This window comes from Lithobates pipiens, unplaced genomic scaffold, assembly GCF_037356315.1.
Source record: "Lithobates pipiens isolate NorthernLeopardFrog02 unplaced genomic scaffold, aLitPip1_a1.2 Scaffold_18, whole genome shotgun sequence".
Lineage (NCBI taxonomy): Eukaryota > Metazoa > Chordata > Amphibia > Anura > Ranidae > Lithobates > Lithobates pipiens.
This window is the reverse complement of record NW_027507758.1, coordinates 266,237,451-266,709,302: the sequence shown is the minus strand read 5'-3', so window position 1 is coordinate 266,709,302 and position 471,852 is coordinate 266,237,451. Positions and strand designations below refer to the sequence as shown.

The window sequence follows — 471,852 nt, the reverse complement described above, 5'->3', positions numbered from 1 at the left end:
TGAGGGCTGATGTTGGACGAGAAGGCTTGGCTGGCGGTCTCTGCTCTAATTCATCCCAAAAGTGTTTTATCGGGTTGAGGTCAGGATTCTGATCGGGTTGAGGTCAGGATCCTGTGCAGGCCAGCCAAGTTCCTCCACCTCAAACTCACTCATCCATGTCTTTATGGACCTTGCTTTGCGCACTGGTCCAAATCATTTGGTGGAGGGGGATTATGGTGTGGGGTTGCTTTTCAGGGGTTAGGCTAGGTCCCTTAGTTCCAGTGAAGGGAACTCTTAAGGCATCAGCATACGAAGATATTTTGGACAATTTCATGCTCCCAACTTTGTAGAAACCGTTTGGGGATAGCTCATTTCTGTTCCAACATGACTGTGCACCAGAGCACAAAGCAAGGTCCATAAAGACATGGATAAGCGAGTTTAGGGTAGAGGAACTTGACTGGCCTTCACAAAGTCCTGACCTAAACCCAATAGAATACCGTTGGGATGAATTAAAGCAGAGACTGTGAGCCAAGCCTTCTCGTCCACATCAGTGCCTGAGCTCACAATGAACTTCTGGAAGAATGGTCAAGCATTCCCATAAACACACTCCCCAGAAGAGTTGAAGCTGTTCTAGCTGCAAAGGGTGGGCCAACTCAACATTAGACCCTATGGACTAAGACTGGGGTGTCATTAAAGTTCATGTGCAGGATAAATGTGGAGCCAATCACACACCTCCCTGATGGTATGGCATAATGGATAAATATCCACCTGCATTTCCCAGCATTGAGGACACCATTGATCCTGACCAAATTCTCAACTCCATTTGTAGAAATGCAGCCACAAACTTGCAAGGAACCTCCACCATGCTTCACTGTTCCTTACAGACACTCATTGTACCGCTCTCCAGCCCTTCGGAGAACAAACTAGCTCCTGCTACAGCTAAATATTTCACATTTTGACTCATCATCCAGAGCCCCTGCTGACATTTTTCTGCACCCCAGTTGCCTCCACATCAGAGGTATGGCTTTTTGGCTTCAATTCTTCCATGAAGACCTTGTGCCCAGACTTCTCCAGACAGTAGATGGGTGTACCTGGGTCCCACTGGTTTCCACCAGTTTTCCCTCTGGCACTGCTAAACATCTTCTGATGTCAAAGGAAAGTAAGCATGATGTGTCTTTAACCTGCTGCATTTGGTTTCCTTGGCTGACCACTGCATCTACGGTCCTCAACATTGCCTGTTTCTTCTTTTCTGTGTAGCGCACACCCGCCTGTTCAGGGTCATGCCCGCACATTTTCCCTCATATCAAGCGGATTGCTATGGGGGCAGACACAGAAGAGAAGAAGCTGAGATCGCCAGTGGGGGACCCAAGAAAAGCAGATTTGTGCTGGTCTGCTTGGCGTGAGCCAGAAGTGTACAGTCGGCCATTTTGTTTGAGGCTCTCAATGCTTTTATGCCTGTTAACTGTTCTGCACCAGGAGATGTGCACATCTTACATTGAGTATACACTGTTTTAATAACTAAATAAATAAATAATATATGCAATATAGAGAGCACTATATATCCTTGTCTTTTCAAGTTGGAAATAAACATTGACCGAAGGATTGCAGAAGGATGGAGGTAGATGGAGGTAGATTGAGGAGCATCTCGATTCTGGAGAGAGGAGTAACAGCTCTTTAAAGGGGAACCCCACTTAAAGGTGGAAGCACATGAGGCCTAATATTTGTTAGGTCAGAATATAAGGTGAGAGGAATAAGAAAGGAATATGCACAGGTAGTGTGAGAATGCTCCAAGATTTTTACACCCAGTGGAAATTTTGAAAAAGCATTTGCCACATTTAGAATTAAATAATATCACAGATAATTAGGAAAATGACCTAACAGCAGTCACATAATCAGGAGCCCGTCCTGCTGGTTCCCAGTTAGAAGTATCTACCAGGTTTATATTTCTATCTCCAGGCGCAAACTCCTCCCTGATCTAACCAAAACAACATATGAGGACTTGACTACAGTTGGGATTTCAGGAGATCAATATGCAGTGAGTGTATGTGAAATGCACTTGTTACATCCACATATTGCAGCCAAAAATTTATTTATTATTATTTAAGTTATTTTCTTATAGAGCCAATACAAGTCAATACAAGTCAGGATTACCAGCAGCCTTTACTTACTGTGTGTTGGGAACTTGGAGTAGATAGGGAAAGCTGAAGGAGTGTTTGCAGGGAAAGAAAGTGGCAGCTGTACTATACACTGCTGAAGAGGGTTATATGCAATCCTATACATAGTTGTCAAGTATCTGGTCCTGAACGTGAAATACTGAGAAGTCTCTCCTTGTGGCTGAATGCTCAGTGTCCTTGAAGGTGGAAACTGGGAACAAAGAAGCAGGGATTACTAGCTGTGCCACAAATGAGAGCTGTGGGTGTTGAGATCTTTGCGTAGATGGATACCAGATGCAGAGAGAAGTAGGACTCAGTAGAGCTGATGGCTGTGAGGGCTGCACACCGCAGGAAGCAGGTTGCAGTAGTAAGTGCAGCAGGCTGGATACAACAGGTAAGTACTGCAAGCTGGAGCAACAGGTGAGTACTGTGGGTAGATACAGTAGGCTGGGTACAGCAGGTAAGCACCAAGGCAGATCACAGCAGATAGGACCTAACAAAGGGCGTAGTCAGGGACATTTGAAAAAGTCAGTAAGCCAGTGGTCAGCAGACAGGAGATCAGAGACGTGGTCAAGCAAGCCAAGGTCATACACAGGACAGGAGACAAGAGCAAATCCGTGGACAAACCCAGGTCAGAGCCAGGAGAGAGACAAGAGGTATCCAAGGGCAAGCCAGGTCGGTAAGGGGTAATCAGAAGCATAAGCAAAACAAGGAAGCAGGAAGCTGAAGACCCATCAGTAATGTCCATGTGCAACAATCATTCTTTTAAAGGCCGGATGGCACCAGGATCTGTCATGCATTGTGTGCGCCGGCACACACACATGTGTGCATCATAGCGAATGTGCATTCACATGTTCACCTCCAATGCGTTTGCATCCCTGAGCAATTCGGTTCGCAGCAGAACACCTATTAGAAATTTATTGGGCTTCTTCTCAAATCGTCTGTCTTCCGTTTTTCTATTCATTTCTATTAAGTAATGTCAGAATTTTTACATATATACTGCATATAACCAGTTTAGATTTTTTCTGTGGATAATTGTATATTTATATGATTCTGTGTTCACAATAATTTCCTCAAGTACCAACCATTCCAGAATGGTTTAAACAAGTCAACAAAATAGCTGAAATGGAAGAACTCATTTTTATTGCTCGAGATTCCCCAGCCAGATTCTCTAAGACATGGGCATGCTGGATGCATTTCAGAACAACCAATAGATATCTGACATTGATGAATTAACCCATGAACATGTCCTGCTCTTTTATGACAAACATCTACTGAGTACAATACCCTACACCCCCCCCCCCCCCTTCATTTTTCTCTTTTTCGGGTGACATGGGCCTCCCACCCCTACCCAAGGGACGAGTATGGGAGTCCACATGTCAATATCACCCCTCAAAGGTGGGACATTTCTGATACTAGATGCCCTGCTTACTAATCCCCACCACCCTAAAGCGATAATGCACTAAAACCACCCACCATTTAGTGGAGACCGAGGAGACAACCACTAACCCCTCAACCCCTTTTGACTCACACCTCCCAGCCTCGCCTCCCCCCCAACACCTCCCCCCGCCTACCTCCCTGACCCTTCATCCCCCTGTCTCTTCCCACCCTCCAAGACCTAGTATTGTTACCTGTTGCAGCTCGAGTGCCCAAATTGGATCACCCAAGCGGCAACTGCATACACTTACAGACCGTATCATCATGCGGACAGCCGCACTATTATTCTAACTCTTAGAACCTCCTCTGAATAGTTGCACCACAAGACAGAACAATGAGCTGTGATACCTAGCAGTACTTATTATAAGGTCGATTTAATATCGCGCATTTTACAATGCCTACCATCTGACCCCTATCTGGATTCTACACTGTGTGCACAAGAGAACCTATGTGATGCCAAGATGTTGAGTAGATACTGTATGTTTTTTTTCACAACAGCCATTGTTCATTGTTCACTTGCTCACTTGATATATGATCTCAAAACAAATGTATGATGATTCTGTAATCTTGCTATGTTGACCTTTTCTTCAATAAAATGTATTTTGCAAAAAAAAAAAAAAAGACATAAAAAAATCCCACACAAATAAAAAACCTCCATATACACTATCGGTTACCACAGTTGATCCAGAGGAAGACAAAAAATCCCAATAATGATCCAATTCACTCCAGTAGGGGAAAAACTTTTCCTTCCTGATCTCCCATTACTCATTTGGATATTCCCTGGATCAACTACCCCTGACGTTATTACCTCTAAATAATTGTATCCAGGTATATTTTGTACATTTAGAAATGCATCTAGCTCTTTTTAAAACAATCTACTGAGCTGGCCAGAACCAGTTCTTGAGGAAGCCTATTCCACGTTTTCACAGCTCCTACTGTGAAGAAGCCTTTCCCTATGCGAAGGTTAAATCTCTTTTCCTCCAGATGTAAAGAGTGCTCCCTTGTCCTCTGTAGTGACCTAAAAGTAAATACCTACACAAGTTCATTATATGGACCACTTATGTATTTAGATATGTTGCCCATATCCCCCTTAAAGCGGAGGTCCACCCTAAAGTGGACCTTCCGCTCATTGGAACCCTCCCCCCCTCCGGCTCCACAATTGGCACTTTTCAGGGGGGAGGGGGGTGCAGGTACCTGTACAGTACAGGTATTTGCACCCACTTCCGGCGTAGATTCTGCAGAAGGTACGCCCCTTTCCACAGAATCTACGCCCCTTTCCGAAGGTCCCCCACTGCCTGCTGGGAAACACACGGATCCCAGAGACAGCGGGGACCATCCTTATTGCGCAGCGTGACTCGCGCATGCGCAGTAGGGAACCGGGAAATGAAGCCGAAAGGCTCCACTTCCTGATTCCCATACCCAAGATGGCGGTGGCAGCACCCGAGAGACGATCGAGAGATCGGCTTCGGGTGCCGACATCGCGGGCGCGCTGGGCGGGTAAGTGTCATTATTTTAAAAGTCAGCAGCTGCAGTATTTGTAGCTGCTGGCTTTAAAAAAAAAAACGGCGGTCTCCCGGCGGACTCCCACTTTAATTGCCTCTCTTCAAGAAATAATACATTCGGTTCCTCTAATCTTTCCTCATAGCTGCACTCCTCGATGCCTCTTATCAGTTTGGGTGCCATTCTCTGCACTTTCTCCAGTTCTTCAATATCCTTTTTGGGAATTGGTGCCCAAAATTGAACTGCATGTTCTAGACAAGATCTTACTAATGATTTGTACAGGGGCAAAATGGTGTCCCTCTCTCTGGAATCTATATTTCTTACAATACAAGAAAGTGTTTTTCTTGCTTTAGAAATTGCAGCTTGGCAGTGAATGCTGTTATGTAGCCTATGATCTACCAGAACACCCAGATCCTTCTCTACCATTGGCTTCCCAAGCTGTTCTCCTCCTAGAATGCATACTGCATGCATTTTTTAGCCCTCAAGTGCATAACTTTACATTTATCAACATTAAACCTAATTTTCCACATATTTGCCTAGTTAAATAGTGCATTGAGCTCAGCTTGTAAGTTGGAGACATCTTGTAGGGACATAAAGCCACTCCAGTCATCCACAAACACTGAAATTGTACATTTAATCCAAGACCATTTAAATCTCTCTCACAGAGCCCCAAATAGCAGTAAAAACCTAACAGGGTTCTAATTGTTCCCCACTTTTTTCAAAACTAAGAAAAAGGTTTTAGCTGGATATACACTTAAAATTTTTCAGGGTTTGTTAAAGACAACCGCAAGAACAACTTGTATAACAAAATGGAGTGTCATCTTCTCAATAACAAACTTCACAATTTGCACAAATGTAATTTCTTCCTGTCTTTCAATAGTTATATGCTTCTAGTTAATACCAAATTTTTTTTAATTACGTCAATTTATCCCTTAAAGATATTGGAAAAATATCACCTTGCTTGCCGTATATCAGAGTGAAGGGGTAATAGGCATAAGCCATATCAGGGCACACAGAGAAAATTGATATACAAATGAGCATTGCTTTCAGTGCAATGGAAATGACTTTGACTATGTACAGTCCGACTTGCTGTGCCTGCAAAGAAGCAGATAATTCATTAATCCAAGCAATCAGGAATCATAATGTGCACGAATACAGTATATCCAGATTACACAAATTTTCCTGTGCAATTGCATTGAATTATGATTTACTGAAAGATGGCGTCTGATGGGATTTCCAGATTTGTCCCATTATTTTGGTCATCTCTAGTTGATGCATGGTGTCTGTGGATAGTGGATACTAATAGTGATTTATGCCAACTAATCTGAAACTGCTGGAATTGGAAAACACTGCCAACATTTGCAATTACTGTTAGAATCTGGATTCGACTTTATAGCTTCTTTTTCTTCTCTCAAACCTTTTCACTGAACAATGAGTCAGCATCATTTTTCTGTCAATTATAATGTCCATTAAGCAGGCAGGTTACCTAGGAAGCTGCACATCTAAATCAGGAAATAAAGCAGTCATTTCTGGCTGTGCTGTCTGGCACAGATGTGGAAAAAACACAATTGCTGAATGAAACTGCAAATCCTTTGTCAAGTAAATCAATTGACATATAGTATATGTATTTCAACCATGTGTGCTAAAGTGCTAGAATACAAAACTGGCTGAACAGAATTACAAATCCGTTACACATCTCACATGTATGCATTTCAACTTTATATTTAGCTGTTTGCCTGGAGTTAAGATTTAATTGGCTTGCTCTAAAAATGCAATTAATAACTATTATTATTATTTATTATTACTATTATATAGGATTTATATAGCACCAACAGTTTGCGCAGTGCTTTGCAACATAGGGCTAACTGTAATTCTGTTAGTTTCTAAACATTTGGCCAAGGGTCTGGCTGCTGGTGCCAAGGGTCTGGCTGCTGGTCCTGTGATCTGGCTGCTGGGGCCTAGGGTCTGGATGCTGGGGCCTGGGGTCTGACTGCTGGAGCCAAGGGTCTGGCTGCTTGGGCCAAGGGTCCGGCTGTTGAGGCCAAGGGTCTGTCTGCTGGGGCCAGGGGTCTGGCTGCTGGGGCCAGGGGTCTGGCTGTTAGGGCCTGGGGTCTGGCTTGCCTGTCCTGGAGTCTGGCTGCTGGTCCTGGGGCCTGGGGGGCTGGCTCTTGGTGCCAGTCCTGGGGTCTGGCTGCTGGAGCTGGGCTGCTGGTCTTGGGGCCTGGCTGCTGGGGTCAGGGGTCTGGTTGCTGGGGCCGGGAATCTAGCTGCTGGTCCTGTGGTCTGGCTGTTGGCCCTGAGGTCTGGCTGCTGGTCCTGGGGCCTGAGGGTCTGGCTCTTGGGGCCTGGGGTCTGGCTGCTGGAGCTGGGCTGCTGGTCTTAGGGCCTGGCTGCTGGGGTCAGGGATCTGGCTGCTGGGGCAAGGGGTCTGGCTGCTGGGGCCAGGGGTCTGGCTGCTGGTCCTGGGGCCTGGGGTCTGGCTGCTGGTCCTGTGGTCTGGCAGTTGGTCCTGGTTTCTGGCTGCTGATCCTGCGGCCTGGGGGTCTGGCTCTTGGGGCCCGGGGTTTGACTGCTGGAGCTGGGCTGCTGGTCCTGGGACCTGGCTGCTTTGGTCAGGGGTCTGGCTGCTGGGGCCAGAGGTCTGGCTGCTGGTCCTGGGGTCTTGCTGCTGATCCAGGGGCCTGGGGTCTGGCTGCTGGTCCTGGGGTCTGGCTGCTGGAGCTAGGCTTCTGGTAATCCATCCTGCTACAGCACTTTCTTCCACCACTCATAAAGCCTGCACACCATCTTCTTTCCCCACTCATCACACCTGCAGCCCAATTTCTCTCCCCACCCACCATTTTTTCTCTGTGCTCTGCCAGTCACCACCAAACCTGTGCGCACTTACAACCAATCCTAACTACATGCTTGAACTACACTCTACACTCCTTTCTCCCCACTGTACCTGTTCTCTCTGCTGGAGCTGGGCTGCTGGTGCCGGTGAGCCATCCCAGACAGGGAATTCCACAGAAGGAAGCAGAAGGGCAGAGTCAGAGAGAAGACTGGGCACCGCGATTTGCAGGCTGTAGCAATTAAAAAAAAAAAAACTTTCCCCAGTCAAGTGGACTCTTGGAGGGAATCAGCACATAGTGATTAGGATGTGCCCAGGCACACCTGCCACACTCCATGCGCAAACCTATGAAAACAGGTATGGTTATTGTTAGGTTGCTCGTCTTCTGTAAGTAACCCCTGGTAGCCTAGGCTAGGATTGAAGGGCGGAGGTCCCTTTCACCGGTGGACAAAACATTACACATACACACTATTGTACGTGAATAATGAATGTGCATATTGAAGCACACACAACAGTTTTATTTAGTTTGAGCTGAAGGACAGCCCTGTGGTTTAACCAATCAGGTAATTCATACATACATCGACATTTTTCTTAAACTCATGACATTATCTAAGTCAAAGGTGAAATACAGTCTTCTGATAGTTATTTCGTCATTTCAACATCTGCTGACTGACCATATTCTTGCGTAACCAGTCCTATCTTAGCTTTGTACCTCTTACCGCAGACAGATGCATCCTAATATGTCAACATCTTGCATCTTAATTCTGAACTTAGTGAAATGCACGCCTAAGCATATTATCTTAGACCTTTAACCTAGTACCGTATATCTTTTGGTAACCTTAATAAGTATTCCCTTATAATCCTTCCTTTGATCATTCTGTGATTTACATAATGATCATTCCTTTTCTAATTTAATAGCACAGGCTTCATACTCCGAACCCTTGTGCTCTTGGTTTCTATACCATACCGTTGGATCCTTAACAATGGAAGTGAGTTTCAGATCCTTCGGAGCGACCGTGTTTCCCTTTTTACATAAACATTTGATTATCTTATAACAGGCATATAAAAATAGAATGAAGAGAATCACAGTGACAATTGTCATGGCAGCATTTCGGAGCCAAGATATTAATCCCCCAAAACTAAAACTGCTCGAGAAGGGATCCCAGTTTTTTCCTATGTTCCTTGCCTCTTTCTGTAGTTTATTTACCTCTTCCCTGTGTTGGGCAATAACGTCATAGTAGTCTGGGACTTCGATGCTGGTATTATGAATCCAGGTACAGCACTCATAATCCTCAGTAGTCTCACAGAGGCCAGTAAGGGCTGCACTCATACTTTCTATAGCCAACTCATGTAGTTCTAGTTGCTTCCTAATTGCCCTAGTTTCTAGATTTAGTTTGGTTATGTCATCAGAATTTTCCTCCAGAATCTCATCAATTATGCCAGTGTAATTATTTAATCTTTTCATTAGGTCAATTCCCCACCCTGTCCAGGAAGGGAACCATGCCCAGGCCATATCTTTTTCTAAAAACAATTCTCGTTTATTACGGTGTCTAAGGGGATATCTAGGATGCATGCTGGCTTCAAGGAGGTGACTTCCCTTGTTATCCCCTAATACCCCCATGATAGGAACCAGGGCTGCAAGGTAACACCACCCCTGGGGTTTGGTTGGGATCCAGGGGTGACAGAGTTTGCCGCAGCATATATATATGGTATTTCCTAGAGCTAGGGGTCGTTTATGGAACACGTTCCTAAGAGTATCAGAAAGGCCAGAGAGCACCAGTATTGACATTAATTGGTGTATTGTAGTCTTGGTACTGGAGCTAAGAAAGTCTAAAAAGGTGGCATTTAGGGTGGGATCTGAAGTATGGAAGAAAGAAGGACTGTTAAATGATGTCATTGAAATGTTAAGTTTTGCTTGTTTGCAAACCTCGGCTCCATCTGTGGTGTTTCCCAGTCGGAAACACCAGTCTGGGAAGTGGCTTCTACCTATAATTTGGAAAGTGAGGGTTTTATTTGGACGGGTCCTAGTAACATTCGTTAGGACGATAGGGGGTGTTCCATTAAGGAGGGGGGTAAAATTCAAGGGGACTGCCATGAGAGGGATTCTAGCTGTACTGGGATGTAGCTTGCTGCAAATCCAGCATTTCTCAAAACCAGATTTTTGAGCATAGCTATATTTGAATTTTAGTAGTAACATCTTGTTAGTCAGTCCCTTAGGTGACTCATTAACGGGTACAATACTTCTACTATGTCTTTGGCCGGGGGTATTATTCATCTTAGGTGGTCCACATATCCCTTTTAATAGACCTAAGTCTTCTGGATGATATATACAGTTGGCTATAAACCATGTGGGCAGGAATACAAATAGTACCAGACTACCCCAAAGGCATACAGCCTTCCCTGACACTGATGGAGAAAGCATCTTTGTTTTTTTAAAGTTCTGATTATTTGTTATCTAAGAGTTCTGTTCTTCTTCTTCGTTTCTCATCCCGGCAGTTGTTGGCTCTGTTTTGTCCTTTTGAGGGGTGTGGGATCTTCCAGGGAAATTTGTTCTATGCCTCTCTGAACTTCTTGTAGATCTTGTTCTTGGGAGTTGCTGCTCTCTGTCACTGCCAGGGGCTCTGGAGTCGAGGGAAGCTGGGGACACTTTTTAAGACGGCTGGCGTGGATCCAGGTGTTTCCTAGGTCTGTTAACACTGCGGTCCTGGATACCTTTTCCACCTTCCATGGTCCTGAGAAAGCCGGTCCGATACTCTTTCTTTGTGCTAATTGTTTGATCAGCACTTTATCCCCAGGGATGAAGGGATGCGTTGGTTCTGTGGGAAGAGGGAAAAAGGTGACAGAAACTTGTTCGTTCATTTCATGAAGCATACTTACCAGGTTTTTCACGTACATTTCCTGTTGGGAATAAATGTCAATATCAGTGTCTTGGTCTAATGGGGGTAATTCTATGTTTGCGGGGATTCCCATGAGGACCTCAAAGGGTGATAGTTTTGTTCTTGCATGTGGATCTTCCCCTCTTTTGACCAAAGACCTTCAGGGTCTTTGGTCAATCCTTCCTTTGTCCAAAAATGGACATCATCTTCTGTGGCCATTGATTGCATCTGTGCTATGACAGTTTTAAAGTTAGGTGCTGCGAAGTGTTCCTTGAAAAACATTGTTGTGGGGGCAGGTGGGTTAGGGGAAAAGGCAGCAGCTCTTTTAGCTTCTCTGTCAGCAAGAGCATTCCCTTTTGAAACACGACTGCTGTCAGAGGAGTGTGCCTTTACTTTAATTATGGCTACCTTTTTTGGAAGAAGAATGGCTTGGAGGAGAGCACTAATCTGTGTGGAGTTGGCAATTATTTTGTTGTCTGCTGTTTTAAAACCTCTATTGGCCCATATCACACCAAAATCATGCACCACTCCAAAAGCATATCTACTGTCTGTGTAGACGTTCACCTCTTTACCGGTGAATAGAATGCAGGCCCTAGTGAGGGCTTCTAACTCTGCTACCTGGGCTGAAGAAGGAGGTAATGATTTTGCCTCCAGTACGATGTCTGGTAGTTGAACAACTGCATAACCGGTTAAAAAGGTGGAGTCAGAGGGACGTGAGCAGCTACCGTCAACGAAAACATCCTCTGCACCTGAGATAGGGGTGTCAGTGAGATCCGGTCTGGGACTGGTAATAGCAGCAACCTTTTCCGAACAGTCATGTATAATGTCTGGGTCATGTGGTAAACGCAACATGGAATGCAAAAGGCGCACAGCGGGGTTGCTGGCAGGCACATATTTGAGTGTGAGGTTATCAGTGTTCATCAGTGTTATCTCATAACCACTAAGTCTTTGCGAGGTCATATGTTGGGTATTCATGTTCTGAATAAGATGCGTGACTGAATGAGTGGTATAGAGAGTCAATTTGCATCTTGTACAGCCATTGCACAGGCAGCAAGATTTTGGAGACAGAATGGCATTCCCTGTACTTGGATGGGGAGTTTTTTTTTTTTAGATAGGTAGGAGACAGGGCGGTAGCCTGTTCCATGCTGTTGTGTCAAAACCGCGGCAAAAGAGGTCCCCGAGACTACACAGTATAGTTGAAAAGCTTTACCATAGTCTACCAACCCTAGGGCGGGAGCATTTGACAGACTGTTTAATAGAGCTTGAAAAGCTTGTAGTCTGTCTTCAGTCCAATCTATTAATTTAGGGGCTGTCGAGCCAGTAGCCTCTCTTAGGATACTATCATAATGAGAACAGTCAGGGATCCATTGGCGGCAATATACAATTGCACCCAAAAATGAGAGTAGGGCGGCCTTGTCTTTTGGGGGACTGAGAGCTCGAAGGGCTGCGGCACGTTTGGGGGACACTAGCCTTGTCCCTTCCTTTAGAATGCACCCTAGGTATTCTACCTGTGGCTGGCACCATTGTATTTTCTTCCTTGAGGCTAGATGCCCGGCGTGAGCTAGGTGTTGTAACAGTGATGTTGAATCGACCGCACAATCTTCAGCAGTTTGACTGCACAGGAGCAAGTCGTCCACATACTGTATCAGTACCGACCCTCGCTCAGATGTCCAAGACTTGACAGTCTCGTTGAGTACCATAGAGAAGGCGGCTGGACTGTCTACATACCCTTGCCAGGTTAGTTGGCCCCCGGCCCAGGAGAAAGCAAACATAGGTTGGGCTTCCTCTGCAATGGGAATGCTAAAGAAAGCATTCGCTAAATCAATTACTGTGTAGCATAGAGAGTCTGCCGGTATGCATGAGAAAATAAAAGTGATGTCTGAGACTAGGGGTGGGAGGGGAATCACTTGTTTGTTTACTGCTCTGAGGTCTTGGACGAGTCTCCACTCGCCACTGGCCTTCTTTACAGGGTAAATGGGTGTGTTCCAGGGACTGATGATTGGTCTCAGGATACCTTTTGATATGTAATCATTAATTTGAGGGGAGATGCCTTTGACTTTCTCTGGGGGTAGGGGATACTGTTTTTGATATTGTATCCCTGCATCTGACCGCATTTGGGGTGCATATGGTGTGCAATTAATAAAGCCCACACTACCTTTGTTTTCTGCCCAAATTGTGTGATGGTCAAGGGAGGAAGGTATCATTAGAAAGAAACTCCTGTGTGCATGTCTTTTTGGGAACCCTCTGTGTGCATGTCGCTTAGGGCCATGTAAGTCACATAATGGTGAACTAGCGGTAAGGGAACCTTCTTTATTAAACTTAATGGTAATACACAGTTGTGCCAAGAGGTCCCGTCCCATACGGGGCACAGGGCATGAGGACAAGACGGCAAAAGTTTGGGTACATAATTTCTGTCCTTCTGGAGTGGCTACAGTCAGTGGTGGAGTGATGGGATGGGTGACAGGTGTCCCATTAATACCAACAGAGTTTCCCTCGGTGCATTATTTGTGGCTGTGTAGGATATTGGGGTAGTGGTTGACGAGGGTTCTGGTATGGCAGATAACGGGGATACTGTGGGCGGGTCTGGGGGTTAAATCCCCTGCCTCTGCCTCTTGCTCTAATCTGTCCAGTCCTATAAGGGCACTGGGATTTCCAATGTCCTTGCTGTCCACAATTGCCTATATTTTCCAAGGCATTTGTTCCATGCACAGAAACAATCCTTCATGTATTGTGGGTCAGCCCCTTTGCAGGGAGGATAAGAATGCTTATGTACCTGACAAATTTTACTGACTTCTTGCCAGTCTTCCTTTGAACAAGGACCTTGGGGTCCTGGGTCATGGATTCCCAATTGGTGACACCTTTCCCGGACTTGTGTCCAAAATGGTTCTACCTGGGGGCCAGGGATCATATTACTGACAAATTCATAGGGTGATGGGGTGGCCATGGCTTGGGTTGCTGCAGAATTCCCCATCTAGTAGTCTGGGCAGTGTGTGTCTAGTGGCAGGACACAGGTGATAACACCCGGTTTGTCCAACAATCCGGTCTCTGGTCTGGGAGTAGGATCCCTGATCTTTTTTGGGGCAGATGGACTTATATAAAACTATGAAGATTTACCCTTAATATACGATGAAGGGTAAATCTTTCCTGGTGGCGGGATATACCCCTCTTACACCAAGTCTGCAAGAGAACCCCCCTGGTCTGGTGGTCAGTAAAATCCACTTGTCATCTATTCTTAGGAAGAGTAGACCTAACGTGCAATGGGGGCAGGCGGATACTATGTCACTACAAGAGGGCTCCTCATATTCTGCACTCATTTAAACAACAACAATTATTTTCCTTATACTCTATATTAAAACTTATACTCTATATACTTACACACGTACCTAGAGAGAAACAGACATATTCTTAATATACTTTAAGACATGACATAACCGTATTGCAATACATTTATCAATTTATAGTGCACTTTTTAAAAAAAAATCAAATGGGCGTCCACTCCACCAATCCCTTTGTCACGGGCGTAATCTACTACTTCCCGTGTTAAAAATACTATCACCAATAGTTTTAAGTCAGACCAACCTAGTCGGACTCCCCTAAACCTATAAATTCCTTGCGAGCCCTTTTAACCTCCCGAGGGACCAGCCTAGTCCACCGCGAAGGCACAGTTACTTCTTTTAATTTTAAACTAAGTTCGTAGCGGCCGCCCGGACAGAGTAAGTGTTTACACCATTCACCAATCAGGTAAAAAAGAGTAAAGTGACTTACCTGTCGCAAGACGAACCCCACTTCTGGTACCAAAACTGTTAGGTTGCTCGTCTTCTGTAAGTAACCCCTGGTAGCCTAGGCTAGGATTGAAGGGCGGAGGTCCCTTTCACCGGTGGACAAAACATTACACATACACACTATTGTACGTGAATAATGAATGTGCATATTGAAGCACACACAACAGTTTTATTTAGTTTGAGCTGAAGGACAGCCCTGTGGTTTAACCAATCAGGTAATTCATACATACATCGACATTTTTCTTAAACTCATGACATTATCTAAGTCAAAGGTGAAATACAGTCTTCTGATAGTTATTTCGTCATTTCAACATCTGCTGACTGACCATATTCTTGCGTAACCAGTCCTATCTTAGCTTTGTACCTCTTACCGCAGACAGATGCATCCTAATATGTCAACATCTTGCATCTTAATTCTGAACTTAGTGAAATGCACGCCTAAGCATATTATCTTAGACCTTTAACCTAGTACCGTATATCTTTTGGTAACCTTAATAAGTATTCCCTTATAGTTATTATCCCACTCCGACACAGTGCCGCTCCAGTCACTCTAAAAGTCCAGAGATTACTGGCACATGTGGCAGCGTAGGCATAGCAGTGAATCATTATTTTGTACCAATATGTCACATAGCATCAACACAGGTATTCAGCAGAGAATCTGACAGGCCCTCAGCAAGGCGCTATAAAGGTAAGGCTTACTTTACCAAGGATAGCATCTGCTGGAAGGGTGTCTGACTGGCAGCTAATAGTGGCTTTCAGGAGGTTATAACAGCAATTACAGTGACAGATAACCTGCAGTAGCATCCCTATACTATCTTTCCTCATACAGCAACCTTTCCCTAACACTATGGCTCTCTCCCTAGCAAGCTGGGTACCTGCCCCTATCCTGTCCATTCACAAATGCCAGTAGAGACCCTTATTACGAAGGACTAAGATGGCTGCCGAAGGTCACCAGGGATCACAGTATCCAATCAGATAGCTGCTCTCCCTGTGACATCTATGGAGGCTCCTCTCCATCTACACAGCAGCAATGCTTCACCTGCTGATCATAGTAAAACTGCACATACCCACACCCACAAGTGAGGCAATTACATTTTTTCCTGCTCAATTCATACCAGAAATGTACTATGAAATAATGGCCATTATAAGACCATAAACAATATAGTATCCTATATAAATCTTCAATCATTTTTAATTTTTCATCCTATATTATAGATCAAAGCTAAAATTGTACACGAAGACAGCCAAATGCATATTTATATTTCACAGGAAGGATTAGAATCAATGTCAGGATTTTTGCTACCAGTTTTAATGCATATTAGGGAAAAGAGTCTTTTATAATCTTATAAGGGCAGCCTACAAAATTTTCTGGGTCATAATGGTTAAATATCCTAGGTTTATTTAGGAGATAACGACGGGTTTTTGTGAAATAAAAGATAGTAAAGCTCAATTTAACCTCTTCACACTCTAGTGCTACCCTCCGAATGTGTTGAGCAGACAGTTTTTTTAATTCTGCTATTGATCTTGCCATATATTTGCATAGTTGAAATGTTTTTATATGACTGCTTTAATAACTAGGTAAAATCTTATTTTCTTGATATGCAATTAATGTTTCTTTATCCTATGTATAGTGCTTGTTAAAGTAGAACTCCGGCCAAAAATATTTGTCCATGTTCTCGTTGCTGATCTCCTACCTTCACCAACTTTGCAATCCATGTTCTTCTGAGCTTTGTAGTTCCTCTGTATTAGCCTGCTGAACTTGCTGAAAAAACTGTATTGCCTGGGGATTTCCTGTTTGTACGACCGCTGACTTCTATTCCTCTCCTCAGCTCAGCCAGCGGTCTGGAATGCCCTGTTGTAGTTCTTGTAGAAGGAAGCAGACATGTTGTGGGCAGAAGGGGTCTCATCCCTTCAGCCCCTGGTGTGTGCCACCCATGAAGGAGGTGTCCACCCATGAAGGAGGTATCCTCCCTCCTTCTCTTCTGCTCCCTGGCAGTCTCTGCCCCCCCACTCCATCCCTGCTGCCCCCCCCCCACCTGCTATCTTCATGCAGAGTGGGATTATCATCAGTAATTGCCTGTATGACACAGAAGGGATCTCCCGTGTTGTCAGGTATAGTATACAAGAACACCGCTTGCTGATCTCCCAAACCGTGCCATTATAGACACAGTGCACTGTCAATTATAATAATGTTGGGGGGCTGGGCATCAGTGAGTGGCGTCCTCGTATACTATACCTGACACAGAGGGAGATCTCCGCTGTGTATATACAAGTAATTACTGATGATAATCTGTAATAGAACAGAACCCTGATTGGAGGCCAAGAGTGGAGAGAGGTGATGCAACAGTGGCCGAGAGAGAATTACTGGCCAGGTGGTTTGGTATTTCCTTTCATTATTTGTAGTTGCTGGAGAAAAACCCCTGCATGGTTAACCCATCTGTGTTGGACTTTTACTTATTTTTTTCTGTTTATTAAAAGTGGGCTACCAGGCCCTTAAAAATTGTTCAGACTGACGTGAACTCACTTCAAAAACGCATCTACCATGAACCCCCAGATCACCATAGTTATTAATACAGATATCACTAAATGAATGTTGCAGCAAAGACCAGTTGCAGGGGCCCATGATAATGATGGGGATCTCTCTCTCTCTCCCTCTCTCTCTCTCTCGCATTGATTTTTATCAATTAGCAAAATGGAAAGTAAATGAACAGATGAAAAATCCAAACCCTACACTTGCACAGTTTTTGAAGGAACTTGACAGGTTTCTCCAAATAACTTGGAGAACTAACCACAGATCTTCTGTGGATGTAAGCCACCTTAAATCCTTCTGTGTCTTCATGTATTCCCAGACATACTCGATGATGTTGAGATCAGGGCTATTTGGGGGCCAAACCATCACTTCCAGAACCCCTTGTTCTTCTTTACACCAAAGATAGTTCTTAAGGACATTGGCTATATGTTTGGGGTAGTTGACCTGCTGCAGAATAAAGTTGGGGCCAATCACACACCTCATTAATGGTATGGCATGATGGATACCTATCTGCCTGTATTTCTCAGCCATAAGGACACAATTGATTTTGACCAAATCTTCAATCCTATTTGCAGAAATGCAGCTCCAAACTTGAAGTGAACTTCCACCATGCTTCACCCCGAAGACATCAGATGTAGGCTGAAGAAAGTGTATTGGGTGGTGTTTGAGATACGTAATTTCTGGTCAGCTGGAACGCAGATGGAGCTCAAACCGGAGATTCCTATACATTACATGCTGATCCCTGTCTTTGATGTAAGTGCAACACAACCTTCTTTTTTAAATAAATGATTTGAAATACTGCAACATAAGAGTGTTTTTTTCCTTTCCCTCTCTATATGGCAACACTGGAGCTTTGAATACATTATCTACATATATATTTAATGGACGACAGCAGTGGTTTGAATTCATTCCTTTGACCTCATGTATAACATCTTGGATTTTCCCACATGCGTAATTTGACTCCCTTTAATAGGGGTCAATTAAGTCTGGTGAGTGCATAGTGTGTCTGCATGGTGGTGGAGAGGAACCTTTCCTATACTCACTGAGGACATTTATTCACATGTGAGATTTATACATGGACCACAATTTTTATGTATCCGTTATAATTTAAATGAAGATGTATTTATTTATTTGTTTATTCACTATGGTGATATGATGTTTCTTTTCAAGCTTCACTGTTGCCTGCAGACACTTATTATTGTACCACTCTGCAGCGTTTTGGCAAACAAACTACCTCCTGCCACGGCCAAATATTTCCGTCCAGAGCACCTGCCACCATTTTTCTGCACCCAAATTCCTATGTGTTTTTGCAGTCGCTTAGCCTTGTATCTACATCAGAGGTATGGATTTTTGGCTCCAATTTTTACGTGATGACCTTTTCTGGCTAGACAGTAGATGGAAGTACCTATGTCCCACTGGTTTCCACCAGTTCTATGGTGATAGCACTGCTGAACAACTTCCGATGTCCACTGAATCTATGGTCCTCAAGGTTGCCCGTTCTTTGTGCTTCTTAAAAAGGGAGCTTGAGCAGCACATCTTGAAACCCCAGTCTTCTTTGAAATCTTTGCCTGAGGGAGACCTTGCTGATGAAGTATAACTACCTTGTGTCTTGTTGCTGTGCTCAGTCTTGCCATGGTCTATGACCTGTGTCAAGAAATGGTCTTCCACAACCTTACCCTAGTAGCAGTTTGGCTGTTCCTGGCCCAGTTTTAAACCTCATAAACAGCTGTTTCTGTTTCAGTTAATGACTGTGTTTCAATCTACATATGAAATTGATGATTATTAGCACCTGCTTTGTATAATTGGTTAATGTTACAAAATCCCTGACTTTGTGCATGTGTAAAAAGTGTGCAAGTGTAAGAATCGATGCTGGTTTGAAGCCAAAGGGTAGTCACACCAAACATTGATTTGATTTAGATTTTTCTTCTGTTTGCTCGCTTTGCATTTTGTAAAGTGATAAAAAATAAATAATAATTAAAATATTCATATTTTTGAAAGCATTCTTACCTTACAGCTTTTCTTCGCAGCTGCTTAAAACGTTTGCACAGTATTGTATATGTGTGGGTGTGCGTGTGTGAGTGGGCACAAGAGCGCTCAGCCCACTTCTTCTGTGGCTACCCGTGTAAATCAGTTTACATACAGTATTTATGTATTCCAAATGTATGCTTAGCTACTATATTTGACCAAGATTTTCCTTGAAACCTAATTCTCTTGCAGCATATACATGTATTATTCAAAATGTGGCTAAAAGATGAGATAAATCACATTTTATTCTAAGGGAAAATTCAATCACCATCAATTTCTTCTGTTTACCTTTCACCTTACTATCCATATTATTGTTAAAATGTCAAAGCATGACATATGAAAATGACGGGTCAAAACTAGAACAAACAGAACTGGTCTTGTTTCAGTCACATAATGTTCTTGCAGTGATTACTTGGCACAACACTATAATATCACACTTGGTATTCCACTAAGCCAAGCAAGAGCAAAAGAATGGAGAGTGTCTAGACATAAAAGTTGACATAAAAATCATTAGAAATTTCCTGAACTATGTACACAAAAGAATTAATTAATAAGCACTAATGACATATGGTACAAATAGAAATGACAAGAAAAAACATATGGGAATACAGAATACAAGTTATCATTTATGAAAGTCAGTGAAGATGATTTACTAAAGTAAAGTGAAAGAAAATATTAAAGCCAAAGTTGATCCCTGTGGAAGCTGGAAATCACTGTATGGGCAGTCCAGTGTCCAGTTGCAGCGCTGCAAAGAAGCTGCTTGCAGGACTTTTTTTGATGCCCTGCCAGCGCAACGCCTCAGTGTGAAAGCACTCAGGCTTTCACATTGAAATTGCAGATGAGGCTTCTTTCAAGCACTTTACAGGTGCTTTTTTTAACGCTGAAGCTCCTGAAAAGCCCCTGAAAAATGCCCCAGTGTGAAAGGGGTCTTACAAACATCTGACTTACATACGACTCATACTTACAGAGGGAGACAACAGGAAGTGGGAAGAAATCTACCCCTAGGAAGGGAAACTCAGCCCTGAAAGAGTTATCATAAGAAAAAGGTGTCTCCACTGAAGTTTTATCACTGTTGTTTGTCTTGTTTCCACAACAGTCCCACACTTTCAAAATCTAATTGTCACAGGGACAGAAAGTGAGGTGAAATCTTCTGAACACAGGGGCACAGACAGAACAACAAATGTTAAAGAGGTGTTAACCCTTTCCTATGCTATCCAAAAAAATTAAGAAATAATTTTTTTTGGCTGGAGTTAAACTTAAAAAATTGACCTGTTCCAACTTATATAAATAAGAACAAACCTACAGATTCTATCTTGTTTGTAACCCTGGGACTGCCTGTAGTAAGCGCTGCTAGTACAGTGATCACTGCCAGCTTCTAGGTCCCCTGCTGAGTGAACAAAGGGGGTAACTTGCTCAGCATGGATGCCATCTAGAGAACACTTTGCATTTTGTAAATAAATGTAAGATATTCCGTGAATGGATGATGTGTGGTGGTGGTGGTGGGGGGCGGCAGTGATGTCACAGTCCCCCCCAAATGACCCCATTTTGGAAAGAAGACACATCAAGCTATTTGCTGAGAGGCATGTTGAGTCCATGGGTACTCAGTAGAAGCATCAGAATGCATTTTGGGGTGTAATTCCACATATAACCATGCCATGTTTGAACAATATATCATTTAGTGACAACTTTATGCAAAAAAAAAAAAAAAAAAGTGTAAATTTCCCCGAAACTTGTGACAAAATATAAAATATTCCATGGACTCAACATGCCTATCAGCAAATAGCTTGGGGTGTCTACTTTCCAAAAAGGGGTCATTTGGGGGGGGGGGGGTTGAACTGTCCTGGCATTTTATGCACAACATTTATCAGCTTATGCCACACATCACCCACTCTTCTGACTACTTGAACACAAAGCCCTTTCTGACACTTTTTGTTTACATGAAAAAAAAAAAAAATTTTGCAAGAAAATTACTTAGAACCCCCCAAACATTATATATTTTATTTAAAGCAAAGGCCCTTCAGATTAAAATGGTGGGTGTTGCAATTTTTTTTTCACACAGTATTTGTGCAGCTTTTTTTGGATAAAAAATACTTTTTTAATTTTAATACACTAAAACACACTATATTGCCCAAATGTTTGATGAAATAAAAAAAGATGATCTTATGTCGACTACATGGATACCAAACACGACAGGCTTTAAAATTGTGCACAAACGTGCAGCGGTGACAAACTACATACATTTTTAAAAGCCTTTAAAAGCCTTTACAGATTACCATTTTAGATCTATGGAGGAGGTCTACTGCTAAAATGGCTGCCCTTGATTTGACCTTTGCGGTGATACCTCACATGCATGGTGCAATTGCAGTTTACAGATGATACCAGACCGACGTTTGCATTCGCCTTCGCCTTTGCACGTGAGCACGGGAGGACAGGAGTGCATTTTTTTTCTTTTAATTATTTATTTTGCTTTTTTATTATATATTTTAAACTGTTCCTTTCATTTTTTTATCATTTTTATTTTTGTTTATCTCAGGGAATGTAAATATCCCTTATGATAGCAATAGGTACTGACAGGTACTCTTTTTTGAAAAAATTGGGGTCTATTAGACCCTAGATCTCTCCTCTGCCCTCAAAGCATCTGAGTACATCAAGATTGGTGTGATAAAATGCTTTGCCAATTTCCCAATGGCGCTGTTTATATCCGCTAAAACCAGTCGTGAGTTATGAGTCATGAAATGCTTGTAGCTTCCGGTTTCTTAGGCCATAGAGATGGTTGTAGCCATTCTAGTCTCTGATCAGCTCTATGGTCAGCTGGCTGAACCACCGGCTGCATTCTCGGGTTCCCTGTTGGGACAGGAGAGCCCGAGAAAACCATGGAAGACAGTTGGAGGGGGGGGGGGGAGTGTTCCCTCCCACTGCTTATAAAAGCAAACTGTAAAATGTAAGAACTGCGCTGACCTTAATAAAAATATACTAAATCTAAGGAAGAGCCTCACTAATTGAGGCCCCAATCCCCTCCCCCTGCTCAAAACTGTTCTAAAAGAACAACAGTGAAAAAACACATCAATGATACAAAGTGGATATTGGACATTAATCAGAATGTCTCAAGAATATCAGATATATACATAACCACAATGAAAAGTGATAATAAACATACAAAATTAATCCAAACCTGTGAATGACAAATTATGACTATCGACACATACTAAAAGTCCTTTGAAATAAAGTCCAAATAGCAATATGTGCACCACTTGTGACCAAAAGCGTGACCCATAAATTAATAAATAAATAATAAAAATAAAAAAATACAAATGAAAGTTCATCCAAAAAAATCTTCTATTGCTTTGAGCCGTGTAGAATCCAGGGCTCAAGTCCTGTGGGAACGCATGGGAACTGAGTTCCTGTACTTTTTCCACAACAGAAACTCAGTTCCCATTAGCAGCCACATCCTGCAAGACTTTGAAGTATGCAAGCTGTGTCGCAGGTGCTACACCAGCAGCCGCCGACACAGCTCGCAATAGTAAGTGCCGCACACCAGGGGTGGACTGACCATGAAGGCATTGCCAGTAGGGGGCCCCATGACAGCTTCCTCTTCGATCTACCTGCCAATCACAGTTAGCTGACGAGTAGATCAGGTCCCTGCTGCTAAGAGATTGTATTTAGTCAGACCTCTCATGATGAGCTCCTCCCCGCCGGCCCCTCCTGATTTTCTGTCTCCTCATCTCCCCCCCCCCCCCCCAGTCTCCTGCATACTTGCTCTGTGTGTCCCGCTGAATCCCCCCTCCTCTATCTTCAGTGCCATATGATGAGAGAACCCAGAGGAGGAGCACAGCTATTCTGCTCACAGGACATGCAGGGAGAGAGGTGAGCTGAGGGAGGAACATCAGTTTGGGGTGGTACGCTGAGCACAATACCTGGCAAAGTTTAATTGCAGGAGGGAAGTTTATGTGGAAATATGTGAAGGGTTGGAATAGCAGCAAGTGTGTGTTGGAGCCCTGCAGAGTTTGCAGCCCCCAAGCTAACATACATTGCCTAAGCAGGAACACATCACTATCTCTCCAAGCATTCTGTCCAGATAATGTGCAGTTCATTTATGACCTTTCTGTTTATCCCTGTGTTATCCAAACTCTGTTCAATGATAAATGTAAACTTACCACATAAACACTCTATATACAAAATAACATTCCCCAATAAAGATCAGAACATGATGTTCACATTTGCATGGAGGCACAACTGAATGAATGCTGATTATTCAGAGAATTACCAGATTTATGTTTATTGAGGATTGTTTTTTTATGTACTAACAGTTAAGCTTCATACACACAATATGAAAATTGGATGAAAAATACCACTTTTGAAGTGTTCGTGCATATGAGTGTATGTTTATTTTTTTGGTGGGCGAGTGGATCTTGGGTGGGAGTTCCCACACTTTTTTCCCCAGGGCTTGACCCCTGGTAGAATCCACCACCACCTATGTAAGAATTGGCTTCTTACCAGAAGATTTAGACCCCGAGAGGTCACAAATGGCTTATAGGGATTATGGTAGCTTCTCCAACCATCACATTCCTCCTATACATCCACTGTAGCAGGCTTCCGAAGAGCTCTCCCATTAACAGTGACTCATAGGTGGGCATCCAAACATAAAAAACAGAATGGCTCCAGATAGTGTAAAATCCCAATTTAATGAAGGTTAAAAAATAAATAAAATACACTTACAAATATGAAGAAACATCAGGCCTTAAGTGGGTTGCGCCGGCCGGACGCATACCATCACAAACCCGTCCTCCCCAGATCGTATTCACAAACCACGAGGCGACATCAGCACGACACTGCAACCTCTCCCAGATACTCTAGTTGGAGTGCAGGAATGAGCCCTGCTGCAAAGCATTGCATCAAAAATTGTAATTACACGCCCCTGTTAAACAGGGGCTGAAAAATTGGACCTTAGGCACTGGTGCTGATGCCACGACACTGCAACCTCTCCCAGATACTCTAGTTGGAATGCAGGAATGAGCACTGCTGGAAAGCATTGCATCAAAAATTGTAAAACGGGCTGACAAATTGGGCATTAGCCACTGGTGGCGTCACCCAGAACCAAAAATGTTCTTCCAAGCTATCAGCAGGATCATTGAGGAGGAAGAGGATAGTCAGTCAACAGTCAACATAACAGGACAGTCACTCAGCATCAGCATAGGCAGCCTTAAAGGGATGTGTCATTTCAAAAAAATTATTCAGTTACATCAGCTTCAGGTGCTTTGTAGCTGGTGGTGATCCAAGACTGATTCATCTTTATGAAGGTCAGTTGATCAACCGAGTCGGTGGACAGGCGCACCCTGTGATCGGTTACAAAGCCTTCAGCAGCACTGAAGGTGCATTCCGAAAGAACGCTGAATGCAGGACAGGCCAGTAGCTCAATTGCATACTGTGCAAGCTCTGACCAGTGATCCAGGCTGAAGACACAGTAAGCCAGAGGATTTTCGGTGGCAAAGGTGTCCAAGTCTGACATTGCCACTAGGTATTCCTGCCCCATGTAAATCAGACGCTGGCGATGGTTGCTGGAACCAATCATACCTTGGGGTTGCGGCCAAAAAAATTGTCTGAACGCATCTGTCAGACAGCCACCTTCTCCACCGCTCCTTCTGTGACTGACCGAAGCCTCAGCAACACATTGTCCAGGACCAGGAGTTTGTAACCTCCCAGTCTCTGGGAACGCATTGCACAGATCTTTCTGCAAGGCCTCCCAGAGATGTCTCATCCTCTGCTCCCTCTGTGACGGCAAGATAAGGTCCGCAACCTTACCCTTGTACCATGGATCAAGGAGAGTGGCCAGCCAGTAATGGTCCCTCTCTTTGATCTGAAGAATACGAGGATCCTTCCGCAGGCTTTGCAGGATCAGGGAGGCCATGCAGCGTAGGTTAGCTGAGGCATTCGGCCTGGAGTCCTCTGGGTCACTAAGGACAACATGATCCGCAGCTACCTACTCCCAGCCACGTACAAGTCCACGGGTTGCAGGATCAGTCCACTTGGGAGGACTCCACTGCTGCCATTCTTTATGTGAGAAGCGCTTAATCAACTGCATAAATGTAAGTTTGATAACTTTTTAATAAATTGATTTGTTTTACGGAATTACGCTATTTGGCCCCATTCTTTTGTCCTGCATGGTTCTTTTTGGGGAGCGTGACCTGTTCTGCGATTACTGGTTTCGTGTTTAAGAAGTGATTTTCAGCGTTGAGTTTCATGTTTCAATGTTTGCTGGCCGGAGCGCCCCTCAGTCGTATGACATCAAAGCGTAATTGACCCTTGGAGCGTATGTTCGCTCGGGTCAACAGGAGTCGGTAAGCCTACATCTGTTTAGGGTGGCGGTGTCGGCACCAGGGTGTTTGCATTCAATATTCCTATGGATTGGAGGACATCTTGATTTTTCTATTTTGCACCAAGGGGAATTGTGTCTGGCTTTCCACTAAAAGGGACTTTTTCTCTACATATATGTTCACATTGCAACTGTATAAATTATATTCCTTCTTTTGTTAATAACTGTTGGAATTTATATTGGGCAAAACACATGGGTCACACTTGTGATATTTTGCACACATTTGTTTTTCAATTTTAGCGCAACACTCTTTTCATATAAATCATCCCTAAAAGACTGCTGCTGCTGATGCTGAGTGCATGGCTCCACCTCCATGCTGACGCAAGCCTCCTCCTCCTCCTCTTCCTCCTCCTCCTCGTCCTCTTCCTGTGTGATGGGTGGGACAGCAGGAACACTGTCTGGATAAAGGGGGCCTTGAGAGGCAAGGAAGTCCTGCTCTTCCTGCCTCTGTTCTGCCTCAAGTGCCCTGTCCATTATTCCACACAGCGTATGCTCCAACAGGTGGACAAGAGGTACAGTGTCACTGCTCACCATCCTTGTGGCCTCCTTAAATGGTGACAGGACAGTGCATGCATCCCTGATCATGCACCAGTGGCGTGGTGAAAAAAAAAATGAGCTCCCCTGACCCTGTCCTGGTGCCGTAGTCACACAGGTTCTCATTGATGTCCATCTGCTACGTGTGCAGCCGCTGCAGCATGGCCACCATTGAGTTCCACCTAGTGGGCATGTCACATATAAGACGGTTCTTGGGCAGGTTGAAACTCCTTTTGGAGCTCAGCCAGCTGAGCACTGGCATTATATGATTGGCAGAAATGCACACAGACTTTCCTGGCCTGCCTCAGGACATCCTGTAAGCCCGGGTACCTGCCCAAGAACCGCTGCACCACCAGGTTAAGGACGTGAGCCACACAGGGCACATGGGTCAGTTGTCCCTGTCGGAGGGCGGAAAGGAGGTTGGTGCCATTGTCGGAAACCATTCCTGGCTTAAGCTTAAGCCTCTAGGCCTGCCCCTGCAGAGCTGACAAAATATCTGCCCCAGTGTGGCTCCTGTCCCCCAAATAAACCAACGCAAGCACGGTATGGCATCTTTTTGCTTGCGTACTTGCGTAGCCCCTTGAACGCCTACGGAGAACCGCTGGTTCCGAGGACAAAGCACTGGTAGAGGCCATGGAGGAAGAAGAGGAGGGGTGGAGGAGAGAGGTGTGTCACAACCAGTAGTAGCATTTTGGAGGCGTGGTGGTGGAACAACCTCCAACATTACTGTACCTTGTCCTGTATCCTTCCCAGCTGCCAGAAGAGTGACCCAATGGGCCGGAAAGATAGGCAACTTCCCTGTCCATGCCTGCTGGATCATGAGTCAGCGGTAATATGCACCTTACCGCTGACCACCCTGTCCAGCGAGGCATGGACATTGCCTTCCACATGCCGGTAGAGAGCCGGAATCGCCTTCCGTGAGAAAAAGTAGCGTTTGGGAACCTGCCACTGAGGAACCGCACATTGCACAAACTCACGGAAGGGGGCCGAGTCTACCAACTGAAAAGGCAGCAGTTGAAGTGCTAGCAATTTAGCCAAGCTAGAATTCAACAGCTGGGCATGTGGATAGCTGGAAGTGAACTTCTTTCGATGGTCCAGCAGCGGGGGCAGGGAAATTTGCCTGCTACAATCGGACATCAGTGTACTGCTAGCAGAGTGCCCGCAAGTACTTGGCTGTTACACACCTAATTCTACACCTTCATTCCTCTCAGTGCAGGTTTCAGAGAGGACTGAAGGTCTAGTGGGGTTGGAGATCCCAGCTGAGGTCCGCTTTGTTCTTTGGTGTGGGTCTTTAAGGTACACTTGCCAACGAGCTGCATGGTAGGTTAACATATGTCTGGTCAAGCATGTGGTGCCCAAGCGGCTGATGTTTTGGCCATGCGAGATACGCTTGAGACATATGTTGCAAATAGCAGCGGTGCAATCTGATGCACTCGTCTCAAAAAAGGCCCACACCAAAGAACTTTTGGAATAACGTGCAGAGGCAGCGCCCTGCACAGGTGGAGCTCTGCGGTGTGATTCAGTCGGTATGCTGCCCCTAAGCTGGCCTGCCTAGTTGGAGATGTGCCTCCTCCTCCTTCTCCTCCTCCTCTCTATCAGGCACCCACATGGAGTCAGTGACCTCATCATCCCCTCCCTCTTCATCACTGGAGCAAACCTTGCAGTATGCTGCAGCTGATGGAACATGACTGCCATATTGCTGTCCTTCTTGAGCCCCCCCCCCCTGTCTCTGCGCTCACACTACTGCATTCCTCTAGCTGGGTATCATCATCAGAGCCTTCAAAATGCTGGGCATCCTCCTGGAAGATGTACCCAACACTGTGTTCAAACAGTTTGGATGAATCCTCAGGAGAACATGATGGGTCTAGGGAAGGAGTGACTGATGACATTGAGACAAGGGAAGAGGACGCTGCTTTGCTAGTAACCCGAGCCTGGATGAGAGAGGATGAGGAGGATGAGGAGGGCTTGGTCATCCACTCTACCGAGTCTTTGGCATGATGCGGCTCAACACGTCCAGCTGCCCAAAATAAAGACAAGCGTGTCCCATGGCCACTTGCTGATGATGGTGCACCGCGTTGCCTCTGGACACAGAGCCTGCTTGCCCTCTTTTATTGGCTCTTGACTGTCTGCCTCTCCTTGTTGGCCTTCCAGACATAGTAATGGCCTGCAGGGAGATGGGAAAACCAGCAATTGGGTAGCTTTAGGTGCACACTGAGAAGATGATACAGTACACCGAATGTAATTACTGCAGCTGCCTGCCTGTGTTACAGAAACAGAACAACACCAGCAATAAGGGGTAGCTTGAGGTGTATACTGTGCAGGAGGCACACAACAACCACTGTAAATGCTGCAGATGCCTGTATTACAGAAACAGAACACCAGCAATAAGGGGTATCTTGAGGTGTATACTGTGCAGGAAGCACACGACACCCACTCTAACTTCTGCACTGCAGATGCCTGTATTACAGAACACCAGTAATAAAGGGTAGCTTCAGGTGTATACTGTACTGGAGGCACACAACACCCACTCTAACTTCTGAAAATGCTTGTATTACAGAAACAGAACACCAGCAATAAAGGGTAGCTTCAGGTGTATACTGTACTGGAGGCACACAACACCCACTTTAACTGCTGCAGATGCTTGTATTACAGAAAAAGAACACCAGTAATAAAGGGTACTTCAGGTGTATACTGTGCTGGAGGCATACAACACCCACTTTAACTGCTGCAGATGCCTGTATTACAGAAACAGAACATGGGCAATAAGGGGTATCTTCAGGTGTATACTGTGCTGGAGGCACACAGCACCCACTTTAACTGCTGCAGATGCCTGTATTACAGAAACAGAACACCAGCAATAAAGGGTATCTTCATCAGTATACTGTGCTGGAAGCACATAACACCCACTTTAACTGCTGCAGATGCCTGTATTACAGAAACAGAACACCAGCAATAAAGGGTATCTTCAGGTGTATACTGTGCTGGAGGCACACAACACCCACTTTAACTGCTGCAGATGCCTGTATTATAGAAACAGAACACAAGCAACAAAGGGTAGCTTCAGGTGTATACTGTGCTGGAGGCACACAACATCCACTTTAACTGCTGCAAATGCCTGTATTACAGAAACAGAACACCAGCAATAAAGGGTATCTTCAGGAGTATACTGTGCTGGAAACACATAACACCCACTTTAACTGCTGCAGATGCCTGTATTACAGAAACAGAACACCAGCAATAAAGGGTATCTTCAGGTGTATACTGTGCTGGAGGCACACAACACCCACCTTAACTGCTGCAGATGCCTGTATTACCAAAACAGAACACCAGCAATAAAGGGTATCTTCAGGTGTATACTGTGCTGGAGTCACACAACCCCCACTTTAACTGCTTCAGATGCCTGTATTACATAAACAGAACACCAGCAATAAATGGTATCTTCAGGTGTATACTGTGCTGGAGGCACACAACACCCACTTTAACTGCTGCAGATGCCTCTATTACAGAAACAGAACACCAGCAATAAGGGGTATCTTCAGGTGTTTACTGAGCTGGAGGCACACAACACCCACTTTAACTTCTGAAGATGCCTGTATTACAGAAACAGAACACCAGCAATAAAGGGTATCTTCAGGTGTATACTGTGCTGGAGGCACACAACACCCACTCTAACTGCTGCAGATGCCTGTATTACAGAAACGGAACGCCAGCAATAAAGGGTATCTTCAGGTGTATACTGTGCTGGAGGCACACAACACCCACTTTAACTGTGGCAGATGCCTGTATTACAGAAACAGAACACCAGCAATAAGGGGTATCTTCAGGTGTATAGTGTGCTGGAGGCACACAACACCCACTTTAACTGCTGCAGATGCTTGTATTACAAAAACAGAACACCAGCAATAAGGGGTGTCTTCAAGTGTATATTGAGCTGGTGGCACACAACACCCACTTTAACTGCTGCAGATGTCTGTATTACAGAAACAGAACACGAGCAATAAGGGGTATCTTCAGGTGTATACTGTGCTGGAGGCACACAACACCCACTTAAACTGCTGCAGATGCCTGTATTACAGAAACAAAACGCCAGCAATAAAGGGTATCTTCAGGTGTATACTGTGCTGGAGGCACACAACACCCACTTTAACTGCGGCAGATGCCTGTATTACAGAAATAGAACACCAGCAATAAGGGGTATCTTCAGGTGTATACTGTGCTGGAGGCACACAACACCCACTTTAACTGCTGCAGATGCTTGTATTACAAAAACAGAACACGAGCAATAAGGGGTGTCTTCAAGTGTATACTGTGCTGGAGGCACACAACACCCACTTTAACTGCTGCAGATGCTTGTATTACAAAAACAGAACACCAGCAATAAGGGGTATCTTCAGGTGTATACTGTGCTGGAGGCACACAACACCCACTTAAACTGCTGCAGATGCCTGTATTACAGATACAGAACACAAGCAATAAAGGGTAGCTTTCGGTGTATACTGAGCTGGAGGCACACAACACCCACTTTAACTGCTACAGATGCCTGTATTACAGAAACAGAACACCAGCAATAAAGGGTATCTTCAGGTGTATACCGTGCTGGAGGCACACACCACCCACTTTAACTGCTGCAGATGCCTGTATTACAGAAACAGAATACCAGCAATAAAGGGTAGCTTCAGGTGTATACTGTGCTGGAGGCACACAACACCCACTTTAACAGCGCTAGGTTTTCAAGCCACAAAGACACTGTCCCTGCCTATCCTGCTCTTTCCCTGAATGCCGCAACACACTACACAATGCCGCCACGTGATGGCGCATTGCATTGTGGGCCGTGTGCACCATGTGGATATGGCGCGAACGGCCCATGGAGTTTGAATGGGTGAACAGCCAGTGTTCGAGTCGAACATGCGTTCGACTCGAACGCGGAGGTCATCTCTGTTCGTGGATTATCCATGTCTGCCTATGATTGCTGCTCATCCCCATTACCAACCTCAGCCTGAATTTCCGACCAATATTTTACCTATCATACCTTGCTGCCTACCCGTTGCCCATCACTTCTTCTTTCTAAACTCTATTTTGCCTATGATTTTGTCCCTTCAGTCGGCTATAACTGAACCCTGCTTGTGATTCAACTGTGCTCTTAAATTGACTTGGTGTATCCTTTGCATACTATTATCCGTAATCCCGTTCGTCTGATACCTGTGCCCCTAAATTCTAGTCTACTGTTTTTGCACCCTGTTACTTGTGTTTAAGTACACCAGTGTAAACAAGGCCCAACTAACAAGGTGACACATTGGTTGATTTGGCAACTCCCAGAGGATCAATATGGATAAATGTGAAGTTATGCATTTAGTTTAAAAAGGCTACAGGAATGTTTACTCGCATGTACGTATAAGCACAAATATGTGCAAATACACATAAGTGTTTCATAACCTATTCTTGCATCTTTCTGCCAGGAATATCTAATGTTTATACATCTGTACTGTGTACAAGTACTGTTATGCCCTGTACACAAGAGCGGATTTTCCGTCAGAAAAAACTTGGATGGTTTTTCCGATGGAATTCCACTCAAGCTTGGCTTGCATACACACGGTCACACAAAAGTTCTCTGAACTTTTGACCGCCCAGAATGCGGTGACTTACAACACTACGACGAGCAGAGAAAATTAAGTTCAATGCTTCTGAGCATGCGTTGAATTGTTTCCGAGCATGCGTAGGATTTTTGCGTGTCAGAATTTTTTACAAACCATCGGAATTTCCGATTGGAACTTTTTCCGACCGATAAATAGAGAACCTGCTCTCAATCCTTTGCTGACTGGAATTATACCAGCAAAATTCCGATGGAGCATACACACGGTCGGAATTCCTGACCAATAGCTCACATCCGACTTTTGCTAGTGGAATTTCTGATCTTATGTATGGGGCATTAGGGTAAAAAATAGCATTCATCAGTGATGAGTGGAGATGGCTGGAGAGGGATCTGAGTGCCTTTGTAGGCTATAGACTTAATACCAGAATGCCACACCAGGTGCAGCTTTCAAAGTTGTCAAGATATTTTCTGTATTCACAGGTGTAAAAGAGTCAGAAACAGAGCGAGTGATACATTTTTTCTTATACAAACCATTAAAGACTCAGTCCACCCAAAACTGAAGTTTTCATTTATTTGGTAGATTTTTCAATTTTCAGTGAAATCTTGCAAAGAAAATAAAAAGAGAGGGCATAATTACCCCCCCCCCCCCCCCCCCAAAAAAAAAATAAACTCTTAGCTATGACTAAAATATCACTTTTGGGTTAATTTACTCTTTAAACCTTATATTTGAATATGCATTGAAATTTTGGCTTCTAAAACAAGTGTATCACTGAACTAGAAAGTGTGCAAATAAAAGGGAAAAAAAATGTATAGGAAGTTTGAGGACTCTAATGCCGCGTACACACAATCTGATTTTCCGACAACAAATGTTCGATGGGAGCTTTGGGATCAGGGATGGGGTTTTCTTTTTTCTATTTGGAACAAATACAATTATTTTGTGAGAGTTTATACTTTCTCTGAGTCTACTGTAGGTTTAAGGTTCTGGGAATTGTTTATTTTTTTTTACTTAAATATGTTGGACATATGTAATTTTTTTAACCTAACTACAAAGTGAAAGTTATGTAACTAAATAAATAGGCAATTACCAAAACAATTTACAATTGGCCCACTAGAGCCAGTGAGCATAACCTGATACACAGCCACAGAAAGGACATGTTCACATCATTTAAATGTGTCAAACAATAATAAAGCAAAAAAAAGTGTGTATAATGTAATCACAAGAGTGAATAGGACAAAATAATCTCTAGAAACACACATTCCAAAAGTTCTGATTAGTAAATATATACACTTGCTCAAAAAAATTTGCATTACCCCAGATTTTAGAAGCATTGATTAAAACAAAGCCTATGTACGTTTATGTTGTCCTTGACACTGAAACAAACATGAGGATTGTTTGCATTATCTATGTTGTTTGATGCCCCAGGATTAGTTTGTCTAATCAATTCTGAGCTCTGATTATTTGTTGACCATTTCAACCATGGATGACGCACTGTATTTTATTCTTGAATATAGACATCGGTAGCGTTCTTCATTTTCAGCAACAGACCAATAGAAAAATTACATTTTTATTGTTTGTTGTATTCTTACCAGATCGCAGGTTTAACTTATAGCATTCATTTAACTAAATATAAATGTTAGTTAAAACAATAAATATTTTTGAACAGAATATTGGATTTTGACTTAGAATTCTTAGCAGAATCTCCTATTTTATCTCAACCACAGAATATGCTCAAAGTAAACTGAATTAAAATTGTAGGTACTTACAACAAATCAAAATAATAAACATATTTAAAACAGACTACTTTTTTTAGTCTACCGCCTGTTATGATCTCATTTTTGTGAAGTATAGCAGTTCATCATATGATGAAAGAGCTTTGAAAAAAAAAAAAAAAATCCGAAGTATAGACTAAATCTGTGCTCTTCTTAGCACATGTTTAGATCTACACTCACCGACCACTTTATTAGGTATACCTTGCTAGTACCGGGTTGAACTTCAGAACTGCCTTAATTCTTCCTGGCATAGATATAACAAGGTGTTGGAAACATTCCTCAGAGATTTTGGTCCATATTGACATGATAGCATCACGCAGTTGCTGCAGATTTGTCGGCTGCACATACATGATGCAAATCTCCTGTTCCACCACATCCTCAAGGGGCTGTATAGGATTGAGATCTGGTGACTGTAGAGGCCATTGGAGTACAGTGAATTCATTGTTATGTTCAAGAAACCAGTTTGTGATGGTGTGAGCTTTGTGACATGGTGCATTATCCTGCTGAAAGTAGCCATCCGAAGATGGGTACACTGTAGTCATAAAGGGATGGACATGATCAGCAGTGGATCAGCAGTTTTTGAAATACTCAGATACTGTATATCAGCAAGGCGAGAACACCTAAGGTACTGTTACTTCAGACTGATATGTTTGTGATATTTGGTATTGCCCCCTTTTCTGCTTTCTGAAGAGGTAGCTGTATCTGAGAAGTTTCAGTGCAAGAATGTCCCTGCTTCCCTGCTGTACCCGAGAAGCTTCAGTGAAAGGATGTCTCTCTCTCTGCATTATTTATTTTGTAGATCTTTCTGATCATTAAACCCACAAGTCCTCATGTCACCAGTCATCAGGAGGGAAGCTTTGACATAAGAAAAACCTCCTCTTCTATGCTGCCTCCACACAGAGACACAGTGTGGAACAAGGCATGGCAAGCCAGAAATGTGGAATAGATCCTCAGCAGTGAACCTACACAAAAAAAAGTGACTAGTCCCTTGTCCTCTGCTTTCCATTTGTGGATACAGTTTCCACAGTCCAGGTCTGGTTTAAAGTATATCTGTAGTCAATGCAAACAATACAAGCCAACGCATACAAGTGCATCTTCCTTTTTTGCATCATAACAATAAACAATACAAAAATCTCAGGATTTGGAGGGTTATATTCTGGAATTTACCCTCTGACAGTGCATAACACATGTGGCTTATGCTCATTCACCGCTGTATCCATCTGGTTTAGGAACTTCTTTCATGTTGGCTGCACTCTATCAATACCTCTGGAAGTCAACTCTTCGGCAAGAGTTTTATGAACTGATTACATGTAAATATCTGCCATGCCTTGTATATTTAATCTGTGATTTACAAGTATCACATAGTTTGACATGTTCTGAATATACTGCATTTGCAATTTCTACCATCGGTTGAAATATTGATAAATATTGATTATGGCAGAGATATCCACACCATGTTAATCTGCAGAGTACTGTTGGATAGGTCCATAAGTATGATTTGCATGAAATGTGGAGACCACAAACAGTATCAGGGTGTCTTTGTTGTGCTTGGTGTCTTATTTCGCTAGAGAGAGAGGTGCTTCATATGAGGGGATCTAATCAGTGGCGGTCCGTAATGCAGGGAGCAGGGGCGCCGCTCCCCTAATCCACTCGTCTGGCCCCCTAATCTACAAAAAAGGGTGGGCTTGGGGCACAGAGCCCACCCAGTTATGTAACAATAATGATTTAATATTCGCTATTGTGTTCCTGATTCTCCTCCTGGCCAATCAGCAAGCGATTCTTGAAACCCTTAACCCGATTGGCTGAAAAGGGAAGCGATCCTATTGGGCGCCGAGAAGGAGGAGGGAGGAGATGCGGGGAAAGCCGTCATGAAGCACCAGGGGGATTAGACACTTCAGCCGCCTGTATGAGGTTGGCAAATTACCAACTGGGGAGGGTGCCTGTGACCCGACCGACGGGGGCTGGTGGCAGGTGGATTGTTTCCCTCCCCCCCAAAAAAAAATCCACCAGTCACCACTGGTTCTAATGGTAACAGAATATGAAGGTGCTGCACAATAGTTGTCTTGCTGAATCTAAAATTGCTTTCTTTATGTAGCACCCCCAGAGCTACGGTTTTGCTAAATTTAGTTTTTGGCCTCCCTATAGTGAGGAATGCATGGTTTGATTAGTCAGGTCTGCTTTGGACTCTAAAGGCATGGGTTAAATTGCTTCCCCTTGTTTCCCAGGTGATCCTGGGACATAGTGGGAGGGAGAATAATGTCCGCATAATAATATCTCCCCAGCCAACCCCTGGTTGATATGCAGTTGAGCAGCAGGAGGCTAAGGGAGGTATAAATGAGCCAGAGTCCAGGGGAGAAGTCTCTTGTTCCTGGGGGGGAGTAAAACCCAGCCTCAGGGCTGTTTCATCCCTAGGAGATTCATTGGACAACAGAATTTCCACAGTCCCAGCTACAGTTTGACTGGGAGACATCTGCACTACCCTTCTTGAAGTTTTCTCAGAAGTCCACTAAAGATCCAAGATAAAGGCTGCTGGAGTACTGACGTTTGCTGACCCTGCACATGGCTGCCTGGAAATCAGGAAATAGGGAGTACCAGCCCTTTGGATCTTCAGACTTTACTTAACTCTCCTGGAAGATCTTTAGCTACTACTCTTTTCATTCAGGACTGAATCCCTATTGTGGAATTCCTGTGTGTTTGCTTCTCAGTATTATAACTTCAAAGGGGTGTCTCCACCTTGAAGTTTGGTTTAGATTAGAGTCCTCGTTGTCAATTTAAAGTGTTCTGGAGCATCCCTAGGCTCACCCTTTTCCCATCCAAGTTCTATTCCAAAATAAGAAACAACACAAAAAAGAGCTGTTTACTGACTCAAAGTATAAAAATATTGTGTGTCTAGCTGCTGTCTGCCTACTAGGGAATGGAACCGGGAAACAAACCGCCAGAATAATCAGGTCTGTGCACTACTATCTTTCCATCCATGCCTCCAGTCCGTGTTCTGTTTCCTGCCTGTAATGCTCCCCCAAGTTCATTTTTAAATGTACACACATATTTTTCCTCTTTTCTCCAGGTTTTGTCCTTTTCCTACTATTTTTGTTTATTTTTTATACTAACATTAAAATGGACCTTTGTGGACCAATGGAAGCTGTGCCTAAAAAAAAGGCAAATAAACTGCCTAATTATGATTAGCTAGTAATTTTAGGGAAAATTGGTTTGTAAAGGGTTGTACAAAGTTTTATAGTTTAACAATGGACCTGTGCAGTTCTGCAATATACAATACTTATATACTGTAATTGTCCCTTAAGGCACCAGGCTTTGGGTCTTCCATAAATGTTGGTCCCCTAATGATGTAGGCACTAAAGTATTTGTAAACCTAATCTCATATAAACTTCACCATGTAATTGTAATTACAATGCTTAATTTTGTCAATATTTTTTAAAATCAGCAGCTTTTCAAAAAAAAAAAAACTCCCTGTTATAAAGTGACAACACTATGTCCCTGTCCCCCAGCTGTGCTCCTGCATTGTCCTATTGTTGCATGGACTTTTTATGGAGATTACATTTTGCCATTTCAATACAAATTCTGAAGGCATGGTCCATCATCAGAAGACCCACCCTGGGAATGATATTTAGCCAAGTCCTCATTCACATAGATGAATAGACACAGACAGACACAGACAGTGGCAAGATAGCTGCCTGTTTGAAAACATGCAAAGAGCAGCTGACACATGTAAAACCTGTCAGCCTGTGATTGAATTGTATAGGCTGAGAAGCCACAGTTGTCTGCAACCACCTATCAGACCAGTCACAAGAATCTGGTGATTCTTGCCACTGTCTATATCCTACAGGACATCATCAGAGGGGCCCATAGGAAGATACACATAAGACCGATGTCATCACACTATGATAAGTTTGGGAGCTGTATTTTGGGATCACCGACTAATTCCTGGAATTCCGCTGTGTGTCTTTGTCATACCACTTTGTGGATTTTCATATGCGCTTCAAGTTATTTTTGTTTATGAGTGTTTTTGATCTGTCCTTCATGCTCTCACAATAAGTATACAGTTAGCACTATGCTTTTCTCTTTCTGTTTTATAAGAAAAAACAGCCAAACACTTCCAGCGCTCAATGTGGTCCTCAACAGAGGGATGGACAAACCAGTGACACATATATACTTGGTCCTATGCCCAGTGGATGCAGCCATCGTTGGATGGGGTATGCAGTGTGGACAATAACAATGAAGAGAAGATGCAAGCCCCTAGTGCATTACCCAAGTAAAAGATATTTATAAAAATGGAAGGAAGCCAATAAAATGCATACTTGCAAAAATTCCAAGGTGTACAGCATGTAAATAGAAGGATGACATGAGGTAGAAAGTGCAAGTGCTTCTAAAACCTCACACGGAGCACGCTGATGCATTTCGGGGGTGCACCCCCTTCTTCAGCGCTGTGCTGACCACGTTGGAAACAAGCCTTTGAGATCTCTTACTATCCATTAAGGTCAGCAGATGGCGCAGGATGGAGATCTTTGCACTTGCACTGAGTGATATTTAATTGAGGAGAGCACTGGACTGTTCATTGACAATTGATTTTGTGGATAGTGGACTGATGCCGCGTACACACGATCGGAATTTTGGCCCCAAAAACACACATGAGAGTTTTTCGTTGGAAAATGCGACTGTGTGTATGCTCCATCGGTCTTTTGCTGGCGCAATTCCAGACAGCAAAAGTTTGAGAGCATGCTCTCAATTTTTTGGTCGGGAAAAGTTCCTATCCGAAAATGCGATCGTCTGTGGCAATTCCGACATGCAAAATTCCTATGCATGCTCGGAAACAATTTGACACTTGCTCGGAAGCATTGAACTTATTTTTCTTGGCTCGTCGTAGTGTTGTACATCACCACGTTCTTGACAGTAGTAATTTCAGCGAACTTTTGCGCGACCCTGTGTATGCAAGGCAAATTTGAGCAGAATCCCATCGGAAAAGCCGCCATATCTTTTTCTGATGAGAAATCCGATCGCGTGCACGCGGCATTACACTTTTTAACATTGGTTCAACGTGTGGCAAAGTGTGGGACATTTTTGTTTTAAATATATATATAAATAAATATTGTAGGGGATCGGGGGGGGGGGGGAGAGCTGGCTCAGAGGCAGTGCAGTAAAATAAAAGTGTCTTTTATTCAGCAAAACAGCAAAAAAACATAAGACCAGACAGACTTGTCTTATCACACGGATGTGCACACAGGTACAGTTCAGCAGCCCACAGGCTTAGAGGTAACAGTTCATGGCTCCAAACAGAGCTACAGTCTTTTTGTGGTTTAAGCTCACCCAGTAGATACACCATCCAGCAATGGACATTTCCACACAGCGTGCTGCTGTGTCTCTCTCTCCTACTCAACAACTCCACACTGACACTTTCAGCACACCTGATCATAAGCAGGTCTGAAGGGGAAGTACCTGCCTTCGTCAATTAACCCCCTCTTAACCCTGCCCCAGGCTGACCCTCTACAATATATATATATATATAACTTTGCCTGTGCCATTGTGGGGCATTCTTTAACACCATCTAGTGTTAAGCTTGGGCACTGTGTCATCATCTCCTGAATGCACAGCAAGCAGAGACCACAGCTGAGAGCAGGGGATTGTAGGATATGCAGTCCGAGGAGCCAGGATTTGCATTGGAGCCAGACTGCTAAACACTACAAGTTCCAGGCAGCTGGGAGAAAGAGAAGAATGCTCAGTGAGGACATGAATAGCCTGTTCTGGGGAGGAGTGTTTCGCTTGGGACCATGGCCTTTAGATGGGATCTGGCTGCTTCAGGAAATGTGAGAAGGTACCACAATTTAGATGTCATGAGGAGTCTCCGATGAGTGAGCGAACAGATCCACCTTTGCCAGCTCCCTGTCAGCCAAGTGACTATCATGGGTCACTCTCATCGTCACCCGTACTGTTAGCCTTGGTATGATTAGGATTGGTTAGTGGGCACTGGGCAGAAGCCCACTCTGTGTACATCCCACAAAGACATTGCATGCAGACACCTTCATGCCATCTCTCTACATTAAAGCCTCAAAAAGGAAACACTTTGCACATGCTATTCTCTGTTGCTGGTTGCCATTGCACAGCAAGCCTTCTGGGCCCATGTTGAGCTAGCTGAAGACACTGAACATCTACATCACGAGGGCTTCTCCACTCCCCCCCCCCCCCCCCCACACACCACTTAAAGGATTCTATCTGCAGACATTAAGGGGAACTCTACTCAGGGATTATGTGTGCATTTTTTGTAACTTGTTGTTTTATAATTGTGCCACAAACCTGTTGAGCCCGTGACATCAAGATTTGAAGGGAGCGCTCTCACACAAAAGGTCATTCTCTTTCCTTTTATACATGGGGTCAAAGGTTCTTTTAGGACCTACTGGTTACCAATTTTTTACTTATTGTGATTTTCTTTGCATTGCATACCCTTTGCATATTTACCAAGAGTAAAAGTTTAACATTGAAAGATATCCGCCTACGTTTTTTTTTTTTGTTCTTATCTGCTTCAAGAATGTTAAGTAAAATACTTTTTTACTGTGTCACAGTCTTGTGTCTGTGTAATTGCACTTTGAAATATGTCCAAACCCAGAGTGTCAGAGGTATCTGGAGGCTTGCAAGGTTAGGGTAACCTTTAGGGTCAGTCATCTTCCAGTGACCATCACAGGGGTGGTACTACATACACAAGTACTTTTAATTTGCTCATTGGAGATATATGTTGTTTTATGTGATTGTTTTGTGTTCACATTTTGTCTAAGGGTCCTCTTTCACATTTTTCATCAGGGTATGAGAATAGAATAATACATGTGTATTAGACATGATGCGGCTCGCAAGGGATTAGGGCTAATTCATCGCTCTTGAGTACTTTGTCATTCAGGGACACAATCTTCTGGGATTACCCATCTGGCAACGTCTACTGGCCGTTGTTGGTTGTAGGGGCATATTTCCCTCTTTTGGTCATTCATTTTTGAAATGATGTCGGGCTGCCTACCATAGTGCTTACATTCCCATTCTTCCAAAAGCATGCATAGATTTATGTAGCTCTAATGCATATGCCATTGAAATAAGTGGTGGAAGATTTCTCCCATATACAACAACTTTGTACTGCTAATTCTATGTTTATACTAAAATACGTGGAGTTCAAACTATTAGGCTTATACTGTTGATCCAGTGCCTGCCCAGGGAGTTCTTTTGCATGCATGCATGTTCACATCTAGATAAGTGAGACCTGTTATTTACTTACGTCCCCCCTCCGTGTGTCCTGATGAAGTGAACCAGTGAAACGTGTTGACGCACAGGGGCTCACTCATCTGACATGGTGTAAAAAACAATATTTGGCAATCGAGGCCTATATTTTGTGCAAATGTGATAGCATGTTTTTAATTTTTATGTCTCTGTGTCTAGCTCTTGAAATTTTTTATATTGTTATATATAAATAAAATATATATTTTTTTACAGTTTATGTGGGCCAAATTGCCTCTAAAGTCCGAACCTGTAGTTGTTTTCTTGTGTTCTCACAGACACAATCCTAACTGCACAGAACTGTATCTCACAAAATAAATCATATTATTATTGATATCTTGGCAAAATAGAAATACATTGTTTAATAATGCAATAGCCTCACCTTACTTTTGATGTATGAACTAGTATGTAGATGCTGCCTAATTTATGGAGAAACATAACATTACTATTTTATATCCTGACTCTTTGGTGTAAACTAAAAACATTGCTTGTTTCTAACTTGTTATTTTAAAAGGAAATACTTGTGTATCTAAAGACAAGAACAAAACATAAAATATTGTCTATCCTTAGAAAAATGTTTTGTTATAGTATTGTTATAGTTTACATTCACTTTAGAATCGTGTAAAGTTTCTAGTTGTAGTCACACTTCGTTATTGTTTAATACTTTAGCGCCATCTTGTGGCAATTTAGGTGTTCCTAAAATGTTGGTGCCTATATATTTGTATGTACTGATATTTAGAATGTGAAAAAATACACTTGAGCAATTGAGCAATACAATACACAATGCGAAAAATAAATATGAGTTGTTTATTTTTATAAAGCAAAATAATTGCAATGTAAAAAACTCCCAGGTCATGTGTTGCTCATATGAAAAATTGTCAGGAGCAACTCTCAACAATAGACTGAATAGATTCACAAGGCAAGCTGAACATGGATACATAAGTTTGTGTTTTATTATTAAAGTGGAACTTTACCCAACTTGATAAAAAATAATGTTTTTTTTTTTGCAAGGAACATACATTCTACATTAATAATTATGCTACCAAATCTAGTGTGTGCTGTAAATTTCCTTCAGCAGTGTTCCTGTTTGTCCTTGATGGAGGCTGTCAATTTGCTGAAGCCCAGCTCCCAGGCTGTAAATCATAAAGAGGAACTAAACCCATCAATTTACCAGTGTCCTCAACCAAACTGTCAAACCATCAAATGGCTAGTGTTCTAACTGATCACATGTGCAGCACCATTCAAGTTGCAGATCAAACAGAAGCAGCTTCCCTGGTTGTAAAGGATAGGAGGGTTTAACTCCACTTTGCTATCAGCAAATCAGCCTCTACAAACTCAGCAGTGCCTAAAATGCCTAAAAATGGAGAACAACTGAGCATGTACAGAACAGGGTGAGACAGTGTATTATTGGATTTTAAACAGTATAGATACTTTGTTTTTATGTTTTAAGGGGTCAGCCTGCAGAACTTAATTTTCTGATTAAAGTTCCACTTTAATAGTTAAGAGTAAAATCATAAAAAAAAAAAAAAGGATCCCTTGGCAAGAATCACATTGGTGCCTTCTTGTTGAAAATATGGCAGGCTCTCTGACACAACCCACTTCTTAGGGAACAGAATACTTGGCTCCTTTTAGCCTTTCTACCTGTAGCCAGGAGCTGGCTAATGCTACTTGCATTGTCAGGAGACACTGCTGTAGAACTGTTTACTCCTAGTGTTCAGCTGGACTCTGTGTTGTCATATCCTGAATATAGCATGAATAAGTTTTTACTAAGAAAAGCAAAGCATATTAGAACGTGTAGCCCATGGAGTCAAGATTTGCATTCAGTTGGACTGGTTTGAACTACAAATACCAGCCGGGTGGAGATGAAGAACAGCATGCTAGGAGAGGTGATAAAAGGCCTGTGGGCAGGCGGGATCTCTCTCTTGGGACTCCGGCCTGGAAGCTGCTAGCAAGTGACTCTGTGTTGGAGTGTGCTGTGGCAGAGTGAAGGCCTGTGCTGTGAGAGACAGAGAGAGAGAGTGATCGTGTATGGGTGCAGGAGCATCCATCGCCAGTTCGGCTTATCTAGAGATAGAGCAATGGGGGGGGGGGGGGGGTGTCATATAGAGGAAATTAGCTTTCTATATTCCTCCATGCAGCCACTGAATGCTTGCAGGAGGGAAAGGAAGAGAATCAAGTATTCAGCGGCTGCATGGAGGAATATAGAAAGATAATTTCCTCTATATGCAGCCCCCCTGCCGATCCTCCTATACAACTTTATTTTACTGCCCCCCCCAGTTCACCTTGTGCTCCCTGCCTCCCCCTCAGTGCTCTCCTCCTCCACAACACTCTCCAGCCCCCCCCTCACAGTTCTCTCCACCCCTGTTCTTTCTGCCCCCCTCTCCAGCTCTCCCCATCCTTCTCTAGCCCCCATCCCAGTGCTCTCCACTCCCTCCAGTGCTCCCCCCCGTTCTCCCCCCAGTGCTCTTCACTCCCCCCAGTGCTCTCCCCCCAGTGCTCTCCTCCCCTGTTCTCCCAGTGCTCTCCACTCCCCCCAGTGTTCTCCTCACCCTGTTCTCCCCCCCAGTGCTCTTCAATCCCCCGAGTGCTCTCCCCCCAGTTCTCCCCCCAGTGCTTTCCACTTCCCCCAGTGCCCTCCCCCTGTTCTCCCCCCAGTGCTCTTCACTCCCCCCAGTGCTCTCCCCCCTTGTTCTCCCCCCAGTGGTCTTCACTACCCTCAGTGCTCTCCCCCCCTGTTCCCCCGTGCTCTCCACTCCCCCCAGTGCTCTCCTCACCCTGTTTCCCCCCCAGTGCTCTTCACTCCCCACAGTGCTCTCCCCTCTGTCCCCCCCAGTGTTCTCCCCCCGTTCTTCCCCCCAGTGCTCTCCACTCCCCCCGTGTTCTCCTCGCCCTGTTCTCCCCCCCCCCCAGTGCTCTTCACTCCCCCCAGTGCTCTCCCCACTGTTCTCCCCCCCAGTGCTTTCCACTCCCCCCAGTGCCCTCCCCCTGTTCTCCCCCCAGTGCTCTCCCCCCCTTGTTCTCCCCCCAGTGCTCTTCACTCCCCTCAGTGCTCTCCCCCCTGTTCCCCCCCATGCTCTCCACTCCCCCAGTGCTCTCCTCCCTGTTCTCCTCCCCCAGTGCTCTCCACTCCCCCCAGTGCTCTCCTCACCCCGTTCTCCCCCCCAGTGCTCTTCACTCCCCCCAGTGCTCTCCCCCCTGTCCCCACCAGTGTTCTCCCCCCGTTCTTCCCCCCCAGTGCTCCCCCCTGTTCTTCCCCCTCAGTGCTCTCCCCCCCATTCTTCCCCCCGAGTGCTCTTCATTCCCACCAGTGCTCTCCCCCCTGTTCTCCCCCCCAGAGCTCCCCCCGTATTATCCCCCCAGTGCTCTTCACTCCCCCCAGTGCTCTCCCCCCCTGTTCTCCCCCAAGTGCTCTTCACCACCCCCCAGTGCTCTCCCCCTTGTTCGCCCCAGTGCCTGCCACTACCCCCAGTGCTCTCCCCCCTGTTCTTCCCCCCCGCAGTGCTCCCCCTGTTCTCCCCTCCAGTGCTCTCTACTCCCTTCAGTGCTCTCCTTGCCCTGTTCTCCCCCCAGTGCTCTTCACTCCCCCCAGTGCTCTCCCCCTCCGTTCTTCCCCCCCAGTGCTCTCCACTCCCCCAGTGCTCTCCCCCCTGTTCTCCCCCAGTGCTCTCCACTCCCCCCAGTGCTCCCCCCCTGTTCTCCCCCCATGCTCTTCACTCCCCCAGTGCTCTCCCCCTGTTCTTCCCCCCAGTGCTCTCCACTCCCCCCAATGTTCTCCCCCAGTGCTCTCCAATCCCCCCAGTGCTCCCCCCTGTTCTTCCCCCCAGTTCTCTCCACTCCCTCTAGTGCTCTCCTCACCCTGTTCTCCCCCCCAGTGCTCTTCACAACCCCCAGTGCTCTCCCCCCTGTTCTTCCCTCCCATTGCTCTCCACTCCCCCAGTGCTCTCCCGCCCTGTTCTCCCCCCCGGTGCTCTCCACTCCCCCCAGTGACCTTCACTCCCCCATTGCTCTCCCCCATTCTCCCCCCCCAGTGCTCTCCACTCCCCCAGTGCTGTCCCCCCCTGTTCTTCCCACCCCAGTGCTCTCCACTCCCCCCAGTGCTCCCCCCTGTTCTTCTCCCCCCAGTGCTCTCCCCCCATTCTTCCCCACCCCCAGTGCTGGCCTAGTGCATTATCCAATACATTTATTAAAAGATATGAAAAAATCGTAATGATGTAGATGTCTACTCACAAACAGATCTGAAGAAGAAGGCCTAAGGGGTCTCATCCAGGACCCCCCACTCCCAAATTCGATGATTCGAGCAACCGATGAGAGATGTGGCCTGACAAGCGTGGCTTTAACTTATGTTTGTGAGTAGACATCTTTATGATTTTATTCATGTCTTTTAATAAATCTGTTGGATAATGCACTAGGCCAGTGCGCCCTCTTTTATTTTTTTATTCTCACAGCACTGTCGGGGTGACCCCAGTCCTAGAGGGCAGCAAGGCATCTATGAGATTATCCACGATTTGATCAGGCACCTGTGACACTACATAGTCAGCTGACTCTAGCTGTCAGGGAAATGGCTGAAGAAGGACTGGCAATTACACCCGAGACAATCTTGGCCGCCACGGTGCACAGTGTGACTGACTTGGGCAGTACTTCAGGGTCAGCTCCCCAGTGTTTCCTGTTCTCCTGTGTCTCTGTGACTCTGTACCCTGTTACTGATCCAGCTTGTTTGACTTCTGCTTCTGATCCACTCCTGATCGACCTCTGGCTTGCACCACTGACTACGCTACTGTCTGCTCCTTCATCTGTACTTCGTCTCTGCCATTTCTGGACTGATCTCTTGTGCACGACCCCTGGCTTGTCTTCAGTTCCTGCTACTGGTTTACCCCTACTGAATTCTGCGCAGCACCCCCTGCTCAGTGGCTCTGCGTGTCATCCCGGCAACTACCAGTGCACTCCAAGTCAACGGCTCATCACCAACACCTGGAAAACCATGCACCTTTGGGCACTGCTCCCTCTATATCACTCCCAGGGGAGCACTGCACTTAGCCGCAAGGGGCGCCCTCTCAACAATCGGCCTCTTCCTCAGAATCTGACCCTAACGCAGGAGTGTGTTATTCTTTTCTGTTGGAGCAATAGTGTCCCTGTGTCAGGGGGAGCAATAGTGTCCCTGTGTCAATGGGAGGAATAGTGTTCCTGTGTCAGTGGAAAAAATTGTGCTCCTGTGTCAGTGAGAGGTATGGTGCCCCTGTGTAGGTGGTCCGTGGGAGGAATGGTGCCCCTGTGTCAGTGGTCAGTGGGAGGCATGGTCACCCTTGGTCAGTGAGCAGAATGGTGCCCCTGTGTCAGTGGGAGGTATAGTACCCCTGTGTAGGTGATTACCAAGAGAAATGGTGCCCCTGTGTCAGTGGTCAGTGGGAGGAATAGAAAAACTAGAAAAGAAACTGCGCTATGGGGTTTTTCACGTGTGATCCTAAAAAAGATCTTATGAAGACCTAGTGGAAGCTGCATTTCTACTGTACACCAAAAATATAGAAAACAGACAAGAAAAATTGTGAATTGCTCTAAACCTGTGAAACTATTGAATAAACTTGTTGAATTTGAGGAGTGGCCTTACCACTGAGATCAGACCACGCTGGACACAAGAATAAATCAAAGGCCACGTGAATCTGAGCCTACCACAGGGAGGCACGCTTAATAGTGATCAAAAACGTATATACTAGTGTCTAATGCACACAATAAATCATGTATAAAATTGAATACCCAGTGGTTGGAATATACACTAAATCAATAGTGAACAAACAAGTATAAAATGTGACAAATGTAAAAATCTCAAATAAAATAGAAAAAAGTCCCATAAAGTAAAGTCCAGCAATCAAAAATATATACCCACACGTGAATGAGTGAAGAAAACAAACGAAGGAAGTACATCCAAAATTCTTCAAATATGTGAGCTGTGTCTAATCTACCACCTATGTGAAGATTCACTCCTTACTAGAGATCTCTGACCCCCCATACCAGAGGATCACAGAAAGCATAAAAATAGTATTGTAGCTTCTCAAGCCGTCACATCATCCCGCTGATTGCATGACCTCCACAGCATAGAACATGAACTAATAATCTTCGGATTATCCCCAATCGGAACACACAGATAGATGCCAATGTCTTTTCTCACCAGCAGTTAGAGCAGTCTTGTGAATGATATCAGTGTCTGGTTAAAGCTTGTAGGAGGAGTTTACATTCTCCCCTGATTGTCCATCGAGGCTGCAGGACCCCTGACCCTCTGTCTGGAGAGTGCTGATCACACGCACTGGCCCAAGAAAAAAAAAAAAAAAAAACTCTAGCAATACACACCAACCTGAGCATGTGAAGAGTGCCCCCAAGGCTCTGTTCTATCAGGAGATGGTATGGAGAATGACAGAAGGGGTTTTGCAGCGGTTGTGATGGAGGGAGGAGCAAATGATTTCATACATCCAAGAAGTCTTCAGAAGGGGGAGGGGGTTTCTCAGTTAAGCACATTCTCCTGCTTGCATGCCCAAGCTAAAGGCAGATGGATTCCAAGAAGTATGTGCTAATCATCTGCACTTACTCAAGATAACCATGGCCAGCAATGCTAGAGGGTATTTTTCAATTTGATTTCCCAGCAAAAAAAAACAATAAAGACACGGATGGATGGGTGAGTTTGATTTGAATATTTAAAGAAGCACTCGAGGTGCTCGGATGCAGCGTAATTCAACTTTAACCTAACTGTTAAAATAAACCCTTAACTCAACCCCCCTCAATGCATAAGCTAAGCATGAAAACTTAACCTGGCCACAAAACTGAACTCTAACTAAATTCTTACCCTTTGCTTATCCTCCAACTTAACCTTTACCACTTAAACTGTAACTACAGTAACATTGAGACATAAAATGTGTACCTATTCTATAGAAATTGTTTGTTTCACTAGTCCATTCGCAGTCTGACTTCTGAATGGAAGGGTTTGCATTCTTTGTAAAGTAATAACCTGAACAATCTCAGTGTTGCACTACGACTGGACTTTCCGTCAGACTAGGTCCGACAGTCTTCCCAATGGACTTTCGGCGGAGTTCCGACTTTTTTTCCGAACAAACAGACTTGGCCACACACAAACACACCAAGTCCGACGGACTCGAACGTGGGACTTTGCCAACACTGGGGAGCTACAGTTCACTGAGGGAACCATGGATGCCAACATGTACTGTGACATACTGAAGCAGAGCATGATCCCCTCTCTTCGGAAACTGGGACGTAGGGCAATATTCCAACATGATAACGACCCTAAACACACCTCCAAGACGACCACTGCCTTGCTAAAGAAGCTGAGGGTAAAGGTGATGGACTGGCTAAGCGTGTTACCAGACCTAAACCCTATTGAGCATCTATTGAGCATCTGTGGGGCATCCTCAAATGGAAGCTGGAGGAGCGCAAGGTCTCTAACATCCACCAGCTCCGTGATGCCATCATGGAGGAGTAGAAGAGGACTCCAGTGGCAACCTGTGAAGCTCTGGTGAGCTCCATGCCCAAGAGGGTTAAGGCAGTGCTGGAAAATAATGGTGGCCACACAAAATATTGACACATTTGGGCCCAATTTGGACATTTTCACTTAGGGGTGTACTCACTTTTGTTGCCAGCGTTTTAGACATTAATGCCTGTGTGTTGAGGAAACAGCAAATGTATACTCACTACTTTACATTATAGCAAAGTGTAATTTCTTTAGTGTTTTCACATGAAAAGATATGGCCAATCATATCTCTCACAGCAGATTGCGCTGTAATTGGCCAAAGCATGCAGGTCAGGTGCATGCTTTGACCATTTAGCATCCATCAATGCACTGTGATCTCGCAGTGCATTATGGGGCACTCTGTGGTGCTTGAATTTGCTGTGAACGTCCCAAGTGTTTATTTGTTCTGTGAAAAAACGAACGCCCGATGTTTCGAGTCAAACTTATGAACATCCGGACCATCCCTAGTCAACATCTGTGAGGAAAAGCCTCAGGGCTTTGTATTTCTGCATTTGGTATGCCTGAAACACAGTGGTGTCTCTAGCTTTTATATATGGGGGGGGGCACATGAGTGAACACCCGATAACACCCTTACGTTCAGCTCGAACATCCGGACCATCCCTAGTAAGCATCTGTGAGGACAAGCCTCAGGGCTTTGTATTTCTGCATTTGGTAAGCCTGAAACACATTGGTGTCTCCAGCTTTTATATTTAGGGGGGCCACATGGGGGGACAGGGACAAAAGTTGGGGGGTCAGCTATAAAATGCACCCAGTTGCTTGGGTGCAGAAATATTTCTGGCGCCCCCACTTGGGCATGGTCATCTTACTAACTTCTCTCCTTTACAAATATTTCAAGTCAATGGTAAAACACCTGAGGATAATGCTCAACAACGTATCACTGGTAATTCTAAACTTTTGAGTTTACAATTTTACTATATGTGATAATGAGATAAATGAGGTATAACTATGGCCTATGGGTCACCCACTCAGTGCCACCTCAATCCTACAGTGCCAGCAGCAGGTAGATGTGTTGAACTATTCAATATCATGTCAATGTCTCAGACATAAAAAAAAAAAAAATTATAGATAAATAAACATATACAATTACCAAAAATAGAGGTGACATCAAAACACAAAATAAGACTAAGCAGCTGTTTAAACAAATATAAATAAAGTTTATTGTTGAAGTTGAACGACAGCACAGAAAATGGAAGTGACGTTGTGCGCTCCACCACACTCTGCCTTCTACCTGGAAGTGTAATACAGTGTCTGCAAGGAACAGCACACTTCCAGCGGACGGCTGGAATTGGTGATAGCGCCCTCTATTGTATTTCTTTATGCTTGTTGATTGCATTTTAAATGTAAGCAGCTAGGATTAAGGGGAGTTTCTGCTGTATGGGTATGTTGCAATATAATAAACAGGATTACGCTAGGTACATCTATCCTTGTGTTTTATGATACAATCGGAGTACCTTTACCAGTGGACCTTCTGGATAAGTGGGGTGTCAGCACAGAGCGGTGTTTGGACACAGATACAAGGCTCTATTTCTAGGGGTGTCTGGTGAATTTGAACCCCAGAGGGGTGTGTGCTTCACAAGGTGGATAATTACATTCTTACTCTGGTGGAAGGTGCACGCTAAGAGAAAAATGTCTGTGAATTATCTGAACTGTCCACATATCCATCTTCTACATAAAGACTGTTGGCCGTGGTGTTTGCCATTGCCCTATGGTTTCATTACCATCAATTTTTTTCCTATTTTTATTTTCGTTTTAACGCTGTTTTAGTATTTATCTGATGCAAGGAGGACTTTAGCTCTGGTTATACTACTGTAATACTTTATATGTGATAATGAGTTACAATATAGAAGCACCCAGGGGTGGACTGACAAGTCATGGGGCCCCCAGACAATAGAAGATTATGGGGCCCCCAGGTTTACAGTAAGTAACAAACAAAACATATAGAGTACAGCAGTCAGGATGAGGCTCTGCTCACATCAGAGCCCTCTCTTACATCAAAGTCCCAACATTCACCCTATGCATCACAATCCGCAGAGTCCCACCCTATGGCAGAGCCCCCCCCCAGTGTGCCACCCTATGGCAGAGCCCCCTCAGTGTGCCACCCTATGGCAGAGCCCCCCCCCAGTGTGCCACCCTATGGCAGAGCCCCCCCAGTGTGCCACCCTGTGGCAGAGCCCCCCCAGTGTGCCACCTTCTATCAGTGTCCCCTTACACACACACATTTGCACCTTAGTGCTTGGTGTGGCAGTATACACACAGTATACATATATAAACATAGACATATACACACAGACACACAGTATACATATATACACATAGACGTAGACACGCAGTTCAGAACATCCTTCCTCCAGAAGCATGACACTTCTCACACAGAAAATCAATCTAACAGCTTCAGAGACAGGAGGAGCCCTGCTAGAGCAAAAACACATCCTCCCCCTGCCTCCTGCTCACCAGGGTAAGCCACTGACAAAAATACACTCAGTTCAGCTCAGCAAACTTACCTTCCAGCAGGTTGCAGTCCACCCCACACTGCAGGCTGTGTCTTCCTTCTCTCCTCTCCTCCAGCAGTCCACATCTCCTGCTCTGAAATCAAATGAGCCATGGTGGGGAAAGGGGCGTGCACACTGTGTCCCTATTGGCTGAGGAGGCAATGCAGAGGTGAGGCAGCTATAGCAAAATCATGTCGGCAAGGGACATTTCAGGGACAGATGTAAAAAAACACAGATTTTTACATACTGTCCCTGGTTTTACCGAGGCTGCCACTCTGATGGTGCCTCCTAGTGGCCTTGGGACCCTCGGGTACTGCCCAAGTGCCCGAATGGTCAGTCCGCCCCTGGAAGCATCCCTTTAAAAAATATACAAGGATCACTCTAAATTCAGCATCAGAAGAAACAAGTTCCAATGACTAGGGGCCCCTTCTGCACTATGTCTTTATGCAGGGTATTTCTGAGGTCTGGGGGCACCTCCTGCACTATGTTTCTATGCAGGCTCTGATATGTGGGGCCCTCCTATCCCCAGGTCTGTGCAGAGGAGTGAGGCCAGGAGTGCTGAGTGTACCGGGTTGGGGCCCCTCTTCTCAGGCTGCCTGTATTGATTGTGCAAAGTGGAGCCCAGGCCTCGGGCCACTCACTCCTCAGTGCCAATCAAATTCAGCCTGATCAGTGCCCATCAAATGCAGCCTGGTCAGTGCCCATCAATGCAGCCTTATTAGTGCCCATCAATGCAGCCTGATCCATGGCCATCAAATAAAGCCTGGTCAGAGCCCATCAATGCAGCCTAATCAGTGCCCATCAAACGTAGTCTGATCAGTTCCAATCAATGCAGCCTTTCCAGTGCCCATCAAATGCAGCCTGATCAGTGCCCATCAATGCAGCCTGATTAGTGCCCATCAATGCAACCTTACCAGTGCCCATCAATGCATCCTTGCTAGTGCCCATCAATACAGCCTGATCAGTGCCCATCAATGCAGCCTTACCAGCGCCCATAAATGCAGCCTTACCAGCACCCATAAATGCAGCCTGATCAGTGCCCATAAATGCAGCCTCACCAGTGCCCATCAGTGCAGCCTGATCGGTGCCCATCAATGCAGCCTGATCGGGGCCCATCAATGCAGCCTGATCAGTGCCCATCAAATGCAGCCAACCAGTGCCCGGATCTCCCACTGTGTCACAGAGTTTGGATTTGAATATCCTGGCGGCCGCTGTAACAAAGTCCCTTCTCCTAGACTGCTTCCTATGATACACGTCACACTGATCCAATTTCTCAGCATTGGATCAGTGTTCCTTCGATCACAGGAGCTAGTCTAGGAGGCAGGACTTTGTTACAGCAGCAATTGGAGGAGGAGGGAGGGGATGACACCCTGTTGGCACAGATGCCCTCCCTTATGATTCCTCTGCTCCTCCTCCCTCCCTCTCAATTACTGGCTCTCCATCCGCCCCCCCCCCCCCCTCTGCAGGTCCCGCACACCCACAGCAGCGCCGATCCTAGGTGTCACAAGCACCTACCCAGGATCGGCCTTGTTGCGGGGGCAAAGTATAATGTTGGGGGGCCATTGTTGAAACGTGTCTGTAAATTGGTTCTAATTGTATAGAATAGGATACTCTTTGCTTAATGTATCCACCAAAATAATCTGGATACCTGTTCTGAGTTTCCGTTTGACCTGCTGTTTTTTTTGCATTTCTCTGGATGCACCAAATCGTATAGAGAAATTTTCATTACAGGTAAAGCTCTCAAACAACAGCTCTTGCTGCATTTTAAGTTCAAATTTATTTAGTTTAATACAAAATGCAATGATAATAAACAGTCACTTTACATAAGCCCTTAGAGAATATGTCACCAAAAACAAAAAAATCTTGTTGTAGGGGATGTATGAGATTTGACTGCAAACTTCTGAGAAAAGCAGCAAGTCACACAAGCGGTGAATTGGGATTTTGGGGGCATTGTATGCTATTTGTTTATGCCGTATTAAAGGAAGCAACATTTTTTGATTTTTTTACAGTTTTATAAAACTGTAGTAATTTCGTACTTCAATATAAAGTAAATTTTTAATTAGAGTACACAATGCATTGTAATCATTTATGTTATGTCTATTTTTAAGCAAAGATGGAGTTATCTTTTATCCTCCCTTCTAACATGCTAAAACTAAAGCCTATCTCCCCAACCCCTAGTTTAAACCAAACCACTGACATAATCTAAAACATTCAAATAACCCCTTCTGTAGTATAATATCCTATCCTGTGGCTGCAGTAGTGCTGCTGTAATGCTAGTGGTGAAATCATAGTAAGACAAGATGTCAGAAAACAAAATCACTGCCCCAGTAAAGCAAGCAATCTGTTTTTCCACACTGTAAGCTCCCTGGTTTGTGATGAAAATATTATGTTGGACGCATTTATTGTAGCTATAGTATCTACATACAATATAAATGAGTTAGCTCAAATCCTAAAATAAATCCCGCAAGTCATACAATGCAATAGTAAATATGCCATTGAATATATAAATATCACAAAAGCCGGAAATAATGTAAATCTTCTTTTCAGAAAAGTAATCAACTTGAGTGCTTAGAAGCATAGACGTAAAGCCTTTAAATTGGCATCATCAATACATTGCTCTTCCTTGTTGAGTATAAACACTGAAACTCTTTATTGGAAAGAGGAGGCCACTGCTTTATTTATAAAGCATTTCCTACATTTAATGAAAAGTCAAAGCCATCAATATGAAGGTTCAAGAGAACAAACCATTCCAGTCACAGCTGAGCTATGAAGACTGAATCCACATAATGTAGGAAATATCATCCCTGTCCTAACCATAAGTTCAGGACAGGCACCATCTGAACACCAACTACTGTGGATTATACAAAATAACTTGTAGCTGGCATGGTAACAATCTGCCATCCATACATCATGAACTGATGTATGGCCCCACCGATGCCAGCACCCTTTCAATACCAGAACAAAGGCCCAGATTAAATATATCTAAGCCAATGTCATTCAGATGTATTCCATCAGTCCTCATAAAGTCTCCATTACTACTTTCCAACTCTTTTATGCAAACACTTTGGCCTCCCAAATTCCGAACAATATTTAAACTCTTGCATCAACCTTTCTTCTACTGCATTTGAGAAGAGAGCCAGGGATACCATAAACCCAAATCTCACATGGAACAATTTCAGACCATACTGTGACAAACTTATTAAACAATGAGTAAGATAGTGCCAGGTCTGCCTTCACTGTATTTACTATGGGATCAGAAACAAATCTATGTAACTGGACATATTTATGGAAATTTTGGGACTAGCACATACACCTGGTACCTCGCCAGATTCTGGCTACCTTATGAGGAATACTTAGGTTTCTTTCACAATTCCTGCTTCCAGTATTATGACACACCCAATGGATGAAAGAATCAATGATGACCCATGTAAGAAGAGGTTGTATATCTCAATCTGAAAAAGAAAGTGAGGTTGTAAATATAGCAAATAACAGGACCATTCCCATATACCTAGCCTCCGAAGCTCATTCTTATGCCCTGTACGCACGGTCGGACTTTCCAACGGAAAATGTGCGATCGGATCGTGTTGTCAGAAAATCTGATCATGTGTGACTTTATCCGTCGAGAATTTCCGACACACAAAGTTTGACAGCTGGATCAAAAATTTTCCCGACAGCAAAATCCGATTGTTTAAATTCCAATCGTATGTAAACAATTCCTACAGACAAGTGCCATGCATGCACAGAATAAATTATGAGATGAATTATGAGATGAAAGCTATTGGCTACTGGCCTCTTTATAGTCCCGTTGTACGTGTTTTATGTCACTGTGTTCAGAGCGATCGGATTTTCAACAACTATGTGCGACCTTGTGTATGCTAGACAAGTTTGGGGCAAAATCCGTCAGAAAAAATCTGACGGATTTTGTCGTCAGAAAGTCCGACCATGTGTACAGGGCATAAGAGAAAACATTACATGCAGTAGCGACCATGCCAATACGAAAGGAATGAGTACAGAAATCCATAATTATTATTATTATTTTTTTTTCTCGTGATCTCCAGAATAATCTTTTTTTTTTTTAGTGATCTCCATAATATATATATATTTAGTAATATTAGTAATATTTTGTAATATTTTGTAAAGATACAACAATGTTGGTGTCCCTTGTGAATTTGACATTGTAGTTTTGAAATGTACCTGCCTACTCACAAACAAACTGTCCTTTTTAAAGTAAAACACATAGCCAAGTATTTGTCAAAACGAAAATGTGAAATTTAATAGGGAGAACAAGGTCATAACAAAATGAAAAGGAAGGCAACAATGGAGAAACAGTTGGAATTAGTGAAGCCTTTGTACCCCAGGGCAGACATCAATTATTTGACTGTTAAAATTGGTAACCTGAGGAGTCCATTTAATAGTGAGCACAATACGGTCCAGGACTCAGAGAGATCGAAAGCAGCAGCAGATGATATATATGTCCCGAGGCTGTGGTCTTACAACAGCCTGCATTTTTGCCAGACCACACCAGACCACACCAGACCTAGGCCATCACTCTCAACACTTCCTTTCACGCTTCCTTCCACGCTGATGTGGTGGGAGGGGTGGCTGTGGTGTTGGTGATGTTGCTGGACGAGCATGATCCAACTCACACAGGTGTGTTTGAGGTGTGAGTTCCCCCCTCGTCCCCTTGTTTAGGGCTTTAAAAATAATTTCTTCACATATCGTGCATTGGCCCCCCTCCATGTGTTCTAGTTTGCTGGTAGTGACAAGTCCAAATACCTTGTGGACACCAGGGGCCGTGGTAATTGCTGCAGTAGCCTGTTTTAGAAAAACAGCCGCTGACTCCTCCAGGTTCCTTGCCTTTCTGGTCCTTTTGGTTGAAGAGTGGAAGGGAGGAACATGGGATTCCGTCAGGCTGCTTGCCATGGCCTCCTCCTGGCTGAGAATTTCCTGTGTATGAAAATGGTACATAGTTTTAGGTTTTTGGTCATCAATCACACACAATTTTGAGCTCATGACTGTTGCAAATTGAATGTTAACAAATAGAAAAGACTATCATTTTTGGCTACTACTCTGTCTATTAATATGTAAACCACTTTGTTAAAAATAACATCTAGTTAACATCATTCAATTTTTGACAAGAAATATGTTCAACAATGCTATACCTGGGTCAAGCTGGGCTCCTCCACATTGTCTTCCTGGGTAGAAGGCCCAGGTTGGACTTCAGCAATCTCAGCTGCGATGGCCTGGGTTCCATCTGGTCGGACAAAAAACGGAGGCTGTCATAGCACCACAACCTGGGGACATATATGTCACCTGCTGCTCCTCCGGATCTCAGGGAATCCTGGACTTTCTTGCGCTCCCTATTATATGTGCGCCTTAGGCTACTAATTTTGGCCTTTAAATAGGTGATGTCTGCCATGGTATACACAGGCTTTACCAATTCCAACAGTTTATCCAGCGCTGCCTTCCTCTTTTGTTTGTCCGAATAGCCCCTGCATTGGACTTGCCAGAGACATGGCAGATCCATGTACTTGTCTATGAAGCTGGGAAGGAAGTCAGGGGCTGCAAATTTATCCACCCTTTTATCTGCAAGACGCAACACAGGACGAACCCTAATGTCAGGCTAAACTCTCCTAATCTTCTTCAAATATAGGCCTCAATCTATAAGCAGTGTAGGCCCACTGATGCCCAAGTTACAATTGTTCCTTCGTTTGAATGATCAACGCTAACGATCCTCCATCCTCCACTCACAGATCTATGTACATTGCCCGCATGTTATGCTTTATATACACTGCACATGCGTAAAACTCCATCCCTGTCATTCTTTCTAGTGTATTCCCCGCCTCTTCTCTTTTGGGGAGGTGGGAGAGCACATGGCGGAGACACAGCAGGTGTGTGCTGCTATCAGCAACAACGACGAAAGCCCAGAGCAAGGCAGTTCCAGATCCAGGACGAGATATAAGACCTCAAATATGTAATTTGAGGAGATGGTGGAGATGGTGGACATCTGGAAGAGGACAGACTATGATGGGAAGCATGGACCATACAGAAACCTGTGAAAAATGTGAGAAAGGCCAAAATCATGGATTGTGCCTCACCTTGTCCTCATGAACATGGGGTCAAGGTGCTTTGGGGTGGAGGGCCCACAGGGTGCCCCCCTTCCCCAAAGCACCCACCCCATGTTGAGGGCATGCGGCCTTGTATGGCTCGGGGGGGGGGGCGCTCGCTTGACCCCACCCCCTTTCCTGACCAGCCGGGCTGTGTGCTCGGATAAGGGTCTGGTATGGATTTTGGGGGAACCCCACGCCATTTTTTCATCATAGGGGGTTTCCCTTAAAAATGCATACAAGGCGACGGAGCTCGCAAGGTGTCAATCTTGCCAATAAAAGCGGTGAGATTGACTTTCTTTTCTTTTTTGTAAAATCTTTTTTTATTGAATTTTTGGTGACATACAAAATCGCCCACGCAGGGGCCAAACATTTCCCACACAGGGGTAATCTTCCAAATGTGGCAACAGGCCACAAAAAGGCATATTACATAACATATATCCTGCCTCTGATGCAGCAACTGACCGCAACAGGGCAATTTAACACAAACTCGTGCTAAGTATTAAAATGACCGGATAAGGTGTCATAAGAGCAGGTGGGTCAACCTATAACCGTACTACATCTATAACGATGAACTATGGGTTATTCACTACATCCGTTGCCGTAGTGTTATCATCCAACCAGCAGTTCCACACCTTCTCAAATTTCTGTGGGCAACCCCTGCTCAAGTAGGTGGCCCTATAGAGGGGTAAGCTAGCGTTCACCAGGTTTTTCCAGAATTTGATAGAGGGGGGAGACGATTGTTTCCAGGTCATGGTGATGGCCTTGCGTGCATAGTAGAGTAACAGGGATATGAGTGTTTTCCTAGCCCTGAGGATCGACATTTGTTCCACCAGCCCCAGCAGACAATATTTAGGATCGTAAGGAATATTAACCTCAGTGGTCTTAACTATCACCAGGAGAACCTCTTTCCAAAAGCATACAATCGCTGGGCAAGCTCAGAAAATGTGAATGAAGTCTCCCGGCTGATAGGAGCAGCGCCAGCACTCCAGGGAGTGCGTCGGCGACATCTGGTGCAGTCTGTGGGGCGCGTAGTGGACTCTGTGTACAATTTTGTATTGGACCAATTTGTCCCTGACTGAAACCAAAGGGAAGAACAGAAAATCCCAAACCTCCCTCCAGTCATCGTCATCCAGCTCCGGTATGTCCACCACCCATTTCCTGCGGAGGGAGGACAGCTCGGGGACGGCAGCAACCAGTAGGGACCCATAAATCTGAGACATGGGTTTCTCCAGGTCTTTTACCTGAAGGATGGATTCAAACTCAGAGCATTCCAGTACGACCGGTTGTCCCAAAAATTGACAGCGATAAGCATGCGCGATTTGAAGATAACGGAAGTGGGCCCATGTAGGCACATTAAATTTATCACGCAGGATATGAAAGGGAGTGAGTTCCCCGTTGGTAACGACATGCTCGAGCGTCAGTATTTTACACTTGGCCCAGGCCTGAGGGTCCGGGATGGTATTAAACTGCGGAAGGCTAGGATTCAGCCACAGGGGGGTGTGAGGAGACCAGGAGTTCGGCAGGGACGCCCTCAGTGCCTCTCCCACCCTCCACGCCCTTAAAGTGGTGCGCATAGAAGGGGTGAGGTGTTTTTGGCCCCCTGAAAACCAACCCCCTTAAGGCCTCCAGAGACCCCACTATAGCTGCCTCCAGGACCGTTGCAGCATTGGTCAAGTCCAGCTGCAGCCACCAGTGGACAGTTACAAGCTGAGTGGCTAGGAAATATTTGTGACAGTCAGGAAGAGCTAACCCTCCACTACCCACAGGCCTGGTGAGCGCGGTGTATTTTAATCTAGGGGACTTGGGTCCCCAGATGAAGGAGAGAAAAATTTGTTTCAGAGAGTTAAAGAAGGCTTTAGTCAGCCATTGTGGGGAGTTCCTAAATATGTATGTAAGTTTGGGAAGGACCTTCATTTTAAGAAGGTTTATGCGGCCAATAAGAGAGAGGGAGAGATTGCCCCACGCCTTTAATTTGGACTTGATTTCTATCAGAACAGGTTTAAGATTGAGCCGGACAAAGTCCTTGTTCTCTCTTGAAATGACAATACCCAAATAGGTAAACCTATCCACCCATTGAAGCGTGGTGGAGGATGGTGAGGTCCTGGCCCCCTCGTCCACCGGAAAGAGCTGAGATTTATGCCAATTCACCTTCAACCCGGTGAAGGCAGAGAAGGCATCCATGATTCCAAGTGCGCCCCGCAGAGAGCCACCAGGATCATTTAAAAAAAGCAGAAGATCATCCGCATAGAGGGCCACTCTCTCCTCCAGCCAGCCCACCCGAAGACCACGGACCTCGGCCGAACTCCGAAGAGCCTCAGCAATAGGTTCCATGGCTAGGGCGAACAAGGCCGGGGACAGGGAGCCATTCAGTTTAATGCATGCCATAGGACCGGTGTATAGTGTACGTATCCAGGCAATAAACCGCAGTGGAAAACCCATTCTTCTAAGGACCTCCCACAGATACACCCATTCCACTGTATCAAATGCTTTCTCCATATCAAGGGTGGCAATGGTCCTAGTACCTTGATTATCATGGGGGGCATGAATGTTAGAAAACAATCTGCGGATATTGATGTCAGTGGACCTACCTGGCATAAAGCCTGTTTGATCGGAGTCAATCAGAGATTTGATTACTGTATTGAGTCTAGTGGCCAAAATTTTTGTCAATATTTTTAAATCACAGTTCAGGAGTGCTATCGGCCTGTAAGAGGCACATTGCTTGGGATACTTATTAGGTTTCGGAATGAGAACAATATGGGCCTCTCTCATAAAGGCCGGCAGGGAGCCTTTTTGAAGACAGGCTCGGTACATCTGAGCCAGCCTGGGGGCAAGCAGCTCCGCGTGGGCTCTGTAATACTCTATGGGTAGTCCATCTGGCCCCGGGGTCTTCCCTGCTGGGAAAGACCTGATGGCTGTCAGGACCTCTTCTGGTGTGATCTCCGAGACAAGGAGTAGTTGCTCCGTGTCAGAGAGCCATCCCAGTGCCAGCGTATCTAACAACGAGGTCATTGGTGTGGGGTCAAAGCTTTCAGGGAGTGAGGAGACATACAGAGAGAAGTAAAACCTGGTGAAGCCAGTCAAAATATCCTCCGGAGAGGTAACCAGTGTCCCTTCTGCCGTGAGTATTTCTGGTATAACCGCTAAAGGCCTGTCCTGCTGCGCCAGCATAGCCAGCAGTTTGCTGTTCCTATCACCATATTCAAAGTATTTCTGTCTGCTGTCTTGTATATCAAGCCTGGTAGTGTCTGAGACATGGAGGTGTAATTCCCGCCTAAGTGATGAAAGGCGCTCGAAGTTGGGGACCGTTGCCGAGGCCGAGTACTGAGTCAAAGCCTCCTCAACTTCGTGCTGCAAATCAGACACTTTGTCCCCAAGTTCTGCTCTAACCGCCGCCACTGCAGAGATATACTGCCCCCTACCATAAGCTTTGGAGGCATCCCATGTCACCACCAAGGAGGCTGACCACGCATTGCGCATCCAGTAGTCCTGCAAGGAGGGAGAAACTCTATCGTGGACTGCCGTGTTATTGATCCAATGGGGCTGCAGCCTCCAGAGGGCTTTATTCTTAGTCTTGGTGGTCCTAACAATCAATTTAAGGGGGTGGTGATCCAATAAGCCAGAGGGAAGGTAGCTAGCCTCCTGGACGTTTAGATTGACTTTCTTTTCTAGTCCCGTCGTAACTCATCGCATTAAAAATGAACGGACTTTAGTTCGTGTGTGGGCAAGTCCGTTCATTTGGAAGTCCGCCGGAACTCTGTCGGTAAGTCCGCCGGAACTCCGTCGGGAAGTCCGGCGGACCTAGTCTGCTGGAAAGTCCGTCATGTGTGGGCAAGTCCATTCGTTCAGAAAGTCTGTTGGAACTCTGCCGGAATTCCGATGGGAAGTCCATCGAACCCTAGTCTGCTGGAAAGTCTGGTCGTGTGTACGCGGCATAAAGTTGTGAGAAGTCTGCACAGGACTTTTGGGGTATGACGACCCAAGGAGCAATTGAGGAAACGCTGGTCAGACCTGAAATTGAGAAAGCATGATCAGTATAGAAAGTGCTATAAAAAGTAAGTATTTGTTATGTGTTCCTATTATTATTCCTATTATTATTATTACTTTTGTGCTGGTTCATGTGCTTTTGTTTACTGTTGTACAGTTTAAAATGCCAAGTTTGAGGTTCATAGGGACAGGAATCGTTTATATTAAACATCAATCGTTCAACCACTAATAAAATGTTTTTGGCAGATGCAGGTTAACTACATTTGTTCATGTCTATTTGGATTAAAATACGTTTGTTACATTGTTGTCTAGATGTGTTTGAAACTATAATGAAATTACAACTTGATTCAGTGTAAGGAGAGGACACTAAGCAGCTATTTGCACATCTGGACACAGGAGCACTTGTGTGGGACACCATAACAACCTTGTTAAGGTGTCCCACACAGGTGCTCCAGTGGATACCAGGGGTCTCTCCATGTGTGAAACTTGCACAAAACAGGTAAATATTCCAGCTTTTGAAAGGGAAAAAACATGCCTTCAACTTGGAACTCTGCCAAAACACACAATTGGACGACACTTCCAAGCAATGTTTCATATTACTATTTCTAGCCTAAAATATCTGTCTGCTAATTATACGTTTTTTGGAATTCACATAGGGGAGAATAGAATCGGGACATATGAGGACACCAGTAACCCCACACCTACTGAAGAAAGGGAACTCAGCACACAACCTGACGATGCAGATGCAGAACCCCAAGGATGTGGATGCAGAGGTTCATGAAGTACTGGGTGAAGTGGTCGAAATGGTGTCGACAACAGGTCAGTGTCTGAGACCACAGCTTCAGGTAATAGATGGATGTCTGCATATTTATAATACATGGTGTATTTTTTTATTTTTTAGGTGATGTGGGTGTTGAGGAAGACGAAACTCACTTCAGCAGTGCAAGTGCATGAGTACTCATCGGTGAGTGATTTAAAAAAAATGAAGCAAAATAAATTTGGGGACAGTGAATTTGGAGTGGAGGAACTTGACTGGCCTGCACAGTCCTGACCTTAACCTGATAGAACACCTTTGGGATGAATTAGAGCGGAGACTGAGAGCCAGGCCTTCCCGTCCAGCATCAGTGCCTGACCTCACAAATGCCCTTCTGCAAGAATGGTCAAACATTCCCAAGACACACTCCTAAACCTTGTGGACAGCCTCTACAGAACAGTTGAAGCTGTTATAGCTGCAAAGGGTGGGTAAATGCAATATTGAACTCTACGAACTAAGAATGGGATGCCATTAAAGATCATGTGCATGTAATAGCAGATGTCCCAATATTTTTGACAATATAGTGTTTGTACAATCAAGGTCTAACAAAGCCAAGACACTGCTGCTCAGGCTATTAGGAGGCAGTACAGTGTGGATGGAAACTCTCCTTATATTTTTATCCGTGGCCTTCTGGGGCATAATACCCATTTGGTCAGATAATATTGACTGGTCAGATAATATTAATAAAGGACTTTAGCAAGTCTAGTGGCCAATATTTTTGCAAGGATCTTAAGATACATGTTAAGGAGAGCAATGGGTGTAGGAAGCACGCTGCAAGGTGTCCTTGTCAGGTTTCGTGAGTGTCACCACAGAAGGCAAACACTCTGAAGACAGATGCAATAGGTGGGGAGCCAGTTCTTTACAAAAACGTAGTGTTTGTAACATTCTACTAGCAGCCTGTCATATCTAGGCAGCTTATATTTTGGGAACGAGTCAATCGCGGGTAATATTTAGGAAAGATTTGTTTTGTCTGCTGGTAAGGGGACTGAGAATTCTGAACATACTGAGACAATAGTCCCTGACAAAGAGCACTATCTTGGGGACCTACAAAGAGAAGGTCATCAAGGTAATGCAATGTAGATTCTGAACTCTCTTGAACTACCCATTCAAGGAATGTGCTGAAAATCTCAAAATAGTAGCAAGATATAGAGCAGCCCATGGGAAGGCACATAATCTAGTGATATCCTGCCAGAATTGGAAAACTAAAAGGTGAAAGCATTTTGGGTGGACCGGTAAGAGATGAAAGGGGGATTCAATATCGGCCTTAACCAAGAAGCAGCCTGTACCTCCTGCCCTAATCAGCAACAAGGATTTGTCAAATGATGCATATTGAACTCTAGATACCTCTTTGTCAATACAGATATCAACAGATGAGCCACTGGGATGGGAAATATGGTTAATCAATTGGTATTTTCCAGGATCCTTTTTAGAATTCATACCCAGTGGAGAAAGTTTAATATTGTAGTATTGAGGGTGGAAGAATGATTCCATATATAATTGACCTTCACAGCAAGAAGCACATGGAAGGGCAATGCATGCAAGACAAAACCAAAGATAATTTTCAGCTTGACTCACCAACCAGTGTGCTTACCAACCAAATTAACCTGTCTAACAGTATGCGTTAAAAACAGTGGTTTAGGTAGCACACATTTGCAAACACATGCGTAAGCTGCAGGGCCCCTTCACAGCACCCTGTATTATCTGCCTCTATCTAACATATGTATCTATCCATTAGAATGCATGTACTCCCACTGTTGAAGACTCATAAATTTACAAGGGCTAGGACTGCAGGTAATACAGGGTGCCGTGAAGGGGCCCTGCAGCTTACGCATGCGTTTGCAAACGTGTGCTAACTAAACCCCTGTTTTTAACTCAAGTAATTTGGTTGGTGCGCAGACTGGTTGGTGAATTGAGCTGGGAATTTTCCTTGGTTTTGTCTGGAAGAATGGTCCTGCTATACAGCCTAAATCTAGTTTGTTTGTTTTTTGTCAGTGACTATTGCCACATGTTATTCAATCATTTTTGGATTGTCTGACATGAGAGCTTTGTTAAGAAGGTATAAAAAGGATCCAGAAAATCCCTTGTGCAGCATGCTAGCTTCTCTTTTCCATCCATTACATTCCATCCTTAACACGTTCACCAGAGTCCTCTGATTTACGTAGTTCACACTAAAGGCCCGTACACACGGTCGGACTTTTTGACAACAAACATGCAAATTAGCTGTTTTGGAGCAACATCCGACTGTGTGTACGCTCCATCGGACAAACTTTTTCTGTTTTCATCGGACTTTTGTTGGCTCTGCGAACGGACAAACTTTTTGACAACAGAAGTCCGATGGAGCAAAGTCCTACCGTGTGTACGCAAAAGCATCGGACTTTTGTACAAGGTACAAACACGCATGCTCAGAACCATTGCAAACGATCAGACTACAATACAGAAGTTGACCAAAGGTGGCGCTGGAGTCATTGAACGTCCTCTTTTGAAGCGGCGTCAGTACGTTGTGACGTCATTACGTTCGTGTTTGTTGTCAAAAAGTCCGACCGTGTGTATGCAATACAAACTTGTGGACAACACACTTTGTACAAAAGTCCACGGAAAAGTTTGTACAAGTCCGACCGTGTGTATGGGGCTTTAGAAGCCAATTTTGGCCATGGATTGTAGGCCTATGAGGACACATGAATAGTAACTACAAACTATCATCTTGACAATCAAATCTTAATTCTTTTTGTGCCAGCATTTTTGTCTGAATTACGTTGTAGTTTACAACATACCAGCACTTACCTCCGTGTGCTTTGTTAGTACCCCAAATGAAACCAAGGTAACAAAACAAGAAAGTATTATTTTCTGGAAAACACTCATGCAGAATGTTAGCCTAGCCTTGCAGCCAGTTGTCAAACGTTCTTGGAAGCTGCTTAATTTTTTTTCACTTTGGGATTGCACATCAATCTGCCTAGATTTGTCAATAGCTTTTTGTCAGGCTGTATCAATGACAGCAAATTGATATATTTGTTTTTCCATATTTCATCCTTAACCTATGGTGGGACATACAAACCTAAAGGTGAAATTGACCACACTTGCCTATTTGAGATAACGCTTGGCACAGAGCTGATCCTGTGGGGGCATTACGCCCATTTGTATCAGAACGGCCCTAATAGCATCCAATAACCCCTCATCCTATACCACAAGTTATGATGCATCTGCACTTCTATCCCAAACTTGTCTTCAACCATAATGTTGATCATAGATCGCAGTTCCATGTGGGGCTGAGCTGGTCCCTCCCGAGCTAAGCAAATGGTGACAGATGTCATTCTTGAAGTATTCAGGGATGCAGGTTCTGGGGCTGCAGATGCACTGACATCCCTTGTAGGTCGGCACCAGGATAAAGGACCAGCCGCTTGTGGATGCAGGAATGCCAGAATGCATTATGTGGCTTAAAACCATAAGATCTAGAGGTAAGGGGACATTTGGACTTGGGATAGATTGAACAGAGAAAGTTAAAACTTTGTTTGTGATAGTGTCAAAGCAGCTCACATATCAGCTGCTAAACTGTTGCTTTTAAGGAGAGTATTAGAAAGAGGTGCCAGGGTCTCCATGTTTCTGCTCCTATAAGAGGTACGAGCAGGGCTTGGACTAGGTTTGCCCCCTCATCCCTTTAAACCCAAACACATATGAATTACATAGGTTCTGAGACTAATAAAATGCAGATAAAATGCCAAGTGAGTTTAATTACCACCTTAAAGTGGTTGTAAACCCTTACAAACCACTTTGACCTACAGGTAAGCCTAGATTAAGGCTTACCTGTAGGTCTAAGAAATATCTCCTAAACCTACACAGTTTAGGAGATATTTGCCAAAAGACAGGCACCACTGTCTACGGCGCATGCGCGGTAGACAGCGGCGCGCAGGTGCACTGAGTGCGCCACTGTCAACGGCGATATGCTGCGAGTGGCGGCTCCCGAGCGCATGCGCGGGAGTGATGTCATCGCGGCTTTGTCGAATGACAGTGGCGGAGCAGCGAGACCCACCGAGAAGATGGATGCTCCGGACTACAGGGGACAGCTGTGACTTCGATGGCTCCTGTGTCAGGTAAGTGACACATAATGGACTACTATGCGATGCATAGTAGCCCATTATGCTTTACCTTTGCAGGGAATCAAAGAGGAAGTAAACCCATCAGGGTTTACTTCCTCTTAAATTAGTCTCATTACCTGTGTAATTATCATATTTATCGGCATATAACACGCACAGGTTTATAACATGCACTTTCATTTTAAGAAGTATGTTTCAGGAAAAATTTTTTTTTTAAATAAGGAACTTTGAAGCAAAATAAGGGTCAGTGCCCATCTACAGTCTCACTATTCCCATCAATGCAGCCTTATCAATGCCCATCTGCAGCCTCACAAGTGCCATCCATGCAGCCTCATCAGATCAGCCCACATCAATGCAGCAACCTCACCATTGCCACCAATGCAGTAGCCTCACCATTGCCATCAATGCAGCAGCCTCACCATTTCCATCAATGCAGTAGCCTCACCATTCCCTTTAATGCAGCAGTCTCACCATTGCCATAAATGCAGCCTGATCAATGCCCATCTGCAGTCTAGAGGGGACAGGGAGGGGGGTGGGACGAGCGTCGGCAGATTACATACCGTGAGAATCTCCTATGATAGACAGAACAGTGGTCCAATGGCGGCCCAGGAGACTGGACTTCCTATTACAGAGGCCGCCAAGTAAACAGGAGATTCTCGCTGTATGTAATCTGAGCGCACTCATCCTGCCCCCCCTTCCTGTCCCCTCCGAGGCAGCTAAAATTGAAGTATTGGCATATAACATGCACGCAATATTTGCACCCGATTTACATGGTAAAAAAGTGAGTGAGTGAATTATACGCCAATAAATACAGTAATATGTGTTCGGGTTTAAAGGGATGAGGTGGCAATCCTAGCTTGGACTGAGCCAGGAAGGTGTCTCAGCATGGAAGGGGTCATGAATGAAATGTGACCTTTGAGGAGGAGGAACAGGAGTAGAGCTGGGGGGATCACTGGGGAGCAGAGGGATAAGCATCACCCCTCTCAAGCAGCTGTCTGAAATAATTTGTAAACATAAGACAAGGGAGAGTGCACGCCAGCCCTAGTGTAATTCTGTTTATTAATAAAAAGTCTTTAAAATAATATCAGGTTACACTCACAGACATCCAGTGTATTCAGACATGTCCATAAAAAGCCTCCTCTCCTGATCTGCAGCAGTCCATAGGCTCACAGGAGCTGGCGGTGTTCATTAAAGGAACTAACCACACAAGCCCGCCCACTTCCTAATGTTGGCCACCGATCGCAGCGCTCTCACTCGGACCAGCCGGCAAAGCGTGATGACACTTGGGTTTGGAGGAAGGGATGCGCCGTGACGTGACTGACTCCTCCGGTCAGCTTTGTGCAGTTGCTAAGTTAACGGCATGCTTTGGAGGCCTGGCCTCCTTCTTCAGGTATCGCTCACTAGCCCTACGACAAACTTATACACTGGGAACCATGAGTTTGTCGTAGGGCTAGTGGGCGGTACCTGAAGAAGGAGGCCACACCTCTGAAACATGTCGTTGCCTTAGTCAGTCACGGTGCATCTCCTCTTCCAAACCCGAATGGATGTTTGTGAGTGTAACCTGATATTCTTTTAAAGACTTTTTATTAATAAACAGAATTACACTAGGGCTGGTGTGCGCTCTCCCTTGTCTTATGTTTACAGATCAGTGTCTGCCACCCAGTGGACTTAATGGAGAGCTGCAACACCTAGAGTAGAGTACATACATATAAACTGCTGACTGCTGGATCAGTAATATTGGGGACAGCGCTCTATTTGGTTTGTTGTTGATGTGTTTGGTCTGAAATGATTTACCAGCTGCTTGTTGTCCATTCTGACAAGCAGCTAATCTTACCATGCTGGGGCCAGGATGAAGGAGGACCCACCCACAGCTCCCTTTTATTTAATCTGCTTGGTCCGCCCCCCATAGCACCTAAAATAGGTTTCCGCACCACCTGCCATGCTTTAATGCAGTCAAGAGCCCCTTTCCCTAATGTACATGGGCTCATATATTAGTATTATTATTAAAGCTGGTTCTAAATTTTAAGCAACTGTATAGATAAAAAAAAATGTGTGGTAAAAGATGTCCCTAAAAAAATTAGCATAAACACCCCTCCTGCTGGTGTTTGATCTTGGTTTTGATCTCCAGGTACCCCACTACTATCAGTGGCGAGTCCTGCTCCCACTGATCCCTACTTTACCATTTCATTCTGTGGTTTCTGATTGTCAGAACAGTGCTTGACATCACAGGCAGCAGAAGAGAAAATGATTTAAACTCTTCTGTATGCCTGGTTCACACCTATGCATTTTTAGCGCATTTTCAGTTTTGTAGAAACACACTACAGACCATTTAACATGGTTTCCTATGGATGTAGTTCACATCTGTGCATTTTATGGAAAGGGCCAGGGGTATTATTCTGGTATTTAGTTCCATGGACTTCAATGGTTTAAAGATGTATATTGAAAAATGCAAAATGCACCTGCAATATGCAAACTGCAACCTGCACAAGTGTGAATTAGGCCTTATGAAGGCACCCATAATCCATACTCTTTTTATTTTCAGTGACGGGATCCCTTTTATAGAAAAAAAAAGTAGTGTAGCCAAAAAGCCACTGGATGGCAGTCAAGCACTGAGCACACATAAAAGCAGTTTTTCTACCACAAGTCTTTGTTCCAAAAAGCTTTGAATATAAGATTAAACTGCTCTGAACAAGACATACTACCCAAGTAACCAACTTGTTATACATTGTTGAAATCTAAAATTAATGATACTCTGGTGTATGGAGCTACAATAACTTATTAGACCTCTTTAGAGCAATAGAATATAAAGTGCATACAAAACTATTTTATTTATTTCGACAAGAGGACACATTTCGAAAATACTTTTTATTTCGCTTACATTACTATATGGTGACAGCAACTCCTTTGCATCGCCTTCCTGTTATATTATACTTACTAGTGTATTGTGAGTGCTTGAAACTCTGCCACGTCACCAGTTCTCAATAAGTAATGCATGCACCTTACTAACCTAGAGATAGGAGCGCAAAGGGCAGATCCAATTTTGAGTTCAGTATACCCAGATCTGGGGCACTTAGGACAGTGTGAAGGGGGAGGCATGTGACATCATCTTGTGCTGATTGCTTTTAATTGGCTATGTTAGTGTAATCGCTTTGCTTCATGATAGGTTTACATGCAGTTGGTACTATTTTTTTGTATCTTAGTTCTGCTAATGTTCCCCAGCCTCTTTCTGTCACTTCCAGTCTGTAGGCAGGTGCCGTCTGCTTTCTCCACTGCAGATGCCACTCCTCGGCAGTGTCAATACAGCTGAAGAGGAAGTGAAGAGGAACACGTCCTCTATGGCTTCCTGGGTCACTGGGGAAGCACCCAATTGGATGCTGCAACCCAATATGACTCTGGCAGCCATCTTATGTCAGGCAGAGCCTATTTAAGACCCTGGCTCCCAGGTTTGGCATGCTTGATGCAATTCAGCAGTGTAGGGAAAGGTACTCCGCCTATTAAGGACAGTACTAGCAGTAGGGCAAGGTTTCTGATGAGGAGGGACAACAACACATGTGGACACGAGATGGCCAAGCCTCCTTCCACATCTCACAGATGCTGTCAGCACGGATGATACCTGTACTCTGCACTTTGTTGGAAACCATAAGTGTACCCAGTAGGACAGATGTATCTCTGGGGGGTTTTGAACTTTTTCAGCATTTTTTCAAAATAAGTTTTTTTTTTTTTGTCAAAAACATTTTATTGAAGTGTATACATCAATACAGAAGGTTTAAACAGTGCATAGTCTATAAAAGTCAAAAGTTCAGTTACATTTGCTAAAACATATAAGCGAACGCAGTCGCCATCAAACAAAAGGAAAAAAGAGAAGATTGTAAACTTCAGGATGCTATGCGTAACCTAAAAAGGAACAATATCAGAAGAAAAGGCATCGTATGACAATCAGATGGCAAGCTATCTTGCTACCTGTATAGCAAAGGTGCTCTGCCGAGTCTCTGAGGGTGTACTGTGTGAAATGGGTATCTCTGCCATGTTATGCCAATCGGTATGAGTATAGACAGAGGAAATTGACGACTTATGTGTCTAGTGATTTTAAAGCATGGGTAGAACAAAACAACTTAAAAATTTGCAAAATATATAAGGGATTTTGTAAAAATCCAAATCCGAGAACTCTAAAGAGGTTTTATAGTGAGAAATGGTTTTAATTTAGAGGGTGTATTCCTGTGGAAGAGGTCTGTACCTCAGTCTATGCGGTCAGACCTGCATGAGACGTTTATATGGATCGGTGGTCTGAAAATGAATCCAACAGGCCCATGTAGTTGTGAACTTTGCAGGAGTATCACTGGCCTGGTGGATCAGGTCTTCCATTGTCATAATATTGTTAATGCAATTAAACCAGTCCTGGATTAATGGGGGGTCAGGGGAGCGCCACTTACGTGGAATGCATGTTCTGGCCGCATTGACCATGTGCATGGCTAGAGACTTATAGTATGAGTGGTTTGATTTGTCGGAGTAGTGCAGTAAAAATTGGGCCGGAGTGTTATCCAGGTGATAGGTCGTGACCTCTTCTATTGTTTTGTGTACTTCCGACCAAAATGTTTGTATGGCAGGGCATGTCCACCAGATATGCAAAAATGTTCCTATTGCCGTGTTGCATCTCCAACACATCTGGGAAATGGAGGGGTTAATTATGTGAAGTTTATGGGGCGTGAGGTACCACCTGGAAGCTATTTTAAAGGCAGTCTCTTGTGTGTTAGCATTGACCGATCCCTTATGGACATATCTGTAAATATCATCCCAGTCAATTTCAGAAACCTCCACTTGGAGGTCGATAGACCATTTTTGCTGTGTGTGGAGGTTACTCTTATCACTATCCTGAAACAACAGTGGATAGGTGTAAGAGATTAAGTGACGTTGGGATTCTTCCTTGTAGCATAGTTCTTCAAAAGTAGTCAAGGCTCTGGACCATTGTGGTCTAGTTTTGTGATTGAGTAGAAAATGGCGGATCTGTAGGTATGCCTATAATGGAAAGGTCTCCTGATCTGTGAGGGATGCCAAATCCTCCCTAGAGAGGATTGTGTGATCGCGGAAGAAATGTGTTGCTCTAACTGTATTATATGGCCACCTTAATGTTGGAAAGGATGGATGGATACCTGGTGGAAAATCCGGATTGCCCCGAAGGGGGGTCATAGGACCCTTCGTGGAGGAAATGTTGTGGTGAGTATTAGCCCAACAGAAAGAGTGCAGTGTTGGAGCTATCAGAGGGTGGGACTTATATGTTCGCAATTGATAAGTATGATTTAGCCATGGGAGAGAAGTTAATGGGTCTGGGGACATGGCCTGTTCAAGACAAACCCAGTCCTTAAATGGGGCATGTATATGCCAATCGATAATCCGAGTAAAGTCAAAATAAGTTTTTATTGCACCTGTGTGAATTATTGCCGCAGCACTACAAGTCTACTTTCACTCTAACTCCAGTCATACAGCATCATTATTATTATTATTTTTTTCAATACATTTTTATTATACAGTAGAAAGAGAAAAAGGAAAAACAAAAGGAAAAAAAAAACAAAAAAAACAAGGCAGTGCATATGACACTTTAACAATAGCAAAAACCATGACCTTTAAAAGGCTCAAATATACCAATCATTAATAATAATAATAATAATAATAATAATAATAATAATAATGATGATGTTATAAAATTATTATTATTATACAGGATTTATATAACACCAACAGTTTGTGCAGCACTTTACAATGGTAGGGCAAACAGTACAATACAAATCAATACAGAAGTAATCAGAGGGCCCTGCCTGTTAGAGCTTACAATCTAGAAGACAATCATCTAGAACAGTGATGGCGAACCTTGGCACCCCAGATGTTTTGGAACTACATTTCCCATGATGCTTAACTACACTGCAGAGTGCCAGGGCATCATGGGAAATGTAGTTCCAAAACATCTGGGGTGCCAAGGTTCGCCATCACTGATCTAGAATCATAGCTCTGATCTAACTTATTGATAGTAACAACAGCGGACCATTACCTGGGCAATGTCTCTTGGCATGACTGCATGTAGTCACCATCAGAGAAATATATAATATAGAGTGACAAAGCAGGAGCACATCTGGGAGACAGGGGCAGAGTCTTGTCACCCTGTATAAGGCACAGTTAAACAAAGACAAACAAGTACTCTAGTGTTACTGTGGATACTCCAAAAAGTAAAAAGTGCCACGTCCCAATTAGATTGAGAAGAGTTTGGGTAGTAAGTGCTTGGAATTTTTAGGCACGACAAAAAACAGAGTATATAAAAATATACATTTTAATTTGTATTAAATAAATATGAGAAATACATATATTAAAATCCACATCAATATATCAACCAAGAGATAAATTATTGCAACTGTATATAACCTTGATACAATTACATGGAATCTAGAAGGAGATAGGAATGTTCCATAATAACAATAGATCTCAGAGTTTAGTTATAATGCAGTAAAGCGATGTATACTTGATTGTGCTCTAAATGTTATGTGCCATGCGCTTCTTCAGGAGAATTTATGGTGACTATTAGATGAGGAAAATAAAAAACATAAATAGAATATATAATTAACACAATGTAGATCAATACATTGTTTTGATCATTGTTTTCACACAACCCAGGGGAGGCTCAATCATGGAATCCCCCACATAGGCAAAAAGAGGGCAAACCATAGAACTATGGGGGCGTACATAACATTATAATAGTGTTCTAACAAGGTAAGGGGGAAAAAGTTTTTTATTAATTAAAATAGGCCATTTGTGCCTATAAATGCATAAAATGCCACATTAGAAAAGATCAGGTCATATAGATTATCTTAGTAGTAAAAATATTAAGGGCAAGGGGACCTTCATGGCAGGATCACCACACGGTGCTATGCACATTGACAACACTGGCTCACTCTAGGGGGGTATCTTTTTTTAGACTTATTGCAGCAATCAACAGGAGAGAAGGATGAGGGTGCTGGATATTACAAAACTTCAGGAGAAATTAGCAAGAGGACATACTTTGCCCATAATCCTCTTGCAACAGCCTTTGGTGGGCGTAGAAAGGAATGACCAGCTAATCTGGAACCCTATATGAGTAGTCCCAGTCCCTACAGAAACCTGTGGCACTCTCTTTTCCAAGCACATGCACACCTGGGATCCATTATCAAAGTCTTCCGTACAAAGTCCAAGGACAGCTGCCTTCCACCCAGCCTCCATGTAACACTTTCTAACGAAAGTGGAAGAAAGGGTCCTTCTCCAGACCAGTCTCCTCACAGGATACCTCCCGCAAATGTCTTTCAATCAGATGCTAATGTATGATGTAATGTGATTTTAATAATGCTTTAAGGGCAACAAAAATGTGACCCTTTACATAATATACATGGGGAATGTCCTGACCTTCCCTGTGAAATGATGCATGTATGCAGTGTACACAACCTACTAAGGCAAAATCTACATTCTACAAGAAATAAATGCTGGTAAATGGCAGCTTTGACTGATTCACTTCTGTTTAAATAAATGTCCAGGGATTCTTTTTATTCATACCAGACCCTTATCCTAGATGGGGGTCTCATATAGATGTTAACAGGGTCCCCCCTAACAATATGCGCCAGACCCTCATCTTTGGTGATGTGGGCAGGGGACTTACCCCTACTCATTCACACAAAAAAGTAAACAGTATAAAAGACACTTACACAATTTATGACAAGTAATTAAAAAAAAAAGTCTCACGATGTGCTATTGTCTCTCTATGGGTAGCTGTACCTGTAGCCCCTGGACAAGGGAAGACACCCAGATTTTTTGTCATTTAGCCCCAGATGCCTGTATACATGAGGCCTGTCATGGTCACCATGCGGTTCCTGCTCCCTGCATGTCTCCCAATACCCCACAGTTCATACATGCAGGGAGAGAAGAAACAGCCCACCACCATTCTGTGCACCAGTGCTCAGACATAGAACACCACACTACTTGTGTGTGGGGTGTTGGGCAATTTGACCCCCTGCTGCAGTGTGCATGTAAAGTTATCAGGCACAGGCTGCAGATTTCTCAGCACCGTCTCCCAGCAGGCATAACAGGGCGCCACTTTCCATGTTCTGCAGTGCCCAGAGACAAAGTGCTTGCACCTAACTGTGTTCCTGATGCGACTTCACAGAAATCGGCTGATGGGCTGAGGTTTGCTCATCCTCCTAGCTCTCCTCTGGAACATAACACTCTCTGTAAGGACCTATTCTGTGGACTGGCCACACAGACCCCCAGGACCCTCTGATCTTTTTCTCAGACGTTGTTGCCTTCACCCCTGTTGTTATGATTCTATAACCAGCCAGCACAGGCTCTCCCCCTCTAGGACATTGTGAGGTCCTACTTTATGCGCTTTGCTTTGTTATGGCTAATTTGCCTAGCTCACTTATATACTTACCTATACATAAAATAAGTGATTAAAAACCTTTAAACTATATGAATCAAACCATGAAATTAAGAACGAATGATACATGTGCGAAAAGGATAACAATCTTATTTATTTAAACATACTATAGTACAGAAAATAAACGTTAGAGAGTGGAGGATACAACCTTAAAAACAACAATGTTACCAAATATTGCTATAATGGTCATACACATCCTTTCACGAGATTAATATTATATTAAGGCAAAGTCCTATGGTAGAAAGGGTTACAGAAAAGAAAAGAGACATAATAATACAGATACAGTATCCAGTTTTTCCCTACGTTACCATTTTTGCAAAAGGGGGGTCACAGCGGGATGAAGAGATATAAGAAAAATACATGAGAGAGAGAGAGAGAGCGAGAGGTATATACGTTACATGGACATCCTGTCGCCCCAATGGTCTGGAATTGAACAGGCCATCAGCAAACTCTTGCCCTATTTTATATGCATTCTCAGCCAATCAGAAGATGGAATGCACCCACTGGCTCTGAGTTTGCATCAACCTCTGATTGACTGATTCTGAAGTCTAAATACTGATCGGTTCAAGATGGCTCACACTCTGATTGGCTAATTCTGGAGCTCCCGAAAATGTCCAGGTTTCAGGTCTGAACTTCCGGGGCCACTCAGTCATAAATTAATGAACCACCTCCTTTGATCCTTCACCCCAAACAGTTCCAACATTACACCTGTTTAATTATCTCTATATTTACAACCGTCAGCCCTCTTTGATACAACATAAATTAGCATTTCAAGGACTTGTGGCACAGGAAGAGGCACTATATCTGAAATGGCCATCTCTATGAACAATAGGGTAACTTAGTTACTATGCAGACAGCAGACCAACATGTTGGTGTGTCTGAGATAGCAAGATATATATATATATATATATATATATATATATATATATACACAGACATATATACATACACATAAACCTGAAAACACTAAGTCATACACATATATATATATATATATATATATATATATATATATATAGGAATGTATGACTTAGTGTTTTCAGGTATATATATACAGTACACACACATATACATATACACAAATCAAGGCATGGAAATCCAACAAAAAAGTCCCCACAATGGCTTAAAGCTCCTTGCCATAAACATTACACTTTAAATTCTCCACCACAGCTTCCCCTCCTGATGTTGATGCTGTCCTCTGATCTGCTACCTTGTGATCTGATGCTCTCTGACCTGCTGCCCTGTCACTCGCTGCCCTATGAGTAATGACTGTTGTGTTTACCTCCTATGATTTATTACTTATGTGCTTATGAGCTGTGGCCAGGCCACACAACACTTTCCTGCTGTGTTCCCCCTCCTGCGATGCTGTGTGCATTTTGAGCTGCAGACAGGTGGACAGGGCCTGTGCCCTTAATATCTGCCAACCTGTCAGTATCTTCCTGCTAAGTTCTCCTACTTCAATGTGCTACCTGTATGCACCCTGAGTTGAGGCCAATATGCACAAGCACCCTGTTATCTGCTGCCCTGTGAGTACTGCTATGTTCTTCTGCTGTGAATTTACTCCTTGAGTGAAACTTGAGTTGAAGCCTGGCCACACCAGATCTAACTTCTATGTTCACCTCCTGCAATATACTACTTGCATGGACCAGGCCACCCTAGGGCCCTGCTGTCTGCTGCCCTGATACTACCTTTCTGCTATGTTCCCCTCCCGTGATGTACTAAATGCATGGACCCTGAGTTTAGGTCAGGCCACAAAGTTCTTCTTGCTTTGTTCCCCCCTCCTTCCTGTAATTTGTTGTTGCTTGCATTTTTCCAAGCCTAAATTAATGCTCGTTGACCCTGGACTTCTTTCTTGCTGTTTTCTGTTGCATTTTGCCCTTCTCTATGTCTGGATTATTGGCATGTAGTCCCAAGGACTTATCTTCTTACTGTTCCATATCTTGGGCATGTAGTTCCTCTGGTTTAACCTTAGTTGCACCTCAGGCTGCTATTATGTGACTCTGGACTTATATTTGACATTCTCTAGTGCTGCTTTGGACCTCTGTATGCACTCTTTACTGTACCTTTTAGCCACCCTGGACTTATACTATGTTGTGGCATATTACTGCATGTGACCTTGCTACCGCTAGGTTCTTGTTAGAACTGTTATTGCTGCCTTGTGGACTTATCCCTTTGCCCAGAACCCTTGTTTGTTGAACCCCTAAATAAAAGAACCCCTTACCCAAGAGACCTAAAACTACTGCGTATGTCTCTGCGTATGTACTATTGCTCCCACTGTGTCACAAGGCTTAAGACTATATATTGTAGTATACAGTTCATTGTTTTTGCAGTACCGACAGCCATATTTGGAGTCTAGAAGAAAATGTTTTCTGGACATAATTGTCCATAAATGTCTTTGTATATTTTTTGTTTGGCTTCCTCTAGAGCTACAGAGCAGAGATTCCTAAATCAAGCCCCAGAGAAGCACACATATTGGTGAATTAGTTTAAATTACTGCATCTTTTTGGGACTCTGCATGAGCCTAAAGTCATGGAGTGTCATTGAAAACCTTCTTTACAAATCATTTTTACGTTATACACCAAGGTGTTGGTACAAATAAGCTGTTTACTTTCTAAGGAAATTTACCCTGAAATTAGTAATTAATGTGAAGATATGCCGACTTCCATCATGCAACCAAATGAAAGCAAAAATACAGGGTTTTTTTCCATGCATGTGATTGAGTATTCTTTGCAAAGCTAATTTTCACCTCATTCATTAAGCTAAGTGAAAATCCCCATGCAAAGTGAAGAGCCCATTTACCTTTGCTGCTTTGCTTCATGTGATTGTAGCCATATTAGTGCAATTGTGACAGAGAAAATTGAGTACTGTCCGTGAAACTTTTCTTATTTCCACTAACATACATTTTTTCAGGACAAGCTTTCGGGGGGGGGGGGTCCCCTTCTTCAACCTTTGAACTAAGAATAATTCTTTTTGACACAAAAAATAATGGCCTGAATTTAGATATAGGTTTCCTTACTCATTATACTAAAGTTTTACAACCCCCTCTATGACTAGCACCCCCCCCCCCCTCCATTCCATAGCTCTCCCTCTGTCTTATCTCACTAACTCTGCTGTTATCTTTATTGCCATTGATTTGTATTCCTTTTTTTTCTCTCTCCTTTCCCTCAGAGATGTGTTTGTTTGTTTTTTTTGTTTTTACGTTCTGCTTAAAAATTTGTAAATCAGTACTGCTTGGACCTTGAAGAAGGGGACATACCCCGAAAGCTAATTTATAATGTCTGAGCATACCCAGAATATTTACTACAAGAAAGTTTAAAGTCTGGTACACAATGCTATTTTTTTTTGTTCAAACCAGCGGGCTGAACGAAAAGAATCTGACAGCTCAGGTCGGAGCTGCTGTACTAACTATGTGATGTTAGCACAGCAATCTCCCCTGCTGTTCTATTGTTTTCTGACAGGGCTGCCCCCCATTGGCTGAGAGCACTGATCAGGAGCGGGTCTGCAGACCTTTTTCAGTCATATCCCTTCAACAGAAACCTGCCTAATGGCTGGCTTCTGTTGGATTGGCTGCAGTACACACTGGCCAAAAGCCAGCCAGTTATTCGGTTTGACCGGTGTGTATGGCTTCTCTTTAGAGTATCAACCTCATTTCCCTGTGGTCCTCCGTTGTCCCCTGTCTTCATTATACTACTCCACCATGTTTGCAATATCGTTTTGAACTGAGCATGCTTTAATCTGTGGACACTGAAGACAGATAAAGAGAAAAGGATTAAAAAAAGGGCAGTTTTATTGACTAGAACATTATACCTGCTTTTGAGTGAGGTCATTGAAAAAGTGATTGATTATTCCAGCGGGACAATCTACGGCCAGAACACAAGAGAAGGGCAATCCTTCCCTGGCAGGAGCCTATTTTGCGCAGAGGTCTGATTTATACTTATTTACTTACATGAAATAAGTAACATATTTTTGTAAACACTGAACAAATGTGACATTAAAGAGGAAGTAAACTCTGATGAGTTTACTTCCTCTTTCATTCCCTGCAAAGGCAAAGCATAATGGACTACTATGCATCGCATAGTAGCCCATTATGTGTCACTTACCTGACACAGGAGCCAGCGAAGTCGCCGCTGTCCCTTTTAGTCCGCCGCATCCATCTTGTTGGTGGGGTCTCGCAGCTCCGCCGCTATCATTCGGCGAAGCTGCGATGACGTCACTCCCGCGCATGCGCACGGGAGCCGACACGCGCGGCAGCTCCGTCGCTGAGAATGCCGCGCTCAGTGCGCCTGCGCGCCGCTGTCTACGGTGCATGCGCCGTAGACAGCGGTGCCCGTTTTCGGGCAAATATCTCCTAAACCATATAGGTTTAGGAGATATTGCTTGGACCTACAGGTAAGCCTTAATCTAGGCTTACCTGTAGGTCAAAGTGGTTTGTAAGGGTTTACAACCACTTTAAATATATAAGGCTTACGTGTGTCAATGTAGTTAAACAATGTGCTCTATAAAGCAAATTTGTAGTGTAACGGTAGAGGTAACACACGTACTGAAGGTCATCAGACATGTTTTGTTAATAGAAATTGTTTATATTTTATAGCTATGGTGGTGTTTATATTTCACAAATATGTTTTTAAAGTGATAAAATGAAATTCCGCGCTAACCATATATTTCCAAACAAAATTATCAGTAACGGGTGTTTCTCCTTTGTGATTTATGAACCAGCATTGTCTACTCCACTGAAAGATGAACGAGTTATTTTATCTCATGACAATATTTTCCTAAAAGTGTTCAATCTGCAAACAGAAATATCATTTACCCATGTCCTTATTTTGCTCAATGAAAGGACATTTAACTCAATTTTCTCATGCATTACTATGTAGAATTTCGAGCTCTAGAATGATAACAGCTAGTGAGAGGAAGGTTCAATATTATCATACTTTCATACATATGTAACTGTTGTAATTAGCAATCAAAGTGATCATGTGACCAACAACCAGGTCATTGGGTCCTGGACTTTAGTTTGTGAATCCCCTTGTCTAGTGACAGTGGTTTTCCAACCAAAAGCATGTTCCTTCAGTTGCAATCACACACTGCCCAAATGTTATTTTGAAATGCAGCAGACACATCGCCATTTCAAAATGACACTTTGCAGGTTACATATGACACACATGCTAATTCTTATTGCCCCAACCAATTGTGATCCTTGTTTCATTTCCAGGTCAGTACTGCAGATATTGATTGAGTGTTATAGGCAATGTAGCACAACCCTGAATGAGCTGCTAATGAATATTTAATTCTGCACCTCGCCTCTCAACCCCAAGAACAGTCTCAACCCCTCTGGGACACCTGCTTGATAATATGGTAATGGTAATGGTAATGTGGGACCCAGCTATAGAGAGAAAACACAGTAATGATAAACCATGAAGTATATTTACGGCATCTCTGGGTTCTGTCACTTCACCAGCTGTGGTAGTAAATAGAGACTCACACACAATATCAATGAACCACTCAGAAAGTTTACTAAAGTGGATGTTAAACTCAATGAACAATGTGATTAACCACTTGCCGCCCGCCCTATAGGCAATTGACGGCTGCAAAGTGGTTTCATAATCCTGACCGGACGTCCTATGACGTGATCAGGATTATCAGCCGCTGCGCGCCCCCGGGGGCGCGCATCGCGGCGATCGTTGTTGCAGGGTATCAGTCTGACATCCGGCAACTACGATCTCGGTAAAGAGTCTCCGACGGAGACTCTTTACCACGTGATCAGCCGTGTCCAATCACGGCTGATCACAGAGTAAATGGGAAGAGCCGGTGATCGGCTTTCCCTCACTCGCATCTGTCAGACGCGAGTAGAGGAGAGCCGATCGGCTGCTCCTCTGACAGGTGGGGTCTGTGCTGATCGATTATCAGCACAGCCCCCCCGAGGATGCCCACACTGGACCACCAGGGTCGCCACCAGACCACCAGGGAAAAGGTAATCCTCCCTAGACCACCAGGGATGCCAGTCAGCACAATGGATGCCAATCAGTGCCCATAATGGATGCCAATCAGTGCCCACAATGGGCATCACTGATTGGCATGCATTATTGTTTGGCACTGATTGGCATCCATTACTATAGTATAACACCAATGCCGCCTATGAGTGCCCACCTGTGCTGCCTATGAGTGCCCACCTGTGCCGCCTATCAGTGCCCACCTGTGCCGCCTATCAGTGCCCACCCATGCCCATCTGTGCCGCCTATCCATGCCCATCTGTGCTGCCCATCTGTGCCGCCCATCCATGCCAATCCGTGCCAGCTATCAGTGCCAATTTGTGCCACCTATCAGTGTACGTCCGTGTCGCCCATCAGTGCCGCCTATCAGTGCCGCCTATCAGTGCCACATGTCAGTGTCCATCAATGCCACCTCATCAGTGCCACTTCATTGGTGCCACATTGGTGCCCATCAGTGCCGCCTTATCAGTGCCCATCAGTGTAGCCCCATCAGTGCCCATCAGTACAGGAGAAAACGTACTTATTTACAAAGTTTTGAAACTGAAACAAAAAAAAACATTTTCGGTATTTTTTTATTTGTAGCGCAAAAAATAAAAACCGTAGAGGTGATCAAATACCACCAAAAGAAAGCTCTATTTGTGGGAAAAAAATGATAAAAATTTCATTCGGGTACAGTGTAGCATGACCGCGCAATTGTCATTCAAATTGCAACAGCGCTGAAAGCTCAAAATTGGTCTGGGCAGGAAGGTGTTTAAGTGCCCTGTATTGAAGTGGTTAAACAGAAACAATAAATGATAGCTGATAACAGTCAGTATAGATATGAAAACAGTTGATTTAATAATCACAGTAGGACATATGTGGACAGGTGTGCAATGGGACAAGTGTTCAATATGCTTCAAAAACCTATATTAAATGCCTTCCCACTGAGGCCTCAATACAGACACCAAGTTTCAATATAATGTTACTTACATTCAATAACACAATGCAATATTTAACCTGTACTCAAGGGCTCCCCCTAGGTTGTAAATTCAGTGTTCAAACTACAAAAATAGAATCGTGAGGCTTTGCAGAAAATGATAAAAGTTCCTTGACTTCAGATATCTTCAGCTAGCCTGTAGTTTAAACTGCAGTATTTGTAATCCAACAGGGTCAAAGAGAGACAGCAAACTGTAGAATAAATGGTACGTTGATAACTGTGTAACTGAAGAAATATGGCACTTGTAACTTCTTCCTTATGTGTGAATGTAATACAGTACTGACTCCACAGCACAGGGAACAACAAACCCCAGGGTGCAGCTGCATGTAGCCTGTAAATAAGTAGAATTACCTCTGTGGAACTACAAGTCTCACCAGCAGTCTGTAAAATAAATCACCCAGCAAACAGTGCACGTTATGGAAATGGGCAGGTGCCTTCTCACCACAATAGGCTCAGAGGCTGTGAGGCTCTGTCCAGACTCCCCTCCTGATGTCTCAGTCTGATGAAAAGATAGCGCCGCCAAGCTGTACCACTCTTCTGGATGGCTGAGATGCAGGAAACTTCCAGATGTCCTGCCACTGCACACCGATCCACTTGCTAAGCTGGCAGGGCTGTACTCTGAAGTCCCTCAGAGGCTGGCGATCCTGTTCCGTGCTGTAGACCGCAGTATCTCAGCTCAGGTCACACACACAGACCTCCTGCTGGTTGTTGAATGGCGTCCAGAGAGAGACTGAAAGCAGGCAATGTGTCAGGGAAATAGCTGTGTTGTGTGCAACCCTGCCAGTAACCATCATGGTCGCGCTAGATGTGTTTCTGTGCGCTTGCGCGCATGCAGATGAGCGATACCCAGTACAGAGCAGTCTATGCGCGCCGATGCGCATGTGCCCAATGGCACACGCGCGCACGAGCGTGCACGATTGTAGGCACACCCCCCAGGCCTATTTAAACCAATCAGTGACACTTGTAGTTTACTGGATTATCAACAGCTTTTGTGTTCCTGTACCTGTACACTCTGAAGACCCCTGGCTTGACCTCTGCTTGACCTGACCTACGTTCCTGAATATCTCCTCGCTCTGACCCTGGCTTGTTTACTATTCTTCGATCCTCTGCTCCTGGTGTTCGACCCGGCCTGTTCCTGTACTCCTCTCGGGCTGTCGACCTCTACCTGCCCCGTGATGACGTGAGCTATGTAAACCATTTGCCATTGCCACACAGTCACACCTGACATTTACATCAGGGTCCCCAGAAAGCCCCCCTTAAATCAGTGTCCCCAGAGAGCTTCCCCTTACATCATGGCCCCAGAGAGCCCCATCTTACATAAGGATCCCCAGAGAGCCCCTCCTTACATCAGGGTGCCCAGAGAACCCCCCTTACATCAGGGTCCCCAGAGAGCCTCCCCCTACATTAGGGTCCCCAGAGAGCCCCCCTTACATCAGGGTCCCTAGAGAACCTCCCCCCATATTAGGGTCCCCAGAGAGCCTCCCCTTACATCAGGATCCCCAGAGAGCCTCCCCTTACATCAGAGTCCCCAGAGAGCCTCCCTACTTACATCAGGGTCCCTAGAGAGTATCCCCCTACATCAGGGTCCCCAGAGAGCCTCCCCTTACATCAGGGTCACCAGAGAGCCTCCACTTACACCAGGGTCCTAAGGGAGCCTCCCCTTACATTAGTGTCCCCAGAGAGCCTTCCCTCTTACATTAGTGTCCCCAGAGAGCCCCTCCTTACACAGGGTCCCCAAAGAGCCCCTCCTTACACAGGGTCCCCAGAGAGCCCCCCTCTTACATTAGTGTCCCCAGAGGGCCCCCTCTTACATCAGTGTCCCCAGAGGGCCCCTTCTTTACATTAATGTCCCCAGGAACCCCCCCTCTTACATCATGGTCCCTAAACAGCTGACTCCCCCCTTGCAGAAGTTCCCCTGTACCTGGCTGGTGGAGGTGGGAGGCGGCGATTGGCAGCTCTATGGTGTCCATAGGCAGGGGGATCTCCCTGGGTCTAGTAGTTCTATCTCCGAATGTAAACAGCAGAGAGGGAAGGGGCCTCTGACCCGGCATCAGCAACAGTGTTCAAGCAGAGTGAAAGTGAAACTGATACCTACCCGGGTCAGAGGCCCCTCCCTTCTCCTCTCCACTGTATACACTGACACTCAAGGGAGTACTACAAGCCCCAGCGAGATCCTGCCACCCACACAGGCACTATAGAGCTGCCAATCGCTGCCTTCCACCTCCTCCCACCTCTCCCCACTGCAATCTAAACGGCCAGCCAGAGGTGCAGGGGGGAATGCTGGGTCTTGGGGGCCCCCGTAGCGGTATAATGGAAGGCCATAGTCGCAAATGAGACTGTAGCAACCCCTAAAGTTCCGCCACTGGATGTTGCTATGACACAAGGGGAGGCTTGGCCTCAAATAATTTGCAGGGCCCTACGCAGCTGGCATAGTGAGCGTATAGGGTGGATCGGCTCTGATAATGGGACATGTAGTACCCAGGCAGCTTAATGCAATGGAATTAAATGGTTGTGAGAACTACAGGGGCCACAGTTCCTGCACACAGAGTAGGAGAGATAGGACTGCTTTTCCTGAGCAAATCTAAAGACTGAGAGGTATTTGCAGGCAGGAAGCTGAGCTGCACGGACATGCTGTCTTTGCTGAACCTATACAGAGATCACCTTGTTGCATCCACTAGAGCCAGATGAATGAGCTGAAAATGGGTAGCTTGCTGTACCTTGGGATCAGAGCTAAGGGACCCGTTGGCATGAGTGCCTACACCAGAGCTTCTGGGACCTGTGAGCCTTGTGAAGATCCAAGCAGAGAGACTAAGCCTTGTGGGACCTGACTTCAGAAGACTGCAGATCTCCAAGTGATCTGGATCAGATCCCTGTGTACCAGTAGGGGTGAGCCAAACATCCGTGCTTATCTCAACACTGCCACAGTTAATGCAAGAGAGACTCCCCCTTGGTAAGCAGCTCAATAACCATCCGCTGCACACTCTTAAAGGGAGAGCTACACATGCACCACATGCACCAGTTACTTTCAGACCCCTTAAGGGGTACCCCTATGCCAGGAACACATACACTCACACACTTAAGGGGCTGTATGCATAGTGTACACACAAGGGGCCTTTATTTTCCTGAGTACGTTTATGTCATTACTTTACTTACTCTAGTTGCACTAAATATAGTTTAATTGAAGATTGTTACAGTTCTCTTGATTGCTAGTTTGTGGGTCTGTGATCATCTACCCAGTACAGTATATTTAAGTATGTTTATCTGCCGGTTGTATGATTTATGCATTGTTTTAATACATCCATTTACCCTACCACCAGTTGGTTGGCCTAATTTCTGTGCTTTACTTCAGAGTGGTAGCTTACTAATGCTTAAGTCACACAGGTGTGAATGGCTTTTAACCTATAGCCGGGCGTGTCAGAGGGGACTGAGCAGCTTTAAGAGTCATGGCAGAAGAGAAAACCCATCATCACCAGGTGCTCCTGTAGGGATAAGCTCTACAATGGTTAAACAGCAAACGATTTAGATGCTTTGATCTGGAGTTAGATAATAACCACTTGCCGACTGCCTGTCCTCAATGTACTGCAGACAAGCAGCTGCTCCAGGAAAAGCGATGTACCCGTTTGTCGCACATGCACATCCCCCCAGCTAACCTTTTTTACTTTTCTGGGCTAGGATTTCTCTTTTCACATCGATCAACGTGAATGGAGGAATCTGTTAGATTCTCTTTTTTTCATTCAGCCCACAGGCTGCTTAAAAAAACAAACAAAAAAAAACATGACATATATGCCCAACAACGACAAGCGATGTACCAGTATGTACCAGTATGTCGCTGCACTTTGAGCGGTTATACCGTGATGATGCCTGCAGCGACAACTTATCCCAGTATCGTTTTTTTAGCCGGTGGTCGGCTTCCATGTAAAAGCAATCCTAGTCACTAATTAGCTTCTGGATTGCTTTTACAAGCAGTGGGAGGGGACATCCACCCCCCTCTTGCCACTTTCTCCAGCTTTCTCTTGCTCTCCCGCCCCACCGGCGAACCTGAGAATGCTGCTGGCAGTTCTACCGACTGACGATGGAGCCGAGACCAAAATGGTGCCAATCATCTCTATGATTTAAGAAACTGGAACCTATGAGCATTTCATCACTTCAGTTTTGCCAGATGTAAACAGTGCCATTTTAAATTGGGAAAGCATTTGACAGCTAGGCTGTCAAAAAGTCTGTCCATACTTAGGAGAAGTAGCAGAATGTGTTTTGTGGTGTAATTCCACATATACCCATGGCATGTGTGAGAAATATCTCATTGACAAGTGACAGCTTTGTGTAAAAAAAAAAAAAAATGTTTTGAGTAATTTTTCCAAGAACTTGTGGGAAAAAATGAAATCTTCCATGCGCTCAACATGCCTCTCAGCAAATACCTTGGGGTGTCTACATTCCAATTTCTGGCATTTCTGGGCTCCCAAAACTGTGGTAGGTAGTGAGGAAATGACATAAGGAAATTACAGCCGTTGAAAGCCTGAAGGTGGTCATTGGTTTTCGACCCCCATACATGATAGGCCCCCAAAAAGTCTCACACATGTCATATCCCCATACTCGGGAGAAGTATCAAAATTTGTTTTGGGGTGTTATTCCAAATATACTCATGGCATGTTTGAGAAATATCTAACTAAACTAGTAATATTGTGTAAAAAAATAAAAATAAAAGTTTTACTATTTTTAAAACTTGTGGCAAAAAATGTAATCTTCCATGCACTCAACATGCCTCTCAGAAAATACCTTGGGTTGTGTACTTTCCAAAAAGGGGTCACTTGTGAGGTGTTTGTACTGCCCTGACATTTTAGCAGCTCAATAAATGTGATAGGCAGCCAACAGTAAAAGCTGCATAAATTCCAGTATATATATATATATATATATATATATATATACCATAGTTTGAAGACGCTCTACAGTAAGGCTACTTTCACACTGAGGCGGGCGGTTGCTGGCGGTAAAGCAGCGACATTTTTAGTGGCACTTTACTGTCATTTTAGCGGTGCTATTTGGTCACTACCGGGGCGGTTTTAACCTCTGCTAGTAGCCGAAAAATGATTAAAACCGCCCACATAGCGCCACTGCAGTGATATTATGCCGGTGGTTTAGCGGCACTGCCCCATTGTTTTCAATGTTAAGGGGCGCTTTAGGAGCAGAACTTTTTGTACTGTTCTGAAAGCGCACCGCTCCAGTGTGAAAGCCCTTGGGCTTTCACACTGGAGAGGCGCTTTACAGGTGCTATTTTAAGCGCTGTAGCACCTGTAAAGCGCCTCAGTGTGGAAGTAGCCTAATTTTCACACAAACCAATGCACACTTATTGGGATTTTTTTTACCAAAGACACGTAGCAGAATACATTTTGGCTAAATTCATGACGCAATTTGATTTTATTGGATATTTTCTATAACAGAAAGTATAGAAAATATATTTTTTTTCAAAAAATTTTGGTATTTTTTCGATTATATCACAAAAAATACAAAAACCCAGTGGTATTCAAATACTACCAAAAGAATTCTCTATTTTTGCTAAAAAAATTATATAAATTTTGTTTGGGTACAACATTGCCATTGCATGATCGTGCAATTGCCAGTTAGCACAGTGTTGAATAGCAAAAAATGACCTTGTCATTAAGGTAGTAAAACCTTCTGGCGCTGAAGTGGTTAACCATCAGTACAATCATCATTGTTTGTAAGATTTTAAATATTGTTGTGGCAGTGGAAAAAAGGGACATGGCATTTCTCATTTATCGCATATGCTACACTGATTTTTAAAATTAGAACTTTGTATGAACTTTAGAGGTTGAATTTCTTTTAACAAAAGTTTTAATTCTTCCAAAATGTTCTTCAGACTTTTAATGAGAGTCCATTCTCAGAACACAATTGTGAATAATTGGATAGAGGGTAATGTGATTTCTCATTCTTTCATGGCTAAAAAAAAGTAATGTGATCAAGAGGTAATTTTCAAATGCCTGCTCCTTATTGTTTTCAGTTGAATGTGTACCTTCTAAAGGTACATGCTACCAGCTTGTTCCAGTTTGTACTAATTGCTCCACAGAACATTCCGGGGATGAGTGGTAAATTCAGAATAATGTCTATCATACAAAGATTAGGACTTTACATGCGCTCCCAGGCAACTCACACAATACACAATGATTTAAAAACAGACGTATTTGTTGATTACAAAAAAGATAAAATATTATAATATATTTCACTCTAGAAAGCATTAAACCAACATCAATTTAAATACCCAAGTGTCTTCCCATGGACGCTGGGTTTGTTTGATGCCTTTTTCTGGTACCGACCTTGAGGCTACCCCCCAGTGTGGATAACAACCCCCCTCCCCCTTTTCATTTTTTCAGTCTTACCATCACCTTATGTGTATTTCTCAAGGGGTCCTACATCTGGCCCTAGTAACCCCTCTGGGGGGTATGGGACCCCGAGATAACATCATAGATATCACCAAGAGCTTCTCATATATATTTGTGATGAACCGCCTGTTGGTGTATATATAATCTGTAGACAGCTGAAATTATATTATGCCTAAAGTTGCTGTATATTTTTTGTAGATGGTTGGAATTTGATCATTACTTGAAGATAATTTTCCCTGTGTCCCAGTCCTGAAGAAACGCGTTGAACTATGTGGATGCATAAATACTGCAAAGCCAATTTTTAAATTGTTGTTTTTTTTATGCTTTCTAGATGGTGAAATATATTAATCTTTTTACCTTTTTGTAATCAATAAATACTTCTGTATTTTAAATAATTGTGTATTGTGTGAGCACACAATGTATAGTCCTATTCTTTGTATGTAAGATATTTATCTTTTTGGATTGTGCTTCCAGGGAACTGATATCACCATAGGGAAATTCCCAATTTTTACATATTGAGACAATAATTCCAGAATAGGTGTATGCAGCCTCAATTCATGGCTCTGTATTTAGGCTAGATTAACCAATCTTGATATACTGCTGGGTCCTGGGGTGCAGTGGATTGAATAGTATGTCTCTGCCCACTACTAAAATAAGGAATACACCTTATATTCTTTGTTATTCAGAGTATGCTAGCAGAGTTCTTTTTGTTCCTTCTGTCTGTTACCATTAGGGATAAGCTTTGGGTTGAGCTCAACCATAGAGTCTAGCAGTTTACAGTTCAACAAACTCATGGGATTGTTTGCTGCTACGCCAGCTGCTACCAATGATGTACTTTCTGACCTCTGAACTGTGGTCAGGTGGCTTGGTAGGGCCAATCATGAGGATTTTCTTTTGTTTAGTGTGTGTTGCAACAAATATTCAGTATTTAGGGATGGTTCCTTGAAGGTAGGGAAAGTTAGATCTTCCTCCTGTTGCTCATGCTCATATGTTTCTCTATATTTTGACATGTAGTTGCAGACACACAAACAGCGCGTTATACAGTTGTCTAGAAGATTAGCAAGATATTTAAGAGTGTTAACAGGGACAGTTAGAATCATGAGTTGATGCATGAAAAAACTGAAATAAGCCATTCTGCATGAAAAAAAAAAAATTGTATGCAGACAGAGACACTCTCACATGGGGATTGATGTACTAAAACTGGAGTGCAAAATCTGGTGCAGCTGTGCATGGTTGCCAAATAAATCCAAGTAAAAGGTCCCAAATAAAAAAAAGTGCTTGTGCAGATGTAAACAAAATAGGTGCTCCACTTCTCAGAGCCTCCAGGGTTTCCATACATACAGACAGACACTCACTACAAGTTGTTGACCTACTACTGCTAGTCAGGTCAGTAGTGCCTGTGTTTTGGGATATACCGCTTAGCCTTCAATGGCTTGTTCATATGGGTCCTTCTCAGATGATGTACCGTCATGCATGCAAATAAAATACCAGGGAGGATCTCATAGCATTAAACTGTTCAAAAAGCACACAAAAAATTCTCACTCACATTTGTATGTGCCTATAAGAATTGACACTGGGTATGCACGGCTTGCATAGGGAGGGAAAAATGGCCACGGATGTGCATATGTAGAAAACCAGCACATGCACAAACAGGAGGATATGACATCGCCAGCAATGGCGTCAGCACGTAGACCACACCTCAACCAGTATCGTCCTGATTGGACATATATAGCGAGAATTTGTGACCGCTGGGTGAATGCTTTTAGCATTCTTCAGTTTATGTTTTACTGCTCCAATTAAGCATACCAGATGTACAACTAAGGACAAGGTGAGGGGTGGATTTCTTAGAGTTAGCATAAAGATTTACTTTCTGCAAACATGTAACTTATTCAGACATCTTAGTTTATCCACTAGCCTCCATGGCCAGTTCCAAAGGTAGAAGTATAAATTCTTTCTTCCGTCTGTCGGTAAGGATGGGCGAATGATTTGGCCAGAGCATAAGTTCGGGCCAAACTTTCGTTGTTTGGTCGTTCATCGAAAATCTGAAATGCCATTTACTTATGTGTGCATTACTGCCAGTTTAACTCCATATAGTTTTGTGTGTGATACTGCCAGCTTAACGCCATGTAGTTCTGTGTGCATTACTGCCAGTTTAACGTCATATTGTTTTGTGTGCGTTACTGCCAGTTTAACGTCATATAGTTCTGTGTGCATTGCTGGCAGTTTAACACCATATAGTTGTGTGCGTTACTGCTATTTTAATGTCATATAGTTCTGTGAGCATTACTGCCAGTTTAATGCCATATAGTTTTGTGCATTACTGCAAGTTTAATGACATTTACTTCTGTGTGCGTTACTGCCAGTTTAACGTCATATAGTTCTGTGTGCGTTACTGCCAGTTGACGGGATATAGTTCTGTGTAAATTACTGGCAGTTTAACACTATATTGTTTTGTGTGCATTACTGCCAGTTTAACACCATATAGTTTTGTGTGCGTTACTGCCAATTTAATACCATATAGTTTTGTGTGTGTTAATGCCAGTTTAACGCCATGTAGTTTTGTGTGTTACTGCCAGTTTAACGTAATTTGATACTGTGTACATTACTGCCAGTATAACGACATATAGATTTGTGCGTTACTGCCAGTTTAACGGCATTTACTTCTTTGTGCGTTACTGACAGTTTAACGGCATATAGTTCTGTGTATGTTACTGCCAGTTTAAAACCATATAGTTTTGTGTGCATTACTGCCAGTTTAAAACCATATAGTTTTGTGTGCGTTATTGCTAGTTTAACGCCATATAGTTCTGTGTGCGTTACTGCCAGTTTAACACCATATAGTTCTGTGTGTGTTACTGCCAATTTAACGCCATATAGTTTTGTGTGTTACTGCCAGTTTAAAGTAATTTGCTTCTGTGTGTGTTACTGCCAGTTTAACACCATATAGTTTTGTGTGTTACTGCCAGCTTAACGTAATTTACTTCTGTGTGCGTTACTGCCAGTTTAACGCCATGTAGTTCTGTGTGTGTTAATGCCAGTTTAATGCCATATAGTTTTGTGTGTTACTGCCAGTTTAACGCCATTTACTTCTGTGTGCATTAGTGCCAGTTTAACGCCATAGTTTTGTGTGCATTACTGCCAGTTTAACACCTTATAGTTCTGTGTGCGTTACTGTCAGTTTAACACTATATAGTTCTGTGTGCGTTACTGTCAGTTTAATGCCATATAGTTCTGTGTGCATTACTCCCAATCCAACCCCATATAGCTCTGTGGGCTTTACTGCCAGTTTAATGCCATATACAGTGCCTTGCGAAAGTATTCGGCCCCCTTAAACTTTTCAACCTTTTGCCACATTTCAGGCTTCAAACATAAAGATATAACATTTAAATTTTTTGTGAAGAATCACCAACAAGTGGGACACAATTGTAAAGTGGAACGAAATCTATTGGATAATTTAAACTTTTTTAGCAAATAAAAAACTGAAAAGTGGTGCGTGCAAAATTATTCAGCCCCTTTACTTTGAGTGCAGCAAACTCACTCCAGAAGTTCAGCGAGGATCTGTGAATGATCCAATGTTGTCCTAAATGACTGATGGTGATAAATAGAATCCACCTGTGTGTAATCATGTCTCTGTATAAATGCACCTGCTCTGTGATAGTCTCAGGGTTCTGTTGAAAGCGCAGAGAGCATCATGAAGACCAAGGAACACACCAGACAGGTCCGTAATACTGTTGTGGAGAAGTTTAAAGCCAGATTTGGATACAAAAAGATTTCCCAAGCTTTAAACATCCCAAGGAGCACTGTGCAAGCGATCATTTTGAAATGGAAGGAGTATCAGACCACTGCAAATCTACCAAGACCTGGCCATCCCTCTAAACTTTCAGCTCAGACAAGGAGAAGACTGATTAGAGATGCAGCCAAGAGGCCCATGATCACTCTGGATGAATTGCAGAGAACTACAGCTGAGGTGGGAGGGTCTGTCCATAGGACAACAATCAGTCGTACACTGCACAAATCTGGCCTTTATGGAAGAGTGGCAAGAAGAAAGCCGTTTCTCAAAGATATCCATAAAAAGTCTCGTCTAAAGTTTGCCACAAGCCACCTGGGAGACACACCAAACATGTGGAAGAAGATGCTCTGGTCAGATGAAGCCAAAATCGAACTTTTTGCCCACAATGCAAAACGATATGTTTGGCGTAAAAGCAACACAGCTCATCACCCTCAACACACCATCCCCACTGTCAAACATGGTGGTGGCAGCATCATGGTTTGGGCCTGCTTTTCTTCAGCAGGGACAGGGAAGATGGTTAAAATTGAGGGGAAGATGGATGCAGCCAAATACAGGACCATTCTGGATGAAAACCTGTTGGAGTCTGCAAAAGACCTGAAACTGGGACGGAGATTTATCTTCCAACAAGACAACGATCCCAAACATACAGCAAAATCTACAAAGGAATGGTTCACAAATAAACATATCCAGGTGTTAGAATGGCCAAGTCAAAGTCCAGACCTGAATCCAATCGAGAATCTGTGGAAAGAGCTGAAAACTGCTGTTCACAAACGCTCTCCATCCAACCTCACTGAGCTTGAGCTGTTTTGCAAGGAAGAATGGGCAAGAATTTCAGTCTCTTGATGTGCAAAACTGATAGAGACATACCCCAAGCGACTTGCAGCTGTAATTGCAGCAAAAAGTGTCTCTACAAAGTATTAGCGCAAGGGGGCCGAATAATTTTGCACACCCCACTTTTCATTTTTTTATTAGTTAAAAAAGTTTCAAAAATCCAATAGATTTCGTTCCACTTCACAATTGTGTCCCACTTGTTGGTGATTCTTCACAAAAAATAAAAATTTTATATCTTTATGTTTGAAGCCTGAAATGTGGCAAAAGGTTGAAAAGTTCAAGGGGGCCGAATACTTTCGCAAGGCACTGTAGTTTTGTGTGTTACTGCCAGTTTAACACCATTTACTTCTGCGTGCGTTACTGCCAGTTTAACACAATATAGTTTTGTGTGTGTTACTGCCAGTTTAACACCATATAGTTATGTGTGTTACTGCCAGTTTAATGTAATTTACTTCTGTGTTCCTTACTGCCAGTTTATCTCCATATAGTTCTGTGTGTATTACTGACGGTTTAATGCCATATAGTTCTGTGTGCATTACTGATGGTTTAATGCCATATAGTTCTGTGTGAATTACTGACGGTTTAACGCCATATAGTTATGTGTGTGTCACTGCTAGTTTAACGCCATATAGTTTTGTGCGTTACTGCCAGTTTAACGCCATTTACTTCTGTGTGCGTTACTGCCAGTTTAACGCCATATAGTTCTGTGTGTGTTAATGGCAGTTTAACACCATATTGTTTGTGTGCATTACTGCCAGTTTAATGCCATATAGCTTTGTGCGTTACTGCCATTTTAACACCATTTACGTCCATGGACGTCCTCCCAGAATAAGCCGACTGCGCTATAGCCATCTTTCGTCTATGGCCCGGTTGGCAAGTGGTTAAAGAGGATGTAAACCCCCGATTTATGACATTTGAGCTGGGCACATATACAGGCATACTCCACTTTTAAGTACACAATGGGGGTTATTTACTAAAGCGTGAAAGTGCAAAATCAGGCTCACTTCTGCATAGAAACCAATGAGCTTCCAGGTTTTATTACCAAAGCTTAATTGAACTAGCTGGGATTAGAAGTGAGCCTGATTTTGCACTTTCCAGCTTTAGTAAAACAACCCCATTGTGTACTTAAAAGTGGGATATACCTGTATCTGCAGTGTTTTTTTTCTATCTCTCTTCAAAGAACTATGTCCCGTAGCTTTGTCCTGCTCCATTCCTCTGTTATTAACCTGATAACTTTGGCAAGCTCTCCGAGATGGGAGCCTGAAATGTGTGTCGGCGAAGGTTGCTATAAATAGATTATCAGACTGCTAAACTATTTACAGGCACACTCTGAATGTGTGGGGAGGAGGTATGTGCCTTTCCTCCAATCAGCTGTCTCACAATGTCTAGCAATAATCTACCCCTACAGGGGAATGAAGAAGTGAAAAATCTAACAGGACACACACTTTCTAAACAGTATATAAAGATGAAGACAGAAAGTATACATGTAAAACTTATATATGGAGATTTGTTTAATCTCTATGTATCATCTGAGGGTTTTCACTTCACTGGGTATATGGAGGGTTTACATCCACTTTAAGGACATTTTATAAGCATTCTATCACCATATGTATTATATATGTGTGGTAATCAAGTATTTTGAGTTGATTTATTTTATCACGTTGGCACGTTTGATTGGTGTGTTTGAGGGTTGGTTCACACTACAACGACTTGGGGGGCGACTTGTCAGCCCTCAAGTCGCTCCAAGTCGCTTGACATTATGAATTCCATTATAGTCAATGAGAGGCATCTTAATATACGCTACTGAAGTCGCTCTGACTTCAGAAAAGGTTCCTGTACTACTTCAATCCGACTTCTAGGCGACCTGTACCCATAGAATTCAATGGAAGATCTACATCTATATTGAAGTGACTTTACAGCAAAAGAAATTAGTTTACCCAGGCAAACCCCTCCCTCCCAGAGATCTGATTATTTTCCGATTGGCCACAGCCAAAGTCGCCTGTCCTGGGGGCGACTTGAAGTCATGTTGTAAGTTGCTCAAAGTCACATTGAAGTCGCGTTGAAGCTGCGCTGAAGTCGCCTTGCAAAGTCGCGGTGAAGTCGTGTTGCCCCCTGTGTAAATCGGCACTAAATGATTATTTGTTATTCAAAAGTAGTATACAATTGTGGCACAGTGGTGGCGCAGCACTATTATGTTTTGAAGACACATTTTTTTATTTATACTTTTGTCACCTATGATTTGCAACAACTAAAAAAAACAGATGTAAACTGCTGTGAACTGAAAAATATGCAAAATTATGCAAACTTAACTGAAGTGAAAATGGACTTAAAAACTGATGTAAACAAAATAATTTTTTTTCTGAGCAAAAACATGTCTGAACAGATGATGCTTGTGTGAAAGGACACCAATGGGTTGATTTACTATAACTGGAGAGTGCAAAATCTGGTGCAGCTGTGCATGGTAGCCAATCAACTTCTAATTTCAGCTTGTTCAATTAAGCTTTAACAAAATAATTGAAAGTGGAGTGGTTTCTAGGCAGAGCTACACCAGATTTTGCACTCTCCAATTTTAGCAAATTAGGGCTCAAAATTTAAAATTCTCAGCCACTAGCCAGGCCTTAAGAGTACACATGTGCACTGCCGAAAAATGTGTTTGTTTTAGTTTCATTTGTTTTGTTTTTTGTTTTGTTTTTTGGGTCATTCGTTATGATTACTTGTAAATTAGTAAATTCATAAATTCGTAATTTAGAAAATTCATATATTCGTAAATTTGTAAGTTTGAAAATGAAAGAAAATCCCCAAAACTTGAAAGAATAACTAACTAATAATAACTAACTAGGTATTGGAATTTCCTTTAAAATTTGGCTGTTAGTGAATGTAATGAATACGAATTTATCCGAAGTTACAAATTATCCGAAATAACGAATGCCGCATCTAAACAAATGGAACGGAACAAATTAATAATAATAACAATAAAATGTTTTTATCACTTCTGGCAGAAGCGGTGCAGCCTTTTTTTACAGGACATCAGAGCAGCCCAGGGGGCAAGGAGACCCCCCCTATGGACAGCTCTGATGGCTGCACTGCTTGTGCCAGAAGAGATCAGCCAGGAAACTGTCAGCCCAATCTGCCCCTGCTCCACACTCGCAAAATGGGTGAGTGGAAATTTTGAGGGCTGCTGTAAATGTACATACAAAAAAAACATATTTTGCATCTGCCAAATGTTTATTGCTGACTAGGATTCTGCTAGTTCTGCAAATTTAACCTCTCTATTGCCCCCAAAACAGAAATTAACTACTTCCAGACCAGACCAGACCATTTTGCTGGCTTAAGACCAGACCACTTTTTGCGATTCGGCACTGCTTCACAATGACAATGACTTGACAATTGCGCGGCCGTGCGACGTGGCTCCCAAACAAAATTGACATATATTTTTTTCCCCACAAATAGAGCTTTCTTTTGGTGGTATTTGATCACTCCTGCGGTTTTTATTTGTTTGCGCTATAAACAAAAATAGAGCGACAATTTTGAAAAAAACGCATCATTTTTTACTTTTTGTTATAATAAATATCCCCCAAAAATATATATAAATTTTATTATATTCTTCATATTTTTGGTGAAAAAAATCACAATAAGCGATTATTGATTGTTTTTTGCAAAAGTTATAGCGTTTACAAAATAGGGGATAGTTTTATGGCATTTTTATTGATAATTTTTTTTTATTAGTAATGGCGGTGATCAGCAATTTTTATTGTGACTGCGACATTATGGCGGACACATCGGACATTTTTGACACCTTTTTGGGACCATTGTCATTTATACAACAATCAGTGCTATACAAATGCAATGATTCCTGTGTAAATGACACTGGCAGTGCAGGGGTTAACCAGGGGGTGGCAGTGTAAGGGTTAAGTGTTCCTAGGGGCATGTTACTAACTGTGGGGGGGCTGGGCTTTGTGTTAGTGAACATTGATCTCTGCTCCAATCACATGGAGGAGAGATCAGCTTCACTTATTGCTGGGCAGAACGGGGAGATGCTGTTTACAACGGCATCTCCCCGTTCAGCCTCCCCGTGAGATGATCGCGGGTATCCCCACGCTGATCGAGTCCGCGGGACCTGCCACTGGGCTCACGGGTGTCCCGACTGGCACGCGAGCGCGCCGCCGGCGGCACGCACGCGATGGCAGGGTGGCATATAAAAATGGAAGTACCTGTACGCCAATATGCCTGCTCATGCCATTCTGCCGACGTACATTGGCGTGCGCCGGTCGGGAACTGGTTAAGGAAAAATCCTAAACTTTAAAGTTGTCATGATAGCAAGAGATGAGGGGAATATCTTTCAATAAGAACAAATGTTTTAGTAACTGTCTAACATCCCGTCACTTTGGGGAAATTGCCTTTACCTTTCTGTTGTGTTTCCAAGACAGGAAATTAAATGGAATCTCTCTAGCAGGACACATACAGCAACAAATAACTTGATAGGGGAAAAACCCTTCCCTGCTCTGTCCAAAGCAAGAAAAAGAAATTGGCTAGACATACCTAGAGGACACAGACTGAGGCAGCATTCTGCCCTTACAGTCACTTTAAAGTAAACTGTTAAAAAAGCGTTTAGAACTTATTGCAAATAATATCACCTTGTAATAGTATAGTTAGAATTTTTTGATTCTCCCTGCACAGATGAGATGTGATCACTTTGGGAACCAGTAACTCCTAAGTATTACATTGTCTTTCTGGTGAATTTCTGCTTCCCTGCTATTATAGAGAAACTGATGTGTATCTTATGTCAAATGAATGAAAATATTGATTTTTTTTTTTTTTTTGTTTTCAGTGCAGTTGAAAATAGCAATGTTATTATATAAATCCTAGAGTTGAGACACATACTCTTTTGGCATGATTTATAGGTACATTTTCCTTTATCATTGCAATGAGAAATTGTTTTTACCATCTCTGATTTTAAATTTGGTAATGCTTTTCTGTTGATTATGTTCATGGAGACAGATACACTTTCGGTAAGAAACGAAAGCATAAAATAACACATAGCTCAAATATATATAAAAAATGTGTGGTTAAACACTGGCTTTTACAGAAATCAGTTCATATTAATCAACAAAACCATACATTCATAGTTTTCCCATCATAAACACTACTAGCCTATTAGCCTACAAAATATCACTGTGTGACATATCAATGACTGTATGTGTGTGTGCATATATATATATATATATATATATATATATATATATATATATATATATATATATATATATACACACAGTATCTCACAAGAGTGAGTACACCCCTCACATTTTTGTAAATATTTTATAATATATTTTCATATGACAACACTGGAGTAATGACACTTTGCTACAATGTAACGTAGTGAGTGTATAGCTTGTATAACAGTGTAATTTTGCTGTCCCCTCAAAATAACTCACATATAACACACAGCCATTAATGTCTAAACTGCTGGCAACAAAGGTGAGTACACCCATAAGTGAAAATGTCCAAATTGAGCCCAATTAGCCATTTTTCCTCCCTGGTGTCATGTGATTCATTAGTTTTACAAGGTCTCAGGTGTGAATGGGGAGCAGGTGTGTTAAATTCAGTGTTTTCGATCTAACTCTTTCATACTGGTCACTGGAAGTTCAACATGGCACCTCATGGCAAAGAACTCTCTGGGGATCTGAAAAAAAGAATTGTTGCTCTGCATAAATATGTCCCAGGCTATAAGACAATTGCCAAGACCTTGAAACTGAGCTGTAGCACAGTGGCCAAGATAATACAACGGTTTAACAGGACCTGTTCCACTCAAAACAGGCTTCGCCATGGTCGGCCAAAGAAGTTGAGTGCACGTGCTCAGCGTCATATACAGAGGTTGTCTTTGGGAAATAGACTTATGAATGCTGCCAGCATTGCTGCAGAGATTGAAGGGGTGGGGGGGTCACCCTGTCAGTGCTCGGACCATATGCTGCACACTGCATCAAATTGGTCTGCAGGGCTGTAGTCCCAGAAGGAAACCTCTTCTAAAGATGATGCACAAGAAAACCTGCAAACAGTCTGCTTGTCTTTGGCAAACTAAGGACATGGATTACTGGAACCATGTCCTGTGGTCTCATGAGCCCGAGATAAACTTATTTGGTTCAGATGGTGTCAAGCGTGTGTGGCAGAAATCAGGTGAGGAGTACAAAGACAAGTGTGTCTTGCCTACAGTCAAGCATGGTGGTGAAGGTGTCATGGTCTGGGGCTGCATGCGTGCTGCTGGCACTGGGAAGCTACAGTTCATTGAGGGAACCAGGAATGCCAACATGTACTGTGACATACTGAAGCAGAGCATGATCCCCTCCCTTTGGAGACTGGGCCACAGGGCAGTATTCCAACATGATAAACACATCTCCAAGATGACCATTGCCATGCTAAAGAAGCTGAGGGTAAAGTTGGTGGACTGGCCAAGCATGTCTCCAGACCTAAACCCTATTGAGCATCTGTGGGGCATCCTCAAATAAAAGGTGGAGGAGCGCAAGGTCTCTAACCAGCTCTGTGATGTCATCATGGATAAGTGGAAGAGGATTCCAGTGGCAACCTGTCAAACTCTGGTGAACTCCATGCTCAAGAGGGTTAAGGCAGTGCTGGAAAATAATGGTGGCCACACAAAATATGGACACTTTGGGCCCAATTTGGACATTTTCCCTTAGGGGTGTACTCACTTTTGTTGCCAGCGATTTAGACATTAATGGCTGTATGATGAGTTATTTTGAGGGGACAGTAAATTTACACTGTTATACAAGCTGTACACTCACTACTTTACATTGTAGCAAAGTGTAATTTCTTCAGTGTTGTCATATGAAAAGATATAATAAAACATTTACAAAAATATGAGGGGCGTACTCACTTTTGTGAGATGCTGCATATATGTGTATATATATATATATATATTTATGGTCGGAGCCCTCCGCTCTAAGAGATATTAAAGAACACATAAACACGTCACAAGACTAACAACATAAAATAGACCTGAATTGTGCCCTTGGTCTGCTGTAAGGTAAGCCCTGGTGAGCTGGGCGGTGAGCCCTGGTCTGCTGGGCAATATGCCAAGAGAAGGCCGCATACCTTAAGAAAGTAAATGGATGTTTCTGTAGAGAAACGTGTTATAAGTGAAGTACTCTGAGAAGGGAAATGGGTGGGTGGGTACCTTGCACTGGAACCGACACAGACCGTTGTGGGTGGTCTGATTATATACCCTCCGGGCTCCTCCCATAATTACGGGCCACCATACTGGCCCTCTTATTTATGGTCGGAGCCCTCCGCTCTAAGAGATATGAAAGAACACATAAACACGTCACAAGACTAACAACATAAAATAGACCTGAATTGTGCCCTTGGTCTGCTGTAAGGTAAGCCCTGGTGAGCTGGGCGGTGAGCCCTGGTCTGCTAGGCAATATGCCAAGAGAAGGCCGCAAAAGATTTGGTTTAGGGAGGTAATTATTAATTTATGTACAACAAGGCACTACGGGGCAAAGTTGCTGAAGGCTCAGGACATTTCCACTTGTGGATTGGAGATGTATCGAGTAAAGCAGGTGGATTCCCGCCTGCCCATCTTTGATCGCGTGGACTGGGACCCCATTTCGTGAGGCTGCTGATGCTGCTCCAATGCGAAAGAATGTCCAAGAAAATGACCAAGGTCCTGGCCTAATTTGCTCAAAAGGAACCTGACGTGACTAATGAACTGGTTGCTGCCTGGGGTACTAATCGGGAACGGTAGTAATGGGCTGTCCTGCGAGGGATCAAACATATGGGCCAAAAATTAATCTAGGATGGACACGGGGCACCAGGCTTTGAGAGTTTGGAAAGGTTTAATGTCAACCCCTGGACCAGACTATTGTGTTTTGGACACCCTGAGGAGCAAGATGAAGTAAGCCTGATGGCGTGTGAGGTGGCGTCTACGTAACACTTTACAACTAGGATGGTGACAGTATTCACTGGGGCGTAAGAAGCTGTAGAAAGCCAGGTAGATGGCTGCTTGAACGACCAGGCTGAATTTAGCCAAAGGGGAATGTGACAGGATGAAAGACACGTCTCGGAATATGGCGCTGGTGACGGGTAGCCGTTTGATACTGATTTGGGGTCATTGCCTGTGAATACCACACAACATGGTCTTGACCGTATGGGCGGCAAACAAGACGGTTTGTTAGGATCTCATAAGGGAATGAAATACTGGATGTCAGCTGAGTGGGGTCTAAGGTATTGTGTGACAATGCCAACTGTGTGTGGTGGCATAATATGAAGACCAGGATGTGATGGAGAACTCTTGGTATTGCTCTGGGGTTTGAGGCTAGTAACTTGACATAGAACCTCTAGGCTGCAGGGTAGGCCTTCAGGGTGTTGTGAGATAGTGAAAGATTAATAAGGCAGGTAGCGTCGTGAAAGTGTTGTTTGAATCCGAGGTTAGCTACGACCAGTGTGGGATAAGAGACATGGTCGGTTCCAGGTTCCTGCAAAAAATAACGAAGCAAAGTTAACGGGTAGTGCGTCGGCCATATTATTGCGTTTGTCTGGGATGTGGACGCATAGGACGTTAGATTGGTGCTGTGGGGATAGTGGCACCAGCCTGCGCAGGAAGGCCACAATGGCAGGCTACTAGGACCTCCTTTATTCATAATACTGGATGTGGCTTGGTTGTCTGTGGCGAACGTCACTGTTTGTCCTGCCCAGTTGTTGCACCAGACTTTAGCTGCTGCGACAATGGGGTAGAGGTCGAAAAAAGAGGAGTACTAACTAAACCCAAGAATCAAGAGGATTTCTGACGGCCATGGCCCTATAAACCCAATTTGGCCAAAAATTGAGGCGAGGACCTGTGGAGGCTGTGGTGACCATGACTACCTGAGATGAAGAGAGAGATGCTGAGGGAATGCACATTGGCATGCCATTCCAATTTGTGAGAAATTCGACTCCCATGGGCAGATCTGCTATAGCTGGCACATCTTAATTTAAGGATTTAGTCAGGGTCTTTACCTGGAAGAGAAACACTAAAAGATGGGAGGTAAAGGATCCCCTTGAGTCTGGCTGCTGCCTTGGCTGAAAATGAGCGGTGATAGTCAAAGGATGGGCACCCTGCATACTTGTGACCTGCTGCATGCAGATACGGGTCCAATTCTACCCTCCTGTTGGGGTTGCTCTGCCTAACATGTCTCTGACTGTCCCCAAGGCCAGCACAAACTCTGTGACAGTGAGCTTGCGATTAAGTAAAGGGTATCTGGCCTTCAGGATGACGGAGACATCTCCCCGCGAATATGACTTGTTCTAGGCCAAGTTGTGTACTGCTATGAGGAGGGATACTAAGTTAACGTCGTTGTCATCCAAGATGTCCTCCTAGATGCCCTGCTAGGACAAGGTGTGCCGGGAAGACGATGGTGCAGAAGTTGGGTGTATCTGTAAGTGAAGGTATGGGAATGACAGTGGTAACTGGAGCTGGTAGGGGCACGGCTGGGCGTACCTCCAGGGCTGTCACTCTGCTTGGACTTCGGCGACTGCTGTTGACAGCGGGGTTACCCAGGAGTGCCGCTGAGTAGTCGCAAAGAAGATAGACTGAAGTGGTGCCTGGAAGGGGTGCCACTGGCGGTGGAAACAGTAGCCTAAAGGCTTGGTTTCCTGGCTGCGGCAGGGTAGGATTTACTCCTGCGACACCGTTCTGCTATGAGTTTTTATTTTTATTTTTTTTATTTTTTTTATTGGTCCAAGCTCTTGTGAGACTGTAAACCGCCGCTTGCTGAGCCCATAAAGGGTGATGGCAGGGCTGAGGCAAAGTCCTCACTGTCTGCCTGCGACATGGCGTCAACTAAAAGCAAGGGGGGGGGGTGCGTATGTTTGAGGTAAGTTGCAAAGGTAGGAGGGGATAGTTGCATTGGGTAGATAAGATGAAAGGCGGAAGGAAACAAGAAGAATAGGACAAGGAACGACAGCCATAGTGACAGTTGGTTTGCGCTCGAGCGCTGTTGAGTGTGACTTTAGAAAACTCAAAAGAATGCGTGACAACCGAGGTGAGCCAGGAGGTGACTGGCTAGGTAACCGATAGCTCGGGTGTCAGTCTGTGCTCGGCACAGACTAATGAACCAGAGCGCCCCAGGGCGGACTGGGGTGGGTAGCTGAAGTCTGGTATACTAAGTAGGAATGTTGCGATCTGTAGTTAATTGACATGGGTTCGGTCTACTAATGCTTGCACTGCCAGCAAGTATGGAGATTAGGCGACCTTGTCTGCGTATTGAAGGCTTGTGCTTCGAAAACAGAGTGAAGTGCACAGAAGTATGTGACAGTTGCTAACGCCTCAGGAGCAGGTCGAATTCTGTATGTGAAGTAAAAATATGTAGTGAAAGAGTGTTTAAGAGAAAGGGGGAATCCCATTGAACTACACCTGACTTTATGCACTAGTTGTGAAGTCGACTGGTTGGGGTCGAGAACTGAGTTGACCGGGAGCCTGTAGTAAGGTGACATGAGAATTTCGTTTTGACAAGGGGGATTGCAAAGAGCTCTTTGGGGCAAAGCTGGCCCCCTGGTGAAGATGCAAGCCCTCGACAATGTTTTTTTTTTTTTTTTTTTTTTTGGGAGATACTGTTCAAACCTGGTGCAGGGTGGACTAACTGGTGTTCTAACTGGCCTAAAAAGGGGAAAGCGACAGAGAAAATGATGAGCAGCCGTGTTGCTACTGGAGACGATGAGAGGCAGTTTGAGCCACTTGCTGAAATGCTTGCAGCGATTGCAAGGAAACGGCTTTATTTGAATTATGAGGTGAGAATGAATGAATGGATGAATGAGGCGAGCAGCTGTGTTGCTACTGGAGATGAGTGGCCGTATTAAGCTATTGCAGAGATGCTTGCAGCGATTGCAAGAAAGCAGCTTTATTTGAATTTATAAAATTAAATTATAAGTGTGTAGGAATGAGGAGAGGAGCCATGTTGCTACTGGAGATGAGTGGCCGTATTTGAGCCATTGCATTGATGCTTGCAGCGATTGCAAGGAGCTTTGTTGAAAGGCGAAAGAAAAGGTTTATAGAGGAAATGTGATTATGTAGGAATGACCGTGCGCAACACTGAGCAAATTGGTGGAGAGAATTGTGTATGATCATGTATGGATAGACTGAGAAAGTCAAACGTAAGTACTGCTGAATTCGTACAGTCGATGTGACTAGTTTGAACTGGGCTATAGCTATGGAATAGTCTGCGAAAGATTTGACTCATTTGAGTCGGAGATGCAACAGGATTCGGCTTGGTTGTTAGAGTTGCGTTTGGCAAGGACTGGAATCGTTGCGCCGATGCTGCGACTAGACTCGAATCTTCCGTAGATGCGACTGAGAGGCTCATATATGGGATCCAACCGTATCGCTAAGGATATGGCTGGGTTTGGATTGATTGAATTGTGATGGTGGTTGAAGGGGCTGGTAATTGCCAATGATCCGAAACATAGAAGCGAAGTTGCGACTAGATTCGAATCGGCCGTAGATGCGAGGTGACTACAGGGCTCGTATGACAGATCTGCCCGTATTGCCAATGATATGGCTGGGTTTGAATCGACTAAATGGTGATGGCGGTTGAAGGGGCTTTGTGATTGGCAAGGATCCGAAACATAGAAGGGAAGTTGCGACTAGTTTCGAATCAACCATAGATGTGAGGTGACTACGGGGCTCGTATGACAGATCTGACCGTATTGCCGATGATATGGCTGGGTTCGAATCAACTAAATGGTGATGGCGGTTGAAGGGGCTTTGTGATTGCCAGGGATCCGAAACATAGAAGCGAAGTTGCGACTAGTTTCAAATCGGCCATAAATGTGAGGTGACTACGGGGCTCGTATGACAGATCTGACCGTATTACCGATGATATGGCTGGGTTCGAATCAACTAAATGGCGATGGCGGTTGAAGGGGCTTTGTGATTGGCAGGGATCCGAAACATAGAAGCGAAGTTGCGACTAGTTTCAAATCAACCATAGATGTGAGGTGACTACGGGGCTCGTATGACAGATCTGACCGTATTGCCGATGATATGGCTGGGTTCGAATCAACTAAATGGTGATGGCGGTTGAAGGGGCTTTGTGATTGCCGAGGGTCCGAAACATAGAAGCGAAGTTGCGACTAGTTTCGAATCGGCCGTAGACGCGAGGTGAGTAAGGGGCTTGAATGTCGGATTTGACCGCATCGCCGTGAAGTGACCGGCTCGAGTAAACCCGCGTTGGGTAGAAAGCATGAAATACATGAAAGATGACATAGAAAGACTTGCGATGGCGTGAGTGCGACTTTTTGCAAAGCGAACATGATAAACGAACATGATAAAGCAACTACTAGAGTTTAGAGGAGCGGTAACAACAAAGTCCTACCTGCAACAGCGAGTGTGTAGCGGTCCGAGCGTGGGACAATCGATGAAGATATACGACCGATCTCAAAGGTACAACTACGTGGACACGCAGTGAGTTGGCAGAGTCAGCCTGTGCAATGCATTTGACATGAATCAGCTTAAAAAATGTATGAGATGAATCTGATATAAATTGGCAGTAAGGAGTATCTGATACGAATTGGTTGTAGCGTGTATGCCATTCCTTACTGTGAAACCAAACACCTATCAACCACCCATCCCCCCAGGCTAGTCAAGTGCAGGTAAGACATCAGGTGGGTTTAATTACACCTCAATCAGCCACAGAAACCCATACAAACAATACCTGTTTATCTCAAAAAGGATGAGAACAGTGAATCTTATAACTAGTGAAGCCTATGGCGAGTGATATTGGAGAACGACCGACAGCGACTCGGAGGCTTGGATCTATGAATGAATCGTATGTTTGGTAGAAGGAATTTACGAATGTACTATGCCTGTGCCGAAAGATGTCGGGACATGAGTGTCAACAACTCAGAGGTAGGTTTTGCGAACGGGGTGCAGGATAGTAAGCACGATAAGCCGCAAGTTTGCACATGATATGAAAAGATTCGGATACTACTTATCTGCGACCATGAGCGGGAACCGCCGACGAAGACCACGAATGAAGAAGCCGAAGTGCACCTGCGATTGGACGCACAGATAGTCGACCGTGAGGGAGCTGAGAAGAGTCGGCCCCTTGATGTGCAGTACCTTGCACTGGAACCGACACAGACCGTTGTGGGTGGTCTGATTATATACCCTCCGGGCTCCTCCCATAATTACGGGCCACCATACTGGCCCTCTTATATATATATATATATATATATATATATATATAATTATTTTTTTAATATATATATATCCACTGTATATAATTGTTTACAAATTTGAGGTGGCGCTATGCTTCAAAACTGAAAGAATAATAAAATGACATAAAGAATTGCAAACAGTAATATTACATATGTCTGATTTCCCAAGGTATATATTGAATAATGTGAATAATAATAAAAGATAATCTACTGAGTTTGTACTAAAAGTGCCAGTGCTGCAACAAACTTCTCATCAAGGTGTGCAAAATAACGTTATTTTATATAACAACAAAATTTAATATCGTTAATTTGCACACCTTGATGAGAAATTTGTTGCAGCACTGGCACTTTGAGTACAAACTCAGTAGAACATTTTATTTTTATTATTATTACATTATTCAATATCTACCTTGAGAGATCAGAATAATGTAATAATGTAATAGTACTGATTGCATGTCTTTATGTGGTTTTATTATTCTTTTCGGGTTTTTTTCAAGTTTGTAAACAGTTGAATTGTAGATTTACAGGACACATTGTTAATTTGTGAGCAGCTGTTTCCTATTTCTTATTTTAAGTGGGAGCGCATGAGATTCTATACATATACATACACACACGCAGAAACATTTTTGCCCATACCAAATTTAGCATTGTGACTAATTTACCTACCTTAATATTTTTTTCACAATTTTTAATATTATATAAAGTGCTTATTTATTAACTTAATGCTACTGCTGTTTTTTATTTTAAGTCTGGCAAATATACAAAAATAGTTTAAAAAAAAAGCGTTTTTGGTTATGCTGTTCTATTAAATAAAGTTTCAAATTAAATTTTTAAACATTTTTATTTATTTATTATACTCTCAAAAGTACAGTTTTTATTTTTTTATTTTACGGATCTTATTGGATCACCATAATTAGTATCAAGTATCAAGGTAACTGGCTTCCAAATGCTGTCTGTAAAAAGAAGATGTCGGTGACAGTGTGGACTCTGGACTAGGAACATGCTAACCTGACTCCTAGTTTTAAAATGGAATATAGAGTAATGTTTTCTTCACATGGGAACCATAAGAATGTTAATCACTTCCATACAGATATACTGCAGCAGGGTGGCCCTCCTGCATGGAATCACATACCTGCAGGAGCCAATCAGTGGGTTCGGAAAACGCAATGTCTGCCAGAACGCGCCGATCATTGATAGGAGAGGCAGAACGGCAGTCTTCCTATGTAAAAAACACTGACTGCTGTTCTGTCAGAGAGGAAAATGGAGATCTTGTGTATTTGCTAAAAAGAAACTCAGATCTCTGTTTTGCTCCAGTTAAGCCATACCCCACACAGTTAGAAAGCACTCCCTAGGAACACAGTTAACCATTTGATTGCCCCTGATGTTAACCCCTTCCCTGCCAGTGTCATTAGTATATTGAGAGTGCATTTTTTTTAGCACTGATCACTGTTAGTGTTACTGGTCCCCAAAAAGTGTCATTAGCGTCCGATTTGTCCGCCTCAGTGTTGCGGTCTTGCTAAAATTTGCTGATCACCGCCACTACTAGTTAAACTAAATAAACAGATAAATAAAAACTTCCATAAATCTATCCCATAGTTTGTACACGCTATAACTTTTGTGAAAACCAATCAATATACACTTATTGAGATTTTTTTTACCAAAAATATGTAGCAGAATACAAATTGGCCTAAACTGATGAAGAAATTTGATTTTTTACATTTTTTTATTAGGTATGTTTTATAGCAGAAAGTAAAACAAAATGTTTTTTTTTTTTTCAAAATTGTCTGTCTTTTTTTGTTTATAGCACAAAAAATAAAAACCACAGAGGTGATCAAATACCACCAAAAGAAAGCTATATTTGTGGGAAGAAAATGACATGAATTGTATTTGGGCAGAGCATGGCATGACTGTGAAATTGTCAGTTAAATTAGTGCAATGCTGTATCGCAAAAAAATGGCATAGTCATGAAGGAGGGTAAACCCTGCGGGGCTTAAGTGGTTATACCACAGATTGTGGTCATAAAAAGCATAGACAAAGAGATAGCCCCTTGATCTCTCTCCTTCAATGCTTCTAGAAACCCAAAAAATAGTACATATGGTGTTCTATGTTTGACAGTAATCCTAAATTCTGAGATGTTAAAAGTTATCGCTCTTGTACTTGTGTTACATACAAGTGCTTTTGCAGGGTCAACGACGCAAAGAGAACCCTGAGGTGTACTGTGCTAAGCATTTCAGGGTGTCCATTGGGGGATTGGAATCAACACAGAAAAAGATGAGAAAGCATCTACCGTATTTATCGGCATATAGCACGCACAGGCGTATAACACGCACCTTCATTTTAGGAGGGAAGTTTCAGGGAAAAAAAAAATAATTTTTAATAAAGAGCTTTGAAGCAAAATAAGGGTCAGTGCCCATCAATGCAGCTTCACCATACCCCATCTGCATCATGATCAATGCCATCTGCAGCCTCACAATTGCCCATCAATGCAGTTTGATCAATGCCCATCTACAGCCTCACAATTGCCCATCACTGCAGCTTGATCAATGCCCATCTGCAGCCTCACCATTGCCATGAATGCAGACTGATCAATGTCCATATGTAGCCTCACCATTGCCATGAATGCAGCCTTATTAATGCCCATCTGTAGCCTCAACTCAAATTACTGCTGCCTCAGAGGGGACAGGGAGGTGGGTGGAACAAGCGCTGTCAGATTACATACAGCATAAGTCTCATGTTTAATCAGTGGCCTCTTTAACACAAAGTCCCACCTCCTGGACCAGCTTCTGCGATAGAGAGAACACTGGTCCAACAATGCCAGCCCAGGAGACGGGACTTCCCATTACAGAGGCCCGCTAAGTAAACAGGAGATTCTTGCTGTACGTAATCTGACTGCGCTCGTCCTGTCCCCCTCCTGGTTCCTTTTTAGGCAGCCCAAATTGCAGTATCGGCGTATAACACGCACACACTATTTGCACCCGATTTTCAGGGTGAAAAAGTATGTGTTGTATGCTGATAAATACAGTATTTTTCTCCTTTTTGTGGATGTCACTGGAAAAATAATACTGCAACCTCTATTAGCCTGTAACCACAAGAAGCAGTCCCCGGGTTACAAACAAGATAGGTTCTGTAGATTTGGTCTTAAGTTGAATTTGTATGTAAGTCGGAACAGGTACATTTTTTAAGTGTTGTGGAAACAAGGATTGGTGATAAAGCTTCAGTGGAGACACCTTTTTCCCATGATAAATCTTATGCCATGTACACATGACCAGGCTTTCCGTCAGAATAAACTCTGGCGTTTTTTCAGACGGAGTTCCGACCGAACGGACTTGCCTACACATGATCACACCAAAGTTTGTTCATTTCGAACGCGATGACGTACGATGGAACTAGAAAAGGAAGTTCAATAGCCAGTAGCCAATAGCTGCCCTTGCGTCGTATTTGGTCCGTCGGACCAGCATACAGACAAATGGTTTTCCCGATAGGAATTGATTCCGTCGAAAAGATTTAAAACATGTTCTATTTCTAGGTCCATCAGAATTTTTGAAGAAAAAAGTCAGATGAAGCCCACACACGATCGGAATATCCGATGAAATTATTCCGTCTGATCTTTTCTGCCGGAAAGTCCGGTCGTGTGTACGCGGCATTATAGGAGTGAATTACCCTTCCTAGGGGTAGATTTCTTCTCACTTCCTGTTGTCTCCCTCCGTTTGTAAGTAGGAGTCGTTTGTAGGTCGGATGTTTGTTACTTGGAAACTGCCTGTAGTGATGTCTGCCCTTCTCCATTCAATTAACATCCCTAATTGTAATAAGGCTAAAAATCCCAGTAAGCCATCCTTGGCGAGGAAAGGGTTAAAAACCCAGGTACACCATCCTCTTGAAATTATTACCAGAGGATACAGTTATTTCTTACATTGAACTACACAGGGAATGTAAATATAATGCTAAAAGCACAGGTATTTAAAAGATGAGCAATTGTTTGTAATATTGCATATTTGTAATTAGGACTGGAATCTCTTACAGAGATTTAGCTTTTCATGATACTCCTTTTACGTGAATAGTAACTGAATTTACATTATTTTTTGGTAGAAAATTGTATATTTTTTAATCTAAAATCATATTAATAAATTGCACAATTATTTTTGAAGGTTACCCTGGGAGGTATGGGGCCTTCTCTTTCTTGCAATACAGGCTTACTGTTTGAGGGTTGCTCTGAACAAGTGCTCGTTAAAACACTGTAGTCATTTGAACCGAAAGGGCAACTGTATTCAGCCCTAATGCCATTCAAGTATTTCCATGTTTCTTTACAAGCAGTGGAAACACTACATGAAAAAAATGCCTCCACCGCACGCTATATTAAAAGCTGACAACATTGTCAATATGTAAAACCCCAGAGTCTGGACTCAGACATGGCAAACAGACCTTAACATATGTCACAAAGTGTCTATTGCAATATGGCTCATTCTCCAGCTCAAAAAAAAAAAAAGAGCATAGAAAAATACTAAAGCACAGTCAGTGTATCAAATGGGGAGAGAACATTACAAAAAAAAAGCACCAAAGGTGACTGCTCATGTTGCAATTAGTCAACCCTCAATCACATCATTGGCAGATAAGGTAGAATTAAAGCTGGCTCAAAGTGCATGCAAAACTGTGAAGTATAATAATAATGTTATTCAGCCAAATTGATTGGCAACAAAAAAAGAGTATTAGAATCAGCAGAAAATTGAGCTGGATATATTAGCAAGCAGGCACTATAGGGTACTCCCATTGAGTTCTAATGAGCAAAAAGATATATAATATACAGTATCTCACAAAAGTGAATACAGCCCTCACATTTTTGTAAATATTTTATTATATCTTTTCATATGAGAACACTGAAGAAATAACTTTTTGCTGCAATGTAAATTAGTGAGTGTACAGCTTGTATATCAGTGTGAATGTGCTTTCCCCTCAACATAACTCAACACGCAGCCATTAATGTCTAAATCGCTGGCAACAAAAGTGAGTACACCCCTAAGGGAAAATGTCTAAATTGGGCCCAAAGTGTCAATATTTTGTGTGGCCACCATTATTTTCCAGCGCTGCCTTAACCCTCTTGAGCATGGAGTTCACCAAAGTTTCACAGGTTGCCACTGGAGTCCTCATCCACTTATCCATGATGACATCACAGAGCTGGTGGATGTTAGAGACCTTGCTCTTCTCCCCCTTTCATTTGAGGATGCCCCACAGATGCTCAATAGGGTTTAGGTCTGGAGACATGCTTGGCCAGTCCATCACCTTTACCCTCAGCTTCTTTAGTAAGGCAGCGATCATCTTGGAGATGTGTTTGGGGTCATTATCATGTTGGAATACTGCCCTGCGGCCCAGTCTCCGAAGGGAGGGGATCATGCTCTGCTTCAGCATGTCACAGTACATGTTGGCATTCCTGGTTCCCTCAATGAACTGTAGCTCCCCAGTGCCAGCAGCACACATGCAGCCCCAGACCATGACACTCCTACCACCATGCTTGACTGTAGGCAAGACACACTTGTCTTTGTACTCCTTATCTGGTTGCCACCAAACACACTTGACACCATCTGAACCAAATAAGTTTATCTTGGGGAGGAATGGCGTGCTGACGTCACCGCGTTCTATACCAGTCCCGGAACTAACGGGCGGTAGTCGAGAGCCGGCCGGCTCGTATGTTTTTATGGCTTTTCTTGTATCCAGATAATGTGAGTATACATCTATGCACTATACAAATAAATTATAAAGGTTTTACGCTATGTAAGCATTTCTCTTTTTTTATATGGAATTGTTTATCGCTGTTTGACATCCCGCTGTTGGGGGGCGAAATATTTCCTGTCTGCCATCCTGAGTGTCAATCCTGACGATCATTCTATGCGTTTTTAGGTCCCATATAATAGCGACCTATGGTTCTGGTAAGCGGCCAGAGTTATTATTGGTGGGGGCATCCTCTACACTTTATAGCACTTCTTCAAAGGGTGTTTTGTTTGATTTTACACTGAGTTCCTGCTGATCCCTTTGCATGAATTCTTTCGGTTCTTGATGGGACATTACATATGGACTAATATTTTTTATTTCGTTTACATTAAGTGTCATCATCAAATTATTAATTTTCACTTATGAATTTGTATTTATTTATTTATTTATATATTGTAACTTTATCAATCTATTTATTTATTAATTTTTGAGCACATATATGATATTTATTTCATCATGATATTTGGAATTTAATTTTCATGTATTTTTTATTTTTATTTTTGGATATTGCTGTCTCTTGTTATTCAGGTTCTTTATTTGATAGTGTTTGCACCTTTAATTCCGATTAGATTACCAATTTTTTTTTCACAGTTTTATACATAAATCTTTTTCAGCGCAGCTCCTTATATCTGTTAAGTTTATCTTGGTCTCATTAGACCACAGGACATGGTTCCAGTAATCCATGTCCTTAGTCTGCTTGTCTTCAGAAAACTGTTTGCGGTCTTTCTTGTACATCATCTTTAGAAAAGGCTTTCTTCTGGGATGACAGCCATGCAGACCAATTTGATGCAGTGTGCAGGATATGGTCTAAGCACTGACAGGGTGACCCCCCCTCCCCCACCCCTTCAACCTCTGCAGCAATGCTAGCAGCACTCAAGCATCTATTTCCCAAAGACAAGCTCTGTATATGATGCTGAGCACGTGAACTCAGACTTCTTTGGTCGACCATGGTGAGGCTTGTTCTGAGTGGAACCTGTCCTGTTAAACTGCTGTATGGTCTTGGCCACCGTGCTGCAGCTCAGTTTCAGGATACTGACAATCTTCTTATAGCCTAGGCCATCTTCATGTAGATCAATAATTCTCTTTTTCAGATTCTCAGAGAGTTCTTTGCCATGAGGTGCCATGTTGAACTTCCAGTGACCAGTATGAGAGATTGAGAGTGATAACACCAAATTAAACACACTGGCTCCCCATTCACACCTGAGACCTTGTAACACTAACGAGTCACATGACACTGGGTAGGGAAAATGGCTAATTGGGCCCAATTTGGACATTTTCCCTTAGGGGTGTACTCGGCTTAGATATTAATAGCTGTGTGTAGAGTTATTTTGAGGGGACAACAAATTTACACTGTTATACAAGCTGTACACACTTTACATTATAGCAAAGTAATTTCTTCAGTTTGTCACATGAAAAGATATAATAAAATATTTACAAAAAGTGAGGGGCGTACTCACTTTTGTGAGATACTGTAATGCAGCGTACACACGACCGTTTTTTCCATCAGAATAAACTCTGATGGCCTTTCCAACGGAGTTCCGACAGAGTTTCCCGCTGAAATGAACTTGCCTACACACAATCACACCAAAGTCCGTTCGTTTAGAATGCGATGACGTACAACGGGACTAGAAAAAGGAAGTTCAATAGCCAATAGCTGCTCTTGCGTCATTTGTGGTCCGTTGGAATAGCATACAGATGAATGGTTTTCCCGATAGGAATTGATTCCATCAGAAAGATTTAAAACATGTTCTATTTCTAGGTCCGTCAGAATTTTTGAAAAAAAAAGTATGATGAAGCCCACACACGATCAGAATATCCGTCTGACTTTTTCTGCCGGAAAGTCCGTGTACACGGCATAAGTGACTCATCCATACTGGAGTTATAGATATACAGTAATCCTCTCTTAGAAAGGAGTGCTAACTACTGTCTGCTCTGACTTACTAGCAGTGAATTGCTCTGGGTTATATCTGAATTGATTCTAGGCAATTACATGTGAATGACTTTATTTCCATGGAATTAAGACTCCATATTGTAATGAACAAGTGAGCTGGCCATATCCTTTTGCTCATTAGAACTCTATCTCTCCTTCCTCACTAGGCAGATTGATAACAGTGGGAGCCATTGACTCCTGCTGCTGTCAAAAAAATCCTATGATGAGGGAGTGGAACTGTTTGTGCCTATCCCACAAGTGTCCCCATAGGAAGCTGCATTCTATGTGGGCACTCGCCGACAAGGAGGAGCCAGGAGCACCACTGGGAGAAACCAAAATAGGAGGCTTGGGGCTGCTCTGTGCAACGGTTTTGAGTATAACACGTTTACAAAAAGAAAATGACCTTTAGAATCGCTTTAAGTTTAGCAGTCAGTCTTGGTCAGCAAATTCTCCAGGATGCACAGAATGTTTAGTAACTTTACAACAGTACACAACAAAACAAAACGTATTCCACAATAGATTAAAGCTGGGTACACACGGATCAAAATTTGGCAGGTTCAGCAGGAAACTGCTGAATTTCAATCTGTGTGTGGCCCTCCCTGTTCGAACTGAACTGTTGGAAAACTTCCATTCACTCAGTAGCTGCAGCACTGATCAGTGTATTCTGTCAGAGGAGGAGTCTGAAATGTCAGAATACAATGGCACAGTGGGGTGAATTCCTGCCCCCTTGTGTCATGGAAAATACTGTATGTTTTTTTTTTTCTGGCTGAACAAAAAAAAGAGACGTGTATTGCTAGCTTAAAGAGGAAGTAAACTCTGCTAAAAAAAAAAAATGTGCAACATCATTCTCACACATGAATAAACAGCACAGGCAGCCATTCCTTCAGAGCGCATGCTGTTTACAGTACCTATAGCTTTACAACCTCTTTAAGGTGGAACATTAGTCAGAAAATTAAGTCCTGCTAGATCCCTGCAAGCTGGTCCCTTTTGCAGGTATAGCTATGTAAAGTATTAAAAAATTGATTGAAATAGCAGGTTGTTAAGCAGTGAGCCAGGAAGCTGGCCATCTGCATCCTTAACAACCATGGGTCCTCATCTGTCAGTGGGCTTCCCCACTTGGCCCCCCAAAATGCATACCAGACCCTTATCCAAGCACACAGCCAGGCAGGTCAGAAAAGGGGGGGCCCAGCAAGCACCCCCCTAAACCATACTAGGTCACATTCTCTTTCCAACATGGGGGGATGGGTGCTTTGGGGCAAGGGCGGCTCTGCGCACACATGTGGGCATATACAAATTGGTAAATGACACTCCCCTCCATCCCTCCCTCCTTCTTCATTCGCTATGAGGGTGGTATATAGTATATTGATTGATTACATTCACTAAGAAGCTCATAAAAAGCTTTATTTTAATATACAGTAAATCAGTATTAAATATATCAAATGCAATTGTTATACCTACCAAGTAAAACAAGAGCCTTGGCTGCAGATACCATCTGGACAAAATGAAAGATAGATCATGATTGACTCTACCAATGCCATATTAATGCACAGAAACATACACATTTGATGTTCAATAAAGAGTTATAGGGAGTGATATAGTAGTTTTTGTACTGTATATTTATAATTTAATTTGAATTTCTTTTTTAAAACTGTGTTTTTTTTAGTCATATGTATCACTTTAACCACTTAAGGACCGCCGTATTGCCATTGTACATCATTACAATGGCACAGGCAGGCACAAGCACGTACATGTACGTGCCTGCCTTCCAGCGGGTGGGGGGTCCGATCGGACCCCCTCCCGCTGGATACGGCGGTCCGGTTCGCTGCAGGAGCGATCCGTGATGAGGGGATGGCCGTTGGTTTCTGGCCATCCCCTCTCGATCGCTCCTGGCCAATGACAAGCTTCCTCCCACTGTGTATTGTATACACAGGAAGGAGGAAGTGATGTCATTCTCCTCGGGGCGGTCTTTTTGACCGGACTACGAGGAGACGACAAAAAGTAAGTGTGCACCAGCACTACATTGACATGTAGGTACACACAGGCACACAAACCCCCCCCCCCCCGATCGCCCCCCGCCCCCCCCCCCCCCCAGTCACAGTGTCACTGATTGCATTGATCATTTATTTACTGATCACTGCATTCAGTGTCAGTTGTAAAAGTAAAAACTGTCAGGGCAGTTAGTGTTAGGTCCAGGGTAGCCCCCTATCACCCCCCAATAAAGATTTAACCCCCTGATTGCCCCTAGAGTTAACCCTTTCACCCTTTTTGCCAGTGTCACTAAGCGATCTTTTTTCTGATCGCTGCATTAGTGTCGCTATTGTCGCTAGGTAGCTAGTTATTTTTTTAGGTTCACCACCAGGTTTTTATAGCGCTAGGTACCCCTATATACTACCCAATAATGGTTTTAACCCCCTGATTGCCCCTAGAGTTAACCCTTTCACCCCCTTTTGCCAGTGTCACTAAGCGATAATTTTTCTGATCGTTGCATTAGCGTCGCTATTGTCGCTAGGTAGCTAGTAATTTTTTTAGGTTCACCGCCAGGTTTTTATAGAGCTAGGTACCCCGATATACTACCCAATAATGGTTTTAACCCCCTGATTGCCCCTAGTTAACCCTTTCACCAGCGATCACAGTATAAGTGTCACTGGTGACGCTGGTTAGCCAGTTAGTTATTTAGGTTCCCCGTCAGGTTTTTATATAGCGCCAGGGACCCCCATATACTACCTAATAAAAATTTGAACCCCCCTGATTGCCCCTAGTTAACCCTTTCACCAGTGATCACCGTATAAGTGTTACGGGTGACTCTGGTTAGTTTGCTTTTTATAGCATCAGGGCACCCACCATTTATTACCCAATAAAGGTTTAACCCCCTGATCACCCGGCGGGTGATATCAATTAGGTTTTAGGGTCAGGGTCTGCGTCGCCCCAGGCAGCGCTAGGTTAGTGCCAGTACCGCTAACACCCATACGCAAAGCATAAACCTTCCAAAAAAACGCATTGTTAGCGGGATCAGCCCAGATACCTGCTGGCACCTGCGTTTTGCCCCTCCGTCCAGCCCACCCAAGTGCAGTATCGATTGATCACTGTCACTTACAAAACACTAAACACATAACTGCAGCGATCGCAGAGTCAGGCCTGATCCCTGCGATCGCTAAGTTTTTTTTGGTAGCATTTTATATTTAAATCCGGAAGGCAGTGCTTGGGTTTTCGGGGTCCCGTACGTGGCTAGGCTCCCAAAAAGTCCCCCACATGTGGTATCCCCGTACTCGGGAGAAGCAGCAGAATATATTTTGGCGTGCAATTCCACATATAACTATGGCATGTGTGAGCAATATATCATTTAGTGACAACTTTTTGTAAACTTTTTTTTTTTTTTGTGTCATTATTCAATCACTTGGGACAAAAAAAAATATTCAATGGGCTCAACATGCCTCTCCACAACTTCCTTGGGGTGTCTTCTTTCCAAAATGAGGTCATTTGGGGGGGTTTTGTGTTATTTTGGCATTTTATGGCCTTCGAAACTGTGATAGGTAGTGAGGAGTGAAATCAAAAATTTGCACCCTTAGAAATCCTGAAGGCAGTGATTGGTTTTCGGGGTGCCGTACGCGGCTAGACTCCCAAAAAGTCCCACATATGTGGTATCCCCATACTCAGGAGAAGCAGCAGAATATATTTTGGGGTGCAATTCCACATATAACTATGGCATGTGTGAGCAATATATCATTTAGTGACAACTTTTTGTAAACTTTTTTTTTTTTGTGTCATTATTCAATCACTTGGGACAAAAAAAAAATATTCAATGGGCTCAATATGCCTCTCCACAACTTCCTTGGGGTGTCTACTTTCCAAAATGGGGTCATTTGGGGGGGGGGTTTGTACTGCCCTGCCATTTTAGCACCTCAAGAAATGAGATAGGCAGTCGTAAATTAAAAGCTGTGTAAATTCCAGAAAATGTACTCTAGTTTGTAGACGCTATAACTTTTGCGCAAACCAATAAATATACGCTTATTGACATTTTTTTTTACTAAAGACATGTGGCTGAATAAATTTTGCCCTAAATGTATGACTAAAATTGAGTTTATTCGATTTTTCTTATAACAAAAAGTAGAAAATATCATTTTTTCTCAAAATTTTCGGTCTTTTTCCATTTATATCGCAAAAAAATAAAAATCGCAGAGGCAATCAAATACCATAAGAAAAAAGCTCTATTTGTGGGAAGAAAAGGACGCAAATTTCGTTTGGGTGCAATATTGCATGACCGCGCAATTACCAGTTAAAGCAGCGCAGTGCGAAATTGTAAAAAGACCTCTGGTCCTTAGGGTGTTTATTGGTCCGGGGCTGAAGTGGTTAAACACTTCTATATCAAGTCTACTGCTTCTTGTGGTATCACCTCAGCATTCTGCATACAGTAAAAACATTCATGGATTTCAAGTGTTTGATTAATTCTGCTATCTGAAGAAGATTGTCCGAGGTGAATGTCAGGCATAGAGATCTCAGGGAGGAATAGTCATTAGCCCAGTGATTGGAGTCAAATCCCTTTCACAAGACAAAAAAAAAAGGAATAAATAAAACAATCTTTTTGTGCTTTTCTAGTTGAAATAAGCTTGTCAACAATAAAAAGAAAACAAAAGAAAAATACAAGAAAATTAAGTAAAAAATAAAATAAGAAAACAATTTATTTCCTGTTCATTACATCCTGCCCATTGAGTTTACTGCCTTGTACTTTTTTTTCCCAATATATTTTTCAAATATAATTATGTGATACAATATAATAGGAAAAAAATCTGTGGAGTATCCTCCCTCATTTCTCAGGTTCATCTAATACCCACTAATAAAATAAAAGGCACCAATTGTATCTAAATATTATTGTTTTGACCCAATAACTACCGGTAAATTGTGCCAATTTAAAACTGCCAATAGCCTTACCTGCATTATGCAGATTATTATTTTTTTTTTTAACAGAATTTATATAGCACTAGAAGTTTGCGCAGTGCTTTATAACATGAAGTCAGACAGCACAGTTACAATACAATTTAATACAGGAGGAATCACAGAGCTCTGCTCGTTAGAGCTTACAATTCAAAAGGGAGGGTCAGACAAAGGATAATAACTGTTGGGGATGAGCTGAAAAGTTGTTGGGTGGGGGCAGGAGAGGTTCCTCTAAAGAGAAGGATTTTCAGGGATAACCTAAAAGTGGACAGAGTAGGAGACAGTTGAACAAATTGGGGTAGGAAGTTCCGTAGGTTAGGAAGGGCTTGGGAAATGTTCTGGAGGTAAGCATCTGAGGAGGCGACAAGGGAGCTAGAGAGCAGGAGGTCTTGGGAGGAACAAAGAAAATGATTTAGATTGTATTTTGAGACTAGGTTAGTGGTGACGTAGCTGGGGGCCAGGTTTTGGATGGCTTTGTAAGTTGTTCTTAGTATTTTGAATTAGAATTTTATTAGTTGGGTGATAATTAGCAATAACCCATTCATGATGAAGGTAAAACAAATCCTAATCCTAATTTAAACACAAGCGTTGAAGGATTTGGAAAATTGCGTTGGAAGATTTCTTGGTGCTGGGATTACATCACACTGGACTGATTCCTTCATTTATTTAGTCACTTATTCTTTGACGGAATTATATGGATGATTTTATTAACTTGTGGTTATATTTCTATATGAGTGCCACACCTTTATTGTATTCATGTTATGTCATAAAGGGGACTATATTATCTAACAATTTTTCCTTCCACAGTTTCTTTATTTGCACTTTTAATTAGGATTTAGGAAGGGAAGGGGAGAACACATTGAAAAAATGGACTTTACCTGAAGGGCAGGATCCATTTAGGATGCACAGCTAAAATATTTACATTTGAAAAAGTGCACAGATTATTAAGCAAACATACAGTATTTACTTAAGGGCACTAAACTTTCATAGTCTGTGTAACAGGTTTATACATTGTGGGAAAAGCAGCAGGTTGTGACAAATCAGACTCTAGCATATAAGAGTATAAAAGAGCTGGGACTAAAAGCTGTAAGCACTTTACTGCTGATTGGACGACGTTGCATGAGATGTCTAGGTTATTTCTTCTATGGCTTCTCTTGAGTTTTGGAAATGCTGATCCTAACATTTCAGAGCACAATCAAGGTTTTCCACCTAGATGGGATCTTGTTCCAGGCAGCCTGAGTGATTTTAAGATTCAAAATGGCAAAATTGTCATTGATCCCTGGGATTACCTAGAAAGGATGGGGATGTATAAAATATTGCTGAATGCTACCGAGCCGTATTTGGATATGACAAGATCAGGAAACCAAAGGAATATTCTTTGGGGATTACCACTGCAGTTTGGATGGCAGTTCCAGACAGGTAATTTGAGCTTTCTTCATGAGGATAACTTGGGATTAATTTCTGCAGAAATCCACGAAAATGTAATCCTAAATTCCTTACAATGAGTTTACAATATTCACTAGTGTTTAATGTAGGTAAATATTAATTAAATGCTTTCTAAATTTGCATTATACAGGTTGCTTTGTAGAGGTTCAAGGTTTATTTGCAGCAGATTGACGACAGATATTCTTCAGATTCATGATCTGGAGGAAGATGCTATTAAGCATTTGAATTCTAGTGAAAACACAGCCAAGTAACAGTGGAGCAGATTTACTAAAACTGGAGCACAAAGAATCTGGTGCAGCTGTGCAAAGCAACAATCAGCTTATAGATTTTGTTGTCAAAGCTTAACCCCTTCAGCCCTGGGAGGATTTGCCCCCTTCCTGACCAGGCAATTTTTTGCGATACGGCACTGCGTCGCTCCAACTGACAATTGTGCGGTCGTGCGATGTTGTATCAAAACAAAATTTATCTTCTTTTTTCCTCACAAACAGAGCTTTCTTTTGGTGGTATTTGATCACCTTTGCATTTTTTATTGTTTGCACTATGAGCAAAAAAAGAGTGACAATTAAAGTCGAAGCAAACCCATTCATTTACCAGTTTCATTTCCGGCACGTGCCGGAAATGTAACACTCCCATTTGTTGTGCTCTCAACCAAACTGTCAAACCATTCAATGGCTGGTGTCATAACTGATCACATGTGCAGCATCATGGCAGTTGTAGATTAAACAGAGGCAAAGATGGCAGCTTCCTTGGCTGAAAACAATAGCGGGGTTTACTTACACTTTAAAGAAAAACAATATTTTGTACTTTATGCTATAATAAATATCCCCCCAAAAATGTAAAAAAAACTGAATTTCTTCATCAGTTCAGGCCAATATATATTCTTTTACATATTTTTGGTAAATAAGTTGCAATAAGCATATATTGATCAGTTTGTGCAAAAGTTATAGCGTCTACAAAATAGGGGATAGATTTATGGCATTTTTATTATTATTATTATTTTTTTTTTATTTTTTTTTTATCGAGACTGCAACATTACAACGGACACATCAGACACTTTTTTGGAACCAGTGACATTTATACAGCGATCAGAGCTAAAAATAGCCACTGATTGCTGTATAAATGTCACTGGCAGGTAAGTGATTAATACTAGGGGATGATCAAGGGGTTAACTGTGTTCCCTTTGTGTGTTTCTAACTGTGGGGGGAATGTGGCTGACTAGAGGAGGAGAGAGATCGTTGTTCCTACTTAGTAGGAACACACAATCTCTCTCCTCTCCCCTGACAGAATCGGGATTTGTGCATTCACACACACAGATCCTGGTTCTCACTCAGTCACGAGCGATTGCGGATGCCCAGCATTCATCGTGGCCCCCGAGAACATGCATTGGCTCCAAGGACATGCCACGAGCATGCACCTGCTATAGTGTCTTAACAGCTACGACGGCTCGCCCAGGGGAGCCAACCTGCTGCAGTATAACTGCGGCAGCTGCTCTGGAAGCGGTTCATTGAAAAAGCTGAAGATAGAAGCTGATTGGTTACTATGCACGGCTGCTCTAGAGACTCAGCTCCTTGCACAGATAGAAAGGGCTGCAAGGGCTGGGACAGTGATAATAATGGGGGATTTTAACTACTCTGAAATTGACTGGACTAAAAGCACTGCTGGAACAGTTAAAGGGCAGAAATGTATAAACCTTTTACAAAACTGTTTTATGGTACAGTTGATAGACCCCCTAGTAGAAATTATCTTCTGCTGGACCTGTTAATGTCAAACCATGCACAGCTTATTGCCATACCTCCCAACCTCCCTTGATTTGGCGGGACCACCCGCCTGCTGACTAGCAACCAGTGACATCATAGGAGGAGAGAGCAAAAACCCAGCATTCACAGCGGGGAGTATTTAACTTCCTCCTTTTCTACGCCTACTGATTAGCTCCACCCACCTCCTCCCTGTATCGTCCAGCCAGTAGTATGCAGACTTGCACAAAGGGAGAGATGAGTTTTGTAGAAAGGCACGTACAATCAAAAGCACTGACCATGAAAGTTCAGGGTTAAAATCCTCAGTCAACTCTTCCCCAGCAGCCAGGGTTCTGTGCTGAACTGTCAGCACTTCACAGAAGCTTGGAGCTAGCACTGATAAGAGGATGGTTGGCAGATAAGGGTCAGCAGATAAGAGTCAGCAGAAGAAGAAAGGACACTGACAGATGAGATGACACCCTCGGAGGGATGGAAGGATGACAAACCCTTAGATATCAGGGCAGGGTTCATGCTGGGACTTGTAGTCCTACACTTTTAGGGGATGTGACCCCCCAAAAGTGAAGGACTACAGGTCCCAGCATGAACCCCTCAGAACTGAAGATGTGATGCTCCTCCAATTAGTGAAGAACTACAGGTCCCAGCATTAGCACATGGAATCTATGGGGTCACACCCTTAATTCTCAGAGGTCCATGCTGGGATCTGTAGTCCTTCACTTTTGGGGATGTGACCCACCTGACATTGCAGTAAGTGAAGTGTACGTTTTGTACACTTTAAAGCGGAGGTCCACCCTAAAGTGGACCTTCCGCTCATCGGAACCCCCCCCCTCCGGCGCCACAATTGGCACCTTTCAGGGGGGAGGGGGGTGCAGATACCTGTACAGTACAGGTATCTGCACCCACTTCCGGGATAGCTCTCTGCAGGGAGGGGCGTAGATTACGCCCCTTTCCGCAAGTGCCCGCCCCTTTCCGCAAGTGCCCCGCTGCCTGCTGGGAAACACACAGATCCCAGAGGCAGCGGGGACCGTCCTTATTGCGCAGCGAGACTCGTGCATGCGCAGTAGGGAACCGGGAAATGAAGCCGAAAGGCTCCATTTCCTGATTCCCATACCCAAGATGGCGGCGGCAGCACCCGAGAGACGATCTAGAGATCGGCTTCGGGTGCCGACATCGCGGGCGCGCTGGACAGGTAAGTGTCACTATTTTAAAAGTCAGCAGCTGCAGTATTTGTGGCTGCTGGCTTTTTTTTTTTTTTTTTAAACGCGGAGTCCCGGCGGACTCCCGCTTTAAATAAAGCGTTTACAAAAAAAATGGGGAATGTCTGCTGAATCGTGAACCACACTGCCCCCTAGCCAGCAGAGCGGCCAGAATGCTGAATCACTCAGGCTGTGCTATGAAATTTGACTGAACGCCAGTGTGAATTGGCCCTTAGTGTTAACTGTAAGCAACAAGCACATACAGGAAAGATAAAAACATTTAACTTTAAATAAGGCTGGAAGAGAATTTTAGCAAAATTACTGTATGCAAACACACTGCAAAGTATATCCCCATGGGTAATATGTTTAAAAGGCTAAAAATAAAACCTAAAGATAAAAAAACACACAAGGCTTGTGTGGAATTCAGTGCTAAAGACCTGTAAGTTACAACAATGGTGTACAAACACTCTTGAATCTTGTGAATAATATATAAGAGAAACATCAATAGAATGAATGATGCAAATAAAAATGATAAAAGACGGAGAATGGATCTCAAAAAAAATGTTCTGGGTAGTGAACCTCTGTAAGTTGGTCTCTAGTGTGAATGCTGCAGTTGGTGGCGAGGCTGCTTCAGCACGGGCTGGGGACCCAGAGACTGTGAGAGATGAAAGGCAAGAAAGGGAAGAGAAGCCCCAGGCAATTCCTAGTGCAGCATTATTTTAATAAGATTAGCAAAGTTTTGACAGTATACAGTAGATTGCACTCACATAGTGCTCAGTTGGCAAGGGCTAGAAAGAGAAGAGGGTTGGGACTTTATGCAAGGCCTAAGACAATTACGTCAGATTGCCCCCATCCCTGTTTGACAATAAAGAGCGAGGTTGGGAATTTTTATGAAGCATGCAGTTAAGTAGCAAAAAATACTCTATATTTCTTTAGTAATGTTATATTTATTTTGATATTGCACATGTATACACATAAAAGGCACAGATATACATAAAAGGCAGTGATTCATGATTCATTGGCATTAGCGGTTTCTTAACCGCTTGCCGACCAGCCGAAGACGTTATACTGCGGCAGGTCGGCACGATCCCAGGAACCATCATAGCTATACATCGGCTCGTGGGATGGGGATAGCAGGCAGGAGCCTGCTGCACAGTGGGGGTGCTGATGCTCATGGCCGATGGCCACGATGACCGCCAGCCACCAGTGATCGTGAGCAGGAGACACAGAACAGGGACAAGTGTGTGTAAACACACACTTCTCTGTTCTGTTCTAACAGGAGTGACAGATCGTATGTTCCTATTAGCTAGGAACCATGATCCGTCACTTCCTCTAGTCAGTCCCCTTCCCCTGCAGTTAGAATCACCTCCCAGAGAACATAGCTAACCCCTTGATCGCCCACTAGTGTTAACCCCTTCACTGCCAGTGACATTTATACAGTAATCAATGCATTTTTATAGCACTGATCGCTGTATAAATGCCAGTGGTCCCAAAAATGTGTCAAAATTGTCCGATGTGTCCAACATAATGTCACAGTCATGATAAAAATCACAGATTGGTGCACACATGGGTTTTTGTATCAGATTACTAGAAAAACCTATCCAATATCTTAACCCACGGTATTGCAGGGAAAGAAGGAAGGAAAAATCCTGACACATAGTTATATGGATCAGCTTTTGCTAACCAAACATGCATGCTTCCATCCCTATACATATAAAAGAGAAGAGGGTTGAGACTTTGTGTGAAGCCTAAGCCCTTGTACACACGGTCGGACATTCCGACAACCAAATCCATCGGATTTTGTCCGAAACTGGTGTTGCATACACACGGCCGGGCAAAGTTGTCGGAAAATCAGATCGTTCACAACGTGATGACGTTATTTCATTATAGTAGCCAATAGCTTTGGGCTAGAAATTTGATCTGAGCATGCATGGCACTTTGTCCGATCGGAATTCTCTACAAACGATCGGACAAAGTCCGATCAGATCATGTTGTCGAAAATTTTTACAGCCCAGCTCTAAAACGTTGTCGGTCGGATATTCCGACGGAAACAGTCAATGGAGCCCGCACATGGTCGGATTATCCGACAACATGGTCTGATCGGACATTTTCTGGCGGAAAGTCCGACCGTGTGTACAAGGGCTAAAACAATTACATTAAATTGCCTCCATCCCTGTTTGACAATAAAGACTGATGTTGGGACTTTATATGAAGTATATACAGTCCCTGACAAAAGTCTTGTCGCTTCTCTATTTTGTAGAAACTCCTGCTATTAACCTGACTTTTAATTAATCAATTGGTGTTAGAAATAGCTCATATGAAAAGCTAAAGCCCTCCCAAATGATGTTTAACCACTTGCCGACCAGCGCACGACGATGTACGTCGACAGAATGGCACGGGCAGGCAAATGGGCGTACATGTACGTCCCTTTAAATTTGCCGCCCTGCCATCGGGAGCGCGCCGCCGGCGGCGCACTCCCGCGCTGGTCGGGACCCCCGTGAGTCCGGTCGCGGGACCCGCGGACTCGATCGCCACGGGCATCCCCGCGATCGTCTCACGGAGCGGCCAAATTAAGAAATGCCGTTGTAAACAACATTTCTCCATTCTGCCTAGCAACTAGTGACGCTGATCTCTGCTCCATGTGATTGGAGCAGAGATCAGTGTTCACTAAATGAAAGCCCAACCCCCCCACAGTTAGTAACACACCCCTAGGAACACTTAACCCCTACACTGCCACCCACTGGTTAACCCCTTCACTGCCAGTGTCATTTACACAGGAATCACTGCATTTATATAGCAGTGATTACTGTATAAATGACAATGGTCCCAAAAATGTGTCAAAAATGTCCGATGGGTCCCCCACAATGTCACAGTCACAATAAAAATCGCTGATCGCGGCCATTACTAGTAAAAAAATAATAATAAAAAATTATTAATAAAAATGCTATAAAACTATCCCTATTTTGTAAACGCTATAACTTTTGCGCAAACCAATCAATAATCGCTTATTGCGATTTTTTTACCAAAAATATGTAGAAGAATATGTATCGGCCTAAACTGAGGGAAAAAAATGTTTTTTTTTATATATTTTTGGGGGATATTTATTATAACAAAAAGTAAAAAATAATGCGTTTTTTTCAAAATTGTCGCTCTATTTTTGTTTATAGCGCAAAAAATAAAAACCGCAGGGGTGATTAAATACCACCAAAAGAAAGCTCTATTTGTGGTAAAAAAAGGACGTCAATTTTGTTTGGGAGTCACGTCGCACGACCGCGCAATTGTCAGTTAAAGCGATGCAGTGCCGAATCGCAAAAAGTGGTCTGGTCTTTGACCAGCAAAATGGTCCGGTCTGAAAGTGGTTAATGCACTGAAATAAATTAGTTTCACTGAAAAAAGATTTATCATTTAATCAAGTCAGACAGGTCAAATTTTGGCAAGACAAAAGTTTTGTCGCCTATACAGAAATTGAACAACTTTACTGAAAATCCAAAAATATGTCAGCAAATTAAGTAGTGGTGCTGTGAGATCCAAATGTAATATCTTGTATGACTTCCATGAGCTTGAAGGACAGCATACATTTGGCAAGGATTCATACAATTTATTGATGAAGTCATCAGGAATAGCAAAGAAAACAGTCTTGCATGCCTCCCAGAGTTCAGGAATATTCTTTGGTTTCGTCTTCCATGCTTCATCTTTCATCCTACACCACATATGCTCAAAGATGTTCATGTCTGGTGACTGGGCTGGCCAATCCTGGAGCATCTTGATCTTCTTTGCCTTAAGGAACTTTGATGTGGAGATGGAAGTATGTGATGGAGCACCATCCTGCTTTAAAATTTGGCCTTTTTTATGGTTGGCAATATAAGAGGTAGCTAAGATTTCTTGGTATTGTAGACTATTGATGTTGCCTTCCACCCTGCAGATCCCTCGCACACCCCCATACTGGATGTAACCCCAGACCATGATTTTACCTTCACCAAACTTCACTGTTTTCTGGGTAAATCTCGGCTCCATGCGGGTTCCAGTAGGTCTCCTGCAATATTTGCGGTGACTGTGGTGTAATTCAACAGAAGATTCATCTGAAAAATCCACCTTCTGCCACTTTTCCAGAGTCCATCCTTTTAGCAGGCTGTGGTCCTTGGCAAATGCCACACGGTTTTTCAATTGTCTTTTGTTTAGTGCTGGCTTATGGGCACTGATTCGACCATGGAGGCCATTTCGAGACAGAATCCGACAAACTGTTCTGGTTGACACAGGGACTTCAGGTGACCAGGTCTTGTGAAACTCTGCTGCAGTGGAAAATGGGCTGGCCTTGGATTTTCGAGCCAACAAACGGTCCTCTCGAGCAGTTGTCTTGCGGGGTCGGCCTGACCTGGCCTGGTCCAAAACGTCTCCAGTCTCTTCAAATCTTTTTTTTATCCTCTGAACTTGATGCTGAGACACATTGAAGGTGTCTGCCACATCAGCAGTGGATCTGGTCTTCAGCCTCTTGATAATCAACACTTTAGTCTCCGGGTGAATCTTAGGCATGTTTGCAGAGGTCTAGTTGCAGTTGAGAAGGTCTAGTGTACTGGTGTTCTTTTTATATACGCCTGAGACCTAATTGATCCATTATTAGTCACAGGTGAAGCTCATATAACAAGGCGACAACACTTATGTCTTGGCAAAAAATGACTCAATGGGCTTCACCAAGCTGTGAATATTAGAATACTTTTTGTCAGTTTCGTTTTGCACTGAAACATTATTACAAAAGCTGTTGGGATTAAAATGACCCATATCTTGTAACAAAATCTTGATTAGAAATATATTTTAGCGGCACTTCAGGTAAATTTGTACACAAGTGACAAGACTTTTGTCAGGGACTGTAGTTAGGAAGCAAAAAATACACTGTATTTCTTTAGTAATGTTAAATTTATTTTGATATTGCACATGTATACACATAAAAGGCAGTGATTCATGATTCATTATCATTATCGGTTTCTTAATTCATGTTAACATATTACATATTTTGAGATTGATCCAAGTATATTGAAATTACACATGTGGCATAGAGTAAACAGATCTATGTTGTAAGCATCTGAAGCTCAACGCATTTTGTGGCTATGTCACCACTCATCAGGAGAAGATATATAGTAGATGTCTAATGCCATGTACACACGACTGGACTTTCCGGCAGAAAAGGTCAGATGGAATCATTACGTCGGATAGTCAGATCATGTGTGGGATAGTACGATCATTTTTATTAAAAAAATTCAGACGAACTTAGAAATAGAACATGTTTCAAATCTGTCCGACTGACTCAATTCCTATCAGGAAAACCATTTATCTGTATGCTGATCTGACAAACCAAATACGATGCAAGGGCAGCTATTGGCTACTGGCTATTGAACTTCCTTTTCTAGTCCCATCGTACGTCATCAGGTTCAAAACGAATGGACTTTCAAACTGACTTTATTCTGATAAGCCCCCCACCCTCAGACCGCCGACAACCAATGGCCAGGGTTGTCGGGAAGAGGCCCTTGTCCTCATCAACATGGGGACAAGGTGCTTTAAGGCGGGGGGGCCACAGGGCCCCCTTCCCCAAAGCACCCGCCCATGTTAAGGGCACGCGGCCTGGAACGGCTCAGGAGGGGGGGCTCACTTGTCCCCACCCCCTTTGCTGACCGGCCGGGCTGCATGCTCGGATAAGGGTCTCCTATGGACTTTGGGGGGCCCCCGCGCCATTTTTTCCAGTGTAGGGCTTCCCCTTTAAATCCATACCAGGTGACGGGGCTAGCAAGGTGTCAATCTTGCCGATGGAGGTGGCGACTTCACTTCCTTCACTAGTTCTGTCTACCTGAAGTCACGTTAAAAAAATAACGGAATTTTCTCCGTGTGTGGGCAAGTCCATTCATTTGAAAAGTCCGGCAGACTAGCACACAGACGGGCGGACAATCTTGAATCAAAACCTCTTTCTAAATCAGCCGGACTTTTGGGAAGAAAAAGTCAGCCGGAGCCCACATATGGGCGGATTGTCTGGCGGACTCTGGTCCGCCAGACCAAGTGCGCCGGACTCTGGTCCGCCAGACCAAGTCCACCAGACTCTGGTCCGCCAGACCAAGTGCGCCGGACTCTGGTCCGCCAGACCAAGTCCACCAGACTCTGGTCCGCCAGACCAAGTGCGCCGGACTCTGGTCCGCCAGACCAAGTCCACCAGACTCTGGTCCGCCAGACCAAGTCCGCCGGATAATCTGATATTTTGTACGCGGCATAACACATTATCCCCAACACTTTATTAAAGGGTGACAGACAACACATATATATATACACTGAGCAAAATTATAAATGCAACACTTTTGTGTTTGCCCCCTGTTTGTCGTGAGCTGAACTCAAAGATCTATGACTTTTTCTATATACACAAAAGGCCTATTTCTCTCAAATATTGTTCACAAATATGTCTAAATCTGTGTTTGTGAGCACTTTTTCTTTTGCCAAGATAATCCATCCACCTCACAGATGTAGACAGCATGATTATTGCACAGGTGTGCCTTAAGCTGTTCACAATAAAAGGCCACTCTAAAATGTGCAGTTTTACTGTATTGGGGGGTTGGGGGGGTCCGAACATCAGTCAGTATCTGGTGTGACTGCCATTTGCCTCACGCAGTGCAGCACATCTATTTTAAGTTGATCAGGTTGTGGATTGTGGCCTGTGGAATGTTGGTCCACTCCTCTTCAATGGCTGTGCGAAGTTGCTGGATATTGGCAGGAACTGGAACACGCTGTCGTATATACGCCGATCCAGAGCATCCCAAAAGTGCTCAATGGGTGACATGTCCAGTGAGTATGCTGGCCATTCAAGAAACGCGGTGTTTTCAGCTTCCAGGAATTGTATACAGATCCTTGCAACATGGGGCCGTGCATTATCATGCTGCAACATGAGGTGGTGGTCGTGGATGAATGACAAAACAATGGGCCTCAGAATCTCGTTACAGTATATCTGTACATTCAAAATGCCATCAATAAAATGCACCTATGTTCGTTGTCCATAGCATACGCTGCCCATACCATAACCCCATCGCCACCATGGGCCACTTGATCCACAACATTGACATCAGCAAACCACTCACCCACACACAATGCCATACATGCTGCCTGCCGTCTGTCCTGTACAGTGAAAATCTGATTCATCCATGAAGAGAACATCTCTACAAAGTGGCAGACTCCATCGAATGTGAGCATTTTCCCACTCAAGTCCGTTACGACAACGAACTGCAGTCAGGTCGAGACCCTGATGAGGATGATGAGCATGCAGATGAGCTTTCCTGAGATGGTTTCTGACAGTCTGTGCAGTTCTTTGGTTATGCAAATTGATTTTTGCAGCAGCTATCTGGGTGGCTGGTCACAGATGATCTTGGAGGTGAAGATGCTGGATGTGGAGGTCCTGGGCTGGTGTGGTTACATTTGGTCTGTGGATGTGAAGCTGGTTGGATGTACTGCCAAATTCTCTGAAACACCTTTGGAGATTACTTATGTAAAGAAATGAACATTCAATTCAAGGGCAACAGCTCTGGTGGACATTCCTGCAGTCAGCATGCCATTTGCACACTCCCTCAAAACTTGTGACATCTGTGGCATTGTGCTGTGTGATAAAACTACACATTTTAGAGTGGACTTTTATTGTGGCCAGCCTAAGGCACACCTGTGCAATATTCTTGCTGTCTAATCAGCATCTTGATATGCCTGTGAAGTGGATGGATTATCTCGGCAAAGGAGAAGTGCTCACTAACACATATTTAGACAGATTTGTGAACAATATTTGAGAGAAATAGGCCTTTTGTGCAAATGGAAAAAGTCATAAATCTTTGAGTTCAGCTTATGACAAATAGGGGCAAACACAAAACTATTGTGTTTATAATTTTTCTCAGTATATATATATATATATATATATATATATATATATATATATATAGCCATAACCCTTGGCAGGGTGGCATTAACTTTTGGGCTTACCGGTTACCTCCGATTGGCTGGTCCTTCCACATCTAGGGGTTCCCAGAGTTAGTACACTTTGGACACCGTAAAAGTCCTTTAGAAAGGGTTTTTGTTTGCAGGGATAACATTCAACAACACAGTCTCATATGGGAACAGAGGGCAAGGGTGAAGAAACTCTGGCACCTTGAACTGCTACTATCAGAAAGTCTCTAGTACCATCCAAAGAGTAGCCACTCGCAGCTGGCCGCTTCAAGGCTGAACAAATCTCTAGCCAGAGATTATGGCAGTCAGCACTTTTTTTGACGCCCTGACAGCGCAGCGCCTCAGTGTGAAAGCACTCGGGCTTTCACATTGGGATTGCAGATGAGGCTTCTTTCAGGCGAGTCCTGATCTCAATCTGATAGAACACCTTTGGGATGAATTAGAGAGGAGACTGCGAGCTAGGCTTTCTCGTCCATATCAGTGCCTGATCTCACAAATGCGCTTCTGGAAGAATGGTCAAACATTCCTTTAGACACACTCCTAAACCTTGTGGACAGCCTTCCCAGAAGAGTTGAAGCCATTATAGCCCAGTTTGGCTGGGCTGTGTTAGAGTTCTGTCTGGTCATGTGTACAGTTAGGTGCACATGACAGGCTCAGAACCAGGCCTGGTTGGACGTTTTGAATATCAGCTTCCCCGGAACCAATCAGTGGGTGCGCCTGCTGAGGAGTCTGGGGAAGGGCACTTAAGATGTTGAAGTCACATGTTCTAGCTTCGTTCGTGAGGCCTTAGGGGTCTGTTCCTGACTCAGGACCGGGGTAACCCCGCGAGGGGTCCCAGTCACGGGAGCGTTCGTCGCTCTGCAACATGTTTCAGTTGGCTAACCCCAATAGACCCAATAGACCCACCTGGTCTGGGGTAGGGATCCGTCTGTTCCCGAGTCTCGGAACCAGCTGGTCCAAAGGCGCAGTAACTGAGGGAGGATTCAAGACATCCGGGTGTGCTCTCGGCTTGGAGGGGCACCGCAGCTTGTGTAAGTGACCGGGGGAGGACTCTTCGGAGGAGGGCCAACAAGCTGGCATCCTGAGAAGTGCCTGTTTGCTGAGAAGGACACTGACAAATTCATGCTTTTTACAGTACTGTCAAGGAGACAGAGAACATTCCAGGTACTGAGGAAAAAGGTCCCCGTTCACTTCTGTTACCAGTTACTCAAGGTCAAGGATTTCACAAGTTCTGGATAAAGGAATTGTCAAAGACCTGTCATTTTTAACAATTTTTGTCACTTTTTTGGTGAAATGGTAGGGGTAGTTTTGTACCCCCTTACCATTTCACACGGGGGGAGGCCGGGATCTGGGGGTCCCCTTGTTAAAGGTGGCTTCCAGATTCCGATAAGCCCCCTGCCCGCAGACCCTCACAACCACCGGCCAGGGTTGTGGGGATGAGGCCCTTGTCCTCATCAACATGGGGACAAGGTGCTTTGAGGGGCTACCTCAAAGCACCCTCCCAATGTTAAGGGCATGTGGCCTGGTACAGTTCAGGAGGGGGGGGCCGCTCTCTCATCCCCACCTATTTTCCTGCGGCCTGCCAGGTTGCGTACTCGGATAAGGGCCTGGTATGGAATTTCGGGGGACCCCCACGCATTTTTTTTCTTAATTTTTTTTTTTCTTAATGCTAATGCTAATGACCTGTGTGCAATGCAAATAGCCTTAAAAAAAAAAAAACCCATAGAAGATGTATAACATTAGAATCCTACTATAGCTTGTAGTCAAAATATTTGACCAGGAATGTATGATTGCAGCTCCGTCGAACCTTCTTTAAACATTCGACAGACTCCATAAGCCTTCAATGACAGATTTGACCGTAATTCATTTGGATTTTCAGACTAATGCAATTTTTTAACGAAAAACAAAATAAATAAAAACGAATTTCGGGAGTAACTAAATAAATTTATTTTTTGGACGAAAACGAAATTCCGATACAAAATATTTCAGTCTGCACATGTCTAATATAAACACACACACACATATATATAAATGCACATATATACACACACATAAACACATGCACACACACATAGACACATACACACACACACATAGACACATACACACACACACATACATATAAATACCTGCACATACACATAAATGCACATGCACACACACATATACATACAGTGGTGTGAAAAAGTGTTTGCCCCCTTCCTCATTTCCTGTTCCTTTGCATGTTTGTCACACTTAAGTGTTTTGGAACATCAAACCAATTTAAACAATAGTCAAGGACAACACAAGTTAACACAAAATGCAATTTGTAAATGAAGGTGTTTATTATTAAAGGTGAAAAAAAATCCAAACCATCATGGCCCTGTGTGAAAAAGTGATTGCCCCCCTTGTTAAAACATACTATAACTGTGGTTGTCCACACCTGAGTTCAATTTCTCTAGCCACACCCAGGCCTGATAATTGCCACACCTGTTCACAATCAAGGCATCACTTAAATAGGAGCTGCTTGACACAGTAAGGTCCACCAGAAGATCCTTAAAAGCTACACATCATGCCGAGACCCAAAGAAATTCAGGAACAATTGAGAAAGAAAGTAATTGAGATCTATCAGTCTGGAAAGGGTTATAAAGCCATTTTCAAAGCTTTGGGAATCCAGCGAACCACAGTGAGAGCCATTATCCACAAATGGCGAAGACATGGAACAGTGGTGAACCTTCCCAGGAGTGGCCGGCCGCCCAAAATTACCCCAAGAGCGCAGCGACGACTCATCCAAGAGGTCACAAAAGACCCCACAACAACGTCCAAGGAACTGCAGGCCTCACTTGCCTCAGTTAAGGTCAGCGTTCATGCCTCCACCATCAGGAAAAGACTGGGCAAAAATGGCCTGCATGGCAGAGTTCCAAGGAGAAAACCATTGCTGAGCAAAAAGAACATCAAAGCTCGTCTCAATTTCTCCACAACACATCTTGATGATCCCCAAGACTTTTGGGACAACATTCTGTGGACCGATGAGACAAAAGTGGAACTCTTTGGAAGGTGTGTGTCCAAGTATATCTGGCATAGAAGGAACACTGCATTTCATAAAAAGAACATTATACCAACAGTAAAATATGGTGGTGGTAGTGTGATGGTCTGGGGCTGTTTTGCTGCTTGAGGACCTGGAAGACTTGCCGTGATAAAAGGAACTATGAATTCTGCTGTCTACCAAGAGATCCTGAAGGAGAATGTCCGACCATCTGTTCGTGTACTCAAGCTGAAACGAACTTGGGTTCTGCAGCAGGACAATGATCCTAAACACACCAGCAAGTCCACCACCGAATGGCTGAAGAAAAACAAAATGAAGACTTTGGAGTGGCCTAGCCAAAGTCCTGACCTGAATCCTATTGAGATGTTGTGGTATGACCTTAAAAAGGCCGTTCATGCTCGAAAATCCTCTAATGTAACTGAATTAGGACAATTCTGCAAAGATGAGTGTGCCAAAATTCCTCCAGGACGCTGTAAAAGCCTCATTGCACGTTATCGCAAACGCTTGGTTGCAGTTGTTGCTGCTAAGGGTGGCCCAACCAGTTATTAGGTTTAGGGGGCAATCACTTTTTCACACAGGGCCATGATGGTTTGGATTTTTTTTCACCTTTAATAATAAACACCTTCATTTACAAATTGCATTTTGTGTTTACTTGTGTTGTCCTTGACTATTGTTTAAATTGGTTTGATGTTCCGAAACACTTAAGTGTGACAAACATGCAAAGGAACAGGAAATGAGGAAGGGGGCAAACACTTTTTCACACCACTGTACATACACACACACACACACACACACACACACACCCACATACATACATACACTTATGAACATACATGGGCGGCACAGTGGTGTAGTGGTTAGCACTCTCACATAGCAGTAAGAAGGGTTGCTGGTTCAAATCCCAACCACGACACTACCTGCCTGGAGTTTGCATGTTCTCCCTGTGCCTGCGTGGGTTTCCTCCGGGTACTCTGGTTTACTCCCACAATCCAAAGACATGCAGGTAGGGTAGGTTAATTGGCTTCTGTCCAAAATTTGCCTTAGTATATGAATGGGGACCTTGGATTGTGGGCTCCTTGAGGGTAGGGACCAATGTGAGTGTGCAGTGTGCAGTGTACAGGGATAGGGACAATTATAGACACTCACTCAGGATGGACTGGTGTCTTTATTCAACCTTACTAACTATGAAACATACAACAGCCTTTTAAAAATCAGCAGTCCTTTACCTTAGCTCGTTCTGCCAGGTACTGCACTGTAGGGGGGACAAATAGCACAGCATACACTGTGCTTTCACTTTAAGTGTAATCAGTGTGACAAGCTCCCCGCAGTGCAGATTGACAGTACAGCTGGGGATCAGGAGCTCAATGTCAGCTGACCTTGCCATTCCTCCCATCTGGGCATAGAGGGGGCCCCCAACTTCTGTGACCCCTTTACGTCTGCCACTGGCTGAACCTAATTACTAATTGCATGTCTAATAATGACTTTATTTTGTTTTTAATTTTGTATGCATACTGTTATCCTTTAAAAATATATTAATATCACTGATTAATTGGAAATAATTTAAAATAGAATCTGTCAAAAATTAAAATGTCTGTTTGATAAGGCTTTAATGGGAGTTCTTATTTCCTAGTGCGAAGTACACTAGTTCTACAGAACTGGAAAAGGCACCTAAGAACGGCCATCTTTTTTTTGTTTAGATCAGCCAGCAAGCTGATTAAAAAAACAAAACCACAAAAACAATGGATTCCCCCATCCAAGCGAGGTGGAGGAGGAATCCCTCCCTCAATGTCCACCTCGATCCACCTACAGTATGGCCAGCTTAAGTGAGAGAATGGCTGCTTTCATCACAACCTAATTACACAGGTGTTTTCATTTGTAACATGTAATTTAATAGAAATATTTTCTTTAAAAAAATATAACACCCAATTCTCGTCTTTCTCTGGCTAGAATACTTTCTTACTGAGTTTTCAGAACAGCCATTGACCATTGCAGCCAGTAAAGTCAGGTTGCAATCAAAACTCCTGCTCTCCTTATTTTTTCTGGATTGTTTGCTTATTCAGTTACATTTGGTTGCTTATGGCACACTAACGTTTAGTCCCTGTTCACTCCTGAGCAATTTTCTGCTTAAAGCTTGTAGCTCTAAAATGTGCAGCAAGCCAAATCACATTCATTTAAATGGCCCCTGTTCACATCTGAGTGTTCTGTCGCCTGAAGCAAAACGCCTTTAGCTCAAAAAGTACATGAGCTTCTTTTTGGCAGATTACAAGTATTTTTGGCCCTATAGACTTCAATAGAAACACCTGACTTGAGTGTTTTATTAGTGTTTTGTCATGCCTTTTCTGATCAAACAGCAGCTCTTCACCCCTAATTTCCTCCCCTCTCCTCCCCCCTAGTGCTTTCTATTGGATAAACAAAAACACCCGAAGCTGTAAAACGCTTGTAATATGCTTCTAAAACACTAGTAATACACTTCTAAAAATGCCAGTAAATTTGCTGTGCTCAGGTGTGAATACAGCCTAATGCCGCATACAAACGATCAAACCATCCGGTGGAAAAGTCCGGCGGACTTTTGTTACCCAAAAGTCCGGCGGACTAAGAAAGTAGTTTTGCACCAAAATATGTCCGCCAGACTCGCTGTCCGGCAGACAATACAGCCTTGTTTGTGCTAGTCCGCCGAACTTTTGAAATGAAAGTCCGCTCAATGGCAAAAAGACCCCCGAAGATGGAAGAAGACCCCCGGAGCTGTGCAATAAACCCTTGTGTGTTGTGTTTAAAAAAAAAAAAAATTCACAGGTGAATGGGTAGGGGTACATTGCACCCCATACTCATTCACATAGGGTGGGGGGCCGGTATCCGGAGACCCCTTATTAAAGGGGGCTCCCGGATTCCGATAAGCCCCCCGTAGACCCCGACAACCAATGGCCAGGGTTGTCAGGAAGAGGCCCTTTTCCTCATCAACATGGGGACAAGATGCTTTGGGGTGGGGGGCCGCGCGGCCCCTCTTCCCCAAAGCACCCCCCATGTTGAGGGCACACGGCCTGGTACGGCTCAGGAGGGGGGGTGCTCGCTCATCCCCACCCCCTTTCCTGACCGGCTGGGTTGCGTGCTCGGATAAGGGTCTGATATGGACCTAGGGGGGACTCCCACGCCGTTTTTTCGGCATAGGGCTTCCCCTTTAACTCCATACCAGGTGACGGGGCCAGCGGCGCTTCCTTCGCTGGTCCCGGCTAGCTGGAGCCGTGCTCAAAATGAACAGACTTTCCTCCGTATGTGTGGGCAAGTCCGTTCATTTCAAAAGTACGGCGGATAATTCGGTGGACTAAGTCACGTGTGTGGGCAGGTCCGCTCATTCGGACAGTCCGGCGGACTTTACGGCGGTTTGTCCGACAGACTAAGTCCGCCGGATAGTCTGATCGTGTGTACGCGGCATTAGGTTGACCTCCAGTGAATGAGACACAAGATACTAAACAATACTAACTGATAGATTTAAATATTTTTGCAGTTGTAATTGACTGTTTTGTTTTTTTAATCAAACCTAGGACGGTTAATAGCTGACTCTGGGGCAACCAGTGGATCAAACACTGAGGAGGACCAGACATTAATCTCTGGGAGAAGTTGGTGGGCTTGTAAGTATACCTGTATATGCTTTTCTACCTCAAACATAAATAAGCTATCAGATATAGCATAACTTAAGTAAAAGGTTTTGGAATACTTGTATTTTAATTTGTAAAACATTTTTATTAAACAAAGATTTAAAAGACCAATAACTAATTTCTGTATAAAATGAAGGATGAATGTGGTCATATGGTTAAGAGTACAGATTTCAAAGGAAGTCAACTTTGTTAAAAGAGGGTCATAAATTACTTTTCAAAATGTCCTTCGCTTCAGTTAATTATATGACAAATAATGGAGATCGGTGCAGAATTAGTGTAACCTGCTTAAATATTCAAATTCTGCATCCAAAATCTTATTCTTGTCTATGCAATTGAGCCACTTTGCAGTTCAGGGTGGTCAACTTATTAGAAGTCTACAATTTTCAAATGTGCATGCTCAATTAATGAAAATATTTTATCTGTGGGATGTGATGATTGTGGCAGGTCATGGCATGAAGGTAAATATGTACCAAGGATGAGAAAAGGTGGGTTACTTTAGGTCAGCAGGGGTATGCAGAAGGGATGTGTGCATCCTTTAACCTAAATCTATCCTTATACTCATTGGCATAGCTATAGGGGTCACAGGGGGTGCCATTGTGACCCAGGCCCATGCTCCAGGTGGCCCTTGTGGCCTCCATCTTTTACACCTAGACAGGAGGGGCAACATATAATAGAAGCAATCCCCTCCAATTTCTTAATGCAGCTGCTGAAAGCCTGCTTCCCCTCCTATCCCTCCTGCCTGCATTCAGCAGCTGTAGGGGGAAAACAGAAGGGATTGGCTCATGTATACGTCATCCCTCCTGTCTGATTTATTCATCTCTGCTGGCCAGGGTAAAAAAATTGGAGAGGTATTTGTAGATCTCGTGGAGCAAAAAGCCTAGAATCGTTTAGCACTAGAACCAGCCAAAGTTTTGCAGTTCTTACTACTGGGGATGGAAAAGAGCCTAGGTTGAAATGCATTAAAAGTTTAAATTTCAGCCTTGTCTGCACAAGGATTCAATGGGCCCTTAACCCTGAGTGATGCAATTTCTAATGGCTTGGATGAAATTAAGACCTCCCAGACCACAAGTGGAACTTGCATATGGTCCATGAAGCTCTATCAAAGCCTCTCTTTTATTGTACAGAATTGGTTACATTCTGCAATCTAAAGACCATAGTTCTAGTTGCCATCAGCTCTGAAATATTGTGTCAGAGCTGTAGGTTTTTGTACATGGGGTGCCTTTCCTAATGTTCTACCCTGACAGAGCAGTCTTAAAACCTTCAGGTGCCTTTATCCCTAAGGTGTATTCCTCCTTCCACGGGAAGTCAATTTGCCATCTTTCTTTGTTAAACGGATAACCACATCCCCTGGATGGTGGCCTGACTCTGAAGGCCTACTTGGTAGCCACTTCTTCATTCAGGAAAGCTGAAATCTGTGCTTGGTCCTGCATACCTTAAAGTGGATGTAAACCCTCTCCTATACCCAGTGAAGTGAACAGCCTCAAATGATATACAGAGATGAATCAAATCCTCCTACATAAGTTTTACATGTATATCTGCTGTTTTTGGCTTTATATACTGTTTAGAAAGTGCATGTCCTGTTATAATGTTCTCTTCCTGATTCACCTGTGGGTGTGAATTCTTGCCATACTCTGTGAGACAGCTGATTGGAGGAAAGGCACCCCCCCCCACACACACACACGTAGGCAGAGACTTGCAGAGCTGTGCTGTGAATAGACCAGCTCTCTGCTAATCTATTTATAGCACCTACCCTGACACAAAATTCAGGCTGGTTTTATCACAGTTGACAGAGAACTTGTCAGAAGTTATGATGCTGATAACAGAAGAAAGGAGCAGGAGAAAGATAAGAAAACACTGCAGATATATGTGTCCAGCTCAAATTTCATGAATTGGGTTTATATCCACTTTAAGGCAGAAACAGTCAGCATCAACACATACAATCACCCCCTGGATTGTTAGGACAATTAAAAGGGTTTACTCTTCACAAGACCTTCTTGTTTCCTGGAAGACTTAAGAGCACATACAACCAGGGCAGTGCCAACTCTGTAGATGCAGTGCTGAGTGTCTATTGAGGCTATTTACAAGTCAGCAATATGGTCCTCCCAGAATGCCTTCATTATGCTTTATTAGGCTTTATTGAAATGAGCTCAACTCACTACAGTAAAATTTGGAAGATGTCTTGTGCAGGTGCATACCTACGCTACTGATCAATACACAATTTTTCTTGCTCTCTCCAGTATGGTGAGTTAGTTCCCTTTGTATGCTGCCATGATGCACCAGGAAAGTAGAACATTGAATACTCACCTTTCGGTAAGTTTTTCTGCTTTCCTGTTGCATATTCATGGCAGCATACAGATTCCGGCCCACTTGGTGAGAGATACAGAAAATGCTGCGAGCTGGGTCTGGGTCTGTCTTTGATTTGTAGTTAACCAGTCCTAACAGGTTGCAGGGTCAGAGCCACAACACATTGTTTGCTGCCATCAGGATGTACCAGAAAATAAATTACAGAAAGATGAGCATACAATTTTCAGTTTTTTTAATTTTATCACTGATAGGGTCTCTCCTTTCTGGACCCAGACAGTTTTTTTCCTCGGTTTCAGAATAAATTATGCAGTAACAGCGTCAGGACCAGGATCTGAACCTATGACATCTGCTGTGTCTGGCAGAAGATCTTCCTACTGAGCAACCTGAAATGCTGGACAGCTTCTTGCCCAATACCTTGGACAAATGTACTTTCTATCTTGTTTTTTGTGAACCTTGAACTTCTTGCTCCTCCCATGAACTTCCTATCTAAACCTTGTCTTTGCACTTCCCATTTGCCAGATTATTGACCTCCTCTCCAGCCAATATTTTGCTCTTTTCATAGTTGCATAGTTACATAGTAGGTGAGGTTGAAAAAAGACACAAGTCCATCAAGTATGTGTGTGTGATTATATGTCAGTATTACATTGTATATCCCTGTATGTTGCGGTCGTTCAGGTACTTATCTAATAGTTTTTTGAAACTATCGATGCTGCCTGCTAAAACCACCAGGCAATTCTACATCCATGCCACTCTTACAGTAAAGAACCCTCTACGCAGTTTAAGGTTAAACCTCTTTTCTTCTAATTTTAATGAGTGGCCACGTGTCTTATTAAACTTCCTTCTGCAAAAAAGTTTTATCCCTATTGTGGGGTCACCAGTATGGTATTTGAAATCATATCCCCTCTCAAGTGTCTCTTCTCCAGAGAGAATAAGTTAAGTGCTTGCAACCTTTTTTCATGACTAATATCCTCCAGACCCTTTATCAGCTTTGTTACCCTTCTTTGTACTCGCTCCATTTCCAGTACATCCTTCCTGAGGACTGGTGCCCAGAACTGGACAGCATACTAGTCTTGTAGAGTGGGAGAATTATCACTTTATCCCTGCAGTTAATCCCCTTTTTAATGCATGCCAATATTCTGTTTGCTTTGTTGGCAGCAGCTTGGCATTGCGTGCCATTGCTGAGCCAATCATCTACTAGGACCCCCAGATCCTTTTCTATCCTAGATTCCCCCAGCGGTCCACCCCCTAGTGAGTAGATTGCATTCGTATGTTTGCCACCCAAATGCATTATTTTTCATTTTTCTACATTAAACCTCATTTGCCATGTAGTTGCCCGCCCCATTCATTTGTTCAGATCTTCTTGGAAAGTTTCCACATCCTGCGGAGAAGTTATTGCCCTGCTTAGCTTAGTGTCATCTGCAAATACAGAGATTGACCTGTTTACCCCATCCTCCAGGTCATTTATGAACAAATTAAACAGGATTGGTCCCAGCACAGAACCCTGGGGAACCCCACTTCCCATCCCTGACCATTCAGAGTATTCCCCATTTATCAATACCATCTGAACTAGTCAGTTTTCAATCCGTGCACTCACCCTATGGTCCTCCGTGTTCTTTGCTCCTAAGATTTTATCCCAAATATATATATCTGCTAGCTAGGTTCATAGTTTAGGGAAGTTGGCTCTTTTGAAATTCAGTGTCTTTGCATTCCCCTTATCTTTCCTATTTGTGTGATTTATACTGAAGCCAATTGACCTGTGATCACTATTTCCTAAATTGCCCCATATTTCCACATCCGTGATCAGGTCTGTATTGTTCGTAAACAGTAGTAACGCTAGTAACTAGTAACGCCTTGTAGTAACTTCTAGTAACGCCTTGTTTCTAGTCGGTGCCTCTACCATCTGACCCATGAAATTGTCCTGCAAGATATTTAGGAACTGGCAAGCCTTAGATGAACGCATGGTTTCCTCCACCCAGTATGTCTGGATAATTAAAATCCCCCATATGATAACACTTCCTATCCCATTTTCACTGCTGCTGCCATCTGTATCTTCACTATCACTCATTACTAAATTTGGTATGTACCTTGTTTATGCTTCCGCTTGACTCCAACCTGCAATCATTTGTTACTGACCTTGCCTTGTTCCTCAACTATGCTTCTGCTTGATCCCAACCTGCAACCTCTTTGGGACATTTGTCTTGTTTACTGACTATGATTTGGCTTGATCCCTACCTGCGATATCTGCTACTGGTCCTCATCTTGCTCATCTCCTGGTGGGGCAATCCTGAAGACTGCGACCTGGTACTAGCATGCAGCTAAATCCATCTTCATCATCAGGATCTCTGTTGAAAACCCATTAGTGCTTTGACGCTATGCTTTGGCCCACAACATACGCCAAGTTGACCTGCTGGTGTACATATCCTGTTGGTTTGTGGGAGCCTTTCTACTGCTATAGCTGCTGGTCTCCAAGGCTGACCCCTAAATGTGACGAACAAGCTCTTCCACAAGTGATAATGAGCTTAAATTTAAGTAAATACCTAATATTTGGCCCAAAAACCTGCTTTCTCTTTAGGTTCTGTTTTTTATTAGTGTCAGTATTTCAACTGGTATTTGCTTGTTGACTAATAGGGATGGCTGCTGTAAAATCACATTGTTTGTATTGTGCACACAAATACTTAGATTTGCATGCCTTAAAGCTGATCAGAGTATTAGAGCCTCAGGGCCAGCATAGTCTAGCATCACATATTTGGCTGTGGAATTTTTTTCTTGTACAATGTGCTTGCGTTACATGCAGTAGCAGCAGCATCCCAATCTGATTAACGTAAGTTAAAAAAAAAAGCTTTTTTCAGGTAGTTTTAGCAGTGACATATGCTTTTTCATCAGGGGCTATAAAGCTTGCTAGTGTAGAAGCTGCCACAGGTCTAAAAGGCATAGGAAGGTGTCTTCCCAAAAATATTACAGGTATAGCTTGGTACAAATTTGCCAGTGATACAGAAGTTTAATTGCACGGATTGTAAGCTCTTTTCTTTATCATTGCACCATACTGCATTGTCTATTAAAGGTTAAACAATTGAGGTGAATATAAAGCCTAGTTTTATTTATACTATGAGAATAGAGAGGTAACTTTGTCGTGCTATGGTACTTTTTAAGTTATCCCAACGCATTGGGGTTGCCTGCTGCATAAAAAGGTGTGCTCCAACAACAAGTATATACTGTATACCCCAAAACTTCCATGAAATTGATTTTCTTTTACTTCCTGTCCTGAAACACAGCAGAAAGTGGAACGTGTGTGAAATTCCCATTTTACACAGTTGGGACCAGAACAAGTGTCTCCATTGACAGATCCTCCGTCTATTCCTGTTCTATTGACAACTAAACAATTAGCATTTTCCTTATTTTTTTTTTTATTACCTGTGATTGACCCCAGGACAAACAGAAACAGTGAATCTCCTTAATAGGGACACCAAAAACGCCTGGCATAGGTTATAATTCTTCTCCACTCTATCTGAAACAAAGGCTGAGACTGGCCCACTGTGTTCAAAAAAGAAGAAAAAAAACCTAGATTTACATAGCGTATTTATAGCGGTATTAAATCCAAAACCGAAAAAGTATTCAATTGCAGCTTACCAATCCCTTTCTTTTTTTAGGCTTTTTTCCTTTATTTTCACTTGTTGATCTGGCCAGCAGGTCTGTTATTTTTCAACTTCCGTTGACAGACCATGCTGTCCAGAAAAATTAGTAGTTAACCTCTTCACGCCCACCGGCCATCAAATGACAGCTGGGCATCACGGCTCTCATTCTGGGTGGACGTCATATGATGGCCGCCCAGAACGACTGCTCTTGCGACTGTACCATGCTGCTAGGACACGGCGTGACTCTGATCTGTGTAAAGAGATGGGGCCGTGGCTCTTTAATCATGTGATTGGCTGTGTCCAATCAAAGCCGGTCACATGTAAACACAGAGATGTCGGTAAGAGGCATACTCGCATCACACTGACAGAGTGTGAGGAGAGGAGAGCTGATCAGTGGCATCTCCTTACAGAGAATATCTAGGGATGTAATCAGGGCACTGATCATCAGTGCGCTGATTACAATTAAGTACCACCAGTGCCAGAACTGTGTGCCCACCACTGCCAGCAATCAGTGCCCAAAATTGCCACCAATCTGTGCCCACAAGTGCCAGAAATCCGTGCCCACAAGTGCCAGCAATCATTGGCCCTTAGTGATGACAGTCAGTGCTGGCTATAAGTGCTGCCCATCAATGCTCATCCCTGCTGCTCATCAGTGACACCCATTAATGCCCATCAGTGCCGCCTATCTGTGCCCACCATTGCCACCCACCAGTGCTCATCAGTGCCACATATCAGTGCCCATAAGTGAGGCATATTCGTCTCTCCTCATCAGAGCCACCTAATCAGTGCCCATAAGTGCCACCTTATCAGTGCCCATCAGTGCTGCCTCATCAGCGCTCATCATTGAAAGAGAAAAATAACTTATTTACAAAATTTACTGACAGAAACTAAGAAACGTTTTTTTTTTCAAAAATTGACGGTCTTTTTTTTTTTTTAAATAAAAAACCCAGCAGTGATTGAATACCACCAAAAGAAAGCTCCAATTGTGTGAAGAAAATGATAACAATCTCACATGGTTACAGTGTAGCATGACCGTACAATTGTCATTCAAAGTGTGACAGCGCTGAAAGTTAAAAAATAGCCTGGGCAGGAAGGGGGTCAAACTATTTAACATGGACAGGAATGCCCACAATGAGGTGTCCCCTATGAGTCGCGCATCTAGGTGTCCTGGAGTGGTGAGGAGAGTGGCAACCTTAGGCTGGACTCCAACCAAGCCCCACCCCGAGGCTGAAGTTGCAACTTTCCTCACCACTCCAGGACACCTAGATGTGCGACTTTTAGGGACCATCCCATTGTACTTTGAAGCCTAATAGGAACCAGGACAGGTTCCATCCTCTGTCAGCACTCTAGTAGCAGCAGCTGCAGAAGCATTGATTACATACCCCTTTACCACCGAGCCTGAGCATTACACACACATTTCGTAGGTCACAGGGATGCTTACAATGGGCAGCGTTTATTCATTTATCTAAAAACCTTTATTCCAAAAGGGGAAGAAACTGTTAGCTGTAATGTCACCACCTGGCTTCTCCACCACACAGTGCCCACTGGTGGGCTTTTCTCTTGGGGGGGCGGCAAACAACCAGGACTACCACCTGTCACCCCCCTGCATCATGGGCGCAGCACTGATGTAGGGGCTCACAGCACTGACAGCTGTTAGCACCCCCTGGGAGGTATGGCACTTATAGGTTTGGTTCAGTACAGGCAGTGGCGGTGTGCTCTCCTCTCCTCTTCCTCCATGCAGGCAGCGATGGTGTGCTCTCCTCTCTGCGCCTGGAGCCCACCCTATTTTGAAGCCTATTAGAGCCTTTGGCTCTAATCATGTGCTTCAAAATACACACCCCCGCCTATCCCCGCCTTAGTAATTGATACGCCTGGTGTCCTGAAAGGGGCTGGGAGCATGGATAGGGAGGGTGGTGGAGGTTGTTAGGGGGTGCCGCCTGTGCGCCTACAATGCACAGGCCGCCACTGTCACTGCATCACATCAAAAAATTCTTGTGAATGATGTCTGTGTCAGGTGAGTGACTGTAAATGATGCCTGTGAGTGAGTGACAAGCTGTGTTCACTATGCAGCAGGGCAGTCACTTAGCATGGGACCTGGAAGACATCAGCGATCACTGAAGTAGCATTGAGATTTCACAGGTATGGTATAAGCATACTTTTATCCAAGTTGGATCAATGTAACTATGGAAAAAAAATCAATACCTGGATTTCAGTTGTAAAAAGTGGTAAGTGAAGTTCATCTTAATTTTTTTTAATCAAGTCCAACTAAATCTGCTAGTACATCTAATGCTGCCTTCTTCCCAGATTGCCAATGCTGTTGTCCAAATGTCTCCATTGCTCTTCCAGTGGGATGGAGACACCCTAAGAAAGGAAATGTGTTAAGCTCCTTTCACACTAAGGTGCTACAGCGCTAAAAATAGCACCTGTATAGCGCCTGAAAAAAACAGGCCCCCTCTGGCTTTTCACACTCGAGTGGTGCGCTAGCAGGACGGTGAAAAAAGTCCTGCTAGCAGCATCTTTGGAGAGGTGAAGGAGCGGTGTATTCATCGCTCCTAAACCGCTCCTACCCATTGAAATCATTGGGGCAGCGCGGCTTTACCGCCGGAAAAGCAGCACTTTGCGGCCGGTTTTTAAACCTTTTGGCGCTAGCGGTGAATACCGCCGCTAAAACGACGGTAAAGGGGCGCTAAAAATAGCGCTGCTTTACCCGCCGACGCCCGCACCGCCCCAGTGTGAAAGGGGCCTTACTGGCTGGATAACCAGTTGAAAAAAAAGGAAAAATAGATTAAAAAAACAAACACAGCCATCACATTTAAGAATTGGTAAGCTGCAATATAAAAATTGTTTTGTGGCTTAAAGTGGGGTACCCCCTAAAAAAAAAAATTAAAAGTCAGCAGCTACAAATACTGCAGCTGCTGGCTTTTAATAATCAGACACTTACCTGCCCCAGGGTTCAGCGATGCGGGGGAACGAAGCCCCCCCCCCTCGCTCCCCGCTCCGCTCGCGGCGCCGTCATGCATACTGTGGGCACCCGGCTGTGGCTTCACAGCCGGGCACCCACTGCGCATGCGCGAGCGGCGCAGGGCGCCGTGATACGCCGTACAGTCACCTGGGACACATGACAGGTCCCAGGTGAATGTGCGGCGCGAGGGGAAGTGATGTCACCAGCCTGGGCAATGAGGAAGGCAGATTACGAGGGACCCCCTAGCAACCGGTATTTAGAGGTGAGTAAAACATTTTTTTTTTGCCAATTATTATTTTTTTTTTTTTTTATGAATTTTAATTACTTTAAATTTTTTGGTGGCAACACCACTTTAATACCACTTTAAGGATGAAATGATAATCAAAGCAAATGAACTAAACCATAAAAAAAGAAGGATTTTTAACATGTTTATACATTTCAGCCTAAAATATAAAAATATATGATTAAAAAAATGAAAGAAACTATTTGGTATATAAGTTGTTAATAGAATTATTGGACACCTAGACATCAATGATTCCTGGGCAGAAGAGGTTTATTCCTGTATAAAATGTAATTTTAATCAACACAAGCTCAAACTAAAAGCTCAGATTATTTTGATAACAGCAGCAGGGATTGACAGCTTACTTGAAATTTGCTTTATTTCAAGCAGCTATTCTTTGTCATAAAATGATCTGTGTTTTAATAAATCTTATGGAAATTATTCTGGTTTCATGATGGTAATGTAATTTATAGGAACAGAGAGTACTAAATAAACATGCATATATCATGACATGTCAGACAAGCTGTCTAAATAAAAAAAACGATGTTGGCTTATTGTGTAAGAATTTGCTTTTGGGCAAAAAAAAATATTTTTGCAGTAATTTACTGCAATTTTACAATATACTAATGCATTGAAACAAAATTTTCATCATTACTTTCTGGTCCGTACTTGTCCATAGGATGTTAGTTATGAAGAAAGGTTACTAGCATTGAACTTGTTCTCTCTGGAGAAGAGATACTTGAGAGGGGATATGATTTAAATTTATAAATACCATACTGGTGACTAGTAAAACCGTGAATGAGGCCGTTAGTTTGCGAACCGTAACGTTCGCGACGGGCCCCAGTGACTTCAATGGGAGGCGAACTTTACAAACCTACAGGTCAAATTTGCAGCCACAAAATATGTACTAGCTGTGCACACATAGTCCCACCACATGGCCAATGACATAACACATGTATGAGGTGAATCTGGGATCGACAACTACAAGCATTCTTTTTTTATATGTGAAATTGTGACAATTCAGGACTATGGAGCGCATGAAGGCAATGGAGGAGAGGGAAGGTCAGGGTAGGCAAAGAAGAGGGTGCAGGAGATGATCAACCGCACCGTGATAGAGAGTAGGGATGGCCGAACGGTTCGCCCGGCGGTCATTTCGCAGCAAATTTTCGGCTGCTCGCCGTCCGCCCGATCGGCAGACTATTGCCGCCGTTCGCCCGGTGAACTTCTGTGTTTACTGTGTAAAAGAACTTTGACCTATGATGACACATCCATCATGGGGTACAGGACAGCCAATTGAGACATTACAGCACATGGACACTTGGACATTCCCCCTAACTTATAAATAGACCCGATCCGGCGTCCATTTTACATTCTTTCTTCTGTCACTATAGGGAGAGGTTGCTGTGTGGAGCAGAGAGAGACTGCAGTGACTCAAATCGCTAGCTATTTGGTCCACAAAAGTTCTTTTCAGGACTGGTATAGGTGTTAGGTGTAGTTCAGGATATAGGTTTGAGGCACTGCTGTGCTACTGTTTTTTGCAGCAGCCTGTCTTTTGTCAGTGTAGAGAGAGACACAGGACGCTGTGTGCTGCAGGGACAGTCAGTTTAATCATTAGCTGTTACTATTAGGTCCACAAAAGTGCTATTCAAGTTATTGTTCCAGCAGCCTATGTTTTGTCAGTTTAAATAGGGACAGGCAGGAAGCTGTGTGTGAGGCAGTGAGGGACAGTCAGTTTAATCAGTAGCTGTTACTATTAGGTCCACAAAGGTTCTTTTCAGGACTGGAATGGTAATAGGCTTGTACACGTATAATATTCTTTCTTCCAAATATAGAAAGAATATTATACTTGACTGCTGCCCTTCTGCTGCAGTAGTCCTTTATCAGTATAGGGACTGAGGTACAGTCTGCTAATCATTCACAACCTACTTGTTCCACAAAGGTCCTTATAAGGACTGGTAAGGTATAGGGTACTACAGTACATAGGGTTGAGTGAGGTACAGTCGGCTATTCCTTAAGGACTGGTATAGGTCCACAATACATAGGGTTGAGGTGCACTACTGCTGACTGCTGCCCTTCTGCTGCAGTAGTCCTTTATCAGTATAGGGACTGAGGTACAGTCTGCTAATCATTCACAACCCACTTATTCCACAAAGGTCCTTATAAGGACTGGTAAGGTATAGGGTACTACAGTACATAGGGTTGAGTGAGGTACAGTCTGCTAATCCTTCAGGACTGGTATAGGTCCACAATATATAGGGTTGAGGTGCACTACTGCTGACTGCTGCCCTATTCTGCAGCAGTCCTTTATGAGTATAGGGACTGAGGTACAGTCTGCTAATCACAACCTACTAGCTCCACAAAGGTCCTTATAAGGACTGGTAAGGTATAGTGTACTACAGTATATAGGGTTGAGTGAGGTACAGTCTGCTAATCCTTAAGGACTGGTATAGGTCCACAATATATAGGGTTGAGGTGCACTACTGCTGACTGCTGCCCTATTCTGCAGCAGTCCTTTATGAGTATAGGGACTGAGGTACAGTCTGCTAATCACAACCTACTAGTTCTACAAAGGTCCTTATAAGGACTGGTAAGGTATAGTGTACTACAGTATATAGGGTTGAGTGAGGTACAGTCTGCTAATCCTTAAGGACTGGTATAGGTCCACAATATATAGGGTTGAGGTGCACTACTGCTGACTGCTGCCCTATTCTGCAGCAGTCCTTTATGAGTATAGGGACTGAGGTACAGTCTGCTAATCACAACCTACTAGTTGCACAAAGGTCCTTCTAAGGACTGGTAAGGTATAGCTTACTAGAGTATATAGGATTGAGTGAGGTACAGTCTGCTAATCCTTAAGGACTGGTATAGGTCTACAATATATAGGGTTGAGGTGCACTACTGCTGACTGCTACTCTATTCTGCAGCAGTCCTTTATGAGTATAGGGACTGAGGTACAGTCTGCTAATCACAACCTACTAGTTCCACAAAGGTCCTTATAAGGACTGGTAAGGTATAGGGTACTACAGTATATAGGGTTGAGTGAGGTACAGTCTGCTAATCCTTAAGGACTGGTATAGGTCCACAATATATAGGGTTGAGGTGCACTACTGCTGACTGCTGCCCAATTCTGCAGCAGTCCTTCATCAGTATAGGGACTGAGGTACAGTCTGCTAATCACAACCTAATAGTTCCACAAAGGTCCTTATAAGGACTGGTAAGGTATAGCATACTACAGTATATAGGGTTGAGTGAGGTACAGTCTGCTAATCCTTAAGGACTGGTATAGGTCCACAATATATAGGGTTGAGGTGCACTACTGCTGACTGCTGCCCTATTCTGCAGCAGTCCTTTATGAGTATAGGGACTGAGGTACAGTCTGCTAATCACAACCTACTAGCTCCACAAAGGTCCTTATAAGGACTGGTAAGGTATAGTGTACTACAGTATATAGGGTTGAGTGAGGTACAGTCTGCTAATCCTTAAGGACTGGTATAGGTCCACAATATATAGGGTTGAGGTGCACTACTGCTGACTGCTGCCCTATTCTGCAGCAGTCCTTTATGAGTATAGGGACTGAGGTACAGTCTGCTAATCACAACCTACTAGTTCTACAAAGGTCCTTATAAGGACTGGTAAGGTATAGTGTACTACAGTATATAGGGTTGAGTGAGGTACAGTCTGCTAATCCTTAAGGACTGGTATAGGTCCACAATATATAGGGTTGAGGTGCACTACTGCTGACTGCTGCCCTATTCTGCAGCAGTCCTTTATGAGTATAGGGACTGAGGTACAGTCTGCTAATCACAACCTACTAGTTGCACAAAGGTCCTTCTAAGGACTGGTAAGGTATAGCTTACTAGAGTATATAGGATTGAGTGAGGTACAGTCTGCTAATCCTTAAGGACTGGTATAGGTCTACAATATATAGGGTTGAGGTGCACTACTGCTGACTGCTGCTCTATTCTGCAGCAGTCCTTTATGAGTATAGGGACTGAGGTACAGTCTGCTAATCACAACCTACTAGTTCCACAAAGGTCCTTATAAGGACTGGTAAGGTATAGGGTACTACAGTATATAGGGTTGAGTGAGGTACAGTCTGCTAATCCTTAAGGACTGGTATAGGTCCACAATATATAGGGTTGAGGTGCACTACTGCTGACTGCTGCCCAATTCTGCAGCAGTCTTTCATCAGTATAGGGACTGAGGTACAGTCTGCTAATCACAACCTAATAGTTCCACAAAGGTCCTTATAAGGACTGGTAAGGTATAGCATACTACAGTATATAGGGTTGAGTGAGGTACAGTCTGCTAATCCTTAAGGACTGGTATAGGTCCACAATATATAGGGTTGAGGTGCACTACTGCTGACTGCTGCCCTATTCTGCAGCAGTCCTTTATCAGTATAGGGACTGAGGTACAGTCTGCTAATCACAACCTACTAGTTGCACAAAGGTCCTTATAAGGACTGGTAAGGTATAGTGTACTACAGTATATAGGGTTGAGTGAGGTACAGTCTGCTAATCCTTAAGGACTGGTATAGGTCCACAATATATAGGGTTGAGATGCACTACTGCTGACTGCTGCCCTATACTGCAGCAGTTCTTTATCAGTATAGGGACTGAGAGTTTTGTCACAGGGTCATTTAAAAAATGACAGGCAGAGGAAGAGGCAGGCCCTTCCGCAGGGGTAGGGAAGGAGCAACAGGCTTGAGCCTAAGTGGGAAATTGCAGAAGGTGCGTGCGATTGCGTCAAAGGAAGGAACCAGAATTGGTTGACTGGCTCACTCAGCCTTACTCTTCTGCACTCTCTTCATCCTCTCGATCTGCACCCTCTTCTTCACTCTCTGCTATGGGCACCCCCAAAGACACTACCACCAACAACACCACCACCACCACATACCTTCTGCTTGAGTCACAGGAATTATTTTCTGATCCATATCAAGACATTTCTGATGCGCAGCCACTCTTAGCATTGGATCAGGAAGAGGAGGTAGCAACAACCGCCACTCAGCAGTCTGACGACAGTACCCAGATCAGCCCAAGGAGGAGGTTGGTCAATGGTGTTGCTGCCTACTCCGAGATCTCTACTTATAGCGGTGGGGAAGGTGACGTCGATGATGACGTGTCTAGTGATGTCACGTGGGTGCCCACAAGAGAGGAAGAGGAGGGGAGTTCAGAGGGAGATATGGACCAGCAGATAGGGAGGAGAAGCAGGAATAACTTACATTGCACAGGAGGGACAAAGCAGACTGCTAATTTATCAGGAGCGAGTCATCAACCATGTACGGTCACATCTGGCGCTCCCAGGATGCCGGCACATGGCTCCAGAGTGTGGGCTTTTTTAACGTGTCCGCTGCTGACAAGAGTGTTGCCATCTGCAATCTTTGCAGTCAATGCATTAGTCGCGGTAAGCCCAAAACTCACCTAGGGACGACCGCCTTAAGAAGGCACATGAGCTGCCATCACCGAGCCCAGTGGGAGCAACAGAACACACAAAGCCACACTCCAGGCTCTCACCGTCCAGCCTCGTCTTCTACTTCTCCTTCTCCTCTCTCCTCACAATTGTCCTCCACTCCACCTTCCATCACGCCAAGCTCACATTTTTCTGCAAAAAGGCAGGCTTTCGTGGGCCTAATGTTCGAGCGTAAAAAAATGATGACGCCGGATAACCCTCTTGCCCAACGGTTGACGGCTGGCTTGTCAGAACTGATAGCCCGCCAACTACTGCCATATAAACTGGTGGACTCGGAGGCACTTTCGAAAATGTGTGGCCATTGGAACACCACAATGGAAGGTCCCAGGAAGGAAGTATTTCTCACAGAAGGGCATCCCAGAGCTATATGGCCATGTTCAGTGGCAAGTGAATGTATTTCTGGCACACAGTGTCAGTGCCAAGATACATCTGACCACAGACACCTGGTCTAGCAAACACGGGCAGGGAAGGTATATCACTTTTACCGCCCACTGGGTGAACCTTCTGACGGCCGTCAAGCATGTAACCCGTGGCACCCGTGTAGATTTGGTTTTACCGCCACGGATTGCATGCAGGCCTGGCTCTTCTTCTCCTCCTCCTCCTACTCCATCCTCCTTCCTCTCCTCCTCGGCTGACTCCTCCTTTTCCGCTGCTAGCGTCTCTTCCGCTGCGCCGCCCAAGCTCCCCAGAACCTATTCGACATGCCAGGTGAGACGTTGCCATGCCGTGCTGCGTCTGTTGTGCCTGGAAGCCAAGAGCCACACTGGCCCGGCACTCCTTTCAGCTTTGCGTTCACAGGCAGATCAGTGGCTAACACCGCTCAATTTGACAGTTGGTACAGTGGTGTGTGACAACGGTGCCAATCTGCTTAACACATTGAAACAGGGCAAAATTACGCACGTGCCATGCATGGCACACGTCTTAAACTTGGTCGTGCAGCGATTCGTTGTCAAATACCCTGGGGTCCAGGACATCTTGCGGCAGGCAAGAAAAATCTCGGCCCCTTTCAGAAGATCTTACACGGCCATGGCTCGCCTTGCTGACAGTAGGTTTTGATTAGCAGACTGTACCTCAGTCCCTATACTCATAAAGGACTGCTGCAGAATAGGGCAGCAGTCAGCAGTAGTGCACCTCAACCCTATACATTGTGGACCTATACCTGTCCTTAAGGATTAGCAGACTGTACCTCACTCAACCCTATATACTCTAGTACGCTATACCTTACCAGTCCTTAGAAGGACCTTTGTGCAACTAGTAGGTTGTGATTAGCAGACTGTACCTTAGTCCCTATACTCATAAAGGACTACTGCAGCAGAAGGGCAGCAGTCAAGTATAATATTCTTTCTATATTTGGAAGAAAGAATATTATACGTGAACAACCCTATTACCATACCAGTCCTGAAAAGAACCTTTGTGGACCTAATAGTAACAGCTACTGATTAAACTGACTGTCCCTCACTGCCACACACAGCTTCCTGTCTGTCCCTATTTAAACTGACAAAACACAGGCTGCTGCAACAATAACTTGAATAGCACTCAAAACTATATCCTGTACTACTTTACCATACCAGTCCTGAAAAGGACTTTTGTGGACCTAATAGTAACAGCTAATGATTAAACTGACTGTCCCTGCTGCACACAGTGTCCTGTCCCTCTCTCAGCCCTGACAAAAGACAATCTGCAGCAACAATGACTTGAATAGCAGTGCCTCAAACCTATATCCTGAACTACACCTATACCATACCAGTCCTTAAAATAACTTTTGTGGACCTAATAGCTAGCGATTTGGGTCACTGCAGTCTCTCCCTGCTCCACATAGCAACCTCTCCTTATAGTGACATACGAAAGAATGTAAAATGGCCGCCGGATCGGGTCTATTTATAAGTTAGGTGGAATGTCCAAGTGTCCATGTGCTGTAATGTCTCAATTGGATGTCCTGTACCACATGATGGATGTGTCATCATAGGTCAAAGTTCTTTTACACAGTAAACACGTAAGTCCGCCAGGCGAACAGCGGCAATAGTCTGCCGATCGGGCGGACCGCGAACAGCCGAAATTCGCCACGAACTGACCGTCAGGCGAACCGTTCGGCCATCCCTACTGGTGACTCCACAATAGGGACAAAACTTTTTTGTGGAAGGGAGTTCACCAAGACACATGGCCTCATTAAAATGAGAAGAAAAGAGGTGTAACCTTAAACTACGTAGAGGGTTCTTTACTCTTATGCTGTGTACACACGATGGGAATTCTGGCCAGAAAAAGACAGATGAGAGCTTTTCATCGAGAAAATGCGACCGTGTGTATGCTCCATGGGAGTTTAGCTATCCGCATTTCCGCCAGCCAAAAATTGATAGCATGTTTTCAATTTTCCTGACGGAAAAACTTTCCATCGGAAATTCCGATCGTGTGTATGCAATTCCGACATGCCAAAAATCACGCATTCTCAGATTCAACTACGAGACGGAAGCTATTTGCTACTGGCTATTGAACTTCCTTTTTCTAGTCCTGTCGTATGTGTTGTACGTCACCATCTTCCAAACAATAGGAATTTGGTGTGACTGTGTGTAGGCAAGACAGCTTGAGCGGAATTCCATCTGGAAAACCATCACAGATGGGGAATTCTCTTCCACAGGCGGTGGGCTCAGCGGGGGGCATCGATAGTTTAAAAAACTATTAGATAAGCACCTGAACAACCACAACATACAGGGATATACAATGTAATACTGACATATAATCACACACATAGGTTGGACTTGATGTGCCTTTTTTCAACCTCACCTACTATGTAACTATAGTTATACAATATGCTCATTACAGACATGGTGGAGAAAGCAGGTACAAGGGCATGAAGCAGAAAGGAAATGTTCAATCTTCCAAAATATTGGATGGAATGTCACTAGAAAATCAGTTGCTTCTGCCCGTTTGTTCTACTACTGATACACCTGCTTGCTCTTGGATTTTGAATAAGTTTCTCCCATGATGTACAGTTAGGAACAATGTCTGTTGACTATTTACCTATAAATTGAGAATTGTCTGTAACTTGTTCCCACTGTATTTCTTTAGATTAAAATCTCAAAAACTGTTAAAAAAAAAAAAGAAAATCAGTTGCACTACATTTAAACATTTCATGGGGGCAATTTTTTTACTCATAACACATTTCTCTTTTTATTCTCTGGGAACAAGGCAGAGGTGTAGATAAGTGGGGAGTCAGGGGGGTCCGAACCCCTCCTCCCCAAAGCATCCATCAATGGTTCAGCACCTAGGCTAATGTAGCTGCGAGACTACCAGCTACAGAAAGCCACACAGCCTGCTTTCCATCACAGCAACAATCTGTCTTGTACAAGTTGCATAGAAAAGTAACATGCTGCTGGGACTCAAGGGATCCCGGGTGATGTCAGAGGGGAGGGACATTTGAGAAAAGTTCAGCTACACATTGACTGAGGAGGCAGCAGACGGGCAGTGCAACCTCAAGCCTACAGGCTGTACTGCCTACTTCTGCCTCCTCAGCCATTAGGTACACAAGTTCATTCTACATCACTGCAAGTAAATCCCACGGGCTTTAAAAATGTTTCTCTGTTAGCATTGGACCATGCTTTATAAGTGTTACCTTACCCTTCCCTGAATCAGCTGTGGGTTTGAGATTCTAAAACCACAGACTTTTAATTTATGTATTTTTGTTTTTTGGTTGAATGTAATAGGGATGTATCTTTTTTTTAACCGAACTCTAACTATGAAATGAGAAATCTGATTGATCTCTATAGCTAGCAGCTTTATTTCTGTTTTATTTTCTCTACATTGTTTGACTATCCTTATTCCTTCAACTAAATGTATACGTATCCATCTATCACCCATGATTAAATCAATGATGAACAGACTTGTGTTGTCTTTACAAATATCACAAATATTTATAAACTTTTTATTTTATTGTTTTTTTCAGGCATGAATTATTATTTGGCTGTTGTGCCATTTCTTGGAGCTTTGGATGCAGGTTTACTTCAAGGGTCTGCATACGATATAGACATATCCCACCCAGAAGAATTTGAATCAGATTTTTGCTACAGTGTTGCAGGATGTCAATCAGCCGCTCCTCAAGCAATGGAACAATGGAAGACTTTTTTTGAGGTTGATATACCATTTATACTGTTAGCAAGTACATTATATAGTAACAAAGCAAAAACCCGAGATGAAAGCCTTAGGTTTGCAAACATCAGAATTCATTATGATGTTAGTAGCTCATATAATTATTTCTGAATTCTGAGCAGTGTCCACTGCACTCATTTTGTACATAAAGTGCATGTATTGAGTGCCTAGTGAAATTACATGTAAATTTGTTTTTCAAGAATAGGGCAAAAAAGAGTGGAGCTAAGTATCATAGATATTTCTTATAAAACTTAGCTCCTTTTAGTGGCCAAAAGCAGCATTTTCCATTTATCCTCTTGCTTGTTGGGCACGTAAACCCTCCTCCTCTGCCCAGGCCAATTTTTAGCTTTCAGCGCTGTCACACTTTGAATGACAATTGCACGATCATGCTACACTGTACTCATAAGAATTTTTAATCATTTTTTTCACACAAATTAAGCTTTCATTTGGTGGTATTTAATCACCACTTGGGTTTTTATTTTTTGCTAAACAAACAAAAAAAGACAGAAATTTTTGAAAAAAACAAAAACATGTTTCATAGTTTGTTAGAAAATTTAGCAAATGGGTACATTTTCTCCTTCATTGATATTCGCTGATGAGGCTGCACTGATGGGCACTGATGGGGACTGCTGGCTGCACTGATAGGCACAGATTAGATGACACTGATAGGCACAGATTATGCAACACTGATAGGCACTGAAGACAGCACTGATGGGCACTGATAACACGGCACTGATGAGTGGCACTGATGTCACTGATGTCACTGATGGGCACTGATAGGTGGCACTAATGGGCACTGGTAGGTGGTATTGATAGACAGCACTGGTGATGAGGCACTGATTGGTGACATTTATAGATGGCACTGTGGGCATTGATAGGTGACACTGTGGGCACTGATAGGTGATAATGTGATGGGTGGTACTATGGGCACTGGTAGGTGGCGCTGGGGGGCACCGGTATGTGGCGATGGAGGGCACTGGTAGGTGGCACAGGAGCCTCTGCAGAGGCTCTCAACGATCGTGACCGATGTCCATCTCACAGCCGCCGGTGATCAGATTTTTTTTTTTTTAAAACAGCCAATTACTGTCTCTGTTTAACCACTTGCAGACCGGACCATTTTGCTGGTCAAAGACCAGACCACTTTTTGCGATTCGGCACTGCGTCGCTTTAACTGACAATTGCGCAGTCGTGCGACGTGGCTCCCAAACAAAATTGACGTCCTTTTTTTCCCACAAATAGAGCTTTCTTTTGGTGGTATTTGATCACCCCTGCGGTTTTTATTTTTTGCGCTATAAACAAAAATAGAGCGACAATTTTGAAAAAAACGCATTATTTTTTACTTTTTGTTATAATAAATATCCCCCAAAAATATATAAAAAAATATTTTTTTCCCTCAGTTTAGGCCGATACGTATTCTTCTACATATTTTTGGTAAAAAAAATCGCAATAAGCGATTATTGATTGGTTTTCGCAAAAGTTATAGCGTTTACAAAATAGGGATAGTTTTATAGCATTTTTATTAATAATTTTTTATTATTTTTTTTTACTAGTAATGGCGGCGATCTGCGATTTTTATTGTGACTGCGACATTGTGGGGGACCCATCGGACATTTTTGACACATTTTTGGGACCATTGTCATTTATACAGTAATCACTGCTATATAAATGCAGTGATTCCTGTGTAAATGACACTGGCAGTGAAAGGGTTAACCAGTGGGTGGCAGTGTAGGGGTTAAGTGTTCCTAGGGGGGTGTTACTAACTGTGGGGGGGTTGGGCTTTCATTTAGTGTACACTGATCTCTGCTCCAATCACATGGAGCAGAGATCAGCGTCACTAGTTGCTAGGCAGAATGGAGAAATGTTGTTTATACAGCATTTCCTCCATTCGGCCACTCCGTGAGACGATCGCAGGGATGCCCGCGGCGATCGAGTCCGCGGGTCCCGCGACCGGACTCACGGGGGTCCCGACCAGCGCGGGAGCGTGCCGCCGTCGGCGCGCTCCCGATGGCAGGGCGGCATCGAATATTGGACGTACCTGTATGCCAATATGCCTGCCCGTGCCATTCTGTCGACGTACATCGTCGTGCGCTGGTCGGGAAGTGGTTAAATCACATGATCAGCTGTCATTGGCTGACAGCTGATCACGTGGTAAGGGGTCGCAATCTCATAGACTCCCTGATCACAGAGTGTGCGGTGCGCGCCCTGCGGGGGGCGCGCAGGCTGCTCAAGCACAGGAGGATGTCCATGGATGCCCTCCCGGCAAATTAGGTCCGTGCTGTAGCCATCTTTCAGCTATAGTGCTTATGGGAGGTGGTTAATATCAATTAACATTCAAACAGAACAGGATATAGTCTATTTACATTAATCGTCTTGCCCCATTTGCACAGAACAAATCTACATGTACTCTCACTGGGCAAGTGGCTTTGTAAATTCTTTATAAATCAACCCCAAAGTTTTTTTTACCTGTTCTGCAAAACTCACTTCACTTGAATACATGGTAATAGTGGAACAAAATCATTTTTTTCTGGTGATTTTGGTCCTGTAGATGTTTTGCTTAATCCAAAACCTGTTTTTGAAAGCTCTTGATTGAAAAACATGTCAGAATCTAACCTAATAATCATTATGTTTGTGATTGCTAGTCTGAAAAGTTGCTTTGTTTAGAAAAGACCACTGATTTACTGGGCCTGTTTTAAAAAAGAAAATAACAAAAACAGGGATAAATCGTCATAGTATTCATGGATTACGATCTCACATGAACATGCAGATGTTTGCACGCATATCAAATACAATAGCTTAATCTATCTAACAAACCATTAATGGATGCTGCATAAGTATAGTGCAGGTCTAGTTTACTGTGTATTTTAAACATTAAAATATTTCTGCTTTTCTGTTCCAATAAGGTGCACTAAGGAATCCATATTTCAACATTTTACATAAAAGTAGAAAAATACAAAAACAATGTGACAGGTTTGAGAAGTAATGTCTTGTGCATGCATCAAAGTTAAAACCATCTTACTCCTATGGTGTTAAGCCTCATACACATGATCGGACTTAGTACAAAATTTCCCGTGGACTTTTGTACAAAGGGCGTTGGCTGTAAATTTGTATTGCATACAGACGATCAGACTTTTTAGGCAACAAACACCAACGTAGTGATATTTTAACGTACTGACGGCACTTCAAAAGAGGACGTTCACTTACTCCGGCACCACCCTTTGGTCAACTTCTACACATGGTCGGATGTTGCCCTAAAACAGCTAATTTGCATGTTTGTTGTCAAAAAGTCTGATCGTGTGTACAGGCCTTAACACTGACCATACAGTGTTAGATTGTTGTACCAATAATTGTACGAAAAATCATGTCAGTACATTCAAGAATGCCTACAGAGGCTTTGACAAATGTCATTTGAAAGTACTTCAAAATCTTATTTGCTTTTAAGATTTGATTTAGAAATGTAATTATTTGAATTACCTGAAACCCATGCACACATTTAGAAACTCATTTGCTCTAGAAAAAAATTCCATCCTTCTTCCAATTTCCTCATAACAACAGACAAAACAAGACATCAATTTGACCCCACTAACAATCAGAAAATCAAACATTGTGAAAATTAACACTTTAGAACAAAAATCTACTAGGGAATGGCCAGCATTAGAGTAAAAAAGCCACTATATGTACAGGAATTTAAATATGGAATTATTCCAAGCAGTAGTATAAGAAATCTTCTAGGTGTGCCTACAGCGACCTCAGAGTGCATATTTGTTCTTTCACACCTAAACACAGGGGGCACTATGACTTATTAACGTTTTCTTTTTTTTCAGTTGCCTTTAAGGATACCATATTGAAAAAGCATGACAAATGTCACAACTTCAATACCGGCCACTTTTAACCGCCAATTTTCAGCTTTCAGCACTGTCACACTTTGAATGTTTGCCTGGTCATGCAACACTGTACCCATATGAAAATGTTATCATTTTTTTTCACACAAACAGAGCATTATTTTGGTGGTATTTAATTACCACTGGGTTTTTTTTTTTTTGCTAAGTAAATAAATAATAATCTAAAATTTTGGGGGGAAAAAAATCATGTTTTCCTTCATTTGTGTTATATATTTTTTTCCAACTAGAAAACCATAAATTTAGGCCAAAATGTATTCTGCTACATTTTCTTTGAGAAAATAACCCAAATGAGTGCATATTATTTAGTCTGTAGGAAAGCTATAGAGTCCACAAACTATTGTATATATCTGAAAATCAATCAATCCTGATGTACTGATGGTTTATCGAATTTCTTGAGGCCTGAAAACACCAGAACAGTACAAATATCCCCCAAATGACCCACTTTTTGGAAAGTAGAAAGTCCAAGGTATTTAGTAAGAGGCATTATGAGTTTTTTTTAAATTGTACATTTTTGTCACAATTTTTTAGATTATTAAATAATGTTGAAAAAATGTTGTCACAAATTATGTTATTACATATTGTCACCAGTGCAGTACAGCTTTACATTATCACAGTGTGGGTTTGGCAGTGTTATGGGACACTGACTGGCAACAGTATGTAAAAAAATAAATAAATAAATAAATAGATTTTTTCAAATTTTTTTCTTTTTTGTACTCTTTTCTTTACACACTGTGGCCAAAGCAATACAGTGTTTTACCATGGTAAAACTGTACTACTTCTGGGGAAGTGATCAGGATTTTTTATTTCTTTTTGCACATTAGGATTATTTATACCAGTGAATTTCACTGGTATAAGCAACCATTTATACTGAATAAAACTGATTAATTCAGTGTACATTGTTGTGATTAGCTGTGATTGGCCACAGCTAATCACATAGTAATGTGCTTTGATTGGCCCTGTCTGTACCATGTGATCAGTGTGACCAAGCACAGCTAGTAACACAATTGTATACAATGGATGGCATGAAAGGAAGCCATCCATTGTTTACAATTTTCATGTGATCTGCTGTGGATGGTAACAGCAGTCACATGGTATGGGCAGCAGGCCAGTACACGGATCAGTCATCGGCTGTGTTGTCACGTGACATCCACCCGGTTTGACAAAAGTCCTGCTCAGCTGTCACCTTGCTATAGGGCGGGTGGGAACTAGTTAAATTTGAAGTTTATTCCTGAGCTAGAATAAAGCACCAATAACATCAGTATGGTCCTACATGAGACATGGCTTAGGATACATTTAGGGAGAGGTCAAATTCTGAGGATAGCATGTTGATAAATTGCAAGATTATACCCGGATGCATATTAACACTTGAATTCATCGTCATTATAAACTTTTTTTGTTATCCAGAGTTTTTTTGCAAATAAGTCCTATAATATTTCAGTATTGACATATATTTTTTTTCTGCTTTCAGCTTTGACAAGCTACTTGGCATTGTCACAGAGCTGTTCCAGAATGCTTTCTCCAAGAATGCTACAAAGTACTAGTTGTTTTATTGTAGCTGTTATTGATTTTATGTCTTATTTCATTGTATGTAATACCTAACATATGATATCTGTAATTCTCTACTTGCAAAAATTCTGCTATATCTTTTGGATAGGTTAAATATGACAGATCAGTGCTGTTTTGGTTGGGGCGCCAACTTGTCTCTAATTAGACAAATCAAACTTCAGACCAATCAGACCAACAGTGAGTTTCCCAAGCTATTTTTCATATATTTTTTTCTAAATGTATGCCACTGCAAGGAAAATGTAAACATAATGTTCTTTAAATATTGCCTTCTACCAGTTTATTTTTGGATGAAATATATTCTTTTCAGGAAATCTGTTTAAATATGCAGACCCCCATATGAAATTATATTTACTTCTTAGTTAGATGTGAATCAGTTTTAGGTACAAAAATTATCAGTTATGCCACATACACACTATCGGCCTGCAAAAGATCGATGAGAGGTTTTCGTCAGAAAATGCGACCGTGTGTATGCTCAATCGGATTTTTTGCTGGCCGAATTCCAGCCCACAAAAGATTGAGAGCATGTTCTCAATTTTTCAGTTGGAAAAAAGCATGCTCAGAATCAAGTAGGAGATGGAGCCGCTCGGTCTGGTAAAAACTACCGTTCCTAATGGAGATGGCACATTCGTCACACAGATAATTTTTAAATCTTTCAATGCAGAGCATTCTCCTCTTCTTTATAATGCTAGAAGAATGAAGTTGTTTTGCTGCTGATATTCACAGAGTTCTCACAAACTTAGGCCGCGTACACACGGGCGGATTGTCTGCCCAACTAAGTTCGTCAGACAATCCGACAGACAGTCCGTCCAACATTTGAATGAACGGACTTGACCACACACAATGAACAGAGAGTCCGCTGAAAGCTTGCGCGATGACGTGTACAGCACGTACGACGGGACTAGAAAAACGACGTCCAATACACTGCAATGCAACCTTCGGCCGTGCAAATCCTTTCTGAGCATGCGCCATACTTAGTCTGTCCAACTTGCCTACACACGAGCGGACTGTCCGCTGAAACCAAGTTTGGACGGACAAAACCAAGTTTGGACGGACAAAATTACGGAAATTCCGAAAGACTTAGTCCGCCAGACTGTCCGCTGAAAAAGTCAGCTGAAGCCCACACACGAGCGGATTGTCCGCTGAAACACGGTTCAGCGGACTAAGTTGGACAGACAATCCGCCCGTGTGTACGCGGCCTTAGTTTTTATTTCTCGTGATCTCATGAATAATCTTTTTTGTTTTTAAAGCCAGATCTCCATAATAATGTTTATTTTTTTATAGTCTTTTTTTTTTTTTTTTATCAAGATCTCCTGTTTTTTTATTTTTATTATTTTGTATGTCATGTTTCCACAACACCATTATTATCTTGTATTTGTAAACCTCAAGGAGGTTGTTTGGTGTTGGCGTCCCTTGTTAATTTGACATTGTATTTTTGAAATGTACCTGCCTACTCACAAACAAACTGTCCTATTTTAATAAAAACATATAGACAAGTATTTTCATAAATTAAAAATCCATTTATTCTGTCTCCTAACAACAAAATAAAGAGGGAAGGCAACGCTGGAGAACTGCTGGAATTTGCAAAGCCTTTGGCCCCAAGGGAAGACATCAACTCTGTGGATAAAAAAAATTAGAAGGCCATATAATAGGGAGCACAATCTGGTGCAGGACTCCCAGATATCATGAACAGCAGCAGATGACATATATGTCCCCAGGCTGTGATACTACAACAGGCTGCATGTTCTGTCAGACCAGAGTGATCCCAGGCAATCACGTTCTTCTCTTCGCTGCAACCTTCCCTCCACGCTGGCCTGCACCCTTCCCTGCAGCCTTTCCTGAAGGCTGTGGCTCTGGAGCTGGATTTGTGGCAGGAGGAGGAGGATGGGCGAGTGTACATAAGCGGACATCATCCGTCATTTGGCCACTCAACCCCTTATGGATGGTCTCAAAAATAAATGTTTCACATTTGCGGCATGGGCCCTCCTCAATTTGCTGCAAATTTGAGGCTATATACATGCCATAGGCCTCTAAAGTGTTGAGGGGGGCTTTCAGGGTATAGCCTCCTTAATGAGGCCCAGTGCTGCCTCCTCCACGTTTCTCCCTTTTCTGGGCCTTTTGGTTGGAAGGCGGAGGGGAGGGACCTGGGATTGGGTGTGACTGGGCCTGGCCACCTCCTGGCTGCCACTTGCCCCACCTCCTCCTGTGTGCCAAATTCCAGAGCCTCGTCCTGGCTAAAAATAGAAAAGACTATCATTCTGAGCCCAGCATTTTTCATTCTTGTCCCAGTCATTTTTGGCCCCTACTGTCTATAGATATGTAAAACACTTTTTGTTAAATCATTCATTTGTTAGCAATAATAACATCTAATTAACAACAATCATTTTCCCACAAAAAATATGTTTAAACATACTATACCTGGCTCCATCTGGGCTCCTCAACTCCTTCCTGGAAGGAAGGCCCAGGTTGGTCCTCAGAAGCCCCAGTTGGGGTTGATGGAAGGGTGAATGGAAAGCTGGATGGAAGGGGGGCCGGAAGAGTCAAAAGTGATTCCCTGGCTTCCATCTGGTAATCCAGAAAACGCATCTTGTTGTAGTACCACAAACTGGGTACATACACATCATCTGCTGCTGCTCTTGACCTCAGGGACTTCTGGACCTTCTGAAGCTCCTTCCTATTTGTACTCAAGCTACCAATTTTATTTTCAACAAACGTGATGTCTGCGTTGGGGACCTGCATTTTCAAAAATTCCAGCAGGTTCTCCAGAGATGCCTTCCTTGCTGTTTTGTTTCTATATAAGGGGGTTTTCCCCTCCCATAAATTTCATATATCTCTGCATTGATCTATGAATTGTCCCATAAAATCAGGATCTTTAAAATATTTCATTTTTTTTGAAAGACCAAACACAAGACAAAAGCACTAAATATCAGGCTAAACTCTCCTAATCTTATCCCAATATAGGCCTCAAACTAGAATCAGTATATGCCACTCATGTCCCAACATCTCCAGAATTTGACCCTTTCTCACTAATGACACCACAAAGCAACTTGCATGCTCCAGTATGGAAAGGAACTCCCTGCTCCAGTATGTCTGAATAGCCTCTACCCTGTCCACTTGAAAACTCATTTATTCAGGGAAGCCTATTCCACACCCACCTGACAACTGTCCCTGAGCCACCCCCATCAAATCATTCTCTGCAGCTATTACCTTTTGTTAGCTCTATGAGCAGGACCCCAAATGTCTGGGTCCAGGAGAAGGAGATTTAAGGCCACCAACATGGCCTTTGAATAAATGGAGGAGATGGTGGACATCTTGCAGAGGGAGGATTATGATGGGAAACATGGTCTGTATACCCATCCCAATTTGTGCAAGGACCAAATCATGACATCAGTTGTGACCACTCTGGAGCAGCATTTTGGGGTAAGACGGTCCAAAGACCAATTAAGAAAGCTCTGGTCCGACCTTAAACTGAGGGAGCTGGATGAGTATCGAAGAATAAAGCAGGTGCTTCAAAAAAATAAGTACTTGTCGTGTGTTCCTATTATGATTATTAACTTGTATGCTGCCCCACGTGCTTTTCTTTACTGTACAGTTTGAAATAGCTACTTTCATGTTCGTGGGCACAGTAATCGGTCGTAGGAAACATTGTTAGTTTGCAAATAAATACGATGTATTTAGCTGATACAGGGTTTTAACTACATTTTGGTCATGCTAATTTGTCTTATTAAAAGAAGTTTAGGAAATTGTTGTCTAGATGTCTTTGAAACTTGAAAGAATTGCAAACTTGATTCAGTGTAATGTAAGGAGAGGACACTAGCAGCTGTTTACACATCTGGACTCAGGAGCACTAGAGCACATTTTTTAGGGTAACCCACACAGGTGATCCAGTGGATACTTGAGGTGTCTCCATCTGTGAAACTTGGGCAAAAAAAGGTAAGTATTGCAGCTTGGTATAAAGGGAATTTTAATCATGTGTTCATCTTGGATCTCTTCCCAAACAGACAATTGTACACCACTTCAAAGCAATGTTTCATATTCCTATTTCTGGACTCAAATATCTGTGTGCTAAGTATACCTTTGGGTTTCATTTTCATAGGGGAGAAAAGACTCAGACAACAGGATCCCAGGGACCCCCGACCCAAACATTTTAAAAGCCAAATTTTGAAGATGCACATGGTGTGTGAACATCTGCTCTCAGGGGATCTCAATGTACTTGTTTTGTGGGCGCAACCCCTTCCTCATGACTAGTAGGTAAGAGGAAGCGATTGCACCCCCAAAGCATGTCCATTGATCCCCCATGATGGGAGATAGCACATGTTGACACATGTTGACCAATTTGGACTCCCAATTTGTGTGCATCTTCAAAATTTGGCTTTTACAGGGGTGACATCACCAACGGGTGTCAAAGTGGGAGGCCACATACTGCCATTGCTGTGGCATTGAAGGAAACTGTGGAGTGAAACAAGAAAAAAAAATTGTCATTTGCACATAAACATTGCAAGCAGATTAGACACAAACATTCTTGGCCAACATCAGTATAACATTTATTTTAAGGAGTATTTAACCACTCCCCCCCCCCCCCCGGAAGGATTTACCCCCTTCCGGACCAGATCACTTTTTGCAATTCGGCACTGCGTCATTTTAACTGACAATTGCGCGGCCGTGCGACGTGGCTCCCAAACAAAATTGACGTCCTTTTTTTCCCCACAAATAGAGCTTTGTTTTGGTGATATTTGATCACCTCTGTGGTCACGGAGCTCGCTGCAAGTGCACGCGCACGGCGGGAAATTCAAAGTAACGTACGGGTATGTTACTTTGCCCAGCCGTGCCATTCTGCCAACGTATATTTGCTGACAGCGGTCGGCAAGTGGTTAAAGGCAAATATCTAAGGCCCACTTATCAGATTCCTCCGCTCCTCTAATGGCCCATTGTAAACATTTTAGGGGCGGGGGGGATGTTTTGGACAGGTAACCCTCTCCACTTCATTGAGAGCTGAATGCATAAATAAAGTGTGTTACTTTGGCCAGCCCCTCATTACTTACACTATAGGCAGCCCACTGGACAGGTAAGAAGTGTCATAATAGAAAAATATAAATATAAATACACACTGTACAAATGGAAGCAATTTTTACATTCGGCAATTACCTATCAAGATAATAATAAGAGAACAAAACTTTAAACAGTACCCATTTGAAAGTATTCAGGCAGGCCCTTTCACTACATGCTTTGGGGAATTCATTCATAAATATGATTACAAAAGAGGTAGTAGGTATATTGTGTATGGGTTTGGCAATGTCAGCAGATAGAGGATTGGTATTGTTTATTTAGCGGTTTGGGGGGAGGGTTACAAATGATTTTGGGACCCCCAAAAAAAGCCTCTGGCTTATAAATTACAATCACCGCCGCCGCCTTGTGTGAGTGTGTACACGTTAGGCCATGCCTCTCTCACAAGGCGGCGGCGGTAATTGTAATTTATAAGCGTTTTTTACCTTTGATCTATGTGAGTAGCCACTTTTAAATTATAATAAAGATAATAGTCTTAAACAGTACTACACTATGGATGTTTTATTTTCTTATGTAACACGAGGAAATGAGGAGTAACTGAATATTAACCAGACCAGCTTTACACAGCGACACAGGGGCTCACACTGTGGGGGCGAGTTAACCCCTGCAGGGACAGGGGAGCTGGTGAGTGCGGCAATTTGTCTTATGCACGGAAAACGCACCAGTTGTAATTCAGGATACACCAGGCACTGAGCACAAGCCACTTTGATTGAATTTCTGTGGAATCTTTTGAAGTCACTTTTGGGTTTTTCTTAATATTTTTAAATGGGCGTTATTGTTTTATAATGGACTTTATTGTGTGAAGATGATATAAGTTTCATAAGCTTTATATGCACGTGTTTTGCACCAAAAGCACATAAGCACTTTCGATTGCACATAGCTGTGAAATATAGAGTATATTTCTTTCAAATTTTTTTTCAATATTTTTTCAGTATTTTTTTCAGTATTTTTTCAACATTTTTCTGTTTTTATTTATCACCTGCAATTTGCACTGTAATAATTACATAGGAGTTTATGTAGCACTAGCACTTTAAGAAGGCTGTTTATTAATTTCAGCACTTGTAATTCACATGTAGTATGTATTTTATGTGCTGTCACAGGAGAGCGCCATAGCTACCACCTTAGTATTTACATTTCTCTCCAACCTATTAGGCTGATATTATCTGGTAGTGGCAGCCTCCCTTCTTTACATATGTGATTTCATTTTTTGCCTCTTTCTCATTTTCTAAGAAGCTTTTTCTGTCCCCATAGTGCAAACCTTACCCCCCTTTTTACGATCATACCAAAGTCTGTTCATTTAGAATGCCATGACATACGACGGGACTAGAAAAAGGAAGTTCAATAGCTAGTAGCCAATAGCTGCCCTTGCATCGTTCTTGGTCCATCAGAATAGCATACAGACAAACGGTTTTCCCGATAGGAATTGATTCCGTCTGAAAGATTTAAAACATGTTCTATTTCTAGGTCTGTCAGAATTTTTGAAAAAAAAAGCCAGATGAAGCCCACACATGATCGGATTATCCGATAAAATGATTCCGTCTGACCTTTTCTGCCGGAAAGTCCGGTCGTGTGTACATGGCATACGTTTTCATTGGTTTGCTGCCCACCAGAATGGAAGGAGGTGGTGAAAAATAGTTTTCCCAACCATCTGAACCTGCTTCTACAATATAGGAAGCAGAGGGACCTGCATGAAAGTTTGCTGGTGTGTCTTATATGTTATTATAGTACTGCTTCTTAGGCTCTTGTGGTTAGTTTGTTTTGTTTGCAACATTTATTGTTATATTAAGTGGAATTTGTTAGGTTATAATTTTGCTTGTCATTATTTTGTTGCTGGTGATGGAGCTATGCTGGGATTATAATGCTGTTGATTTTTTATGCTGCAAATGTTGGCCCAGGGCGGAGGAGAGGGGGGCTAGGTCAGGATCAGGAGGGGTGTTTTTCCTGCTGCTACTTTGCCCCAGATGCCCATATGCAGTAGTTTTTCCTAAATAGAGATATGTCTCTATGGCCAGCTGGGCTAACCAGAACACAGTTCAGTGTATAGTGCTCAAGAGTCTGCTATGAGTCTAGTTGCCGCTGCTTAGAATTTTTAGTGTAGAGGTTGTCACTGACCACTGACCCAGTTATCAAAAAAATCATCATTTTTATTCCCTGCTCCTCCTTTAAACATGTTAACTGGAGAGATAAATGTTCATGGTTATAACATCACAGGGTCAACATTTGTATGTTAAATTCTACTCCCTTGTGTAGTTCCAGGCTTGGGCCTTTAAGCTTTAAGCCATTTACCCAACTATTGCAGCCTGCTATAAAACATTTATCTTTCCCTGCCAACGACTGATATGCTGTGTACAGGCGATTGGACATTCCGTCAACAAAACCATGGATTTATTTCCTTTGGATGTTGGCTCAAACTTGTCTTGCATACACACGGTCACGCAAATGATGTCCGAATGTCAAGAACGTGGTGACGTACAAGACGTATGATGGGACTAGAAAAAGGAAATTCAATAGCCAGTGTGGCTCTTCTGCTTGATTCCAAGCATGCGTGGAATTTTGTGCATTGGAATTGCGTACACACAGTCGGAATCCAGCTCTCAGATTTTTATTGTCGGAAATTCTGACAGAAAACGTCTGATGGAGCCTATACATGGTCAGAACAAGCTCACATCGAACATTTGTTATCGGAAATCGTGTGCAATAGAGTGCAAGGAGAGGAAAGGAATAAGGACTTTGATTAACCCAAATGGTGGCAAGAACTTAAGTCTCCCTGTCTTCCCAGCAATTGGGCGGGGTAGTTTTCTTGGATGCTGATGAGTAGTAGCCCCACTCACTGGACTTGATGGCGTGGAGCAAGAGAGAACCTGTGCTGAAGAGGGAGAGCCACTTTGGAAGTTGTTGTTGCTGTCCAAGAACTGAGCTGTGTGACTGGGGTGAGTGCTGCTGAGCAGGAACCTAGAGTGCAGCCCAGCAATACCAACAAACGGCCACTGCCCTGACCTATAACTGTCTTTTGCAGCAAGGAGCGCATGGAAGGGAAATGCATATCAAGCAAAACCAAAGAAAATTCCCAGCTTAATGTAATGACCAGCCTACACCAACCAAATTATCAGTTTGCTTTAAAAACAGGGGTTTCGTTTGCACCCATTTACAAATACATGCGTAAGCTGCAGAGCCATTTCACAGCACCCCAGTATCATCTGCAGTCCTAACTCTATAGATAGCCTCCACAGTGGAATTACATGCATATAATAGATAGATAGAGGGTGGGTAAGCTTGGAGGGAGCCCATCCCTCCTTAACTACCTCAATACTGAGCACTTTCACCACCTTCCTTCTCAGATCAATCTTCAGCTTTCCGTGCTCTCGTATTTTGAATGACAATTACTCAGTCATGCAATTTTTATAATTTTGTTCACACAAATAGGCTTTCTTTTGGTGGTATTTATTCACCACTGTTTTTTGTTTTATCTTTTGCAATATAAGCAAAAAAAGAGCAAACATTTAAAAAAAAAAAAAATATTTTCTACTTTCAGTTTTAAAAGAAATCCAATAAAAATGCTAAATTTCGGATCAAATATTTACCGTCATTTTCCATTCCCGATAGACTCCATGGCAGCATACGTGTGGGTTAACCATGCCTCCACTCCACTCCAATAGGACCCCTCTCCCATAAATCTTTGCTTCTGCCATAGAGTCTATCAGGAAAGGAAAATGACTGTGTTTGATAGGAAATTTTCAGTTTTCCTGACAGACTGCATGGCAGCATACGTGTGGGAAATAATTCGCCGTACACACCCGGGTGGGCAAAATTTTGAGCAAAGAAAGTTTAACACCATCAACCGACAGTACTTGTAAACCAAATTTAACTTAATGTCTACTACATTTCCATTGATCCATCAGGGCATCCTCGCCCGAAAAACCTCCACATGTAGAGACCATTCATTGTGGACTCTGGAAACAAAATCTGTTTGAATATTTTGGACTCTGGGAACATACACCGCTGAGCTGTAGGCTCGACTCAAGCCCAAGACATAATTGGCTCCACTTCCTGTAATAGGGAACAGGCTAGGAGTCCCCAGGCTGTCTTTTAATGTAGGAGACCGCCGTAGAGTTGACTAGCCTAAGAGCACTGATGCTCCCTTTGTTTGTTTGTCTACCTTTGGCCTGAAATCTGCTTCCTGGCTCCCACTGCTGGAAAAACTCCTTCCAGAAAGGCTGTCTTCTCCAGCTTCCACTTGATCCTCGGATCCATAGACACCATAGTACCAATCATTTTTGACACCAAAAGACGCGCAGGTGGGAAAAAGACCAAGCCAGAAGTATTCAGATCCAAAACATCGGAATCCAGAGCCAAGACGATGATTAAAGATTATATTGAACTGAGCCCCAATGCCCACAAGAGCATTTTTTATGTTTTGTTGCCTCGCAACCTGGAATTAACATGTATTGTTTGAGGATTTGCATCATTTAAATAACAGAAAAAGTCAACGTGCACAACTATTCACCCCCCTAAAGTCAATACTTTGGTGAGCCACTTTTTGTGGCTATCATAGCTCCAAGTCGCTTTGGATAAGTCTCTATGAGCTTGCCACATCTTACCACTGGGATTTTTGCCCATTCCTCCTTGCAAAACTTCTCCTGCTCGTTCAAGTTCGATGATTTGTGCTTGTGAACAGCAATCTTTAAGTCTGACCACAGATTTTCTATTGTATTGAGGTCTGGGCTTTGACTATTCCAACACATTTACATGTTTCCCCTTAAACCACTCAAGTGTTGATTTAGCAGTGTGTTTGACCTCTGTCCTAGCCTCAAATCACACAGAGTTGTACAGGTTTTGCTCACGAATATCTCTGTATTTAACACCATCCATTGTCCCCTCAACTCTGGCCAGTTTCTCAGTCCTGTCTGCTGAAATGGTGTCCTTTGGGTGATGTGATGTGTTGGGTTTTTGCCAGTGTTTTCTTTAAACGTTCAATTTTAGCCTCATCAGACCAGAGCACCTTCCTCCATACATTTTGGGAGTCTCCCTCAAGCTTTTTCGCAAACTCAAAACGTGCCATTTTGTTTTTTTGCTGAAAGTAATGGCTTTCTTCTGGCCACTTGGCCATAAAGTCCAACTCTTTGGAACGTATGGCTTATTGTCATCCTATGTACAGATACACCAGTCTCTGTTGTGGAACTCAGCAGCTCCTCCGGGTTTACCTTAGGTCTCTGTGCTGCCTCTCTGATTAATGCTCTCCTTGCCCTGTCTGCGAGTTTGGGTGTGCAGCCGTCTCTTGGCAGGTTTGCTGTTGTGCCATGTTCTTTCCGTTTAGTTATGATAGATTTGATGGTGCTCCTAGGGATCATCAAAGATTTGGATCTTTTTTTTTAACCTAACCCTGACTTGTACTTCTCAACAACATTGTCCCTTACTTGTTTGGAGAGTTCATTGGTCTTTATGGCAGTGTTTGGTTATTGGGCACATGAAGGTAAGCATCTTAAGTCTATTAGAAACAGTCACCTGGCTGGGGCCCCTAGGAATCAGGGACGATGTTTCCACTTTGAACTTCTCCTTTGTTTAAAATTGTCTCAGGTGTGCAAGGTCTAAAACCCGCCTCCACAAGCCATTCCTCTTCATGATCATAAGAGGGCCGAGCACCTGCCCTGAAGTCTCTTGCATTCAGAGACTGGCACAGCAGCACTTTGCAAAACCAGCGACTTAGGCAAATCATGAAAATATGCTTTCTTTACCTCAGCATGAGGCAAAATGAATCAGAGAAGCTGAAGGACTTCTGATGGACCATGCATGGCTCGCATTGCTGTCAAACAAATCCAGTGACAAGGGAGCCGGGGATGGGGCCAAGTCCTACTGTCTGTGTCAGTGAACGCAGCAGCAAGACTTGGGAGCCGCTTGCACAGGTGCTCCCATGTAAAGTGTCTCTTCGTGGGGCACCCAATGAAGGAGAGGAGCCAGGAGCGCTGCTGGGACACCCCAGAAGAGGAGGTTCGGGGCCGCTCTGTGCAAAACCCTTGCACAGAGCAGGTAAGTATGACATGTTTGTTATTTTACAATATAAAAAAATCCTTTGCAATCACTTTAACAATAAGAAATTCAGTTTTGAGATGATACTGAGTTTTGACATGGATAATATAACAAACATTGCACATTGTACAGTATGTTATAGAGAAGAAATATTTATGCGACTGATTTTAGCTAATACTAAAGATATTATCTGGGACTTTATTTTAGGTAAACTAGGACCTGCTTGCCTATATGTGCTATCACAATATGTCACTGGATTCGTAAGATTACTCCTATCTTGTAAGATATTTGGACTTGTGTTTGCTGCCATTGATTGATCATAGAATTATTTCACTTATTTGTATAATGACTAGGAAGTCCCTAGTCATTATAAAAATAAGTGCAATAATCAGCCCGGCCCATAAGACTGGCGTTACACTAAAAGTGTAACGTAAGCAGGCGGGGATTCTTTTCGTGCAGGAGACGGGAGGAGGCTGTTTTTGTGCAGGTAGGGCGGCTTTTTTGCTGCCCCCTTGAAAAGTGTCGCCCTAGGCCAAGATACAGCATTGTGTGCAGCCACAATCCACCGCTAGTAAAAGAGCTGGAAGAAGGAGCGGAAACCCGGCAAGAAGAACCGAAGAGGGGGACAAGACCCCCGAAGTCGGAAGAAGAGGCAGCGACAGAAGACCGGGCCACCGCTAGTAAAAGAGCTATAGGAAGAAAGCGGAGGCCCGGCAAGAAGAACCGAAGAGGGGTATGAAGAAGAAAGCCGGGCTCCTCCGCTAGTAAAAGAGCTAGCAGAAGATAGCGCGGGAGTCCGCCGAGAAGACCCCTAAGACGAAAGAAGATCCCGGAGCTGTGCAATAAATTATTTTAAAACCTTGTGCTGTGTTTTATTTACATTTTTTTCCCCAGGTTAATGGGTAGGGGTACATTTTACCCCATACTCATTCACTTAGGGTGGGGGGCCCCTTAAAGGGGGCTCCCAGATTCCGATAAGCCCCCCAACCACAGACCCCGACAACCAACAGCCAGGCTTGTCGGGAAGAGGCCCTTGTCCTCATCAACATGGGGACAAGGTGCTTTGGGGTGGGGGGCCCCCCTTCCCCAAAGCATCCCCTATGTTTAGGGCACGCAGCCTGGTACGGTTCAGCAGGGGGGGGGGCTCGCTCGTCCCCACCCCCTTTCCTGACCGGCCGGGCTGCGTGCTCAGATAAGGGTCTGATATGGGCTTTGGGGAGACCCCCACGCTGTTTTTTCTGGCTTAGGGCTTCCCCTTTAAGTCCATACCAGGTGACGGGGCCAGCGAGGTGTCAATCTCACCAACGAAGGTGGCGACATTGACTTCCTTCGCTAGTCCCGTCTACCTTGAGCCGTGTTCAAAATGATCCAGACTTTTGAGAAAAAAATAGTAGGATAGTCTGATCGTGTGTACGCGGCATTAGTGTCAAAGTCAAAATGTTGAAGAACTTGCTTACTTTGACTGCATCCAGAGAATAGCCATTCGCAACTGAATGATCACTCAGGTTGGACCGTCCCTCTCTCACAAGGCCTAGCAGCCAACAAGGTGCTTACTCAGGAACAAGTCTCTGCCACAGACATTGTTGTAGAACGTACACGATAATGTCTCTGCCACAGACGTTGTTGTAGAACACATAGGGAAACTAAGCTTGAAAACACTCGTAGGATACCTGGATCTTTCAGCCAGCTTGGCGATATCCACAAGACCAGATTCTCTCTGGTACTTTAGCCCTTCCAGGCTCTTACTAAGAAACCAACCAGTACGTGGTCTTATTCTGAAAAGTCCTCCCCTGGAATGCTTGAAGTCACTGGGTCTATCCCAAACCGGAGACGGCACCCAACCACCTCAGAATCCTTCTTTAGTTTCCTTGCCTTGGGCTAGCCAGCCCCGAGACATCAAAATCGGGTGGATCCGCACCCCAGGCCATAGTCTTCCTGAGTGCTGGTCAGGAGGACCAGGACCATGAAGTCAGTACATCATTCTGGACCGGAACCCCGAACCACGTGACATCTGCATCTTAAATACCCTCTCCAAGATAGCACAGTGAGAGTGCCACTCCCACTGGGCCGGCTCCGAGAGAGAGTAACTTAAGCACCTAACCAGACCATAGTTCCATGCCTGCCAGAAGAGACAGTGCCCCCTGTGACCAGGCTGAACATCTCACAGTCCAGTCAGACTGATGCTGAAGTCTAAATTTAGACAACTGTACCCAGGCCAAACTGCAGTTCAGGCATAACTTTAACTTTGAAAAACCGCATAGCGTGTGCTCTTCAGCAGCCGCCGCTACATTTACAAAGGCAGATTCCCATTCTGCCTCTGTACTAGCTGATTGCGGGTCAATGACTCGTATGCATGCTCCCGCAGCTTACAGCGGCACAAAAGCATGTCGGTGCGCACCCGTGTTTGCACACGCCCGCCCTCAACTGAACCTGCAGGAGCCGACGTACAATGATACAATACGCGCAGGAGAGCCAACCTGGCAGTCGTTAACTGGTTAAATAAATACTGTACAATTCAATACAATTAACAATATATTTATACTATACCTCTGAAAAGGGGAAGACAGCGCTTACCCCACCACCCACCATATGCGGGAGCATGCATTCTGCTTTAGGCCAATACTTTTATGGATGATGGAAACCCAGATTAGTTCCAAGCCAAAGGTTTATCTACAAATATTATTATTATGTAGGAGCCACAATAAAATTTAAAGAATAAGTATCACTTGTACAATATTTAGTTCCAGATGGAAACTTTTGGTGTGACCCCTCACCTTCATCTGCATTCCTCTTACCCATGCTTAACTTGGGCAAGTGCTGTAAGCCAGAGACAGGCACTAATTAGTACAGCAGCCATATTCTTGCTAGCTGTGGGGTCAGGCAGCCTTGTGTCAAGGGAGAGAAACCTGTCTGACATCACAGCTAGGAGGATAGGACAAAGTACTACATGTACTTTATCCCATAAGGAACTGAATACTGTAGAGAAAAAAGCGATGCTTCTTCTTTAACACTATTCTCATTAACAAATTATCTTGTAGAGCTGTACTGAACAGTGCAGAAAGAAACAAGTCATATTTAGCGTTATCACTGCAAAAAATAACATTTTCATTTTTTTAACTTAGGTTATAAAAACATCAAGTCAAACATCTGAAACTTCAATACCACCATTATCTAAGGAAGAAGAGCACTTTCTGGCATACATGTGGAGAGCTCATGTTGAGTCAATTAACACAGGACTTCCACGCTGTTATAAAAGGTAACAGAAGACCAAAGTAATTAAAAACGCAGTATATATAAAAATGAATAAGTATTTTTATTAAAGATTAATTCCAAGCAAGCACGTAAATACATAGTTAAATTATATGTGAACTGCCTTACCAGCCAAAAAGATTTGTAATTCTGGTCAGTTACTCTTGTAAATTAAGCCCCCCTGTCATATAGTCTTGCCAACTCTTTCACTGTATTCTGTACTTCAGTTAGATAAAACAGCCTAGTTTAGATAGATGCCAGAGCTTCAAGCAGATACCTTTAGTGAGCACTCATAAAGCAACAAATATGAGGTCACCTTAATATAGGTGTAGTGCTACCACCGTAGGAGGGTATGTAAATGCCAGGATCTTTTTCCCAGTAGTTTAATTGCAGCCAAGCACACAATTTTCTTCTGACTCAGTAACCAGTCTAGGGGTATGTTTTTGATGGTTTAACCACTTCATCCCCAGAGGATTTGGCCATTTTTTGCGATACGCCACTGTATCGCTTTAACTGACAATTGCGCAGTCGTGCGAAAATGTACCCAAACAAAATTGACATCCTTTTTTCCCACAAATTGAGATTTATTTTGGGGGTATTTGATGATCTCTGCACTTTTTATTTTTTGTGCTATATACACTTACTTTTTGCTATAATAAATATCTCCACTTTTTTAAATAAAAAGCAAATTTTTTCCTCAGTTTAGGCCGATATGCATTCTTCTACATGTAGCACTCTCTACCATAAGGTAGGTGCTAGAATAAGATTTTTCTGGGTTTAAGATATCAGTGTAGGCAAATTTAGTCAGGCCTGTGCTTTGGGTTAGGCATGTTTGTTTTGATTTGAAATTGGGAGTGTTTAGTGTAGTGGTGGGTGTGACCACCTGTGCTCCGACTCAGAGGCACATCCCCTGCTTTCAGGATGATTGTTCTGGAACAGAGGTTGGACCTGAGGTTTGAGTGGAAGGCAGCTCATGAGAGGAGCTCTGACCAATTAGTATTCGGTATTGGCAGGAGGCAGGCCTCCCATATAAGCTGGGGTCACATGCTGCTAGGGAGATTCTGGCAGTACAGGAGAAATGGAGAATGGAGTTTTAGGTAGCTGCCGCAGGGCGTCCCCATGTGGGGGGCGCGCCAAGCACGGAGGAGGGATGGAGGAGCTGCTAGGATGTATTCCTGGATAAAGATCTTCACCATGGAGTTGGTACCAAGCTGCTGTGACTGGGGAACACAGGACTTGCACTTTGGAGAAGGTCGGTGAAGGAGAAGCAATAGTAGAACTGATGAGAGTAGATGAGAGTAGAACAAAGTTCTGTGACCGGGGAACACAGAACTTGCACTTTGGAGAAGGGCAGTGTGAAAGAAGCAAAAGAAGAAATGTTGTCAGTAGTGCAGAATGCTGTGGCTGGGAATGCAGCGTTTGCAGTTATGGACTGACCGGGAACAGTAGTCTGCTTGTTGCCACGTGCTGGGCCGTCAGGGAGAGGTACCGAATATCTCTGGCCTGGTAAAGCACTTTGGTAATACCTTCCAAGAGACTGTGTAGCTACCAAATTCACTGAACCGCCGGGGAGAGGTTTTGTATGCTTCTGGCTTATTGATTTGCTGAAGCAACACCATTCAAGAGACTTTATTACAGTAATAAAGTACAGCCAGCAAACTGGGGTTATTCAGAATGATCCTTTCTATCTTACTGGAAGTGATGATACAGGAGTCTAACAGTTTTGCAGTAGAGGATTTGTACAAGAAGAGAGGAATCTAGAGGAGTGATAATCTGAAGGAGTGCGTGCAGAGGAAAAGGAGCAATAGTCTGCAGTGAAGATATGCAGGAGAAGACTGTGAATGTTAGAAGTGCATCATTTTCAGGTCTAAAGCTGCTAATCAATGTTCTACAAATATGATGACAATCCAATAAGTGCTATGGGCATCCCTTATCTTCCTTTACCCCAACCAAGTTGTATCCCGCAATAAACGCAACAAAACTACGCAAATAACTGCTCATTGTCTCAGAAGTGATAGATGGGGGTCTGGCAGCAGGGTGATTTGGTGGATGTTAGTTACTAGTGGTAACCAACCGCTACATACATATTTTTGGTAATACAAATCGCAATAAGCATATATTCTTTGGTTTGTGCAAAAGTTATAGCATCTACAAAATAAGGGAAAGATTTATGGCATTTTTATTATTATTATTATTTTTTTTTACTAGTAATGGTGGTGATCATCGATTTTTATCAGGACTGCAACATGGCAGACAGATCGACACATTTTTGGGACCATTGGCACTTATACAGCGATGCATTGATGCACTGATGCACTGATTACTGTGTAAATGTCACTGTCAGGGAAGAGGTTAACAGTAGGGGGCGATAAAGGGGTTAACTGTGTTACCTAGGGAGGGGGTGGGACTGCCTGGGTGAGGGGAGGGATCGTTGTTCATACTTAGTATTACAACAGATCGCTCTCCTCACCCCTGACAGCACAGAAATCTGTCTGTTTACATTGACAGATCTCCATTCTGTCTCTGTGTGGAGCAATCGCGAGTGCTCGGCAGTCATCGCGAGCGCCCTCTAGTGTGTAAAAGGCGAACTGATGTATAGCTATGACGGTTTGCCCAGGGGAGCCAACCTACCGCCGTATAACTGAGGAGCCTGGACAGGAAGGGGTTAATAAGAACTTGGATAGGTAGTGGGTTATGGTAGGACACTTTAGTAACAATTTGAGGACACTGAACTTTCTCTTCAAAACTGTAAACCAAATCCTTACACAAGCTGATCTTTGTAGCAACACTTTGAAAAGATCAATCTTCCTCCTTGGACATCTGAGAAAAGTCTTTTTATTAAACATGAAATAGGCAGCTCTTTAGGACACCAGACACAATGTTCCCTTTAAACCCACTGACTCATAGCATAGGAGAGATGGCAACAACAGTCTCTAGGATCACTCACACCAATCTGTACTCACTAATGTCCTTGGAAAATTGGTTGCCTCTTTCCAATATCCTCCAGACACTTTCACCCTGTGGTAGCAGACTAGATCCTTAAGCGATAGCCCCTCAGTCAGCTTCAGCAACTCAGCAAAGTAGGCCTCCAGCTAGCTCCACTGAGACCTCGATAACCCACAGGCACATGGCAGAAATGCCTACGGGGCTAACAGCTCCCTTAGGCTGTGATCTTCTCCTCATGGAAAAGGGCCAGGCTCCTGGTCTTAGAGTATTTATACACACTCCCAGTCACCATATGGACTCATCTTCCCAGAGATTGGACAGGGCTGCATAAATATTCAGCTGCTGATTAGACTCTTCCTGCCCACTAACTTCCAGGAAATTTCTGGACAACCAGGGGGAAGCAGTCAGTCCTGTAGCCACTGAAACAAAGGACAGATCAGAACAATCAAACACTGCTATACTGGTTACAGTGAGAGTGCATGTGATCAGCACAGGGACAATCAGCACTGTCCAGACAGAGAGTCAAGGGTTATGCAGCCTCATAGGACAGTCAGAGGAGAATAACAACTCCTCCTACAAGCTTTAACCAGTGTAGGGGATCAGAGGGGTGAAGAGCTGTCTCAGAGGCGGTCCAGTAAAATAAAAGTGGCTTTATTCAGCAAAATAGCAAAAAAAAAAAAACATAAGACCAGACAGACTTGTCTTATCACACGGATGTGCACACAGGCACAGCTCATAGTTCAGCAGCCCCACAGGCTTACAGGTAACAGTTCATGGCTCCAAACAGAGCTACAGTCTTTTTGTGGTTAAGCTCACCCATCAGGTACACCATCCAGCAATGGACATTTCCACACAGCGTGCTGCTGTGTCTCTCTCCCCTCTGACACTTTCAGCACACCTGATCATAAGCAGGTCTGAAGGGGAAATACCTGCCTTCTTCGATTAACCCCTTCTTAACCCAGCCCCAGGCTGACACTCTACACCAGACACTGATAGAAGTCACAAGACTACTATATACTGCTGACAAGAAAAGGTATTTAGCAGTTTATATGTACTAATAGACGTGCACAACGAAAAAAATAGTTTTGTTTCATTTTGATTTGTTAATCTAGTTATTTATTTTAGTTCAATTCAGTTGATTCATTCAATTCGTATTCGGAATTCATATTCAGAATTCGTAATTGGAATTGTCTGCTTTTCTCAATTTGAAAACGTTAAATTTTTCAAGTCGGTCGAAGCGAAAATTTTAAATTGTATTCGATTTGAATGCAGCAAAATGAACAAACACAAGAAAAATCTTCATCAAATGATTACAATGACTCTTTAAATCACCTTTGGCCTAACAAAAGCAGCATTATTTCGAAATGGTATTCTAATAACACACATAGGGGGTTATTTACGAAAGGCAAATCCACTTTGCACTACAAGTGCAAACTACAAGTGCAGAGTGCAATTGAAATTGCACTGAAAGTGCACTTGGAAGTGCAGTAGTAGTATTTGGAGCATTCGGTAAAATTTGTTTATACTGTAATTCGGTTATTCAGATATATCCAAATAATGAAAAATTTGTCAGAATATTAATTCGGAATAAAATGAACCACACATGTCTATTTACTAAAATAATTGCATTTCCATGTTTTGTGTACTGTGCAAGACTAGATATAGTGAATGCAGGGTCCTAGGTTTATTAACACATTAAGGTAACACTAAAAAGTGCACATTATGGCAATTTGGCAATGCATAGTTTTTTTTTTTTTTTTGTTATCGTTAGAAATTGTGTTACAGGAAATTGTTTAGCTCATTACTACAGTAAGTTGGATTCACTCTCAGGCTCGGTTCACACAGGGGGCAACACGACTTTCAACACGACTTTTGGAGGCAACTTGGACATGACTTGAACACGACTTGGGGCGACTTACAACACGACTTTAAGTCGCCCCAGGCCAGGCGACTTTTGCCGTGGCCAATCAGAGAATGAGCTCTCAAGGGGGAACTCCACGCCAAATAAAAAAAAAAAAACGGCGTGGGTTCCCCCTCCGAGAGCATACCAGGCCCTTAGGTCTAGTATGGATTTTAAGGGGAACCCCCTACGCCGAAAAAAACGGCATGGGTGTGCCCCCAGATCCATACCAGACCCTTATCCGAGCACGCTACCCAGCCGGCCAGGAAAGGGGGTGGGGACGAGCAAACGGCCCCCACCTCCTGAGCCGTACAAGGCGGCATGCCCTCAACATGGAGGGTGCCTTGGGGAAGGGGGGTACGCGCCCCCCCCACCGCAAAGCACCTTGTCCCCATGTTGATGAGGACAAGGGCCTCTTCCCGACAACCCGTTGGTTGTCGGGGTCTGCGGGCGGGGTGCTTATCGGAATCCATGAGCCCCCTTTAATAAGAGGGCCGCCGGATCCTGGCCCCCACCCTATGTGAATGAGTATGGGGTACAATGTACCCCTACCCATTCACCTGTGAAAAAAAAACAAAAAACCACAACACACCAATGGCCAGGGTTGTCGGGAAGAGGCCCTTGTCCTCATCAACATGGGGACAAGGTGCTTTGGGGTGGGGTTCTCCTTAAACTCCATACCAGATCTAAGGGCCTGGTATTCTCTAGGAGTTCCCTCTTGAGAGCTGATAATTCTGTAAAAGTCACCTCCGCATAGACGGAGATCCAACTTGGAGGCGACCTCCATTGAAATTAATGGGTACCAGTCGCCTACAAGTCGGATTGAAGTAGTACAGGAACCTTTTCTGAAGTCGGAGCGACTTCAGTAGTGTGCATTAAGACGGTTCTCATTCACTTACATAGATTTTTTAATGTAGCGCGACTTGTGGCGAATAGGGGCGACCTGAAGTCGGATCTGAGTCGCCCCTGTGTGAACCGGCTCTCAAACAACATCCTAAGCCTGCTCAAGTCACAGATTCCAGAGAGCTAAAACATTGCATTTATTAGTTTAGGATTTTATCTACAAAATTTCCAGAACCCATCAACTTCCATATTATAGATACATTACTTCTTAAAGTGGTATTAAACCCAACACCAACAATGTAATATATTGCAGCTTACCAATCCTTGGATATTATGGCCTGCATTTGTTTTGTTTTTTAGTTTTCCCTCTGTTTTCAGCTGGTGATCTGGCCAGTAACATACCTCCTGTATTATGCCTCATGTACACGGGACGTTTTAAAACCTCTCCTGAATGAGGGAACTTGACAGCTAGTAACCAACGGTTAAAAACATTTGTTGTACTGTGTTTAAATGACGCGTTTTGGCTTAGAAGAATTTTTTGCATTGTAAATGGTTAGAAATGTATCTCCATTTAAAAAGAATATAAATGAAACGCGGCTAAAAGTGAGTTACCCCGTTTAGATACTTTTGCACGCTGTTACAAGCATTTGGAATTTCAAATGCCAATAAACTTCTGTCCTGAACGCATTTTTTTGCTTTGAAAAAAAAATGACACCAAACTCAACTGCCTCTAAACGACTTTAAACTACTCAGTGTACATGCACAGATAAAATAACATAAACGAGAGTCCAGGAGCTGCTAAATAAAAATGCCCAACTGCCCCTAAACATCCGATGATCAGCAGCAGTGTACATGAGGCCTTAGCATTCCCCTACTCAGGATGAATGAGCACAGGGGAACCTTTGGACAGCAGCATTGTCAGTCTGGGGGGGGGGGGGGGATTGTTAAATGCACTAGCAGATTTAGATCCATTAAACAAATTGAAGCCAAACTCCAACTAACACTTTATAAGCAGTTACAGCAAACAGTTTTTTTTTTCTTTTTGGATAAAGGTTTTACAACACTGATTAAAGCTGATCATTGCAAACACCCTTGTCAGTGTTAAATGGTTTGTCTCATCCCTGTAACTGATACATTTGCAACAGAGCTTTGAAAACAACAGACTTACTGGCTAGATTACCAGGTGAAAATAAAGCAAAGAAAGCTTAAAAAAAAGAAAACAAATGCAGGGGTCCCATCCAAGAATGGGTCAGCTGCAATGTAATATGGGGTTGCTTTTGGGTTTAACCACTTGCCAACTGCCCCATAGTAGATTTACTACTACAGGGTGGCCGCGCTGTGCAGGATCACTTAAAAAATACATGATCCTGCACTTCCGAGTATTGGACGTGGGTGTGCGCTGCCGATGGCTTGCTCCCATTGTGATTTTACACTGCGGGAGCTGATCAGTGGGTCCCGTGGGTCCCGTGGATCCCATGTCCACTGACACCCGCTGATCGTTCAGTACACAGACATATTGGCAGTCTATCTATGTAAACAAGACAGATTGCCGTTCTGTCAGTACAGTAGGCATAGATCCTGTGTTCCTGTAAAGCAGAAACATTGATCCATGCCTTCCACTAGTAAAAGCACATCTCCCACTACACTGAAACATTAGCTAGCCACACAGTTAACCCTTTGATCGCCCCTAATGTTAACCCCTTCCCTGCCAGTGTCATTTGTACAGTGGTCGTGCATATTTATAGCACTGAAGCATCAAAAGTGTCAGGTGTCAGATTTGTCAACTGCAATATCACATACCCGATATAAGTCGCTGATCGCCACCAGTACTATTACCAAAAATGCGTAGCAGAATAGGTATTGGCCTGAATTGATGAAGACATTTGATTTTTTACATTTTTTTATTGGGTATGTTTTAGAGCAGAAAGCAAAAAAAAAATTATCAGTTGTTCTTTGTTTATAGCGCAAAAAATAAAAAATGCAGAGGTGGTCAAATACCACCAAAAGAAAGCTCTATTTGTGGGGAAAAAAAGAACATACATTATATTTGGGCACAGCGTCGCGCGACCGTGCCTTTGTCAGTAAAAACAGTGCCGTATCGCAAAAAATGGCCTAGTCAGGAAGGGGGGCAAATCCTCCGGAGCTGAAGTGGTTAACATTGCTTTAACTTTTAGAGATAGAGACTTTTCAAATTTTATTTTCATTGGTGTAACTAATTTTAATGAATTTCACTGTTCAGAACAGTTGTGCAGTTCCCTATAGCTACTGCTGTAAGTAATTTTCTTCAGTTGATTAATGTAAAATGCCTGTACAATCTGTTGGGAAATTAATGACTTTTAAAGTTTGAATTGTAAAGCATATATGCTGGAAACAACAAACATAAACACACTACAGCAATAGCTGTAAACCTGTGTTTCCCCTTTGTAATAACTCTTTTGACTTTTGGAAGTAACCTTATGTCTTTCTGAAGTATAAGAAAAACATGAACACTCTTTAGTCTTGCTCGAGTTTATGAAGAGCTTTGAACACTTTATGAATAAAGGCTGAAAGCAATTTTCTTGCTAAGGGGAGAGAAACATTATGAGAAACAAGTGAAACTGCGGCTTTTGAAGTTTTTCCTTTTATACCTATAATAAATAGCATAGTTTATTGCAAGACTTCTGGGTATGTCCCACTATGCATTGCAGCAAATTAGTATGTTAATCAGCAAACTTAGGCATGGCAACAGCTGAAAATTACATTTGCACTTTAGATGGATATTTTGTCCAAGCATGATCGATCACCTTGAAGTGACCAGATTGCCATCTGAGCAGTTACCATTGCTATAGGAACCTGTATAAAAGCTCTACAACTAGGCTTATCTTAGATATTTTATGTAGCACTACCCCCGTAGGAGCTGCTAGAGTATCGCCCAGATATTCCCCACTTGTGTACTAAAACCAGGCACAAAGTATTTCCACAGCCAGCTGCATACACACAATTCTGCTCGTCGGAGTCAAAGACCAGTCTAGGGGTGTTTGTTTTGTAGTTTTATTTTAGAGGAATGAAGCAATAGCCCCGACCCTTAGAGGTCTAATGGTGATCTCCAGAGTCAGGGAGAGTTGACATCCTTCTTTCTAAAGGGGGTTACCCGGCATGGTGGGTGTGATGCAAGAAGAAATGCTGGGTATCAGTCACTTTTTGAATGCGAACAAGAGATTTATTGTCTCTTAACAGAAATGTGGGAGAAAGGGTTAGGGCCAGAGTAGAGGCAATGCTGATTGGCAGACTCTGAGACTTCTATAGGAAGACAGTTATACAGTGGAAGGCGTCCAGCCGGATAACACTTCTGTATAGGTAGGACCGCTGTCTGCTTTGGCAACTAATGTTGCAACAGTCATTAACGGTAGTTGTACATAACTCTTAGTAACCCAGAACAGTCCATTTCTTATCTCACAGTATCTTACTGTAGATCTTCACTCACTGAGCTCCCAGTCTCTCACTAGACTTCCAGATCCCAATCGTCACTGGATCCCCTGAGCTCTTCCTCAGCTATTCAGCTGTATACTCCTCAAGCGTCACCCCCACTATCCTGCTGGGTCCCTCGATTGGCACTTGCTGAAGCTTTCCCACTTCCTTGCTGTCCCTGGTTGATAAGAAGACTGCTCTGGTACTTGCTCAAGCTTACTCACTGTAGTCTCTGGTAGTAAGATGGATGGTCTTGGTTCCCTGTTTGGCTGAACTTTCTAAACTTGGTTGGACTCCAATCCTGCAGTCCCAACCCTACTCTGCTTCTCCTGCTCCTGGATAAGCCTCATGCAGCCTGGCAGCCAGGTGTCCCAGGGATAGGCTTCAGGCTTCCGGCCTAGCAGCCCGGGGCAACATAAAACATGTCCACCTAGACAGCCATCCAGGTGGCACAGAACCCCGATCACCTGACTCCACCTAAATAAATAGGCTCTCCCAGCAGGCCAAGGGGCTTAAAGAAACCCTTGTCTATTGGATAAGACACCCCATCCATTCATACTCTGATCTTACATAGCACCCTGTCATTCTAATGTCACCAGTCACAGTGCCACCTAGTGGCAGAAGAGAGAAGTTGCAGCAATTCCAGAATTAGAGGGGAATCAATTGATCCTCTAACAGTTAGCCAGGAATATTACCACCTGGCAACTAAAACACCAGGGTGCTACAGAGACTTGGATAGGGTTAGGGAATTGCAGTGGGATACTCCGATAAACAAAACTATTCACAACGTGAGGACTATAGCTGATCTAAGATGGAGCCTTAGGTGAAGTCCCTTGCTGAGGGCAGATCGCAGTTAGACAGAGCTCTTTTGGATCACTAGCCAGTGAACTCTTTAGCTGGGCCCTATCCCTAATCCCTGAGATCCCACAAGTGTCTGTACTCACAGGCTTTTGTAGAGCATCTGGCAGCCTCTCTCACTGATATCAGACAGATCCTCAGCGAACTCCCCTCTCAGTCAGCTTTAGGAGAACCAGGGCCACTCTTCAATTACTGTTTCAATTTCAGGCCCTCAGGTCACCCACCTGAGGCCAGTTGGCAGCAGGTGTCAGGGGAGGCACCTGCAATATGAATGCAATATGAATGCCAGCACACAGCATGCTCAGGGCCCCTGTAATTGGCCAGAGCTGCATTCATATTGATGCTGCCCATTGGCCTAGCTCCCACTTATGTTCTGGAAGGCTCTAGTCATTTCCAGAAGGAAGGAGGAGCCAAGGCAAACTTAGAACCAGAAAATCATGAGCAGTCCTTACTAGTAAACTGCAGCACTCTGTTAGGCAGAATGCTAGAGATATATTTCCCTCTAGCTCCCCTTTAGGCAGAGGAGCAAATTACACTAACCTAACTATTTACATCCTAGCACTTATACTAGGAGGGCACTACACTTACTTATAAGTAAACCTTCTTTGTAAAATAACCATTTAATCTAGAGACAGGTCAGTTCAGTAAAGCTGGATTCACATTGTTGCACACATTGCAATAATGCATGCTTGTGAATATGTATTGCTGTGCATTGTGTACAAAGAAGCCTATTTGTTTGAATGAATTGCCAGGTGCTCCAAAAAAAAGGTTTACAACGCATGGTGTGCTGCAACACAGGTGTTTTGGTGAGGTGCATTGGGATGCCATTAAGAATGACTGGCAGCACAATGCACCAGTGTGCGTAATATGTGTTTTTGCTCGTTGTGATAACATGATCATTGCTGCAGTGTAATGATGACTAAATGGCAGCATAGTGTACCAATGTGCATAATATGCATTTTGTAAATGCGTTGCGTGTTGATGTGTGATGGTGTCACAATTTCCAGTATGCTTATGTCAGCTCTCAGCTGAACTGTCAAGCCTTCAAATAGCTGGTGCCTTAGCTGCTTACATTTGCAACATCATGGCAATCACAGATCCAAAGAGAACACTAGAACTACAGTTGTAAAAAATACTTTATCTGTACTTTTTCACAATTTTTGGGAATCCCTTCACTGTGGGAACAAAAAGACACACTTTAAAATAGCCACACTGAAAGAAGCCATTCTGTTTCTGTGGTACCTATGTTGACAATTGCTTGCCCCCACTTTACTGTGCAAAATGACTATACACCAGCATATCTCTTAAATTTCTTGCTCACCGACAGGTGATTGGTGAAGTAGGATATAATCAGTCTCTCAGATCTTTATTATCCAGGAGAACCAACCAATATTTCTGTAAGATGCTATTAATTTGGCCAGATTGTCAAGAATAGGTGCCCTTCAATCGCACCGCATTATTAAAAATACAGATAGCCCTTTTACAACTGTAGTTCCTTTATATATGTGGCCAGTTGCCCTTGCCCACAATACTATTTTGAGAAAACAATTAAGCCCCATACACACTATTAGATTTTCTGCTGATTTTTGTCTTCAGATTTACCAAAACCATATAATATGAGGTCAAACTTTTGGAGTTTCAAAGTGTATGCAATCAGGCAGGCCCTTGCACTACATGGTTTTGGTAAATCTGAAGACAAAAATCAACAGAAAATCTGATAGTGTGTATGGGGCTTTAGACAACCAAGACTATGTGCCCTGGAACATGAAAATTAAATACTTTTGAAGAAGGATAGACCAGTAGCGAGGCACTTCTGGGATAAACATGGGGGTAAACCCGATGGTCAGAAATTTTTGGTTGTACAGGACATTGAATTGGGACAGAGAAAATTATGAATTGGTGATCTGGATAGAATGCTGCTGAGAGCTGAAGCTAGATGTATCTTTAGCTTGGGATCTAGGGCCCCTTCAGGCCTTAATGAAGGTTCCTTGTTTCTGCTATTTACACATGAATACATTCATTATGCTTGGTGTATGTGGTGTATGGATGTTTCTCTCTACTTTGGTGATTCCCTAATAAATAAAGTTGTATATTTAAAATGGTTAAAAGTTGTTAATGTGAAAAGAAATTTGACAGCATTAATCTAAATATGCATGGTACAATTGATAATAGACCACATTACATGTTTTAGGGCTTAGTGGGTTCAGTGCGCAGAGAGATTGATGCAGCTCCTATGTTGATTTATCAGTTAAAATTTATTGGAAACAGACCAAGTATAGAGCAACTATCTTTTAATCCTCCTAATACTGACTATTTTTTTATTTTTTTTATAGAGCGAGATGCATTTTACATATGTGATATGCAAAGCTACCAATAGGAAAAATATTCATCATTATAAACCTGGAAATTCTTTACCCAACTCACAGTTGTTTCCACTAGTCCTTGCCCAGCCTTTTAGCGTGGTATATACAGAACCTCTACTTTATGTAACCATGGGGGTTATTTACTAAAGGAAAATCCACTTTGCACTGCAAGTGCACTTGGAATTGCAGTCCCTGTAGATCCGAGGGGGACATGCAAGAAAAATAAAAAACAGCATTTTAGCTTGCACATGATTGGATGATAAAATCAGCAGAGCTTCCACTCATTTCAGATCTACCCCTTAGATTTACAGCGACTGCATTCCCAAGTGCACTTGCAGTGCAAAGTGGATTTGCCTTCACAAAAAAACCCCATGGGGGTTACTTACGAAGGGCAAATCCACTTTGTACAACAAGTGCAAACTACAAGTGCAAAGTGCACTTGAAATTGCACTGAAAGTGCACTTGGAAGTGAAGTCGCTCTAGATCCGAGGGGGACATGCAAGGACAATAAAAAAACAGCATTTTAGCTTGCACATTATTGGATAATAAAATCAGCAGAGCTTTCCCTCATTTCAGATCTACCCCCTCAGATTTACAGTGACTGCACTTTCAAGTGCAATTTCAAGTGCACTTTGCACTTGTAGTGCAAAGTGGATTTGCCTTTCGTAAATAATCCCCCATATGTCATAGCACAAATAACTCCAATATTATTAACCTTTGTTAGTATTGTTATTTGTAAAATGTATATTATGTTCATTATTTTGTAGTTGTATGACATGTCTAAAGTTTAATATTTATATGTGCACTTAGGTTAAGCTATCTTTCAGTGCCTGAAGGAAACTTTGGAAAAGACTGGGCAACAACCGTTGAATTCTTAGCAGCCGTCAATTTCCCAACTAATTTCCAAAGCACAAATGATTTCCAGCATTTCCTTCCACATAGAAAGCTGGTTGATGGTGATAAGGTCCCCAACGTTGCTGACTTCACTGAACAGCAAAACAGGGTTCTGTCCACATTGCAGCTGATCAATAAAGTCAACACTTACACAGGTATGTTTAATATTCACATTTCATGTCTGACATACTTTTAGGCCAGTCAAGATGAGAAATGCATAAATGAGCATCCTAGCAGTTAAGAGTCTGAAAGCAAGAGCAAAGAGTTTGACAGCAGGTGAGCAGAAAGATGTTTGTGTAACACAGGAAAACGTGAATTGCTTAAATTGAAAGTCACAGGCTGTAAGTGCTGTTAGCTGCATGAGGAAACAGGCAAGATGAGAAGATTTATATAAATATATTTTGTGAAAGGAAAGGTAAAAATAACTATTAGGCAAAATGAGTGCCTTTATATCACTATATTTAATGGCAGCGCTACTAACCTGCCAGACTTGTTGTTTAGAAGCCGAACCGTGAGAACCTTGAGCGGAGAGTGTGAACAAGTTTTGCTTTTTGACTGCTAGTGATTGCTGTGCTGCATTTTTTGTTTTTTTTTGGGAGGGGGGGGGGGTTGGGGGGGTTCCTAGAAGCTTTTTTTAACACCCTCTCTGTCACTTTTTAAACCTTAAGCCTTTTTTTTCTTCCTTCAGCCTACTAATTAAGGGGAGTGGTTAATATAACATTCTGTAGAACTAATTTTGAGCCTTCTCATCTTTGAACTTTCTGGGACTTAGACCAAGTAGAACTGGACTAAGTGGGGAGTTAAAAACCAGATTTGAAAACAGAAGGTTATAACAGGGTTCAAAGTACTTATGTAGTGTGAGTATCTGAGTGTTTTTTGGACAGGGTATAATCCCAAGGTATAATCCCAATCTTCATTAAATTGGTAGGTGAGATGCCTGGCGGGTGTGGAGATGCAACTCGGTGTACATATTGTAGGCATTCCTTGATTATCTGATCGAGGGTGAATACTGCTGTGCAAAATATAAGCACATAGTTTCCCTGGAAGCCCAGTTTTTTTTATTTAGGGAAGCAACTATCAGCACTGAGAAAAACCTCCATACTAAAGGAGAGCTGGGAATGTACCTGGCAGGGGCCAGCACAGAGGCGTGTGGAGACAAAGAGGTGCAGGCACCAGAAAAGAGTAAAGAAAAAGAAGAGAACTGCGCAATCCCTAATACTTCTATTAGGATGTAAACCACTCTACCTTAAAGAAGTGTATCTTGTGATCTATTATTCTAACACACCAAACTAATGACTAAATAAACCATAAGGCATTACTTATAACTAAATACAGTAAACATATATATTGCCCCTCATAGGTTATGAACCAAAAGGAAAAAATGTACACTTCTAAGTCAGCGATTCAAAAACAAGAAACATATAAAGTAGAATCAAACAGTACTGAAAATGTATGTGATAACATAAAGTCCATTAAAAGTCCAACTGGAGAAACACCCTGTGTAGAAGGGATCTATTCAATCGTAAAACTTTTCAATCAACGTGAAGTAAAACCAGGTGCACCTCCACCAGACAAGTAATAATAGCCCCTTACCAGACGTCCCGGTAGGGAGCGCTTAATCACAAAATGGGTCTGAAGATGGATCAAACTTGAGCCCTCCAAATGGAACACTTTTACGTAGGACAGGTTAGGAGATACGCCAGTCATAAACCATCCAGCAGGGGAAAACGCTGTTTGAAGCGGGACTCAGATGTGTAGCATTGTAGGATCAAGGAAGGTTCACCATAGGGAGGAAAAAATGCTCCAAATAGTGTAAAATCATTTATTAAAACAAAAATATAAAACAAGAGATGCACTTACAAACATGAAAGAACATCGGGCATATCATCAAACTGGGCAAGCGTCGGCCGATCGCGAACACCAATCGATATCCCTTCTGGTACCAGTTCACCAGGCTACCCCAGACGACGTGAATTTTTCACGAAACGCGTTGGGTGGCGTGACACGCTGACTTGCCTCATGTGAACTGGTACCAGAAGGGATATCGATTGGTGTTCGCGATCGGCCGACGCTTGCCCAGTTTGATGATATGCCCGATGTTCTTTCATGTTTGTAAGTGCATCTCTTGTTTTATATTTTTGTTTTAATAAATGATTTTACACTATTTGGAGAATTTTTTCCTCCCTATGGTGAACCTTCCTTGATCCTACAATGCTACACATCTGAGTCCCGCTTCAAACAGCGTTTTCCCCTGCTGGATGGTTTATGACTGGCGTATCTCCTAACCTGTCCTACGTAAAAGTGTTCCATTTGGAGGGCTCAAGTTTGATCCATCTTCAGACCCATTTTGTGATTAAGCGCTCCCTACCGGGACGTCTGGTAAGGGGCTATTATTACTTGTCTGGTGGAGGTGCACCTGGTTTTACTTCACGTTGATTGAAAAGTTTTACGATTGAATAGATCCCTTCTACACAGGGTGTTTCTCCAGTTGGACTTTTAATGGACTTTATGTTATCACATACATTTTCAGTACTGTTTGATTCTACTTTATATGTTTCTTGTTTTTGAATCGCTGACTTAGAATTGTACCGTATATACTCGAGTATAGGCCGACCCGAATATAAGCCGAGGCCCCCAATTTACCCCCAAAAAAACTGGCAAACTTATTGACTCGTGTATAAGCCGAGGGTGAGACATGCCTGTCCATCCCTGTGTGTGTGTCCGTCCATCCCTGTGTGTCCGTCCATCCCTGTGTGTCCGTCCATCCCTGTGTGTCCGTCCATCCATCCCTGTGTGTGTGTGTGTCCATCCATCCATCCATCCCTGTGTGTGTGTGTCTCCATCCATCCATCCATCCATCCCTGTGTGTGTGTGTCTCCATCCATCCACCCATCCCTGTGTGTGTCTCCATCCATCCACCCATCCCTGTGTGTGTGTGTGTGTGTGTGTGTGTGTGTGTGTATATGTGTATGTGTGTGTGTGTGTGTGTGTGTGTGTGTGTGTGTGTGTGTGTGTGTGTGTGTGTGTGTGTGTGTGTGTGTGTGTGTGTCCAGCCTACCTTTGTCCCGAGCCTCCGTCCCGTGCCTTGCCTCCTTGCCTCCGTTCCGTCCCGTGCCGTGCCGTGCCTTGCCGTCGTGTCGTGCCTTGCCTTGCCTCCGTCCCGTGCCGTGCCGTGCCTTGCCTTGCCTTGCCTCCGTCCCGTGCCCTCTTCGGCGGCCATTGTAAAATTCAAAAGCCGCGCCTCCTCCTTCGCCTGTGATAGGCGGAACACTGAATTTCCCAGCAGCCTGTGTTCCGCCTATCACTGCCTTCGTATCATCCTCGTCCGTAGTACGAGGATGATACGATGTCCGTGATAGGCGGAACACAGGCTGCTGGGAAATTCAGTGTTCCGCCTATCACAGGCGAAGGCGGAGCCGGAGGCGCGGCTTTTGAATAGAATGGCCGCTGTCTGTCTGCTCGACACGCTGATCGAGCGGGCAGACAGCGATGACTCGAGTATAAGCCGAGGGGGGCACTTTCAGCCTCAAAAAAGAGGCTGAAAATCTCGGCTTATACTCGAGTATATACGGTACATTTTTTCCTTTTGGTTATATGAGGGGCAATATATGTTTACTGTATTTAGTTATAAGTAATGCCTTATGGTTTATTTAGTCATTAGTTTGGTGTGTTAGAATAATAGATCACAAGATACACTTCTTTAAGGTAGAGTGGTTTACATCCTAATAGAAGTATTAGGGATTGCGCAGTTCTCTTCTTTTTCTTTGTTTTTATATGTATATTTCACTTTGGGTATATATTAGAATTGCTGCATCACACATTTTCGTTAAGTATACACTGTAGCGCAGATTTCCTCTTCCTTTTTTCACCAGAAAAGAGTAGATGGGTGACAGTCAGGAAGGATAGAGGGGAAAGTGCCAGGGAAACCAATCCTGGGCTGGAGCATCCCAATAAGTACGCTCTATTGAGTGACATTGTTGAAACCAGTCAGCAACCAGCACTGCTGGAGCTGAGGGACTCTCCTAGCTGCCAGGGTAAGAACTCCTCCAATGAGAGTGGGGGGGGGGAAGCGAAGGTAAAGGATAGACAGATTCTGGTGGTAGGGGACTCAATTCTTAGAAGGATAGAGAGGGCAGAAAGGGCAATCTGTGACAAAGACCTGAAGCCGTGAACTGTATGCTGTCTACCGGGCGCTCGGGTTCGGCACATCACGAATCTGGTGGACAGATTACTGGGAGGGGCTGGTGAAGACCTGGCTGTCATGGTGCACATTGGCACCATTGAAAGTCAGAGGCAGATGGAGTGTCCTAAAGAATGATTTTAGGGACTTAAATTAAGGAGCTAAATTGAGGAAAAGTACCTCCAAGGTAGGATTCTCAGGAGCCACACCTGAAAGGCAGAGAGAGATTTGGAAAATAAACTAGTGACTGTGGAGCTGGTGTAGTAAGGAGGGGTTTGGGTTCCTGGAGGACTGGGACGACTCCTCAGTCGGTCACCAGTTGAAGGACCTGATGCAATATACAAACTACTATTATCTTGCCTATTCCCATAGTTAGCTAGTTTATAAACCCTGCTAGGCACACTGATATAAAGTTAGTTACGAAAACACACACACTGTGTTAGTAAAAACGATCTCTTATTTATTTCCCAAGGTAAAAGTATTAAAAGGTATTACAATGTTACCTCGCTTACAATAAGAACAAATATACTAAACAGCAAATATCTACAACATATAACAATAATCAAACATACAATACAAGGATATACTTATCACAAGGCCCTCCATGAGGCTTTGTAGCATCGGCTAGGCTCAGATGACCAAGAGAGGGCCATCGCCATGAGGTTTAGGCCCAAGCCAGGATCCAAAGGGGAAGAGACTATTTCTCTTCCTTGCTTTTATACTTCACTCATACACCATTCAAATCCAACCCCATTGCCATCACATCTAGACTTTGACAAATCACAGTATTTATGGGGCAGTCCTTCAACAGATTATATTACTGTCTATGCTGCTGTCCTTTGGCATTGTCCATGTTAATCTTTAGGTGCCTGTTGATCTATTGATCTTTGTCACCCACCATCATCAATCAATAGACGGTCCCGAGCCAAGAGCTGAAACTACATTCCAGACCGCCCCCAGGAAAGCAAATGTGTGGTTGTAAAGAAAGCCTTTTAATTCACCTGGGTGATCCCATACTGGGCGGGACTGCGAGCCGAGCCAAGCCAGTCTTTTTCGGTGGCGCTCGCTCGGTCTGTCTCGGCGGCGGGATATTTAAACATGGGCAAGGCTGCAAACGGCGCTGGGCAAACTGGAAAGGACACTGGCAAGCTGCAAATGACACTCTGCAAGGCTGCAAACAGCGCTGGGCAAGCTGCAAATGATGCTGATCATTCTGCAATGATGGACAAGGCTGCAGATGCACACTGATAAGGCTGCATTGATGGGCATTTAAATGTAAGTTTTTTTTCCCTTAAACTTCCCTCCTAAAACTTTTTTCCTTAAAATGCCCTCCTAAACTTGGGGTGCGTGTTATACGCTGGTGTGTGTTATACCCCGATAAATACGGTAAACAGTAAAAAAAGAGAGGACAGACCATATTGGCCCCATAAAGAATGAGGAAGAACATCTGGTTGCAAAGGATGGGGAGATGGCGAAGGTATTGAATTTATTCTTCTCCTCAGTCTTCACAAAGGAATCGGGGGCTTCAGTAACCAAAACTGCAGTGTTCATCCACATGACATCACAGGAAGCACCCTCATGGATAACAGAGGACAGAATTAGACTTGGGAAACTTAACATTAATAAATCACCAGTACCGGGTGGCTTGCACCTGAGGGTACTTAGGGAACTCAGTCAAGTAATTGCCAGACCATTGTTCCTAATTTTTACTTACAGTCTACTGACTGGAATGGTACCAGTGGATTGGAGAAAAGCCAATGTAGCACTAATATTTAAAAAGGGCCCAAAATACATCCCTGGGAATTACAGACCAGTTAGCCTATCATCGATAGTATGCAAGCTCTTGGAGGGGATGATAAGGGACTATATACAAGATTTTTGTAATGAAAACAGTATCATTAACAGTAATCAGCATGGATTCATGAAGAATCATTCATTAACCTTCTATGAGGAGGTGAGTTGCCATCTAGATAAAGGAAGGTAGACGTGATGTATCAGAATTTCGCAAAAGCATTTGAGCATAAACCCTGAGGGGTCCCACATGGTTCTTTGCTGGGATGAATCCTATTTAATTTATTCATAAATGACCTGGAGGATGGGATAAACAGTTTAATTTCTGTATTTGCGATGATACTAAGCTAAGCAGTGCAATAACTTCTCCACAGGATGTGGAAACCTTGCAAGAAGATCTGAACAAATTAATGGGATGGGCAACTACATGGCAAATGAGGTTTAATGTAGAAAATGTAAAATAATGCATTTGGATGGCAAAAATATGAATGCAAGCAGTGTACAGCTTGTATAACAAGTGTCAATTTGCTAGCCCCTCAAAATAACTTAACACACAGCCATTAATGTCTAAAACGCTGGCAACAAAAGTGAGTACACCCCTAAGTGAAAATGTCCAAATTGGACCCAAAGTGTCAATATTTTGTGTGGCCACCATTATTTTTCAGCACTGCCTTAACCCTCTTGGGCATGGAATTCACCAGAGCTTCACAGGTTGCCACTGGAGTCCTCTTCCACTCCTCCACGATGACATCATGGAGCTGGTCGATGTTAGAGACCTTGTGCTCCTCCACCTTCCATTTGAGGATGCCCCACGGATGCTCAATAGGGTTTAGGTCTGGAGACATGCTTGGCCAGTCCATCACCTTTACTCTCAGCTTTATTAAGAAGGCAGTGGTTGTCTTGGAGGTGTGTTTGGGGTCATTATCATGTTGGAATACTGCCCTGCGGTACCGGCCCTGAAGGGAGGGGATCATGCTCTGCCTCAGTATGTCACAATACATGTTGGCATTCATGGTTCCCTCAATGAACTGTAGCTCCCCAGTGCCAGCAGCAGTCATGCAGCCCCAGAACATGACTCCCACAACAATGCTTGACTGTAGGCAAGACAAACTTGTCTTTGTACTCATCACCTGGTTGCCGCCACACATATTTGACACCATGTGAACCAAATTAGTTTATCTTGGTCTCATCAAGACCACAGGACATGGTTCCAGTAATCCATTTTTTTAGTCTGTTTGTCTTCAGCAAACTGTTTGTGGGCTTTCTTCTGTATCATCTTTAGAAGAGGTGCCATGTTCAACTTACAGTGACCAGTATGAGAACGAAAAAAACTAAATTAACACACCTGCTCCCCCTTCACACCTGAGACTTTGTAACACTAATGACTCACATGACACTGGGGGGATGGCTAATTGTGCCCAATTTGTACATTTTCAATTAGGGGTGCACTCACTGTTGCTGCCAGCAGTTTACACAATAATGGCTATTTGTTGAGTTGTTTTGAGGGCACAGCAAATTTACACTGTTATACAAGCTGTACTCTCACTACTTTACATTGTAGCAAAGTGACATTTCTTGAGTGTTGTCACATTAAAAAGATATAATAAAATATTTACAAAAATGTGAGGGGTGTACTTATTTTTGTGAGACACTGTATATAATTTACCTCATGGTACAGGTTTCTTTTAGAAATGTTAGAAATGTAGAAAATAACATGGGGATCAGGGGAACACTGCGCTGGTCAGCAAGTGAAAACAATGGATTAATGCAGTGTTTCTCAAATCCAGTCCTCAGGCCCCCCCCAACAGGTCATGTTTTCAGGATTTCCCTCAGATGAAACGGCTGTGGTAATTGCTAAGGCAGTGAAACTGATCAAATCACCTGTGAAAAATAATGGAAAACCTGAAAACATGACCTGTTGGGGGGGGCCTGAGGACTGGATTTGAGAAACACTGGATTAATGATAGGATAATGCAATATTAACTCAGGAGTGTAAAAAAATTGTAACATGGCACCAGAGGGAGATCATTCTGTGAATGATGGCACACTTAAGTTGGCCATAGATAGTAGTGATGGACGAACTTCCGACGGGACGTTTCGCGAACGCGAAACGCGAACGGGCACAAACGTTCGCGAAAACGACCGTTCGCCGCGGGCTCCATTGACTTCAATGGGAGGCGAATTTCGCAAACCTTTAGGTCGAATTTGCGGCCACGGGGTAATTATTAGGGGGTAGCACGTAGTCCCACCACCTGGACAATAGCATAATACATGTATGAGGTGAATTTGGGATCGATAACTACAAGCATTTTTTTTTTATTTGGGAAATTGTTCTGACAATTCAGGACTATGGAGCTAATGAAGGCAATGGAGGAGAGGGAAGGTCAGGGACCAGGGTAGGCAAACAAGAGGGTGCAGGAGATACAGAGCACTGACAGCAGCACCGTAATACAGAGCACTGACATCAGCACCGTGACATACAGCGCTGACAGCAGCTCCGTGACATACAGCGCTGACAGCAGCTCCGTGACATACAGCGCTGACAGCAGCTCCGTGACATACAGCGCTGACAGCAGCTCCGTGACATACAGCGCTGACAGCAGCTCCGTGACATACAGCGCTGACAGCAGCACCGTGACATACAGCGCTGACAGCAGCTCCGTGACATACAGCGCTGACAGCAGCTCCGTGACATACAGCGCTGACAGCAGCTCCGTGACATACAGCACTGACAGCAGCTCCGTGACATACAGCGCTGACAGCAGCTCCGTGACATACAGCGCTGACAGCAGCACCGTGACATACAGCGCTGACAGCAGCTCCGTGACATACAGCGCTGACAGCAGCTCCGTGACATACAGCGCTGACAGCAGCTCCGTGACATACAGCACTGACAGCAGCTCCGTGACATACAGCGCTGACAGCAGCTCCGTGACATACAGCGCTGACAGCAGCACCGTGACATACAGCGCTGACAGCAGCTCCGTGACATACAGCGCTGACAGCAGCTCCGTGACATACAGCGCTGACAGCAGCTCCGTGACATACAGCGCTGACAGCAGCTCCGTGACATACAGCGCTGACAGCAGCTCCGTGACATACAGCGCTGACAGCAGCTCCGTGACATACAGCGCTGACAGCAGCTCCGTGACATACAGCGCTGACAGCAGCTCCGTGACATACAGCGCTGACAGCAGCACCGTAAGCAGCCCCAGGAGGAAGTCAGCACAGCACAGGGATGGTGTGATCCCCTCATAATAAGAACCCCCAGGAGGAAGTCAGCACAGCACAGGGATGGTGGGAGCCCCTCATAATAAGAACCCCCAGGAGGAAGTCAGCACAGCACAGGGATGGTGGGAGCCCCTCATAATAAGAACACCCAGGAGGAAGTCAGCACAGCACAGGGATGGTGGGAACCCCTCATAATAAGCAGCCCCAGTAGAAATATGACACCGCTCAACCTCTTCAAAGAGGAGGGTAGGGGCATATAGTACGGTGTGCTTTTTTGGGTCAGGGAAGTGAGCCAAATGAATTAAGAAGGTCTGTGTGCTTGATTCCAAAAATTGTTTATAGACATATACATGGTCTACTGATCACATGTGTTGAATTCCTCCGAGATCCATGCCTCATTCATTTTTAGAAATGTGAGGTAGTTAACACTGTCGTGAGCTAGGCGAGTACGCTTATCGGTCACAATCCCCCCTGCTGCGCTGAACGTCCTTTCGGACAGGACACTGGATGAGGGGCAAGCCAACAGTTCGATTGCAAATTGGGCAAGCTCTGGCCAGAGGTCAAGCCTGCCCACCCAGTAGTCTAGGGGTTCATCACTCCTCAGAGCGTCCACATCGGCCGTTAACCCAATGTAGTCGGACACCTGACGGTCTAGGCGTTCCCTGATGCTGGATCCGGATGACACCTGTCGATGGGTCGGCTGAAAGAATGACCTCATATCCGAAGTCACCAACACATCTTCAAACCGGCCTCTTCTTGCAGGCGCTGTTGGATTGGTACCCGCAAATCCTTCTCTGGGAGTGGGAATTGCTCCTCTGCCAGCGCACGCAAAAGCAGAATGCAGCATTTCTCGAAGCAAGGCCTGGAAGTGCTGCATTCTGACAGCCCTCTGCGACGGCGGTAACATTTCCGCCATTTTGTGTTTGTACCGGGGATCTAAGTACGTTGCCACCCAGTACTGGTCCTTGACCCTCATGCTTTTTATACGGGGGTCCCTATTAAAACACTGGAGCATGAAGGCCCCCATTTGCACTCAAGCGGAAGGTATGTGGTGGTGGTGGTGTTGTTGGTGGTAGTGTCTTTGGGGGTGCACATAGCAGAGAGTGAAGAAGAGGGTGCAGATCGAGAGGATGAGGAGGGTGCAGAAGAATAAGGCTGAGTGAGCCACTCAACCAAGTCTGGTGCGTCCTTTAAAGTAATTGAACGCACCTTCTGCAACTTCCCACTTTGGCTCAAGGCTGTTGCTCCTGCCCTACCCCTACCACCCCTGCGGAAGGGCCTGCCTCTTCCTCTGCCTGTCATTTTTTAAATCACCCTGTGACAAAACTCTTAGTCCCTATACCGCTGAAGGACTGCTGCAGTATAGGGCAGCGGTCAGCAGTAGTGCACGTCAACCCTATGTATTGTGGACCGATAGCGGTCCTTACAGAACAGCAGACTGTACTGCACTCAGGCCTATGTACCGTAGCACCCTATACCAAGTTACCAGTCCTTATAAAAACTTTTGTGGACCAAGCAGGTTGTGTGTTAGTGATTAGCAGACTGTACGTCAGTCCCTATACCAATGAAGGACTGCTGCAGTATAGGGCAGCGGTCAGCAGTAGTGCACGGCAACCCTATGTATTGTGGACCGATAGCGGTCCTTACAGAACAGCAGACTGTAACGCACTCAGGCCTATGTACCGTAGCACCCTATACCAAGTTACCAGTCCTTATAAGAACTTTTGTGGACCAAGCAGGTTGTGTGTTAGTGATTAGCAGACTGTACGTCAGTCCCTATACCAATGAAGGACTGCTGCAGTATAGGGCAGCGGTCAGCAGTAGTGCACGGCAACCCTATGTATTGTGGACCGATAGCGGTCCTTACAGAACAGCAGACTGTACTGCACTCAGGCCTATGTACCGTAGCACCCTATACCAAGTTACCAGTCCTTATAAGAACTTTTGTGGACCAAGCAGGTTGTGTGTTAGTGTTTAGCAGACTGTGCGTCAGTCCCTATACCGCTGAAGGACTGCTGCAGTATAGGGCAGCGGTCAGCAGTAGTGCACGGCAACCCTATGTATTGTGGACCGATAGCGGTCCTTACAGAACAGCAGACTGTAACGCACTCAGGCCTATGTACCGTAGCACCCTATACCAAGTTACCAGTCCTTATAAGAACTTTTGTGGACCAAGCAGGTTGTGTGTTAGTGATTAGCAGACTGTACGTCAGTCCCTATACCAATGAAGGACTGCTGCAGTATAGGGCAGCGGTCAGCAGTAGTGCACGGCAACCCTATGTATTGTGGACCGATAGCGGTCCTTACAGAACAGCAGACTGTACTGCACTCAGGCCTATGTACCGTAGCACCCTATACCAAGTTACCAGTCCTTATAAGAACTTTTGTGGACCAAGCAGGTTGTGTGTTAGTGATTAGCAGACTGTACGTCAGTCCCTATACCAATGAAGGACTGCTGCAGTATAGGGCAGCGGTCAGCAGTAGTGCACGGCAACCCTATGTATTGTGGACCGATAGCGGTCCTTACAGAACAGCAGACTGTACTGCACTCAGGCCTATGTACCGTAGCACCCTATACCAAGTTACCAGTCCTTATAAGAACTTTTGTGGACCAAGCAGGTTGTGTGTTAGTGTTTAGCAGACTGTGCGTCAGTCCCTATACCGCTGAAGGACTGCTGCAGTATAGGGCAGCGGTCAGCAGTAGTGCACGGCAACCCTATGTATTGTGGACCGATAGCGGTCCTTACAGAACAGCAGACTGTAACGCACTCAGGCCTATGTACCGTAGCACCCTATACCAAGTTACCAGTCCTTATAAGAACTTTTGTGGACCAAGCAGGTTGTGTGTTAGTGATTAGCAGACTGTACGTCAGTCCCTATACCAATGAAGGACTGCTGCAGTATAGGGCAGCGGTCAGCAGTAGTGCACGGCAACCCTATGTATTGTGGACCGATAGCGGTCCTTACAGAACAGCAGACTGTAACGCACTCAGGCCTATGTACCGTAGCACCCTATACCAAGTTACCAGTCCTTATAAGAACTTTTGTGGACCAAGCAGGTTGTGTGTTAGTGATTAGCAGACTGTACGTCAGTCCCTATACCAATGAAGGACTGCTGCAGTATAGGGCAGCGGTCAGCAGTAGTGCACGGCAACCCTATGTATTGTGGACCGATAGCGGTCCTTACAGAACAGCAGACTGTAACGCACTCAGGCCTATGTACCGTAGCACCCTATACCAAGTTACCAGTCCTTATAAGAACTTTTGTGGACCAAGCAGGTTGTGTGTTAGTGTTTAGCAGACTGTGCGTCAGTCCCTATACCGCTGAAGGACTGCTGCAGTATAGGGCAGCGGTCAGCAGTAGTGCACGGCAACCCTATGTATTGTGGACCGATAGCGGTCCTTACAGAACAGCAGACTGTACTGCACTCAGGCCTATGTACCGTAGCACCCTATACCAAGTTACCAGTCCTTATAAGAACTTTTGTGGACCAAGCAGGTTGTGTGTTAGTGTTTAGCAGACTGTGCGTCAGTCCCTATACCGCTGAAGGACTGCTGCAGTATAGGGCAGCGGTCAGCAGTAGTGCACGGCAACCCTATGTATTGTGGACCGATAGCGGTCCTTACAGAACAGCAGACTGTAACGCACTCAGGCCTATGTACCGTAGCACCCTATACCAAGTTACCAGTCCTTATAAGAACTTTTGTGGACCAAGCAGGTTGTGTGTTAGTGATTAGCAGACTGTACGTCAGTCCCTATACCAATGAAGGACTGCTGCAGTATAGGGCAGCGGTCAGCAGTAGTGCACGGCAACCCTATGTATTGTGGACCGATAGCGGTCCTTACAGAACAGCAGACTGTAACGCACTCAGGCCTATGTACCGTAGCACCCTATACCAAGTTACCAGTCCTTATAAGAACTTTTGTGGACCAAGCAGGTTGTGTGTTAGTGTTTAGCAGACTGTGCGTCAGTCCCTATACCGCTGAAGGACTGCTGCAGTATAGGGCAGCGGTCAGCAGTAGTGCACGTCAACCCTATGTATTGTGGACCGATAGCGGTCCTTACAGAACAGCAGACTGTAACGCACTCAGGCCTATGTACCGTAGCACCCTATACCAAGTTACCAGTCCTTATAAGAACTTTTGTGGACCAAGCAGGTTGTGTATTAGTGTTTAGCAGACTGTGCGTCAGTCCCTATACCGCTGAAGGACTGCTGCAGTATAGGGCAGCGGTCAGCAGTAGTGCACGGCAACCCTATCTATTGTGGACCGATAGCGGTCCTTACAGAACAGCAGACTGTACCGCACCCAAGCCTATGTACCGTAGCACCCTAGACAGACCAAGTTACCAGTCCTTATAAGAACTTTTGTGGAACAAGTGAGTTGTGAATGATTAGCAGACTGCAGCAGAAGGGCAGCAGTCAAGTATAATATTCTTTCTATATTTGGAAGAAAGAATATTATACGTGTACAAGCCTATTACCGTACCACTGATACCAGTCCTGAAAAGAACCTTTGTGGAACTAATAGTAACAGCAAGTCTTTAAAATTATCCTCACTGCCTGACACACTGCTTCCTGCCTGTCCCTATACAAATTGGCAAAAAAGAGTAGGCTGGAACGATTAGCTGGAACAGCTCTTTTGTGGACCTGATAGTAACAGCTAATGATGATGATGATGATGATGATGAAGAAAGACTAATCTGGCTGAGCTGTCCCTAAAATAGCAGCATACAGCGCTCTGTCCCTTTATCTAAACTGACAAAAGAAACTCAGGCTGCTGACCTAACACCTATACCAGTCCTGAAAAGAACTTTTGTGTACCAAATAGCTAGCGTTTTCTCTGTCCCTACTCCACACAGGATCCTTTCCCTACAGTGACAGAAGAAAGAATGTAAAATGGCCACCGGATCGGGTGTATTTATAGGTTAGGGGGAATGTCCAAGTGTCCATGAGCTGTCATGTCTCAATTGGTTGTCCTGTAACACATGATAAACGTGTCACGAAAGGTTAAAGTTCTTGTATACATTAAACACGTAAGTCCGCCGGGGCGAACGACGGAAAAAGGCGTTCGAACCCGCGGACGGCGAAAGTCGGAAATTCGCCGCGAAACGACCGCCGGGCGAACCGTTCGGCCATCACTAATAGATAGATTGAAATTTGGCTGGGTCAGCAAGGACCAGCTAAATTTCAATTTACCTATGAGCGTTTCCGCTCAACAGAAGTGAGTACAGTGATAAAGTATTGGAAGATTTTCAGTTAATCATTGCCAACTGACTGCAGCCCTGATCAGTGTATTCTTTTTTTTTCCAATTAGTTTTTATTGAAAATCTTCCCATTACAGTTTTTGTCAACCATAACAATCAAATAAAGAAATAAGAGCAGATAACAGGGAGCATACATACAATCAATTGTGTTAAACAGAAATATTCTCCAATTACAGATATTCAAATATTGAGTTGGATTAGTGTGAGCCTCTTCATTTCAGGTATACTTTACCATGCTACACTCTTAACCACCATGGGACACACAGGTCCCCGGAGGCGGTATGAGTCCCATCATTGGTTATTGATTACAGTACGGTATTGCATGTATACGCACAAAAAAAGAAACAATAGAAGAGAGGAACAAGTAGTATAAAGGGAGGTGGAGATGGGGGGGGATTGGGCATTGGGGGTGTCCAGTCTGATCTGCATGGGAGTAATGCAGGCCATACACGGTCGAATTTCGAACGAATTTTCTTTTCAAAATCAGAAAATTCGTTTTTTTTGTGATCCGATGATGCCACCATTGAATTTCGAAATTCGGCCGACCAAGCCTTCAATTTCACCTCATGTTGCTACAGAAAAGAATTTTCTTGGCTGGGAATCTTCTTTTCTCTCCGTAAATTTTCTTTTATCTCTATACATTTTCTTTTCTTATTACGTTTCTCGCACGATTCTCCCATCATTGATTAGAAAATCGTTAGTTTTTCTAAAAATTTCCAACATGTCCGATTCCTCAAATTTTATTTCCGCACGAAAATCGGCTGTTGCTGCAGCCCACTAATGGTGCGAAATTCATACGAAAATTCTTAGATACGATTTTCGAAAGAAAATTCTTTCGAAATTCGAACCGTGTATGGCTGGCATAAGATGAGAGATTAATAAGGTGTGCTAAGCATCAACAGTCAAGAGAGAAGAGAGGTCAGTTACCTGCTTTATACCAATTTGTCCATGGTTTCCATTTATTGTCAAACTGTTTTTTATTACCACTTCTGCTAGCTAGTAGTGACTCTTACACAAAGTGGATCTGGGTAGTAATGAGTACCTCTGATGCGTTAGGAGCTGTATTCATCTTCCAATGTCTTGTTATTAAGGAACGAGCTACCAAAAGAACACGTGTGACAACTATTCTAAATTCTGGAGGGAAGGCATTTTGTGGGATAATTCCCAGTGGTTGATGCATCTTGAGGCCTTATATAGGCATTGAAATGCCTGCTTTCACTGTGAATTAGTAAATGTAATATTTAGGTCAGACTTCCATTTCTCATAAGGGTGGGTTTTGACAAAATCCAACTTTTGTTGGAATAAATTATAAAATAGTGAGATACCCTTACGGGGAGAGGGAACAGTGTTATAAAACTGCCAAGCTTCTTTTGGGAGAAATATGTGATGAGATTTAATAGATCGAAGGAAGTGGGAAATTTGGTTGTGTTTATATTTGTCATTGTCTTTGTTTTGAAGGATATCAAAGGGTATAAAAGTATCTTTAGTGTAAAGGTCTGCAAGAAGGCAGATTCCTTTCTTTCACCAATCAGTGATAGAAAGATTAGGGATTGCCTGGGTAAGAGTCAGTACGGGGATGGGAATGTCTACTAAGCTAGAAGCTGGAAGTGGTAGATTGCGCAGGTCTCTCCAGGCCACCGTTGTGGCTTGAATAGCGAGTGGTAATTTGTGTATGGAGATTGGTTGTAAAGCGTTGAGGAATAGAAGTGCCTTTAGGTTTTTAGTCTGGCTTAACGCTCGCTCAATATTGCCTGATCAGTGTATTCTGACAGCAGAAGAGTCCCCACTATCAGAGTACAATAGCACAGCAGGGAGGATTCATCCATCCACCTCAATTATGTGGATGGGGAAATACATTTTTTTCTCTCAGCCTGTTGGCTTATCGAATAAAAAATATGACCCATCTATGGCCAGCCTAAGAATGTTTTGATTGTTTAACAATTTTTTAGTGTGTCTTTATTGATCTAATTTTGGTGCAATGTTATAGCCAGTATAATTTTAATTTGTCTAAAGCCGCGTACACACGGGCGGACTGTCTGGCCAACTTAGTCCGTCAGACTATCTGACGGACAGTCCGTCATACTTTCGAATAAACGGACTTGACCACACACACCACTTTTTGAGCGGACTAATACGGCGTACTAAGTCCGCCATACTATCCGCCCTACTTTTGAAATGAACGGACTCGCCCACACACGCGGAGGAAAGTCCGCTCATTTCGAGCGCGTCTCCAGGTAGGCGGGGCCCGCGAAGGAGACGTCGCTGACCCCGCCGCCTGGTATGGACTTAAAGGGGAACCCCAACGCCGAAAAAAATCGGCGTGGGGGTCCCCCCCAAGTCCACAACAGACCCTTGTCCGAGCACGCTACCCGGCCGGCCAGGAAAGGGGGGCAAGCGAGCGCCCCCCCCTCCTGAGCCGTACCAGGCCGCGTGCCCTCAACATGGGGGGGTGCCAAAGCACCTTGTCCCCATGTTGATGAGGACAAGGGCCTCTTCCCGACAACCCTGGCCGTTGGTTGTCGGGGTCTGCGGGCGGGGGGCTTATCGGAATCCGGGAGCCCCCTTTAATAAGGGGGCCCCCGGATACCGGCCCCCCACCCTATGTGAATGAGTATGGGGTACAATGTACCCCTACCCATTCACCTGTAAAATAAAATAAATACCAAAAAAAACACAACACATGAGATAAAATACTTTATTGCACAGCTCCGGGGGTCTTCCGTCTTCGGGGGTCTTCTTGCCGGACTCCTCTGCTATCTTCTTGTAGCTCTTTTGCTAGCGGAGGAGTCCGGCTTTCTTCCTTGCCGCCGGCCTCTTCTCCCGACTTTGGGGGTCTTGTCCCCCTCTTCGGTTCTTCTGCCGGGCCACCGCGCCTTCTTATAGCTCTTTTACAGGCGGTGGCCCGGTCTTCTGTCGCCGCCGCCGCCGCCTTACGTTCTTCTTCTTCTTCTTCTTCTCCAGGAGATGTTGCCTCGACGATCTCTCCGGCCGGAATGCCAGGGACGCACTGCGCGGCCACTTATATAGGGACAATGGGGCGGTGTCACATGGCTTTATGTCACATGGGTTGGTCACATGGGTTGATGTCACATAGGGACTATGACATCGTAAGGGGGCGGGGTCACCATGTGACACCAACCCATGTGACATAAAGCCATGTGACACCGCCCCATTGTCCCTATATAAGTGGCCGCACAGTGCGTCCCTGGCATTCCTCTTTTACAAGCGGTGGCCCGGTCTTCTCGCGCCGCTGCCGCTGTCGCCGTCTTCTGTTCTTCTCTTCTGGAGATGTTGCCTCGTCACTGTCTCCGGTCACTATGACAGGACGCGCGGTGTGCGGCGACTTATATAGGGACATCACCAGAAGAACAGAAGACAGCGGCAGCGGCGACAGAAGACCAGGCCACCACTTGTAAAAGAGCTAGAAGAAGGCGCGGTGGCCCGGCAAGAAGAACCGAAGAGGGGGACAAGACCCCATACTCATTCACATAGGGTGGGGGGCCGGTATCCGGGGGCCCCCTTATTAAAGGGGGCTCCCGGATTCCGATAAGCCCCCCCGCCCCCCCGCCCGCAGACCCCGACAACCAACGGCCAGGGTTGTCGGGAAGAGGCCCTTGTCCTCATCAACATGGGGACAAGGTGCTTTGGGGTGTGGGGGCCGCGCGGCCCCCCCCTTCCCCAAGGCACCCCCCCATGTTGAGGGCACGTGGCCTGGTACGGCTCAGGAGGGGGGGCGCTCGCTCGCCCCCCTTTCCTGGCCGGCCGGGTAGCGTGCTCGGACAAGGGTCTGTTGTGGACTTGGGGGGGACCCCCACGCCGATTTTTTTCGGCGTTGGGGTTCCCCTTTAAGTCCATACCAGGCGGCGGGGCCAGCGACGTCTCCTTCGCGGGCCCCGCCTACCTGGATACCCGCTCGAAATGAGCGGACTTTTCTCCGGGCGGGAAAAGTCCGCTCATTTCAAAAGTACGGCGGACTGGCATACACACGGGCGGATTGTCCGCCGAAATGCGAGTCCGACGGACAGTATTACGGAAATTCCGAAATACTTAGTCCGCCAGACTGCACGCTGAAAAAGTCCGCTGAAGCCCACACACGAGCGGACTGTCCGCTGAAATGTGTTTCGGCGGACTAAGTTGGCCAGACAGTCCGCCCGTGTGTACGCGGCTTAACATGTTTATTTCCTTGGATCATCAGCTCCATCTAGTGGCCATATTGCAGCATTTTCATGAAATACCTATATCAGTAAAAGACTGCATTTTTTCCACTAGATGGCATTGATGATCCTAAGAAATAAATTCTAGCAAACTACTGTGAATATTTGTGATTGCTGCAGGAATGATTGACATGTTTGCACGGCAATCTTATTTTATAAACTGCCTCCTCAGTGTGTGTTTGCTGTATATCTAAACTTCGGGTAAAAAGTGAAATATTCACTTAATGGATTATATAAGTGATTAAATGTTTTTTTTTTGGAGCTTCCAGAAGCACAGGGTTAACGATGAAAGGTTTTAGCATATAAGGTATTGATTAGGTTATTAGCACCAATAAGCTTTGATTCTATTTCACACATCCTGTGGTTTAGAGAGTTGTCATGTGAGCCTGATCACATTTCCTTTGTTTTTCATGATAATAGATGCTTGACATTAGAAATTATAATTAACATGCAGCAGAACTCTAATTAAATTCAGCCTTCACACATAATTTTAGGCAGGATTTACTATTTACATGTTTTTTTGACAATAATGCATGCCAAGCTTTATGTACTCTGATGGATAATTGAATGTTGTGTTTCCAGACCTAATGTTACAAGATGAATTATTGAATGCTTTCACTTCAACTGTAATAAGAATTGATTTAGTCAAATATGCTTTGTACAAACTTGAAAGTAATACCAAGTGTATTCTTGCAATATTTCCATGCAATTCACATTTCCCTTGATATTCATTGGTTACGTGAAAAAAATCATATTAATTTTAGCATATATATATAGCATGACAATAAATTGTATTTTAGTACACTTTTTAAAGTAACAAGCAAAATGTAAAGTACAGCAACCCAAAACGACCATTCATGGATGATCTTTCATTGACCTGGCTTCAGTAAAATTTGATTGACTGATATGAGTATTTGCATTTGAGCTTTGCTCTTTGCATAATTTTATTGAATAAAACTGTAGCAGTACCCCAGTAGGGGCTGCTAATTTGGTTACTTAGCAATCCACCAATCACCCTGCTGCTAGACTCCCCATAATAGTTAAGACAATGAACAGTCATTTGCACAGTTTTGTTGCGTATATTTCAGGATACAACTTGGGTGGAACAAGGGGTGATATGAGATGCCCATAGCGTTTGTATTGCACGACAATACTGAATAGCCTTGGCTTGCAAATTGATGAACACTTCACTTCAAATTGATGAACACATTATTTCTTCACTTCCACTGGGACAAGGAAGAATCACTCTGAATAATTCCACCTTGCAGACCATAATGGTGTTGCCTTGGGGAACCAAAGAACCAGATGCCTAGCACAGCCTCTCCCGATGGATCAATGAATCAGACAGCCATACAGTCTTTTGGAAGAGTATTACCAATGTGTTAATCAGACCAGAGATAACACAGTATCTCCACCGACGGCCTGACACATGGCAATAGGCGGACTACTGTTCCCAGCCAGTCCTTTACTGTCAATGCTGCATTCCCCAGCCACAGCACTCTGCACTACTCTTGATAACTTCTATTTTTCCGTTTACACTGACCTTTAGCTACTTGGTAGTTCTATGTCCCCGATCACAGAACTCTGATCTACTCTCTTACGCTTTACTGCTACTTCTTCCGTACTGATCTTTTCCAGCATGCAAGTCCTGTGTTCTCCAGCCACAGCAGCTTGATACCTTTTCTAAGGCTCCCTCTCAGCGGTTCCTCCATCCCTCCTCTGCGCATCCCCACGTGGGGACGCCCGGAACAGCACCTCAATACTTCATGCTGTCTTTTCCTACTTTCTTTACTCCTCCCTGGCAGCATGTGACCCCAGCTTATATGGGAGGCCTGCCCCCTGCCAATACCGAAAGATAATTGGTCAGGGCTCCTCACATGAGCTGCCTGCCACTCAGACTTCAGGTTCAACCCCTATTGCAGAAGCATCTTTCTGAAAGCAGGGGAGACATCTCTGAATCAGAACACAAGTGACCACACCCACCACTACTCTGTACACTCCCAGTCCCAAAATCAAAACAGACAGACCCAGCATGCAGCATAAGTCTGCCTAAATTTACCTGCACATATCCTCAACTGGGAAAAGATCCTAGTCTAGCACCTACCCTTAGATAGAGGGTGCTATAAAACCAATGGTGTACACTACATATATAATGTGTTGCCAATGTTATAATGGAGTTGTCTTGACCAAACTATAGGCTATTATTAGACAGTTTGTAGAATGACTGTGTGAATATTGGACTGTTTCTGCCCACATTTCCAGAAATGCATGATGAGCGCTTGAGGTGCCATTATTTCTTGATGGCACCCCAAACTTGGGTAGCAGTGTTTTGTTGTTGCAAAATTCACAGTGTAAAATGTACTTAGCTCAGTTGGCTACTTTTGCACAATTTTTGCATGTAGGGAGCCCCATGCAAGTAAATAGGCTGCCCTAGGTCACCTTTTTTGACACCTATTAGAGCCTGTGGCTCTATTCAGGTGCTTCAAAACCACCCCCTCCGATGTAATTCAGGCACCCTGTACCTGAAAAGAGGCCGGGTGCCTGAATGGGGGGTGGCAGCAGCGGCCATAGATAGATTCATGCAATGCATGGATCTATCTATTGGGGCTAGAGGGGGTGGCAGGAGAGAGGGGGTGGCGTCCGTGCGCCCTTATGGACACGCCGCCACTGGCACATAGTAAAAAACAAAGTTTTAAAATTTAGCTATATATTTCCTGCTATTACCATAATTTGCCACCAAAGAACAACCCAAAAGAAGTCTCCAGCACCTGATGATCACAGCAATAACACATGATATTTGTTGTTAGTACCCTTAGTAGGGCCTACAAACAATAGTGACCATTTTGCTTTTTTATACTATCTAAACACACTGACATTGACACTGATACTAAATTAGAAAATCGTTTTTTATTCTCTACCTTAAAATACACTTATTCTGATCCTTGTCCCAATCCAAACACTACACTGACCAAGAACAAACCCTTATCTAGCCAGTTTATTCTTTTTTTTTTTTTTTTTTTAATGGCTCCTGCGCATAGGGCTTAAATAACACCTCTTTTGCAGGCAGCCTAAAAAAAGGACCTCTATAATAGCCTATGTGTCCATCCACACAAAAGCATTTACAATTGTATGTGAAGAGGAGTGTTTGCAGGCAGACAAAAAAAGTCACCATCAGAAACTTGCAGGAAGATGCACAAATGAGTTTGTGTGCGTTAAATACATGAATATTATGGCTAATAGAGTGCAATAAAGCCAAACACGTTAAACATGAATAAACTCGCATGCAAAGTGTAGCTTTAGGTGCTTTTTCCTACCAAGAGTAAAAGGTGTTCAGAGGGAAAATTCAAACACCCAGTGCACATGAGCCCTTACACACACTTATTTGTTTATACTTTTCTCCTCTAGTAAGGAGAAAAAGATACAATACAATGTGTTTTCTTCTCCATTCAAAGAGAAAACATAAGAGCACGCAATAAAGTGACTGATCACTGTGATAGACAATCAGAAGCTATCAAAGGGATCAGGTGATCTGAAATGGGGCCTCCCAGTTCACAATCTTTAGTAGGTGCCAGGGAGCTCTACCAGCACAGACAAAGCAGCCCATATATGAGGCCCCGGGTACAGACCCACTTCTGTGAGGCTACATACTGCCTACACTCATCAGTAAGGGTCTTTGCAAAAGTTTGATAATGGGTACAGATATGTGGACGTGTGGATTTACAACAAACTGTCGTTGAATTGCTAAAACTGGAGAGTGCAAAATCTGGTGCAGCTCTGCATGGTAGTCAATCAGCTTCTAACTTCAGCTTGTTCAATTAAGCTTTGACAATAAAACCTTGAAGGTTTATATGCAAAGCTGCACCAGATTTTGCATGCGCTAGTTTTGGTAAATCAACCCCTGAGAGTCATAGTAACAATAGGCAGGTTTTGTATAGTCCTGCAAATTTCTCCATCCGTTTATGTGCTCAGTCAATATGCTGTATCACTTTTCTTTGCATAATACATTTAAATAAAAAAAAATCAACTCTGCATAACAACTAATATTGCATTTGGCTCATCAACAACCTCTTGTTTAATTTTGCCTTTCATCTAAGGTGGATTTCTTTTGAAGTTATGGAAAAAAGCCATGTGTTCAGATGAAGCAAAAGTTGAAGGTCGAAATCTTCTTCAAAACCTGGTGAATGACCCAAACCTGGCACCGCAGACTGTGATCAAAATTATAATGAAGATAGTAACAAATCCTACATGTAAATGAAAGAAGACAAGGCACTGATAATGCAGTCATCATGTTTAGCTCCATTTTACTTTTAGAGAAAACCATATCTGACATGTATTTAATAAACAAATGGTGGTAGACCTAATTTTCCGGTTAGTAACTCCTGTTTGAATCATCCCCTCCTTGTTAACAAACATCTTGCTGAAAATACATTAGAGGGTTCCCTTAATTCGTCTTCTAGTGGCTGTACATAGGAAAAAAGCCAAGTAATAACTGGGCTCCTTTTGCATTCTTTAGTGTTGACTGGCAGACATTGAAGAGATAACACAAAAGATCCAAATGGTTTAAGGCAAATACTGTGCCATAATCACTGAATGCAATTTCCCTCTCTGAATTAATGAACTGTTTTGTGTTAAAAACAATAGAAGCAAATAACGATTTCATTAAAGCCACCTCAATGAACTGTGATGACGAGACCACAGCTAATCTCATAGATTGTACGCATTAAAAGACAATAATAATTTTCACTTCTTTCCTTTGCTTCTGGATAAGGTAGAGTTGAGAATTAACTTAAGGCACTAGTCAATTGCTCAATATATAATTAAAATCGTTACCACGTTACTTTTTTTTTTCCAGAAAAATAATTCAATTTCATGCTTTTCTTATATATTTACAGCAATCCTTTTTTACTTTCAATAGATTTTTATTGAAATAACAATGAAATATATAACAACAGCAGAACTGTGCTCAAAGTGATAGCTGACAACAATGAGTTTCACATAGATAGAGAGTAAAGCATAAGGTTTGCTAAATAAAGTCTAGAATAGTTGAGATGACTAAGGTAGGCATACAAACTGGTATACAAATAGTATCACGAGAGATATCTGCAGGGGTACATAGCAACACTTGGGATTAAGAACCCATAATACTAACAGCTAAACAGTAGTGAAAGACCACTCGTGTCCGACACCCCAAATGGGATCACACTGTGTCGGACACCTGAAGGTTCAGACCCCCATAAAAAAGGAAAAAAGAATACCATAAGCCTGCAAATAACCTATCAACTGATCTAGGTAGGAAAAAAAAAAAAAAAAAAAAAACCCCCTTTTGCCTAAGCGAGTGAAAATAACTTGTATCAGATAATTAAAGAGCTGTTAGAGCTAAAGAAAGGCAATTGCCCTGAGAAAGTCATGTAACACATTTAGCATGGTAATGTTGTACTCTTATAGAGTATAGAAACCCAATGTTGAACCTAGATACGGTATCAAAGAGAGCACTAGATATAGAAAAAACAGTAAAGAGAAAGAAAAGATGAAGAATAGAGAGGAAAAGGAAAAGTAGAGATAGTAGGGAACAGTTGAGATAGAAGAAACTATCGCAATGGACCGCTCTCACCTGGCTCACGAACGTTGCTCAGGAGAATGAAGACACTTGGTGGTGTATCTGATCCACGGATCCCATGTCGCTGAGTGTTTATCTACCTTGTCAAGGAAAATGCTCACTATCTTTTCTTGAATCATGATCCATGATATTTTCCTTTTTACCAATCCCAAGGAAACCGTGGGCTGCTTCCAGGCCCTGGCAATGGTAAGTTTGGTACCAATGAGAATAAATCTAATGAGATGTTGTGTTAATTTCGGAACCCCCTGTAGAGGGAAATTTAGAAGGGCTATTTGAGGCGTTTTGTGGATAGGAAAGGTTGTGATCTTCCGGATAATATGGAATACCTTATTCCATAGGTTTCTAATTTTGGGGCACTCCCACCAAATGTGTATCATCGAGCCAATGTGACCACATTCGCGGAAACAGAGGGGAGAAGCGTGTGGGTATATTTTGGCTAGTCTCAGAGGAACCATATACCACCTCATAAGAACCTTTAAGTTAGCTTCAATAAGAGTTGTATTGAGTAAGCCTTTAGCTGCCGCACGAGTTGCCATGTGCCAATTGCCTAAAGACCATTGCTGCTGGAGATCATTTTCCCATTCCCGCATAAAAAGCGTTTTAGATTCTGTTTGGGCAAGCGCGCGATAAATCACAGAAATCCCCCCTCTCTGCTCCATGGCCTGGCCACCCCAAAGTTCATATTCAGTAATTGAGAGAGGAGAGCCTGAGGACAATCCTAGAGATTTGAGGAAATGAGAGATTTGTTGGAATCTGAATTTTTCCGAGACTGGCATGTGCAGTTTCCTCAGACAATGACTTAGAGAAAAAGGACCTGAGGGGGAGACTAGGTGGCCAATCCTATAAATGCCCTTGTCGAGCCACCAACGAAATGCCTTAATGTCCTGGCCCGGAGGAAATAGAGGGTTCCTAAAAACGTGAGAGAGGGGCTTCCAGTTGGAGGTAATATGTGGATTTGCTTTCATGGAGTCCCAGAGAGCAATTGAGTGTGAGAGTGTAGGTGCTAGTATGGCTGGTCTGATCTTAGGTGCACACCAAAGAAGATAGTCAAGTGTAAAGTTGGGAACTGCCTGTCTTTCCATATTTATCCAATCCGGGTGAGCGATTTTTAAATAAACCGTTGATAATTGGGAGAGTTGTGCCGCCTTATAATACCAGAGAATGTTGGGGACTCCAAGACCCCCTTGATTTTTCATACGAAACATAGTTTCCTTCGATAGTCTGTGGCTTTTGGATCCCCAAATAAATTTCATAATTCTGGCCTGAAAGATACGGATACGATCCTTAGGTACCAGGATAGGTAGAGACCGAAAAAGATACAGGATACGTGGGAGAAGAGTCATTTTAACTGAATTCACCCTACCTAACCAAGATAATTTAAGTGAGTCCCAAAAGATGAGATCTTCCTCCAATTTGCGAAAAGTCGAGGGAAAGTTAGCATTGTATAATCTGTCAATGGAGGCCGTCAGGTGTATTCCTAAGTAAGGGAGGGAAGAGTCTGACCATGTGAACTTGAAGCTAGATTTTAGTTGGGAGACAAGTGATAATGGAAGGTTAATGTTAAGTGCAGAGGATTTCGCATAATTGACCTTAAGGCCCGAGAGTTCACCAAAATCATTGAGAAGTCTGCAGAGAACTGGGAGCGATGTGGTAGGATGAGTAATAAAAAGCAGAACGTCATCCGCAAACAAGGCACATTTATGAGTTTGAGGGCCACACCGTACACCTGTAATGTCTGGGTTCGCTCTAATCGCTACTGCCAGAGTCTCAATGATCATGGCAAAGAGCAGGGGCGATAAGGGGCATCCTTGTCTCGTGCCCCTGAGAATCGGGAAAGGGCTGGAATAGTAACCTTGCATCTTAATTTGGGCTTCTGGGTTTGAGTAGAGAGCATGAATGATATTCATAAATGACTCACCAAAACCCCATCTTTCCAGGGTAGAAAACAGGAAAGACCAGGAAACCGAGTCAAACGCTTTCATAAGGTCAAGAGAAAGGAGGCAACCCTGTTGGGGGGGTCCCCCATCCCACTTCGATCCCAGGAGCGAAATTACGTCCACTGCCCTCCTAATCTGATCCGGTCCCTGTCTTCCCGGGATAAAGCCCACTTGGTCAGCGTGAATATAAAGACTGATGAAGTTAGAGAGTCGATTTGCTAGAAGTTTCGTTAGGATTTTAAGATCATTATTTATCAAGGATATCGGTCTATAATTAGCAACACAACTGGGATCTTTTCCCGGTTTAGGTATGACCGTAACGAAAGCTGAGTTCAGGGCTTTATCCAGGGAAGAACCAGACCGAAGGTGATTAAAGAAGCGTGCTAAGTAAGGGGCTAAGACATGAGAAAAGTGTTTATAGTAATGAACAGAGAACCCATCCGGCCCAGGAGCGGAGTTGGTCTTTAGATTTTTGATGACCCCTTCTATTTCCTCAGCCGAAATTGGCGCATCCATTTCATCCCTATGGCGACCTTTTAAATTAGGGATTTGTATCGATTGTAAAAAAGAGTGGACATCATCGGGAGATGAACAGTCAACCTTGCTACCGTAAAGAGAGAGATAAAAGTCGTGGAAAGCGGCCAAAACTTTACGGGGATTCTGAGAGGGAGACCCGTCTTTCAATCTTATCTTGGGAAGAGAAAACAGTCTGGTTTTGGGGGTTAGTCTTTTAGCAAGTAATGTGCCTAATCTGTTACTTTGATGATAGAAGCGTCCCCCTTCCCATCTGAGATCTTTTTCTGCTACAGCTGTTAGTGCAAGGTTTAGATTGGTGCGGGTAGCATTAAGCTGGTCAGCAGTGAGTTTAGAGGGATGAGCTTTATTTAATTTGCTTAAGGAGGAGAATTCCTTCTCAAGCCTATCTATGTCTACTTTGCGAGCCTTGCGAAGTCTAGAGGAGATTTGAATAAAGGTACCCCTAATGGTGGCCTTATGAGCCGCCCAGAGCGACGAAGGGGAGATGTCGTCCACGTCATTGAGGTGGAAATAATCCTGTATGTGTTTCTCTATCTCAGTCACATGAACCGGGTTACTAAGTATGGAAGCATTCAGTCTCCAATGAAATCCCGATCGCGGGAGTGAGCCACCCTGGATAGAGAGAAGAACTGCGGAGTGATCCGACAAAGCAGAGTCTTTAATGATTGCCCTTTGAACCAGCGGAATATGTTGTTGGAGGACAAAAAAGTGATCAATTCTAGCGAAGGTTTGGTGAGGACTAGAATAATGAGTATAGTCCCGAGTTCTAGGATTAAGTTCCCTCCATATATCTACTAGACCATAATGAAACAGTTGTCTAGCAACTTTCAGACTCTGCTTGGTCGGACGGACCCTATCCTTTCCTGGGGGACGTGATTTGTCGACACCACAGTCGAACGCAAGGTTAGAGTCCCCACCATAAATGACAAAACCTTCTGTTATTGGGGTTAGGGTATTGAACATGGATTGAAAAAACTGCGCTTGTCCTTTATTCGGTGCATAGTAGGAAATAAGAGAATAAATTTGATCATCTATGAGAACCTTAACAAGTAGGAATCTGCCTCCAGGGTCTCTAAAAATGGAGACCTCCGAAAACTGAACCCCACGTGCAAAGAAAATACCCACCCCTTTCGTTTTATTGTCAGCGTTGGCTAAGAAAAATTTGGGAAATTTGGCATGAATGAAAGATGGTTGGTACGATTTAGGGAAGTGTGTTTCTTGAAGGAATAAGATATCAATTTTTTGGCCGTAATATTGTTGGAAATTTTTTTTACGTTTGACCGGGGAATTAAGGCCTTGGGCGTTATGAGAAGCTAGGCGTAATGAAGTGCTATTACTGGGGGGATTAGCCATGGAGCAGAGAGGTACCGAAGGCAGGAAATCTCTGTAAGCCTACCTTCGCGCTATATGCCAGATGCGAGTTCCAGAGAATCCATGAGAACCACCAAGCGTCATTTCGCGTGTCACAGGTGAGGGGGTCCACTTCTAGAGCTGCAAAAAGGGAAGAAGAGAATGGGTAAAGAGAGAGAGAATAAAAAGAAGAGATAAAAATAAAAGAAAAACAGTGGATTCGAGACGGAGGAGAGGACAGAATCCCTCCGCCCGAAGCCACCAACCACATAATCCCCCCAAAGGAGGAATGACCCATCCTAGATAAGAACACTCCACTAGGGAATCTCTCACCCAGGATAGAGTGAGTGCGCAGGAGGTACGCCCCAACCCCCACAACACTAATGAATAAGCATGCATTGAAATATAGAAAAACCGAACACCAATAATCAATTTTTAAAATACTGAAGACCAAATAACGCAAATTAAAGGCCTGAGATAAGGCCTGCACTAAGGTGTAATAATGTCCAATGGGCAAAAACCCAAAAAAAAAAAAAAAAAAAAAAATTTTTAAAAAAGTTTTCAACTGGCCCTGAGGCCCCTGGTCAGAGTGAACTCTGCCCAAAAAATCGTATGACAAAAATAGAAACCCGGAAGAGGAGAGTCACAAAATCATGGAGGAAGTCCATCCTTTGCTTTCTTGTGCTTGGGCGAGACCCAGAGGGATGTGAGTGGGCTAGATGGTGGTGGTCGCTTGGACATCCCAGAAGAGGAGGTCTGCATGGGTGAAGGAGGATCCGTGGGAATAAGACCCAGTTTTCGTAGCAAACGTTCCCCGTCCTGCAGTGAAGAGAAGCGATAAGGTTTACCATTAAAGTCAAATTTCAGACCAAACGGGAACATCCACCAGTATTTGATATTCTTCTGCGTCAGGATCGTTAACAAAGGCTTGAGGGAACGCCGCTTTTGAATGGTGGAGGGAGAGATATCTGCGTAAATTTGTATTTGATGACCCATTAACTGAATTTGAGGCGAAGACCGGGCCCTCTTCATAACCTCTTCCTTAACGCTGAAATAGTGAGGTTTGACTACAATATCGCGAGGGAGTCCATCCTTGCGGGGAGGGCCCAGAGCTCTATGTGCACGGTCTAATTCCAATCTGTGTGATCTTATGTCAGGTATAAGGGACTTGATAAGAGAATGCACTGCTTCATGCACATCAGTGACGGACTCAGGTAGTCCTCTGACGCGAAAGTTCAGTCTGCGCGATCTATTTTCCAAATCATCAATTTTGGCGTACGCCCCTTCAAGTTGCTCATGTAATTCTTGAAATCGATCAGTATTCTGGTTCACCCGGTCAACTGTGGCGTCCAATTTGAGTTCAATATTTTCAATTCGGTTCCCCAGCATATGAAGATCAGCTTTGATATCAGAAGTGATTACAGATGCAGTCTGTGCTAGCCCTCTATCAAGCATTTCAGCAAATTTAGAAAAGAGCACTGACATGTCCTGTGCCTGAGGAGACTGGGATGGCTGAGGGATGAGCAGGGCTGCCTCCTTGTAAGATAAAGCACTCTGAATCCTGCCTGTGTGTTCCCCTCCAGGGGAAAGCCCCTGAATTTCCTCCAGCGTCTGATTAAGCAGGGAGACAGTGGTAGCCGGGGATAAAGGCCCTCCCTGGGATAAGTGTGAGATACCTTCTCCGCATACCTCCTCATGCAGTCTGTCACGCCAGGGAGATGAGCCTGAGGAGCCTGTGTGAGCCTCGTGAGGCGGCCGCTCCGCCGCCATCTTGGATTTTTCGGCCGCTCCCGGGAGTCCCTCAAAACGGGATTTTAAACCCCTCCTGACGGCCCCCGCGTACATTAAAAAGTGCCCCCGTGTCAGCGGGCACCTCCGCAGGCACTTTGGTCCCGATCCGCTGCGGTGTTCGGCCGCTAAGTGTGCGATCTGGCTGGGGCGGTGCGGAGCCCTGTGTTCAAGCGTCCATCACAGGGCGCCGCGCATGCGCACTCCAGCAATCCTTTTTTAATCTCATAATTATGTAACTGTTGTTTAAAATTATTTTCTCTAGTAGAAAAATAAATAAATAAATGGGAGTTTTTGGACTAAGTTTGATTAAATGTTGTTTTGACCTTTTAATATCTCTAGACACAGCTTTCAATTATACAGTGTCACTCAATGGATACACTTCTAATATGGTGTCATTATTTAACAATTTTCAAAGGAAATAAAGTAATGAGCTTTAAAGAATTATGTTTTTTTTTCTTTTAATTATTTGGTTCATAGATCAGAGTAATTATATTTTAACAGATATCATGTATTATAATCTTAAAGTAATTACTGCAGCTGCCAGCTGTTGAATAATTAGGTTAATTCACCCAAGAAATGTTATGCCACAAGCACTGTTTGTATCATTAACAACATACATACAGACAGATTACAAGGACAATGGAACAACCAACGCTGATTGGGACATCTGTGTGGCAGCATTTCAAAAAAATCTGGGACATGTTATATTGCCTCAACATAGTTGGAAGTCCATGATTCAGATGGGATTTAAGTATTTTTAAATTAACCTTTATATCCTATATAAAAGAAAACATACTGAATCTGGTTATACTAATGTGACATATTCCACTCTCAACTTCACCCTGTGAAGAGATTTTCCAGTTCATAGGATAGCAATCTTAAAGCCAGCAGACTGATAGTGATTATCACTGGGGCAGGTTAACCTTTTTCAAACACACACACACCATTCACAACATCTGATGTTGTAATTATGAATTTTAAGAAATGTCTGCGACGCTCGCTGTCACACCTAGACAGGAATGTAACGTGTAGTAGTCCTCACAAAGAGAAAAATGATTTCATTTCTAACATTCAGATATTCATTGCAAATAGTTTAAAATATTGTTTTAATGAACATAAGAGAAAAATAGTGCAAGAAAATATTTACAGAAAAGATATTACAAAACAGACAATAACAAAATGAAATTAAATAAAATTAAGGCCTCTTGCACACTGAAGGTTGAAAAAGCTCAATACAGTTTTTCTTTTTTTTTTACTGAGCTAAAATAGAATACATTTCCACGCATTTGCGGGACAATATGCAAGCATAAGCGAGAATGCTCGTAAATATGCCAAATACGTACAAGAAAAAGTCTGAAAAGTACATGCTCAAACAGGAGCATCATGCGCAAGAGGCCTAAACATAAAGAATAAAAAAAAATAAGTGCAGAAACAATGTTCACCTAAACCACATTATAACACTCATCCCACCACAACCTCCAATCCAAATAGATAAAATAAGATTTAGGCATACACTGATTAGGCCAATTATCACTGATTAAAACTGCCCTACTGCTGTACACTTTTACACTGCTGTATCTTGTGAAATATCTTATTCTTTTATATAATAATTTGGTCCTGAACTTGCTGTTTCAAATTGTCTTGCTGCTGGCCAGTAGGGATGAGCGAATGGTTCGGCCCATGCATGAGTTTTCCCTGATGAAAACCCTGCAATGCACTGAGCTCTGCTTTGCCCAATCAGGGTGCAGTGTAAGCTGGTTGTTAAGGAGCAAGGTCAGGAGGCCAGCAGCGGCATTCCTTAATAGCCGATGACCCATCAGGTGTTAATGTCCATCATCAATCATGCCACCTGCCAGACTTGAAGAATACAAATAAATCAAAAACTCTCCCACCTCCTGGGAGGCGTCCCGCCGAATGTCTGCTCTGCACTTTGACTATGTACTAATTGCAATGTACCCGAAGGGGGTGCCGGGATCTGGGGGCCCCCTTGTTAAAGAGGGATTCTAGATTTCAATAAGTCCCCACCCATGGTTGTGGATATGAGGCTCTTGTTCCCATCAACATGGTTACACGGTGCTTTAGGGTGGGGGGCAGAGCCTCCCTGCATAAAAGCACCCAGCCCCCCCCCCCCCCCCGGTTGAGGGCATGTCTGAAACTCGAGGCAATTTCTTATGGAGTCCCTCAAGGATCACCCTTGTCACCGGTACTCTTCAACATTTACATCCGTCCACTCTTCAAAATCATCAGCAAATCGGATCTATGCTTCCATTCATACGCTGACAACACTCAACTTTACTTCCGCATCACCGGACAAAAAGACCAATACCAGAAACTAGAAACATGTCTTACATTGATAGATGACTGGATGACCACTAACTCCCTCAAACTCAATGGACCAAAAACAGAGCTTCTGCTCCTCAACGCAAACCGCAATAAAAAAAAAACTAAGACCCCATGGACACCACCCCCCCATCCTTGGACAGACCATCCTTCCAAGCACCAAAGCCAAAAGTCTCGGAGTCATCTTTGACGCAGAGATAACTATGGATGCACAAATAGGATCAGTAGACAGTGGATCCCACATCTTCTCCGCCTGCTACGCGGACTCATCCCCTTAATTCCAGAAAAGGAGAAAGCAGTAGTAGTTGGAACAATCATTAATTTGCGACTCGACTACGCAAATTCCCTCTACATAGGACTACCTAATTACCAAATTGTACGCCTACAAGTCATCCAAAACAAAGCAGCAAGGCTAGTCACGGGGAAGAAACCCTAGGAATCCATCTCCCCATCCCTAAGGACCTTCCATTGGCTAACGGTAAAGGATAGGATCACATTCAAGACCCTCTGATTCACCCACAAATGTACACAAGGAAACGCTCCTCAATACCTATGTGAGAAAATATAACACTACATACCCAATCACAGCCTCCGATCAACAAACCAAAACCACCTCCTCATCCCCAAGTCCCACTACAAATCTAAGGGGGAATGAAGATTAGCAGTCCAAGGACCACGGCTATGGAACGCTCTACCCACCAACATCCGCATGGAAGAAAACCATAGGGCCTTCAGAAAAAAACTCAAGACCCACCTCTTCTAAGAAGCAGGACAACACAGGACAGACCAAGTGCCTTGAGGCGATTCAGTTTGCATTTGCAGTGCTATACAAATCATTCATTCATTAATTCATTCATGTGGTCTGGCTCGGTTCATGTTTTATGCATGCTACAAATGCGTCACTATACAGGCACATTAAGGGAAATGAAGAAAAATATTGCTTTAAAAAAAAAAAGTTATTGATACATGTCCCCCAGGGCAGAACCTGGAGCCCCATTACCCCATTACAATTACTTGCATATAAGCCTTAAAAATGGGCACTTTTTATTGTTTTTGTTCAGCTCCCATAGACTGCTATGGGGTTCGCTGTTTGGGTTAGAACATTTCCCCTGTTCGGGAGTTCTGCTGTAAACCGAACAGGTGGTGTTCGGCCCATGTCTGCTGGCCAGTTTTACACTGCTGTGTCATCTATGGTCCCTTTATTCTGACATTTTTACAGTAATCAGTGCCTTTTTTATAGCATTGATCGATAAATGGTCCCAAAAATGTATCGAAATTGTCCGACGTGTCTGCCATAATATCACAGTCCCGATAAAAATCACAGATCACTGCCATTATTAGTAAAAAAAAAGAAAAACTAATAAAAATGCCATAAAACCATTCCCTATTTTGTAGACACTATAACTTTTGCGCAAACAAATCAATATACACTTATTGCGATATTTTTTTAACCAAAAATATGTAGAAGCCTAAACTGAAGAAAAAAAAATGTTTTTTTATATATTTTTGGGGGATATTTATTATAGCAAAAATTAAAACATATTTTTTTTCAAAATTGTCACTTGTTTATAGCACAAAAAAAAACAAAAAGAAAAACAGTGATCAAATACCACCAAAAGCAAGCTCTATTGTGGGAAAAAAGGGCATCAATTTTGTTTGTATGACCATGCAATTGTCAGTTAAAGTGGTGTTGCCACCCAAAAAAAATAAAATGCTTAAAATTCATAAAAAAATGTAAAAAAAAATTACTCACCTCTAAATGTCTGTTGCTAGGGTTCCCTCGTAGTCTGCCTCCTTCATTGCCTGGGCTGGTGACATCACTTCCCCTCAGTGCCGCACAGTCATCTGGGACCTGTCACGTGTCCCAGATGACTGTGCGGCGTATCACGGCGCGTGGCGTCGCTCGAGCATGCACAGTGGGTGCCTGGCTGTGAAGCCACAGCCGGGTGCCCACATTAAGAATGCTGGCGCTGCGAGCAGAGCGGGGAATGAGGGGGGCTTCGTGCCCCCGCATCGCTGGACCCTGGGACAGGTAAGTGTCCGATTATTAAAAGTCAGCAGCTGCAGTATTTGTAGCTGCTGACTTTTCAATTTTTTTTTTTAGGGGGCACCCCATTTTAAAGCAATGCAGTGCTGAATCGCAAAAAGTGCTCTGGTCAGGAAGGGGGTAAAATCTTCCAGGGCTGAATCGGTTAAGTTCCTCAAAGATGCTCAAAGTGCAGCATTCACTTGTTACTGCCCATTGCCCATTTGCCTTAAGTTGCAGCTCACCACTGCAGTAACAAGTGTCTGAGTTGGTGGCCTTATATTGCAAGGAATCCTTTTTTATTTTTACAAGCTGAATGGTTTTCAGGCCTAGAACTTCCTGCCTGCCCAAAGTAGCTTGACCAAGGCAGAAAACACTTTATAAAGAAACAAAAAAAAATGTAAAAAATGAAATCTGTAAATTATTTTTAAGTAGAACTACAGGGTTTTAAGCTGTGTCAGATTTTTTTTTTTCCGCCATCTGTATCCCATTGTGGAGATTTCCCTTCACTTACTGTCCCATAGCCAAACAGGAAGTGAGAAGAAATCCCTGAAAATTAAGGGAATTTCTTGGATACCCCCAGATCACCAAAACTAGTGTCCCCATTGGAAGATGTCCCCCTACTTTTCTGGGAATAGGCCAAAATGTGGGATTTTCTTTTATTTTTAATTTGTAATGGTAAACAGGACAAATAGAGAGGGTGAATCTCCTTAAATGGGGCAAAGAAAGCAATGAAAACTGACCAGTGTTAATCCCTCTCCACCCTATCCAAAAGGAAAAAAAAGTTTTAGTTATACTTAAAAAAAACAACAGCTTTCTCTATCTCAACCTACCAAATGTATTGAACATCAAATAACAGCAAATTTTCAACTGGTGTTTCAGTTCCTGTCAATCAGGTGTAGAGCTAGATACAAGAAACAATAGTTCTATTTATCTTCACCTACTTCTAAAAACATAAAAGATATGAAATATACCATTGAAGTGAGACAGACATTTGATGGCAATTTTCATATCAATATTTTATAATGAAGGCTGATTCATAATAGATGAAAAAAGCAAGAGACTGGACAGTCTTGGCCAAATTCAATCTTTTTTGTAATAGTAAAAGTGTCTGGGCAAAACAAAACACAAATTCTTAGTACTTCTTTGCAATACATGCACACCTCCCCAAGTTCCATCCCCCCAAAATGCCACAGTTATAGAAGAATACCTGGTGATATGCTGGAAATCCAGAAAACTCCCAACCCACATGGTAAGTCAAAAACATCGCCTGCTCTATGCAGAAATCCCAAGCAGAGCCGCCAGCCCTGTTTAGCTTCCCTCTCCTCCATGGACCAGAGAACACCGCCCACTTATTTTAGAGATAAGGAGAGAGGGAGCAGATCTGAAGTTCAGGAAAGGAGACTTGGGCCAAAAGACCAACAATACCCCCAGAGCAGCAGAAACTTTGTGTTTCTTCATAAGGAGCTCACTGGACCCTCAGCAGACCAAGAGGGACTCTCCACACTTAAAGTGTCTTAAAGGAACAAAAAATTGGTAACGGTGTATGCAGATATGCACAGTGTATTTTCCTTTGTCTTGCCCTAACCATGACAAATTTCTGCAATATTTCAGGCAAATTATTGTTTGGTACTATTGCTCATTAGTAAAAACTAGTAGGTAGCTATAGCACTTGAAAAAATAATCTACAAATACTTTAATAAAGTTTCCTGCAAATGAGCGTGGGAGAAAAATCCTAAAAGAAGAACATACAACTGATAACTACCGTATTTATCGGCGTATAACACGCGCCGGCATATAACGCAAAAGTTTAGGAGGGAATTTTAAAGAAAAAAAACTTTTAGGAGGGAAGTTTAAGAAAAAAAAAACTTACATTTAAATGCCCATCAAGGCAGCCTTGTCAGTTCCACCTGCAGCCTTGTCCCAGTTCCACCTGCAGCCTTGTCCCAGTTCCACCTGCAGCCTTGTCCCAGTTCCACCTGCAGCTTTGTCCCAGTTCCACCTGCAGAATTAAAAAATGGCGCCGCCGAGATACAGGATGTCCGGATGTCCTGTGTATCTCCGTGGCGCTCAATAGTTCTCGTCGGCTCTCGGCCGTTCCCGGAGGCTTTCGCCCATTCTCGGCAGCTCTCACCGGTTCACGCGGGACTGCAAGAGCCACAGAGAATGGCCGAAAGCAGCCGAAAGCCTCCGAGAACGGCCGTAAGCGCCCGAAAACCTCAGAGAACAGCCGAAAGCCTCCGAGAACGCCCGAAAGCCGTGAGAATGGCCGGAGAGACTCAGAATCGGCGGGGGATCGGCGTATAACACACACCCACGATTTCCCCCTGATTTTTAGGGGGAAAAGTGTGTGTTATACGCCGATAAATACAGTAGTTACAGGAAACAATTGAAGCTTTGATTTTTGTTAATATGGTTGTGCGCAAAAGTTTGCATACCCGGGCAGAAATCTTTAAATTTTGCCATTGATACAGAAAATATGACTGATCATGAGAAAAAAAACTGTCTTTTAATTAAGGATAGTGGTCACATTAAGCCATTTATTATCACATAGTTGTTTTTCTTCTTTTTAAATCATAATAACAAAAATCACCCAAATGACCCTGATTAAAAGTTTACATACCCTGAAATGTTTGGCCTTGTTACAGATACACACAGGTTAAAATGGCAATTAAAGATTACATTTCCAAATCTGTGGGTTTTTAAACTGCAATTTGTGTCTGTGTATAGTCAATGAGATTGTTACGTCTCACATGGTTGCACTGAGCGGACTAAATACTGAGCCATGGAGAGCAATAAAAACTGTCAAAAGACCTGCGTAACAAGGTAATGGAATTTTATAAAGAGGGAAAAGCATATAAAAAAGATATCCAAAGCCTTGAATATGCCAGTGAACACTATTCAATAACTTATTAAGAAGTGGAAAATTCAGGGATGTCTTGATACCAAGCCAAGTTCAGGTAGACCAAGAAAGATTGCAGCCACAACTGCCAGAAGAATTGTTAAGGATACAAAGAAAAACCCACAGGTTACTCAAGAGAAATACAGGCTGCTCTGGAAAAAGATGATGTGGTTACATAGTTAGTCAGGTTTAAAAATACACAAGTCCATCCAGTTGAACCATAAAAAATAAAATAAAAATAAAATAAAAAATATCGAACAATCCAATATACCCAATTCTATAGCCACAGTTGATCCAGAGGAAGGCAAAAAAAAAACAGCACAGCATGCTGCAATTTGCTACAGCATGTGGAAAAAATCCTTCCTGATCCCCCAAGAGGCAATCGGATTTTCCCTGGATCAACTTTACCTATAAATGTTAGTACCCAGTTATATTATGTACATTTAGGAAAGTGTCCAGGCCTTTCTTAAAGCAATCTACTGAGCTAGCCAGAACCACTTTTGGAGGGAGTCTATTCCAAATTTCACACAGCTCTTACTGTGAAGAAATCTTTCCATATTTGGAGATGAAATCTCTTCCACTCTAGATGTAGAGAGTGCCCCCATGTCCTCTATGTTCACCGTAAAGTGAATAACTCAACCCCAAGTTCACTATATGGACCCCTTATAGATTTGAACATGTTGATCATATGCCCCCTTATTCTCCTCTTCTCAAGAGTGAATAAATTCAGTTCCACTAATCTTTCCTCATAGCTCAGCTCCATGCCTCTTATAAGTTTGGTTGCCCTGTTCTGCACTTTCTCCAGTTCCCCGATATCCTTTTTGAGAACTGGTGCCCAAAACTGAAATGCATATTCCAGATGAGGCTTTACTAATGATTCGAACAGGGGTCAAATGATATCTCTCTCTCTGGAGTCCATACCTCTCTTAATACAAGAAAGGACTTTGCTCGCTTTGGAAACCGCAGCTTTGCATTGCATGCTATTATTGAGCTTATGATCTACCAAAACCCCCAGATCCTTCTCCACTACAGATTCCCCCAGTTGTCCTCCCCCTAGCATGTATGATGCATGCATATTCTTAGCCCCCAAGTGCATAACTTTACATTTACCAACATTAAACCTCATCTGCCACATAGTCGCCCAATTAGAAAGAGCATTGAGGACAGCTTGTAAATTGGAGAATTCCTGTAAGGACGTTATTCCACTACATAGCTTGGTGTTATCTGCAAAGACAGAAATGTTACTTTATTTTGATCCCAGACCCAATATCATTTATAAAGATATTAAAAAGTAAGGGTCCCAACACTAAATCTTGGGGTACACCACTGATAACCCTAGACCATTCAGAGTAAGAAATCATTAACCACTACTCTCTGAATTCTGTCTTTTAGCCAGTTTTCTACCCATTTACAAACTGATATTTCCAAGCCTGTAGACTTTACCTTACACATCAGCTATGTGTGCAGAACTGTATGGAACACTTTTGCAAAATCCAAGTATATCACGTCCACCGCCACGCCTCAGTCCAAGGTTTTACTTACCTCTTCATAAAAATAAATCAGGTTTGTCTGACAACTTCTGTCTTTCATGAATCCATGCTGTCTGTTGCCTAAAATGTTTTTTTTACAGCAAGAACTCGTCTATGTGGTCTTTTATTAAACGCTCCAGTATCTTGCCAACTATAGAAGTTAAACTAACAGGTCTATAGTTACTTGGTAAAGACTTTGTTCCCTTTTTAAATATAGGCACCACATTCGCTCTACGCCAATCCAGTGGTACTATTCCTGTCATTAATGAGTCCCTAAAAATTAGATACAATGGCTTTGAAATTACAGAGCTCAATTCTTTTAGGATCCGTGGGTGGATGGCATCTGGTCCAAGTGCTTTATCCACCATTATTCTGTCTAAATATTTCTGGACCATATCACTTTTGAACTTTTGAGCCATTGTGGATCATTCGGGGCTGTGTCAATACCATCCCCATTATTGACATGGGCCCCCCCCCCCCCCCATGCTCTTTGGTATACACAGAGCTGAAGTAAGTATTTAATAAATTAGCCTTCTCTTTGTCCCCAGTCACCCACTCTAGATTATTTTGTAAAGGGCCTACATGCTCAGACCTGATCTTTTTATTATTAATATATTTGAAGAATTGTTGGGGGTTTGTCCTATTATCTTTTGCAATCTGTCGTTTGTTTTGAATTTTTGCATCCTTGATTTCCTTTTTACATAGTCTGTTAAATTCTTTGTAACATTTAAATAACACTAGTGTTCCTTCATTTTTATATTTTATAAAAGCTCTTTTCTTATTGTTTATAGCTTTTTTAACTTTGACCGTGAGCCACATAAGTTTTATTTTTACCATTTTAAACTTATTGCCCAAGGGAATATACTTTGCAGTGAGGTCCCAAACAGTCTTTTTGAAGAATTCCCATTTCTGTTCTGTGTTTATCAATGCCAATATTACCTCCCAGTCTAAGTCCTGGAGAGCAGCACTCATCCCTGGAAAATTTTCTCTCTTGAAGTTAAGTATTTTTTATCTTTCCCGTATGTATTTCTTGCTTACAGCTAACATCAAATGAAATCATGTTATGATCACTGCTACCCAGGTGTTCCTTTATCCAAACATTAGTAATAAGCTCTTCATGGTTTGAGATTACCAGGTCCAACAGAGCTTCATTCCTAGTTGGGGCCTCAATAAACTGGACCATAAAATTGTCCTGTAATAGGTTTATAAATGTTTGTCCTTTAACTGTCCCAGCAGTGCCATTGCTCCAGTCAATTCCTGGGTAGTTAAAATCCCCCATTATTATCACAGTCCCAGCCCTTGCAGCCCTTTCCATCTGTACAAGGAGCTGAGTCTCCACCTCCTCGTTAACATTGGTTGTCTATAACAAACTCCAATGATTAACTTTGAACTACACACATCTATATGCAGTTCCACTCATAATGTTTCAGACTAATCACACTCTCCATCAACCAGGTCCTCTTTCACACTTGCTTTGAGATCACTTCTCACATAGAGACAGACCCCGCCACCTTTCCCTTTTACCCTCTTTCCGAAAGAGTGCATAGCCAGGAATATTAATAGCCCAGTCATGTGAGGATTGAAGCCAAGTTTCATCAATACCGATTACATCATAGCTCTCCTCATGCACCAGAGCTTCCAACTCACTTCTGCCATTGGGGAACAAACACTTTAATGCATTATTATATTTTGCTCTGGTGTTTTTCATATCATTTTTAGTAGTACACATGGCACTATAGTTTCCAATGGCTGTTTGCAACATGGGAACATTCTTGTCACCTGCCATAACCCTCCCCCCATCTATCCCCATTCAACCCTCTATTAATGTCTGACCCCTAACTGACCTGTCTGCCCAATGGAATTCTCATTCACCCTCCCCCCTCAATCCTAGTTTAAATATTCCTCCAGCCTTCCCATAAACCTCTCCCCCAGCACAGCAGACCCCCTTCCATTCAAGTGCAAACCGTCTTTAACATATAGGTTGCACCCCAATAAAAAGTAAGCCCAGTGCTCTAGAAACCAAAATCCCTCCTCCCTACACCAGGTCTTTAAGGAGCATAATACAAAAATACTAACAAAAATTAGGTGCATGGTTGAGTTTCCAGAAAGAAGCCTTTACTGCAGAAATACCACAAAAAAAGCCTGGTTACAATTTGCTCGACAACACCTTGACATGCCTCACAGCTTCTGGCACAAATAGTCTGGAGTGACGAGGCAAAAATAGAGCTTTATGGTCACAACAATGAGTGCTATGTTTGGAGAGGGGTCAATAAGGTCTATAGCTAGAAGAATACCATCCCCACTGTGAAGCGTGGTGGGGGTGTGTGAGCTCTAAAGGCACAGGGATCTTGGAAAAATTGTAGGCAAGATGAATTCAGCATGTTATCAGAAAATACTGGCAGTCAATTTGCATGCTTCTACACAAAAGCTGCGCATTGGGAAGCTCTTGGATATTCCAGCACGGCATTGACTCTAAGCATAAGGCCAAGTTAACCCTCCAGTGTTTACAGCAGAAAAAGGTAAAGGTTCTAGAGTGGCCATCACAGTCTCCTGACCTTAATGTCATTAAGCCATCTGGGGAGATCTCAAATGGGCCATTTATGAAAGATGACCAACCACTTTGCATGACCTGGAGGCATTTTGCAAAGACAAATGGGCAGCTATACCACCCGCAAGAATTTGGGGCCTCATAGACAACTATTACAAAAGAATGATCACTGTCATTGATGTAAGTAGTAAGTGAATGCAGACTTTTGAATAGGGATCATTTAATTTGTTTACTTGTTGCTATGTTTTGTTTCATGATTGTGTCATTCTGTTATGACCTACAGTGGAATTTGAATTCCATAACAAATAAAATAAATGTGCTTACTCAGGTTTTCTTTAAAATTGGTACATACTGTATATTACCAATTATCCAAGGGTATGCAAAAATTTGAGTAGAACTGTATGTACTAAGAGGGTCTCCACAAACTCCTGTTTGCACAATTTTTTACTCTGTCAATGTTGTTCTGTACTGTATGCATACTCTTTGCCATCCTGACCCTGTTTGTTAATTATAATCTGCCCCTACTGTATTTAACTTTAGAATAAGGTTGCCCTCTTTCTAATTTCACTAGTAAATTATATTATTATGAACATTGTAGAGTATTTCTTTCCTCTTTGTTCCTCTATGGAAGTCCTTTGAGTGCCTACTTCTTCTACAATATTCTTTTGTAATATGATTGTATTCTCCCTAGAGTCCTGCAGTTTTGGGTTTTTATTTTCCCTGTATTTTGGGTGAATTTGAAAGGAATGAAAACCTAGACTATATAAGCAGTGCTGGTACAAGGTCATCTGGTGTCCAGAGCAAAAATGGCAAACTGCGCCCTCTCATTCATTCCAAAAGAGGTGTGGGTACATGTTACAATGTCATAAAATCCTGCTATATTTTTCACTGCAAGGCACACTTAGGAGCAAGTCGAAGTAAAATAATTGCTGCAGTAAAGTACATTAAGGTCAGAGAAGGCAGAGGATTCTGTAATAATAACCCCCACATTGGTGCCAGGTTCCACAATAATTATCCCCAGCATTGGTGTCAGGTTCTGCAAAAATTATCCCCACCATTGGTGCCAGGTTCTGCAAAAATAACCCCCAGCAATGTTGCCAGTTTCTGCAATAATAACCCCCTAGCATCGGTAGCAGTTTCTGCAATAATAAACCTCGACATTGGTACCAGTTTCTGTAATAAAAAAACCCTTGCATTGGTGCCTGTTTATGCAATAATACCACCTACATTGGTTGTCAATCATGTTATACTATTTAGACCACACTTTATTAGTAGCCTCTTAACCTTCTTCCTGCATTGATGGCCAGTGGCACTTGCTATTTAAAACATCCCTTCCCACTGGCAATGTATATTAAGCCCGTCATACTGCATCAGTGGCAGTGTTTATTAACCCTTCATAATACAGCACAAATGGGGTAACCATTTGCCAAGTATGCAGTATGATGGGGTTAATAAACACTGGCACTAGCCACTAATGCAGCCCAAAGGGGCTAACAAACTTCCACTGGCCAGTAATGGAGCATAAAGAGGTTAATTACCTGACACTGGTCACTAATATATTACAATGGCAGTGTTAATTAACTCCATGTTGCATTATTGGCTAGTAGCAGCATTAACTCCTTCATGCTGCATTAGCAGCCAGTGGTCGTGTTAATTACCTCCTTCAGGCTTCATTAGTGGTCAGTGGCAGTGTTAATTAACCGCTTTGTAATGCAGCATTAAAGGGTTAAGAAACACTGTCACTGGTCACTAATGACACATTAAGGGGTTAACACTGCCAATGGCCACAAATGCAGCATGAAGGAATAATTCAACACTGCAACAATTAATGAGCCCTTTGTGCTAGAGTACTGGCCAGTGTCAGAGACTGGAATTAACAGTCATCTGTCGGGTACAAATCACTGCATCTGACAGATGTGTGACTTCTTCTTCTATAACCAATTGCAGGAGAGTGTTCCAGCACATGGCACCCTTCTGCTACTCTGCAAGGTTCTCTGTTGCTCTCTGGCGAAGGCAATCGCTCCACCCGCACCTGAGGCTGCTGCCCCCTCCCTTGTCTTTCCCTGTATATATGTAATCTGTTTGTAAAAGTAAACTAAATATAAACTTTACTACTTACAGCTTAGCTGAATATAGTAAATACTGCATGTAAAGTAGTGCTAGAATCATCAGAGTTATTATCTAAGCCGATCTATAAAAGGTCAGAATTCAAATATCTCCATAAAAATATCGATTTCCATATTTTGTCAACTTGCAAAGCTGATCTGGGCAATTTTTTTTCAAATTGTCTTTATTTCAGCAAAAAGGTAAAAGGTAAATGCCAACTAAAATGTCATTAGTAAATTATGCAACCTCTTCGGCGATTCATTCTTTTTGCAATGGAGGAAGACCTAGTCTTAAAACTATATTGGTTTCTGGTAAATCTTTAATTTTTGGAAAGCATATCGGTTTATAAACCAATTCCACAACATGTACATTTTTTTATATTCGTTTTTTACTAGATCTTCAGAAATGTGTTCCGTTTTTTTTATTTTTCTAGTTGCTATTACCTCAAGCTGAGATCATTCATTAAATTAAAGCATTTTCTGATTCAAAAGCACTCACCACACAATTAACACAACATGTTTATACAAATGGCTTACAAGGAAGCATTTATTGATGCAAAAAAATGACTAACATAAAACAATAAAAATACATTAAGTCTCAGAAATGTCATGGCCTGTACAAGATTTATTAGATGGAGGCTTTTTAGAGGGAAAAAAAACCCTAATAAAATGGGAAGAAAAGAAAATCTGTTCCCCAAGGTGACCAATTAGGTTTCACAAAAAAATCGAAACAAAAAACCTGATTTGTCACTATAAGCAAACACGTTGCTTTTGTTTAAATGTTGATTTTTATGTTTTTTTAATACATAGCCCTGTTTGAAATAAAAACTCCAAATACAGGATGCAGTTTTAATAAAAGTACAGTATATGACTGTTACCTTTGTTACTTGTATCACACGGTCTTATAGGGGTTGTAAATGTTTGTTTTTTATTTTCTAAATAGGTTCCTTTAAGCTAGTGCATTGTTAGTTCACTTACCTTTTCCTTCAATTTCCCTTCTAAATGTTTTTTTTCTTTGTTTTCTTTGTCTGAATTTCTCACTTCCTGTTCCTCCTCAGTAAGCGGTTCAGTAAGATATTCTGGCTGACTAAACACCGCTCAGATGATGCTGTGAAGTTTACTGAGGAGAAACAGGAAGTGAGAAATTCAGACAAAGAAAAAAAAACATTTAGAAGGGAAATCAAAGGAAAAGGTAAGTGATTCAACAATGCACTAGCTTAAAGGAACCTATTTAGAAAATAAAAAACAAAGCTTTACAACCCCTTTAAGCTACACAATCTATCACAAATACATTATAGCCAAATAGTGGAATACTAATTCAGGAAATAGCATCCAAAATCTTAGGGGATGTAATATTAACATACTGGATTAAAACAAGCATTACTGAGAATCATGTTCTCAAATTAAATATCTAAATCCAGAAATTTTAGAGTAGGGAACGATTTAAACTCATGTTTTTTTTCTGTCTGTTAAGGAGATTTCCCTACACCGGAGACAGACTAGGAAGTGAGGCAAAATCTCTCCAAAAGAAAAACCTCTCTTAGCCCTTGTACACACGGTCGGACATTCTGACGGAAAATGTCAGATCGGACTATGTTGTCGGATAATCCGACCATGTGTGGGCTCCATCAGACTGTTTCCATCTGAATATCCGACCGACAAAGTTTTAGAGCTGGGCTATAAAATTTTCCGACAACATGGTCCGATGGGACCTTATCCTATCGTTTGTAGAGAATTGTGCCACGCATGCTCAGATCAAATTCCTAGACCAAAGCTTTTGGCTACTAGCCTGAACGTAGTCCCGTCGTAATGAAATAACGTCACCACGTTCTGAAACGATCGGATTTTCCGACAACTTTGTCCGACCGTGTGTATGCAACACAAGTTTCGGACAAAATCTGTCAGACAAAATCTGACGGATTTTGTTGTCGGAATGTCCGACCGTGTGTACAAGGGCTTAGACAGTTTTCACTGGAACTGATGAGAATGGTCATCAGAACAAATAGGGTGAATCTCCCCATTAGGATATGGACTGCAATTCATTAATTCTTCCTTGGTGTACCCCACTTTACTATTCCTCTTTGTCCGTAAAATCCCTGGGGCACTCCTTTCAAATATGTCTTTAATTGGGATGTGACTTAAAGTGGAAGTAAACTCCCCTATCGTTTTCAGCCAAGGAAGCTGCCATCTTTGCCTCTGTTTAATCTTCAACTGCTATGGTGCTGCACATGTGATTCGTTATGACACCAGCCATTGGATGGTTTGATAGTTTGGCTGAGAGCACAGCCAATGTGCAGTCAGCATTCCCGGCATGCCTTTTTTTTTTAACTGTTTAAATCAATGGGTTTACTTCCACTTTAAGAGCATTAGGTCTCCTTATACTCCTGGTTTAGTTTCTTCATTTCTCCTTACTTGACACCTTCTTGCGACATTCTTTGGTACATACATACAATATAGCTGCAATAGTTAACCCCTTTGTAATGGACATTAAGAATGAGCCCCTGTTGTTGATATTTTGTATATACTGCATATGCCAATGTGTGCTGCAATGTTTTGCCTAACTTCGGTTACCATTTAAATTAATAGCACTTCTATGCACTAGTACATGGATAGAGCTGCTCTTCACCTAAAGTGATGCATGTGTAAAGGAACAGTATTACTTACATGGTTCCAAATTAACATTATCTCATTATCTGAAAGGTTGATTTTCTTTCTGAATTTTCAAATAAGCCCATATTACCCTTATGTAAGGTTGGCTATTTACTTAGGGCAGAATGTTAACCTATTTACAAACTTCTTTATGCCATGCAGCAATTTACAAGGTTACAAGGCTTTTTTCTGTTAAACAAAAAGTGCTAAAATATAATACCCCTATTACAATTTTACAAATAAATTATTGCTAAAAATTAGACAATGCAAACTTGTTGGCTGTGGTAGTATGTTAACAAAAATAGCGTAACATATATATGTATATATAATATAAAAAACACGCTATAATATTTTTCTTGTAAGTTATAAGAAAAAGGGTATATTCTTGACAGATAAGACAAAAATTAGATATGGAAACTGTGGTTTGAATTTCTTAACTGAAGGCTTTACAAAATGTATATTAATAATACAATAAAGAATATTCATATCATGCTCCAGATGCCCCAAAAAATGTTGCAGCTGCAAAATATGTTACCAAATACTGCTAAAAGCATAAAGTGGCAGCACTTTACAAAAACAGGTTTATTAGCACAGCGTTTGGCAAACTGTCCTTTAATTTTTGAAGTTGTCACTCATTGTTTCTCTGTAATTTTATCTGAAAGAAAAAGAATAAATGTAAGATATACAGTATTTCTTGCACTTAAATTGGTGTCGACAAGCAGACAAGATTAGAATACGACAATTACAGTCTAATCACTTTTAATTTATAAAGACATCTATTCAGAAGAACTGCAGTGACCTATTGGTGCTATATCATATTTAATGACCTTCTCCTATAATGAAAGTTGGTGATCTAATGGAAAATAAAATGGAAATGATAACAATGTGATAAAACCTACAATATTATAAGAAAGATGCTATAAAAGGTTGGAAACACATACTGTACACACACTTAATGCTTGTCTTTCAATACATGTTTTTTGCCTTTAGTACACATAAGGTTCAGGTTTACATAATCTTAAAGTGATCTAATGCTATTTAATTTTAGACATTTTGGCGAAAATACCCCTGATATGTCTGTGTTTTTTACTGGGGCTGGTGTTGTATTTCTATATAACTTAAAAAAAAACATTGGAAAACAGTGCTGTCCAAAAAATACTAGAATACTCAAAAATCCTGTGCCAGTGAAACAGAAAATTAAATAATAAATTCTTGCCGCAACATAATGTGAGACACACAATATACAATAATTCAAAAGAAAAGCTGTGCTAGAACTTATATAGTGCCAGAATAACATAATATATCCTGTTTACAAAAAATAAATTAATATAACCGCAAATGGTGCAGAAAAAAATAATTAAAAAAAAACATGAACAGTCCAAAGAAAAGGGAGAGAGACAAGGAGATGAGATTTCAGTCCATTTAAGTGACTCTGTAAAACACCCTTCAGGTATATAGCAGGTGCACCCAGAGAAAGAGGTTAATTTTTTTTTTGTTAATTTTTTTTTTGTAAACAGGATATATTATGTTATATTATTATTCTGGCACTATATAAGTTCTAGCGCAGCTTTTCTTTTGAAGAGGTATTGTATTATTATTTCATTAGCACAGCCACCTCCGCATGAAATCTGGTAATGTAGTTCTGAAAAATAATCACATTCTGTAAATATATTTCTTCAAAGAAACGTTTTCAAGAAGATACGTATTAAAAAAAACAAAAACAAAAAAAACTGGACAAGGTCATCACTTTTTTTTTCTTTAAAAAAATTGTAATTAATAGTTATTGGCACAAATGATTTTGAAGAAAAAGTGTTGGCCTCTCTGTAAACAAGGTAGTGGGTATATTGACAACAGACCAATAGATACAAGATAATCATGGCCTGTTCCACACAAATTCTTAATTAACCATTTACACAGTACTAAACACCCTCTTGTAGTTCTAGAAAATGGTTGCATAAAAACAGGGATTCTTGGTTCGCGTATATTGCAAAACACGTTCGAGTGGCCTGTTCCTGACATTTTTGCATTGAAAATTCTCAGTAAAAATAATGATTGGACAGAAAACCTTTCTCCAAGATGTTCCGCCACTGGCTAGGTCAAAGCCCTTGTACACACGGTCGGAGAATCTGTCGGAATGAGTCTTATCGGACCGTGACGTCAGATAATCCGACTGTGTGTGGTATGCATCGGACTGATTCCGTCCGAATCTCCGTCCGACCCAATTTTCCAACATGTTGGAAATATTTCCCGACCAACTGGGCCGGACGACCTAATCCGATCATGTGTAGAGCATTTTCATCGGACCAAGTGCCACGCATGCTCAGATCAAATTCCTACATCAAAGCTATTGGCTACTAGCCTGAATGTAGTCCCATCGTAATGAAATTACGTCATCACGTTCTGAAAGATCGGATTTTTCGCCAACTTGGCCCGACTGAGTGTATGCAACAGTTTAGGACACAATCCGTCGGACAAAATCCGACGGGCAAAATCCGACGGATTTGGTTGGCAAAATCTCCGACCGTGTGTACGTGGGCATAGACTTCCCCTGCCTTCTATACATAATGATTACAAATGCTCAGCCACAAGTGTTCTTAATACAAATACCTGAGGGCAGTCAGATTATATCAGGATGTCAAGCCCTTCTTTAGTTTCTATGGGCAATAAGCATTTAAGAGTAGCCAGAAAATCGGACAAGATCCTGCTGCATTAAAATATGTTATAATGTATACTATATATTCAAATAAAGATGCACACTCACATTGCCCAAGCATGGATGTTTATGCTCACAGAAGCAGAAGAGACAAAATTGGAGTAAACGCAAAGGAGAGGCATTGGGAAACAAAGCCTCTCCATTCATGATGATGTGCCCCCTTCTCCCCAAAGAGCCATGATTATTCTGCTTATTACTTCTTCCATCCTCAGCAGAGCTAACCAGGTAGAGCAGAGGTTAGCTGGGAATGTAGACACCCAGAGCAAATGAAAGTAGCCAACTTTCCCTAGATAAACCCTGGTTCATTCCAGTGCAGCTTTGAAATTGAAATACTTCAGCGCAATTTCAAACCTACAGATCAGTGCGATTTGAACCTGCAAATTGATTGTGGCTTGCGACTTCATTTAACAAAAGTCAATTCAATTCTCATTGAAATTACAAAAAAGTGGTGCAGGAACCTTTTTCAAAGTGATGTGAACCAGTGCTAAATGTCCAATGAATATCAGGCTCTGCTGCCTATTGCCCACACTCAGCAGTAGCAGCCTGATGTTTGCAGGCAGTCTTTTAATAACACTAAGTCCAGAGCTGGACTTAGCATTCCTTCCCACTGTGCCAGTCAGTCAACTATCTTATTTACTTAAAGATAAACATATCTAGAAATGGATTTGCAGCCTGCATTCTCCCACTGAAAATTATAGACAAACAAAACACCTGTTAGGATTTTTTTTTCCTGCAAAAAAGAGTGTAACCCCTGAGAGACAGGAAAAGACTACCTAGTTTAAAAGTATTCCTGTCACTGACAGTGTTCTATTGGAAAAGTGATAACTTAAAGCTGAAACGTAAAACTTTTCCCTTGTAATGGGGATGCTTCTTCACTGCAAAGGTTGACTGCTCGATTATGCCTAGGGGATTTGTAAAAGCAGGTTTACTTACCTTATACTCTGCTTGTGCAGGCTCCTTTGTGCTGCTTGGTTGGTCCCTGTGGCCTCTTCTCCCCCATGCTTTGGCAGTCTAAAGCCATCAAGAATGAAGCAGGGTCCATAGCCTTGTATTGGACATTAGGATGTTGAGGAACAGTCCACCGTCGGCGCACAGGGGAGTGGAGGATCAGGAAAGTAAAATTGCTTTCACTGTCCCTCAAACTAAAAAGCAGTTAACCTTCTACTTTTTTTTTCAATGGAAAGGGTGCCCAATTATTAAAGTTGCAAAGCCCAGTATTTGCTAAGTGGCCTGTGTCAGCTCTGGCATAAGCAGTATAACTCCTCTGACTTAGCTTTTGGGAGCATGGAAAATAATCCAGAATGGACAACTGCTTTTGTCAAACCCAAGGTATCTGAAAAATTCTGCTGGCATCTAAGGATCATCTGTCAGTTGATAATGATTTATTTATTTATTTTTATTATGTAATATTGCAAATTAATATTATGTATTTTCATGTGAAGATAGCAGTTGGAGCTTTAGGTTTCTTTAAGGGCTTGTTCCCACTTGACTAATTTTCTAACGCCTTAACAAACGCTCCTATAGTGTAAATGTGCTTTAGTATGGGCATTAGACTGGTATTAATGAGCTTTAGTATGAGCATTAGACTTGTGTTTTACAAGTGTAGCGCCCTGCTCCTGATGAGCAGACACTATTGTCTTTTTCAAATTTAATTGTCTGAAGCTGTAGTTTGGCTCAGACTAATTTCTCTAAAAGTTCTGGTTTCTGTACCAGTCCAGCTGGGTTGCACTGATTCCCACTTGACTGTAGGTGTCGCTGTCACCTTCAGTGGGTGTGGTACAGCAGTAGGCTGGATGCATTAAATGCCACCTCTTGCTCGGAAATGGTTCAGTGAGTGTTGTTTCCCTGTTGTGCATTCTGGGAGAGGGTATTTAAGGTACAGATGCCATTTTTTTGGGTGGTTCGTTCACTTTCTGGGGTCCGCTACCCCGACCTCATGGCCGTCCTGGCCTAGGGCCTGTGTCGCATGGATCTGCGCCTCGGGGCCGGCTGGCCCGAGGCTTCGCAACTGAGAGTGTAGGCCCAGGAATGTTTTGTTGCCTGCTGATCCAGGGGTGGTCCTGTGCTGTCTCGCCTCCAGGGAGAAGCCGAGAAAGCTGGAGGATCCAGGGGAGAACTTTTCCAGTTGAGGACCGAGCACAAGGCTGGTGTCTCTGGAGGAGCCTGGGAACTCAGTTTGAGGATGCAACCCGGATCAATATCCGTACAGTATCGCCAGGTCGGCTGAAAGAATCTGGAACTGTATGGTAGTTCTTCCTAAAACTCTCAAAAATCTCCAAGTTCAATTGTCAAGTCTGTGGCAGAGACTTTGTTGAATATCTACTCTCAAAAATCACTAAGTTTAGTTAACAAGTCTGTGGCAGAGACTTTGTTGAGCATCTCATCGGCTGCTAGGTCAAGTGAGAGGGGCCTATCCGGTGACTGCTGGATACAGTCTGTGGAGCTGTTTGTCCTCTGGATCTGACTAATACCTCTAACCCTCAATTACTAGGTGTCTGAACTCCCCCTATCCTCTAACCCTCTATTGAAGGACTGTGTCTTGTGTCTTTCATTGGTGTTATGCCTAAATAAATCATCAAAAGAGGACTACGTGTCTAATCTATCATCATTTGGGCTACTTTCCAATGGGACCCCCCTAAGATGAAGAGGTGAGCAGGAGAGGTAAGCCCAAATAGAACCAGCAACTCCTTCGGGGGTTAGTGCTACACAAGTGTTAAAGAGGGATTCCACCTACAAAAAATATATTAAAAGCCAGCAGCTATAAATACTACAGCTGCTGACTTTTAATAAATAGACACTCACCTGTCCCAGGGTCCAGCGATGTCGGCAGCCAAGACCGATCAATCGCTCGGGTCTCGGCTGCTGCTGCTGCCATTCTAGGTGAGGGAATCAGGAAGTGAAGCATTGCGGCTTCACTTCCCTGTTCCCTACTGCGCATGCGCGAGTCGCGCAGCGCACTAGGAATGGTCCTGTCTCTGGAACCCATGTGTGTCCCAGCAGACAGCGTGGCGGGACAGGAAACGGCATAGACTCATGTGATGGGTGTTAAAACTGTTCCACAAACACCTATTTTTTTAAAAGGGAAGTGATGTTACTGGAAATAAACAATTTGAGGTGTGGCTTCTTGGTGAATGTTTCATTTATTCTCCCTTTCCTTTGAAGAAAATGATTGCCAACTGTTTGCACAGAACAGTTAACATATTTCAATCCATTCTTCATGCTTCCTGTATGCGTCACAGTAGCTTGGGGTGCTGGGATCATATAATTCTGGACAGTTTTCTACCTCCTGTTTAACAGACACATTGATGTCAACCATCTTCAAGCAGAAAAAACTGAAAGTGCATAGAAGGAAGTGACTGTAAGACACTCTTTGTTCTCATCTATCATTACTAGGCATTGTGGGACATTATATACCTCCTGTATGATTTAAAAAAAAAACTAATATAATAGAATATAATTTTAATGCACCGCAACCATGTCGCAAAAGCCTGCCAGTGTGTTTGCGTAGCGTTACCATAAACTTGAATAGGAGGCTTCAAATACCTGCAGACTTTACATGAGGCTTCAATTTTGAAGTGAAGAGACGCTAACGCCTCATATTTTGATAATGTGAACAGCACTTTTGCTGTCCATTGTACATTTGCATAGGTGTTTGAGGGGCGTTAAAAAATGCCCCTGAAACACCTGCTTTCAACGCCAGTGTGAAATTATCCTAATATATTTTACAATAAAGTGAAAAATCAACCAGCGCTAAAAAACACAACAAATACAGTGAAAAGAAATATAAAAGTGCAGCTAGAATACTGTAGGTCAAATTACCAAATCCCACATTTCAAAATTCAAAAAATATATCAGTACAGCGCAAATACAAAGTAATACAGAAAATATCATAAAATGAAAAAAATATAAATAAGAAGTCCATATAGTGAAAGAAATATTCAGAAAGAGTCCACTTGTGTAATATATCTTCAATCAATAAATCAAGTGACGAAGTGATCCCTTCACCATTGAGCAAGTTGAACTCTCACCTCAACAAGTGGACCTCTGAAAAATCAGATAGGTCAAAAACGCATGTTCCCATCAAGGGTAGATCATAAGATTACAGCAGACCAAGCGGAAGAATTTCCAGGTAAGGTTCTCCTCCGTATCATCAGATCAATGTGATATCATATAAAAGAGAACAGGCAAATCTAGTGCTCTCCGTTGATGTAAATTTATTAAACAAATAAATAAAAAACAAATACCACTCACATTTAGAAGCACTGATCTCCAGTGCTGAGTGCTCAGATAAAAAGTACCATGCATGGATCAGTGTGTCAGCTGGCGGATGACGTCACGACGCAGGTCACGTGGTCCGTACGCGTTGCGTCCCAGAGAGTAGGCGGGACTTCATCAGCGGTGACGGAATGACGTCGGACGGCCGCTTTTATACCAACACACCGTTAGAAAACCAATAGTAAGCGGAGTTGTGCGCAAGACAGATACCATAGGCAGCACATATCAAATGTGACACCGGAACAGACATCTGCGTTCACTCCAAACACAGGAAGGAGAGAGAGAGTATCAAAAAATAAATATACTATGGAGACATGAAAACCAGAGGAAAACAAAATAATAGTCTGCTAATTGGCAACAGGATATCATCCTTTAAATATTCTCACATCAACTGTGTGAGGACCAGAAAAAAGGATATTGCCTAAAGAAACAGTACTATATAATCCCCTGGTAAGTCAAAACTAGAGATCTAGTGAATAAGCCCGCAATGTCGTTGACGTCGTCAGAAAGCTACACTGATCCACACATGGGTTGATAACAATAAGTATCAAAAAATAACTCAAAGCTAAAAATGAGAACAAATAAAATGAATAATAAATATAAAAATATAATTAAATGAGAATAAAATGAAAATAAAATACAAATACAATTATAAAAGGAAAAAGTTCTAATGCAATGAAAACAATTCAATTATCTGTCCGAAATGAAACAATTTAAATCAAAATCCACGTTTAGACCTCTAGGGGCAAGAACCCTTGTCTCATGGATCCAATAAGATTCACGTTTGCTTAGTTGGCGTATGAAGTTACCTCCACGCCAATGTTTGGTCACCTTCTCAATCCCCCAGAAACTCAAACCTCTGGGATTCTGAGAGTGCACCAATTTGAAATGGCGAGACACATTATGGGTTTTTAAACCCTTTTTGATATTATTTACGTGTTCACCCAACCTCACGTGTAGGGGTCTAGAGGTTCTGCCAATATATTGGAGACCACACTCACATTGTAACATATATACCACCCCTATAGTGGAGCAGGTAATAAGTTTATCGATCTTATATTCCTTATTGTTACTTGTAGCTATAAAAGATTTTCTCCTTTTTACATTGCATCTAGAGTGTCTGCATGCCGTACATCTACCGCACGCATAGAAGCCGGATAAGAAGGAGAAAAGTCTGCTTTCAGTTTGTACAGGGGGATCGATAACACTTGGTGCTATTTGGTCACGTATTGATGGCGCCTTCTTATATATGAAAGAGGGCCGTGCAGGCAACAAAGGGCCCAACACTCGATCCTGTTTCAATATAAACCAATTTTTGGCAACAACCTTTTCAAATTTCTTATACTGTACGTTATAGTCAAGAACCATTCTAAAGTTAACCCCTTCCGCTCCTGATTCTTTTATCTTATCTCTAACCAAAAGGGACCTATCCATCTGTTGGACCAAAGAAATTTCATGTTCAAGAACAGAGCGATCATATCCCTTTTCTTGGAATTTAGAGGATAGGGTATGAGATTGATGTACAAAATCATCCATGCTGGAGCAGTTCCGCCTTAATCTTACATACTGTCCCCTGGGGATATTGCATAACCAAGACTTATGGTGGCAGCTCCCCAGGGGAATGTATGAATTCCGATCGGTTGGCTTAAAATGATTTTTTAGTACTAGCCCATCATTCGCTTTAGAGATCTCGAGATCAAGAAACACCGTCCGTTCTTGGCTGATGTTCCATGATAACTTGATGTTTTTTTCATTGCCATTCATGGTGCCGATAAACTCATCCAGACCAAGCCGGTCACCATCCCATATAAGGATAAGATCATCTATAAATCTATTGTAGCAAATTAACTCCTTGGGGCGGTTCCGAAACACAACGTCCTCCTCCCAGTGGGCCATGAAAAGATTGGCCACACTGGGAGCAAACTTAGCCCCCATGGCAACCCCCCTTACTTGTAAAAAGAACTGATGGTTAAACCAAAAATAGTTCCTCGATAAACAAAAATCTAAACATTTAAGAATATATTTTCTGTGGCACTCGGATAAATTAGAATAAGTGGACATAGCCCACTGGACTGAAGCTCGTGCATCGTTGTGTCCTATAATAGTGTACAGTGAACCAACGTCGGCAGTCACAAAGAAACAAGAGGCTGTGATCTCTAATGATTCAAGAATTTGTATGATGTGTTTAGTATCTTTGAGGAATGCTCTGGTTTTAAACACAAGGGGTTGTAAAAAGGTGTCAATGTATTGACCCACTCTAGAAGAGATAGAGTCAATACCATTGACAATAGGTCTGCCAGGCGGGTTGACACAATCCTTATGGATTTTTGGTAGGCTATATATAATCGGGGTTCTGCAAAATAATGGATCAAGATAAGATCCCTCCTTTTTATTAAGAATATTTTTATTTTTTCCTTCTTCTATTAACCAATGTAATTCATCCTTATACTGTAACATAGGGTCTTTGTTCAGAATATGGTATGTGTCAGTATCACCGACTAGTTTATTCATTTCGGACATATAATTGATCCTATTTAAAATAACCAATCCTCCCCCTTTATCTGCGGGGCGTATGATGATATCATCCCTGCTCCTAAGGGATTCCATTCCCAATTTGATATACTGGGGGTCCTTTACTTTGCGTACTCTGAGATTGTCTAAATCATTTATGACAACATTCTTAAACACCTCCAGAAACTTATTATCAGCATTTAAAGGGTTAAACGTGGATTTGTTACGGAGATTAGAGTGTTGACTTTCAAATGCTTTCACTTGTCTGACCGGATTAGATAAGAAATATTTTTTCATGTTTAAATTCCTGACGAACTTATGAATGTTAACATAAGTGTGGAATTTATTCAAATTCCTAACCGGGGCAAATTTTAAACCCCTATCCAAAACTTTTAACTCATTATCACTTAATGGGCATCCACTTAAGTTATATATACCTGCTCCTATTGGGGTTTTTGCTTTTTGAATTCTCCTACCCCCTCTCCTTCCTCTCTCTCTTTTCTTTTTCGAACCTGATTGCCCGACCGGGGGGTTCCATACGGTTGCTGTCTCCACCACTCCTGATGGATAGGTGGAGGTGCAAATGGTGGATTGGTGGGTTGGTGGACAGGGGGTTGCACGTAAGGACCCCTTCCGGGTCCGCTCTGTGCACCCGAAAAATCCCCTCCCTCTCCAGCTCCTCCATACTGTAATGGTGTATACCTATTGGACACAGGCAAGGAATATCTCGGTTGGCCACCATAGAAAGCCCTTTGGTGGGAACCATAATCAGACTGGTACCCACCCTGTCTGTTAGGGGAATGATAATCATAATAGTACTGAGATTAATTAACAGGGACTTCCCTGGAATCAAAATTCCTGTCATGGTTACCATTACCCCTACCTCTTTTTCTTCCGTTATTGTTACGGGGTCCCTTATTAAATGTACCACCCCTGGGAGCACCACTCCTAGTGTTGCTGGATTCAGATACCAGATGTTCCAAAACAGGGGTGCCTAATGAGCCAGGTGGGGGTACAGGGGCCATGACATCAACCTCAATGGGAGTATTGTGATGAATATCTCCCTCAGTTTGATTCATTTTTTGCCATTTAAAGATATTTCCCCCATTGAAATCATCAGAATCTCTTATGAACTTTTTCTTTTTCTTATTTTGGATCTCAAAGTCCCACTTTGCCATCTTATCCTTTAATTCAACAGAGAGTCTGATGAAGTCAGGGGTATCCTTAAATGATTCAATGGAGTTTTTTATCTCATTAATCTGACTTTCTAAAATGGTCATTTTTCTTTGTTTACGTTTCAACAGAAATTCCATTAATTCTAAACCTTTATTGAGAAAAAAACTTTCCCATTCCAACATGGAATCTCTATCAAGGAGTCCATCGTTAGGGGGAACATCCCATCTTAAACGACGTGGTATTAATCTAGCTGAAATATATTGCTGAAAGGAAACAATATCCCACCAAGCTTTAACCTTTTTCTCGAAAACATGACCAAGCTTTCTAAAAGCCAAAACTACATCTGGGGTTTGTTCAGAAATCGGGGTACGTGAGAAAATATCACTTAATTTAACCTCTCTATTCTCCAAATACTGAAATACATCCATATTAGCTGCTGAAATTGTAGTAAATTGGTGTAAGAAAAATAAAGTGAAAAATCAACCAGCGCTAAAAAACACAACAAATACAGTGAAAAGAAATATAAAAGTGCAGCTAGAATACTGTAGGTCAAATTACCAAATCCCACATTTCAAAATTCAAAAAATATATCAGTACAGCGCAAATACAAAGTAATACAGAAAATATCATAAAATGAAAAAAATATAAATAAGAAGTCCATATAGTGAAAGAAATATTCAGAAAGAGTCCACTTGTGTAATATATCTTCAATCAATAAATCAAGTGACGAAGTGATCCCTTCACCATTGAGCAAGTTGAACTCTCACCTCAACAAGTGGACCTCTGAAAAATCAGATAGGTCAAAAACGCATGTTCCCATCAAGGGTAGATCATAAGATTACAGCAGACCAAGCGGAAGAATTTCCAGGTAAGGTTCTCCTCCGTATCATCAGATCAATGTGATATCATATAAAAGAGAACAGGCAAATCTAGTGCTCTCCGTTGATGTAAATTTATTAAACAAATAAATAAAAAACAAATACCACTCACATTTAGAAGCACTGATCTCCAGTGCTGAGTGCTCAGATAAAAAGTACCATGCATGGATCAGTGTGTCAGCTGGCGGATGACGTCACGACGCAGGTCACGTGGTCCGTACGCGTTGCGTCCCAGAGAGTAGGCGGGACTTCATCAGCGGTGACGGAATGACGTCGGACGGCCGCTTTTATACCAACACACCGTTAGAAAACCAATAGTAAGCGGAGTTGTGCGCAAGACAGATACCATAGGCAGCACATATCAAATGTGACACCGGAACAGACATCTGCGTTCACTCCAAACACAGGAAGGAGAGAGAGAGTATCAAAAAATAAATATACTATGGAGACATGAAAACCAGAGGAAAACAAAATAATAGTCTGCTAATTGGCAACAGGATATCATCCTTTAAATATTCTCACATCAACTGTGTGAGGACCAGAAAAAAGGATATTGCCTAAAGAAACAGTACTATATAATCCCCTGGTAAGTCAAAACTAGAGATCTAGTGAATAAGCCCGCAATGTCGTTGACGTCGTCAGAAAGCTACACTGATCCACACATGGGTTGATAACAATAAGTATCAAAAAATAACTCAAAGCTAAAAATGAGAACAAATAAAATGAATAATAAATATAAAAATATAATTAAATGAGAATAAAATGAAAATAAAATACAAATACAATTATAAAAGGAAAAAGTTCTAATGCAATGAAAACAATTCAATTATCTGTCCGAAATGAAACAATTTAAATCAAAATCCACGTTTAGACCTCTAGGGGCAAGAACCCTTGTCTCATGGATCCAATAAGATTCACGTTTGCTTAGTTGGCGTATGAAGTTACCTCCACGCCAATGTTTGGTCACCTTCTCAATCCCCCAGAAACTCAAACCTCTGGGATTCTGAGAGTGCACCAATTTGAAATGGCGAGACACATTATGGGTTTTTAAACCCTTTTTGATATTATTTACGTGTTCACCCAACCTCACGTGTAGGGGTCTAGAGGTTCTGCCAATATATTGGAGACCACACTCACATTGTAACATATATACCACCCCTATAGTGGAGCAGGTAATAAGTTTATCGATCTTATATTCCTTATTGTTACTTGAATCTCAGTACTATTATGATTATCATTCCCCTAACAGACAGGGTGGGTACCAGTCTGATTATGGTTCCCACCAAAGGGCTTTCTATGGTGGCCAACCGAGATATTCCTTGCCTGTGTCCAATAGGTATACACCATTACAGTATGGAGGAGCTGGAGAGGGAGGGGATTTTTCGGGTGCACAGAGCGGACCCGGAAGGGGTCCTTACGTGCAACCCCCTGTCCACCAACCCACCAATCCACCATTTGCACCTCCACCTATCCATCAGGAGTGGTGGAGACAGCAACCGTATGGAACCCCCCGGTCGGGCAATCAGGTTCGAAAAAGAAAAGAGAGAGAGGAAGGAGAGGGGGTAGGAGAATTCAAAAAGCAAAAACCCCAATAGGAGCAGGTATATATAACTTAAGTGGATGCCCATTAAGTGATAATGAGTTAAAAGTTTTGGATAGGGGTTTAAAATTTGCCCCGGTTAGGAATTTGAATAAATTCCACACTTATGTTAACATTCAGAAGTTCGTCAGGAATTTAAACATGAAAAAATATTTCTTATCTAATCCGGTCAGACAAGTGAAAGCATTTGAAAGTCAACACTCTAATCTCCGTAACAAATCCACGTTTAACCCTTTAAATGCTGATAATAAGTTTCTGGAGGTGTTTAAGAATGTTGTCATAAATGATTTAGACAATCTCAGAGTACGCAAAGTAAAGGACCCCCAGTATATCAAATTGGGAATGGAATCCCTTAGGAGCAGGGATGATATCATCATACGCCCCGCAGATAAAGGGGGAGGATTGGTTATTTTAAATAGGATCAATTATATGTCCGAAATGAATAAACTAGTCGGTGATACTGACACATACCATATTCTGAACAAAGACCCTATGTTACAGTATAAGGATGAATTACATTGGTTAATAGAAGAAGGAAAAAATAAAAATATTCTTAATAAAAAGGAGGGATCTTATCTTGATCCATTATTTTGCAGAACCCCGATTATATATAGCCTACCAAAAATCCATAAGGATTGTGTCAACCCGCCTGGCAGACCTATTGTCAATGGTATTGACTCTATCTCTTCTAGAGTGGGTCAATACATTGACACCTTTTTACAACCCCTTGTGTTTAAAACCAGAGCATTCCTCAAAGATACTAAACACATCATACAAATTCTTGAATCATTAGAGATCACAGCCTCTTGTTTCTTTGTGACTGCCGACGTTGGTTCACTGTACACTATTATAGGACACAACGATGCACGAGCTTCAGTCCAGTGGGCTATGTCCACTTATTCTAATTTATCCGAGTGCCACAGAAAATATATTCTTAAATGTTTAGATTTTTGTTTATCGAGGAACTATTTTTGGTTTAACCATCAGTTCTTTTTACAAGTAAGGGGGGTTGCCATGGGGGCTAAGTTTGCTCCCAGTGTGGCCAATCTTTTCATGGCCCACTGGGAGGAGGACGTTGTGTTTCGGAACCGCCCCAAGGAGTTAATTTGCTACAATAGATTTATAGATGATCTTATCCTTATATGGGATGGTGACCGGCTTGGTCTGGATGAGTTTATCGGCACCATGAATGGCAATGAAAAAAACATCAAGTTATCATGGAACATCAGCCAAGAACGGACGGTGTTTCTTGATCTCGAGATCTCTAAAGCGAATGATGGGCTAGTACTAAAAAATCATTTTAAGCCAACCGATCGGAATTCATACATTCCCCTGGGGAGCTGCCACCATAAGTCTTGGTTATGCAATATCCCCAGGGGACAGTATGTAAGATTAAGGCGGAATTGCTCCAGCATGGATGATTTTGTACATCAATCTCATACCCTATCCTCTAAATTCCAAGAAAAGGGATATGATCGCTCTGTTCTTGAACATGAAATTTCTTTGGTCCAACAGATGGATAGGTCCCTTTTGGTTAGAGATAAGATAAAAGAATCAGGAGCGGAAGGGGTTAACTTTAGAATGGTTCTTGACTATAACGTACAGTATAAGAAATTTGAAAAGGTTGTTGCCAAAAATTGGTTTATATTGAAACAGGATCGAGTGTTGGGCCCTTTGTTGCCTGCACGGCCCTCTTTCATATATAAGAAGGCGCCATCAATACGTGACCAAATAGCACCAAGTGTTATCGATCCCCCTGTACAAACTGAAAGCAGACTTTTCTCCTTCTTATCCGGCTTCTATGCGTGCGGTAGATGTACGGCATGCAGACACTCTAGATGCAATGTAAAAAGGAGAAAATCTTTTATAGCTACAAGTAACAATAAGGAATATAAGATCGATAAACTTATTACCTGCTCCACTATAGGGGTGGTATATATGTTACAATGTGAGTGTGGTCTCCAATATATTGGCAGAACCTCTAGACCCCTACACGTGAGGTTGGGTGAACACGTAAATAATATCAAAAAGGGTTTAAAAACCCATAATGTGTCTCGCCATTTCAAATTGGTGCACTCTCAGAATCCCAGAGGTTTGAGTTTCTGGGGGATTGAGAAGGTGACCAAACATTGGCGTGGAGGTAACTTCATACGCCAACTAAGCAAACGTGAATCTTATTGGATCCATGAGACAAGGGTTCTTGCCCCTAGAGGTCTAAACGTGGATTTTGATTTAAATTGTTTCATTTCGGACAGATAATTGAATTGTTTTCATTGCATTAGAACTTTTTCCTTTTATAATTGTATTTGTATTTTATTTTCATTTTATTCTCATTTAATTATATTTTTATATTTATTATTCATTTTATTTGTTCTCATTTTTAGCTTTGAGTTATTTTTTGATACTTATTGTTATCAACCCATGTGTGGATCAGTGTAGCTTTCTGACGACGTCAACGACATTGCGGGCTTATTCACTAGATCTCTAGTTTTGACTTACCAGGGGATTATATAGTACTGTTTCTTTAGGCAATATCCTTTTTTCTGGTCCTCACACAGTTGATGTGAGAATATTTAAAGGATGATATCCTGTTGCCAATTAGCAGACTATTATTTTGTTTTCCTCTGGTTTTCATGTCTCCATAGTATATTTATTTTTTGATACTCTCTCTCTCCTTCCTGTGTTTGGAGTGAACGCAGATGTCTGTTCCGGTGTCACATTTGATATGTGCTGCCTATGGTATCTGTCTTGCGCACAACTCCGCTTACTATTGGTTTTCTAACGGTGTGTTGGTATAAAAGCGGCCGTCCGACGTCATTCCGTCACCGCTGATGAAGTCCCGCCTACTCTCTGGGACGCAACGCGTACGGACCACGTGACCTGCGTCGTGACGTCATCCGCCAGCTGACACACTGATCCATGCATGGTACTTTTTATCTGAGCACTCAGCACTGGAGATCAGTGCTTCTAAATGTGAGTGGTATTTGTTTTTTATTTATTTGTTTAATAAATTTACATCAACGGAGAGCACTAGATTTGCCTGTTCTCTTTTATCTAATATATTTTACAGTCTAATTTTATATGCTTTGCTGAAGAAAAAGTATATCTTTTACAGAGCTTGATACCTTAAGCTGAAATGTATGCACAAATGACCCAACCCCTCCCATCATAGTGCTCTATAGAAATCTTTAATCAGAGACAGAGGGGTTCACTAAAGGCAAATAGGTTGCTAACTTTGCTAGGGGATTTTCACTCTGCAAGGTAATTCTCTCATAGATTATAATTATAATTATATTAGATGAATATGGGGGAAATTCACATGATTGGACGATGGAAACCAGCAGAGTGTTACTCCATCCACAGAGATAAGGGAACATTCCCTTGTAAAGTGAATAGCCAATTTCTCTTTTCTAAATAAACCCAGAGGGGTTGATTTACAAAAACTGGAGTGTGCAAAATCTGATACAACTGTGCATGGTAGCCAATCATCTCTAACTTCAGCTTTAAGTAAGCTTTGACAAAAAGAAAACCTGGAAACTGATTGGTTTCTATGGAGAACTGCATCAGATTTTGCACTCTCCACTTTTAGTAAATCAGCCCCAGAGTGTCTAAAATAAGACAGCTTATGCTGTGCTCTCTCTTTTCAAAAGATCATAGTACTCTGTGAATCAAGAGTCATAGGTCTGCTTTGTATTAATAGTTAATTTTGTTAAGAGTGTGTAATATACAACCACTTAAAACTTTACAATTTTAAAATTACAAATAAAATAAAACTATAAAACTGTCCCAAAACTACCGTATTATAGTTTCAATTTAAGTATGGTAAATCAAGCAGAAGCTTTTGGTAAATTGTGGAAACAAATTAATCTACATCCAGTAATGTTCTAGGCTGTTGAAGGATAATTAAATAGGAAGTTAGACATATGCACAAAAACATTTATCAATTTTATTGCTAGGAATAGTGTGATGGTGTTCACTAGGGGATTAAAATGGATAACAATACATAGCAGAACTAAGGTTAAACTTTAATTTTATATGGCTATTACTAATAATACAAAGCAGTTTACTCCAGGAAAGTGATATCAAATTAGTTCTCCAGTAGATATGAGTCTTTGTACAAACCCATTTTATTATGCTAAAAATCTGTAAATCATTCAGCACACCTGTAATTTCCCTAGGGATATTTATTCTCTGTGTTAAGAAGCACACAGCAATTGGTGTAATATTCCTATTTGTTTAGTAACTATGTACATCCTGTGACTTGGAAAGGCATTAGATACTGTATAAATACGGAGAATATTGCAGTGGACGTGTGACGTTTTAAATCCTGCTCTATAAATGCAATATACTTTATTAACTGCACAATAACCATGTGTAGACATAAATGTGGTAATTCCTTATGATATGCTACATTCATTATCTCACAAAAGTGAGTACACCCCTCACATTTTTATAAATATTTTATTATATCTTTTCATGTGACAACACTGAAGAAATGACACCTTGCTACAATGTAAAGTAGTGAGTGTACAGCTTGTATAACAGTGTAAATTTGCTGTCCCCTCAAAATAACTCAACATACAACCATTAATGTCTAAGCCACTGGCAACAAAAGTGAGTTCACCCCTAACTGAAAATGTCCAAATTGGGCCCATTTAGCCATTTTCCCTTTCCTGGCTTCATGTGATTCATTAGTGTTACAAAGTCTCAGGTGCGAATGGGGAGCAGGTGTGGCAAATTTGGTGTTAAGTTCAACATGGCATCGCATGACATAAGAACTCTCTGAGGATCTGAAAAAAAGAATTGTCGCTCAAAATAAAGATGGCCTAGGCACCCCAGATGTTTTGGAACTACATTTCCCCATGATGCTCATGCACTCTGCAAGGAAATGTAGTTGCAAAGCATCTGAGGTGCCAAGGTTCGTCATCACTGGCCTAGGCTAAAAGAAGTTTGCCAAGACCCTGAAACTGAGCTGCAGTATGGTGGCCAAGACCATACAGCTATTTAACAGGACAGATTCCACTCAGAACAAGCCTCACCATGGTCGACCAAAGAAGTTGAGTGCACGTGCTCAGCATCATATCCAGAGGTTGTCTTCGGGAAATAGATGTATGAGTGCTGCCATCAATGCTGCAGAGGTTGAAGGGGTGGGAGGGTCAGCCTGTCACTGCTCAGACCATATGCCACACACTGCATCAAGCTGGTCTGCATGGCTGTCATTTCAAAAGGAAGCCACTTCTAAAGATGATGCAAAAGAAAGCTTGCAAACAGTTTGCTGAAGACAAGCATACTAAGGATTACTTTAACCATGTCCTGTGGTCTGATGAGACCAAGATAAAATTATTTGGTTCAGATTGTGTCAAGCATGTGTGGCAGCAACCAGGTGAGGAGTACAAAGACAAATGTGTCTTGCCTACAGTCAAACACCGTGGTGGGAATGTCATGGTCTGGGGCTGCATGAGTGGTGTCGGCATTGGGGAGCAACAGTTCATTGAGGGAACCATGAATGCCAACATAGACTGTGACATACTGAAGTAGATAATGATCCCCCTCCCTTCAGGGCTTGGGCCACAGGGCAGTATTCCAACATGATAATTACTCCAAACACACTTTCAAGATGACCACTGCCTTGCTAAAGAAACTGAGGGTAAAGTGATGGCATGTCTCCAGACCTAAATCCTATTGAGCATCTGTGGGGCATCCTCAAATGGAAGGTGGAGGAGCGCAAGGTCTCTAACATCCACCAGCTCTATGATGTCATCACAGAGGAGTGGAAGAGGACTCCAGTGGCAACCTGTGAAGCTCTGGGGAACTCCATGCCCAAGAGGGTTAAGATTGTGCTGGAAAATAATGGTGGCCACACAAAATATTGACACTTTGGGCCCAATTTGGACATTTTCACTTAGGGGTGTACTCACTTTTGTTGCCAGCGGTTTAAACATTAATGGCTGTGTGTTGAGTTATTTTGAGGGGACAGCAAATTTACACCGTTATACAAGCTATACACTCACTACTTTACACTGTCGCAAAGTGTTATTGCTTCAGTGTTGTCACATGAAAAGATATAATAAAATATTTACAAAAATGTGAGGGGTGTACTCACTTTTGTCAGATACTGTAGTACCATATTTGGAAAGTTGATAAGATAATATCAACACTGTCAGCTAATACCACTTTATGGGGGAGAATGATTTACATTTTCACTGCTCTAAAAGTAAAGAACCAATTTTGCAATTGTAAAGCTAAATTTCACGTACAGTATGGATAATTTTACATAGTTACATTGGTCGAACTTGGACTAATGTAAGTATGAATGTTCCATACCTGGCCGATCCCCACTGGAAAATTCTATAGTAGGGGCTTTGAGGTCATCCACTAAAACAGACCATTCATTTATTCAAGTGAATAATCAGTTTTAAGTAGACTTTAAATGTTGTTCTGCTGTTGTCTGTGCCATTGGTGTTACAGTTAGTTGACCCAAGTCCCAAATAACTATAGCCTCCTTTGTTGGGTTTCTTCCATATCTGTTTTGTATATTTTTACACTAAAATATTTGGAAGTCTGACAATAGTAAAATTACATTTATTTAAAACACATATTTTTAGATGCATTAAGAACCTTCTGGTCTATGTGCCAAGTGGGCTAGTATAAGACAATATGCAAACCTTTGAAATAAACCACAGCTAATCCAAGTCCTGAATTACCACAGCCTTCTTTTGGGGTTTCATTATAAAAAGGAGCAATCTGTTTTGGTTGTTCTTACTCTTAAATGTTTGGAAATCTGATAATAATAAAACTAAACTGATATAAAACACATATTTAGACATATTTAGAACCACATTGTCCATTCTGCCAATGGGCCTGCACAAGACAATACACAATTCTACAAATAAACCATAGAATGCATATTGAGCCTCACAACACTCAAATCATGCTTAAACACCATGGGAATTTGTTGTGCTTATACATTTATTTCACACATGTAACCATTCTGTATACCACGTATACTCTCATACTCCTAGTAGTAAAACGAGGTACTTTGACACCCTAAAATATATTTAAAAGATTATCTAAAATACAAAAATACATATAAAATACATACACATACATATAAAATATATTGTCCACAGTAGACAAGACTACTTTGGTCCACTTATCCCATATTGTAAGGTGTCTGTGATAGTGAGCCCTTGTAAATCACCAACTCGGGGGTTACCCAGGGCACTGAGTCTAAGCCCCTTCCTGCTTCTTCCTCAGGGCCCATGATGGTAGGGATAGACTTGTGGCTCCCAGCTATGCCCAGTTGAGGATGTGGAGACTAGTCCTGTGTGCAGAGTGCAATGGCAGGAGGCAGAAGAAAATCCAGGAAACAGGCTGAGGTCAGGGTAGGTGGTAGGCAAGCACAGACAATAAATGATCATGGAAAGTCAGACACAGAATACACTTAATAGGGAATCAGGAGCTCAGAGAACTGTGAAGTTGCTCAGGCAATGTGGGCTGCATTGAGCACATGTATATATAGAGAGCCAAACTGGGAGGCGGGCCAAAAAGTGATGGAAGGGAAAGGAAATATAAACCCACAGAATAGCAGGTGACCCCCATAGGTGAGCGCAGAAGCCAAACTAGGATAAACATTGCAGCAAGGAAGTAAGAATTAAGCAGGCAGGAAAACTTGGTGCTTTTGCAAAGTTTCTCTAGACTTTTAAACACACCATAACACCTAGTCACCCATGGCTGACTTTAGTTTACTCCAGCCTGGCAGCTAAAATGTACTATTCCTTCATTTTGACATTTCCCCTCAACTTATTCAAAATTTATGGCCAACATACATACAGATACAAATGATTTAATTAAAAAAATTAAACATGCTGGAAAACCTTGACCAATCCCAAGTTTAAAAAAAGATAGTAGGATGTGATAGTAGGATGGATAGAAGAAAACCCGTTAACAGTCTGCAAAATACTTGAGACTGGGGCAGAGGTTCACCTTCCAGCAGGACAACGACCCTAAGCATACAGACAGAGTTACAATGGAATGGTTAAGATCAAAGCATATTCATGATAGAATTGCCCAATCAAAGTCCAGACCTTAATCCAATTGAGAATCTGTGGCAAGACATGAAATTTTCTGTTCACAGATGCTCTCCATCCAGTCTGACAGAGCTTAAGCTATTTTGCAAAGAGGAATGGGCAAACATTTTACTCTCTAGAAGCTGGTAGAGACATACCCAAAAAGACTATTCCAGGAATTCCTCAAATTATTTTAGAGACTTTCTTTTACAAGTCAGGAAGTGAAGAACAAGGGTTTCAACCTTTACCTACTCTACCCAAAACTGAAAAAGTGTCTATACATTCGCATTAATCCTTGAGGACATATTCTAGTTTGTTTCTGCAGAGGAATAAATGAGCTAGGATAATGGAACTTACACAAGAACCTCCACTTGTTGGGATGCTGGCAAAGAGAAAACAAGAAACCTCTGTTTGTGCTGACCTGACACCAGCTTGCTATAAGTCCCTATCTACATTTCATATGTATTTGGATATTTCACACATCACTGAAAGCTCTACAATATAATAACTGAAAAGATGCCCAAAATTAGACTGTCAATTTGTTGAAGTAATAATATAGCTAGGGACACTAGTGATTTCTGGCACTAACTGAGTAGAGGCACTTCCAGAAAGACTGTATATTCAATTACCCATTCTCCCACTTCAGAATTTACTCAGGTGCTAAGAATATTAGCAGGTTTGAAGAGAGAAAATGCCTACTTGTGTATCTTAGGTCGATAGTAACATATGGTTATAGAAGGTTTGAATGATAAAAGTATTACCTTGTAATTTGTCTACATCAGATTGGCATTTTAAGATTGTGGTTTTGAACTGGTTCCCAATGTCTTCAATGGCCTTTTCTATTGCCTGGTTCTTTTGTTCTTCCACATCGAATGTGATATCTTCCTTAGCTAAATCATGAACAGAGCAATAAGAATATAAGGTAATATACCTTTGAGAACATCAAATACAGAAAGATTGTCTTCTTCGATTTAAAACATGAACGTTTAAAACAAAGAAAATTACTAATTTGTTTAAGCTTATTTCAAAGAAAATGGAAAAAAAAAACTGATCACATGACAAAATCTTGTGAAAATCTTTACAATGGAAAATACAACATTGAGTTTGACACCACTGATGTAGGAAGAGGTTTCACAGCAGCTCAAACTTGGTTTCTAATTAAAGCAAGTAGCAGGTCACTAACTTTAAAACAAGGAACACCTTAACATTGAGCATACTCACAACTCTTGAAAACGACACTTTCCAACAAAATAGCGGTGTTAACCCAAAACTACTCAACTGAAGACACACTCAACTCCTTTAACACAGCATTATTACAGACAGCAGACATAGTCACACCAATACGCAGAGCACCCACCCGCAAAAACATATCAGGCTGGTTCAATGACTCTCTTACATGAACTGAAACAAGAACACAGAAGAGCTGAAGGAGCATGGAGAAGGAACCCAACAATGGAAAAACCACACAAATTACAAATCACTCACCACAAGATACCACAAAGCCATCTTCATAGCAAAAAAGAACATTTCTCCAAAACCCTCTCAAAAGCCATAAACCATCCTCGAGCACTCTTCAAACTAGTCGCCCAGACTATGAACCCCACCTGTTTATAGTCTCCAGCAAATGAACAAAAGAATTCTGCAATGAGTTATCTGAATTTTTCATTGACAAAATCACAATTATTCGGGAATTCATTCAGCAGAACATAGCAAGTAACCCCACTCGGCCAGAACAAGCAGAGAAAAAAAAAAAACACAGTTTCTACAACCACTGAGATTTACTGTGGTCCCAATCACCACTAAAACCATCATCAGAAACCTCAAGGACAGCATATCGCTAAATGACATTATTCCCACAAAACTTCTGAAAGATTGTACCAACATCCTGGCACCTATCATAACATACCTCATAAACCAGTCATTTAAAGAAGGAATCGTCCCGACCTCCCTCAAGCAAGGCACACTCAAACTCCTCCTAAAGAAGCCTAACCTCGATCCCAAAGACCCAAACGACTGCAGACCTGTCACGATCCTCAACACCTTCTCCAAAATTATTGGGAAAGTAGTAGTACAACAGCTACAACTTACTTGCCGGGAGGGCATCAATAGACATCCTCCCATGCTCAAGCGGCCTGCACACCCCCGGCAGGGCGCGTGCAGCTTGCTCTGTGATCAGCGAGTCTATGAGTCTTGCTAGATCACAGATCGGAGTAAGCGGTCAATCCCAACCCCTTACCCCATGATCAGCTATCAGCCAAAGACAGCTGATCATGTAATGTAAACAGAGACGTAATCAGAAATTGGCACCGATAGGTGGCACTGCCCATCAGTGTCACCTACCAGTGCCACCTATCAGTGCCCATCAATGCCATCTATCAGTGGTACCTATCAGTAACACCCAGGGCTTGAGTCCTGCAGGAACGCGTGGAAACGGTGTCCCTGCATTTTTTTCACAGCAGGAACGCCGTTCCCTTTGCAGGGCTAGAGCCGCCCGAATGAGATGTATGCATGTGCCCCATAATGTGCCCTGATGTGTCATAATGTGCCAAAGTTTCCCCCATGCCCTGATGTGCCATGTGGCCTGATGTGCCCCATGCCCGGATGGGCCTCGTGCCCTGATGTGCTATGTGCCCCATAATGTGCCCTGATGTGCCACATAATGTGCCCTGATGTGTCTCCTAATGTGCCCCGATGTGCCCCGTGCCCTGATGTGCCCTGTGCCCTGATGTGCCATGTGACCTGATGTGCCCCGTGCCCTGATGTGCCATGTGGCCTGATGTGTCCCATGCCCTGATGTGCCCTGTGCCCTGATGTGTCCCATGTGCCCTGTGCCCTGATGTGCCATGTGGCCTGATGTGCCTGCACCCTTACGTGCTATGTGCCCTGATGTGCTATGTGCCCCATAATGTGCCCTGATGTGCTATGTGGCCCATAATGTGCCATGATGTGCCCTGATGTCCCCTGAGCCCTGATGTACCCCATGGCCTGATGTGCCATGTGCCCTGATGTACTATGTGCCCTGTGCCCTGATGTGCCATGTGGCCTGATGTGCCCCGCACCCTTATATGCTATGTGCCCTGAGGTGCCATGTGCCCCATAATGTGTCCTAAGGTGCTATGTGCCCCATAATGTGCCCTAATGTGCCTTGTGCCCCATAATGTGCCCTGAGGTGCCCCGAGCCCTGATGTGCCCCATGCCCTGATGTGCCATGTGCCCTGTGCCCTAATGTGCTATGTGCCCTGATGTGCTATGTGCCCCATAATGTGCCCCATAATGTGCCCTGATGTGCCATAATGTGCCCTGATGTGATATGTGACCCATAATGTGCCCTGATGTGCCATAATATGCCCCCATGTGTCAATGTTTCCCCATGTCCTGATGTGCCATGTGGCCTGATGTGCCCCATGTCCCGATGTGCGCCATGCCCTTATGTGCTATGTGCCCTGATGTGCTATGTGCCCCATAATGTGCCATAATGTGCCCTGATGTGCCCCGAGCCCTGATGTGCCCCATGCCCTGATGTGCTATGTGCCCTGTGTCCTGATGTGCCATGTGGCCTGATGTGCCCCGCACCCTTATGTGCTATGTGCCCTGATGTGCTATGTGCCCCATAATGTGTCCTGATGTGCCATAATGTGCCAAAGTTTCCCCCATGCCCTGATGTGCCATGTGGCCTGATGTGCCCCATGCCCTTATGTGCCCTGATGTGCTATTGCCCCATAATGTGCCCTGATGTGCTATGTGCCCAAATGTGCCACATAATGTGCCCCAATGTGCCCCATAATGTGCCATAATGTGCCCCGTGCCTTGATGTGCTATGTGCCCTGTGCCCTGATGTGCCCCATGCCCTGATGTGCTATGTGCCCTGATGTGCTATGTGCCCCATAATGTGCCCTGATGTGTCCCGTGCCCTGATATGCCCCGTGCCCTGATGTGCTCGGATGTCCTATTTTTTTTTTGGTGGGGGAGTGGATCTTGGGTGGGAGTTCCCACACTTTTTTCCCCAGGACTTGACCCCTGGTAATACCTATCAGTGCCACCCATCAAGGCCCATCAGTGCCATGTTATCAGTGGCCATCGGTGATGCCTTATCTGTGCCCATCTATACAGCCTTATCTGCCCCCATCGGTGCCACCTTATCTGTGCCTATCAGTGCCCACCAGTGCATCCTATCAGTGCCACCTCATCAGCGCATATCAATGAAGGAGAAAAATTACCTGTTTGCAAAGTTTTATAACATACTATGAAACATGTTTTTTTTATTTTCTAAACTTTCCATCTTTTTTTGTTTGTTTAGCAAAAAATAAAAACTCAAGTGGTGATTAAATACCACAAAAAGAAAGCTCTATTTGTGTGAAAAAAAACCCTAGTTAGACTTACCGGTAACGGTATTTCTACGAGTCTTTCAGGACAGCACCTGGAGAGAGCGCAGCTCCACCCACTTTCCCAGGAAACACTGCAGATCACTTTAAAAGACCGGACACTTCCACCATGGCCTCAGTTGTTCATAGAGTACCTCCGCCATGCTGAAATTAAATAAGCTGAAAACATAGCAATAACACCACATTTATCAAACACAATATAGGGTGGGTCATCGGCGCTGTCCTGAAAGACTCGTAGAAATACCGTTACCGGTAAGTCTAACTAGGGTTTTTCTCCCTTCGTCTTTCAGGACAGCACCTGGAGATGATAAGAGAGTACTTACTCTAGGGAGGGACCACCGCCTGCAGAACCTTTCTGCCAAACGCCTGGTCTGAAGCTGAGAGCAGGTCCAACCTGTAGTGGCGTGTGAAGGTGGTGAAGCTTGTCCACGTAGCCGCTTTACAGATTCGATTCGGAGAGGCTCCTGCTCTTTCCGCCCAGGAAGTTGCTACTGCCTGAGTAGAATGGGCGACAACCCCTGCGGGGGGTTCAACCCCGGATGCACTATAGGTCTCCCTAATAGCCATTCGTAGCCACCTAGCTATAGTATTTTTGGACGCACTATAGCCCTTCCGAGGTCCTGAGAACGCTATGAAAAGGGAGTTTGACTTCCTAAACTCACTTGTGATCTCTAGATAGTGTAATAGACACCTTCTAACATCTAGGGTATGGAAAGATTTCTCTGTAGCGTTTGCAGGTGAAGGACAAAAGGTGGGTAGAACTATTTCTTGCGTCCTATGGAAGGCTGTTGAGACCTTTGGAAGGAAGCCCGGGTCAGTTTTAAGAACAACCCGGTCCGGGAATATGCAACAGAAAGGCTCCACTATTGATAAGGCCTGTAGTTCGCTTACTCTTCTAGCAGATGTAATGGCCACTAAAAGAACCAACTTAAGCGACCACAACCTGAGAGTCGCTGCTGCTGGGGGTTCAAAAGGTTCCTTTGTCAATGCCCGTAGAACCAAGGACAGGTCCCATTTAGGGAAGAACTTAAATGGCACGGGCCTAGCTCTGGCCAGAGCTTTAAAAAATCTAATAATAAGCTGTTCCTGAGATAATCTTCTCTCAAGGAAAACCGATAAAGCAGCCACCTGTGTCTTTAGGGTACTGGCTGCCAACCCTAGTTCCATGCCCTCATGGAGAAATTCAAGAACTGAAAAAATCTCCTGGGGAGGAAATTCCTTTGATAAGCACCAGGAGTTAAACCGTTTCCATGTTTTAAAATAAATTGCCCTAGTAGTATCTTTTCTATTTCCTAGGAGGGTTGTGACTAACTTATCAGATAACCCTTTTCTCTTCAAAATTTGCTCCTCAGTAACCACCCGGTCAAATTGAGTTGCCCGATGTTCGGATGCTGAAGAGGTCCCTGGGTTAGGAGATCCCTTCGAAGCGGAAGAACCCAGTGGGGTCCCACCGCCATCCTCTGTATGGTAGCAAACCATGACCTTTTGGGCCAGAAGGGGGCCACTAGGATTAGACTCGTGGATTCCCCCTGCAATTTCTTTAGAACCAGAGGGATCAATTGAAAGGGGGGAAAAGCGTAGCACAGGTGGAAATCCCACGGGTGTGCTAGGGCATCGAGTCCGCTTGCCTGATCTTGTCTGTTTAAATAGAAGAAGGCCCTCACCTTGTTGTTGCTTCGTGATGCAAATAGGTCTATCTGAGGTAGGCCCCATCTCACAGTCAGCTCTTGAAAAACTTTGTGGTTCAGACTCCATTCAGATTCCCGAACTTTTTCCCTGCTCAGGAAATCTGCTACCACATTCAGGTCCCCTTTGAGGTGCACTGCTGATATGGACCTCAGGTTGCCCTCTGCCCATGACAGAATCTGGCTGGCCAAGGATAGCAGCACCTTGCTCCTTGTGCCCCCCTGCCTTGTTATATATGATACAGCTGTGGCGTTGTCGGAAAGGATCTGGACATGGAGTCCCTGAACCACTCTCTTGAAGGCCCATAGCCCGAGCAGAATGGCCCTGAGTTCCCTCCAGTTGGAGGACCTCCTGGACTCCCTGACTGTCCAGTTCCCCTGGGCCATCTGCCCTTCTAGGTGGGCACCCCACCCCCAGGAGCTTGCATCTGTAGTCAGCCTCAGGTCTACCGGAAAACACCAAAGTAGACCTTTGTCCAGATTTGAGTGATCCCTCCACCACCAGAGCTTTCTCTGGACCTGAGGAGGCATCTTGAATTGTTTCTCCAGGGAGTCCCCGTAGGACCAATTTGTCAGAATTGCCTGTTGGAGCTCCCTTGCATGCAAGCGTGCCCACTGTACCGCGGGAATGGATGATGTGAGGAGGCCCAACACTGACATGGCTGCCCTGACAGAGATAGGCAGGTTTGTCTGGGTCCTCTTCACAGCACTCTTGACCTTTTCTATCTTCTCTACTGGTAGAAAAATCCTTTCCTGCCTGGAGTCGATGGTGTACCCCAGGAATTTTATCGACTGGGATGCAATCATGCTTGATTTTTCCCTGTTTATTAGCCATCCGAGGCCCTCTAAGTGTCTTACTGTTCTCCCCAGGTCCCTCTCCAATAGCTGTTTTGTATTGGCAAAGATTAGAAGGTCGTCCAAGTATGGAACGATTGATATACCTTCTACCCTGAGGGGGGCTAGGGCCTCTGCTACGATCTTGGTAAATATCCTTGGGGATGAGGATAGACCGAACGGGAGAGCTCTGAACTGGAGATGTATCACCGAGCCTCCCGTCCTGAGTGCAAACCTCAGATACTTCTGTGAAGCTATGGCCATGGGCACATGGAGATATGCATCTCTTAAGTCTATGGACGCCATAAAACAGTTTGGCATCAAAAGACTCTTTACCGAGAAGATTGTGTCCATCCTGAATCTTTTGTATTTGATTGATTTGTTTAAAATCTTCAGATTCAGGATCAGTCTGAACTTGCCCGATGGTTTCTTTACAAGAAAAATGTGTGAGTAACAGCCCAATCCCCTCTCCTCGGGGGGAACATCCATGATCACTTTTTGCTGCATCAGTTCCCCCAGAATAGAGATCATGGCTACGGACTTCTCTGAGTCCTGAGGAGCCTGGGTTACGTAAAACCGTGCGGGAGGGGAGTGATCGAATTCCAGTCTGTAACCCCTTTCTATTATACTGAGGATAAACAGACTGTCCGTCACTGACTTCCACTGCGGAAGGAAGGCCTGTAACCTCCCTCCCACAGCTGGAAGACTGTCACTGTTTTTTTGGGTTCGGGGTAGGGGGACGGAATAACACTCCCGACTTGCCCCTTCCCCTCTGAGGCTTCCAGGGCCTCCTATATCCTGTCTCTTTGGTCTCAGAGGTTTTTCGAATAAGCACGAAAATTCTTTGTACTCTGGGGAATCACCTTCTTTTTAGGAGGAAAACCCTTCTTTTTGTCAGCCGTTCTATCCTGAATGGCTTCGAGGTCAGGGCCGAATACCAAGTCGCCCTCGAACGGAAGACCACATAACTTGGCTTTTGAGGCAGTATCTCCTGCCCATGTCTTAACCCATAAGGCCCTACGGGCTGAGATTATAAGGGCTGAGGATCTGGCTGACATTTTAATTGACTCTGCCGAGGCATCCGCCATATACCCTACTGCCTTTAAGAGAACAGGCAAAGTATCGAGCAGGTCCTTTCTAGGTGTTCCTGCCTCAATATGATCTTTTAGCTGTTCTAGCCAGTGCTCTAAATTTCTGGCTACTACAGTTGAAGCCATTGCTGGCTTGAGGTTTGCTAATGTTGAGTCCCAGGCCTTCCTTAGCAGGGAATCAGCTCTTTTGTCCATGGGATCCTTGAGGATACCCATGTCCTCGAACGCAAGATCCGTATTCCTTGAGACCTGGGAAAAGGCTGTGTCGAGCTTAGGTTTCTTGTTCCACACCTGTGAGCTATCCTCCTCAAAGGGGAACCTGCGTTTGAGAGACCTAGAAAAGAAAGGAGGCCTCTCAGGGTCTCTCCATTCCTTCTTGACAGTTTCGGATAGAAACTTATGCACAGGGAAAACTCTGCGTTTCACCTCGCCCAAACCCTGAAACATCTTGTCTTGTAGTGACAGTTGGGCCTTATCCTCTGTGATATTTAGAGTCGTGTGGATATTTTTCAGTAAGTCATCCACCTCCTCCAAGGATAACTTATACCGGGATGAAGAAGCGGAAGCCTCCTTTGCTTCCTCTGCCTCCTCCTCTGAAACAGAGGACATAGCGTGTTCCTCCTCCTCCTCTTCCCAGTCACTGCCCCCCCTGGGTGCAGGTGCTGATGAGTGAGAACGGGGCGCTGAGCTACCGCCCGCAGCTGGGCGTCTGTCTAAATAAGACCGGAAAGATTCGAAAGTGTCTGTTAATTCTTTCCTGAAAGAACTTAGTAGCTCTCCCTGCTGAGACGCAGGGGTACTGGAGGCTGCTTCTTCGTTGACTAAGTTGCTTATGCAGGACCTGCATAGCACCTTAGTCCAAGAATCTTTTAGAACATTTCTACATGATGGGCACCTCCTCTTGCTAGGAGGGGACACATGCTTGGTCTTTTCTTTTGCTTTCTGAAATATACCAAGAAAAAAGATGCCAAACCTGAGTTACAAAACACAAGTAGCACAGGAAAATATGCTGCCAAATAGAACAGATTCTAACTGATTTCACATTCTATTTGCTCTTCAGCCAGTGAATCCCCCCACAGACTCACTAAACAAACATTGAAAGCATTATTCCTACATAACATTTCTAGGAAAACAATGCTGCAGGCTTCCCCAAGTCAGGAAGGGAGAAAAAACAAACAAGCTCTAACAGTAATGACAGAGACCGCTGTCTCTGCTTACCTGAGCCTGGCTGACAATTGTGGCTCCTGCTCCTGCCACCGCCGATTGATCCTCCTCCATCGTCAGTGAGGATCGAATGGCGTCTGGGCGCTTTATCTGTTTGAATTCCGCGCCTCCCGGAAGTGATGTCAGCCGAGGAGACCGGCCCCCTCTCCCTGCGTTCCAGCGGCCGGAACCGGAAGCCGCGTCGCGCCGTCGAAAGTTCCGCCCCCGGCCGGAAATGACGCACTCGCCATCCGGACCCGGAAGGCATGAGCCTGACGAACGGCGCGAGATATGAATCTCGGCCGCGTACCAAACCCAGCCGCCGGTCTAAGGAAGGAGGAACCTCCACAGCCTGACCCCCCTGGGTATGAAGGAGAGCGGGCACCGAAGCGACCCCCGCGCGTGAAGGGAGGAAGCTTGGCCAGGTCTGTACCAACCGCGCAACAGTGGCATGCCTCAAACCCTCCCCACCTGGAGAGAGCGCAGCACCCCTTGGTTCCCTGCAGCGCTTCCACCATGGCCGGAGGAAACACTACAACTGAGGCCATGGTGGAAGTGTCCGGTCTTTTAAAGTGATCTGCAGTGTTTCCTGGGAAAGTGGGTGGAGCTGCGCTCTCTCCAGGTGCTGTCCTGAAAGACGAAGGGAGAAAATTATAAAACTTTCATTTGGGTACCGTGTTGCATGACCGCACAGTTGCCATTCAAAGAGCGACAGCGATGAAAGCTGAAAATTGGTTTGGGCAAGAGGGGGGTTTAAGTGCTCAGTAAGCAAGTGGTAAAATCCCATATGTGTTTCATTTGGGGTCTCCATCCTATTTGGAATCTGAAACTGAGGCAAGGGTATATTTTTAAGTAAGGACACACAGCATCAAGACCTGAGGTTCCAAGCTTCCATTCTATTGAAAAATAAAGACTTAATTTTTAACTGTCCCTGAGTTCACCAGTAAAAGTAATATTCTACATACTGATCTGCTCACAAGAAGTCCAAATGAAAACAATACCCAAAAGGGGCTTTTGGGGAGGACCGCCGAGTAGCGTCTTGCCTACTGACTATGGACCTTGGCATTTGAGGTGGCTGTATTCTATGGGAGGTGTGTGCTTGGGGGAACTTTGGAGTAGTTTTACTTTGGATTCAATGTCTCCCCAAAACACATAGACTTTGAGAACTGGGAACCCCGGATACAGATTTGGGGCCTCTGTGCCCAACAGCATTGACTGCTTCACCCCTTTCCTAGACTCAGAGGCTCAAAGCAGATGTTAATATAATCAGCTCAAAATCCGATGCTGATGTCTCCTGCTGTTATGTGTAATTTGTTTATTAAGGTGTTATGTGTTTTCTGTTAAGTCTTTCTCCCGTTGTTTATTGAGTCACCTATTTTTTTCTGTCTCTTTTCTAATCCTCCTGATGTGATTAGTCTGGTGTAAACTTTACCTCATTACCTAACCATTTTGGGGTGTTTACCTCAATGTGTGATATTTGTTTTTATTGTTCATGTGGGGACTGCCTTTGTTTTTGAAGTGTATAAAAACTGTATTTTGGTTCCATAAAGTGTTTCCTTTGTTTTTTACCTCAATATCATGTCTATATATGACACTTGGGTAAAGGGCTGGAAGGCAGGGGACACTGTATGGCGAAGGCACCCAGGCAGGGTGCCAGGTTGTCTGTCACAATCCCTAGCCCAGATATAGGCCCTAAACTGAGTCTTAAACATCACCCTTTACCTAAACCCACCCAAAAACCTTTGCATGGCCCAACGCCAAAACGTTATCCGTAACCTGAACCTTACCCCCTAAATTAAAGCCCAATTCCAATTAATAAACACCCTTTGACGCACCAGACCAAACAGAGGGTTGCAGGCAGACACATGTGAACATCTTGCAAGCACTGGCTTCTCAAAGAGAAACAGATTTTAACCACTTCCCACCCGGCCAATGCACATATACGGCCGGGTGGGAGCCGTCTACTTCTGATAGGACGTTCAGGAATGTCCATCAGGAGGAGCGGGATCGCGCGCGCGCGTGCCCGCGCAGCGGCGCGATCCCGATGCGCCCGTGTCACCGGGACACGGCGCATCTCAGATCGGCAGGAGGGCTCTGTGATTGGCCCTCCTGATCACATGACGGGCGTGTCCAATCACGGCTCCTCCTCTCCTCACACAGAAGTCATCGCTGAGGAGAGGAGAGCAGATTGCTGCAGCCGGCTGATGATCAGTGAGTATGAGCTGTTTTTTACAGCTTTTTACTCACTGATCTTCAGTCTAGTGTAAACACACAACACACCACACAGTGTAAACACAGTCCCCACATATGTCCCCATAACACATGTCCCCAAAACATACAAGTCCCCAAAAAATAAAAACACATGTCCCTAATAATAATAAAAACATGTCCCCCACATATGTCCCACTAAAATCACTTGTCCCAATGATTATGTGCACACATATGTACGTGATCACCTGCACACATATATACATGATCATTTGCGTACATATGTCCGTGATCACACAAACCAATTATTATACACTTAACGGATTTTTTTTTACCAAAAACATGTAGCAGAATACATTTTGGCTTAAATTTATGACAAAATTTGATTTTATTGGATTTCTTTTAAAATAGAAAAAAGAAAATATTGTTTTTTTCCCAAATTTCCGCTTTTTTGCGCTTATATCGCAAAAAATAAAAAACAGAGTCGTGAATAAAGACCACCAAAATAAATCTCTATTTGTGCGAACAAAATGATAAAAATTTCATTTGGGTACAGTGTAGCATGACCGCGCAATTGTCACTGAAAGCGCTAGAGCGATGAAAGCTGAAAATTGGGCTGGGAAGGAAGGGGGCGAAAGTGCCCTGTATTGTAGTGGTTAAAGAAGATGTTTTAAACATTATAATTCTGGTGACAGCTGATGGTGTCTACATGACACCCATCGAAATGGAAATGTATGTCCATCCATATAGTATGACTGATGTCCAACAATGAACTCTCCCTTTATCTGAAAACTATCATGTGATTGTAGTGACACTGAAGCAAACCGTAATGATTTGGGGAAATTTTTACTAAATTAACACAAAACACAGAATTGCTAAACTTTTAAACAAGATTGTTTTGAGGTTCTATTTGACTCACTGAAACTGTTCTGTCTACAACAGATTTCTATCAGCACAGCTGAGAGTGATGCAATGCTTTAAATGTAAAAAGAAGACTAGAGCTCCACCTGCTGGTTGAATCGGAGACATCATTTTTTGCTGTACAGTATTTACCAGAATAAAAAAAAGTTGAGAATATATTTTTAAAGTTTTTATTTTTTTAATTCTGACCACAGCCAACATAAAAAGGAAATATGTACACATGCTCCATACTTTCCTTGTAAAGATAGACAAGTATTACATCAGCAATGACACATGTAAGATATTTTGAATTTATATTCTTTTCTCCGCACTACAAACATGTTGTAAAATATACACAAAAAGTGAACCCATGTAATGAATTATTAAACTGCAGAGAGTTGGTATTTTAGGTTGGACATTTTTTTTCTTAGTCATCAAACACTCAGATAAACACTATTTTGCTATCTAAAGCTATGCAACAATATTAAGAACTTCAGACTAAACATTTCCTCTATTGTAAATTTTGCAGTAAATATACCAAGATAAAGATGTACATCTTCAATAAAGAACCCAAAGCGCTCAGAAGATTGTAAGATTATTATGTTTAGTAAAACTTTTTGCATCCGCATCTTTTACCTTGTGTATTTTCCCAGCAAGCTCTCTTCAATGTATATTAATGCCCAAGTCAAACAAGACAAAACAAAACACACCATTTTCTTTATTCTCAAATATCAGGACTAAAAACAAGACGTTTCAAATTAATCAGCTAGATTTGGTTGAAATAATTGAAGTACCTCATTTGTATTAACACACTATGTAACACCAAGTTCCATATGGAATGGTGCATTTCTTCAAAAATATAAATAAAGAATAAAACATTTTTTTATTTAAAGTTGGTTTCCTGAGTATCTAGACTTACACAGTCTGGTGTATGGGAGACCATCATGTGGGTATGAACATATAGGCATAACAAGCAGGTGTTGGTCCAACATACAGTAGGTGTTGGATCCAATCATACACACCAGTGTGGGTTCTGCCTGGTTCTCATCCTATAAAGCATTGTACACACGATCGGAGAATCCGTCGGAATGTGTCCTATCGGACCGTGTCATCGGATAATCAGACTGTGTGTGGTATGCATCGGACTGATTCCGTCTGAATCTCCGTCGGACCCAATTTTCCAACATGTTGGAAATATTTCCCGACCAACTGGGCCGGTCGGACCTAATCCGATCATCTGTAGAGCATTTTGATTGGACCAAGTGCCACGCATGCTCAGATCAAATTCCTACATCAAAGCTATTGGCTACTAGCCTGAATGTAGTCCCATCATAACGAAATTACGTCATCACGTTCTGAAAGATCGGATTTTTCGCCAACTTTGTCCGACCGTGTGTATGCAACAGTTTCGGACAAGATCCGACGGACAAAATCCGACGGGCAGAATCCGACGGATTTGGTTGTGGAAATCTCCGACCGTGTGTACAGGGGCTTAGTGGGGATGAGCTTGATGTTCCAGTCGAACATCAGGTGTTTGCCCGTTAGCTGAACAGTGAATATTACGGGGGGTTCGTGTCAAATTCGAGCACCGTGAAACACCCCATAATGCACTGCAAGATCGCAGTGCATTGATGTCTGATGATTGGCCAAAGCATGCACTTGCCCTGCATGCTTTGGCCAATCACAGCATGCTCTGCCGTGAGAACTATAATTGACCAAAGGCAATGAATAAATCAGTGTGAGTCTCCCCTCCCAGTCCATATGAGGCTCTTTGGGTCTGGTATGGATATTAAGGGGAACACCAGGCCACACCATATAAGGCTGCTTACATAGCGGTCGTGTATAGTGTGCACGACTGTGGACAGAGATAGATTGAGCTAGATTAGGCAGTCAGGTTAGCTAGTTAGTGACAGTGTATTTAATATATATATATATATATGTATATTCTGCATTTAGTGTAGACTAGATATTCAGTGTAGACTCTATATTCAGTCAGTACAGGCAGTGTAGCATATATGCAAACATTCTACCAAGCAGTGTAGAATGAGTGGCCGCTACATACTTAGTGAATATGCTAATAATACACAATCTCAACTCAAATGTATCCAATAAAGTATACACATAACATAAATAACATTGATTTTTACCACTTTAAACTATAATAGCAACACCCTGTGAAGTGAATAGTTGCTACAAATTATATGAATGAATAAATGAAGTGTCCAGTTTTTAAACACAAAAAGTCCAAAGTTCATTAGATGGTGACTAGTGAATCAATTATAATTCATAAAGACTTCCAGAAACACTCCTCTACAACACCGCCGTGACTGTGACTTCAATCCCCCTATGTGCACACACTCACCAGCTGTTTATACCTCACACTGCCGTGTTTGGCTATAGATGCTTAAACCCTCTTTTCACAGGGATGAAGAGTGACAGATCTTCAGGAGTCAGTCAGAGGCAAATACATCATGATGATTAAGTAAATTCTATGACAAAACATGTAGGTGGCGTGGCTATAGAGCGATCATTGAGGTAGACACGGACCGCTGACCAACATACCCCGAGTGGCTACCTTGCTATCTCCTAAGCCCTGAGTCTTCCGTGGCCCTCCATTATCCAGCTACTTTGGTCTTGGAGTGCTGTGCAATTTGTTTATGGCGTGCCTTTGCTATTCCACATGTGAGTGCAATACAGTGAAATTTTATGAGATTAAAGTGTGTGAAGGTTTTACACTATCAGAGACTGTGCTTTTTCCATTTACATGTGGAGTGTGTAAAGAGGATTAATCGGGAGCTGTGCATTTGCCTCTGACTGACACCTGAAGATCTGTCACTCTTCATCCCTGTGAAAAGAAGGTTTAAGCGTCTATAGCCAAACACGGCAGTGTGAGGCATAAACAGCTGGTGAGTGTGTGTACATAAGGGGATTGAAGTCACAGTCACAGTGGTGTGGTGGAGAAGTGTTTTTTGGAAGTCTTTATGAATTATAATTGATTCACTGGTCACCATCTAATGAACATTGGACTTTTTGTGTTTAAAAACTGGACACTTTATTTATTTATTCATTCATATAATTTGTTGCAACTATTCACTTCACAGGGTGTTGCTATTATAGTTTAAAGTGGTAACAATCAATGTTATTTATGTTATGTGTATACTTTATTGGATACATTTGAGTTGAGATTGTGTATTATTAGCATATTCACTGAGTATTTAGCGCCACTCATTCTACACCGCTTGGTAGGATTTTCTTTATTTATTTATTTAGAGTGGCAGCAAATTTTGTTTTGTTTTTTAGTGTAAGCGCAGTGGTGATACACAGGTGTGAGGGCGGAAGTGTGTATTATTGTTTTTGTTTTAGTGTAGCATATATAACACAGAGTATTGAAGTGGTTAAGGGGAAATCTGCGACGATTTTTTTTAAAAAATGGCATGGGGGCCCCAAAATCCATACCAGACCCTTATGCAAGCAGCCATGGCAGGCCAGGCCGACCGAGAGTCCCCCCGAACCATACCAGGCCACTTGCCCTCAACATGGGGAAGGTGCTTTGGGCTCCCCCCAAAGCACCTTATCCCCATGTTGATGGGGACAAGGGCCTCATCCCCAGAACCTTTGCCCTTGCCCAATGGCTTCATCCCCACAACCCTTGCTTTTTTTCTTCTATTGTTCAGGTCCAAGTGCCGCAAATTAGCCACTTGGCGACCGGCGCATGCCGATGTATGTCGGCAGAATGGCACAGACAGGCAAATGAACGTACAGGTACAGTGGTGTGAAAAAGTGTTTGCCCCCTTCCTCATTTCCTGTTCCTTTGCATGTTTGTCACACTTAAGTGTTTCGGAACATCAAACCAATTTAAACAATAGTCAAGGACAACACAAGTAAACACAAAATGCAATTTGTAAATGAAGGTGTTTATTATTAAAGGTGAAAAAAAATCCAAACCATCATGGCCCTGTGTGAAAAAGTGATTGCCCCCTAAACCTAATAACTGGTTGGACCACCTTTAGCAGCAACAACTGCAACCAAGCGTTTGCGATAACGTGCAATGAGGCTTTTACAGCGTCCTGGAGGAATTTTGGCCCACTCATCTTTGCAGAATTGTCCTAATTCAGTTACATTAGAGGGTTTTCGAGCATGAACGGCCTTTTTAAGGTCATACCACAACATCTCAATAGGATTCAGGTCAGGACTTTGGCTAGGCCACTCCAAAGTCTTCATTTTGTTTTTCTTCAGCCATTCGGTGGTGGACTTGCTGGTGTGTTTAGGATCATTGTCCTGCTGCAGAACCCAAGTTCGTTTCAGCTTGAGTACACGAACAGATGGTCGGACATTCTCCTTCAGGATCTCTTGGTAGACAGCAGAATTCATAGTTCCTTTTATCACGGCAAGTCTTCCAGGTCCTGAAGCAGCAAAACAGCCCCAGACCATCACACTACCACCACCATATTTTACTGTTGGTATAATGTTCTTTTTATGAAATGCAGTGTTCCTTCTACGCCAGATATACTTGGACACACACCTTCCAAAGAGTTCCACTTTTGTCTCATCGGTCCACAGAATGTTGTCCCAAAAGTCTTGGGGATCATCAAGATGTGTTGTGGAGAAATTGAGACGAGCTTTGATGTTCTTTTTGCTCAGCAGTGGTTTTCTCCTTGGAACTCTGCCATGCAGGCCATTTTTGCCCAGTCTTTTCCTGATGGTGGAGGCATGAACGCTGACCTTAACTGAGGCAAGTGAGGCCTGCAGTTCCTTGGACGTTGTTGTGGGGTCTTTTGTGACCTCTTGGATGAGTCGTCGCTGCGCTCTTGGGGTAATTTTGGGCGGCCGGCCACTCCTGGGAAGGTTCACCACTGTTCCATGTCTTCGCCATTTGTGGATAATGGCTCTCACTGTGGTTCGCTGGATTCCCAAAGCTTTGGAAATGGCTTTATAACCCTTTCCAGACTGATAGATCTCAATTACTTTCTTTCTCAATTGTTCCTGAATTTCTTTGGGTCTCGGCATGATGTGTAGCTTTTAAGGATCTTCTGGTGGACCTTACTGTGTCAAGCAGCTCCTATTTAAGTGATGCCTTGATTGTGAACAGGTGTGGCAATAATCAGGCCTGGGTGTGGCTAGAGAAATTGAACTCAGGTGTGGACAACCACAGTTATAGTATGTTTTAACAAGGGGGGCAATCACTTTTTCACACAGGGCCATGATGGTTTGGATTTTTTTTCACCTTTAATAATAAACACCTTCATTTACAAATTGCATTTTGTGTTTACTTGTGTTGTCCTTGACTATTGTTTAAATTGGTTTGATGTTCCGAAACACTTACGTGTGACAAACATGCAAAGGAACAGGAAATGAGGAAGGGGGCAAACACTTTTTCACACCACTGTACTTCCCTTTAAATTTGGCGCCGTGCCATCATGTGCTCGCCACCAGCGGGACTTCCATGAGTCCGATCGCGGGACCCGTTGACTCAATCACCGCGGGGATACCCGTGATCATCTCATGGGGAGGAAGAACGGGGAGATGCTAATGTAAACAAGCATCTCCCCATTCTGCCTAGTGACAGTGTCACTGATCTCTGCTCCCTCTGATCAGAGCAGAGATGAGGTACATATTATACACAGTCACGCCCCCCCCCCCCACAGTTAGAAACACACCCCAGGGCTCACTTAACCCCTACACTGCCACCTAGTGGTTAACCCCTTCACTGCCAGTGTCATTTACACATGAATCAGTGCATTTGTATGGCACCGATTGCTGTATAAATGACAATGGTCCCAAAAATGTCCGATGGGTCCGACCATAATGTCGCAGTTATGATAAAAATCACTGATCGCCACCATTACTAGTAAAAAAAAAAATATTAATAAAAATGCCCTATTTTGTAAACGCTATAATTTTTGTGCAAACCAATCAATAAACGCTTATTGCAATGTTTTTTATCAAGAATATGTAGAAGAATACATATCGGCCTAAACTGAGGCAAAAAAACGTTTTTTTATATATTTTTGGGGGATATTTATTATAGCAAAATGTAAAAAAAAGAATAAGTTTTTTTCAAAATTGTCGCTCTTTTTTGTTTATAGCGCAAAAAATAAAAACCACAGCATTGATCAAATACCACTAAAAGAAAGCTCTATTTGTGGGAAAAAAGGACCACAATTTTGTTTGGGAGCCACATTGCATGAACGTGCAATTGTTAGTTAAATTGATGCAGTGCCAAAACGCAAAAAGTGCTCTGGTCTTTGGCCTGCAAAATGGTCCGGGGCTTAAGTGGTTAAAGTGGGAGTTCCGCCGTTTTTTTTTTTTTTTAAAAAGCCAGCAGCTACAAATACCGCAGCTGCTGACTTTTAAAATAAGGACACTTACCCGCCCAGTGCGCCCGCGATGTCGGCACCCAAAGCCGATCTCTCGATCGTCTCTCGGGTGCTGCCGCCACCATCTTGGGTATGGGAATCAGGAAGTGGAGCTTTGCGGCTTCATTTCCCAGTTCCCTACTGTGCATACGCGAGTCGCTCTGTGCAATAAGGATGGTCCCCGCCGTGTGTTTCCCAGCAGACAGCGGGGGACCTGCGGAAAGGGGCGTAAATATCTGTAGATTCTGCGGATATCTATGCCGGAAGTGGGTGCAGATACCTGTACTGTACAGGTACCTGCACCCCCCTCCCCCCTGAAAGGTGCCAATTGTGGCGCCGGAGGGGGGAGGGTTCCAATGAGCGGAAGCTCCACTTTAGGGTGGAGCTCCGCTTTAAAGATGGATGGACATCGCGGGACACTTTTTTTTTTTAAATAAAGAAATTGTTAAAAATTGTCTCCTGTCTTTACTTTTTTGACACTTTTTTGGTGAATGGGTAGGAGTACAATGTACCCCATACCCATTCACATGGGGGGGCTGAGATCTGGGGGCCCCCTTGTTAAAGAGGGTTTCCAGATTCCGATAAGCCCCCGTCCTCAGACCCCCACAACCACTGAGCAAGGGTTGGGGGGAAAAGGCCCTTGTCCCCATCAACATGGCGACAAGGTGATTTGGGGGGGCCCCAAAGCAGTCTCCCCATGTTGAGGGCAAGTGGCCTAGTATGGTTCAGCAGGGGGGGGGGCTCACCTAAAAACTCTCCCAGCAACCAGCATCCAGCATCAGGCAGAAACAAATTACTGGGGTCTGCTGGTTGCTGGGAGACACCCGCTGATGGACACTGGAATTAAAACCCTTCTCCCAGGGAGCCACAGTGCCACCAGCAGGTGATCCAGATTCTGACAGTTCATTCCCCCTTAAGAAGTGTTGACTGAATGACTGAGATTGGAAGCATTCAGCAAGCTCCATTTTATAGATAATTTAGCCCCATTTTTGACTAAGACCCTAAAGAGATTTTTCACTTTTCCCCCAATAGGTGTATGCTGTACTCATATAGACCACCTCGCTCTCCTTTGTATTCCTACATTATTATAGGTCAGTGCACATCAGATTCCAACTTCATCCTAGTGTCACAGATTGTCAATGATGACCTAGAGGCATTCGTACAGTATGTGCACAGAAATATTGTGGGGGAAAACAAGTCCACTAAGTTGTTTCAACAAAGAGGTATGAGAGTTTAAGTGTTTTAATGAGAGGCAGTAATCTGTAAAATATCTATTTAACTCTTTTGTACTGAATCTCCAGACAGTTTGGTGTGAGGATCAGTTATCAACCTTGACAACTTTTATCTATGTATATTTTCAGTGATTAAGGATGTTTTACTGTTACTTCTTTTTTCAGTATAAAATAGAGGAAAAAGAGAAAATGCATCATTAGGAAATGTGTAAATACGGAGATAACTGTTGGAAATAAGCTCACCTCTTTCTTTGTTTTGCTTGGCTGTAGCTTTATGGCTCCTTGGTGGCAAACTCTCCCCATGGTTGTTGTCATGTAAGTGTGCTACCTCTTTAGAATCATCATCTTTCAGAAGGACCTAAAGAGCAAATATGAAAGCTATAACCCATGTGATTCGAAACAAAGGTGCAGAGTATACTCTATAAAATGCATGGAACAAAATTTATTTACAGAAATTTTCCATTCCATTTGCATAAGGAATAAAGCTGTTTGTAACAGCTCTAAGATGAATGGAGTACAGTACTTATGTCATGAGAAAAAAAACATAACCTTGGTGCCTTCAAAAAGTTGATTGTTGAGCCTTGAGATAATCTTTGACTTTTGCCAATAACCTTTTATCCTGCATGAAAGCTACTCCAATACCATTACAGCACAATTAAAAAAAAAATCCACAAAATATACATTTTATAAAGACCCAAATAATATAATTTACTATTACACAATTCTAAAATTGTAACTGATCAGACAAAGGTAGAAACTCAAATATGGTTTCTAATATTAGCTAGCTATACTTTACTTAAAAAACCTCCTCCTGTTCCAGCAAGTACCCGATGAGTTTGGGTATATGCGATGGAGGCGTTGGGGTGTATAGTATATTCTGTGCAGGATTTTGAATTGTATTAACTTGTCCCCAGTTGCGACTAGTGGTTGTAATGGGTAGTCCCATATGTCTTCCCAGTCTTCACTGTCCAGCTCCTGCACCTCCGCCTGCCACAGGTTCCACAGCCCATCCACTCCAACCTGAATGGATGGCAGCAGTGCCCGGTATATTTGAGATAGTGGCTTAGAGAGATTAGGATAATTTAGCAGAGTTTTGAGATCGTCAAGCTCCACCCGGAGCTGAACCGATTTAAATTGTGAGTTGAAGGCGTGACGGAGCTGCAGGAACCTGAAACAGAAAGAATTTGGGAGCTGAAATTTGTGTTTCAGTCTGTCAAAGGAAAACAACCCCAAAACATCGCATAAATCCTTCAAATAGTTGATGTAGAGAATGAAATTCTTTCAGCCTGGGATTACATTAAAGCAGTGTGTTAGGGGACCATATGCATTTTACCAGGTTAGGCTTTACTACCACTGTGTGCCAACTGGGTGTAATCCTGGACTCTGACCTCTCCTTTGGCCACCACATCCAATCAAAGGCTAAATTCAGCCGCCTTAACCTCCGCAACATCTCCAGAATTCAACCCTTCCTGACTAATGACACCACAAAGCAACTTATTCACTCCTTTATTATTTCCAGCCTTGACTAATGACTACTGCAACTCTCTCCTTAATGGCCTACCCTTGTGCAGGCTATCCCCCCTTCAGTGTAATATGAATGCTGCTGCTAGACTAATACACCTCACTAATTGATCTGTGACTGCTGCCCCTCTTTGCCAATCCCTTCACTGGCTTTCCCTACCCCACCGTATACAATTCAAAATGCTAACTACAACATACAAGGTCATCCACAACATCGCCCCCAGCTACATCATCAACCTCATCTGCAGATATCGCCTAAATTGCCCCCTCCGCTCCTCCCAGGACCTCCTGCTCTCTAGCTCCCTTATTATCTCCTCTCATGCTCGCCTTCAGGACTTCTCCAGAGCCTCTCCCTTCTCTGTAATTCCCTGCCCCAGTATATCCGTTCTGCCCCTAACCTGTCCACCTTTAGGACATCCCTGAAAACTCACTTATTCAGGTACCCCACACCCACCTAACAACTGTACCCGAGCCATTCCCTGCATCTATTACCTTTAGCACCACTACCCCCTCCCTTTAGAATGTAAGCTCTACGAGCAGGGCCCACATGTGCCTTTTGTATTGAACTGTACTATAATTGTGCCGTTCCACCTCTACATTGTAAACTTTGAGTACTGTTGGCGCTATATAAATCATGAATAATAATAATAACTAACAGTTCTTGAGCATTTTCTCTGAATTATTCTTTGCAGTGGCATGTATAGTTAATTGATAGTACTTTATGATCAATCCTCAGTGCACTACATTTCCCCAGTTTGTGGTAACGAACAAAATACAACTCCTGCAATTACAAATCCTGTACTTTGCAAAACCTTGGACCTTGAACCTGAGGACACAAATTGATTTTCTTGAAAATCTTTTAAAAGGCCATTTGCTTTGTAATACTCCTACTTACCCAAATCAGTGTTTGCATACACTGTAAAATGCAGAAGTGGGAGTCACTAAAGCTGCCCATACACTGATGGATTTTCTGATATACCAGCCAAAATTCAAGCAGAGGTTGGGCTTGTTGACACACTTCCTTTCAACATTCTGCAATCTGAAAATCAAAGCAGTAGGGTGGATTCTCATCTGAACAGTGTCTGCAGCTAATCAGCTCAAGTCACTGTTTGGCAGTGCCTACTATATTCTGACAGCTGCCAGTGCTGCCTATCAAAATATAAAAACCTCAGCATTTTCCTATCCACCCTATATAAAGAGGGGGTAGGAATCGGATTTAATTTAATTAGGCTTAACATCTATTAGTGTACAGCCAGCTTAAAATGATTGTAAACCCTATTATTTTTTTAAAATAACAAACATGTTATAGTTAGACCCTTTTCACACCGAGCCGCCTAGGGCATCAGCAGTAAAGCGGTTCTATTTTTAGCACCTCTTTACCGTCGTTTTAGCGGCGCTATTTGGCCGCTAGCGGGGTGGTTATAACCTCCTGTTAGCAGCCGAAAAGGGGTTAAATCTGCCCGAAAAACGCAGTGGGAGAGGCGTTTGCCGTGTGGGAGCAGCGGTGGAGGTACGATAAGTCCACTGCTCCAAAGAAGCTGCTGGCAGGACTTTTTCTGATGCTGTGCCAGTGCACAGCTCCATTGTGAAAGCCCGAGGGCTTCAGGTGTATACTGTGCAGGAGGCACACTACACCCACTGTAAATGCTGCAGATGCCTGTGTTACAGAAACAGAACAACACTAGCAATAAGGGGTATCTTCAGGTGTATACTGTGCAGGAGGCACACAACACCCACTCTAACTCCTGCAGATGCCGATATTACAGAAACAGAACAACACCAGTAATAAGGGGTAGCGTCAGGTGTATACTGTGCAGGAGGCACACAACACCCACTGTAACATCGCTAGGTTTCCGAGCAAAAAGACACTTTCCCTGCCTGCCAACACACTACACAAGGCCGCCGCGCTGGCGGCCTTATATAGTGTGGGGCGTGTACTAAACCCCCCTGAGCTATAATTGGCCACAGGCATCCTGGCCACAGGCATTATGGCTCTCCTCACTGCCGGCGCTGTGATTGGCCAAGCATGTGGGGTCACGGTGCATGCTTGGCCAATCATGAGCCAGCAATGCACTGCGGTGGCGCAGTGCATTGTGGGCCGTGAGCGCCACACGAATATGACGTGAACGGCCCACAAAGTTCTGGATTCACCGAACAGGCGAACAGCCAGTGTTCGAGTCAAACATCGAGCTCATCCCTATTTGTAGCTCTTCCTTTCGGTCTAGCTACTGCACCTCGAGTGTTTACAGAGGTCCTGTTTGCCCTCCTCTGGCCAGATTAAGGGCCCGGGGTATAACGATTATAGCTTACCTAGACGACCTGTTCTTAATAGACCGGTCGTAGCCTGCTTAGAACAAAGCTTGGTCACTACAGTCAACTAGCTGGAATACCTAGGTTGGGTCCTCAACCTAGAGAATTCTTCTTTAAAACCAGTAAGTAGACTAGAGTACTTGGGTCTAGTTATAGATACAACCCAGAAGAGGGTTTTACCCCAGGCAAAAATCAGCGCCATAAAAGAGCTGGTTCAGGTAGTCAGGATGAAGAACGGTCCTTCTATTCACCTTTGTATGAGGCTGTTGGAAAAGATGGTGGCTTCATTTGAAAGTGGTTTCCTATGCTCAGTTTCATTAGAGACTGCTGCAAAACAGTATCCTGTTTGCCTGGAATAAGAAAGTCCAGGCACTAGATTTTCCAATGCTATATATCGCCAGTAGTGCTTCAGAGCCTCAGTTGGTGGTTGATACCCGAGAATCTGCGGAAAGGGAGATCCTTCTTACCAGCTACCTGGAAAGTGGTAACAGATGCCAGCCTTTCGGGTTGGGGAGCAGTTCTGGAAGAGATGACTGTCCAAGGGAAATGGTCCAGAACCGAGAGGACCTTACCCATCAACATTCTAGAGATTTGGGCAGCGAACCTAGCCCCTAAAGGCCTGGACATTCGGGTTGCAGGATTGTGCTGTCAGGGTCCAATCTGACAAATGCCACAGCAGTGGCTTATATCAATCACCAAGGGGGCACCAGAAGTCATGCAGCCCAGGGAGAGGTAATCCAGATCCCATCCTGGGCAGAAAAGCATGTGCCGTGCATAGCGGCAATCTTCATTCCAGGGGTAGAGAACTTGCAGGTAAACTACTTAAGTTGCCAGCAGTTGTTCCCAGGGGAATGGTCTCTTCACCCCGACATTCCTGGCTATATGCCCAAGATAGGGGATTCCAGATGTAGATCTGTTTGCGTCCAGGTTCAACAACTTGATCAACAACTTTGTGTCAAGAACAAGGGATCCACTTGCATGTGGGACAGATGCATTGGTGACCCCGTGGGATCAGTGATTTATGCATTCCCTGCTACCATGGCTTCTTCGCATGATCAAGCAGGAAAATAAATCAGTGCTTCTGGTAGCCCCAGCGTGGCCCAGAAGACCTTGGTATGCAGAAATAGTAAAGATGGCAGTAGGGCCCCCAGGGTCTCTACCACCACGTCCAGACCTGCTATCGCAGGGACTAGTGTTCCATCCTGCCTTATAAATGCTAAATTTAATGGTTTGGCTATTGAAACCCACATTCTGAAGAATCGCAGGCTTTCAGGCTCAGTGATATCTACCTTGATTAATGCCAGCTTCCAGAGTCATTGATTATAGAATCTGGAAAGCATAAGTTTCCTGGTGTAGATCCAGGGGTTAGCATCCCAAAAAGTATATCACAGGTAGAATCTTTGCTTTTCTGCAAATGGAGTTAGAGATGAAGCTGGCCTTGAGTACTATCAAGGGCCAGGTCTCGGCCTTATCGGTATTGTTTCAACGTCCGCTTGCTTTGCATTCTTTGGTTCAAAGCTTTATACAGGGGTTAATCACCAGTTACAGCATCCCTGAACCCTGGGGACTTGAATTTAGTTCTGTCAGCATTACAGAAACAGCCTTTTGAGCCGATACGACTTATTCCCTTCGTCCTTTTGACAAGGAAGCTAGTTTTTCTGATAGCCATTTCCTCTGCAAGAAGGGTATCAGAATTGGCGGCTCTTTCTTGTAAGATACATATTTAATCATTCACAAGGATAGAGTAGTATTGTGTCCTCATCCTTGCTTTTTTTACCGAAGGTGGTTTTGGGTTTTTATCTAAACCAGGATATTGTTCTGCCTTCATTTTTTCCAGAACCCTGTTCTACGGAAGAAAAGTCACTACATTCTCTGGATGTTGTGAGAGGAGTCAAAATCTATTTGGTGGTGACTACTCAGGTCCGGAAATTGGATGTTTTGTTTATGTTGCCTGAAGGTCCTAGAAAAGAACAGGCAGCGTTGAAATCTACTATTGCTAAGTGGATTCGGCAAGTAATTATTCAAGTTTATCGTTTGAAGAGGAAAGTTCCACCTTTTCAAATCAAAGCGCACTCCACCAGGGCTGTTAATGCTTCATGGCCAGTGCATCTCCAGGCCTCCATGGCTCAAATCTGCAAGGCCGCAACTGTATTCGGTCCATACATTCATCAGATTCTATCAGGTGGGCGCGAGAAGGCATAAGGATATCGCCTTTGGGTGCAGTGTGCAGCAGGTAGCAGTATAGGTCCTCAGGTCTGATTGCACCCTACTTTTGTTTGTGTCTCCCTCCCCTCAGATAGCATTGCTCTGGGACATCCCACATAGTAACTACTATAGCTCTGTGTCCTGTGATGTACGATACAGAAAATAGGATTTGTATCCTTTTCTTGGAGTACATCACAGGACACAGAGGTCCCTCCCCTCTTTTGATACACGTATATTGCTTTGCTACAAAAACTGAGGTACTCCCAGTAATGGGAGGGGTTATATAGGGAGTGAACTTCCTGTCTTAGTGTGTGCCAGTGTCCATCAATTAAAGGCAACTTCTATGGCTTTGTGTCCCTTGATGTACTCCAAGAAAAGGATTTTACAGGTAAGCTGTTATAAAAATCCTATTATATTGATAATAGTGAGATAAAGTACTAAAGTGCAAACAAATGGTATACTGATACAATGAATCTCGTGAATCAAAATAACATGATTACATCATAAAGTACATTTAAAACATAAAATATATATATATATATATATATATATATATATATATATATATATATATATATATATATAACAACCGAACGTATAAGTGCATAAATAAAGTCACACTGGTGAAATAAAGTGCTATAGTGTGTGAATATATTGCACTGATAATGAATCTCATAAATCAATGCAACATCAGTAGACCATTTGTTTGCACTTCAGTACTTTATCTCACTATTGTCAATATATATTCTTTTATATATATATATATATATATATATATATATATATATATATATATATATATATACACATTTTTCTATATATAAATGTTTTAATATCTTACATTTTTCTTTTTATTCATTCATATTGTTCACAGTACTTAGCACAGCATTTACATATATACATATACTGTCTAGGCACAAACTTATGGGACGTGATTAATGCTAGCAGCTGTCCAAATAGGAGTTTAAGTTTTTTCTACGAGTGGTAGCTCGCAAAGATTCCTTATATTGATAGATTTATGACATTTTTATTATCTTTTTTTTTTTTTTTTACTAGTAATGGCAGCGATCTGGGATTTTTAGTGGGACTGCAAAATTGCAGCGGACAGATCAGACACTTTTGACCCTTTTTTTTGGACCAATGACATTTATACAGCGATCAGAGCTAAAAAATAGCCACTGTATAAATGTCACTGGCAAGGAAGGGGTTAACACCAGGGGGCGATCAAGGGGTTAATTGTTCCATAGGGAGGTGTTATGACTGGAGGAGGAGAGAGATCACTGTTCCTGATCACTAGGAACAGAAGATCTCTCCACTCCCCTGTCAGAATGGGAATCTGTCTGTTTACATTGACAGAACCCCGTTCTGGCTCTCCGAGGAGCAATAGTGGGTGGCTGGCGGATAGCACGTCGCTCCCTATAGCTTCTTAAGTAGCCAACATACAATGATGGCAATTCACGCAGCCGTGCCAACCTGCCACAGAAAAACTGCGACAGCTGGTCGGCAAGTAGTTAATGCATTGTATGTTAAAAGAAAAAACTGCACTGTATTTTATGCATTAAGGTAAAAAAAAATCTTCTGTGTGCAGATCCCCTCCCCCATCGTCCAGCCTCCTTTCATACTTACTGCAGTCCATTCTTAATTTAGTACTGTGCTTAAGACCAGCAGCTTTCACCTCACAGGGCAGATTGATAGCACCAGGAGCCACTGGCTCCTGATGCTGTCAATCAAATTCTGTGATGGAGTGGGGGGTGGCACAGAGCCACACTTTCTGTACCATTTGTTTGTACTTGTTATCACTATTGTCAATATATATTTTTCAATATATACATTTTTTAATATCTTACATTTTTATTCATTAATTTTGTTCACAGTACTTAAATAGTGCAGCATTTACACATATATATATATATATATATATATATATATAAAAATCTATCCCCTATTTTGTAGATGCTATAACTTTTGCGCAAACCAATCTATATATGCTTATTGCATTTTTTACCAAAAATATGTAGAAGAATACATATTGTCCTAAACTGCTTATTTTTTTTCAAAGCTGTTGATCTTTTTTTATTTATAGCACAAAAAATAGAAAACGGCAGAGGTGATCAAATATTACCAAAAGAAAGCTCTATTTGTGTACATCGTCGCATGACCATGCAATTGTCAGTTAAAACAGCGCAGTGCTATATCACAAAAAATGGCCTTGTCAGGAAGTGGGTAAATCCTTCCGGTCTGTAAGTGGTTAAGGTAAAAAAAACTTTCTATCTTTACAGCCACTTTAACAGTGGTTCTGTCCCTGTCAACAGTTTGTGTTTATGAATCAGTGACATGTGAATACTGTTTATAAGATCTTACTGTACAGATTAAAAGTATAACAGAAACAATGGGACAAATAAACAAGACAATTTCGCAAAGGATCGTATGGTAATATAGTTCATAAGGCATAGTCAACATCTCAAAAAGGAAAACCTAGTGTTATGTGACAGTTTTTAACCAATGAATTTGGATAATATAAAACCTACAATATTTCAGAGGAATGCATTAAAGTCAACAATATATACTATATAAAATATAGCAATAAAACCTCTCTTTGCTTGCAAGCCTCTTGCAAAAGAAAACCACAAACTGTCTGCAAGCTACCACAATGAATGATTACACTATCCAAAGACACCTAGCTTATTTAGTGTTCACCACTTCCTGGAGAGGTTTTACTTCTCATCTAATTAGATTCCTTAAAGATTAACACTACGTGACTTCTTACAACCATGATTATATAATTTGCCTTTGTTATAAATTTCAGTTTTTTGTTCATACTATATTGTGTATGTATATATGTCCTCAGGACCCACTAACAGGCCAGGTTTGCAAGATAACTGAAATACATCACAGGTGATATAATTTGTTGCTCAGTGATTGCAGTATTCTGGTTTGCATCTCCCCAAGGTCATACATAAAACCTGGCCTGTTAGTGGGTCCTGAAGACAGGGTTGATGACCACTGTATTAGAGGACTGCAAAAACCAGAGAGTTTGCGAAAAAAAGGAAGCTCACACACCAGAATGGTTTTTAAGGGCTTCCTGCCTGTGTTCACCCATCACTGTGGTATCAAATAAAAGCAAAAGAGTTTCCTCCGGAGGGGTCTGTGTAAGCACATATAACAAAAACTTTCAGTCTTTTGGCTTATTAGGAGACATTTTGAGGTTGATTCAGTAAAATACGGTGCCAAATATGGTAGCCAATCAGTTTTTAACTTCAGTTTGTTAAATTAAGCAATAAATCACGTAAGTTGATTGTTTTTTATGCACAGCTACACCAGATTTTGCACTGTCCAGTTTTAGTAAATCAACCCCTTTAGGTCTGCCAAAACTTGCAGGCTTATCCAACATTTCCCCGTCTTTGTGTGCCCCGTCTTCTTTACACTGTGTGTATATATGTTCTCTCTTCCTATATATAAAGTTCCAAATGTTTTGTATTATTTTCATCCAATCCCCGCACCTCGGCTTCCCTGGTGTGTGTCATTAATGAAAGCGGGATGGCACCATGATCTGATTGGCCTGCCTGCCCTGCCAAGCTCTATATACCACACCTAAGATGGCCAACAACTAAGCCTAATGAAGGAGCACGCATGCTCCAAATACATGTACATCATAGCTTCCCCCTACTGAGACCAGGGACTTCCTGAGTGATGGCTTCCTTCTGTGCCCTGTACCTGTATGCTCTTGCCTGGGACACTGGAGACCACTGGTGCCGCAGCGCAAGACACCACAGCGCTGCCTGGATGACTGTTCTGGAACCCTGCTGCCCATCTGACATTGATCATGATGTGCCTGCTTTTATCCTGTTTCAAATGAGTGCATTACTACTTAATTAAATATGTTAAAATTTTGATGCACTTAGATTGGCGTTGCTTGTCTGGAAAATGGCCATGGAAGGCAGGCAAAATGCTTTTGACTGGCAAAATTAATCTGCATTGTGCTTCTCTTTCATTTGATTATGTGATTTCACAGATCGGGTCAGGTCAGGTCGTATGGTAGCATCACTATACTTGTTATTAGTATCTTTCCTGTTTGCTGTGAGGGATCTTCTACAAGTTTCTCTCAGCGGGCATTAGGAATGAGCTTCGTGTTAGAGCCGAACCCATGTTCGACTCGAACATCGGCTGTTCGCCCTTTCAGCGAATTCCAAACGCTATGGGCCGTTCGCGCCAAATCGAGTGGCACTCACGGCCCATAATTCACTGCAGCATCGCAGTGCTTTGCTGGCTGAGGATTAGCCAAGCATGCACTATGACCCGTATGCTTGGCCAATCACAGCGCCGTCTTTACAGCAAGCTGTAATTGGCCAAAGCCAGGGTGGCTTTGGCCAATTATGGCTCAGGGGGTTTAGTACACACCCCACACTATATAAGGCCGCCTGTGCGGCGACCTTGCATAGTGTGTTGCGTCAGCGGAGAGAGAGACGGAGAGACAGTGTCTTTGAATTTAATTTGAAGCTGTTGCAATTACAGTCGGTGTATTGTGCCACCTACACAGTGTACACCTAAAGCTACCCCAATTGCTGGTGTTCTGCTGGTCCTACACTACAGGCAGCTGTAGCAATTACAGTCAGTGTATTGTGCCACCTGCACAGTGTACACCTAAAGCTACCCCAATTGCTGGTGTTCTGCTGCTCCTATACCACAGTCAGGCAGCTGCAGCAATTACAGTTGTGTATTGTGCCACCTGCACAGTGTACACCTAAAGTTACCCCAATTGCTGGTGTTCTGTTGGTTCTATACCACAGGCAGCTGTAGCAATTACAGTCAGTGTATTGTGCCACCTGTACAGTGTACAGCTAAAGATACCCCAATTGCTGGTGTTCTGCTGATCCTATCCACAGGCAGCTGCAGTAACTACAGTCTGTGTATTTGTCATCTGCACAGTGTGCACCTAAAGCTACCCCAATTGCTGGTGTTCTTCAGTTCCTATACCACAGGCAGGCAGCTGCAGCAATTATAGTCGGTGTACTGTATCATCTGCACAGTGTACGCCTAAAGCTACCCCAATTGCTGGTGTTCTGCTGATCCTATCCGCAGGCTGCTGCAGTAACTACAGTCTGTGTATTTGTCATCTGCACAGTGTGCACCTAAAGCTACCCCAATTGCTGGTTTTCTTCAAATCCTATACCACAGGCAGGCAGCTGTAGCAATTACAGTCGGTGTACTGTGTCATCTGCACAGTTTGCACCTAAAGCTACCCCAATTGCAGGTGTTCTGCTGGTCCTATACCACAGACAGCTGTAGCAATTACAGTCAGTGTATTGTGCCACCTGCACAGTGTACACCTAAAGCTACCCCAATTGCTGGTGTTCTGTTGGTCCTATACCGCAGGCAGCTGCAGTAATTACATATGGTGTACTGTGTCATCTGCACAGTGTGCACTTAAAGCTACCCCAATTGCTGGCATTCTGCTGATCCTATACCGCAGGCAGGCAGCTGCAGTCTGTGTATTGTGTCATCTGCACTGTGTGCACCTAAAGCTACCCCAATTGCTGGTGTTCTTCAAATCCTATACCACAGGGAGGCAGCTGCAGTAATTAGAGTGGGTGTATTGTGTCATTTGCACAGTGTACGCCTAAAGCTACCCCGATTGCTGATGTTCTGCTGGTCCTATACCACAGGCAGCTGTAGCAATTACAGTCAGTGTATTGTGCCACCTGCACAGTGTATACCTAAATCTAGCCCAATTGCTGGTGTTCTGCTGATCCTATCTGCAGGCAGCTTTAGCAATTACAGTCAGTGTATTGTGCCACCTGCACAGTGTACACCTAAAGCTACCCCAATTGCTGGTGTTCTGTTGGTCCTATACCACAGACAGCTGTAGCAATTACAGTCAGTGTATTATACCACCTGTACAGTGTACAGCTGAAGCTACCCCAATTGCTGGTGTTCTGCTGATCCTATCCGCAGGCAGCTGTAGTAATTACAGACGGTGTACTGTGTCATCTGCACAGTGTGCACTTAAAGCTACCCCAATTGCTGGTGTTCTGCTGATCCAATACAGCAGGCAGGCAGCTGCAGTCTGTGTATTGTGTCATCTGTACAGTGTGCACCAAAAGCTACCCCAATTGCTGGTGTTCTTCAAATCCTTTACTACAGGCAGGCAGCTGCAGTAATTAGAGTCAGTGCATTGTGTCATTTGCACAGTGTACGCCTAAAGCTCCCCCAATTGCTGGTGTTCTGCTGGTCCTATACCACAGACAGCTGTAGCAATTACAGTCAGTGTATTGTGCCACCTGCACAGTGTATACCTAAATCTAGCCCAATTGCTGGTGTTCTGCTGATCCTATCCGCAGGCAGCTATAGCAATTACAGTCAGTGTATTGTGCCACCTGCACAGTGTACACCTAAAGCTACCCCAATTGCTGGTGTTCTGCTGGTCCTATACCACAGGCAGCTGTAGCAATTACAGTCAGTGTATTGTGCCACCTGCACAGTGTATACCTAAATCTAGCCCAATTGCTGGTGTTCTGCTGATCCTATCCGCAGGCAGCTGTAGCAATTACAGTCAGTGTATTGTGCCACCTGCACAGTGTACACCTAAAGCTACCCCAATTGCTGGTCCAGATCCTATACCACAGGCAGGCAGCTGCAGTAATTGCAGTTGGTGTATTGTGTTGTCTGCACAGTGTACACCTAAAGCTACCTCAATTTCTGGTGTTCTTCAGATCCTATACCACAGGCAGGCAGCTACAGTAATTACAGTCGGTGTATTGTGTCATATGCACAGTGTACGCCTAAAGCTACCCCAATTGCTATTGTTCTGCTGATCCTATCCGCAAGCAGCTGTAGCAATTACAGTCGTGTACTGTGTCATCTGCACAGTGTGCACTTAAAGCTACCCCAGTTGCTGGTGTTCTCATAGTAATAATACTACAGGCATGCAGTTGATTCTGCTAGCTGCAGTATAATCAGTATATACGTCCCAGCTTTGTGCAGCTACATCTCCCTGCAGGCCATTAGTATGTCTGGAAGGCCAACAAGGAGAGGCAGACAGTCACGAGCCAATAAAAGAGGACAAGCAGGCTCTGTGTCTAGAGGCAACAGTGCTGGTCGTGGACATGGTGCATCCTCATCAGCACGTGGCCATGGGACACGCTTGTCCTTATTTTGGGCAGCTGGACGTGTTGAGCCGCAACATGCCAAAGACTTGGTAGAGTGGATGGCCAAGCTGTCCTCATCCTCCTCATCCTCTCTCACCCAGGCTCAGGGTACTGGCAAAGCAGCTGCCAACTCGGCCTCTTCCCTCAGCTCAATGGCATCAGTCATTTTTTCCCTGGCCCCACCATGTTCTCCTGTCCTCCTGAGAATTCCCCCGAACTGTTTGAGCACAGTGTTGGGTACATGCTCCATGAGGATGCCCAGCGTTTTGAAGGCTCTGATGATGATACCCAGCTAGAGGAAGGCAGTAAGGTGAGCCCAGAGAGAGGTAGAGATGTAATTACAATTCTTGATATAATAGTTCACAGCTGGGCATTCCAGCGCCCCCCAAGAGTCACTTTGAGGGCTTACCGTGTTGTGGCAATACCAAAACCTTAGGCCCAAATTTCTGCAGAGCATATAGGGAAGGCCCCTACTTTCAAACATCCAACTTACAATCGTCTCCTACTTGCAAACGGAAGGAGACAAGAGGAAGTGAAAAGAAATGTATACCTATGAAGGGAAATTCTCTTCTGTAAGCCCTTGTACACACGGTCGGACATTCCGATGGAAAATGTCCGATCGGACCGCGTTGTCAAATAATCGGACTCTGTGTTTGCTCCATCGGACTGTTTCCATCGGAATATCTAACGGACAAAGTTTTAGAGCTGGGCTATAAAACTTTCCGACAACATGATCCGATCAGACTTTGTCCGATTGTGTGTAGAGAATTCCGATCGGAAAAAGTGCCACGCATGCTCAGATCAAATTCCTAGACCAAAGCTATTGGCTACTAGCCTGAACGTAGTCCCGTCCTAACGAAATAACGTGCTCATGTTACGCACGATCGGATTTTCCGACAACTTTGTCTGACCATGTGTATGCAACACAAGTTTCAGACAAAATCCGTCGGACAAAATCCGAGGGATTTTGTTGTCGGAATGTCCGACCGTGTGTACAAGGGCTTAGAGTTTATATGGGAAAAGCATGTCTCCTCTCTTTATCCCAATCCTTGTTTTACTAAAAACCCCAAATTTTCAAAAAACATTGGTCATTGGGACAGAAAGTGAGATGAATTCCTCTGGAGAGGTGCACAGAAGGAAACAAATGTTACAGGGGTGATAACCCTTCCCTATGTTTTCCAAAAAGCTTAAGAATATATTTTTTGACTGGAGCTACACTTTAAAAATGTACCAGTTCAAAATTACAAACAGATTCTACTTAACAACAAACCTACACAGTCCCTGTCTTGTTTGCACCACATGTATACTGCTGTTCTGAGTATATAGGGCCTGGGGGCCCCACGCCTTTCTTTTTTTTATTTGGGTACGGGGTTCACAAGGGGCTGGTAATGGGGAGGGGGGGTACCCATGCCATTTTTCTCAATGATTTTCATCCATATTGCTGGGACCAGACATTACATTAAAGAGGAAGTAAACCTTGATGGGTTTACTTCTTCTTCATCTCCCTGCAAAGGTAAAGCATAATGGGCTACTATGCATCGCATAGTAGCCCATTATGTGTCACTTACCTGACACAGGAGCCAGCGATGTCACCGCTGTCCCCTGTAGAACGGAGCGTCCATCTTCTTCCGGGTATCACTGCTCCGGCCACTCACAGCGCCGGAGCAGCCATGACGTCACTCCTGTGCATGCGCACATGAGCCGCCACTAACAGCATATTGCCATTAGCAGTGGCATGCTGCTAATGGTGATAGTGCACATGCGAGCAGCTGTCTACGGCGCATGCCTGTCTTTTAGTAAATATCTCCTAAACCGTGTAGGTTTAGGAGATATTTCTTGGACCTACAGGTAAGCCTTAATCTAGGCTTACCTGTAGGTCAAAGTGGTTTGTAAGGGTTTACAACCACTTTAAAATGGCAAGCAGTTTTAAATGACTTTTTTTCCGTTCGAAATGTCATTTTGTGCAGGGACTGTTCTAAACATGGGAAACACATGCCACTTCACAGGCATACTATAGACACCCCCCAGGCACGATATTTAAAGGAATATTTCACTTTTTTTTCACTTTAAGTGTCATTAAAATAAGTGCTCCCGAAAAAACGTCTGTGTTTAAAACTTTTTTTGCATTGATACATGTCCTCTGGGGCAGGAGCTGGGTCCCCAAACCCTTTTTAGGACAATAACTTGCATATAAGCCTTTAAAATTAGCACTTTTCATTTTGAACGTTTGCGTCCCATAGACTTTAATGGGGTTCTAAAGTTCGCACAAATTTTCAGTCCGTTCACAGGTTCTGGTGCGGACCGAACCAAGGGGTGTTCAGCTCAGGGGCGTAACTATAGGGGGTGCAGCAGTTGCGACTGCAACCGGGCCCTGTGATACAGGGGGCCCATTCAGCCCCCTCTACATATGGCCGGCAGCAGCATAGGCAGCTAGGGGGTACCAGTGCACCATGCACACGGGTGGCTGGAGGTGGAGGGTGACTAGCAGAGCTCCATGGTCGACTATCGCACTGGCTGCTCTTTAGTTGTGCATTCCCCGCATGACCTGTGTCCTCAGAGTACCCCTCTCCTGCTCCATGCATTGCCGCTCAGTCCGATGTCTGTTCTCCCCAGCCAGAGTCCCGCCCCCCCTGAGTCCGGCCCACACTGCACTGCATACTTCTCCCTTGTAAACAAACTTTAAGCACACAGATGCAGTGCAGCCCTATGAGAGCCCCCTGGAGGACACTGCAGGCTTGTCTGCCAGCCCCCCTCCTCCCCCGTCATACACAGATGATGAAAGGTCTTTCTGGGAGATATGCTGATCACCCATCCAGCACAGTGGATGGAGCCCAGGCCAATATGGATGAGTGCGCGGCCTGCAGCTTGGTCATGGTGAGTGAGAGGACCCCATCCTCCACACACCATTACATACCCCCTCCATCTCCCCCTGGGCACAGGGACCCCTTCTCACGTGGGCACAGGGACCCCCACCTCCCCTGGGGACAGGGACCCCTTCTCACCTGGGGGCAATAACTTCATCTGCCCTGGAGAAAAAGACCTCATCTCTTCTGGGGACGGGAACCCCATCCTGCCTAGGGACAGTCCCCCAATGGGGCACCTAAAAATTTAAAACTACTGATGACAGTGGTGGAACTACAGGGCTCACAAAGGTCATACCTGTGACCACGCCCTGGAGTTCCACCGCCGGACTCGGAGGGAAGGGCCCTGGCTGGGGTTCAGGGGGGCCCTTCATGGTTTCTTGCATCGGGGCCCTGAAGGTTCTAGTTACGCCACTGGTTCAGCTCATCCCTAGCAGGCATACATTGCACGTTGCAATTAAAGTTTCACCAATGTAGTGGTGCAAGTGGTGAAGTAATGATTATGGGTAGCCTTAAGCAGGCCAGTCAGTACAGGAGGACTGTGAAAGCGAGGATATTCAGTCTTATGTACAGGAGGCCATACAGCACTAGGTATATGGAATCAAACCCACATAGGAAGCATTGTCATGCACCGACTTTGTTTCCTGCTTTACCTTTAAAAGTGCACCCAAAACAAAATCAAACAGAGGTTAATGGATTTCAAAATTACATGTTATTATTATTGCATTTTGTATAGTGCTACTATAAATATACATTTCAGTTGCAAAGATAGTGCACTGAAAATGATTTTCAGGGAACTTGTGTAGCTACCTGTCAGCAGGGCCGTTTTTAAGGCAGGGCAAAAGGGGCAGCTGCCCTGAGCCCTGTCATTGTTGTGGGGCCCAAAGCAGCTGCCACATACTTGTCAACTATCCTGGTTTAAATTCCCTTGTTCCTTGAAGTTTTAGTCCTGTGCCGTGTCCCAATATCTCAGTGTGAAGTTCTGCTACTAATGCTCCCCAGATCTGCCCTATTGTTATGTACAGATGACTCACCTGCAGACCCTGTGTTTACATGTAAATAGTGGCGGCATTCATATGTATATCATGCCCCCCCAGGTCAAATCCACCATCACCTATGCTGAATGCTGCCCACTGGGGCGGTAAAGGGGCATGCTTGAAAGTCCTGCCTACAACTGTGGTCATTAAGCCTAACATCTGCCTGTTCTGCAAAGGCAAGTGAATAGGTGGGTCCAAAGATGAGCAGAGTAGGCAGGTAGAGTTAAAGGGGGTGGAGGGTTGGTGTGGAGAGGATGGGGGAGGTTTGGGGTGCAGAGGTTAGCAGGGGTTTTATGATGCAAAGGTGTACTGACAGGGTGGATAAAGATGTAGGTCGCATTTGGGGCAGCCCATTCATTTCAATGGGCTGCTCTATGTGCTAGAAATGCGGAAGAAGGTCCCTAACCCTTTTTCAAAATCACACGTTACAGAGGCACATGTCAGCAGATGTGTGAGGGTGTCATTAACAATTGATGGCATTACTGTGTATCTGCTAAAGGGCAGCTGCAGATTTTGCATGCGTTCCTGACACACAAATGTCAACGCAGGCTAAATGTCGCAGTTACATTGGTGGTCAGTGTAAATCTTCTCATTACATTGAGGCTTGGTGTAGAATCCTTTCATTCATGCCTGATCTGATACAGTAAACCGATTTTGAGTCTAGCTGCTATTTATTGTATAACTCAGAGCAGGCGGAGAGCGGAATTGCATGGGGGGGGGGGGGGGGACAGGTTGGGCTTTGGCGTTGGGGGCCCCATGAGAATTTTTGCCCGGGGCCCAATCAATATTAAAGATGGCCCTGCCTGTCAGCAGTGGTCCCTTGTGGGTAGGATATAAAAGCAACATTTTAATTGACATGTTATAGTGTAGGAACCCCATCCTAAGCAGTTGTGTCTAAATTTGTGTGTTGTGACTGGGCTGTAACCACCCATAGCTGTTATTTACCTTTTATGAACCCTGTAGGTCTTCCCTAAACCTAGTGTGTTGACTGGTTCTGCCTGTTTCTGGGAAGAGATTGCAGTAAGCATACACAAGCATAAATGTCAATCTAACAATCTCTGAGGAGTTCTATGGTTTGGAGAAATTATAAATGTTTGGAAGAATATTTCCAGAGTTCTTCTTCCCCTGGGGAAGATGTTTGTCTAAAGGCTTGCTTCTTGGACCTTGCCTCAGGATGAAGCACATGCTAAAGGCCGAATAAAATTATAAGCAAGTGCTTTCAAGAAGCTCTAAGGTCCAGTTCACACTAGTGCGATGCCAGACATTGCATATAATTCTTACCGCATTGCTGTGTAGATCACATGCGACGTCTGTGTGATGCAAATTCAGCCATACAAGCTGTATGGCTGAATTTGCATCGCATTTGGACCAAACTCATGCAGGGCCCTTTTTTTGTCCACAACTGAAACACGCTGCATTTTGCAAACTAATGGCAGGGTTTTGTTAACTTAACATACAACATAAAACATACATACACCATATAGTAGATTAAAGTATCCCCGCGCTATCAACAAGAGCATAAGCTATTACTAAGGATAGGTTGCAGCAAATCACCGGCAGGGGTATATACCCTACCCCCCTATAGTAAATTCTTAAAAATCAAATAAATGGTGTTGCGCTACCTGCAAAAGAGAAATTAAAGCTAAACTAAACTCAACTAAAAATAAAGTGCCTCGTGCTTAAATATAAATTAGCAATAGTGCTGAATAGCACACTACCAAAAATGGTATCTCCTTCTATTAAGTCGGTGTAATAAAATCACCCTAAATTAGACAGTTATATATTACACGCAATATATATAACAATAATTCAAATAAATAAAGTGCCTCAAACAGATTAAATCGTGAACAATCCAATAGGTGAATAGAGTGTCCAGTGTTTAAATACAGCAGCAGAGATAGCCAAATAATAAAGTGACATGTGCTTTAAATATTCAAGTAAATATCTCCAAAAATGATAAACTCAAAACAAGTTGCATTAGAGTTGCAAGAAAAACTTTTCTTATAATAAAACATGCAACATGCAGTGCATGCTTAAAACAAAAAGACCAAAACAGAATAATACAGTCTTTGTGTGAAATGAGGTGACCAGTGATGTATTTAGTGCTTCTCAGGATAGAGTGCCATGACCCATGTCTTTTAACTCTTATATATCCAGTGTTCACGGCACGCCAGGTAGAGTGGCCCCTTACCTTACTGCTGTAAGGCAAACAGTAGAACAAACAACCGGTAAGGTCCAGGGATTGTATCCCTATTCCTGGTAGGTAAATGCTGGTCCCCACAGTTGGTATTTTGTGCCTCAAATAGCCTCCTCACAGATCTTTAAATGCTCAATGTTATCCACAAGAATCTCATAGAAAAGAAAGAGGTATACTCCGATAGTCAAGTACGTATATAAATTTATTCAAGAAAATATATTGAAAAGGTACTCACAAACCAGATATTAAAATCAGCTTAAGTGTGAGGCCGCGTACACACGGGCGGACTGTTCGCCCAACCTTGTCCGCTGAACAGTGTTTGGGCGGACAGTCCGCTCGTGTGTGGGCTTTCAGCGGACAGTTTCAGCGGACAGTTGGACGGACAAAGTCTTTCGGAAATTCCGAAAAACTGTCCGCTGAAACTGTGTTTGAGCGAACAGTCCGCCCGTGTGTGGGCCTGTCCGCTGTACTTTCGAAATGAGCGGACTGTTCCCGCTCGGAAAGTCCGCCCATTTCGAGCGCGTGTACAGGTAGGCGGGGCCCGCGAAGGAGACGTCGCGGGCTCCGCCGCCTGGAATGGGCTTAAAGGGGAACCCCAACGCCGAAAAAAATCGGCGTGGGGGTTCCCCCCAAGTCCACACCAGACCCTTGTCCGAGCACGCTACCCGGCCGGCCAGGAAAGGGGGGCGAGCGAGCGCGCCCCCCCTCCTGAGCCGTGCCCTCAACATGGGGGTGCCTTGGGGAAGGGGGGGCCGCGCGGCCCCCCCACCCCAAAGCACCTTGTCCCCATGTTGATGAGGACAAGGGCCTCTTCCCGACAACCCTGGCCGTTGGTTGTCGGGGTCTGCGGGCGGGGGGCTTATCGGAATCCGGGAGCCCCCTTTAAGAAGGGGGCCCCCGGATACCGGCCCCCCACCCTAAGTGAATGAGTATGGGGTACAATGTACCCCTACCCATTCACCTGTGAAATAAAGTACAAAAAAAAACACAACACATGGAAAAAGTATTTTATTGCACAGCTCCGGGGGTCTTCCGTCTTCGGGGGTCTTCTCGCCGGACTCCTCCGCTATGTGTGTGTAGCTCTTTTGCTAGCGGAGGAGTCTGGCTTTCTTCCTCCCCGCCGCCGGCCTCTTCTCCCGACTTCGGGGGTCTTGTCCCCCTCTTCGGTTCTTCTGCCGGGCCACCGCGCCTGGTCCGGTGGCCCGGTCTTCTGTCGCCGTCTTCCGTTCTTCTGTCGCCGTCTTCCGTTCTTCTGTCGCCGCCTTCGGTTCTTCTGCCGGGCCACCGCGCCTTCTTGTAGCTCTTTTACAGGCGGTGGCCCGGTCTTCTGTCGCCGCTGTCGTCGTCGCCGCCGCCGCCGCCTTCCGTTCTTGTTCTTCTTCTTGTTCTTCTTCTTCTTCTCCTGGAGATGTTGACTCGACGAGCTCTCCGGCCGGAATGCCAGAGCCGCGCTGTGCGGTCACTTATATAGTGACAATGGGGCGGTGTCACATGGTATATGTCACATGGGTTGGTCACATGGGTTGATGTCACATGGGGACTATGACATCGTAAGGGGGCGGGGTCACCATGTGACCAACCCATGTGACATATACCATGTGACACCGCCCCATTGTCACTATATAAGTGACCGCACAGCGCGGCTCTGGCATTCCGGCCGGAGAGCTCGTCGAGTCAACATCTCCAGGAGAAGAAGAAGAAGAACAAGAACGGAAGGCGGCGGCGGCGGCGGCGGCGACGACGACGACGACAGCGGCGACAGAAGACCGGGCCACCGCCTGTAAAAGAGCTACAAGAAGGCGCGGTGGCCCGGCAGAAGAACCGAAGGCGGCGACAGAAGAACGGAAGACGGCGACAGAAGACCGGGCCACCGGACCAGGCGCGGTGGCCCGGCAGAAGAACCGAAGAGGGGGACAAGACCCCCGAAGTCGGGAGAAGAGGCCGGCGGCGGGGAGGAAGAAAGCCGGACTCCTCCGCTAGCAAAAGAGCTACACACACATAGCGGAGGAGTCCGGCGAGAAGACCCCCGAAGACGGAAGACCCCCGGAGCTGTGCAATAAAATACTTTTTCCATGTGTTGTGTTTTTTTTTGTACTTTATTTCACAGGTGAATGGGTAGGGGTACATTGTACCCCATACTCATTCACATAGGGTGGGGGGCCGGTATCCGGAGGCCCCCTTCTTAAAGGGGACTCCCGGATTCCGATAAGCCCCCCGCCCGCAGACCCCGACAACCAACGGCCAGGGTTGTCGGGAAGAGGCCCTTGTCCTCATCAACATGGGGACAAGGTGCTTTGGGGTGGGGGGGCCGCGCGGCCCCCCCTTCCCCAAGGCACCCCCCATGTTGAGGGCACGCGGCCTGGTACGGCTCAGGAGGGGGGGCGCGCTCGCTCGCCCCCCTTTCCTGGCCGGCCGGGTAGCGTGCTCGGACAAGGGTCTGGTGTGGACTTGGGGGGAACCCCCACGCCGATTTTTTTCGGCGTTGGGGTTCCCCTTTAAGCCCATTCCAGGCGGCGGAGCCCGCGACGTCTCCTTCGCGGGCCCCGCCTACCTGTACACGCGCTCGAAATGGGCGGACTTGCCTCCGCCTTACGTGGGCGAGTCCGTTCATTTCAAAAGTTGAGCGGACTGTTTGGCAAACAGTTCGTTGAAACAGTCCGCTCGTGTGTGGGCAAGTCCGCTCATGCAAATTTTGAGCGGACTGTTTGCCCAAACTGTTTGACGAACAAGGTTGGGCAAACAGTCCGCGCGTGTGTACGCGGCCTAACACGTATGGCCACGGATTTAATGGCCAAGAAGTTAATTGTGCAAGTTGCTGCTCACATTTAAATTCTGGAGATCTGCCTTAATGTTGATTTCATATGACCACAGCTCCTGCCTGTGATTCAGGCATTAGCACATGCAGTTCCATAGTCCCAGCTATGGTAAATTAAGCCCTACCACAGCTTGACCTAAAGCTGGATCAATTTACTGAAGAAAGCTAGGCTGGAGAAAGGATCCTTCTGCTGAAGAGCGTGGCAAAGGAGCTGCATATAAACTACCATTTGAATATCGTAGGATAGATGACTTGCCAATAGATCAAAGTATTTTTGACTGCTTCCAAAAGAACAAAAAGGCTTACTTGTTCAGTACAACTGAAGAAAGACTGTCACTGCTCTTCTAAGGCCATATATTTGTTTGGTTTCTTCACAACTTCCAGAAATTAATCAAACTATGCCCACACCTACTTCAGAATATCTGTCCCCCATTGTTGAGCTATTTTTGGGTATCCTGCACCCCCAAACCATCTCTCCTATTGTGAGCTCAGCAACAAAAAGGTAAAAAGGCTAAAATGACTAGCACCAAACCTATATTTCACCCAGTAATAATCAAAGGACCACACCCTAAAAACTGAGGTGCTAGCCTACAGTGACTAGCAGTCTAGAAATAGTGATGATAATTGCTCATTCTCATTCTGCAGAATGTTTGGAGGAATTTGACAAGTCCTGTCCATAGGATGATTGTGAAAGGTGTCTTTTGATGTAAATCATATAGGCTAACATCATCTTTGTCAGGAATACCAACAACTAATAGGCTAGAGCTATTAACAATTTTGTTATACAATATAAAAAGTCATTGAACATGAAGGAGGAAAGAAATTATTGATATTATTGCAATGCCCTTTTTTATATTCCAGTTTCAGCTATGTATAATATTTATGATGTAATAGAACATTATGAGTAACAGAAAAAACACAAAATATAAAGTAAGAAAGCGGTGTACCTCTTGTATCTTGTTTCCCTCAGCTTCATTTACATAGAAAGGAGTTTTTGGAGGGCGTGGGGGTGGGGTTTGAAAGTTATTTTCATAACGTCTTGCCATATAATACTCCTCTTCATTGATTTCTTCAGTGTTGGTTCTTGTTGGTACAGAGAACACTTTTCCTTTAAAATTACCAAGCACTTGAAAAGTAAGGTTCAGTCGGAACACAGGAAGTTCCCAAACTTCTTCAGGGTGGTCATATAAACTAACAAGCAGGTAAGAGTCTGTAATTTGCTCTTCCAATTTTAATAAAGCAGTGTTAGCCAAAATATCCTGTCCAATTGTAAAGAGATCCCTCACTGACACCTTGACATTCAAAGGAAATGTAAAGTGCTGACAAAGTTCAGATAAATAATACTGTTTGTCATCTTGCACAACTTCTATAAACCCACCTTCTACATACAATGGTAGTTTAACAGTTTCATGTTTTTTGTCTTTAATCCTCATACATTCAAGGGCATCTACAAAAGTCTGTTTGCCTTCATGTGTTATTTCACAAGATTGAGACTTTTTTACCTGAAACGTGTCCCCGACACATATTGAGGAGAATTCATTGTGTAGTGAATTAAACATCTTTGTTGCCACTACCTGAAGTTCAGATGTTTCCCTCTTGACAATCGTCAGGTCATAGACAGTTTGAAAAAAGCGGGGTCTCCTTTTAAATTTCCCTTTGTAGTTCGCTGGAATGAGAAAATGTCTGCTCTGAGTGTCACTTCTTAACTCAGAAGCAATAACCCGATCTGCTTGATACTTCCCGTGGACAATGATTTTTTTACCACCTTGCAAAAATGAATACGATTTGCAATGTTTGATTGGACCGTCTACAATTTCTGCAATAAATGGAAATTCATTGGTAGTTTTATCAAAGACATCCTGAGTAGCTAGCATCTCGGTAAATAATTTAATATTAAAGTGCTCCGTAACATCCAGTACTTCAACATCAAGATCTGAAAGAAGGTTAATAGCACCACCAACTGCAATAATAAAGAAAAAAAAAAGTTTATACATTTTCCTTCCTTCAGAAAATAAAAATTCTTGCATCATTTAAATTTATTGTGTACAAATGATGAAAATTATAGTAGGAATGCTCAAATAATAACCACTTAAAGTTGAACTAAAGTCCCACTGTAAAAAACTGTGAGCAGGCAGTCTTTTATTGCAGTGTCTCTTCGGCAATAAAATGCCCCTACCTGCCTGATTGTCGTCTCCTCCAGCACTGTAAACTCTGCTGCACATGGACAGTTTAGCTTATAGTCATGGGTTGGTCTCGAGTGTGGAATGACAGCTTACTGCACATGCCCAGGAGTGACATCATCCCCTGCCAAGCAATTAAGAAGCCAAAAGACTGGTTCTTCAGAAGAGGACTGTTGGAGATGTATGAACAAAGACTTTACTTCTGCTTTATAGGCTTTAATCGTTATAAGAGCATTCTGTAATGTAATATCCAATGTTCACAGCAAATACAAGTTGAAATAGTGAAAAATAACAATACATTTCTCTCCAGCATGAACACAAAAATGTAATAAACAAAATTAAACGTAGCACTGCTTCTATATCAAACATATGTGCTGAATATACATATATAAAAATACAAAGTGCTTGTGCAATTTCTAGTTCATTAAAGTGCCATGATAAATTCATCCATGCAGACAAAGTGCCAAACATAGTGATTTATTGTTAGTGAAGATTCAGGTGCCACTCAGTGCTCCCCTCCCCACTCACCAGCAATATGATTCAAAGCCACATAGTGGATGAATCTGCCTTCTTCCTTCTCCTCTATTATAAGGTTCCCATCATAGTTTATATGGCATACCAATGAAGAGAGCGATAATATAGCGTAATACTGTTTGGTTTATTTAAAATGTTAAAAACAGATGCACTTACAGTGGTAAAAGCAATCAGGCATGTGTAAAATAAATATCCGCTGCTATGGCGTTGCCTTCCAGCCGTCAGATAAACTCTCTATCTCATCCCTGCGTGACCCGTTTCACCCCCTCCCACTAGGCGTCTTCAGAAGCCTGTGAGCTGAGAGGGAGCAGTGCGAATTTTGCTGCACCTGTTGTTGGATGTAATCATGCCATTACAGTGGAAGGCTGGAAATCTGCAAAGTGTCCTTAAATAAGAGTCTAAATTTGTGCACTAAGCTAAACAGCTCAGTCCACATATTGTCAATCAGCTGGCTGGGTCAGGCAGCAGTACAGTCTAATCACTACATGCAGAGTTTGAACCATGGCTGCCCATTGTTTTCAATCTCTTCTCCCCACAGGATGCAACAACAGTGCGTTGAAAAACACAATGTGTAGAATTCTCTGCTGCATCCAGCAGAGTCTGGACACAACCCAATGGTCATATATTTGGTTTGTCAAGATGAATGGAAATAAATGATCAAAATTGGTCTCATAGTCTTAAGAAGATTTTTCAATCAAATTGTATTTATTGATTTTCCACAAGTAACAATTGTTGCTACCAATAGTGAGCTAAACATCCATTTTAAACTTGGTTGGCTTAGTTTGTAGACTCACAACTATTTAGCTTCTTTAGAGGTTTAAGTGTTGCTACAGCTAAACTTGAGCTTGGGAGGATGGGGTCCTAACTTGCTTCCAGAAGTACTGAGAGAGACAGAGGGAGAAGCAGCAAGGAGTAGGAAAGGACAGCAGTCATTTGCTGAAGATGCAGGTGCGATGTGTCCAGAGAGAGGCAAGCTGCTGATTGTCTAAGATCGGGTGTGTGTCCCTCTCATGCTGGGAAAGTGCTGGTATCTTTTATCTGCACTCTTGATAGTCAGAACTGTATACACTGACAGGACAAGGTCATCCAGCACCAAGAGCAAATATCTCAAATTGCCCACTACCCCCTTTGATGACGTGCAAGCTCAGGGGATCCTACTTCAGGCAGCTACATGCTTGTCTCAAAATCACTATGAAGCTCTGGATCCACCAGTCAGGTTTTGCATGGATCTTGAACTATGCAGTGATGCTGTGGGACCTTCCTGCTGTGTTCTCTGCCTCTGCTGGTTACTTGCGCCAGAGCCAACAATGAAAGCAGTGCACACATACCAGTCACAGTGGAGTATGGAGTTGCACAGACTAAGGAGAAGCAACAGTTTGTTTATGTCAGATCACCTAGCTATGAAGTATTTAGTAACTAATAGGTTAGAAAAAAAGTGGTGGAAAAATAGCAATTTTAACACTGGGCACAGTTTTGCGTTGATGTCTGTACATTTTAAAAGTTGCAATTTTTTCACACCAGGTGCAGTAGGGATGCATTGGGCAGCTATTTCAGCACAGTCCCATCGCAAGACAATACAAAATGCCTTGTTTCCTACCTGGCCAGTTTACACCACAGCATTGTTATTGCAGGTGGTGTGCACTGAAAAAAGTACTACATGCACTACTTTTTATAGACAATAGTGCGAAACAATCTACTGCTTTGCACCGTGCTGTGGCCAATAGAACCAAATGAATTGTCTGTGTGAAACATTTCAATAAAGTTTGTTTAATGAACAAAAGTGAACAGAGTCATACACCCCATTCTACATTCATGTGAATGGTTTTGTTTACCTTCAAACCCATTCATGCATGATGATGAACAGGTCTGAAGGTATTTAAACCAATTTATACTCTGGATCTCCATATGTTGCTGTCAGATTGGGGCAGTCCTGGGAACAGGCTTATTAGTGCAGTTGTGACAGAATTGGAACTTTGCAGAATTTGCTTACCCACTTCCTACCGCCAAGGGGCGTAAGATGACAGAAAAAAGATGTAGGAAGGGGGCAGGTAAGCAAACCCAGCACAGGCCTGATCTAAAAGTGCTTGTAGCGCCCTGCCAAAACTTAGGCTGAATATAGTTGTTAATTTAATAAAGTTTTACTGTTCTCAGTGGAGAAATTATCTGGGTTTTTTTTTTTTTTATTGGGTCAGAGTTTCCCTAAGGCCGCGTACACACGCGGGGACTGTTCGCCCAACTTTGTCCGCTGAACAGTGTTTCGGCGGACAGTCCGCCCGTGTGTGGGCTTTCAGCGGACAGTTTCAGCGAACAGTTTGCTGAACAGGGTTTTTCGGAATTTCCGAAAAACTGTCCGCTGAAACTTGGTTTCAGAGAACAGTCCCCTCGTGTGTAGGCTTGTTCGTCAAACTAAGTTCCGCGCATGCTCAGAAAGGATTTACACGCCGAAAGTTGTAATGCAGTGTATAGGACGTTGTATTTTCCGTCCCGTCGTACGTGCCGTTCACGTCATCGCGCACGGTTTCAGCAAACTGTTCGTTCGTCGTGTGTGGGCAAGTCCGTCCATGCTAATTTTGAGCGGACTGTTTGCTGAAACTGTTTGACGGACAAAGTTGAGCGAACAGTCCCCGCGTGTGTACGCGGCCTAAGGTCTGTGGTTGATTGTCCCTGTCTGTTTTTGGAGTTAGTTTCCAGAACATAGTAGGAGGATCATCCACTGATTTATGAATATTTAGATAAAGTGATCTGCTGGAGTGTGTTGCTTTAGGGGTTCTGGTCTGGAGAAGGATATTTTTGTCTCCCTTGCTGAAAAGTGTCCTGAGGAAGCTGGGTGGCAGACAGCTCCTAGAATATTGTGAGTAAGACCTAGGTTTGGGACCTGCATGTGTGCCCATTGCTATAGGATTTGTGCTAAGAATTTTGTCTGCCGTTTGATTCCTGATCTTGTATAGAGAATCCTTAATCCCTGAAGTTCTCTCCTGTTCTAATTTCTGCAAAAATAATGCAGAGAAAGGCTTTTCCTACACTGAGCCCATGTTGTTTGTGTGCATGGAATGGTCTGTAGTGCCTGTGGCTGGCAGCCTCTCTACCAGCAAAGCTTAATCTATACTTGTGGGCCTAAAGCAGACTATTTTATCTCTAGTGTTCAAGAGCCTTATAGCAGCTTGATAGAGTAGTAAGCGGATTCAGTCAACTTCATCTATTCACCATCAGAAAGGTGGACACAATTTTAGCTAAAATATTAAGGGGACCATCATATACTTCTCTGCACTTTCAGGAACGCACATTATACCAGTCGATTACTAAGGTAAATATTTGTTTATTATGAGCTCCATTGGGCCCCAACATGGGCTGTGGACATTTACATGTGTTTTGTGTATCTATTCTAACATTAGTTTGTTGTAGTTAACATCTGCTTTACCATTTACATTGCTATAAATACGAATAAGGACTGCCCCAAGGATTTTGTGGGCAAAAGGAAGAATGATAGGATTCTAGAGGAGTACTACATTGCAATCAGTTTCTAAGATACATTATACGTGACTGTTGTATGTAATTACCACCATTACTGTTCTTGTATGTCAGCATTGGGTTATCTAGTCACCTGTTCTCTCCCAGAGTGTCAGCCAATAATGCGAAAATATTTTATTTAAGATGGCGTGTTCTGGGTACAATTCGGGGTTTCACCACTAGCAAAAGGTAAGAGGACCCTGCAATCAAATCTAGCGACTTTTAAGAGGGTGTGGGTGTGCTACACAATATAGAATTAACATTGCATGTAATGTGCATGTATTGGGTGTATGCAAATAAAGTGTGTGAATGCAAATAAGATCTAGTTAAATATAAACCTTTATTTGGTCTGTGTAAATTACATTGGCTTAAGGAGGAACTCTTAAATCAGACTGTTCTTCCAAATAGTACTTCAAATTTATTCACCCATAAAACAAAATTATCCTAAATGCAATGTTCAAACTCTTATCCACCTGTTATTTGGACTTGTCTACATTTAATTAAATATCTTTATCTATATTTTTGTCTTAGTAGAAGTGATATACTGTAGGAACCTGGATAAATTATGTTGTCAATTGGAGATTCTAAATCATAGTTACGGAAATGGATATAGAATATGTCATGCTGTAACAGCACTTATGTTCATTTTAACAAACTGGATTGTGTAAGACTCCTTGGTGCTTAGATTAATTATTTGGAGAGACTAGATGCTTTAGATAATCAAAAATAAATGGTTATATTTACAATGTATTGTGATTGATTATTTTCATTATATGAAGAGGGGAATCCTTTAAAGGAATACGTAAACCCAAGTATAACAAGTAGTATATTGCAGCTCACAGTCCTTAAATGTTGTGTCTGCACAATTTTTTTTTCTAAGTTAAGAACATTTTAGGCAAATACAGAAAGTACCTGTTGATCTGGCCAGAAAAGCAATGTCCTTGCCACTTCTTGTGACCTGAACTAAGGTATATCTTTCTCCCTAGTGATCTTATGTAAACTACCAATTGTCCTACCCCCCCCAATGTAATGAAGAGATACAGACATGCTTATAGTCTACACCAGGAGAACAGCCTAGGGCAGTGATGGAGAACCTTGGCACCCCAGATGTTTTGGAACTACATTTCCCATGATGCTCATGCACTCTGCAGTGTAGGTGAGCATCATGGGAAATGTAGTTCCAAAACATCTGGGGTGCCAAGGTTCACCATCAGTGGCCTAGGGTGACAACCATGAGTCCTTTTCTTAGATACAGTGGAGGAGAGACACAGCCACCCAGGCAGAGGAAGTGTGGTATTTGCATGAATACTAGGGTTTATCTGTTTGGTAGATTTCTCCTCACCTCCCATCTGCTTGACAAGCATCAGCCAAAGCAGTAAGTGAGAGAAAACCTTTCCACTTCCTATTTGATTGATGTCAGACAGAACAGGAAGTGAGTAGAATTCCCCCAATAGGGACATAGGTTGCAGTAAAAACAAATGTTCTAGTAGACTGGCAAATGTTTAGAACACCTGTCAGGATTTTATTCTTGTCTGTGTTCATATGAAGGAGATTTTACATGTGCAGATGATGAGTATCAGACAAAGCAGGAATTGAAGTGGCATTTTAAAACTGACAGATGTTTCAATCCTTCCCCACTCTATTCCAAACTAAACAAAAAAACATTTGCTGAAGCTGGGCTTTAAGGGAAACCAAAGAGTCAGTTGTTGAGATACATTTCTACTGAACAAGTGTAAATGTCTTACCAGAAAAAACTTTTCAATCTCAAAGTCTTACAAATGTGTTTTACAAAAAACTTATTTGGCATGAAGCACTTGGAGGGCTTCCAATAAACCCATTTCCTTTAGCACTTTTTTCAAGACCTTCAACGGTTATATTTTTGTTTTTGGCACTTTTTTTTCATGTAACACATTCTACATAATTAAATATTATTTAAAATATTATGTTTATTATTATATCTTTTTTTTTTCCTAAAATAAATAAGATGGTATGCTTACCTTCACCTGTGCAATGGTTTGGCACAGAGAGGTCCCTTACCCCCTTTTCTGGGCTCCCCTGCCTCCACTTTCTGTGCCTCCTCTTTTTTCGAATGCTCTCAGAGCAAGGTGGCTGCTGTAGGAGCACTCATGTGGGCGTGCTCCTTAATCTGGGCTGTGTATGTCCATAGACCCCGCCCCCAAGCCCTCCGCACAGGATGTGATTTACAGCAGCAGGACCCTGCTGCCATAAGAGCCTCCTGTGAATGCAGGAAAAGGAGAGAAGAGCTACTGCAGATGGTACAGTACTGGACTGAGAGAGGAATATTTAAAAGAGGCTGAGGAGAGCTGCTATTGAAATTTTTTTTTTGTTTTACCTTAATGAGGAGAATGTATTAAGGTAAAAAAAAATTTTTTTACCTTTAGAACCTTTTTAAATTAAATGAGTAAAAGCCAAATTAGAATATTCTAAATGTTGTTGTTACTAGCAAGGTATCCTGGTAAAAAACATTGCAACAGGTTCACAAAATACTACTTGAAAAATAGATTGGGGTTTACATGCACTTTAAAGTGGGAGTAAACTTCCATGCATTCATTTTACCTATAGGTAAGCCTATAATAAGGCTTACCTATAGGTACTGTAAATACCTGCTAAACGTGCACTGTTTAGGAGATATTTACTGTACATGCAGCCAGTAACGTCACCAGTGCATGAGCTCTGAAGGAACGGCATACAAGTGCTGTTCCTTTAGAGTCCTGTGTCGTAAACGGCGGCTCGTGTGCGCATGCACTGGGGTTACGTCATCACGGCTTTGGCGACTCACACAGCTGGAGTCTGCAAACCTGGAAGGAAGATTGGGTGAAGATGGAAGTGCCTTCAGCGGTGACATTGCACTCCTGGAAGGCTTCGTTTTCAGATAAGTTTCACATAATATGCTAATATGCGATGACATTGCCTTTCAGGTTTAAAAAAAACACCCAGCATTTTACTACCGCTTTAACTGTCAGTCCAGACATTGACCTTTCATATCTATGTCTTCAGGAGGTCATGGACTTTCTGAACCTTTAATTGCCAATCATTAGTTGGACTGCAAGTAGAAAATGGCATGTTAGATGATTTTACTAAAATGAGTATCATTGGTTAGTTACATTTGGTGGTCACAATTGCCTTAAATCATAAGCATTTTGAAAATGAAATACACTACTTTACCAAAAGTATTGGGATGCCTGCCTTTACACGTACATGAAATTTAATGACATCCCAGTCTTAGTCCGTAGGGTTCAATAATGAGTTGGCCCACCCTTTGCAGCTATAACAGCTTCAACTCTTCTGCGAAGGCTGTCCACACGATTTAGGAGTGTGCCTATGGGAATGTTTGATCATTCTTCCAGAGGTACATTTGTGAGGTCAGGCACTGATGTGGATCAGAAGGCCTGGCTCACAGTTGCTGCTCTAGTTCATCCCAAAGGTGTTCTATCAGGTTGAGGCCAGGAGACAGTGCAGGCTAGTCAAGTTTCTCCACCCCAAACTCGCTCATCCATATCTTTATGGGCCTTGCTTTGTGCTCTGGTGGAACAGGAAGGGGCCATCCCCAAACTGTTCCCACAAAGTTGGGAGCATGAAATTGTCCAAAAAGTCTAGGTATGCTGACGCCTTAAGAGTTCCCTTCACTGGAACTAAGGGGCCAAGCCCAATCTCTCAAAGACAACCCCACACCATAATCCCCCCTCCACCAAATAATTTGAACCAGTGCACAAAGCAAGGTCCATAAAGACACCGATGAGTACGTTTGGAGTGGAGGAACTTGACCGGCCTGCACAGAGTGCTGACCTCTCATCCACATCAGTGCCTGACCTCACAAATGTGCTTATGAAAGAATGGTCAAACATTCTCATAGACACACTCCTAAACCTTGTGGACAGTGGACAGATGAGTTGAAGCTGTTATAGCTGCAAAGGGTGGGCTAGTTCAATATTGAACCCTACGGACTAAGACTGGAATGCCATTAAAGTTCATGTGCGTGTAAAGACAGGTGTCCCAATAATTTTGGTAAAATAGTGTATGCATTGAATGCAACAAGATATTGTAAATGAATACACAGATGCAGGAATGAATGGATGTACAATAATGCCATGTGTGGCTTACCTTATGAACCTTACTCCCTGATTTTCTGTGTAACACTTTTGTTGGTCCTTTTCTAACTATTGCTTATGGTTTCCTAGTTATATCTCCTTTGTAGAATTGAGTAGTATGTCGATTTATTTTTTTGTGTCCTTTTCATGTTCCCACTTTCAATCATTCTCCTTTCATCATAAACTAACTGACAGCTGAATGAAAAACAAACATCTCTATCAACTAATCCTTTCTTTATTTTTAAACTGTACTTACATTGCATTTGGGCCTGTATCTCATAAACTGGGCTCAGAAGCATCATTCTATTGATGAAAGCATGGTAAATTTGTTTGCTGTTTCCTAGCTCCATTATATCTGCAAGGATGACAGTTCTTGCTCTGTTATTTTGAATTTTCCAGTCTAAAATCTCTTTGAGTGTGTATATCCTTTCGTCTTGGCACTCAAAGAACTCTCCAGTGCAGGAAAAAGGTAAAGAAAAAGAGTAAAGTGTTCCTTCCAGTAGAACTTTACACTTAGCTGACATGATTCCATTTACTTTATCTACAGAGTGGAACATGATATTTGTGCCTTTTTCTATTGCACGGTCTCCGACGTGTAGGACTGAACTGCTATACAAGCAAGGATGAGCAAACTGTGTGGTTCCAATATGTAGTGTCTGTACAATCTCTTCAACTGAGTGATAAGGGTCCTTGTCAGCAACAACTTTAAATAAGCCTATTAAAAAAATATAAAACAGTTAAACTGCCCACACAGAGAAATTTTAATTCACCAAAACTGAATAGCTTGCCATTTACTAGGACATAATATTACCTAACCAATACCAGATTGGTAATTGAACCTACAACATAATATGCATTTTTGTAGAAAAAACCTTAACCTTATGCTGTCTGCTTTATATAACTGACAATCCAGGAAAATAAAAGGTATCTGTGGTTATTTATAAAAATAAAAAATAAAATCATAAATTCATAATTCTGTATAGATATAACAGTTTTTTTTTCCATTTACACTAGTAGCCCAGTAAAATCATATTATTCACCTCAATTCTCAAGTTAGTCATGGGCTTTCAGGTGTTGGTAGTTTAAGTGGCACTATGCTCAATTTACAAAGCTACAACACTTGTTTTTTGCCACATTATCTGGGCCAGTTTGACCCACAAAAGTATACACAGTGGCAAGAAAAAGTATATTAACAGGTTTTATGCAGTAATTTGCAGTAAAATGTGATTGTATCCCCATCTAGGTCACGATAGACTGTCAGGAGGTTTAAATGATTAATCAAGACATTGATATTGATTAATTAATGAATCGATATACGACAGTGCCTTCAGCCTTCTGGCATGCTAATTAACATTAGATAAATGAATAGGTAGATATAACTACACTGGCTTGAATCATTTCTGATTAACTTTGTGTAGAGATGTCTTTTAGCACAATAAAATAATCACTGAAAGTATGGACTATGTAATAGTAAAATAAATAATAATTTATTCACCGTCAAGTAACTAGCAGCCACATGCACAGCAGGTAAAATAAGTATTGAACACGTCACCATTTTTCTAGGTAAATATATTTCTAAAGATGCTATTGACATGAAATGTTCACCACATGTTAGTAACAACAACCGATGCAATCCACACATAAAAAGAAACCAAAACAAATAAGTTCAGAATTTAAGTTATGTGTAATAAAATGGAATGACACCTGAGAAAATGTATTGAACACGCTAACTGAAATTTCTTTAATACTTTGTATTAAATCCTTTGTTAGTAATGAAAGCTTCGGGATGCCTCCTGTATAGAGAAACTAGCAGTGTTGCCAACCACCCGTAGATTTACTGACAGTCCCTAAAAACAGGGCACTTTTTCTGGTGCCCGTAAATGCCCGTAGGAGCCAAACAGTGCAAGTAAAATTGGCTGCGACAGGCTCAAGTGAGAACTGAGCATGCTCAGCCCCAGAAATTCCTGAGACAATATGATCCTGAGCCTGCTCACCCACGCGCCCACTGATGTCATGCTGCAAGCCGCCACCGGCCTAAAATGCCAGGAGCCAAGCGGGCTGATGGAGGAGCCTCAGGCTCAGAGTGGACAGTGCAATGGAACCAGAGGACTGGCAATGGCACCAGCAGCACCACGAGAGATGGACAGCGTAGACTAGGGATGAGCCGAACACCCCCCGGTTCGGTTCGCACCAGAACTTTCGAACGGACCCCAAATTCGTACGAACTTTAGAACCCCATTGAAGTCTATAGGACTCGAACGTTCGAAATTAAAAGTGCTAATTTTAACGGCTAATATGCAAGATACTGTCCTAAAAAGGGTTTGGGGACCTGGCTCCTGCCCCAGGGGACATGGGTCAATGCCTAAAATGTTTTTAAAAATGGCCGTTTTGGCGGGAGCACTGATTTGAATGACGATTAAAGTGAAAAAAAAGTGAAATATTCCTTTAAATATCGTGCCTGGGGGTGTCCGTAGTATGCCTGTGAAGTGCCATGTGTTTCCCGTGTTTAGAATAGTCCCTGCACAAAATGACATTAAACGGAAATAACATCATTTAAAACTGCTTGCGGTTTTAATGTTATATCTGGTTCCTGCAATATGGTTGGAAATCATTGAGAAAAATGGCATGGGTAGCTCTCCCTGCCCATTACCAGCCCCTTTGGGTCTTGTACGCATATTAAAGGGAACCCCGTACCCATATTAAAAAAAAGGAAATGCGTGTGTCCCCCAGGCCCTATATACTCAGAACAGCAGTATACAGGTGGTGCAAACAAGACAGGGACTGTGTAGGTTTGTTGTGTTAAGTTGAATCTGTTTGTAATTTTCAACTGGTACATTTTTAAAGTGTAGCTCCAGTCAAAAAAACAATTTTTAAGCTTTTTGGAAAACATAGGGAAGGGTTATCACCCCTGTATAATTTGTTTTGTCGTACATCTTTTTTCATCTCACTTGCTGTTGTCTCCTTCCATTTGCAAGTAGGAGATGTTTGTAAGTTGGATGTTTGAAAGTAGGGGCCTGCCCTATATGTTCTGCAGAAATGGCGGAACAAGGTGTTGGTTTTGCCACAACATTGTAAGCCCTCAAAGTGACTCTTGGTGGGCGCTGGAGCGCCCTGCTGTGAACGATTATATCAAGAATTGTAATTACATGCCATTGTTGAACAGTGGTAGAAAAATTGACCTTTGGTGGTTGTGGTGCTGGTGCCACAACACTATAAGTCCTCACAGTTACTCTGGGTGGGCACAGGAATGGGCCCTCCTGTGAAATATTATATCAAAAATTGTAATTAAATGCCCCTGTTAAACAGGGGCAGAAAAATTGGGCCTTAGGCACTGGTGCTGGTGCCACGACACTGCAACCTCTCCCATATACTCTAGTTTTATTACAGGAATTAGCCCTGCTGCAAAGCATTGCATCAAAAATTGTAATTAAACGCCCCTGTTAAACAGGGGCAGAAAAATTGGGCTTTAGGCACTGGTGCTGGTGCCACGACACTGCTACCTCTCCCATATACTCTAGTTTTATTGCAGGAATTAGCCCTGCTGCAAAGCATTGCATCAAAAATTGTAATTAAACGCCCTTGTTAAACAGGGGCAGAAAAATTGGGCCTTAGGCACTGGTGCTGGTGCCACCACACTGCAACCTCTCCCATATACTCTAGTTTTATTGCAGGAATTAGCCCTGCTGCAAAGCATTGCATCAAAAATTGTAATTAAACGCCCCTGTTAAACAGGGGCAGAAAAATTGGGCTGATGGCATCACCCAGAACCAGAAATGTTCTTCCAACATATCAGCGGAGGAGGAAGAGGATAGACAATCAACATAACAGGACAGTCACTCAGCATCAGCATAGGCAGTCTTGAAGGGATGTGATATTTAAAAAAAAAATTATTCGGTTACATCAGCTTCAGGTGCTTGGTAGCTGTGGGTTATCCAAGACTGATTCATCTTGATGAAGGTCAGTCGATCAACTGATTCGGTGGACAGGCGCACCCTGTGATCGGTAACAAAGCCACCAGCAGCACTGAAGGTGTGTTCCGAAAGAACGCTGGATGCAGGACAGGCCAGTAGCTCAATTGCATACTGTGCAAGCTCTGGCCAGTGATCCATCCTCAAGACCCAGTAAGCCAGAGGATTTTCGGTGGGAAAGGTGTCCAAGTCTGACCTTGCCCCTAGGTATTCCTGCACCATGTAAATCAGACGCTGGCGATGGTTGCTGGAACCGATCATACCTTGGGGCTGCGGACTAAAAAATTGTCTGAAAGCATCAGACGGCCACCTTCTCCACCGCTCCTTCTGACCGATGCCTCAGCAACACGTTGTCCAGGACCAGGAGTTTGTAACCTCCCAGTCTCTGGGAACACGTTGCACAGACCTTTCTGCAAGGTCTCCCGGAGATGTCTCATCCTCTGCTCCCTCTACGATGGCAAGATAAGGTCGGCAACCTTACCCTTGTACCATGGATCAAGGAGAGTGGCCAGCCAGTAATGGTCCCTCTCCTTGATCCGAAGAATACGAGGATCCTTCCGCAGGCTTTGCAGGATCAGGGAGGCCATGCAGCGTAGGTTAGCTGAGGCATTCGGTCCGGAGTCCTCTGGGTCACTAAGGACAACATGATCCGCAGCTACCTACTCCCAGCCACGTACAAGTCCACGGGTTTTTTGGGACTGTAAATCATCCCTACAAGACTGATGCTGCTGCTGATGTCGAGTGCCAGCCTCCACCCCCATACTGACACAATCATCCTCCTCCTCCTCCTCTTCCTCCTCCTCTTCCTGTGTGATGGGTGGCACAGCAGGAACACTGTCTGGATAAAGGGGGCCTTGAGAGGCAAGGAAGTCCTCCTCTTCCTGCCTCTGTTCTGCCTCAAGTGCCCTGTCCATTATTCCACGCAGCGTATGCTCCAAGAGGTGGACAAGAGGTACAGTGTCACTGATGCATGCACTGTCACTGCTCACCATCCTTGTGGCCTCCTCAAACGGTGACAGGACAGTGCATGCATCCCTGATCATGCCCCACTGGCGTGGTGAGAAAAAACCGAGCTCCCCTGACCCTGTCCTGGTGCCGTAGTCGCACAGGTACTCATTGATGGCCCTCTGCTGCGTGTGCAGCCGCTGCAGCATGGCCAACGTTGAGTTCCACCTGGTGGGCATGTCACATATAAGGCGGTTCTTGGGCAGGTTCAACTAATTTTGGAGCTCAGCCAGCCGAGCACAGGCATTAAATGATCGGCGGAAATGCACACAGACTTTCCTGGCCTGCTTCAGAACATCCTGTAAGCCCGGGTACCTGCCCAAGAATCACTGCACCACTGGCGTGGCGTCAACCACCTCTCGGCCTGCCCCTGCAGAGCTGACAAAACATCCGCCCCAGTGTGGCTCCTGTCCCCCAAACAAACCAGCGCAAGCATGGCATGGCATCGTTTTGCCTGCGTACTTGCGTAGCCCCTGGAATGCCTACGGAGCACCGCTGGTTCTGAGGACAGAGCACTGGAAGAGGCCATGGAGGAAGAAGAAGAGGAGGGGGTGGAGGAGAGAGGTGTGTCACAACCAATAGTAGCATTTTGGAGGCGTGGTGGCGGAACAACCTCCAACACTACAGCACCTTGTCCTGCATCCTTCCCAGCTGCCATAAGAGTGACCCAATGGGCCGTGAAAGACAGGTAACGTCCCTGTCCATGCCTGCTGGACCATGAGTCAGCGGTAATATGCACCTTACCGCTAACCGCCCTGTCCAGTAAGGCAAGGACATTGCCTTCCACATGCCGGTAGAGAGCCGGAATCACCTTCTGTGAGAAAAAGTGGCGTTTGGGGACCTGCCACTGAGGAACCGCACATTGTACAAACTCACGGAAGGGGGCCGAGTCTACCAACTGAAAAGGCAGCAGTTGAAGTGCTAGCAATTTAGCCAAGCTAGCATTCAACCGCTGGGCATGTGGATGGCTAGAAGTGAACTTCTTTCGCCGGTCCAGCAGCTGGGGCAGGGACATTTGCCTGCTATAATCGGACGTGGGTGTACTGCTAGCAGAGTGCCCGGAAGCACTTGGCTGTGACACACCTAATTCTACACCTTCATTCCTCTCAGAGCAGGTTTCAGAGAGGACTGAAGGTCTAGTGGGGTTGGAGATGCCAGCTGATTAGGAGCAAGGAGAGGTCCGCTTTGTTCTTTGGTGTGGGTCTTTGAGGTACGCTTTTCAACGAGCTGCATGGCAGGTCAACATATGTCTGGTCAAGCATGTGGTGCCCAAGCGGCTGATGTTTTGGCCACGCGAGATATGCTTGAGACATATATTGCAAATAGCAGCGGTGCGATCTGAGGTACTCGTCTCAAAAAAGGCCCACACCAAATAACTTTTAGAATAACGCGCAAAGGCAGCACCCTGCACAAGCGGAGCTCTGCGGTGTGATTTAGTCGGTGTGCTGCCCCTAAGCTGGCCCCTGGAGGGCATCCTGCCTCATTGGACATGTGCCTCCTCCTCCTCCTCCTCCTCTCTCCTACCAGGCACCCACGTGGAGTCAGTGCCCTCATCATCCCCTCCCTCTTCATCGCTGTAGCAAACCTGGCAGTATGCTGCAGCTTGTGGAACATGACTGCCAGATTGCTGTCCTTCTTGAGCATCCCCTCTCTCTGCATTCACGCTACTGCCTTCCTCTAGCTGAGTGTCATCATCAGAGCCTACAAAACACTGGGCATCCTCCTGGAGCATGTACCCAACACTGTGCTCAAAGAGTTCAGGAGACTCCTCAGGAGGACGTGGTGGGTCTAGGGAAGGAGTCACTGATGATGACATTGAGACAAGGGAAGACGATGCATTGGCAGCTGCTTTTCTAGTACCCTGAGACTGGGTGAGAGAGGATGAGGAGGATGAAGAGGGCTTAGTCATCCACTCTACCAAGTCATTGGCATGTTGCGGCTCAACATGTCCAGCTGCCGAAAAGAAGGACAAGCGTGTCCCATGGCCACGTGCTGATGACGATGCACCGCGTCCACGACCAGCACTGTTGTCTCTAGACACAGAGCCTGCTTGCCCTCTTTTATTGGCTCGCGCCTGTCTGCCTTTACTTGCTGGCCTTCCAGACATGGTAATGGCCTGAAGGGAGTTGGGTAAAACAGCAATTGGGTAGTGTATATTGTGCTGGAGGCACACAACACCCACTAACTCCTGCAGATGCCTTTATTATAGAACACCAGCAATAAAGGGTAGATAAAGGGGTATACTGTACTGGAGGCACACAACACCCACTAAGCCCTGCAGATGGCTCTATTAGAGAACAGCAATAAAGGGTAGATACAGGTGTATATAGTGCTGGAGGCACACAACACCCACTAACTCCTGCAGATGCCTTTATTATAGAACACCAGCAATAAAGGGTAGATAAAGGGGTATACTGTACTGGAGGCACACAACACCCACTATGCCCTGCAGATGGCTCTATTAGAGAACAGCAATAAAGGGTAGATACGGGTGTATATTGTGCTGGAGGCACACAACACCCACTAACTCCTGCAGATGCCTTTATTATAGAACACCAGCAATAAAGGGTAGATACAGATGTATACTGTGCTGTGCTGGAGGCACACACAACTTCCAATAACTCCTGCAGATGGCAGATGGCAGATGGCTCAAATAGAGAAGAGCTATGTAGGTGGATATAGCGGTGTGTACTGGGTACAGAGCACGCAGACAGCACGCACAAGCCCCTAACACTGACTGCAAGCTCTATTATAAAAGATAGATATATCGCTAGCTATATAGGTGAGGTGAATATAGCGGTGTATACTGCGGTCAGGGCACGCAGACAACAACCACTACAGAAGAGCAAGATCGAAAAATCGTCCGATAACGATCGGTGTATACTGTGTTGAAGGTACACAGAACACCCACTAACTGCTTCAGATGCCAACACACTACACAAGGCTGCCGCGCTGGCGGCCTTATATAGTGTGGGGCGTGTACTACACAGCCTCAGCTATGATTGGCCACAGGCATCCTGCCTGTGGCCAATCATGGCTCTCCTTGCTGCCGGCGCTGTGATTGGCCAAGCATGCGGGATCACAGTGCATGCTTGGCCAATCATGAGCCAGCAATGCACTGCGCCATCGCAGTGCATTGTGGGCCGTGAGCGCCACACGAATTTGGCGCGAACGCCCCATAATGTTCGGAATTCGCCGAACGGGCGAACAGCCGATGTTCGAGTCGAACGTATGTTCGACTCGAACACGAAGCTCATCCCTAGCATAGACCCAGCCGGGCCGACCCCTTGGATGGACACATAAGGCCCTGACCAGTGCCACTGGCCAGCACTGAGCACACACTGCCCTGGCTGCAGCCGCCTGGTGAGTAAGTGTCGCGCAGCTGAGCATGCATACAAGCCAACTTGAACTGAGTACCACCATCAGGCCCTTGGACTGCAACAGCCACCCATTGCTTGACTGGCTGCCACAGAAGGCACAGGCAGCAGTTTCCAGACAAAAATGGCAGTGGTGAGATTGTACAACATCATTATATACAATCTCTGTCTCTCTGCTATCTCCTGTATCATGTTCGCAGCCTCTAACTGCCTTCTGTATCCTGTCCGCAGCCTTTACCATCTCCTGTATTCTGTCCGCAGCTTCTAACCATCTTCTGTATCATGTCTGCAGCCTCTGACCGCCTCCTGTATCCTGTCCGCAGCCTCTAACCATCTCCTGTATCCTGTCTGCAGCCTCTGGCCACCTCTTGTATCCTGTCTGCAGCCTCTAACCATCTCTTGCATCATGTTTGCAATTGTTGACCATCTCTTGTCTTTTATAATGTCTGCAGTCTCTGAGGGGGAGTCTGTAGAGGAATCAACAGTCAGAGCGTCTCCAGGATAGGGATTATGGGAGGTGTCAGATGCATGTGGACTGTGAAGAGAAGACTGTGGGACTGAGCCCTGAACGGTACACACCTGAGAGGTGGTCAGTGACAGTGCCACCAGGCCAGTTTGAGGTCACTGATGTAAGGGGGGAGTGTATACAATAATGTATGGGGCACTGATATAAAGGTTCCCCCATATATCAGTAAATCCCTTTTCCTTATTGTATTTACTCTGCGGAAGCCCCCCCAACATCAGAGTTCCCGGCATTCCCATTTACATCAGAGTCTGCAGGATTCCCCCTTACAGTGAAAGGAGGAACTCTGCGACAGACCCTGATGTAGAGGGGAACTCTGATGCAAAGGGCAATGCTGCAGACCCTGATGTAAGTGGCAACTCTGGTGTAAAGGGGAATGCACTGAACTCTGATGTAAGGGGGGCTCTGGTGACCAGAGCCCCCTTACATCAGAGTTCCCCCTTAGACCCTTGCGCTGTAATGGAGAATCCTGCACACTGATATATGGGGAACTCTGTGCTGACTGGGTTATATTAATCTGAACTTTGTGTAAATGGAGAAATATTTATTTTTTACTTTTGTTTAACTTAAACACGTTGCTAATAGCACTGGCTACATGTTTATAGTTTAAATATTGATATTTGCAGTTTAGCACTGAAAACAGCAATTTTAGGTACTTTTTTGCAGTACCAGTAAAAAATGCGTCTCTCTCAGTAAATTTCAGGACATTGGTGCAGTTTGTAAATTTTGGCATCCTACCAGTAAATTTAACTTCAGGGGGTTGGCAACACTTGAAACTAGTCACATGCATTGCTCAGGTGTGATTTTGCCCTATTCTTCCACACAGTTATCAAGTCTTGAAGGTTCCGTTGACCTCTTCTATGAACTCTGATCTTTAGTTCTTTCCATAGATTTTCTATTGGATTCATTTCAGGTGATTGGCTGGGCCATTCTATCAGCTTTATCTTCTTTCTTTGACCAATTTTGAGTTTCCTTGGCTGTGTGTTTGGGATCATTGTCTTCCTGAAATGTCCACCCTCATTTCATCTTCATCATCCTGGTAGACGGCAGCATATTTTTATCAAGAATGTCTTGGCACATTTTCCCATTCATCCTCCCTTCAATGATATGAAGTTTGTCAGCACCACATGCTGAAAAACAGCCCCACACTATGATGCTCCCACCTCCAAACTTCACTGTTGGTATGGTGTTTTTGGGGTAATAAGCAGTGCCTTTTGACCTCCAAACATGGTGTATATTATGGCATTCAAAGCATATTTCACAGGCTTGTCTAAATGTTGTGCAGGAAACTTTAAACAAGCTATAAACATGCTTTTTCTTCAGCAATGGAGTCTTGCGTATTGAGCGTGCATACAGGCTATGGTGCTTGAGTGCATTACTTATTGATTTATTTGAGACAATTGTACCTGCTAATTCCAGGTCTTTCTGAAGCTCTCCACAAGTGTTCCTTGGCTCTTTGACAACTCTTCTGATAATTATTTTCACTCCTCTGTCAGAAATCCTGTAAGGAGCACCTGGTTGTGGCCAGTTTATGGTAAAATTCTTTCCACTTCTGGATTATGGCCCCAACAGTTCTCACTGTAACATTCAGAAGTTTAGAAATACTTCTGTAACCAATGCCATCAGCATGTTTTGCAACAATATGGTTGCAAAGGTCTTGAGAGAGCTCTTTGCTTTTACCCATCATGAGATGTTTATTGTGTGACACCTTGGTAATGAGACACCTTTTTAAAGGCCATCATTTGAGACTGAACCAGCTGATATTAATTTGCACTGACTACTGATAGATTTCAGCTGGTGTCTTAGCTTTCCATGTCTTTTTGCACCACCCTTTCTTCATGTGTTCAAAACCTTTTCCCTGTGTCATTCCATTTTATTACACATAACTTTCTGAAATTATTTGTTTTGATTTCTTTGTACGTATGGGTTGTTACAGACACGTGGTGGACATTTTATGTCAATCGCACCTTTAGAAATATATTTACCTAAAAAAATGGTGATGTGTTCAATACTTATTTTACCCGCTAAATATGTTTGATTTATTGCAAGACATAAACACAGAGTGTAATCCATCGGGATAGTGTCTCTGAAAAGTGATGACCCAACCCCCCCACCACTACCTCTCTGAACTTCCCTTTTTATTTACAAAATTCTCTTATTTAAATCTAAGAACTAACCTAGAAGGTTAGTTAGGGTAGTTCAGGATATTTACCCACATCTGATTGGAAGACACTTCTATTGATTAACCTAATGTTTCTTTAGGTGTTGGTTGTACCTGCCCACCAGATGTTTCTTTAGGTTGGCTGTACCTTCCCACCAGATGATGCTCTAAGCCTTTGTACACACGGTCGGAGATTCCGACAACCAAATTAGTCGGATTTTGTCCAAAAACTGTTGCATACACACGGTCGGACAAAGTTGTCGGAAAATCTGACGTGATTACGTTATTTCGTTACGACGAGACTACGTTCATGCTAGTAGCCAATAGCTTTGGTGTATGAATTTGGTCTGAGCACGCGTGGCACTTTGTCCGATCAGAATTCTCTACACATGATCGGAGTATGTCCGATCGGAGCATTTTGTCGGAAAATTTTACCAACAAGTTGGAAAACTTGGTCCGTTGGATACTCCGACGGAAACAGTCTGATGTAGACCACACACAGTCAGAATATCCGACAAAACGGTCCGATCTGACACATTCCGTCGGAATCTCCGACTGTGTGTACAAGGGCTAAGACTAGAAAATCCTATTTTAGGACTTCTGAAAACAAAATAGTGTTTTTTCAAATTGACCCTGAGACATTATATTTTTATTCCTGGGTTAAATCTAGATATATTATCCTCATCATAGTGTGAATGGAGGTTCCTGGGGAATAATATAACTTAATTGTTCTTAATTAAAATTCTTAATTTTTAATGTACCTTCATTTCAATCATAGGATATTTGCCAAAGATGCATGATTACTTGTATATCAATTTTGATGTAGTAATTATTAATCACCAAATGACATTTGGATAAGTATCACATCATAATTTTCCATCTCACTTCTGAATCATCCATATTACAAAATCAAACTTGTTTCTTACTTTAATATATTACAATAATATATACTGTGTATATATATATATATATATATATATATATATATATATATATATATATATATATATATACTTCACATCAGCGGCAACAGGACTTCATTCACATGCAGCCTGAGCAGCACACGCACATATCCTTTCCTGAGGAGACCATGTTATCTGTACTGAAAGGGAATCCTAAAAGGCTCCCCATCCTGTCAGACTGCCATTGGAGATCACCACCTTCCAGAAAAACTGGAAGAAATGAGTTCCCCACCTACAACTACCAAGGGTTCATCCATCAGTATAATACCTGCAGTGTCCTGACTCCTGGGACATTTGATAATCCAACAACTGAATTCTCCTGCTCCATTCCAACAAAATATTCCTCTGCAAATGCCTGGAATGGAACTGTGCGTATGGAACATGCCTCAAGTGTGGCAACCATCTTCCCCAGCAGTCTTATACAAAGACTGATGGACGGAGACCTGTGACCTTTCAACACTGATACCTAATTTATTAGAGAAAGGCTCTTCCTCGGGGGAAAAACACCCATGTGTGACTTCAAACATAAGACAAAATAGTGGCCATTTTGGCTTATGTTTGAATTCACATGTGAGCTAAAGGTTCACTGAGGCCCCTAGAGACACAGATCAGTTTATGGCTGGATAATGAGGTACGAAATCTATTTAATATCTTTCTCTGAAATTTTCCTGAACCCACCTCGAAGTAAACCCAGGGACCAATACACCAGCCTGAGCAGTCCACTTGGGAGGATAAGGAGAACATATCCAACTAAGGGAGACCAGATCATCCATTGAAATTTGATTATAAGGCTTACTCAAGTTCGCATTAAGTTGAGAGTTCTGGGAGCACTGAGGTGATTAGCAGAGGTGGAGGTTCACAGTATAGTTTTACATCAGCCACAATGGATTGAAGTATAGATACACTACATACACACTATACTATACACTAGATTGATGTGTTTTGGTTCACTGGACACTCATCTGAATTTATATATACTTTATTGGTTTATTGAGAGATGTATTTTGTATATGGAAATTGCATAATATATATGTCATAGGCTGCGCAACTCCATTCACATTTAAGCTCCATTCACACTGTCAAAGTTGCATGACTTTGGAGTCCAACTTTGATGCAACTTCAATGTAGCTTTGATGAAACTTTAGATGGGTGCAACTTGGTTAAAGCGGGGTTCCACCCTAAAGTGGAACTTCCGCTGATCGGAACCCTCCCCCCCTCCGGTGTCACAATTGGCCCCTTCAGGGGGGAGGGGGGGTGGAGATACCTGTCAAAGACAGGGATTTACACCCACTTCCGGGCATAGACTCCCATGGGAGTCTATGTCATTTCCTGTGCTGCCGCACTGTCTGCTGGGACACACACGGGTCCCAGTGACAGCGCGGACAATTCCTATTGCGCTGCGCGACTCGCTCATGCGCAGTAGGGAACCGGGAAGTGAAGCCGATTCGCTTCACTTCCCGATTCCCTCACCTAGAATGGTGGCGGCAGCAGCCGAGAGCCGAGCGATTGATCGGCCTTGGCTGCCGGCATCGCTGGAACCCGGGACAGGTGAGTGTCCATTTATTAAAAGTCAGCAGCTGTAGTATTTATAGCTGCTGGCTTTTAATATTTTTTTTTAGGTGGAATCCCTCTTTAAGACTCTGGCCTTGACTAGTGATAGACGAACTTCCGACAGGACGTTTTGCAAACGCGGCCGATAGTTCACGAACCGTAACGTTTGCGGTGGGCCCCATTGACTTCAATGGGAGGCAAACTTTGCAAACCTGCAGGTCAAATTTGCAGCCACAAAATAATTACTAGCTGTGCAAACATAGTCCCACCACATGGCCAATGACATAACACATGTATGAGGTGAATCTGGGATCGACAACTACAAGCATTCTTTTTTTATATGTGAAATTGTTGTGACAATTCAGGACTGTGGAGTGCATGAAGGCAATGGAGGAGAGGGAAGGTCAGGGTAGGCAAAGAAGAGGGTGCAGGAGATGATCACCAGCAGCGTGACATACAGCAATGACACCTGCACCGTGATAGAGTGATCTGACACCAGCACCGTGATAGAGAGCACTGACATCAGCAGCGTGACATAAAGCACTGACACCAGCACCGTGATATACAGCACTGACACCAGCACCGTGATAGAGAGCACTGACATCAGCAGCGTGATATAAAGCACTGACACCAGCACCGTGATATACAGCACTGACACCAGCACCATGATATACAGCACTGACATCAGCAGCGTGACATACAGCAATGACACCTGCACCGTGATAGAGTGATCTGACACCAGCACCGTGATAGAGAGCACTGACATCAGCAGCGTGACATACAGCAATGACACCTGCACCATGATAGAGTGATCTGACACCAGCACCGTGATAGAGAGCACTGACATCAGCAGCGTGAAATAAAGCAGTCACACCAGCACTGTGATATACAGCACTGACACCAGCACCATGATATACAGCACTGACACCTGCACTGTAAGCAGCCCCAGGAGGAAGTCAGCATAGCACAGGGATGGTGGGAGCCCCTCATAATGAGCATAGCACAGGGATGGTGGGAGCCCCTCATAATGAGCATAGCACAGGGATGGTGGGAGCCCCTCATAATATGCACAGCAGAGGTACAGCCCCAGGAGGAAGTCAGCACAGCACAGGGATGGTGGGAGCCCCTTATAATAAGCAGCCCCAGGAGGAAGTCAAGTATGTGCAAGTATTTTAATACGTCTATTACACAACTATATACTGCACACCAAATAGTACACCTATACCAGTCCTTAAGGACCTTTGTGGAACTAGTAGCTAGGGATTAGCAGACTGTACCTCAGTCCCTATACTGATAAAGGACTGCTGCAGCAGAAGGGCAGCAGTAGTGCACCTCAACCCTATATATTGTGGACCTATACCAGTCCTTAAGGAATAGCAGACTGTACCTCACTCAACCCTATGTACTGTAGTACCCTATACCTTACCAGTCCTTATAAGGACCTTTGTGGAACTAGTAGGTTGTGAATGATTAGCAGACTGTACCTCAGTCCCTATACTGATAAAGGACTGCTGCAGTATAGGGCAGCAGTCAGCAGTAGTGCACCTCAATCCTATATATTGTGGACCTATACCAGTCCTTAAGGAATAGCAGACTGTACCTCACTCAACCTTATGTACTGTAGTACCCTATACCTTACCAGTCCTTATAAGGACCTTTGTGGAACTAGTAGGTTGTTAAAGATTAGCAGACTGTACCTCAGTCCCTATACTGATAAAGGACTGCTGCAGTATAGGGCAGCAGTCAGCAGTAGTGCACCTCAACCCTATATATTGTGGACCTATACCAGTCCTTAAGGAATAGCAGACTGTACCTCACTCAACCCTATGTACTGTAGTACCCTATACCTTACCAGCCCTTATAAGGAACTTTGTGGAACTAGTAGGTTGTGAATGATTAGCAGACTGTACCTCAGTCCCTATACTGATAAAGGGCTACTACAGCAGAAGGGCAGCAGTCAGCAGTAGTGCACCTCAACCCTATATATTGTGGACCTATACCAGTCCTTAACCACTTTCCACCCGGCCAATGCATATATACGGCCGGGTGGGAGCCATCTACTTCTGATAGGACGTTCAGGAACGTCCCTCAGAAGTAGCGGGATCGCGCGCAGCGGCGCGATCCCGATGTGCTCGTGTCTCCCGGACACGGCACATCTCAGATCGGCAGGAGGGCTCTGTGATTGGCCCTCCTGATCACATGACGGCCATGTCCAATCACGGCCGTCATGTGATGTAAACAAACAGCCGGTTGCTAGGCAATCGGCTCTCCTCTCCTCACACGGAAGTCATCGCTGAGGAGAGGAGAGCAGAATGCTGCAGCCGGCTGATGATCAGTGAGTATGAGCTGTTTTTACAGCTTTTTACTCACTGATCATCAGTCTAGTGCAGTGATGGCGAACCTTGGCACCCCAGATGTTTTGGAACTACATTTCCCATGATGCTCCTGCACTCTGAAGTGTAGATGAGCATCATGGGAAATGTAGTTACAAAACATCTGGAGTGCAAAGGTTCGCCATCACTGGTCTAGTGTAAACACACAACACAGTGTAAACACAGTCTCTACATATGTCCCCAAAACACACGTCCCCAAAACATACATGTCCCCAAGTAATAAAAACACATGTCCCTAATAATAAAAACATGTCCCCCACATATGTCCCACTAAAATCACATGTTCCAATGATTATCTGCCCACATATGTACGTGATCACCTCCACACATATGTACATGATCATTTGCGTACATATGTCCGTGATCACACAAACCAATTATTATACACTTAACAGAATTTTTTTTACCAAAAGCATGTAGCAGAATATATTTTGGCTTAAATTTATGACAAAATTAGATTTTATTGGATTTCTTTTAAAATAGAAAAAAGAAAATAGTTTTTTTTCCAAATTTCCGCTTTTTTTGCGCTTATATCGCAAAAAATAAAAAACGGAGTCGTAAATAAATAACACCAAAATAAAGCTCTATTTGTGCGAACAAAATGATAACAATTTCATTTGGGTACAGTGTAGCATGACCGCGCAATTGTCACTGAAAGCGCTAGAGCGATGAAAGCTGAAAATTGGGCTGGGAAGGAAGGGGGCGAAAGTGCCCTGTATTGTAGTGGTTTACGGAATAGCAGACTGTACCTCACTCAACCCTATGTACTGTAGTACCCTATACCTTACCAGTCCTTATAAGGACCTTTGTGGAACTAGTAGGTTGTGAATGATTAGCAGACTGTACCTCAGTCCCTATACTGATAAAGGACTGCAGCAGTATAGGGCAGCAGTCAGCAGTAGTGTACCTCAACCCTATATATTGTGGACCTATACCAGTCCTTAAGGAATAGCAGACTGTACCTCACTCAACCCTATGTACTGTAGTACCCTATACCTTACCAGTCCTTATAAGGACCTTTGTGGAACTAGTAGGTTGTGAATGATTAGCAGACTGTACCTCAGTCCCTATACTGATAAAGGACTACTGCAGCAGAAGGGCAGCAGTCAGCAGTAGTGCACCTCAACCCTATATATTGTGGACCTATACCAGTCCTTAAGGAATAGCAGACTGTACCTCACTCAACCCTATGTACTGTAGTACCCTATACCTTACCAGTCCTTATAAGGACCTTTGTGGAACTAGTAGGTTGTGAATGATTAGCAGACTGTACCTCAGTCCCTATACGGATAAAGGACTACTGCAGCATAAGGGCAGCAGTCAAGTATAATATTCTTTCTATATTTGGAAGAAAGAATATTATACGTGTACAAGCCTATTACCATACCAGTCCTGAAAAGAACCTTTGTGGACCTAATAGTAACACCTACTGATTAAACTGACTGTCCCTCACTGCCACACACAGCTTCCTGCCTGTCCCTATTTAAACTGACAAAACACAGGCTGCTGGAACAATAACTTGAATAGCACTCAAAACTATATCCTATATTACTTTACCATACCAGTCCTGAAAAGGACTTTTGTGGACCCAATAGTAGCAGCTGATGATTAAACTGACTGTCCCTGCTGCACACAGCGTCCTGTCCCTCTCTCTACACTGACAAAAGACAGGCTGCTGCAACAATCACTAGCACAGCAGTGCCTCAAACCTATATCCTGAACTACACCTAACACCTATACCAGTCCTGAAATAACTTTTGTGGACCAAATAGCTAACGATTTGGGTCACTGCAGTCTCTCCCTGCTCCACACAGCAACCTCTCCCTATAGTGACATACGAAAGAATGTAAAATGGCCGCCGGATCGGGTCTATTTATAAGTTAGGGGGAATGTCCAAGTGTCCATGTGCTGTAATGTCTCAATTGGCTGTCCTGTACCCCATGATGGATGTGTCATCATAGGTGAAAGTTCTTTTACACAGTTAACACGGAAGTCCGCCGGGCGAACGGCGGCAATAGTCCGCCGATCGGGCGGACGGCGAACAGCCGAAATTCGCCGCGAAATGACCGCCGGACAAACCGTTCGGCCATCCCTAGCCTTGACCAATGATAATGGTCAACTGTTGCACAACTTATTCTACATGTATAACACTCAGATGTGATTTTCATGTGGCTTTTGACTTTTACATTGCAGTCTATGGCTTTCAAGTCGCACTCAAGTCTGACCAAAGTAGTGTGGGAACCTTTTTAAAGTTGCTGAAACAGTTGTCATTGAAAAACATGGGATGCGACTTGTCATACCACTTTAGTGTCCAATGTTGCAGACGAGTCACACAAGTGTGAATGGAATCGAGCCTTATTCATTGAACTTTAGAAAGATGGCCACCAACTCCTCGCACCCTCCCCAATTATGTATATCCATTTCCACAAGACCTGTGCACTATGGCCACAGAAAACATAATATTAGCTGCTGCCAGTGGCCCCACAGTGAAAACATCACCATACCAATGTAACACTGCCAAAGCACCTACACTTCCGGCTGTAGCTATCCCAAGAATAAACATATAAACAGGAACAGGGAATGTAAGATCTGACCGCACCTGATCCTAGGGGCCACAAATGGGAAGACACCTTAGGCAACCTAACTTGTGATCCCCTAAAAGGCTCCAACACTGCAGGGACACTCACAATGTCTCGCTGCAAGATCCTGTTCATAGACATGGATCAAACTTTCACTCATCACCATGAGCCATGACTCACCTGACCATCAGGGACTCAATCCCCTTTTCCTTTAGGGCCCCCTACCATAGACCTGTACAGCACCCCACCGGTAGCTCCTTGGTCAGTAAACAAAATTGTGCAGGGCCCTGTATACAAGGGGTATAGTTTAGTTGTAGCAGGGCCCAGGTACCATCCACCTCAGCATCTTGTCAGAAACCATGAACCAGACCGAGACAGAAGTACGGTAAAATAACACTTGTTTATTATTAAAAATAAAAAGGTAAATAGAGTAAGTGTAGTCAAAGCATAGCCAGAGTCCAGTAACAGGATCGGGTAGTCAACCAAGCCAGAGTTCAGTAGCCAGATTGGGTAATCAGCCAAGCCAGAGTTCAGTAGCCAGATTGTGTAATCAGCCAAGCCAGAGTTCATTAACCAGATTGGGTAATCAGTCAGGCCAGAAGTCAGGGATCGAAGTAGAGGAACAGCAAGCAGGATAAGGAGCCAGAAGGGATGTCAGCAAAGCCAGTCTTTAAACAGGAATGCAGGAGAGGGTTTCTTGTGATGTGACCAAGGCGAAGGCAGGAATGAAGTGAGCTGGACATCTTTAAGTAGGCGGGACTGACGAGCAGATCCACAACAGCTGGTTAAATGTGGAGAGAGATAAGAGCTGGCAATTAGCTGGTAGCTGAGTGGCCCTCTCAGAGAAGGAAGGGTTGAGACAGCCCTGACACATCCCAGCTGTAGGAATGGATCTGGACAAGCAATCTCCTGGTCTCTGCTGAAATCATATGAAAATCTGGAAACCTCACAGAGATAACTAGATAATGGCAGGTAGTAAAGGCCCTGGGGCAGCTAAGCAAACCTAAATCACAATGTTCCTTCCACTATACTGCTCCTTTAGCATGATGTTTTTATGTTGGTAAGCTGTGCCCTTTTTGCGCCATACATAGTGCTGAGTATTCTTCCCGAACAATTCAAGTTGTGTTTCATCAGTCTACAAACCATTTTCCCAGTAGCATTGTGGTTTGTCAATGTGTTCTTCGGCAAATGTCAGGTGAACAGAATTTTATTTTGGAGAGCTTGCTCTTTGGTGTTCTGCCATGGACACCCTGCCTGTTCAAAGACTTATGTATGGTAAACTCATAAACAGGGATGTTTGCCAGTTCCAGTGATATCTTCCAGCCTTTAGTGGTTACTCATAGGTTCTTTTTTTACCTTTGGGGATTCTGCATTGTGCCTTGGGAGTCACATTGGCTTTGGCTGGGCACCCACATCTAGGAAGAGTAGCTACAGTACTAAATTGTCTCAATTCATAGACATTTTGTTTAACTGTTGACTGGTGGATGCCTAAAAACTTTAAGATTGCGTTACATCCCTTTCCATCCTTATGCAGATAAACCCCTCTTGATCATATGTCTTCAAAGAACGCCTTTGTGTGAGGCATGGTTCACACATCAGTTGATGCTTCCTATATACAGCAATCCTAAAATGTTTGAGAGTTATTTATCAATCAAAGTCGTTTTAAACCACACCTCCAAACTAATTTCATTAACTGGACTCCAGGTGTGCAAATTACTGACTCCAATTCGTTTTCATTGAAGTAATTTGTCACTTACTTTTTTCTTTAGACAAGAAACTAGAATTGTTCGTGTGTTTCCAACAAGCACATTGTGTTTGTTTATTATTGTAACTTAAGTTGGCCATAGATGGTTCAAATCTTGGCCAGTTCAGCAGGGACCGCCCAAGATTCGATCCATCTATGGGCAGGTTGATTATACACAAAATGATCCATCAATCAACTTGGGTACAAACAGCAAGCCAGATTTCTAGCATGCAATTATTGCCAGCGGATATAGCAGCTGCTTCCCCCATCAACACGGAGTGTGTTGATGAAGGAATTGAGCGATTTTCTTGTGGTTGCAGGAAATAAATTTTCTTTCTCTATGACCTGCCTACGGTGAGGATTAGATCACATTTTATGGAAAATTACTGCAGAAAAACAGTTAATTCCAAGATGTTCATGTACTTTTTCTTGCCACTGTATTTACTAAAAGGCTTTTGCTTGTAGTTTACAAAGAAAAATACTCTGGTGCTGTAATATTGGATAAAAATTGATATCAATGCAGCTTGGACATGAGCACAATAGGGTTTTGCAAAGGCTCTATATTTAGGTCAACATCAAATAAGGACTAGATGAATGCATGAGATCATTATCATCTGACCACAAGGACTCCTGAGGCAATTGCCCCCACACCTGGCCAGCATGGTTCCTGAAGGGAAAGATTGGATGAGTATCCTGTATGATCATCTACTCAAAAAAAAACACATCCCTGAAGCCTGGGACAGAAATTAAATTTTGTGACACTTGGTTTGAGATATCTTTAATGGCTGTGATTACCAACGACCATTTGAGGGTGGGTTAAGGCTGGACAAGAAGCCTTGGTGTGTGTGAAAGATTCCGTGAGAATGTGTATATGTGGTTGGGTAGAAATATATCACTTTTCCTCTCCCTCCTATTATGTTACGCCCTATCCTGTTTCCAATTGCCACGTATGTATATCATTATTTGTAAAAAAAAAACAAAAACATATTTTAAAGGCTAAGTTCACCTATTGGAACATCTTACCTGTTCCACCCACTAATAGGGTGGAACTTGTAACATGTTCCTGCTCCTGAAGCCACTTGACTATCCACTGCCTCTGCGTCACTTTTTTATGTCAGTTCTGTGAATACAAAAATTCTGAGACAGATCAACCAGCGCTAAACTTATAAAATATACACAAAGCAAAATCCAGCTGGAATACTATATTACAAAATACCAAATCCCACAATCAAAAATAAAAATACAACAGTACAGCGCAGATACACAAACTAAAAAAGAAATAAATAGAATGCAGAATAGATAAGGGAAGTATCAAGAGTCCACAAGTGCAGAGTGTCTTCTTTCAATCAAAATGAGAAGTGATGATGTGATCCCTTCCACCGGAGGATAAGATGGACTCTCACCTTAGGCAATGGACCCCTGACAGCTCAGGCAGGTCAAACAGGCATGTCCCCACCAGGGGTAAATCACAGGTAACAGCTTTCCAACATCGGTGTTCCAAGGGTTAATCCTTCTCATGTCCCTTATACCAACATGATCCCGTGAAGTATATATAAAAATATAAAAGGGCAACAAATAGTGCTCTCCGTTTCAAGATTTATTTAAAAAAAAACAGATTTAAAATAATACACTCACATGGTATGGCACTGCTCTCCAGTGCCAAGTTGCAGACAAAGTAATAATACTACAGTCACAGAAACCATCCATGCACGGATCAGCGTTGAAAACAGGCGGGTGACGTCACGGCTAAAGTCACGTGGTCCGTAAGCGTTGCATCCCCTCAAAGTAGGCTGATGAAGTCCCGCCTACTTTGAGGGGACGCAACGCGTACGGACCACTTGACTTTAGTCGTGACGTCACCCGCATGTTTTTAACGCTGATCCGTGCATGGATGGTTTCTGTGACTGTAGCATTATTACTTTGTCTGCAACTTGGCACTGGAAAGCAGTGCCATACCATGTGAGTGTATTATTTTAAATCTGTTTTTCTTTAACCACCTCAATACAGTGCAGTTACACCCCCTTCCTGACCAGACCAATTTTCAGCTTTCAGCGCTCTCACAGTTTGAATGACAATTACTCAGTCATCCAACACTGTATCCATATGAAACTTGCGTCCTTTTTTCCACACAAATAGAGCTTTCTTTTAGTGGTATTTAATCACTAGTGGGTTTTTTATTTTTTGTGCTATAAATAAAATAATACGTAAATTTTGTGAAAAAAATGCCTTTTTCTTTGTTTCTGTCATACATTTTTGCTAATTAGTAATTTTTCTTCATAAATTTTGGCCAAAATTTATACTGCTACATATCTTTGGTAAAAATAACCCACATTAGTATATATTATTTGGTCTTTGTGAAAGTTATAGAGTCTACAAACTATGGTGCCAATCACTGAAAATTGATCACTTCTGATCAGGCCTTTAGTACATCAGATGTACCTCATTTCTTGAGACACTAACGAGTCAGGAAAGTACAAATACCCCCAAATTACCCCTTTTTACAAATTAGACATCCCAAGGTATTAAGTAAGTAGCATGGTGAGTTTTTTTAAGTTGTCAATTTTTCCCACAATTCTTTGCAATATGAAGATTTTTTTTATTTTTTATTTTTTTTTACTAAATTGTCATATCAGGTTATTTCTCACACACAGCATATGCATACAACAAATTACACCCCAAAATACATTTCACTACTCTTCCTGAGTACGGCGATACCACATGTGTGAGACTTTTACACAGCCTGGCCACATACAGAGCACCAACATTGATGTAGTACCTTCAGACGTTCTACGAACAAAAATGACGCATCTCATTTCTCAACCACCTATTACACTTTTGAAGGCCCTGGACTACCAGGACAATGGAATTTCCCATAAAATGACCCCATTTTGGAAAGCAAACACCCCAACGTATAATCTGTGAGGCATAATGAGTCTTTTGAATGGTTAATTTTTTTCCAGAAGTTTTTGGAATATGTGGAAAAAAATGTAAACGCATTTTTTTTTTTTTACACAAAATTGTCAATTTATAAGATATTTCTAACACATAGCATGTATATAGCAAAAATTACACCCCAAAATACATTTTGCTACTCCTCCCGAGTATGGTGATACTACATGTGTAGGACTTTTACACAGCCTGGCCACATAGAGAGGCCGAACATTGAAGTAGTACGTTCAGGCGTTCTAGGAGCATAAATGACACATCTCATTTCATTCCTACCCATCACACTTTTGAAGGTCCTGGACCACCAGTACAGTGAAATTACCCACAAAATGACCCCATTTTGGAAAGCAAACACCCCAACGTATATTCTATGAGACATGGGCTGCAAATAGGTACTCGAGTACTCTGATGGGCTGGAGATAGGTACTCGGGTACTCTGATGGCCTGGTGACAGGTACTCGGGTACTCTGATGGCCTGTTGACAGGTACTCTGATGGTTTGGTGACTGGTATTTGGGTACTCTGAAGGGTGGTGACAGGTACTCATATGGACTGTGACAGGTACTCGGGTACTCAGATAAACTGTGACAGGTACTCGGGTACTCAGATGGACTGTGACAGGTACTCTGGTACACAGATGGACTGTGACAGGTACTCGGTACTCTAATGGACTGTGACAGGTACTCGGTACTCTAATGGACTGTGACAGGTACTCGGTACTCTAATGGACTGTGACAGGTACTCGGTACTCTAATGGACTGTGACAGGTATTCGGGTACCCTGATGGACCGTGACAGGTACTCGGGTACCCTGATGGGCCGTGACAGGTACTCGGGTACCCTGATGGGCCGTGACAGGTACTCGGGTACCCTGATGGGCCGTGACAGGTACTCGGGTGTGCCATGACAGGTACTCGGGTACTCTGATGTGCTGTGACAGGTACTCGGGTACTCTGATGTGCCGTGACAGGTACTCGGGTACTCTGATGGGCCGGGACAGGTACTCGGGTACTCTGATGGGCTGGGACAGGTACTCGGGTACTCAGATGAACTGTGACAGGTACTCAGGTACTCAGATGAACTGTGACAGGTACTCGGGTACTCAGATGGGCTGGGAGAGGTACTTGGGTACTCAGATGGGCTGGGAGAGGTACTCGGGTACTCTGATGGGCTGGAACAGGTACTCGGATACTCTGATGGGCTGTGACAGGTACTCTGATGGACTGTGATTGACAGGTACTATGAGGGGTGTTGACAGGTCCTCTTTATTGGGGGGGGCAATCAGTGTGATTGGTGTACACTAGGCGGTAACGAGATGTTACCGCAATCTCCTCCTCACACACGATCGGTGTGTGAGGAGGAGAACAACCCGGTAACATCTCGTTACCGCGGTTTGTTTACATTTTAGTGATCGGCTGTGAAAGGATCACAGCTGATCACGTGGGTAAACAGGCGGCCAATGGCTGTTTACCAGCGTCGGTGATGAGCAGTGTTCCTGGGGAACACGCCGCCACCGATGTGCACGCGCAGCACGCTCACGATCGCGTGCATGCGCCGTGCACAGCCGGGGTGTGACCATCTGTGATCGGCCGTGACTTCATCACGGCCGATCACGTGGTAAACAGCCATAACCAATGGCTGTTCACCCCCTTCGTGGCGAGCGGTGTCTCCGTGACACGCCGCCACCGAAGAAACAGGGATGCGCGCGCACGATCGCGCGCATTCCCTGTTTAAACGGGAGGCCGTCATATGATGGCCTCCTGCCACAATAGGTGCGCCGCCTGGCCGTCATTTGACGGCCGGCAGTCGGCATCTAGTTAATAAATCTTGAAACGGAGAGCACTATTTGTTGCCCTTTTATATTTTTATATATACTTCACGGGATTATGTTCGTATAAGGGACATGAAAAGGATTAACCCTTGGAACACCGATGTTGGAAAGCTGTTACCTGTGATTTACCCCTGGTGGGGACATGCCTGTTTGACCTGCCTGAGCTGTCAGGGGTCCATTGCTTAAGGGGAGAGTCCATCTTATCCTCCGATGGAAGGGATCACATCATCACTTCTCATTTTGATTGAAAGAAGACACTCTGCACTTGTGGACTTTTGATACTTCCCTTATCTAATCTGCATTCTATTTATTTATTTTTTAGTTTTTGTATCTGCGCTGTACTGTTGTATTTTTATTTTAGTTCTGTGAATATGATGTATGGGCAGACAGCTTACACTGACAGTCGTCAGGAGTCCTGCATGGCACCAGCGATCTGCCGATTGCTGATGAAATGTTTTTTAGGCTCCTAAAAAAAAAAAGTAAATGCAATTTTTTTTTTTTACCTACTAAAAGGTGAACTTATCCTTTAAGAGTTTGTCATCCTTCATTGAAATAAATACACTCCCAAACAGAGCACAATTTTACAGGTGTTAATAAGTACAAGCAGAAATACATGTAACATAATTTTCAATTGAAATAATAAGGTTTTGATACCTGGAAAATCAGGAAGAAGCTCCATTGTTGGCAACATGTCATACTCATTGCTTGTGAAAAGATGAGCCAAGACTTTCTTTACTCTGTAACCATTTACTTTAATTAGGTCTCCTGTTGAGAGGGAGCATTCATTTCCACAAAGTTCATAAATGGAACCTACATGATTTTAAATAGAAAACATCATTAAAAAAATAATTAATTGGATTACTTAAAGGAATCTGTCATGCTTCCCATTCAGGCAACATGCCAGGTTCTCTTGAAAGCTCATACAAGCATACACTGTTACACACCTTACCAGCACTCCCTTGCCCATCATTTCATGCATTGGAGCCATGAGTCTAAACATAGGGTAAGCTCAGTGTTAATGCCTTGCTCCCCTACCACCAAATGCAAGACTGGTAAATGGCCACTTAGACCTCCAGCATTGCATTGTGGTATGCAAGGAAGAAGGCAACATGCTCTTGCATACTTGTATGCACTAAGTCTTTCCAAGAGCTCTGATTGATTTAGGAGTAGGAGAGTGCAGGGAAGATGAGTATGTGTTCAAGAAAAATTGTCACTTTGCCCTGAATGACAGAGGCACATTAAAGTATAACTCATGAATATATGTACCTTTTCGTTTTGTATAGAGCAAACAAAAGATTTAAACCTCTATTGTGTTGTTCTTGTTATGTGGGTTTCTGCTGGGGAGATATCCCCTTAGATCCTGTCTCAATGACTACCAGAACCGAAACTGAGGGGAACTTCCTAAACAATAATACAGACAGCAATAACATTTTAACCTTTCTCCCCTCTATTAAAATATGTGCTTTATTGCTGTGCTTATCCCCAGTGGACGAATCTCCTGTATCATCTCCAAAATATTGCAGCATTGAAAGCCTATAGAGTTCCTGATACTTCCCCACTATTTCATATTTCAAGAAAAAAGTTCTACCAGGAGTTCTACTGGTAAATATGCCTTCCATTAAGAAAAATCCTTAAAGTTTAACCAAAAGGCAAAAGTTTTTTTTTTTTAGTCATGGATAGAGTAGAGAAGAATTAGAACACTTCTCAGTTATTTTAGCAAGCTGTACCCCCGTTAAGGAAATTCCCCCTATTTGTCCCGATTACTGTTATCATCAAAAGTAAAAGTAAAAGAAAATCCCAAATTTTGGGTTGATATCAGAAACACTGATGGTAAATCTTTCAATGAGGATTTTAATTCTGGTGACGCTAGTGTCGCACTGGGATTCCCTCACTTTGAAGTGATTTCCTCTCACTACTTGTTTTGGCAATGGGACAAGAAGTGAAGAGATTTCTCCCCCAATGGGATACAGATCACAAAAAAAACATACAGGGTTTGTTACACCTTAAAGTGGTTGTAAACCTTTACAGACCACTTTAACCTACAGATAAGCCTAGATTAAGGCTTACCTGTAGGTAAAAGAAATATCTCCTAAACCTAAACTTTAGGAGATATTTGCAAAAGAAAGGCACCGCTGTCTATGGCGCATGCACCGTAGACAGCGGCACGCAGGTGCACCGAGCCTACCACTGCTAGCGGCGAACATGCCATTAGTTGCGGCTCCTGCGTGCATGCACGGGAGTGACATCATCGCAGCTCCGGCCAGTCACAGCACCAGAGCCGCGATACCCGGAAGTCACTCCGGGATAGATGGTGGCGTCGGAGGAGGACAACGAGGGTCACTTCGGGGGCATCCATCTCAGGTAAGTTATTCATAATGAGCTAGTATGCTATACATACTAGCTCATTATGCCTTTGCCTTGCAGGGTCTATTTTTTTATTTTTATTTGTTTGGCTTTACTTCTTCTTTAATGGAATAGTCAGTAGAAAATGTACACATACAATTACAAAAAAGTTAAAGAAATATAGTCTGATCTGCCAGGCCTAGGGGTCTATTTATAAAGCGTTGAAAGTGACTTTCACCAAACATTCTATGGTGGTGAATTATCACTGGAAGATTCACCAAACATTCTATGGTGGTGAATTATCACTGGAAGATTCACCAAACATTCTATGGTGGTGAATTATCACTGGAAGATTCACCTGCAGTGAATGTTTACTGAATGTCAGAATCATTGCTTTATACATATACCTCCACAAGTCCATATGACCACTAAGTGTCCACTAATATGAATTTGTAAGCAAGGAGGAGCTGAGCCAATGTTAGTGTATGTAGTACATATAACCAATAATCATAATTAATTTACATACTACATTGGTAACTTAATTATTTTTAAACCTTGTTAACTTCATTATTTTGAATATATATAAAAAATATTTTGAATAATAAAATATATATATATATATATATATATATATATATATATATATATATATATATGGTAAAACCTTGGATTGCGAGCATGATTTGTTCCGGAAACATGCTTGTAATCCAAAGCACTTGTATATCAAAGCAAATTTCCCCATAAGAAATAATGGAAACTCAAGTGATTTGTTCCACGACCATTTATTCACAAGTCCTTCAGTTTATAGTCCATATAAAAAGATTATAGCAATATTATAGCAATGTGAAGCCTCCACAAGGGGATTAGAAGCAAAATCCAGCAGGAGCTACAGAGTATAAAAGAGAAGGCGCTTCTAAGTGTAGCAATATTGTTACATTTAATGAAGGTACAACATTTAGCAACTCTCATGGTTGATGATTAAATGAGGCACATCTAAGTACGCAGGCATCTGGAGTAAATCTATCCTCACAGACCATCCCCCACACCACTGGCTCTCAATGCTGTCAGTCTGAAATTGTGACTGTAAAGACTACCCTGCAGGAGAGCAATCTGAAAGCAAGGCTTGAAGCGCTCATGGAGCACAGCATGGAACAGATGACGTTGATGGTGGTGAGGAGGGTGGTCTATGTGGAGAGCTTTACCCCGGATGTCTGCATACTTAGATGTGCCTCTTTTAATCATAAACCATGTTGAGTTGCTAAATGTTGTACCTTCACTAAATGTAACTATATTGCTACATTTAGAGGCGCCTCTCTTCTCTTGCATAATCAGTTGTGATATGACGCTACTCTTATGTCAAGACATCACTTGTATGTCAAGTCAAAGTGTATTTAAAAATTTTGCTTGTCTTGCAAAATGCTCTCAAACCAAGGTTTATTTTATATATATATATATATATATATATATATAGCTATATAAAAGTAGTAGGTGAGATGCACACACAGTCAGTGAAACAGGTGTGCCAGCAATCAAGTCTGTCCCAAAGACTCAATATAAAAAGGCAGAAGAGGGATTGCTGCACAAACAAAAGTACATTTATTGATAAAATTTACATCACATCAGGTATAATTCAGGTGACGTTTCGGGCTAAGCATGATATCGCCCTTCCTCATGACCACATACCTGCAATAAAAATTGTAACCAACTTCACATTTAGGCTCCATGCACACTGGAGCTCATAAACTGCAGTTTATTGGAGTTTGGGTGTTTTTTTTTAAAAGCCCATAAACTCCACTCTATGTTAGCCTATGTGAGCAGTGGAGTTTATGGGCTTTTTTCTGAACGCCAGAAATTCGCGTTCAAAGTGCCGTTTTTCACCGCCAAAAAACGACAAACGCTGATAAACGCTGATAAACGCTTATAAACGCTCATAAACGCGCGTTAATTAGTGTTCGGCATTCTATATTTTCAATGCATTGTGGGAGTTTGGAATGTACTGTGGGATTTTTGGAGTGTCCTCTGTGTATTTTTATTGAAAACGCCCATAAACGCTAACGCTAATAAACGCTCATAAACGCTAGTACAAAACGCTGTTAAAAGCAAGTTTTTCAACCAGCGTTTTCTGCCAGCAATCTAGCGTCCAGAAAAAGCTTTTTTGAGCTTCAGTGTGCATGGAGCCTAAAACTATAGCTCACATCTGTCATTAATCAATTAATTACATTCATCTGGAATCAATCTCCACAAACCACCCCTTGTATCTCTCATACATAATTTTTATATCTATGGGTATATCTGAACAATAGCAAAAAAACGGGACAAAAGGACGCCTTCCCTTGAAGATAGTATGCTGAATCAGGTAGTTCATTCAAAAAAATACAAAGAAAACATAATCAATGAATCATCAAATGTAATTTGTATATTCACATACCATGAAAAAAACTAAACAACAAACAAAGAAATCTCATAATCTGGCAGATCAGTCAACACATATAGAGATTTATACCATCATAAAAATAAATAAAGATCAAAATCTGTATTTAACCCTTTAGGATATAAAGAGTCTAAGCGATTTATCCAGTAAACTTCTCTTTTTCTCAATTCCAATTCTCTATTCCCCCCACGTCTATTAGTTGGAATACCATCGATTACCATATATCTCAATTGAGAAACCGAATGGTTCATTTCTAAAAAATGTCTAGAGAGAGGTAATTTATCATTTTTATCCCTAACAGAATATTTATGTCTAGCTATTCTGTCTTTGACTTTTTGTGTGGTTTCACCTACATAGATCAAACCACACGGACATTTGATGATGTATATAACATATGTAGATTGACATGTGAAATTATCTTTTATAGGGATATTGTAACCTTGAGTCGGATGATTAAAGGACTTCCCCTTAATCATGCTAGAACATTGAATGCATGACAAGCAAGGAAATGAACCATAATTAGGAGGTCCCAAAAAAGTAACCCGGGAAGTGGGTGCCTTATGCTGGTCAGATCTTACCAATCGATTGTATATGGTCCTACCCTTACGGTATAAAGGTAAAGGGGAGAAATGAAACTCAGGAACAGAAGGATAATTTTTGCTTAATATGGACCAGTGTTTTTTAATAATATTATTAACTTTATTAGAGAAGGGATATATATATATATATATATATATATATATATATATATATATATATATATATATATATATATATATATATATATATATTATTATATATTTATCTTAAACTGCATTAGTTGTTGTAATATGCATTATTTGTAATAAAGCATCAGTAAATAAAGTTGCTTTATCTTCACATAAACACATTCTTTTCCATTATTTACCTATATATACTTTGAATGATGATCGTGAATCATCTGCAAATCCTAATCCTATATATATACACGCACACACTATATTGTCAAAAGTATTGGGGTGCCTGCCTTTACACCCACACAAACTTTAATTGTATCCCAGTCTTAGCCCATAGGTTTCAGGACTGAGTTGGCCCACCCTCCCTATAAAGGGGCTTTGCCTTTTCCTCTTGTTTTGACTCACACTTGTACAGGATATGAGGACATATCTCTTAAATGGGGCACATGCAGTACTAAGGTTCATATATAAATATGCACTGTGTATTATATATATATATATATATACATACATACATACACTATATTGTCAAATGTATTGGGATGCCTGCCTCTACACACACATGAACTTTATTATTGAGTTGGCCCACCCTTTGCAGCTATAACAGCTTCAACTCTTCTGGGAAGGCTGTCCACAAGGTTTAGGAGTGTGTCTATGGGAACGTTTGACCATTCTTCCAGAAGCGCATTTGTGAGGTCAGGCACTGATCTGAACAAGAAGGCCTGACTCGCAGTCTGCGCTCTAATTCAACCCAAAGGATGAATCAGGTTGAGGTCAGGACTCTGTGCAGGCCAGTCAAGTTCCTCCACCCCAAACTTGCTCATCCATGTCTTTATGGACCTTGCTTTGTACACTGGTGCGCAGTCCTGTTGGAACAGGAAGGGGCCATCCCCAAACTGTTCCCACAAAGTTGGGAGCATGAAATTGTCCAAATGTCTTGGTATGCTGACACCTTAAGGGTTCCCATGACTGGAACAAAGGGGCCAAGCCCAACCCCCGAAAAACCACCCCACACCATAACCCCCCCTCCACCAAATTTTTTGGACCAGATACACAAAGCAAGGTCCATAAAGACTTGGATGATCCAGTTTGGGGTGGAGGAACTTGACTGGTCTGCACTGAGTTCTGGCCTCCAACCGATAGAACACCTTTGGATTGAATTAGAGTGAAGACTGTGAGCCAGGCCTTTTTGTTCACATCAGTGCCTGACCTCACAAATGCGCTTCTGGAAGAATGGTGAAATGTTCCCATGGACACACTCCTAAACCTTATGGACAGCCTTGCCAGAAGAGTTGAAGCTGTTATAGCTGCAAAGGGTGGGCCAACGCAATATTAAAGTTTGTGTGTCTGTAAAGGCAGGCATCCCAATACTTTTGACAATATAGTGTGTATGTATATATATATATATATATATATATATATATATATATATATATATATATATATATACACACACACATACACACATATACACATGTAATACCAGTACTCCTGAAGAGCATGCGCTATGTTTTGTAAATTTAGTTTTTCCTAAGACCATTGTTGGGTCTTAGGGTTAAATTATGTAAATTGTGACTCTGGCATCAGTTTGGCTGGACTGTATTGGTCATAGGTGTATGCATCATCTCTGACAGGCATTAGAACGCAGTATGGTTGGACGCATTGGGTACCAATCTCTCTCTCGTCTCGCTCTGTATTCCGGGAGAGGGTACTTAAGGTTCTGAGGTCACGTGGTTCTGGGTTCCAGTCCAGAATTATGTTCTGACTCCATGGTCCTGGTCCTCATGGCTTAGGGTGTGTATCCATTCGTTTTCCGAGTCTCGGGACTGGCTAGTCTGAGGCACAGTAACTGGAAGGAGGATTTGAAGGTGGTCCAGTGCTGTCTCGGGCTTGGAGAGGCCCAGCAACTCAAAACACAACCAGGGGAGGACTCAGAGGGCCATGCACGAGGCTGGCTGCTCGGTAAGAGCCTCGAAGAGCCACCAAGTAAATCCACATTCTTACGGTATCGCCAGACCGACTGCAAGATACTGGTACTGTAAGAAAGTTCCTAATTTCATCCTTCAGTTACACCTAAGTTTTGTGCTCATTTTAAGTTCTACAATCAAGTTTGTGGCAGAGGCTTTTCTCATTCAAAGTTCTACAACCAAGTCTGTGGCATAGACTTTTTCAAGCTTAAATCACCTGTCGGCTGCTAAATCCACAAACAGGGATTTATCCGGTAGTTGAAAAATCCGGCTGCGAATGGCTATTCCCTGGATCATCTAAAGAGAGACATTTCAAGCGTCAGCAGTTTTCCAAAAGTACCTGAGCTCTACTATCCGAACCCTCTATTCCCAACTGAGAGACTGTGTTCTGTTCAACGTTTTATGCAAATAAAAATTCCTAAAAAGGGATTTAAGTGTCGGTCTCTGCAGTGATTGGGCCATCAACCTCGGGAACCCCTAGACAAGAACGAGGTGCAGAAGGTAAATGGTAAGCCAAGGTAAATGGTAATCACAGCAAAACCAGCCGCTCCTTCGGGGGTCAGTGCTACACATATACACAGTGCATATTTATATATGAACCTCTCTCTGGTTTTTAATACTGCATGTGCCCCATTTGAGAGATATGTCCTCACATCCTGTACACGTGTACAGTACAAGTGTGAGGAAAAGGCAACTCTCCTTTAAAGGGACACACATAGAATATTTAACAAAATAACTCCTCAATGGGGACAGAAACAGCATTTAAAACCTGTCAGAATTCTAAATTGTCTCTGCTCTATCTTAAACAAAAGCAGCAAAATCTTCTAGTTATATTTACTTTATATGTTTTATATATAATAGATTTGAAAGCATTCTTTGGTATCCTCAGATTCCTTTTCACTGTGTCTCTATTGAAAACCATAATGAGAAAAATGGAATGATTCCGTGCATTATATCTATTTCTCCTTCTCCTTACAACATCATTCTCCTTGTTATCTAGTTTATGTCTATAATGCTCTAATGAAAAAATTGCTGCAAGGACATTTCTAAATTTCATATCACAAAATTCTGATACTCCACTAGAGACTTTCTATAGTACAGACTCATCAAATGAACCAATGCGATTTTCAAAAGATTTGATATAAAAGCAGAAATACTCACAACCACACCTGTTCTAGCTGTTGCCTCCAGCAAAGAGAAACGATAGAAAGAAAAGGAACTAATATTAAAAGCAACTACAATACTAGTGGCTGATAGTGTGTTGCTTCTTTAATTACTTATACCATTTCAATTTATTTTGATATCTTGTTTATAAAAATTCCAAACTAAAAGAAAATGAAATATATTTACTTTAATTCATGTTTACAGTAATTGAATAAACCCGTGTAAACCTCTGTAGGCTGCATTCATTGTTCATCAGTTGTAAAATAGGCTGGTAAAATAAATGTTAGAGACTGTCATCTTTCTCACCATACATATGGCAATTGATCTATCAAAGGCAAATAGGCGGTACACTTTGCAAGGGAAATTTTCTCTTAAAAGGGAAGTTTTTTTTATTTTTGATTCATACTTAATTATGTGGATGGAGCATCAGACCGATGCTGCAGCTGTCCGCTGTCATCTCTGCACTGAGAACCGAGCCACGAACACTGCCGATATCTCGGTTTTCACAGATCCCCGAAAGAAGATATGCTGCCTGTCAGTCAGCGTCTCTCCTCTCTGCTTCTCCACGCTCACTGGTATATTAGGGTATATACAATAAGGATGCAGGTTTATATAACTGTACTCATAGCCTCAAAGATGCATAAAAGCAATTTGTAATGCTTTTAATTCACTCATGAAATATTACAGTGGACTTTCATCAACATTATTTATTATAGGTACTTATATAACGCTGTCAATTTACCAAACACTTTACATATATTTTATATGTTCACATTAGTCCCTACCCTCAAAGAGCTTACAGTCTAATGTCCCTAACTCACATTCATACCTACACATACTAGGGACAATTTAGACAGGAGAAAATTAACCACTTAAGGACTGTCTACTGCATATACTGTGGCAGGGTGGCCCTATTGCGTTAAACTATGTACCTGGACGTCATTTCGTGTACGAGAGACTGTGGCCACATGCCCACTGCACAGTGGGGGGGTGATGCTTGGGTCCGGTGGCCTCCATGTCTGCCGGCCACCCACAATAACTAGTCAGAGAGGCAGAACAGGCATCTGCCAATGTAAACAAAGCAGATCCCCACTTTGACAGGGGAGTACAGTGTGCTTGTCTGTTCCTAGTGATCAGGAACAGCAACTCCCAGTCAGTCCACCCCCTCCCCCCCCCCCCGGGTTAGAAACATCTTCCTAAGACACAGTTCCTCTTTAACCCCTTGATCGACCCCTACTGTTAACTCCATCCCTGCCAGTGTCATTTTATACAGCGATCAGAATATTTTTAGCTCTGATCACTGTAATAACGTCACTGGTCCCAATAAAAGTGTCAAAAGTGTCCAATCTGTCCACTGCAATCCTACTAAAAATCATTCACCTACTAGTAAAAAAAATAAAAATGCCATAAATCTATCCCCTATTTTGTAGACGCTATAACATTTGCATTTTTTTTTAACCAAAAATATGTAGCAGAATACATATTGGCCTAAACTGGTCAATACATTTTTTTTTTTAGCTTTTTTTTTGGATATGCATTATAGCAGAAAGTAAAAAAAAATAAAAACTGCAGAGGTGATCAAATACCACCAAAAGCTCTATTTGTGGGAAAGAAGGGACATCCATTTTATTTGGGTACAGCGTCGCACGAGCAACATAAAAAAAATCAATGTTGATTTTCATACGGCAAGTGGCTCCCAAAAAAGGGAGTGGTAAAAAAAAATCACAATGTAGACTTCAAAATGTGCTGGATATAAACCAATCTTGGGAATGCCATGCTCTAACATTTGATGCAGAAATCGAAATATCCTCCACCACAAGTAGGTAATTCAGAAACTATTGTATGTATGAGTACAAGATCACATCTAAATCTGCTGGAGTGGTGGTCAGCTTGGAAACAATAGAAGGCCTCAAGTGTGGCACACTGAAGAAGTTGGAGTACAATATGGATGCAATAACATCCCCTGGCATTAGTGTCAGTGGACACAATAAAAACTGCTAGCATTGATGTCAGTAAACGCAATAATGATCCTCAGCAATGGATCTGCAGATACAATAATAACCCCCAACACTGGTATCAGCGGACGCAATAATAACTCCCAACATTGGTGTCAATGAACACAATTATAGTTTCCAACATTGGTATCAGTGATCACAATAATAGCCACCGGCACTAGTGTGAGTATTATAACCCCCCCCTGCCCCCATATCGACAGTGACATTCCCTTCCTCCCTATTGGTGGTCATAGCAGTGAAATTAGCAGTATTGGTGGTTATGGCAGTGAAGTGTTAACCCTCCTAATTGGTGGTCATGACAGTATAAATGTTAACCCTGCCCCTATTGTTGATTATTTACCTATCAAGGGTCATTTCTCCCTCACTCTAGTCCATAACTTTACTTGCATGGGGCAGAGATAACTTTGGCCACCGTACAGTATCTTTAATACAAAGCGAAAACTGCCCAGGGGACTTTAATGAGACACAAAACCAAAAAATGTAAAACATACGAAATGTTATTTGACATTTAAAAATATTCATCACATACTTATAAAATTATTTTGATAAACATTGGTACAAGCACATATGAATAGATATCCATAGTTACATAGATCAAAGTATAGCTGATAATCCAAAATGCTGATACTCATAACAAGTTCCTCTCTATGCGCTTTGTGAGGCAGCGCTCGCTTCCTCAGGAGAAAGACATATAAACATAGTGTAGGAAAATAGTCCTATCAAACTCCATAAATGGTTAGCAGTCACATGGATTCATAGTTCTCATGAATCTTCCCTAAAAGGTAAGGGAAACAACTGAAAAAAGGAGAGAGGTCCCCAAGGGCCTAACGTGGTTACCCCAGGGGTTGTGGAGGGAAAGAGGACCAGCCAGATCAAAACAATGTCCAGAGAAAACACCAAGAATCACATTGACAGGGTGTACACTGACACTTTCAGGAATATATCAGTGAGTAAACACCAGGTACGCTGAGCCAGATCTCATCGGTAAGACCGCAGTATCTTTAAGTGCTGGGTGCTGAACCGCAGGTAGTGTTCCAGCACCTGGCACCCCTTTGACCATATGGTGCTCATTACCCTGTGGATCGCACATAGAGGCCTGGTAGACCACGTTTCGGGCACCAGGATGTTAGAGGCCCTAGGTTTTTAGAATTTAAATCATCAGTCCTGAGAGTAGGTTAGAGCCTCCCTTGGCAGTGACGATCCTCATATCTTGCATCTGTATGTAAAACGCCTCCTATTATGGGGGAAGAAAGTGCTGCAACTCAACCCTAGTGCAAGGTGCACAGTCAAGTTTCACTGATGTGATATCACAAATAGGGACAACAACATACCAGTCGGATGGTTTTAACCTGTTGCTGCAGGGTTTAAATGTCACAGTAACTAGAGCAGTTCTTAAAGGGTTACTAAACTCTCTTTTTTGTTTTTCTTTTAAATAACAAACATGTTATACTTACTTCCTCTGTGCAATTGGTTTTGCATAGAGTGGCCACGATCCTCCTCTTCTGGGGTCCCTCAGTGGGGCTAATGGCTCCTCCTCTTCTCGAGTTCCCCATCGGAGAAGCGCTCTCCTTTCGGAACACCCCTGTGAGTGTGGTCCCATGTCCTGCTGTTGCCTCTATTGGCACAAACAGCAGGACTCGGCCCCGCCTCCCGTGTGGGAGCCAATGACTGCACTGCTCTCAATCTATCCAATTGGGACACGAGACACTGGCTAGAGCTGATGTGCTCCTCCACGGGCTAGCAAGAACGGGTTCAGGTAAGTAAAACAGTTGGAGGGGGGTCTAGGGTGCTGCTGAATGACAGAAGTTTTGCATTAAGGTGAAAAAACATGAGGGTTTACAACCCCTTTAACCTTTTTTTTTGAGTCATGGACCCCTTTAAGAATCTGATGAAAATTATGGACCCCTCCCCAAAAATATTGCCATAAACACAGCTTACATGCGATGTATATATGTGCATTATGCTATTGTAATAGGATTGCCTCATACATAGTTGACATACACAAAGTTTGAATAAAGTAAAAGAAACTCACTCTTTTTCAAGAAAAAGTACTGGTCACTCATCACAAAAATGAGATACAAGCATCTTGAACAAATTAAACAAAACTATTTTAATTCTTCTAAAATCTACTGCAACCATGTTGTACTACTACTAACAAATGAGAATTGGCTCTTGCTATTAGGGATGGCACACGATTGTGGTTGTGGATATTTCAGTTTCTATTGCAAGCATTGGAAGATGGCATTCCCATGATTGAATAATATCCAGCCCTTCTCACATTTTCAAGTTTACAGTGTAATATGGTACAACTCCCTTTATTTAGAGACACTTGCCATATGAAAATCAACATTGATTTTTTTATGGATGCTGAAAATCCACTGTGACTTTTGATGAGGGCATTAAAAGCCTTTTTTTTTTTTGCACTTGAGGCTATAAGTACAATTGTACTCAGAGTCAATCTGTGGATAGTAAGGAAAGGAACAAAGAGCAACAAAGAACATAGACCTGAAGTGTGCCGGGGTCACATGGACAGTATGCCTAAAAGGGGGCATACCCAAGTATGACATTTAATGAATGAAATGAAAAGAAAAAGGGAATAGGTGGGTGGGACACGAAAGCCAGCGTCCACGAGAGGAGGCGGCAGAGGAGGGCAGGCTATATGCAGCGGTCAGCCTTACACTTGTACACGGAGTCAATCTGTGGATAGTAAGGAAAGGAACAAAGAGCAACAAAGAACATAGACCTGAAGTGTGCCGGGGTCACATGGTCAGTATGCCTAAAAGGGGGCAAAAAATAACACAGTAGGATGAAAGCTTACAACCAGATTACACAGTGAATTAACGTCTAACCTGGGGTGGCGGAAAAGGAAGCGCTAGCAAAGGCAGTAGAGGACCATCCCAGGGTTTGACAAATGTAACACTAACAAGCTGGTATAAAACCAACACCAAGCACCACACTTTGCCAGGCTCCAAGAACCCCCGAATGCTGCGTCTTGCAAGCATGCAGATGTAACAGAAAGGGCCGGGGCGCCAACCAGTAGATTGGCTAAAGTAAGCGAGACCCTGGGCCAGAAGCACCACTCCCCTAGCTTTAGGAACCACAAAACCGGCTAAAGCACCACCTTGAGCCCCAAGCTGGTAACCAACGCAAAAAGGAGACATGAGAGTATGTCAAAAACGTCACAAAAATAAGACCCACAATGGAAAGTCAGCTGAGCACAGCAGGGAGTCTACTCTGCTGGAACCCTGGATGGCTTCAAACAAAAGTGCAGAAAAATAAAACAACCTGACAGGTCATTTAACATGAAATGCTGAGACTTAACTCGATACGCCCTGAAAGTGCTGTGGGCCGATACAAGCTGGAAGAGGCAAAAAACAAACAAAAAAACCCCAGAAAAAACAGAAAAGCAAATAGGAACTGGATGTTAACCATCAGGACTGGAAACCTAGACTGGAAAGCCCAGAAAACATGTCAAGCAGTGTCATGAGCCTTCCTAGCATTTAAAACAAAACCCAATGATCAAGGCTGCTGCCAAATGGAAAACCAATCTACCACAAACTGGAACTGAAGAGAAAGTGTGACGCTGGTACCTGCTTCCAAGACCCGAGCCTACTGATACTGGCCGGGCCACGAGAGGGCCCTGGGATCCACTAAAGCCCCTGAGCCAGTAGAAGCTGCAGAGCAGCAATAGGCTGACTAGCCAATCGTTCCATACCATAACGCAACTCCTGGCCGGACGCAGCTAGGAAATTAAAGATAGTGTAGAATGGCACCCAACTGGTCAGGAACACAACTAGCGAGAGAACCATGAGCAGACAAAGAAACCTGCAACAAGAATGTAACCTGCGATAAGGAAACGTGACTGAACGAGAAACATGAGTAGCGTGGGCTGATAACCATGAGCAGCATAAGAACCGAGGCTAAAGAAAACACAACACCCCAGAAGACGTCTGTAGAGGACGAAACGCGTCGGGACTACTGCTGTAGCACTGTTTTTATGGATTAAGCGCTTGATTTCTTTGGTTTCATGTGAGTTCATTACTTTTTATTAAATTTTTTTCTTTTAAACGGATTTACACTATTGTGGCTCCTTATTTTCCTTTGTATGAGTTCAACATTTTGAGCTGGAGTGTACCGATGTGGATTTAACAACTAGTTGGGACAACCACATGAGGAGTCTGACCTGTTACTTCCCTGAAAATTTACATCTACGATCTTGGTTTCTAAATGTATAAGCCTGCATGATCCTTCGAATGTATATTCGTTTGGATCCATAATATCCGGTAAGCCTTTATTTCTAAAGGTGACGGGAATATCACAGGGTGTCTGCATGCTAGTCTCATCTAAGAAGGTGGATGGTGACCCGTATTTCACGTTTGGACTGGATCAATTTTTCATATAGAGACTTTAATTCATTTATAGTTTTTTCGAATTTGTAATTTTATTTTTATGTTTATATATTATTGAGAAATTTCACACTTAAGGTGTCTGGGTTAAATTGTATGATGATGTACTAATTAGATCATTCATCACTCTGTTAAGCGCTACACTTTGATTTGATATTTGTTTACTATTCACTGTTTTATCCTTGTGATTGTGTGAGCAGCTTTTTTCTGTTTTTTGGGATAGCGCAGTGTCACAGGGAACACTTTTTGGCTATATAAAGAAAACACAACCTGCCTAGGAAATGCAGGTTGCATGAGAAACGCGAATCGATGAGGGTACAAGAGAAAACCTGGGGGTACAAGAGAAAACCCTGGGGACACGAGAGAAAACCCTGGGGGTACAAGAGAAAACCCTGGGGACACGAGAGAAAACCCTGGGGACATGAGAGAAAACCATGGGGACACGAGAGAAAACCCTGGGGACACGAGAGAAAACCCTGGGGACACGAGAGAAAACCCTGGGGACACGAGAGAAACCTGGAAAACGAGAGAAATCTGGAAAACAAGAGAAACCTGGAAAACAAGAGAAACCTGGAAAACAAGAAACATTGCATGAGAAACGTAACATTGCATAACACATAAATTGCATGAGGACAAACAGTATGAGAAAATAACTGCATGAGAAACGAGAGTTAGAACAAAATGTGAGTGGTGTAAGAACAGATGAGAAGACTTGCCACCGACCAAGCAAATTAAAAACGATCACCTCAATCTGTTAACCACTTGAGACCCACGCTATAGCCAAATGACGGCTACAGCGCGGACCTCCTTTGCCGGGACTACGTCTATTGACGTCGTCCCGTGCACGAGCGGCCTGCGCGCCCACTGAGGGGCGCGCGCCGTGCTCTGTGATCGGCGAGTCTATGAGACTCGCCTGATTATGGATCCGAGCAAGGGGTCGATCCCAACCCCTTACCATGTGATCAGCTGTCAGCCAATGACAGCTGATCATGTGATACAACGGAGCCGGTAATCGGATATTATTCCTCCTCGTGCTGACAGCGTGAGGAGAAAAAAAAAGCTGATCACCGGCGGCCATGATCGGGACATCAGTCCCGATCACGACCAGCTTTTTAGTGCCCACCTGCCCCCCTCAGGAATAAATAAGTGCCCCCCGTAAGTGCCACCCAGCAGTGCCCACAGTGCTACCCAGCAGTGCCCACAATGCCACCCAGCAGTGCCCACAGTGCCACCCAGCAGTGCCCACAGTGCCACCCACAATCTGCCTCAACGGTGCTGCACCCCTGTGCCACATATCCGTGCCCATCAGTGTCATCTACCAGTGCCCATCAGTGCCCATCAGTGCTGCCCATCAGTGCCCAGCAGTGCCACCTATCAGAGCCACCTATCAGTGCCACCTATCAGTGCCCATCAGTCCCATCTATCAGTGGTACCTATCAGTGCCCCTTAGTGCCACCCATCCGTGCCACCCATCCGTGCCATCTTATCTGTGCCCATCTTTGTCCATCAGTGCCGCCTTATCTGTGCCCATCAGTACTGCCTTATCTGTGCCCATCAGTACTGCCTTATCTGTGCCTATTAGTGCCGCCTTAACTATGCCTATCAGTGCCCACCAGTGCAGCCTATCAGTGCCCACCAGTGCAGCCTATCAGTGCGCCTCATCCGCGCACTTCAATGAAGGAGAAAAATGACCTGTTTGCAAAATTTTATAACAAACTATTAACCGCTTAACAACCGGCCCATAGCCGAATGACGGCTACAGGGAGGTTGTTTAACTCTGGGAGGCCGTCATATGACGTCCTCCCAGAATTCCGCTCTCGCGTGCCCCCTGGGGCACGCACTCGAGAGCATCCGTGACCGCCGGGTCCACAGGACCTGGCGCATCACGGATCGCGGTGAACAGCCGCTCATCGCGGCCATTTACCACGTGATCGCTCCGTCAAATGTCGGAGTGATCACTTGTAAACAAACCGGCGTCATGTTATGACGCCGGTTCCTCCCTCCCCCTCTCTGTACCGATCGGTACAGCGGAGGGGGAAGAGATCGGTGTCAGCAGCGATGTGGGCTGCATCTGCAGTGCCCACATCGCTGCTCACCGAAAATTAACCCCTCAATTCCCTGCCATTACTCTGCAATACTCTGCAATGCCAGCTAATACTCTGCAATACCCTGCCATTACTCTGCAATACCCTGCAATACTCTGCAATACCGCAATACCCTGCCATTACTCTGCAATACCCTGCAATACCCTGCAATACCCTCCAACACTCTATAATACCCTGCAATACCCTGCAATACCCTGCAATACTCTGCAATACCCTGCAATACCCTGCAATACCCTGCAATACTCTGACATTACTCTGCAACACTCTGCAACACTCTGCAACACTCTGCAACACTCTGCAACACTCTGCAACACTCTGCAATACCCTGCAACACTCTGCAATACCCTGCAACACTCTGCAATACCCTGCAACACTCTGCAACACTCTGCAATACCCTGCAACGCCCCGCAACACTCTGCAATGCCCCGCAACACTCTGCAATGCCCCGCAACACTCTGCAATGCCCCGCAACACTCTGCAATGCCCCGCAACACTCTGCAATGCCCTGCCATTACTCTGCAATACCCTGCAATACCCTGCAATACTCTGCAATATCCTGCAATACCCTGCAATACCCTGCAACACTCTGCAACACTCTGCAATTCCCTGCAACACCCTGCAATACCCTGCAACACTCTGCAATACCCTGCCATTACTCTGCAATACCCTGCAATACCCTGACATTACTCTGCAACACTCTGCAACACTCTGCAACACTCTGCAACACTCTGCAACACTCTGCAACACTCTGCAACACTCTGCAATACCCTGCAACACTCTGCAATACCCTGCAACACCCTGCAATACCCTGCAACACTCTGCAATACCCTGAAACACTCTGCAACGCCCTGCAACACTCTGCAATGCTCTGCAATACCCTGCAATACCCTGCAATATCCTGCAATACCCTGACATTACTCTGCAACACTCTGCAACACTCTGCAACACTCTGCAACACTCTGCAACACCCTGCAACACCCTGCAACACTCTGCAATACCCTGCAACACCCTGCAACACCCTGCAATACCCTGCAACACTCTGCAATGCCCTGCAACACTCTGCAATGCCCTGCAACACTCTGCAATGCCCTGCAACACTCTGCAATGCCCTGCAACACTCTGCAATACCCTGTCATTACTCTGCAATACCCTGCAATACCCTGCAACACTCTACAATACCCTGCAATACCCTGCAATACTCTGCAATACCCTGCAATACCCTGCAATACCCTGCAACACTCTGCAATACCCTGCAATACCCTGCAACACTCTGCAATACCCTGCAACACTCTGCAATACCCTGCAACACTCTGCAATACCCTGCAACACTCTGCAATACCCTTCCATTACTCTGCAATACCCTGCAATACCCTGCAACACTCTGCAATACCCTGCAATACTCTGCAATACCCTGCAATACCCTGACATTACTCTGCAACACTCTGCAACACTCTGCAACACTCTGCAACACTCTGCAATACCCTGCAACACCCTGCAATACCCTGCAATACCCTGCAACACTCTGCAATGCTCTGAAATACTCTGCAACACTCTGAAATACCCTGCAACACTCTGCAACACCCTGCAACACTCTGCAATACCCTGCAACACCCTGCAACACCCTGCAATACCCTGCAACACTCTGCAATGCCCTGCAACACTCTGCAATGCCCTGCAACACTCTGCAATGCCCTGCAACACTCTGCAATACCCTGTCATTACTCTGCAATACCCTGCAATACCCTGCAACACTCTACAATACCCTGCAATACCCTGCAATACTCTGCAATACCCTGCAACACTCTGCAATACCCTGCAACACTCTGCAATACCCTGCAACACTCTGCAATACCCTTCCATTACTCTGCAATACCCTGCAATACCCTGCAATACCCTGCAACACTCTGCAATACCCTGCAATACTCTGCAATACCCTGCAATACCCTGACATTACTCTGCAACACTCTGCAACACTCTGCAACACTCTGCAATACCCTGCAACACCCTGCAATACCCTGCAATACCCTGCAACACTCTGCAATGCTCTGAAATACTCTGCAACACTCTGCAATACCCTGCAACACTCTGCAATGCCCTGCAACACTCTGCAATGCCCTGCAACACTCTGCAATGCCCTGCAACACTCTGCAATGCCCTGCAACACTCTGCAATGCTCTGCAACACCTGCTAATACCCTGCAACACCTGCCAATACCCTGCAACACCCGCCAATACCCTGCAACACCCGCCAATACCCTGCAACACTCTGCAATGCTCTGCAACACCCGCCAATACCCTGCAACACTCTGCAATGCTCTGCAACACCCGCCAATACCCTGCAATGCTCTGCAACGCTATACTCTGCAACGCCATACTCTGAGATAACCAGCCATAGTCGGTGATACCCTGCAATACCCAGCCATAGACCCCCCCTCCCGCCGCCCTCCGGTGCTTCTACCGACTCGCCAATACGATCAAAGCCAGAATCTTTTTTTTTTTTCTTTCAGGCTTCCCAGCTTAGAGGTGAGATGTGTGGTTTTATTGACCCCATATCTCACTGTAAAGAGGACCTGTCATGCCATATTCCTATTACAAGGGATGTTTACATTCCTTGTAATAGGAGTAAAAGTGATCAAAAAAATTATTTTTGGGTAAAAAAATGTCAAACTAAAATAAAGTAAAATGAACAATACATTTTTTATTTTTTTTTAAAAGCGCCCCTGTCCCCATGTTCTCGCATGCAGAAGCGAACGCATACGTAAGTCCCGCCCACATATGAAAACGGTGTTCAAACCACACATGTGAGGTATCGCTGCGAACGTTACAACGAGAGCAATAATTTTAGCCCTAGACCTTCTCTGTAACTCAAAACATATAACCAGTAAAAAAAAAATTTAATCGTCGCCTTTGGGGATTTTTAAGTAGCGACGTTTGGCGCCATTCCACGAGTGTGTGCAATTTTGAAGAGTGACATGTTAGGTATCTATTTACTCAGCGTAACTCCATCTTTCACATTATGCAAAAATTGAGCTAACTTTACTGTGTTTTTTTTTTTAACCACAAAACAGTTTTTTTCCCCAAAAAAAGCATTCGAAAAATTGCTGCGCAAATACCGTGCGAGATAAAAAGTTGCAACGACCTCGATTGTATTCTCCAGGGTGTTTGCTAAAAAAACATATATAATGTTTTGGGATTCTATGTAATTTTCTAGCAAATAAATGATGATTTTTACATGTAGGAGAGAAATGTCAGAATTGTCCTGGGTGCTCCAGAACGCCTGATGGCGCTCCCTGCATGTTGGGCCTCTGTATGTGGCCACACTGTGTAAAAGTCTCACACGTGGTATCACCGTACTCGGGAGTAATAGCAGAATGTGTTTTGGGATGTAATTTGTGGTATGCATATGCTGTGTGTGAGAAATAAATTGATAATATGACAATTAAGTGAAAAAAAAAAAAGTAAAAAAAAATCTTGATTTTGCAAAGAATTGTGGGGAAAAATGACAACTTCAAAAAACTCATCATGCCTCTTACTAAATACCTTGGAATGTCTTCTTTCCAAAAAGGGGTCATTTGGGGGGTATTTGTACTTTTCTGGCATGTTAGGGTCTCAAGAATAGAAATAGGCCGCCAGTACTTCAGGTGTAATCAATTTTCAGATATTGGCACCATAGTTGGACTCTATAACTTTCACAAAGACCAAATAATATCCACCAATTTGTACTTATTTTTACCAAAGATATGTAGTAGTATAAATTTTGGCCAAAATTTATGAAGAAAAAATTACTAATCTGCTAAATTTTATAACAGAAACAAAGAAAGAATTTTTTACAGAATTTTTTGTATTTTTTCTTTTATAGCACAAAAAATAAAAAACCCAGCGGTGATTAAATACCACCAAAAGAAAGCTCCATTTGTGTGAAAAAAAGGACAAAAATTTCATATAGGTCCAGTGTTGCATGACTGAGTGATTGTCATTCAAAATGTGAGAGCACCGAAAGCTGAAAATTGGTCTGGTTATTAAGTGCCCAGTGGTCAAGTGGTTAAACATGATTTTTTTATTTTTTTTATTTTGCATCTTTTTTTGATTGTTTAGCAAAAAATAAAACTCCCAGCTGTAATTAAATACCACCAAAAGAAAGCTCTATTTGTGGGAAAAAAATGATAAAAATTTCATTTGGGTACGGTGTTGTTTGACTGCGCAATTGTCATTCAAAATGTATCAGCGCTGAAAGCTGAAAATTGGTCTGGGCAGGAGGGGGTTTAAGTGCCCAGTAAGCAAGTGGTTAAACCCATAAGCGTGATGGGTAACCCGCGGTGGAAGAACATGGACAACCCAGCTGTGTGAGACAACCAGAAAACCTAACAACAACCTGCCCGTGACACAACAAACCCCCTGGTACCTGACAAGTAAAGGACGTAGGACCTAAAGTGTAAGGACATGGGTGCCGAAATGACAGGACCAACAGCGCATGAATGTGAACCTGATGACACCACCCTAATGAATGCAGAAGTGAGCCCGAGCAACCTGCAGCGCCAAGACAGGAAATTAAAAAGGAACACTCAGGGCCACCAAGCGGACTAACCCCCCCTTCCTCGGATGACCCCCCCACCCCTCGGCAGGCGACCAAAATCTCCACCCCACCCCCGGCAGAACCACCAGGAGAAGGAGGAAGGCAGGAGGCGAAGCGGCTCCCCTGGAGCCACCAGGTGAAGGAAACCCCCCTCCCACGGCAAGCCAGCGGGCAGGAGAAGCGTCCCCCCGTGGAGACGGAGGAGTCGTCAGGTGGCCGAACACCCCCCCCCCCTGGAACACAGGGAGAAGTGGGTCAATGAGTGGAGCTGGCGGGGGACGAAACACCCCCCCAACATGAACACCGGGAGAGGAGGCGGGGGTGGCTGAAACAACATGGGGAGAGAGGGGCGGACCAGCCCCCTCTCCACTCGGCAGGCGATCAAAACCTCCCCCTCCCCCGGAGAAGGAGGCGGGCGGGAGAGCCCACAGCTAACACCTCCCTCCCCCCACCCCTCTGGCAGAGGCAGCCGGAGGAGGCGGTGGCGGGAGAAGGGCTCCCACGTGGAGACAAGCCCTGAGGGTGAACCCCCCCCACAGAGCCACATGGAGAAGCCTGTGGCTGAAACCTCCCTCCCCCCTCCCCTCCAGCAGAGGCAGCTGGAGAAGGAGGTGGAGCAGGAGAAAGGCTCCCTCGTGGAGACAGGAGCTGCCGGCAACCCCCCCCTCCCCCGGCAGAACCATACGGGGGAAGCCTGTGACTGGCACCTCCCTCCCCCCTCCCCTCCAGCAGCAACAGCAGGAGAAGGAGGCAGGCGGGAGAAAGGCTCCCCCATGGACACCAGCACTGCGGGTGAACCGCCCCGGCAGAACCACACGGGGGAAGCCTGTGGCAGAAACCTCCCTCCCCCTCCCCTCCAGCAGAGGCAGCCGGAGAAGGAGGCGGGCAGGAGAAAGGATCCCCGTGCAGACAGAAGCTGCCGGCGGGTGAACCCCCCTCCGGAGGAACACCTGGCAGAAAAAGGGCGGCTGAGATAGGCGCCACGAGCGGGGTCGGCGGGGGCCAAGAACACCCCCGTCCACGAGTGCCAGAGCAGCCGAACGTCCTCCTCTGATCCGCCGGAAGTGACGTTAGCACGAAAGCCAGCGTCCACGAGAGGAGGAGGCAGAGGAGGGCAGGCTATATGCAGCCTGACTCCTCCTACAAATAGCCTTACACTTAAACAAACCTACATCCTTATTGTATATGCCCCAATTTATTCTACCACATGGACATTAAGCTATGTAAGATCTGGAAGTTATCAATGCACTTTGCTATATACAGTATCTCACATAAGTGAGTACACCCCTCACATTTTTGTAAACATTTTATTATATGTTTTCATGTGACAACACTGAAGAAATTACACTTTGCTTTAATGTAAAGTAGTGAGTGTACAGCTTGTATAACAGTGTAAATTTGCTGTTCCCTCAAAATAACTCAACACATGATGACATCACAGAGCTTGTGAATGTTAGAGACCTTGCGCTCCTCCACCTTCGGTTTGAGGATGCCCCACAGATGCTCAATATGATTTTTGGTCTGGAGGAGACATGCTTGGCCAGTCCATCACCTTTACCCTCGGCTTCTTTAGCAAGTCAGTGGTTGTCTTGGAGGTGTGTTTGGGGTCGTTATGTTGGAATACTGCCCTGCAGCCCAGTCTCCAAAGGGAGGGGATCATGCTCTGCTTCCGTATGTCACAGCACATGTTGGCACTCATGGCTCCCTCAATGAACTGTAGCTCCCCACCGCTGGCAGCACTTATGCAGCCCCAGATTATGATACTCCCACCACCATGCTTGATTGTAGGCAAGACACACTTGTCTTTGTACTCCTCACCTGGTTGCCGCCATGATCTGAACCAAATAAGTTTATCTTTGTCTCATCAGACCACACCACCAGTTCCACCTTCCAGTAATTCATGTCCTTAGTCTGCTTGTCTTAAGCAAACTGTTTGCAGGCTTTCTTGTGCGTCATCTTTAGAAGAGGCTTCCTGGGACGATAGCTATGCAGACCAATTTGATGCAGTGGTCTTTTTTTCCGATCCTCAGAGAGTTCTTTGCCATGAGGTGCCATGTTAAACTTCCAGTGGCCAGTATGAGAGAGAGAGAGAGCGACTATACCAAATTTTACACACCTGCTCCCCATTCACACCTGAGACCTTGTAACACTAACAATTCACATGACACTGGGAGGGAAAATGGCTAATTGGGCCCAATTTGGAAATTTTCACTTAGGGGTGTACTAACTTTTATTGCCAGCGGTTTAGACATTAATGGCTGTGTGTTGAGTTATTTTGAGGGGACAGCAAATTTACACTGTTATATAAGCTGTACACTTACTACTTTACATTGTAGCAAAGTGTAATTTCTCCACTGTTGTCACATATAAAGATATAATAAAATATTTTAAAAAACGTGAGGTGTGTACTCACTTTTGTGAGATATTGTGTGTGTGTGTGTATATATATACACACATTATATATATATATATATATATATATATATATATATACACACATATATATATATATATATATATATATATATATATATATGGATGAGATTTATGTTCGATTCGAACATTGCCTGTTCACCGAACAATTTTGGGTGTTCGCAGCAAATTCGAAAGCCGAACACCCTTTAATTTCTTCTTCCATCTTCTTTCTCTTGGTCTTCCTTTGGTGTTCTTCCTCCAGTCCCGCATCTTGCTCTGGCTTCTTCTCTGCTCCGTCCGCATGATCCACCTCAGTGGGAGTCTCTGTGCTGCCTCTCTGATTAATACCCTCCTTGCCCGGTCCATGAGTTTTGGTGAGGGCATCTCTTGGCAGGTTTGCTGTTGTGCCACGTTCTTTCCATTTGGTTATGATAGATTGGTTGGTGCTCCTAGGGATCATCAAAGATTTGAATATTTTATTATAACCTAACTCTGACTTGTACTTCTCAACAACATTGTCCCTTACTTGTTTGGAGAGTTCCTTGGTCTTCATGGCAGTGTTTGCTTAGGTGTTGCAGCCTCTGAGGCCTTTCAAAAAGGTGTGTATATGTAATGGCAGATCATGTGACACTTAGATTGCACACAGGTGGACATCACAAATGATGTGACTTCTAAAGGTAATTGGTTGCACCAGAGCTTTTTATGGGCTTCATAACAAAGGGGGTGAATACCTACGCACGTGCCAATTATCAGTTTTTGATTTCTGAAAAATAGTTTTATATATACATTTTTAAAATTGTACTTCTCCAACTTAGTCTATTGTGTTCTGATCCATTACATATAATTCAGATAAAAAAAAAACATTGAACTAAAGGCAGCAATGGAACAAAATAGGTAAAAAGCCAAGGGGGGTGAATCCTTTTGCAAGGCACTATATATATCAATTTTTATTGCGCATAAAGCCCAGGTAGTTTGAAGGGACATATTGTTAGTGCCACCACGCTTGTTACAGTAAGAATTACTGTAAGAAACTAAAGCCAGGCTATACTGTACATGGATCAAAATTTGGTGTGTAGCAGGAACTGGCCAAATTTCGATATATGCATGGCTGTTCCCGTTCATGAGAAGTCGTTCCATCGATCGGGAAATAGCTTTTCTATTTTTTTTTCGCTCAGCTTGGCCAGCTTGAGGAGGCATGGTGGGTGGGTTGTAACAAGGTCAGATATACTGTACCTGTACATATGTTTAAATCTTATATTTTTTACAATAAACTTTTGTTTTAAGGGAACTTGACTGATGTTAGTGTTTACTTTAAGTTTTGGATTATTTTTGATTATATATATATATATATATATATATAGTATACACTTTTTTTTGCAACTGTTCACAGAAGTCCATTAATCGTAGTTGTGTGGGGTATTAGCATACTGTATGATAGGTTTGTGACTTCTTTTTTATATCAACTGAGTATGGTATTTATGTTGAGATTTGTTTATAAGTACTCAGAAATGACTGTTTTTTGCTATAACTGGGATTGCTTGATTATTGTAAGATTTATTTCACAGGGCACAAGCTGTATTTCCAGAGGAGCTTGGTTTTCTATAATTGCATACAGTATATTTGAATTTGTGCATTAATACTGTGGTAGTACAAAGGATATCATTTTTCATATTTGTTTGTTTGAAGTGCAGTTTGTGTTGTCACATTTTTTTTTTTTTTCAAAATAAGTTGAACACATCAGCATTTTTCCAGGTAAACATATTTCTAAAGGTGCTATTGACATGAAATTTCTCAGTAAAACCCATGCAATCCATACATACAAAGAACCCAAAACAAATACGTTCAGAAATGAAGTTATGTGTAATAAAATGGAATGACACAGGGAAAAAGTATTGAACACGCTAACTGAAATGTAATTACTACTTTGTACAAAATCCTTTGTTGCTAATGACAGCTTTAAAATGCCTCCTGTATGGAGAAACTCATGCATGCATTGCTCAGGGGTGATTTCGGCACATTCTTCCACACAGAGTCTTCAAATCTTAAATGTTCTGTGGGCCTCTTTTATGAACTATGATCCTTAGTTCTTTCCATGGATTTTCTATTGGATTTAAGTCAGGCGATTGACTGGGCCATTCTAGCAGCTTTATTTTCTTTCTTTGAAACCAACTGAGAGTTTGCTTGGCTTGGTGTTTGGGATCACTGTCTTGCTGACATGTCCACCCTCGGTTGATAGCAGCAGATTTTTATCAAGGATGTAAATTTTTCCATTCATCCTTCCTTCAATTATATGAAGTTTGCCAGTACCGTATGCTGAAAAACAGCCCCACACCATGTTTCCACCTCCAAACTTCACTGTTGGTATAGGGGTGTTTTTAGGGTGATGTGCAGTGCCATTTTCCCTTCAAACATGGTGTGTATTATGGCATCCCAAGAGTTCAATTTTGGCTTTATCTTACCAGACTATATTTTCCCAGTATTTCACAGGCTTGTCTAAATGTTGTGCAGCAAACTTTAAACTAGCTTCAACATGCTTTTATTCAGCAATGGAGTCTTGTGTTGTGAGCGTGCATACAGGGCATGGTAGTTGAGTGCATTACTTATTGTTTTCTTTAAAATAATAGTACCTGCTAATTCCAGGTCTTTCTGAAGCTCTCCACAGGTGGCCCTTGGCTCTTGAGAGAGATCTTAGCTTTTGTCCATCATGAGATGTTTCTTGTGACACCTTGGTAATGAGACACCTTTTCATGGGCCATCAGTTGAAACTGAACCAGCTGATATTAATTTGCACTGACAAGGGGCAAGATTGCTTTCTAATTACTGATAAATTTCAGATGGTGTCTTGGCTTTCCATGCTTTTTTACACCTCCCTTTCTTCATGTGTCCAATACTTTTTCCCTGTTTCATTCTATTTTCCTGTGCATAACTTTGTTTCTGAACTGATTTGTTTTGGGTTCTTTGTATGTGTGGATTGCATGGGTTGTTGTCGACATTTGGTGAAAAATTCATGTCAATAGCACCTTTAGAAATATATTTATCTAGAAAATCTAGAAAAAATGTATCTAGAAAACTGGTGACATGTTCAACACTTATGTTACCCTCTGTAAGTATAGAGACATAAAAAACATAATTATTTAGTAATACTGTAGGAAAAGATCAGTGCTTAAAATATAGCAACAGTTATTGCCAAATCAAAAATCACAGCAGAAGACCAGTTCAGCTAGCAATGATCTCCTATTTTGATTATTTTATATCTTATTTAATATGTGGGTTTTGTACCAGGATATAGTTCATACAAACAGGTACTTCAGGAATATATCTCTGAACAACAGAATTGGCACATGTTCCTGTACACTCAGTTTTATTTCAGTCCTTGTTCTAACATTTAGTAACAAGCTGTGGCTTCTTGCCCAATAAAACATAAATATATTGATCAAACCAAAGGGTTATTTTAGCTGATAATAGAGACTGAGTGGAAAAGTTTTTAATATCTGTCAGGTCTTTATTGGAAAGATTTTTCCTCATTTTCTGTTCCTGTGACTACATATGAGGCTTTGAGATTTTCCCAACAGTAATACAGACAGCAAGAAAAACCTACTAGAGGTTATAACCCTTTCCCCATTATGCTCTAAAAAAAGCCTTTAACAACTTGCTTACTGGGCACTTAAACTGCCCAGACCAATTTTCAGTTTTCGGTGCTGATGCACTTTGAATGACAATTGTGCGGTCATACAACAGTGTACCCAAATAACATTTTTATAATTTTTTCCCACATTGATATGCGCTGATGAGGTGGCGCTGGTGGGCACTGATGGGCACTAATAGGCACAGTTAAGGCGGCACTGATAGGCACAGATAAGATGGCACTGATGGGGACAGATAAGTCGGTACTGATGGGCACAGATAAGGCGGCACTAATGGCCACTGATAAGATGGCCCTGATGGGTGGCATGGATGGGTGACACAGATGGGTGGCACAGATGGGCACTGATAGGTACCACTGATAGATGGCACTGATGGACACTGATAAATGGCACTGATAGGTTGCAATTATGGGCACTGGTAGGTGACACTGATGGGCACTGATAGATTCCACTGATGTGAAGCAGCACTGTCCAGGCACTGATTGTGGGCACTGATAGGTGGTACTGTGGGCACTGACAGATGGTACTGTGGGCACTGACAGGTGGCGCTGGTGTGCACTGGTAGGCGGCCTTGTAGGGGGCACAGGTGGGCACTGAGGATCTGGGGCATATCCCAGTGATCGGGACTGATGTCCCGCTCATTGCCGCTGGTGATCGGCTATTTTTTCTCCTTGCGCTGTCAGCGTAAGGAGAAAAATTGCCAATTACCGGCTGTGTTGACATCACATGATCAGCTGTCATTGGCTGACAGCTGATCACGTGGTAAGGGGTCGGGATTGACCCCCATTGGCTGACTTGCTGATCACAGAGCGCGCCGGGGGCACGCAGGCCACTTGTGCACGGGACAACATCAATAGACGTAGTCCCAGCAATGCAGATCTGTGCTGTAGCCGTCATTCGGCTATAGCGCGGCTCTCTAGAGGTTAACAGCGTCTGTATCTACTATAGGACATTTTTTTCCCCCTTTCTCTTCTGGAGACCATCCAGGAATTGAGAAGTCTGCTTAATAAATAAAAACTGGACACAGGAACTACTGTTTTTCTACTCTGCCCAAGACTAAAAATTAGGACAAAATTCCACTTTAATGCATACCCTATACTCCCATACACTATACTCCAAATTAGCTGGCCTTATGTTAAGACCTTATCTAAGGAATCCAGTTTCTAGTCACAAAACATATTAAAGAAAGAATTTAAAAGAGCTATAATATATGCAAGATACGATTTGCAAAAGGAACCATTCAGATTTCTGAATCACTGAGGAAAGTGCTTTACTCACCACCTTATTGAATAAACCCAGGGCCACTGATAAGGCAGGAGAGCCATTCCTCCTGTACTGGGCCCGGGCTCTATCAGTTTATGCATGGCACCTGACAAGCAGAAGGGCCAGCTCACTCATTGGGTTTTACACTCCCCCCCACCCCCAGACTCACAATTGAACATGTCCTAAGGGCTCATTCACATAGGTATTCTGGCTGTGTGAATGAGTGGTTTGTTAATGGGGCTGAAGTCACTCTGTTACGCTGCAGGTCCTAATTTAACAGATTTAGCAGGAATTTTATAAGCTACGTTGTGTTTGTGTCCGCTAATAATGATTTTAGTGTATTTGTAGCAAAAACATTGGTTTGATGATTTCTGGGGGCCCCTATCAAATTTAAATAGGGGCCCCTTACAGCCTAACAGCAGCCCTGCATATACCCCCTCATTTTTACCACTGCCCCCGATCACAGTGGACCTTTTCATGTTGTTATTTTTTGTTCAAAACAACTCTTATACATCCATTTAAATTTAGAGGAAGAATTTTTTATTTTATTTTTTGGATTGTGGTTTCCTGATAGGGGAGGATGAGGGAACTTGGGAAATTTTGCTATATCCTGATAACAATGACATGCAGGGGCAACAGCTCACTAGTTTTGACTTTTGTTTTCCTCATGCTGGAGGTTTCTAAATGTGCATATTTGACGGGGCAAATGTCTTGGATTGTTTTTTTGTTTTTATTGTTTTGAATTTTGTTTTCTTCTTTCTTGTTGCACTACCGTAGTCTTTTACACTGTTGTATATAACAGTAGGTATATTTGACAATGACTTAAACTACATAATTTATAAAAAGATTTGATCTGTGCCCAGCTCATGTAGCCAGTAGCCCATGGTTGAAAGTTTAGGAAACACAAATGTATTCTACGAGGGCAAAATAAAATGGGTCATAACCCACATATACAAATGCTTACTAAGCTATTAGATTATTCACACTATACAGGTTGCTACAGCGGTAAAAAATTTGTTCTCTGTCATTTGTTGTTTCAAGTTAGAAAGAAACAGATTATTTAAGGAAAAAAGGACTTGAGCTCACAAGCCTCGGGACTTTAAAGGTGTCTGTATCAATAAGATAATAGTACCAAAATTGTATATTAAAAATTGTAAATATACTTTTATTATTAAAAAATTAAATAGAAAAACCATGTAAAAAACTATTTTACAAATTACATAAAAACAAACTTATGTAATTTGTAAAATTTTTACATGTTTTTCTATTTAATTTTGTAATAATAAAAGTATATTTGTAATTTTTAATATACAATTTTGGTACTATTATCTTATTGATATAGACATCTTTAAAGTCCCGAGGCATGTGACCTCAAGTCCTTTTTTCCTTTTCTTATTCAGGGATGTGGTGTCTTGATTTGACTCCTCTCTTCTAAATTTGCTTTTCAGAATAATTATTTACATGCAAGACGTCATTATGTACACCCAGCAAACAGTTTCTTACTAAAAGTTAATCTCAGATATATATAGGTCCAAAAAACTTTTATCTTTTTTTCTCAACTATATTTTTACATTTTACTCTGCTTCTGTTTCCACACTTATAAATGAGCGGCAATCTTAAAGTATTTGTAACTTAAAAAAACAAAACAATTATTTGTCTGTAAATAATTTTTTAATAAAGATATTGTAATCATGGTGGCAGTGCAAGTAGACAGCGTGCCTGCATCTTCCGTGGTCAGGTAAAAGCCACAACCCCCCCTACATTGATTGCTATTGAAGAGCAGGCACGTGACCTGCACATTTACAGCCTAATAGATAGCTACATGAAAGTTTTTTGTAACTGTAACCAAGCATTAATGAAATGTATACTGTACTAGAATCTATTCAAAAATGCTTTTATTAAAAAATAACTTCACAACTACTTTAACATCAACAAGGGCTTAAAAATGTTTTAGTTTCATCTGATTTGGTTTAAAATGTATATGCTCAGTCTGTTTTTGATTTGAAATTTATGGTATATGATCTTTATCTTTAAGTCGGCAGAAGGGTGTTTGACAAAAACAAGCAAGGAGAGGTAATGAAGCCAACAGGGTATAGACAGCTTCCTTGGCTTCACGCACTTAGAAAAAAACACAATGCATTCTGTCAGAGACAGCAGACTACACATCACCTTATACTTTCATATTTTATTTCACACATGGTGGTGTAGAAGCCTTATCAAATAACCAACCACTGGTAAGCACTGTTGTATTACATGCTCCTCTATACATGAGATTGTTCAAGAGATTAATAAATCTGTACAAGTGAGGGAATACCATGCTTAGCAACAATGTGAAACTTCGCCATTCATCCAAATCTGAATCACAAACCATTTTAGGATTATAAAACAAATATTAACAACTTTCTATACTTAGCAACACTGGAAACCTTACTATAAATGCAGGTACAAATCTCAAACTGTTTGTGAATTATAAAGCATAGTTATTAGCTATACTGATCATGAAAGCTGTTAAGAAAAGTCATTCCAATCTTAAACTCAAAAAGAAAATCTCACTCTCGCACTCTTTCACAATATATAGTATGTACTTTTTTTTAGCTAGACACCATAAAACACTATTTATGAAAGCTGTTGAGATAAAAAAACAAAAACATAAGAGTAGGTAAGATACCGTATGTCATAAAAAGTATGTGCTTTTAAATTGTACAGAATCCTAAAAATCTTGATCTATCTCTTTTTCTCTCTCAGTTCTTGTTGTGCAAAAGGATATTCAGGTATGCTGTTCACTAGCAAATTGTATTCTTATGGAATTTACTATGTGCGCATCATGCACGCAAACATGTGCTTTACTATGGAATGCACATTGCAATGCTCATATACATGCCAGGTAATCCATAGTGTGTCTGATGTACAGTACAAATGCACTTTTATTCTCCATTGTTTTCTGTCTAACCATTGTTGGCATATTTTTAATAAGAACCCCATGTAGGAATAAAAGTGAACCAAGCGTACCTGGCTTTTATCAAAGCAGATTGTAAAAAAGAAAATCCTAAATAGGATAAAATCCTCAACAAACTATATGCAGAGGGATATTGTACTGCACATGTGTTTAGCTTTGTGCACATGCTCAGAAAATCAAGCAGCTAGCTGTTATATGAGATTCCATGGTTAACCACTTCATCCCCGGAAGATTTTACCCCCTTCCTTACCAGAGCACTTTTCACAATTTGACACTGCGTCGCTTTAACTGACAATTGCGTGGTAACGCAATGCTGTTCCCCGACTAAATTCGTTTTTTTTTCCCCCACAAATAGAGCTTTCTTTTAGTAGTATTTGACCACCTCTGCGGTTTTTACTTTTTGCGGTATAAACAAAAAAAAAGAGCGACAATTTGGAAAAAAAATAAAAATAAATTTGTTTACCTTTTGCTATAATAAATATTCCGAAAAATGTTTTTAAAAAACAAATGTATTCCTCAGTTTAGGCCAATATATATTCTTCTACATCATTTTGGTAAAAAAAAAATCACAATAAGCATACATTAAATAGAATAGTTATTCCTGCGCTCCAATGGAATATGAATAAATAATGGTCAATGGTGCTACAACCACCGTATGGGCCAAATACTACCCCCAAAAAAAAAATATATGCAAAAACAAGTGATGGTGTTGCGCTCCAATTGGAACTGTGATAATATAAATACCCACTTACAATGTGGACACAGATATGGGAGAAAAAAAATATATAGGTAAAATAATAAAAACGGTCATCAATAATGTGCAAAAAAAGTAAAATAGGAGTGAAAATGGGCCAAGTAAAATAGATAGAGAGTACTTAGCTAGCATAAATATAATGAAAAAAATAAAATTTGGCATAAATATAACAGTGAAGCTTCAGAATGTCCAAATGTGCAGCAAAGTGCAAACAAACAAATTAGGGTGCAAGCATTCAAAATAAAGTGTCTGAAAGTCCTTTACAACTCATAAAACAATAATAATCACACCATAAATAAGGTGAAGCTTCAGAATGTCCAAATGGGCAAAGGTTCAACAAGTGGTATAGATTCCACTTAGTAATAAAGTGCAAGGTGCAGGATGTGGGGTAGCATCAGTAGGGTGACACAGTGACTCTAGGTGAATCTTCGGTGAAAAATGTCACCCGCAGGTGTACTAACTTATTACCTTACAGCTGCAGGGTAAGCAGCATATAGTAAAGCCGATTGGTCACTCTGGGGCAGAGGGGAAGGAGCCTCTTTCCTTTCTTCTCAGTTTTAGATCACCTAAAGGGTCGCAGCTTATTTCCAGGGAGGACTCAGCAGAGTGGTTTACTCCCAGTGTGTAAAGCAGGTAAAGTAGAGAAACATAGGAGAGGCTCTTTGGTGTAGTATGTTTAACACTTGATGTAAGTTTATTCAACATAAAGCAAAAAATAGGGTACTCAAATTTAAAACTAGCAATAGTGTATTGTATAAAACGAGTAGCAAGCTCAGATGGTAAAACTTCACTTCCGGTGCCCTGTATCTAATGCGTATCGTCACTGTCACGTGACTTCTTCGGATATCACTTCATATTGCCGATATGTGCCTGCTGTACCATGTACTGGCATGAAAAAAACTAGGATAGTCCTTGTACACACGGTCAGACATTCTGACAACCAAATCCGTTGGATTTTGTCCGACGGATTTTGTCCGAAACTGTTGCATACACACGGTCGGACAAAGTTGTCGGACAATCCGATCATCCAGAACGTGGTGACATTATTTCATTACGATGGGACTATGTTCAGGCTAGTAGCCAATAGCTTTGGTCTAGGAATTTGATCTGAGCATGCGTGGCACTTTGTCTGATCAGAATTCTCTACACACGATCGGACAAAGTCCGATCGGATCATGTTGTCGGAAAATTTTATAGCCCTGCTCTAAAAATTTGTTGGTCGGATATTCCGACGGAAACAGTCTGATGGAGCCCACACATGGTCGGATTATCCGACAACGGTCCGATCAGACATTTTCCGTCTGACTGTCCGACCGTGTGTACAAGGGCTTAGACTTACCAATAACTTTATTTCCAGTAGTCTTCCAGGAAGGCCCTTGAGAGATGGAGCTCCTCCCATCACCACAGGAAACACAAAGCGCATTCAGTTCAAAAAGGCAGTCCCTCAGGAACATGGTCAGTCACCAGCAAGAACTGAAGCATGGAACAGAAAAACAATCAGAACAGGTTATACCATCAATTCACAATTTCAAGGGAGTGACCGTGCGGTCCTGGAAGACTACTGGAAATAGAGTTACTGGTAAGTCTAACTCTGGATTTCCCAGCCATCTTCCAAGACAGCCCTTGAGAGGATCCCCAAGAACTCACCAGATTAGGGGGGGCCACAGCTTGGTGAACTTTCCTCCCAAAAGTCTGGTCCTGACTAGATAAATCTAGCCGATAGTGTCTTGAATGGTGGTGAAGCTTGACCACGTAGCTGCCTAGCATACCTGCTATGGGGTGGCACCAGCTTTTTCTGCCCAGGAAGCAGAAAGCGCCCTTGTGCATTGCGCTTTAATAGCCTTAGGAGGTTCTCTATCCAGAACTCTGTACGGCTCCCTAATGGCCAATCTCATCCAAAATAAAACGAAAAGCTTCTAGGCAAGCTAAAAGGCATCTTCTAACACTGAACACATGAAATTCTCTTTCCTTGTTATTTGTGGCATTTTGACAGAAGGTAGGTAGAATAATATCAATGACTCTATCATCAAAGATTTGGAGGAAAAGATCTCTACAAAGAGGCTGCATTTCACTCACCCTGCGAGTTAAAGTGATTGCAACAAATAGAACAGTTTTCAGGGTGAGTAAAGAGGCTTCTGAGATTGGCTCAAAAGGTGCCCTAAGAAAGGCTCTGAGAACTACCGATAAGTCCCTGGTTGGAGTCCTGTGTCCTTGAATTGGTCTGTATTTTGCGATGGCCTTACAGAATCTTGAGATAAGGGGGTCATCCTGCAAGGGTAAATACACACTTAGAGCAGTAATCTGTACCTTGATTGTACTAAGCGACAACCCTCGATCGAACCCATCTTGAAGTAATTCTAAGATGTTTGCGGAGCTTCTGCTTGCATCTATCCTATTACTTAGACAGCCATCAAACTTTTTCCATATCTTGCCATAGATAACTCTAGTGACCGGTTTGCAACTTTTAAGCAAGGTTCAGATAACTCTTTCTGATAATCCATTATTCTTTAAGATTTCTTCTTCAGTAGCCACGCTGCTAGTTTTAGTGTGGCGGTTTGCGGATGCACCAGAGGTCCCTGTGAGAGATGATCCCTCCTAAGGGGTAACATCAGAGGGGGCTGATCTGCTAATTTTAGAAGTGTTGTAAACCATGGTCTCTTAGGGCAGAATGAAACTGCCAAGACTGTGTCTCTTCTAAGAGAAACTTGGATAGAATACTCAGGATGAGGTGGAGGGGAGAAAACCTGTAACAGAGGTTGAAGAGCATCCACTGCTAGGGGCTGATCCCCTGGGTTTAGTAAAAAAAAAATCTTGGGACTTTTGCATTTTTCTTGGTTGCGAATAAATCCACTTCTGGGTTTCCCCAGTATGAAGCTATGTTTTCAAATACCTCTGGGTGAAGAGACCATTCCTGGTTTGAGACTTGTTTTTGACTTAAAAAATCTGCTGTATCGTTCTGCTCTCCCTTCAGATGAACTGCAGAAATATAATTGAGATTCCGTTCTGCTCACTAAAAAATATTTTTGGCCATTAACATTAATCAGGGACTTTTGGTACCCCCTTGTTTGTTGATATACGCTACGGCTGTCGTATTGTCGGAGGGGATCTGGAGGTGATGGCCCCAATTTTGTTCCTGAAAGGCTAGCAATCCTTTGGAGATAGCCAACAGTTCTCTCCAATTGAAGGAGAATCTTTTCTCTTCCGAGGTCCACCTGCCCTGTGCCCAACGGTTGTTGAGATAATCTCCCCATGTCCACCTGCTGACATCTGTGGTCAGTATGCAAGATATGGATAATATCCAGTGTACCCCTTTCAGGAGGTTCTCTGTGTTCTTCCACCACAATAGGGATTGTTTCACACTGGGGGGAATCATTATTTCCTCCTCTAGGTTTCTGTCTTTCAAATCTCCCAAAAGGAAGCTCTAGGGTCCTTTGGTGGAAGCAGACTAATTGGACCACAGGTACAGTGCCTTGCGAAAGTATTCGGCCCCCTTGAACTTTTCAACCTTTTGCCACATTTCAGGCTTCAAACAAAGATATAACATTTTTATTTTTTGTGAAGAATCACCAACAAGTGGGACACAATTGTGAAGTGGAACGAAATCTATTGGATTTTTGAAACTTTTTTAACTAATAAAAAAATGAAAAGTGGGGCGTGCAAAATTATTCGGCCCCCTTGCGTTAATACTTTGTAGAGCCACCTTTTGCTGCGATTACAGCTGCAAGTCGCTTGGGGTATGTCTCTATCAGTTTTGCACATCGAGAGACTGAAATTCTTGCCCATTCTTCCTTGCAAAACAGCTCGAGCTCAGTGAGGTTGGATGGAGAGCGTTTGTGAACAGCAGTTTTCAGCTCTTTCCACAGATTCTCGATTGGATTCAGGTCTGGACTTTGACTTGGCCATTTTAACACCTGGATACGTTTATTTGTGAACCATTCCTTTGTAGATTTTGCTGTATGTTTGGGATCGTTGTCTTGGTGGAAGATGAATCTCCATCCCAGTTTCAGGTCTTTTGCAGACTCCAACAGGTTTTCATCCAGAATGGTCCTGTATTTGGCTGCATCCATCTTCCCCTCAATTTTAACCATCTTCCCTGTCCCTGCTGAAGAAAAGCAGGCCCAAACCATGATGCTGCCACCACCATGTTTGACAGTGGGGATGGTGTGTTGAGGGTGATGAGCTGTGTTGCTTTTACGCCAAACATATCGTTTTGCATTGTGGGCAAAAAGTTCGATTTTGGTTTCATCTGAGCAGAGCACCTTCTTCCACATGTTTGGTGTGTCTCCCAGGTGGCTTGTGGCAAACTTTAGACAAGACTTTTTATGGATATCTTTGAGAAATGGCTTTCTTCTTGCCACTCTTCCATAAAGGCCAGATTTGTGCAGTGTACGACTGATTGTTGTCCTATGGACAGACTCTCCCACCTCAGCTGTAGTTCTCTGCAGTTCATCCAGAGTGATCATGGGCCTCTTGGCTGCATCTCTGATCAGTCTTCTCCTTGTCTGAGCTGAAAGTTTAGAGGGGCGGCCAGGTCTTGGTAGATTTGCAGTGGTCTGATACTCCTTCCATTTCAAAATGATCGCTTGCACAGTGCTCCTTGGGATGTTTAAAGCTTGGGAAATCTTTTTGTATCCAAATCCGGCTTTAAAGTTCTCCACAACAGTATTACGGACCTGCCTGGTGTGTTCCTTGGTCTTCATGATGCTCTCTGCGCTTTCAACAGAACCCTGAGCCTATCACAGAGCAGGTGCAATTATACAGAGACTTGATTACACACAGGTGGATTCTATTTATCACCATCAGTCATTTAGGACAACATTGGATCATTCAGAGATCCTCGCTGAACTTCTGGAGTGAGTTTGCTGCACTGAAAGTAAAGGGGCCGAATAATTTTGCACGCACCACTTTTCAGTTTTTTATTTGCTAAAAAAGTTTAAATTATCCAATAGATTTCGTTCCACTTCACAATTGTGTCCCACTTGTTGGTGATTCTTCACAAAAAATTAAAATTTTATATCTTTATGTTTGAAGCCTGAAATGTGGCAAAAGGTTGAAAAGTTCAAGGGGGGCGAATACTTTCGCAAGGCACTGTATTGAAGCCATCATTAGACCCAGGGCTGACATCACTTCTCTTACCGTGCAACTGTGGTTGGATTGGAGTCGAGACATTTTCTCCTTCAAGCAGGTGATCTTTTCCTCTGGACGTACTCTCTTTTGTTCTCTGGATTGGATGGTGTAGCCCAAAAAGAGGATTGTTTGAGCTGGGATTGGATTGGATTTTTCTTGATTTATAATCCACCCCAGATGTTGTAAGCTCTGCTGCATTGTGTCCAGGTTTCAAAGGAATCGTCCAGGTATGGAACAACTGTAATGGACAAGAGTCTTAAAGGGCCTAGTGCCTTGGCTAACCCTTTGGTGAAAATTCTCAGGATGACGAATTGCTAGATGGAGGTACTTTTGACATTCTTTCCTTATGGAAATATGTAAATAGGCATCTTTTAGATCCAACGTTGCCATGAAAACTTCTTTCTGTAGAAGAAATCAATTCCATTTGAAACCTCTTGTATCGAATGGATGTGTTCAAGGGTTGGAGATTCACAATTAATCTGAATTTCCAGGGCGGTTTTCGTATTACAAACACGTGCGGATAAAAAACGCTCCCTTGTTCTTGCATCAGAACTGGTGCCAAAACTTCTTGGTCTACCATTTCCCCAATTAGTAAAGGCAAGGCCCTGGCTTTCTCTGGGTCTCTTGGCAATTTGTAATGAGGAACTTTGAGGACGGATTTCTGTGCAACTTCAGGGCATAGCCCTTCTTTATGATGTTTTGCATAAAATAGTTTGTTGTTATGGCTTCCCACTGTTGGAGAAATCTTTTCAACCTTGCTCCCACCACAAATCTGGCATCACTGGGGTTTTGGGTTTTGATTGGGACAGGTAAACAGAATACCTTCCCTGCCTTTTTCCCTATGCCTCGACCAGTGCTTCTTAGGCCTAACTTAATTTCCTGTTTTTGGGGTTTCCTTTTGGGGATGAAAAAACTTTGAGGGCAGCATCCAAATATGGACCAAATAGTAGATCCCCTGTAAAAGGAATGCTGCAGAGTCACATTTTAGAAGCTGTGGCTCCTGTCCAGGTCTTCATCCAAATCGATCTTCTAGCTGCTACTGAAAGTGCAGTGGATTTAGCTGAGAACCGATTCTGCTGATGCGTCAGCTATGAATCACATGGCTTTAAACAGCATTGGAAAATATTTTAGTATTTCTTCTCTTGGGGTAACTGTAACCAAGTGCTTTTGAAGCTGTAAGGAGACAGAATTTGAAGTTCCTGGCAACACATGTAGTGGCCAGTGCAGGTTTTAAATTGGCCATGGATGCATCCCAAGCCCTTTTTAGGTGTCCCATGTCTTTAAACACTTCAAATGGCTTCTGGATTTTCATTGAAAGGGAACAGTCTTTTTAAGGAATTGGAAAAAAAGGCTTTTTTTTTATCAGGTTCAGACCACTCCTTACGAATTAGATCTGACAGCATCTCATGGGCTGGAAAAACTCTTTCTTTTTGCCCAGACCCTGGTACATCATATCTTGTCTGGATAATTGCGCCTCTTCTTGGATTTCCAGAGTATCATAAATTGCACCTAAAAGGTCAACTACTTCCTCTAGGGAAAGTTTATACTTTGTAGACTTGTTAGACTCAGCTCGCACTTCCCCTTTATTTGAATCTGAGTCTGAAGATGCTGGCCTGACTACTGTAGGGCTCTGCTCCCTTGTCCCCAAGGGCTCTACTGGATTTGAGCTTGCAGAGATGGGAGAGGAGGGTACACTCACAGCTGCACTACTTGCGGCCTGACTACTTAAGGTTGTTGGTGTGCTTGCTTTGGAGATAAACTTCCTGAAGTATTTAAATGTGGACACTACCTCATCCTTAAATGAGTTGAGAAATTTGGCCATGGGTCAATCTGCCTCAGATTTTAGCAAATTAGCAATGCATTGCTTGCATAAGGCTTTGGTGTAGCTGGAAGAGAGTTTAGTGCCACAGTTAGAGCATTTCTTCCTACTTTATATATCTTCCCTGGAAGCCTCTTTAACCTGAAAAACAGAATGGATGAGGGGAATAAGCCATCAAGGTTCCCAGCTAACACACCCCTGTTTATTACCTCCATCTGGGACATTGAGGAGTCACCACCTACAACAAAGGCACATTACAGTATTGCCCAGCAGCCTACCTGTGCCTGGATGGTGTCTGATTTCTCTGGAATCTCCTGGAAAGAAGACTCCATGGTTCCCCACTGCTTTGGTTCTCGTCGCTACTCCTGAACTCCGGATGCTGGCTGGGATAAGGTGCACACAGTCTGGCTCTCCGCTTCCTCCCTGCGCCTCAGAGACCTGGAAGGCCTCAGCTCACTGCTATGATGTCACTCAGCCGGAAATGACGCTCAGCGTCTCCGGTACAGCAAATGCGTGGCATGGCTTGGAGGCCTCCTCTCTGCTAATGCGGTCCTGGAAGATGGAGCCACCAGGGGAACACTTCTCAATTCCCCTTTGTGGGCTTGAGCAGCCTAGGGCCATCACAAATCGCTGAGAATGTCATCACCCACCACTGACCCTCGCCGGGTACTGGAGGGAGGCAGAAGTGGGTCTGCTCCACTCAAGCTGGACGGTGCCCATGACCAAGGACATGGGAGAGGGGGGATAGTCTCCAAGCTGCCGGTAATACCTAGTGCCCCCAGCCTGGCCTTCCCGTGCTTCCATCCTCCCGGGGAGTCCCTAAGAGATGGAGTCCTCTCCCAAAAAACACAAACATGCCTCCTCAGATGGAGGAAACACAAACATGACAATGTTCCTGAGGGACCACCTTTTTGAACTGAATAGACAACGTGTTTCCTGTGCCAATGGGAGGAGCTCCATCTCTCAAGGGCTGGCCTGGAAGATGACTGGGGAAAGTATCCTGTTTTCTTTGTAACGCTTCCTTTATGTTAAATCCCTGGTGTTACTGACAGTCCCTCACAGTTAAAAACTGACCACACTAAGCAGAACACACTGGTGTCAGTTCTTTAGCTATGCTGGGAACTCGGTGTGCTCTTCTCCAATGATCGGACTTGTCCTGACATGTCCCCACTTCACAGCCATTCACTGGTAAGCTCATTGTGCTGCTGCTTCTCCTCCCCCCAGCTCTTATGCAGCTGAGAATAGAGTATATGTGATCACTTATAAAAAATAAATTAAAAAAAAGTTATATTTTTTTTTATATACTATACAAAAATGTTTTGCCTTTCATTTTGATTTTAAATGGAATGGGTTGTTATACAAGGTGATCGTTTACAATCACTTTAATTATATCGGTGAGAAAATTCAGTTTTATTTGAAAATGTTTTTTATTGGAGACAAAACTGATTTTATGAAAGCAGTCCCTTAAGTGGTTGCCCTGAGAAACCTGTACATCTTGTTCTGTAAATGTTCATGAAAAGATTTAATCTCACATTTTCTTGAACAGCAGCATTTGCCTTTTATAAGGAAAAATAGAAACATATCCCAAAGCAACCATTAACAGACCTCCATTTTAAAATGAACCAAATGGCTGCTTTGGGAATTTGTTTTGTTTCTGTTTAGAAATGATCATTTAAAAAAGTACTTGTTAAGTGCTGGTGTCACAACCTAACAATTACATTTATAAAAAGCTGAAGGTGATTTAGACTTGTCTAGACCAAGATATGTATGATAACAGATTTTTTCGCAAACAAAAAAACAGGATTTTTAAAACAGCTTACCTGTAAAATCCTTTTCTTTGATGTACATCAGGGGACACAGAGCCATAGTAGTTACTATGTGGTTAATAGGCCACCTTTAGGTGATGGACACTGGCACGCCGTAAGACCAGAAGTGCACTCCCTCTATAACCCCTCCCACTACTGGGAGTACCTCAGTTGTGTAGCCAAGCAATACAAGTGTATACCAAGAAGGGAAGGACCTCTGTGTCCCTTGATGTACATCAAAGAAAAGGATTTTACAGGTAAGCTGTTTTAAAAATGCTGTTTTCTTTTCATACATCAGGGGACACAGAGCCATAGTAGTTACTATGTGGGATGTCCAGTAACAACGGCAACTGAAGGGAGGGAGACACAACAAAAGAAGTAGGGCAAAAGAGGCTATAGGACTAATACTGCAGCCTGCAGTACACTGCGCCAAAGACAATATCCTCATGACCTTTAACATCGATTTGATCAAATCTGGTAAATGTATGAACTGAAGACCAAGTTGCAGCCTTACAGATCTGAGCCATAGAGGCCTGATGATGCACCACCCAAGATGCACTAACCGCAGCGGTTGAGTGTGCTTTAACATGAAAAGGAGGAATTTTCTTCCTTAAGCCATAAGCTTTAACAATTACTTGACAAATCCATTTGGAAATAGTAGATTTTGATGCTGCCGGTCCCATTTTTTTTTTGCGAACCTGAGCGGTCCCTTTTAAATAGAATCTGATCGCTCTTACTACATCAAGGGAATGTAGTGCCTTCTCTTCCCTAGATTGAGGCTCTGGGAAGAAAGAAGGTAGAATAATATCCTGGTTTAAATGAAAACCTGTCACCACTTTTGGTAGGAATTCAGGATGAGGACGCAAAACCACCTTATCCTTATGCATGATCAAATATGGCTCTTTACAAGACAGCCTCTAGTTCCGATACTCTTCTAGCAGAAAAAATGGCAACCAAAAAGATTATTTTTCTTGTCAAAAGAAACAAGGGAATTTCCCATAAAGGCTCAAAAGACTGATTCTGTAAAGCCGATAAGACCAAATTTAAATCCCGAGGATTTAGAGGTGCCTTGATAGGGGGATTAATCCGTGTTACCCCCTGAATAAAACTACGCACCAGAGAGTGAGAAGCAAGAGGCCCGTTGAAAAAATACTGACAAGGCCGAGATCTGGTCCTTGATAGTACTCAAGGCCAGCTTAATTTCTAATCCCATTTGCAGGAAATCAAGGATCCTACCTATGACATACTTCCCGGGGTGCCAACCCTGGATCCACACCAAGAAACATATGCCTTCCAGACTCTGTAGTAAATGATTCTGGAAGCTGGCTTCCTGGCATTAACCAAAGTAGATACTACTGAAGGGGATAACCCACTGTCCTTTAGAATGTGGGTTTCAATAGCCAAACCGTTAAATTTAGCGTCCGTAAGGTAGGATGGAATACCGGACCTTGTGCGAGAAGGTCTGGCCATAATGGCAGAGTCCAAGAGACTCCTACCGCCATCTTTATGATCTTGGCAAATCAAGATCTTCTGGGCCACGCTGGGGCCACCAGAATCACCTCCTTTCATTCCTGCTTGATCCTGCGGAGAACACACAGAAGTAGCAGAACTGGAGGAAACTCACAAATCAGAGAAAACTGATCCCGTGGGAAGACTAATGCGTATGTTCCACATGCCAGCGGATCCCTTGTCTTGACACAAAGTTGTCGAATACTCCATCTCTGACATATCGCTAGGAAGATGTCGGGTAGAGACCATTCCCCCCAGAAATAACCGTTAGCGACTCAAGTTAGTCTGCCTGCCAATTTTCTATTCCTGGAATGAGAATAGCAATCTCATGCACAGCCGAATGGAAGGATTTTTCTTTGCTTTAACAAATTGAATTAGTCCTATAATGGAACTAATTCTTGTCTGGGGTAAGAATACTTTTTTCTGTACAGTATCTATGACCAGCCCCAAGTACTGTGATCTCCTTGATGGTTTTAAGGAGGATTTTTCTAGGTTGATTATCCAACCCAGAGATTCCAGGTAGTTTACAGCTGTGATTAAACTTTGATTTAGACCAGAGACTGAATTATCTATTAAAAGTAGATCATCTAAATAGGCTAGGACTGTTATGCCCTGAGCCCTTAATCTGGCTAAAGGAGGTGCCAGAATTTTTGAGAACACCCGTGGTGCGATGGCTAGACCAAATGGCAGGGCCACAAACTGAAAATGATGATTTTCTATCTCGAAGCATAACATTTTCTAGTGAGCGGGAAATATTGGCATGTGGAGATATGCATCCCTGATATCAATTGATGCTAAGAACTCCCTTCCTTGCAAGATGGAAATAACCAATCGGATTGATTCCATGCAAAAGGACCGGATATTTAGGTGCTGATTCAGATCTTTGAGATCTAGAATGGGTCTTACCTCTCTGGTTGGTTTTGGAACTGTGAAAATGTTTGAATAAAAACCTGTGACCTGTTCCTCCAAGGGAACCTCTGATATCACCAGCTGATATAAGATATGATCCAGAGCTAGAAAGAGAGACTTTTTTTTCTCTGGATCCCTGGGAACGTTTGATCTTATAAAACGAGGAGACGGAAACTCTTGAACTCTAGTTTGTAACCTAGAGAAATTGAGGAATCCACCCATCTGTCTTGACATTTTTCCAGTCAGATCTTTGAAAATTGCAGGAGCCTTCCCTCCACCTGAGCAAGCGGGGGTGCCCTTCATAAGGAGGGTTTAGTTTTCTGTTTTGCTGGCTTTCTGCCCCAAGACCTCTTTTGACCCTGGTGCTGACCTTGGGGTCTTCCCCTTGAACCTGATAGTGGAGGCCGTCGAGATTGCCTAGAGGCTGATGGCCCTGGCACCGGCAAGGAAGCACGCTTAAAAGAGAAATGTTTAAACTTCTTTACTGGTAAAAGAGAGCTTTTCCCATTAGAGATCCTTTGGATTTATTTATGCAGATCGTCCCCAAATAGCTGTTCACCATGAAATGGGAAACTGGCCAAGAGTTTCTTACACGGTGCTTCAGCTGACCAATTTTTCAGCCACAGAACTCTGCGAGAATGCACTAGTCCTAGCATAAGCCGTGAGGCTTGGATGATAGAATCTTTCATAGCATCTACTGTGAAACATAGTGTGTCTGATATGCCAGCCCATTGCTGGGCCTGCTGATCAGGCAGAATCTCCACAAACTGTTCCTTAATGGACTGAGATACACCATTTGCTGCAAGAACCGGTTGCGCTATTGAACTTGCTAAAGACATATTGCTTTTAGAAAGAAGTTCTAACTTTTTATCTGTTGGATCTTTTAACATCAGCACATTATCCACTGGACATGTGAGACTCTTGTTCACATAGGCGATTGCAGCATCAATTGCTGGAACCCCCCATTTCTTATAGAAATCCTCCTCCATAGGATATAGTGTAGAAAATGTCATAGGAGGATAATACTGTTTATCTGGATTTTCCCATTTAGAATATATAAGCTTTTTTAGCCATGAATGAATAGGAAAAGCATACCCAGATGGGGGAGGTTTTAGTGATCCCAAATCAGAGGTGGGTTCATCAAGAGCCTGAGCTGCAGGGAGCAAAAAGTTTGAACGAACCAATTTAGTAAGAGAGTGTACAAGCAACCTCTCTTGTGATGCTACTCCCTCTATATTAGGATTCTCAGAAGAGGATATACAGTGGTGTGAAAAAGTGTTTGCCCCCTTCCTCATTTCCTGTTCCTTTGCATGTTTGTCACACTTAAGTGTTTCGGAACATCAAACCAATTTAAACAATAGTCAAGGACAACACAAGTAAACACAAAATGCAATTTGTAAATGAAGGTGTTTATTATTAAAGGTGAAAAAAAATCCAAACCATCATGGCCCTGTGTGAAAAAGTGATTGCCCCCCTTGTTAAAACATACTATAACTGTGGTTGTCCACACCTGAGTTCAATTTCTCTAGCCACACCCAGGCCTGATTATTGCCACACCTGTTCACAATCAAGGCATCACTTAAATAGGAGCTGCTTGACACAGTAAGGTCCACCAGAAGATCCTTAAAAGCTACACATCATGCCGAGACCCAAAGAAATTCAGGAACAATTGAGAAAGAAAGTAATTGAGATCTATCAGTCTGGAAAGGGTTATAAAGCCATTTCCAAAGCTTTGGGAATCCAGCGAACCACAGTGAGAGCCATTATCCACAAATGGTGAAGACATGGAACAGTGGTGAACCTTCCCAGGAGTGGCAGGCCGCCCAAAATTACCCCAAGAGCGCAGCGACGACTCATCCAAGAGGTCACAAAAGACCCCACAACAACGTCCAAGGAACTGCAGGCCTCACTTGCCTCAGTTAAGGTCAGCGTTCATGCCTCCACCATCAGGAAAATACTGGGCAAAAATGGCCTGCATGGCAGAGTTCCAAGGAGAAAACCACTGCTGAGCAAAAAGAACATCAAAGCTCGTCTCAATTTCTCCACAACACATCTTGATGATCCCCAAGACTTTTGGGACAACATTCTGTGGACCGATGAGACAAAAGTGGAACTCTTTGGAAGGTGTGTGTCCAAGTATATCTGGCGTAGAAGGAACACTGCATTTCATAAAAAGAACATTATACCAACAGTAAAATATGGTGGTGGTAGTGTGATGGTCTGGGGCTGTTTTGCTGCTTCAGGACCTGGAAGACTTGCCGTGATAAAAGGAACTATGAATTCTGCTGTCTACCAAGAGATCCTGAAGGAGAATGTCCGACCATCTGTTCGTGTACTCAAGCTGAAACGAACTTGGGTTCTGCAACAGGACAATGATCCTAAACACACCAGCAAGTCCACCACCGAATGGCTGAAGAAAAACAAAATGAAGACTTTGGAGTGGCCTAGCCAAAGTCCTGACCTGAATCCTATTGAGATGTTGTGGTATGACCTTAAAAAGGCCGTTCATGCTCGAAAACCCTCTAATGTAACTGAATTAGGACAATTCTGCAAAGATGAGTGGGCCAAAATTCCTCCAGGACGCTGTAAAAGCCTCATTGCACGTTATCGCAAACGCTTGGTTGCAGTTGTTGCTGCTAAGGGTGGCCCAACCAGTTATTAGGTTTAGGGGGCAATCACTTTTTCACACGGGCCATGATGGTTTGGATTTTTTTTCACCTTTAATAATAAACACCTTCATTTACAAATTGCATTTTGTGTTTACTTGTGTTGTCCTTGACTATTGTTTAAATTGGTTTGATGTTCCGAAACACTTAAGTGTGACAAACATGCAAAGGAACAGGAAATGAGGAAGGGGGCAAATACTTTTTCACACCACTGTATTAGTAACTTCCAAATCTCTTGGAAGATCTTCCCGATCCCCTGCCCCTTGCACCTCAATATGAGGGTCCTGAGCACTAGATGGGATCTGCTGTCTTTATACCCACTATGGAGAGTGATCATAGCATCAACCTTCTTTTCCAAATTAGAAATCGTAGAAGAGAAAAACCTCCTGTGTGATATATATAGGGCAGTGATGGCGAACCTTGGCACCCCAGATGTTTTGGAACTACATTTCCCATGATGCTCCACTACAATGCAAGGTACCAGAGCATCATGGGAAATGTAGTTCCAAAACATCTGGAGTGCCAAGGTTTGCCATCACTGATATAGGGACTGAAGTGTCCAGCGCAGCTGCAACAACAGTCTCCCCTGACGGCTCAATCTGACCGTCCGCATCACTCTCATAGGAGGATGACATTCTTTTGGACCTAAATTAGAAATTCATAAGAAAATCCAAAGATATTTCTTAGAAAACTCCACTTACATTCTCGCCGCAGAGTTATCTGAGATAAACCCAATCTTCACCCTTCACGGTGGGCTCCGAAACCTTCAGAAACAGGGGAACCTAGAGGTTACCCACAATCCTGGACCTGCAACAGCACCCTGCCAGTAAAAACTTGATGGCCTTACGACCAGCTCTTTAAAAAGAAAAAGCATTCGCAAGCAAAACCTAATTTCTTCGGACACAAGGCCCGAGTACCATTCCTTAGGCCCATTAAAGGACACTCTGAACGGATCCTGTCAGCATGAGTAGCCCCAGCAAGGATTGCTCCAGTGGAACTCAGCACAGCACATCTTTATTCGTGACTAACACCTTAGACACTGCCGAAAAAAACTGAGGTACTCCCAGTAGTGGGAGGGGTTATATAGGGAGTGCACTTCTGGTCTTAGGGTGTGCCAGTGTCCATCACCTAAAGGTGGCCTATTAACCACACAGTAACTACTATGGCTCAGTGTCCCCTGATGTATGAAAATAAATGAACTACAAGCAACTTTCTTTTCTACTAACACTCAAACGCTAAAGTTTATTTTAAAAATGTTTTAGGAAAGCCAGGGAGGATATGATAAGAAAGAAATAGAAATCAACTATTCACATAAGAAACCACATATGACAGGTCATCATAGATTAAATCTAACAGATAACTAACCAAACAGCAAGCTGCATATATTAAGAAGCTCCATGGCATAAGATGATGTTCTTGTGCTCATATTCTGTGCATACTTATAATTCAAATACTTGATAATAAACATACTGATATTATGTGCACCTATACATCCAATCTTGTCTCTCTAATACATGCCTCAAACAATTATAATGTTCAAAGTCCAACTGTAATAATGTTGATAATGAAAGTGGCAGTTTTTCTGAAATGTTTTTGGACAACTCAACGTGAATATTTAAAAATATAATTAAAAGTTCACAGCAGGTTTTCCTTTAGCATTTGGAAAAAAGGCAGACCATGTGATCTGGAAAGGTCCTGCAGGGTCGGAGACCATGGATTAATTTTCTAAAGGATTAGAGAATGTTCAGTTAGCAAAGTGAAGTGGTGGTTGTGGCAGCCATTAGAAATTTTGGGGTGCCTTACACAGCTTTAGGCCTGGGCCCCCCTGGTCGAGCAGTAGAGCCGTTGAAGATGTTACCCCCTTCCTGACCAGAGCACTTTTTACAAGTTGGCTCTGTGTCGCTCTAACGGACAATTGTGCAGTTGTGCGACGTTGTACTCAACCAAAATGTGCATCCTTTTTTTCCCCACAAATAGAGCTTTCTTTTGGTGATATTTGATCACCTCTGCGGTTTTTATTTTTTGCGCTATAAACAAAATAAAAACACATTAAAAAAATGTCTTTGTCAGTTTAGGCCAATATATATTCTTCTACATATTTTTGGTAAAAAAAAAAAAAAAAAAGCAATAAGTGTATATTGTTTAGTTTGCGGAAAAGTTAGAGCATCCACAAACTATGGGAAATATTTATGGAATTTTTATGGCTTTTTTTATAGTAATGGCAGTGATCCTTATTTTTTTGCGGTACTGCAAGATTGCGACGCACAGATCGGACACTTTTGACACACTTTTGGACCGTTAACAATTATGCAGAGATAAGTGCTATAAAAATGCACTAATTACTGTGTAAAAGTCACTGGCAGGGGAGGGGTTAACACTAGAGGGCGATCAAGGTGTTAAATGTGTGTTCCCTCTGTGTGTTCTAACAGTGTGGGGATGGATGGAGGGTTCTTGGATGTATACAGGGATGCGTTGTGGAGACTGGAGGGATGGATGGTGCTGGGCGTGGATAAGGATGCATCGTGGAGACTGGAGGGATGGATGGTGCTGGGTGTGGGTGGTGGTGCGTTGTGGAGACTGGAGGGATGGATGGTGCTGGGTTTGGGTGGTGGTGTGCTGTGGAGGCTGGAGGGATGGATGGTGCTGGGTGTGGGTGGTGGTGTGCTGTGGAGACTGGATGGATGGATGGTGCTGGTTGTGGGTGGTGGTGTGCTGTGGAGACTGGATGGATGGATGGTGCTGGGTGTGGGTGGTGGTGTGTTGTGGAGACTGGAGGGATGGATGGTGCTGGGTGGGGATGGGGATGATTGAGGTGCATTGTGAAAATGGATGAGGATGAATCTGGGTGGGGGATGAGAGTTAAACAGTGAAGAGGCTCTCCAAAATGTAAGTCATCTGCACCCAGAGTCATCCATTTTAACAATGTAACTTAATTATACCGCATTGCATAGTTGAGACTTACCTTCCATGCTGCACTCTCGATCTATTTACATCATGGCACCTGTTATTGCTGTGTCCTGTGTCCATGTGCACTGAGCTGGCCACCCCCTGCCCCTATCCTGACCACTCACAGTACAAGTAAACCAAGTAAACCAGCAGCAGCCACCTCTGCAGGGAACTGATGAGGAGAGAGCACTGGATATAGCAGAATCCTTCACTTGCTGGTGAAACTTAGTCTTAGATTATTTTCTGCAGCCGCACAAATACAAATTGTGATCAGCTGCTTAACCTTTCCTGCCTGAACTTGCATATCTGACATCTGCCAGCAAGGGGGGGGAGGCGCTGATGCTAATGCTGTCATGAAGTTTCTGTGTGGAGATCGGATGAGCTGCTTAACTTCGCAGGGGGGGGGGGGGGGGGTGGCTTGTGCTGTTGGAAGTGAAGTGAAAGCGTCACATCATGTGGATGTGTATCTGCAGCGGTTCTGGATGGGGGGAGCGGGCCCTGACTGGTCGCCCCTTGTTACCATAGCCACCTGAAATGGATATTTTGATGATAGGCAACTCCTATCCTCATATTGATTAGTGGTTCCAAATTAATAACTACTGCTGTAGGGAACAGACACAAAAGATACGCTCAGCATCTTTCCAAATAACCGTTCTCCTTTATTATGACGCATGTGAAGGTTTTTATACACATGATTACGTAGGTATCACATTAATATTACAATTGTACGTTTATGGTAACAAGGGGCGTTACATAGGCAGGCTTATTCTAATCAGAACTCGAAAGAATGCAAAACATGTACTGAAAACATTATTAGTGCCGTGTGCACAGTGAGGGCATTGTGCAATACATATAAAATAGAATACAATTATATACAGAACCTACAAATTTCCATTACAGTCTCCTCTCTTTTGATCAATATTTTGATCACTAACCATACCTGCTCTCACCTTTAACCTGGAACCTCCACACGCTTAGGTGGAGGTAGTCCTGGCCAAAGAAGCAAAAACTCCATTGTGGAGAAAATAATAGCCGAGCAGCTTTTTTCATTACAAAATGACTTTTCACTGTGAAAAACAAATGATTGATAAGACATATTTACAGAGTACTGGCTGTACACTCCTGTGGCCAGAATGGCCTTCTAGCGTAATTGCTGGTATGCTGACTTATCAGCATATGTAAACACAGACGATTCTACATAAAATGGAGGTACAAAAGACAAATATGACTTCAACATGGCTAAACTACTTTTCAAATATATGTATCCCTTACAATTAAAGTAATTGAATCAAAAAGTACCCTAGACTGTGATCGCAAGAAGGAAACAAATCAAACACAGAGATTTCTTTCATTTAGTCATTTTTGCAGTGTCTGGTGTGGATCCAGGTGACTTTTCTTTCAAGTTTTGCAAAACTGTACATGAAATAGATGCTGTATTGAGTCTCCAAACATTTCCTTATATATATATATATATATATATATATATATATATATATATATATATATATATATATATATATATATATATATGTCTCTTAACAATCCACAAGTCAACTGGCTTTAGTTTTAGATCCTTCCAAACTTTTAGGATCTGGAATTGGGGAGAAAACACATAAATGAGTTTGTCAAAAACCTTAAAAAATCAGCAACATTCTCTGTGAGATCCGAAAGGAAGACTTCAGCTGCTGAGACCAAATATAAGCAAGTGAGTAACACACTCCCAAAGCAAATCCCATAGGGAGAGAGTCCAACATCCCCCTACGGGCTTGATAAAATATAATAAAACATTCAGGCAAAAGTTTTCTAGTTTCTTACTCTACTTTGTCCGCTACATTGTAGACAGTAGGGGGTGTAAAAAATAAAACCTCAAAACTTCTAGTAAGGACTCTCCTATAAAAATGATTTCCTCTGTTACTCTCTGTAGATTCTGCACTCTGTACTTACAAACTACTTCTGATAACACTGTGGCCTTTGCTGTAGCATTTGCCACTGGACATCCAGAAAACATGTCCATACAAACAAAATACATACTCGTAAGATCCTGACTTGGGCATCTGGATATATCTTTTTGCTATCTCTGGAAGGGATGTTCAGATTTTGGTAACACCTTTGGTAACAGGTAAAACAAGAAGTGGTATGTTATAAAAACAACTGTGTTGAACCCTGGCTCTATCCCACGCTCATTTACTAAGGCAGCCATAACTACTTGTGACTGATGACACGGTCCATGTGTCAAGCTGAAGGGAAAAGAGTGTCTGGCAGACATAAATGATCACCTTTTCCAAAGTCTTGTTTCGTAAGAAGTTGCCCTCTGTGGACCACTTGTGCTTCTCGTTCTGGGGTCCTTAAAGTTCAATTATTAATCCCAGCTATACTTTTCTATTTATCAAATACCAAATTGCCCTGGGTTTGGTTTAAGAAGGTTTCGGAATAAGGCTGTAACATGCCAAGTTTCTGGGACGATAGGCAAGGGGATGTAAAAAAATAGTGTGTGGGGTGGACACTGCCCTGGGAAAGATGTAAAAAAAAAATAGAATTTTTTACAATTCAGTCAGGAGCAGTAATTTTTTAAATGCTTAAGGTGAAACATTAAAAATGCCTGATTCTTTTAAATACAGTGCATCTGTTATGTTACCGTCTTATTCCAAAATTGAATAAATTCATTTATTTCCTCAAAATTCTACAAACAATACCCCAAAATGTCAAGGTGAAAGGAGTTTGTTTGAAATATTTGCAAATGTATTACAAATTAAAAAAAAAAAAATCACAGTATAAGTATTCATAGACTTTGCTCAATACTTTGTTGAAGCACCTTTGGCCCCAAATACAGCCTCAAGTCTTTTTGAGTATAATGCTGTAAGCTTGGCACACCTATTTTTGGGAAGTTTCTCCCATTCTTCTTTGCGGGCCCTCTTAAGCTCCATCTGATTGGATGGGGAGCATCGGTGCACAGCCATTTTCAGATCTCTCCAGAGATGTTCAATCAGGTTCAAGTCTGGGCTCTGACTGGGCCACTCAAGGACATTCACAGAGTTGTCCAGTAGCCACTTCTTTGTTATCTTGGCTGTGTGCTTAGGGTCGTTGTCCTGTTGGAAGATAAACCTTCACCCCAATCTGAGATCCGAGGCACTCTGGAGCAGGTTTTCATCAAGGATGTCTCTGTACATTGCTGCATTCATCTTTCCCTTGATCCTGACTAGTCTCCGAGTTACTGCCGCTGAAAAAAATCCCCATAGCATGATGCTGCCTCCACCATGCTTCTGCCTCCACCATGCTTCAACTTAGGGATGGTATTGGCCAGGTGATGAGCGGTGACTGGTTTCCTCGAGACATGACGCTTGCCATTCAGGGCAAAAGAGTTCAATATTTGTTTCATTAGGCCCTTTTGGCAAGCGCCAGGTGGGCTGTCATGTGCCATTTACTAAGGAGTGGCTTCAGTCTGGCCACTACCATACAAGCCGGATTGGTGGAGTGCTGCAGATATGGTTCTTCTGGAAGGTTCTCCTCTTTCCTCAGAGAAAACTAGAGTTCTGTCAGAGTGACCATCAAGTTCTTGGACACCTCCCCGACTAAGGTACTTCTCCCCCGATTGCTCAGCTTGGCCAGGCGGCCTGCTCTAGGGAGAGTCCTGGTAGTTCCAAACTTCTTCCATTTACGGATGATGGAGGACACTGTGCTCATTGGAACCTTCAATGCTGCAGACATTTTCTCTACCCTTCCCCAGATCTGTGACTCAATACAATACTGTTTCAGAGGTCTACAGACAATTCCTTGGACTCCATGGCTTGGTTTTTGCTCTGACATGCAATGGTAAATGTGGGACCTTATATAGACAGGTGTGTGCCTTTCCAAATCATGTCCAATTAACTGAATTTACCACAGGTGAACTCCATTCAAGTTGAAGAAACATCTCAAAAATGATCAGTGGAAACAGGATGCACCTGAGCTCAATTTTGAGTGTCATGGCAAAGGCTCTAAATACTTAAGTACATGTGATTTTTTTTTGTTTTTTATTTTTATTAAATTTGCAAAGATTTAAAAAAAACTTCTTTCACGTTGTTATTATGGGGTATTTTTTGTAGACTGAGAAAAAAATATTAATTTAATCCATTTTGGAAAAAGGCTGTAACATAAAACAAAATGTGGAAAAAGTGAAGCAGTATAAATATTTTCCGGATTTCCTTTAACATGCCTGGAGGTGTTCTAATCCTCTCTGTGACAGGGTTAATTTCAGTGATGTACAGAAATGATGCAGCAGCACTAGCATTTACAAAGGAAAGTGTGTTTAAAACTGCTGACAAATTGCAAGCGGGGATTCCTAACATCAGTGGTTCCCAAGGACACAGAAAGTGCAAGCACCCTTAGCTTCCTTGGAAACCAGTAACAGAGGGAAGCTGTCATATATAGAAGCAGTAGAAATACCCCTTCTATACACTGTATATGATTTTTGACTCATGGAACAGGGGACAAACAAAATAAAACAAACAAATTATTTGGTTTCTCAACCCTATACCTTTAAAACAGAATCAATTCTACCATGTACACTGGCACACATTTAGGGATTTCGCAGGTATATGGTCTAGTGCACGAACAAACAATCAAGCCAAACAGGTATATTGTCTAGTGCACGAACAAACAATCAAGCCAAACAGGAGCTAATGGCCAAGAATATAAGGTGTACATTAAATACAGCCAATAAAGCAAACAAAATCAGCAGCGTAGGTTGGGTGAAAATTGGGTTAGAAAAAGTACTCTACTAACATAGTTGAGGTCATTGAGGACATTTCACTGTAAAAAAAAAAATCTCATACAATGGCAAGACTGAGACCAGCAATCAGATAGAATTTTCATATACAAAACTATAAACATCTTAGAGGGTTTGGTAAGCCCAGTTATACACCGAAGACCAATGTACACATTCTAATAAACTTTTCTTTAATACTAGAGATATAAAGGTTTACAAGAAAACAATATGGCATCTTCCACAGTAGGATTCGGGGGTTCCCAAATCTGGCCCCAGGGGCTGCATTGTTTTAAAAAATGTATTGAAGTTATAATTGTTCCTAAATTTACAATGGTCATTAGTGGGGTTTTTATCACTCAAAACAATATTTTTATTGCAGTGCTATAGTATAACCACAAACAATTGGACTGTGGACACTGATGCCATGTACACACGACCAGACTTTCTGGCAGAAAAGGTCTGACGGAACCATTCCGTCGGTTTTTCCGATCCTGTGTGGGCTTCATCTGAATTTTTTCTTCAAAAAAATGGACCTAGAAATAGAACATGTCTCAAATCTTTCCGAAGGAATCAATTTCTATTGGGAATACCGTTTGTCTGTATGCTGGTCCGACAGACCAAATACGACGCAAGGGCAGCTATTGGCTACTGGCTATTGAACTTCCTTTTCTAGTCCCGTCGTACATCATTGCATTAGAAATGAACGGACTTTGGTGTGATCGTGTGTGGCCAAGTCCGTTCGGACGGAAGTCCATCAGAAGACCTTTTCTGCTGGAAAGTCCGGTTGTGTGTACACGGCATTAGATCTAAACTTGTTTTACAGAATGCGAGTCAGCTGGCCATGTAATTCAAAGGTTTTGGGTAGAAAACAGTAAAAAGAATGTGAAATCTCTAATATAGGGAAGTGAATACATTTACCAAATGACCAACTTGAAGTGGCAGATGCACAAGCTGAACACTTCTGAAACCGATTAAAAATTTCCACAAAAAACTCCAAACGGACTTATTCAGAATACTTGTATTGAATCTAATATCAACTGTGATAATTTGAAAGTCCTTGTTTAAAAAAAAATGTTTTGCTAAAAATCAATTACTGAGTTTTCTTTTCTTATTTTGTTAATTTAACATTTTCTTTAAAACAATATCAGTGTTGTGATCTTGTTGCTGGTGACAACTTGAAGATAGATTGGTAAATTCCCTTAACTGCCTTATGGGTCAGCAGTCCACCCCAAAAAATTATAGAATGGTTCAATTGCCTGCAGGCTTCTTATATTGCCTACACAACTCAAGCAACTGCATTTTACATAATGCAAATAAGTGCTTGGGGATAAATGCAGGTTAGAAGACCTGGGAACTGCATAAAGCATTTGTCACATTTTTTTAATTTTTTTATTAGAGATCAGTTTTGGCTAGGCTTACCTTCTAAAATATCCATTTTGGATAGGCGTACCTTCTAAAATTTGATTATTCTTAAAAATTCTAACTACAGACTATTAGAAAGCAAAATACAATAAAGCAGAAAAATAAAACGTCAATCTTTGTAAAAAAAATAAATATAAAAACTTTTGTTCTTGTGGTTGCACTTTGTTCTTTTTTTTATACAATTTTTTTGTGGTACAATGGAACAAAATTTAAAACAAACAATAACTAGTTTGATATTGTTTCTTATTTTATACCGAGTTACAAGCTTTATAATTTAATAAAACTATAAAAACTCTGCACTTAATGTAACAAATTCAAAAAAAAAAAATACAAAAAAAAAATTCTATTTGAATAAGACTGAAAGCTTTCACCTTGTAAGGCTGTGACTGATCTAGCAGACATCCGCTATAAATATAAAGCAATTAAAAGCCTTATATCTCTGAAACACCATGCATCTCTACTAACAAGCTTTAGGAATGTTAACATCACATTTCCGAAGATACCTAATTTTCTAGTTTACTTCATTGAAACTTATTTAAAGACCCATTAAATGTGCAATTATAAAGCCTATTAAACTCCTACTGCAGTGTTTCTATTCCATTTGGTAATCCCCCATGCTATTATATGTTAGCCGAAATACCTGCTTAAAGCAATCATGGTATTACCTTCATGATAAAATCCAGACTGAATTTGCAGGATCCTGGGAAGGGTTTTAAGGTCCAAGGACTGAATGAATTTCTGCAGCGTAGCTGTCATCTTGGAAGACAAGACATGCAATCAGCTACAAATTGTATTCTGAAAGAGTGGAGGTGTAAATTATCCAGCTACAGAGACTGTTCTTAGTTTTTCTGGGTTACACACAGGAAGAGGTTTTATTTGTCACAAAGAGAAGCTCAGTTCCTGTTCACACCTACCTCAAAAGCTCAGATAGCTTTGTTCAGACATCTGCAAGTAGCCACGATCCTGCTCAGAATATCTTGACCTAAACCTTAAATATAAATATCACTCTATACTAGGCAAGACACACACATGATGGACTCTATATCCAATCATTATAGGGCACTTATTGCAACAAAGTACCCCAAATTAGTGGGTCCAACACTAGTAATAGAATGAAAGAACCTGTTTCTCAACCATGGAAGATAAACATCTCTATGTGGGAGAACTGAAGGGATTCCTCCTATGCACTGGTGATCACTAATAAGAGGTAATGAAGAGGGGGAGGGGTGCTCCAGCCCAAGAGACCCTGTCAGGGTCCATACAATATACAAAAACATACATGGGGTGCACACCTTAAAATGCTTTACATTCAAGATGGTGCTGCTATAAGACCAAAAACAGTACAAAACAGATTACAAAGTACCCCGAATTAGTGGGTCCTATCCTAGTAACAAAAAGAAAGAACCTGTGTCTCAACTTTGTCGCAGTAAGTGGGCTTAGCACTATATCACCATATAGTGCAACCAAACCCCCGTATTTTTGAAAATGTTCAGGTGTTTTTAACTAGCCTTGCAGGATAAATATTTTTTCATTAATTAAAACACATTTATTTTAAAAACATTACCAATGGCGGCCCGTTCATTGTGGGGGGGGTTAGTGAAGAGATGTCTGAATTTAATTGGCATAAGTGGCTGCATTTGATGGCAAAGTGGCTACATTTGATGGGCACAAGTAGCTGCATTTGATGGGCACAATTGGATGCATTTGACGGGCACAAGTGGCTGCATTTTACGGACACAAGTGGCTGCATTTGGTGGGCACAGTCAGCTGTGAATTGTAATCCCTCCTGACCACTCAGCAGCAGTGCATGTGAATGTCTGTACCCTGTACCGGATTAGTGAGTGAGTTTAAATATTTTTAATTCAAAGTGGAGTTCCAGTAAATTTTTTGTTTATTACAGTAAGTCAACAGCTACAAAAAAAGTGTATCTTCTGACTTTTAACAAAAACCTGTCCCACAATCCAGCGACGTGGCCACCCAAACCCTCCCTTCTCTGCTTTGCTAAAAAAAAAGTTTTTGTCAGTAAAATTTGAAAATCACACAAAATAATACATGCACAATTTTTTTCAGGAAAAAAATGTGCAATTGCTTTGGGTTTTTGTTTTAGGAGCCTGTAAAGCATTGCAGTGATCAGGTGCCATGCCGGACTCCTGCAGTCTTGTCAGTGTATGTGTTTTCTCGTACCATGTACAAGCAAGCAGATCCTTACTGACAGAACGAATGAACGAACTACCATAGAGCTCAACAGCGCCGTGGTAGTTCTTTGAGAGCTACAAGCCAACAACCGCAAAGGCTGTCAGAACTTGAAGTTCCTCATTCACAGGGGACTATGATTGAATGAATTTCACAGCGTGACAGAGGGTGCCTGGAGAAGATGGCCACCCACTGTCACTGGGGGGGGGGGGGGGGTTGGGGGTGGCTGCAGCTGCTGGAAGATGTTACATGTTCCACTCTAAATACGGGTGGAACATGTAACATGTTCCAAAAGTTTAACTTATCTTTTAACTGGTAATTGCGCGGCCATGCAACGCTGTAACCAAATTAGTTTTATGTAATTTTTTTTCAAACAAATTGTCAGGACTGGGCTCAGCTCTCCCTTCTCAGTGCTCAGGTTTCTCAGCTGTCGGTTAATTGCCAGCACCCATTGTGGCTCACCTGGTGTTCATTTCCTGCTCTTCAGCCCTGCCCACAGCCAGCCCCTTCTGGCTATTTAAATTGCCTAGCTCATTCATTTAGTGCTTTGCCTTAGTCAATATATCTAGAGACTCTCTGCTGTGTTCCTGTTAAAGACTTGCCTTGAGATGCTGCCCCAGGTGTTCCCCACAGATGGAAGCAAAGTAGGCTTCATTATTTCTTTGCTTTCTGATAGAGCCTTGGCCTGGGCAAACCCTCTATGGGAGATGCAAAAACCCATTGTCCTGAGTTACCCCGAGTTTGTGGCTTCCTTTAAAAGGGTATTTGATGTTCCCATATGCTCCACTTCTGCTGCCAAGAGCCTCGTGTTTATCAGTGTATGAGAACTGTTGTCAATTACGCCATTGAATTCTGTACTTTGGCAGCAGTGTTCGCTTGGAACAATGAGGCCCTCATGGCTGCTTTTTCTCCTGGTCTCTCAGATAAAATCAAAGATGAGATAGCAGTCCGAGACATACCTACGCATCTGGAGAAGTTGATCACATTGGTCAATCTCAATGACTCCAGACTCCGAGAGATACCTCTGTTTAAGGAGTGCTTGTGGAAGCTTTCTGTGCATTTGGCTCTGAGATTTTCAGTCCCACCCTTGCCTCCCTTACCTCCCATGCCTCCTGGTACCAAGCCCACCAGTGAAGTAGAACCCATGCAGTTGGGCATCACACATCTCTCTGCAAATGAGAGGGCCTTTAGGAGGAGGGAGAGATTGTGCCTTTATTTTGGCCAGGCAGGTCACTTTTACTCATCCCTATTAGCACAATTTATACGCCCTAACCTCAACAAACACAAACGACAATTACATACATGGAACAATGAAACAGATAGAGGCGCCTCCTGTGGCCATACAGGTGACAATATACAGAGTAGGATAAAATTGTATCAAATTACTGCTCCCAAAAGGAAAGCCAAAGAAAAACCTCTCGGAGATCGGCACATGTATGGTCACCTAAGTAGCAGTAATCACCAATGGGGGTAGTTATTTACAACATATGATCTAAATAGTTCATTTATTCCCCCATGTAGGATGCTTAGCTATTATCTGTAGCCGATACGGGGATCATGGGAGTACAAAAAGTCTGTAGCTGGAACAATTTCATAGAAATCGCTCTGTTAGTTCAATTACATGTTTTTTAGCCCTGAATCACATTCAACTTCATCGTTTATAGCACAGCACGGGGAAACTTAGCCAGACACTTTATCATACAATGCTGCCACTTCCTTTTGAGATCTTTTACAACCAGAGACCCGGCTGACAGTCAACACTGGTAACTTAGCAATTCATAGCAATTAATTGGTCATATCCGACCTCAGTCATTGGCTCCTTTGTAGTACGTTGCACCTGATCAGGCTGATTATATCAGTACATGTTAGCCATTCTCAGAGTACTAAGGTTGTTTGAAAGTTCCATATATTTAGCAATCCTGCAAATGTTTTATATCAAGGTGATTTTAGTTAAGCTGGCTTACCATTCCCTGGGAATTTCAAGCAGGTTTTCATATCTGTGTATATGAGAGGATCTCAAACGGCCGTTAATCCATCAAACAGGCTGAATGTATATAGTCCTCCACCGCCCGCGTTTTCGGTCGGCCAAAAAGTCCTATAAATGTGTGTGAGAGATCCTTCACCGTTTGTCTCACAACATCATAGTCGTGCCGTTTCTGTTAAATTCACCTAGGGACCTTTTCCCATCAGCTGTGCCAGAGCCTTTTCAGTGAATGTCCACTCAAATACTCATTCATTCTGATACTTCATGTGACAGATCCGAGCTGCTAGCATCTTGATTAGTGCCAAAAGAGGGTCTACTGTTCTCACAAACGTCAACGCGTTTTGCAACATGGTGTCACATAGCTTCAACTGGACGTATGGGAATTCACAAGACGTTTCCTTTTTAAAGTCTTATTAGATGTCTAAAAAACAAAAGAGCAACAGGCGGGACTTTGTATGAGGCACGCGGGAGCAGAAGCATAAAATTTGGTAAAAAACAAGTTTTTAATAAGTACAAGTAATCATATATTTACATGTTATTGCACAATCATAAATTAGTATTTTCTATTTCATCAATGTATACACATTCCAACAAGGACTTAGTAGTAAACATGTGAAGAGCTGAGTATTCAATAAGCACAGATTATATATAAATACATGACACATTAAAGCGTCATTTAGAGAAAAACCATAAAATTAAAAGAACAACAATCAAAATGGAACGTTCATGCTTTGTTGACAATTGTATACACAAAACGGCAGTTGAAAGCTCTACGCGTTTCGTGACCTTATAGCCACTCGTCAGGAGCAACACCGTAGTGGTAGCCTATGAATAAAACAAAATAAACAACCATTTTTAGGGAGAAAAAAATAAAAATAAATAAAAAATAAAAAGTTTTTTTAAAATAAAATAAACAAATGTACAGACATGGAGAACCCCCCACAGATGCACATTCGACCCACAGACTTACATATATATCTGCGCAGAGGCGGCACAGTACACCGAGAGTCGGGCCGACCCAAAAATCCTTCCCTCACTCCCCTTTTGCAACAACATGATCTATGGCTTCTTTGCCCTTATTCATATAGCACGAGGTAATTATTTATTTATTTTGATTTTTTTATTAATTTCTTTCACAACACTTCTTTCCTCTTCCACCCAAATTTACCACTCCTTCCCTCTTAGTTCACACTTCTATAAAAAATTTTCACACATATTTTTAACACACATTAATTTTAATTGTTTATACTTTATAGGTCCCCCCATGAGGGCCACCCCACTTCCAATACTCAACTTTTGTCACATCCCTTACCCCAACCTGCTAGGGGGGTGGTTTGTGTGTTTTGGTTGTCGCCCTGGGCGTGCTCCCTCTGCCCCGGTCCGTGGCATTTTTGGGTCGGCCCGACTCTCGGTGTACTGTGCCGCCTCTGCGCAGATATATATGTAAGTCTGTGGGTCGAATGTGCATCTGTGGGGGGTTCTCCATGTCTGTACATTTGTTTATTTTATTTTAAAAAAACTTTTTATTTTTTATTTATTTTTATTTTTTTCTCCCTAAAAATGGTTGTTTATTTTGTTTTATTCATAGGCTACCACTACGGTGTTGCTCCTGACGAGTGGTTATAAGGTCACGAAACGCGTAGAGCTTTCAACTGCCGTTTTGTGTATACAATTGTCAACAAAGCATGAACGTTCCATTTTGATTTTTGTTCTTTTAATTTTATGGTTTTTCTCTAAATGACGCTTTAATGTGTCATGTATTTATATATAATCTGTGCTTATTGAATACTCAGCTCTTCACATGTTTACTACTAAGTCCTTGTTGGAATGTGTATACATTGATGAAATAGAAAATACTAATTTATGATTGTGCAATAACATGTAAATATATGATTACTTGTACTTATTAAAAACTTGTTTTTTACCAAATTTTATGCTTCTGCTCCCGCGTGCCTCATACAAAGTCCCGCCTGTTGCTCTTTTCTTTTTTAAATACTAAATCGGGATGGAGGAGGGGATGTGAACGGCCCCTATTACCTCATTTAAAGTCCCAAACAATTTCCTTTCTTCTTTTTGTTAAACTAAATAATCAGGGATGGAGGCACGTGGTAGCACTAACATTTGATTTAATTTATTTCTTTTTATAATTTTTCATTTTTGATTCTTTTTGGTATGAACTTTGACTGTTAGTGTGTAGAAACTATTAATTGGAGACTACACTTTTTTATTTCTATTTTTATTTTTCTATTTATTATTTTTTGTTAGTCCGCTGACTTCATTGTATGTGCGCATTGGCGGTGTCGGGCGCTGTAGGTGTTGTGGCTGTGCTCGTCTCTGTCATGACCCAGGGTTGCGACGTGCACTGGGGATCTCCCCCCGCCCTGTTCTGACGTGGGGCGGGTGGGGTTTCCTCCACTGCTCGTCGACGTCATGCTTCCGGCGCCGGATAAGTGACGTCCTTTTGGTGTGCTTGTTCTGGCTGCCGGGTTAACCATCTCTGACCATTTGGGGGCTGGGTTTGAAGCGTGCGGCTGTCCGGCTTGGTCTGTACAGCCGGCAGCTGTGTGACGCCTTCCCGGCCCCCTTGGACTTCGGATGCATGACGTTGGGGGTGGGTCTATGGCGGCGCCATCCCATGGGCTTCCCCCTGTGCAGGATCTTACCCTTCGGATTTCCTTCCCTCACTCCCCTTTTGCAACAACATGATCTATGGCTTCTTTGCCCTTATTCATATAGCACGAGGTAATTATTTATTTATTTTGATTTTTTTATTATTTTCTTTCACAACACTTGTTTCCTCTTCCACCCAAATTTACCACTCCTTCCCTCTTAGTTCACACTTCTATAAAAAATTTTCACACATATTTTTAACACACATTAATTTTAATTGTTTATACTTTATAGGTCCCCCCATGAGGGCCACCCCACTTCCAATACTCAACTTTTGTCACATCCCTTACCCCAACCTGCTAGGGGGGTGGTTTGTGTGTTTTGGTTGTCGCCCTGGGCGTGCTCCCTCTGCCCCGGTCCGTGGCATTTTTGGGTCGGCCCGACTCTCGGTGTACTGTGCCGCCTCTGCGCAGATATATATGTAAGTCTGTGGGTCGAATGTGCATCTGTGGGGGGTTCTCCATGTCTGTACATTTGTTTATTTTATTTTAAAAAAACTTTTTATTTTTTATTTATTTTTATTTTTTTCTCCCTAAAAATGGTTGTTTATTTTGTTTTATTCATAGGCTACCACTACGGTGTTGCTCCTGACGAGTGGCTATAAGGTCACAAAACGCGTAGAGCTTTCAACTGCCGTTTTGTGTATACAATTGTCAACAAAGCATGAACGTTCCATTTTGATTTTTGTTCTTTTAATTTTATGGTTTTTCTCTAAATGACGCTTTAATGTGTCATGTATTTATATATAATCTGTGCTTATTGAATACTCAGCTCTTCACATGTTTACTACTAAGTCCTTGTTGGAATGTGTATACATTGATGAAATAGAAAATACTAAGGGCGGCACAGTGGTGTAGTGGTTAGCACTCTCACCTAGCAGTAAAAAGGGTTGCTGGTTCAAATCCCAACCACGACACTACCTGCCTGGAGTTTGCATGTTCTCCCTGTGCCTGCGTGGGTTTCCTCCGGGTACTCCGGTTTCCTCCCACACGCCAAAGACATGCAGGTAGGTTAATTGGCTTCTGTCCAAAGTTGGTCTTAGTATATGAATAGGGACCTTAGATTGTGGGCTCCTTGAGGGTAGGGACCAATGTGAGTGTGCAATGTACAGGGATAGGGGTAGACACTCACACAGGTTGAACTGGATGGACTGGTGTCTTTATTCAACCTTACTAACTATGAAACTATGAAACTATAATTTATGATTGTGCAATAACATGTAAATATATGATTACTTGTACTTATTAAAAACTTGTTTTTTACCAAATTTTATGCTTCTGCTCCCGCGTGCCTCATACAAAGTCCCGCCTGTTGCTCTTTTCTTTTTTAAATACTAAATCGGGATGGAGGAGGGGATGTGAACGGCCCCTATTACCTCATTTAAAGTCCCAAACAATTTCCTTTCTTCTTTTTGTTAAACCAATCTTATTAGATGTCATTGTTCCTCCCATGATGTGGTACCTAGCATGTATTTGATACAGGGCGAGCAAGATCTTCATTTAGATTAACCCTTTTCTCTATGCTAGATGAGGTAGAGGGAATTCCAATTGCATATTTTTTTTTATAGGCCATTGTGGGTAGAGAAGAAGTGTTTAGATGCTACTTTTATTCTAATAAGACATATTCCGACAGGACAAACATACAGATGGATCCATTCCCATTTTTTCTCTCTAAGGTGATCTATACTCGACCATAATTATACCCCAAGAAAAACCTTTGGGGAAATGTCTTAGAGTCAACTTATAAGGAGGGGGGGGTAAAAGGAAGAGAGAAGGGGAGAGAGGGGGAGAAGAGAAGGAGGGGGAAGTTTATGGCAGAATAGGTTCTCATTATAGAAGGGGGGGGGGAGACCGATACACCTTGTTAATATTCCACACCAAGATCAACTAATCAAGAAAGCATTGTAAATTCAATTCTGTATTCATTCCTATTGGTGTGAGACTTTTCAAAGTAAAAATCCACCACTTCTCCTTCTGTAAAAGAATACGGTCAAAGTCACCTCTTCTTGCCGATAATTTCAAGGCATAGATTCCTTTGACTTTAAAGCCTTCTGTCTATCCCTCATGATATTGTGCGAAGTGCTTGGCAACCGGCCTCTCCTCCTTATGCTCCTTATTATCTCTCTGCCTCTCCCTCTCCTTCTTAATATCCCTTAGGCCGCGTACACACGCGGGGACTGTTCGCCCAACTTTGTCCGCTGAACAGTGTTTCGGCGGACAGTCCGCTCGTGTGTGGGCTTTCAGCGGACAGTTTCAGCGAACAGTCCGCTGAACAAGGTTTTTCGGAATTTCCGAAAAACCGTCCGCTGAAACTTTGTTTCAGCGAACAGTCCCCTCGTGTGTAGGCTTGTTCGTCAAACTAAGTTCCGCGCATGCTCAGAAAGGATTTACACGCCGAAAGTTATAATGCAGTGTATAGGACGTCGTATTTTTCGTCCCGTCGTACGTGCCGTTCACATCATCGCGCACGGTTTCAGCAAACTGTTCGTTCGTCGTGTGTGGCCATGTCTGTCCATGCTAATTTTGAGCGGACTGTATGCTGAAACTGTTTGACGGACAAAGTTGGGCGAACAGTCCCCGCGTGTGTACGCGGCCTTAGATGTTCCCCTATGCGCACCTTTAGAGCTCTCTTTGTTTTCCCAATATATATTTTAGGACAGGGACATGTTCCCAGTCATCCTAATGGATGAGCCTTTAGTTTCTTGGTCTGAGTCGTCCATTGAGATACAGGCTCTAGTCGACTCTGGGGCTGTAGGCCTGTTCATAGATCGTGCCTTTGTGTCTATGCACTTATTAAGTGGCAGCTTCATGCCACTCCGCTTGCTGAGGCTATTGATGGGAGACCTCTACAGCCTGCCCATGTGACTCATGAGACTGCTCCATTGACCATGGCCGTAGGGGCTCTTCACCATGAGAATAGCTGATCGCCTCTATTACTCGTAAAAAAAATATATTAATAAAAATGCTATAAAACGATCCCCTATTTTGCAAACGCTGTAACTTTTGCGCAAACCAATCAATAATCGCTAATTTTTTTACCAAAAATATGTAGAAGGATACGTATCGGCCTAAACTAAGGAAAAAAAAACGTTTTTTTATATATTTTTTGGGGACATTTATCATAGCAAAAAGTAAAAAATATTGCATTTTTTTCAAAATTGTCACTCTATTTTTGTTTATAGCACAAAAAATAAAAACTGCAGAGGTGATCAAATACCACCAAAAGAAAGCTCCATTTGTGGGGGAAAAAAAGGATGCCAATTTTGTTTGGGAGCCACGTCACACGACCGCGCAATTGTCAGTTAAAGCTACACAGTGCCGAATCGCAAAAAGGGGCTTGGTCCTTTGGCTGCAAATTGGCCTGGGGCTTAAAGCGGAGGTCCACCCTAAAATGGACCTCCGCTCATCGGAATCCCCCCCCCCTCCGGCGCCACAATTGGCACCTTTCAGGGGGGAGGGGGGTGCAGTTACCTGGATAATCCAGGTAACTGCACCCACTTCCGGGCTAGCTCTCTGCGGAAAGGGGCGTACGTTACGCCCCTTTCCGCAAGCGCCCGCCCCCTTCAGCAAGTGCCCCGCTGCCTGCTGGGAAACACACAGCTCCCAGAGGCAGCGGGGACCGTCCGGATTGCGCCGCGCGGCTCGCGCATGCGCAGTAGGGAACCGGGAAATGAAGCCGAAAGGCTCCATTTCCTGATTCCCATACCCAAGATGGCGGCGGCAGGACCCGCCAGACGAGCGAGCGATCGGCTTCGGGTGCCGACATCGCGGGCGCGCTGGACAGGTAAGTGTCACTATTTAAAAGTCAGCAGCTGCAGTATTTGTAGCTGCTGGCTTTTAAAAAAAAAAAAAAAAAAAACGCGGAGTCCCGGTGGACTCCCGCTTTAAGTGGTTAAAGAGGAGTTTTCCCTCCCACACCAACTAGCATTTAAATACTTGCAGCTCCGTCATGCACTTAGAACCCAGTTACCAGACTTGGATCTAGGGATGGTGCCTCCCCTCCGCGCAGCTGTGTCACAAAGCCAAGACAGTATGGGAGCAGGATGTACGACCCATAGATGACACTGACTGGAACAAGATTTTAGAGGGAACCAAGACAGTATCTCCCAAGATGTTCGATAGACTGACACAACTATATATAGTACATAAAGCCTACCTGACACCGATGAGATTGACAAAGTTCCAGCACACACCAGATCTGACGTGTCACTTGTGCAGGGCTGACCCCGGCTCATTTTACCATCTCATATGGAGCTACCCTCATGTCCAGACATATTGGGTGTAGGTTGTCTGTTTCCTCCATGATAATATGGGATCCCCTGGGGTGCTGGACCCTAAGTTATGTATTTTGGGGCTACTGCTAGATGTAGAGGTGGACAAGTATCACATAATACTCATTTTTGAAACATTACTTCTAGCGCGTAAAGTGATCGCTTAGAGATGGATGCAGAATGTGCCCCCCACGCTACAGCTATGGAAAAAAGCAGTAAATGACACCCTACCATTCAAGAAACTGATCTACGCACGCAGGGGATCTTCACAAAAATATTCCAAGATCTGGGACAGATGGTTAGAGGACAGGGAAACTTGTGTATAATTATGTCATACCCAGTGCAGTACTCCCCTGCACCCATGGCACGCATTGTTTGCAAGATGGATTAATGTACCAACCGATTCCCTACCCCTGCGAATATATGTATACACACCCTGCAACATTTTTGCATATTTAATTTCGCTCTCATAATATGTAATTGACCTTCTATGAATATATGTACCCAAATGGCTTGTAAAATGTGTTTCAATAAAGTTGTTTTTTTCCCAAGTAAAAAAAAAAAAACACAGGTCGTGCGACGTTGGGTATAACGTCATACAACTGCGCAATTGGCAGTTAAAGCGATGCAGTTTTTTGTATCACAAAAAATGCTCTAGTCAGGAAGGGGGTAAATTCTTGCAGGGCTGAAGTGGTTAATGGCAACACTTTACAATTTCTGCCAGGGTATGCAAACTTTTGAGCACAAATGTATATCTATAGATAGATATACACAGAATTAGAGGTTGACCGATATGGGTTTTTCTCTGGCCAATGGCGATATTTAGAAATCACGGTGGCCGATGGCCGATATATGATGCCGATTTTTTTTGGGCCAATATGTTAGGCTGATTTATTTTTTTCCTCCCCCCTTCATCTCATAAAATCTAACAGACACCTTTCCCACTGGGGGGTTTTTCAGGCGCTTTTGGGCTAAAAATATCGCATGTAAAGTGCCTACAAAACGGCTCCCCTGCAGTCTGTTAGGTGTCACTGAGGTGATGCGCTGGCAGGATGTTAAAAAAAGTCCTGAAAGCAGCACCTTTGGAGTGGTGTATACCGCTCCTCCACCACTCCTGCCCATTGATATGAATGGGCACCACTGCGGAAGCTCATGCAATGCGATTTGGCAACGGCGCTTCACGGGTGCATTTAACCTCTTCCTCGGCCGCTAGCTGGGTTATATGCCCCCCACTAGTAGCCGAATAGCACTGCTAAAGTGACGGTAAAGTGCCGCTAAAACTAGGAGCGTTTTACCGTCAACGCCTGCCCACTCCAGTGTGAAAGCAGAGCTCAATGCATTCAGAAGTGTAAACATTGTATCTCTTTGCTCTTTTCTTGGCAGACTGCCCAGAAAGTCCTCCACTGAAGACTAAGGCAACTTCCATTGACTTCTATTACAGAAGTCATTTGCAAGTCGCGCTGTAGTTCTAATCTGCCTTTTTATCAGCACAATGGGCCGATGCCGATTAATTAACCAGTTGCCGACCACCGCATTATTTATTTATATTTATATGTATATTATATTATTTATATTTATTGTTAACCATCATTTGCTTAGCAGGTACGCCATTCTGCTGCAACGCGGATTTATTCATCTTGACAGCAACAGCGTTTTGCTCCCACGATACATAAAGACGTGACTCCAGCACTGTCGGAGGTGATTTCACCACCACAGTTAAAAAAGAGCATATATGCCGAAGCATGGGGGCAGAAGGGGTGGAGGAGCAATTTGCTCCTAACTTTTGCGGGAGGATGCCCCCATGCTTCGGCATATATAAATGGTGTATGTATGCCCACCATTAGAAGTGGGTGGATGAAGGGAGGTATTCTAATGGTGGGCATACCCACCGATCAATATATTTTTTTCGTTCAGCCCACAGGCTGCACGAAAAAAAAATTACAATATATGCCCAACCAGTTCCAGCAACGTACTGGTATGTTGCTGGACTTTGAGTGCTTGTACCAGAATGATGCCTGCAGGTTTAAGTATCATCTTGGTATCATTCTTTTCAGACAGCTTTTATTAGGCTTTTATGTAAAAGCAATCCTAGCAGCTAATTAGCCTCTAGACTACTTTTACAAGCAGTGGGAGGGAATGACCCCCCCCCCCCCCCCCCACCGTCTTCCATGGTTTTCTCAGGCTCTCCTGTCCCAACAGGGAACCTGAGAATGCAGCCGGTGGTTCCACCAGCTGACCATAGAGCTGATCAGAGACCAGAATGGCTCCAATCATCTCTATGGCCTAAGAAACCGGAAGCTATGAGCATTTAATGACTTAGATTTTGTGGTATGTAAACAGCGCCATTGGGAAATTGGGAAAGCATTCTTGGTGTGGTCAGATGCTTTGAGGACAGAGGAGAGATCTAGGGTCTGATAGACCCTAATTTTTTTCAAAAAAAGAGTACCTGTCACTACCTATTGCAATCATAGGGGATATTTACAATAAAAATGATTAAAAAAATATATATAAATGAAAGGAACAGTTTAAAAATAAAATAAAAAAGCAAAATAAATAAAAAAACAAAACCAAAAAAAAACACCCCTGTCCCCCCTGCTAAGGCGCAACGTCGAACGCAAGCATCGGTCTGGCGTCATATGTAAACAGCAATTGCACCATGCATGTGAGGTATCACCGCGAAGGTCAGATCGAGGGTACTAATTTTAGCAGTAGACCTCCTCTGTAAATCTAAAGTGGTCACCTGTAAAGGCATTTAAAAATGTATGTAGTTTGTCGCCGCTGCACGTTTCTGCACAATTTTAAAGCATGTCGTGTTTGGTATCCACGCACTTGGCCTAAGATCATATTTTTTATTTCATCAAACATTTGGGCAATATAGTGATTTTTAGTGCATTAAAATGAAAAAAGTGTGTTTTTTTTCCCCAAAAAATGCGTTTGAAAAATCGCTGCGCAAATACCGTGTGAAAAAAAATAAATGAAACACCCACCATTTTAATCTGTAGGGCCTTCGCTTTAAAAAAAAATACTTAATGTTTGGGGGTTCAAAGTAATTTTCTTGCAAAAAAAAATTTATTTTTTCATGTAAACAAAAAGTGTCAGAAAGGGCTTTGTCTTCAAGTGGTTAGAAGAGTGGGTGATGTGTGACATAAGCTTCTAAACCTCCCCATGACCCCATTTTAGAAAGTAGACACTCCAAGCTATTTGCTGAGAGGCATGTCGAGTCCATGGAATATTTTATATTTTGACAAAAGTTGCAGAAAAAAGACATTAATATTATTTAGTTTTTTTTGTTTTTTTGCACAAAGTTGTCATTAAATGATATATTGCTCAAACATGCCATGGTTATATGTGAAATTACACCCCAAAATACATTCTGTTGCTTCTCCTGAGTACGGGGATACCACAAGTGTGAGACCTTTTGGGAGCCTAACCGCGTACGGTACCCCAAAATCCAAGCACCACCTTCAGGCTTTCTAAGGGTGTAAATTTTTGATTTCATTCCTCACTGCCTATCACAGTTTCGGAGGCCATGGAATGCCCACATAGCACAAAATCCCCCCAATTGATCCCATTTTGGAAAGGAGACACCCCAAGCTATTTGCCGAGAGGTATGGTGAGTATTTTGCAGACCTTAATTTTTGTCACAAAGTTTTGAAAATTGAAAAAAAGAAAATAAATATACATTTTTCTTTTTTTTCTTAATTTTCAAAAACAAATGAGAGCTGCAAAATACTCACCATGCCTCTCAGCAAATAGCTTGGGGTGTCTACTTTTCAAAATAGGGTCATTTGGGGGGGTTTGTGCCATCTTGGCATTTTATGGCCTTCAAAACTGTAATAGGTGGTGAGGAGTGAAATCAAAAATTTACGCCCTTAGAAAGCCTGAAGGCGGTGCTTGGTTTTCGGGGCCCCGTACACGGCTAGACTCCCAAAACGTCCCACACATGTGGTATCCCCGTACTCAGGAGAAGCAGCAGAATTTATTTTGGGGTGTAATTTCCCATATGCCCATAGCATGTGTGAGCAATATATCATTTAGTGACAACTTTGTGAAAAATAAATAAAAATAAAGTTTGTAATTTTCCCGCAACTTGTGGCAAAATATAAAATATTCCATGGACTCAACATGCTTCTCAGCAAATAGCTTGAGGTGTCTACTTTCTAAAATGGGGTAATTTGTGGGGGTTTTGTGCCATCATGGCATTTTATGGCCTTCAAAACTGTGATAGGTAGTGAGGAGTGAAATTACAAATGTATGCCCTTAGAAATCCTGAAGGCGGTGCTTGGCTTTCGGGGCCCCGTACGCGGCTAGGCTTCCAAAAAGTCGACCACATGTGGTATCCCCATACTCAGGAGAAGCAGCAGAATGTATTTTGGGGTACAATTCCACATATAACCATGGCATGTGTGAGCAATATATCATTTAGTGACAACTTTGTGTAAAAAAAGAAATTATTTCTTTTTTTGTCATTATTCAATCGCTTGAGGCAAAAAATAAAATATTCAATGGGCTCAACATGCCTCTTATCAATTTCCTTAGGGTGTCTACTTTCCAAAATGGGGTCATTTGGGGGGGGGGGGGGGGTTTGTACTGCCCTGCCATTTTAGCACCTCAAGAAATGAGATAGGCAGTCATAAACTAAAAGCTGCGTAAATTCCAGAAAATGTACCTTAGTTTGTAGATGTGACAACTTTTGCGCAAACCAATAAATATACAGTTATTGACTTTTTTTTTTACCAAAGACATGTGGCTGAATACATTTTGGCCTAAATGTATGACTAAAATTGAGTTTATTCGATTTTTCTAATAACAAAAAGTAGAAAATATCATTTTTTTTCAAAATTTTCGGTCTTTTTACGTTTATATCGCAAAAAATAAAAATCGCAGAGTCAGTCAAATACCTTTAACCACTTCAATACAGGGCACTTTCGCCCCCTTCCTTCCCAGCCCAATTTTCAGCTTTCATCGATCTAGCGCTTTCAGTGACAATTGCGCGGTCATGCTACACTGTACCCAAATGAAATTTTTATCATTTTGTTCGCACAAATAGAGCTTTATTTTGGTGTTATTTATTCACAACTCCGTTTTTTATTTTTTGCGATATAAGCGCAAAAAAAGCAGAAATTTGGAAAAAAAACAATATTTTCTTTTTTCTATTTTAAAAGAAATCCAATAAAATCTAATTTTGTCATAAATTTAAGCCAAAATGTATTCTGCTACATGTTTTTGGTAAAAAAAATTCTGTTAAGTGTATAATAATTGGTTTGTGTGATCATATGTACATATGTGTGCAGGTGATCACGTACATATGTGTGCAGATAATCATTGGGACATGTGATTTTAGTGGGGGACATGTGTTTTTATTATTTGGGGACATGTGTGTTTTGGGGGCATTGTGTTTATACTGTGTGGTGTGTTGTGTGTTTACACTAGGCTAGTGATCAGTGAGTAAAAAGCTGTAAAAAACAGCTCATACTCACTGATCATCAGCCGACTGCAGCGATCTGCTCTCCTCTCCTCAGCGATGACTTCTGTGTGAGGAGAGGAGGAGCCGATTGCCTAGCAACCGGCTGTTTGTTTACATCACATGACGGCCGTGATTGGACGTGACCGTCATGTGATCAGGAGGGCCAATCACAGAGCCCTCCTGCCGATCTGAGATGCGCCGTGTCCGGGTGACACGAGCACATCGGGATCGCGCCGCTGCGTGGGCACGCGCGCGCACACAATCCTGCTCCTTCTGAAGGACGTTCCTGAACGTCCTATCAGAAGTAGACGGCTCCCACCCGGCCGTATAGGTGCATTGGCCGGGTGGGAAGTGGTTAAAAGAAAGCTCTATTTGTGGGAAAAAAAGAACGCAAATTTTGTTTGGGTACAACATTGCATGACCGTGCAATTACCAGTTAAAGCAGCGCAGTGCCAAATTGTAAAAAGACCTCTGGTCATTGACCAGCAAAATGGTCCGGTCTGAAAGTGGTTAAAAAATGGCAAATATCGGCCGATATATCGGTCAACCTCTACACAGAATATATGTATACATGCACTGTATGTGATTACACTTATATTTATATTACACCCAATGAATGATTGTCTCTAGGGTGGGGGGAATTGCACCCCTCAATACAGCATCCTCCCCCTGTACTGGTCCAGAACTGGGGGCTGTGTTATACCTTCGCTGTGACAGATGGGGGGTGTGTAGTGTGTATAGTGTGTGTATTGTGTGTGTGTGCACAGCATGTTTATTGTGCGTACAGTATGTCTATTGTGTGTACAGTGTGTGTATTGTGTATCTATGCAGTGTGTGTGTGTGTGTACACATTTTGAGTAGTGTGTGTGTGTGTGTGTGTGTGTGTGTGTGTGTGTGTGTGTGTGTGTGTGTGTGTGTGTGTGTGTGTGTGTGTGTGTGTGTGTGTGTGTGTGTCCTCCCCTGCAAGGATCCTGGCTGTAGCCAAGAACTGACTTGTAGTGGAGGTGTGCTGTGCAGTGTAGTGAGATGTCCAGGATGGTATAGCTGTGGGTGGAAGAATGGATCCCTCTATGACAGGTGATGGGATGGGGGGTTGGTGTGTGGACGTCCTGCAGATCTCATGGCCCATAGAACACACAGTAAGTGTCCATGTCTCCACTCCCATTATTCTCCTGTCATTATGTGTTGCAACTTGCACAGCATAGACCTGCTCACTATCGCCTGCAGGACGATGCCAGAGTACTCCTTTGGCCCCCACACTTTCTTTTCACTGCACCGCCACCTCTTTCTGAGCTGTGCTGTCCGATTCATTGCCTGTGTCACCAGCAAGAGCCTGTGCAATGTCACCTGGGCTAATTCTGTGCCCCTCTAAATGTTGCACCCAGAGCGAGTGTAGCGGCTGCTCCCCCCCCCCACGCCACCAATAGTGTGGCAGGCAATTTGACACTAACTGACATTGGGTGGGAACTGACACTGACATCACCAGTGACACCAATACAGTGAGCAGTGGTAATACTATACACTGTCACTGTACTAATAACACTGGCTGAGAAGGGAATAAAGTAATCAAGACATTAAGTGTGTGCCTAACAAGTGTTAATATGTGTATTACGTACTGCTTTTTACTAAAAATCTATTTGTTTCTTCGCCTTTCTATGCAGGGAGAAGAAACAAAGAGTTCATTCCCATGAATCACTGATTTAGACCTGCTGACAAAATTGCCCAGCTCTCCCTGAACCTTATTAATAATAGCCAATTTAGTCTATATCTAGTCTATTATCCTTGAAAGTAGCCAGAAAAATGATCTAGTTTCATCTCCTATAAACTTCAATGGGTTTAGGGTTTGCAAACCTCCCTCTAGGGTCAGATTCACTCAACCACATTCAATGTATTATAGCTTACCTGTCCAAGGATGTGGTGGCAGCTTTGGTTTCTTTTTTGGGCTTAGTACATTTTCTGCAACTACAGAAAAATACCCGTTTATCCTCTCAGGAAGGCCAGTGTCTTGTAACTTTTTGTGCTCTGAATGTTATCTGCTTTTTAAGGTATCGTCTGAACTACACAACCTTTAAGCTCTCATTTACATTTGCTTTGACTTCAACACACATTAAAGTGCCTACTGCTTCAACATGCTTTTTTGATGTGTCTTTAAATACTTATGCAATGCTTATGTGATACTTCGGTGGTGCTTCAATGATGCTTCAGCAGTGCTTTTTTGAAGCTTTAATGAAGCTGTGTGTGTTAATATCTCATACCTGCATTACCTCAAAAAACAAAGTGAAATTCAAGCTGAATAAAGTCTCTCAAAAGCTTCAAGCGGGCTTGGTCAGATACTTCTATGGAGGCTTTGAAGATGTTTTGAACCGCCACTAAATCAACACGGGGTATAATTTTTGAAGCAAAGCAAACATAACGTGAAAAGGACTGCAAGATAACCATTTTATTTAGTGGCAGGTGGTTTTATAGGCATTCAGAGTGCCTTAAAAAAGCATGTCCAATGCCATGTTTTGAAAGTGTCAACAAGCCCTACTCCCTAAGTAATTGAGAGGAGGAGAAAGTAACTCAGTTGTACTCCTAATCAGGAGAGCCTAGGATGACAAAGCAGCTCTCTTAAAGATACAGTACAGTGAGTAAGAATTGTCACCATAGGACCTGAATCAAGTTACTTGCAGGATCACGTAGTGAAAATAGAGAGTAACGACTTTTACAAAGGAAAACAAATGAAGTCACAACCATCAAAGACTGTTGAGCTGAAATTTTTTTACATTGTTCGGTTGTATAGATCAGTGATGGCAAACCTTGGCACCCCAGATGTTTTGGAACAACATTTCCCATGATGCTCTGGCACTCTGCAGTGTAGTGGAGCATCATGGGAAATGTAGTTCCAAAACATCTGGGGTGCCAAGGTTCGCCATCACTGGTATAGATAAACTTCAATAATTGCACAAAGAAGATATGTTTACTACGTCAGACTGTTGGGAAATGCCCTGCACATTCCTACACACTGTAGCTACTTTTATGTACATTTGTTCTAAGCAACAATGAGCACCGAGGACCTTTGTTTCTGAAGCATCACTAGCATTTTAGCTTTGTGCACTAATGTCGGAAAAGACATTCTGTAGTAAGGTTAACCACAAGCTGTTTGCCTTTATGCAGTTTAGATCTGTGAACAGTAAAATGTTTATACTCGGCGAAGGATACCACAAAAAGCTCACATTTTAAGCGATAAAGTAGACGGCTCAAAGACAATAAGCTGACATTAGAGGAAAACAATCAGAATAAATATAGTTTTAGATCAGTAATCATTAAAATAAATGTACAATAGCAGTGAAAACTAATGCTCTAAGTTAACTACATCTCTTTCCTTTCCAACTTTGATTTGAAATAATTTTTTGTCTGTTGCAGAATACAAATTTGCTAAAGCAAGACTTGGAGATAGCACCGTGGTTTTTTTTTTTCAGAATGCTACTCATTTTTAATTCAATATACACCTAGATTCCAACGCAGATATATTTTTATGATAAAATAATATAGAAATTATTTTTACCATATATTGCTGTAATTTAACATTTTCATGCTTAAAGAGGAAGTAAACCCTGATGAGTTTACTTCCTCTTTCATTCCCTGCAAAGGTAAAGCATAATGGACTACTATGCATCGCATAGTAGTCCATTATGTGTCACTTACCTGACACAGGAGCCAGCGATGTCACCGCTGTCCCCTGTAGTTCCGAGCGTCCACCTTCTTGGTGGGTCTCGTTGCTCTGGCGCAGTGATTCGCCGGAGCAGCGATGACGTCACTCCCGCGCATGCGCACGGGAGCCGTTACTCACGGCATATCACCACAATCTGCGGCTTGCCCAGTGCGCCTGCGCGCTGCTGTCTATGGCGTATGCGCCATAGACAGCAGTGGCTGTCTTCAGGTAAATATCTCCAAAACTGTATAGGTTTAGGAGATATTTCTTGGACCTACAGCCTTAATCTAGGCTTACCTGTAGGTCAAAGTGGTTTGTAAGGGTTTACAACCACTTTAAGGCTGGGTTCACACTGTCATACGGAGCAGCTCACAGCAGAGGTCTAGTGCATCCCTGTTCACCCTTTTTTAAGGTCCTATTTTGGTCCAAAATTTTGTCTGAATTGGGACCTGAAATGGACCAAGAGATGCACAGGACTCCTGTGCAATATTCTCTGCAGCAGTCCATTGAGAGCCGGTCAGAGTCTCCTGACATGGGAATTGGATGCCCGGAAACCCGCATCCAATTCACAACAGTATGAAACCCAGCCTCAAAGTTTAGAGATTAATACTTTTTTGGCTTATGTGAGATGTGTTCACAGAGACCTATATAATCAACCATTGGAAATAATTAGAGAAAAGATTAAAGAGTTTTTATTTTTAAAGAGAACAGTTTTATTTTTATTTTTTACCGGTTAGTAGGAATATTCTGGATCCCCATTATTTGGCAATCATTAGGCATGGTCTTCCCTGAAGTGTCTTAGGGATGTTCAGTCTTCACCCCCTAGAGGAGAGTATGGTTTTCATTATTAGATGCTATTACATTGCATGCATCAGGTTTGCCCTACTAGTGACAGATGACATGCAAGAAAAATGCCAAAGTACCAAGTTGGCAGTCAAAGGCAAGGTTCATAAACTGTGATCAATATTGTCAGTGCACAGTCAGAAGTGGTGCACTAAACAGTTTGAGCGCTGCACATTTACCACCAGAATGGAAATTCTTGCCTTCATTCTGTACAGCCTACCCACCAGACTGAAAGTTTGCCTACACATAAGTCAGCAGAAAGGAAGTACAACTTCATGCAACCCATAAGGTTTACAGTGAGTGAATAAAAAATAATCACCCCCTGAAATGAAGACAGACACGGTTTTTGTTTTATCCAGCTATATTTACTTTGTGCAACCTATAACATCTAAGTGAAAGATATAACACCAACATGTCAGAAACATTTTTTTTTAATTCAAAAAAAGAATCAGAGTTGGAAAAATGACTTAATCGGGTCATCACTTTCTCAATGGCACACAAAAGCCATTTCACTGTCAACTGTGATCAGCAGTGGTCATGTTGATTAGCTCAGCATGAAAAAAATCTTTCCTGGAATATTGCAGTAGCTGATATTGCAACTGAAGCAAACAATCAACTATGGGTGGTAAGGGACTGTCAAAAGATCTCACAGAGAAAAAGTTGTAGACAGACACAAGTCAGATGGATACAAAAATATTTCAAACACTAAAAGCACAGTGAAGTCTATTATTAGGCCCCTTTCACACTTGTACGATTTGTCCTCAGATTTGGGACTGCAAAGTCATATAACATGTAGTTCCCCATGATTTGCAATGACTACCATTCATATTAGTATAACTTTAAGTCATACCAACTTCAAAGTAGTCCCTGCACTACTTTGGTCCGACTTTGATCCTACTTTAGCCCATTGAATATCACTGAAGTCGGATCACAGTCTTAACTCATCCAACTTTGACATACGACTTGTGCGCTAATGATCTTGAAGGGGAACTCCACGCCAAAATAAAAAAATAAAAATAAAAAGGGCATGGGTTCCCCCTCCAAGAGCATCCCAGGCCCTTCGTTCTGGTATGGATATTAAGGGGCACTCCGTGCCAAAAAAACGCTTTGGGGTAACCCCCAAGATCCATACCAAACCCTTATCCGAGCACACAGAATGACAGGTCAGGAAAAGGGGTGGGGACAAGCAAGCGCCCCCCTCCTGAACCGTACCAGGCTGCATGCCCTCAACATGGGGGTGGGTGCTTTGGGGCTGGGGGGGCTCTGCACCCCCCACCCCCAAAGCACGTTGTTCCCATGTTGATGAGGACAAGGGCCTCTTCCCGACAACCCTGGCCGTTGGTTGTTGTGGTATGCGGTCAGGGAGCTTATCAGAACCCGGAAGCCCCCTTTAAAAAGGGGGCTCCCAGATCCTGGCCCCCCCCCACCCAATATGAATGAATATTGGGTACATTGTACCCCTACCCATTCACCTTTAAAAAGTGTCAAAAATAAAACACAGTACACGTTTTTAAAGTAATTTATTAGGCAGCTCTGGGGACTCTTCCGACTTCTTCTCCCCTCTCCGGCTCTTCTGCCTCCTCCGCTGATGTCTTCTAGCACTCTCTGGTTCTACTCTCTCTGTTTTTCTTCCAATATTGACTTGACGCTCTCTCCCGCTCTAATGCCGGGTGCGCGGTGTGCCACTACTTATATTGGCATAGGGCGAAGTCACCGTGTGACATCATCTGTAGGCCCAGTCACTCATGACATCACCGCCCAGGGCATGATGGGCGGTGACATCATAAGGGACTGGCCCTCGGTGACCTCGCCGCATGCATTTGGAATTTACGATGAACAGTGATCATTGTGTGCATGTGACAACAATATCACAAATTCTCCACAAATGTGGCTTGTATGGAAAAAAAAAGCCACTCCTGAAAAAAACACATGCAGTCATGACTGAGCCAAAACGCACCTTCTGAGAGCCACATGTCAGATAAGACAAAAATTTATTTATTTGGCCTCAACACCAAACGTTTGGAAATCCAATAGAGCTCACGATCCAAACACCACTTCTTACAGTATAGTATGGAGGTGGTAGCATCCTGTCATGGGGGGTTTTCTCTGTAGCAGGGACTGGAGCACTTGTCAGGATAGAAGAAAAAATGGATGGGGAAAAATACCATCAAATTATTGAGGAAAATCGCCTGCCCTATGCCAAAAAGTTGTCAATGGGAAGAAGGTTTACTTTTCAACATGACAATGACCCAAAGTACACAGTAAAAATTACCGTACAGTGGTTGAAGGAGAAAAGAGTGAATGTTCTTGCATGACCTAGTCAGTGCCCAGACTTAAACCCAATTAAGACTCTGTGGAATGACTTGAAGACTGCAGTCCACAAACAGTCACCATCAAATGTAACTGAACTTGAGCAGTTCTGCAAAGAAGAGTGGACACATAGTGCAAAGTCTACATGTTTAAAGTTAGTAGGAACATATCCTAACAGATTTTTTTGCTGTAATTAAAGTGGATGTAACCCCCCCCCCAAAAAAAAAAAAACTATTTAATGAAGACTTCTGCCTGGTACAGTAGAAGATGTGAAGTCATCTGTGCCCAGTCTTGCCACGAAGAGTTAATCCAGCGCTGAGCAATCCTTTTGCCTTTTTTTGCTAGGCTAAAAACCAAAACACAGAGAAATCTGTGTCACCACATGCCTTACTGCTGTGACTGACATCTTCTTTCTTCCTCTTCTAGTGCATGACTTCAGGCAAGTGCAGGGTGTAGAAAGATGGCTGTCACAGGTGTTGTGACAGAACGCAGCTTCCATTGCCTATTTTGATGGGTCTCTGATTCTGACAGAACACTGGAGTAGATGACATGCGCACATTGATGGTGGCCATAAGCACACTCTGCCTGTGCGATGTTCTGTCTTTGCGACACTGCCTGGCTAGGGGGAGTGTAGAGGTGGGCAGGGGAGTCTTGTGACATCATGACTCGCCCCCCCCGAGCTCCAGACAATAGACTCTCCCACAGATACCTGGGTTTTGCAGGACTCCAGCTGCAGAAGGGGGAGACATTTCAAAGGCAGGGATACATGCAGGAGGCATGTATATACATATACAGTATCTCACAAAAGTGAGTACACCCCTCACATATTTGTAAATATTTTATTATATCTTTTCATGTGACAACACTGAAGAAATTACACTTTGCTACAATGTAAACTAGTGAGTGCACAGCTTGTATAACAGTGTAAATTTGCTGTCCCCTCAAAATAACTCAACACACAGCCACTAAACCGCTGGCAACAAAAGTGATTACACCCCTAAGTGAAAATGTCCAAATTGGGAAAATATTTTGTGTGGCCACCATTATTTTCCAGCACTGCCTTAACCCTATTGGGCATGGTGTTCACCAGAGCTTCACAGCTTGCCACTGGATTCCTCTTCCACTCCTCCATAACGACATCACAGAGCTGGTGGATGTTAAAGACCTTGCAATCCTCCACCTTCCGTTTGAGGATCCCCCACAGGTGCTCAATAGGGTTTAGGTCTGGAGACATGCTTGGCCAGTCCATCACCTTTACCCTCAGCTTTTTTTAGCAAGGCAGTGGTCATTTTGGAGGTGTGTTTGGGGTCGTTATGATGTTGGAATTCTGCCCTGCGGCCCAGTCTCCAAAGGGAGGGGGTCATGCTCTGCTTCAGTATGTCACAGTACAAGTTGGCATTCATGGTTCTTTCAATTAACTGTAGCCTCCCAGTGCCAGCAGAACGCATGCAGCCCCAGAACATGACACTCCCACCACCATGCTTGACTGTAGGCAGGACACACTTGTCTTTGTACTCCTCATCTTGTTGCCACCACACATGCTTGAACCAAATAAGTTTATCTTGGTCTCATCAGACAACAGTACCTGGTTCCAGTAATCCATGTCCTTAGTCTACCCTTGGTCTGCTTGTCTTCAACAAACTGTTTGCGGGCTTTCTTGTGCATCTGCTTTAAAAAGAGGCTTCCTTCTGGGACGAAAGCCATGCAGACCAATTTGATGCAGTGCACAGTGTATTGTCTGAGCACTGACAGGCTGACCCCCCCACCCCTTCAACCTCTGTAGCAATGCTGGCAGCACATATACATCTATTTCCCAAAGACAACCTCTGGATATGAAGCGGAGCATGTGCACTCAACTTTTTGGTCGACCATGCCGAGGCCTGTTCGAAGTGGAACCTGTCCTGTATGATCTTGGCCACCGTTCTGCAGCTCAGTTTTGCAGCTCAGTTTTTGGGCCTTTGCAATCTTTTTATAGCCTAGATCATTTTTATGTAGAGCAACAATTCTTTTTTTCAGATCCTCAGAGAGTTCTTTGCCATGAAGTGCCATGTTGTACTTCCAGTGACCAGTATGAAAGCGTGAGGGTGATGACACCAAATTTAACATAACTGCTGTGTTGCCGGGTATTGCAGTGTTGCAGGGTATTGCAGGGTATTGCAGGGTGTTGCAGGGTGTTGCAGGGTGTTGCAGGGTATTGGCGGGTGTTGCAGGGTATTGGCGGGTGTTGCAGAGCATTGCAGAGTGTTGCAGGGTGTTGCAGAGCATTGCAGAGTGTTGCAGGGTATTGGCGGTTGTTGCAGAGCATTGCAGAGTGTTGCAGGGTATTGCAGAGTGTTGCCGGGTATTTGCGGGTGTTGCAGAGCATTGCAGAGTGTTGCAGGGTATTGCAGCGTTGCAGGGTATTGCAGCGTTGCAGGGTATTGCAGGGTATTTCAGGGTGTTGCAGGGTATTGCAGGGTGTTGCAGGGTATTGGCGGGTGTTGCAGAGTGTTGCAGGGTATTGGAAGGGGTTGCAGAGCATTGCAGAGTGTTTCAGGGTATTGGCGGGTGTTGCAGAGCATTGCAGAGTGTCGCAGGGTGTTGCAGAGCATTGCAGAGTGTTGCAGGGTATTGGCGGGTGTTGCAGAGTATTGCAGAGTGTTGTTGCAGGGTATTGCAGATGCAGCCCACAGCGCTGCTGACACCGATCTCTTCCCCCTCCGCTGTACCGATCGGTACAGAGAGGGGGAGGGAGGAACCAGCGTCATAACATGACGCCGGTTTGTTTACAAGTGATCACTCCGTCATTTGACGGAGCGATCACGTGGTAAACGGCCGCGATGAGCGGCCGTTTACCGTAATCCGTGATGCGCCGGGTCCTGTGGACCCGGCGGTCACGGATGCTCTCGAGTGCGCACCCCAGGGGGCGCGCAAGAGCGGAATTCTGGGAGGACGTCATATGACGGCCTCCCAAAGTTAAACAACCGCCCTGTAGCCGTCATTCGGCTATAGGGCGGTTGTTAAGTGGTTAAAGTGGTTGTAAATGCCTAGATTAAGGCTTACCTGTAGGTCCAAGAAATATCTCCTAAACCTATACGGTTTAGGAGATATTTGCCCGAAGACAGGCACCGCTGTCTACGGCGCATGCGCCGTAGACAGCGGCGCGCAGGCGCACTGAGCGCGGCATTTCCAACAACGGAGCTGCATCGCGTGTCGGCTCCCGTGCGCATGCACGGGAGTGACGTCATCGCGGCTCCGCCGATTGACAGCGGCTGAGCTGCGAGACCCCCACCGAAAAGATGGATGCGCCGGACTACAGGGGACAGCGGTGACATCGGTGGCTCCTGTGTTAGGTAAGTGACACATAATGGGCTACTATGCGATGCATAGTAGTCCATTATGCTTTGCCTTTGCAGGGAATGAAAGAGGAAGTAAACCCATCAGGGTTTACTTCCTCTTTAAGGCATTTATGACAGGTAGGTATGTCCCTCTTTTGCATTTAGACTAGTCTTGGAGGCCGTCCTTGTTTACCCAAGACCAGGCCTGCTTATTCTGCCTCATTTTGTATGATTCGGTTTGCTGCTACTGCCTTCTAGCTTTTATCCTGTCTGCCCGATTGTTACTGAGCTCAGCTTGCTTGTTGGGCTCTGTCTTCATCTCCTGATTTGATACCACCTTGCCCAGCGGTTGCAGACATCTCTCTTCCTGGACTGTCTTTCCCTCCAGATCTGGTACCATATTGTTCCTGTGCCCGTTTCTGCCCAATGATCTTCAGCTTCCAGTTGCTGGGTGCAACACAGATTTTGATTAAAAAAAATAACGTTCTTTAGCAAGGAACATACAATCCACATGAGTAATTATGCTTTAAATTGTCTCCAGCATTGTGCTTGCTTCTTGCCGGAGGCTGCCATTTTGCTGAAGCCCAGAGCCCCTGAACAGCAGTAAATCTTTAGTATGTCAGCAGATCGGCCTCTAGTGGCTTCAATTTTCAGCACAATGTCACAAATGGAGAGCAACTGAGCATGTGTAGAGCAGGGTGAGATAGTGCCTCTACTGTTTAAAATCCAGTAATGCACTAAGTTTCAATGTTTTACATAGCTATACCAGCAAAAGGAGCCAGCCCAAAGTGATGTAGCATTTTATAATTTTCACTTTAAGTACTAAAGAGTACCTGTGACAGCTTAGCTGTTTAGGGCTAGAGACATCTAGCCCATGTTCCTTTTGTGGTATTTAACAAAATCCTTTGTACCTTTCATGTGAAATTTCACATGCATTTGCTTTTTGATTTTTGCCTTTTTATCAATTTACTCCTTGCTCCATCATCTAGTAAAACAGCAAACCCAGCTCCCTGACAATGACATCACACTCTCCACCTCATCCAATCAGATGAGAGGCATTTTATTAGAGAACAAGTCTTGTTAAAAACTGACAAAATCTAATTTAAAATGTAGAATTAAATTGCATACAAGTAATGTAAAATGTCCACTGCTACAAAGAGCAATATATTGGTAGCTACATAAATAAAACAGTAGCTTTGCAGTGTCATTTTTCTACTTTATATAGGAAGCCTTATCTAACATTGATTATAAAAAATAATGCAATAGATAACACCATATTTAGAATATTTTAATTGCCTTGAAATTTCTCTTTTATGCAAGGACAAATGAAACCATTTTCTCCATATAATGCATTAAAACACATTCAATTTCTTTACAACTGTTTTACCTGAACTGTCTCCAAGCTTTTCATTAAATGGCACTTGTCTATTAAAGATTTAAGATTTACTTAATATATCATGAAAAAGCGGACTGAAATATGCTTGACATATCTAAAGTGCATTTCTGACAGCTGGAGGTAGAGTGAAGAACTTTTCAAATTAATTTTAAATACCACTAACTCCTTGGTGGTTTGTCTAGCTCTCCTCAATGTAATTCATGTTAAAAAAAAAGTAGCCCAGGTGCTTTGTGGACTAAATGATTTTGAGGGGAAAATATACCTTTAATCTACAGAGGAGATACGCTGACACATTAGTGTTTGTACAAAGTGGATTTTTATCTTGGCTGAGTGAAGAAAAAGAGCAATTAAAGAAAGGATTTTAGGCATATTAATTGCATGATGGGAAAATGTCATTTGAGTGTCTGCATACTTTGTTTTTGACTGCACAATGCATCAATATTAAGGGATGTCAAAATTATGGCCACAATTACAGCCTGGTAGCTCTGCTGTACCATAAAGCTCCTTGTCATTTTAAAGGGCAAATAGTTTTCACGTCAAACAGAGTGTCAGAATCTTGCATTGGTAGTCGTCATATTTATGAAGTGCTGGATCTAGTGAAGATGAAGAATGAACGAGGGTATGCACGGTTATGTCTATGGGAGACAGTGATCAAAACGTGTTTGTTTGGAAAGTCGGAAAGTGCTATTTTGTTCGCAGCTCTTCACAATTTCATACCTCATTGGCACTAAGGGGTCCATTTATGAAAAAATAAATAATTGTGTGCATGTTGCCACATCCGCACATGTACGGATGGGGAGGGTAGGGTGATGGGGTGGTTGTCACATCCTCCATGTTTTCATCCTCTTGGGGTGCCAAATGTGGGTCACATGAGAGGCCTACCCCAAGGTGGATTCTTCTGGGCTAAGCTAGCAGGCCCGGACTGGGATAAAAAATAGGCCCGGGCATTTTGCATTGAGCAGCCCATGACATGTTAACCGGCCCCTTCCCCACTCTCCTCCCTGACAGATCCCCTGAGAGGGAGAGGGGGAACCCACCAGGGGAGAGGCAGAGAACACAGGGAGGAAGAGGAGAGCACAGGGGGGCAGCATAGAGCATAGGGGGAGGTGGAGAGCACAGTGGGGCATTGGAGAGCATGTGGGGAGGTGGAGAGCACAGGGAGGGCGGCAGAGAGCACAGGGAGGCTGGCGGAGAGCATGGGGGTGGCGGAGAGCACGGGGTGGCGGAGAGCATGGGGGCGGCAGAGAGCATGGGGGCGGCAGAGAGCATGGGGGCGGCAGAGAGCATGGGGGCGGCAGAGAGCATGGGGGCGGCAGAGAGCATGGGGGCGGCAGAGAGCATGGGGGCGGCAGAGAGCATGGGGGGTGGCAGAGAGTATGGGGGAGGCTGCAGAGAGTATGGGGGGATGACAGAGAGCAAGGGGGGAGGTGGAGTGTATGGGGGGGTGGCAGAGAGTATGGGGGAGGCAGAGAGTATGGGGGATGACAGAGAGCATGGGGGATGACAGAGAGCATGGGGGGAGGTGGAGAGTATGGGGGAATGGCAGAGAGCATGGGGGGAGGTGGAGAGTATGGGGGGAGGTGGAGAGTATGGGGGGATGGCAGAGAACATGGGAGGAGGTGGAGACTATGGGGGATGGCAGAGAGCATGGGGGAGGTGGAGAGTATGGGGGGGGGGGTGGCAGAGAGCATGGGGGGGTGGCAGAGAGTATGGGGGAGGCGGCAGATAGTATGGGGGGATGACAGAGAGCATGGGGGAGGTGGAGAGTATGGGGGGGGGTGGCAGAGAGTATGGGGGTAGTGGAGGACATGGGTGGGTGGTGGAGAGCATGGGGGGGAGGCGGAGAGCATGGGGGGAGGCGGAGAGCATGGGGGGAGGCGGAGAGCATGGGGGGAGGCGAAGAGCATGGGGGGAGGCGGAGAGCATGGGGGGAGGCGGAGAGCATGGAGGAGGCGGAGAGCATGGGGGAGGCGGAGAGCATGGGGGGTGGTGGAAAGCATGGGGGGTGGCGGAGAGCATGGGGGGGTGGCAGAGAGCATGGGGGGATGGCAGAGAGCATGGGTGGAGGTGGAGAGTATGGGGGGATGGCAGAGAACATGGGGGGAGGTGGAGACTATGGGGGGATGGCAGAGAGCATGGGGGGGACGTGGAGAGCATGGGGGGGAGAGGAGAGCATGGGGGGATGGCAGATGGCATGGGGGGGGTGGAGAGCATAGGGGAAGGTGGAGAGCATGGGGGGATGGCGGAGAGCATGGGGGGTGGCAGAGAGTATGGGGGGGTGGCAGAGAGCATGGGGGGTGGCAGAGAGCATTTGGGGGGGATGGCAGAGAGCATGGGGGGAGGTGGAGAGTATGGGGGGAGGTGGAGAGTATAGGGGGTGGCGGAGACTATGGGGGATGGCAGAGAGCATGGGAGGAGGTGGAGAGCATGGGGGGATGTGGAGAGCATGGGCGGAGGTGGAGAGCATGGGGGGGTGGCAGATGGCATGGGGGGAGGTGGAGAGCATAGGGGGAGGTGGAGAGCATGGGGGATGGCGGAGAGCATGGGGGATGGTGGAGAGCATGGGGGATGGCGGAGAGCATGGGGGGATGGCGGAGGGCATGGGGGATGGCGGAGAGCACTGGGGGGTGGCGGAGAGCACTGGGGGGTGGCGGAGAGCACTGGGGGGTGGCGGAGAGCACTGGGGGGTGGCGGAGAGCACTGGGGGGTGGCAGAGAGCACTGGGGGGTGGCAGAGAGCATGGGGGGTGGCAGAGAGCATGGGGGGTGGCAGAGAGCATGGGGGGTGGCAGAGAGCATGGGGGGTGGCAGAGAGCATGGGGAGTGGCAGAGAGCATGGGGAGTGGCAGAGAGCATGGGGAGTGGCAGAGAGCACGGGGGTGGCAGAGAGCACGGGGGGTGGCAGAGAGCACGGGGGGGTGGCAGAGAGCATGGGGGGTGGCAGAGAGCATGGGGGGTGGCAGAGAGCATGGGGAGTGGCAGAGAGCATGGGGAGTGGCAGAGAGCATGGGGAGTGGCAGAGAGCATGGGGAGTGGCAGAGAGCACGGGGGTGGCAGAGAGCACGGGGGGTGGCAGAGAGCATAGGGGGTGGCAGAGAGCATGGGGGTGGCATAGAGCATGGGGGGAGGTGGAGACTTCGGGGGATGGCAGAGAGCATGGGGGGGAGGTGGAGAGCATAGGGGGAGGTGGAGAGCATGGGGGGATGGCGGAGAGCATGGGGGGATGGCAGAGAGCATGGGGGGGATGGCAGAGAGCATGGGGGGAGAGCATAGGGTGAGGTGGAGACCATGGGGGGGTGGCAGATGGCATGGGGGGATGGCAGAGAGCATGGGGGGATGCAGAGAGCATGGGGGGGAGGTGGAGAGTATGGCAGAGAGCATGGGGGGAGGTGGAAACTATGGGGGGATGGTAGAGAGCATGGGGGGGAGGTGGAGAGCATGGGGGGATGGCAGGGAGCATGGGGGGATGACAGAGAACATGGCAGGGTGGCAGAGAGTATGAGTGCGGTGGAGAGACCAGGGGAAGCAGCAGAGAGAAGCAGGACAGGAGGAGCGGTGGGGGCGGCTGCATATAGAAGAATAATTATCTCCATCTTCCTCCTGCAGTCTCTGAATGCTTCTCCTCTCCCTCTTGCAGGCATTCCGCTACTGCAGGAGGAAGATGGAGAGAATTATTCTTCTATATGCAGCCGCCCCCACCCCTCCTCCTATGCAGTTTACAAGGGGGCTGAACTCACGGTTTTTCTGGCACTTCTGAAGGTGTCTGCTCTGGCTCCTCCCAGGCACTGACGGCTGACCCATACGGGCGGCTGCGCAGCCGCTGGCCGCCGAAGGCGTCTCTTCTAGCTCCTCCCCCCGGCGCCGATAGCTGAGCAGGCGGCCGCGGAGAGGCTGGATGAGCCCCGCAAGGACATGCAGCCTGGCAGCCCCGGCGGCCGCTGCCTACCGGGCAAGTGCCCGGTTTGCCCTATGGCCAATCCGGGCCTGTAAGCTAGGCACTTTCAACAGGTTCACTGCCTTACACATGGGGTAAGTTTGCTGGAATAGACGACTTAATGCTAATAAACTCTCTTGATGTAATATACACCACCATAGTCACTGATGCATTTTGGGGAAATATTCACAACACTGCAATCTCCACCTGTCCAGTGTATCACTGCTACCTCACTCCCAGTAATTGTATGGAGCCCCTCTGTGCACCTAGTTCTGACTCCATGTGTGCACTTCACTTAACCCTTTCTCTTCCGTACCCGTGTACAGGATGGGGACCACTGCAGTGCTGATCTGCTTCCGTTGCTATGGAGATGGACAGCTCACAGAGATATTGCAGACAACAACACCTCCTTCTAAAAGCTATGTCACCTGGCACATATACACACTTACGACAGGTTGCTAGCGAAACCTTCATTACACTGGACAGGTGGAGATTGCAGTGTTGTGAATGTTTCCCCAAAATGCATCAGTGACTATGGTGGTGTATATTACATCAAGAGAGTTTATTAGCATTAAGTCGTCTATTCCAGCAAACTTACCCCATGTGTAAGTCAGTGAACCTGTTGAAAGTGCCTAGCTTAGCCCAGAAGAATCCACCTTGGAGTAGGCCTCTCATGTGACCCACATTTGGCACCCCACTGGGATGAAAACATGGAGAATGTGACAACCACCCCATCACCCTCCCCATCCTTACATGTGCGGATGTGGCAACATGAACACAATAATTTTTTTCATAAATGGACCCCTTAGTGCCAATGAGGTTGTTTTCACACTGTATTAACTTCGGTACCTCTGTCTTCATACCCCAATGTGCTTAGTAACCCGAGCTGTAGACTAGATGTGCCTTTTTTTTTTTGCATTACATCCCTTGAGTAACTTCAGACCAGGCGAAGACAATATTTCAAAAGCTTTACTGAAAAACTTGGTCATTCCAAATAACATTGGCAACAGTCTTTGTTCTAACATTCCTAAACACTCAGGCTTGTGGCTGCTCCAGCATACCTGCACAGGAAAAAGTCCACCTTTGGCAGAGTCCATGGTGGCAGAATCCAGGATTGCAATGCTAATCCTATTGCTATATAATTAAATAAACTTCAAAAATGCTTCAAAATATACTTTATACAGAACAAACTACAAAGTGCATGCGTAAGTTGCAATGGATACTGTATTAACAATATCCTATCTCCCAGTGTAGATTCCTCTTAAATGTGCATATTCCTTTCAAGTGCAAAAACAATGTAGGCAAAGATTGCACAAAAAATGCAAAAAATGCAAAAATCGAAACCCGCAATCAATCCAAAGTGCAAAAAATACAAAATGCAAGAGATGCAAAAAAAATGCAATGTGCAAATAGTCAGTAAGTGCAAAAAGTGCAAATAGTGCAATAAATGAATAGTCCAAACTTATATTGAATAGTCTCTGTGTATATGATCCAAAGATCCTTGCAATAGTTCATCCATGATTGCAAGGATCTTTGGATCATATGCACAGAGACTATTTATTCAATATAAGTTTGGACTATTCATTTATTGCACCAGTTTTGCACTTTTTGCACGTACTGTACTATTTGCAAATTTTTTACATTTTTTTCTGCATCACTTGCACATTTTGCAATTTTTGCACATTTTGCATTTTTTGCGGGATGCGATTTTTGCAATCTTTACGTACATTGTTTTTGCACTTGAAAGGAATATGCACATTTAAGAGGAATCTACACTGGGGGATAAGATATTGTTACTAAAGTGTCCATTGCAACTTACACATGCACTTTGTAGTTTCAAGTATATTTTGAAGCATTTTTGAAGTTTATTTATGGTATTTATTATTTAATTATATAGCAATAGGATTAGCATTACAGTTGGGTTGGGTAGCGCCACATATTACTTGTTTACTGATACTGGGTGAGATCACCGTCTATGTTGGCAGCTTCCTACCAGTCCCAGTGTGGTTGTGCGTATTAGTTACCACTTGTGTTTATAGAATCCAGGATTGGCATCTTCAGAGTGGACTGAGTCCCAGCAGTTCCTACAGGCTGTAGCAGGATACTGAGGGAAGATGTGCATTAACTGTTACTCTAGACTCAGTAGGCCAAAACGATAGAGTTCAGCAGTGGTAACAACAGCAACTGCAGGCTTTCAATAACTTCTCGCGCACGTGCTCTCTTTGGGTCCGGACCCCTGTCCCGTCCTGAATCATTCCAATAATGTTTCTAATACAGCGGGTAAATTAAGTATTGAACGTGTCACCATTTTTCTAGGTAAATATATTTCTAAAGGTGCTATTGACATGAAATTTTTACCGCATGTTGGTAACTAACCATGCAATCCATATGAAAGAAATCAAAACAAATGCGTTCAGAAATTAAGTTATGTGTAATACAATGGAATGACACAGGGAAAAAGTATTCAACACATGAAAATAGGCAAGTGCAAAAAGGCATGGAAAGCTGAGACACTAGCGGAAATCGTTCAGTAATTAGAAAGCAATCCTACCCCTTATCAATGCAAATTAATATCAGCTGGTTCAGTCTCAACTGATGGCCTATAAAAAGGTTTCTCATTACCAAGGTGGCGCACAAGAAACATCTTATTATGGATAAAAGCAAAGAATTCGCTCAAGACCTTCGCAACCTCATTGTTGCAAAACATACTGATGGCATGGTTACAGAAGGATTTATAAACTTCTGAATGTTCCAGGGAGAGTGGGTCATAATTTGGAAGTGGAAAGAACATCATTTCACCATAAACCGAACATGACCAGGTGCTCCTTGAAAGATTTCTGACAGAGAAGTGAAAAGAATTATCAGAAGAGTTGACCAAGAGCCAAGAAACACTTGTGGAGAGCTTCAGAAAGACCTGGAATTAGCAGGTACAATTGTTTCAAAGAAAGAAAACCGCCATGGCCTGTATGCATGCTCACCACACAAGAATCCATTGCTGAAGAAAAAGCATGTTGAGGCTCATTTAAAGTTTGCTGCACAACATTTATACAAGCCTGCGAAATACTGGAAGAATACAGCCTGGTCAGATAAGACCAAAGTTGAACTCTTTGGATGCCATTACACACACCGTGTTTGGAGGTCAAATGGCACTGCACATCACCCCCAAAAGCACCATACCAGCGTTTGGAGGTTTGGAGTTTGGAGGTGAGAACATCATGGTGTGGAGCATACAGTACTGGCAAACTGCATATTGTTGAAGGCAAGATGAATGGAAAAATGTACCAAGACATTCTTGATAAAAATCTGTTGCCATCTACCAGGATGATGAAAATGAAACAAGGGTGGTCATTTCAGCAAGATAATGATCCCAACCACAAATCCAAGGAACTTTCAATCACCTGATTTGAATCCAATAGAACATCTATGGAAAGAACTAAAAGATCAGAGTTCATAGAAGAGGCCCACGGAACCTTCAAGATTTGATCTGTCTGGAAGAATGGGCCAAAATCACACCCAAACAATCCATGCAACTAGTTTCTCCATACAGGAGGCATCTTGAAGTTGTCATTACCAACAAGGATTTTGTATGAAGTATCAAATACATTTCAGTTAGCGTGCTTAATACTTTTTCCCTGTGTCATTCCATTTTAATACACATAACTTAATTTCTGAACTTAGTTGTTTTGCTTTCTTTGTATGTATGGATTGCATGGGTTGTTACTGACATGTGGTGAAAATATGTGAAATGTCATTTTCTATGTATTCTATGATTGTTAGCTCCATCTAGTGGAGATAATGCAGTATTTTACTGAAATATCACTTTACCCTCTATAACCACTTAAGCCCTGGACCATTTGGCTGGCCAAAGACCAGAGAACTTTTTGAGATTCGGCACTGCGTTGCTTTAACTGATAACTGTGCGGTTGTGCGACGTGGTTCCCAAGCAAAATAGAGAAAAAGAGGTGTAGGATAGCAATGCTGTGTGAAGTTGTTGTGTCACATCCAATATAAAGACTACAAAAATAGGGGAACCCCTGGTGGTGGACTTTAGAGGCACGTACAAGCATAGAGTATAGTAGAAAGAGTATTTGTTTATTTATTAAATTGATATAAAATCATATACAAATAAAAATAGTTTATACATGTCATGACAAATTATACAGTACAATAAGACAAATCACCTATACAAGGTAAGGTCGGCTACAAAGTTGATCACCCTATGCGTTTCGGAGCTAGTATAGTCTCCTTCTTCAGGGGTGGAAATACAACATGAGATATAGTTCTAGTGAAGGATATAAATGACAGGGTATTAAAACAGGAACAAGGTGGATCAAAGATAAACATATATTATTGCCTCCGTTGGTACTTGCATAGCCAGATAAAGTGTCATGTGAGTGTAAAACTCTATTCAATTAAAAACAGCAGACCAGGTAGGTGGAATGCGTGGCTTCCCAGTATCCGAGGCTCCCATGAGAGAGGAATGGTGATAGACGTAGTGATCAGATATATAGTGGTTTATGGTCTTTTATTGTTTTCCTCCTCCTTGTTGCTGCCTATAGGCAGACAAATCCCACCGAGACCTCCCCTTGGACACCTCCTGTAAAGAAAAGGGTTTTTTTTTTTAACTAGGCGCCAAAGGAAATACTGGGGTGGGCAAAAAATGGCAGGTCCTAAGAAAGAAATAGAGGGAAGAAGAAAGAAAAAAAGAGAAAAAAGTAAAAAAAAAAAAAAAAAAAGATGAAAAAGGAACTGCCCTAGAATATATAAGATAAAAAGAGCAGTCTCATGGAGAGTATACTGACTCTGGAATGAGTTAGACATTAAATAGTAGTACTCGAAAGGATAGTAATGGGTATATACCTGGACAAATGATGTAGGTAGAGGACAAGTGTGTGGTATATTCAAACTCAGAGGAAATGATGAAGGCTGCAGAAAATATTAAACAAGTGATACACAATGAAAAAAGGTTGGCTGGGGACAGCGTCATGAAACCCCATTCACATGCAGCACAACTTTGTGCCTATCTGAAAAGGGGTAAATGTAATAACAAGTAAGGCAGGGATAATTACCTGTAATGCAGGATGGGAGCTAGAAAGATGCCACCGGACCGTCCCCTCGGAGTCCCACAGGCAAAGATGATTACACCAGCTGGTGGAGGAGGCGGAGGGGAGGACCAAGCCGGAACCCTCCCCCCAATTGTTGTGCGCGTGGCCCCGTCCCAGTGCGCATGTCATAGATAGAAACGCCGACACAGACAAGCTTCCCCAGCGGACAGCTCATGTCTGCTGGGGTAGCAAGATGGAGGATAGCCGGCGAAGTAAATGCTGGCTAGAGCCTCCTAATACGCCGCCACAATTATATAACCCTGGTGGCTTGGTGTCCCGGGTGAACCTATGGAAAGCGCCCAGTCAAGGGGAGGAGATGGAAATAAGTGGGAAATAGTCTTAAGGATGGAATAAAGGCGCACAAAGAGGAGAAACACAGCAATATATTTTTATAAAGCTATTGACCCATTATTAATTGTGTACCAAGAGGAGAAGGGGAGGTGCCGCCTGGGAACCACATTGAAGCCTAGGAAATAAATCAAAGGCATAATGTTAAACAGTATATACAGATCAAGGATATACATGATAATACAGATTATAATCATACAGATTACAGAAGACAGAGAGCGATATATATCGGAAAAAAACATGTACAGCAGTTCAAAAATAATAATACAAAATATAATCATTCAGATTACAATAAAAAAAAAGCAAGCACAATCTACATCTTTTTTCCCCACAAATAGAGCTTTCTTTTGGTGGTATTTCTCTTTCAAAATGTTTATTGTTTCAGCATAATATGATGTACAATTAACATTGCACGTGGTACATCGACAATGTGTAACAATTAGAGAGTTGAACATGTTAACTACGTTAAAACAAAAAGTAAGTATCACAGCAATCACGGAAAAATAATGAACAAATGTTCACAGTAGAGTACAAGTAGATTCGTCCTCCCAGTGGCACCCCAAATGGGATCATTAGTGCCACAGGGTGGACAGGTCCACCAGGGAAAAAAGGAAAATAGCAAGAAAACAGCATTTCAACAATTGGTGAAAGGAAGGAACAGCCTATACGGAAGATGGTGTCTGAGTGTCAAAGAGTGTTGTTCGATCAAGAGGGCGGGATTCGGTCTATGAGTTGAGGTAGTCGAGTACTTGTCACAGCAGTGGTCCAGTTGGTCCAGGGTTGCCAATGGATGGCTGTTTGGGAAGCTTGGTGGCGACTCGTCGCTAGCACTGTTTCGTAACTGCAGTGTAGGGTTACCAGATCTATAATTTGAGATGTCGTTAATATGGCGTCATATTTCCAATGTCTAGTGATGTTGAGTCTTGCGGCAAGGAGAATGTGGGTCGTTATGTAACGGAAGGGAGGAGGGATGTCTTCAATGGTCAGATTCAGGAGAGCTAGTGCGGGTGATGAGGAGATTGAACATTTGGTGATGTCTGAGATAAGCTGGAATGTTTTGGTCCAATAAGTGTGGATATTGGGGCAGCTCCAGAGGATGTGGAGAAGGTCCCCTCTATTAGTTTTGCACCGCCAACACAAGGAGGGGTGTTGAGGATTAAAGTAGGATAGTCTCGCGGGGGTAAGATACCATCGAAGGGTCAGTTTTTGCATAAGTTCCCAGAGGGCTGCACTTTTGGTTGAGTTATATGTGGATTTAAGTGCACGTTGCCATTGTATATCGGAAAAGGTTCGGGCAAGGTCCGCTTCCCATCTACAGTGTGAATCCAATTTGGTAAAATTGGTCTTATTGTGTAGAAGACTGTAGAAGTGAGAGATACCTCTAGTTTTGGAAGAAGGGGTGGTGAGATATTCCCATGATTTGGAGTCAATGATATATAGGGGAAGTGGTATAGTGCGCATACAATGGTGAATTCTGAGATACGTGAAGTGTTCGGAGGCAGGGAGACCGTACTCCGTCTGAAGGGTAGGGAAGGACTTCAGGTGAGATCCTTGAACCAGATCCTGTAAGTAATGAATCCCTTTAAGGGTCCATTTTGTAGTTTGTATGTCGGGCGTTAAGAAAGAGAGGGTACCCAATGGTATATTGAATTGGCGGGAGGGGGGGAGTGGAGTTCTCTGGGAGGTCAGTTTCTTCCAGCCGAGGGCAGAGGCTTTCATTGTAGGGGAGATAGAACCCGGAATTGGGGCATTGAGAGGCGTACTCAATATCCATTCTTTTAGATAGGGTTTAGGGAGCAGGGAGCTTTCAATTTGTGTCCAGGGTGCACACGGGGATGAACAGAACCAGTGAGGTAGTTGGGCCAGAATGGCGGCCACGTGGTAGTCCCCAAAATGTATGGAGCCCACACCTCCTGCAAGTTTATGCCTAATTAGTTTGAGATGGGCGCATCTAGGTTTTTTCCCCTGCCATAAATACTGATTGTAGATGGATTGCAGGGCTCAAAAGAAGGTAGAGGGCAATGGGATGGGGAGCGTCCTGAAGAAGTACAGGATTTGGGGAAGACGGGTCATTTTGAAGGCTGCAAGCCTTCCAGACCAAGATAGTTCGTGTTTCGCCAAGTCTTTGGAAGTTGATTGGATAGTGTGTAGAAGGGTTAGGTAGTTACAGGAATACAGGCGTCGAGTCGTTCTCGGTAAGTTAATTCCCAGGTAGGGAATGTCTGCGTCTGCCCAAACAAATGGGTATTGTAGTTGTAATAGGTTACTAGTAGTAGCATCAATGTGTATGTCAAGAATAGATGACTTAGTAGTGTTAACCTTATAGTACGAGACAGAGCTAAACCACGTCAACAGTTTTTGTATTTCAGCCAGGGAGGAAGCCGGATCAGTTAGAATTAGAATGACGTCATCAGCAAAGAGACTGATTTTGTGGGTTAACTGGCCGATTGTTATCCCAGAGATTGCAGGGTTAGTGCGAACATGTTCAGCCAATGGTTCCATGAGTAAATTAAATATGAGGGGGGATAGAGGGCAGCCTTGGCGTGTACCATTGGTTATTGGAAAAGGGCGTGAAAGCATACCTTCAGTAAAGACTTGGGCTTCAGGGTTAGAGTACAATGCCATAATTGCACTAAAAATGCGGCCCTCAAAGCCAAATTTTTGGAGAACAGCTCTGAGGTACGACCAGTGGACTCTGTTGAATGCCTTCTCCGCATCTAAAGATAGAAGCAGAGAAGGCGTTCCGGTGGAGTCAGCATGATGGATCAGGTTCACCATCCTTCTAGTGGCATCAGGGGCTTGCCTGCCTTTGGTGAATCCCGTCTGGTCACTATGTATAAGCATGGGCATGATCTGTAATAATCTGGTGGCAATTGTTTTGGCATAAATTTTGAGGTCCAGGTTTAGTAGCGACATGGGATGAAAGTTTTGAGGGACATCGGGCTTCTTCCCTGGCTTCGGAATAGTGATTACAAGGGCTTTTAAGTATTCTTTAGAGAAACCTGAAGAGGAGGCAGCGTTACTAAATAGTTCAGTCAGATGTGGAAGTAGTAATGGGGAATACTGTTTATAGTATTCTCCGGAAAACCCGTCCGGGCCTGGGGCTTTACCCCTAGGAAGAGAGTCTATGGTGGACTTCATTTCCTGTTCCGTGAATGGGTCGTTGAGGGCTTGAAGTTGTTCAGCAGACAGGGTGGGAAGATTAAGCGTGTGGAGGAACTGGTTAATGTCATGTTGCATGGGTTGTGGGGTGAGTGGATCCTTGTGGAGATTGTAGAGGTCTCCATAGTAAGCGCTAAAAGCGTTGGCTATGTCTTGTGGGTCATGTAAGGGAGTTTTGGTATGGGGGTGGAGGAGATGATCAATCTTAGTTTTAGCTCTCCTGCCTCGGAGGCATTGTGCAAGACGTTTCCCTGCCTTATTAGAGGTGGAGTAGGAAGTCACTTTTAGTTTTTTATGAAGGAATTCGTAGGAGTGGAGTAAAAGGGTCCTAAGGTCTTGTCTTCAGGCCAACAATTTAAGTGCCTGCGAGTCTGTGGGGGGCTGTTTGTGGGATAGTTTTAGGGATGCTATTTGAGCTGTCAGTTCATCGAGATGCTGTGTCCTCTTCTTTTTGTGGATTGAACTTATTTTGATCAACATCCCTCTCATGAAGGCTTTATGAGCGCTCCACACCACGCCAGGGTCAGACACAGTGCCCCTATTGAGTAAAAAAAAGTCAGTGAGGCGATTTGAGATCTCTGGGATATATGTAGCATTTTGAATTATGTAGTTGTTTACTCGCCAGAGAAAAGTGTTATTTTGTGGGGTTGAGTCGTCTATGGATATCGTGACTGGGGCGTGGTCCGACCATGTCGTGGTGTGAATCTCTGAGCCAGAAATTTGCTGTAAGAGAAATATGTCCGATAAAAAGAGGTCTTTTGTGGAGTACGTTCTGTGTCTAGAGGAGTAGAAAGTAAAGTCGTGTTCGGATCCATGGTGGCATCTCCATACATCATACAGAGCTTGAGAAGAGAGAACGTTTTTCAGGCGTGAAGCTTGACGCTTCGCAGCAGAGGTAGAGTCCAGAACAGAATCAGGAGGTAGGTTGAAGTCTCCGCATATGAGCAATTGGCCCTGCTGGATCGGGTGGGCAGTGCGAAGGACCTTGCGGAAAAATTCCATTTGGCGGGAGTTGGGGGCATAGATGGAGATGATCGTGTACGTCGCTCAATTTAAGTTGCAAACAAGGATTACAAAGCACCCTGCAGGGTCTATAACGTTATGGAGCAATTGGAAGTTCACAGTGTCTCTAATTGTGGTCAAAACCCCTCTTGTCTTAGTGGAATGAGTGGGAACTGACGGTGTTTACATAGATGCGTATCATCTGTGTGGAGCGTGTTTACAGTTTTCCACAGTGAGTGGCGCTTGGCGGGAGGATTCAACCCGTTGACATTTAAGGAGAGGATGTTGATAGGCATCTTGAGTGTGTAAAGGTGTTAATAAAGAAGAGCAAGACTTACAGTCAGTTGAGTTGGCGGCTCCGGGTTGGTAGACAGCAGAACGTAGATGAGCAGCAGTCCAAGGGCAGCAGGTCGGGGGGGAGTCAAAGCTGTGGATAGAACAACACTGAATATATAGTTAGTTGCGTGTAGAAGGGTGGGGAAGGGAGAGCTTATCCGGAAGGATAAGGAACGAAAAAGGGCGCGTAGCAACGAGCTAGGCAAGTAGGCTGTTGTCAGGATAGAGTTTGAGGTATCCCTGGCAGTTGCTGTGATGAGAGAAATAAATTTTTTTAAAAATAAACCAAACGAGAACAATAAAAACTATAGTTCGCAGAGGGGTGCAGAGCCCCACAAAACCTCTCACGGGAGGGTAATAAAGAGTCAGTGGTACCGGAGAGCTTAGCAAGGGAACATAGCGTCAGGGCTCCGGGCAACTCGTAGACGTAGTGTGGCCAGGTAGCTGATGGAGGAGACCAGGCTTCCATGAGGTGGACGTGGACTCCTTGGACGATCCAGAGGTTTGGGAGGGTCTAGCAGGATTCCCCATGTGTGAAGCAGCTTTAAGCCCTTCTCAAGGTCTCCTACGGTGTGGGTTTGCCCGTTTTTAGTGATGAGTAGAGTGACCGGGTACCTCCATTTATAAGGCAGCTTATGATTTTGTAGGCCTTTAGTTATTGGATTCAATAGGCGTCTCAGTTGGAGGGTGTACTTGGATAAATCTGGAAGGAGTTGGAGCCCGGTGTAAGGGGTTGGTAAGGGTGAGTTGGCTTTCATCCCGAACAGCAGTTTTTCTTTGATGTGGTAAAAGTGAACCCTCATTAGTACGTCCCTGGGGACTGATGATGCTAGGTGTGGTGGCTTGGCAATCCTGTGAATCCTGTCAATGAGGACATCTCTCAGAGACACATCAGGAACAATGAGACGGATCAGATCTGCTGCGTAGCGTGATATGTCCGCAAAGGGGACACTCTCGGGGACCCCCTTAACTTAATATTGTTCCTGCGAGAGCGGTCCTCGAGGTCGGCCAGCTTGGCTCGCATCCATAGTTGTTCCTCTTTAATATCATCACAGGTGTCAATAATGTTGTTCACAGTATGAGTATAGTCAGACAGCCTTCTCTCAGTATGTGTCACTCTGTTATCTAACGTGCGGATGTCTGAGGCGACTTTAGCAAACATTGAGGAGAGGTCTGTCATGAGGGAGTTCTGGAGGGACAGCAGCATGTCCTTCAGGGTTGTATTGATAACCGGTTGGCCTGAGGTGGGAAAGGATGCCATGGATGAATGCAGGGCCTAGTTAGATAGGAGGGGAGTAGAAGCCTGGGCCTAAATTTGGGAGTGCAGCGATCGCTGCGGCGGCGCATCCAGACGCATTTTGGCCTTAGCCGGGCTGCCCAGAAGGGGGTCTTCCTCCGGGGGGGGCTGAGGGGTCTGTCAGAGGTACCTGTGGACTGGAGGGGCTCTGGATCATCGTCCGGGAGGTCCGTGTAGGCCTAGCGCGCCGCGGGTGGGCCGGCGCCATCTTGTAGGCCTGAGTCTCTCCCCGCTGGCTTGTAGGCAAACTCGGTCAATATCTTAGGCGATCTCACCGTGAACGCTTCCTGGATGGGTTCATGGCGATCCCTGGTGTAGCAGGAGCGAGGACGGCTGCGGATGGTGCAGGAGAAGCGGCCTGTGATGTAGATTCTCTGCCCTGCCTGGTGAGCTAAGCTATAAAGCGGCCATCTCTGGCTTCGGTCGGCCACGCCCCCCCCCCTTTTGGTGGTATTTGATCACCTCTGCATTTCTTATTTTTTGCGCTATAAACAAAAAAATAACGTAAATTTTGAAAAAAACACATTATTTTTTACATCGGACACTTTTGGTGTGATTTTGGAACCATTCACTTTCATAAAGCGATCAGTGCAATTAAAAAAATGCATTGATTACTGTGTAAATGTGACTCACAGTGAAGGGGTTAACCACTAGGTGACACTGTAGGGGTTAAGTGTGTTCTAGGGAGTGATTCTAACTGGGGGGGGGGGGGGGGCTGTGTGTGACACGACACTGATCATGCTCCTGATCACAGGGAGATGTAATCAGTGTCATTAGGCAGAACGGGAAAATGCTTGTTTACATTAACATTTCCCCGTTCTTTCTCACTTTGAGACAATTGAGAGTATCCCCGTGGACATCGAGTCCACGGGACCCATGATCACGCTAACGGAGCTCCCAGTGGGCACGAGTGCCCATAAGCTGCCTCTTAAAGGGCAATGTACAGGCACGTTAATCTGCCTGTACGTGCCCTTTGACCGCAGTATATCTGCGTGAGGCGGTCGGGAAGCGGTTAAACAGTAGAGGCACTAATTTTCAATGTTTTACATAGCTATGCCAGCAAAGGGGCCATCGAGTGACGGAGCTTTGACAGATCTGGGACCAGGGAGATGTGCATACAGGATCGAGGTCGGTTTCCCAGTGCATTCATATTTTGTGACCCTCTCCAGATCGGATTGCACTATTTGTGTGTCATTGGGTATTATTTGGGCAACAATGCACCCCGAACATCTCACCGCCAACCGATCTTTCCTTTGAACTGTCTGCTGGTAGAGTCCCGGGGGTTCGTTTGCTGTTGTCGACCATACAATTTGCGTGACCACGTATTTCGTAATTATGTCTTCAGAGGGCGTCCTCTGAAGACAGTTCAAAGGAAAGATCGGTCGGCAGTGAGATGTTCGTGGGGCATAGTTGACATGAATTTAAGCTATTTGATTATGAGTTTAGGTAAGTGCATTATGTAAAAAGGGGGGAGAGGGCAATTTTAATAAAAGGTATAACACTATACCAGTCCCCTTGTATTTTTACATGCTCACGTATAATTAGGAGATTATGTTAGAGAGCGGAGGAGAAAGGAGTATTGAAGAATCAGCCATAGTGAAAGATCCAGTATATACAGGCCCTTTTGCAGTGGTGCTCCGGTAAGCGGCCATTTATGGGGTTGCACACGTTGGTGGAAACTGTGACGGTGTAGGACAGGCATCTAATACTTATGGAATACAACTTCACGGGGGAGGATATCACTCTGCCTTGACGTTTCTCCGCTTGAAGGACTCTTTTTTATATGTCTACAATTGGTTATATTTTAAAAGTGTTAGGTGGGCATAGGGAACTGCTTTGAATGAAGCTACCATCCTCCCTAACAACCTCATGCAAAGGCAAATTGAAGAATTTTTCTTTGACCTGATCCTTTTCACTAGCTCCTGTATGGAGCTGATGTTTGCGGGAGGCAAGAGCACACTCTTCCGGGCTGTGTCTATGATTAGACCCAAATACTCCAGCCTTTTCAATGGCTTTAAGGAGGACTTCTTTAGGTTGAGAATCCAACCCAAACTTTCCAGGTAACTGCTTGTAATAGCTACACCTTGCTTTAAGCGAGCCACTGACTGGTCTATTAATAATAGATCGTCTAAGTAAGCTAAGACAGTTATGTCCTGTGCCCTTAACCTGGCTAGAGGTGGAGCTAGAACCTTTGTGAATACCCAAGGTGCTGTAGCAAGCCCGAAGGGCAAGGCTACAAACTGAAAATGCTTCTGTTCTACTTCGAACCGCAGAAACCTCTGGTGAGGAGGAAATATAGGGACATGCAGATATGAATCTCTGATGTCGATGGATGCCAGAAGTTCTCCCCCCTGCAGGATGGAAACGACTGACTTGATTGACTCCATGCTAAAGGAGTGGATCCTCAGGAACTGATTTAGATTCCGTAGATCTAGAATTGGCCTGGTATCTCCATTTGGTTTTGGTACCGTAAATAGGTTTGAGTAAAACCCCAAACCTTGCTCTCTTTTGGGAACCTGTATTATCACCCCTTGAGTCACTAATCGGTCTAATGCTTGCAAAAGGGATTGTCTTTTGCCTGGATCCCTGGGAATGTTTGATCTGAGAAAACGGGATGGTGGACACTCTTGAAATGCTAGTTTGTATCCTAGGGATACAGTAGAGAGTCTCCTGTCCTGAATTTCCCATTGCCGGACGTCTGAGTATTTCAGAAGTCTTCCCCCCACCTTGGTGAGGGGAGATGCCTCTTCATGACGAGGCTTTGGTATTTTGCTTTGCAGACTTGCAGCCTCAGGTCCTCCTTTGAGCCTGGGCTTGACCCTGGGATCTTCACGTAGAGTCTGATGGCAAAGGCCATCGACCCTGCCTAGGAGGTGGATGCCCCTGGCGCTGGGGAAAAAAGTCTGTTTAAATGGAGGACATTTATATTTTCTTTTGACTGGCAAAAGAGTACTCTTTCCGCTGGAAATAGTTTGAATATATTTATCCAAACTATCCCCAAATAGTCGTTCTCCCTTAAAGGGGAAACTAGTTAAAAGGTTTTTACAAGGTGTTTCCGCTGCCCAATCCTTTAACCAAAGGGTTCGTTGCATGTGTACAAGTACAAGCGCCAAGCGAGATGCCTGGTGAATATAATCCTTTATAGCATCTATGGCAAAACATAATGCTTTAGGTAGCTCAGCCAACTCCTGAGCTTGTTGTACAGGGAGCTCCTTGAGGGCATCTGTGAACTGGTCCTTTAAGGACTGACAGATGCCTATGGCTGCAATTGCAGGCTGAGTTATGGTCCCTGCTAGGGAAAAAAAAGGATCTTAATAGGCCTTCCAACTTTTTATCTGTTGGATCCTTAAGCATATACTCATTGTCCACTGGGCAAGTTAAACTTTTATTCACATTGGAAATCGCAGTGTCCACTGCTGGAACTTTCTATCTTTTTGTGAATTTCTCCTCCATAGGATAGAGACCTGCAAATCTTTTTGGAGGGGAAAAATGCTTATCCGGATGATCCCATTTGAAATAAATAAGCTTTTCTAATAACGGGTGCACGGGGAATGCATGCAATGGCTGTAAAGGTTTCAAAGAACCCAAGGAGGAGACCGGACCTTCAGCTAACTCAGTAAGGGGTAGCATCAAGGCGGAGCGGGCCATCTCTGTACTTATATTTGTGAAGTTGAGACTTCAAGTATTGTTTCCTCCGCAGAGGAATAATCGGCTTGCTTTTCTTCCCGATCATCGGAGGGTAATAACTCACTTTGTTCCCATAGTTCCTTTGGACCCTCCACTGACTGTAAAGAGTCTAAGGTGGGGAAGGGGGATCTAGGACATTTCCTATCCACTTGAATGGAGGATGCGATTAAAGTCGCTAATCTTCCTTCTAAGCCCTGCAGGGCAGAGGAAAGTGTATCTTCAGTCACGTATACAGGGGCTGAAGTGTGTGAAGCAGTTGCACCCCTGCTAGCTTCCAATGACTCACCCTGGCTTGCCATGTCAGATCTTTCAGAAGAGGATGACAGTATGGAAGCATGACTGGGTTTCCCAGGACCTGGGGCTGCCTTAGGTACCTTTACGGTAGGTCTGGAAGACATGGTGCAAGGCACAAAAGCAGAGGCACACAATACAATTTGCTTAATAACTAATAGCAAAATAATGTCACCATTATATCAGTTTAAACTGCTAAATAGGAATAGAGTTTTCCTGTACTGGAAATGCCCTAGTAGACACCCTCACATGCCCAGCACTCGGTTGTCTCCTGGTGTGACTGACTCAGCTGCTAAGAGACTTGTTACTGAGTACACATGATCAAACAATCGGGTGGAAAAGTCCGGCAAACTCAAGTCCGCCGGACAATCCCCCCGTGTGCAGCCTCCGGCATACTTTTTTTTACCCGAAAGTACGGCGGACTTAGAAAGTATGCTGATGACAGCGGCGACAGAAGACCGGGCCACCACCTGTAAAAGAGCTATAAGAAGGCGCGGTGGCCCGGCAGAAGAACCGAAGAGGGGGACAAGACCCCCCGAAATCGTAAGAAGAGGGCGGCGGCGAGGAAGAAAGTCGGGGCTCCTCCGCTAGTAAAAGAGCTAGAAGAAGATAGCGGAGGAGTCCGGCAAGAAGACCCCCGAAGACGGAAGACCCCCGGAGATGTGCAATAAACTATGTTATCTTGTGTGTTGTGTTTTTTTTAACTTTATTTTACAGGTGAATGGGTAGGGGTACATTGTACCCCATACTCATTCACATAGGGTGGAGGGGGCGGTATCCGGGGGCCCCCTTATTAAAGGGGGCTCCCGGATTCCGATAAGCCCCCCGCCCGCAGACCCCGACAACCAATGGCCAGGGTTGTCGGGAAGATGCCCTTGTCCTCATCAACATGGGGACAAGGTGCTTTGGGGTGGGGGGGCCCTTCCCCAAGGCACCCCCCATGTTGAGGGCACGCGGCCTGGTACGGCCCAGGAGGGGGGGGCGCTCACTCGTCCCCCCTTTCCTGGCCGGCCGGGTAGTGTGCCCGGACAAGGGTCTGATGTGGACCTGGGGGGGACCCCCACGCCAATTTTTTTCGGCGTTGGGGTTCCCCTTAAAGTCCATACCAGGTGGCAGGGCCAGCGACGTCTCCTTCGCGGGCCCCGCCTACCTGGAGATGTGCTCAAAATGAGCAGACTTTCCTCCACGTGTGTGGGCGAGTCCGTTCATTTCAAAAGTACGGCGGATAGTACGGCGGACTTAGTACGCCGTATTAGTCCGCTAAAAAAGTGCCGTGTGTGGGCAAGTAGCCCGTTCGGAAAGTCCAGTGGACAGTCCGGCGGGAAGTCTGCCGGATAGTCGGCTACGTGTGTATGCGGCATTAGGGAGACATCTTAAGCCATGCAGGGTGTATATAAAGAAAAAGCATTAGCTTCTTCCATTATCTTGTCCTCGCTGCAGGATACTGCTGATTTAACAGACAGATCCAATTTTCACCCATCACGGCGGGTAGTGTAATTTAAACCTTCAAAGACTGGGGCCCTTTTAAAAGGGGTTCCGCTGCTTTGCGCCTTGTATAGCACCCCTCAGGACAACCCTTGGTAATGTAACAAGACCAAAAAGAGTCCTGGTTCCTAGGGTCCAGCTCTCAAAGAGAAGCATTACAGGCAACACCTCGTTCTTCAATGCGAGGCCCAGGTACCATCCTCTGGCCGCAGTGGCGTGGCTATATCCCTCCTGGAGCTCCTCAGAGCATATCTTCACTCGTGACCAACACCTTAGACACTGGCGAAAAAACTGAGTGCTCCTGGCAGGAGGAGGGGTTATATAGGGGAGTCAACTTCCTGTATTATACCAGTGTCAACACCTGAAGGTAGGCCCGTAACCCAAGTAATTACTTGAGGCTCTGTGTCCTATGATGTACGATAAAGAAAAGTGTTCACACCCCTTGACGTTTTCCACATTTTGTCATGTTACAACCAAAAACGTAAATGTATTTTATTGGGATTTTATGAAATAGACCAACACAAAGTGGCACATAATTGTGAAGTGGAAGGAAAACGATAATAGGATTTTTTTGTACTCATCGTAAAATTCTTTTCTCTGTAATTCAGCGACTGACACAGCTCCTCTTTGTAACAAAATGGGCTGTCAGCCCTATCACTGGAGATTACTAGGCAAGTTGTGATACAACACTTCAGAACTTTTAGTTCCGCCCAGGGGGCGGTCCCTAGGCTACAACCCCACGGCCTGCTCCAGCAGAACTCAGTACGTCAACAAGCAGTATAACGTAAAGAAAAAAAGGAGGGGCGGGTGCTGTGTCGGTCGGTGAATTACAGAGAAAAGGATTTTACGGTGAGTACAAAAAATCCTATTTTCTCTTATATTCACCGACTGACACAGCTCCGCTTTGTAACAAAATGGGACATTCCCAAGCAGTGCCAAATGAGGGGTGGGAAAAAACAGCATAAAGACTTCATTCACCATGGCAAGTGGGAACTAGTGAAACTAAACCCACAAAAAAATAGCAGCGTGTGGAAAACACCACCACATAACCAGGTATCCTCAACAGGAGTGATCCCCAAGACCGCAAACATATGCGGAAGTAATGCAACAGTGCATTAACATAACAGTACTGCATTTTTATCGAAAAACCAGAAAAAAATAAAGAATGCATATTTAATTGCAACTAAATGGCCGCCTGCAAAACTTTGCGACCAAAACAGGCATCAGCCGATGCACCGACGTCTACCTTGTAGAACTTGGTAAACGTATGGATAGATGACCAGGTCGCCGCCTTACACACCTGAGCGACCGACGCTTGGTGTCGGAAGGCCAAGACGTTCCGATTGCCCTTGTAGAGTGGGCCGTGACCGGAAAGGGGGGCACCTGCCCCTTCAAGGCGTAGGCTTGTACTACAATCTGTCTGATCCATCTGGAATTGGTGGCCGACGGGACCAGCATACCCTTCTTTGGACCAGCCACCGAAACAAACAGTGAGTGACTTCCGAAAGGGAGCCGTGGCAGACAAATACACCTTTAGAGCCCGAACCACGTCCAGAGCGTGAACGGCCACCTCCTTAGGGTGCTTCGGCTTAGGACACAACGATGGTAATACAATTTCCTCCTTGATATGAAAAGCCGAGACCACCTTTGGCAGAAAAGACTGTTGCGGACGCAACACCAACTTATCCCTGTGGATGACCAGGTAGGGTGACTTGCAAGACAAGGCCGCCAATTCCGAAACCCACCTAGCCGAGGTAAGCCATAGAAAGACCACTTTCTGGGAAAGTCAACAGGGGAATCTCCCTGATATTTTCAAACGGCGGTTTTTAAAGCGCCGACAACACCAGGTTCAAATCCCATGGGGGTAATGGTGGGCGCACTGGGGGGACTACATGCCGCACCCCCTGAACGAAGGTACCCACTAAGGAGTGCAATGCCAGGGGTCGTTGGAAAAAAAAAAAAACACAGCCAAGGCTGAGATTTGCCCCTTGATGGTGCTCAATGCCAATCTCTGGTCTACTCCTTGCTGGAGAAACAGCAGGATCCTTGCTATGGAAAAGTAACGCGGATGCCATCCTTTCTCCTCACACATGGAGATGTAAGCCCTCCAGGTACAATGGTATATCTTCTGAGAAGAAGACTTCTGTGCCCTCAACATAGTTGGAATCACCGAGTCCGGCAGACCCCGGTTCCTCAACACCTGGCTCTCAATAGCCATGCTGTTAAAGCCAGCGATGGTAAAGCAGGATGAAAGATTGAACCTTGAGATAGGAGGTCCTCTCACAACGGCAATCGCCAGGGAGTGTCTGCCACCAGACGCACCAGGTCTGCGTACCAGGGCCGCTGGGTCCAATCTGGGGCAACCAGGATTACTGGAATCCCTTCGGCTTCCACTCTGCGAAGCAGACGTGGCAACAGTCTCAGTGGAAGAAAGGCGTAGATTAGCTGGTACTGATCCAATGGAGCCACCAGCGTCTGACACGTCTGCCAACGGGTCTCTTGTCCTGGACATGAATCTTGGCACCTTCTGATTGAGAAGGGAGGCCAATAGATCCACATCTGGTGTGCCCCAATTCAGGCACAGCAGCCTGAATGTCTCCAGATGCAACGCCAATTCTCCTGAGTCCAGCATATGTCGACTCAGATAGTCCGCCTGCCAGTTTTCCACTCCCGGGATGTAAATGGCCGACAGAGCCGATACGTGTCACTCTGCCTACTGAAGTATGTGAGCAACCTCCCGAGCAGAGGCTGAGCTCCTCGTTCCCCCTTGGTGATTTATGTACGCCACAGCCGTGGCGTTGTCCGACTGTATACTGATCGGACGCCCTTGAAGACTCATCGGCCATGTGTGGAGGCAAAGCCTGATCGCTCTCAATTCGAGCAGAATGAGATTCTTTCGTCGACCAGAGGCCCTGAGCCGACTGAACCCCCATCACTCCACCCCAGCCGGATAGACTGACGTCCGTAGTGATCACCGTCCATTTCAGAGGAAGGAACGATTTTCCGGACTGAATCACCGGGGACTTCAACCACTGGATCAGAGAGTCTCTGACTGGCTGGCTTACCTGAATCTGTCGATCCAGGGATAACTGAGATTTGCCCCATTTCAACAAAATCTCCTTCTGCAGCACTCTGGTGTGGAACTGGGCGAAGGGTACTGCCTTGAAGGAGGCTACCATGAGTCCCAGAACTCGAATGCAAAACCGGAGAGACGACCACTTGCGGTGCATCAGCAGTTTCACCGCGGGTCTGCAATTTGTCTGAAGGGAGAAAAACTCTTGCTTCCCTGGAGTCCAACAGTAAACCTAGGTACTCCAGACGCTGGGTCGGCACAATCACCGACTTCTTTAGGTTCAACAGCCACCCAAATTCTTGCAGGGTCTGCATGGTGATCGCCATATCCTCCTGTAATTCTGAGGTGAAAGATGCTCTCAGGAGGAGATCATCCAGGTAGCCCATGATCGCGATCCCACGTTGTCTCAGCAACGCCAATACTGGAGCCAATACCTTGGTAAAGACTTGGGGGGCTGATGCCAGACCAAAAGGAAGAGCCACAAATTAGTAATGGGCTTCCCCAACCGCAAATAAACGCAGAAACTTTTGATGCCGAAGGCATATGGGTATGTGCAAGTACGCATCCTGGATGTATAAGGACGCCAGGGAGTCCCCTTGATGGAGTGCAGCGACTACTGAGCGAACTGATTCCATCCTGAACCTCAACCTTACAAAGTGATTGAGGGCTTTTAAGTCCAAGATCGGACGTACCCCTTCCTTCTTGGGAACCACAAACAGATTTGAGCAGAATCCCTGGAAGCGTTCGATTCCGGAACTGGTACAATCACCCCTTGATTCAGCAAGTCCCTTATCACCCCCAACCGGGGATACAGGTATGCTGGAGGGGAAGAATCTGTTTGGCGGCCAAGAGAGAAACTATCTTGTAGCCCGTGGAAACCAGATCGCAGACCCATTGATCGGATAACCTGGAGAACCACCGGGCTGAAAACTCCCGAAGGCGACCCCCCCCACCCGAGACATGGGTGGGGGCAAACCTTCATGCGGTAGCACTTTTGTTCGCAGGCTTATTAGGCTTGCGATTCCAGGGACGCTTTTGACCGTCCGTGGGCGTCCTGTCAGGCTGGGGATGTTTTGTCGAAGTACCGGGTGGACGAAAAAGCCGATTGTGAGCGGAAAAAGAGGGCCCTTGCCTGCGGTGTGGCTCCTTAGCCTTCCTGGCCTGTGGGAGAAGAGTACTCTTACCACCAGTGGCATTTTTAATAATGTTATCTAACGAGGCTCCAAAGAGCCGGTCGCCAAGGAAGGAAAGATCCGTCAGGGCTTTCTTGGATGTCACAGACGTACTTAAGGCCTTGCACTAGTTGGTCTGCTAGTTCCACGCAGACAGGGGAGGCCTGTTGCTCTACCAATTCGCAGTGCAAAACTTTTGCCCACTCAGTCAGTGTCTGCGACACCAGTGCAGATGCCAGTACAGGTCGCACGGCTGACCCCACAATCGTAAACAAGGAACAAGCCACCGCCTCGGCCTTCCTGTCCGTGGGATCCTTGAATGCAGGAGTCCCCTCAACCGGGATCGTGGTTACTTTGTTTAACCTGGATACTGGGGGGTCCACAACCGGAGGAGCCAACCACTTTTTTAGATGGCTTTCCTCAAAGGGGTAACGCACCGCCATGTATTTGGGGACCGCAAAGGTCCGTTGCAGGCGACCCCATTGCTTGTAAATGAACTTATCAAAATAAGTCAGATACAGGAACACCTTAGGTGAACGTGCTGGCTTGCTAACCCAAAAGGGACTGGTACATCAGCAGAGGGATCCGCTAGCTCCTGAATCTTCAGGGTATCACGCACAGCTGTGATAAGTGCTCCAACTAGCGCTCTGTCACGCACGGACCCGGACGGGGACTCATCCTCACTATCCGAACGGTCCTGGTCAGCATCATCTGACAAGACAGAGCAGGGATCACCGGCCTCAGCAGGACCAGAGTCTGCGTCAGAGCTCTCCCCAGAGGATGGGGGGGGGGGGGCAGAGGCCGCTTTTTAGCACCTTTCTTCCCATGTACTGCCTCTATCTTGGCAACGAATGAATTGAGGGCCGCCGTAAGGGTGTCCATAGGGGCTGCGCAGTCCGCAGGTGACCCGGTTGCAATTGCCTGGATTTCAGGGGAAGAAACACCAGTTTCTGAAGCCATGCTGACCCTACCCTGTCTACCACCCGAAGGGGACTTAGGACAGTGACAGTCCCACCCTCCTGCTGCCGCTGGCTGAGGGGCTCTAACCCGCTGGACTCACCACCCTGGCCCGTTCCCCGCTGTATTACCGCAGTGCCTGATGATCCCCAGCGCTCCCAGATGCAGAAATAGTGAAGCTGTGTCGGTGGCCGGCCGGTCGCACGATCGGTGGGCGATCAGACACACGTGGTCAGAACACAGGATAAACCTCTCAGCGCCCTGTGATGACCAAACAGGAAGCAGAAGGCACAGGGGCAGCAGCTAGAGCCCAAAAACACGGTCCGCTTACAAGAAAATGGCCGCCGGTGTTCTCAATAGGGAATCGCCAGGAAAATGGCCGCCTGAAGCCAGTCTGACCCTTGCCCATACTTAAAATGGCAGCCGAACAGAGCTATGAGGGACTAGAGAGAACATGTGGCAGACACAGCACCGCACCAACACAGGGGCAGCCTACACAGGCATCCAGCGGGACTAGGCTGCAGGACCCAGCACAGCTAAACCCCCAGGCGAGAGCCCAGACACACACACACCTCTCAGCACATGTACAGCCTCCCCCATGAGGGGGGAAATGAGGAGATTTAGGGACAGGTGAGAGAAGAGAGGGGGGTGAGGGGGGCCCCCGAATCGACCTCCCAGAGAATGCCCAGCTGCTCCATCCTGCTGAGGCAGGGAGAGCTGTACGTACCAGTCCTGAAGCTGGGAGACATTCCACGGTAGTCAGGTCCTGATCAGTACAGGGAAGACCACTGGCCCGGCATACTGTGACGCAGACATCAGTAGCCCGGTCATACGTATGCCCCGGAGCATAAAGCTCACCGACCACCCCTGGAGCCGAGGTATGTCATGGTCTGCTGAGCCGTAGCTGCGACCTGCACACGCTTAATGGCCAGACTAAGGAGACTACAAGGATAAGTGAACCAGCCTGTCACCCAGCCGACTGTTGATAGAAGATCACAGGATCATTCATCTTGCGCAAAAAGCCAAGCTTCTGCATCAAAAAAACACGGACCTATGGGCCTGCAGGGTTCCTAGGTCTTATCTCCTCACTAGGCAAGAAAAAACTGAACTGGAGCAGGCTGTGGGGTTGTAGCCTAGGGACTGCCCCCTGGGCGGAACTAAAAGTTCTGAAGTGTTGTATTACAACTTGCCTAGTAATCTCCAGTGATAGGGCTGACAACCCATTTTGTTAGAGAGAGGAGCTGTGTCGGTCGGTGAATATAAGAGAAAAATGGTTTTTCAATTTTTTTACAAATAAATATATGAAAAGTGTGGCATGCATTTGTATTCAGCCCCCTTTATTCTGATACCCCCAACTAAAATCTAGTGGAACCAATTGGCCCAACCTGTATATATCATATTTAGGTAAGCCTGAGTTTACTAGCTGACAGATATATTGTATTGTAGGTGAAGTAGGGCTTTTCCAGTGTTGCAATATAGCTTTCCTGGAGTGGAAGAAAAGTAAATAATACACCTATAAAAATGTTGAACAAAATCACTGAGAATGCCAAGAAGACATACTTCCAGATGTTTGGGAGTCTGTAGGTAAGTGTAAAAACAAAAATGTGAGAATAGCGCCACTACCCAAGTGTAAAAAAGGAAACCCCACTCCAGGTGTCTCTTTCCAAAAATCTCCTTCCTCTTCAGGTGTGGGTGCGGCTCGATATGGAACCATCTGCAAGAAAAGTCTGGATGGCCGCACTCTTTGTTAATGTAAATCCATAAAGCAAGGATAAAACCACTAACACGTTTCACACCGCCAAGACAGGTGCTTTTTCATAGCTATGAATAAGCACCTGCCTTGATGGTGTGAAATGTGGGTTCCTCCCACAGGGCCTTGTAAAATTCTAGACATCACCAGTTCCCTGGGGCCTAGTGCATGGCATCCATATTCTTTCAACTCTTCCTGGGCTTCACCTGTGTTGGTAAATATATTTTTCCATGATCAAGGTGTTCCCCATATGAGCTATCCATGAGTTGATTGAGATTGATTTCCATCAGGATGAGTTCCACCACTATCACCATTTCCTCTGGCATAACCTCCTTTATTATTCCTAAAATACAATAAATTGGATCCAGGGGGGTGGTTGTCTGGAACACCCGATTAAGCATCCCAAGCACCACCCTCCAATACCGGTGGATCTTTGGACATCTCCATAGCAGGTGAATTAAGTCTCCCTGTGACCTCTTACCCATCCTATGTACTCTGAGCCAGTGGCCATCAACCCTGTCCTCCGGGCCCACTAACAGGCCAGGTTTGAAAGACAACTGAAATACATCACAGGTGATATAATTTGCTGCTCAGTGATTACAGTATTCTAGTCTGCATCTCCAGAAGGTAATACATAAAACATGGCCTGTTAGTGGGCCCCGAGGACAGGGTTGATTACCACTGCTCTAAGCAGAGTGTAATGCACCCGAAGCACTATGTATAGTTGGGAAACTTTCTGGCCTACATTTAGAGAGAATGCAGTAATTGATTGTAAGGCTTCCTCCATTGGTCTCCAGTAATTGGGCCCATGTCTTTTTCCCAAAGAGACGGTGCCTTTACGGGGTGAGCCCTTAAATGATGCATCGATAACATTTGGTAGCATTTTGAAATAATCCCTTTAGTTTCAGTGCTTGTTTGTAAAAGGTGGAAGAGGGGTTTATTGGACATATTCCACTGGTTAGCGTTTCCTTGTGCACCTACGTGTCTAAGCTGGAGATGGAGGTAATACATGGTAGAGGGTAAAATGAAATCTCCACATCTCCAGGCCCATGAGAACAGTTTCCGCTCCAGATCCAATCAGCATCAATCTCGCTGATGAACCCTCCAGATCAGTGCCCATGGACTCAGTCAAATGTTGCATCTGGGCTGCAATGTAGTACAGCCAAGGGTTGGGCACTGCCAATCCTCTGCTTTCCTTAGGGCGCTGCAGCTGTTCCAATTTGATCCTGGGGGGACCCGTGTTCCACAGTAGGCGTTTAGAGTAGTTAACACACTCTTTAAATACTTTCAAATGAATTACCACCAGGGAGTTATGAAGAGGATATAATAATTGTGGCATCAGTATCATTTTTATCAGGTTGGCTCTACCCACCAGTGATAGTTTAATGTTGCTCCAGGTGTTGATCTTATCTCGAAATCTGGACTGTAAGGGGTATAAATTTAGTTGGCAGTAATCAGCAAGTGTAGGTGTTAGTATTCCTAGGTATTTAAATTATGTCACCACTGGGATTGGACACAAGTCAGGAAGATCCACCTCCCATGCCCTGTCAAGCAACATCAATGCTGATTTTGACCAGTTAATGGTCAGACCCGAGTAGTGCCCAAATCTAGAGATCATGGTCGTCACTTCAGCTAAGGATGCTGTGATGTCACTCAGGAAAAGCCGCATGTCATCTGCTTACCATACGATCTCCTCATAAAGGTCACCATATTTTAACCCTGTAATACCCATATTGGCCCTCACTAGTGCCGCCAGTGGTTCAATAGCGATGGCGAAGAGCAAAGGGGACAGGAGGCATTCCTGTCTCGTCCTCCTGCCCAAAACAAACCCATGTGACATTCTGCCCGACATCCTAATGGTTGCTTGTGGGGGTGCTTATAGAATTGTAACCAAAGCTATGAATTGATCTCTGAATCCAAGTTTGGATAGCACCACCCACAGATGTCGCCAGCCTACACTATCAAATGCCTTATTGGCATCCAGAGATAGTAGAGCCCTACTGTGCCCATTGTCTGCCTGCAATTGCATGTTAAGAAAAAGGTGCCTAAGATTAATGGCTGTGGACTTCTGCTGTATGAAACCTGCCTGGTCCAGGTGTATGATTAAAGCTATAATTCCATTGACCCAAATTGCCAAAACCTTGGACAGGATCTTAACATCACTTTGAAGGAGGGAAATGGGCCTATAGGGGCCATGGTCAACTGGATCCTTCCCAGGTTTAAACAGTAGCATCACGTTTGCTCTATCCATTGACGGGAGGTGTCCCCCCTCAATAGAGGCTTTAAAAACCTCCAGCAATTGTGGCAGTACCTGTTCCCCATATTGGGCAAGGACCTCCATGGGAAGACCATCCTCCCCTGGGGCCTTGCACATGGGGAAGGAGCACGCCACCTTCTTTAACTCTTCCAAAGTCAGCGGTGCCTCCAAAAATTGTTTGGTTCCCCCTGACAAGGAGGGCAAGTCAATGCAAGATATATAAGTTTTCCGTTCCGCATCCGAGTAGTCATCCCTCGCCCCATAAAGGTCTGCATAGAAGGGTGCCAACTCAGAAATGACCATCTCTTGATCTTAACCACCCTGCCACTAGGTGACCAGATTGCCACTATAGCCGGGGACTGTTGCTGAGATCTAGTAATCCTCACCAGTAAACGTCCCATCTTTTCCCCTCTTCATAAAAAGCAAGCTTGGTGAAGAATGTTACGTTCTGCAGCAGAGGATCTCAGGTGACCCAGGGAATCCTGAGCCGACATCTATGCCTCCCTTGCAGAGTCCTTAGGATCTGTAATATAGGCAAGTTCCAGTTACCGTACTTTGTCCTCCACCTGTTCCAGCAGAGCCGAGGAATTACGTTTAACACATGTAATCTCAGTGATAAACACCCCTCTAAGGTAGGCTTTGAAGGCCTCCCATTTCTGGATCTTATCAGGGTGTTGGCTATGGGATTGGAAAAAACTGTCAATTTGTGTTGCTATTTGATCTGGTGAGGTGAATAATTTAAGCCAGAAGGCGTTACGTTTCCAGGGGGCCTTAGGTAACGAGGTAGGGAGTTGTGCAATCAGCTGCAGAGCCAGGGGAGAGTGATTGAACACTCCACGTGGGAAGTATTCCACCTTGGAGGTGTGATCAATTATGTTGGGTGTGCCCACACAAAGATCAAATACATGACAGGGAGCCGTGAGTTTTAGAGAAGTATGAAAACTGTTTTATGTCAGGGTTGCGCCTGAGACATATTTCCGTCCATCCCACCTCAGACAGCAGGCGGCTAAGAGCCGTACCTCTGCTGCCCTTGGGGGGGCTATGGGGGGTGCCTATCCATTCTGGGATCTAGATGGCAATTAAAATTAGCCATAAATAATAGCAGGACCTCGTGTTTGCTCGCCAGGTAGAACAACTGCAGTACATCCCTCGAAAATGGCGGCGGGATGTACTCAAAAACTAAAAGCATGGTTATAGTATACAGTATAAAAATACAAATCTACCAGAGGTGTCCACCAACAAGCCAAGTTCCTGATAGACCAGTGCTTTGTGTATCAATACACTCACCCTGCATGAATCATTCACTCCGCAGACATTCCATGTTACTATAGGTGTGGATACCATTGCAGACACTTATTTACATAATGATCAGGAAGCCCTTGAGGGGTCACTTGTACCTTGGTCACCCAGCTAAGCTGGGCACATTGATAACCTGGATTGGCGAAAAAGAAAAAGTGCATTATATATAATACTCCCCCACAAGGGGGTTGTACATTGGAAGAACATTTTGTGTAAAAGGCAGTGAATCTCATGCAACTGCGTGGCATAAGGGTAGTGGAGAGAAAAAAATACAACTTAGGGTGAGATAGCGGATTCCCTGGGTTATGGCCATGCTTAACCATACACAGCTAAAACTCCCCAGGGGCTGTAGGGTAAAAGTTCCATTAAGTCCATTCGTGCCAACCGGGCACGACACAAATGTCATGCATTCCATGACTTCTGGTGGCTCACATATCGCCAAAATTGCAACATCACCCATGTAGGCCGGTATCAGCAGTAATACTAGCAAAAAATGAGAAGGCGGGTAGTCACTCGCTGTGTATAAACCTTAAAAATAGCTCCTCTGTAAAGAAGCAAACTGTATGGGAAACATCGCGCCTAACTTAATCTTATTTCTCTTCTGACATAGCAGGAGTCATTCTGCATCATCTTCCCACCTTCACAGACGAAGGTCTTGCTCATTTTGATCCAGCCAGCTGGCTGCCTGGATATCCTCTGTTTTAAGGGCTTGGAATTGCTGAGTAGCCACTCTAACATCTCTATTCAGGGGGGCAGCTGATCTTCCACATCACTCATACTGCCTTCCATTGCTGTGGTTCTCTCCCTGATCTTCTGGAGATCCTGCTGCAGGAGAGTCACCGTTTTCCTCAGCCCTCCAAACGTTTCTTTCAAATCATCTACAGAGGTAGTGCATTTATGGACTGCGTGCAGAATTTCACTAAGCGTGGGTTGGGCACTGTCCTCTGAAGGGGATCACATACGTCATGCACGTGCTCTGCCTGGGAGTCTAGTGGCACTGTCATCCAGCATGCTTACTTCACCCGTCTTCCTGCTCAGGGGAGTGTGTGTGTTGCTGTAAGGCACTTAGGGATGGCTCAACATTGCCAGACATCTTCTGAGCATAATAAAGCATGTATCTGGGCTGCTCTTTGAGCTTCAGGGGCTTATTGCACTTACTCTCCTGCTCTGGTTTCTTCTCTGGGCCTTGTTGCGCCTTAGGAGGCTGCTTGCGGGGCTGCGGCATCTACTTGGTTCCCCCGGGTCATCATCGACTCGGTTCTGTGATCCAGAGGGTCTGGTCGGCTCAGGGTGGCTGCTGGTAGTACTTTTAGCGGTTTCTGGGTGAAAATGTGAGTGAGGAGAGGATCGTTGTGAGGATCACCAGTGGGGGCTCCATGCGGAACGTCTGCTCGCTTGCCTCGTCAGGCCACACCCCCCCATAGCATGTATTCAAAACAGAAAAACAATAAAAATGCACTCATATTTACAAGATATTAAAAAAAAACATATTGACAAGTCTCTAGCAGGTGGCAACCGTCCAAGTGATCAATTGTGAGCAAGTCCCTTGGGGTGGATGTGATGCTTGGAACCAGGAAGTAAGCCAGGTAAAAACCAGGAAAAGCCAACAGACACAGCAGACTGTGTGTATTAGATGTGTAAGAACCACTGTGGACAGCAAATGTAGGGCGTTAATGCTCTTTATAAATCCTTTTATGAATTGGACTCAAGTAGAATAAAGAATTCCAGAAGGTGGAGAAGCGAGGGCAAGTCCAAACATATGTAGTAGGTTAGCGGACAGTTTGCCACATCTTGGACATTAGGCTTATATTGCCAGCCCCATTCATGACAGTTTGGTGGGAATGTAATGTAAATGGTGAACAAACTTGAACTGGCTTAGTCTAGCTGCCGTACAAATAATATTGTGAAAGCAAGTTTCAGTTACATCTTCTCAAACTTTGTCAGTAAGGTCAGGACGGTAGTTCAGTTATTTCCTGTAAGAAGATGTAAACGGATTATGGGGCTAAAGGGGTTAACTGTATCCTCTAGGTTTCTAAATGTGTTTCTCTATACCAGTAACCCTTCCCTGCATTTTCTACATGTCTTGGCACAGGACAGAGAAGTCCAGTTTAAGTTTCTCCACTTTACCCATTAGATTGTGTGATTTTGATAGCGGAGAGCACTTCAGGCCAGAATGTCTCTGGTTCTCCTTCCAATGCTGCCGAGCTAGGAAATGTCTTTGGGATCATGGTGATGCAGAGTCTGCCAGAGAGTAGTCCAGTGGGGCATCTGCTCCATCCCCAAACAGCTCAAGACTAGAAGCAAGTGAAAACTGTAGGGCAGTGGGGCGGCAGCCATCTTGCAGTGCAGGATCAGGCAGGTTAGTGGATGAATGCTCCCAAACTGAAGTAAAAAGCAGTGGTGCACATCTCATGCTAGGACACATCCACAGACCTTTGTGTCTTCTGGTTGGTTTCAGGTCCAAATTCAGACAAAAATTCAGACCCGATTCGCACCTGAGACAGAACAGGGACCCACCGAACCCCCTGCTGTGAGCCATGGTCACAGCTAGTGTGAACCCAGTTATTCTTAGATTATTGGATAAATTAGTTTGAGTGTTTAACACAACAAATATAATTAAATATGGTTGCAGATCCTGTTGGAGTTATCCAATGCCAAGTAAACTGTCAGCAATTAAAGATGGTCCTATCTCAGTTTTTTTTTTTTTTTACATATTTTAATAAATTCCTGTTTTATAGTGTAGCACCCTCTAACTTAGGTAGGTAGGTGCTAGAGTAGTTTTTTGTGTGTACTGCCAGTGCAGGTAAATTTAGGCAGCCCTGGCTATGAGCTAGGACTCTTTTTTGATCTGGGGGCAGGGGAGTGGTTTAGTGTAGCAACAGCTGACTGACATGTGCTTCAGCTCTCTGATGTCTCCATCTCCAGTGAGAGGGTTCTGTAAAAGAGGTAGGGCAGAGAGCTGGAGTGACATGGGATGTATTTGGGAAGCCCTGACCAATCCCCCAACTAGGATTGCCAGGGGGCAGGCCTCCTATAAATACCCATGATCAGCCTTCTGGGGGAGGAGTTGTCGGGTGGAAGAACTGAATGATGGTATGTTAGGCTGTGGTGGCCCTTGAGGGACCCCCTTTCTGAGAGGGGTGACCTTGGGCCTTGAGCTCGGGAGGGAGTTTAATTTGACACGGTTATTAAGAGGTAACAAATCAAAATAAAATACCACGCTGTTAACACCTAAATAAAATGAATAAAATAGAACAATAAGCAGCCACTAAAAGTGAGATACACACATGAAATAAATGGAGGAAATTGTAGCAGTGCTACAATTTCTTCCAGGCATTCAGAGATGTCCTGGAACAAGAGCAAGAGGAAGACAACAGGGACTATGGCCAGGAAAGTCATTCAGGAGGGATCCATGCTGGGGTCAGTGAGTGAGAAGCAGTGAAGCTCTGGGAGAGACATGCCAGGATTGGATGTGGAGCCTGAGGGAGAGATTGTGGTGTTGTTGAAGTCAAGTTGCTGCAGCCAGGAGGGTTGGCAGGATTTGCACCAGACTTTCTGGGATCAGTAGTCCACCAAGTATCAGCACAAATATCCTTTTCATCTAAAATGGTTGCTACCACAGAGGGGACTGCAGACCCCCACCTGCAAATGGCTACTAGGAAATTGTTAGGACTTATTCAGAGTGAGGCCAAGCCATATGCTAACGGTGACAGGAATCTAGAATTGGACAGTAGAGGAAAGCAAGTGATCTCAAGTAGTGTGCTGGAGGAGATATGAAGGCAGAGAGACTGTCAGTTTAAATAAAGGCAGTTAAATCTAAAATTAAGATTCATCATTTGGGCATCCCATGTCCCTTTTCCCCATCCACATTTAATCCCCTAATAAAAACAACAAAAACAAGCAAGAGACTGTTCATTGTCTATAGAAAGTGTGCCTAAAGTGGATGTCTGACCAAGCAGGGTGATGTGTGGATGCTGAAACACACAGCGACCCTACGGAGGCACCGCTACATTTTGGAGGTCCCCCGAGATCCACCGTCACGATAAACCTGCAAGCCGTCGCCCCTGGCAATGGAAAAGAGGGGGGATTTTGCTTGTCCTGTTGCATAGAGGATTCAACTGTGAAAAGACTTGTGTGCTTGCCTGCAATTCAGCTTTTACACATGTCGTTGTCAATAGCAACCATCCAGGATTGCCAATATTGTTGTTCTTGCTACCCAATCATCCCAACCAGTGCTGGGGCAGATGCTAGTACCTATCCTGCAATTCAGTGACTGCAAAATATGTACCATTACCCATGGCAACCACAGCGGAAAATCGTATGGATAACAGATATGTCCAGCGCTCTGTTCGGTGTGGACATTTCCCACTGGATTACAGGAAACTTGAACTTTGCTCCAAACTCCTGCTTAAAGAACGTAAAGTGTGTGCAAGAATGTCTACTGTTACCCCAGGTGATAGGAAGCAGCTTGGGGGTGCCTGCGGGCGGGACTATTTTAAGTCAGTCCTTTACAGGGAGGAAATGTTTATTGACTTCATTGTTGCCTTGGGCAACCGCTGGCAATACACCTGCTATCAGTCTCTAGTTACTGTGGCACAGTCCGCGCTGAGCAACATGTCTGGGCAAAACCTGTTAGTATCAGCATGCCTGCTAACTCAAGCTTGTCCCACAAAGGGTTAACGCAGTGCATGCAGAATGGAACCTGCTTAACTGTTCCTCAGGCACTGAGCAGACGAGGAGTTGGAGGAAACTAACAGGTACCAGCTAGTGGCAGACACCACAAGGCAGCTTACGATGGCAGAGGGTAATCAGCTGATGCCCACATTGCAGTGGTTACCTGATGTGCCGGAGAGGATGCTGGTGGATACTAGCATCCGGCTGGAGCTATGTGGAGGGCACGCCTTGGGGGGTGATTGATGGAGGCGACCGGCTGTTTGCGCTCTGCCCTGAATACTGGATTCCAACGGTGGAGGTCACTGCTTGGGCCTAGTGCAGCCATTGTTTAGAGCCACTTACCAGGCTGGAACCCGTCCAGCAGGAGTCGCAGTACTACACTTTGAACCTGCTTACAAGACTTTGTATACAGCAGACACGGAGAACGCGGATGGCCGGAGAGGGCCAGGGATCCCTCCCCAGAGGCAGAGAGGTGTTGTGGCCTAGCGTCCCCTCTGTGAAAACAAAGGACATATGTGGTGAAGAGAAGGCTGCCGCGACCTGTGGCCTGGCGTCTGCACGTGCTAGTGTGCAGGAGCCGGGTGACATCTCTGAAGAGCCGGCCAGCCCTAAGTCCCTTGCTGTGCCTCTCCGGAAGGAGTCCATGCTAGACGGAGGTGAGCAGGATGAGGTAAACGAGGACCGGGGCATAGATTGGGGTTCCCCCAGAATACTGGAAAGGTTTGGGTCTTTGGAGGGAATATTTCAATGGTCATCCCCTGAGCAAATTTCTGAAGAACAGGAGTGGGAGACAGGAGGTTCCCATTCCACAGAGACCCAGTCAAAAGGTAGGAGAAGATGCTCGGCCTACAGTATGGACCCCTGTCCCTTGCAGCAAACTTTGTAAGCTGACCCTCCAATACCCAGACCAGAGCGCCCACCACCCACACCCACCATTGCGGATCTCTTTGTAAGAATATCAGTTCCCTTGTGGTTTATGGCTTTCTGATCTTTCAGAGTGATTTCATTGAGAACTCTTGTCAACAAGGGGTTACATTTCAAGCCAGCATCTTAACTGTTTGTAGTTGACTCCATTAAAATGTAAATGTATTCTCTACACCAGTAACAGTGTAAAATGTTTTAATATTTTAGGCATTCCAGCCATAATGACACATTGGCTGTTATGGCAACTGCATCCTTGGTCCTTCTTTCTTGGATGGATTATCTTTATACCATTCCAAAAAGTAATCCTTGACATTTCCTGCAATCTCTGTATGACATATAATAAGGAGTGCAAAAGCCTTTCTTTAGCATCACGGTTTAGGAAGAAGATCCTTCTCTATTTCAGCGTATCCCATCAACATGTGTTTGACGTTTGAGAACATTGTGTGATTTCTGCACAGACTGGAAAGGATGCTGCTTTATGGTCTCTTCATCTAGAAGTCAGAAACATTTCAGTGAACTGGAATAAGTTTTCTGACAGTAAATACTGTAAGCTGTATTCAGCAAATGACAGCCAGTAACACTATATAGATTATCCCCAAGGATTTATCTAAGTGTTTACAGACTAGTAATCTCCTGCTCGAAATATGTCCTTGCCTCAGATTGATTAAATTTCGCTGTATTGTAAACTGGAGGCATAAATAAAAGTCATCTCTCTTAAACAGTAAAATAATGAACTATGGAACTGCAAACAAGGAAAAATGTATTAAGCAGGTAGAAACCCTTAAATGTACAGTACGGTAATTCAAAAGATGGCCACGCAATTTAACCTTTCAAAAACATACACGTGTATGCATTCCTAATCTAAACACATTTTTTATATTTTAAAGACATATCTGTGTACATGCTATAGTGGGTATATAATTTCTACTTTTAGCTTTTTGTAGTAAAAACTACACACTTTATATATACAAAACCAATATATACTGTATACACACCACTCAGACATACCTTTATGACTACTGACAGGTTAAGGGAATGACATTGATTATATTGTTACATTGCCATCTGAAAGCTGGTGAGATATATTGGGAGCATAGGCATGCGCACATGGTGTGCCGGATGTGCCCGGGCACACCCTAATCACCCCATGCGTATTAACATTATCGCTCTGCATGCTAGCCGGAAGATAGGAAAGGCAGGGAGATCAATGTTCCGGGAGGGATATATATAGATGTATATATATATAATATATATAAAAAAAAACACGTGTGTGTTTGAGCTTTATTGCATTAAGGTGCGCACCCTAAACAAAACTGACAGTGCTAAAGGGCTGGGATGATCAGTGGTAAAAAGTGGCTGCAATAATCCACAATGTGCACCAAATGAACTCATTGGCAATTTATACACAAAAAAAGTTTAAAACATTAACTAGTCCATTGAGCATGAAGTATAAACATTACTACTTAATCCATTGAGCATTATGTATAGATTTAAACTTTGTGAATTGCCAACTAGTTAATTTGGTGCACATTGTGGATTATTGCAGCCACTTTTTACTACTGATCATCCCAGCCCTTGACCGCTGTCAGTTTTTTTTGTTCCCAGTCTTCCATCATCCAATCCAACGCTTTTTGACAGCAGCACAGTCAAGCTGTGTTTATATGATGCCCATATTGAGTGGCTTTACAGATAATAACTCGTCCAGTATTCATTACCCTAATGCAATAGGCTGCGCACAACTATGATTGGGAGGCAAGTAAACACATTGTCTCTGAGGTTGTTGTGATGAAAGCAGAAAGTATGGTCATTAGAGCGTGTTATGCATGGGGCTGCATAGCTGCAGACTGGTCAGGGTGCCCATGCTGACCTGTGTCCACAGGCAAAAAGCACCAATGGGCACGTGAGGATCAGAACTGGACCGGTGGCCCGGTCTGAGGAATCACATTTTCTTTTACATCATGTGGATTGGTGGGTGCCTGTGTGTTGCTTAGCGGGGGAATGAATGGCATCAGTCTGCTGTATGAAATGCAGGCAAGTCAGTGGAGGCAGAGTGGTGCTTTGGGTAATGTTTTGCTGGGAAACCTTGGGCCCTGCCATTCATGTGGATGTTACTAGACACATACCACCTACCTAAATGTTGCTGACCAAGTACTTCCCTTTGTGGAAATGGTATCCCCTGATGGCAATGACCTCTTCCAACAGGATAATGCACTTTGCCACACTGCAAAAATGGTTCAAGAAAGGTTTGAGAAACACAACGACAAGTTTGATGCATTGACCTGGCCTCCAAATTTTCCAGATCTCAAGTCAATCGAGCACCTGTAGGATGTCCTGGAAAACACAAGTCCAATCCATGGAGACTTCACTTCACAAAGTAAAGGTTTTTCTGCTGACAGCTTTGTGCCAGAAACCATAGCAAACCTTCAGAGGTGGAGGGGAGCCTATGGGGTTTATTTACTAAAGGCTAATCCACTTTGCACTACAAGTGCTGACTGTAGATCTTAGGGGGACATGCAAGGAAAATAAAAAAACAGTATTTTTGCTTGCAAATGATTGGATGATAAAATCATCAGTGCTTACCCTCATTTCAGATCTTTCTCTGAGATCTACTTGTAGTGCAAAGTGGATTTGCTTTTGACAAATCAACCCCTGTGTTTATATGTGTTAGGGCTGTTTTGGCAACAAAAGGGGCTGTTTATGAGGCAAAAATGCTTTTTTTTTTTCCTTAACCCCCGTCCTCCTGACTGCAGTCCAGCCCTTTAAGAGTTTTAAAAGCCGGGGGCAGAGGCAGCATTTGGGTCATGTGACCGCTGTGATTGGCAGTCACATGATTAGAAAGCCCCTGACCACAAGTACACCACGGGAGCCTACCAATCCTTGCCATCTACTCTGCTGGGAGCATGCAGGAAGTGCACTCTCAGCACAGTAAGTTGTTTACACAGGGCCGCATATATGCGGCCACTCTACGTTAATGCCCACCTGCTGAGAGGCCACATACAGTTGTGCTCATAAGTTTACATACTCTGGCAGAATTTATGATTTCTTGGCCATTTTTCAGAGAATATGAATAACAACTCAAAAACTTTTCTTTCACTCATGGTTAGTGTTTTGCTGAAGCCATGTATTATCAATCAACTGTGTTTAACCTTTTCAAATCATAATCACAACAGAAACTAGCCAAATGACCCTAATCAAAAGTTTACATACCCCAGTTCTTAATACTGTGTGTTGCTCCTTTTAACATCAATGACAGCTTGAAGTCTTTTGTAGTATTTGTGGATGAGGCTCTTTTTCTTCTTAGATGGTAAATCTGCCCATTACTCCTGGCAAAAAGCCTCCAGTTCCTGTAAATTCTTGGACTGTCTTGCATGAACTGAGCGTTTGAGATCTCCCCAGAGTGGCTCAATGATATTGAGGTCATGAGACCGAGGCGGCCACTCCAGAAGCTTCACTTTATTCTGCTGTAGACAATGACAGGTAGACTTGGCCTTGTGTTTTGGATCATTGACATGTTAGAATGTCCAAATACATGTACACACCACAAGTTTTCAGAGTCCTGTATTTCACCTGAAGTTATTTTTGGGTTTTTCTTTGCATCCCGAACAATTTTCCTGGCCATTGTGGCTGACATTTTAGTTGGTCTACCTGACCGTGGTTTGGTTTCAATAGAACTCCTCATTTTCAACTTTTTGATTGAAGTTTGAACACTGCTGATTGGCATTCTCAATTCCTTGGATATCTTTTTATATCCCTTTCCTGTTTTATACAGTTCAACTACTTTTTCCCGCAGATCCTCTGACAATTCTTTTCTTTCCCCATGACTCAGAATTGAGAAACGTCAGTGCAGCACTGGATGAAAGATGCAAGGATCTGTAAGGAGTCCTGAAACTCATTGAGCTTATACACACACACTAATTACAAGCAAATAGATCACAGGTGAGGATGGTTACCTTTAATTGCCATTCAAACCCCTTTGTGTCAACTGGTATGCATGTTATCAGGCCAAAATCACCAGGATATGTAAACTTTTAAACAAAGTCATTTGGGTAGTTAATGTTTTGATTATGATTTAAAAAGAGTAAACACAGTTGATTGATAATAAATGGCTTCAGTCAAACACTAACCATGAGTGAAAGAAATGGTTTTGTGTTATTCATATTCTCTGAAAAATGGCCAAGAAATCATAAATTCTGCAAGGGTATGTAAATTTATGACCACAACTGTCTAAGCGTACTGTCGGCACCTAGAGGTAAAATACATTCTTATTAGTTAATGTTTTCAAGTTAATTTCCTTTTGACAGAGTGCAGATCAGTGTGTTCTGGGGAACACAAAAAGCACAGAGGGGGAGATTGTCACATCATCACTTGTGTTAGTATGATGATTTGTCAGTTTTTTTTTCGTTCAGCCCGCTAGGATGAGTGAAAAAAATTTAAGAAAACTTCTTGTGTGTACCCTGCTCTAAAAGAGATGCTTTGGTTTTATGTACATTACAGGCTGGGTTCAAACATGTTCACGCCAGTTTTTGATCAGGATCAGGTCAGGATTGCATCCTGTTCACAACAGAATTTATCTGCGAATAGGATGCGTTTCCATAGAAAGATAATGTGCTTGCAATTCGCACCGCAATGCCCAGAAAACGCACACGGTTTTTGGGCAATGCGGAGTGCGAATGCAACGCACATATGTGAACCAGCCTCATGCGAATGAACGTATTTTAAAATGCATAGCACAGCCTTAAAGTTGGTAGTAGGTAGAGACAAAAGAAAAAAATTAATGCAGATTTGAAATCCTTAACACATAAATGCATTTTTTAAATGTAAGCAAATATGCGAATTTGACCGGGTATCATTCTCTTGCAGTCCCTGCATAGCAGTGAGAGAGAGGAAGAAGCAGCACAAGATATATTGTATACAGACAAATTTGAAATCATATGTACATATGGAAAGTCTTATTTCCTCATTACATATGCAGGTGTAGACAATGGCTGTGCTCTACTACCTCTTCTTAAAAGCAGAATAAATGGAAAATATTACAAGAAAAAACATTTTAGGCTAGGTTCACACTATTGCGATGCGGGAACGCCGCGAATCCGCGGCGTTTTCCCGCATCGCTCACCTCCCGCCGGCAGTTCACACTGCCCTATGCGGACGGCTGGGGGTGTCAATGTTATGTTAATGACACCCCCAGATCCGTCCGCATATCGCAGTGCGATCTGCCGACTCGCACAGGAATCGGATCGCATGGTGTGAACCCCCATGCGATCCGATTCCGTTGCGGACCCAAAAAAGGGTCCTGTGCGAGTTTGCTGCGGGACAGCTGCGAGTTCAGCCATACTATCTGTATGGCTGAACTCGCAGTGCTACGGAGATCGGATGTGATTTGCTGTGCGAATCACATCCGGTTCTCCCCCCGCAGCGGTGTGAACCCAGCCTAAAGGCTATGTTCACCTTTGGCACATTATGCCCATATGTGGGTTGCAACATATTACAGCACCCCCTCTCTCTGGCAGCCGCTGTCACAATTAAAATTGGTGCAGCGGAATTCATTCATAGCAATATGTGAATGAATAAACAGAGTCCCATCTGCCACCACGGCAAATAGACTTGTAGTTTCCGAACTAGGGCTAGGAACACAATCACAGACCATTCAAATTCTCCAGCATTCTAATAGAAAGCCCGTACAGAAGTACCCTCACCTTGCCTGTCGCCTGTTGAGATGCAACTGCATTGCTGACCTCTGGTGGCTAGAATTATTTAACACTTCTGCATGTTTTAACTACTACTACTGGTGCGTGCTGTGGTTCCTCTTGCTGGATCTTCCATCGCTACAGGATGTTTGAGCTGGCAAGTGAAACCACAGCAAGTGTGGGGGGAGCAGGAACTAGACACATGCAGAAGTGTGCAGATCCCTGCATACCCGCAATACCAGGGGATCAGAAATGCTGCAGCATTTCAGTACACATGCTGCTGGAAAATAGCCTCTTCTTTTATAGGCTGACCTTTGATCACAGGTCGGCCACTTTGGGAACCTTTAACACTTTTTTGTTACAAATTCAGACTGTAGGGATGGTGTTCTTAGGGTTATAGTCAGCATTTTTCTTCCGGCAAACATTGCGAGTCACATTAATACCAAAGAGCTCAATTTTGGTCTCATCTGACCACAGCAGTTTCTCCCAATCCTTCTCTGAATCATTTAGATGTGCATTGGCATGACTGTACATGTGCCTCCTTGAGGAGGGGGACTCGCCATGCTTGGAGGAAGAAAAATGCTGACTACGACCCTAAGAACAAAACCATAAAAGGGAGAAAACGTATCTCAATAGTCCTGCACAACAACCTAAAACCTCTTCTGGGAGTTTTTTGGAGGGATTCATTTTAAACCCTGATAACGATCCAAAGGAGGCCAAGGTGCCATGTAGGGAAGGTAGAGATATATGGGGATGGGAGAGAGTCAACAAAATATCACTGGGAAAAAGTGACAACGTACATTCCCACTGTCGCAGTAGCACCCCACAAATATCCGGATGGGACCTAATGGCCAAGCCAAGGCAAGGCAAGGGGTTCCAAACTTAGAATAAAAAGCAAAGGCGACAAAGGGCAACCCTGTCTGGTGCCATTGCTCAGAGGGAGCGTCTGCGACAGATGGGAAGAAGGTTTTGAATATAAAGCCTTTAAAGCCTAAATGAAAGGGCCAGAGAACCCATATCTGGAAAGGACTGCAAACATAAATGGCCAGCTTAAGCAATCAATGGCTTTTTGTGCATCCAAACTTAAAACAATGGCAGGACGTTAAGTCTTAGTCAGGTCTATCAAGTTTATCGTTCGTCTCGTGTTGTCCCCTGCATGTCTTGTTGGAACAAAACCAACCTGGTCTTTGTGTATCAATGACAGCAACAATGGTGAAAGTCGGTTGGCTAAGATTTTTGAAAATATTTTGTAATCTGAGTTTAATAATGTGATGGGTAGTTATCCGGTAAGGAGGGTTGATTACCCGGTTTAGGAAGAGAACGCATGCAAAAACTGAGTGTGGGAGGGTACCTTCTAGTAAGGAGGAAAATAAGGTCAGTAGATACAGGCTTAATATTAGGGAAACATTTTTGTAGGAGATATAAGGGAGCCCATCAGGACCTAGGGATTTATGGGGCGGTAATCATTTAATTCACTTTTGCCATTTCCTTGGCAGTGATGGTAGCGTTAAGCATAGATCATCGTTCAGGGGAAATTTCAGGTAATTTTAAGGAGGCCATAAAATCGTCAAACTTTGCCTGTGTAAAATGGAAATTGGGATTGGAGCCCACACAATTATAAAGTCCCTGATAGAAATCAAACACCTTAGACATACCATGGGGGTAAGAGGTGGGGGTACCATCTGGCTGCATTAAATGATCAGAAATTTTTAAGAATGGATGTGGTTTAAGTCTGTTGACCAGCATCCTGTGTGGTTTGTTGGCATACTCGTAATTTTTTTGTCTAGACCACAGTAACGATTTAGATATCTTGCTCATGTTGAATGATTTAATGCGGTTGCAGATCGAGACAACAGCTAGTAAGCGTTCCACCGTGGGGGAGTGAAGTAGGCACATCTCCACAGTCCTTAGCTGAGCGAGGAGCTCAGCTTTCAGTTTGGTGGATTCTCTTTTTAGAGAGCCTGCAGAGATGCACTCACCTCTGAAAAAGGCCTTATGGGCTTTTCACAAGGTGGAAATCTCCGATACCAAACACTCATTTAATTGAAAAAACAAATTTTTTGTTGCAGTTGAGATTGGATTTTGAAGCAAGGATTCATTAAAGCGGGAGTCCGCGTTTTTTTTTTTTTTTTTTAAAAAGCCAGCAGCTACAAATACTGCAGCTGCTGACTTTTAAAATAGTGACACTTACCTGTCCAGCACGCCCGCGATGACAGCACCCGAAGCCGATCTCTCGATCGTCTCTCGGGTGCTGCCGCCGCCATCTTGGGTATGGGAATCAGGAAGTGGAGCCTTTCGGCTTCATTTCCCGGTTCCCTACTGCGCATGCGTGAGTCTCGCTGCGCAATAAGGATGGACCCGCTGCCTCTGGGATCTGTGTGTTTCCCAGCAGGCAGCGGGGGACTTTCGGAAAGGGGTGTAATCTACGCCCCTTTCCGCAGAGAGCTATCCCGGAAGTGGGTGCAGATACCTGTACTGTACAGGTACCTGCACCCCCCTCCACCTGAAAGATGCCAATTGTGGCGCCGGAGGGGGGAAGGAATCCAATGAGCGGAAGGTCCACTTTAGGGTGGACCTCCGCTTTAAGATGCCAATGACATGTTTTTGGCATTAGAGCAGATAGAGCCGTATCCAGGTTGATAAGTGCATGGTCCAACCAAGTAATAGGGTTTATCTCTGATGAGAGCACATAAGGTAATAGAGGGGCAGTTACAAAAAAAAAAGATCCAGTCTAGAATATAGTTTATGAGGGGGAGAATAAAACATGTATCATTTCTGGGTAGGTTGCTTCACTCTCCACGTATCTAAGATTATGAGATCTAGTTCATTTAGGAAAGGAAGTGGACAATTTCTGAGTTTGGATCCATGGAGTGTTTTGAAACAGGGCATATCTATCCTTGGTCGGGGACATACACACAATACAATCTCCTATAACCATAAAAGATTGTGAGAAAGATTGTAGCTTATCAAATACCTTTGTAAGAAAACCAATCTGTCCCACATTCGGAGCATAGATATTAGCCGAAGTAAATGAGGTATTCTGGTAAATACTAAGAAAAACCTAACCATGGTGGTCTAGATAGGAAGAAAGAACACGTATTGGGCTGGAATGGTTAAACAGAATTGCAACTCCAGCTTTCCCAGAGGGGTCGGAAGCCATAAAGACAGTAGGGAAATGCTTGGAGGCAGACTTAAAAGAATATCTAGGTCTGAAATGAGTCTCCTGAATCATAACCACATCCGCCTAGGAAGACCTGAATTCCTTCAAAGCTATCCATCTTTTTTAAATGGGATTTAAGCCCTTCACATTGCAAGAAAACACCTTAAGACCCCTTTCACACCACACCGCTGATAGCGGCGGCGGTAAAACGCTGCTATTTTTAGCGGCGTTTTACCTCCGGATTTGTGGCGCATTTCGGTCGCTAGCGGGGCGCTTTTACCCCCGCTAGCGGCCGCGAAAGGGTTAAAACCGCCGGCAATACGTTGCAACAGCGGCGTTTTGCCGGCGGCATTACAGCGCTGCCCCATTGATTTCAATGGGCAGCAGCGGTGGAGGAGCGGTAAACACACCGCTCCTTCACCGCTCCAAAGAAGCTGCTGGCAGGACTTTTTTCTGATGTCCTGCCAGCGCACCGCTGTAGTGTGAAAGCCCCCACAATGGTGCAGCTTCTTTAGGGCGTTTTGCAGGCGCTATTTCTATAGCTATAGCGCCTGCAAAACGCCCTGGTGTGAAAGGGGTCTAAGAACCATGATATATCAGAGGCGTGTAGCTAGTGACATACAGACAATAAGCAAATACTGATCTATGGTGCAACAAATGTGAAACACATGTTAGCATATACATTGAAATGGTGCAAAAAAATAAAAAAACAAAAGGAAGGAAAAAAAAAAGACCTGAAAAAGGAGTTGGAAAAAACAAAAAAAATTGAAAAAAATTATATAAACATTTTTTTTTCCAGAAGTGAAAAATATCTTCAGGAATCCAAGACAAAGGCCTAGGACAATGGTGAGGTGCATAGCTACCTGCAAGATCCAACGGTGAGGTCCCGTCTCCCTCTGAGTAGCATATAACAAAGTTCAGGGGGAGGCAACCGGCGTCATAAAAAATCTCAAAAAAGCCGAAGGGGGTCTTTCTAGGTAGATAGGACTGGTAGGACTTTGACTGCACAGTTATAAACCTGGCTTTCTCCTTTGAGAATGCAATACTTTTATATATCCACTGAATATACTTTTACTACACTATGTGGCTGTTTGGCAACCCTCTCTTCCCATGTGTTTCCTTTACAGCAGTTAAGTATTGGGGGGGGGGGCAGGGAAGGAGCTGCGCCTCAAAGTTTTTTTTACTTAAATGCAGAGAATACATTAGAGTAAAAAAAAAAAAAAAAACTTTAGCATTAACAACAACTTAAAACAACAACTTAAAAGGAGAAGTTCAGCCTGAGCTTGTTTGGCTGGGCTTCTCCTATTGATCACAGGAGTGCAATTAGTTTTGCACTCCTGTGACCCTTTTTCAGCGGCTGAAGTCCACTCCCTGCTGACATCATAGGAATCATACCGTCTCTGCCTCTCAGCAAGCCGCCGAGAGCCTGAAATGGCCACTGCTCCCTGCCCCTCCACAGCTCAGCGCTCCAGTGAGCGTGGAGCAGAGATGAGAGCTGCTGATCGACAGGCAGCAGCTCTCTGCTTGGGAATGTGTGAGAACAGAGCCATCAGTGATGTTCGATCACTTGGTTCTTGGTGCAGAGGCCAAGTATGTATGGGGGAAAAAAATAAAACATACTTCTATTTTGAAGCTTTTTCCCCTCGCTTTTCAGCTGGTGATCTGATCAGTAACACACCTCCTGTATTAGAATACCCTCACCCTGGATGATTGAGCCCAGGGGGCACCTTTGGGCAGCAGCATTATCAGTCTGGGGGGAGTGTTAGATGCACTCGCAGATTTAGATACACTAACAAATTGAAGCTGAACTTTAGCTAAATTGTCACGTACCTGGTTGGAGAGCCCAAACGTGCAGGGAGTGGCGCCTCGTAAGCCTCCGGCTCGAGAGCCCCTGGAGGTGGAGACAGGGATTCAGGAGTCCGGAGGACACAAGTGCCAGGCCGGATAGCAGATGGCAGGCACAGCCGGAACAGGTAGCTGACAGGAACGGTAGGTGCAACTAGCGCTGGAAACCGGACAGGAACTGCAGGAACAGCTGGCACAGGTAGTCAAGCAGGAACCACAAGGGTAGTTGGTGCTGGCACTCGGAGGACAGGCAAGCGTGGTCAGAGGCGAGCCGGGTCGGTAACTATCGGACAGCAGAGGTACAGAGCAGAAGGCAGAAGCGTGGTCAATCAGGCAAAGGGTCGGAGGCAGGCAGCAAACAGACAAGGTCAAGGAACAGGCCGGGTACAGTATCAGGAACACACAGGAACTGGTAGCAGAAGTCACAGGAACGCTGTAGACAGGACAGCACCGTGGAGCAGAAGCTGATCCCTTAAATAGCCTGTTGGGCGCCAGGAACGGTCGCACGGTACGTTTGCGTACCCCCGCGGGTGACCGTGCTCCCGTTCGTGACCCCGCGTACCCCCGATCGGATTATCGCGCACCCGCGTGCGCTCGCTCGTATCAACGCGCGCCCGCGTGTGCCTGTTAGGGACTACATGCACTCGCGTGCGTTCGTGTGCGCCAACCCGCGTCCGAGGGCACCGACGATACTCTTGTACAGGAAACCTGCGGGTAAGTCTCCTATGTACAATCGGGATGGTGGAACGATCGTGACATTGCCCCCCCCCAAGGGGCAACCTCCGGATGCCCAATCGTGTCATCTTATCCGGATGGGACCTTTTGAAAGCAAGGATCAGTCTCTTTGCATGCAGGTTGGACTCTGGTTCCCATGAATTCTCCTCAGGGCCATAACCCTTCCACTTAACCAGGAACTGAGTTTGATTCCGTCTTCTCCTGCAGTCCAGGATGGACTCGACCTCAAATTCTAATTCCCCATCAATCATCACAGGTTCTGGGGGGTTGGCACTCCGATCGGCAAAGGGGTCCGGAACCGCAGGTTTGAGTAACGAGGCGTGAAAGACCGGATGGATCCGAAACGACTCCGGGAGTTTCAGCTCAAAGGCCACGTCATTTAGCTTCCTTACAATAGGAAATGGACCCACAAACTTCGGGCCCAGTTTTCTGGATGGGCAAGCTAACTTCAGATTCAGCGTAGACAACCAGACCTGGTCCCCGACCTGGAGGTCGAGCTCCCCTCTTCTCTTCCTGTCAAAGACCTCTTTATAGTGTTCCTGAGTCTTGGCCAGAGTCTCCTGAAGGATCTTATTGTTGCTCTTGAAGAAATTAAGGTCTTCCTGTACTGCCGGCACTGAACATTCAGGGAGATTACCGGGTAGAGAAAGCGGATGGAAGCCAAAGTTTGCAAAGAACGGGGACTGTTTGGTAGCCGAATGGATGGAATTATTGTACGCAAACTCTGCTAATGGCAAGAGCGATGCCCAGTCGTCCTGGGAGAAGGAAGAGAAACACCGCAGATATTGCTCTAGTGTTTGGTTGGTTCTCTCGGTCTGGCCGTTGGTTTGCGGGTGATAGGCCGAAGAAAAGCGAAGCTCAATTCGCAGGGCCCCACAGAGGGCTTTCCAAAACCTGGACGTAAACTGTACCCCCCTGTCAGAGGTGATGTCAGCAGGGATACCGTGGAGCCTTACCACTTCTTTAATAAAGATCCTAGCCAACTCCGTGGCCGACGGGGTCCCCTTCATAGGTAAAAAGTGGGCCATCTTGGTAAACCTATCTACCACCACCAAGATTGTGGAGAAGTCTTCAGAGGGAGGTAGTTCCACGATGAAGTCCATGGATATCATCTTCCAAGGTCTATCCGGGATGGGCAACGGTCTCAGCAAGCCCCAAACCTTTGATTTGCTACCCTTATTCCTGATACATGTGGTGCATGCCTCCACATATTCCCTGCAGTGCTTCTTCATTTGTGGCCACCAAAACGTGCGTTGGAGCAAGTCCGTGGTTTTGAACACCCCAAAGTGGCCGGCCAGTGGGTGGTCGTGGCAGGAACTGAGAACTGCGGTACGTATTTCTTGGGGAACGTAGATTCTGTCCTGATGCCAGAGAAGACCATCTCTGGGGGTTAAAGAGATGTCAGGTGGAAGAGCGGGATCGCTGGAGGCCTGCTTAATTCGGGAAAGTAGACTCTCCTGAAGCAGAAGAAAGTTTCCTGGGGGGAGAATGGTATCAGGAGTAGGGAGCTCCACTGATTCATTGTACATCCGAGAGAGAGCATCGGGTTTCACATTATTTGATCCGGGCCTGTACGTAATGTGGAACACAAATCTAGAAAAGAAGAGTGCCCACCGAGCCTGTCTTGGTTTCAGTCGCTTGGCCGATTTAAGATACTCTAGATTTTTGTGATCAGTATAGATCAGGATTGGGTGGGAAGCGCCTTCGAGGAGGTAGCGCCATTCCTCCAATGCTGCTTTGATTGCCAGCAGTTCTCGGTCGCCGACGTCATAGTTCCGCTCTGCTTCCGAAAGTTTGCGGGAGAAGAAGGCCACCGGGTGCAAAAGTGACTTAGGTCCCTGTCTCTGGGAGAGCACTGCCCCAACGGCCACTTCCGAAGCATCCACCTCCAGGATATAAGGCAGCGCAGCATCGGGGTGTCTTAGGATTGAGGCAGAGACGAACAGGTCTTTTAGGGTTTTGAAGGCTTCTTGTGCCTTAGGAGTCCATTGAAATTTTTGACCCCGTTTGGTCAGTTCAGTGATGGGGGAGATGATGGAGGAAAATCCTCTGATGAATTTTCTGTAAAAATTAGCGAACCCTACAAACCGTTGGACCCCTTTTCTGTCAGAGGGAGCGGGCCAGTCTAAGATAGCTGAGATCTTCTGGGGATCCATCTCTATTCCCTTTACTGAAATGACTAGTCCGAGGAATTGAATACTTAGCTGTTCAAAAACACACTTTTCTGGTTTGGCGTACAGACCATGGAGGCGGAGTCGAGCCAGGACCTTCTTCACATGTTCCCGATGTTCGGCTAAAGAGGAAGAAAAGATTAAAATATCATCGAGGTATACAATCACAAACAGGTCTAGGTAATCTCTGAAGACATCATTTACAAAATGTTGGAACGTAGCAGGGGCATTACAGAGTCCAAAGGGCATAACTAGATATTCGTAGTGCCCGAAGCGAGTACGAAAGGCGGTCTTCCATTCATCGCCTTCACGAATGCGTACGAGGTTATAAGCACCCCGTAGGTCTAGTTTGGAGAATACCTCGGCCGACCCCAGTCTCTGAAACAGTTCGGGCACTAACGGTAGAGGGTATCGGTTTTTAATTGTGACTTTGTTGAGTGCTCGGTAGTCTACACATGGCCGTAAGGAGTGGTCCTTCTTCTGGACGAAGAAAATCCCTGCACCTGCCGGGGAAGTGGATGGCCTGATAAAACCCTTCTTTAAGTTATTGTCCAGGTAGGTTTTCAGGGTTCCCAGCTCGGTCTCGGATAAGGGGAAGATCCTTCCGAAGGGGATCTCTGCCCCCGGGAGCAATTCGATAGGGCAATCATAAGGTCTGTGGGGAGGTAAAGTCTCAGCGCCCTTTTTACTAAACACATCCACAAATTGGTGATAAGCCTCGGGCACAGCTTGTCGGATTTCGGTGTCTGTTTCCAAGCAGAGCAGTGAAGAAGGGTCCGTATTGATGACTGGGAGGCAGTGCTGACGGCAATAGGCAGACGGAAACTCTACTCTTGCAGTGAACCAATTTATCAGAGGGTTGTGAGCCTTCAACCAGGGCATGCCAAGGATAACGGGAAAAAGTGGAGACTTGATAATGTCCAGACACAGGAGCTCCTGGTGGGCTCCGGCGATGATGGCATGAAGAGGAAACGTCTCCTGGGTCACAGGTCCGGACTTTAGAGTGGAACCATCGGCCAAGTAGATTGAAAGTCCCTTTACCCTAGGCCGAAGGGGGATGTTGTTCTTTAAGCCAAAGGACAAGTCCATAAAGCCGCTGCAGGCCCCAGAGTCAATAATCGCGTTGACGCTGATAGTCTTTCCTGAGCACTGAAAAAGAAGAGGCACAGCCAGATGAGAGATGGTACAGGTACTTGGCAGGGTAGAAGGAGAGGCAGGGGGTATAAGAAGGCACTTACGCGACTTGGCAGGGCAAGTGCGGACATAATGTCCTGATTCTCCGCAGTAGAGGCAAAGGTTATCGGCTCTTCGGCGTTGGCGCTCTTCAGGCGTCAGAGATGGGCGAAGTAGACCCAATTGCATAGGTTCTGACGAGTCCGGAGAAGACGGGGCAGGAACAGAAGGGACCGGGGGGTTAGGACTAGGAACCCGTGGCAACATCCAGACTGGGCGAGAAGTGGAAGAGGAACGCTCTAGACGACGTTCTCTTAGGCGCCTATCGATCTGTACTGAGAGATCGATGAGCGCTTCAAGGGTTTCAGGGATTCCCACACGAGCCAGTTCATCTTTTAATGATTCTGAAAGTCCCATGCGGAACTGGTAGCGGAGGGCTGAGTTATTCCACTCCGTGTCGGCACTCCAGCGTCTAAACTCAGACACATAATCCTCCACTGGCCTGCGACCTTGTTGGAGCACGTGCAGGGCTGCTTCAGCGGTAGCAGCAAGCTGGGGGTCCTCATACAGCCGAGACATTGCTTGGAAGAAGGTGTTTAAAGAGTCCAGAGAAGGGTCTTTACGTTCTAGAAGACGGTGTGCCCAGGCTTGAGGCTCATCGGTTAATAGAGAGAAGACGAACCCCACTTTTGTTGCCTCGAGGGAAAAGGTCCGGGGTTGAAGAGCGAAGAAGAGCTCACAGGAGTTCCGAAAGGCCCTGAACTTGTTTCGGTTTCCGGAAAAACGGTCTGGCGTAGGGACCCTTGGTTCAGGCGGCATCATTACCACTGAAGGCGGAACTGAAGGTCCAGGGACAGCTGGGGCTGCGGCAGATAGGGCCTGGACCTGTTCTTCCAGACGGCCGTAGCCTTCTTGCAAGTTCTTCACGGCCTGGGTGAGGCCGGCTAGGTGGCGGCAAAGCTCATCCATTGGGGAGGCTCCCTGCGAGGGCTCGGTCATGGCTGTCCTGTACTGTCACGTACCTGGTTGGAGAGCCCAAACGTGCAGGGAGCGGCGCCTCGTAAGCCTCCGGCTCGAGAGCCCCTGGAGGTGGAGACAGGGATTCAGGAGTCCGGAGGACACAAGTGCCAGGCCGGATAGCAGATGGCAGGCACAGCCGGAACAGGTAGCTGACAGGAACGGTAGGTGCAACTAGCGCTGGAAACCGGACAGGAACTGCAGGAACAGCTGGCACAGGTAGTCAAGCAGGAACCACAAGGGTAGTTGGTGCTGGCACTCGGAGGACAGGCAAGCGTGGTCAGAGGCGAGCCGGGTCGGTAACTATCGGACAGCAGAGGTACAGAGCAGAAGGCAGAAGCGTGGTCAATCAGGCAAAGGGTCGGAGGCAGGCAGCAAACAGACAAGGTCAAGGAACAGGCCGGGTACAGTATCAGGAACACACAGGAACTGGTAGCAGAAGTCACAGGAACGCTGTAGACAGGACAGCACCGTGGAGCAGAAGCTGATCCCTTAAATATCCTGTTGGGCGCCAGGAACGGTCGCACGGTACGTTTGCGTATCCCCGCGGGTGACCGTGCTCCTGTTCGTGACCCCGCGTACCCGCGTACGCCCGATCGGATTATCGCGCACCCGCGTGCGCTCGCTCGTATCAACGCGCACCCGCGTGCGCCTGTTAGGGACTACATGCACTCGCGTGCGTTCGTGTGCGCCAACCCGCGTCCGAGGGCACCGACGATCCTCTTGTACAGGAAACCTGCGGGTAAGTCTCCTATGTACGATCGGGATGGTGGAACGATCGTGACACTAATACTTTATAAGCAGTTACGTAAAGGTTTTTTTCTCCTTTTGGGATAAAGATTTTACATAAATAGAAGCTGATCATTGTAAGCACACCTGCCAGTGTTAAATGTTTGTCTCATCTCTGTAACCGATACATTTCTGGAGAGCTTGCACCCTTGAACAACAGACTTACAGTCTAAATCACCAATGAAAATAGAAAGAAAGCCTAAAAAAAAAATGCAACCATTGCATCTAAAAAATGGTTAGGTGCAATATAAAAAATGGTTTTCTTTTGGGTTCAATACCGCTTGAGAAAGGTATTTTTGTTAGTCCACAGATCAGATATGCCAGAGAAATATGTTTAGAAAGCATTCAAGGATGTCATTGAGATTTTTATTGCCAACTACAGAGAACCAAGCTACATTCAATTGTTTGAATAACATCTAACAGCATACAAGACAATCAAGAGCAGCATGTCAGAGAAGATACTTTTCTGCATTTACATGTGGACTTGTTTTTCCAAAAATCTAGATGCAGTCATTGATGAACATAGTGTAAGGTTTCACCAAAACAATGCCATAATGGAAAACAGTAACAGGGCAACTGAAATACCATCAAAGCTGGCTGACTATTGTTGGACACTTCAGCGAGATGCACTGAACACTGAGTAGAAATGAAAATCAGCAGCAAAACACTTAGCCATGCTGAACTAATGCTGCTTGTCAGAAACCTTGTGTGATTAAAGCAGAGTTCCACCCAAAAATGGAACTTCAGCGTGTAGGTAAGTGTAAGTGTAGGTCGACCCCCTGACATGCCACATTTGGCATGTAATTTTTTTGGAGGAGGTGTGGGTACCCTGTTTATATGGGGAACCAGCTCCCACATTCTCCCTGGTGCCGCTGTCACCTATCCCCTCCTTGCAATCTTCTGGGACACATCACAGGTCCCAGAAGATTGCCAAGCTAATCACAGCGCAGAGAGAAGAGCGTGCCCGGCTATAAATCCACAGCCGGGTGCCCACAGTAACAATGCCGGCGCCGTGGAGAGGAGGGGAAGAGGAGCAGGGCTTCAGTCGCCCGCATTGCTGGACTGCGGGACAGGCGAGTGTCTGATTATTAAAGGTCAGCAGCTACACTTTTTGTAGCTGCTGACTTTTAAATGGGTGGAACTCCGCCTTAACTACTTATAAATATTAAAAGTAAATTTTATATTTCTTAAGTTAAACAGCCATTCTAAATGTTATTTCTGTTCCGTTTGAAGGGGTCTATCATTAAATCACCAAAAGTCTTTCAGTAAGCAAACATTTTGAAAAGATGCATTGACCAGTGAACATTCACCCTAGATGGGCACGCAGGAATG

The 471,852-nt window shown here is 43.6% G+C and overlaps 2 protein-coding genes and 1 long non-coding RNA gene across 3 annotated transcripts; 1 reads left to right on the top strand and 2 right to left on the bottom strand.

Annotated features, from left to right (window-relative positions):
• Positions 1 to 8,370: 8,370 nt before the first annotated feature.
• LOC143987840 (uncharacterized) lies at positions 8,371 to 15,063 on the bottom strand. The gene is made up of 2 exons (XR_013276712.1): positions 14,541 to 15,063; positions 8,371 to 10,715 (listed from the first exon to the last, which is right to left on the bottom strand). It is a non-coding gene; the product is annotated as an uncharacterized LOC143987840 (long non-coding RNA).
• A 103,874-nt stretch (positions 15,064 to 118,937) lies between these two features.
• Positions 118,938 to 212,351, top strand: CUNH6orf58 (chromosome unknown C6orf58 homolog). The gene is made up of 6 exons (XM_077486926.1): positions 118,938 to 119,318; positions 136,810 to 136,896; positions 155,511 to 155,695; positions 175,386 to 175,519; positions 188,680 to 188,918; positions 211,541 to 212,351. Exons 1-6 carry the CDS (start codon positions 119,024 to 119,026, stop codon positions 211,699 to 211,701), a joined length of 1,101 nt encoding a protein of 366 aa, XP_077343052.1. The 5' UTR covers positions 118,938 to 119,023; the 3' UTR covers positions 211,702 to 212,351.
• Positions 212,352 to 232,666: 20,315 nt separating this feature from the next.
• THEMIS (thymocyte selection associated) lies at positions 232,667 to 389,857 on the bottom strand. The gene is made up of 7 exons (XM_077486925.1): positions 389,713 to 389,857; positions 334,004 to 334,159; positions 308,568 to 309,026; positions 298,929 to 299,941; positions 276,134 to 276,248; positions 256,761 to 256,889; positions 232,667 to 235,432 (listed from the first exon to the last, which is right to left on the bottom strand). Exons 1-7 carry the CDS (start codon positions 389,801 to 389,803, stop codon positions 235,410 to 235,412), a joined length of 1,986 nt encoding a protein of 661 aa, XP_077343051.1. The 5' UTR covers positions 389,804 to 389,857; the 3' UTR covers positions 232,667 to 235,409.
• Between the last annotated feature and the right edge of the window lie 81,995 nt (positions 389,858 to 471,852).

Excerpts from the sequence above, each read along its gene's own strand:
- CUNH6orf58 (XM_077486926.1), top strand. The coding sequence starts at position 119,024 with ATGTCTAGGTTATTTCTTCTATGGCTTCTCTTGAGTTTTGGAAATGCT. Across the intron at positions 136,897-155,510 it reads TGGGAGAAGTTGGTGGGCTT|GCATGAATTATTATTTGGCT; the intron begins GTAAGTATACCT and ends TGTTTTTTTCAG. Across the intron at positions 188,919-211,540 it reads TAAAGTCAACACTTACACAG|GTGGATTTCTTTTGAAGTTA; the intron begins GTATGTTTAATA and ends CTTTCATCTAAG.
- THEMIS (XM_077486925.1), bottom strand. The coding sequence starts at position 389,803 with ATGACAGCTACGCTGCAGAAATTCATTCAGTCCTTGGACCTTAAAACC. Across the intron at positions 334,160-389,712 it reads GTCTGGATTTTATCATGAAG|GTTCCATTTATGAACTTTGT; the intron begins GTAATACCATGA and ends AAAATCATGTAG. Across the intron at positions 299,942-308,567 it reads GATACAGGCCCAAATGCAAT|TTGGTGGTGCTATTAACCTT; the intron begins GTAAGTACAGTT and ends TTATTATTGCAG.